General features: G+C 33.5%; 3 protein-coding genes across 5 annotated transcripts; 2 read left to right on the top strand and 1 right to left on the bottom strand.

Moving 5' to 3' along the window:
- Positions 1-111,529: 111,529 nt before the first annotated feature.
- Positions 111,530-112,777, bottom strand: LOC146992670 (uncharacterized protein F54H12.2-like). Its single transcript, XM_085809598.1, has 2 exons — positions 112,578-112,777; positions 111,530-112,418 (listed from the first exon to the last, which is right to left on the bottom strand). The coding sequence occupies exons 1-2, from the start codon at positions 112,775-112,777 to the stop codon at positions 111,530-111,532; spliced, it is 1,089 nt and encodes a 362-aa protein (XP_085665724.1).
- Positions 112,778-208,351: 95,574 nt separating this feature from the next.
- Positions 208,352-570,099, top strand: ck (unconventional myosin-VIIa ck). Of its 3 annotated transcripts, none has more exons than XM_085809040.1 (47): positions 208,356-208,708; positions 324,238-324,295; positions 385,067-385,180; positions 388,144-388,290; positions 391,027-391,211; positions 391,634-391,755; positions 392,026-392,168; positions 392,376-392,489; positions 396,906-397,059; positions 415,527-415,603; positions 426,832-427,091; positions 430,441-430,651; positions 433,235-433,370; positions 433,859-433,965; positions 443,712-443,849; positions 449,269-449,514; positions 455,400-455,579; positions 457,308-457,403; positions 457,515-457,637; positions 457,997-458,104; positions 458,224-458,355; positions 458,543-458,614; positions 475,227-475,440; positions 475,701-475,774; positions 475,858-475,956; positions 478,530-478,762; positions 483,218-483,335; positions 483,499-483,801; positions 484,263-484,490; positions 497,934-498,107; positions 501,963-502,207; positions 502,715-502,878; positions 528,659-528,971; positions 532,446-532,612; positions 532,832-532,923; positions 533,054-533,115; positions 536,475-536,627; positions 538,394-538,499; positions 538,584-538,698; positions 538,783-538,869; positions 549,331-549,437; positions 549,544-549,662; positions 552,908-552,974; positions 561,203-561,319; positions 565,129-565,212; positions 568,818-568,937; positions 569,031-570,099. In XM_085809040.1, exons 2-47 carry the CDS (start codon positions 324,278-324,280, stop codon positions 569,118-569,120), a joined length of 6,534 nt encoding a protein of 2,177 aa, XP_085665166.1. In that variant the 5' UTR covers positions 208,356-208,708; positions 324,238-324,277; the 3' UTR covers positions 569,121-570,099. The 3 variants fall into 3 exon arrangements, with proteins under 3 accessions (XP_085665168.1, XP_085665166.1, XP_085665167.1); XM_085809041.1 differs by lacking the exon at positions 208,356-208,708 and adding an exon at positions 246,237-246,506; XM_085809042.1 differs by lacking the exons at positions 565,129-565,212; positions 568,818-568,937; positions 569,031-570,099 and adding an exon at positions 557,753-557,817 and having other exon boundaries at positions 208,352-208,708.
- LOC118183768 (histone-lysine N-methyltransferase SETMAR-like) lies at positions 261,093-261,677 on the top strand. Its single transcript, XM_035353373.1, has one exon. It carries the CDS (start codon positions 261,093-261,095, stop codon positions 261,675-261,677), a length of 585 nt encoding a protein of 194 aa, XP_035209264.1.
- Positions 570,100-576,716: the final 6,617 nt, after the last annotated feature.

Genomic DNA, 576,716 nt, shown 5'->3' with positions numbered 1-576,716 from the left:
AAAAAATTTGAAAAATTATTTGAATGCATCGTTATTAGAAAGATATACACATTATTTTCTTCAAATTTGCTGTATTATTGAATCATATAAGGATCGTATTTCCAATTTAAAATTAAATTGGTAAAGATTTCGGAAATAGAAAATACTTTCAAATTTTAATTCTCTTAAAAAACAGTTAAACCTCAGTAGCAAAAATTATGTAGGAAACATCCAAACTACTCAAAGCAATTTCATTCCTTTTATACATGATCGAAAGCTAAATGGCAAATGAGAACGAAAAAATATCACTCCAAAAAAAAACTGTCGAAGGTAATGTAGCAAAGTCTGATTATAATCCTTTTCCATTCAGCAGAATTTAAAGAGAAATCAGAAAATTAAAAGTGTGTTGCGAAATTTCATAGTCTAGTAAGTGCACTAATGACTATGCGCATAGTAATGAATACTTAATTTGCTGAATTAGCCTAAAGTGAAAAGAAACCGAAGCTGTTTTATTAAAACTTAAACAAAAGTAATCTTTCGTTCTTCTGATGCTCGTACCTTGCATGGTAATGTGCTTAATGGTATTCGAATCCACTCTACCGTGAAATAAAGTCTAATTTAAAGAAGTGAAACACAATGTTTGGTTTAATTCTTTCGCTTTTATACCTAGTCTGCTTCTTCGTGCAACGGCACAACTCCACATTTTTGATTTTATGCATTACGCATAAAATAAATTGAATCACATTTCTTGTGAAAAATAGAGCTGAGAATTCTACAGATTTTATGATACTGCATTCTGATTAAATTTTTCCATTGGAATGAAGTACATGATGATCGTATAAGTAATACGTAATATAAAATAAAAATAAACGGGCGTATATTTTGATTGTAAGTAATCAGTTTAGACTTCACGTTAAGATAAAAGACCAATTTTTTTTTTTTTCTTTTTTTTTTTTTTTTTTTTTTTTCTTTTAGAATGGACGGTGTCTGAAAGCGAGAAGTATAATGTACATTATTAAAGAATGATTTAGTACGAAGAATTAGGATTATGTAGCATGTGTTAAAACAGAATTCTTTGCTCCAATATCCGTTACATTAGAATTTTATATGGCTAAATTTACTCTATTCATATTCATAGATAAATTTTTTGCTATAATATTAAATAAATTGCGCATTTATTTTATTTATACATAAAAATTAATATAATCTTTTTTCTCTTTTTTTCCAGTTTTATACGACTTACTAATCTGCTGATGAAATTAATGAAAGATATGGGGTAGCACTTTAGGTTCCTGAATTTCAAGAATAAAGAAAGAATAATTTTAGAATGTCATCCCCTCACTTAATTAGCACATAAGTTACTTTAAAATTTGCTACTATTTAGTAATTACGGCAAACGGCCAATAAGCGTATACTTTTGGGCTTCAGTGCTACCCGATTATCGGACTAAAATCATACTTTGGAGTCAAATGATCTCTTTTTCCCTTGCTGAATGTATTTAGGAATGAAAATCAACAAGTTTTTATTGGTTTCAAATCATCATTATTGCTAGTGCTTAAAATCTTTGCAAATAAAGTTTTTAATCTACTGCATAAATTCCATCCTACTTTATTTTCCAAAAAAGCATTTCATAAAATTTCAATATTTATTGTATTTCCAATATTATATATTTATTTCTTAGCCAGATCTCACAAATATGTTTAATCCTCCAACCAACAAAGGGCTCCGTTACAGAACTCTAATTTCATAACACTGTCATGAGAAAGATGAATTTTTCAGATTTCACGCCAACATTCTCCTGGTACTACATATTTCGATTTATTTGCTTTTAATGCATTGCTTTAATTTCTTGGACGTATTTCAAGATGAAGGTATGTATGCATAATATATTTTAAAGGAGTTACAAAATATATTCTAGGACGTCTATACACAGTCTGGCGAGAGGTTTAATCCTTAACAACCTGAAACCAAAAGATCTTGGCTGAATTTTCCTTCGTTATTTTCCATTTATTTCGCTATCTGCGAATATTTTAAATTATTACGTCATCACTGAACTCTTCCACAACTGGCTTATTTCCATCTTTTTCAATAATTTAATAATTCCGTTCTTTGAAACATTATTAATGGAGTGAGTGTTCGAAGGAATTCACTATTTTCCTTAAATCAGAGTGTTTTCTCATTGCATCATGTATACCTTTGCCTTCTTACAGTAAAATTTTCCTTCATGGCTTTTGGCTAATTTTCGACAAGCCTTTTAAGGTATTATGCATTCTACGTGTTTCCTAGTAATAGCAGAATTGCAAATTAATTTGTTTTACTGAACTGAACACTAAAATCAGAGTTGCATGATTTTTGCACAAACGAAACACTCTAAACTCTTCGAATATATTTAAAGTTTGACCAAATCCTTGAACCATCGGTTGGATCAGTTAACTTTGATAGAGAGTATAACACTGTTTTCTATTACAAGTTTTGACTAAATTCTTGAAACACCGGTTTGATCCGGTCGTTAGCATGGGTGGAAGGCTTAGCACAATCTTCCATTATTTCAAATATCGTTAATTATAACTCCTGTTCAATTCCTCTATATGAAAGTCGACAAATAAGCGTGGAAAGCAGTACGATGCGGGCACCGGTAAAGTTAAACAATTAGATTGTGAATGAAGGATTCTTTCTTTTGTGTCTATTGCAGAAAGAAATAATCTCTTCTATTGCCTTTAAATGCCTCGCTTTCAGAGAATATGCCCTAAAAAGAGAAGAAAATTTGATAATGTATAGAATCATATAGCTTTTTAGGAAATAGGCTGTAGAAATTGAGAGGCCTTAAAATGCCTCTTTTTCAGAGAATTCGCCCTAAAATGTCTCACTTTCAAAGAACACCTCCGAAAGCGAGCCGTGGGGAGGGGCTACTTGAGGAAGGAAATCACTTTGAAACAAAAGGGTCCGTTGTATGATCGTCAGCAATAGCAGGTGTTCTGAAAAATAAATGACTTGGAGTAGTGCGCCATTTTATTGCGTAAATTGCCCTTGGACTGTAGAGGGAACACAAATGGTAGATAGACTGTCTATTAATTAATTTCCTAAGAGACTTTTTGTCGGGGCATGAAGATACGTCGGCTGCACCCGCAGCAGGAAGATGAGCAAATTACGCTTGTCACTATTTCTTGAGGCGAAGTAGAATCAAAAGAGAAGTTCTAACTGGTGTTGTGAGGAGTTTAGGAAAGAAGAAGAAAGGGAAAAGGTGAGAATGCAATATGATAACTAATAGAAAGGTATTTAGGAATGGAGGTGAGCCACCGGAGAGTGTAGCGATGATTTGCAAGACTGCGAGTAGCGAAAGAAAATTTATTGATTTGAATTCCGCTGATTCATAAGGGTTCCTATCTAACAGCGATGAAGTCTTGTAGTTTCACAAATACTTACGATAAGACTGATTGATAAAGTTTTCCTATCCAAAGGTGATGCAGTGGTCTAGATTGTTGACTTTTGAAGGTATTCTGTTTTCTGAAAGCCTTCGTGATCTATAATTCTGTTTTTGATTGGGATGTGATGAGCGACATCCTGTTTGAACGTTCCTGTCTACAATATTTAATTCCGAGAATCCTCTCGGAATATATTCCCCTTACTGATTCGTTAAATTCCGTCGGTAATTTCTGGCTATGTGACTATTTGTGACAAAATGTGCGGCTACAGTGTGAAATGTTCCGATCTGTAACTTGATAGACAGAGCCAGTTAGTACTGATGCTAGCGTGGTGGTGTATTTAATTATGGCAGAGCACACTAGGGCTATCTGCCTAAAGGGAGCGATGCCTTCGTGGAGGACTTTCTAAGGGAAACTGGCTCGTATACACGCCTAGTGTGGTGGAGAAAATGATTCTTGTTTTGCGAGAACCAGAATTTGGCCTATGTAAATGAAGTTGGCCCATGTAAACCGTCCCCTAGGAGGTAGAAATATCTATGTGAAACTAAGTGTCAATATGCAAATATTTACATACTAAGGAGTTTAGTTCCAAGGTTAGGATAAAGTCATTATTTGTATGTTTACTGTGAGCTTAATGTAGAACTTAACATTTTACATGCATGTGTTCCTTTTTTTGGAACATCATGTTTAATATTTTTTAATATAAACTATCATATCTGTCAGTTTGAAAAAAATTACCCTATCTTATAGACGGTATGATTGATTTTTTAGATAAAATTTATTTTTCAAATATGATTATTTCAGCGTAGAAAAATTTCTAAAATTCGGCTTTTTTTACAATACTTAAAATAATTTCTATAAGATTCCTAAAAATTCAAATCCACCCAAACATTTCTCCATCGTACTTGCAATGGACAAGTTTAATAAAATAATAAAAGAAATTCAAATAATAGCAAGAAATGTTTTCTCATGACTGCGTAAAAATGCTATGTTCCAGAAAAGAAACATTGGCATGTAAGGATAATCAAAATCAGTGATATCATACGTATATTTTTCTTTATTAGATTTAAATACATTCAGTGCTCATATCTCGTAAACACTCCCTTTTTGAGAAGCATTAACGATGTGTCATTTATTTCTGAAGGAGAGGGAGAGAACTGGAGGGGTTCTCATCTCTCTTACCATGGAGGTACGAAAGGAAGGAGAGGCCAACTCCGCACTACAAATGAAACACTACTCCGAGGCTTCAGTCTCCAAAAAAGGTGTTTTTTGTTTACATTCAGAAGCTCCCTTGACAACGCTTTGATAGTATTTCGACACACGACAGTTCCGTACAAATCGAAAAACGGGACACTTCTGCATAAAAGACCCTTTCATTGTGTGATGTATAATAGCAATTTGTATAGTTTAATGGCATTTACGCAAAAATCACATATCGGTTTATTTTCGATAACTAAGAACAGCGAATTTGATTATGAATTTGTTTTATAAAATTTTAAGCTGTTGAAGTATAAAAATATATATTTTAGCAAAAATGTATTTATTTTAGCAAAAGAATTAAAAATAGCTTACGGTACCTTTAAAATTCTATACGTCTTTCGATGCCCTTGATAGAGTATTCGCTACTTTTATTTTATGTTCCAAACGCCGAAATGTTTTAAATACTCGTAAAAGAAATTTATTTGTCATCCACATATTATTGTAGCATGTACGTTTTAAAGATTTTTAGAGGAGAGGCTTTACAGTTGCTAATTTTAAACTCATAATTTTATTTTTATATAATTGAAAAACAATCACTTTGGATTTACACTTTCTACTTATTTCGTTAATTAAAAAATAAAACAACCGCCAAATGCTTCTGATGACAGCACGGTTAATTTGATAATGAATGTATCCTAAAATGTGTTTTTAAGTCAAAAGTTTGAAACTTGATGGCTAAATGTAAATATAAAAGTATGCATGTTAAAATATTTGTAATTAGGCACACATGTCAGGTTAAATGTTTATTAAACAAATAATTACATTTATTGTCCTTGACATTGGAGTGGCAATGCCATATTTGTATCGTGTAACCTTTGCTGTGCAACGGCAGAAAATATTTAAAAATATTATTCTGAAAGTTTTACCAGTAGTAGATGTATGAAAAATTTATAGAGAAAGAAACTGTAATAGCTGGAGTGTGAAGCTGTAACAGATAGTATTGTATTTAAATTATTTATTTCTGTGATCTGAGAATAAAATTTATGACTTACTGAAACGCTCACCTGTTATTTCGATAAAAACTGCAAAATAAATTAGTCTTATTAAATTGGAGGTTCCACCGAGATACTGGAAAAAATTAGGAGTGTAATTATCGATTTCAATGGTGCTGGATTCCTAATCCCAGAAAGATACTGAAATTTTGAGAACAAGTTTGTTTTCGTTAATGAATAAAATCCTCACTCTGCTCCTATTGAATCGGAGTACCAATTACCAAGTTTGTTTATTTCAAGGAGAAACGGATGTCAAAAGACTGCCGTTTTAACGCCAATTAATGAAGCGGATCTTTCAAAGGTCATCTTTTGTGTTTGTATAACTTGTATCCCAGCAAAGAATTGTAAGAACAGGATATTGCTGACCTGCGAAGATAAGAGTAACTTTTAGTTTTCTTAAAAAAGCTTTATTGAATTTTAATATTGTGTTTCAGAATTATAGTTAAATCGTGTAAGTTTTTGTTTAAAAACAACTGGCACTAAAATTATTCAGCCTAAAATTTTAATTGATATCTGCGATACAGAAGTATTTAAAAAATATTATTTAAGCTTTACTGTTATTTGTATAAACTTTTTTGTTTACTGAAATAGTTGAATTTTTTTTGGTTGATAATTTATATATGAAAGGCTATTCCGGCATTTATATTTTAAAAAAAAATAAATAAATAAATAAATAAATAAATAAAAGAGAGAGAACCGTTTATTGCGGTTTTGAGTTTGTTGCCAAGCCGGCGCGTGGAAAATAAGTAGGTAATGTCGAACTGACATAGACTGATTTTATTATACTACCAAAATGGCAAAAGTCTTTTCTTAGTTCTCGCTATCCAGGCGTGTTGTAGATAATATCGTCATCCCGACATATTGCAGCTAAATTATATTGCCAAACTGGCAAAAATTGTTTTTGCAATCGCCAAGCAGGCGTGGAGATGGATAGTAAAATCGTCAAACTGATGTGAGTATAATTCCATTATATTGCCAACCTGAACCACTGTGAGACCTGAATTTAAAATTGCTCAGTTGCATAAAATGATTACTGAAAATCTCGGTTAGGATGAGGAATTTACTCGAGAATATCTGGCTGCAAATAGAGAAGAGCGAGAAAAAAAGAAAGAAGAGAATGTGAAAGAGAAGAGCGAGAAGAAAGAAAGCGAATTAGAGCCTTTCAGCTTCAAAAAACTTGAATTCGAAGCAATGACTGCAAGAACACATTCGGAAGAAATTATGCAGTTACCTGAACAGTCTTTAAAAATCAGAATTCACGATGTCATACTATGTTTTAACCCTAAAGAAGATGAAATAAGTTTATTTCTGGTGTTATTTGAGAGTCAAGCTAAAATTATGACTATACCTGCTGAAAACCAAGTGACTCAGCTTATTTCATTGCTGCTTCCTGATATTGTTCAGCTTATTCCCAGAGAACCAGAAGAGGACGCGAAGAAGTATGAATATATCAAAACATTACTATTACAACGATTTAAAGTGAGTGATGAAAAATTTCGACAGCTATTTATTAAACACCAAAAATCTTCTAAAAGCACTTGGTATGATTTTTACCATTAATTAAAGAATTATTTAGAAGGATGGCTTCATGGATTAATCATTAAAACCTTTGAACAGCTAAAAGAACTCATGCTGGTTGATCAAATTAAAAAGCGTACTTCTCCTTATTTCAAAGAGCATTTTATGGATGAATGGACTAGCATCTTTTCACCTACTGAGATGGTTAAGAAAACTGAACATTTTGAAGATGGGAGAAAACAATAAAACAGAAATCGAACTTTACGAAATTTTGAAAAAAACGAACCTCGGTACGAAAATTTTGTGAAAAAAAAAATAGAGCATCCGCCTCATTTTAAGCATTCTGATAAATGGGATAATTCGAAATACCAGAAAGATCACAGACAAGGAGAAGATGTCGAACAAAGAAATCAGTTCGAAAATAAGAACCAAGAAAATTTGTATGACAAAAGATATTGACCACGTTGTTTCTGCTGCGGGTCATACGTAGGCTACATTATAAGCCCCAATGCCGTCGTTTAAAACCAAATGAAAAAGTAAATTGCGTATCATCGAATGATGATTTGTTAGAGTTATACGCAATTAACGGTTTAATTAATGGGTATGAAATGCCTACTCTTCGAGACACTGGAGCCACAGTAGACGTTATTTCTCAAAAATACATAGGTAACGCAAAAATAACTGGAGAACATGTCTGGGTACAATATTTTTAAATGATCATTTAGTGCGACTACCATTAGCGGAAGTTGATATTAATTGTAAACTTGGTCATATAAAGACAAAGGCAGCTGTTAGTACAAATGATTTCTGTAGATATGTATTTGGTAACGAAACTGCTCAATTGTTCAACGATAAATCATTCTTTAATTTAGAAAAGGTAAATGCGATTTTGACGCGATTTCAAGTAAAGCCATCTCGTGAAGAAGATCGAAGTAGGGACACCAGACTGTAGAAACCAGAACTGTCATTTATTGAGCCTGACGAAAATATTTTACCGCAGGCTGATGAGGAAGATAAGGAAATTAAGAAAGTAATTAATGTTAATTCTAAGTATTAATTGAATCTCAGCATCAAATCAGAGATCTAGCCTCGTTGCTTAGCGAAGCTAATTAAAAAAATATCATGAGTATGTTTTCGAAACAAGCAGAAAAAAATGCATCAAATTTAATTAAGAAATCTTCAGTTGCAACCTTTCTTGTTGAACAAGAAATAACTCTTGCATGTGATGTTAAAAGTATTAATGTGCCATATAATGATCATATATTAAAAGTCGGCAAATGTGTATCCAAATCATCTCAAACATGAAAAACGTCTGAAAGGAAATCAATTAAGTTTGCGAAAAAGAAAAAAGACAGTGATTCAGAAGATTTTCAACCAAAGGCAAAGAAGCATCGTCGCATTTCTTGATTTGAAGAATCAGAATCTGACTGCGAATCTGAAGAAGCATCTATAGACCTGAAGATCCTACCACTGTAATCATGCAAGAGAAGGAGGATAGCGAAGATCAATTCCTTTGAAGATCAACTCCAGGTTTCTTTGTTACTAAAACTGAAAAGGAACTTGTTTCTGCATCAAAAGATAAGAAGACTCACTGAAAGCAAAAGCAAAGGAGTTCAATTGTGAAGAAACTGAAAAAGCGTACTCTGCGACAGTAAAGGAATGCGCTGCCACAATATTCGCTGCAAAGAAACTGCTGTGTTATTTAGACGGACATACTAAATTCCTCATCATGAACGGTCATAATCCCTTAGTTTGGCTCAAAAATTGAACTCTTTTATGATCCATGATATAGAGTTATATAGAATTACCCAGTAGCCAAAGGTGACCACTACATTTTCAATGTAACTTAAGGCCTGCGAATTCTATGATATAAAATGTGCTGTAAAATCTACACATTTTATATCCTAGATTGCAAAAAATTATTTAACATACGGGCATGTGTGCATTTCTAATTACAGATTTAACAAGAATATCCGAAATTTTGGTAAAGACACCTGCCTAATTCTTAAGTAACTTTCTACTAACTCGAAAATAGGTTATGCAAGATTAATTTTTTGTTTGAATTAGCATCATCAAATTAAATATCTCACTCACCAAATTTGAAGCCTAAGGCACCTGCAAGACACCATAAGTTCCTAACAGGAAACCTTTTTGTTAGACATAAGTACATCATGCTCTTCTCTCTCTCTCTTTTCTCTTTTTTAAAGCTAAGTTTATATCCATCTCTTATAGAATCCTCTTAAATTATGAGAATACCTTAGAAAAAGAAACTCAAGAAGAGAGCTTGACTGGAGCTTCAAATAGTCTACCATAATTAAGATAAAAACTACGATATATTACAACCAAATATAATTTTGTATCCTAACTGTTGAATAGAAGCTCTTGAATACCTTACCTTACTTAAACCCTGAAGACAGTATGAATTAATTGCTCAAGTTCACGAATTTTTGACAAAATGTTAAAATACCGAAATTTGCCTAAAATTAGGAATAAAATCTGTAGCAGTAGGTAATTAACTTTTGAACTTAAGCGCCTTGTAAATTCTACTCCTTCTAAAGTTTGCAGGACTATCAAAAAATGACTGAGATATGTTATATTGTTTTGCTCCGTGAAATGAAATAAGCAATGCAGCCCAACGAAAGAACCTAATACTCATTTCTTGCTACGAGAAGCCGAGAATGAGGAAAAAAGAGAAAACCGTTATGCGGAATACATGAAACAAATCTGTAGCTTTCTCTTGTCGAGCTCAACGAGAAAAACATCTATTCTCATTCAGAGAATTTCTCTCGCATTTTCTTAGATTTAAAATCTAACCCGCCTTGCTTTATCTGAAATTCATTTCAGAGTTGTGGTTTATTCGAAGTCCCCCTTTCTCTTTGGTTTGTTTGTTTACTTTTTCACTCATTTAATTCGAAAGATTTTCCTTCCAATATTGGGTTCTTCTTTATGCAAAATTATTTTTTAACTTTATTTTATTTTTATTTTTCGTTCTTTGTTCGCAATATACATTTGGATTCATGTGTGTATTTTTTTTCTTTAGGAACGGAAAATTACCTTTCTTTTGTTCCACAGAACAGTTTCGTGCAATAATCCCTTTTTATACTCACATGGTTTGCAACATGCACAGCATTAGTTTGGATTCTTTCTTTCTTTTATGAAAGCTGATAAAAATTTTAACTGCGTTTTTGTTTTCCATTAATACGATTGCTTAAAGGAAAGCATGCAAATTTTTTCATCTCTGTGATTCGGTTGATTATTTACACGAAAACCGATCATCTAAGGAATACAAAGAAGTCAATAATTTAGTAGAAGATCTTGATTTAAATTAAGCCGCAGGGGTACTGAGAAAATTATAAATTTTTGTTTTAGAGGTATGGTCTCAATTTACGGAACTAAATGAATGATCCAAAGTTAAGGCTAAAGTAAAAGGCCTAGATATGTAGCTAATTGTGTGATAGAAGAAAGTGCAATAAAATTTTAAAATGAACATAATAGACTTTAAAACCACTAAAATACGTATAAGCGTGATAATGAAGTTTATTTATGCCAGTTTTTAGTTTTTGATGCTACGTTAAATTTTAAAAATAAAGCAAAATTAAATCATAGCTTGGAATTAATTTTAGAGAACTGTTTTGTGTATTTAAAGCGAAACTAACAACCACTCGAATGTAAGATCACCCATTTTTAGGGAAAATTACAAAAAATAAAAATGCAAGTATATGTTTATTTTGCCTTCAAGTAATTCTGAGGAAGAGAATCTTGGTTCTTTCCTTTCTTCTCCAGAATTTCTTTGAAATAACAGTAACATGGCTAAAGCCATAGGGCATTATTTATGATACATTGCTACCTGTTTGTCTACAGGCATATGCGTAGGCAGTATAATGGACGCATGTCTAAACTGAAATCGAGGACGCATGTCTAAACTGAAATCGGGGACGCATGTCTAAATTGAAATTCCCTAATGGGAACATTGCTTTCAATAAGTGTCTATATTCCGCCCTCACATGATATCGCATTAGCACTGACTGAACTAGGAAATGTAGTTGCACTCCCGGTTCGCAGCAAAATTGTTGCAGGAGACTTTAATGCCGAAGGCCCTCTTTGGGGCGCACCGGAAGGAAACAGAAGAGCAGTGCCAGTTCTGGACTTTATAACATACCATCTCCTGACAGTCCCCCAACTTTCTGGACCACACGGGCAGATGGCTGGCCAGATATTAAACTAGCAACTACTCCCATTTACCCAAGAACAAACAATTGGAACGTCTGGAGTGATTGCCCATCATTAAGTGACCATCGTTTTATTAGATTCGGCATTGACTTAGAACACCAATACGCAGTTAAAAATAGATGGAAAACAAAATATACAAATTCCCAGAAATTTGGCAGCTCTTTAGCGCCCCATGTTTCTCATTTAGTAGCAGCCTTTGAAAATGCGAGTCATAAGGAAGAGCTTGATACGGCATACAATATTATAATAGACACATTGCAGACGGTCTGTACGGCGGTCTGTCTTGTACTTAAACGGGGAAGTCATTCTATTTCAAATAAAACTCCATGGTAGAATTCCATGCTAGCGGCCGAACGGAGTTGAGTTCGGGCCTTTAGGCGCCGTTTTCAAGGTTGCTGCGATTCAAATGGTGTGGTGTATGGTGTATTTTATTATGGCAAAGCACACTAGGGCTATCTGCCTAAGGGAAGGGATGCCTTCGTGGAGGACTTTCTAAGGGCAACTGTCTCGTATACACGTTACACATGGGGAAAACCACGAAAACACCCATGCAGCCAGCCCGTTCGCGGGATTCGAACCTCGGACCGAACTACCAGTGTTCAGCGACCTTACCGCTCGGCCGCTGGTGAGCCCGATCCAAATGAAAGAGAGGCATTGGGAATGATATACAGGAAAAACCGCGCAGTCTACAAACGGAAGATTTCAAAGGCCAAACTGGAATGTTGACAGAAATATTGTACGAACGCAACAGAAAAATTTGGTAGACTATTCAAAGTTGCTCATGATAAGGTCTGCAAATCTACCAGCCTAACTACGTCAATCTGTCAGAATGCCGACACTAGTTCCCAGATAGTGACACATATACTGGAAACGATTTTCCAGCATGATGATCCCCATAAAGATACTACAGCGCAGAAGGAAATTCGAACTAGTATTGAACAATATTATACTTCGTCGACTGCTGATTCTGAGCCTCTTCCAACAAGCAAGGAACTGAATGACGTAATCAAGAAGCTCAATCCAAGCATTGAGCTTCATGCATTGAACTCCGCGCAAAGACTATTTCTTCTGGGCATCTGCTGAGGATTCCGTACCTCTCCTACAACTGCATTAAATGTATTGACTGGGCTTCCGCCCCTGCACTTGATAGTACAAAGCGAGAGTGTTGTGGTGAGAGTGATCAGACTAAAACAAAACGTTACTATTTGGAGTAAGACTTGTGTATCCTCGGGCTACAAGAATCACATTACCCACTCTCCTTGCCACCCTGCTGATTTCGATATAGAAGCAAACTGTAATCCTCCAAGTGCATTACAATCCTTAGCCGTATATACTGTCTCCAAAGAACTCGGGACATGCAGTGCCTGGTGTGCTATGGAGGGTGACCACATAATCCATTCCTGGGCTAAGAAGCTTCATCCCAGTAACACTGTGTTTCAGGCAGAACTTTCAGCTCTAAAGGCAGCTCTGAACTTTACTGCTAACAATGGCAGGTATAAAGTAATTTACACAGACTCAATGTCAAGCTTGCAGGCCATCCAAGGCGGCCGCAGTAGACATCCCATTGTCAGAGACATAGAAAAACTATTAATTTTGATTCCTGCAAGTCTGAGGCCCCAGCTACAACGGGTTCCAGCCCATACGGGGATTAAAGGAAAGGAAGCAGCGGATATGATTGCGAAAGGCGCAGCCAGTGAACCTCACGTGAGTAGCATTGGTGTGCCCCTTCCGCATTCGTATCTGAAAACTACTCTCAAATGTGAACTAATGAAGCAATGGCAAAACTACTGGGTGACAAGCACCATAGGCAGAAGACTGTATGATTTCCAACCAAAAGTTAACCACAATTTAAATAGCAGTTCTTTGCACCTCACACAGTATCTGACAGGGCATGGCCCATATATGTCCTATCTTCACAGATTTCGCCTAAGAGGCAGTGACCACTGTATTTTGTCTTGTCTTAATGTCTTGTGTTTTTTGTTTTTGCTGTTTTTAATTATATTTAATATTATGATTAATCCAGAACTCATTTAATGTATTCCACAATTTGTAATGTATTTGGTCATCTTTACATCTGTACCTGCTTATTATAGCACATCCCTAATATAACTGTATGCCTAACATGTACGATAATAGTGAACGGTCGCGAACACTTAGCCGACGGGACACTTAACCGACACCAGTTAGCCGACAAGTCATTTAGCCGACACGGACATTAAGCCGACAATCAGTCTCGCTCTTCCCAATGGTTTTAAATTTCTAATACTTTCACATTTCATTACTACTTTGCTAAACACATCACACTACATTCATTCCCCTATAAAGTCGTTTCGCTCCTTCCACTAATGAAATTTCCTTTCCCTGTCAAGAATGTAGAGTGATTCGCCCTACTCTTCGCCACACTGGAACTACTTTTTTTTTATCTAAAATGCTATTTACACCCTATACAATTACAGGTTAGGCATCGCATATTTATTAATGTGGAATAGTACTCCGGCAGGGGAATTCATACCTAGTGGCCTGCGGCAAGATAGATTAGGTTAGGTTATTTAATTACGGAAAAGCCTCGAGGGCTATCTGCCTAAGGGAAGGGATGCCTTCGTGGAGGACTTTCTAAGGGAAACTGGCTCGTATACACGTTACACATGGGGAAAACCACGAAAACACCCATACAGCCAGCCCGTTCGCGGGATTCGAACCTCGGACCGAACTACCAGTGTTCAGCGACTTTACCGCTCGGCCGCTGGTGGGCCCCTGCAGCAAGAAGTAGGTTTGGTTTATGTAATTACGGCAAAGTCATAGGGCTATATTCATAACGGAAGGGATACCTTCGTGGAGGATTTTCTAAGGAAAACTGGCTCGTATACATGTTACACATGGGGAAAACACCCATGCAGCCTGTCCGTTCGCGGGATTCGAAATTCGAACCGAAATGATAGTGTTCAGTGACTTTACCGCTCGGCCGCTGATGTGCCTAAAAGAAATAGAATGACCGTTTTACTTAATATATAACCAGTCTCTTCCAATAAAATTGCCTTTTTAGCTACAACTTTATAAATGCATTCAGGAAAATGGACACCTAAAATTCCCCTATTACCATGTAGCTACAACAGAAACGAGAAAGAGAAGGAATGAAAGAGGAAAAAAAAAACGTTACTGAAAAGTGAAATGAAAATTTATACATTTTTAACAGATATTGAGAAAGTTACATTTTATGAGAAAAGCATGACACAATATAACATATTATATTGAAAATTACACATCGCGACTTTGAAAACAGAGTACATAATATTATCTAGTTACATGACTGATCTAGTTAAATCTCACTCTGATAGATGGCACCACATTACGGTGACTTTTCAGGATGTCTCGCTTTGCTCCGTCCTGCTTGGTGCTCCTCCTTCTGCAGATTCCTCGGATTTCTCTTCGGAGATTTTCCAACGTCCGGAATTTCATATCAGCAACGGTTTCGATATATGAAGAGTGAAAAATGTAGTTTTTGAGAATAGAATTTAGTTATGAATGAAATAAAACCTTAAAGAATATTTTACTTCAAAATTAAACATAATGCACCAGTTTAGTGCTATAAACATTAACCTAAGTATTTTAAGATAGAGGAGTGGTCAATAAAATGTTACAGAATTTTTATCTCAAGGATGGTGGCATAAACAGCCCATTATAGAGGTCAATAATTTATACCTTTGCTTGTCTTGATGCAGTTTTTTTAATTGTTTCTAATAACAAAATAATATATATTTCAAAACTAACCCTTCACCACCACATGTTTCTATAAAAAATATAATTCAAGAATAGATTTTTCATGACATGGAAAGGAAATTTTGTTTGTGGGAGGAGCGAAATGATTTTGTAAAGAAAAGAATGTAACATGATGTATCGAGTAAAATAGTAATGAAACGTAAAGGTATTAGAAATTTCAAAGCATTTGGAAGAGCGAGATTGGAAAATTAATATCGTTAAGTAAGCAAGAAAAATTATTAAAGATGTGAAAGTGTTCAAAAGAACCTAGTTGATTTAATGAAGAAGCTTTACGGATAATTTTTGAAGATCCCAAATGTCCTGACGGCTAACTCTCTGTGTCGGCCAAATGTCCTGTCGGCTAAGTGTCCTTGTCGTCTAAATGTCCTGTTGGCTAACTGTTCGTGTCGGCTAAATGTCCTGTCGGCTGACTGTCCGTGTCGGCTAAATGTTCTGTCGGCTAAGTGTCCTTGTCGTCTAAATGTCCTGTTGGCTAACTGTTCGTGTCGGCTAAATGTCCTGTCGGCTGACTGTCCGTGTCGGCTAAATGTTCTGTCGGCTAAGTGTCCTTGTCGGCTAAATGTCTTGTCGGCTAAATGTCTTGTCGGCTAACTGTCTGTGTCGGCTAAATGACCTGTCGGCTAAATGATCTGTCGGCTAAGTGTCCGTGTCGGCTAAATTTCCTGTCAGCTAACTGGTGTCGGTTAAGTGTCACGGACCCAATAGTGAAAAGTGTTCCTCTTAGCCTCATCAGTCCCCACCATGCACCTTCTTTCCATGTTCTGGTTCTTATTTCAATGTTCTCGTTTCGTGACCAATCCCCAGAGGACACAGTACTAAGCTCTTTATTTATGTTTATTCATGTATTTATTTTTAATTCCATCGACGGGATTCAACAGGCTGAAAAGCACCTAAACCAGTGGGCCAGCTGTTCCGTCGATGGTGAAAAAAAAGAAAGCTATACGTGGTTGTTATAACAATGTTAATTAATGCAGTTTGTTCGATGCTATGCCTTGCTATAATTACCTGTGTGATTATACCGAATAGTCATATTTTCACCGACTATTAAACGAATTCTGTCTCCCTATGCATTTCTGTGAAAACCCCAGAACATTACTATCTATAATATTCAATTTCTTGAAATTTTATTTTTTCTCTAACTTTTGGATCCCTCTGTATATAAACCGTGTCCACAAAAGTCCAAAATCCCTTGATCGGCAATTTTGGCAACTGCTTCTCGTAGTCGTTCACTTCTAGTTGAAAAAAATGTCTTAAATGACTCTATGTTTCTACATTTTTAAATTTAAATAATCAATTTCATAAAAATACTATGTGCTTATATAAATTTTATATGGTTACCTGATCCCTAAACTTATATAAGATTTATACTAATTATATATGACAAAAATTAAAATGTTTGACTCCCATACAAACGTTGACCGAGATATTTAATTTCAAAATTTGGGATATTTGACGTCATTTTCCACTTGCCTTCAGGGTTCGATTACTAAATAAATTGAAATAATTCGGGGTTGATTTTTTTTCTCTTTAGTTCCGTTCAGTGATATTTTTTATGATCTACTAAAGTTACTAAATTTCTCTTTAATGTCCTACAATATTTTTTGCGGTCTAGCATGTCGTGTTATTTAATTTGCAATTTTGTTAGAATTCGTATGTTAAATATTTTCACATGAGTAATTTAAAAGCTTTCAAACGTTAAAAATACGTTACTAATATCCTGCTGAAGTTTTTACTTTAGAATCATAATCTAATAATCACAAAATTCATTAATTTAGAAATATTGTTCATTTTTAATACATGCAAATGATATTACGGATTAGCTATGTGCCAGAAGCCTGACAGTTTTTTTTTAAACACTCATTCTGCAAGATCTTGCAAATAAGTTCTCCTTTCTGATCTGTGATACTACAGAGGTTAGCTGCTGCCCTAGCTTCTACCAATACCTGTTTATGAAAATACAAGTTTCATTAGAAAAAGGATCATACACAAATATGTTATTAAATGCCTCACTGTTACTGAGAGGTTCAGATTTTTTCAATCTCAGGTTCGTTTTATGAATTTTAATTGGCTTGGATATGATTCGAATAGCTGTATCAATCAGTATGTAAAACTTTTCGCTTAGAACTGATATAGGAAAACTGCACAATGTTAAGAGGCGTTTCATTATCATATTATACTATGTTTATGCTGTCGGGTTTACGTCTTGTGTATTCTGTGACTCTGAATTCGAAATTACTCGCTTTATTATTTTGTTCAGAAATAACCTTTTAAAGTAGTCTATTTGGTACTTGTCCGTTTCATTGAATTTCATTCTAATGCAAAGTAATTAGACGTTTTTGAAGAGATTCCGAGGCAAAACATTTTGGTAACTTTAAAGTGAAAACAAAAGTTTTTTAAGCATAATATTGTAATTTTAAACAATGACTAAGAATTCATGTGTCCCCAAATTTCATTATAAAAAGTAAGAAAAAACATGGCATTCAAACATTAATTTGTTTTAAAAGGTTTCATTTAAAACTTATCACTGCCATACTTTCTTCAAAATTTTTCTTTCCTCACCTGCCGATTGTCTGAACAATTTAAAGAGTTCATCAGTATTAAATTTCATGACTATCATGCAAAATTTAGAGTGTCGATCTCTAGGTGGGCTTTTCAGTTTCCCGCGTATCTTTTGTTATCGAAATACATATTCTCTTTCTATATTTAAGGACAGTTCATTTATTAATGTCGCATATTTTAAAGGAACGTGATTATTCTAAAAAAAAAAAAAAAGAAAAAATTCCGATTTTTTTGTCACAATTTTCAAATTCAGGATAGTCTGATCGCTGTTTGAACTGTCAGCTATCACATTGTTTCCCAAATGGAACATTTTTACTGTACAATTTGTTATCAGATAATTCTTTTTAGACCGAAGGGCGTTAGCCGAGTGGGCTATAATCTCGAAACGGGGTTTTGCGTCGTCCACTATCAACGGCTGTATTGTAGAGACATTAGGTACTTTTTGGAAGCAGGCAAAATGAAAAATGAGCAATACAATCGTACAGTTAAATTATTAATGTTTATTTGCTACAATAACTTTCCCGGTGAGGAATTAGACCACATTCAATGTGAGCACCGTTCTCAGAAATAACACCGTGCATTCTGTGCACAACGTTCTCCATAGCCGTATGTAACATATCACGAGGAATATTCTGCGCTGTCTTTGTTATGCTGTCCTTTAGAATAGACAAATTTGATACTCCACCAACATAAACTTGAGATCTCAAGTAACCCCAGAGCCAAAAATCGCATGGCGTGAGGTCAGGGGAACGAGGCGGCCATGCAACTGGAAAACTGCGACCTATGATTCTATCATCAGTGAAGTTTTGGCGCAACAGCTGCTTTACCTTATTATTAATGTGTGACGGAGCACCATCCTGCATAAAGATTGTCTGTTGGAGACGGTTTCTTTGCTGAAATTGTGGAATAACAAACGTTTGCAGCATTTCGTGGTACCTTTCTGCATTTATGGTGCACGTTTGGGGTCCTGTCGGAGTGATGGTCTCAAAAAAAGAATGGCCCAATTATTCCCTTGAATTCGGCTGTGAAACCACACCAAACAGTGACTTTGGGGAATTTAATGGGATTTCGTGCACGGTGTGGGGCTGCTCAGAAGCCCAAATTCGGCTATTTTATGTGTTTACGGACCCACTGAGATAAAAATGGCATTCCTCTCCCCACAGAATGTGCCATGGGAAAGCAGCATCAATTTCTACCCTGGCAAGAAATGATAGAGCGAATGTCACTCGCTTATCATAATCACTTGGTTTCGGTTCGTGCAAGCGGCTGATTTTGTAGGGGTAAAATCCAATAACGCGCCGCAAAACTCTCCATACCGTGGAATAATTCATGTCCAGTTGTCGAACTACACCCCGGGCGCCGCTAGTACCAGCAATGGTTCCCGGCGGTCCTTCGACAATTGGTTGCCACATCAGTTATTACATCTTCTGATACTGGTTTACGTCCTCTCTCAGTATTTATATTACATACATGTATTATCAACAGTAATTTTCACTGGAATCAAATAAGAAATTCTAAATTTTTACTTTATTATTTTTATACTTGTCAATTAAAATTTTTTTTAAACTTTTGACTGAAAGAGTTTCAACATACTACATTTTTAACACAAAAATTATTCACATAGAAAGTAATCATAAAACCACTTATTTTTTTTTACAAACTAGATACAACGACAAGAATCATTTGATTTTCAATGCAAAAATAAAAGGATATGAAAAAAAGTAAGTGACTGAAAAATATTTTGTTCGATTTTGTGGAAGGAAATTCATTCTCAACTTCCTTAATTTCTTGCAAATATAATGGAACCTCGAGATACGAGCACTTCTATATGCGAGAAATTCGAGATACGAGGAGAGTATGGGCAAAACATTTGTCTCTAAATACGAGCATTGGCTCGAGTAACGAACAATGAGCCAGGCTGTTGATATGCGTGGAGCCATTTCCCGATTCGGCTCGACTCGGGAAATCCCCTCGTCAGATCACTCAGTGTTCTTTGATCAAATGTGTTTGTGCGCTTGTAGTCAATTGTTTATTACATTTAACGTGAAAGTAATTATTTCTCAATGTCTTCCAAGAAGATTGTTGCCTCAGTGCTGCAAAGAAAAATAAGAAAGCCATGGCAGTTGAAATTAAGAAAAAAATCATAGATAAACAAGCGTGGTGTTAGAGTGACGAAACTGCAAAGACTTGCGGCCTTTCGACATAGACCTTTTGTACTATTCTGAAGAAGCAGGAAGAAATTAAGAAACTTGACGTAGCCAAAGGAGTTACCGTTACTTAGCGCCGTCCAAAGCTCCTAGAAGATGTTGAGAAGGTGGTGTTAGTGTGGATTAACGAGAAGCAGTTAAAAGGTCGGTGTCGGAAGCTATCCATACAGGTAACTACGGTTATATTATTTACCAGTGTTATTTACAAGAAACATTGATTTTAACGTTGATATTTTTGGGGGTGCGGAACGGATTAACTGGATTTCCATTATTTTCAGTGGGAAAGTTTGTTTCTAGATACGAGAAATTCGCTATACGAGCTCAATGCTGGAACGAATTAAACTCATAGCTCGAGGTTCCACTGTATCCTATTCCCTACAGCAATAACTAAATAGTGACAGAAGTAGTAATATTTCTTCTGAAATAATGTTACCTCATCCTAGGTTAGTCTTGAAAATAATCGTTCGTTAAGTGTTATTGAAATAAAACTGTCAACGGCATTGTTAAATGAATACATGTGCTATGTTTTTTAATTCAATCTCAAGATGTATTTTCAGTTAAGAGAACGTTTTAATTGAAACGTTAAACGTTAACTTAAACGTTGTCTTAACTTAAACGTTATTTTTTCAAGTATAAGGTTTAGTTGAAAAAATCCTAATGATAGTAATGGTTATGAGAATGAAAGGGAAGGCACATACTACAAATGCGGCAGCAATATTCGATTTATTTATGCATTATATGACCTATGTTTAGTCCCTAGCCTAGTAAATAATTTTCTCTACTGCTCACGTAAAACAAATTGATATTCCTAGTATGAATATGAAAGTTATTGTACATATATTTACATGCAAATTTTCATTCAACTAAAAGCCAGGAAAATATGCCCAAAAGTCAGCGTATAATAACTGTTTTCAAAATTAATTCTCTCTAAGACGCATAAAATAGCTGTTCTCACAACTTTTGAATTTGAGAACACGTTTCATGTAATGGCCATTGAACGTTACAATAAATGATTAATTTGAAAGACATTTTTAGAGCATTTGTCGTAACAAATTAAAATACATACCAAATATTAGTTTCAAAAACTTCTTGTGAAGGCTGGTTGTTAACTTTTGGAGTTTGGTTTTTTTTTTCAGTTGGTCACATGTCATAGTGGAACCACACTGATTTCATATTTCCAAATCATTTATGCCTTCTGTATAGGTCATCACCTTAGACAATATGATTATTGAAACTGTTGATTTTTGCCGTTAGAGATTATTTTTGCCGTGTTTCACTTCATTATTCATCACCGAATTACACACTGTGCATTTGCAATCCTTCCTATCAGTGGAATTTGGTTACAAATTAGAAGAGTGCTCTAATTACAGGAAAAATTTCTCTTTTTTTATTTTTGAGTAATTATTTAATATTTTCGGTATTTCGAGCCTTTTGAATAAAATGAATAACTTGTTATTAGGTGAATATTTTTCCCCAAAATATTAAATTTCGGAAGTTCTCACGACTCCATTCTCATCTTCCATATGTTTACATTTTTCAGTATTTACAGTTAGTAATCAATTGAAATTATTTCAAATGATTTAATTTCATTGCTCATTTTGGCAATATGAAAAACAGTTAAAATAGAACGCCACATTATATTTTCACAAACCAGTCTTTTTGAGCACATCGCGAGTTTTCTAACATCTAGAAAATAAGATTATTTGATCATTAACTACACAACTATTATACAGTGTAATTCTAAATTGTATTTATAGATTAAGAGGGGTGGTATTACTCATTCAGAAGAGCCATAATTACCATAGAACACAGGGTCGCATTCCACTCCGAGAGGCACAAAAGAGGAATATTAGAATTTCAACCTGAACTTACAATAGTGTTGGGAGAGTAAATGAACGAGTCCAAAAGTTGCACAATCAGTTTAGTGACAAACTCACAAAAAGTGCACAAAAGAGATAAAACCGAAAACTTGGCGTTCGAGTGTTAATTCGAGCTCAGACTTTGATGGCAAATACTCAAATGCACATCTTTGGTCGGCAAGGTCTCAACCTTGCAAACGATTGCAACAAGTTAATTATTTAAATTATTAGGGGGAAAACTTCTTGTATACCTTGATAACAAGTATCCAAAGTAGCAGTTTTTTTCCCCTTCACCATCTTCTATCCTGTCCTCCAGGATTTACATTCTACTTAAAGCGCATTTCGATGGGACACGAAGTTCTGACAGCCGGAACACAGCATGGACTTTTCATGCTAATCTCAGCATACAGTGGAAGTTGGAGTTAGTTGATGATATTCACCCCTTGATTTAGATAGTTAACTTGTTGCAATCGTTTGCGAGGTTGACACCCTGCTGACCAAAGATATACATTTGAGCATTTGCCATCAATGTCTGAGCTCGATTTAACACTCGAATGCCAAGTTTTCGGTTTTATCCGTTTTGTGCACTCTCTGTGAGTTTGTCACTAAACTGATTGTGCAAATTTTGGACACGTTCATCCGCTCTCCCAACACTGTTGTAAGTTCAGGTTGGAATTCTAATATTCCTCTTTTCTGCCTCTCAGAGTGGAATGCGACCCTATGTTCTATAGTAATTATTGCTCATCTGGATGAGTATTATCACCCCTCTTAATTTGTAAAAACAATTTAGAATCATCCTGTATACTAATACTAGTATACTACAAATTGCACTGAATAAGCAAAAACACTGAATGTATACAGCAGCAATAATAAAATCATGTCAACTCTATTTAGAAAATCTGGTAATATTTACAGAACATGAATATTTACTAGGAAAGATTCAAAAGTGTGCTATTGCATTCAAATGTAGGATAATCTTATACAATCCAAGATGTCTGATCGTTTTACCCTAACTCAAATCTCCTGAATTTAGGCCGTTCACAAGGAACCGAACCTAGGGCTAGCTAAATGTGTTCAATGGTTTTACCCACTCGGCTACAGAAGAATATGGAAACAATTATAGAGAAATGCGTTGTTTAGTTGATAGTAAAAGTGTTCAAATTTAAAATAATTTCGTGAAGAACTTTCTAAATAATTCTCTATTACTTAATATTCTCTATTTAAAAAGTTACCTTTTTCATACATAAATTTACGAAAACAGGCATGCATGAGCCCATTCTCAGATAAACATTTTTAAACAATCGGGTTTGTGTTGAACTATGAGTATTCACCAATCTTATTCATTCGGCTGATGTATTAATTGCAGACGCAGATTATTGCATACGTATGCAGTGAAACCTCAACTACTTTTTATACGAACTAGAAAAGAAATGGATTCTTTAAACTTAGCTAAATGAAACGATTTATAAATAAATCTGAAAAGGAAATCTTATGCATAATCAGGTTGGAGTATGATCTGGTGGCACTATATTCTTTAAAATGTTTTTGATGCAAGTAAAATAAAATAAAACATATCCGATGAAGCAAGCTTTAGTTGACTTGAGCTCCTGTAATCAAAATTTAACACTCAAATGAATGAACGTATTAATTTCAACCTATCTATTTCAGACACCGTATTCTGATTTGAAATATGTCTGGAATTTTAAAATTATTTAAAAAGTAGTAAGTTAGCCACTCTAGAAATCTACACTACTTCGAACCTATGAATTGCTATGAGACATATAATTTTCTGTGATTATCTTGAATATCACGTTTTCTGTACGGTTAATAATTTAAATCTCTGTTCCAGAATATTAGACTCCAGACAATATTAGATATATTACCGTGAGCTCAAAAGTTCTACCCATTTTTGAAACTGAAATTACGAGTATATTAAAAGACGCAGATGATGTTATGATGATTGAAATTTTTGCCTAATAAACGTGTATGTAGCCAAATAATATAAATCAGACAGGTCTATCTGATATTTGTCATTCAAATAATAAAAATTAGTCAGACTGTGCGAGTTTGATAGAAGCAATTTAAGAGCCCTAGAAAACCAGAAATTTCGTCAAGTATGCCTGAAATTTATCATAAGAGATGTCGTCTCTAGTTTCGGAAATATAGGGGCAGAGACAAAAGCTATGAATTCTAGCCACATTTCGACGAATGTCTCTCGAGAGTTTCTCAGTAGATTCTGGACAAACTCAGATCAAATGCGTCACATCCAGCAGTTGAGGAATCGGCGGAAACACTATTTATCTAAACGGTTTAGGACTGCGTATCATGTCGCAGAACCTGCACCATCCTCCTGCGTAGATAGATCGCATCCCAAAAATATTTGTCCACGAAACGTTTTCCTTTTTCCTGACAATGTCCGCGAAACCAAACCAGTAAAGCTGACATGCACTGCTTAGCTGCTGGGCAGATAAATGCTGGCTGATATGTAATGCCGACAGCTGGACAGAATAAGGTAAACATGATACGTAAGCGGGCAGCACTTTCCAATCGCAAAGCCCTTATTTTTCAACATGATAACTCCAGACCTTATACTGCTTTATCATACTGAAATGTAACGCCTGCTGACACTCATTGGGATGTTTTATCATATACAGTATATTCCCCAGACCTTGCGCCTACGGATTGTCTTGTTTTCGATTATTACATAGTTCCTTGCTTCTTTACGGTGTCTTAAGTTGTGAAAACTTCATTACAATTTTTTGTAACTCTAAATCAGAAGAACTTCATCAAAAAGGTATTAATTTACTGTAAAGCAAATGGAAAGAGATGCTAAAATATAGCAATTACGATAATGCATGGTATTTTACTTTTTCTATACGGTTTTTCACTTCAAAACTGGTAAATTTTTTGTACTCACTTAATATTATTCACGTTTCATGACATATGAGTAGTAAAGTCGCTTCATAATATATTATTAACTTCTTTCACTGAATCTTATTTGATTAATAATTAAATTCTCTACTAAAATTAGAACAAAAAAAATTCATTCAGCATTTTTAACCAATAAAATTATCAAAAGCAGATGATTTTACTTTCCATGTAAAAATTCTTACGAATTAGGCATCACTTGAAAGATTCTTGAAACTGAGCGGTAAAGTTGCTAAACACTGATCGTTCGGCCTGGGATTCGAATCCTGGCGACCGGGCTGGCTGCATGGGCGTTTTCGCGGTTTTATAAGTTTTCGTATGTAAGGTGTATACGCACCAGTTTCCCTTAGTTTCGCCTCACGAAGGCATACTTTTCTTAGGCAGATAGCCCTAGTGTACTTTGCTATAATTAACTAAACCCGAACCCTTTCTTTCGAAGTATAAAATCTCTGAACTATTAATAAATGAAGAAAGAAACTGACAATATTGCATTTTAAACATATCGGAATACAATTAAGAGATCATTGTTTTAAAATTTTTGTAGAGGCAGAACAATCTGAAGGAATCGTAAACTTATTACTTCAAAGTAACTTTAACATCTAATACAAAGTAAAATCTATACATATTAGCGTATTACTATTATATTGTATTTAATTTAGGCTTCACACATTACAATGAATATGAATAAACAATACACGTCTTTACAACCAATAAAGCCGTGAATTGCATTTTAATATTAAAGCTTTAAATATTATTAAACTAATAATAGGTGTTCTTTCTTTTGAAATTTGGGCCGTCGAAAGACAGTCATATATTAGCATCCCTTTCAATGTAAAATGTTTCTCAATTTTTACTAGATGAATCATCGAAGCAATTTTTATTCCAGAGAAAAAAGGGAGTTATTTTCACTGGCAACTTGTTTTCAAAGCATTTTAATACTGTAGGCGACGGAATGTACGGCATTTGTATTCTTTATGAGTATTGGACTTCATATAAACAACAAAGTACTCGTAAGTGATACTTCAGCATTCTGCTAGTGCATGGGAATTTGGATAATAAACAAGCTCGTGTCATGCTCTAAATCATTAAATACAATAACCCTATTCAATTGTCCATCATGCATACAACTTCTCAAATTTCTTTGATAGTAAGCTAGAACTATATATGTATTGGATTTTTTAAGTGGACTGATATTTTTATAACCTAGCGTAAAATTTAATTTAAAAATAAAAATCTGATGTGGTCACCACATGACTTCCTTGCACGGCCTATTAAATTATACACACTTTGCTGCACTTAGTTTAAATTTATTTTCTCGAATTTCGTTAGTTATATTTCTCATTCAATCAGTGCATTTCTTACTTCGCGGTAAGGCAAACATTCATAAAAATTCAAAACATATTCATTAAGCGTATGAAATACAGAAAAACCTAAAACATCAAAAGCAGTTAAAAATAGTTTGAAAAACAAGTTTTGCTATTAAAATTAGAGTTTATACGTAAACGTAAGCAATTCGGCCAATGGGAAGAAAAACTTTTCAGTACACAAAAGTTTAAATTTAATTTTCGATTATGGTGCTACACGAAGTTTTGTTTATATTAGTGTAGTTAAGAAATTAAACTTAAAGTTTGTTGGAGAAGAAACATTGTCTATTTATTCTTTCGGAATGAAATACGCAGTACCTAAAACATATAAGGTTGTTGAATTCTATATTTCGGATGCGAAGCAACAGAACAAAATAAAAACAGCTGTCTCGTCACTGACGCCATTACAGCTGCGTATATAACCACGCCGTCAAAACAAACACTAAAAATGATGAATGAGTGCGGATTGCGAATCGCTTGTTTATATAAGAAAAGCGTTGGAATTATAATAGGTGTTGATTATTACTGGAAGATGGTAAGGAGGGAAAAAAGATTCAATTAGAAAAGGAAATTTATGCGATTTCTACTATGTTTAGATAGGTCCCAGTTGGCCTTCAACATGGAGAGAGCGAAATAAGTATCTCAAAAACAAGGCAATAGTAAACTTTTCTTCTTTCGTAACTGACTCGTTGAGATCGTTGTGGACTTTATATTTGATGGGTCTTACCGATGACTCAGCGATTTCTAACGAGGTGAGGGAAATGATTCAGAGCTTTGAAAAAAGGAATACGGGTAGAAGGTAAATAGATACTATGTCAGCTTTTTATGGAAATCGGAAGCAGGGCAGTTAGAAAATAATTTCGGACGATTTGAAAAATCTTAAAAATAACCTTATTAGAAATCCTGAAATTTATGAGCAGTATAAATCCGTAATTGAAGAGCAAATGAAGGAGGGTATAGTTAAGGAGTTTCAGAAAATAAAGGAGGCATCGTATTTTATGCCGCACAGGGAAATAATAAAACCTAAGGAAACTACAAGGTGTAGGATTGTTTACGACGCTAGCTCTTCTAGAGCTAAAGGTGTAAAGTCCTTAAATGATTTTTTAGACATTGGACCTAGTTTGATCCCCGTGGTTTTGGACATAATTTTAATATTTCGGAAGTATGAAATTGCTTTCAGCAGAGATTTGGCTAAGGCCTTTTTAATGATAGGAATCTTAGAAAAGGATAGGGAATATTTAAAATTTCTTTGGTTCGGAGATAGTGAGGGAAAATATAAAGTTTTAAGGTTTAAACGTCTTCGATTCGGACTTTGCTGTAGTCCAGCAATTTTAGCGATGACGATAAAATTCCACATTAAAAAGTATAAAAGCACAAATCCAGAAAGTTATGAAATGTTAGATTCCTCGTTTATATGTAGACTTGTACTACGGTGCAGACACTATTGAAGATGCAGGTCGATTATCCTCAGACGCGGTTAAGACTTTTAAAGACGCTGAGATGAATTTGAGAAAATTAAGGTCAAATTCCGAGGAACTTAATTCCTGGTGGATTGGAAAAGATTATAACGTAGAACTAGCTAAACAGTCAAAATTTTTGGGCATGATCTGGAACTCTGAAGCAGATAATATCAAGTTTAATTGAGAGTTTTTAGGCGATTTATCCCATGACAGTGCTGAGGCCACAAAAAGGGCTATTCTCCAAATGGTGGCCAAAGTTTATGATCCGATTGGTGTGTTTCAACCCTTTGTGATGAAAATGAAATTCCTATTGCAAAAAATTTGGACACTAGGCGTGGACTGGGATGATACCCTTCCATTAGAAATAATTAAGGACTGGAGTCTCTGGCAAGCTGAATTAAAAGTGCTGGAGTATTTTTCTCTTCCAAGAAAATATTTTGATAGTAGTGAAAAATCTAATGTTAACTTTCATTTATTCGCTGACGCTAGCCCTAAAGCGTACGGCGCAGTAGCATACTTTAGATACCTTGATTCAAAAAATAACATTTGCACCAGTTTCATCGCAGCGAAGGGTCGCGTAGCTGCACTCAAGACTATGACTCTTCCTCGTTTGGAGTTGATGGCTGCTTTAGTAGCCGCCAAATTGTCTATGTATTTGACAAAGCAGTTTCCTGAACTGTGTCATCAAACGTTTCTTTGGAGTGATAGCCAAATAACTATCTACCGGATAAAGGGATGTGCAAGAAACTGGAAACCCTTTGTATCAAACAGAGTTTTTGAGATTCAGTCACTCACGGATCCTGAATGCTGGTTTCACTGCAGTGGGAGTGAAAAACCCTGCTGACATTTTATCTCGAGGAGAAAGTACCTTTAACCTTGTGAGAAGTTCCTTTTGGTTACAGGGACCTAGCTGGCTCTCTCAACCTGAAAGTGTTTGGACAGTAAATCAACAGACCAACATCGATGAGGAGAGCGTTCAGAACGAAACAAGGATGCAAACATCTCTTCAAATTTCTGTTTATAACGTATAATCTTCGGCATTACTAGATTTAACGCGATTCAGCAGGCTTCTGAAGGTGTATCGAATTACGGCTTATGTTATGCGGTTTACAAACAATATAAAACGAAATTCAGTGAAAGTCAAAGGTCTATTAAGCTCTGTTGAGATTTCACGAGCTGAGCTCTATTGGGTGAACGTTACACAGCGAAAATACTTTGCGAAAGAGATTCTAAATCTATCAAGTGAAAAATGATTAGAAAAGATAGCTTCGATTTATTCACTTAACCCAGAATTGGATACCCACGGTCTTCTGCGTTTAAACGGCAGACTTCAATTCTCAGACCTTGCTTTCGAAGAAAAACATCCATGACTGTTATAGAAAGAAGTGATTAGGCATCTTATCGCTCATAATGTGAAATTCAATAATAAATCTTTCAAACCAAATTTAACCGAGAGACAAAGAGCTACAATGCGCCAGATTCATTCTAACCCGGATATTATCATTTCAAAGCCCGACAAAGGTGACCAGATAGTCGTCATGGATAAGAACACTTACGTCGATGGTGTCACTAAACTCTAAGAGTTTAGTGACACCAAAGGAACCAGGACCATATAATCTTATGACGAAGGACCATATAATCTTATCCCTAAAGATCCTTCACATTCGGACCTGTCAGAAATAAAAACTGCTATCAAATCTTCACAAATCCTTTCAAGTAACTTAAAACAGTCGCTTATCCCATCTGTTGTGAATTGTGCCAGATTATATGCTCTTTCCAAAATTCATAAAAGTGGTATCCCTTTCCGCCCTATTGTATCAAATTTAAGCACTGCCTCGTATTCGTTAGCTAAATATTTAGTTTCTAGATTTTCAGCTCTATTGGATAATAATATTTACACCATAAAATATTCAACAGAGTTTATAAAAAAGGTTAAAAGCATTTCTCCTAGAAATTTACTCGTGGTTTCTTTTGATGTAAAATCATTATTCACTAATGTTCCAGTGGAGAGTGCATTAAGATGTCTAGAAACCAGACATCGCGAATTTCATTTCTCTTGCATCGAAATTGATGAGCTAATTTCCCTCACTCAACTCTGTTTGAAACAAACGCATTTTGCTTTTCAAAATACATATTACAAGCAAACTGATGTATTAGCCATCGAAAGCCCACTCAATCCCATCCTAGCTGATATCTACATGCATTATTATGAACAAAAATTGTTTGAAACTTTAAACTTCCCGGTATGGTTTCGCTACGTAGACGATTTTTTTCCCTGTTTGAAGGTAATAAAGATGATTTAAATAAATGTCTTTCAACAATGAATTCCATTGAACCTGCTATTTAGTTCACTTTTGAACTTGAGACTTGCAATTCTCTTCCGTTTCTCGACATTCTGGTCACACGTAACACATCCAACTTCAGTACTACGGTTTACCGTAAAACTTCATCGGTTTGCCTTCAATTCATCGGTCCACCGCCCTTCAAATCATGTCATCCGACTAAACGAAACGTAGCTTCATTTTATTCCTATGTTTTTTGTGCTCTTCAAGTTTGCTCCTCCAAACTATCTCTTGATGAAGATTTAAATTATTTTAAAAGCAGTAGCTATTGACAAGGGCTTTTCACACAACATTATTAAGCAAGCAGTTAAAAAATTCTCATCTCAACACACCAAAATACACACTCTTGTTATAGGAGATTAGAAAAATTCCGTTGTCATTCCCTTCTTTCAATCAATTAGCTATAAAGGTGCCTGTATTTTACAGAAATTTAACTTTCGAGTTGTTTATTCTCCCATCAATAAAATTCCGAGTTCCATACTCAAGGACCCCATTCCGGATATGAATTCCTGGGGTATTTACAGGATTCCTTGCCAGTGTGGTTTAATTAACATTGGTCAAACTAAGAGAGCCTTAAAATTTCGCGTCAATGAACATGAGGCATATGTTAGAAAAAAGGAAACAGAAGTTTTCTGTTGCCCACCATTGTTAGTCCGAAAATCACACCTTCAATTTTCCTGCTGCCAAAATTAGTCAAAAAACATCTTTCATTGGTGAACTGGATTTTCTAGAGGCATTTCACATTAAAAATATTTTCTGTTCTAGTTAATGACCCTAATTCCAATCCATCCTTGCCTTCAGCCTTTAAAGAAATTACGTTTTAGTTCTGGTTTCATCAACAGATGGCGCCACTAGATTGACTCCTGTCTGTTATCTTATTTTACCTAATCACTATATCTTATCTCGTTCATTTGCTCTTTTGCAGTTGAGGATGATGGTTCGGTTAAACCATCGAAACTACTCGTTGGAAAATTTGAAAATATAATGCTGATTTTTTGTTGTTTTACTTCTAAATTAATATTTGTTCGGAGTGTTATTGTATCTTAACTAGCTTTTTTGTCTTTTCCACTTACGCTATTTATCTACATACTCAAAAAGAGAAATTCTTGATTTAACTGAAATCTAAATTATTTTTTAAGAAGCTTGATCTAAGAGATAATTTTTATATTCTATAATCAGATCACATATTTTCATCTAAGTAAAATTTCATGTCATCGAAAGCAAACAGTTTAGTATTAACTTTCAGAAAGGCCTGAAAATATTAATAAAAGTTTATTTTACAGTAAGTTTGCCAAGTAAAAGTTATTCGATTTATCTTTTCAATTTTCAAAAAAAATTTCTTATAAATATGCGTGATACCGTTACCAATAAATTATGAAAATGTTCAATATTTACTACTTAATTCCCATTTCTTTGCGTCTTTACTAATAAACTAAACTACGAAATTTGAAAAAAGGAATTTCGAGTATGCTGAAATGAAACTATATAAGAAAAGACCGCAGAATATAAAATCTTAAGTTTCAAATCTAATAATAAATGAAAATTTAAATTTTAAAAGTTAAAAGTTTTAGAAAATTTAAAAGTTTTAGAAAAAATCTCTATTCCTAACTGTTTAACAGGTTTCCACAATATACTTGCAACCGAGTCGATCCAAAATATAGTTTGTTTAAAAATAACTTTTAAAAATACGTGTATCGCTTTTTAAATCACTCAGATTATCAAGCAATTGCAGGCTGATTAAATTGGAAAAGATAAATCGAATAACTTTTACTTGGCAAACTTACGGTAAAATAAACTTTTATTAATATTTTCAGGCCTTTCTGAAAGTTAATACTAAACTGTTTGCTTTCGATGACATGAAATTTTACTTAGATGAAAATATGTGATCTGATTATAGAATATAAAAATTATCTCTTAGATCAAGCTTCTTAAAAAATAATTCCAGATGAAAGTATTTCGTCACTGATGAATGGTTTCGAAAACCTACTGCCGGGTCTGTCCATAACCCGGAAATTTACAAAGAGTGTTAAGCAGATTGTCTGCCGCCCTGCTCTTTCCGGACTAGAAGAGCTTGGCGGCGACAAAACGGCTTAACGTCTTTCTCTCTCTCTCATTATTTAGCTTTTATATTATCAAGCTCTATTCCTATGTTTTTCACTATCAGGAAGAATTAATGCTTTTTCTGAAACTGTGATGTCTCAAAGAGGGCTAGACTAGAAAAAGAAAAAAAAATTAACTTAGACTCTCATTAACTAATGTAAATAATAATCTGAAAATTAGGAAAGTTTCCACAAGATTACAAATCTCTCATTCGAAGTAATACTCTCATTCAAGCATTTTATTGGCTAACACTACTAATGATATTAGCTTCAGTATCAAGGAATACGTAATGTAGAACAGAGTAATGTTTTAAATCATTTTCGCAATCATGCACCCCGGCATTTACATTGTTGATTTCTTGCGTATTAAGCTTCATACTAGGAATCCCGCTTAGATTATTAAGAGAAATCTCTGTTTCGGATCTCTTTCAATGCTTAGAAAAATAATATTTGATTATTCTTGCCTACTCCTAATTAAAGTATAATGAATCACCGCTCGTTGTAGATGCCATGTATTAATCAGGTCAAATAAAAAGAATAGACACAATTGAATGTAAAAAAAAAAAAACGTGAACATGTTTGGATGAAAGCCAGATTTATTTTCGACGCTTTTCTTTTGGTTGACAGAATAGTTATGCAGTGAAATATGTAACGTTTATTTCTTCAGAAAAGCTAAAAGCTGTCAGAGTGCTTATTTCTAAACAGCCGGGCTGAAGAAATATAAATGACAAACTGCATTCAGGGCCATTATTTTTCGTATGTATTTTAATAATTACGAAGCAGTTCTAGAAATGTTTCCAGGAATGTGTTTTAACGGTAAATGAAAGAAGAGATTTAATTCTGAATTTGGTAAGTGTTTGCTTTCCAATAAATTGCAAATAATAATAATAATAATAATAATAACAAGACTAATAATTAAAATAAGAAAAAAAACTTTCTTAGCTTAACAAACAAGCCGCGGAACATTCTTAAAAGCAGCAACTAAAAAGTACGAAATGAAAGAAAGTAAGGAACTGAGGTGATATTTAGAAATGCAATCGGACTTATCAAAGTAGAGCAGCTTTAAGTTCAGTCGATTTTCACTTCACCAAAAGAATCATTCGATTTATTTAGATTACGGGAAAACACACTAGGACTATTTTTCTAAGGAGAGGGGTGCCTTCGGGAAGAAATTCTACCGGAAACTGGTTCGTATTCATGTTACACATGAAAAACCACGAAAACGCTCATGCAATGCCTGCTCTCCTGGATTCGAATCTAAGTCGGAACTACCAGTATTCAGCGACTTTACCGTTTGGCCACTCATGAACCCCAGAAAAGAATGAATTTTAGTGAAATAAAATATTGCATAATTTCCCAACATATTACCATATTCCCTTTCCTGTAATTCTGACTTTTGTTGATTATTGATGTTTTAATACTTTTCTTGCATAGAGAATGAATTATTATATTCAGTACATTTCTTACAATATTCACAGTTAATCGAAATTGCTAATCTCCAAAAACGAAAAGGAGCTGTAAAAAGATGAAAGATTTACGATACGGATTACCGAAACAAAAATACAAACGACAAATTATTGGTATAAAGGATTATGGGTATAGAGAAAGCTAATCCGATTTCACCGCGAAATCGCTACAGTAATCCAAAAAGAACTAAGTAAACAACTGAACTCAGATATTTTCCTCCAGTCTTTTATAAGCTTTTTAAATGCACGAACACATTTTCGTATTTTCTCGATTTTTCTGGATAGGAAAAGCCATTACGTGATATACATTTTTAAACGCGCGTGCTCCTGTATTTTTCATTTTTCCGGCTTAGCTTTCTGTTCAAATTTGTCGCGCGCAGCATTGTAAAGGGAGATGAAACAGTTTAATAACAATTTTATTAAAAATAGCAAAATTAAATACAAAATCCGTACACTGCTCCCTTCTCAAGGAGTGCACGACCCGGGGAGTACAATCCCTGGACAGGAAGCAAAACTTACAACTAGGGCATCAATGCAATCATAAACGTTACATTACAATAACAAAAAACGTAAACAATAACTGCAATAAGTAACTTATCAAATACAAATCAAATAAGTGCAGAAATGTTACAAATTGGGAAACAAAAAGGACCATGGTCTTCTACTATTTACAAAACTATTTACAATCATATACACTACGTACTCTGGCCATAGTAATGAGCTAATCTGTCGTAATGAAAGACTTCCCACTCCTGCTTAAGGATGGTTCAATTAAACCTCTCTACCATGCCGTCCGACTAGGGATGTAAAGGCGTCGTGTGGGTTTTGTCAGTGCCAAGTAGCGAAAGTATCCCTCCCTTTAGGCAGATAACCCAAGTGTGTTTAGCCATAATGAACAAAACAAAAAACTAATCTTATTGCGGAGAAAATAATATTTCGTAAAACGGATAGAAAATGTGAAAAAGTTAATAAAATTAAATAAAATAATTTTCTGAGCCTTCTCACTGTATAAATATAAAAACAAAAATTAGGCATGGATATATGTATGCAACTCAATAAAAAGGGATATGAGAAATTTATAAGCTTACTGGTAAGGAATTTTTCTCCTTCATTTCAGCGTCTCTGCATGGGGTAATTGGAAGCATATCCGATTGGCAATAGGGGAGACCAGAATTCGAATACCGGACAGGGTATACCTGATTGTATCACTTTTCCGGCTTCAATAAAAAGCAAATAACTCGACAATAGCACCTGAACTAAATTGGGGAGGACGATAATACGCCACACACCAGTATTTGACTCCTGGATCCGCACCTACCTGTCACCCTTAAAACAGGGGACAATGCAATATATGTCACAACTTCGGAATATACCACATACGCATTTAAGAAAAATAACTGCACCCAAGTTACGTAGGTTTTTACTGGGAAACCTACAGGAGAATAATTGCCTTAAATGATAAAGCTTGATAACTGATATTTACCAATATTTTGCTGTAATCAGCACTCCAGGTACACATTTCATTAACTAGATGATGGTATTTTAAATAACATAACCTGGAAAAATATTTCTTAAATATAAAGTGAATTGCGAATGTAACATTACATGGGAAATATTAAATAATTTTCAAATAGTTCCCAAATATCATCTGATGACTTAGATCAGGGCTTCTTAAACTTTTTTCAGTCGCCACCCCTTTTTATCACTGAGATATTTTCGCAACTCCCAGGACCCATAATATTTACAAAAATTTTGTGGGACCGTATAAGTATTGCGCAAATCCGACACACGCGTGAATGAAAGAGTCAATTTTTTTCACTTGTACTGTAATATACTAGTGCAGTTTTAGGTCATTAACTTTACTTTCTAATTTTAAGACATAGAACAATGTTAAAATTTTAAATAAGTAAAAGACGAAATAACAGCGTCACGTGGAAAACAAGGAAAATGAACGTTGTATTATAAAAAGAATGCTACGAAACATTTTCGTTTTTTTCTTTGTCTGTATTGTCTTATCTTTATCTATTTTCAGATACACTGTGTAAAAATATTTGATAATTGTTGAATTATTATAAGTTAAAGAAATATCAAAACTGCTAAAATTTTTGGCGACCCCTGCTGCAGGTCCCGCGACACCCTTGGGGATCGCGGCTCACAGTTTAAGAAACCCTGACTTAGATGACTAATGTGATATTTAGAAGAGCGTAAGCAGTAATCAATGCAAAGATGATTTTATTATTTAATAAAAAATGATAAATAATAGCACACTAAATATAATTATCCCTTAAAAAATCTCCAATATTAAGATCGGAGATCTTAGGATAGCAGTCAATTTTATTTTTAATTTTAATCTTAAATTTGTCTTCATATCTTCCAAGCTTAATATTTTTTAAAACATGATCTAATTTTTCCAACTCTTCAACATTCACTGAAGCTAACACGCTACATGATTAAAATAAAGGATTTCAGTCATCCCATTCCTTTCTTTAATATTATGATAAAATATATAAGTCTTATTAGATTTCGTTCGAAATGGCAAAAAACCAAGGACAGACCCCTGGACTTGAAATATGAAATTGCCGTACTTTTGATAACGTACTAATATTTTACAAGTGGGGAAAAAATTGAGTTTCAAAGCGAAGGAAGCAGAAAACTTTAAAATTTCATTCTTTACATTATTAATCAAGCGAGTACCTAGTACGAAGATTATTTCAAGCCGAACAGGTTAAAAAAAGGTGCATTTAAAAGAAGTAGCATTTCCTGAAAGCATATACCTTTAAAACCATTCAGCTTTCTCATAAATGTTTCAGAAAAATGCATTAACGAAGAAAATTGTATTTCTTCGGCAGTATATTGCAAAATATTTCGATTTCCAGAAGCATAAAATCCATTTCGAGTTTTTTTTTTTTTTTTATTTTTTTTTTTAAGCATTCTTCGTCATACAATTCTCTACAAAGCGGAGATAAATAGGAATGTTAAAGCAAACACAGATTTTTATCTATAGTGGTAGAGTTCTTGATCTTCACTTTGCTTGGTGAAATGAAACATAGCACTCGCATATTTTGCTTTTCCTGGCTTAACCCTTTCGTGCGCTATTTATTTCTCTTTTGAATTTCTCCCGTTTTTTTATGTTGTATTATCAATTAAACAATAGCATTTAAGGAAATATATTTTATTTTGCCAAATTTTTTGTTTATATTTAAGTTGTAGGGGTGGGAAGTATACTTCCCACGGGACCTTTTATGGTCATAGAGAAAATTCAATTTAAAGGCGATTATTTGCCGTAAAAGATAAGAAACATGTTGCAATGCACAAGGGTACTCCGGATACTGCACACATATAGCGGGTCCTCTTTTCTTCAGCCTTTGTGCTACATTTCTTACATCGTCTATAGTTGGAAACCATCTTTGGCATATGATTTCCCACATTGACTAAGAGTACATCATCCGGAACTGCACACCTTTTTGCTTGGAAACTAGCAGGACGGCCTTTCTTTTTTCAAGGAATATCCGTCTATTAGTTGACGAGCTAATGCTATACGGAATGTTAGCTGGTATAAATTTCTTTTTCTCTTGTTTCCTTGCCACAGTATAAAACTATTTACGATGCCAAGATCAGTAAGAAAATAAAAAATACGATGCCACCATTCTACAGATCTTCTTCCTATTTGGTACCTTTCTTTTCTTTGATTGAAGCAATCAACCCCTCCCATGATATCGTTATATAGGGCAACAGCTTTAGGGCAAGGTATTCTGTTTTAGTAGCATCCTTTTTTGTACGATTTACAGATGTAATAATCGCTGAATTATGTTCAGTAGTCAACAATGTAACAGTCTTTTTGTCCATCCACTTTATTGCAGCAACACTTTCCTTAGTTAGGAACACTGATTCTCCTCTTTGTAGTTTGTTATTAGCCTTCAGTATTGGTGGAAGATCCATCCTTTGCGGCCTCACAATCCCCACAGAAAACAGACCACTTATAAGTAGACTTTTTGCAAGCCTAAAATATGTCAAATAGTTATCATAGGCTATAAGATGACCGGTCTGTTTCACATCTTCCGTTAGTTTAGTTATTACTGTTTCCCCTAAGCTAAATATTTTATTCTTATTATCAGAAGTTTCTTTTCCACAATAAATTTCAAAGTTTTGAATATATCCAGTCTTAGAGTCTGCTAAACACCACACCTTGTAACCTCTTTTTATAGGCTTCATTGGCATATACTGCTTCAATGAAGTTCCCCCTTTGAAAGCTATCATACATTCATCTATTCATAATGTTGACGAAGGTGCGTAGACTTTAGGTATGGAATCATTGAGCTGTGAGAGGATTGGCTTGACTTTATGAAGTTTTATCATGCCCAAATTGCCCACATGGATTTGTGCTGTTATCGTTTACATGTAAAGTCTCAGTTATTTTTTGAACCTCTTTGCGATTATTATTCTTGCTACTGATTGAACATTGAGAATAGGGTATGTCCTCCAGTAGCTTTTCAGTTCAGGAAATCGATGTATACCCATGAGTATATGCATACCTACCCATGCTTTCAATTTTTCTGATGTGATTTCTTTCCAGTTCAGGATAATGTCTTTTGTGGTATGACCCAATCTCTTCCTTTTCTTAGGCTGCTTTGCATATGAGTTTGTTTCGTCAGAATATTCTGTAAAACTTCCTCGGTAAAAATCATGCCAAAATAATCCTTTTCTTTCTCGGTAGAATTGAATGATATTTTTCCAACATACCTATTGTACGTGGCTTTTATACATGATGCAACAGCATTTTCACTTTTCGCCCATTATTTATTATTCAATATTAGATAGTTACTGCAGAAATATACAAAATAAGTAAACGTTATTATAATAAAAACAGTGTTTTACTTACATTTGTCGCAGAATCGTATAGCAATGCAAATGTCAAATCAAAACAGGTGTCTCAGTGGAACAGATCTCACACAACGCGTTAGAACTTTCAAAACAAATGTGGTAATTCTGTTTTCAATAATCGATTGAACACAGATGGCAGTACAATACTGAAGTGGGAATTATTGTTCCCAACGTTATAATAGCAAAGCCAATATATTATAGTGGGTTTTGCGCTTCCCACAGGTGTATTTCCCAGGAACATATAGGTGGGAAGTAATCTTCCCACAGCCCACGAAAGGGTTAAGTACTGAGTGTAAAAGTATTTTAGATTAAATATGGAAGGTTCTATATTTTAGGGAGGTTAGTCCCAAAATCCTAATTCCCGCAATTCAAGGAAATTTTGGTAATTTATAAATTATTTCTTCAGTTAAACAGCGGTAGAAATACTAACTATAGTAATAAGATAGATAAATAAAGCTGATATAATCAGGTATAAAGTAGTTTAAAATATGAACTAATCTTTTTTCGTATTCCTTTTCTCATTTTTAAGGGTGTTTCTTAAGGTATTAGTTTTCTAGAATGCAGAAGGTTTTTTTTAAATATTTAAATCTAAATCTTTTGAAACGGATTTGATGTATAAAATTGTTTTTAGATAAAGTAAATTATATCTCATTCAAAATTGTTGCTTTATGTTAATTTCGTTACAACGTAATTCATATTGATTCTTATATTCTTTTAACTTTGTGTCATGCATTCATTACATTTTATATACTGCTGTTTTCATGTGTTTAGGGTCTGAATAAATTTATGTATCGCAGCTCTAATTATATCATATTAATGGGAAGTTTACAATAAAAAGAAAATATTAAAAAATATGTCAATAGTAAATTTTGTTACACTGTTTTCATTCTTTAACGATAAAGTCATAAATTTCGATGCATTGGCAAAACCAAATATGAAATCAAGTTCTGCAATTGCAAAGATATGTAGCACAATTTAGAATTTCTTGAATTCATTCATAGCGCCCTAAAATAGAAGGGAACACTTTTTTGTTTAGGATATGGATGTCTTTTATTTTTCAATAAGATATATTGCGATAATAACGTTAATTGCTTCTGAAATGCTCAATAAATAACATTCCGCAATAAGACATTATTATTTCTCACTAACGAAGCTTATAAGATAGGACATTTTGTTGAATTATTTCAGAATATTATTTTTAACCTTAAATAGTATGAAGTACTCAAGCTAGGTAATACGTTTGTAAAATCAGAATGAATTCTTCCTCCCTCATTCCATTGTTAAAAGCTAAGAAGATCTAAGAAAATGGAAGGTTATATCGCAATCAATTTTATTAATAGGTAAAACATCACCGGGTACGTATTAGTTAATAAAAACAATCATGTTACTAGATGTGTTGGGGATAAATCAATAATGTATTTTTCTAAGTCCCTAAAAACAGTACAAAAGACAAATAGTGCATTATAAATCAAGAATTTTGTTTCCCAGAAGCTAGCTTTTTATGTAATATTTATTGTTTAATGGATTTTTTAACTTAGACTATGAATCAAAAAAATTTTCAATAGTGTTTTGTTTTTTATAAATTCATAGCATAAAAGTCTTGATTTGTTACTTAAAAACTAAGTTTGTGTGCTTTTAAACTAATTTAAAAACTTAACGCTTATAAGCGTAATTTTATATTTCTTTCATGATGATGTCAAACGTTCTCAAGTTATTTAAACCACATGCATCTAATACAGATTTAATTGATTATAAAAAATTCAGTTTATAAAAAATTATGCAATTTCTTTAACATGTGACATGTTACTGCATTGTAGAGAGAGCGCGGCAATAAGAGTAAACGAGGAAAAATTGAAATAATTCTCCATTTAACTACCTCTAAGAAGGAGAGAACGAGAAAAGTGCTCCTTGATTCGAAAGGAAATTTTGTAGCGCTAATGCTATGATTGGTTGGCTCTTCCAGAGATCCTTACACGTGTCTAACAAGGCAATGGCACGCCTTCTTCCCAATTGAAAGATGCTTTATCACTGTAGCTGTCACGTAAAAAGGCGCTAACGGTCCTGAAGACTTTACGACTTAAAACGGATTACTTGCTTCTTTCACGAAAACTTCTTAACTCAATATTACTAGTGCGTATGCTACACTGCTCTAGAGCGTATGCTGTAAGATAATATGTGACATTTGTTTTTCTTACTGATATGAAATAATAATAGCTAACCAGCTATTCGTAGCTAACTAGGCCATGTTATCTCGAAGGCCACGGCATAAGACGCTCGTCCGTATGTGAAACCAAATATTGTGAATCCCGACTTGCTTTCTTCAGTAATAAAGTTATTTTGAATCCGGACATGTTTGCCACGTTTATTCGCTGCTCATCTCTTACGCCACCGCCAAGCTTCAAATCAGTCATTTTATTTCATATAAGAGAACCGACCGCTTATTAAAATCACTTCCGTTCCAAATGTATTTCAGTTTATTAAGCAGCTGAATTTAATAGATGGCAAATTATAGATTGCAAACTGTGATACAATTTTTACGTTTCTCAAGTAAAATAATAACTAAGATTTGATTTGTTCTAATTAATCCTAAAATAACAATTAAAAATTAATACTAAAAGGGAACTACTATTTAAACAATCTGGAAATTAATTTTAAAATAAAAAAATATACTTGTATGATTACCTATTCATTCTGATTCTATTCATGAAATTTTTTTTCTTACAAGCAACTGCTGCATCTGTATTCGTTTTATATTGTTTTTGAACCGGATTCTCAGTTTCGTAAAACTGCTGACAGCGTGTTTAATCAACAACTTTCAGCTCAAGAATTTTCTTAGAATGTGTAGTGCTTTTCTAGATTTGACTGGTGATGTCAGGTCATCTTCTTTTTCTGCATCGTTTTCGCTCTCTGTTTTTGCAGTTCTTTTAGCTCTTTTATAGTCAGATTTAATAGACATTAAGTCAATATTTTTGTGAAGTGGCACATGTTCTAAAAATTAATACTTATAACTTCCCTCACTCTCGCTATGCCCTCGCCGGGAATCGAACCACTGACCTCTGGAATACGCCCGGAGCGTGCAGAACATTACACTACGAAGGCACACTAAGAAAGCGGGAGAAATAGCTTATATACTCCCCCTGATTAAAGGGCGATTGGGGATTTGGAGACCCAATAGCCAAATCCTGTTGGGAGAATCATCATCCACCACCTTTTTTTAGTTCGGGTGCCACTGTGAAGACATTACGTTTTTACGTTTAAAAATAAGCAATGCTCTTGCCGGGACTCGAACCACGGACCTTTCGAATACACGTCCAGCGTGTTGACCACTACACCACTATGGCATGCTAAAAAAGGCGGGACAGATTCTTTATAATTTGATATACTTAAAGTATTTGCAGTATTCTAAAATTATTGGTAAAAGAAAATTAAAATAACCAATTTAGTTGCATTTTTGATGTAAACCAATGTACATAAGCGTAAACACTTTCTGCTGTTTGAATTAGGAAAAACGAATTCTTGAAGTAAATAGCTACAAATGGACATGTGTGCTAAATTAAGAGATTAAGAGACTTTGCACATTACGTCGAATTTCTGAAAAAGTAATGAACAGGTTTTAATGGAATTTAGTATGAATACACATTTATAACTGAGAAAGAATTTATTCGAATTTAAATTTGAATTTAGTAAATTTTGAATTATACAGTTCAAAATTTATTTTATGTATGGCGGACTATAGCGAAATAATTCTTTTTTACAGCATAGTTACGTTCCTAAAAAATATATATAAAAAAAAAAAAAGAGACCGATGGAAGAAAAAATTTCTGGCTCCGGATCTAAAAAGTCAGCAAATTAATTTTAACAGAATAGTCTGGAAACATTCGTTTTAAAATTGTAAGGTATATTTTTATTTTATATAGTTATTTTAATTTTATAATAGTTATTTTAATTTAATCCATCTTTCCTATCTTATCTGGTTGCAAGTTACAACTTCCTACCAGAATGTGTTTTTAGAATCGCGTTGAATGCAAATGAGAAGGACAATAGTATTTAAGTCAAGTTCAACTGACTTCGACAGAGAGAGACATTCGACAGACATTCCTGAATAGCGCGTGTTTGCCTTTGGGCTACGTCTCTCTAAGCTTTTACTACGCTCAACCGTATTACGTGCTTTTTGATAGTTCACTGACTAATTTAATATTACCAACCAACTAGTTTAGAATTGTGTTAGCTTCGGCTAAATCTCTTTAGTGAGCAATTAGTAAGTTCTTATTTTTTACATTTTGGGTTTAACCCCAAGTGGAGGCTTCGCTGTACGTCCTGAGAAAGGGGCCAATAGTTAATCTTATTTTGTGCTAATAAAGGGTAATTAACCTGTTGAGACATTACGTATTTTTTGGAAGCTGGAGAAAAGAAAAATGAACAACGCCTTCCCCAGGTATCGAACCGCGGACCTTTAGAATATGCCCCAAGCGTGCAGACCACCACACCACGAAAGCATGCCAGGAAGGCGGGAGGAATACCTTGTATACTCCCCCTTTTAAAGGGAGACTGGGGTTTTTTTAGGGGACCCAATCGCCAAATCCTGGGTATGGAGAATCATCATCCACCACCGTTTTAGTTCGGGCGCCACTGTAGAGAGGTATTTTGGAAGCAGGATTGATGAAAAATGAGCAACGCCTTCGCCGGGAATCGAAACACGGACCTCTGGAATACGCGCCCAGGGTGCAGACCACCACACCACGAAGGCATGCTAAGAAGGCGAGAGAAATACATTATGTACTCCCCCTTTTAAAGAGCGACAGGCGTTTTTAGGGGACCAAATTGCCAAATCCTGGATGGAGAGAATCATGATTTACCACCTTTCAGTTCGGGAGCCACTGTAGAAACATTAGGTTATTTCGAAGCAGGAAAGATGAAAATTGAGCAAACGTCTTCGCCGGGAATCGAACCACGAATCTTTTCCGCCTGCCAGGAAGGCGGAAGAATACCTTATAAACCCTTCTTGAGTTTACGTTTCTATTCTTGGACTTGAGTAATTATTCGCTTAGTGGTTCACTAAGTTCCTCAACACGTAATTTAACGGAATAAAGGAGAGGAAATCTATAAGATTATTATTTTAGTTCAACAATATATGAGTGTATTAATTTGCAATGAAAATGTATTACAGTTAATTGATTTGAGATGGAAAAAATTCTCCGTGAACAAAAACAAAAATTTGTTTTGCACATAAGAAAATGTTACTCATTTTGATTTTGTAGCAACAAATAGAACATTCAACTAGTATATCATTGCTGTCACTAGAAATATTGTTGGCATTGCGCTGTTTCTCAATTGTAATACTTTCTGTGATCTCTTGAACAAAATCTGCAGTTTTCTCTAGTGCTGATGTTTCACCGGATTTACGAACGAATTCAAAACGGGGGTTATCTTTGTGTTTCGGTTAGGCTATTATATAACGCTTTATAAGAGGCTATCAACATGTTCAATTCGCTTTGAAAACTCTCAAAGCGTCCCTCTCTAGGATCATGTTTGTCAAAGTGGTTACCCTATTTCCTGCCTAGTTTCAGACATTCTTTATTAAATCTGAATTCAGAAGTAAATCATTTTCTTCATTATCATGACGTTCTTTGAGATCAAGTATCTCAAGGACAATCTGTAACATTTCATTTTAGATTAGGGCTTTGTCTACTTTTCATCCACATTTTCAAATGATAGCTCATACGATGCCTTTTCCACGAACTGTGTGTGCCACTATTACGATGCTAGGAAATTTGATCATATAAGGATTGTAAGATCTTTCCCTTTTACATATTGTGACCCAACCGTTTTTCAGTACCCGTTGAAAGTTGCTGGTTATTACTAATTCAACTTCATTAATAAAACCATAATTAAGCATTTCTTCCACACATCAATGACTGTTAGTATTTCATCATTCAGTTTGTTGAAAACTTGACAACCTTGAAATAATGAAATATTCATTTAGCGTAATATGTTTTAAATGTCTAATTATACCTTCAGCTAACGGTTGTAACAAAGATGTAGTATTAGGTGGCAGAAATAAAATTTGTGCACCTGGGTGTTCCGAGAATGGTTGGCCAGGTGCATTGTCAAAGATCAGAATTTTAAATTCGAGATTTTTCACACTCATATAAAGTTTGACTTCTGGGGCGAAACATTGCTGAACTAGTCTATAAAGAGCTATTATGCAGTGCATTCATTCATACTATTAAGTCACAAATAAAAACTGTTTTCTTAGAATTTGGGCAAAAAACATTCTTAGAAATTGGCCAGGCCCACTTGTGTTAAATCAAAATGTCATGCGTAAAATGAAAATGAAATACTTCTGAATTCCCGTTAAATAAAATCCTTGTAAAAAACGTTTGATGTAAAAACAAAATTAGGTGTATTTAATAAAGTTTATGCCATCTTTTTCTTTTTTTCAGGAATCATTTAAAAAATAAATCAAAACATTTCGAAGTTGTCATTTTTAATGCCTTTAATGTCATGCAGTGGTATACCTCTGCAATTCACTACTGTGTAACAGGCTTCAATTTGCAGTTTTGATACATTTGGTATGCCGAAAGCATTTTCATACAAGAATATGTTAAATAAGTTGTAGGGTTTATATTTATTTTAACTAACATTTATTTTAAGTTTAAACTATCTTTCCTGTCAAGCCTTACTTTCCCCTGGAATTGCCAATGCCAGAGTACGTAAATTTTAGTAGGACGCGCAAGGATTCGAATTGTCAGCGGAAGTAATCTGAGTTAAATAGAAGGGAAACGAGTTCGAAAGTGTGCTTTCTTGCTTCACGAGCGTGGAGGTGGCTAGTTAGAAATTGAAGAACCACGCGTTTCGGCCTGTGTGCTTGCCTCGGCAGATTGTTAATCTTTCAACGTAATATTCAGAAGTTTGCTGAATTATCAGCGGTATTTTAGAACGCGGTGAGGTTAGTTACGTTTAGAGAGCCTCGTAGTTAGTCACTTGTTACTATTCTTTTCTTAGTTTCTTATTTTTATTTTACCGCCGGGTCGGCGTAGTTTGTGAGCGTCAAGAGCACGCATTTGTAATTTCTAAGTTGAATAAAAAGGGATTTAAACCCTTCTCAAGACTTTGTCTACTTTCCAGTTCTTAGCAGTCACTACTATTGTTGCGTGCAGGTTGGAAGCGCGCAACATTACATTGGCGCCCGAACACTTGTCGAACTGAAATGGCCGAAAATTGGATGGAAGCTCCTGGACAACAACAAGAAATGGCAAGCCAATTGGAAGGATTTGGATACCTGGTCCAGACGATGAGAGCGTCAATCAAGCCAAACGTCAATTTCAACGGAAAAAAATTCGGTGGCGATATTTCTAGAAGGCCTTGAAAATCACTTCCAGCTCTAACCTGTGCCTGAAAGACAAAAGGTTGCCATCGCCACATCTGCACTGAGAGGACAGGCCTCGCTATGGTGGAAGAATATAGGCAAATTTTTATTAGGGGAATTCGGAGGCCAGACATTATACATTTGAAAATTTCAAAAAATCGTTATTAATGGCCTTTCCCATAGTGAAAGATCGAGCAAGGCTAGAAGCCGAACTGTATAGTTTTTATTAACGAAATATAGAAGAGTTGACAGACTTTATTCTGCGAAAAATTAAGCTGACGGATATGCTGTATGGGAAGAAACCCGACGCGGAGATTATTGAAATAATCTTATCAAGATTACTACCTGCTCTTCAAGATTACTTTGAAATTAGAAACCCAAACACATTGCAGGAACTCTTCGAATTGGCGGTCAAGTTTCAAAATCGCAGAATAGCGGGAAAAGCTAGAGGGGCATCGTATTCTCAAAGTATCCGAAGGCAATCTTCAAATGAGCAGACCAGAAATGCAAATCGCTCTTATGGGGGAAAGAGCTTTCAATCTAACTCATCGAAGCTCGAAGGTCAAGGCCCAAAAAGGAAATTTGAAAACAACCGTCCACGTACCCAGAAGGCAGAAGTTCAAAGGAAAGCTTTAAACGAGTAGAGGGGCCTGTGAAAGGGAGGGTCCAGACCCCGGAAGTCTTGAAAAAACCCTCAAGAAGACATTAAAATACGGTCATCGTAAAGAACTCACTGTTACCAATTATACAAGTCCTGTTTGGCGATGTACCAGTAGAAGCCCTCATCGATACAGGAGTAGAAGGTAATTCTATGAGTGATATTTTTTTAAGAAGAATTTTAATAGGTTTCGATTATTTAAAAATAAAAACACAGAAATCATAGCAGCGCAAGGACAAACTTGTCATTGTATTGGCAAACTATCTTTAAAAATACAAGTTCAGAACTAAAGCCCTAAAGTATTAATTTTTGTAGTAAAAAACTTGCAAAATCCACTTATTTTAGGTATGGAGTTTTTAAGGGCCGCGAGGGCCAAACTCAATTTTCAGGAAAGTTCTATCGTGCTGGAGATGGATCGGAGTGTGGTGGAACCAGTGGAACAACCGCAAGTTGACCTTAGCCATTTGAATAACCATGAAAGTCAAGCCATCCAGCAAGTGGTGAGTACTTTTTCAAACTTGTTTTCAGAACGGCCTGGTAGTTGTCAAATAGTTACGCATGAGATACAGTTAACTGCCGACAAACCCTGTAGGACTAAACCTTACCGCTATGATAAACAAAAAGAGCGAATCATAGAAGAACATATTCAGGAAATGTTAAAGAACAAAATAATAACGCCCATAAATAGTGAGTACGAGTCCAGTCGTACTATGTAGGAAAAAGAACGAGTTTTCTCCTTCGGATAAAAGGGCTTGGAGGTTTGCTATCGATTACAGAAAACTTAATAGTATTACTAAATTCCCAGTTTACCCTTTGCCGGTTATAGAGGAAATTATAAGAAAGATTAAATCTACAAGATACATGACTACTTTGGACTTAACGTCTGGCTACTATCAAATAGCTATGAGACCCGAAGTACGTATAAAGAAGTAATTATAACGAGTAGTACGTTGGACCAACATATTAAAGATCTAGAAGTTTTTAAATTATTAAAATAGGCCGGTATTACAATTAACGCCTCAAAATGCAAGTTCGCAACTAAAGAACTTAAATATCTGGGTTATAAAATTTCGCAAAAGGGTATAGAAACTCAAGATTCAAAAATAAAAGCAATCAAGAATTTCCCACCTCCCAATACCGCCAAGAAACTTTCTTTTTTCCTTGGGTTATGTTCTTATTATCGGTCATTCATAAAAGATTTTGCTAATATTGTTGAACCCTTGTTAGTAATTAAAAGAAAGAAAAGTAAATTCACGTCGACAGCGGAAGCAAATACCGCATTTGAAAGGTTAAAAGAAGCGCTCATCAATGCCCCTGTTTTGAAATTCCCGGAGGGGGACGAAAACCTGGAAATTGCAGCAGATGCGTCGGACTATGCTGTGGGTGCGGTTCTTATGCAAAATGGCCATCCTTTGGCATTTTTTAGTAAAACGTTGAATCATACACAAAGGAATTATACAGCTACAGAGAGAGAAACATTAGCCGTATTAATGGCTGTACACAAATTTCGAGTTTATTTCGGCAAAGCGCCAGTAACAGTCTTTTCGGATCATGCGGCTGTTGGTAGACTTTACTCGGGAAAAAAACCTAACACCCAGGTTAATAAGATGGGCTTTAAAACTCCAAGAATATAATCACATAATCAAATATAAACCGGGTAAGGAAAACAATGTAGCTGATGCACTTTCTCGTAAAAACTGGACGATGAAGGAAATGAACTCAAATGCGCTGTGTTGACTTCAAAAATTTTTAGATTCTAGAGAAACAATTATTGCTGAATTGAAAGTTGATCCTGAATTTGGAAGTATCTATGCATATTTGAAAGACCCCGAAAGCTCTGAGCACACAGATATCGATGCGATAAGAAATAGAGCAGAAAACTATGAAATAATAGATAATTTATTATTTTATACGAAAACAACAAACGAAAATCTCGAGTACAAACCAGTCATCCCAGCCTCGCTTCGATTAAGCATTTTGAAGGAATCACACAACGCGAAAACAGCGGGTCATTTAGGGGTCAGAAAGACTTTAAAAAGGGTACGCGAGGCGGTATATTTCCCGCAATTATACAAAATAGTAACTGCGTATGTCAGGTCCTGCAATGAATGTCAGTTAATAAATTATATTAATTACATCCCGGCCGAGTACTTAACTAGCATTCGCGCTACATTTCCGAATAAAATTTTAGGCATAGATCTTCTTGTTCCTTTCCCCCAGAGTGAGTTAAATAAAAATCGTTTTCTTTTAGTAATTGTAGATCATTCTTCAAAATGGACAGAAATTGTTCCACTTAAACGCGCGTCAACCAAAACAGTCGCAGATGCATTCTTACACAGATACATTTTAAAATATTCTATCGGATACACAGATACATTTTAAACTTCTATCGGGTGCACCGATAGAAGTCATTAGCGATAACGGTAAACAATTCGTTAGCCAAATATTTGAAAACATATGCACTGGACTTGGCATACGCCATATCAAAATGGTTCCGTATAGACTATAGGCAAACATAGAAGAAAGAGTTAATAAAAACATTGTAAAAATAATTCGAAGTTATGTTAGCACACATCACAAGCGCTGTGATGGCTACATAAATGAGTTAGCTTATGCTTTAAGAACGGCAAATCACGATACTACGGGAAAAACCCCAGCAGAATTATTTTTAGGACGGAAGTTAATTACGCCATTAGATAAATTATTCTTTGTGCAACAAAGAGAGCAAGAATTTAAACAGAAAGATGTGCAAACACTTATTGACCAGGCGGTTAAAAGCTCGGATACGGCAAGAAATAGACAAAAGTTATGTTATGATAGAAAACGCCGTGAAGCAGATTTTAAAGTTGGGGATAAAGTGTTGAAGCGGAAATTTTCTTTATCAATTGCCCCAGACAATTTTACTGCAAAGTTAGCTCCAAAATTTGAAGGCCCCTATGTAATTCAGGAAATCAAGGGAGTCGTATTGTACCGTAAGAACGAGAGAGGGGAAATATGTAAAGCAAGTCCCGACCAGGTGAAAAATATTATACTCAAAATGATTTTGAAATCCTTAAAAGTTTCTTGCAGGACTCAAGCGTAAAAGAAGTAGAAGGTACAGAAGTAACGTCACCCGTTCCACCACCCAAGAAGCAAAGAACTGAAGAGAAACCTAGCCCTTCTACAAGTCATGCGACGGTACCGAAAAGAAGAAATGAAAACGGTCAGACTCCAGCATTTAAGAAATACAAGAAAGCAAAGCCGCCGCGTAAAGAAATTTGGTAAAGAGGAAAACACCACTTACAACGTATCGCAGTAGAAATTCTACATCGAGGAGAACGCTTCCAGGGCCAGAGAGTCAGGTGCAAACAAGGCCGCCGTTCCCGAGAACGAAAAGACCACCACCAACAGAAGAAATTCAAGCATGATTCCAGACCGGAGGACGCCAAGACCAGCCGTCCAGGGGCAAAACGGAAAAGACAGCAACCCGACGACTACCACTCCAAGAGGCCAGCATGCAGAGGGCGAAAAAGAAAAAGCAACGTGGACGACACTCGAAGGACCCTAAGGAGACGACTAACGTCGATGAAACCTATAACGTGGGAGCAGTTCTGCCAGAAGAGGATGTCGGAGTTCCAATCATCGAAAACTCAAAGATAAGTTAAAATCTTCTATAAAATTTTTTTCTTTTGTTCCGAAATTTTTGTGTAAATACGAAGTTCTATGCTTCGACGGAAGTCAATGTGTTTCGGTTGAGACTTAGTTTTCTTTTACTTTATTTAGCTAAGGCAAAAGTATTATTTTCTTTAACCCTTAGCCTGTCGAGTGATTTTCTGCGAATCCCTTTAAAACTGTTGCTAGTTTTGGACCGAACTTCCCGTAAAATGTTGCGAAAATAACCCTAAACCTCTGAAAATTGTCAAGCAGTTCTTTTGTTATTTCCCATCCCTCCCAGAATTTTACTTCAGTGATTCCGCTAAGTGAGATTGATTACTAAATATTGTTCGGTGAGCTCTCAAGAGAATTGCAAAAGGCTAGACTCTCCGTGATGACCGTCTTAATGCCGCAGGGGGTACAGCTGCGAAACTTAAAAGTTTCCTTCCCTTAAACAATCTTATCTCTACATATCTTCTCTAGATATAATAAAAGAAAGAGTGTCTGTGTGTGTGCCTTTCGTTCGCGCTGCGCGTAAACTAATGGACCCACGGCTACGAAATTTGGTACATAGGTGCATCTATACAAGAGCCAGTGTACCTCGAAGCGATTTTTTCGAAATTCGAATTTTTTTTCATGTTTTGTGGCGAAATCGCGTCATTTTGAGGCACAGTGGGCTATAGGAAAGCGAGTATTTTCACATCGTCATGAAACGTAGGCACTTAGCTATTTTACGAACTTAAAATAAATTTCGTGTTTTAATAAATCGATTAAATACGAATTTATTGAACAAAGGGAACTTAACACTTTTTCAATGGGATTTTTTCTAAAAAAGTTTATTTTTAAAAATGTACAGTTTATTTTTCTTTGATTTTTGGACACGTTAAACTTTCATCCTTGCGAATGCTTTTACAAAAAGAATTTTGGAAAAATGATAATATTTTGTATTTTAAAAAATTTTTTAAATGAAGCTTCCGAGTACACTTCTCACATCTCACATCTTTAAAAATGTGATTTTGGCAACAATTTTCCTGTCTTATTGTTGTTGATAGATTTCTGATGAAATCGCATCATTTTGAATAGTTTCATTCTTTTAGAAATATGGGTTTGGCAACAATTTTTCATCGTATTTCTTCTGTCACTGTTTTTAAGAGATTGGCATATTTCATTGTCATTTTTATATAAATATAATGTATTTTTATTGATTTTTTTTGATAAAGTTGTTCTGTGGAGTAAAATTCTGCGCGGAATTTTATGTTTTTTGAGTTGCTTTCATGTTATTTTTTGCTTATTTCACTGTTTATAAGATATTGAAAAGTTCTGCATAATTTTTGTTCTTCTACGGAAAGTTGGTTAATTTTTTAATTAGGATAATTCATATTTGTATAAAGAGATATAGCTTATTTCATTGTAATTTTTTCCCTTGAAAACATAAGATAAAATATCATTAATTATACTTTGCTTTTCAGAATATTTTGTTTTTTGCATTCCTTTATTTTATTTATTGCTCATTTCACTGTTTTTAAGATATTGAAAAGTTTTGACTGATTTTTTTAGGAAACAAAGTTCTTAACCTCCTTTATACCATTTGAGTTCTTAAGATTTTGCAAAGGGAATTTGGTTAATTTATTTATTAGGATAATTAATATTTGTATTAAGGGATATTGCTTATTTCATTGTAATTTTTTTATACGTAATAACTTTTTTATGAAGTTGTTCTGCAGAGTAAAATCCTACGCAGTTCTTAAATTTAACGTTTGGAGTTCCCTTCAGCCATTTTCCCGGTACATTTAATTGCCAGACGAAGGCTCGCAGCGAAGCTGCTAGTTTTCAAATAAATTGGTTTTAAAATTTACCCGGTTAAATTATAAATTATTACGCATTTTTAACCTAAGTAACCTAAATCTGTATGTCACTGATTATCACCGGAATTTCAATGCAGACTGATTAAACTGCTATCACTAAAATTATATTCTGACAAATATCTGGTGCAGCTTTCATTCCTTCTGAGATATTGCTGAAACATTTCGTATTATTTCCGATTTTCTGTATTTTTGTCATTAATTAAAAATCTTTAAGCATTTTCCTATATTCTTCAACTGCATGCAACTAATAATTATTTTAAATAATTTCTTTTTTCCTTAATTATTACGTAGTTTTAAGAAAGTAATAAACGAAATATTTGGGTGTTTTTAAGGGTGATAATATTAATATTAAATTTGCATTTTACTTTTTCATATACATTCGAAATATTCAGAAAGGGAATTATAACTTGAAACCGTTTTCAGTGTATCATAAATTTATTGATTCAAATTAAAAGTTCTTGCTTTCCTGTCCGAGAAACACTAGTAAATTTTATATGAAATAGGAAAGATGAGACATATTAATAACAAACAAAGCAATTAATTTGGAAGTCAAAGAACAAAAATCAGCGTTATATTTTCAAATTTTCACAGGACTAGTTTCGATGGTTTTACCGAACCATCATCTTCAGCTGCAAAAGCGCAAATGAACGAGATAAGATATAATGAAAATTAGATTGTGAAAATTTGAAAATATAACGCTGATTTTTGTTGTTTGACTTCCAATTTAATGTTTGTTCGGCTTGTTATTGTATCTTAATTAAACAAAGCAATGTTGTTACTTATTAGCTTACAATATAATTTATTCAATATGGTATTTTTGTAAAGAAAGAGTGTTGCTGTACATTTGGTAAAGTATAAATAAGCATTTCATTTAATAATTATAAAAGTTATTAATTATTTAATAATTAATCATAAGAATATGAATAATTAAATTTTTTCGGAGATATATTTTCCGGCGATATTTTTTTCCTAGGGATCCCAGCATACATTTTTGAAGCATTATGGTCTAAATAAATGTCTTGTTTGAACATAGCATTTATTGTCACTATACGAAATATATGATCAGCGCTGTTATTGCCCGCCGTTTAATTAAATGCATCCATCTTATTCCTTACAATTAATTTTCCTTTTCCAAAGAAATTTTGATTTCAGTAAAATGTACTATTTACAATGTGTCATTTTATTTTGCTCGTTTTTTATGCTAGTATTCAAATTCAGATACATATTGCGTAAGTTCAGAAAGCCAACTAGTCTCCAAGCGGTAAGATAGCTGAGCACCGGTAAATTCTAGCGGCTGCATGGGAGGTTTAGGGGTTTTTCATAAGTACAATTGATTGTAAATTAACAGTTTGTTTCCCACAAAAAAAATCTACCCTGAAGACTTCCTTTCCCTTAGACAAATAGGTCCTGTGTGCTTTAATCCAAAATCTTAAGCGTAAAAATCTTTTATCATAGCCGATGACGACGATAAAATATTTTCTATCTGATGTGTCAAGTTAGCATAATTGTATATTTCTAACGAAAATTGTTTGGCTCATGCTACCCTATAATGAAAAAAAGATTCAAATCGGTTTTTAGCTTAAACAGCATTTTCATTATTAATTATATCACGAATTTTATCAATAGTATTCTTAGTATTAATTTCAGGCATGTATTCAAGAATATAATATACACAAAGCTGTGTCTAATGATTACGGCTAATTTTTATATAAAATTTTATAGTATAAAAATTTAGGTTCATAGGTCAGCCATATTTGAAAGAGTACTTGTGTAAGAAAAGAGAGAGAGAAATTTAAGAATCAAAAAAATTTACCACGAAGTAATATAAAAATGCAACAGAATACAAAAGAGTACAATACTATTTCATGTTTTGTGGATATACTTGAAGACAGAAACATGTTTAAGCTGTATTCGTTCATCGGAGAAAATCTTTTCATATGAAGCTATTTTTTTCAAATCTTTCACTATACAAGTAATACAAAAGCAGTATAGGAATTTCTTTTCTTAATACCCAACCGAAGAGCTGAGGGGACGTACAATGATTAACATACAATGGGTGTCTTGAATAATTTTGCTTTACATGCAGTTTCCTTATATATGTAAAACAAAATAAACTTTCACCCATTCCAAGATTTCAAGAACTCACAGAGAGAAAGACAGAAATATCTATAACAAATTTTATTGCTGTCTGACTGATTGCTTCGGGAACGTCTTCCAACTCAATCTTTCAAGCTTCAAGCTATTCAAATACGAACGCTTCTCAGCAAAGCCATTTGGTCCGCATTTGCTTTGTTAAAGAAAACCTTTTGGGGGTAAAATCATCCACTTCATCGGGTTTTTCAAACAAAGCAGTCAGTGGTCCTGTCACTACCTGCTGACCTAGAGAAATTTCTCAGAAACTTTTGTTCGACAAAAAACGAGTTTTATATTTTTAAGAATTTCCATTCTGACAGCAAGATTTTGTTATTTTTCATATATAGATAAAAAGAAACTAATTTGTTTTTAATAAAGAAGAAAAAAATTAATAAGCTTATTTAAATTTTTTACACAGCACCGAGAAAGGAGACGAAATTTAATTTTCTTTATAAATATTTTTCTCAGACAATACTTTAGTGTTTTTCAAATTACGAGAATAGTGCGTTAGTGCATGCATTTTCAAATCAGATTTATTTAATTAATATATATGGATATGCCGAACAAGCACTCTTTCGCACACATACACTGTATATTAGTACATACATAAAAATGAAATAAAATTTGAAAACAAGCAATTTAAAAACTACTGTATTGAAAAATTATTGAAAATTTGTTTTTACCTCATTTATTTTTTCGTTATATACATTTACTTCAGTTCTTTTATATGCATTTACTTAATTTTATTTTCTTATATGCATTTACTTAATTTTATTTTCTTATATGCATTTACTTAATTTTATTTTCTTATATGCATTTACTTAATTTTATTTTGTTATATGCATCTGTTAGTCTTTTTGAAAAATTTTTACATTTTTTGAGTATGGCAAAGGAAACGAGATCTATCAGCCGAAAGCAATGAATGTCTCCATGGACGACTTTCTAAGTAAAACGTACTCATGTTCATGTTACACATAGGGAAAATCACAAAATTCAACCAGTTCGTTTGTTTGGGTTCGAATATGAGTCGAAATAGCGATAATCAGATATCTTAGCCAGGAGGCCATTGATTGGGTTTGACAGATTTGGAAACCTAATAAATAGTATTTAATAAATATGATATTATTAAACGAATCGGATTTATATAAAGCAAATAAAATTCTTATATCGAACACAACTAAAACTCGATATAACTTACATTGATAAACTGATGTGTAATAACACTGATAAATTAAAATACTAAACGGAATATACATTAATTCTACATAGATAATTTTTTGTAATGTATTTCGCTGGGAATGTCTGGCCACAAAATCCTGATTATATATACCCTTATTTTAAGGTTATCACATATCTGATGGTTTGACTTTTACCTCAAAACACAAAGAATCCACAAAATTCAGTAAAATTAATAACTTTATTTCCCTGTTGAAAATTCTCTGAATCTTTTCAAATATAAAACACACGCGCCAAGCAGTTTGCTTTAAATAAATATATGCAGCAACGAGAAGATGCGCTTTTGACGGCAACTCGTTTCGAAAATTGAAAATTTTTCTAAATGTAAGAGATTTGTCGCTTAAATTAATTTTTCATTAAACAAAAAAAAAAAAAAAAAAAAAAAAAAAAAAAAAAAATAGAATCGCATATTATTAAAAGAATTTTATTGATAATTCAGATTCTGAAAACAAGAACATTGTTGTTATAAAAAACAAAGAAAAAATAAAAAACATATTTCATTCAACGGAGGCCAACTTTGGCGCATGAACTTATCAACATAAAAATATTTGAAGCATGTTATGGATAAAGATTTATTTGATTATGGCAAAGTACTCGATGGTTATTTGCCTAAGGTGAAGGATGCCTTCGTTCGAGGACTGCCTAACGGAAATTGGCTTGCATACCTGTTACACATATGGAAAACTAAGAATATCATCTTGGCAACCAGCCCGTTTGCCGGGATTCGAACCCCGGACAGAACCACCAGTTGTTCCGTTAGACTCCGCTCAGTCGCTGGTGGGCTGTCCGATAACGGAAAAGTTCAAAATTTCATATTAGAGGAAAAGTGGTAGCATAGTATAATTCGAAGTTATTGCCATTTCAGTAATGTGAAGAGATTTCAAGAATGGTTAATTATTTTGTTTAGTTTATGACAAACTAAATAAAATAATTAAACATTCTTGAAATCGCTTCTCTTAACATACTGGTAGTTTGACCTGCATTCAAACCCCCGTGAACAAGCTGATTGCATGGGCGTTTTTATGGTTTTAACTTTTTGTAGTGCGAGATTGTTTCCCTTAGAAAATCTGTCACGAAAGCATACCTCCCCTTAGACAGATCGCCTTCACGTGCTTAATAATCTAACAAGCCAAACCAAACACAACCCGAGCGAGGACTCGTAGTCAAGCCACGTCATCATGAAAAGCTAACTAAAATTGGCTCATATTCACATTAAACATGGGCAGGAAAAATTCGCTAAAACTGCTATGCAGGCAATCCATTCGTCAGGATTTGAACCCGCTTCAAACTATTTAGTATTCAACGATTTTACCGCTACTTCGTTGGCGGCCTTTTGTAGTATCTATAAGAAAAGTAATCGCAAAGACACAATCATTGCGTAACGACGGATGAATTAAGTTCGGAATTTAAAGAATAACTTTCATCCGTGCTATTGCTGTTAGCATTGACATTTGGACAGATGTTAATTTATTTTAAATCCTTTTAATGTAATTAATTTATATCTTTAAAAAATTGATCTTCTGACTGTAATTTTTTGTGCGGAATATATCTAACCCTTCCGTACACTAACTGTTTTAATTAATTTACACTCCATTAATTTTAAGAGATTTTATATCGATAGATTTCTTTCCAAAAATGTTTCAAGGATTACATATTTTTTCTTTAGATTTCAAAACATTTTGGATTTAAAATCTTAATAATAAAATTTTTAAAACAAATATTTCTAGAAATTCCTTCGGCGTATTCATTTATTCCATTTAGTTGAAGTTTCGAGTAGAATATCTTCCTTTCAACATTCATATAATTTTTATATGTCAGTTCGCCATTTCTACGGAGCATAGAGCCACACATACGAGTACAAAACTCAGGCATGCTGAAAGCACAGTTTAACATTTAAGAATGTAAAAAGAAGAATATACCATTATAATAACGCGAATTTGAAATACGAAGGCAAACAAGAAAGCTGGTTGCAACATTTTATATTTTTTCCTGACGAATCAGAAATTGTAATCATTTTTCAATGCAAAAATAAAATATTTGATTCTATAACATATAGGCATAAAGGCGTCCTCCGTTACAATTCTTATTTTTTCTTGTTTCTACTAAAATTCGGCAATGTACTATAACAACGTCGGATCCCGTTTGACTTTCATTTGTATAAAGTACCACAAGGCAAACAGTTGTAAAACGATTTATCTTCTTTCGCAAACTATTAGTCGGCACACAGATAATACCTACCTGCTGTCTGACAAAGATACTTCACTCTAAGGAATTTTTCCTAAAGTGCTCTTTTCAAAGAGACTTCACACCCTATTAAGACCTTTGTGTCAACTGACAGCCGCCTGCAGAAAGGTAGGGAAAGGAAGACCAGATCGCGTCGTCTTTACACGTCTTAAGCAATCTTCGCGAAATTCGGGCTTCGTGTATACACGTCTTAAGCATTTTTCGTGCGATTTGAAATTCGTGTAAAGACGTCTTAAGCATTTTTAAAGAAATTCCAAAAACGTTTAAACACGTCTTAAGCAGTTAAATGGTTAAGTATAAAATCTAAGAGCAAGCAGTTTCTGTTGGTCGAAAGTTTAATTCTGTTATGTTAAAGCCAAAATTTGGCCGAAGATAAAAATAACTTTGTATTCTTGTATTAATAAGAACTTTAGTTTCAGTGCCGCCAGCTTGGCGAAGAATGAGTAAAGTAAAAATTTATTTTTCTCTTATTCATTTTATGGTAAATTGTAAAAATCATATCTATTAGAATTTTGTAAATATACGTAAATACTTGAAAGTTATGTAAAAGTAGAATTTAGTCTAGAAGCATAAAATTTTAGATGCTAAAAGTAAATGCTCAAAAGCAATGGATTCAAATTTAAGTATTAAACTGTAGATAAAATCATGCTTTAGAGCGAAAGCCTGCATGTCTAAAGATGAATGAGGGGGAAGTTAGAATGAATGTGTTTTGTAGGGTTCTCCACCTACACTTGAATTTTAAGAATGTTAAAGTAGCTCATCGAGTTGTAGAATGTCGAGTAAGGTATGTCTATTTGGTCGTTGAATTCTAACAAATCATTGTGGTTAGGGGAAGTGTTGTAATACTAAAACACGAATATTCCCGTTTGACACCACACATGGTGGAGAGCCAGGGTAAAGTTAAATTCATGTTTGAATACTTGAATGAATGTGAATTAAGCAGTAACTAAGGAAAATAAATCGTTCAAAAACAAAAACTTATTCAGTGTCAAGAAAGTGTAAATTATAATGTATTTAGAAAGATACTGATACTTAAGACACAATAACACGCCGAATAAATACTAATTCAGAAGTCAAACAACAAAAATCAGCGTTATACCTACAAAATTTTCACAGGACTAGTTTCGATGGTTTTACCGAACCATCATCTTCAGCTGCAAAACCGCCTTTGCAGCTGAAGATGATGGTTCGGTAAAACCATCGAAACTAGTCCTGTGAAAATTTTGTAGGTATAACGCTGATTTTTGTTGTTTGACTTCTGAATTAATACTGATACTTATTCCTTCCAGATGCTGGAAGGAAGAGAACAGATTGATTGCTGAAGTCCAGGAAAGGTTGCTGTAAGAAGAGAGAATTAAATAAGTATCTACAGAAATTTATTCTACCTTTTGTGAGATAACAGATTTTTTTTATGTAAACGAGGCTCTTAAAATTTAGTTCAGATTTGTGGAAACTTTTCAACAGGTCGTTTCTAGGACCTGCTTCCAAGTTTACCAAATTCTGGCAGCGGCAAATGTAGGGTTTATATTTATTTTAACTAACATTTATTTTAAGTTTAAACTATCTTTCCTGTCAAGCCTTACTTTCTCCTGGAATTGCCAATGCCAGAGTATGTAAATTTTAGTAGAACGCGCAAGGATTCGAATTGTCAGCGGAAGTAATCTGAATTAAATAGAAGGGAAACGAGTTCGAAAGTGTGCTTTCTTGCTTCACGAGCGTGGAGGTGGCTAATTAGAAATTGAAGAACCACGCGTTTCGGCCTGTGTGCTTGCCTCGGCAGATTGTTAATCTTTCAACGTAATATTCAGAAGTTTGCTGAATTATCAACGGTATTTTAGAACGCGGTGAGGTTAGTTACGTTTAGAGAGCCTCGTAGTTAGTCACTTGTTACTATTTTTTTCTTAGTTTCTTATTTTTATTTTACCGCCGGGTCGGCGTAGTTTGTGAGCGTCAAGAGCACGCATTTGTAATTTCTAAGTTGAATAAAAAGGGATTTAAACCCTTCTCAAGACTTTGTCTACTTTCCAGTTCTTAGCAGTCACCACTATTGTTGCGTGCAGGTTGGAAGCGCGCAACATTACAAAGTTTCTATTGATTCACATGTAGTTTTATTACTTTAGCATCATATTCTAATAGCAGTACAACAAAAAAATTCATTAGATTAGAAATATTCTTAGTTTTTAATTTATGTAAATAACGTTATGAATTCGCTTGTGCTGATACTGAAGCTTGCTACTGTTTTCTAGAACATAAACGCAGTTTATGTTCTAGAAAGGGGATGCGAACAGCAGTTATGTTTTCTAGAACATAACTGCTGTTCGCGTCCCTCTCTCTGCAGTACAGAAATCTCTGCCTGCACAGCCTGGTACAGACAACATGCGCCAGACTTCAGTGGACCAGATTTCAGTAGACCACCATACCTTTTACGGAGGAATCGACATTCAGACTGGATACTGCTTTTCGTCATACGTGTATCTGTAGAGAGTCTGGAACACGACACCCTCTCTCTCATCACAGAGAACTATTATTACAACGGTGGAGGTGCAATGGTTTGGGCAGGCGTTAGGAGAGGCCGCACACACCTGTATGTGTTTGACGGAGGCTGTCTGCGATAGTATAGAGACGTGTAGAGAGGTGAAAGGTGAGCTTAGAGCCGTTATTGTTCGAATTTTCAGCGGCACAGAGGTTCCTGTTAATGCAGAACAACGCTCGTCCACATAGGATTCAGCAGGTCGACGATTACCTGGAAAGTGAAGATATTCCCCCCGTGGATTGGCCAGCCAGATTTCCTAACCTTAATCTTATAGAATGTTTGGAATGCTCTTGGTAAGGCAATTTCGCCTCGCCATCCCCTTCAAAAGCCATCCTGAACTTGAAATGCTCTGCTGCAGAAGTGAAATTGACTGCCACCAGGATTCCTTAACTGCTTCCTATACACTGTGTCGTCACGCTGCGCTATTCGCCTGGCTGTGAGAGGGAACCGTACCGCATTTCAGACTCATTTTCAATTTGATATCATTTTGAACATCCCTTCGCTATGTGTTTACTAATAGTCCTGCGTATATAAAATGACTTTTGAATTGTACATCACTTGCTCTGTAATATATGTGAAAACCTATCCATTACTTTTCCAGAAATTTGACATAATGTGTAAAGTATCTTAATTTTGCACAAATGTGCATTCGTAACTATTTACTTCAAGAATTATTTTTTCTAATTCAAACAGCAGAAAGTTTTTACGCTCACGTACATTGGTTTACATCAAAAATACAGCTACACTTAATTGATTATTGTAATTTTCTTTCAGCAATAATTTTAGAATACTGCATATACTTTCAGAATATCAACTGACATATGATTCGCAAGTTCGAGAAATAACATTTTTCGCCAGAAATTGCATAGCAAGAAAGAAGAAGCGGAAAATCATGCAACTGAAAACTGGGTAAAAGATGTTTCACTTGGACGACTAAATGAATAACACACATACGAAATTTGTAATGCAGACAAAACTGAACTATGTTAAAGAACGTTACTAGAACGCACGTTAATATTTAGAAGCGAAAAAGCAGTTGGTTGAAGAAACTGGAGGAATACGTTATTGTGTTATTAACGTGCACTATGGATCCAACAAAACTATTTTCGGAAATGTGGCTTATATGTATAAACTCCTGAGAAGAATTGCAAACTAGAGCTAATATTTCAGACGTCAGTGAGGGAAGTTATAAGTATTCATTTTTAGAACATTAACAAAAATATTGACATAATGTCTATTAAATCTGACTATAAAAGAGCTAAAAGAACTGCAAAAACAGAGAGCGAAAATGACGCAGAAAAAGAGGATGACCTGACGTCATCAGTCGAATCTAGAAAAGCACTACAAACTTTAAGAAAATTCTTGAGCTGAAAGTTGTTGATCAAACACACTGTCAGCAGTTTTACGAAACTGAGAATTCAGTTCAAAAACAATATAAAACGAATACAGATGCAGCAGTTGCTTGTAAGGAACAAAAATTTCATGAAAAGCGTAATCATACGAGTATATTTTTCTATTTTAAAATTAATTTAAAATTTGTTTAAATAGTTCTCTTTTAGTATTAATTTTTAATTGTTATTTTAGGATTAATTAACAAATCAAATCTTAGTTATTATTTTACTTGAAAAATTAAAAAATTATATCACGGTTTGCAATCTATAATTTGCCATCTATTAAATTCAGCCGCTTAATAAACTGAAATACATTTGGAACGGAAGTGATTTTAATAAGCGGCTGGTACTCTTATATTTAGATATATATATATAGAGAGAGAGATGTATATTATTCTTCTTGTTAAGTGAAAAAAATAATATTTAGCTTCACTGTGCTGAACATTTATTTTATCTATGTTTTCAGTGTGAACGTGTGATATTTCTTTTCAAAAATACTTTCGGAACCCTATTATTTTGGTGATCAACACCGTATAGAGTACCTCACTTTTATTCTATTAAATTAATTGTCGAGGAATCTAGTGAACTGCGTAGCGAATAATCGCTTGGTTCAAAGAACAGAGAGCAAAACACAGGAAAGTTACGTAAGATATAGCAAAATACGATGGCTTCTTTAAAAAATAATTAGCGACCTCAAAATTAACATTCTTAATTTGGTGCTTTTACCTGTAAATTCATCTCTTCGCCAAAATTCGAGATTGTTCCAAATTACAAACCACTGCTTAAAAAAGGCAACTAAAACTAATATTGAACAATCATAGCTTAGAATGCTCTCTCTACCTACGAAGTATAAATACTGAGTCACGAGCACTACGCTTCCCTAACCTTGTGGAAAACATTGCTCAAGAATTTCAAAAGAAGAAAGGAGTCGCTGCATGCTACATTATTATCATTTATAAGCTCTCAAAATTCATGCTTCCTAATAGTTTTCTTAAATTGATCATCTCTTATCTGAAAGATAGGACATTTCAAGTTCGATGTGGCGAGACACTCTCTAGCATCAAGACTATCCACAGAGGCGTCCCTCAAGGCTCCGTCCTCTCTCCCAAAATTTTTAATATCTACGTCAACGATATGCGCAAGCCAAGCTCCTCCAACATACTTAAGTACGCGGACGACACTGTCATTCTAACCAGCTCGTTGAACCCTCAGATTGCTATAGATAAGCTAAGTTTCCAGGTAAAAGAAATTGAAAATTGGTGCAAGTTATGAAAAATTAACTTAAACCCCGCTAAATATTGCATCGTCATGTATCGAAGATACAGAGGGCTAGAAGAGACCACGGACCATACACCACAATTCCAAGTGGTGGTAGTGATAAAGTTAATTAATGTACATAGATTACGTATTTTATCTAGTTCATGTCTTACTGTTTGTGAGTAAGGACTTTTATGAAGATTGCTCTTCGGTGATTGCTTCCTTGCCAAGGACTTTACTTTTTATGGACTGTTTACAATTCCCTGAATTGTGTATTTGCAAACTTTGAACTCATACACCAATCACAGTGCACCTCCAGATCACGGGTCCTCTTGTACGACTTGCTCTCACACGTTTCACTGCTCTTACCAGTCAGTCTTGTGCCTCTCATTATTTTCGCTGCATGTATGCGTCGCACCTACTCTAGCTACAAATTCGGCTTTATGTGCTCCAAATATTGATTTTGACCAATTTGATGTATCTCTCTACTCATTCTCCAAGATTTGCCACCTTAACCAGAATTTCGCCTGCGGGCGCGGTGCTCATGCACCCCTAATTTTTTTTAAAATCTATACGTGTTATGCCAATGGCGCAACTTGATTGATGGAGAAAACTCTAAGTAGTTAGTGCTATTAACTAAGTGACGATTCTGATTCTGATTCTACGCTCCCCTTTTTTCTTGTCTTCTGCCATGCAAACAACTCCGCGTCGCTTATGTTTCCCTGCCTGAAATGACGTCGTAGCTTTTTATCTGTGTATATAAAAATTATTTGTATTCAACTATGCTTGAAATGTAATTTGTCTGCCAAGGAAATAATTTTTGATGTGCCTAAAAATAAAGATGGTGATTCGCCAAAATTAGTTTTGTCAACGTCATATTCCTGCCTTAAGAAGTTATAGTCAATTAAAATTAGAAGTTTGCTTTCATGCTTTTTACCTTACACATTCCCCCTTTCAAAAGGAAAAGGCAGAGCGATAGAGAAGCCATTTTGAGAGAAACGCGGCTGCAATCATGTATGTGCTGCTATGTTCGCTTCTATCGCAATAGTATTAAAATTTTTCTAGAAATAGACACGATTGGAGTGCCAAGTGTATTGTGGTCACAAATTGGAATTTAAATACGAGTAAAAGAAACTAATTTAATCCGGCTCGACTGTTTCTTCTTCAAAATATATGGACGTTTTAAGCATCAAGTAACTTCGCAATCAGCATTTCTACGCATCTACATCTCAGTGTTCTTACCATCAGTGCTTCCAAAATTGTGCTTTTATTACATTTTTAGTTGTACAGGATTGGATTACGTGCTACTAACCTCAATGGAACATTTATTTCTGAGTTGGATTTCTGTAAAGCAGTAACTGCAAATTCATCATTTTAAAATTTAGTTATCATATAGTGCTCTTAGCTTTGCAAATTCATCAGAAAAAGTGCGTGGAACACCCAATGAAGAGTTTATTCAACTAATCTATCATCGTTTAATTAATGGATAAAATAAAGTGTGCATCACTATTTGAATTTTGAATCAGGCCAAGGTTACTGGAACATTAAAGTATGATGCGCGAAAATTTCTTTTAACAGCGTATAGGCAGTGTGTTTTTCAACATGTATTAAAGTGATTTAACAACTTGAGGACTCTAAAAATATGTTTTAAAAGACTATAGTGTTTAAAATTATTATTGAATTCAAAATTTTGCGACTTTCAGCGAAATGTCTAAATATCGGTCAGAATTCTACGACAATAAATTTTTGTTTAAAAGTTAATATTATGTTTTGTATTTTCAAAATTATATCTTTTACATTTCGCTGTTCGAATGCTTTTTCTTCCACTCTGCTCACCCAACCTTTCTTTTGAAGGGGGGAATATGTAAGATGTAACAAAATACGATGATTGCTTTAAAAATAATTGTTGACCTCAAAATTAACATTCTAAATTTGGTGCTCTCCCCCCCCCATAAATTCATCTGTTCTCCCAAATTCGAGATCATTCCAAATTACAAAACACTGCTTGAAAAAGGCAATTAAAACTAATATTGATCAATCACAGCTTAGAATACCCTCTGCACCTACGAAGTATAAATACTGAATCACGAGCACTACGCTTCACTTCTTCCCTGACTTCTGCCATGCAAACAACTTCGCGTCGCTTATGCTTCCCTGCTTGAAATGACGTCGTTATCCACCCAGCCATGTCTACAGCCAGAAGTTAAAAGTACCGGATTCATGACTGTGCATTTAGTATATTACATATATAGATATTTATGTATCTTCTTCTTCTTGTTAAGTATTATAAATAATATTTAGCCTAACTGTGGCTGAACATTTATTTTAATTTTGTTTTCCGTGTGAACGGATGATATTTCGTTTCAAAAATATCGTCGGAACACTGTTATTTTAGTGATCAACACTGTATAGAGTACCTCACTTTTATTCTATTAAACTAAGTGTCGAGGAACCTAGTGAACTGCTTAGCGAATAATTGCTTGGTTCAAAGAACAGAAAGCGAAACTCAAGAAGGGTTAATTTCGCTTTATTCTTTCAAAATAAGATTAACAGTGGGCCTTCTTCCTTAGGGCGTACAGCAAAGCCTCCACTTGGGCTTAAACTCAACATGTAAGAACTGAGAACTAACTAATGACTAACTAAGAGATTTAGGCGAAGCTAACATAATTGTAAATTAGTTGGTCCGTAATCTTAAATTAGCCTGCGAACTATCAAAAGGCACGTAATACGGCCTAGCGTAACAAGAGCTTGGAGACACGTAGCCCAAAGGCAAATGCGCTCTACTCAGGAATGTCTCTCTCTCTGTCAAAGTCAGTTGAACTTGACTTAAATACTATTCTCCTTGTCATCTGCATTGAACGTGATTCTAAAATCTTATTCTGTAGAGAGTTGTAAGTTGAAACTAGATAAGATAGGAAAGATGCATTAAATTAAAATAACTGTTATAAAATTAAAATATACCTTACAAATGTTTTAGCGAAAATTATATTTTCAATAAATATTTGTATTAAATAATCGAATGTACTCGCTAAATCATTAATGTACATAATAGTCTATGAAATAATTCATATAACCTTGAATATAACTCACATAGGAGCAAATTTATTCACATGTTATCACAAAATATTTTCTATACTTATAATATAGAACAAATAAGGTTCATGTTATTGTAAAAGGAAGAAATTATATTAGAAAAGAAGGCAAACTGATATATTCTATTTACTAATCATAAAAGTTTACACTATATTTGAAGCCAATAAAATATGATGTCACCTAGAAATCAGCAAAATATAAACGAGATAATCAATCATCAACTCCTATCAGGGAAAAAAAACATCATTTGTGTTAGGCTGGATTTTTCACATCTCCACAAATCACAAAACTTACTTACGTATATTATTATTATACAAGGGTCATTACCAAAAGTCCTGTTTAAATCGAAGCAAACTTTCTAGCGGATTTCTGCAAGGAAGCACATTTTAATCTTATCACAGCTGGCTATGATCCAAAACTTCCAAGTTATCAAGAACAATATTTGGAAGCTGGGCTAGAAGGCAAGTGCTAATCAAGAGAATAAAAGAAAAGATCGACATTTTTTCTCTACGCTCTATTAATTTTTATTTCTTAGTCTCAGCTTTTTAAGAAAAAAATGGGAAACGTAAACTCTGTTAGTGAATGATATACGCGAAGTCATTTGTGGTTTGAAATCTTGAAGGTGTTAATAACCTTTGCTGTAAGTGAAATATCACGATGTTGATATTTGAATATAACTCTTTTAAAGAAAATTCTTTTTACTTAGTTGTCATTTATCATATGTTGATTGTTTCGAAACTTCAAGCAATTTTTATTTCTTTACTTATATTTTGTACTAACAGCCTACCACAGAAAAGCGCAGAACAATGCAAAGAATTATGGAGTAAACAAAAGCTGTTTTTCTGCGTATCAAACGATGACATAATTTCGAAACTCAGGGGCCAGGAAAAATTAAATATTGTAATTATGATGTGCCAAATTCTTTCTTATCTGTACAATATTATTATGTGTACGCATTTATTCTTCTTTTCACATGTATTAAAAACTCAATAATTTAACTTTGGTTTAGATTTATTTTTATTTAGCTCAATACTAGTCGATGCCTTTGAATAGTTCAAGGTAAAACCAAAATTTTGCCAAAGAGACAGACAAGAAAATTATGTCTTAATCTCTACATCAGTGGTTCTTAACCGGGGGTGCGGGAATGTATTTTTGGGGGTGTGGGAGAAGCCCCTACCTAACCATAAAATTATTAAATATCATTTATTAAATTTCTTATAATAAAATATTTGAAATCTGCAATAGTGTACCCAATATTGAAGCTCATAAAAATTGGTAGCAGCTAGCTCACTTATTGGCAAAAGACACAGGAAAGAGCCGGTGCCGATGGGCGTACACACTACGCTACAAAAAGGCATGAAACGGTACAAACGAACGCGAACAGGCAGCTAGGTGACGGAGAAAAGAAAAAAACTTTGTGGGAATACAAGCGGAGAACGTTATCCCAGCCTGCGCATGCGCTGAGTTCAATACGTGCTACTCCAATGGAATCTACGGATTCACAGATTTGTATCTGCATCTACTGCGCCTGTGTTAGGTTGAGTCAAGTTGAGTCAACTATTGTGTCTGCGACATGTGTATTGTGTATTCTGACTTGTCCAGAAACCTCTTGAGACTAATACATTCTTAATTGCCCGTTTAAGCCGAATAGGATTCAGTGATATTAAAAGCGTAAGAACATTATATATATTATATTACATTATTTCTAAATAATTAAATCGATTATAGTGAACCCCACCATGTCAAAAAAAAGACAATGGAACAATAAGTATGCCGGTTATGGATTTACCTGCACAACCGAAAAAGATGGCACGCAACGACCGCAATGCATCTTGTGTTCCAAAATATTTTCAAACAGCAATCTCAAACCATCAAAGTTATTAGAGCATTTCAACAATTTGCACGGTGGCGAAAAAGCGCATAGCATGAACAGTTTGAAGTCAAAGAAGGCTCGGTTTGATACTAGTGGAACTATCCTAAAATTCTGCGGACCAGCAATTCAAAAACCTTGATTAGTGTTCGAACTTTTCATAGTATAGAGGGCGCTGTTGCGCTGAAAGATTCTTCTGTGTTTTTACATTATGTAACTGTGGTTCGCCGTTGCGATGTGTGTATTACTGTGATATATTTTGGTGTTTTCATTAAATATAAATGAAAGATATCGACATGTATTCTTGTATACCAAATCAAGATCAAATTACCACTGATGCAAACTCGTTGAAACAAAATAGCGTTCGAACAAGAATCGTCAAGTGTTATTACTCGCCTTTCGAACTTCGCATACGTATCGTTAATCGCTTTTTAATAATTAGCAGCATCATATCAAGTGACATATTTATGTGAAAAAAAAAAGAAACCTCACACGATCGCTGAAGAGTTGATTAAACCTTCTGCTTTAATTATTGCTAAAACAGTTTTAGATTCGGAAGCACATAAAAAAATCTAACAGATTCCATTATCGAATGATGTTATACGATCGCGAATACAAGATCTCAGCGAAGATATTTTAATGCATGTAATTGAAGACATAAAAATCAGTCCACTAAAAATAAGCATGCAACTGGATGAGTCAACTGATGTTGATAATTGTAGCCAACTTTTGGTATTTGTCAGGTATGTGAAGGAAAAAGATGTGATAGAAGAATTTCTATTTTGTGAGCCACTGGAGGTGAATACGAGAGGAATTGATGTTTTCAATCGCATCAAAGATTTTTTTACTAAATATCAATTACCAATGAATGTGATTGGCTCAATATGCACTGATGGAGCCCCAGCAATGTTAGGCAAAAATTTAGGATTTTTTTCACACATGAAAAGAGAATTACCGGAAGTTATAATAACGCACTGCATGTTGCTTTGTCATGCACTTGCGTCGAAAGCATTGCCAGAAAGTTTAAAACAACATCTAACTACAGCAGTAAATGTGGTAAAATACATCCGAGGGCTAGCGCTTAATCATCGCATTTTTCGTGCATTTTGCGAAGAAATCGGTGCTGATCATACCGTGCTCCTATATCACACCGAATTGCGTGAGGAAATTATTCAATTACTGACTAGTCAAAACTGTTATTTAGTAAAAGATTTTGAGAGTAATGATGCAATGCTGAGGCTGGCCTACTTAGCAGACATATTTAGCCATTTAAATGAATTGAATCTATCAATGCAAGGATTTGGTATAAATATAATAATATCTAGTGAAAAATTATCTCCATTTATTGCAAAATTAGAAATTTGGATACGTCGAGTAGAAAAGGGGAATTTTGCAAACTTTCCCTTGCTTGATTCAGTTATTGCGAAAAATGAAAAGTAATACATTTGTAATACATTTGAGACGACATTGTAATACATTTGAGACGACTGAGCGAATCATTCAATGGATATTTTTCTACCGGAAATATTACCAAAACTCAGAGATGGATACTGGATCCATTTCTATTTGACTTAAATTTGATGGATGATAGTGATCTGAAAAAAGATCAACTTATTGAAATGCGAGCAAGTGGACATGTTCAAATGGAATTCGAACAATTAGAATTGCAATAATTATGTTGTTTACAGTTACAACGTTATCCAGAGTTGGCGAACGGAGCACTGCAGTTACTCTTACCCTATGCTACCACATACTTGTGCGAAATGGGATTTTCATCGCTTTCGCATGTAAAAACTAAAGCGAGAAATCGCTTAAATGCAAGTGATGACTTACGCGTATGTCTTTCAAACAAGGAACCTCGCTTCACCAGTATAATAATGAACAAACAACAACAGTTTAGTCATTAATAAAAATAATATTGTTTTGTATTTATATAAAATGTACAATGTTTTTCAATAAACTATAAGTTTCGCAAAAAATTTATTTTTCTAGACTAAAAAAAATTAAAACACATTTTTCAATGGGGTGCGGAGATATATTTTCAGATTCAATGGGGTGCAACTCGCTAGAAAGGTTAAGAAACACTGTTCTAGGCTAAAAAAATTAAAATACATTTTTCAATGGGGTGCGGAGATATATTTTAAGATTCAATGGGGTGCAACTCGCTAGAAAGTTTAAGAAACACTGCTCTACATGATGAAATATCCATAATTGATGTTATGTTTAAGTATTCTAAAACAACAATCTACTCATTGAAAGGAAACTTTGTATTCGTATTTTGGTAAGGGATTTCTTTAATAGCAACATTTCAGGACCAAACTTTTCTTCTAAGAGAAAACAATCACATTTTACTGCAGTAGAAATTACGCAGTTCCAAAATTTAAACTACTAAAAACAGGAATAACTGTTACTACTTTTATACAAATAACTTTGTAAGTGTCCTTTCCATCGATTTTTCCATTTACCCTTAATCATATTAGTGTATTTTTCCTGCATCCTTCAATATTCAAATGTGTCATTACTTGAATCTACCTGTAGGGTTTGTTATAACGTGCAGTGACAGCAAGTTACCAATTAAATCCTTATAAATCATTTGATTTTAAATCAGAACATCACAGAAGTACAAAATTGTTAAAGAAATCGAATGCCAATTAAAAATAAAAATGAAACATGAGGTTTCTTTCAATTTTAAAATATACCATGCCGGTTCAGAAGGATATGACAACGTCTGTATATTCGGCACCTAAATGTTGGCTTTCTCTTGTATACTTACATTAATTTATATGATGCTGATTACTAATATTTTTCTAGGCTTAGAAACTTCTAAAAATAATATATCCAGAATCATTTTTATGATCTATAATAACAAGGGCAAAATTTCATGCCATAGACTTCGAGATGATCTTCTATCATTCAATTAATTTCGTTTGTCATAAAACAAATTATAGTTATATGTCATAATCAATATGCTAATAGTATAATTATCATATAGCAGGCTTGTTTCTTCCGATTTTTAAGAAAATTCAAAGAGCTTAAACAACACTACAATCAAGACACAATAACACGCCGAATAAATACTGATTCAGAAGTCAAACAACAAAAATCAGCGTTAATTCACAAAATTTTCACAGGACTAGTTTCAATGGTTTTACCGAACCATCATCTTCATCTGCAAAACCGCAAATGAACAAGATAGGAAATAATGTTTAGATAAGATAAGAAAGCCTGGACAAGAATAAGCAAGTGGCGCCATCTATTGGCGAAACCAGAACTAAAACATAATTTCTCTAAAAGCCGAAGGCAAATTTGGATTGGAATTAGGATCGTTAACTAGAACAGAAAGATTTTTATGAATGTGAAATGCCTCTAGAAAATCCAGTTCTCCAATGGAAGATGTTTTTTGAATAATTTTGGCAGCAGAAAAATTGAAAGTGTGATTTTCGGACCAACAATGTTGAGCAACAGAAGACTTCTGTGTTTCCTTTTTTCTAACATATGCCTCATGTACTTTGACGCGAAATTTTAAGGCTCTCTTAGTTTGGCCAATGTAAATTAAACCGCACTGGCAAGGAATCCTATAAATACCCCAGGAATTCATATCCGGAATGGGGTCCTTGAGTATAGAAGTTGGAATTTTATTGATGGGAGAGTAAACAACCCGAAAGTTAAATTTCTGCAAAATATGTGCAACTTTATAGCTAATTGATGGAAAGAAGGGAATGACAACAGAATTTTTATAATCTCCTAAAATAAGAGTGTGGCTTTTAGTGTGTTGAGATGAGAATTTTTTAACTGCTTGATTAATAATGTTGGGTGAAAAGCCCCTGTCAATAGCTATTGCTTTTAAATAATTTAGTTCTTTATCAAGGGCTAGTTTGGAGGAGCAAACTTGAAGAGCACGGAAAACATAGGAATAAAATGAAGCTAACTTTTGTTTAGTCGGATGACATGATTTAAAGTGTGGTGGAAGGCAAACCGATGAAGGTTTACGGTAAACTGTAGTACTGAAGTTGGATGTGTTACGTGTGACCAGAATGTCGAGAAACGGAAGAGAATTGCAAGTCTCAAGTTCAAAAGTGAACTGAATAGCAGGATCAATAGAATTCATTGTTGAAAGAACTCTATTTAAATCATCTTTATTACCTTCAAACAGGGTAAAAGTATCGTCTACGTAGCGGAACCATGTTGGGAAGTTTAAAGTTTCAAACAATTTTGATTCATAATAATGCATGTAGATATCAGCCAGGATGGGACTGAGGGGGCTTCCCATGGCTAATCCCTCAGTTTACTTGTAATATTTATTTTGGAAAACAAAATGTGTTTGTTTCAAACAGAGTTGAGTGAGAGAAGCGATGAGCTAATTTCTCAACAGAGTTGAGTGAGAGAAGCGATGAGCTAATTTCTCTCACTCAACTCTGTTTGAAACAAACAGAGTTTTTCCTCAAAGCTGGAAACAAGCACTCATTGTGCCTATTCCAAAACCTGGCCAAAGCCTTTCTAATCCTCAAAATTATAGACCTATCAGCATCCTATCATCGTTATCTAAGATATACGAATTTCTGTTACTTAAACGCCTAAATGATTTTCTCCGAAATCACAGCGTTCTAATCGATGAACAATTTGTATTTCGAGTAAAACACTGCACTACGCACCAGCTGCTGAGGACAGTGGAGTTCATTTATGAAGGGTTTCGTAACAAAATGCTTACTGGCGCTTTATTTCTTGATATAGCCAAAGCATTTGATAGGACTTGGCATATAGGACTTATTATCAAGCTCATACGACTTGACCTTTCGACCCATTTAATTCACATAATTAACTCGTACCTCAGTAATAGATCATTTTCTGTACGAATTAATTCTTTCATTTCGGCGCCCCGTCCTATACTCAGTGGCGCCCCGTCCTATACTCAGTGGCGTCCCGCAAGGGTCACTTTTGGGACCAATTTTGTTCAACATTTTCATTAATGACATACCAAAATCAAATAGTATCACTCTTGCACTTTATGCAGATGATACGGCCATCCTAGCTCAAAACAAACACCTTGAAAACTTGGTTCACATCATTCAGAGATATCTCTCCAGCCTTGAGCACTGGCTCATCACTTGGAAAATTAAAATTAATGTTGTAAAATGTGCTGCTATGATCTTCAAACGTAGCCCCCTCCCGTACCCTTCCATTAACTTAAAGTCTTTCAACGACTATGTTCCCTGGTCAAATTCTTACAAGTACCTAGGAGTTGTACTTGATTCCAAATTACGCTGGCACCTTCACATTGAAAATACACTCAATAAAGCAAAAGGTGCTAGAGCCCAACTTTACCCTTTATTAGCTCGCAAGAGCCATCTGTCAATTAAAAACAAAATTCTTCTCTATACATCAATTATAAGACCAATCTTCATGTATGCATGTACAATCTGGGGTACTGCTGCAAAAACTCATGTGAAAAAACTTCAATCTTTTCCACAAGTTACCAATATTTTCAGCATTTAGGGCCATACGTAGGGTTACGAAGTAAAACCCTACGTATGGCCCTAAATGCAGCGTGGTACGTCCGTACAGATGTAATTCATTCGGACCTAAACATTAAACCTGTGGATTATCTTATCAAAAAACGTAGTCAAAATTTATTCCTCAAAATTGAACAGATTGATAACCGAGCACTTCAACAGATGCCCGCCTACGATCCATCTATTCGCAACTCACAGAAGAGACCGAGAGCCGTGATTGGCCGAGATTTCGGCATCTACCCGCCATCCAAAAGGGCAAGACACGCACTCTCAACATCATTTCGATTTCGAGTTTTGACTGTCGTACATGTAAGACGTACATCTGCTCGCTCCTGATTTTGTGATATTAGAACTCTTCTTTTATTATACCTGATCAGAGTGCATGCCGCTGTAACAGTAGGCCGGCATTGCAATAGACTCTGGTTGCTTTCTCCGCTGCTTCATTTTCTGCCATCTGCTCCACCATGGATCGAATGATTGATTTTATTGCCTCTGAGATTAAAAACTCTGACGCCCTGCCCCGTGACAACGCTGCAGCAGTGTGTTAGGAGCTCCTCGTTGAACGAGTTATAACCGCGGTAATATTTGTCGTGTGTCTACAAGGTTAGTAACATCGTAAAGGTCTCAACAAGCTACAAATTTTGATGCTTGATTTGTGTTCCTACGTCTTATAATTCCGGAGTTATTGAAATTTTTAAATTCTCATCCATTGTTTACGCATGAGCCTATGTTTTTGAATGAAGAACCGGAAGAAGAAAATGAAGTGCTGCTTTATGCTCCGTCGTTGTTAAGTGATTACTCGCGACCAAATTGCCTTCTGTTCTCAACACAGATATCTGGAGAAAGCTGGCGCATTCCGCTTTCTAACGGTGCAAGAATTGTGTTTGTGGTGTGTGTTTAAGCAGAGTTATAATTATTTTAATTAGAGTCCATAAAGTGTCATTTTTGCGGATTTCTTCTAGGATATCTCGGCTTCTATTTGGAATATCATCATCATTTATCCTCGGCAAAGTAGGTCTTCTTGTACTCTTTATTTCGGTACCCTTGCTTTGAATTTATGTTTATTAGTTCATCTGCTATGCACACTTTTGTGTTATTTTTATAATCCGTAACTCGTATTCCCCCCTACTAACTACTTCCAAGTCGAATTTTTCGACGCAGGGGTTGCAAGGTTGTTGTTTTCTCAAGAAGCCCCTCAGGGTTAGCATATTAACAACGATCTTTCCCCTCCACCTACAAAGCGCATGCGCGCTTGGCACAGTACCTGTTGACACCTGTGACATTAGAACTTTTTACCGCGCGGCTTTGTTTATGTTTCGAACTTCAACTTTGTCATTTATTCGCCCATTCATGTTTATGTTACAATCTTTTTATACTTTATAGATGTAAATTTATTGATTAATGAAATTTACTGATTGTATTATAAATTACTGACTATTGATATAAATTTAATAATTTTGTGTTTGCACTTTCTAACCTTTTTTTTTTTCCTCTGTCTCTTTCTCCTACTAAAATGTCTGTATTTTGTGGTTTAAGTTACGGGTAGTATAAGTTATCAGTCCAACATTAATTTTATTTCCTCTATGACTTTCTAGTTAAGCTGTGTTCAAGCCTTTTCCCCTCTTCTTTCCCCCTTTAACTGACTTCCCCTTCTTTATATTTCTCTGATAACTTCGCTTCTATGTAACTTAGCGGCCTCAAACTCTTCTTTTCATCCCCTTGTTATCCTGTTATTCCCTTTTAATTTCTAAGTTTTCTCCTTAACTACATTAGATAGCGCCCTCTTTTCTTTTTCCCCCTCTTGACACTTAACCTTTTTTTTTTTTTTTTTTTTGCTGACCCCCTCTTTCTTTCCACCCCAACCCTCCGCACACCTTTTTTTTATATTTTAATTAATCCTTTTTTTTTCCGAGCAATTTTTGCAACTATACACTTGTATTTTTTTTATTTTTTATTTATTTATTTTTTTATTTATTTATTTATTTATTTTTTTACAGTTTCCTCTAGTGGAAACACCTCCACATTCTTCCTGTTGTAAACCCGCAACCTCTTTAAGGTCCAGGCTCTCCTATTACTACGCTTTCTGCACCTGCGATTCTCCTTCTGTTCACGTTTCAGCTATTCCTTACATTCTCCCCCATTTTTCATCACTCATCTCTTCTCTTTGCTATCTTTGACTTATTAACATTCTTCGGGCCTCTGGCATACCACTACAACCTCTCGGTTTACGTGTTTATCACTTAAATATATGTGTATACTTACAAAATATCATGTGTACTGCTATTTATTGTGCTTACTGAAACTTTTGTGCATTAATAATTAATTATTTCCATCACACATTTGCTGTGTTGTGTACTGTAACTCTCACTACGTGCTCAGTTTCAAGTTCTGCGCAAGTGATAATTTGTGTGCACTTTACATTGCAATTCTTCCTGCGGGCTCAATTTTAAGCACTGCTCAAGTGAACTACAGTTATGCAGTGGCTTTGTGATTTAGTGTATTCAGTGAATTAGAGACTTAGTGCCTTAATATAGAGATCTCAACAGCTCCCTAATATAAGACTTAACAGCAGTGCTTTAATACAGAGATTACAGTGCCTAAAGATAGTTCCTTGTTATAGTGCCACAATTTAGTGCTCAGTATAGTGCCTCTAATTGCCATAATATAGAGATTTCTACAGCATTCAGTGAGATAGTCTACACAGTGAAATTAGAGACTTAGTGCATAATTTTAAAGATTCCAATAGCATTTAGTGACTCTGTGGAATAGCAGAATAATTTATATATTTTTTATTTATCATTAGTGATTTCATACAATAGATCAATTATCAGTCAATTTCAATCAATGCAGTATGTCTGAAATGCGTACCTCCACACACTGCAGTGATCTAGATTTGCCAAATCACTTATTTTCAACTGACTTCTCATATAGAGAAAAAATAAAAGCGGTCTTCGACGAGAGCGTACAAATAGCCAATACAGTTCGAGGTAATAAAAATATATTACCACGCCTCACAGCCACTCTAGAGATCTTTCGGGACATCGCATTACGTGGAACAGAGGTAGACAACAAAGACGTGAACACTTCTGTAATCCCGCGCTGTACCACTGGCACTAACACCCCTTACCCTGAGGTGGTTACTTCAAGTACAAACACGGACTCCCTGCCAGTAACAGCAACTACGCAGGCTCCCAGGAACACAGGGGAAAGGCATAGCCACTTGAAGTCAGCGACAACACTATCAGCGATTGTGCCCCAGAAACCAACCTTTGCGGCAGTGCTTAAACAGTTCAGTAAACCCAGTCTGATCATCAACCCTTTAGGGAGTATCCATCCACGTGATCTAAGAACACAGTTACAAGAAACGGTTCCACTTAGTGAGATCCCAGTTGTCGTCAACGCTATCAAACCGGCTCCAAAAGGCGGACTAGAAGTTTTTTGTAATACAAACGAGGAGGTACTCAAGTTACAGGAGCACATCAAAAAAGCTGAGGTCCAGGCAGAGGTTCGTCTCAGGCAAAAGAGGCAGCCGAGAATAGCCATCCATAATGTTCCAGAACATGTTAAACCAGAACAGCTCATCGCAGAGCTCAGCGCAACAGCAGGTCTATCAGCAAGAGTATACAAACCCCTGTTCCGACTTATAGAGCGCCGAGCAAACAGAGTCAAATGGGTTCTCGAGTGTACCACGGAGAGCTTTGGAATCGCCATCAACATCAGACGTCTGTTCACAGCATGGCAGGCTCATACTATCACGGAGTTCTTGGGAATCCGTAGATGTTATAGATGCCAGCAATTCGGGCACTCCCAGGATCTCTGCCGCAGTAAGAAACAGTTCTGTGCCTTCTGCGCTGGGTCGCACAACACCAAAGTCTGTCAAGCAGAGTCACCAGCCTGTATCAACTGCGGGGACTGTAACTACCACAACGGCACCTCCTACTACTTTGAACATCCGGCATACCACCCGGAATGCCCGATGTACCAGAGAGCCGTCTACAACACACGCTGCAACACACAATACTAAAGCTATAACATCACAGCAGCCTACCAATGCTATGTTACTACCTAATGCGTCTGAAGAAAGCAACACTTTCTCACAAGAGATCCTACCGACAAATATCGACAACCCAGTCAACCTGATTCTAACTCATTCTTCAGCAGGCTCCATAAAATGCACGCAAATTAACCTCCAGCGGGCAGAAGCAGCTAATACGCAACTAGTGCAGCATGTCCTCGATCATGAGATAGATATCATTCTTCTCCAAGAGCCTTACTGCAGAAATGGCGCAATAGCCTGCCTACCACTCTCATGGAAGATCTTCCAGCGGAAAGTGCATCTTAACGAACTACCCCCGAGAGCGGCGATCATTTGTTGTAATCCACAATGGTCCCCACTCATTATCAAGCAGGCACGAGATCATGTTGCAATTCTTCTGAATTATAATAACTCCCAGATTATCCTATCATCCGTCTACAGCTCTCCACCAGAAGACATCAGCAATGCAGTAGATAGTATAGCAGAAATACACAGAAAACATACTACCATTCCTCACGTAATAAGTGGAGACCTAAATGCGCACAACGTCATTTGGGGATACCCAGATACCTCACCGAAAGGAACAGCGTTAGAAGAATTTATAATGACAGCCAATAGAAATATAAAATATAAAGAATTTATAATGACAGTTAATAAATACTCAGAATGCCCCACCGACGTTCGACAACTCATACAACAAAAGATGGCCTGATTTAACAATAGCTACAAGTAACATAGCCAACAATATAACAGATTGGAGGGTCACAGACGACGAGAGTTGCTCTGATCATAAATATATCCACTTTGCAATTAATACCGACACAAGCATCACTATCCTTAAGCGCTACAAGATCACAGGCAATAAACTGCGTGCATTAACAAAGGCTTTCTCGGATACCCTACAGAGTGAAGAAGAAGTAATAGACCAAATAAACAGCCCAGAGGAATTAGACACTTATACAGATCATCTCCTCAATACATTGCGATGTATTTGCGACAAGCTCCTGAAGACTCGCACTGCTAAACGCATACAAGGCATATGCTGGTGGACTAAGGAACTACGCCAATTACGGCAAAAGTGCAGAGCCCTAAGACAGCGTCTCCGAGGTGTAATGGACGAAGCCACCAAAATGGCATTGCTGACCACATTCCGCATGGAAAGAGCGCATTATAAAAAATGCATACTACGAGCCAAAGTCAATAGCTGGCGGAAATTTTGCACAGCTAATACCAACGTCTATGGAATCCTGCATAAACTAGCTACAAATAAAGTTTACAAGCCTGACCAGCTTTATGCCCAATCAGCCAATAACTCAGACAACACCAATCTTGCAGAAACCACAGCATCTGCTATCCTTAATGCAATCTTCCTAGCAGATAACCCGGATGATGACTCAACAGAACAACAGAAGATACGGGACAACCATTCCATTCCTAACACACCAGACGACATACCCTTCGACTCAGCTGAAATACAGCAAATCTTCCGTTTTCTTCCCATAAAAAAGGCTCCGGGACCAGACGGTCTAGATTATGCAATAATAAAGGTGGCTTACACATCCCGCCCTACCTTCTTCGAGAAATATTTCGGCAAGCTCTTAAAATACCAGATCTTCCCTACTGCTTTCAAAAAACGAGAAGTGGTCCTGTTCCTGAAGAAGCAGAGATCCCCAGATGACCCAAGCTCGTTTCGGCCAATTTGCCTACTTTCGTCTCTGGGAAAAATTTATGAAAAATTACTGGTAAACAGACTTAAATTCCATCTCCAGCAGACCAACTTCCTCAGCCCACGGCAATACGGGTTCCGAACTGGCTTGTCAACCACGCATGCCCTGAGTCATCTTAAAGATAGCATAGAACAAAATAGAGGCAGAAATCTTCACACGGCATTCATATCCCTGGACCTGCAAAGCGCCTTTGACACCCTCTGGTGGCCTGCTATAAAGCAAGCACTTAGAGAGGCACAATGTCCCAAAAACATCTTTAACATCATCACGGACTATCTACATGCACGTAGCCTCATAGTAGCCAACAACAATGGCCTCACTATCAAGCGGCGGGAAAGAGGGTGTCCACAAGGCTCTTGCGCCGGTCCGTTGCTCTGGATAATCACCTTTAACTCCATACTACAACATGAATGGCCTTTGCACACAGATATCATAGCATACGCCGACGATGTAGCTCTTCTGGTGTCTGGCCGCACAAGAGATGAACTGGAACGGAATGCCACAGAAACCTGCTCGATATTCACGGACCTATGCAATAAACTTAAGTTAATCATCTCTCGACAAAAGTCCGCAGCCATCGTAATTCCACGTCCTAGCACAAATCCCACAAGACGTCCATGTATAAAGCTACTGGGCAAGAACTTAAAAATAACGAAGACGATTAAATATCTAGGAGTCACTTGGGATCAAAGACTCACCTGGTTACCGCACCTCCAAGAAATACGTACAAAAACATCGACCATCGCAAGGAAAGCCAGGCAATTTCAAGGGAGAAATTGGGGACAAAACCCCCATATCAGGAAACTATTGTATCTAACAGTGGCAGAGAGAATAATTCTCTACGCAGCAGTCATATGGGCACAACCAATGAGCAGCCGAAAGACCAAGCTACTGACCACAATTCAACGGCCGTTTGCATTAAACATCTGCGGAGGTTATCGCACAACAGCGTCCAGCGCCGCCACGATACTTGCAGGCCTGCTGCCATTACACATAAAGGCAGAGGCAGAGGCTACCTATGTACGAATCACCCATCACAGACAAGAAGCCACATATGCAGGAATTACGTTCAGAACAACAGACTATGAACTCCCTGGCAGTGTGCAACACATCCACCCTGCCATCAAAGGTAGAGGGATCTATGTCAAAATCCAACATCAGCAATCGCACTCCAGACAACACACTTCCTCTGCGATTACACAACTGTTCACTGATGGATCAAAACATGATCAGGGAGTGGGCTGCGCGTTTGCTCATTACGAACATGGCACACTAGTAAAGGAATGGAAAGGACATCTCACTAACAGCAATAGTATCTTCCAAGCAGAGGCACTAGCAATATTGAATGCGCTACGACATGCCCTCAACCTTTCCCTTACCAATGCGACTTTTTACACGGACAGCATGTCAGTGCTACACGCACTCAGGGATCATCACCACACTTCACCCATCATCATAGATATACAGCAACTTTTACGCAATAATCATCAAGCCCGCTTTAACATGGTATGGGTGAAAGGACACTCCGACAACGAAGGGAATGACGTCGCAGACCGTCTGGCTAATGAGGCTGCCAACAACATCCACGCTCAAACTATAAGAGCCCCTACCCCCGTCTCACACCTCAGACAAACTCTGCGTAATATCTGTAAAGAAAAGTGGCAAGAAGAATGGAATAGTTGCGACACAGGGAGAAGGACGTATAACTTCCTACCAAAGGTAGACACGAAACGTCTTATAACAATAGCCCCACTGACACAGTACATAACGGGTCATGGCCCATTTCCATCTTATTTTATGCGTCATGGCATCTCAGCATCTGACAATTGTGTCTGTGGCATGCTAGGTTCTCCCGAGCACTACCTATTTGACTGCGGTCTAACAACAAACCACCACTTACCACATCCAATGAATGATAGAACACTTTACTATCGTTTCATAATCAAACACCCGCCAGCTATAAGGAGTATCTGCGCAGTTGTACAGCAAATCAACGCCCTAGGGCAAGACATTTGCGAGCCACAGTAGCATGGTACTGCAGACAATGTACTCAACGATTAGATATTCGCAGTATGTACACATTCTGTAATACACATTCCACATTCAATTTCGAGCCTCGTGTTAACATCCGCTTTCAATAGCCACCAACTTGCAGAAATAATGTTACTGACATGTTTATCAGTGTAAAGCACTGGGCACCCAATGGAATGATGTGTTATCGTAAATCGAAATATATAATATCCGTACAATGCACGAATATAGTGTATGCAACGAAATATGTAATTCATGCAACAGAAGCCCCTAATGAAAGTATGTACATTATGTATTATGTGAACTGAGCATATTTCCGCACAGCGCTACTGCTTAGCGCACACGTTACTATGTCTCATATGTTTCTTCTGTGTGTAATATTTGCATTTATGTGCTCTACGTGTTTCCATATGTATTCTATGTGTCATGATATGTATTCTCGTGTGTGTTTTTATATCTTTATGTTACGTAATAACGAGTGTGTTTTTATGCTTTTACGTTGAATTTTGTATATCTATGTGTTTCAGCTTATATGAGTGTTTTAGTGTTTTAATGCTATCCTTTATATTCTTTTTTAAGTTACTTTGTGTTATTAACAACGTCCTATGTAAAAACTACCCGACATCTAGCACCTGTATGGCCATGTAAACTCCCGGTGCAGCCTCACGGGGCTCCAGCGAGTTGCTTTTTCGAGATAGTGGAGGACGTGGGACATATGCCTGTTTACCTATGTTATACGCCAGGCGTCCCCGTCCTCCGGCACCTGTCACCTGCCTCTGAGATTACCAACTTAGAATGCATCAAAGAAGCTGATGGATCTCTCTCATCTAAGGACGCACGAGCCCTTAAATTCCTTCGACGCCTCAAACTTTTCATCGACAGAGAATTGAACGCTGATCGTTCTTCTACTTCTCTTCCCAAACCAAACATCCCTGCTCCTAAGGTTAATGACAGTGATTCTTCAATAACTAGAATCAACAAAACTAATGTCAGATGAGCCAGCAGCCCTGCGCGCTCAAATGAAGAGCAGTCGAAAACATATAAATTACTGGATGAAGACAGCTCCAACACGGACTCAGGTCCTAAAGGAGATATTACTAGAAGACTAAGAAAACCCTCTCGAAAGCCTACTCTGACGGATTCCTCTGTTTTGTCAGAAGTTTCGACAGCTGAGCCGACCACGGAAACAACTTCTGATAATATGGATACAGCCCCAGACGGTGATACTCATGATCATGAAACTGGTACCAATTCTGCCGAAAATAATGAGCAGGATGTGGATAAATTCATACATCCAAATAAAGTGAGCAATAAAGCTCCCACGATTATTATACAGGATGGTAAATACTCCTGGTCAAAATATAAGGAAATGTTTAAAGATGCAGGAATTAAGCTAAAATCAGATATAATGAAAGCTCAAGACCACTATGAGCTAAAAGTTGACAGTATAGAAACTCATAAGAGTTTAACTGCATTACTTAATGCCAAAGGAGTGAAATATCACTCATTTATTTTACCCGAAAACAAGAAGGTTAAAGTTGTTATACGCATCTTACCGATCGACACGCCAACCTCAGAGATAGCTCATGAACTGATAGATAGAGGTTTCCCAGTTGAACGAGTCTCGCAATTAGTAAGACGCAGAAATGCAGAAAAATTTAATCTGCCCCTGTTTCTAGTTATTTTGAAGAGGAATGAAAAAGCGAGAGGGATACACAATATAACTAAATTATGTTTGCTGAATGTTAAAGTAGAAGCTTACAAAGGAAGGAAAGGGCCGGTACAATGCTTTCGGTGTCAGGCATTTCATCATTCCCAGGCAGGATGTATGCATGACCCGAAATGCATGAAATGCGCTGGCGATCATTATTCAAAAGACTGCCCCAAGCCAAGAGAAGATAAACCTAAGTGTATAAATTGCCAATTAGATCATACAAAGCAACTACAGGGGTTGCCCGAATTTTCCCAAAATAAATACTCAAAAATCCGCCTTTGAAGAATTTCAGTGATAGAGTAATTATCAATAAATCTTATGCCGCTGCTGTTGGCGGGCAAACAATGAATACTCTAGATGAAGCTAAAAGTATTTTTGAAGGGCTTAAAAACCTTGTTGAGGCTATTAAGGCTTCTGGCATTCTACAAGTAAATTTAGCTCCTAGCGCAAATGCTAGTAGTTTCAACGCGATCAATAATGATCCCAATCATGGATAGGAAAGATAATAATTTTAGGCCAATCAAGATGTTAGTGTGGAACGCTAACAACATGAGAGGAAAGAAAGATGAGTTGGAGGACTTTATGTATGAGAACGACATTCATATTTGCCTGATCTCCGAGACGCACATCACCCCAGGAGACAGAGTTAGCATCAAAAATTATAGAACCTACCGATGTGATAGGTTACATCACAGAGGAGGTGGAGCACTCATCTACGTTCATTGTAAATATTCATCTTGTTTAATTTCGACTGAAAGAGACAAGGGCTATGAAATTGTGATTGCCTCTATTAGCTTACCTAAGATTGGAGATACCCTATTTGCGGCAATCTACAACCCCCCTACTAATAGGTTAACTGAGGAAATGTTACAAAATATTATTCCGGATTCCTCAATAATGATTTTTGGTGGCGACCTCAATAGTAAGCATAAAGATTGGGGCTGCCGCAGCACCAATCACAATGGTAAATAACTGAGAGAGTATATCAGTAACCACCCAGTTGGTATATTTGCGCCTGACGTGCCGACGTTCAGGCCCAGCAACATCAGGTACACTCCTGATATTCTAGATATCATTTTTGTCTAATACAGGAATTAATATGGTGCTGGAGGTTCGAGACGACTTAAGCTCTGATCATACTCCTGTGATTGCTACACTAGGGGTCACCAGTATTAATTATACGAATGTTAAGACCCATACCGACTGGAGAATGTACCGCAATGTTGTGAAAGTGAGGCTCCCTAAATTAGGTGCTATGAAAAGCCCTTCTGATATTGACAAGGAGATTAATAAGTTTACTACATGTCTTAATGACTCTTACTATGAGGCCACCAAAGTTACTCAAAGGTCTTGTAAAATCGCTAAGATTCCAAGGTGCATCAAATCTCTCATAGCGGAAAGAAACAGGCTGCGAAGGAGGTATAATATCACCTGGGACCCAATTATTAAAACGGAGTTAAATAGGATCAGTAAGCATATTAAGCTTGAAATGCATAAATTAAAGTGTGAGGCTTGGAATGATAAAATGGAGGAGTTAAACTTAGACAGTGATGCCTTCTGGCAGTTTACAAAAAATGTTAAAGAGGACGCATCAGTGTGATAGGCCAATTATTGCCAACGGCGTGACTGCTTATTCAGATACTGACAAATGTCAGATTTTCGCTTCACATCTTGAAAAGCAGTTTTTTCCCAATCAGACACCTCGTAATATTCACTTTGAGACCCAAGTCAGAATGAAAGTAGAAGAATGGCTAGGTGCTCCCACGGTTCTAAATGCCGATGGTTTAACTAATCCAAGAGAAGTTACGGATATTATCTCCAAATTGAACCCCAAGAAAGCCCCAGGTATTGATGGAGTTACAAATTTAATGATCAGGAACCTCCCGCGCGGTGGAATCACAAGACTTTCCAGCATTTTTAATATATGCATTACGTTATGCTACTTCCCGGACTGCTGGAAGTACGCAAAAGTTTTCCTACTACCGAAGCCTGCAAAAGACATCACTAAGGCGGAGAATCACAGGCCCATAAGCTTGCTCTCTAATATAGGCAAGATCTTTGAACGAATAATTTTAAGGAAATTCCAGCCTTATTTACAGGTACTTCCGGAAGATCAGTACGGATTTAGGAGCGAACTTTGCACATCTTAACAACTGATTAGGCTTGTGGAATTTATCGGCTCTGCTCTGCATCATAAGAGTTGTACTGCAGTGCTCATGCTGGACGTGGCCAAAGCATTTGACTGTGTCTGGCATGAGGGCTTAATATATAAATTGATAATGATGAATTTGCCTAGAGCACTGATCTTACTCACCAGATCTTATATTGCAAATCGTTACTTTACTGTTAGCTGCAAGCAAAGTCATTCTGGATACAAAACTATCGCTGCAGGCGTCCCCTAGGGGACCTGTCTTGGCCCAGTACTCTATCTTTTCTATGCGGCTGATTTCCCGCGGGATAAACTCAACAGAAATACATTGCTGGCCTGCTATGCTGATGACACCGCTGTAGCGGTCAGATCTATTCAGCCTAACAGGGCAATTTCTGTTATGCAGGATATAATTATGGACATTGAGGAGTGCTGCTCCAGGTGGAAGATTTCCATCAATGCGACTAAATCACAGCTACTTCTTGTTAGAAGGAAGAAAATACTGGTCTCAGTTCAGCCACTTTACCTATTCGGCCAGCGTGTCCCGATGGTAAACAAGGCCAAGTATTTAAGTGTTTACTTGAATCGAAGACTCACGTGGAGTACTCATGTCAATTACATTGCAAACAAGACCAGAGGAATTGCTCAACAATTATAAGTACTGCTAGGGCGCAGCTCGCAGTTAGATCTGAGAAGGAAAAGACAGATTTAAATTTCCATTTTAAGACCAATTATGTGTTATGCGTCCCCTGTCTGGGCGACTGCTACGAGCTCAGATATCAGCAAATTGCAGGTGACTCAAAACACAATCTTACGCACCATTACAAGAGCGCATTTTTACATCCGTAACAAACTCCTGCACGATGATTTACCAGTTGAATATATTGACAAATATCTGCAAAAACTTAACAGCAAGTTCTTTGACAAAGGTTTGTATTGCAGTAAAGGAAACTTTAATGCTGTACTGAACTATGTCTGCATTCCTGAGGACTACAATATCAGGCCTTTCACGGCTCACAGAATGAGGGATCACGATTTTGTCACTTAGCTCACTCGTTTTTAAATATGTAAATAACACATTTTTATGCGTGCATTACTTCACTTTCATTTGTTTATTACATGTTCAACGCTGTATCCTATGCACATTTCATGTATTTTCATTTCTTTTGCATCTTCATAGCTACATACACGTGATTATTACTCTTGTCTCAGGGGTGAGAGTTAAGTTACTTTTATGATTGGACTTTGTCACTATGGCCGATGGGCCCTCTTTTCCTTACCCGCTCCGATTCCCCGGCTGGGAACTAGCTGATAGTTGACATTCTGATTGTCCTTAGGGGATTAGATCAATATAGCTTATTAAAGCCCAACTGGGCTAATATAAGCATAAGCAATTAGCATTTAAGCAAGCAAGCAAACTCAACATCATTACCAGCTCCCGCGCCATGAAGGAAGAACGTCTCCTCGCCGAGCTGCCATATAATTGCTTTATCATCGTTTACCACCTTCTATCAAGATCTTCAAGCAAAGTTATCAATCTGTTCGCTTAGAATCACATCTCCCGCAGATTTTAATCTGCCTATGAATATTTTCACCGCGTTCTCTTATTTTATTTGCACTTCCAACACGCGCCATATGCCAATGAGACTATTAATCTTAAACTCTTTCCTATCTGCTTTTTGCTTTAGTGTTTGCATCATGTATAAAAACTTTTAAAAAACCAAAAAAAGTATAAAATATAAAAGTACAAAAAAATTATAAAAACCTAAAAACTTATAAAAATTAACGATGTTTAAGTTTTATTTTTTCTTACTATCCCTAATCTTTCTTGAGCCTGTGGCTTCCTCTATTGAGCATCAAGTAACTTACTTATGCAAATTTTTCCTATTTCTGCTCACTTTTAGTAATTCTGATGTGGAGGTACATGGTTTTGAACCATAGGCACTCCGAAATTTTTAAATCATTGGCATTGGCCTCAGCAGTACCATTTTGCATTATTCAAAATCTAAATTTTCTAAGAATTTAACACAGAAATTTCCCGGGCACAAGATTCAGTGTAGATACAGAAATAGCACATGATGCTGAAGTGCTAGAGTGGTAATAGGTTTCAAAAATGGTCGCTTAGAATGGTAGAAAAGGCAGGCTCTTTAATATGAAAATAACCAGGAGACAAAAGATAAATAACACAAACAGAACGAAGAATGTTTCTGCTGCACTGGAATATAGGATGAAAATAAGACGACCAATGAAATCGGTAGCGGTAATACAGAGGGTACTGCTGAATCGTGTAACAAACTTGCAAGAACTGTCCGCACGTTTCTTAAGAGTCTCTTCTGCTATCCATATAAGATATTACACATGCAATAGTTTCTGCCTTTTGACCAAAGCATAGTACAACTATTCATTGTCTGATGTCTTACTAGAACTGTAGTTGAAAACAAATAATCTTTATAAATTTTGTGAACAAATAAATTCAGTTTTTATTTGGAGACTGTCTTTGATGCTTATAATTTTAGTACTGTATTGGAATTCTGCTTTTCTGAACTTCTCTCGTGTTCCATTAGAAGTCAGAGATATGCTGCTCATTTGATACACTTTATAATATAGGGTGGGTCATAAATTTTTGCAAATGGCAATCTTGTTTTTCACAAAAACTGTTTCGAAGATGTATAAGTAGGCGATGGCTAGAGATACGCTAGTTCTTGCAGTTTTTGTCCTCATGGAAGGCTTCTTAAATGAATTGCGAACTTTTTGTATAAAATAGTTTTATAAAAAGTAACAGTTCTTATTTATTTAGAACGTCCCTGTGTCAGTTAGGCTATGATTTACAAGACAAAACGGCCATGGCCACACTCTTAGCGAATTGAGCAAAATACGCAGGCTGTTAGACAAAGTTGCAAGAATTTAAAATCAAAATCTCTAAGATCGGAAAGCTTTAGAAAAATATGTGATAATAGCATGACAAATTGCACTCTAAAATATTTCAAAAAAGATTCTTTGCCACATTTATTTTCACCTTAACAAGGCTTATTCTTCCAGCTTTAGTACGATTCCTTCTTTGACCAAGACAGTCCACCATCATATAAGGAAAGAAAGTTCTAAAGTTTTCGTTCTTCATTCTAGGAAAATTCTATATAAGTGCAGAAAAGGTTTATTTCTCTTATATCAAATATAAAACTTAAATTGAAATTTTCTTGATACTTAATTTTATTTAATTAAATGTTAGTTATGTAAATACGCGAAATACATTTTTCGAAGAATAAATATTTAAATATTGCTACTTAAAATTGGCACATATATAATTAAAGACAGATAGAGTAAATAATTTTGAATACCAACCCATTCAAAGACTTGAAAAAAAATAAACAAATTAAAATTATTACTATTTTAAAATTAAGAATTTAAAAAAGATTTAATTTTAGCTGATGAAAAATGTAAATCTCAGTAGTTTTAAATTATAAGAAGTTTCTAAAACAATAGAAATACACAAAAAAATTTGTTTTCAAACTATTTTTCTGTTCATTCTATTTTCAGATGTTTGGATGACTTACTTTTTCAGCGTTTCATGAAAAATTGTACAAATAGTGTCAGTATAATACAAATCTCAAACACATGCTGGTATTCGTCAGTCATGTGACTCAAACATCTTCGGCTAAATACCAGTAAAATACATCTCTTAAAAGTAACTAAACATAGAATTACTATAATGTCAGTTAATGTAAATGGCACATAGAGAAAACATTCAGCAGTTCTATACTGAGATAAAACATCTGCCATAAATTTGTTGCGAAACATTACCTAACGGGAGATGAATTTATCAATATTGCCAAATTCTAGTAAGAATATTGAACACATTTTTAATAACATCAATGCAGTCAAAACTATATTAAGAAACAAATAAAATTAAATTACCAATGCGTCATCATATTCAGTATTTCAATGTCAATTGTTATAGATATGAAGATGGTAGCAAATTTTTGGGGGCAATTTGTAGAATAATATTTTGACGCACTTTTAAACATGATTACCTCCTAGCAAAGGGCATGTGATTTTTCCCCGCGTTTGAAATTCTTCGTTTATTGATTTCGGAATAAGTATTGTAATTAATCTCAAAGTTTAGAAATACGGCACTAAGTTAAAAGAAGGGAGGAAACGAAGCTTAGAAAAAAGAATAAATTTATTTTAATAACGATTGCGTGTACAACTTTCCAAGAAAGCCTTCAGTCAATTAAACATGTGGAAGAATTTAATACTCATTAAAAAGTTATTATAATTAATGAAGTATAACAATCTTATTAATGCCTGTCAGATATGCAACTAATATTATGCACTTATTTATAAAATAAAGGAGCTCTGATTTATATACTGGTAAAAAGTAAATAAATAAATAAATATTAAACTCAAAATTAAAAATATAGACAAAATTCACAATCCTGAAAAGGTAAATATCTTTCTCTAATTCATCTAATATGTATAATTATGCAAAGGGCATATCTTCGGGAATAAAATGCATTCTAATGAAAATATTTATGAGTTTAGGTGTTTATTGGGAGGTTTGTAACAGTAGAGTTTAAATTTATACTATTTTGTTCTGTAACCTAATCTTTGCTTTTTATAAGCTTAATTACTTTTTTCATATTTAGATAATTTTTCAGATTAATCTTCTATGCATAATGCGTAAATTAATTAACTGGTTCGAGGTTCTCATGTTTAGTTGAGAAGGAGAATTTCCCTTATACCTTATACACATTATTCCTTTAAAAAATTTTGCTAGTTAAAAATAAGACTTTTTCAGCTGTCGCCCATACGATTAAGAAATTACATATAAAGTAAGGTTATATTTTTTTCAGGATTATCTTACTATGTTTCAAAATAAAACCAGAATATTTTCTTTTATACTGACAAAGAAAGAAAAAAATTTTTTTAATTCTTTTACTTCTTTTATTTATGTAATGAAAGAAAATTATATTTAAATGATAATAGAAAACTTTTTGTCTTGAACAATCTAATTATAATCCTAAGCAACATAAAATTGAGCTTCACTAAAATTTTAAGCATAATTTTAATGTAAATTATCTGGCGCAAAAGAGAATTAAAGAATGGGTGTAAATAGAGAATGCTTAAATGTAATTTACGCTTGCTTGCCTGGAGTGAATTACCGATTTCCCTCGCATTAAAATAGACTGTGGTCGTTGTCTATGTCCGTCGATCTGCCGATAAGAATAAATAGACAGCCTTGGAAAGAGAAATCCTGCATTATTTGCAGTAATTCGTAATTAAAATTAGTGTATTCCATACATCACTATCGACCAAATTAACTGTGAAGTGTTCGTAGGCTTTAGTTTGAAGTGTTTATAAACCTACAAGTAGCAACATTTTAATTTGCTTTTGTACTTATGCTTAGTTTTTAATCCAACAAATACTTTATCAAACTTAAATTGCTTAGCCATTGGCTCTGCATAATTATTCCTACAACTAAGGTAACCCGAAACTTAAGTTAATGTAATTATTAACATACTGCAAATTTCTGAGTTATACAATTACGTTTTAACGTAACAATGCGTGTTCTGTACAGTAATTGAAAGTGAAAATAGTTGCAACAGGTCACGTTGGAATGATCAAATGCAAGTATAAAATTCTTATAAGAATAACCCATAAAATGAAATCATTTAAAATAAAAAATAAATACTTCTGTCAGAATTTATTAGCCAATACCTTACCATAATGTCACAAATTTCAGGAGACGGTAACACAAATTTTTGATCTTTCAAGCTATAAGGTATTTCTTAGCGTGCCTTCGTGGTGTAGTGGTCAGCAGAGCCGGTATTTCAGAGGTCCGTGGTTCGATTCCTGGCGAAGGCGACTGCTCATTTTTGATCTTGCCTGCTTCCAAAAAATCCTAATGTCTCTACGGAGCTTTTGAGCATAATAATGTCAATGACGTGAACTTATAAGGTATTTCTCCCGCCTTCTTAACATGCCTTCGTAGTGTAGTGGTCAGCACACTGGCGCGTTTTCCAGAAGTCTGTGGTTCGATTCTCGGTGAAGGCGTTGCTCATTTTTCATCTCTCCTGCTTCCAAAAAATACCTAATGGCTCTACAGTGGCGCCCGAACTAAAAGGGTGGTGAATGACGATTCTCCACTCCCAAGATTTGGCGATTGGGTCTCCTAAAAACCTCAGTCGCCCTTTAAAAGGGGGAATATATAAGGTATTTCTCCCGCCTTCGTAATGTAGTGGTCAGCACGCTGGGGGGGGGGCGTATTCCAGAGGTCCTTGGTTTGATTCCCGGCGAAGGCGTTGCTCATTTTTCATTTCTCCTGCTTCCAAAAAATACCTAATGTGTCTACAAACTTAACCGCGAATATGTGTCTTCTATTTTAAGCAAAATACAAAATCAAACAGCAAAGAGCGGCAGTTCGTAATTCAAAGAATTCATTGACAGCTACGTTCACTGATAACTGCAGGTGAAAGAAAATGCGTTTTATCTCATATTGTGAGAAGTACCTTTTCTTTAATATTAATTAGTTACTACGTCTGTTTAATACACACATACATACAGTGAATATTAAGTGATAATTAAAAAATAATATTTGATAATTCCTTGGTCTTTGAAAAGGAGAAAGCGAAATAATTTCAACCTGAATTATATCTGGAGAAATCGCAAATAAAATAATTCAAGAAATACTTTATAAATTCAAATTTAAAATAATTAATGCATAATTTAAATTTTATATTAATATATTCTTATTTAATTATTTTAAATTTAAGTTTTAAAAAGTATACCTTTAATCATTTTATTTACAGTTCATCCAGACATAATTCAGAAACGTGGCTCTGCTGATAATTAGTTCGGCTGCTCCTTAGCAAAGATCAAGGAATTTTGAACTATTATTTATTATTTACTAGTTATTATTTAATAATTACTGTTTTGTTTTCGTATTAGTTTACTTCATCTCATTTGTTTCCCAATTTTTTGCTTCAGGAGTTTTGAATTGTGCTTTCCCGTTGAATGACTTGCAATTCTTAATTGATATTTCTATATATAATTTATCTCTTATATATGTATATTATATGTATATTTATGGAGATTTTCAGGTCCAAACCACTTTTCAAGGACCTTCCCCAAAGAGCCAAGAATGAACTCTCTTCTTATTAGATAGCATACAAACATGTTTTGAACAAAATATTATAAACTACTTGCAAATGAAACATTAGTTACTTTATGTGTCATCCTTAAACTTTAAGAAAAGATGCTAAAACGTACTAAAGTTATATCCTTGCTTCCTTTTCATTAAGATCTACATACATTTTTGCAATATTGCAATATATTGAACGATCTTAAAAATTATTTTAATCTTACTAATTTTTTGAAAAAATAGTTCTGTTGTAATATATAAAGAAGTATTTTTAAATTTACAAGATTTTATAATCTACAACGTGAAGTCTTTGATAAGCTAACTTAAATTCAAGAATAATTATCTTCTGTGAAATAAATCAGAGCTACAAACCAATCAAATGTTTTCGCTATGTATTCTAGCTTTTAAAGCTCGAAGTATGGTAAAACCCCGCTCTTTACATTATCTTTAATCAGTTTTAAGTTTTGGTAAAATAATGTGAAAGAGAGCTTTTAAGAGCGGTTCCTCTGAGTAAAAGAATAGCTTTCAAAAGGAATTCTGTTTTTACTAAGGTCGCTGCTTAAAAGATAGGTTGTCACGCTGTCAACTTGTTTTTTCAAGAATGAAGTTCGACAGGAAATTATTTCCTCAAGCAATCAACTTGTTTTCCTCGAAAATGGATTTCGTTCCAACATAAAAAGTGCTCCATGAATTTATCCGCTCAGACAGTATTTAATTAATTTTAAATCAAATATAGCTTAAAATTTAAATTTTTTAGTGACATAGTCAATATAAATTTTAAAATTCGCTACGAAAACATAAATGAATATGTTAAGACAAACAATTATATTGAATAAAATATAATCTACTGCTCTCTCAGTATCCTGTGTAAAAAAGAGGCGCAGCAAGAGACATCACATCAAGAACTTCCTTTTTCGATTAAAATTATTACATCACTTCGAAAGAATTGCACCACTTTTTGTGATGCAGTTTGAAAACCTCCGAAATCCTAATTGCTTCCTAAACCGAGAATGACTTTTTAAGATATATAGCACATTTTAATAATTTTAACATTTTAATAATTATACTACTTTCGTACTAAATAAGAAATCTTGCAAGAAGTTTTAGCTTTTTCCATAATTACCTTTTACAATGCAATCTATAAAACATATCTTAATTTATTATAAGCTCCTGGAACTCTAAATAATTTATGCAACAAATGACTCGCTGTACGATCAAAAGTGTTCAAAACAATGCTGAAATACATACAATTTATAATGAAAACTTTTCAGATTGTCCTTCTACTTTTATCACAAGATTAAAAACTCAATTTAATATTAGAAGAGGAAAATTTTGGACAGTGACGGATGAAGCTAATTCCCACCCTTTAGATTAAAGATTATCGTTGCATTTGTTCATAAGCTTGTGCATTAAAAGCCTTCATTTTTCAAACAACACGTTTATGGGTAATTAACTAGCAAAAGTCTTTCATCCATTACCTTTATGTAAATATTTTGAAAGATAAAATTTTATTCCTTCCAGTGCCCCTTTTGGCCAATATTGTTTGGGAAGAAGGAGTAACATTGCTTATTGTTAACAGATAAATATGGACTTGATTTTGTGTGTGAAAAAGTACACAGATTTAAGTTTGAGTTACTTATTATTTAACCCTTTTCCATTAATTTGTCTTGTTAAGCTTGCCAAGAGTAAATTAATACAAAACATTAGCCATTCCTTCTTGGAGGAACTTATCTTGTTTCAAACTGGACAAAGCCTTTTTCAGAATTGCCTTTAAAATTTATTGCATGAAATGAGTTCGTATCAAATAAATACAGGGTGCGTCAGAGAAACGTATACACACTTTGAACTGTCGCAGAAAATTTATTTTCTAACCTTCAAGGTTAAGCTTCTAGGAAAAGTAAGACCTGTTTAGAAAATAAATATTCTTTCTAGTCAAACTGAATGTTACAAATGATATTAAAGTAAATGTTCAAAATGGTGGCTCTTCTACATATCTGAGTATGAATTACGACTGATTCCATACTCAGCACCCAAGTACGTGTTCAATAGGATTTCTGGGCACACACTTTTTTCTTTTTTTTATTAACGGAGGAGGTGAGCACCGTACCCTTACCATTATGGTTAATCCGTTTTGCGCCATGTCCTCCTTTGTCGAGTGAAACCCTCCAATAAAATACTGGAGGGTCACACCATCATCCCTCGCCCTTTGTCTCGAATTTATTGCAAAACAATAAAGAATTTATACATGGCCAAACAGGAGCAATTTGTGACATAAGACATATACATCTTTGTTTAACAATATTGGTTAATAACAATAGTTTTAAATAGAAAATTTTGAATACCTAAATATAAAATTGAATTACGTTGAATACTTAAATAGAAAATTTTGAATACCTAATATATAATAAATAAAATCTTATATGTAATAAATATAATCTATAAAATATAATTACGCTTCCTCACAATCTTTTACTTTCCTGTATATAAAATCCTGATAAAATCTTATTTTTTCCAATTTATTACAGTCTTAAATATTTATATTATTTGAGACATTATTTCTTACTCTTTCACAATAGTCATTATTTTCAATAATCTTTGAATCGTGTTATGTAACTTGGCATAAATCTGTACCCAATTTAGTTAAAATATCCATTACCTTTGTGATTTTCCTTATGATGTGTTTATGCTTTATTAAGAATTTTTTAAAAGCCTGAATATTTGTAGATGGCATTCTAATATGGAAATCTTTAGTAACCTGGCAGTTCGTCTTTTGGTTCCCAATAACAGAGCTATATAGAAAATCATTTTAGTCTCGAATAACTGGTATTAATTCTCCAAAATCACAAAAATGGTACTCACCAATTTGAAGTCGCTGTAATATCTTGTTATTTAATTAATAACTATATTGTTGAAGTGGCAACGCCATATTTGTATTATGTAACCGTTGCTCAGCAACGTGAGAAATTGTTTTAAAATTCAGAATTCTGAAGTTTTTTTACCAGCTAGTAGTAGTATGAAAGTTTTGCCACTAAAGAATTTCTTCAAATTATCTATCTCCGTGAATTAGAAATAAAATTTATGCTCTAATAAGAAGAATGCCTGTTTTGTCAATTACTGCAAAATACATTACAGTCTTAATTAATTAAAGGTTCCACCGAGATCCTGGAAATTAAGAGTGCAATTATCAATTTCAATGGTGCTGGTCTCCTAATCCCAGAAATTTGCTGAATTTTTTAGAACAAGTTTGGTAGTCCCAATATAAGTTTACTTCAAGGAGAAATAGATGTCAGAAGTCTGCCGTTTTAAAGCCAGATTTTTGAAGCGGATCATTCAAAGGTTATCTTCTGTATTTCTATAACTTGTGTCGCAACAAAGAATTGACAGAATAGGATATTAATGATCTCTGAAGATAAGATTAACTTTTGGTTTTCTTAAAAAAGCTTTTATTGAATTTTAATACTTTGTTTCAGAATAATATTTAAATAGTAAAAGTTTCTGTGTAAAATAAATAATACTAAAAATATAAGGAGAAATTTATAATTGATATTTGTGGTAGAAAAGTATTTTAAAATTATTGATTATGCTTTACTTTTATTTGTATTGAATTTTTATTTGATAATTGATATGTGTAAGCCATCCCGGCATTTATAAAAGAAAAAGAACTTCTAGCTGAGCTTTTGAATTTGTTGTCAAGCAGGCGCGTGAAAAATAAGTAATAACGTCAAACTGACGTAGAGTGATTTGATTATACTGCAGAATTGGCAAAAGTCTAAGTTCTCGCCATTCAGGCGTGTGGTAGATAGTAACGTCATCCCGACGTATTACAGATTGTATATTCTAAAAGTTATATTGCCAAACTGGCAAAAAGATTGCTTTTGTTATCGCCAACCAGGCGGGGAGATAGATAGTAAAATCGTCAAACTGACGTGGGTAAAATTCCATTGCATTGCCTAACTGGCAAAGGTGTTTATATAGTTATATAGCTAACGAGGCTTGTGAATAGGAAGTTAAAACGTCAACCCGACGTAGTATTATATTATTTAGTGCCAACCTGGCAAAGTTGTTTAGATAATTCTCTCCAATTGGATAGTGTGAATTTCGCATTTGAGAAATTAAGTCTCGCCAGAAATTATACATTTTTAATACAAGTACGATCTTTTAGATTCAATTTTCATCTTTTAGATTCAAAATTCAGAATTCTGAAGTTTTTTACCAGCTAGTAGTAGTGAGTGAGTGAGCGCCACCAAGGAAGACCACTGACCTGGCCTTAGCCTCACAGTGTGTTATCTTCCTGGCAGAAACCATCTACTCTCTGCTCCATCCTGCTCCGGGAACGCAGCCGAATAGACGGCTAAGAGCCTCATAAAGTCTACATATAAGCTTGGATGTTCTTGTACGGGGAAAGAGTATCCTGTTAGGAACTACTTAAAATTAAGCAAAGAAGCAATCAATAGACTGTTAAGAATCGCTGTTAGAATAGACAGAAACTTGTGTTAGATAAAGTAAAGATAGAAGGACTTTGCCTGAAAAATTAACTGCCGTGGATTTTCTGGACTTGCTAAATGTCTACATGCGGGTGCTTATCGTGACACAACCGTCATATCTTTATGGGGCTCTGTGAAATCGTTGGTCCTGCATGGAGGAAAGTTGTAACCTATTAAATTATTGCACATAGTAAACTTTAAAAAAAAAATAAATAATAAAAAAATAATAAAGAGAGAGATTAAAAGATGATTAAAAAAATCCTAGCTCCCAAACATAATTTAACGCAGTTTACTTTCCATGTGCCTGACTCTTATGTAAGAACATTTAAAAGATTGTGTACCTGTTATCACTAAGATAACAAATTCCTGCATAATTTAGTTCTTTGATCCTAGCGCCCAAACATAATTTAACGCAGTTTACTTTCCATGTGCCTGACTCTTATGTAAGAACATTTAAAAGATTGTGTACCTGTTATCACTAAGATAACAAATCTAAGATAACATGTCTAATCCTGAAAACCATTTCGTCGAATACCATTTTTCATTCCGAGAGAAGATGACAGACTTTAAGAATTTTCAAAATATAATATTTTTTAGTTACAAAGCTGGTTAATAATCGGAAACGTATAGCTGAGTTATATTTATTTGCTTTGTTTAATCCAATGACGCCTAAAACTCCCTAATTTAAGTGAGTTTTCCATTTAAAAGCGTGTAAAAAGTAGCTATGAAACAGAAACTAGATAGCAAGTACCAATGCTTTCGAAATGTTTTTGTACCTGCAATATTTCCGTTCCTTTTAAATTTGAAGCAGCTCCTCTACTAATAAGGTAACTGAAATTTTTATTAAAACTATTCTACAAAATGTCCACCTACTCTACCTACTAAACACTTTGATGAGATAGATACGCTTAGTATTGTTACGAATTTGGTATTTAAAAAGCTAATGTTAGTACAATTATAAATTAAATGGTTTTATTTCCCGCGCAGTGCAGCGCGTGACGAATATTAAAAGAAAGCTAAGCCTTAAAATTGAAAATACAAGAGCGCGTGCATTAAACATTTAATAAATATGTCTTTTTGATTTCGAGAAAGTACTAAAAAATTCTCGCGCGTGATTTTAAATCTTATAAAAGGAGGAAAACCTCTCAGTTCGTGGTAGTTACTTAGTTTGTTGTTATTTAGAAAACTGCTCTTGTTGACTGTAGCGAATTCGCGGATTAGCTTTCTTTAGCTTTTTTGAATTAAGTTCTAGTGAACGGTTGAGTAGTTAAAAGATAACTACTGTGAGATATTGTAATACTGCAAGATAATTTGAGGAAATTTGTTGTGATAATAACAAATTTTGTTCATTTTTCATCGGACTTGTGCATTCATTTTGTAACGAACCCGTACGCACGCAACACTATACTTTTTTTGTTTCCTTAACATGTAGTTTAAGGTTCCTGAGTAGGAAACAAAATTCCTGTGCGATAAAGAAAGAAAATATTTGCAACTTTAACTCATATTATTTGTTTCCGAGCAAAGAGATTTTGATGAAAAGACGGACTTTGGAATGACGTAAGATCAAGGGCGCAATTTGTTGATTGATATGGCCGAAATTAGAACATTGAAAATGATCACTAATATCATTCCCGCAGCAGACTGTATTCTTTGATCATGAAATAACGGACAATGACTGTTTTTGACTGTAAGCTATTTCATTCGGCTTTAGGTATATTTCATGCCTGCATGCAAGTTCGAAGAGTTGGACGTAATTGATTATTTATTCCTACCAAATATACTAGCGAAATCCCTTTGATGTAATAATATAATGTAAACTTTGCGCACAGCGTCACTCAAATGGGGAGTGCCTACAAAAATTCTTAAACTGTGGTTCAAGACAGTTACGGGGAAAGTTGTACTGTATAGCTCATCTATAAGGGGCACGAACCTAACAGAACAAATGAAGCGCAGTCTCCTATCTATGCAGCGACAGTGGCTTTTAATGATTTGAAGGTTTTATAGAACCACATCGACTGCAGCACTACAGGTCTTAGCCGGTATACCACCAATAGACCTGATAGTTGAAAGACAGACGGCTGTAACACATATCATTCCACCCCGCCAGATATGGCGGGACCACTTTTATCATTTTTGTTTGATTTTTGTTTTTAGTGCGTTATATCATTTTAATCTTTGTCAGCACTAGTTTTTATTTTTTTTTATTTTAGGAATACATTGTTTTTATATATATTTTAATGTTTTTGCTTTTATAGTATTAATTTAAATTTTTTTCAATGTCTTTAATTCATATTTTTAAGAGTATTTTAACATATTATGTTAAAAAAAAAGTTTGAAGTTAGGCTTTTTTAAAAATATTTTAATTTTTTCCCATATTTTTATTGTTTTTGTATATAAATAACATAAGTTTTAGTATCGTAAATTATTGAGTTTTGAAAGTATCTTAAAATGTCATAAAAAGGGTGAAATGTTTATTAGTAAGCAGCATATGTACCTCACTATAGGAAATAGACTTTTCTTAGCCAGGTTTATGAAAAAAGTCTGTGTCCTATATTGGATATGCTGCTCATCCTCAATTTAGATTAATGAGTTTGTTCTGTTTTTGTTATTTCTTTTTTATATTATTTTAATTTTATTCTGCTGTTTTTTTAAAAACATTATTTATTACTTTTATGCATTTATAGCTTTTTAATAACATTCTCCATTTGCCACGATATTGTACATTTATTTATTTTGTTAGTGCTTTAACTTACTTGTGTGAACCTCGTGATACTCTTTATGGAAACACAAGAAGTTGAAATTAGAGTTACAAAAAAAGGGGGGTCATGAAGGAAAATGTTTGAGAAGCGCTGCTTTAAGCAACAGTCGTGATAGTCTAAAGGCCTTAGCAGAATTAGCAGCATCCATTCGTGACTCAAAAACGTAGGTTTGACCCTAGTCGAAGCTCTGATTTCACAAAGTACCTCTGTGGCGTGATCTCTATCGATCAGATACAAATTTTAATTCAACGTTACACTTGTTCAGATTCTTCGCACTAAGCACATTGACTGATTTTCAGAAGCAACAATAAAGGACCCAAATACAGTGAACAAGACAAAAGAATCAAAATATGTTCATTAATTATTGTAAACCTTTCACTTCTCCATTAATACACTTTTATGACAATTTAAATTTGCTACATTTTTTATAATAAGTCACAGTCCATATTTTTAGTCATAAATATAGGTGTCCCACTTCAAAAACAAGATGCTAACAAGAACTATTCGTGTGTCGGTAAAGAGGACGTGACTTCATCGATGAAGTGTCCAGTCTTTGTGTCCTCTGCACCAACCCTTTGTGTCCACTTCGGTGTGGTGGAGGAATGGCAACGTTCCCCGAATGGAGAGCAGCTAACGGGTCCTCCACTAAGCAGCGGATGGTTCCCCATCATGGAGGGCTTTCGTGACATTGTGTCTGGCTTATGTGACTACCGCATTTCTTTGGTGTTACATTGACATTTATCAGCAAGTTGAACAGATTAACTTTACAGCCTATGAATACAGTTTCTATCAGACATTCTGGTTACTCGGTTGCCATTGAACCATTGACATTATTAAAGCAGCTGACAACTTTAGTAGCACTAAGTTTATCTTAAAACTTATTGAGAATCGTACGTAGCAATCTCGTACAAAATGTCATAGTGTTAAAACCTCGAAATTCACTTGGCTTGAAATTAACTTGATCTTTGAAAATAAATGCCGTCTGATCTGCTAGCCTCAATTTTGCTGTGGTGGTTGGGAGATAGTAGATTTCTTTCACGTCGGATGACATTATTATGTTCATTGTTTTACAACATTTAGGTCAGAAGTCTTTCTATTGAGTTGAGTTGAATTAAGTACGTCCGGGCTGGTGATGCTCCTAATAGGGTCATCTTGCCGGGGCAGGTCTGGGTGAGTGTCACATACAGGTGAACAAAGATCTCTCGTACCTAATAAAAGATGAGTGCTTTGCAATCGGAACTAGCGAAATCATCCTATTATTCTGATTTTTCTTTAATTTACTATTTAGGCAAATACCACTTATATGAAGAAGTGCTTTTGAATTTTAACGATCGTCTAGTATCTTAATCTCCACTAAAGACAAAATAGAAATCGTTGCATTCAAGAAGAACCTTAGCTATTGAAATCTGAGTTCTTAGATATGCATTGTAGACTTATAACACTGATCAGAAAATAATGAGGGTCCATCAGTGGCCGGAGAGCTGGTGGGCCTTCATTATCCAAACACCAATGGTTTATGTTTCAGTCATTGAACACTGGTTGTTAGGTCCGAGGTTAGACCTAGATAGATTCAAATCCCGCTAATGGGCTGGCTGCATGGGCGTTTTCGAGGTTTTCCCCATGTATAACGTGTATACGAGCCAGTTTTTCTTAGAAAGTCCTTCACGAAAGCATCTCTACCCTTAGGAAGATAGCCCTCGAGGCTTTGCCGTAACCGCATAAACCAAACCAAAAACCAAAGAAATAATGCGAGAATATTAAGATTAGTTTGATCATCAAGCAGTAAATGAAAAGCTGCTGGGATAACTCATTTGAAACGTCGTACTTCTGTTTTTTATGAAAAAGTCCAGTATTGAATACTTATTTTTAATTGAGAATTTAAAATATAACTGATTATATTATATAAATTAAATTACTCAGTAAAGTAATGAATTGTGATCAACTCTCATACCTCTTGCAGTGTAATCATGATAAGATAGAAAATGCTGTTCTTTATTCTGCAAAATTTTACTTTTTATGGCCTAAGTAAGTAATCAGTTTTAGTTTAAATATTGATCAATATGTTTCTGAAATGAAATTAATCTGAGTGAAGTATGTTTACCAACGAGCCTCTGTAATTCAAAGTTAGATTTCAGTGTTTATCGATTCAAAGTGGCCTTTCATGATGCTGAAAGATAACTTGAAAGAATTTTTGATGTAGTGAGCTATTGGCATTCAGAACAAACTGTTAATGACATCTTAAAAAGGTCGAATACTTTCAGATAAACAATATCTGCTCTGAAAAATCAATTTAAAGGCTCTTGTTAGGATATCGATTAATCAACGTAGAAGGAAAACAACTGTTTCTAGAAATCGATTCTACCTGTAATTTCCTATCATAAGAGCATTTTGTCTACCTATCTATATAATAAAGTTTTTACAACTGAAATTTTTATTTCAAGCAAACAGTTCGCATAAAACGAAATGATAAAGGAATTTATCCAAAAACCCAATGGATTATGTTTCCCTGATCTCACAAAATGAGCGGACCCGCCTGAATGTATGCAGGGAATATCAGAACTGAGGTTTACAACAAAACAAAACAAAAAAAACACGCTTCAGGAATGAGTACAAATTGAGTTAAATATCTCACTCTTACCTCCTTTGCGTCTGGAGAAAGTCAAGAATAGGAAATATTCTCATCAACACTTGGAAATATAACCATTAATATGGCGTAAATCTGCTGATGCCAGAACTAATAATGACCAATTCATATTTACGCAGATGATCAATACATAATTGCTATGGTGATCAAAACGTACTTACATAGGCTTGTCAGAGGCTGTCTCTCGAGGTATCAAGATGGAATCTTACAACATGAGGCAAGAGTTTTAGTTGATATTTTAGAAACATACTGAATTTTCTTTCGTGGTTGATGAACCTCTTATGTATCGAGAAAATCTGTTTGACGAAATTTCTTGAAATTGAAGACATTGAGAAAATAAACTGGTCAACCTAAGTTCGCATGATTTTAATTCCATACAATATTTATAAGATCTTGGAATAGCTGTTGCATGGCGAAAAATCTTCTCCTAGAAGTCTCAATGCCTTAAAATTGGTAGATGTGTGAAACTTGCTTCTCTAGATTCTAACTAGCTACCTGGTTAAGAAAAACATATCGTGCTGCGATATGTGTGTACGAATTAGGAGAAGTCACATTTTCCTTTGATGTTAAAAGTCTAAATTTTGTTTCAGAGTTACTTACTTTTTAAGCATTTCTTTGGCATATGATGTTTCAGTTTTATGGTTTGCATCGTTCGATTTCGTGTTGGTTACTTAAGTTCCTATTTATGTCGAATGTTGCAACTGACACCCTTAGTAAATTTAGTCACTTTTATTTAATATATTTTAAAATATTAGTGATTTTATGCACATAAAGAAATTTTCGGACGTCAATTCGTGCATCCGCAAAGGCTAAGACAAGTAGAACTACATCCATCCGGTACCCAAAACCTTTACGTGCTAAAATTCCTTCAAATTCAATTTACGTTTTCTCCCAAATGATGTTAACCGTATTGCATTATTTGTTGTTATAGATAAACTTGAGCTAAGTCATCTTCAAAATAATAAGAATTACTTTTTAATCTGTCTCTTTTAAGAAATAAAGAAGTAAATAACTTTAACCAAATATATCACGTTAGTAGTATAATTTTACGGGTTCTGGAACAGTTGAGTTGTTTTTCTCCTGCTGCATGGGAGTTCTGGAGCAGTTGAGTTGTTTGTTCCTGCTTCTTGACGCGAGTGACGTCAGAGTTTTAGAGTTGAGCTGTTTTCTGCTGGTTATTTTAGCGGAAATGACGTCTTAAAGCATACTAATTTCCTAGTTTAGTTGTTTTACGATAGCTTCTATACCGGAAATGACATCACATCGGCATGGTATGTTTTTCGTTCATTATAATTCAGGTGTATGGTAACAATAGGGCTTAATGAAATTTTACTTTGGAACAATGCTCTTGCGCTATAATTAAACATTTCAATAAATAATATGCGTCATTGAAGCAAATAAATTTTAATTATTATTTATATAAATTATTTAATTTATAAATATGAATTATAATTTTAATTGTATTCGAACATAAAAGAATTCAGCGGTGGAGCATGACGTCATTGTTTTGCGGTGGAGCAAACGATGGAGCATGACGCCATTACTTTTGCGGTGGAGCATGACGTGACTGTTTTGCGTTGGAGCAAACGATGGAGAATGACGTCATTGCTTTAGCGGACGCAGCCAACTCTATAATGGCCTTGAAGCGCAAAAGTCACGTGATCAAGATGGTCGATTTGTTCTGACCAAGGAGGTCAGAGGTCTATTCTAACCCCCTTGGTTCTTATGGTAGAGTGTGGCTACGAAACTGTGGTCTTGAATTTTGTGGATATATATATTTTGCCAATAGTGTTATGTAAGTAGATTATTTTGGTATTCTAAGTGATTTTAAATAACGTTAGCTTTATGTAATGGTAAATAATAGTTTTATCTATATTTCGTTTTATATATTTTTAATTTTTAGATTTATTTGGGAAAATATGTAGCTGTTTTCAAGCCTATGCAAGTGTTTCGTTTTAACAGCGAATGCATTTACTTTAGTTTGAACATTTTGAGTAGTATTGGTTTGACTATTTGTTTGGAAATCAGGAATTCTTTATTATTTTTGATTATTTGTTTCTAATAACATATTGGAATACAGAATGCCTCGACATTGCAGTGTATTTGGCTGCAAATCCAATTACGACAAAAATGAGAATGTCACTACTTACTCTTTACCTAAATCACCTAAAAGAAGAGCTCAGTGGTTAAGGAAAATTCCGAGAGATTTAAGCAAATTAAAAAACCCCGTAATTTGTATAAAGCATTTTGATGAACCACAGATAATAAGAAAGGACTGTGTAATCTATAAAAATGAATATAAAGAATATGACAGAAAAATCCCTGGTCTCATTCAAGGCGCTGTGCCATGTATATTTGAAAATGCTCCCTCATATTTAAGTACAACTAAATCCAAACCTCGCAGACTTGTTGATGTAGAAGAAGTAAATTATAAGAAAGCTGTTCAAGAAAGTTTACTTCAGCAGAAAGCTGATTTAGAAAAAAGTGCATTAAAATGTCCTCAAGATGTGGTCAATTACTTTCGGGAAAACATATGTAAATATAAAAATAAATGGTTTTACTTAGATGACGATGATGATGATATAATTCGCTTATGTTTATATGCAGCTCATGAAAATTGTCCAAAAATTTTGGGATGCATCATTATAAGTACTGACATGAATTTTGAAGTATACATTGAAAATCGGAAAGAAAGTAAGAAGAAATTTTCAAAATCACCCGTTGTTGATACAATTTCAGTATTACATGATTTACTGAACAATGTTGAAACTTCTGTTACTAATACAACATTTCCATCTGTGTTAGAATCAGCAATTACATTACTAAATTCTGTTGACTGTAATTTAGATAATTCTGAACATATTTCTTTTATAATAGAGCAATTAAAATTGTTAAGAGTATCAAAAAATAATAGGCGTTACAGTAATAGAACTTTAATTTTAGCTTCAACATTATTTGTGCAATCTTCTTCGGCATACAATGCTTTACTAAACTGCGGCTACTTGTGCATTCCAAGTACTCGAGTCTTACGCAATATTATGAGTAGTTATTCATTGTCAAAATTAAGTTTGGCTGGCAGCATTAATTATTTAGAGAGGAAAAAATGTTTTCTTAATGGAGGTTCTCATGATAAACCAGCACTTGCTGCCAAAACAGCTCAGGTTTTCATGATAACATCAATTTTTTCTTCATATAAGGATGTAGTTAGTATTGTTCCAGTTAATGGATTGAAAGCTAATGAGCTACAAGATATGATTCAGCAGATTTTAATAGAATTAGAAAATATAGGATTTAAAGTTGTTTGTTTGATTTCTGATAATAATGCTGTGAATAAACGCGCATTTGAACTAATGACCCCTAATAAAACTTTGCAGCCATATATTAAGCACCCTTTAGATGATTCAAGGCTTCTCTTCTTTCTTTTTGACACAGTTCATATGTTACAATCAGTACGCAATAATTGGTGCAACAAACAATTAATTACATTTCCTGATCTAGAAAATAATGATATTTTAAAGAAAGCTAACTTTAAGCATTTGGAAATCATGTATGATATAGAGAAATCTTCCATTGTTAAATAGGGCCATTTACTTACAAATAAAGCTCTTTATCCTTCAACAATTCAGAAACAAAACGTGAAACTAGCACTTCAAGTCTTAAATGAAAAAAACATAGCAGCATTAAAATGTATATCAAAGGATCATGCAGATGTTTTTGTAAACTCAGATGAAACTTGTGATTTTATTTCAGTATTCACAACATGGTGGAAAATTGTAAACTGTAAAAGCTATTTTGAAAGTAAGCGCTTTAATGATAAATTTCGTGGTGCTATTAACTCTCAGAATGTTGAGCAGATTAATTTCTTAAAGAAACTAGTATTGTGGCTTAAGATATGGAAACAGTCTGTTCCAATAAAAGAAACTTTATCACCACAAACATTTCAGGCATTGATAATAACTACAGATGCATTCATTCAATTGATTCCATATTTGTTTCAAAAGTATGAGGCTGAATACATATTATTAGGAAAATTTCAAACTGATGCTCTTGAATCACGTTTTGGAATGTATCGGCAAATGTCAGGTTCAAATTATTACATAAATTACCTACAATTATTAGAAACGGAGAAGAAGCTTCGTTTTAAAAGCAATATTATAATTTCATCATCAAATATCAATATCCCTTTAACTTCTCTTTTACCAGATTATGATAAGGATTCTATCTTTACCTTTGTGAATATTGATGATTATTCAAATTTACTAGTTAATGATTTTTCTACAGAAAATGTTCTTTCTGATATTTTACCAGTGCTAGTTTATATTTCAGGTTATGCTTCCATGAAAGAATTAAGGGTGGTAAAATGCAGTATTTGCAAGGACTGGTTGCAAAGTGTTCATTCGGTAGATATAGCAGATGATATTTTTGGTTTTCTTAAAGAATTAGATAGGGGGAAATTAACTTTACCGTCTGAAGTTGCTTTACTAACATCTTCAATTGTACATTTCTTATTTGGTGTAATTCTCGAAAGCATGGAAGATACATTTCTTATATCAGGAAAGCAACTGGGTATTTTATATAAGTTATCTTGCATACAGTTAGGTAGAATTAACTTTAATTTAACAGATTCTTGCATTTGTGGAATGACTTTGCAAACCCGATTAGAAAATATCTGTTTGATAACTTGTAAAATAATGTTAAATAATTACACAAAATATAAAAATCACAAAATTAATATAAAATGTTCATATAAAAAAGTTAAAAAATTTACCAGTTAATTTCAGTTAATAAGTCACAACTGTTTGTTTTTATGTATGCTTCTGCATAAATGATGTATGATATGTAGGATGTGGTGTATATGGCACAGCTCCAAGTTTTATGAATCTATTTTTGATAGTGGAATAGGCCTGTAATTTGGGGACACCACTGTAAAAAAAAACGAGCCTAATCACTTACCTCTTCGGTGGTTTGGAAACAGTGATACAACATAAAATTGGAGCTGGCACAAATAGAAGGTTGTCCTTTTTATGAATGTAATTAGCATTTAATTTGCCAAAATTTTCTTGAAAGATTTATTTATAGCATAACATGCATGTAAGTTTGTTTTTATACACAAATTTCCTAGCATTTAAGGAATTTTTAATTCATTTCCCTGTTTTGATAAAATTGTGATATTTAAGTTTTTATTAGTGAATGAAGTGATGAGAGATGACTATGAATATTTGCATTCTAAAAATTTATATAGCTGATGCGATGGGAGCGGCATGAATTTTTACAAAATATTCTGCTCTTAATATTTATTTTAGTGTTAAGAAAATCTAAAAAAAATTTACATCTATAAACCTATTGAATTTTTCCCCTTTTGTGGATTTTATATTATTTTGGGAACAAATTTGATGTAGATTACATAAATGGATTCCATTTTTATTAAAATTGCAGAACTAAAGTTTTTATCTGGTGATTCTCAATGATATTTTTAGTTACATAAACAAAGTACAATTGTTTTAAAAATTATTGAAGATATTCATTTTACCGGCTGTGAAAATATTACACTATGAAAAATTTAATGCAAGTCATGCGACCTAGTCACGTTTATTAATTTTACTTATATTTATATTAAGAGAAAACTATTATTTTTGGCAAGTTAAATTTCGCGCTTATAGCGAAGAGAAAAAGATCGACTATTTTGATCACGTGACCTTCAGAAACTGATTTCGCTTCAAGGCCATGATAGAGTTGGCTGTGTTTAGCGGAGGAGCATGACGTCATTACTTTTGCGGTGCAGCAAACGATGGAGAATGACGTCATTGTTTTGCGGTGGAGCAAGCAATGGAGAACGGCGGCATTCATAGTTTTAGCGGTGGAGCACAAGGTTATTACTTTAGCGGTGGAGCACATTGTTTTGCGATGGAGCAAGAGGTTAATGTTTTAGCGCCGGAGATTGATGTTATTATTTTTGCGGTGGAGCAAGCGACGGAGAATAATGTCATGATTTTTGCGGTGGAGTACAAGGTTATTACTTTAGTGGTGGAGCATGACGTCATTGTTTTGCGGTGGAGCAAGAGGTTAATGTTTTAGCGGCGGAGATTGATGTTATTATTTTTGCGGTGGAGCAAGTGGTAGAGAATGATGCCATTGTTTTAGTGGTGGAGATTAACGCCATTATTTTTGCGGTGGAGCAAGCTGGGGAGAATGAGATCGTTGTTTTAACGACGGAGGGCCATGTGATTCATTCTGCGGTGGAGCAAAGTTTTCAGCGTACAGATGCTCTGAGAAATGACGTCATGGATTTAGCGGTGGAGCAAAGTCTTCCGGTAAAAAATTCATTGCGAGGTCATGAGGGTTTGTCCGAACATGTTATGCTTACTAAATAACGTCATTGCTTTTGCGGTGGAGAACCTTTTCCAGCTGAGAGGGTTTCTGAAGATCGATAACGTCATGAATGTAGCGGTGGAGCATACCTTTGGTGCAGATTGGGAAAGAAACTCTTCCCCCTCCCCAGGGAAAATAGAAACTGTTGATATTGTGCACTTAGCTCTTTGTGACGTCAGGAAGGATTTCTTGAATATAGTACATTACTTTGTTCTCCCTTCCTCCAAACAGATGTATAAAAATAAAGGAATAAAAGAATGGCCCCCACCTCTCTCAGCTAGTCCCAGCATGATATGTTAGAATAACCAATGTAAAGTATATAAAAAAATTTTTTTGAACTGTCTTTAAGAATAGTTACTGATTTATATGATATTCTATTTTTTTTTCGGCGTGGTAAAGGAATTAAACTCTATTAAGAAGTGCAAGTTAAGTGAGTTGTGTTAATAATGAAAAAGTAAGCAAAAAATCACAAGAAGATATTTCTTTTATTCGTATCTTAGAAACAAATTAGTGTTACAAACTTGTTTTGTTCACAATTTCAACCACCTTTTCTAGGATAGTTTCTTTTTGGCTCTTTTAGTTCTAGCATACATAGTTTTTGTCAGCAGTAAATGCTTGTTTTTTTATAAACTCTTCAGGAAAGTTTTTTATAGTTAGCATTTCTTTAAATTGTTTGAAGGCAGCAGGCCTTCGAGTTATATTTCTTAACAAAAAATTTATGAGTTGTACAATATTTGAGCAAGGAAACGCGTTACCATCCAGTATCAGTTCTTTGTTCTGCGTCCAAGAAACCTGATGTTGTTTTAAAAAATTTATTATTTTCACTGCAGTTGTTTTTGCTTGACAGGAACAGCCTTAATGATTTCATTTTCTATATCAAAACGTCTCTCACATGATTGTTCGAGAGGTTCTACTTCAGAAACTTTGACAGCATTAACGTTAGGAAACGTTACATACTTTTTTAAAACCTGTATGTACATCTTTGCCTTTTCTTCATCGTCCATTTTCTTTTTTAAAATATGTTGAATTTGAGTATCTAAATCACTTACATGTTCATCCTCAAATTGCTGCATGCGATCCAGGGGGACCAAAGCAAATTTCTTGCTATGTTCCATGGATTAACGATGATAAGGTGCTTACGACTGCTGGAATGAGAAGCGATAAAAAGCTGTCGCCTTTTTGAACTAAGAGACGTCTTTTCTTAAAAATAGGTAATTTTTTATCAGCTAATTTTCTTAAGATTCTTTTAAAAGGAGCGATTCGATTTTTGGTGCGTCTATTGATGGGAATGTTTCCTTTTAGAAGATTTAACACACATTCACAAACGGATTGGATGAGATAGTTGGGACACTTTTTTAAAACAGCTGCTTTTGATTGACCTTTTCCTAAGAGCTTTAGATAATCTACATCCTTCTGATGAGACATTCTGAACGAAGATGAGTTCTTCTTCTTACATACTTTCTTTTATAAAGGTTGCAAAACTGGCGGCTTTGGTTAAGGCACAGCAGTTAAATCCACGAGAATGATACGAACATATTAATGAACATTTCTTTTCTAAATTTTGTATTTTAGGGCTTTCTAAACTTATAATGTCTCGACATAAGAGATTTTCTAAAAATTTTTTTCTTTTCCAAACCTTTCACATATATATCAGAATAAACTGATGATAAGTACTGTAAAATAATACGAAGAGTGGTATAAGGTAAAATACCATCATTCCAACTCAAATTAAGGCGATTTCTAATCACCCATGTAAAGCACTTTTGATGATGGAGCGATAATTTTTTCCACGAATGAGGGGGTAGAAATGACCAACAGGCATGATGTCCTTCATGTACGGAGAAAAATGCCAATTCTTTCACAAGTTAACAATGAGGCTTTAGTTGGAAGCCTTCGAAGTCAATAACGATTGTAGAAGACATGTTAAGTGCTCGATGTCTCAACATTAAGTGACTTAACGAGGCTGGTAAACGAAATGCTCATCTCCTGGAAATATTCCACTGCGCAGACGCAAACTTTCGTTTGTTTCAGGTCGTAAATATATTAGCAAATAACTGAAAGGAGACAAAGTAGCATCCTGAAAGATTTCTTGAAAGGCCTTCAGTTTTCCTGGGAACATTTGTCTAGCTAAATGCATGATTTGACTTTTATCTCTAGTATTTTTATATATGACAATGTAGTGCGAATTTAAATGGATATTTCGCATCTCCTTGCCTTGATGAAAAATGTTTTACATTATAAAGATAACTGAGAGTTTTCGGTGGTGGCTTCCTTTTGTAAAAAGCTTACTTAAACGCGTATAGCTTGCTAGCTCAGACATTAAATCGTCTATAATAATTAAAGCATTTTGTAATGATTGGAGATTAGAAGGCAGTCCTTCTTCAAATTTTATATTTTTTATTGAATTAAAAAGCGGTTGATAACTTCCATAGCAATAAACTATATTTAACGGCATAGGATTAAACATTTTGTGGTCTATTAATTTCTTAACAAAAACAGTTTTTCCTGAACCCGTAGGACCGCTGATGAGACAAGTAGAAGGATGGACTAACTTAGGCAGTTCCATCCTTTGAATGATAACTACAAATAAATGTTTTGATATTTATACTTTGCACAAAATCTACGACTTTAAATTGTCTCGGTATTCGTTGTTATGATTCTTTGTGAATTGCCTGAACACTTTTATAGAACCCCTTATACATAAATATTTTACGTACTAAAAGCGTGTGTTCTCCTTTTCCTATCCAAAGCTCGGATAAACGAAGAGGGTAATGACTAAATTAAAAAAAAAAATGAAATATATATATAAAGAGAGAAATAAAGGGGGGGGGAACAACACACATACGCATAATAATTCTTTAAAAAACAAAAACGGTTTATTTTCTAAAAAGCATGTTTACACCATATCGTTTTTTGACAAACTGAAGTATACGAAAATCATTTTTCCTTCCGGCTAATTGCGCTACAATTACTTTCATACAGAAGCCTTGACATCATTTTATAATGAAATAAATACAATATTGTCCACATACATTAGAAGTCAGACTTTGAAGCGGAGTCTTATTACAATGAACATTATGATATTTCTTGACAAATTTTGTTATATCTTCTCCATATGCTTCAGGGGGGAGTCCATAAGAATAAAAAAACTCGAGAGTTTGCTTGTTTGTAACATAGACAGCAAGCCAGTGAGTGCCTTCTTTATCATACTTCTCAGTGTTTAGCACCAAAGCGCAAGGAAAATTTTCAATTGCAGGTATTTTGTCACAAGGAAAAACACCCCCATAACACCTCAAAGAAACAGGATCTCGAGATAAGATTTGATGAATCTCTGATGAATTCATTAGTTTCCAAAGTCATACAGAATATTTCGAGCTGTTTGCTGTAAGGGAGTGGCAAATTTTATTTTTAATCTTAAATTGCTATGTCGAACAAGATTTAAATAAGAACCATCACACAAGTTGGGTGACAAATCAAAGCGAAATAATGAATATCCCTCTGAAAATTCTGATCGCGAAAGATAAAGACCCTTGTCTTCCGCATTTATAAATAAATTGTGATAAACTCGTATAAATTGATTTTTACCAAAATTAGGTTGAAGTGGATTATGAGGTACAGGTTGACCGTCCACATAAACTCCAATAAAGTTAATACTATAATGCTTAAACTCGAAAGGAGACTTTTTATAGCTTCCGTTAAATGCATCGTTGTCAATACATGCCACTACAATACGATTAGGCATTTGACCTACGAAAATATTGTCTTGAACAAAGCTCATGTTTCCTGTGGGAATGGAATACGCTTTGCAGAGCACTCTGTTAATGGGATATTTGGCTGTTAATTTTTCTAAGGCTTTTGCATGTCCTAGAACCACACCAGGACTGACTCTCACTTTTCTCACAAATAAAGAAGCATTTTCAAGCAGAACTTTATATTCGCCAGCACCCAGTAAACAAAATTCAGGCTTGCTGCGTATGAGTTTAATTTTCATATCCACCATATTCAATAAGAGCTTTTCTTGATGAAACATATCCAAATGTAGCCGCCCAATCATATCGACCGAGGCACTCAGTTTAAACATTTCAGCTCTTTGGATGAATCCTTCATTAGGCTGAGAATCTTTATGATCGAAAACATTCATTCGACCTGCTGTATCTTTAAAAAACATTTCTGATGAAAGCTGAGACGTTTTTGTACCAAAACCATGGTTAAGTAATTTTTCAATCATTGCCCTGTAAGGGTAAGTATCATTACTCGAGGAAACGAGTCTTTCATTTAAACTGATATCCACTTGAGAAAACATAGAATGTAAAAATAAATTGACAAGTCCCACTTTACTTTCAGCTGTGAGAGGCTTGCCATCACTTTTTAAAATTTTTACTTTGACATACAGTTGAGTCTGTGATAAATCAAGGTATTCATCTCCGCTTCCAGAAACATTGAACTCTACAGGACTTCCTTCTGACACATTGGCTAGAGGATGAAATTCAACCCACTGACCTCTTTCGATAACAGTTTGCGTTGGGGGTAATGAAAATAGATCCAATTCAGATTTTACGCATTCCGGAGAATCTTTTAACAGAAAAGCCATTACGAGTCAAAAATGTCGTGTCGTTGCCGTTTCCTGGCTTTAGACGAAGTGAAGCATTTCGAGGTTTTGCGTTTCCTTTTAAACCTTCCGCGACCGATCATCTCGTCTGTTTTCTGAGCTGCTTTTTTGGCTAAATTTTTTCCAGCTTCCTTAGATCTTGTTTTCAAGGATGCTTTAAAATTTTCGCCTGATAGCACATCGTTTGCAACCATAGTTCCAGTCCGTAAAGCTTCTTTGCCAACAGTTTTAGCTCCACTAATCAAAAAATGCATAGCGCTACGAAATAGTTTTGCAAAAAATCCTCCAATACCATATCCTTTCTGTAAAATAGTTCCTCTGTAATAAGGTAGTCCATTTAAGGCTTGTCCTTCATAATAATCTTCAAATTTTTTCGTGCAACACGTGTAAGGCTTCAGCATTTTGATACTTCTACTTTTGAGTATATAATCAAAATGAAATCACTTTTAAAATGGGTGCTTCTTTTATAGAATTTGTGTCAGACGAAAATGTAATACAAGGTAAACTTTTCCTCTCTCAAACGGTACTAAATCTCCGGAATGAAGTCTTATATGTATAGTCTGAAAGTGTTGTCTGATGACTGGTAAGTAAAAGGGTCTGGGATAATGAGCGTTTATGATATCACCATCATTTCCTTCTACGGTGACAATTTTTAATAATGGAGCTTGCACATCTCCTACGATTTGAGGCTCTACTAGATCACAATACATATACATGACAGGAAAGGAGACTTTTGGATTGGCTACGAAAAGACTTTCTACAATTTCTCTGTAAACACCGGGTTCGAATTCTAAAAGCTCAGCTAATCCTTCATGAAGAAGGACTTTAGAATGTTCGTCTGTCTTAATTGTAACCTTTTTCGTGACAGGATGATAATTAAATTCAATCTTATTTTCATGCGATGGTATTTTTAAAGCTTTTAATAAATCTGGTACCTTTTCATAACATCCTGGAGGAATTCTTCTACCTTCCCATTTTCCATCACCTAAGTCAAATCCAAATAAATTCTTGTCTTTTCGAACTTTAAACCAGGAATGCGGGTAAATAAAGTCCACAAGGGATAATTCCCACTCACCATTTAAATCGACCGGAGAAGGAAGCTGAGTGGTAAATTGCGATATTTTATTTTCCTGGAAAAAGTGCGTAGAGCTATCGCTTATCAGTGTGACAAAGAAAGACATTTTCCCTCCAAATGAAAGGTAGGTAGAATGTATGGGCTTTTTATATCATTCTAACATCTTCAACCCAAGCATTGAAACTTGCAGGGTACCCCTGAAATTTCACAAAATATTCAACTTTACCGCGAGATTTCCTCTTTTTCAAAACTTTTTCTACTGGATAATAACTGGAGTCAGAAACCTTTTGAAATTCTTGCTTATAAAACGTCCCTTGTATAACTTCTCCTGCTAAATCTTTTAGCTTATAGACAACATGAATCCTTCGAATAATTTTATGAATTGTAAAAATTTCTCTTGTCCAGTTTTGTTCGTATCCTTCTTCGAAGAGCATTTTTTCTCTGATGCGAACCGTGTCCCCCACTTCTAAATCTGATCTGACTTGTTTCCGTGTCGTTTGTTGGCCATATAGCGTTTGCCAGATTTTCTCTTGATTCTGAAATGTAACCAATCATAAATTAAAGCATGTGAAGATAAAAAAAAATATTTATAATGAGTTTATACAAAAGTGAAAAGAAAAATAGAGTAAACAGAACTTCTGAAAGGCTAAGTAAGGAATGATACATTTTAAAAAAACAAAAACAGCTTTTATTCATCATCAGTGCTTTCTAAAGTTTCAAACAAAATTTTTCCGTCTTTAACATAAACATTTTCAATTTTTTTGTACAAATCACTGAAGTTAATACACTGGAAAAAATCATAATCAAAAATAAGTTTAACAAAATTAGTGTTACTAATATTTTCTTCGACGAAGTCCTTAGCCAATGCTTTCCAATTAATGGTGTAAAATGCTTGATCAAAGTACTTTTTAAAATTTTCTACAGATTTCAAATTGAAGCAAGTATGCGTAAACATTGATTCATATCCTATTTGACAAGCAAAACATTTAAAAAGTTCATAAATTGTGTTATAAATAGACTTACTTATACATTCACATAAAGAATCCTCAAGTTCTTGAAATTCATGTGGATCACCTGAAAAACCACTTTCGGTATATGAATATTCATGAATTTGTTTTTTCACAAAATAATCCATAGTTTGAGAAATAAGACTTTCTCTCACCAGAAAGCTTATTGCATCACATTCTGTATCAAGTTTCTGTAGCTGATCTTTATTCATTAAAACACGTTGTGGAACAAACTGAAAACTGTAATCCTTTTTCTGAAATAGTCTCTGTAGGGATTTGATTACTTCACCATTTCACATTTTGTTTTGAAACACAAAGATCGTTTTTCACAAAAAATATATCGTCAGTCGATTCAAAGGTAGCAAGGAGGTGTTAGGAGAAATTTTATAATGACCCCAAGGTAACGTATGGATACCATCTTCCGTGGTGAACCGTTTAGCATCTGAATATGACAAAGCTAGCTTGTTTTGACACACAGAATAAACGTTATGGTGTTTTGATCTAATCATGTTCATGGTAGCAAACATACACTCTTTCCCAAATAGACAATCTCTATAATTTTGAAAGCTGATTTTCTTATTAACAGTTTGTTTTTTAATTCCTTTTAGTCTTTTCATTTCATCAGTTTCATCTTGAATTCTATAACTATACATTTTCGATTTAAGACCTAAAAACTCAGTTATAAACTTTCCGTGATTTTCATCCTTCATTTTTCCAAGCACTTTCTTATTAACTCTCGGAATTCCAAAAATATTATTTTCGGAATAATCTGATGTATCATAAAAATAAATGCTTTCCTTCAAGTCTTCATAACAGTCCTTTGTCCTAATTTCATATATTAAAGAATCTGTATCAGTATACAGTAGCGTTATATTATCTCCATACTTCTTCTTCATTTGATTATAATGGAAATCATTCATAAGCGTCTTCGACAGATCTAATATTAACATTCTAATACAAATTGGCTTGTTAAACGTTAATTTTGTTTTCTGCATGGAATGCAAAATTTTTTTCAAATATTTCTTCTTTAACTTTTCTTTCACATATACAATTAACTTGAAAATTTACTTTGAAGCTGTTTTCTTTAAGCTTTTCTTCAATGAGATAATAAACTTCATTTCGTTTGGAATTTAAAAATTCCTTCAGTTCTAGAATATTTTCAATATTCCTCAAAGCGTAAGTAAGAAGGCTCTTATTAAAAGCATGGTCTCTTAAGAAATTTTCCTTACTTTTTCCTATCTCATTTACATTTGTTGTTCTTTCTTCGCTCTTTGTAGTATTTTCAGAAGGTCCATTGATATTCGTCGTTTGAACAAACTGAGTATGAGCTTCACTTTTACCTTCTCCTTCTTGTAGATTTTTCTGTACCTGAGAGCTTACAGCATCTAATGCGACAGCCACATCTTCAGTTAAATTCATTTTATCATTTTTCATTTCAGTTTCAGAAATAAGCTTTTCACTATCTGGACTGACTTTCCGTCTTTTTACTGAATCAACAATGATGCATTTATCTTCATCATGTTTCCGCTTGTGGCGAGTAAGGGAGTCTAATCGTGTGTAACGTTTATGACAAAATTCACACGTATAAACATTACCTAAGTGAACGCCATTTGTATGTCGATCAAGGGTACTTTTTCTATTAAATTTCTTCTCACAATATATACATACAAAAGCATAAAGTTTGTGAATGGAATCATAATGTCTTTTATAATTGAAGTGAGAAGAAATACATTTTTTACACTCTTCACAATAATATGTATTCATATCTTTCAGTTGATGGTTTAGAAAATAACAAAAATAATATAATTACTGGGATATCCACAGGAAACAAAAAAATCCTAATACCAGCACTTTCAACTCACTTTCAGTATGTAGACCATCACTTTCAAGATACTTCTGATGCTGGGTGAACTGCTAGGGAAGCCCTAATAGTGTCTTCAGCAGCCTATACTCAAAGGTATTGGATTATCACTTCCCTAAAATGGCACCTTTCCTTTTTCTTTATTTTTACACACCTGCTTGAAGGAGTAGAGAACAAAGCATTGCACTGTGAGAAAGCCATTCTTTTATTCCTTTATTTTTATACATCTGTTTGGAGGAAGGGAGAACAAAGTAATGTACTATATTCAAGAAATCCTTCCTGACGTCACAAAGAGCTAAGTGCACAATATCAACAGTTTCTATTTTCCCTGGGGAGGGGGAAGAGTTTCTTTCCCAATCTGCACCAAAGGTATGCTCCACCACTACATTCATGACGTTATCGATCTTCAGAAACCCTCTCAGCTGGAAAAGGTTCTCCACCGCAAAAGCAATGACGTTATTTAGTAAGCATAACATGTTCGGACAAACCCTCATGACCTCGCAATGAATTTTTTACTGGAAGACTTTGCTCCACCGCTAAATCCATGACATCATTTCTCAGAGCATCTGTACGCTGAAAACTTTGCTCCACCGCAGAATGAATCATATGGTCCTCCGCCGTTAAAACAATGATCTCATTCTCCCCAGCTTGCTCCACCGCAAAAATAATGGCGTTAATCTCCACCGCTAAAACAATGGCATCATTCTCTACCACTTGCTCCACCGCAAAAATAATAACATCAATCTCCGCCGCTAAAACATTAACCTCTTGCTCCACCGCAAAACAATGACGTCATGCTACACCGCTAAAGTAATAACCTTGTGCTCCACCGCTAAAACAATGAATGCCGCCGTTCTCCATTGCTTGCTCCACCGCAAAACAATGACGTCATTCTCCATCGTTTGCTCCACCGCAAAAGTAATGGCATCGTGCTCCTTCGCTAAAGCAATGACGTCATTCTCCATCGTTTGCTCCAACGCAAAACAGTCACGTCATGCTCCACCGCAAAAGTAATGGCGTCATGCTCCTCCGCTAAAGCAATGAATGCTGCCGTTCTCCATCGCTTGCTCCACCGCAAAACAATGACGTCATTCTCCAACGTTTGCTCCACCGCAAAACAGAGACGTCATGCTCCACCGCAAAAGTAATGGCGTCATGCTCCATCGTTTGCTCCACCGCAAAACAATGACGTCATGCTCCACCGCTGAATTCTTTTATGTTCGAATACAATTCAAATTATAATTCATATTTATAAATTAAATAATTTATGTAAATAATAATTAAAATGTATTTGCTTCAATGACGCATATTATTTATTGAAATGTTTAATTTTAGCGCAAGAGCATTGTGCCAAAGTAAAATTTCATTAAGTCCTATTGTTACCATACACCTGAATTATAATGAAAGAAAAACATACCATGCCGATGTGATGTCATTTCCGGTATAGAAGCTATCGTAAAACAACTAAACTAGGAAATTAGTATGCTTTAAGACGTCATTTCCGCTAAAATAACCAGCAGAAAACAGCTCAACTCTAAAACTCTGATGTCACTCGCGTCAAGAAGCAGGAACAAACAACTCAACTGTTCCAGAACTCCCATGCAGCAGGAGAAAAACAACTCAACTGTTCCAGAACCCGTAAAATTATACTACTCACGTTACTTCCAACAAATAACATTGTTTAAAGGTTACGTACTGTTAATATAAGGTTGTAAGTATTGTGATAAATTACAAGGCGTCAAAGCTAAAATATATAAATTCTTAAATGGTCAACTAAATATACGTTGTGTCCGCTAAACCCATTGCTATATATGAAAAAGAGATGTTTACCCAGAATCAGAAAAGCCGGATGTAGAATGATGACTACCAAAATTTTACATGTGAAGAATTTTATTCGTTTATTTTCAAACATCACTATTTCTAGAATAAATGATATCTATGGCCAGGCAAACAGGATCAATCTCTCTGATTCTCACATATTTTTCACACCAGATCTTCGGGGAAATAGTACGTGACATAACGAATATTACTCTAATACTGTAGAATACATCCGCACAAGTAAATCATAGTCCATCCGTTCAAAGAATGGATTCTGATAAGACAAATCCGCGAAACATTTTTGTAGAGAACCAGTAGAAGCTGGAACAAGGTTTATTTTTTTAAATGATAGAAGGAACATGTATTCGCGAACACTTATATGATGAACCACGAGGTCGTTAAAAAAATCATAATAGTGAAGCAATCTTTCGTGTCTATCTCGCTAGCCAGTAGAAAAAAAAAAGCGGTTATCTTATACGAATCTGGAGTTTCAAATTCTTAAGAGTCACCAGCAAGTTGATTTAGTAGCTCACAAAATTCCGCATGGCGTTCTCAAGGTAGCAGTAGAAAAAAAAAGCACACATCAACATGGCGGCAGGGAAGGAATAGGCAAAGACCCGTCCTTCATCCCCGAACTGCAGAAGCATAAGAGGGAGAAAAACCGATTGGTGAAGATCTTTTAAGAGTTGTCTTCATTCGATAACGATTAAAAGAACGATACGCAAATACAAAGTGCAGGCTTGCTTGCACATTACCTCCGGCCAAAGGAAAGCAGCACAATTCACAAAATAATGACTCTTGATCAGCACAACACTAATTGCAGATGAGATCTGGCATCATATTTGAAATCAGTAGAAATTACGAATTCAGAATTTAAAGATCTGGCATACATTTGATATCAGCAAATATTAATCATCAGAACTTCATTGTCTGGCATAACATTCGAGATCATCAAATATTAAATTATCAGAATTTCATTGTCTGGTATAACATTTAAAAAATCCTGGGATAAGCTGCTACACATGTGACATAAATCAAAATCAAAACTAAAAACTAATACATACAATACACGTTTCATACAACTTCACGACACTCTGTAGACAAATTACAATTGCAACTTAATACATATTACTACATTTCATACAATCCGTCACTGTTGTTCACAACTCTTAATCAATTTATAGCATCTCTTACTTAACAATTTTCAAACCATGTCACATCTTTATAAACTATTTCAAATACCATCAATTTTTTCTTAAATGTTTTTGCTAAATGTGTATGACTAATTACTCTACACTTTCATTCCTTTTTTTACAACTTAATTATTTCAAATTTCTAAAATTTGATTGAATAACAAAATTTTTATTACTAGCTCGTTACTTGTAATAATCACTAAGTGTTCTTTAATTTTTTTTATAATTCCATGACCTTAGTCAACCCGGACCAGCCTGCAACTGACCAGACGTATAAATGAAGGTTGCCAACTTACACCCATACTAACCAGGAATCTCAAAAAAAAAATTATTCGAATTAAATCCACTAAATTCATAAACAAAAACAAACATGTGTAATTCTTTCTCTTTTTCTTGCTTTTTTTTACTTAGTGAACAAGAAAACAAGCTCGATGAAATAAATGCTCTTGATTCGTTAAATTAAACCTCAGAGGAACTCTTTTATAATTTCCTACAATGATTTTTTTTGTTGTTGTTGTTTTGTTGTTAGTGATGTTTTGAATTAAATAATTTTCATTTAGAGAAATTTTTATGGTTTTGAAAGGTCCAGTGTATTTTGACTGTAAAACATGAGTTGGTTATAATACCTTTAAAAATACTTCGTCTCCAATATTAAATTTTGGCCTTTTTTTGCCTTTTTCAAATTGAGCTTAAGTTTGAAAATAATTCTCTTCATTTTGTTTCACTAATTCTCTAGTGGCTTTAATGTGTTCCTTTTGACGCAACAAATACTGTGAAGGATTATCTACTACTACTGGTTCATTATTTATGTCGAAAGGTGTATTGAGTTTTCACCCAAAAAATAACTGTGCAGAAGTAAAACCTGTTACTATATGTTTTGAATTATTGTAATACAGTTTAAAGAATCCCAATCTGTCTGATCATTCAAACACCTTACTAGATAAAGAAGCTATGCTTTCTTTCATAGGTCGATGAACTCTTTCTATAATCCCATTAGATTGTGGATAATAAATAGAACTTTTCCTGTGTTCAATATTTAGATCTTCTAAAAAATTCTCAAGTTCAGCTGAAAAAAAAAGGTTGACTCGTTATCAGATAATATTATCTTTGGAATACCAAATTTTGAAGAATACGGATTCATACACCTTATGATTGTTTCAGAATTAATATTGGTTAAAGGAATAGCCTCTAAATATCTCGAATAATGATCAATAATTGTTAAAATGAAAAATTTGCCATCGTGTGATCTGAGTAATTTACCTACAATGTCAGTTGCTAATATTTCCCCAGGAGCTAAATCAGACATTTTTATATTACTTGTGACTGTTCTAGAAGATTTAGGTTTATTCTTCAAACGTTGTTGACAATTCTCATAAAAATGTTTTGCGTCTAAAAACATGACCTTCCAGAAATATTTCTCCTTTATGAATTCATATGCCTTGTTGGTACCAAAATGTGGAGCATGAGCAATCTCTAAACAAAGTTTTACTAAAGAATTTGGGAGTAGAATTTTATTTTCTAAATGCCTTGTCTTTAAATGATGTGCTCTAGGTCTTAACTTAATCATTACTACATCATTTTCCTGGTCAATAAAATATTTGCCACAAATATCAGCATAATTACTATTAATTTTGCTTATATATTTAATTATTTTATCACTTTCTTGGTGATTAGCTATATTTTGAATGCTTAACTGATTATTATTTGGTTGAAATAAGTTGATATTTTTTACATTGTGAGATTCTTCAGGAACTCTAGAAAGAAAATCAGCAGAATTAGAAAAACCAGGTTTGTGTTTTAGAGTATAATCAAAATCCTGTAAATACAATAACCGTCTGGCAACAATGTCAGGCTACTTATCCAATTGCATATGAAAAGTAAGTGGCTTAGCATCAGTTAAAATAGTAAATATTTTAGACAAATGTTCATGAAAATGTTTCACAAAAGAGAATAAAGTTCACGTCTAATAGATGGATATCTAGACTCAGCAGAAGTGAGAAGTTTCGAATAAAACTCTACAGGAAACAATTTGTCATCAATTTTTTGCAACAGAATACCACAAATAGCTACTTTAGAAGCATCAGTTATTAGAAATACTTCATGATTGTCATTAATGTTTCTTATAGTTGGCTTTTCCAACATTATTGATTGTATTACAATACTGATTATGCTACCTTAAGAACCGCTTCCTAATTTATCATGACGGGGCCAATTTTCAATGTCTCAGATTTAACAGAAATAAATGTGATAATGTTGTTGTAATCAGAAACTTTTTTTACCCACATATATATCTTTACTTTTATTTATGTCTGATTGAGTTTTACTTACTTAAAACTTACTATTAATGCTATATATTTATAATAACCACTTTCATAATTATTGTCACTTACATACTAAAGGATTAAGGGTGAAAATGATGAAATCTTAAATAATCGTAACTTGGAATTTAAGTTATTTAAAAAATATAGTTTAAAGTACTGAAAATAATTAAAGCTATTATTAATTATGTATATTTATTCTAAAGAGAAAGAAATTGTTTTATCTTCTGGTTTTCAGGAAATGATAAAATATTTAAACTTTAGAAAAATACAAGGAATACAAAATTTTAAAAAAGAAGAAAATACATTAATTATTAAGCTCATTTTTTGGCACAAATCAATATGTAACACAAGGACATAATAACAACTTTTTCACAACTGTTGCAAAAAGGTCGAATTCTGCGAACATTTAGGAGTCGTTAAGACGTCGTGATGCGATGCTTTCATAGCCAAAATATAACTTGAGAAAGACGCAATAACGACGTCTATTCGACAAAATCCTCCTCTGCAAAGATGCAATAAAGACGTTTTTGCAACGGTTGCAAAACAGTGGAGTTTCGCAGACATCTAAGCGTCTTAAAGACGACATATTGCAAAGTTTTTGCAACGACATCCGCGACGAGTTTGCAACGTCGTTACTACGTTGCCGTGCTACTTGGGAATCATATTGTAACGAAACAAGTTTGCTGAAACCACTTTTTTAACATATCATTTTTAAATCATATCACATCCTTAATTATCAAGGTCAGTTTTATATTTCATGAAACGTTAATAATAAATATTTTTGTTTCAAAGCTTTTCATTCACCACGATCGGGGAAAATAATACTGTTGTTTAATATTGAATTGATTAAAACAACTAGAAATGTAGCAACAAATGGAGTGCTCAAATAAAATTGCGAAAATAATTTTCTTAACAGAATTAAAATTAACATTTATAATTCAGCATTTACAATGGAATTGGAGACAGTAATTAAAGTTAAATTAATAATATTAAGCAACGCAGTATGTTTTAATGTCATTATTTTAGTACATCTCCCGCTGTTTTAGCAAAAATATTCATTTCTGGCAAAGCCGAAATAAGAACCTTATTCTCTTTGCCTTGTGATAAGTATAATCTCGAAACTGAATGGCATATTTATTCCAAAATCTTTGCTAAAACTCGAGATGTAATTTAATGTTTGTAATGTGCGGATTCACCAGCATCATGCAGCCTCTTACCGTATAAACTACTTTAGTTCTCTATCTTGGCAACATGATCTTTTTGCATTTTCTATGTTCAGGCATTTATTACCCTATTACAAAAAAAAAAGACGAAGTTTTATAGTTTCGATGTTTCCATTCCTGAACTGCTTAATACTTATTTATAATGTCCACCTTTCGCTAAGTATTAGTATATTTATGCAAAAAAAAAAATTCTTTCATTCTGAGATTTGAGAATTTTCATCCACATGTATTTGCATTTAGCATAAACTCAATACAATAAATATTTCTAGTAGATCTACGAAGGCTATTCTCAAGCGAATTCTCTTCAAAACTGATTAAATAAAGTTTATCTTATAGGGTTTTAAGTCGACTTTCTTTTCTTTCTTTACTTTTTGGAAATATTTTTAGATTAATGGCGAAACATTGTTTGGAACTCATAGGTTGGATCATTTTGCCTGATTGAAAGTTATGAAGTTAGTCTTAGAATGCAGTTAGACACTTGCAAACTAACCTATTCTCTAATCAAAAAGACATCTCAACATTTGGTCAGCCTCAAAACGTTCCGCATACTATCTTTCATTTAAGAGACGTAACAAGTATCTAGTCCCAATACTGTAGCGGCCATACTGGTTCGTAATAGATTGAATGAAAAAAAGACCGATAATAGGTTAATAAAATTTATTCTTATCAAAAGTAATATATCAGAACTCTGGAATTTTTCCTCAGAGATATTCGGCAAGTGTTCTCGATATTACTCGGTATAATCAATAGTTATACTTTTAAAATTTAACAAACATGTATATATGTAAAAAAGCAAATTTAAAGTTAAAATAATTAAATGTGCAAACATATAAAAGATTTAATTTTCGAACTAAACTACAATATCATTTAAATTCAGATAGCATAAGTAAATCAAGTGCAAAACCAAACCATGAAAATAAATTCAGCAAATTAAAATTAATCTAATTTTTTTTTAAATACATAAGTGAATGACTGTTGAGCAGGCAGGAGACAGACTTATCAAGGGGAAGTTGCCTCCAAACCTAACTCTTCAATTATTCAATTCGTGTTTCGTCATTCATGCAGGTAAGGGTAAAAGTCAAAACCAAAAGTAAATACATAGTGAAGAATATCCAAAACGAAATACCAATAAAGTGGTACCTTGAGAAATTAGCAATTAAAAATTAAAGGTCTAAAAGGAAAATACCAATAATGAAGTATTTTGAGAAATAAGCAATATAAAGTCTAGTATTAAATTAAATTTTTTTAAAAATTAAATTTTCTAGAAAAATTAATTTAGAAACCAATGCATTTTAGAAACCCTTGTCTACAGAAACCTCCCCGACACGAATATGCATATCAATCAAAAAGAAACCAAAAAGGAACTAGACAAAATTTATATAAACCAATAAGAAACTAAAAAGAACTAATTCATTATTTATAAAAAACAAATATATACTTAAAAATATAATTACATATCTAGAAAATACTTAAATACTACATAAAAAATACTTAAAATCAAGTAAATAGTAAGTTTTAATTCTAACTTACCTACCATATTAGCGTTGGGGTCTGCAAAAGTATTTCCTAAGTGAGGTAAGTGTGTTCTGCAAATTATATAGATGGCGCTTATGTAAGTAAAGTTGAGTGCCAAGCTGCTATTTTTGTTTTATTAAAAATTTTGTAAACTTTAATATTAAAATATTTAAGTAATATAAATCTAGAAAAAATCAAAAATATATCCAATAGTAATTACCCAATAGGGTAATTCAAGTTTTAATTTTAACTTAAAGTTTTAATTTAAACTGACCAACTATTTATGGTAGGGAGTTTAGTAATTAAGCCAATCAAGAGATGTAAGTTTGCTCTGCAAATACTCTAATTGAAGTAAAGTTAAGTGGTTATTGTGAATTAATAAATGTAAACTTGTTTGTAATGTTAAATGTATGTTCTGTTGCAAAATTGTGTAAATAATGCAAATAATAACATTAAGTGATTTTTTCCCCTACCTGAATTTAAATGATATTGTAGATTAGTTCGAAAATTAAATCTTTTATATGTTTTCACATTTAATTATTTTAACTTTAAATTTGCTTTTTTACATATATACATGTTTGTTAAATTTTAAATTTCATTCCTTACAGCAATGGCGCAAAGAATTAATTAAATTTGTATTTAAATTCAATTTATTCTTTTGAAACAATAGTTGTACTTCAAACAACTAAAAACGTTATTTATAACTCAATGTGAAGCTCATCTAAAGAAAAAGCTTACATGGATATCTCAGTTCACGCGGAACTAAACAATTCGCAACAACAATAACTAAGCAATTGCAAGCAAATGCTCTCTCTTCGGCCTTAAATACTTTTCAACCTACCGCGCGAGATATTTCTAGTACCTTTTGCTTCTTGAGATTTCTGGAAAGCAAAAAAGGTGGAATGAGATACATTCCGGTGACGTCGGAGGTCACGTGATGTAAGAACTACTAATGTAAACAAACAAGCTTACGCTGTGGTAGATGAACTGAAAATTCGGAAACTTTGTTTATTTTTAATTAGTTATGAAATTTGCATTTCATCTTTAATTATTATTTCATCCATTAATTAACTATTCCTTCATTTGGTTAGTATAATTTTCGTAACTCATATGTTATTGTTATCTTCATGACACTATTTTGCTTGCTGCTTACCATGTTTTGATTGTTAATATTTATTTATGAATTCTTTCCTTGATCTGATAATTAATTCATTTATAAAAATGCAAAAATGAATACATTAAATCATGTTTACATAGAGTGCTCTTCTACACTAAAAAGAAAGTTGCTATAAATATTTTAAGTCATAATTTTATCAGCTTAACAAGCAGAATGGTAAATATAAATAATTGGTTCCTGAAAATCGTAATAGTCAAATTTCTGGAGCACTGTATCACACAGTGCATAGGAGCACAGTTGGCCCTTAAATCATGTAAGAATAACGATGACAATGTTCTGCGCAGTTCAAAATTAATATATAATTTTATACAACTTAAAATTTAATTTTTAGCTACTGGCTATTATCCTATTGATAGTATAAACTGCAAATTAACACATTTTGTATACTATAATATAAATGTCACAAAGAAAAATATGGAGATTTGTGCAAGTGAGTTCACTGCAGTACTAGCTGTGAAACTAATAATTTTTCATAATACATTTTTCTTTATTTTATAATAATAAATAATAAAAATAATTTCTGTATATATTTTAAATATTCAAAAAGGGAATTTGAAGTTATTTTTAATCTTGTAAGTTACATAATTTATGTGCAGAAGTTTTTATTTTAAAATCATGTAGCTCAAAAGATTTTTAAGTGTATTTATTGAAAAGATCTACCATAGGAAATAGACTAGCGTGATTCTAATGCATACATGTTATCTCAAACTATGGACTGATACAACCCACTGATTTCCAAAGAAATAAATACACAAGCTAATTTAATATTTAAACTAATAACCTCAGCACTTTCCCATGAAAATTTAGAATTAAGTATAAACTATTATTTATATTAAAATGTTTCAGTATTACTGATGTTTCTAATATTACAGCTGTTGGTATCCTTAATATCTACAATAGAAGGTTATTAAAAAAATTAACACTCCGATATTTATGTGTATTCATTAAAAATCGATTACAACAGCTAAAATATTAAAACATAGCCTTATGAAATTAATACAATTTTAGCGGAATAAAATGTTCTATGACACTAATTAATATTAATGAGAAAGAATTGGCTTTGTATTGATGTTCTTGCAGATAAACTGATCTTTCTCGAATTCGGCTATTTCAGTAATTTAGAACAACTATTCATGAACTACGAATATACTATTATTTAAAAGTTTGGAAAACGTTATTCAAGGTCTTGGGAATAGTTTTCAGTTAACTGATATACACTTAATATTTTTAATAAAAACATTATTAATACTGGTAAGCATCACGCATAAGAAAAATTTATAAATCTTACCTCGTCTTCTGTAGAAATTTGAACAGATGTTTTCTTATTAATGGATTTCTTCATTTCGTCCTTAACACGGCTTGTTATAAGCACCGTGATATCCGGCATTACTTTGAAACAAATATTGTTCACATGTTTTTCCTTGAATAACAAAAGACCCTACTTATTAACATCAAGAAAAGAGAAATCATTTCTAAGCATATTTTTTAATGTCTCGCAATAGCCATAAATTTCTAAATTCGAAAAATCAATTAATTTCAGCTGAATATCTGCTATCGACTCCATTATAAACATAGCACATGCGGACGTTGTTGTTCATAAACACATGACCACATTTTCCCTCTTCTTCTCTTGCGGAATGTATCTCATTACGGTTACCGCTAACATAGTGGATAATTACATTTATTCAATTTGAATACAAATTATCGAGATATCCATTTACTCAATGTTAAATGCGCATGCCCCCGTATTCTTACCTTTCCGGCAAATCTCTCTCTTAAAATTTGTCTCGCGGCGCATTGCACGGGGAAGCACAACAATTTTAATTATAACTCTACTAAAATTACCTATCTAAATACAAAATTCGTAACATTGCCTCCTTCCCAAGGACTGCACGTCGCGGGCAGTACAATACCTTGACAGGAAGCCTGATGACGTAATTTGTCGTGCGACAGGATAAATAGCTCATATTTTGCTTCGCACCTGGAACAATACCGGCAGCTTACTGAGCAAGGTCTTCAAGACAGGGCGTCGGCATATCCATGTGTTGATCCCTTCCAATGACGGAGAGTAATGTCATATTTCTGGAGAATCTGTATCCGCCTGGCTATTTCACATTCAGGATTCTTGAAATCTGAAACCCAGGTCAAGGAATTTTCTGCCATAGAGGTAATGATGGACATATTCTACGGCTTGAACTATGGCGATCAACTCTTTATTCCGCTTTAGACAGTCACTTGCTCCAGTAGGCCACAACATGTTCTTGGTCGTTTAAGTTATTGGCTCTGCCGGCGCTACGAATTTTTTCAAGGTGGCAACTTCTTTGGTGACCGCACAAACCCTGTCATCAATTTGTAGTTGAACGGCAGAAACTCTTCCTTCAATTCGTTTTTCCAAAACAGAAACTCTTTCTCCTATTTGTTCTTTGACAGAAGAAACTCTGTAATCGATTTGCTGTTCCTCGGCCGAAATTCTCTCATCTATTATTTGTTTTTTGACAGAAGAAACATTTTCTTCAGTTTGTTCAACTTTCTTTTCAACCGCGTCTGTTCTGCCTTCCATGGCCTCAAATTTGTTTTCTATTATGCAGGTAATTTCCCTTTTCATTACTTCCTGGCCTGCTTCAATGTTTTCTTTACCAGTTTCCAGCAATTCTTGAACGGCTATCATCTTCTCTTTAACAAATACTTGACTAGCTTTCATCTCTGCTTTAAATGCAGCAAAGACTGCCACCTGCTGCCTTAAATGTTCTTCCATCGTTCTTGTCACTGGCATTCAACCTCACTCCTGACATCCTCACTTCTGGCGTGCGTACGGGTTCGTAATAGATTGAATTCACAAGTCCGATAATAGATTAATAAAATTTATTCTTATCAAAAGAAATATATTAGAACTCTAGAAATTTTAATTAGAGATATTCGTACCAGTGTTCACAATATCACACAGTATAACCAGTAGATATACTTCAGACTACTAAGAACGTTAAACACAACGCAATGCAAAGTGTATCTAAACAGAAATCTTACACGGATATCTCATTTCACGCAAAACTAAACAACTCGCAACAACAATAACTAAGCAATTTGGAGCAGATGTTCTCTCTTCGGCCTTAAATAGTTTTGAACCGGTATCGCAAGGTATTTTCTAATACCATTTGCTTCTCGAGATTTCTGGAAAGCAAAAAGAGCTCAATTATGGTTACAGATAACGTAGTGATCAGTTACATTTATTTAATTTCAATACAAATTATTGAGATGTCTACTTACTCAAAGTTAAATGCCCTGTATTCTTACTTTTCCGGCATAGCTTTGTCTTAAAATTTGTCTCGCGCTGCATTGCGCGGGGAAATACAACAATTTTAACTATAATTCTACTAAAATTACCTATCTGAATAAAAAATTCATAACAATATGTTTCATGAATATAGGTATTATTTGCGCATTTTTAATTAATTTTTGGATTTTTAGAAAAATTTTGCCACCAGAATTTTATCAGTACTTCATAAAGTTGGGAAATACAATATTCAGTTCATTTGTTCTACTTTCACCTTAAACTTATGGTACTTCTAAGATTTGTTACGGAAGCACTTGCTTTATTCTCTCTGGTTTTGCAGTCTATAATATTAGCCAAAAACCTTTATCTTACGCATATTTTAACCCCCTTATAAGGTATTTCTCCGGCCTTTCTAGCATGCCTTCGTAGCGTAGTGGTCAGCACGTTGGATGCGTATTGCAGAGGTCCGTGGTTCGATTCCCGGCGAGGGCGTTGCTCATTTTTCAAGTCACCTGCTTCCAAAAAATACCTAATGTCTCTATAGTGGCGCCGGAACTAAAAGGGTGGTGGATGATGTTCTTCCCACACAGGATGTGGAGAATCCGTCCCCTAAAACCCGAGTCATTAAAAGGGGGAATATATAAGGCATTTCTCCCGCCTTCGTAGTGTAGTGGTCAGCACGCTGGGCGTGTATTCCAGAGGTCCATGGTTTAATTCCCGGCGAGGGAATTGCTCATTTTCAAGTCTCCTGCTTCCAAAAAATACCTAATGTCTCTACAGTGGTGCCCGAACTAAAAGGGTGGTGGATGATGATTCTCCACACCAGGATTTGGCGATTGGGTCCCCTAATCCTCGCTCGCCGAAGATATTTAGCCCGCCTTCTTAACATGCCTTTGTAGTGTAGCGGTCAGCACGCTCGGCGCGTATTCGAGAGGTCCGTGGTTCGATTCCCGGTAAAGGGAATCGAATTCCCCCCTCATTTTCCACATCTTCTGCTTCCAAATAATGTAATTTCGCTACACCCTTAATATCTGTATTTAATTTTTCCATCTTTCAACTTTTTCATCTTTCAACTGGCATGACAGAGAAAAGACTTTTAAAATGGACTAATAAAACACAATAAGTATTGCTTCGTCAATCTTCTGTTTTAATACTCTCTCGTTAAAGGAAATGTAATTAGGGATGACCAGCATTAATCGGTGTTTAGTTACTCTGTCCTTCCGTTGCCTGCTGAGTATATGATAGTTTCTTTAAAGATCTGAAGTTTGTATTTGAGGTTTTTTACTTCAGCATTTAAACGAAATGTGAATCCTTACAGTTATTAGAACCATAATTAATAGTAGCGATTTATATCACGTATTTAATGTAAAGCTTCGTTCAAACTGTTATAGTACTAATAAATTTAATTTTGCCTTTATTAAAACTCCAGTTACAGCAACTTCTAGGAAGCTTTTCCATGGTTAGTGCAACACTTCTTACAACGAAATCTCTTTCTTACACTGTTGGACTCATCTCTCTTGTTTCCTGTCTAAAACCCAATTTTCTGCCATTTAATCGAAATGTATCTTACTCTGTTATTAAATTTACCTCATGCGTTTTAATAAATTTTCAATATTTTCATTTGATCATTTTATGCACTTGAAACTGACGTATATACTGATGCTCGTATTTTAGAAAATAGATAATAAATTTACAAAACAGATTTTTGTAAAACAAAAATAGTTCAACAAATCAATAAAACATAATAAATTATTACAAAATAAATATTTAATTGTGGAAAATTCCTTGGCTTTTTCAAGGAGCAGACGAAGAAATATTTATTTACGTGTAGAATGAAGTAATTAAAATAATAAAAAAGCTAAGTATTTATTCTAATAGCTTTTTGTTCAAAAAGATAATTCCTAAAATACTATCAAGTATGGTTGGAAGCTAAGCACAACGTGTGTGAAAGATGAAGTCAGTGCTTTACATTTCTATTTTATTTGTGATTTTCCTGTTTAATTGCTTCACGGTACGATAAAAGTTTTGGGTAATTTCTTAAATGACTATGTAGTTTTCACTTTTCTTGTCGCCATACCTAGGTAGCGCATTATGTCTCTCTTATATACCGTCGTACTGTATGCCCACAAGGCATATTTGTAGCAATATTGATCCATTTTATCATTAACCAGTTCGCCGTTAGGAAAATCGCAAACATTTCGTGCCATTTTTCGCATCCAAAGGTAAACTTTTTGTGTCTAAAACTGGGCTCAGAGTATTTCTTTCCCCCTTTCACAACCTGTGAAAGCCTATTTAGAAGTTCTGTTCAAATCAGATTGAACAGCGTACCTGTCACACTGAAGGATGGTGAATAACGACCCCCTAAGGGGCACCATAAAACACAAAGACTAGTGTAGTCCTTAGAGCAGATATTTTTTCCTTTGCACTCAACCCCACTTCCACTTCCTGCACCCAACCCCAAATCTATTGCAATCTATTACAATGTAAATGTAATTTTTAATTGTCCAGAAAAAGCTTTATATAAAGTAAAAATAAGGGCATTAGCTAGTATTTGAAATGTTCTTGAATTTTGTTTTATTATTTTGATGGCCTGTAACAAAAGAGAAGAACTGAATCGTTAAGAATTGAAAATATAGCATTCAAGTCCCTTTGTTCGTTAATAGAAAGGAAGAAAGCTGTTGTGGATCTCATAAGATATGTTGAGGGGGTAGCTATTCGAAGAAAGTGTCCCCATCCTTTACTTTCCTGAAACAGCCCCGCTGTGATCCTAATGCGACACCGCTGAGAACATAAGTAACCCATCAATCACCCCTTTTGATTTTCGACTCATTGTGTGGGGGTTGGAAAAAGGTCGCTGCGTCGTATGTGTCTCGGGGGTTACGGTTCAGCCTAAATTTCACCCCGACGAGAGTCTGCCGACTCTAACGGATGACGATGCCTTTCCTGTGAACGTATCTCTCTCGGGGCAAACGGTGAACTGGTTAATAAAACTGAAAAATTATTTTGGAAACCTTATACCCTTTCTAACCTCATACTATTTCTATTTTATAAAAAATTCCTGTTACCTGAGATACCATTTAATTAATAATCTTGAAGAAAATGGAAAGATCACTAACTCTAGCCCCTTCGAGATCATTACAGAAGAGAATATACACCCCAAAAATAGATTTGGTATTGGCTTTGATAGTAACACTCTGTAAACTAGTGAACTGGATGACTTTACTGATGGTTCTGCCTTTAAAAGGGACGTCGGCGGGGCATTTGTAGCCTATTAATATGGAGTAGAGCTTCATAGCCAAAAGATAAAATTGAAAATGGATAATTCTATATATCAACCCGAACTTTGTGCAATTAGGGAGGCTATAAATGGATAATGGAAAGATTTAATATCTACTACAATATACATTTTTATTCGGATGCTCTTTCTGCACTGCGGGTGCTCTCCAGGCCAGTACATAACAACTATGGTATTACTATGGTATTAAGATTTATTGTGAAAAATTAAAAGGAATACATAGTATAAATATACTCTGGACTTAGGCACACGTTCACACAACAAGAAATGAGAGGCCGACGTGGTGGCCAAGGAAGCTTCTCTCGGGGAAGGAATCGATTATATAGATATTCAACCTTCAACAAGAATTACAATTAATAAAATAAGAGATATAATTATAGAGAATTGGTCGAGTAATTGGAACAACTCGAAAAGAAGAACTGATTATTTAAATGAATCAATGGTTTTGTAAAACCTGGAAATTTGGTGTGACATTGATTTAAACCAGACAGTATTAGATCATGGTGGCTTCCCTGCTTATTTAAAGCAATTCAATATCCAGCAGAATGAGAACTTTCTGATTTGCTATCAGCTTGGTGACTCGAGACACTTTGTAGAGAACTTTATCCTTACCGAGGAGGTAAGGAAAAGATATGGGGCTTCCCTATTTAACAATCAGAAAAGAAGGCTTTTTAAGCTTATTCGTTTTGCAAGAGCAATAATGCAGATTATAAATAATAATAGAAATCAAATAGGAATTGCTTAGTTTTCATAGGTGTGGATTTTGTGCCTTTTTATTAATGTATGTGTGGAGTTTGATTGTGTTAAATTATGTGTCGTTTATTTTATTTTGCTAATAACACATTTATATTCTTTAGTTTTTTTTTTCTTTTTTTCGTTCTATGTGCTTGTAAGATTTGGTATGTTATACATACCAGTCGTTTATTATTATTTTGTTTTGTTTCATTAATAACCTTTTTTAGTTACTCGGGCCCGGACTTGGTTTCTCGGGGGTTTATTTTAAAGTTTGAAATGCTTAAATATTGTGGCTTTAATTGTAAATTTAGTTAGAAAGTAGTTTTTCTGAGGACGCTGCCGGGTTGCTGGGTGGTTATTTGTTGCTGGACGGAACAGTCTCCTTACGTCTTACGGTTAGCTCTGCTAACCAGGTGGACTTGGAGCTGCGCCCCTTATTGGTACCCTTTCTAACCTTTAACATTTTTGAAGCATTTTAAGCATTAATTACTTCTGATCCTGAAAAATATTCCACTATTTTGACTAGGTGGATAGTGTGCTACTACAGGTTACTAAATTTTTATTTTTGCCCAGCTGCGCTTTCGTTGTTTTAGATATTTAAATCTCAAGATACGGAACTTCCAGCTGGTTCAAACCCTTTACAGTTATGCTTTCACACACGAATAAAAAGCTTTCGTTACAGAGTAAGAAAGGAAAAAAAACTTAGTCTATTATGCTTGAAATGTAGAAATAAGTTTTCAATAGACGTATTAAAGAACCGCAAAGTCTAGAAAAACTTTTCTCTGAACAAGTGGGCTCCAGAAGATAGGAGTATCTGACCAATGTTTTGAAGAAATTTCTTCAATTGTCTATTTCCACAAGCAAAAACTTCTAATTCATTTCTGAATTCTTGCACTTGAAAGCTCTCAGAGTTTTATTTTCTCTATTCCTATCACTTCTATGGAACTCTTGCCTTCAAAACACTTCCTTTCTTTCTTCACTGTGCCGAATTTTACCCTCAGGCTGCAAATTCCTTTGACGTTTACATGGTTGGTAGTTTCATTTTTAGATTTCCTTCTTATTGTCAAAAATCCAGTGATGGATTATGTTGGGGTATACTGTAATATTTTTTAGATACATTGAATTATTTTCCTCTTATGTTCATAAGTATAAAAATTTTAGGAAATCCTTTGTGCGGAATTTCATGTTTCTTTCTTGGAAATTTTGACTACTCCAAACACATGAAGGATCATCGTATTACTTTATTTACACCCTTTATGCTGATAACAGAATTTTGGCGTAATTAACTGTATGTGTAATCTATATAATACCTCTGTTATCCCCATTAAATATATTGTAAATTGTTTTTCACTAAACTGTCTAATCTTATTAATTAGTGACGTCCCATAGCTATTCAGCACAATATTTCTCAGAAGTTAAGCTTAAGAAAATTTAGTGGGATATAAATGAATTAATTTCTTTGCTCCTTTTGTATTTAATCTACTCTGAGCATTTAATAAGAATTTGTATACGAATATTCCATTAAAGCGTGATCCTTTACTTATTTAAGATTTCTGTCCTTTGCTAATAAAGGCAATTTATGTATTTATGGTAGTCAAACGCTTGAGAAACTGTTCACAATCCCCTTCTTCGCATGCATATAAGTGTCATATAATAATCTGTTTCAAAATGCATTGGTTCAGATCAGTGCTTAAAGTGCGCCGGAGTCCACCGGAGCCCTAAATAAGATGAGTTCTGGTACTTCGTTTTATAAAACTGAACCTAAATTTAAAGGGGAAAAAATTTAGAATTCCTAATGTTTTAGTTTAACAATAAGCAGACTTTGCAATACTCTGTTTCCCTAGAAATACGAACTCATGAGAACATGAGACGTTCAAGTAAAGTCCCCTCACTCACATGCGGAAACCTTTCTCTTTAAGAAGGGCAATAAATTTGGGAGAGTTTGTTTAGGAACGCGTAAATTTCCCGCCATGCCATCCTATCTAGTGTATTGTTGTCGATGCTTACAGTTAGTTATCCTCGCAGGAAGGAAAATTTGTGCTCTTAAATGTGCATTAAATGACAGCGAGTACAATAATAGTGAAATACTGAGATAAACTGCTCAAGCACATCCTATATCCCACAGTATCCACTAATGGGAGGAAAGCGTAACCAGCAATTTTACATTCACCCTTAGGAGTCAAATTCAGGATTCATTTTACCCCTGACACACATCTGCTTGATGCCTGTAATTATATCAGCAGAGAGCCTCGGTCAAAGAGAACGTTCTCTCTCACCAAGATTACCCTGATTTTTTGTTTCCACCCACTCATACCCTCATTCTGTTTCGCATTGGAATTTTCATCAGCTATAAGTATATTTAATTTTTCTTATGGTAAAAGAACTTTAAGCTCTTGTAATAAAACGTAATTCTAGCCGAAACGCACCAGAGCCCTGAATAAGAAGGCTACGGCACTTCTTTTATGTAATTGAATAACAATTTCAGTAGAAATTTTATCTCGAAAATTTTATTTTAACAATAAAATTATATTAAAAATCGCTTATTAAATTTCAATTTATCTCTTTAAATTTTATTTAATTTTAATTATTTATTTGCTTCAACCTTTAATTATTTCATAAATAATAATAAATTATCTAATAATTAGCAATTAAATTATAATTAATTAATTATATAATTATTATTCATTAAATAACAATTTATAAACATTAGTTAAATAGCCATTAATTAATTCGATAATAATTACTTATTTAATTTTAAAATTATTAATGAGTTTAATAGTCATTTTATTTATTTATTTACTCTTGTTCTTGTGTGCTGACGGTCTTCCATAGGGCTCCGGCACTTCTAATCTTAGAAATTAAGCCTTGGTTCAGATATAATTTGGAGAATAACATTATTGATGTATAAACGAGTTTCAATACAAGTTATTACATTCGCTTAAAATAAGCTATCGCGATATATTTGTTGTTGTATAATCAAGCTAGCTTTAGAGTATCGAGTTAATTCTGTAGGAATCAATTTCTAAGAATAAGAATTTGCATTGTTGTTTTTTAATTGCCTCAAAATAGTCCGAAGAAGTAAGGCACATAACTTTCATTCGTTATTAGTACCTTTTTTTATAAAACTTACATGTTCTGTGGGAACAAAATTTAGTTAAAGCAACTTTCCTTTCAGTATCATTTTTACCCACGCTTTCTGCCAAAATGCTAATCGAAGGTTTTAGAAGTTAATTTTAGAGTGTTTTTTATGCCTGCTTGAAAGGCACGTTGTTATTTTGAATTACTAGCGATCTGATTCTGTGGCGTTGAGTGCTTCTAGCCATGAGGCTTGCTTCCGCCAGCTTTTACCAGTCAGAGCCTTCCTGCGCTTTAAATTATCCTGTGAGCCGTTAGGCGTATTTAATTACATTTTATTTTAAATTCAACGTTAGCTATGTGAGTTAAGCCAGATTTGTTGGCTTCGTGTGGGGTCAAGTGGCCAAGTGGGGTTCTCTGTGCAATTATATTTTATTGAATAAAAGTTTCTTTACGCCCTTCGAGCTCGTTAATTTATTCTAGGGGACTCTATAGGCAATGAGACTCTATAGCTCTTTACTATTTGCTAAATCAAGATTTCTCGAAATTTTACTCAAAATCATTTTCACGGCACACCCAATTTGTTGAGCTATCTGAGCTCAGTTAGGGTGCAATTTTTCAAATATTTTATCTGAATTTAACACAAATGACGAGTAGTACTCTAGTTCACTGGTTTATTAAAAAACGGAGAAATCTCCTTTCAAATATGTGTATTGACACCATATAAAATCCTACTTCGTAAAAAAAGTGATGAACAGCTTTTGAGTTATTTTATCGCTTATATTTTAGCCCATTTAATTTCTTATGCCTTAATAATTATAAGGACCAAAAATTAAAATGAAATGTTGATAAATATTGCTTGTGGGAACATATCTAGTAATCCTAAATTTTAACACATTTTTGACACGCATTGTAAGACAAAACAAAAAATTATACTTTCATAATATGTTTATCACCTGTTTTTATTATTTTACGTAGTATTCTGCTAAATAACAACAATAGATTTATTTGTACTATTTTCCAAAATTTGGGTGTCAAACGTAGTCGGATATCGTAAACTATTGCATTTGTCTGTAATACGCTTCTCCCACATGGAAGTAAGACAGTGGATTAAAATGTCAAAACTGGAATTGAAATCATTATCCTCTACTAAAATTTCTTCAATCTAGTAGAAAAGCCGTTTTGTGTCAAGGCTCTTTTACGATACAGCAAGGCTTTTCATCACCACTTCACGTACAATTAAGTCTCAAAAAGTGGTTTGCGAAGCGATTCATAAAAATAGTAACTGTTTTAAATACTTATGTGAATTTTCTCTCCTATCAAAACCCAAGCTCAAGGAAACACTTTCGTTAAGACAGAGATAAAAAAAATTTTATATTGCATGAACACTGAATATTTCTTGTATGAAGCTCAAAATTAAGTTTGAAATTCTGTAGCAAATGCATTTACTAAACGTTTTGTTTACAATAAAAAAATACCGGATCCTATTACAATAGTTAAAGGCAGCTTACAGAAATTCAATGAATGTAAATGCATTCTCAGTTTTAAAAAAACAAGTCTTTACACCATGTATATTTTGCCACAAATTCTTTGGTACAGTAAGTGGGGGCAAGATCGATTAAAATGCTTTTAATTTTACAAGCCAAAACGTTTCCCAAGGCATTAAAGAAACAGTAAAGACACCAGCCTCGTTGAAATGCTTATATAACTGGCAGATTACTGCTTTGCGTTGCACCATGTGTATCCCAAAAGTATCACATACGAGAAACAGCAACAAGCACAACTTTCTTAACAAAAGAGAAAGATAACTGTAAAGTGCACTGCCAGTCAGAAAAGGTTCAGTGCCCCAAATATTGAAAATTTAGATGCTGAAAAATATTTCTCAACATTTAAATTTCGATAGCTTGTGTGGTTACTCTCTTACATTCATATGAGTTTTCCATTATGAAAATAGAAATTATTGAATTAAATGAGACAATTCTATTATGTTTTATTACCTAACTAAAGTCATAAAGAGAAAATGTTCTTTACCATCTTCAACAACTAGCAAAAACTTCGTCTCATTAACAAATACATAGAAGGCATTAAAAATCTACAGAGTATTATAAAATATGGTTTAAAAATTAAACTCCATATTTGATTCTTATACCCAGAAAATTGAAAAAAAAAATTTTAGATCTGAGCTTTAATTACAAACAATAGGCAATTAGTTTTTCCTCTTCCTTTTTAAGAAATAATTCTAAATTTTTGGGAAAATTTTTGTAATAACTTTGGACGAATTCATAATATATTCATAGACACCAGTAAATTCTCGACTCAAATAAATATTTAATTTATGGACTAAATGAATACAATACCATGCCTCGAAGTTTTCAGTTACTTTTGGAAATTGTAAAGCATTAATCCTGATATCAAGTGGGGAAAAATATTAAAACATTGAGCGTCATTTCCTTCTAATTAACTCATACAGAAGCGGAAATGCCGCAGACGCTCCAATGCGTTTTATTCGATTTAAGTATACCCCCGGCCACGAGAAGAGTCCGTGGGAAATTAACAAGTAGCGTAGATACCAAAGATAAGTTATGGTCAATCGTTGACAACTGTGAGCGCAAGGGAAATTAGTGACAAGTGAGTGTTTCATATTCTTGCAACGTCGGTTTGATAACCAAATAAATCAAGGCGCAGCGTACATCAAGACCGCAATCATAACGCTTTACTTCCTTGACATCCGGGCGACGTCTCCTGACAGCTACCTGATGTCGAACTCGAAACTGATTAGATAAAATACGGAAGACCGATAACCCGTGACAAAACGACGAGATTAGTTTAGCTGGTGAAGGGCAAAAGGGGCGTAAGTTACTACGGTTCATATCCTTACGATTAAATGTATTTCTTAAAATTATACATGTAAGCATTTGCAGGTAGGTTTACTGACATTCACTCTCAACTTTCGTGTATTTAAAAGTATACTTCGACATTCAACAGTGTGTTTAAAAGACTTTATCTGTTTCCTATTGTCTTTTAAATATTGAGCCAATGAAGCACACGCTCTTGAAATTATCCAGATCCATTTCGAAATAAGCTAAATATTTTTCTACACAATTTAAGTCTTTGTAAACTGGACAGTTAACTTGAAAACAAAATTATCTTCCACAGAAGACAAAAAATCACTAATTAAGATCATAAGATATCAGGTGATCTGTTGGGAATACTAGTCTTAAATGCAAATTCTCTAAAATATATTTATTTGCTTTTTACTTTAAGAATACAACTCAAAATGATATTAAGGTAATTTTCATTGCCTACATTTTTATGTTATCATTCTCCTTATGTAGATAGAAATCATAAATATAGTACTAATGGATGAAGAAAGCCATAAGCGTATTGAAAGTAATACAGTACAGAAAAATGCTTTTTGAACAAGTTGGGAATCAACATTTTCCTGTGTAATACAAATTTAAAAAGCTTGGGTTCTCAAATGATGTTTAATCTTTAAAATGGATAATTAAATTATTCCTAGAGACGAGAGAATCAGATATCAGTACAGTATTTCTCATTAAGCAATCGGAAAAAGGCTTATTAAGTTTTTTTCAATAAAGATAAATTAAGATTTTCCAATGAAATTAAGCAGTAGCCAATTTTACTAGTTCTACGTAAAGCCTTATGTTCACCAGTTGAATTTGTCTTTATTTTTACTAAAAATTTTAACCATTCATTATATAAATTCCCTATATAGTCACAAGTTTGAGTTTAATTTCTAAATATGTCTTGCAGAATTAAAATTTTCCGTGCTTTAATTCCGATATGGCTTAATGATAGTTTGGAAAAAACTAATTATGGCCATTCAAGGTAAAGAGTCCATGGTCTACGAAATTTTAATATGTCAGAAAACTTAACAGCGGTTTACTAAGGTATAAAATTAAAATTTAACGCACAAGTTTTCAAAGGTTGATTCTGAAATTGAACAAAAGAATAGAACTTCCATGCTAAGAAGAGGAAAGCTCATATTCAATAATGGAACTCACAAATGCTGTAACCTGTTAAAATACCTTTAATCTCAAATTTGGCCTCATAGGTTCAGTATACCTTTAACCAATGCAAAATCTATAACATAAGTTACAGATCTAAAAAAAATAACCATTAAACCTAGATTATGGTAGATATGCTTCTTCCAATACCCAAATTAAATTCTATAGTATTTTTTCTAGTTTCGATTACTCATTGTAAATCATATTATTTTGCTGCTTCTTAAGAATGCCATCTGGCCTGAAGACACATCCATCCTTCATTAAATGAAACAACTAACTCATTTACAGCTAAATAAGCAATTGCATAGTTTAAACTTCCTGTTCTATGACAAACATTCCATGCATTAAAATTTTAAGGCCTTTCTGGAATTCTGCAATTGACCACCAAGGCAATGTTTTAGCTAATTGGGCTCTGAAAGAAACCATGAAGTAAAGTTCATATTTTCTTTTATAATTTGATAAATAATTATCGGATAAATAATAAAGTGGTATTAATTTATTCAGAATAAAATTCCCTATGCAATAAAATTAAATTATAAAAATCAATGTTTGGGTCATTTTAAAGCTGTACTATCCCTTCATATATAAATTTACATTACAAACGTTTCAGAATGTAACAGTACTATCTATTACATTTTGTTCTATATGAAAAAATGTTTAAAAACATTTGCTCTAACACTCAAAAACTCCATTACCATCCTGTGGCCATGATCATTTCCTCTTTTCAACAGAAGAACGGTTTTTTTTTTTTTTGTGTGTGTGTGTGTTTCCCCCCCCCCATCTCTATCTGACTCAACGTGACTAGACCATCGAATGAGAACGCAAGACTCTCGCATTGGGACACCAATCCTTGCAGTGACTAAGAACTATTATTCTACCCATGTGAAAGACTCCTGCATGGTATCCATCACACAATTTTGTAGCTTGTATTTTGTAGTGTATGCAGCATGTATCACCATATTATTTTATGCTTGGCAAGCCCCGCACCCGCATCTTCTGGTTAGATGTCAACAATCATATGACGCGCCCATCTTCTGTGTCTAAGATTACGCTCATGCGACCATCGATGAAGCTTCCTGGCCTCAACCAGTCTTTTCTCAAGAGGTACATACAGATCATACAGATCGAAGTAATTTAACACATAGGTACACACATAAATACACAGATAGTTACGTGATTGCCGCGTTAATACATAATCAATGAATGCCTAAATACATAAACACCTGGGGACTAATTAAGTGTCCATATGAGTATTATATACAACGTTACCTGGATACTCAATACATAAATATTTGCATACATTTGCAACATGTTCTTTCGTATGAACCGACCTAATTAGACACATAAATACACACATAGATACATACATACGTAAATGCCTTTTAATATATAATAAGTAAATGCCTAAATACATAATAAGTAAATGCCTAAATACATAAGTACCCGAGAACTTAATAGGCGTGTACATGAGTACTAAATGTAACGTGACCTGGATACTGAATACATAAATGTTAGCATACTTTTGCAACATGTTCATTCATACAGACCGACCTAATTAAGCACATAAATACGCACATAAATACACACATAAATACACTTAAAAACAAAATAAATAGTAACCTAGATACATAAAAAACCTGAGAACTGATTGCGTGTGCACATGAGTGCTAAATACGACGCAACCTGGAGACTGAATGAATAAATATTTGCATACATTTGCGACATGTTCTTTCGTACGAACCGACCTAATTAAACACATAAATACACACATGGATACATAAATACTTGAGTGCCTCTAATGTCTAGGCTTACCATATTTTTTTTTGCTTAAACTGGAAGAATTTTGAGAAAATACTCGCACAGAAAATAAAACCTGGAAAAGCAACTACTAAGAAAAAAGGAAAATAAAGAAGGATTGAAAAGGCTAAATAAAGAAGTTATTAACAAAAAACAACAATGATTTAAAATAAATTTTTAGTATCTCGATATATTATTTATAAATAGTATTTATCATTAGTATCTAGTGTTCACGCTAGTGTTTTTATCACTAGTGTGAACTTTGTTTAAAAATTCTTTGTTATTTTTAACAGTATCGAAACATTCACGGCAATTTAATTCACTATTAATTTTGCAGCTTAGTAAAGCTTTTATTGTCGATTCAGCCAGTTTACCTCTTTCTTCAAACAATTTTTTTAATGATGCTTATAATTAGCAATATTCTTTTGATTGCAGCCAATGTGCCTCGCATGCTTGAAAATGTATTCTATCATTTAAATGGCAATGTGCAATGAAATGTGTTTTTCTATGAAATGACTGAAATTTTGTATCCATTTTTTTCACAATTTTTATTTTTCTAAATTTCATAATTAGCTAACCAAACCTTTTGAAATCATTAATTCATCAAAAACTTGATCCATATTTATTGTATAATTTGTGACAGTTTAATTAATTTTTTCATTTGAAGCTTCAATGACAGACCATTTTAATTTACTGTTGCCTATTAAAATAAAAGATTCCACCTCACCAAAATTGTTTTCGGCTGTACTCTTATATGCGCCCTAACATCACCAAATGTGTCGATATGTGTTCTGCGCTGGGTTTTGGCGCGACTACGTGTTGTGTGGCAACCCTTTTGACGTTGAAAAGTGTTTTGCTGAAGTGGTTTAATTGCTCGTTGGTTCGTGTCGTGCGTGTTTTGAAATGACCTATGTTGTAATGAGAGACGTGGTTGCAAGAGGGTGTGGGAGATTACTTGTAATGGCTGTGCTTGATAGAAGTAAGGAAACGCTGGTGCAGTGTATTAAAGAGTGGACTGAGCCTTGTACAACTATTTTTTCGGACGGCTGGAAATCTTACAAGGATTTAGGAAAAGAAGGTTTTGAACATCTATTTGTGAACCATAGGATGAATTTTTTGGATAATGTGTCTGGCCGTCATATAAATACGATAGTGATTACGTGGCGGCATGTTAAAGGCGGTATAAAGTTGCTATTTCTGCTGTTCGAAAAAGCATTCATTCATGGTAAGTGCATTTTATTTTATTCTTGTTCTTATTTTGTAGTATGTTATGTTCATTGTTTTTTTTAGTATGAATTTCTGTCGTTATTTTTGTTTTTTTAATTGTTTGAAATTTATTTTAGTTATTTTAGTTTATTTTGTTGATTAGTGCGTAGTGCCTAGATTGTGCAATTCGTAGATTTGTTTTAAGTTAAAATATACCGCTGTGTGCATGGATCCTTGTCAGATATTTTTGGTTAGAAACTTTACGTTTTTGCTATCTAAATTTTTGGTTTTTGTTTCGGATTTTTAGCTTAAATTGTGTGTTCAAAACGTCGTTTTTGCATGTGCGAAAACTGCGTTTTTGGAGACATTTTAGGCTTAAAGTTCGAAATGTACACAAAAAATTTAGATAGTAATATGGCAATAGTTCCCTGTTTTCTTATAGCTCAATATAAAAAAGACATCAATCAAAAAGGTTGTAAATTCTTGTAGGGTTGTATTAATGTTAATAGTTCCATTATTTTTTAATATAAAACTTATTTTTTCAGGTGCGTCATTTTTACCATGTTCTGTGCGTTCATGTGCACGAAGCAGGTTTTGTTTTGAAAAAACTTCCTCACAATCAGCACATGTATATTTGCGAGCAGTTCTTAATATAGAATCTAATTCCTCTAATTTCGAAAGATGGCACTTAAAAATATGCGCCCGTAGATTTTGTCGGAATGAATAGGACTTCGAACATTCCGAACATAAAAAATTTTCTTCCATAATAATTACGCTAAATATAAGAAACAAATAAATTGGTAAGTCAGGGTTAACTTCGTAGCATGACAATGTTTAGCGGAATATTTCTTTAATCGCCAATCTTATGATACGTCGTCAATAGTGCATAGCAGATGCCAGCCTATTACGCTAGCGTAAGCCCTGCAGAACGGAGACGCTACTATTAAGGAGGACTAGATAGTATTTTGTCCATATTTGGAATGCGCATGTTCACTCCGAATAGCAGCATTGCTTCTTCTGGCATGGAAGCGTGGACCTAAATTTTGTGCAAAGATGCACAGTTCATACGCAGTTTTACACAGAAAAAAAATCCTCATCTTCGTACCGAGGACATATTTTGGCTCATAATTTGTTTCAACATGGATCCAAAGTCCCTGATTGCCGTTCTGGCATTATTTCCAAACGAGGATGTCCTCAGTTCTTCGAAAGTCCTCGGTTAGAAGGGGTGTTTATAGATATTTCTGTACTCGTTTTACACCCTAGGCGAGCACACACATTAATTTTAAAAAACAATTATACTTTTTCTTTCTTCTTATTGTAGGGTAATATTTAGTTATATTTTTGCAAAATTTAAAAGACTTTAACTTGATTATACAAGTTATTCGTGTTAAATTTTAGTTTTAATGTTGCATTATTGCTAAGTAATATCAGAGATTTTAGAAACAAAAATCTTTCAGAATTATACAATGCCAAATAACAGTTACCTTGTCTAAGGAACGAAGGTTTTTTTGATCCATTGTAATCAAGCATCCCCCAATCGCCAGCAAGATATTACGCTGATTTTGCTGGAGAGGACATGCCAAATTAATTGTCAAAGTATTATTGTATATTCCATTATATTATTATGTTTTTATATTCAATTTTCTGTTGTATTAGGCATCTGAGCATTTACTTTATGAAAGTATTTGAACAGTTACCTAGTGGAATTATTTTAGACAACAGGTTTTACAAAATCTTTATTGGACATATAAAAAGACATTGGACATTTTTTAAAGGACTTTTAAAATTATATTTTTCTTAATTTAATAGTTAGTTTATTTAGAAATTTTATTGTTATTGCAATAATTGTAAATTAGTTGTTTAAGTATTACATAATCTATGTATGAGAAAGATCATGAATAATAACGGGGCATAGGCAAACCTACAGGCTATGTCCTTGATGCTACTTCATGTACGGGCCAACTACAATGTACGGGACTTGATGCTACAATGGCAGTGGCGTAGCGACGGGGGGGCAAGGGGGTGTATGATGCCCCGGGCGCCGCTCGCAGAGGGGCGCAAAATTGTCTCCAAACAAGATTTTCCGAAAAATTTCAGTTTATATTTTGATCGATTTCTGGAAAATGTATTTAAAATTAATAATTATTGTAATATAACTAATCATTTATTTTCTTGATTTGTCTGATAAAATGTGTAATAAATGTTTATGCTTGCAGTACATCAATCAAACATCTCCGTATACAAAACGTTTTTTCTGACCACTTTATTCTTCTAAAATAGAGATATGTTTTTATTTTTTTAAACGAAATGCATGTATAGCTCTCACTTTTTATTTTAAAACGATACCAAACGGTCCAGTCTCATATTATAACCCTTCGACCTTGAACTACATTCTTAGACAAAAAAAAAAACCGACGTACCACTACGCACCGAGAAGATATAAAGCAAATTGGACACAAATTGATATGCATACAGGTTTCGACAGGAAATGCAAAATTTTACATTTTGGTTGCCAATGAATGAACGGTTGTCGCTACAGCGCATCTGATCTGCTCAATTGACAGAATATTTAAGAGGAGAAATTACGATTCCAGGTTATAAATTCTTGACGAATTTCATTCCGTGTACTCTGGTAGACAGTAACTATGCTTCGCATACAGGTGCGCGAACTATATGCGCAGATGTCAGAATTTGAGAGAAGTCATGTAGTTGGGCACAAAGAAGCCGGTTGGTCTTATCGGCGAATAGCTCGACATTTGCGCAGGAGCGGAATGGGTGAACCAATGCCGCACACAGCGTCAAAAAAGAAGCGGTAGGCTTAGAGAAATTTCTATTTCAAGTCTAGAGCCCCCAAATTTCCGCAGTAGCTAGCTTGTAAGGATTATGTTAATTTTATTAATAGTTAAATTTTGAGTTAAACTTCCTTTTCAATCAATATGAGACTTAAATTCAACTTAGCACTTCAGGCCAGAACGTAGTATTAGAATCACGTCTCAATACAATAATGAGGAAGACCGGTATATAACCGCGAAGTTTTACTGTTTGAAGGAGAAAGATATCAGAGATTCTGGTTAGCACGCATCCGCCTTTTTAGGCTACTCTCTCTTAAGCTATAGTTACGCTCGGCCGTACTTTAGGCCTTTGATAACTTCGCAGTCAATTAGCGTTAAGGGGCCAACTAAATTAGAATCTTAATAGCTTCGGCTACATCTCTTTAGTTAAGATTAGTTTAGTTTAGTTCTTAGTTTCTTAAGTTCACGACCAAGTGTCGGCTTTATTGTACAACTCCAAGACGGAGATCTGTTAAATCTTATTTGAACAATAAGGGATTAATTCAAAAGTCAAACAACAAAAATCAGCGTTAATTTTCAAAATTTTCACAGGACTAGTTTCAATGGTTTTACCGAACCACCATCCTCAGCTGCGAAACCGCAAGATTCTTCACTTTCAACGTTAACTTACAATTACGCAGTGGAGAATCCTACAAGCTTTATACAAAAATGGAACTTGAATTTCCCTATCACCAGTGCAGGATTTACATATCAGCTACACAAGCTATAGTTTAGGGCCCCCCCCAAAATTTAAAATATAGCATAACAGACTTATAAAGAGCCCCAGTTTTCAAATAGCTTAGGGCCTCATCAAGTTTAAATCTAGCCCTACCTATCACTAATAGTTGCAGAGATTTTCCATTTCTAATTGCATGTAATTGCATTTAATGTCTTTTTATTTCTTCAATAACTTCTCTTTCCGCAACTTTCACAAATTATTTTTTATTTAGACCATGTCAATGACAAGGAAAAAACTTAGCGGTTCTCAGAATCGGAAAAGAAAACTAGGGCAAGAAAAAGAAGCTCAGAACTCCAGAATAAGAATGGAATTATATTTAATAAACAAATCGAAAAAAAAACAGAAGTTAAGAAGGATAAAGAACTACACTCATGTCCATAAATTAAGGATAATTCGGAGTCACGCGGAAATCGAACTCTAAAATAAATATATCATCTGTAAAATCACTACACACATCTTCAAGAATCATATGCAAATTTCAGGAAGTAACTAGATGACACCGATGGTACGTCACAATGACGAGAGTGCAAGAGAGTGATATATAAGGAATACAGGCAAAGAAGTAAAATTATTCGCAGGCGCTTTATAAGCATTTCAGTGCAATAACCGAACAGTTATGACACAAAGGACGTATTTGGATGATTTTTTGCGTGGTAGAATTATCGGCCGTCTGGAATGTGGGCGTATCCAACTGGAAGTATCAGACGAACTTGGAATTGGACGAACTTGGATTCCAAGATGATGGTAATGTGAGTAGACCAACGACTCGTTGGAGTAGACGTTACAGCACAGGTCGCCCCAGAGTTACAACGCCGAATGAGGACCGGTATTTGGCAGTTACTGACAAAAGAAACAGGCGGAGCACAGCCTCAAACCTGTCTCGTCAGCCACTGGTACGACAATTTCAAGGCAGACCGTGTGCAGACGCTTAGGGCAGATTGGTCTATATACTCGTAGACCTGTCAGATGCGTTCCACTTACAGCAACTCACTGTCGACTGCGGTTAGCCTGGAGTAGAGAGCATGCATTGTGGACACCGCAACAGTCGGCTTGTGTGATGTTTTCCGACGAGTCCAGGTTTAGCTTGCTGTCTGATTCTCGCCGGACGTTCATATGGAGAGCTCCAGGTACCCGTTACCAACAAGAAAACATCATTGAACGACACCGTTACGGTGGTGCAGGAGTGCTCGTTTGGGGTGGAATTATTCTGGGCTCCAGAACTGACCTGCATGTTCAAATTGGAACCATGAGAAGCCAAATCGATCAGGACGTCATTCTGGAACAATATGTACGTTTGTTTCGGGGCGCCATGGGCGCACAGTTTGTGTTTATGGATGACAATGTCCTTCCTCACCGTGCAAACATCGTAAGCGAATGCCTTCAATCGGAGGATATCACCCGTATGGACTGGCCAGCATTCTCACCGGACTTGAATCCAGTAGAGCACGTGTGGGACATGCTTGGCCGACGAGTTGCAGCCCGTCACCCTCCTCCTACATGTCTACCGAAACTTCGGAGAGCATTGCTTTTTGAGTGGTGTAATATCCCCAAGATCAGATCGATAATTTGATACTTAGCATGCCTAGGCATTTTACGGACTGTATTGCATCGTCTGGGAGACATACAATGTAATCATACCAACCATGTAATTTTTTTTTTTTTTTTTTTTGTAAATACTTTTTTTGTAATTTGCTCCAGGGAGAAAAAATCGCTAATTTTTTTTAATAATATCAAACATATAGCATCTTGTTTTGCTCTTAACCTTTTGTTTAATAAATAAACTTTACAAAAAAAGTCAAATTTCTTTTGCTTCTAACTATTGCAAAATATGCTGAATTTTAGTTTCATAATCACCCGTATAGAAGATTGATGAAGTACTCGAAATACTCCGTGAGGGAGAGTCCGTTCACAATTCAACGAATGGGAAACGACCTGATGGAAACAACGCAGAGGCGTTCATATCAAGAAGGAATAAAAACTATAAGCCAAGAATTTGTTACATTTGCCGACGGCCTGGTCACATCGCGAAGGACTGCTATTGCAGAAACAAGAATCCAAAAAGTGAGTTATCCAAAGGTAACAAGGAAAGAAAGAAGTCACAGCCTACAAATGTGAACGTTTCATCTCGTTCTGATGAAAGAGAAAATGATTTTGCTCTTCAACTTAAGCGCGGAAAAAATGATGAATGAGATAAAATTTGGTTGCTGGATAGTGGTGCAACTGGACACATAGCAAAAGACTTCTTTTGGTTTCAGAATATTACACCAAAGGTGAGAGAAATTTACCAGGCAGGTAAACATTCAAAAATATATCAGAAGAAAGAATTCAAAAATATATTCAGAAATAACTTATTGTCACTCACTGCCTTAATGGATAAAGGATGTAAAATTGAATCAAGGAATAATTCTGTATTAGTTTTTAGTAGGTGTAATGAATTACTTTTTAAAGCATTTAAGAATAACGGTAGGCTTGAAGTTGATTTAGAACCATATTATAATTCTGAATCTTGCATTGCTAATGATTGTACTGGTAATAATTATGAACTTTGGCATAGTAGATTGTGCCATTTAAATCCAAAATATATGCTTAAAATGAAAGAATACATTGATGTTAACCCCTTCGAGCCGGGTAGCGAAAACGCGCGCTTATCGCGGAGGCCGGCAGTGTCTTCCGCGAGCGTCTCTCCAGGGCCGGGGGCTTTTTTGCTACTAAGCCTAAATCCATGAAATTTCCGAAGTATCAACGCATTGTTTAATAATGCTCTATAGAGTATTTAAACGGCTTATGCTTTATAGATATTTATATATATATACTTTAATTACCTTATTTCTTGTTTAAATGCATATTTTACACATTTTATTTTAATTACTCACCATTTTATGACTTTTAACATTATACATCTGAAAACTAAATATATTACTTAAAATTCTCTTTTCGTATGAAAAATTTTAAAACAAGGATCTACACACAGTCCTACGTTACATTCCTTGAACTCGTAATAACTCATTTGCCGTTTTGGAGGATTTTTCCGGGAATGTGAACAAACGAAGCATCGTCGTCTCATTTTCTTATCAGTCTCTTCTGAACAAAGTTTTGGAAAATGTCTTTCAGTTAATCTTTCAGAATCAATATCTGAAATATTTTGCATCATTTCTGCTATTTCATGCTCTGTTAAACATTTTCGACGCTTCGACATTGAAACGGTAAAAACAGAAAGAATTCACGTCTAACAAGATCTAATTATTTTCTAAAAACTGAACTGTAAACCGAAATACTCAACGCTTTAGCGCATATAAAACTTCTACTTACAATAAACAACTACCACGTGTGAATAAAGTGCGATTTAAAGAGACGTCATAAATCACGCCATTCGGAAACATTTAGCTCCCCGTTTGTTTATATAATCAAAAACACGTGTATGTGAGTCATGCTTCTCTCATTTCGAGTAGAAGGTCTAATGTACATGTATCTGAAACCATATGGACATACAGTGCCATCTTGTGGCAGAAATTATAGTTTGAAAAACGTTCCAAGGTACTGGCACAAATACGTGACAGTCGGTAGTAAACGGAAAATACTCAAAAAAGCGAATATGATGACTCATCGAATTTCGAAATCGGCGACATGAGCCGTTGTAGCGGGGGTGATAACAGGGGGAATGAAGTCCAAACATCTGGTAGCTATGAAAAAAGTAATAAATATGGAAATGAAATACCATTAAGACAAGCAAAACAAAGTGCTAATTGGTATGACTGGAAATCTGCAGTGGAAAATGAATAAAAATGCAATGGAAATGAAAGCAGTAAAAACGCCAATCGTTAAAGGGGCAGATAAAGGTTTTTCATGTACAAATGAAAAAATTGATGCAATTTTGTATCAGAAATTAATTGGGGAACTTTTATATTTAGCGAATAGAACGCGTCCTGATATTTCATTTGTAACAACTTATTTGTCACAATTTAATCATGTACCAGAAAAAAGGCATTATCTTTTGGCTAAAAGGGTATTAAGGTATTTAAAAGGTACAAAAATAAAATACTTTTCTATAGCAATGATTTTGGAGTTTTAAATGCATATGCTGATGCTAGCTGGGGAAATGCAGAAAATGGTAAGTCATTTTCTGGTGGTACTATTTTACTAGGTGATTCATTGATTTTCTTGGAAATGTCGTAAGCAGAGAAGTGTTAGTCTGTCTACTTGTGAAGCAGAATTATTTTCTATTTCTGAAATTTGTAAGGATATTATTTGAACTGTAAATTTACTATCAGAATTAAAATATAAACAATTTTTGAATGGTGCAGTGGTCTTGAATACAGACAGTCAAGCTGCCATCCAGTGGATCAACTGTGCCAGATCTTCTACGAAATCCAGACACATGAACTTACGTTTCCATTTTATGAAGGACTTAGCAAAGGACAATGTTATTAAGTTGAAATATTCACAAACTGATAATATGATTCCAGATTTTCTTACTAAGAGTGTCAGTGAAGAAAAAAATGTATACATTGAAAATAATTTCCTTAATTTCTTAATGTAATGTTATATATTATTTGTATTTCATTTTTGTATTAAAAAAATGTTGCTCGCAGGAGGGGTGTGTTGGGTATAGGCGAGCGAACGTTTTTTCTTATGCGCATGCGTATTAATTATGATGGCGCAGCTGTCTCTTCTCCCGACACATCCGTCATTCGAGCTTCGAGCGTATGGAGATGATGAGATTTTATTTGCTGTGTGATGGTCAGTATGATTTCCTGTGTGATCTTTTTATTCATTATTCGTGTAAATAAAGTGTGCTGTCTTACTTTGCTTCTTTACTCTAAATATTGACCTCTGAACAACACTTATTACGAGTATATTCTATATATTACATTACTATATGTTTTTAGGGGGACGCCAGAAAGGTATCGTGCCCCGGGCGCCAGTTATGCTAGCTACGTCACTGTACAATGGGCAAACCTACAGGCTATGTCCTTGATGCTACTTCATGTGTACGGGCCAACTACAATGTACGGGAAAATAATTGGCGACTTCAAAATTAGCATTCTAGATTTGGTGATCTCCCCCCTACATTGCCTTGCAAACATCTCCATTTTGCTATACCCTCCTTTGTTCTTATTCTAAGATGATATAACGTGCATATAAAAAATATTGTAATTGCTTATGATCTAGAAATATCCTATCTACTAAGTCGATTTGATTATGTGTGAAAATAAAGCTTGGTGATTTATAGAAATACAGTTTTTGTTATCTTCATCGGTATACCTTAACCACGAGCCATATTATAGCAGTCCCATATACAAAATTTTAACATTCTGAGGCTAGTCGTTTTCGAGTTATGTGATATACATACATAAGTACGTACAGATGTGACGGAAAAAAAATGTCTTCTGAATCCATTTTAATAGCGGATCCATAATTTATTTTCAATTCGTTAATTCGGTTCAGATTTTACGGGAAAACATTGTTTAAATGGATTCTAGACCGGTCAAAATGAATAGTTTCGTTGAAATATGATACTCGAAATTTTTGGTTATTACAATACTTCCTTTACTTCGTACAAGGAAGTAAAAATTGATCAAAATTGGTTTTTGAAAATTTCCGTAATTTCACGAAATATTCAAGATAATTAAATTAGTTATTTGATTAATATGATATACTAATATTATTATTGTAATTATTATCATAGTAATAGTACTAATATACCATGCTTGCTAACCGTACGATTGTACAAAGGAAAAAGACTAAACTTTTCATTCCCCCTCTTAACAGGGGAGCTGATCCTGGTCATGAAAAATGTTTAAAAACTGCGAATTGTTCTAGTTTGCATAATCATTTCCTTTTTGCCGCTCAGAGTTTGAATCTCCAAAATGGTGTCTACGAAAAAATAATTTTTTTTTTCTCTATCAGGTTCAATGTTCCGTCTAACCTTCTTCGGGAACATCCAAGGACCTGACTGGGAACAGAGAGCTTACTAAAGCTATGTTCAACAATTGTGGGAAGTAGACAGGATACACAAGAAGGGTATACAAAACCCTTTATTTTTCTCTATTTACAATAACTTCCGTACTTCGGAAATACACAGACCCGCTACTTGGGGTCAAAACGTAAAAGTATAAAAATAAAACTAAACTCTAATTTAACTTTAAAATAATAAACGTGGAAGATTGGCCTTATATTAACAGGAAGCCGTATGTAGTACAGAGAACTGTGAACACTACAATACGTTTAAAAAATTATCAAGAGGATTAAAACCTCTGGCCTGGAAGGCAACCAGCAACTGAGTAAACTTCTAAGGTAAGCGGCCTGCTTCGACTAACTGCTTCCTCTCTTTCGCTTGGCAAAAAGCCACAACTTAAATACTTGGCGTTCGCCAGACAAACTTTGCATAAATACTTTAAAGCTTATAATTCTGGCCGGAAGTAGAAAATAAGAAGTGATAGTAAAGATTTAAAATAAAATAAACGTTAGTAAAACTTAAGATCCTTACATACTTCCCGCCAGAGTTAATTAGTTTGAAACTGAGGTCTAAAACGACCTTGTTGAAAACTTTTAGCTCTAGAATCTAACGCGAGGCCAATCTTTTACAAACATTTTTCCGCTAGAAACTAGAAATTTAAAAGAAAGAAATTTGTTTTTACAATAGCAGCTCCCAGGATACACAATTTTTTCATCTGTACTGCATCTAAACAGGAGCTTTTATTCAAATCTGGTTCCTTCCAGAGATCTGGAAGGAAAACTAGTTTAATGAAATGTTACACAATGAAATGGCAAGTAACATGTATAATTATATTTCTCTTAACATTCTTATTTCATTCATGACTATTTTAATTATCTCTCCCCGTGCTCTCTGACATGTGTTGTAAAAGAACACCAAACACGAATGTGTTTATGTTTTTGTGTTCAACACTTCCTCCTACAATCAAAACACTAACGTGTTAAAATTCAACATACCAAGACCTCGTAACACACCCTAATTTCAACTCTAAACCCTGAGGTACTATTCTGAAAGTGGCTAACTCTGAAGTGTAGCGTCAGAGAGCCTAACTACATCATTCAACCTTTAACACATATTCACCACGATTTAGTCTTTTTACAGTCACACGAATAAAAAAAAAATGTTAACATTACTTTCACTTTTACCATATCACGGTATTTCTTAACATTTAAAATAACAGTTCACATTGTATATAAGAACATATTAACATGCCGTTAATTTTATACATTTGAAAACATGCATTAGTAGTACATTGTTAACTTCTATTCTTTTCAAAGCAAGTGCCAATTCTTTCTACATTGAAATAATACATTTCAAAAAGTCTTTCAGACTAAAACTTCTTTCTTGCCAGAATGTTTTAAATAATATTTATACAATAACGTTTTACAATATTTAAGTCTTTACACGACGCTATTATACATCAACTTTAGTTTTACGCGCGAGTAATTGAAAAACATAATACCAAAATCGGTAACAACTCATTTCTCACCCTTTTGGCGATAAAGGTAGACCTCGCATGAGGTAAAACTTCTTGAAATCTGCCACTTACAGTAAGAATGAAAGATTAACTTAAGTTTGCAAAGTAACATAAAATTTTAATTATCTTTGTGATATTCGGACATTCTTTTCTGGGCCCAGTCCTTAAAGGTAGTGCAGATAGTTGTTTGATTTATCCTCCTTCTTGTACGGGCTCGCCCTTCAGTGCCTTCCTCTAGAAGCTTCCTTTTTTCACCAGTTCGGTCACCCTTGAATACCTTCTTTTTCGCTTCTGCCTGTGGTCTTGGTCGTTTGATGGCAGCTGGTCTTGGCGGAACCGGGAACCTTCTTTCGTGTTCCTGCTTGGACCTCGTTGCTGGCCGTTCAAATTTTCCTTGTAACTTTTCCTCCGCCGCTGATGGCCCTTCTGAAGTTCGGCGACATTTGCTGCGGAGAGTCCTGTCGGATGAGTAGATCTTCCGTTTTAGAGCCGGGTTAGAGTTGCCGTCATTTCTCCTGGTTCTCTTTGCATACGTCGTTCTTCTCCCATTCTGGGGGTGATCGTGAGCTCTCTTTTCTGGACGGTGGAACGGCTTCTTTTTCTTGCTACCTTCAATTTTTCCGCGGGGAAACTTTCTTTTCACTTGCTCCTGCCTCTTAATGGCTTGCCCTTGTACTTGTCGTTTTTCCACCTCTGGAGCTTGTGCCTGCGGTGTCTGCCGTGCCGGATCCTGCAAAAGATCTTTAAAAATTTTCATTTTATTACGATCATAGTAGGGTTTGATTTGATCAATGTTTGCGGAGCAGGTTTCACCATTTCTGGCTTTTAATACTACTACAGCGTGAGTTATTTTTTCTATAACATATGGTCCTTCAAATCGTGGAAAACATTTGGCAGTTTTATCTTCTGGTGCTGAAGAAAGTGAATGCTTAATTTTTAAAACTTCATCCCCTACTTTATAAGTTACTCCCCGTCGTTTCAAATCATAATAGAGCTTCTGTTTTCTTTGTGCTACTTCCGTATTCTTTTTTGCTTCTTTTATTAGTTTTTCTATATCACCCATTTTAAATTCTGGGGCTCTTTGTTGCACATAAAATAATTTATCTAATGGCGTTAAAATCTTTCTGCCTAGAAATAACTCAGCAGGAGTTTTGCCCGTTGTATCATGTTTTGCGGTCCTAAGGGCGAAAGCAAATTCATTGACATAGTTATCCCAGCTTTTATGAAATTTTTAACATAACTACGGATAATTTTCACTATATTTCTATTGACCCGTTCCGCTATATTTGATTGCGGTCGATACGGGACCATTTTTAAATGACGTATGCCCAGTTTTTGGCACATGTCTTCAAATACATTACTTACAATTTGAGGACCATTGTCCGATATAACTTTTAGGGGCGCCCCGTATTTTAAAATATATTTATTTAAAATAGAATCAGTAACTAATTTCGCGGAGGCTCGTTTTAAGGGAACAATTTCGGTCCATTTACTAAAATGATCAACCATAACAAGGAGATAGCGACTTTTATTTAACTGACTTTTTGGGAAAGGGCCCAATAAATCGATGCCAATTATTTCATTTGGAAATTCGGATTTAATACTATTTAGAAACCCGGCCGGGCGGAAATTAATATAATTAAATGCTTGACATGTTGGGCAGGACTGGACATACGCCCTTGTTAACTTTTGCAGTTCAGGAAAATAGACTGCCTCGCGTACGCGTTGGATAGTTTTTCGAATACCAGCATGAGAAGCTAAAGGGCTGTCATGGAGCTCCTGCAGGATATTTAATCTAAGACTAGCTGGGATAACAGGTCGAAATTCGTTGTTGGAATTCGTAGTTTTTGTATAGAATAATAGACCATCTATTAGTTCGTAATGGGCCGCCCTATTTCTTATCGCCACAATATCTTGGTGGCTAAAATTTTCAGGATCCTTTAAATACTCATAAATGCTTCCAAACTCAGGATCCTTACCCAGTTCGGTTATTACAGTTTCTCGGGAATTTATTGTACATGCTGTGAGCATTGCCACCTTTACAGTATTACCTTGTTCATCTATTTTAATTCTTGATAGGGCATCTGCTACGATATTTTCCTTTCCGGGGGTATGCTTGATTACCAGATTATATTCTTGTAGCTTGAGTGCCCATCTTATTAACCTTGGGGATAAGTTTTTCCCTGAGTACAATCTAGTTACCGCCGCATGATCAGAGTACACTGTTATTGGCGACTTTCCAAAATAGACTCGGAACTTTTGCACTGCTAACAGAACTGCAAGTGCCTCTCTCTCGGTCGCGGAATAGTTTCTTTGTGTTTGATTTAAAGTTCGGCTAAAAAATGCCACGGGCTGCTGATTTTGCGAAAGTACCGCTCCTACCGCATAATCCGAAGCATCCGCTGAAATTTCTAAATTCTCATCCTTTTCAGGAAATTTCAACACAGGGGCTTGCGTTAATGCTTGTTTTAATTTTTCGAAAGCACTATTGGCTTCGGCCGTCCACGAGAATCTTGCCTTTTTCCTTTTTAATTTTAACAATGGTTCAGCGATAGCTGCAAAATCTTTTATAAAGGACCTATAATATGAACAAAGTCCTAGAAAAGAAGAGAGCTTCTTTGCCGTGTTTGGAGTCGGATACTTTTGTACAGCGATTATTTTTGATTCGTCTGTCTCTATTCCTTTCTGAGATATCTTGTAACCTAAATATTTTAATTCAGGGGCTGCAAATTTGCACTTTTCGACATTAACTTTTAGACCGGCCTCATTTAATAAAGAAAACACCTGTCTAAAATCCTGTACATGTTGGTCGAGATTATCACTAGTAATAATGACATCGTCTAAATAGATAAATGTGGACTTTCCAAGAACAGGTCTTAACACAATGTCCATACATCGCTGAAATGTTGCCGGCGCCCTTGAAAGGCCAAACGGCATATGCAAAAATGCATAAGTGCCAGACTTGGTTATAAAAGCAGTCTTAGGCACGTCCTCCGGTCTAACCCTTATTTGAAAATAACCAGTCGTCAAGTCTAAAGTCGTCATATATTTGGTGGATGTTATGTTCCTTAGAATCTCCTCAATAATAGGTAACGGATATACCGGATATTTAGTTATGGAGTTGAATTTACGGTAATCGATTGCGAATCTCCACCTTTTTGGATGTGTCAAAGGATAGTCATTATTTTTCTTACATAAAACCACCGGGCTAGCATAACTACTTGAGATGGGCGTTATGATCTTTTTACGTAGCATATCGGTGATATGCCATTCTATAACTTTTTCCTTATTCTTATCATACCGGTATGCTTTGTGGCGAACTGGCATTGAATCTCCGGTGTCAATACTATGGTTAGTAACCTGAGTAAATCCTGGAATATCACTAAATAACGAAGCAAATTCACTTACCACTTGTCGGATTCTTCCTTGCTCGTCATTAGGCAGGTGGTCAAGATTTAACATCGGCGGTTCAGCCTTTTCTGCACGAACTGGTTTCATTGTCAGCTTAAGGGACGCTTCATTAAAATCCAGCGTTGCTTGTGCGTCTGAAAGAAAATCTATTCCTAAGATTATATGTGCTTGCAGATTCTTTACTATAAAAAACATCACCTTTACTTGTTCGCCCTTGATACGGACATATAGTGGTAATTTACCTATACACTTACATGTTTCTCCTTGCGCCGCTAACACTGTCGTATTATCCGAATTATATATGCGGTATTTCCGAAAATACTTCCTAAAAAAATCTTCTGCCACACAGAAACACTGCGCGCCTGTATCCAGGAGTGCGGTGGCTGGGATATTATGCACCAACACTTCAATCTTCGGAAGAGTCAAATTTTTCACCATTACTGTATTTAACTTGAAGGAAGAGGGGTTTCCTTGGCCTTCGGATTTCCGCACCCTCTCGTCAGCAGAAATCCGTTTTAGTTTAAATTATTTTTCATTTCCGTGCTTTCCTTCTTTTTCCACTGGCCTTGAGACTTTTTTCCTGGATTGCTATTGAACTGTCGACGTTCGCCGGCTGCTTTTGAATGCTCGGTTTTCCTTGCCCACTGATTCGCTTTGCTTCCGTAGCCGTGTGCTTGAGTTTGCTGTAGCCTTGGCGCACCAAATTGGTTTCGCTGTTGATATTGGCGTCTTCTTTCAACGTCCGCCGTTCTTCTACTTTCAAACTGGATTGCTAGCTCAAATAACTTTTCCAGTGTAGTCGGATTTCTTAATTCAATAAAGTCTTGCACTTGGGGCAGTAACCTCGGCAAAATCACTTGAATTATCTCAGGATCCGGACGGTTTCCATACAAGAGTTTGAAGACGTGAATTTTTCTTAAAATAAAGCTTGAGAGGTTTTCGATTCTTTGTTGATATATACTAAAAAGTTCCGTTTCTAATTTCGCACGATCCCTTACAACAGGGAAGGCTTTTAGTAGGGCAGTCTTGAAATTCTCGTAAGTATAGGTGGGACTTCCTGCTTGACCCAAGAGACTTCTGCCTATACATTTGAACCAATTAAGCGCTTGGCCCCTCAAAGCGCTGGTAGCTAAGGTAACATTTGAAATTCGTGCACGGGGTAGAGCATGAAGTGGTCATCCAATTTTTCCAAAAAACTGGTTACCGGTGAGTTTCCATTAAATGTTGCTTCTGGTTTCATCGAAGCGCGCATGGTCTGGACGATGTAACCAAATCCTTCCAGAGCGGCAGCTGGCATTTCTGGATTCTGAGCCGCTTCTGCAGGCAGCACAGGTTCTTCTTGAAACTCGGCCATGGTTACTCTTCTTCGTTGGGCGCCACTATAAGGTTCAATGTTCCGTCTAACCTTCTTCGGGAACATGCAAGGACCTGACTCGGAACAGAGAGCTTACTAAAGCTATGTTCAACAATTGTGGGAAGTAGACAGGATACACAAGAAGGGTATACAAAACCCTTTATTTTTCTCTATTTACAATAACTTCCGTACTTCGGAAATACACAGACCCGCTACTTGGGGTCAAAACGTAAAAGTATAAAAATAAAACTAAACTCTAATTTAACTTTAAAATAATAAACGTGGAAGATTGGCCTTATATTAACAGGAAGCCGTATGTAGTACAAAGAACTGTGAACACTACAATACGTTTAAAAAATTATCAAGAGGATTAAAACCTCTGGCCTGGAAGGCAACCAGCAACTGAGTAAACTTCTAAGGTAAGCGGCCTGCTTCGACTAACTGCTTCCTCTCTTTCGCTTGGCAAAAAGCCACAACTTAAATACTTGGCGTTCGCCAGACAAACTTTGCATAAATACTTTAAAGCTTATAATTCTGGCCGGAAGTAGAAAATAAGAAATGATAGTAAAGATTTAAAATAAAATAAACGTTAGTAAAACTTAAGATCCTTACATCTCTAAAGCTGGCATTCACTTGAGTGTAAAAATCACTATTTTGGTCTTTCAGATATTGTGAAATGTTTGCCTATAGGAAACAAATGAAGTAAAAATTTGTCATGCGTTAAAAGAAACTTTTTATTAAACTTCATATTATAGTCTATCATGTTTAAAAGCGTTATGAATTAAAACGACCTGCTAAAGTTATTCAGATATTTCTCATTATATTAAACAGTACCCACCAGCGGTCGAGCAGTAAAGTCGCTGAACACTGGTAGTTCGGTCCGAGGTTCGAATCCCGCGAACGGGCTGGCTGCGTATGTTTTTTTGTGGTTTTCCCCATGTGTAACGTGTATACGAGCCAGTTTTCCTTAGAAAGTCCTCCAAGAAGGCATCCTTCCCCTTAGGCAGATAGCCTTAGTGTGCTTTGCCATAATTAAATATATCTACATTATATTAATCAAACATTTGGTTTAAAAAAATTAAATTTGAAAGCTTTCGGATTTTATATTACACCCAAAGGAGCTTTTTTAACGTTTCGTGGGTTACCTTTATTAAAAACCATGTTCTTCGCACTTAAACTATAAAATTCAATTCAACAGCAATATCACAAAATATTTAAAAGAGCATATCTTTAGAATTTCCGATACACACTTTTGCGCGCTGGAGATAAAAATGTCCCCCCCCCGTACAGTGTTGCCATTGCTTGCTTTGAACGCATTCAGTTTCTTAATCAAAAACTCATAAATGCTTTACAAAATATGAAATAGATTATAAAATAAATTCCAAATTTGTGGTTCCAGCTGCCTATATTCGGGTGGAGACGTACGTTATTCAAAATTTGATGGCTCTAGGTATCGTTGTTTTATCACAATACTAGAAACATACATACATTTATTCAGATTTTTCATTACTTAATTTCTTTAAATATAACACAGGCTCTAATACTTGGTGGCAACAATTTAAAAAGTGATTTGCCGTTTATAGTGAATCAACGCAAAATGCCAAAACGAAATTAATAGCCGTTCTGGGCAAATTGCCCCTTTGGGCTAAAAAAAATTACGAAATTTTGGTTTGAAAAATTAAGCTATTATGTATTGAGTAGATTGATTGATCATTAATTTGCAGTTTTGTTTATCTAATTCTTCCTTTCTAGATACATTTTAGAAAATCTTTTTAGCGTAATAATTTTAATTTATTTAAAATTTAAGATTCTCCGTCAATATTGCATACGCATAGTAATGTTTTTGTAATATATTTCACGCTAAGTTCTTTTTTTTTTTTTTTTTTTTTTTAATCTAACTACTAATTTCTGTAAAAATGTACATGATTACTTTAATTAAAAAAATAATTCTGGTACATTTTTAACGTACTTTAGTACCGAATAATCGATAATGAAAAATATTTCTAATGCTAACATGTGTGTTTACTAATACCTTTTTCTTTGCCAGCTCTTGCATTTATTACTGTTTTACAAGAAATTAGCCTGCTTTAGATAATCTTTACCAGGGCCGGCGGAAGCGGGCCCGCAAGGCCTTCTTTGCAGGCGGGCGCCGACCAGCGAACGACACAGAGCTTTTTTTTAATGCAAAAGAATGTGCACTTATCGGCCCAAGGCCCAAGGCGTTTTGCTTCCGGAGTACCTTTGCAAATAAATGCAATAACCTCCACAACTTCGTTAAGAAAATATTGAATAATTAAGAGTGAGCATAGCTAAAGTGAGAAGTGAAAACCGTTAAGAAGAAAAATGTTCCCTGAATGCTTACACAGGACAGGGACCATGGGAGTTCGTGCTCCCTCCCAGCACCTCCTAACAGAACATGGAGGTAGGAGGAGGTGTTGCCCCTCCCCACCTTTCCTCTCCAGTTCATCCATCAATGCCTTGTCACCCATCCGTCAATCGTCAGGGATAGTATCATACAAAGAAGTTCGAGTTGGGAATTCACGCTGTGAGCAAGTTTAAATCTAGGTAATACCGTACTTACACCGACTACATACGCAGACGTTGTTCATTACTCACAATGACCCTTCTGCGCATCTAGTACCAGGTAACGGTCATTTTCCATGTGTCTAGAAAGCCACGTGTTATGTATCATCTACATATTCCATTTTCGTATTTACTGAGTCACTGAGTGGTTGGCGAAGAAAATTTTCGATGCACAATAACCTTACTACTATTGGAAAAGGAAAGTCCATTTGATGAAGTACGTTCTTATTTTATTTTACTTAATATAATTTCTATTTATCCTTATTTTATCGTTTTTATTATATTTTTATTTAAAATGTATACAGTGAACTACGGCTTTTTTTTTTTTTTTTTCCTTGAAAATTTCTGTGAGTGTGGGAAGAGGGGAACGGATTAGCCCTTTCTATCAGGGAAAATTTGCCGTTTTGCCATATGTAAGAATGAACACAGGCACCAACTTTTCATTTTCTTCACGGGAGTTGGAAGGGAGGGCAAGATTTGCATGGTCGAAAACGCAAAAGTCTATAGAAAGGTGCTTCTCAACCTTTTTTTAGTCCGCTGACCGGTAAAACTTACGGAAAAATTTCGCGGACCAGCGTGTTTTTTCCCTCCCCCCCTAAAAAAACTTTACAAAGTATTCAAGAATTACTACATAAGTTAATTGTAATATTCTTATTACCATTTGCCTACAATCATATTTAAATATATGTGCCTTTCGTTTCCTTCTTACTCATCCTGATTATTGATTTTTAATCTACCTATAGTTAAAGAAATAGTAGTTATAGCACAGTATTAAATTCCACGGTTATTAAAAACTTACGCTGATGTATAGTTTTCAGTTGTCCAAGCATGCAGAAGAATGTAAGCAAGATAAAAAGCGAAACCTAACCTAAGACGCCTTAAACACTACGATACATATTCATCGTTCATTTAAGTAATCAGCGATACTCAAGGCAAACAGGAGCACACTGACTGGTGTACTAAGTGTACGGCACGACAATTTATAAAAAGCGATTAGGTATCTAGTTGCCAGGTTGTTATATTTTTCATCACCGATCATATTATTTTATAAACTAGTAAACTATTTTTATTGTAATGTTGCGTGCGTACGGGTTCGTTACGAAATGAATGCACAAGTCCGATAAAAAATGAAGAAAATTTATTATTATCACAACAAATATGATTAAATGTCCTCAAATAATCGTGCGGTATCACAATATATCACAGTCGTATCTTCTAAGTACTCAAACGTTCAACAGAACTTAATTCAAAACAGCTAAAGAAAGCTAATCCGCGAATTCGCTACAATCAACAAGAGCAGTTTTCTAAACAAACTCTTAAAACAACAAACTAACTAACTCTCGAATTGAGAGGTTTTCCTCCTATTTATATGATTTTAAAATCGCGCGTGAGAATTTTCTAGTACTTTCTCGAAATCAAAAAGAGATATTTATTAAATGTTCAATTTTCCGACTTAGCTTTCTTTTAATATTCGTCCCGCGCTGCACTACACGGGAAATAAAACCATTTAATTTACAATTCAACTAACATTAGCTATTTAAATGCCAAATCCGTAACAGTAATGTGGGTGCTGTTGTAATATCGGTAATTTCGGTTTTGGACAGATAGCTGGATATTTCGCTGTCTGGACACTGGTATAGAGAGTTTATTTTCTATTTCGGGGGGGGGGGGAGAAGGTTGCCGGTGTTTATAGTCTAAGTCCAAATTCTCAACATTTATACAATTTATTTAATGACTAGACTCCCCAATTAAGCATTTTGGTGTGTTCGCGCACGCTTTTGTACAGAAAGACAAAAGGCATATAAAAAGCCGCTTGAAGAGCTTACCCTAGGCACGTCGGCTGAGATGCCCAAAGTAAAGAACTGAAGTTTTATATTCAGTTATTTTCATAAAACGTTGAAAATTTTTATTAGATTTTTAATATTAAGTTGGCTTCTGGGGCTACACCCTAGGGCAACTAGATATCTACAGGCCTGCTCCATCGATTTGTGACGACACAAGCGAAGGCGATCGACACATATTTATGTCACTTTTTATTTCAAACACAAAAGTCAAGTGAAATTAATTTTTACAACTTAATATTTTGAATTTTAGGATTAATAACTTGCTATATTATATCGTAATATTTAAATACTTTTCTACCGATTTATCAAACAGAAGATAAAATAAGATTTGAGCGATATTATAAATTTAGCGAAGCAGATTTAAATAAACTGAAACCTATCTGAACTTTTATACGGAAATAAAATTTGAAAAATTAAACGGAAACATATGCACAGAAAAATATTTATAAAAATTATACAGTATGCTAATATCAATGAAAATATAACATGTATAATGAGCTCAACACAAGATGATTTTCATTTCGTAATAAAAGAAGAAAATGTATCTTAAACTCTCCGATTAATCTATATTGCTTAAATTAAGCATACTGATTTATACTGCTTAAATATTAAAAAACGTATATAGTATTTCGTAACAAAATTAATATCAACACGTTAATTCTAATATAATAAAATATTGCTTTATATTTTTCTGTGCAATGATATTGAAGAAAAAGAGGCTATTTCTTTTCTTTATTCCCTTAAAGATTTTTCAATATTCAATCCGAGGTCCTACGATGCTTTTTAATAATAAATAATAATAAATACACGAGTGGACATTAAGTGAAATACCTAAATCGTATTAATATGTTATTCCTAGTTACTAGATCTTAAGTTGAATCTACATATTGAAAAAAAAAGGGGGGATTGATCCTAAAGATGCTTTATAAGCAAAAACGTTATACAGTAAATCATATAGCATATCCAAAAATATATTAAAAATTCTCTAAAAACAAAGCAAGATCATAACTATGCAATCAATCCCAATGAGCATTATATCATGCTTTAAAACTTCTCATGAAAGAAAATACATCTGATCAAAAATACACTCTACATTTATTTGATGATAGAGAAGAAGCTCAAGTATATACAGTTTGCAGATACTTACTATTTAACTTTAAAATTTAATATTCTGGAATTTATTACATCTAAATCCAGAATTACTTAATTTACATATTTTTCTTTTTTCGTCATTGGTTTCCTTTAAAGTGTTATTTTCAGCCTTACCGTAATTATTCAGCAATATATTGCAAATGCATGTAGCACAGCTTTTCAACAAATCATGCAGTGATTTGCCACACACACAAATACTTTTACTCATTCCAAATAATGCTTTCTCCATGATGAGAAACATTAATACAGAAAAAGTTGATTGTTTGATGAAACATATAACTTCTCGTACATTTTAGATATTAGGATTGTAAATATTTTGAATGCAGAGGTATTTCTGAATGTCAAGAATTAGTTTTTTCCTGCAGACATTATAATTTCAATGCTTCAATACAGATCTACAAACATATCCATAAATGTAAATTAGACACACTATATCTTTTTCTGTAATATTAACATCATATGATTGATGCAAAACATCAATAAATTCATCATCAATAAGATGATCATGATTAAAGTCTTCAATATCATTACAAGGAAAAGGTTATAAAATAAGTGAGCCTGTAAGGTTCTAAAGTTCACTAACGTTTATTGTATTTTAAAACTTTACTGTCCTTTCTTATTTTCCACTTCCGGCCAGAATTAAACGCGTTAATTTGGTTATGCAAATTGTACTTTCTAACGCCCAAGTATTTAAGTTGTGGCTTTTTGCCAACGATACAGAGGTAGCGAGAGAGAGAGAGACAGAGACAGAGAAGGCGAGTTTGCCGGCCACCACCTTGTTGCACGCGCGTTTCAATTTACTGCTGTTTGCCTTTAGGGCCAGAGGTTTAGTCCTCTTGTAATTTAAACGTATTATAGTTTCGGCAGTTTGCGTACTACATACGTCGCACATTTTAAAGGTCATTCATAATTGTAAATATCTCTGTGAGTTATTCAGAGTCAGCTCTTATTTTTATTTTAGTTCATAGTTTATACGTAGGGGAGTCAACTGAAAACCATAAAAGTAGAAATAAAAATCCGCATATGGCGCCAGTGAGCTGTAAGCTGGCATGCCTGTTAGCGATAGTATGCCGGATGTCTCCTATGTGGCAGCAGCCGGCAGATGCACAAACACCGGCTCAACAGCAGTTCCAAAATGGCAGCCCCACTAGCCACATGCACCAGCGAGGAGCAGTGTTCTGTGATTCGGTTTTTGCGAAGTGAAGGTGTGAAACCGATTGACATTTTTAGGCGAATGAAGGTTCAGTATGGAGATGCGTGTTCGTCACAGCTACAAATCTATGAATGGTGCAGGAAATTTGCAAATGGTGTTACGTCCGTGGCCGATGCTCCACGCCCCGGCCAGGCTCGGCGCGTAGTGACTCCAGAGACCATTTCAGCCGTTGAAGCCATCGTTTTGGAAAACCGCCGTGTGACAATAGACGAAATTGCATCATGTGTACACATGAGTCATGGATCGGCACATCATATTGTGCATGATGTTCTCCAGTTTCATAAGGTGTCTGCAAGATGGGTGCCCCGACAACTGACGCCTGAACTGAAACAGCGACGTGTTGATGCGTGCGAAGACCTTTTGTGGGGTGCTGAACGTGAAGGTAATGCCTTCCTGTCACGAATCGTCACTGGTGACGAAACATGGGTGCATTACCATCAGCCTGAAACAAAGCGAGCGAGCAAGGAGTGGAGCCACTCCTCATCACCGAAACCCAAAAAGTTTCGGACACAGCCGTATGCAGGGAAGGTTATGCTGACCCTCTTTTGGAAAGAAGAGGGCATCATCTTGGAACACTACACGCCACGAAGAACCTGTGTGACGAGTGCTACATACTCGGACCTCCTAAAAAATCATCTCCGGCCTGCCATCAAAACGAAACGACGTGGATTGCTGTCAGCCGGTGTGCTGCTGCAACACGACAATGCACGGCCCCATACGGCGCGTGCAACGGTTGCGACCATCACAGACCTGAAATTTGAATGCCTCCCACATCCCCCTTACTCGCCAGACCTCGCACCGAGCGATTTCCATCTGTTTGGTCCGCTCAAAGAAGCAATCGGCGGCAGGAAGTTCCACTCCGATGAAGAGGTACGCAACGCGGTGCACGAGTGGTTGCGCCACCACCCAAAAGACTTTTTTTCTGCAGGTATTCAGGCTCTTCCGAAGCGCTGGCGGACTTGCATTGAACGAGGAGGGGATTATGTTGAAAAGTGATTTACTTCTGTACCCTGTGTGACCAGTAAATAATATTTAAAAAAATAATTATGGTTTTCATTTGACGCCCCCTCGTATTTTTACGTTCAGACCACAAGTAGTTGGTCTCTGTATCCCAAAGCGTGGGAGCCACTCATTTGTCGAAATTGACCACAAGGTTATCTGTCTGAAATTTTCCTTAAGAATAAAAGGTAATTTAAATCTTTTAGGAAAATTCCAGACTGTATCAAACAATATAAATATAGGAAGATTATGCATTGTTCGGTTTTCAAATGAAGATTTTAATGTAACACCGAAAAGCACTTCAAACATATTCCTCTTAATTCTATTATTGTCTGGTATTAGAGTTATAATTCGATAGCCACAAGACTGTGTAGAGACATTAGGTTAACTGGAAAAGCCGGAGAGATGAAAAATTAGCAACCGCCTTCGCCGGGAATCGAACCAGGTCCTCTGGAATACCGGCCCAGCGTGCAGATCCACTACACCACGAAGGCACCCTAGGAAAATAGGAGACATATCTTATAACTGCACATAATCGAGTACTTGTTTTGTAAACATTATAAGGTATTTCTCCCGCCTTCTTAGCATGCCTTCGTATCCCAAATGTTTGCATAATTCTTAAATTAAAAAAATTACTAAATCGAAACTTATTAAATTAAAAACAATTTTAATAATTCTTAATTCAATTGGGTTTGTCTTGCAGAGAAAAGGTTTTCGAAGGAAGGTTTAATATTAGAAATAGACACTCTCAGTTCTTTTTCTATATTTAGCTGAGATCTATATTTTGTCTTCAATGAAGCCACCGCAGAAAATCCACGCAGCGATATGTAGACATACAGACATTCACGCAGATACTCCAGAATGTTCGAGACAAGTCGGAACTTCTCGCGAAACCGCGAGTATATCTGAGATGGTGGACAGAACAGCAATAAAAGTGCAACAGATTCTTGTTTTGTCAATGCTGAGGATCGACGTTGCCAAATATGAATAAATTTACGTATTCTCGGTAATTTTTAAGTTTAAAATTAAGGTCGTAATTTAATTAAGTAGTAAGTAATTAGTAATTAAGATTTAGCGCCAAAAATACTCAAAATACATTATAATTGCATACACTTTATAATATGTGGAGGGGGCGCGATGAAAATTATGGCTGAAAATTGGGCCGCGTATACTGAAAGGTTGAGAAACACTGGGTTGAGGTAAGACTTAGCTAGTGTTTTTGGAGAGAGAGGTTTGGTGGTCATTGTACACAGAGCCCTTGGCAAGCATTAAGTTTGACCCATCACATGGTCAAACTTTTCCTTATCGTTTGTCAGAAAGATGCTAATACTTCCCAACCGCTCGAAAAAGTTACCATAAAGCTTATTTTTTTCATTAGCTTCATCTTTATTCTATATTTAGCAGATGTTATGACTTATTTTTAAAAGAAAGATTAGATATTTCAAATTTAGAATTGAATTTTTAAATTTCAGTGTGAAATTTTGATAACATGGAAACAAAGAAGAAATCATCCGGTGCACAGAATCGTAAACGCAAAGCTGACAAAGCTGCTGCTCTTCAGAAGCAGGCAGACGCAATGTCTCATTTCATAAAGAAGATGAAGACTTCTTCGGGCGTAAATGATGCTCACACTGAATCAGCATCAGAATCAATTACAAAAGAACAGACATCATCCAGCCACAGAACATCAGCTGCATTGGATGAAGTTATTGAAAGGATTGATGAAACTCCAAAGGAAGGGAAAGATGATCCAAGCATGGAATTAAATAAATCGGAAGTTAGAGATTATCCAGGTAATTCGATGAAAGAGCCTGGCATAAATGAAAATTCCTTTCTTTATATTGATTTTGATGATCTTGCAAAGTGACCAACTCTTAGCGAATGAAGTGAGAATGACTTTGTCTGAAATGGGGCCTATTCAAAGGAAAGGTTTAATGTATCCGAAAAGTAATAATGGACGTAAATTTAGTGATACAATGTTATAACAGAAAAATGAAAAACGGAGAATTAGTTCCCCGTACATGGGTATTATATTCTATAAGTACAAATTCTGTTTTTTGCTTCTGTTGCAAGATATTTGCATCGGTTAACAGTAGTAGCCTCGTAAAAGGTCTATAATGATTGGCTAAATGTAACTAAAGCCTTGCATAGGCATGAGATTAGTAGAGTACATATGATGAATTTCTTAAAATGGAAAGAGCTTGAGAAAAATTTGAAAAATAAAGCAACAATTGATTCCGAAACACAAGAGATGTATGAAAATGAAAAAAAAATTGGTCAACTGTCTTAGAGAGACTGATTGAGATCATAAAATTTCTCGGCAGCCAGAATTTAGCCTTTCGAGGCTCATCTGATGTGCTGTACCAAACAGGCAACGGAAATTTCTTAAAATTAGTGGAATTGTTTGCAAAATTTGACCCTGTTATGGAATTTGACATAGAAAGTGTATTACGAGCTAAAAGTAGCAACAGCAAAGTTCATTATCTAAGCAAAGAATAGTAGGAATGCTGCAAATTATTGGCAGTAGTATAAGAGAGAAAATCTTACTATCTCTTCGAAAAGCCAAGCATTATTCTATAATTTTAGATTGTACTCCCGATATTAGCAAAACTGAACAGATGAGTGCCGTCATACGTTTTATCCTCTGCAGTGATAGAGTGGGAGAAATCAAGGAACATTTTTTAGGCTTTATTAAAGTTGATGATTCTACAGGTAATGGGCTATGTGAGACGGTAATGGAAATGTTGAAAATGTGGAACATTCCCCTTGATGATATGAGAGGCCAGGGGTATGACAACGGCGCAAATACGAAAGGGAAGAAAAATATCTGCAATATGCAATATAACATCTTAAAAATAAATCCTCGTGCGTTTTATTTTCCTTGTGCCGCTCATAGCTTAAAGTTAATGATTAACGATGCAGGAAAAGTGAATGCAGATACAGTTAGTTTTTTTTTTTTTTTTTTTTTTTTTTTTTTTTTCGAGAATTCAAGAATTATACAATTTATTTTCTTCTTCTCCTAAGCGATGGGCAGTTCTTTTAAAAAACATTTCCTGTTTAACCTTAAAACCCCTCTCAAACACTCGATGGGAAAGCAAAATTGAAGCTGTTCGACCTTTAAGATATCAACTAGGAGAAATCTACGATGTTCTCTTTGAAATATCTGAAGATGAATGCTTTTCAAACGAAGTGCAACATGAAGCACGAAGTCTGTGTACCAAAATCAAGGATTATAAATTTATTTGTTCCTTCATAGTTTGGCACGATTTGCTTAACAGAATTAATCCTGTTAGCGAACAATTGCAAGAAAAGGGTTTGAGTGTTACACTAGCCTTAAAGGCAATAAATAACTTAAAAACATTCATTGAAGAATATGGAAGTGATATCAATTACAAAAGTATTCTTGAGAAAGCCAAAGAACTTAGTGAAGAAGTGGATGGCGAGCCACAATTTAAAACTGTTGAAGAAGTCCGAAGAAGGAGAAAGAAATGTCACTTCGATTACGAACATGCTGACGAATCCCCTCAATCTCCAGAAGAGAAGTTTAGGGCAAATGTCTTTTTTACAATTTTGGATACTGCTTAGACATCATTAAAAGAAAGATCTGATACAATGAAAAATCACTGCGATAATTTTAGTTTCCTGGGTAATTTATTAGAAATCGATAACGCAAATTTGAAAATAAAATGTGATAAATTAGAAAAATTGCTACAGTGTGGTGACAATAAAGATATTAACGCAGAAGAACTCTATGACGAAATAGTAGCTTCGAAAGACATTTTTACAGCCGGTATGAATGACCCATTCGATATTTTGAATTTAATTGTGTCAAATAATTTGTGCTTCCCGAACTTGAAGATCGTACTGAGAATACTACTTATCATTCCTGTTAGTGTTGCTAGTAGCGAAAGATTATTCTCAAAATTAAAATTGATCAAGACATACTTACATTCAAGTATATCCCAGGAAAGACTCATAAATTTAGCTTGAAAATGCCACTGAAAATGAAATCTGTCAAGAACTATAGATGCAAAAGAAATTATAGAAAAATTCGTAAACATGAAATGCAGAAAAATAAATTATTCTCAATAAATTGTTAAAATTAATTTCAACAAATGCTTTCTTCAAAACTTCCTTCTCCTATACAAAAATTTAGAAAAAGAGGGGGGGGCGACTTCAGCTATTTTGCAGGCGGGCGCCGGATAACCTTGCGCCGGCGCTGTTCTTTACTTCAAGAGGGAAACTCTTAGATATTCTTTACTTCATTCTAACAAATAAAGAATATCTAACAGTTTCCCTCTTGACTACTCTTGACTTTGAAAAATAAAATTGTAACCTTCAGCTTCTTGAAAGGGAGAGGTCTTCTTCGGAAAGTGTGAACACGCCCCCCCCCGCATAGTTCTCATGGAGGTAAGAAAGGAAGGAGTGGCCAACCGGCACTAGAAGTGAAGCACTGCTTCGAAGCTTCGGTCACCAGATGGGGTGTTATTTGTTTACATTCAGAAGCTCGCTTGACAGTGTTCTGATAGTATTTCGACACACGACACTTCTATACAAATCGAAAAACAGGACACTTCCGCATAAAAGAAACATTCCTACTATGATGGATAATAGCAATTCGTATAGTTTAGCGACATTTATGCAAAAATCACATCTTGGTTATTTTTCGATAACTAACAACAGCGATTTTGATTATGAATTTGTTTTATAAAATCCTAAGCTGTTGAACTATTGAACTACAAAAATATAGATTTTAGCAAAAAGTTATGCTTGAAGAATGAAAAATACCTCACCGTACATTTTAAATTGTATACATTTTTCGATACCCTTAATACAGTATTCGCTGCTTTTATTTTATGTTCCAAACGCCAAAATGTTTTAAATAAAGTAATTTTTTCACATCCACATATTATTGTAACATGTACTTTTTAAAATTAGTGTAAATTATACTCGAAAAATATAGCGAAAGCACAGAAATTAAAGAATTTCACATGCCTGAAATGAAAAATATTAAATATGTATGGGTATTTATGCATGTGCTTCCAAAAAGCATGTATCTGCCTTTAACAAAATACGTAAATATTTATTAAATTATTTATAACTCTATTTGAAATGAAGGATTTATTCTTTCATAAATAGCTGTGAAAGTTACTGTGAATAAATCTAATTATTAAATGTATCTAAATTTATTATGATTATAAATATTATCTAAATATATAATAACCTTAACATTGAATTGTAAACATAAATTGACATCCTGTTGACAAATACGTTATAAAACTATTTAAGCAAGAATTGTTCGTGCTGAAAAGCAGTCTGTTAAAAGGTATTGTAAAGCAATTTCTATGAGATGCGTACTTAAGAAAGTAATAAAGAAGAGTTTTGGAATATCTATTGTTGAAATTAAGGGTAAAAAAATCTAATAAGTATAATTAAAAGAATTATTCCCCTTACATTTGATAATAAGTCAGTTACAAGTTTTAAATAATATTTAAAAAATAATCCTTACTTTATTCCCTTTGAGAAATATTCAGAGAAAGTTAAGTGCTATTTAAAGAATTTCGCTATTAAATTAAAAGGTGCTCTAATTTGAAGTGGACCGAACACAGCATTAATTATAAATTGACTTATAGTTTTCGATTTAAAAGATGCCTTAGAAGTTAAAAAATCATGTCATATTTGAGAAAGTATTTTAGGAAGAAGCTCTATAAATAGAAAAGAAATAATGCATAATTTTAATAATAACAATAAACTTTGATCTTAATTTTTGTAATCCTTAACCGAATCCGAATTACATTAATTTTGTTATGTCGAGAATTTCAATTATTAATATGTGTTTCAAGTTATTATTATTCTAATAGGAATATGTTATGTCGCGAATTTCAATTATTAATATGTGTTTTAAGTTATTATTACTCTAATATTTTTATTTGTATTCATGTGTATTTTAATCTGAAAAAAAAGTATTCTTAGGCTCTTAAGGTTTTATTTAACTTGTGTTCTTGAGTAGGAATTGTAACTAAGGCGAGAGACGGTTGCGAGGACACACATCTGGTTTATGGCCTTTTCCAACAATGGAGGCAGTAGAGTATATGTGTTGCCCTTTTAGTTAATGCGTGTGAAACGGAAATCGCTTTCCTGTCGCTTTGTTTAAAGTTTGCAGATTTCTTACAGTGGGAGGTGTACTAAGTTAGATAATTGGATGATCGTAAAAGCTAGTTTCACTTGTTAGTTGGGAGTCTACTTCTTTTTCTCGCGTTATGTGTGCAGGTGTTTTTCGGATTTCATTGTCAGATTTTCTGGTGTTTGATTCGTCATCGGTGTGTCATTTTCTCAATTTAGATAACATAAAATTCCGGGATTGGTAAGATTTGGTTTTATGATTTTTTTTGAAAGCCTGTGAGCTCACAGAGGCGGAGAAACCGAGTTTTCCTGGATGCTTGCACCAGGCTAGAGATCATTCTGATTCAGATTTTTGAGCGAAAAGGAAAAGGAGAAGCAGAAAGTTTTGCGGGGCGAGCGACTTGTACAAGCGGGCTGCGGTGATGGCTGTAGCGGAGTCTGATTTGAGTGAATTTTGAGCAGCCGCGATGTGAAAGAGAAAGAAAGATCGTGGGGCGCTTTGCTCTGCTGCGGGATTCCTGAGCTAGAGGGACTGGGTAGCGCTTTTCTTTGCTCTAGTGGATTCTTCTGTTCTGTGAGATGTTCAGTTTTGGGTGAGAGATGCAAGGAACATTTTCCTGCGAGATGTCTAAAGAAATGTGCGCGAGCTGCAAAGAGCATTTTACTGAGAGCTGATTGAGATGTATAGAGAAAAATCTACCAAGAAAATTTAGCACAGATTTTCTCTCTTCACCTGAATCGCCGGTTAATCTCCAAGAGCCTTTTTCCGAAACATTCAGCTTAAATGTTGCCTCGCCGCTTCGATGATACACGTGATTGTGCTAAAAAACTGGTGTATATTCAGCTACCTGTTATTGAATTGAAAAAAGATCCTTCTGAATTGGACTATTGGTTCCCATCTAATGGACAGATAAAAGATCCTTCTAAATTGGACTATTGGTTCCCACCTAATGGACAGATAAAAGATCCTTCTAAATTGGACTATTGGTTCCCACCTAATGGACAGTAAAGAAAATGGGCTTGGCTCACTTCCATGTGGATTGGACACTAAGGATCCGGCTAATCAGGAAAAACTGTTTTCCATCTGTGAGTGAATTTTTTTAAGTATATATTCTCTCTCTCTTTCTTAGTTTTCCCGAATGCAGAACAGTTAATAGTGATTTATCTACCAGTATATTGTTATTACTTATATAAATTAAATATTACAGTTAAAAAATTGAGAAGTTATTTATAATTTCAAGTGAAGGCCAGTTTTGGGAGGATTAAAATTTGTTTCACCTACTGAATTTTGTGAGCTAGAAAAACGTTACTTTCTAATTAATAAGAACCTGTTATTTGAAGGATTAAATTTTGTTACACCTAATTAATTTGAAAAAAAAAACAATGTTAATCTTAATTAATGTAAGCTGTAATTTGGTGTAGTATTATGTGTTATTTTGACTTAGAAAATATGTGGTAGGATACTGATCAGTTATCCATTATTTAATTATATAAAATAGTCAAGAATTTAATAAATGTGTGTTTAAAATTTAATTGCATTTGTGTATTTATGTTGTGTATATTTTACTGTGGTCTGTCATGTCCCTCCATTTGTTTGAGCCGGGAGGCTTTTAAGAAACATGGAGTTTAATTGAATTTGGAGTTATTGATATTTCCTTTTACATAGGTTACTCACAACGCAAACCTAAAAAGTTAAATTGTACTACCACTATACGATTGATTGATAGATATGTTATATGATTGATTGATAGATTTACTATAGGAATATTTATAAGAATGTCGAAATGATATATGAATATTTTGAATTAGAATTTGAATGTGAATTATTTGATATTTGATTTTTGAGTATTTTGTCCGGCACCATGAGTCAAAGTTTAAAGTTTAAAGGTATTAAAACAACAACATAATTTTTGTCTATTTAACAATGGTGCCGTGACCAGGATAACATTTTCTATATAATTTTTACTATATAACAATTTTTTTTCTAATGTAATTAACGAACACGTGTAAAAATATTCCAAATTAAACCATTCCGAGCAAACTGTTCTGTGAAAAATATAGCGTTTAATTTCGTTCAGAATGAAATGTTGTTTAAAAATGTATTCTTTTCATATACTTAGGACTCTGAAGTATTGTAGAAAAGAAAATATATACATTTATATGCATATTTACGACGATCGTGTCAAAACCCATTGAACTCAATGGTAAATTACCCAATGTTTTGGTCACCAAAGAAGAGATCGCCAGTGCTTCAAAGCAGGGTATGGGGAAACCGGTTTAGAGCCACTCCCTCTAACTTCCTACCTCCATGCTACGAACACACAGATGCTCAAACATTAAGCGGCCAAATATTTCAGTTAATTTCCGGCGTAAATTTAATGAAATTTTTTTTATTAAATTTATCGAAATTAATTACTTTTCTACTCATGGGGATACGAAATGAGAATGGATGAATATTTTTACTTGAAATAATGAGTAAGTAAATATTTATCCAATTTTTCATATCAAAATTTTCAGAATATTCGTACATTGCAGATAAATTGCAGGTTAGGAATTCTTTAAAATCCCTAATCGGGAATTAAATCTGAAAGCACAGAACTCGTTTGAAGATTTACTTGATTTGCTTTAGAAAAGAGAAAAGCTGTAGTGTTTCTTAACCTGTATAATTTAACCGTATAATTGAGTAATCCGCAATAATTTGTACGTTATTTAAACGGAATTGGATTGAATTATTATATAATAATAAAGCACTCGAGGACTATTTGCCTAAGGGGAAAAACGCCTTCGTGGGTTACTTTCTAATCGTTATTTGAAATGAAACTTTACAATTTACTTTACCTTTGCTTTTAATTTACTTTCCACAGCATTCAGTACGTGAAATCATCAATAATAATATAATAATGATAATAAAAATGGCATCACACAACTAAAAGTATATACTACTTTGTAAATTTCGATAAACTAATTACTGAAAATATTAAACGCATCAATGGCAGCGTTGTCCTTATAGTTCTAAGTTGCATTTCAGCATCTGAGAGAACACGAATTACACTGCAATTTTCACTACACGAACGAATGGAATATTTCAGAAAAGAATTCTCCCCCGTTATTGCAATATATAAATAATTTTTGCAAATTAAAAAATTTAATTAACACGTTTTAATAGTAAATGATGTGATTTTTCACTCATAAATTCCCTTTGTACATTATTATCTTTCATTTCCGCATCACTGCATAACTTTTCTGAGACATAAATAGATTCCGTTAATATATGTTCCCATACATTATATTTATTTTTTATATTTTTGTCATTAATAAATTAATGATTAAGATAAAAAAATGATACTGCTTAATTTATAAGCAATGTAAAGACTGGAAATCTGAGGTCATTAATTTCTGAGACATAAATAGCTTTCTAAGACGCAAATAAAACATAACAATAATCATAAATATTAATGCTCCTAAAATATATCCGCCTTTGCTTTCTGATCCACCTGGAGTAGAACAAACCTATTTTCATAAATGAAGTTTTGCGCATTTCTCTTAACTGTAAATTATTAAACATTTCTGGGACCTTGAAACTTGGAAGGAAATCGTCATATTTTGCTACAGTGGATATTTAAATTTATATTAATTTTAAAATTTCCATTTCGTATTACACAATCATTTTCAAAGCTCTTTGGATACATATCAATAAAATTTGTTTCTACCTGTTTACGATTTCATCGTAAACTTGTGAAGAATTTCCTAAAAATATTCGAATATCCATAATTTTTACTGTTAAATAATTAATAATTATACATTAACTGAAATATATTTATAGTACAGAGGAAATGTAGAAAGATATTGCAGGTGATGTATTATGTATCATTGGAATATGTCAATAATAATAGTACAATTTGACTGAAGAGAAAAAGAAAAAAACAGATGTTTCAGCGTTTTAAATGGGAAATGGACAGTGGACATCTTTACAGGAAAGTCTTTGATGAAAGTTTTACTGTAACTCAACTTGGGGAGACACTGGAAATTGATAGTGGAGGCGGGGTCTTTTTCTTCGTTAAACAGCTGCATTGAAGTGTGAAACGCTACCCCTCAAGTATACTTGTAAATTGGCTGATGATTCAGAACAGTAAACTGAACTTAAACTTGCTCTTATTCTAATGCCATTTCTCTAGTCTATGGCGAGAACAAACAGAAATTTTTCTTTAAAATTAAATTTCAAAGTGATCTCAAATGTAATTCTTCATTATAAAGGTAAGTTATTTATTTGTAATATCTAAATTAATCATAAACTAAATCCTTATAATTTAAAGTTTGCTAAAAATTCAATTCAGCTAAACTTTTAATCCATTTATCTGAAAAATCCAAAATTATCACCATTAACAATGCAAATGTCTACTAATATTAATAACGTATTGTTATATTAACATTAAATATTTTTATGATAAATATGAAATATAAATATAATCTGTGTTTGCAAACATTAAGAAACATCATAACAGGCCAAAATTAAAAACAAAATTTTTTAAACACATACTGCGCTATAGTGCAGGATCGAACAACCAATCAATCGGCTCGACAATCGAAAATCAATCGATTTGATTGGAGTTCATCAACATCTAAAATGCATTTCTATTAATATGCAAGATATGAGAAACAAGTTTGAAGACATTATGAAAGAAGCTGAGTTTATTGCAAATAAATGGGGCATAGAAACTAAATTTGAAAAATAAAAGAGAAATAAAGAACCTGAAACACTGTCATTGTTAACAAATACGGAAATTATTTATAATGTTTCAAAAATACAGAAAACATATAAAGAAGACTTGCCCTGGAAGTACAACTTTTATTATTTATAAATACTTTCAGAAACAGAAATCCAAAATTTGAAACCCTTTAAGGATTTAGCTAAATTAGCAATGGTAAAATATTATGACATGACAAGCAGCTATTCGGGAGTGTGCAATTCACTTATATTGTATTTATCATTACCTGTAACCACAGCCACGAGTGAGAGGTCATTTTCACTACTGAAACTAATAGGTATATGTGTGATTATGGCAAAGCCTCGAGGGCTATCTGCCTAAGGGGAGGGATGCCTTCGTGAAGGACTTTCTAAGGGAAACTGGCTCGTATACACGTTACACATGGGGAAAACCACGAAAACGCCCATGCAGCCAGCCCGTTCGCGGGATTCAGCGACCAGTCTTCAGCGACTTTACCGCTCGGCCGCTGGTGGGCTATGCTGAAACTAATAAAAACATATATAAGAAACAGCATGGCACAAGATCGGTTGTCAAACTTTTCACTATTGAGCGTTGAAGCTGAGATGGCTGAGAAAATGGACGTCCAAGTATTGATACATAATTTTGCGGAAATGAAGGTTAAGAGACGCAAATTTTAAAAGAAGGTTTTTTTTTCTCTTTATGATGAATTTTGGCCACCAATGTTATCATTACACTTATTGAGGGAGGAAAAAATTAGAGAAGAGAGTACACCCAGAGGAAAATTAAAAGGAAACAGTAAAAAACTTTAGCATTCTTTTTAGCATTTTTTATAAAAATCAGTAGTTTAATGTACAAAAAGGTTTTTTAAAAAGACAGAAAAAAACTTTACCATACATATTTTCCACAAAAATTGTATGTTCAAATGGTTTTCTTTATAAAGTTTATGATAAATATGTCTTATATTTAACAAATGTATCATTTACATTATAAAAGTTCTTATTTATTACTTGTATATTATTGCATAAATCATGTTCGGAAGCTGAGTAAATCACAGAGTACTATACATTAATGTAATATCCTTTCTGTACGTTTATCAATTATCTTGACTGTGAGTTTATAATATAACTAATTATTTACAAGTTTGCTAACTTAAGCGAAAAAACTTAGGCGCAGATTTTATATAAAAATTTAAAACATTAGTATGTAAAACTTCTTGGACTTTATATAAAAATCTCTGCAAATCTAGGCTTTCTTCCTTTTCTTAATGCTATACGTCGACATGTTCCTTTTTTTTTTATATATAGACTTATTCATTTATTATCAGTATGCATCTCAGTGAAATGAGAGAAAAATCTGTCTCTCGCACTCACACAAAAAGTCTTAAGTAACTGAATTAAAATCATCTGACGTCAAATACCCAAACTAAAGCAAATTTTCATTTCACCAGTTGGTCAAGGGAAATTATTTTCCTTTTTATTCTTTTTTCATGTTACGCACCTTTCAACTAAATCCCTAAGAACGTGATTTTATTAACAATTAATCCAGATGTGATAAAAATCATCATGAAAACATTGGTTCCTGGAATCCTTGATTTTTTTCTTAACTTTTTCTTTTTTTTTTTTTTTTTTTTTTTTTTTTTTAAGCACATTTATTGGGAAAGGGGGCCAGGAAAATTTTTTGCGTAGGGGCCCAAGAGTTCTAGTTACGCCACTGACTGCATGTTGGTTATCGAAAAGTACTGTTATGAGAGAGATTGTTTTTAGTGTTCTATTGTACCACTAGATGGCTGCATTCATCAACAATTCTTGCACAATTAATAAGTTGACCTTACGTAACTTTGTTGTGTTTTGATTGCTGTCTTCAAATTAATGTTTTAATGCAAAGTGCTTATGCTTAATTAGCCGAAACTTTCGGCTGTTTTTGTGTTTCACCGTTCACATGAAGTCCCACTACGGGAATAGGTAAAAGGGGCAAAATAACGTCTGGAAAGTCAATCTTGATTCCTGGCGCCATCTGTTGTCCATCTGCGTGGCCTCTGTCTGATTAGGTAATTAGCAATTATCTTTGTAAATGTGTTAAAAACGTTCTTGTTTCATTAAATCTAAACTACTTTTATTTACTTGTTACACATGACAATATTATCTGATTTATTTTGCATAATTACCAACGTTCTTACTGAAAGTTTTGGTCTAAAATTCTAAGAACAGTGATTTTATCATTTATCAGCTTGATATCGAAAGCCTCTATTTAATAATATGTAAAACTTTGAAAGAAAAGTATGCGATTAGCATTTGGAATACAAACTAGGTGATTTGAATAATGACGGTTTTAATAACAATAATAACTATGATCAGTAGCCTTCTAAAAGTTAGAGGTGACAACCTGGCATATACATACAACAACCATGGCAAAATACGGTTTTATGTCTTAAGATATATTGCAACGACTTTTTATTCATTTAATAAAATATGTTTCATAATTTAATTTACACTGAACTATTTTTACTGTTTACATTATGAATTTCATAGCTTTTTTTCGTGACGATTCCATAGTTGAAAATTTAGAGATCAAAAAGGGAGCTTATTATTTTATATTTAAATTTCTTTTTAAAGTTTAATAATTATTTTATATGCACATATATATTTCATCCGTGAAAAAGGACATATGCACCATAGATGTATACAAGTATGTAGAGATACTGTATTTTGGGGGGGGGGAGATTTCGTATTTCATGCATGCTCTCCGGTACACTAATTTCACTGCATATGTGTTCAGAATTCTTCTAATTTATACTAAAGCTTAGTGAAATGTTATATATAGAAATTTATTCCAAAAATCAAATATCTGTACATATTTCTTTCGCTGTTTCAATTGGCCCACCTGCTGCTGAGCACTTAAGTTACTGAACACTGATAGTTCAGCCTGGCCTCGATTCCAGGCAAACAGACTGATTTCATGGGCGTTTACGGTGGTTTTGCAGGCATAACATGGATATGAGTCAGTTTCCCTTAGAAAGTCGTCCAGAAAGATATATATTTCCCAGGGCAGCTATCCCTTGTGTGCTTTGCCATATTTAAATAAATCAAATGAACACTTGCGATTTCAGTAAAAGGTTTTATCTCAGTATCAGTTAATATACACTGGTGTGCAAACCTTAAGCAACAGTTGTTCTTTTTGACATAAATCCACGAGATATCATCTGAGAGACATGAAATTCAGAAATAAGAGACAGCATTTTGTATTTAAACGATGACGAAAGCATAATTGCTCAAAAATTAATACAATGCATACAGTATAAAATTAGGCAAACACAGGCTTTATTGAACTCGTAGTATCGTTACACACGATTTTCTGTATAAGAGGAAGAACAACAAGCAGATGTCCCTTAGTATGGGATATCGCCTCCCCTTACTGCATGGTTGCTTCTCACCGTCTCCCCATACTCAGCACCAGATTGTCCAACAGATCTTGAGGTGAGAGTGCCCATTCCTCAATCATCATCTGTTTCAGTTGTTGGGTGTTCGCCGGAGGATGTAATCGTGCCTCAAGACGTCTCCCTAAAGCATCCCACGCATGTTCTATCGGATTTAAATCAGGGGAGTAAGCTGGCTAATCCATTCGAGTGATATCTTTACTTTTCAGTAGCTTCTGAACAGCAGGAGTCCTGTGTGGTCGTGCATTGTCATCCATAATAAACGAAGTCTAGTCCAGTTGCACCTCGGAACAGACGCACATAGGGAAGGATCACCTCCTGACAATAGCGATCTCCGGTTACAGAACTTCTGTCGGAAACGTGGAGCACTGTCCGCCCGTTCAGCATAATGCCTCCCAGACGAGATCTCCAAGACACCGTAATGGTGTCTTTCCGTGATGTTACTGAGATTAAACTGTGTCGTTTCCTCTCTCCAAATAAGTTGGCGTTGAGAATCGCTTGGGGCACTAAAACGACTCTCATCCGTAAGGAGGACACGGTGTCTGGACACAGTAAATCACAATTGTCACCGGTTGCTGTACTCAGTTGCTGAGCTGTGGAGCTTGCTGACTGGTTTTGGGCTGTTTTCGCCTGTAGGACGATATATCGGTTATCTGCTGCAGTTGTTGTCCTGGAGCGGCCATCACCAACCTCTCTAATAGATTCAAATAGTCTAAAACCTATGGCTTTCCAAGCCCGCGAAACGACACTTTTGTTGACTTCGAAATCTTCAGCCACACTGGTCACACTACGCCACTCCTCCAGCTTTCCGATCATTCTTCCACTCGTGAAGTCATCCAGATGATTTCTTCTAGCCATATTTCACGAAAGATTTCACTTGTACTTGTAGCTAATGTCTTTAATTGCGTCTTCGTCCTTCCTTTTATGGTAGTCTCGAGTGGAGCGCACGCGTTTTGCGTACGATCACGTAGCCTGTGATGTTTTTTCCGGACATTTGCATATGCATGACCTTTCTACAGCCGATTACAACTATAAATATAAGATCAGAAAGAGGACAGTAGAGGGACTCCAGGCGTCACTGACAGAATCAGACTGACTCTATCACTAACGTCTGGAGTCCCTCTATCGTTTCCTGTCTTTCCGGGGTGTATTCAAATGAGAAATAGAACAATAGCTTGTTGAAGAATTCGCCTGACTTCCATAGCAACGTCTGCTGGGAAAAGGAGAAGCATTGTAACTATTTTCTAAGCGCTAATCCAAAAAATTAACCTTGGGCCATCCTGGAGAAATGAAATAATTCAAATTAATATTCGTCGACTATATACAAGACACTGCCGTTTTGTCTTCAAGATGAAGCAAGGCATTTAGATTTTTATGCAGCCAGTCGGCAACTTAGATTCACCTTTGGTTTGACTCGGAACAGTGGAGAGCATTTCGAATTATTTTTTTGTTTTCAGGTCTCTTCTGTACACTTTTTTTCTCTTTTTTTTTAGATATGCTTGCTTTTAATAGCCGGCACTATATTTAGCGAGACGCGACCACTTATTTAGGACTCTTGAGTATAATTACGTCAATTCTTGGTTATTCTTATTAAGACAATTCAAAATGTATTTCATTTAGATTAAAAGAAAATCATCTGCGTGCCGAGACGGAGAAAAGCGGAATATAGAAAGCCAGCCAAAGATAAGGCCAAACAGAGAAAACAAATTTCAGCTAAGATGAAAAAACTTCACGGAAGAAGTAAACCGTCAGACCCTGCCGCAATTCCGATTATGCTGAGATTCTAGACGGTATTAATATTTCTTGCAATTTGAACGACAAAACATGACTGTATATATCTTCCCCAAACAATCTACAAGTCAGCATTTGAAAGAACAACTTTCTTCGTCGACATCAAATGAACAGCTGGAGGACATAAAACCATGATATAAAGATCTCTTCATTTAGATGGGGGCTGGCAGCAGAAAGACGAAAAACTAAAAATTTTTGATTTGTTGAATCTATACAGTTGGCTGGTTATAGAAAAAATTGAACGATCACCAACAATCTTTCTTAAGCAGTCAGTCTGTATTATTAGCCGGTAAACATCCAGAAAACGTAAACCTCAGTCCCATTGAATGTGATGGCAGACATTTGACATGTAATACAGAACATTAGTAAATAATGAAAAGCTTAGAAGATCTTGGTTTACATATTCTAAAGACAAGAATGCAATTTTTTGTACATTCTGCAAGATTTATCAGAAACATGGTGCTGCCACTACACCATACTACAGGATTCATTAATTGGAAAAACGTTTTAGTATGATTAACTGAGCACGAAGCGTCTGGAATCGAGAGATGCAGGATTAAGTGGAAAATTAGAGTACAACAAACGAAATCGTGCCAAAGCATCGACCACGACACTAAGCAACTCATTCACACAGAGAAAGGACATGGAGAGAAATTCTATATAGTATATAGTCATGGATGCGGTATTGCATCTTTCAACAAACTGTTGCCCTTTTCTTGGGTCTGATGAAATCCCAAGTAGCCTGTTCATAAAGTGTCCTCGACCTAGCGAAGGAAATTTTCTGAATTTAATTTCTCCGCTTCCCAAACATAATTCAACTATTAAGTACCAGTCAAAGCCAGTGGCGTAAATAAGGGTATGCAAGGAATGCCGTCGCATAGGGGCCCGAAGGCATAAGGGGCCCTTGAATGTCCTGCTGAACTACATTTTATATGTATGTATATAAGGCTAATCCAAATGAAGAGGCAAGTTGAGTTAGTTTTTAATGGTACATCTTTATTCCATAGCTTTTATTCAATTACTGTAGATCATTTATTCGTTACTAAATAAGAGTATTTAAACTTTAATGCGTCATAACTTATTCTAACAAAGAGAGCAAGCGCAGTAGCGTAGACCCTAAAGGCACAGAGAGAGGAAAGCTTCTGACGCAAAAGTGGCGCGCATTCGTTATTTATAGTAGCGGTTACGTAATAGTCTAGCAAATTCTAGAAGGTGATGGTCTAGGAGGAAGATCCTGAATTGCAGAAAGTTAATTAAAGGTTGCGTGCGTGTTCGCGAAAAGGAAAGCCATCGATGCAGATAGGGGTCCTTGCAAGCAGATATAACAGCTGAATTTCCACCCCCGCCCCACCCCACCCCCAAAAAAAGAGGCTGTATGCTTTAGTTTTGATTTCCCTCTGGAGGATAGCTTTCAAATTGTAGAGACATTAGGTATTTTTTTGGAAGCAGGAGACTTGTCCCGCTCGAAATCGAACCACGGACCTCTCGAATTCGATACAGGAAGTCAGGCCCGTGAAGTCCACTAGACTTCGCGGAAACTCTAGTTTCAAGAAGTGATTTTATACTGCAGCCACATGTCAAATTTTGTCGTATAAGAAAAGAGTCAGTTGGCTGAGGGAAAAATGACTACTTCTTTTGGGCATTGTAGATTTTACACATCAGTTCGTGTTTTAACATTTGGTTATACAATTCATTTATTTACTATATCTCATGATAATTGTTCATTCGAGAAGGAAATTTTAAAAAAAGATAAAAATATCTTTTTGTGTGTATAAATTGAGGAAAAAATATCAAAGGCCTCTCATTTCTTAATTATTTTTTAAACTCATAAGAAAATCTTATTCAATATGATTCATAAGCTATTTATATGTAAATATATTTGAACTTTTTACATCGCACAGAAGAAAAGATATGTTATAACGAATGATAGTTATTGCGAAATTTGCCTAAATTAGACTGTCGTCAATTGTAGGTGTTTCATATTGGTCATTGGAATGGAGCGGCCTTTATAACAAGCGTCCACTGTGTAAAAAAAAATCTAGCTATTTATATATTCACTTTACAAATCTGCGAAAATATAAAGGGGATAGAAAACAATCAGCTATTTTACATAAACAATGAACGTTTTCTTAAGAGATGCAGAAACTCAATGGAAACTTTTCATACAATAATATAGGCCAAATAAGAATATTACCTAAAAGTTTCCTATAAAGCTTTCCTCTGAAATTTTTCATAAATGTTTTATCTTAAGAAGACTTTTTTTACCCATTTGTATTAGTTATGTTTTAAATATGCGTACTTATGCGTACTTCTAATTAGAGATGAGCCGAGGTTTAGCTGAATAACTTGCCTTCAGAAACGAGAAGAGCGATGTGAAATTATAACAAATTAACGGTATTCGGACGGTGGCTTAAATGAATACTTATCAAATGTGGTCAAGTCATAAATTACAAATGACCCTAAACACGGGGAATGTTGAAAAAGGGAAGACTGAGCTCTTCGGTGTCGTGGGAAAATGTGAGGGTCGTTTAATCTAACTTCTCTATATTCCGTTTTATAGAGACGAAAATAGGAAAACAAATTGAATTCTTTGAATGAATGCAATTTGTTTACTATGAAAATGGATTATTGAACGATAAACTGTAAGGCAAGTAACATCTTTTCTTAAAAACATAGGAGTAGAAAGGCACGTATTTGTTACTTCAATGGATTTGTAGTGCAAATATTATTTATTTATTTTTTATTCAATGGCAGATTGTGAACAGTTACAAATGTTAACCCAGTCCATTAATCTATGCAAGGCCATATGTGGTGGTCTCTTTATTATGGAGGCACTTAATAGGTGGGCCACCGTCGCCTATCCTATGAAGGGGGACGGACAGTTACAGCCATGCCTTCTCCGGGATTCGAACCCAGGCCCTTTGGCATAGCAGTCAGCTTCACTGACCACTATACCGACTGAGCGGCTTATAGTGAAAATATTGAGTTTTGCATTTCGAATGCTATGTTACATATATACGAAATATCTGAGTATCTGAGAAAATAGTCGTAACTCAAATGTCTTTCAATCTTTTCACGTTTAAGGACTGTTTACCAAATTACATATAATTACATTATTACTATATATTTCGTTATTATAATCGAATAATAAATAGATATATTTTTGAAGTATAAATCAAAGAAGTAACTAGGCATTATTCTGATACTTAATTTGGAATTAATTTTTCAAAAATAAAAGAGAAATTATGGTATACTATTTGCAGTTCTCAGTTTTCAAAACGTATAATTTCGAGAGTTTAATTTTGTTCATATATTTAATCTGTTACTGGCATTTCCATTAACCAACTCCAAAAATCAGTCCTAGTATTAAACTTAAAATTAAATTCATAAATGTGAATGAAAATTACAGTTTACAATATAATACGCTTTGCTTTGGTTCACTATCAACGGCATATCCCTTATCAAATTGTTGCCGTCAAATATTATCGCCGAGTATTATTTTTAAAGAAATTCAATTATGAAGATTCTGCATATATGAATGTATATTTCTCGCATTTTAAGAAAACGACGATACCTAGAGCCATTAAATTTTGAATAACGTAGTCCTTCACCTAAACATGCGCACAAATGTAAGATATTTATTTATCTTTCAGTTTTAATTAACAAAGTCGTCTCTGTGAAAGTAATCTGTTGCCGCTGCTAGAAGTAAAACTCTTTTGTCTTCCACGCGTCGCCATGTTGCTATTCAGAAAAGCCTAAGATACTTTCATATTTAATCTGGAAGGTTACTGAATAATAAAGTAAGCGTTTTAAAAGCAACAAGCGCAGTTCCTGAGAACATTTTTTACTACTTTCTAATATGATTTATGTAAGTAAACATGTTTAAAATCATGACATGTTTAATTAGAAGTATTCAGTATTTTTTATGAAATTATATTAGCTAACTCATTAAAATCATTATTCTTTTTTATGATAACTATATTATGCGGCTGGCCGTACGAGCAGCTAGTTTTTAAATATATTGTGATTTGATTTTGCTGTTGAACTGAGTTTTATATGGTGCAAGTTAGTGCGTAAGTTAGATGAACGTGATACTTAATAAATAAATTTAGTATATAAAAACTTAATTATCAAAAAAAATCTGAGCCATCTTACTAAGAAAACTGGATACTGATATAAAGAACTGGGGAAAAACTGAAAAGACTATAAAAATGTATGGCAACACTTAACATTGCATCTAGAGTTCTAAACATATGCTACTATTCAGCTTTTTAAAAAAATTTGTGATTTTGGTGTTGAACTGTATGTGGCGTAATTGCGAAGAAAACGATGGTTTGGTTAATAGGTTTGGTTTATTTAATTACGGCAAAGCACACTAGGGCTATCTGCCTCAGGGCAGGGATGCCTTCGTGGAGGACTTTCTAAGGGAAATTGGCTCGTATGCACGTTACACATGGGGGAAACCACGAAAACGCCCATGCAGCCAGAACGTTCGCGGGATTCGAACCTCGGACCGAACTACCACTGTTCAGCGACTTTACCGCACGGCCGCTGTAGTGCAACGATGCTTAATAATAAAGTTAAAAAGATACACACATACAAAGGAAAAAAAGGGGGGAAAGCTACGGTTAGCAGGAATGAGTACAACAGCAGACTGGTAGACTGCGTGCTCAGGGTAAAAAACTTTAACAAACCCTTTTGGTTGACCGTTAAATTAAAATATTATTAAAAAATATCTACGATCATTGGTGAGCCAGGAGTGTTCATCAAGTCTCGCGATTCTGGCAAACCGAAAATCAAACCGCAGATCAAATTATGACGATTCCATGCACTTACTTGCAGAACGAAAGGCTTATAGAATAAAATTTTAAAGTTCGCTACTAATTCCGTGATATTTTAATAATGTTAAGGCAAGTAAGAATTTAAAATTACTTATGAAATACGAAGTATGAAAAACAAAGGAAGCACGAATACTCTCATAATAGCCCGTATTCTGTATAATCTTTTCAGAATACTTCCTTTCGGCAATAGCCCATATTTTGTATGCAATGGCAGTGGCTGAGCAATAAAAGCCGCTGAGCACTAGTAGTTCAGTCCGAGGGTCAAGTTATAAGGTATTTCTCCAGCCTTCTTGGCATGCCTTCGTGGTGCGGTGGTCTGCACGCTGGGCGCGTATTCCAGAGGTCCGCGGTTCGATTCCTGGCGAAGGCGTTGCTCGTTTTTCATCTTTCCTGCTTCCAATTACCGAATGTCACTACAGCGGCGCTCGAACTAAAAGGGTGTTGGATGATGCTTCTCCACACCCAGGATTTGGCGATTGGGCCCCCTGAAACCCCAGTCGCCCTTTAAAAGGAGACGTATATAAGGCATTTCTCCCGCCTTCTTAACATGCCTTCGTGACGTGGTGGTCTGCACGCTGGGCGCATATTCCAGAGGTCCAAGGGTTGGAGGGTTAGAAGCACTCAGGATTAGGGCTGAATCCGAAAGTAAGTTCAACAAAAAGGCGATTCTCCTAGGAGGGGAGGATTTTCTAATTATGCAACTTTGGTGCGTATTTTTTCTTTATAACAAACAAACAAACAAATTTAGTATAAAATGGAACTTAGGTTTTTACCTCAAACCATATCTATTTCTATATATATTAAAGAAATTAAAACTTATTAGGGAAACTTAAAGGATGATAGGTGAGGGCGGCAGTTTTAGCTTTTGCCCCACATCAGAAAAATGAAAGATCCGGCGCTGATTTTATCATATGTTTTTCGTCTTTATTTCAAAGTAAAGGCATTTTTGTTAAGTTGAAATAATTAGAAACAAAGCGGAAAATATTCTATTGAATGTGTAATTAAGCCCAGAATCAAAAAGCAAACGGAATCCCCCAAAATTAAAGGTTATTTGTTCTGCTTATCGTCATTTCAAAACATTTTAGCATGTGTTTTTCATCTCTGTGACAAAAGTGAAGTATTTTCATTCTGTTGAAATAGTAAGAATATGAAAAAATTCTAGTGAAAACATAATTTGGCCTAGAATCAAAACTGAGGTTAATGGCATAGTAAGCAGCAAAGTGAACTATTCGTGAACTATTCGAGGGAGACCCAATCCGCCTTGTCCCAGCGGGACCATATGATTAAAAATAGGTCAACCCTCCTCCAAACCACGCTGATAAAACATCACAGAAAACATAAAATAACCAACCAAAAACAAAGAAGGGTTAGTAGAAGAACTAAAGATAAGAAAATGACACAAAACACAAACAAACACTTACGCAATCAAACAATCACAGACAAAAACACTCACAGAGAGGCTGTTTCTGTCACATAATAAAACTCGCTTCAAACCATAAAACAACATAAATAACTAAGCACCTCAAAGATTCATTGGGGAATTCCCAAAAGGAAAAGAACCTGCAGAAGGTCACACCAAGGTCGCACGTAATAAGGTATTCTATAGTTAAAAATGCAATAGAAAATAATTATAATCTGACAGCAATATTAATTTTAACTTTGCCACTTAAAGCCCCGGTTAGAGCAGAACAAAATAACTACATCATCAAGTAAAATAAAATACAAGTACAATAAAATACAACTACTACAAGTAAAATAAAATCCTCGGCTCACAAACGATCATTGAATTGATAAAATTATCTTAAAAACATATAAAATAATTTAAAAGCCTATAATTCAATTAAAATATTTAGACTATGGTCTATGATGTTATGTTATTACAGAGTGACTAAACTGTATATATGTACTGTAAACATATGTTTAAATTTAAAAAAAAACAGACAATACACCATACAATACATACACATGAATAATACATAAAGAAAAAAAAATTAGACAAAATAATTGAAATATTTAAAGACATAATTTAAACTAATACACCAAATGTCACTCTATTATTGTTTATATAAGACATTGCATTTCTAGAGAATCTTTTTAAAGTTTCAATACCTAATGGTTTATCACTAAAGCATTCGATTCTCAAATCCTTTAACAAAGGACAGTGATTGAGAAAATGCTCTGCGTTCCCAACTACATGACAAACGCCACATAAATCTGAATTTTGCAAACCAAACCTAGAGAGGTACTCGGGAAAACGGCCATGTCGAGTCAAGAACTGATTGAGATCTATATCGCTAATCGGCTTCATTTCGTTTTTAATTTTAATATGCTGCAATAAACCCGCGCACCTCTCAGACTCTTTCCATTGTAATGTCCAGATATTCAAATAAAAATTTTTCATATTTCTAATAGCATAGCTTTTCGAACCGGACGTCTCAAAGAATTCAACTCGTTCATTATAAATGGCTTGTTTTGCCAACACGTCGGCTCTTTCATTTCCGGTAAAATCAACATGGGCCTTTACCCAATGTAAATAAACATCCATGCGTTGTTTCAACAATTTTAACAAGCACTTAATTTCAAAAATTAGAACATTGGCTGTACGGGCCCAGGACAGAGACTGCAGCATAGACATACAATCAGAGTAAATATGTACAGTATTTACACAGCTCAAATTACTCTTAATCCATTGCAAAGCCTTAAGGAGCGCACAACATTCCGCTTGAAAAACAGAATTGTAACTATTCAACCTGTACATTTTATTTACAATTTCAACACCAAAAAAGTAAATCACGAAAGCTGCACCAAATTGACCGTCCTGTCCCGACCCGTCAGTGTATACGTCTATTTCTCCTATTACAGGAAGAACACAATCAAAGCAAAAGGTACAATACTCTGAGGGATGTACAAAATCTGTAGAAAATCTAGCAAACATATGTTTTGTAATTAAAACGTCATTATAAAGTTTAAATTCCATTCTCTGAGTTTTAAATAAAAATTTCTCATAATAAAATTTATACATAATAGAAAGAGGCGACGTGCCGGCAAGAACACAGAGCACCTCAGTCGACACTGTGCGAAAGCATCTTGTGATTGCTAGGCACCAACTCCTTTGTATTGAGTCGAGTTTGCTCCTTAGTCTAATCAGTTTCCCCGCTCTGGAACCCCATGCACCAATTCCATAAAGTATCTTTGGAACTATAACACAATTTAATATATCCTTTAACACTTGAGCCTTGTAAGAGAGGGTATCACCGGAGAACGATCGCTTATAATACATTAATATATCGTCAGAACGTTGGTGAACTGTTCGAAAGTGTTCTGCAAAAGTAAGTTTAGAGTCTATAATAATGCCTAGGTATTTGATGGCGTCGGTAAACTTGACTCTCTGACCATGGTATCTAAATCGCGGTGGCCGCACCTTACTTCCGCCACGCGGGAACAAAATCGCAGAAGTCTTGGCTATATTAAAATCCAGTCCCTCACCGATCCTCCAATCTTCCAGCGGTTTCATAACTGTTTCAAACAAACGCTCAAGTTTTTCCAAAGAATCTCCCTTCATTAAGATTGCCAAGTCATCTGCGTAACTAATAAACTTTACATCATCGGGAAATTCTAAAATTAGAACTTTGTTCAATATAATGTTCCAAAGCAGGGGAGCACTGCAGGAACCCTGCGGACACCCCATATGAATATCTAATTCAATCTGCACATCTTCACTTTTGAAGTAAGCAGCAAAGTATTGGATCAAGAGACACCTACGCAGGAGTCTGAGAGGTTGAAGGTCGGCCTTACACCAGGACTATGTCTCTCGTGCAGCAGTTGCGGAGACCAGTAATGGCTCCGGCAGTCAAATGTAGTACCCTTTCCAATTTATCTAAGTTACTGAAAGAAGCGGCCTGAAAAACCTGAACACCATATTCCAGGACAATAAGAACAATGAATGTGTTTCTCAGGTTCCCAGCATCCGCTCCCCGGTTTCTACCAGAGATATATTTTAGAATTTTGAGTCTGTTAATCTCTTAAAATTTGGATTGTCAGTACGAACCCGGCTGAGGATCTCCTGATCCAAAATGTACCCCAAGTATTTCGGGTGCTTTTCGCACTTCAGTCTCCTACCTAGAAGAAAGATATCTTTTTCCAGATTGTACAGATGTCTATTGGTGGTTAAGATACTGGAAGGAGACTTTAAGGAATTGAAAACGAGCTTGTGTTCTGCTATAAAATTCTCAGGATTTAGGAGGGATGAGTAAATATCTTGCTAACCAGAGATGAGACTTGCATTGCTGCTCCAGATAATTATATAAACAGCATACAAACCCACATAGTGACTGGCATAAGTCCCAGCCTCAGTTCCAGAAATAAAAAAAAATCACGGCGTAGGATTAATCAGAGATCCCTAGGAAATACCCTGACGTAGTCTGAGTCCTCTAGAAACACTGTCTCGAAACTTCACTATAATATACCTGAGCCTTATAAAATCAGCAAGCCATGGTATTATCTTCCCCCCCCCCGATATTAAAATTGCTATATAGCTTAGAAATAAGTTTGTTTTTCCAAACCCTGTCGAAGACCTTAGGTATGTCTAGAAATGCAGCCGCAACGTGGTTTTGGGGACTGATTCTGAGCACTTCAAACCTTTTGACTAAAAAGCAAAACCTGATGCATTGTGCTGTGTCGCCTTCTAAAACTATACTTTTCAAGACGAGGTAAGTTGTTTTGATCAAGAGAATAGTTAAGCCTACGCTGGACAATTCTCTCCATAACCTTGCACGAAATACTGGTCAAAGCGATGGGCCTGTAATGTTTGGATCATTAGCCTGCTGTACCTGTTTTCTTATGGGGATGATAAGGGCATTCTTCCAATCTCCAGGAAGCCGTCTACAGGAAGCATATCAAGAAGCTATTTTTTTGCCCAAGGAGCTCTTATTGGCCAGAAAATGACTATGAATCCCATCTACATCAGGCGATTTGTTCAAATCCATATCATGTAAAGCAATTTCCATTTCCTCACTGGAAAATTCCGTATTAAAAACTCTATTACCGACGAGATTCCAATGACGTTTGTAAATAAAATCCGTGGCCGATTTTGCAATCACTTTGTCTTCAGAGTTAAAAGAAAGTCGACTTTCCCTTTGACAGCGCCCCGCAAATTCGAACCATCATTGTCACTAATCTATTAAGGTTGTTAAAAGTATTGGTCTTTTCAATCTGGGGCTGTATCCTATCTATATTTTTTGCCAGTTTCGGAAGTTTTGAAGCAGAAGTACGAGAATCAAGTTTTTCACAAAGGGTATTCCAACGCTCCCATCTAAATTCCAAATACAGACGTCTTATGTTTGCATGGATCATGTTTAAGACAATGGTGGCAAATGGTGGGAGAAGGAGAGGATAGAAGATTGCACTGTAGAGCATTTCTCTGTTGTATTAGAGGCGACAGGACTTCCTCTTTATGGATAAAGTTTGACTCATACGTTTTTCTGTTGCCTCTGGCTGTAGCTTTCCAAGCAGCCCATAACGCAGATTCCTTAAAATGACTCCGTTTAGTATCAGTATCACCAGAAGACACAACTTTAGTCAAGGAATTGTCCATGAAGGTTTTGCATTTCTCCCAGTTAGCTTGTTTAGAATTCCAAGAAGCATTTTTGCTACTAGGATTTTTATGAAAGTGTCTAAGCTCTATGAGGATTGGTGAGTGATCGCTTCCATTCGAATCCTGGACAGTCCAGCTGCAACCTGAAAAGATGTCTGGGCTTAAAACGCGAAATCCAAGGCATCATGACAGTCGTAATTATAAGAGCAATATGTTAGTGTCCCATCCTTCAGAATACTAAAAGCATTGTCATCCACAAAGTCTGAAAGGTCATTATTTCTGTTATTGGCGGAAGAGCTACCTCACAGAGGGTCCTTTTTATTAAAATCACCCAAGATTACAGAGGCTTCAGCAATGGCAAAAGGTCTAGTGAGAAGTCTTCTATTGTTAGAAGGCCGGTAGACATTGCAGTTTGTTATTCCATTTAACTTTAATGGCTTATCCTTCATGCTCTGTGTCTTGAGAAGAATTCAGTTGGACACATTAGTCAGTATTGAATGAGTATTAATACCAATAAAAGTGTTGTATGAGTATCAATATCAGTAACGTATTGTATGAGTATTAATATCAGTTAAGTATTGTATGAGTATTAATACTAGTAAAGTATTGTATATGCATATTTGCTCATGCATATATCGCATGAGCAATAAAAACAGTCTTACAATCAGTAAAGTATTGTATCACTATTATATCAGCCTTGTATCAGTAGTGTATCAGTTATATTTCATCAGTAATGTACAAGTAATGTAACAGTAGAACATTGATCTATGATATTTTAATTCTCATTTTTTTTGGGGGGGGTCCCTGTAACGTATAATTTCGTGGATTTATTTACCGACTTGGGCAAAATCATTCCCATTTCATCAGTATTAATATTCAGTTTTATATCAATGTATCAGTAATGTAGCAGTATTAATCAGTATTAATATCAGTACCAGTATTATATCAGCCTTTTATCAGTTCTGCATCTGTCATATTTGCATTAGTAATATACCAGTAATGTATCTTGAATATTAATCTGTAACTCCGAAACATGTTATATTGTATGTCTTGTCGTGCACGTTGATTACCTTTCAGGTGGCATTATGTATTCTGAAGGGGTGCTATAGATAGTACAATAGTACAAGTAATGTAACAGTAGAACATTCATTTGTGATATTTTAATTCTCAATATTTTGAGTCTCTGTAACGTATTATTTCGTGGATTTATTTACCGACTTATGCAAAATCATTCCCATTTAATCAGTAATAATATTCAGTGTTATATCAATGTATCAGTACTGTAGCAGTATTAATCAGTGTTAATATTAGTATTATATCAGCCTTTTATCAGTTCAGCATCTGTCATGTTTGTATCAGTAATGTACCAGTAATATATCTTGAATATTAATCTGTAACTCTGTAACATGTTATATTGTATGTCTTGTCGTGCACGTTGAATACCTTTCAGGTGGCATTATGTATTTTGAAGGAGTGCTATAGATAGTGGTAGACGTGGTGCTATACTAATTAAACGTTTGATAAGGGCATAGTGCCCACGTCCTCCGTTCTCTCTCTCTCTCTTGCCTCAGGTGAACAATTAAAAGGGGCGCCAAAATTAGCTATTCAATCAAAATTCAGAAATTTATTTTTAAAACTTATGATTTTTAACTTTTAATTTCGGAATACATCAGTGAATATTAAGAGAATTTTGTATTATAAACAATCCAGCTAAAAAAGAAAAACTAATAGCATTAATTTATTCTTCAAAGACATGAGTTTTCACAGTAGTGTATATAATATATTCTAACATTAAAATTTGTTATGAAATTAGCTTTAAGGAACTAATTACACTTTGGGTAACAAATTGTATAGTCCAAAGTTTCTTAAACTCTGATTCGCGACCCCCATGGGAGTCGCGGGACCTGCAGCAGGGGACCACCAAAAATTTAGCAATTTTACTATTTCTTTAACTTATTATAATAATTTTACAATTACCAAATATTTTTACACACTGTATCTGAAAAATGATAAAGAACAATACAGACAAAGAAAAAACGAAAACGTTTTCGACGCATTCTTTTTATAATATAAACGTTCATTTTATTTGCTTTGCACGTGACGCTGTCATTTCATTTGTTACTTATTTAAAATGTTCACATTGTTCTATGTCTTAAAATTACAAATTAATGACCTAAAACTGCAATAGTATATTACAATAAAAGTGAAAGCGTTTACAGTTTCACTCACACGTGTGTCGGTTTTGCACAATGCTTATGGGGTCCCACAAAATTTTTTAAATTTTATGGGGTCCTGGGGTCGCGAAAAAAACTTAGTGATAAAAAGGGGTCGCAACTGGGAAACGTTTAAGAAACCTTGACTAGACTTTCATAGAAAATATTATACTGCCGATATTAGTTGGTCTTTGCTGTCTGTCATTAGTTTGACTTCAGCTCTTTACTTAGTCATAACAAACTTACCAAATTCCACTAACTGAACATAGACGGCGACATAACTGCGGAGTTTTGCAATTTCATAAACGCCTTCTGGAATAGCATCCGAAGAATAAACAAGGGTGATTGAAAATAAAATGTATCATATTATCAATTATTTCACTTTTCATTTTTTATACATAAAATTTTCCAATAAGCGAGGCGCATGAATCGAAGTTTTTAGCATGAGTGTATTCACACTCATGTTGCGCGGGAACTGTATGGATTGTTTCCTTTAAAGTTATTTCTGAAGCAGATGCTTAAGGGTTAAACAAATTGTTTCATTCTTTGTCAACTCGGATGTAAAGATATAAGGTAATATAAATGTTTTTTAATAATTCTATTGTTTATATTGAAACAATAAAATAATTTTTTGAGTTTTAGAGAACTAAAAAGGGTTTTAAAATTTTGAGTACTTTGTGGAAGATTTAAGGCAAACTGTTTTGGCTAATTCTAATGTAATTAATTGATTTTGACGTAACAAATATCTTTTAAAACATTTAGTTTTGTTACGTTGACTCTAACAGGATCGATATAAAAATATATTTAAAAAATATGCTTCTTGCTAAAAAAAAATTAAGAAATACTCGTTGCTGCGAATAAAAATTAATGATAAACACCTGTCATAGTTGCGAAATTTAACACATAGAAGTTTCTTGATTTAACTGATGACTCCCAATAAAATTAAAGATAAAATATGAAGTAGTATTAAATCTTCTTAATTTTAAAATTATGCTTTTATTGTCGAGATATCATGAGTTTGTTAGGAAAAAAGTGTCTGACAGCCAAACTATCAGCATATTTAAATTAGACGGTATATTTAAATTCAAATACACTTTCAATCGGGGGTGAATAATTTAACTTGTGAAAGACTCTTTGAGTATTAAAGACTGATTTCATTGATTAAGTTGTTTTTCCACAGTTCCTGAAGAAAGGTTTTCATAAGTATCACGCAAGGGGATATGAAACCCAAGGGATTGAAAACACGCGAAACTTCTAATAAAGTTTATCTTTTTTGAAGATATCGATTTGTCTTCGATTGATGGAACTGCGACAGGAAAACACTCATCTTTTGTATTCCATTTTATACCAAGGACATTAACTGCATCATCTGAATCGACATGCATCACATCTTTTTCTTCCTCACTTGGTGGTTTTAAATATTGATGGAACATTAGAATGCCATTTTCGAAGGTTGAATCCACCTCTTTTCATCATATTCTTTAATTCATTCACTAGCTCTAGAGCTTCTTGCTCTGATGAAGCTCCACTCAGATCATCAACAAAGAAATCGTTAAGTGTAGTATGTGAAGCCAATGGAAAATTGTTTTTCTCGTCTAAAGCCAATTGTTGCATAACTCTTGGGGACAAGAATGGCGCTGGTATTGTGCCACAGGTGACTATGAGTAATCTATATTCTCTAACCGGCTGTTCAGGACTTTCTCTCTTAAGAATTCTTTGCCAATCAGTATCTTCAGAATTCACTCTGAATAACGAAGAACAGCAGAAGGAAGAAGTTAGTATGCATTTGTTTTTGTAGACTCAGATTGTGGAATCAATTCCATATGTTCTAATCATCAAAATTCACGCATAAAGCTATTCATTTTTTTGCGTAGTGTACATTGCAATTGAACATTTAAACCAAAAAAAACTTAGCAATCTCCCATAAAAATTTAGAATTCAGTATATATTTCTACAAAGGTATTCTTTTATTTCAGAATATTGCTTCAGTATCGCTGATGCTTGTGATATTACAGCTGTTAGTATAGGTTGGTAATAGCATCACTGCGCCAACGAATCAAAGGCCAGATAAAGACTGATGTCATGGGACGCCAGAGGAAAACGAGAAGTTGCGGTTTAGATAAGACGATGTTTGCATGATGTAGCTAGATAGATATTTCCTATTCATTTAACTTGTACAAATGTGTAAATACATCTTTTGCCTTAAGTTTAAAAGATTTGAAGTGTTCCATTTATGATAAGATAGCTGTTAATTCATCGGGTAGATGACTTATGAATCCTTTCTGAGCTAGCCATTGTTCGAACGTAACGCCTTACGTAACATAATATTTGTGGCGCCAAAACGTGGGGCGCGATAACAGCTAAAATAAATTGAAAATGGAGCTTACGCAACTGAAAGCTGAACGGAAATGTCTAAGAACTTCCTTTACCGCGTGTTCAAACAAAACTGATGCAGAACTGAAGTTAGATATTCAGGATTTGAAGCTACTTTCAATTCTAGAACAACAGCTTAAAGACAAATTTAATCGACTTGAGATTTGCAAAAAGTAAGTAACGTCGATAATTCTACAATCTAAAAGAAGCTGAAAAGCTATATGAAGATTTTATTTCGTCTGTGTCTTATAGAGATAAATATTTTGAACTGTGTTCTCAAATCTAAAGGCTGTCGAAGAATCCTTTACCTACTGAATTACCAGAGAAGAGCAAATTTAAACTGCCGAAGATCGAAAGAAATTCAACGACGAAGCAAAAGAATTTTTGACGTTTTGGAGCCAGTGTTCGAAGATCCATGAAGATCCGACGATTCCAGATGAAGATAAATTCCAGTACCTTCTACAAGCAGTTGTTCCTCAGTCCAGAGCCGCACAGGTAGTGGAGAACTTTCCTGCAATGGCGTCGGATTATCCGAAAGCATACGCCCAGCTTCGAGAGAGGTTTGGAAGAGAAGACTTACTTGTACAGATATATATGTCAGAGATCTTCTGAGCATGGTTATGCGTAATGCAAGCAGTGGACGTGTGAAGACGGATCTTTCTACTCTCTACGGTGATTAAGAAACCAAGAACAGATATTTAGAAAGTCTTGGAAGAACGCAAGAGAAGTATGGTGATTTCTTAACGCCTTTAGTTGAATCCTGCCTGCCCGAAGAAGTATTAATTGCTTGGGAGAGAAGCAGAAATTTAAAGAAGTATCTCAACCTGATGATCAATGCCTTAAAAATTTGATGAATTTTCTGAAATAAGAAGTGAAAGGAGAAGAAATGCTCGTGTTAGCCCGCACTGGGTTTGGTTCTAATCATATTAAGAAAAAGGATACACTAAATAAAAATGTAGGATCCGCCACCGCAGCTGCGTTAGTAAGTACATCAAATTCTGAGAGCCCAGGTAAGCGCAATTTTAACTGTCTCTTTTGTGAAAAACGGCACCTAACTAAAGCATGTTTTTCAGATAACTCTGAATTTATCACATGTATATCCAAATGCTACCATCAGTTACATACAGAAAAAAGATGCAGTTGGAGCGTTTGAGACAACAAAGAATGCTGAAATATGTGGAAGAAAAATTACTGTTTCATATTCTTTAGCCGCTTCACGCCCAAAAAAGAGCCTGCAAATACAAACTTGGAGACCAAATGCAAATCCAAGTTGAACTTAAACTTCACCCCAAATTCTTCGGTCCTGATGAACCAACGAAAGTTCTTCCCTCTAATTGTTACGAAGTACAAAATATGCGCCATGAAGACACCATTATCCTGTCAACCTCTGCTGATCAGATGAACTGGTGGTGCACGAAGTTAACATTCGCCACCTGGACATTAATTTTTTCCCCTTTTTCTATTTGTTTGTTTTGTTTTCCTTTCTTTTCAGATCCACCCCCGATCTCCGGCCCCCCACTGATGTTTCCGATGTATGTGACAGTTCTAAGACTACAAAGACACGATCTGGTTGAACTGTTAAGATGCCTCTAAGATTGAACTTGAATGTTTTGAGTAGCTACCCAGCAACTCAAAAGGGGGGAGGATGTTGGGAATGGCATCACTACGCTAACGAATCAAAAGCCAGATAGAGACTGACGTCATGGGACGCCAGAGGAAAACGAGAAGTTGCGGTTTAGATAGCTAAGGATGATGTTTGCGTGTTGTAGCTAGATAGATATTTCCTATTCATTTAACTTGTACAAATGTGTAAATAAACCTTTTTCCTTAAGTTTAAAAGATTTGAAGTGTTTCATTTATGATAAGATAGCTGTTAATTCATCGGGTAGATGACTTATGAATCCTTTTTGAGCTAGCCATTGTTCGAACCACGGAGTATAAAGAAGGAGGGGAAACTGGTATTACAACTTTTCCCAAAAATGGTCCACTTTTGTCGCATTTTTTATAGAGGGCGCTGCAATCGTTAGCTTTTCTACTTTTCGTAGGATTTGACATAGGCAGCAATACAGAAAATATTGATTTGATATCAATTTCCATCATGAGTAATTCTTGTAATGCAACCTGCTTCGTCCCTGGATGCAACAGTGGTTATACATCTGTTAGACAGAAGAATAAAAGCTTGAGAATCAAGAATACAAGTATGTTTAGAGCTCCAAAGGTGAGCAACATTTATATCATGCCTGATCACAGTCAGACGAATTTATATAACTTTACAGAACGTCTGGATTGCTAGTAAATAAGAGGGTATTTAAAAAGTAATAGATTGTAAACTAGTTAAATATTTCACATAACTTATGTGCATTTGCATTTCGTGCATGAAAGCAGGCAATCCTGAGATTTTAAAGTTAAATAAATTTCTGGAATTATGCAAGAATGATGGAATATTTGCCTCTTTATTTCATTTACAGAAAAGAAGATTAACTCATTTCCCCTTCTTTTCCGTTTGAAGTAGGTTTTTATAATAAATGGAAATGAACACTGTGCTGCTTAAAATTAACTTTACTTGCATGTTTGAGTGAAAACATAACAGCAGATAAGTGTAATGAAAAATTGATTTTCCATGAGATAAATTCAGCATATTAAATAAGTTATAAATATTATAAAATCATGCCACCTAATCACATAATTGAATGGCTGTTAAAAATTAAGATTTAAATCTTGATACATTGCACAGTGAGAACCATTATGCACAAGAATTTTAAATTTGAATGTGTAAAACTATTCAAGCGTTCTGTGCTGCAATTAAATTTTAATTTGCCATTACTATTTTCAAATTAAATTTTAATCATGAAATATAAAATTTCTTTCACTGTGAATCTTTAATCGTTGAAAAAGAGATATTAAATTGAGAATAAAAAAGTAAATAATTACTGCAAGAGAAAACAGACGTTAGTTTATATAGTTAATGATATTTTTTAAATACCGCAGCAAGCATACATTAGGTATTCTGATATTAAACTGGTAGTTTTGCAACAAATGTAATTATAGTCTATTAGTAAATGATCAGTTCAATAAATGAAAATAAAAAATAGGGGATCTTTTCCAGTAAAACATAACACATGCAAAGCATTTTTTTTTTTTCAAAAAAGCTACATGTACCAATTTGAAACTTAACAACGAGAAAATATCATAACATTATAGCTGTGATAAAATTTTTCTAGCAACGAGAAAATATCATAACATTATAGCTGTGATAAAATTTTTCTGAACTGTTAGCATAAATTTAGGTATTTTGCATAATGAAACTCGAAAGGCATACGAAACGAACGTGCGCCAAGATATATATTGGCGAGAGAAAGTATTCCTGTGCAATGCAGTATATTTGATTTTCACCCTAGCTACTTGTACCAAAGTTCTAATCCAGTAGTACTTTCTCTTTTCAGGTACGGTGTTAAAGTATGTTCCTGTTGTTTCTTTTTTCTCATTGCCTAAAATAGGTAAGCCTGATATTTAGGACTGATGATGATTCTATGTAAGTTATCTCCTTTTCAATAATTCAGTGTTTGAATGTCTGTGAAGATTATTACTTTTTGTTATGCTTAAGTTAAGCAAAATTATCCTATTTTATTAAATAAAGATTTCGTAGTTAACTTTTTGACTTATGATTCTTTAATGAAAACTGTGCTTGAGGAAACGTACTCATTACGCCTTCAGTGCTAATGCACAATCCAACAAAAGATTATGAGACTGATTAGGGTAATTGCTTTGTGAAAATGCTTCTATCTAAAATTGAAATTTTGTAATGTTGTAAGATTCCAGGGGCATAAAGTATTAAAACGCTTTGTGAAAATACTAGTTACAAAGTTTATAAGAATAATTGTAACAAATAATAATGTCTATTCTAAAAGAATCAATTTGTATAGAAAAATTAACAGATGAAAATTATTAAGTGTAGAAATTTAAAATAAAACAACTTCTAATAAAAGAAGGTTTAGATGATGTTGTATTCGAAGAAAAATCGGAAACTGTTACTGATATTTGGTTAAAGAATTATCGTAAAGTTTTAATATGCTTAAACATTTCGGATTCGCAAATTATCCATGTTTTGCACAGTAAATCTGCAAAAGAAGTTTGGCAGAAGTTAAAATGTGTCCATGAACGTGTAAATTTAACAAACAAGTTATTTCTTCTTAGAAAACTATACTCCATTAGATATAATGAAAGTTCTAAAATGCAGGAATATATCAAAGGAGTACTAGAATTGGCTGAAAAGCTGCGTAGTATACGTGAAGAAATTAAAGAAAATAATTTAATAGCAATATTACTATGTTCTTTACCAAATTCATACAACTCCTTAATAACTGCAATAGAAAGTAAATCGGAAGCTGAATTGTCGCTAGAATATGTTAAAAACAAACTAATAGATGAGTATTGTAGACGTGTGGAAACTAAGAAAGTTCAAAAATACGATTCAGTTGCTTTAAAAAGTAAAAGCGAAAATAAATCAAAATATTTTACACATTATTGTACTTATTGTAATAGAAATAAACATACGATAAATGACTGTTTTCATTTAAAACGCAACGCTAGAACTTCCCCGAAATTAGATGTAAGAAACAGTAAAGTAAGAAATTATTCTCAAAATTATAAAAGTAATGCATGCCAAATAGCAAATACGCAAAGTATAGAAAACATAACAAAACTTAAAGAAAATAAGTATCTTAAAAGTATTGAAACTGAAAATTCGCAGATTCAGTTCAATCAAATTCTAAAAGTGGAAAATAAACATGAAAACACGCAAACGCTAGAATGGGTTATCGACTTAGGAGCCTCAACTCGTATGACGAGTGATAAGAATTTTTTCTCCCAGTTAAATGACTCTAATAAACAAATACTAACTGTAGCCAATGGTGCTTAATTAAATTCTTATGGTATTGGTGAAGGCTGTATTAAAATTCAAAACTTAAAGGGTCAGGTTACACAAATAAAATTAGAAAATGTATTGTATGTACCAGATTTAGATAGTAATTTACTTTCTGTTCAATCTGTTACGAATAAAGGTTGCATTGTTACATTTGATAGTAATAAGTGTTACATAAAGCGTAACAATATACTCGTAGCCGAAGCAACGCTCAGCAAGGTTTATATAAATTGACCGTAAACTCAAATTGAGAGAAAGCATACTTAGCTAATGATGTTTCATGTTCTAATACGAACTGTATGCTAAAATGGCATCAAAGATTAGGCCACAGAAATATAGATGCCATAAAAACACTTGAGAAAAATGATTTGGCAGACGGCATTAAACTTGGCAAATGCACTCTTAGGGTGGAATGTTCTACTTGTGTAAAAGCGAAACTAACTGAAAAATCTTACCCCAAAACTGGTTTTAGATTTAAAAATGCACTGGATTTAGTGCCCACAGATGTGTGTGGGCCAATTGAAGTCAACAGCTTAGAAGGGAAAGATATTTCGTAACTTTCATTGATGACTATTCGCGTTATACTCAAATTTATTTTATTACTTCAAAAGATGAAGTATTCGACAAACTTAAACAGTATGTTGCATCGACAACAAATAAATTTAGAAAGAAAATGAAGGTTCTCAGATCCGACAACGGTACAGAATACTGTAACGAAACTACTGAAAATTATTTAAAGAAACTTGGTATTTTTCATCAAACTTCGGTTCCTTATTGTCCGGCACAGAACGGCGTCGCAGAAAGGGAAAATCGCTCTTTAATAGAAATGACAAAAACTATGCTGATAAACTCTAAATTACCGAAAGGATTCTGGGCTGAAGCAGCAGCTACTGCTGCATATTTTCAAAATAGGTTACCAACTAAAGCCACAGATAGAACACCATATGAATTGTGAAATGGTAGAAAACCAAACGTAAGTCACTTACGAGTATTTGGCTGTAAAGCATTTTATTATGTGAACAAACGAAAACGGCGTAAATTCGACAACAAAGCTGAAGAAGGAATATTCGTAGGATACGATTTACGAAGTAAGGGATACAGGATTTATGTAGGTGGAAGAAAAATAATAGTAAGTAGAACTGTTAAATTTTCAGAAAACGCGTCTTTATCTGACAAACATGCAGAAAATAATGCTGAAGATTTAGAATTAATTCACTTCAATAACTCGCAAGAAGATGAAGAAAATAATGCAGAAACATCTCTTGGCGATGATTTTACAGAAGATTCAAAAAGTTCTGAAGAGTTAATTAAATGTGAAGAAAATGTACAAAGAAGGGTTTCTAGCAGTTCAACCAAAGAGGTCCCACCGGAAATATTCTCTTATAAAGCAGAAGACGAAGAATCAATCTTACCTAAAAATAAAGATCAAGAAAGCTTTGAAGAAATTCTAAACTTACTAAAACGTGAACAAGAAGCTTGGATCAAGGCTATGCAAGAAGAAATACATTCTCTAAAAGAAAATGAAACCTATACACTTACAGAATTACCACCAGGAAAACATGCAGTAGGCAGCAAATGGGTGTTTAAGACAAAATATGATGAAACTGGTAAAAATATAAAATAAAAAGCACGCTTAGTAGCCAAAGGATTTACTCAAAAATACGGCAGTGATTATGATGAAACTTTCTCACCAGTATTGAAACACACTACGATAAGAGTTTTCTTAGCTTGGGTAGCGTATAATAATGCCAAGGTACATCAACTAGATGTTAAAACAGTTTTTTTGTATGGCAACTTAAATGAAGAAATATATATGGAACAACCAGAAGGATTCGTGGTTTCAGAAGAAAGACATAAAGTTTATAAATTACAGAAGTCGATTTATGGTCTCAAACAAGCAGCTAGGTGCTGGAATGCAGAAATTGAAAATACATTGAAGAATCTTGGGTTCAGTCAAAGCAAAGCTGATCCGTGTCTTTTCACAAAAGTGGTTCGTGATAAAAGAATTAATTTAATAGTGTATGTTGATGACATCCTAATAAGTTCTACAGAAGAAGAACTAATTCTTCAAACAATTAATGATTTAAAGAAACGTTACCAAATAACGCATCTTGGTGAAGCTAAATATTTCTTAGGCATGGAAATAAATCGCAAGGAAGATGGAAGTTATCTCTTATCACAGGGGAAAAAAAAATCAAATTTCAACTTGAAGAAGCGAAACCCGTTAGCACACCAATGGAAACAAACTATTATAACCTAAACAAGGAAGAAAATTTCGTAACTTCAAATGATAAATTTCGCCAAGCTATTGGAAGCCTTTTGTATATATCGTCTATCACAAGACCAGATATCACAGCTTCAACTCACATACTGAGCAGAAGGTGTAATAATCCACGTCAAAAAGACTGGAATGCTGTTAAAAGAATCATTAGATACTTAAACACGACAAAGAATCTATCGTTACAAATTTTTTCGAGTGAAGAACATAATATTACAGTTTATTCAGATGCTGATTGGGGACAAGATATTGAAGATAGAAAATCTACATCAGGAAGTGTTATTTTATTAGGAAAAAACTGTATTTCGTGGTTTTCAAGAAAACAAACTTGTGTTTCTTTATCCTCAGCAGAAGCTGAATATGTTGCACTATCGCAAGCTACACAAGAACTATTATGGCTATTAAAATTAACAGAAGATTTCAATCTACCCTAAACTCTACCGATGAAGGTATTTGAAGATAATCAGTCCTCTATAAAACTTGTAGAATCTGAAAAATTCAGTTCGCGCACAAAACATATTGATACAAAAGTTCATCATATACGCGACTTGAATAACAAAAGAATAGTAAAACTTGCTTATCTTTCGACAGAGCAAATGGTTGCTGATATTATGACTAAACCAATTCCTAAAGCTAAATTTCAGCTTTGCAGAAATGAATTGCAATTAGTATGAGTTTCATTAGCAAACCAGGGGCATTGTTAGCATAAATTTAGGTATTTTGCATAATGAAACTCGAAAGGCATACGAAACGAACGTGCGCCAAGATATATATTGGCGAGAGAAAGTAAAGTTCCTGTGCAATGCAGTATATTTGATTTTCACCCTAGCTACTTGTACCAAAGTTCTAATCCAGTAGTACTTTCTCTTTTCAGGTACGGTGTTAAAGTATGTTCCTGTTGTTTCTTTTTTCTCATTGCCTAAAATAGGTAAGCCTGATATTTAGGACTGATGATGATTCTATGTAAGTTATCTCCTTTTCAATAATTCAGTGTTTGAATGTCTGTGAAGATTATTACTTTTTTGTTATGTTTAAGTTAAGCAAAATTATCCTATTTTATTAAGTAAAGATTTCGTAGTTAACTTTTTGACTTATGATTCTTTAATGAAAACTGTGCTGAGGAACGTAGTCATTACGCCTTCAGTGCTAATGCACAATCCAACATGAACATAGGTAATTCATCTTTTAGGCTATTGAATAGGATAGAATTCCTCCTTTGGAAAGAAAAGAGGACATGTACTTTTAAAATAAAAAAGATATGCATTGTATTTTTAGTTAAAATACTGCATTTATTGGTTAGAAGTTAGTTCAAGCAAGACAAAATTAAAGATAGATTGAATTAGTCAATATTTTTTACTCTTTATATTTAATTATGAATAATATATTTCAGCATAACCAAGCGTTCAGAATACTTAACTGAATTCAAATCCGAATTCTATTTTATAATCTTTTGAAATCAATTTGAAACATACTTCTCAAATAACAAATATATGGAAATTTTTAACAGAAAACGATAAAAATATCAAAATCAAAACTGACATCTGATTCATAAAAAAGAGTAACTTATTATTATAGTAAAGAAAATTTACTGACTGAAGCAAAAAATTCTATAAGCTTCATTAAAATTTCGCCACAGTTTATATCAAGCTGTGTATCTAAGCATTTTACAAAATGAGAGATGCGAAGAAACTATTCTTATTAAATTTAACATATATACAGCAAGTATTCTTACTAGTAATATGATTATTTTTCTAAGGGGGAGGGACTGAAAAATAATCATTAAATTAATCATTCATAAAAAGTACTACAAGCCTTACAGCATGAAAGCTGTAAATTAATTTTATAATTTGAGGAATAAAATACAATCATTAGTGAGCAGAATATTATAACGCTAATAATAACGCAATCCATGACATTAAAAACATAAACATTTTTTCATTCGGTAGTAAGCCTCGCCGCCTGGCTACTCAATAAATGTTTACATTTGGAACTACTAAGATGGTACAACAGCGCCATCTAGTGAACGCGACATTTTAGGATCGTTTTTCTACTAGACAGTTTCACCTCCTTCATTAAACTCCGTGGTTCGAACGTAACGCCTTACGTAACAGTGTATACAGGTGAGAAAAGTTCACCAAAATTGACTACATTTCACAAAGAACTTGAGAATTATCACATCTTCTTTACATTCATATGGCTTAATTCTGATATCTAGAATGTCAAATATTAGATAAATTAAACTTTCCAATATTTACGCGTAATGATTATAACAGCTAAATTATTAAAACACACCGTGATAAAATTAATAAATGTTGTGGCATAAAATGTTCTATAGCACTAATTAATATTCATAAAAGAAAATTGGCTTAGTATTTATGTTTTTTCTCCAACTAACTGGTATACATATTAAATATTCCTAATAACGTAAAACTTGAATGTTAGTAATCATTGTGTATAAGAGAATTTATATATCTTACCTCATTTTCTGCAGAAATTTGCATGAATGGTTTATAATTAATTGCTTTGTTCATTTCTGCCTTAACACAGCTTATTATAAATACCTTGCTATATGGCATTGCTTTAAACAAATACTGTTCACATGTTTTTCCTTGAACGAGAGAAGACCCTTTTTATTGATATAAAAGCAAGAGAAATCACTTCTAAGGGTACTTTTTAATTTTTTCGCAATAGCTGTAAATTTCTAAGTCAGGAAAAGAACTTAGTGTCATACCTGCTATACACAATACATTTCATTGTAAACACACTACATGTGGAGATTGTTGTTCATAAACCACGTGATCACATTTTCCCTCTTATTCTCTTGCGGAATGTATCTCATTGCATCTGAAGGAGACGCAAATTGAAAATAAAAGTCACATTTATCTCATAGCAGCTACGCAATCCTTTGCTTTCGTACTTTTCTGCTTTATATAATATCTTATTTTAAACTTTTGGAAAATTTTCTGTCTGAAGAATTTACTCATTAAATTCTCTGGTGGCCAAATGTGTACTTACGTGTATTTCATATTTTGAGTCAGTTGTGTTACTATACAGATTAAAAAGGCTGAATGCCATAAATATTTAAAAATAATATGATAGTGATATATCAAAAAAGTGTGATTTTTTCTGCTAGTTTATGGATGGTTTTAAATTAATGTATTACGTCTATCCAATTTAAGGATACTTCTGAAATTAAGTGACATTTGGTTCACCTGGCGGACAGGTTAAAGGAACGGTGAGGCATCAGGTGTGTTAACGTTTATGTGTTGTAATGGTATTTCGTTTGAGCGAATTTTATTTTTGCTTATATTAAATGTGGATAACTGCTCTCAGGATGAGACATAATGATGTCGGATTCTCTACAGTTAATTCAACAAAGTAGTGAATATTTCCAATTTTTGTTACTGAATCCGTAGTTTATACCGGTAAGTTGACGTTGCAGTATCTTTTATGTTGGTCTAGTTGCTGCTATATGTATACGTGTGTATAAATAATAGATGTCTTCTTAGAATGCCGGTAGTTGGTAAAATAGATTCATTGGAGCTGAGTATACATATTTAATTACTAACTATTCGCTTTATTTATTGTCATCGAAATGGAATTATTTATTTTTAAAGATCGAACTACATTAAATTGACGATTAAATACAAAACTTATGCAGTTTCCTTGTGTGAAAGTTTGACAGTTCGTTGCTTTTGTGAACTGGATGAGTTGCATATATGCTGGTTTATTTTCCCATTTCTTGCGGTAACTCTTTCTCTAACGAACTGCATAATACTTATATAATAAAAAATATAATTCCACGGAACATTATATTTTTCAGTGAAGTGTAAAATTAAATAGTTGACCAAACAGACTTTTCTTTTTTAATAAAAGGGGTTACTTAGCGAAATAGAATATTTTTGCTGTGTAGTTGACGTGAATTTTCATAGCGGTGATACGTTTTGTAATCGGAGATTATGTAAACTTGAAAGTGATTGCAATTTGAGTTTGAAGTGATTATGCTTTCAACTAGCATTATGTTGCTATAATATTTTAAAGATGTTTCCCATTGAAACTGAAGTATTTGCATTTTATTACTGTGGAATTATTGTAATGTATTAATGAATTCTTGAAAACATACTACTTATATACCGAAATACTGAGTGTGTACTAACTGGGCACAGCTTTAGTATTAGTCGTTTTTGGCGAGAAATGTTTTTAGCAACATTTTGGCACGATAAATGAAAAATTATGATAACCTTGTTATTTATGGTAACCTTAAATACTGAGCTGAAAAATATGCCGCCATTTCTGACCACGTAACTTTAACGAATTTGGTAGGTATCAGAGCTTTGATGGCAGGAGGGATAAATTGCATGTTTTTCTTAAAGTTACTATAGCGGATCCGTTGGCACCGCTGCGTATTTATTCGCCAAGCTCACCAACGGCTAATCGGCCATGATTTTAGCGGTGTATACTTAAGTTGCAAGATATTTATCATATGGAAGCAATAATTTTAGAGGTGTACAAGTCAAGTTATAGGATATTTAGCATACAGAAGTAAAACAAATAGGTTGATAATGACATTTATCGCTGATTTCGATGAGAAATTTGTGTTTTTTTATTTTTGAATGCAATTATAATCCAAATTATGCAGAATTATTACATGGACAATGAGTTATATAATTAATTTTCAAATCAATTAGGCTCATAATTTATACATGAAGTTTCTATTTCACAGTGTTCTTGACATATTTTTTTTTACACTTCACACATACAGTTTTTGATTTTTCTGTCTTTTTTTCCTTGAGCACATGTAACATCTCCGGTAACATAATTTTCTGTTGTTTGTTTGCGAATCTTCAAGAGAATCTTTGTTGTATTCCTACTGTTTCTGTTATGATTTTAAATGAGCATTTCAAGTGCAAAGGCCAAATCAAAAATGCCTCCTATTCCTGAACATCTCTGGTGGAGTCTTAGTAGATTAAAGCAAGATCCTTGAATCTATGCCGGCAATATTTAATAGCAAAAAAAAATATGCCTATCGGTTTGATATTCTGGCCGCAGAATAAGTGCCAGCCATTTCGACTATATCAACTGCTCCTTTTGTCATATTATAAAACGTAATTACTTCAGATTTCTTCAAATCTCCCATACTTTCATCAATATGGTCATCATTGTGCATAGTTGAAAAAAGGTTAACACATTTGTCCTTTTCAGCCATATAAGAAAGTAGCATTATATCCTTTTGAAACCCCAAAAGAGTTGAATGCTGTTCTCTATTCTTATTCAACACAAATTCAGGTGGGATAATCTTCAGTTAATCTTCGGATTATGGTAACATGGCGATTTTTTGGCAAAAATTTGGCGACCAACCCTGCTACAACAACCTGCTAGTTTTCTTTTTGGATGCCATTTTGTTTTCACGAAGTAAAGGCATGTTATTTTTTCCTCAACATTTTTTTCCAACAATCTGCTAGCCGAATTAAGCTTATGCTAGAACTTTTATGGAACAAAAGTGCTTAATCATGATGAAGATTAGGTGTGAAATTGGGAGAAAGTGCAGAATCGCCCACTGCTTGCCGCGTTTTTAAGAATTGCACATACACGGTATCCATGTACACGTCGACCTGTTTTCACTTAAAAGAACGTCCCAGAATTGCACAAAAACAGCATTGCGCACTCTCTTGACTTTATCCATGTACACTGCTAAAGTCCTAGCTAGTAACCTTTATTGCCTTACTAAAATGTCGCCAAACTACCTGTTACCACATTTCAAAGATTAGTCTAATCTTCTTATCCTTGCATGTTGTTCCGATAGGAATTTTATTTCTCTGTAAGAAATTCTCCAATTCATAACTGGTATACCAACTGTCTGTGTCAAACAAAATATGACAATTCTGAAAAATGTTCCTTCTAGAATTGTATAACGAAGCTAGGATGCACTTTCCTTTTTCACAAGAACTCTTAACTTTCTTGTATGACCCATCTGGCTGCTGACCTGAGTCAATTTCCATGTTGAAAGTATAGAAGGTTCTAAAATCAACCACAGTAGATATCTTTATACAATATCTTGCAAGTTTCTTAGGTATATACTGCCGAAAGGAGCATCGTCCTCAAAAAGGTTCTAGCTTTTTGTTCAAAGTCATGTATTCCCCTACATGATATAATTTGACAATTCTCGACAAAATTTTCAAACAAATCTCTTATTGGAGCTAATTTATCACTCTTTCTTCTGTCATCCCGTGTTCCGACATTATCAAATTGTAAGGCACCAAGAAGGAAAAGAAAATGCTTCAGTTCATTTGTTTTATGAAACATATCCAATCCTGTTCCATCAGTCGCCCATAATTCTCTAGCATTTACATGGGAGGATTTGTGCAATCCTAAAAAGTGCGAGTCCTAAAAAAAGCAAGAAACTTTTTTCTCCATAGATTTTGCGTCTCTTTTAAAATTTCCGGAAATATTTTTTACATAAATATTAGAACATCTTGCAATAATTTCAATCATTGTGTCATCAATATTAGCTTCCATGCATCGATGGGTGAAGCCACATCTTTAGATATATGTGTATTGCCAGGCAATTTTTTTATGATATTATGGGAATCTTTGAATTCGAAAGTGACCTTTCTTTCATTTGGTTGCTTTATCTTTTCCTACAAAATAGTCAGTTTGATCATAAGGAATATCTTCTGTAGAGTCACACTCTTTTTCTGATTCAGGCTGATGATCACTAAATGTATTGTAAAGTATTTTGCAGTAATTGACAAAATAACAGATGATCTTCTTAATAAAACATATATTTTATTTTTAGTTTAGGGAGATAGATAATTTGAATAAAATTCTTTAGTGGCAAAATTTTCATACAGCTGGTAAAACTTCAGAATTCTCATTTTAAACAATTTCTTACGTTGCTGAGCAACGGTTACATCATACAAATATGGCGTTGCCACTTCAATAATAAATATATATTTATTTGTTAAATAACAAAATATTACAATATCTTCATTATCTGAATCTTGTAAGAAAGTCCATCTCTGAAAAGATGTTTGGAAACTTATAAGAAATAATGTTCTGCAAATTTATCTTAAAATGGACCTAATTCAATGCTATATACATTAGTGCAATTTAGAATATTCAAAGTGAGAATGGAAAAAGCAATATTCTCATTTCCATTTATGAAATAATCAATGCTGTTGACAAATTAATATGTACCCTAGGATGATTCCAGTTCCAGGATATCATTGAAATTATTTCTCCTTAAAACAGATGTGGGAAAACCCCTGATGAAATTAAACATGACAATATCATGTTCTTCTGAATGATGCAGCCATACGTATGAAAAATACAGATGAAACATTTCTCAAAATGTTGTATCTGAAATGAGTCGTAAATGTTTTGTGTGAAAAGTTCATGAATTGTTGCCAGACGTTGACATTTTTAATAGCATGAATTCATAGACCAAAATCAGGTTTCATTATTGCTTTCATAACAATTTTATAATTTGTCTGACTGTAAAAAATATAATGTTCCTCAGATTATGGAATATATTGCTTATAATTTACGGTTCTCAAATTTTGTAAATCTCACAATCTAATAGCTGTATATGAATAACTTTCACTGAGTATTATTACTTTTATTAATAGTATGTTGACATAACAGTCAACTTTTTATTTTAAATTTTATGCAAATTTTCTACGTTACTTAAGTATGTTGACATAACAGTCTACTTTTTATTTTAAATTTTATGCAAATTTTCTATGTTACTTAAATCTGATCTAACAGAAATCTGAATTTTTTTAATAAAAATTCTATAATAAAAGTAAGAGTACAATTTATATACAGTGGCTTCTAAAAGTGTTCGTACACTTATGATTTTCATTGAAATAGAGCTCTATCCATTAATCAAAAGTAAACTTTCTGAATGAGATTTTAATAATAAGATCTATAATCTGTTCGTAACAAAATTACATGAAATATTTTTTAAATATAGTGAAACTTTATTTTTAAGAAATTAATAATAAAAAAAGGATAAACATTTTATCTCACAAAAGTCTTCATATACTGAAATACTTTTGGATAAAATCAAAATTAGAATTATCGTTTGTCGCTTTCTGCTTACAATACAGGTCGCCTCCGGGTTACGATGCCGAATGACAACTGGTATTTGGCAGTAACTGCTAAAAGAAGCAGACGGAGCACAGCATCAGACCTGTTTCAACAACTATGTTCAGCTACGTGTATGACAGAGTCAAGGCAAAGTATGTACAGGTGTTTGAGACAGATTGCTCTATATGCTCGTAGGCATGTCAGATATTTTCTGCTCACAGCAACTCCCTGTTGCCAGTGTTTAGTCTGGAGTAGGGAACATGCAATGTGGACATTGTCACAGTGGGCTTGTGTGATGTTTTACGACCAGTCCAGGTTTAGCTTGCAGTATGATTAACATCAGACTTCCATATGGAGAACTGCAGGTATCCACTACCACCAAGAAAACATCATTGAATGACACTGTTATGGTGGTGCAGGATTGCTTGTTTGGGGTGGAATTGTACTCAGCTCCAGAAGAGATCTGTGTGTTCAGATCGGAACCATGACAGGCCAACTTTTTTTGGACATCATTCTGGAACGACATGTACATTTGTTTAAGGGTGCCATGGGCACAGAATTTGTGTTTCTACATGAAAATGCCCATCCTCACCATGCAAACATTGTAAAAAATGCCTTAAGTCTGAGGATTTAACCCGTATGGAATGGCCAGCATTCTCACCTGACTTGAATACGATAGAACATGTGTGGGATATGCTTGGCTGACGAATTGCAGCCTGTCAAGCAACATCTGCATGTATACCAGAACTTTGAAGAGCATTGCTTGCTGAGTGGAGTAATCTTCCCCAAGATCAGTTCAATAATTTGATACCGAGCATTCCTAGGCATTGTATGGACTGTATTTCATTGTCTGGGAGACATACAATATATTAACCATCATACCAACCATGTAATGTTAAGTTTTTGCAAGGGATATATTTTTTGTTATTGCTACCGGGAGCAAAAATCTTCATTCTTATGAATATAATCATACATACACCATCTTTTTTGTTCTTTATCTTTTCTTTAATAAATGGGACTTATGAATAAGTCATGTCTGTTTTGTTTCTGAACTTTTTTTTACCAGATCTGGTATTATCCTTAATTTATGTATATGAGTGTATTTTCAGGGCTTTCTTATTTGGCTGATATAATCATGTAGAATATTAACTGCATAAGTGCATCCCTTGAAGTATGTGTATTAATATATAACAGCGTGAAATTTAATAATTTATTGATTTTAAAATACAATTACCGTATTTGACGGCATATAAGACGCACCCTTATTTAGACGGCCACACACAAGGAAAAAAGTTTCAATAGTTTTCACGTTTCGTAAAAGCCAAATAAACAATTATTGAATGCAATTACCTTCACGTATAAGACTGTGTCCTTCACGTATAAGACGCAGGTAACTTTTTTGAGACCAAATATAGGAAAAAAGGTGCGTCTTACATGCCGTCAAATACGGTATATTAAATGTAGGTTATCATTTCCTTTAGACTAGAAGAGAAACACGCTAATGTGACAATCAAAATCGTAAAAAACAACCTTAAATTGAGGTGGCTGCATAGGATTTATCCCATGTATGATTGGAATTAAAAACAATTTCCCAAGTGTCATATAAAAACATCTATTTTCACCTACCTGCGGGTGGATGACAGATAGGGCTGTCTGTATCTTGTGGCAGATAGACTTAGGATCAAAGCTTTGCCATAATTATTTAATTAACCAAAAAAGATACTGTATTTTAAGGGAAATCTTATAAATTAGCTAGTAATTTTTATTAAAAAAGAAAAAAATATCCCATGTACTAAATTTTTGCAGTCTTTTTGCTTGTCACTCATTTTACAGTATATCTTTTATAGTTTAATAATGCTTTGATTTTTGGATACTGTTGTGTGAGAGTATTAATACAGACAGTTTCCATATGTTTGGATTCTTAGACATTGCTCTGAATGAAAATAAACTTGTTTTTAGTTGTCTTCCATTCCAAAACAAGATGTTACATGGTTTTCGAAAGTTTGCCCAGAAGTTAAGACCACTAATTTGTTCTTTCCTTTCAAGGTGCAAAATTTGTTTTCATCTTTAAATTATTTAGTTCTAGTTATGTAAATTAATTTTAATAAAAGAAAAATAATGCTTTATAATGTTTAAGGTATGTAAACTAAGAGAAATTTTAGTGTTTTAAAAAACAATAAAATGGTTTGATTTGTGAATATTTTAGTTGAATACAAGATTTAGCGTTTTAAAAAATATGGCAGCTTGGGTAGATTTTAGTTTCTAGATTTAGTTAGTAGCACCCTCTATAGTAAACTGAGTATGGATTTTTTCCTCTTATTAATTGAAACCACAAGACTAGCAATTTTTTGTATCAAAATTAGCTCTTACACATGGGAGCTTCAAGCAGTTTTTAAGTTTTGTTTTCGATATTTCTATGCTTCTGTGTAAATCTGTGAGGTCGCTGAGCAGGTACCTGATAATGAAGAGAATGTGGAATTTGAGAGAAGTGGAGATCTTTAAATTGTTGGGTGAATCTCAAAACAAGTAGGTATCTTAAAAATATTAGGGATTAACTCACAAGGTATATTTTTCTTGTTATACTTGAGCAATTTGAGTCTAGGTTTGCATGACAAAACTTATGCAAATTTATTGGAGTCTTTGGATTCATCATTTATAATTCTAATTTTGATATCTTAATTCACCCCCCCTCTCCTGCACTTAAAGAATTCATAAGAAAAAATGTTACTTTTGTCAGAAAGAAGCAATTAAAAATTCATGTGACTGACTGAATGATGTTAGATCTGAATTTCATTCAGGAGCCATGAAATTAAGGGGAAGTGTTGTTTTTCATTTCCTTCAGAGGTCTAAAGTAAAAAATATATTTTTATTCTCTAAACTTATTGAGATAAAGAAGCATGTATTGATGCTATTATTATTCATAAAGAAAATAATGTGCCAGTTTTTCCAAAAATACGGATTCATTCAAATATTCTGTCTAAGCTTATTAGTAAACTTAAAAAATTGGCTGACAGAGGGAGAGTGAAGCTGGAAATGTGTAAGTTCTGTATTTTAATTCTGCTCTCTCTTCCTCCGACTACAAAACCTTTTGAATAAAGTAAAATGTGTTAATTTCCAATCATCCCAGAAGTAACAATCAAAATATGGACAATTTTTATATTGTTATAAATATGCAATAGCACTTACAACAGTGTCTACCATCAAAGTGAAAAACCTAAATTTTAAAATACGATATTTTGAGAAACTCGCAAGTTGTGTGAGAAATGCATCTCATACAAGCTCGATTTCAGCATGCGGACCTATGTAAAGAAGAGTACCTATTTTCATACTGATGTTGTTTGCATTCAACTATTATTTTTTTTTATTTCCTATTTCTTGGAGCATAATGTTATTTGTTTTCTCAAATTGTGATTTTTATATGTTGAAGTCAGTATTTAAGTGAAGGTTATTTAAATAAATAGTATGTTTTTCCGAATTTTATTTCTGCAGTTTGTTTAATTTTTGGCCTGTGTATGTATATCTTAGGTAATTGTAAAATTAAAGTAAATGGCCAGTAGAAAAATTTGAAAAAGACTGCTATAGCGCTAGGCATAAATAAGAAAAAATATAAGCTGTATTTAAAGGATTTTTTTTTTTAGATCTTAGTAACGTAGGTAATGTTTTTATTGTTTAACACGTTGAGCCCGGCGCCGAATCGATTGTCCTTTCCGTTTAGCCAGCGCGAGCGATCAAGCAGTGCAATGTTGCAGAGTTATCCGCGACTTCATGCAGTGAGTAGAGCTTATCTGTTGGTGAGCTTTGACGGCTACCGACATACAAGCCGTGCATGAGCGTGACAAAGCTTGTGGTCGCGAATGTTAATACTGTCGGTCCCGCTGATCGATGCCAGCCAAACAAAAATTCCAGTGAGGGACCGACGCCAGCCAAATGGAAAGTCCACTGCCGGGCTCAGCGTGTTAAAATGGCCGGAAACCTTTAAAACAAAGAATCAAAAAACACTAATTTAATTTTTTTAACAACTGCTATGGGAACGCAAAAATATTTTTGTGTACTGCTTTGCAACTGCGCAGGTACTCTCACAGAGTGTGTTAGTGCGCATTTGATCAAATACAGTGCAAATTAATAAGTATAACTCAAGTACAAAAAAATCATAATACAAATAGTAGTACTTACTTGAGCATACACACTTAATGACATTTGTTATACATAAGGCAATATTAAAGAAGAAATATCACGTTTTCTTCAAGTGGATAAATTAACTGGATTGGTCGTTTATATTGTCGCTTTGTCAGTTCAAATAAAGCTCGAACGTACGTATCCATCACGACCAGTAAAAACTTCTTCGACAATACCAAGCGGTCGTAAAAGTTTTGATTCAGCGGGCCCTTAAAGCAAAACTTTTAACATCATTTCCTGGTGATGGGATTTACAAATTTATGTGTATTACTTAATTGCATCAAATACCGTATATTCCGGGGTGAAACAAGCGCTTTCAATACTAAAAATAACGTCGAAAATTATGGGTGCGTGTTATACGCCGGGTTTTATAAGAATGATAGATTTAAAAATAAGGAATAAGCATTAAAAAATTAGGTTCCTATATGTACCTAAATGCTGTTTAATTAAAAGAAATGACATAACTTATGAACTTAAAAATTTTCGTTATCGAATAACATGAAAAATCCTTCATCTTTATTTTCCGTTATATCTTCAGGCACGATCCGAGTGAATCACATTGGTATATATGTATCAGGCTGCACTAAGGACTAACCGTAGGGTTTCACTTTGAAAGGCTTGTAATTTTTTTATGTGATTCTTAGCAGCGGTATCCCAAATGGTGCATGCGTACATAAAAATTGTATTGTATTGCTACAGGAGGAGATCATACTCTGTATTAAAGGTAATTTTACTGTACCAAACTGACACATCCGATATGTTCATTTTATTCATGTGCTAATTTTTATGACAATATAATTATCTATTAATTTCTTTTCATGTTATTTTATGCCTTACTATGTGTTGTATACTGTGGGTCAGTTTAATTAAATTCTAACATGCGACTTGAGTAATCGTCATTTTTATGATTTTTCCTTAATTAATGATAACCAGTGTATTTGGGGCTTTAAAGTTCCTTTGGTTAGATTTAGGTTTGGTTACTTGTTGTGTGGGAAGAGGGAGAGTGTATATGAAACTGGCTACTTATTGTGTGGGAAGAGGAAGAGTGTATATGAAACGTTCTGTCCCCTACGGTGATGGAACGATGCATGGCTACTTGTGTGGGAAGAGGGAGAGTGTATATGAAACTGGCTTGTTGTGTGGGAAGAGGAAGAGTGTATATGAAACGTTCTGTTCCCTACGTTGATGGAACCATGCAAAAAAATCTATCAAATCTTTTAAATAATAATTAGAGTTCGAGATTTGATTTTTGCTGAATTCCAAAGCAAGGTCTCTGGGTAAAAGTTTCAAAATTGCAGCGCAAAGCATTACGCGGAAATTCTGATTTTATACGTAAACTCTCTTGAGAACGATTTTGGGTTTGGCTCTTAAAATGTAGATTTCTTAACTTTTCTAAATTAGAAGTATTCTTTAACGGAGTCATGTTCAGCAGTGTAGACATACGGGCATTGATTAACACGTCTTTTTGACTAAAGGTATAGTATATTAATTTAAGACTCGACTTATAATTGTCTGAGATCATAGCGAAACCTTTAATGTAAGAAGAAGTTTCGCTTCTAAGGCAACTAAACATATAAGAAATTTTTCAACATCTGAAAGGGAAGGATTTTTGTCAATCGATTTTTCGAATTAATTCCAGAAATTTAAATATTCAGATGGGTCTCCCTAATGCGCTTGAACTTTCAATATAGATAACTTCGCGTTTGTATTTGGTCTACTTTGATTTGCTATAGATTGCATATGTGTAGGTTCTTGTGCAAATGCGAATTGCAACGATTTAATTTAATTTTTTAGTTTTATCAATTTAAATATAATTCGTTCATTACATTCATAACACGCACTTTTAATACGAAATTCACGAGTGCGTGTTTTACTCTGGATGTAAATATAATAGATTTTAAATAAGGGAAAGATGAGATTGAAATAATTAGATTTCTGTGTGTATTTAAATGTTGTTTCTGGTGACTTTCTAGAACGAAATTCGCAACTCATTTATCTAGGATCGGCCATTTCGTTACATTTCTACGCAACGCTTATTTATTCTTTGGCATATTAATTGTAATATATGGTATTTGGCATATTGTAATTTTATTTTTCCTCCACCTATGTACGAAGCTCTCAACAACAGCAAACATCTTTGCACGATTTCCATTTTCTTTCTGAAATTAAAAGACATTGCATTTGAAACCAGCACTATGTTTGTTTCGTTTGGCAGGAGCTAGGTTTACTACTAAAGGAACACTAGACTAACTGTATTTCAACTAAAGCAAATGCGAGTTACTAAAATTTTTGATGATCACTTCAAAATCACAGCTTCAAAATGACTACAGAAAGAGAAAACATCTGACACCTGTTCAGTTAATTCATTCGAGTTGCAAGTACATTCGGATCCCAAATTATATCCCTCTTTTCTTGAAAGCCTAGAACAGCATCCTTGTGCAAACCTGTACTGAATACAACCTACCGTCTTTTCAGAATTATTTACTCCCTGTTACGCATACTGTAGTCCTTATCGCTTGCCATTTCCGTATACCATTTTTCAAAAGCCTGGGAAAAATCTTCCAATGAATGTCTTCAAAGGATAAGAGCAATGCAGGTGTTATATTTTAGGTTTCTTCATAAAGAAAAGAGTGCACGTTATATGGCAAGTATACCTAAAAATTAAAAAGTGTCGTTTGAAATTGTAGGTGTGTGTTATGTGCCAGAATGATATAGTACGTTGTTTCCTAAGACTAACTTGTTAGCCTTTACAACAAGACAGTTCTATACTGCAACAAGAATTCAATACTACAGCATCAATTCTATGCTACTTCTGTTCTATATAACAATACAAATACAACAACAAGACAATTTTGTACTGCCAAACGATTTATGATAGTATTAAACAATGCATGTTGACTTTATTTCTGGAAACTGAAATAAAGTATTATCAACAGATTCTCTAAACTAAATATTACTTACCCCATTTTCTGAGGGTTGCTACGATTTACGAAAAATAAGTGCTCTACTATATACGCCATTTAAAATGCCTCAAACCTTTTAATACAAAGAATCAGAAACACAAATTCAAATCTTCTGAACGTCCATTTTAATTTTCTTTTTAACAACTGCTGTGGCAACGCAAAAATACTTTCATGTAGTTCTTTGCGACTGCTCAGGTTTATGCATTTGTACATCGTAGCACAAATGTATACATTTTAAACACATAGCAGTAGAAAATTGTGCGATATATTATATCTTATTCTTCTCGATGAGAAATAGCCACTTGTGTGGCTTTTATAATTTCAGTAGCAGAAAATTACTACCACCTTCGTATTAAAGTACATACCCAATTTTATTTTTATAGATTGTTTTCTTCACCTCCCCCCCCAAAAAAAGTGTGAAAAAATTGCAAGACAATTAGTAAAATAGTTCCAAATAGGAAAATCCTATGCGAATAAGCTATTTTTGAGCAAATATTGGAACTTTAAATAAATCTTTTTGCTTTTTAACTATTTAAATATATTTTATAAACTAGACATATATATTGAAAAAATAACTCATGAAGAAAATAATATGCCACTTATTCAGTAATAGATACATAATTTTTTGAAAAATACATTCTCGTGTTAAGTAAACCATTTTATTGCATCATCAAATGAAATTTCTTTTTTGAGATATGTTTAAGTTAATGGATTAAATTAATGTTTTTATAAATAATATAATGGAATTTGTTGATTTGATAGAGAAAATGTATTATTCTTTTATACTAGTGTAGCTTTTATTTTAGGAATTTTAGAGTTCGAAGAGTGTATTTTTGAAGTCAAACTTTTTTAGAAAACGTGACATACACGTAGCAACTTTATCCATAAATGTAAATTCAAAAAATTCCTTCCTTATTCCCAAAATTCCTCTCTGTCACAAGAAAGAATACTTTTTTAAGAGTTCAGTCAGATGTAGGTTTTCAAAAAGACACCATTTTAACCGCGTTGAATGAAAATAAACTGTGTACATGGAGAATTGTGTTAACTTTTTAAATCAGAATTGAGTTCAAATGAGACTACCTAGTGGGTGGGAGGGCAGAAAACTTCAAAAAAGAATTGGCTGAATTTTCTGGCTGCGCCTGTATATTTTTACGGGCCGGTTCCAGCTGCGCGAATGAAAATCCCTCCTGGTCCTGCTGTCCAACTCTGCGAATCAAAAATCCCCCCCCCCCGTTGCCTGCAGGGTTACAATTTCACTTTTCGAAGCCAATTGTAGCCAAGAGGAAAATAAAAATAAAGAAATAGAATTACATATCAACAGTCAGAAGAAGAAGTAAAGAATATTTAACAAGCAGGCTAATTACTTGAATAACAGTAATAAGTGGGAGAGCTAACAAAGCAAATAAAAGGTATTGGTAAACATACATATTAGCATTACAAACATCTTTCATTAATTACATTATTAGAGCAAAGAGTATTATAATAATATCATAAATTAAATAATTATAAAGCATACCAATTATATTTTTTATAAATTGCATCAATAATAGTCAAGATGTCTGAACTAGACTGGAAAATTTAATATAGTTCACTGGCTTGCAAAAGATTATACCGAATCAAAGTGTGTTAAATGTGCTAGAAATATTTTTCATTAATTAAAGTAATCATGTAAATGTTTACAGAAATTAATAGTTAAATAAAAAAGAAAGCTTAGCACAATATCTATTATAACAACATTACTATGCGTTTGGAACACTGACATATAAATTGTAAATAAATTAAAATTATTATGCTAAGAAGTTTTTTCTAAAATTTATCATTAGAATTAGATAAACAGTACTGCAAATTAATATAACTTACGCCTCTCAATAAGTAAAAGCTTATTTTTGTAAACAAAAACTAAAAATTGGGATGCAAAAGTTTGTGTAATATACTTGGAAATATCTGAACATATAATTAATTAAAAACGTACAATTAAGTTAATAACAAGCTAATTAACAGTAGCATTAAGCTTAATTTCATTCAATCTAAAACAAGCAATCGATGAGGAGCTCCGCATAATTGAAGTTTTATTGCCATTTTATGTAGATTTGCGTACAAAATAAATATTTGCACTTGTGAAACAAGTGAATAATATACTGATAATCAACGGGAATTAAAATACAGTGGTTAAAAATATAACTACTTGCCAGAAGGTATGCAAAGTTACGATAGCTACAGAAATTGAATGATTATAGAATACTCATAAAGTTAAGCGCTACAGTGTGAAAAGAAAATGCTGGAATAAACATGTTAAAAATTTAGATGGAGAAATATTCCTTAATTTATTGATATTCATATAAATGCTATGCTTTTGGAAAAGGTTACATATAATTTGGATCGAGGTATTAATAATCGAATCGGAGTTAATTTCCTTCATTATTTTTTCTTAATAAAGGGATTTGTAAAAAGATATGCTAAGGTAAAGGTGAACATTTTTGCAATATTTTTAAAGAATAAATGTAAAAAATATTTTTGCTTCATGAACTGAAATTTTTACGATACATTTTTACACAGTAAGTAAGTACAAAAGAAAAAGCTGGGGGATTTCTGGGATTAGAAACTCGGGTCGAACTACCAATGTTTAGTGATTTTTCTGCTTGATCATAAGACCTTTTGAAATAAGGCTGAACAATATATTAAAGAAAATAGAAGATACAGCACACGTAAGAACAAAAGTGGGCTGAATTAGAGATTTGCATGTTTGGTGAATGAGTTAATTTTATCTGTATGCCATTATGAAATATTAGGAATGTAGCATAAAAGCATCAGCGAAGAAGGCAATGGCAGCTAAATCATTGTAATCTAAATGTGTAACATTATCAATACCTGCTATTAGTTTCAATAATGCTAAAAAACTTATAAATGAATTTTATTATAAATAACATGAACTTGTTGCATTATAAATTACAACAGTTAGAAATATTATTAGCGTGATTTAGCGACGATCTTTAACAAATAATTAATTTTACAAATAATTCAGCCTGAAACTAGATTAGAAAATAAGCTGCATGCTAAAGATTAAGCTTTACCAAGGGGTTAGAAATATCTTCTCTTAACTAGAGTTATGATGCAAGAATTTGCAAAAATTAGCATTTAAATTTAAATTGGCATAAATACAATACAAAATATGTAAATTCTACATACATGAAAACTTGAATACAGTGCAACAATATGTGAAAAAATTTAGAACAACTTAAGAAATCCAATTTTTAGATTTAATAAAGAGAACTGTTTAAATTAAATTAGAACTGTTTACCTAAAATGGTAAATTTGAAAGTTAAAACCAATCTACTATCTAAGAAGATTTGTTAATATTTATCTAGGCAAGAAACTTAATTAAGGTGCGCTACAAATCCGATATTTGATAGGTTGATTATGTATCAATTTTGCGTATGTCATTAATCTATCAATTTTATTATTCAAAACTGATATATATCAGCGACTAAAATCTACAACTTGGAAAGTTTTTAATTCTTACAGAGATTAAAAAAGATATGGCTCATCATTCTTTTAAGCATCATAAAACTTTAAAATAATTGTAAAATAAATTCATTTTTACTTTAGCACACGCCAAACTTTAAATTAATATTTGTTTTGTATTCTCAATTTTTTACAGTATAGATAAACGAAAATAGAGGCTTGCAGTCTCAATAAAATGCTTTATTAATGGCGATAAATGACTTTTTATAACACCCAATGTTCTTGGGAATTCAAGTTCTTAGAAAGAGGGGACAGGAAAAAGTCGCGCAGTTCGTCTATTACAGTGGTCGGCAAACTTAGCCAAAGAGCCAAATATAAACATTACAACAATTTTTTAAAAAAATTGGGAGCCAAATCTGATTGTTTAGTAAACTTTTATTACACTAAATAAAACTAAATTTAATACTTAATGAATATTTATTAATGCGAACAATGTGCTTGCATCTTCTTGGAAAGTTTGAGTAAGTCAGGTTTGTATGTTGTTGTTTTTAATTTTAGGCATGATTCCAAGTTCTCATCAATAAGACGACTTCTCAGTTTACTCTTGATAATGTTCATGCTTGAAAAAGATTGTTCGCATATATATGTAGAACCGAAAAGGGAAAGAACAATAAACGCGAGCTTTTTCAGCTGATCGTAAGAGTCAGGAATACTATTCCAAGCGTTGAAAATGATCATGTCTTCCTTCTCCAGGTCATTCAAAGCAGACCACTTGTGTTGTGAACTAAGATCACATTTTTTCTTGTCCAATATTTCTAATTCAACACAAAGACGTTCGAACTTAGAGCGCCATATCTCCTTGTTTTTTTAAATCCAGCAATTGTATTTCAAAGCTACCAATGTCAGTTTCAAAAGGAGAAAATTTCAACTCTATTATCGTAGCATTAAGAGGAGTTTTGACAAATGCTAAAGTTGCTCTGCTGTTTTTAAATTCCTGAAACCTGCTGAGAAATGCTTCCCTCATATTTAAAACTATTGTTTTAAAATGGTATTTATCAACAGAGGAATTATTTTCTTGGCGATGCTTCAGCAGGCTCGGAAAGTGAAACAATGTTTCCCTTTCAAAATCTTGCGCAAAAAATGGATAATTTGTTTTCGAATGTTATTACTTTCTAACATCGAAAAAATTAAGTTTTATTTTCCGTGTAGTTTACGATTAAGCTGTTTAGATGAGACTTAACGTCTACCATGAAATAAAAGTTTTGGATCCACTGATCGTCTGTGAGTTCTGGATAGTGAACGCCCTTCTCAAGGAGAAATGCTTTAATTTCCGGAAAAAGGGACACGAAACGTTTTAAAACTTTCCCTATTGATAACCAACGTAACTTGTTATGAAGCAGAAGATCAGCGTACTCACTCTCCATTTCAAATAAAAATTCTTTGAATTGGCGATGATTAAGAGCTTTAGCTAAAATGGAGTTCATAATGGTAATCACTAATTCCATAACTTTACAAATTTCTTCCGGAAATGTTTGCGCACAAAGCGCTTCTTGGTGAATGATACAATGGTAAACAAGTATCTCGTGATTAATTTTTTTCTTTCAAAATAGCAACAGCCCCTTTTTCTTACGCCTGTCATACTTTTGGCCCCATCTATTGAAATCGACACATTAAAATTAAACACATTAAAAAATACAACTTTTTAATAAGACAGGACAATGGCAGACACGGTAGATAAGACAAAACTGTTTACACTGCAACTGCTGCTCTGTGATACCAATTTGTACCTTCACTACTTTATAAAAAGCATGCATCCGCATGCCGGTAGCTTGTACATGGTTATGTTTATGTTTACGAAAACTAATAAAATTAAACTCGATGTTCGTTACGTATTTTTACAACAATATAAAATTTTAATTACCTTATATTATATATACCTAATATAATTAATTTTAATCTTTTCACTCAAACAAAAAGTTATACATGTTCTCGATTTATGGAAGAATTTTAATTTATCAAAATAAGATGTAATTTTTTTCTTACCACGTTTTTTTAAATGAAAATATTATTGCGCCTTCCGTGGATATGTGTACCAGAGCCGCACTTAAGGAGCCAAAGAGCCACATGCGGCTCTGGAGCCGCACTTTGCCGACTACTGGTCTATTAGATACGAGGAGAGGATCTTCGATCAAATTTCGTGCAGTTCGTACCTTACCATGTTTACGCACCTTGATGCAAGTTTTTGTTGTTGCAATTTTTTTTTCTCCTGGCAGGAAAATCAGTAAAAGTGCACAGTTTTTGAAATTTTTTTTCATCTTTTTGATTAAACAAATCGTTTACTTTCGATGACGATACATTTAATTTTTAAAATAGTGGAACTCGCCCTTGCAAAGTGGATTTTTTTTAGTAACTGAAAACCAGAAAAGTTGTCAAAATTTACCCAAAAGTGTTTTCTGTATTATGCCACAGTGAGCAATAACGATTCATAATACAAAAACACGTGCCTACTTTGCCGATATCCACACGTCACAGTGTCTTGCAAAATAAAAGCTCTTTCAGGAAAGATCAAGGTTTCGCGTTTTTGCTCTCTGTGTGCCACGTTCCGGTTATTCATTTTGTGTTGTCAGGAATATTTCCACAAACAACAGTTTGACTTGCCCTGACTGCTTACATTTAACCAATCAGGAAATTGTTATATTCAGGAAGTAACAGCGGGATATTGGTTAATTTATTAAAAGGTGAATTATAAAGTTAGCGGCATGCAGTGTCTGTGTAATGTAAACATGCGCAATTGCTGCATTTATGCGGATTTCACAGTGTTTTCCTACTGTTCATTACCGTCACCGCATTTTTCAGGTGTGGTAGTTATGCTGTTAAAAATTCTAGATAAAACTTAACTGAGACTTTTAATAGTTGCCTTCGAATTCAGTTCAGATAAGATTTACCTTATCCTGAGCAAACACTTTAAAATGTGTTTAGAAGTTTTTCTGTTTTATTGCCTTGTAATGATAGGGAAAAGTAATAGTATTTTGAGGGAGCGGCAGCATCAACAGCTGTGTATCGGTAGTCTGTCCTGCGTTCTGTTCCTGCTGAGCGGGTTGGTTGTATGAGGTCTTGGTGAATTTGATCTTCGTGACGAATGAGTACGAGCCTGTTTCCCCTAAGAAAGTATTCCACGGAGGCTTACTTTTTCTTAAACAGTTAACCTAGTGTTTCCCAACCTTGTGTTGTACCCCACCTAATCCTCTCTAAAATTCTTATGCTCCCCTTAGCATATAGTACATAATTTTTAATATTCAAAAATTGAAATGTTCACGAAAGAAACTTGAATTTTTGGAAGAAATCACTAGGAAATTTTATGAGCAAACACAGTAAGTAAACTTTCAAAATATATAATGGAAAACTGAAGTTCAAGTAAAAAATAATTTTAATGAAAGTTTTTTTTTTTCTTTCTATATTTAAGTAATTATCTATTATTTAAATTTAGTGAAATCCTTGCGCTTGATGCTTGCTGCTGAGAGATTTTATGTCAGATTCCAATTTAGTTAAATTCATTCTCAAGTCTCTCCGTTTTATTATATCCAGTCGATTTCTCTTTTTTTAGCAGCAAATCGTTTATGGCACTAACTGCGCATTCAAAGTTAAATATGAAGATTGAAATGGTAACAATAGTTCTCTTGTACATTTGGTTTGATTTTAGATATTTGATTTTGGTTTCTTCACAAAACCATTCCATCGCTCCTTTTGTATTAAATAAAGCTTTAATTTTAATTGACTTATCATTTTGCATTTCTGCGGATTCTTGATATTTCATATTTGAAATTATCAGCCAAATACACTTAACATTGGCTGCATCATCCAAGTTGGGAAATCAATTTGTTTCAAATCTGAAAATCTTCCTTTTAAATCAGCCGATAAAATTTTCAAATGATCGACAGTAACATGTATAGCGATTATCAGTCACTTCACATTTTTGAAGCCAATGAAACTTTTCAAAATCTTTGTAGTAAATGTATTAGACAAGACTTTTATGTGCTTCCTGAAATTGTTTATTTAATATATTGAGTTTTTCAAAGATATCGGTTAAATAACTCACAAATGCCTTACCATCAACCATTAACAGATTTTTAATTTCAGGTTTGGGGCTTAAAAAATAACTAAGAGTATCAGATAGTTCCATAAATCTTTTCCAGCAGTTTCCTTTCGACAGCCATCTTACTTCAGGGTGAAGTATAAGTCTGATATAGTCTTCATTTTGTTCTTCACAAAGTAACTTGAATAGACGTTCACATTTGGCACTAGCTATAGTAGCATTGCTACACTTTATAACTAAATTTAGTCCTTCATTTAGAAGAGGCGAAATGTTTTTGGCTACCAGATTTTCCCCATGAATAAATAACACAATGCGCAAGAAGGATTTCTGGATTCTCATCTTTCATCAATTTTAGGCAACCCCTTTTCTTCACCATCATGTTAGCCGTACCATCTGCAGCATAAGATGTTATATTTTCCGTTGGTATATTTTGACGTCTAAGTATCGTGTCAATCCATAAGTTCGTACGCATTAAGAGTATGCGTGGAATTCACTATGATGCATTTACTAAAATATTACAATTTTGAATCTGTTGAAACTTGTCATCGTTTGACTAATATATTATTCAATTCATCACCAACTTTAGTAAATATCGAACGCATTTTAGTACCCATAGAAGATGAATATAGATAATCAGTACAAACGTGCTGTGTTACATTTTTTGTTTTCGTGTGGTGAATCTGCCAGGTTGGCAGCGATAAAAATTAATAGTGTACATGGTGAACACACTATTAGTGTAAGGACTGCCCAGAAATGGTTTAAAAAATTTAAAGTTGGAAAAAGCTGCGTTGATGATAAACCCCGTTCAGGACGTTTTGAACTGTTAGAACCAAATCAAACGATTAATCCAGAAGTTTATAGTGAACAACTTTGCTGTCTAAACTCGAATTGATCAAAAAACACCCACGATTGGTGAATATCAAGAAAGTATTGTTTCATCATGATAACGCTAGAACGCATACGGCTCGAACAACGCTGCCAAAAAATAGTAAATTTATTTGGGAGCTTTTGCCACATCCTGCTTACTCCTCAGATATTGTCCCAAGTAATTTTCACTTATTTCGTGCCTTAACAAAATTTTTTACTGGGAAAAAAATTAAATTCGAAACAGGATGTACACAATGAACTTTCAAGTTTTTTTGAATCAGAACCACTTTCTAAAGCAATGGCATAAAAGCTACCTGTAAGATGGGGAGACATTGTAGATAATGAAAAAAAATATATAATTGATTAAAATGTTAAATTGTCTTTTTTATATTATTTAAATATTTTTCAAAAATGCGCACGAATTTGTGGACTGACCCAATAATTTTTTACCTTACTGTAAGTATTTTTGGAGGTAGTGGTGCTTTCTAATGATTTATAGAACAACATTTCTTCGGGAAATCCCCTTTATCAATATATCTTACGTACGTTATAAGTATGGCCTCATTGTTGTTCAAAATTGATTCATCTATTTGCACCAAAAATTTTCTTTTTTCAACTTTTCAACAAGTTGTATTTCAGTATCCTCACTCATTTCATCTGTTCTTCGGTTAACAGTATTGTTACTTAGTGGCATAGGTTTAACGTCTTTGTCATCATTTTCTAGAACCGTTTTAAGAAATGCTCATATTGACGGTTTGATTGAATTCTATCCTATAGTCTGACTTTTCCGAGATTTAGCGATGAATAATGAAATTTAATAACTAGCCTCAAGAGTACGATTAGCAGTTCCATTATTAGAAGCAAATAGAGACTTTACTCTTTTTTCAATTTTTCTTTTTTAAATTTGAAGATAATTCAAATCTGAATTAATACGAGTATTATGTTTCGCCTTCAGATGTGCCTCAAGACGACCTCGTTTCATTCATTCGTTGAATCAGGCATTGCTGACATAAAAGACAAAATGGTGGTATGAAACGGCGGGTATGAAACCAAATTTTAAATATTCCTTCCGAACACTGACAAACTTTTTTTTTTTTTTTTTTTTTTTTGCATGCACCTCCCATTCACTGTGAGCTTAAAGAAATACATATAAGATCAGTTAAAATCTTCGAGAACGCTAAACATAAGCGAACCTGAAAGCAGCTGCTGTTGCAATTCAAGAGTAGAAAAATATACCTGTAGCCGTTTCTACAGTAAAAAATAAAATGAATCCGTTGGCTGACATGTGCGAAAAAGATCTGGAAAGCGTATTGTGTCAGCTATTTAAATACCCTTTAAAAGTATTTTAATGTCCATGTCTACAGTGAAAGTCTTTATAAAATATTTATAATGCACCGTAATTTAAAAACTTTTTTACATATGCATAACTTATATTATTCTTCATTCTGGGAATAAAAAACGAAATTTTGGAAATTTCAACGCTTCGTTTCCCCTTAAACTCTGGACGAGTCCATTTTCGAATTGCCCCCCACCCGTGGAGCGTGGGCTCCATGTTGGGAAACACTAAGTTAACCTATGCTTTTGGGATATTCAAACCAAGCAAACATCGTTATTGAACGTCATCTTCTTTAGGTAACTGGTTCTCACACCACTGCATGTTGGGATTTTTTCCCTGGGTTTTATCCTATGCGAACTGGCTGGCTGCGTGATTGATTTGCATGGTTTTTCTTATGTGTAGTATAAATACAAGTCAGTTCTCCACGAAGGCATCCCTTCCTTAAGGCAGACAACCCTCATTTGTTTTGCCTTATTCAAATGACTAACCTAACCTAACCTAACTTAACCTTAAGGAGACTACCTCCATAAAAAACCAATATCATTTGGAACTGTTGGCGGTCGTTTTACTCAAGTAGTGATTGTTGAAACAAATAAGCTGTAGAGACATTAGGTTATTTTGGAAGTAGGAGAAGGGAAAAATGAGCAATGCCCTCGTCGGGACTCGAACCACGGACCTCTGGAATACGCGTCGAACGTGCTTATCACTACACCATGAAGGCATGCTAAGAAGGCAAGAGAAATACCTTATAAAGTTATTAATATAAAATATGAGAAATAATTTATAACTCTTTATATGGAACCCAAATGCAGGGAAAAAAACCGTTAAACATAGTTTTTTTGTTAAAATATAGTCTTACTTCAAGTAACAGCTGTTCCATTTAAAAGTCTATATTTTTCGCAAGTTTTGTAAGCTAATTTATTGGCAAGTTGTCATTAATATTGATAAGTTTATTTCAACTTCGATGGCACCCGGAGCTGTGTAGTGTGGTCATGGTTTCATTTGTCTGCAACATTAATAGAAGTGGTCGCGTGTATTTCTGTGAAGGGTCTTCTTAAATTTCGCTTTATGAAGCTCTCCCCAAAACGCACCTTTCCATGTTTGGTAAACAGGTTTTTAAATCAAATAGAATCAAATAGTTTAATTTTTCAAATTAATTTCTGTAAAACGAAATAAATGATACAGTATTAGTTTCCTCGTACTTTATTTATTGAGTGACAATCTGTTTATAATTTTCATTGTTCGTACGTGATTGGAACAATTTGCAATTATTTGCTGTAAAACTTGATATATTGATTCATTATAATCTACGTAAGTTTTTATATAGTCCTCACGTGATTAAATAAATTAGCCGTAACTGAATAAAAAGCGAATAACTTCTCCAATTTTTTTTTTTTTCTTCTTCTTTCTGATAAACGGATCATTATTTGGACAAGGTTCAATTTAATTTGTCTTTACGGGTTTTTGAGACGGGACACCGAGATGAACTCTGCTGAATTATAAATGAATGAAAGACAACTTGTTTTCTATTCGTAAATTAAAAATAAGCTGACGTCCAGTTTTTGATTACCAGAAAACCGAAGGACTTCTAAAAATTATTAAGTATGGTCGGAACAAATACGCGAAAGTTGGGGGGGGGGATGTGATGTTCCAGGCACAGCAGTTCATAAAACATTGAGAAGCAGTTCATCGAAAATTTAAAAACACAATTTCAAAATACTCGAAGAAAAAACTGGAAAATTTTCGGAAACTTTCTCGAGTTCAAATGAAGCTTTCGGAGATGAAAAAGTGTTCTTTTTGTCGTTACAAGATATTTTACGTTTTCTATTCCACCACTCGTGGAAACAATTTATGCTAGGAACATCTATGTAACGACCAGCAATGCAAAATTCTTACCAAATAATAATAATAATAATAAATAAAAGAACATATGAGCGAATTTCCGCGTGTGTTATACCTAAAATAAAAGTAGAACTCTGTGAATATCGTTGTTTACTTTGATATGCGATTGCCTAATTCGTTAAAAGTTTATTAAAGGATAGTGAAGATGTATTCTTTTGGGCCAGGAGCGCCTCGGGAAGATAGGTCTGGGGGTCTCCGACCCCTCTTCGCCTGCCTGAAACCTTTCGAGAGGACTTTCGGCTAGCCGCATATTTAGAGTGCCCCATGCCGTACGGGCACTATACATTTTACAAGCATCCATGATTTTTCCGGGATTCGAACCTGGACGCCTATTCTATGATCACTGGATCTGTCTACAACTTGAGCGAACAATATTGACTCAAAAGAACCGGTATGGACAGCCATCACAACTTATCGGAGAAAGCCATTCTGTGGTCCTCAGTTGGAGGGCGGGTGGGTCCATTTAACTTTACTGGAAGGGGACAAGGCTTCAAGGAGCTTTAGACCAATCGCAGTACAGACGAGTGACGAAATTTATAGCGCGCGCTGGCTGAAGTTCTAAGAATATATTCTCCCATTATTTCACTAACTCACACGCTGCATTTGTAGTTCGAAAAACAAATTGCACAAAACAGTATTATGACCAACACGCAGTAGAATATGCTGCTGTGTTATGTGAAAGAAAATCTCGTTTTTTAATGGGAAAGTTAACGCAGGAATTTAGAGGTAAGAAATAAAGAGTGATATGGGATACCATGAAAGCAATGGTAAATAGATAAGAGTAAATGAATTAAGCTTACTTCAAATCCTTTTAGAAATAAACAATTTTAATTATTTAAATTTATAATATGATTAATTTGCATTACAATCTAATAGCAAACTAAGTTTTTTTTTTTTGTCTTTATTTTCCCATGTTTACATTAAAACTGTTTTCCCGTAATTTATTTTACAGTTACTATTCGAAAAATATTTCTTTAAATAAGAAATTAGAAAGAAAATATTTCTTTCTTAATATTTCTTTCCTTTTTTTATTTTCTTTTTCTATGAAAATTATTTCTTTCAGGAAAAGAAATAAAATTCATTCGCTATTACAGTATTGCCGATTGCTATCACACACGCATCAAAATGCTTTATTTTAAATAATTTATTCTATAATTAACATGAAAGAAAATATTTTTTCAATATAAAATATATAACCAAAATTAAACTAATCTATCCTGTATGTGTGATTAATTCGTTTTGCAATTTTTGTCACACAATTACTAATGCCTTTTTTTCAATATTACATTGCTGTTATTTTAATTTTGTATATAAGAACTGCTCAGTTTAAATATTCTTCCTTCTCAAAAGATTTTGTTCTTTGAAAATAATTAAAAGATAGTAATATTTTCACAATGGAAGTACTAAAGTAAAAATAATCAGTGTAGGTCTCCTGCAGTTCAAGTCCTTATCAAACCAGCGTTTCGACACATTTTAAATAGAAAACTAATAATAATCAATATCTCTTTTACAATATAAAAATGAGAATGCTATGAACAGTATTTTAATTTATTTATTTATTTATTTTTTTTAAGTTTGCAAAGGAACAATGATTTTTTAATACTATAATAGGTTACAAAAGTACTATTCCATGAACAAACCCTCTGTCTTATAGCATTGTTACTTTATAGCATAATACAATAATAATACAGTATAATTCTGCTAACAAGCCCACCAGCCGCCGAGCGGTAGAGTCGCTGAACGCAGGTAGTTTGGTCCGAGATTCGAATCCCGCGAACCAGCTGGACGGCGTTTTCGTGGCTTTCCCCATGTGTAACGTGTATACGAGCCAGTGTCCCTTAGAAAGTCCTCACTTAGAAACCAGTTTTAAAACGTATTAAAATTACACACACACACATACACACGCACACGCACACACACACACACACACACACACACACACACACACACACACACACACACACACACACACACACACACACACACACACAAAAAAAAAAAAAGTCTGAAAGCTTTCAGATTTTATATTACTCCCAAAGGGCCATTTTTTTAACGTTTTGCGTGTTACCTTTATTTATTAAATATCATGTTTTTCGCACTTAAACCATAAAATTCAATTCAACAGCAATATCATATAATTTTAAAAAAGCATATTTTTAGAATTTCCGATACATAGTCTCGCGCGCTAGAGATGAAAGTGTTTTTTGCCATTGCTCGCTTTGAAATCGTTGGGTTTCTTAATCAAAAACTCATAAATGCTTTACAAAATATGATATATGAAATGGATAGTAATACAAATTCCCAGTTCCAAATTTGGGCCTCCAGATGCCTATATTAATTAGGATGGAGGATTACGTTATTCAGAATTTCATGGCTCTAGTTACCGTTGTTTTATCACAGTGCGAGAAACATTCATACATTTTGCAGATTCCTCATTATTTAATTTCTTTAAATATAATATTGTGCGATAATACTTGGTGGCAACGATTTGAAAAGTGAAACGCCATTTATCGTGAAACGCCACAAAATGGCAAAACGAAATTAATAGCCCCTCTGGGCTAAAACTTATTTTTAAAAGTATCACACTAGTAGTAGTACAACTACTGAAAAAAATATTATAAATCTATTTTATAGTTTTATAATTATTATTATTATTATTTTTTAAAATTTTTATTTTAGTGTGAATTTCGCGTAATAATGAACGACATTTTTTGTGTTCACAGTATTATTCGTAAGGTATTCAATTGTTAGATTTTAAAGTAAACGTAATTCTTGCTGTACATAAATCAAGTAGAAGCTTATCGGATGTCTATATTTGTATTAAATGAAGAAGGTTTATGTGCTTGATAAACTTATTATCTTCTACATTTTTAAAGCGTACAATTACAATTTATATCTATAATTTCAGGAATAATATAACCTTTCTTTCAGTAGAAATTGCGTTCTTGTTTTCTGAATGTGGCTCCAAATACTCTCTTAGTTCATCCCAAATTAAAATAACTATAAATTTTGGCAATCTGAAATACGCAATGAAAACATCTTTTGGCAGAGCAAAAGCATCAACATATTTTCTATAAATTCGCCATCGATTCAGAGATCTACGACGGTATTCTTCGTTTAAATATGAAAAAAATCAGCGGCGAAAACACATACAAAGCCATTGTCTACTTAGTACGTCAACTGGACAACCCTGATTGACGACGCGGCAACACTTTTTCACGCGCTTTCGACAACTTCCGTACTCAGAGAATATAGGATGTTGGGCAGACCTGTTTTTTACTAGCAGCGACATCTGGCGGCCCACAACTTGCTGTCGACTCTCGTAGCGTAGAATAACCGTCCTGGGTCTTTCGGCATGGTAGTCAGCGACGCTAAGCACTATACCGATTGGACGGCACTATTGAAACGTTTTTGGGGCGCATTAAACTTTTTGTATTCGAGAATGGATGGAAAGCCAAAAACAAAGATATTCTTTGCAAAAATAAGGAAAATGAGCCTAACTAAAAATGTAAATCGATCTTGAGTAAATTAAATATGAGGTAATTATGAGTAAATTAAATAATTAATTCATGAGAATCTATGAATAATTACTTGCTGATTTAAAATTGCGTTTGAGAGACAAGTTTTGGTGACTCTTTATTAAATGATGTATCAGTCATATAGGGTGGCTGATGAAACCATCACAGGGCGCTTTTTAATAGAGGTCACAAAGAGCTTTGAAATCTCGTAATTACGAAAATTGTTTATATGAGCAGAAATGTTTTATATAAAAGATTTTATATGACCAGAAATGTTTTATATAAAAGATTTTATATGACCAGAAATGTTTTATATAAAAGATTTTATGTGACCAGAAATGTTTTTATCTCCCCACTTCCAGCACTCACATTAAATACCTAAAATGAGTTGATTTGAATTACTCTGCATATTTGCTAGATGTCGAGATTTTTGCTGCAGTATAATAAAGTAATTAGGAATCGCAGATGCTTTTGCTTAGTCTTCTATGTCCAATATGAATATTTAAAGAGCTCCAGCATTAAAACGCTAGTTAGACTAGCAATTTTTAAGCTGTGATCCTAGACTCGTAGCAGTCGATGAATGAATAATCAGGGACCCGTGGGTAATTTTTCGTGAATTAAATCTATGATTTATGCAGTGATTTGTGTATGTCGTAATTTATATAATTTATTACAGAAAATATGATAAAAATATAGTAAAGCCTCAAATGACGAATGCGAATGTAGACCGGAAAATGTCCCTCTTACGAATATCTTCACATATAAAATCACAAATTAAATATTAAATTTGGAGATAAATTTAAGTTTAGGCGGAGTATAAATACAGAAAATCTTCTATATATAAAAACGAACATAGATGCAGCTAAGTAAACATAGTTCTTAATATTATACTGCTAAACGACTTGCAGGCCTTGAATACGAACATGAAGAACTTCAGTGGGAAATTTCTTCTGAGAAAGAAACATCCGATAATCCATGCCTACTGTAACCAACGAGGATCTTTTGAAAATTCATGTAGATGCCAAGCAGTGACATCATCTCAGTCAGCTAGAAATGAGGGTGACTGGTCTATTGAATCATGCCATGCTCTGCTTTTTATGATCATCTTGTAAAAGATGTTCGGTTAATTGATTAAACACTTCGAGGACTATCTGCTTAAAGGGAGGTGTTCTTTTTTAGAAGATTTTCTAAATCAGAACCGACGTTAACTTAAACACAGCGAAAATGATAAAAAATCGTGCAACCATCCTTTCCCTCGGGATTTGAGTCTGGCTCGAATTGCTATTAACGGTCTTAAGCACTTGGTCCAGAAGCCAATTACGGTAGACAACGTCCTCAATTCCCAATCTTTCCCTAAAACCAAAAGCAGAAGTGCAAGAAGGATTGGGTTTTTATGGGTTACAGCGAAGCCAAACGAGGGCTGTCTGCTTAAGGGCGGGAATGCCTTCGTAAAGGACTTTTAAAGGGAAACTGGCTCGTATCCGCGTAACACATGGGGAAACATACGTGTAGAACGAACAAGGACAGTTGATTTTTTCAGTTGCTGTATGAAAACGGTTTTAAATATTCGGATATGCGCCTGGAAGTTTTGTCGTCAGCGTACGTTGCAGCAGCATTTATAGCGTATTTTGACTGACGATGTACAACAAGCGTTTTGCATCAATGTGTGCTAAATGAAGCATTCTTTTGCTAATGCGTTGCCAATATAATATTTACTTGTTGAATACTGTGGGCTGGACTGGTAAGCATAGTCCTTTCGTTGTTAAATAATTGTTCTGTAATGCAAGAATAATGATTTTACACTTTTGTTTTTAATTTTTGGTCCAAAGGGGCAATTTGCCCTGAAGGACTATTCGTTTTGGCATTTCGCGTTGAAAACTGTAAGCGGCAAATTTTTTTTAAAATTATTGCCACCAAATAATATCGCCCTGTACTATATTTAAAGAAATTAAATAATGAAGAAACTACATGAATGAATGTATATTTCTCGCATTGTGATAAAACAGCGGTACTTAGAGCCATCAAAATTTGAATATCGTAATCTTCCATAGAATATGGGCATGTGGAAGCCCTAATTTGAATTTTAAATTTTAATATCGATTTCATATTCATTATCAAATTCTAAAGATATGCTCATTTGAAAATTATTTTGCGATATTGCTGTTGAACTGAATTTTATGGTTTTACTACGTGTAACATTATATTTAATAAGTAAAGGTAATACACAAAACGTTAAAAAAACGCCCCCTTTGGACGTAATTTCAAATCAGAAACCTTTCAGATTTTTTTCATATTAATTTTTTATTCATTTATTTTCTTTTAATGAGACAACCTCAAGCAGGAATTTCTAACACATTATGCCTCCACTCTGGAACTGGAAAATCGCATCAGAGTGGCAGGAGTAATGTATAGTTTTCAGCGCTACTTAGAAAAATGTATGGTGTCATGTGTCCCTCATTTGGCATTGGTCGTAATGAAACAGTGATCGATGAATGGTATTTTTGTAACGACTGTTTTTCACAGAGGATAATAAATGAGAAGTCAAGGGTGTTTACTTATAATACTGTTTTATTAATACGGTATAAGGCCTGCTGCCCTTTTTTTATGATTTATTTAAAACTTTGGCGTGAGTGAGACAGTTTTCTTGGGTTTGGTTTATTAGATTACGGCAAAGCACTCGAGGGCTATCTGCCTTAAGGAAGGGATGCCTTCGTGGAGGACATTTTAAGGGAAACTGGCTCGTATACACGCTACACATGGGGAAAACCACGAAAACACCCATGCAGCCAGCCCGTTCGCGAGATTCGAACCTCGAACCCAACTACCAGTGTTCAGCGACGTTACCGCTCGGCCGCTGGTGGGCCCTCAGTTTTCTTGGTATAACTTTAAAAATTAAACTCGGTGTTAAGTCGAGACTCGGAATCTCCGCGCACGTGTTACTGGCTCCATGTTTGCGTGAACTCAGGGTATGCTAATATGGCCTGCTAAAGATATTTAAAAATTCTTTCGTAATAAGTTTGCATTCCGGTAACTAGTGGAGCGTTTTTAAAAATAAAAATCTAGCAGTGTTCCGAATTTAAATACGATCAATTAAAATATTGTTGAAAGTTCTAGCGAGTGTTCTTTATTTTTCGGGAGTGCTTCGGATTTCATTTTAATATTTTCTGTTTGTTTCTCAATTTTTTCTGAAGCAAACCTTTTTCCATCAGTTTTTTGTTGATGACCTCCGCAGTTTATGCTTTTAGTCTATTTCCTAGATATATGAGTAGATGATGAATAATTTTAGCTGTTTGATTGTAGGTGTTGAATTTCATCAACCTACAGATTGTTTATTGAAACTGTTAATCATGAAGTACATCTCTCTGAACTTTATTGTAATGGTAATCGCTATAAATCTTAAAAATACGCATTATCTTTGTCTGATGAAAACTGTAGGTCCATTATCAAGGAAATTCCCTTGTAAAGTTTTGCATGATTTTTTTCCTTCAACGGAAAGTTGATTCATTTTTTATTAGGATGATTAATATTTGTATTAAGGGACATAGCTTATTTTATTGTAATTTTTTTCTCTTGAAAATGTAAGATAAAATATCATTAATTATACTTTGCTTTTCAGAATTTTTTGTTTTTTGTATTCTTTTATGTTATTTATTGCTCATTTCACTGTTTTTAAGATATTGAAAAATTTTGAGTGATTTTTTTTAGGAAACGAAGTTCTTAACCTCCTTTATACCATTTGAGTTCTTAAGATTTTGCAAAGGGAAGTTGGTTAATTTATTTATTAGGATAATTAATATTTGTATTAAGGGATATTGCTTATTTCATTGTAATTTTGGTATACGTAATAACTTTTTTTTTTTATGAAGTTGTTCTGCAGAGTAAAATTCTACGCAGATTTTAAATTTAACGTTTGGTTCCCTTCAGCCATTTTTCCGGTACATTTAAAAGCCAGACGAGGGCTGGCAGCGAAGCTGCTAGTTTTAGATATACCGAAGCAAAATTTGTTTGTATACTATTCTGACAGTTGATGCAATAGACGCTGCTTTGGTATTTCGTTCCAGCCTCGAATCCTGACGAACCATGAGTTGCATGGGCTTTCCGTGGTTTTTTCCCTATGTGTTAACATAAGTACGAACCCATTTCCTTGATACCTTGATATGGGAGTTGTTATACAGGATTTCTACTACAAAGCAGTATTTTCCTGTAACCTAAGATAGTTCCAGGTTGGGCATGGTGATGAATGTTCATGATGTAATACTAGCGGCGAGTGACCTTGAATGAAAAGAAGAGCAACTTGATCATCTGTAGCCCGATAAAAGTGACTGAAGCAGAACCAATTTCCCTTAGAAAGCCCTCCAGGAAGGCATTTCTCTTTTAAGTAGATAGGTGTGGTGCGTTGATAAGTCAACCTTATCTTGCCGATGAATCCTAGCACATATCAGTATCGGATTTTTGTTTATTTTCAATACGGCAAAGCACATGAAGGCTGGAGAGAGGAAGGGCTTTCAAGGGAAACTCGCTCATCTTCAAGTTCCATATGTAGAAAACCGCCGGTGTGGAGTGCTAAAATTATGAAATAGCTAAGAAAATATACAGTTTTAAGATTTTATCAAGTGGTGTCGGCAAAATCAACAGTATCTATTTCTGCGTTAAAATTTTATTAACGTAAATTAAGCTGAAAATGTATAATGTACGTATGCTTTTTTTTTTTTTTTTTTGTTTGTGTGTGTGTGTGTGTGTGTGTGTGTGTGTGTGTCGGTTCAGCAAAGTTTCGTAGGTTTCGAAATCTTTTGTGTGTGTGAGTGTATCATATTCGACTCATGATGATAACGACTTTGATGATAACATCATATTCGCCTTTTGATGAATTTACTCTTTTTTTGCCATGGGAGGATATGAATTTGTAACTTCTTAGTTATAAAAATAAAATTCAAATTAGTAAATACCTGATACCCATATTCTCCTCTTTTTGTTCTCCGTTTCTCATCTATTAAATATGCTGCAAGTTTAGTAGTTTAATGACGTTAGGCTGTTTCTAGTACTGACGTCACTCATTTACAAAAATAGAAGAAATGAAGATGGAAAGGAAGTAAGGAATAAGTTGCTTTTGAACAGACTAGGAGGCAGTGACGTCATATAAAAGTATAAGAACCTTAATCTACTGTTTCTACATTAATTTATAAGCAGAACCCAATACATTTAGCAGCTCTTTCGACGTATTTCGTCATGTTTAGTAAAAAATAAAAGCGAGCTTTTACTCATTTTACAATGCTTTTTTTATATGTAAAGTATGTAATTTATCTTTATCATGATTCGAAATATATAGCTATTATTAGCCTTTTTCAGCAACCAAAATATGCTTATCAAAGTAAATAGAAATTTATTTCGTTTTGCGGTTGTAACTTGTCGAATAAGCGGGGGACGCCCGTACGTTTTCATAAAATTTCAAAGCTGCGTGGTAAGGAGTGGGTTTATAAACACCCTTGTATCGGCTTCTTTTGCTGTGTCGCGCAGCAGAATTAACTATAGAATATAACACCTACATATTTCGTTTTTGTAGTTCATGGCCATTCGAGTGTGGTCCGTGTTAGACTTGGAACATTCTGACGCCTATTGCAAGGTACGTTTGGACCGCTCCCGTTTTTTTCGATATTTAGGTATCATTATTGAAATTAAGTACATATTTAAACTGTAACGCTACATTTTAAGTGTGAACTGTCTAATACAAAATTCTTTATCAGGTTTCGCTAAAAATCTAATTCGCTTCGCGAAATGTTAGCAGTTTTATCTCATTTGCAATAGCAATTGTGAGAAACAATTTCTTATCTAGACATGACTGCAAACTGCAAGGAAAGAAAATACGTAAAAAAGAAAGGTTGCGGAATATATGAATGTTTATTAAATTGCTGTTGGAATTTCCGTGATCTCCTCCTCTAACGGTCATGAAATGAAGATGATCCTGTTAGTTTTATGCTTCTGTTTTTAGTTATACGAGAAAATGCAGTTTTGTGATACAAAATGCCTATTTTTTAATAGAAGCCGAAACGAGTGATCGCAATGTATTATATGCAAAAATAGTAAATTGTGAAATCCTTTCTGGAAGTGACTGTTCACCAGACAGTTGAGCAAATATATAACTGTCTATAAACGCTGTGGGGTGTTAATCTTTCTACATCGTTGTTGAAAATAGCACAGGTTTGATTTGGTTTATGTAATCACGGCAAAGCCTCAAGGGCTATGTACCTAAGGGAAGGGATGCCTTCGTGGAAAACTTTCTAAGGGAGACTGGCTCATATACACGTTACACATGGGGAAAACCACGAACATGCCCATGTAGCCAGCCCGTTCGCGGGATTTGAACCTCGGACCGAACTACTAGTGTCCAGCGACTTTACTGCTCGGGCCCTTTGGGCCTGAAAAATAGCATAAGGTTGTTTAAAACATCTGCTTCGTATAACGTTATTTAAAGCAGCTCTGCATTTTGAATAATAATAATAGATATGTGACTATATTTAGATATACGCAGTTGCTTAATAATGTTTGCATACATATTTGTGCCTTTGATGCCAATAACAATTCCCATGGATTATCTGGGGGAAAAGTATTACCCTAAATGATTCCGCCTTCTGATTCGGATAAATGAGGTTTTGCTTTAGTTGTATTCAAAGGGTTCATGTTCTACTGCTTTATTAGAGTAGTTTTAATTACGGCAAAGTATCTGACTGATTAATCTGGTATTACATCAGACTGGCATTCGCGCGTGTCACCGAACAGTCTGGGTAATCAGTTATGGCGAGGCCCACCAGCGGCTGAATACCGGTAGTTCGGTCCGAGGTTCGAATCCCGCGAACGGGCTAGCTGCATGGGCGTTTTCCCCATGTGTAACGTGTATACGAGCCAGTTTCCCTTAAAAACTCCTCCACGAAGGCATCCCTTTCCTTAGGCAGATAGTAATTTGATAGATAGTTTGTGCAAGATTTTTTTTTTAAATCAGTGTAATTATTTCGAATGCGAAATTTAAACATTCATTTCTTTAACTCTAGAATGCATACAGGGGTTGTACACAAACTTAATTTTTTTTAAAATTTGACACTTGTTTTGTTCTACACCATCAATATTGCAGAGTCCTTTTTTTTAATCACAGTATATACGCATGTAAGATATAACAAAATTCGATGGCTGCGCTAAGAAACGATTGGCGACCTCAAAATTAACTATTCTAAATTTGGTGTTCTCCCCCCTAAGTTCATCTGTTCTCCCAAATTTGAGATCTTTCCACTTTACATAACAGCCTAAAATTAACCAATAGCAGTTTAGCTGTACTTATGCAACTACTTAGTATAACTACTCTTCGCAAGCGACTACGTCATTCCTTTTCCCAGCTTCCGCCATTCTTTCCACCTTCTTTAATGGCGATCGTTGTCTGCTTTTGTTCTTATTTGTTGGTTTCTGCTGTAGTAAACATAATAACATGTTTTGTCACACTGTTCCTGTCCTTTTTTGTGTCGTCATTACCGCACCAAGAAAGCGTTTCCGTCCATGCATTGCTCTGATTTTCCATCGTGTAGGTCTCTTCTGGAAGTTTGTAACTGATTTGCTAAAACACCCTGTATATATATATATATATATATATTTGAATTGTGATATCACTGATTTTATAATCGAGAACCTGACTGTCTCATATCCTTTCGTGAATGTCAAAATTCTATATATACTCTTGTGTTAGAATAGTTAGCATATAGTTACCTATGTTCACATTATGAAAGTGAGGTGATGTTCTATTAGCTATTTAGTTTGCAAAACATGTATTTTTCCAAATCGTGTAAATTAACTAATGTTTTTAATTGAAATTTATTTAATCCGATATTTCAGTTTGTAAGCCATTTTAAGGGGTATCAGAAACCCCTATACCGACTACTAGTGTCCAGCGACTTTACTGCTCGGGCCCTTTGGGCCTGAAAAATAGCATAAGGTTGTTTAAAACATCTGCTTCGTATAACGTTATTTAAAGCAGCACTGCATTTTGAATAATAATAATAGATATGTGACTATATTTAGATATACGCAGTTGCTTAATAATGTTTGCATACATATTTGTGCCTTTGATGCCAATAACAATTCCCATGGATTATCTGGGGGAAAAGTATTACCCTAAATGATTCCGCCTTCTGATTCGGATAAACGAGGTTTTGCTTTAGTTGTATTCAAAGGGTTCATGTTCTACTGCTTTATTAGAGTAGTTTTAATTACGGTAAAGTATCTGACTGATTAATCTGGTTACAATGTTAAATTCTGTACAATGTACTGGTAATCTGGTACAATGCTGACAATGTTAAATTGGCCATTTTCGATGTACCTTTTCTCAAAATGTGCTGTAGATACAAGCTTGAAATTTTTTCTGCAATTAAAGTATACCTATCTGATTATACTGAAATGAGCTTTTGAAACATTTTGAATTTTAGAGTAAATTACAGAATATTTTGTTAGGCATAGTAAAATTTAGCACTTTTCTCTCTCTCTCTCTCTCTCACACACACACACACACAAAAAAAAAAAAAAAAAAAAAAAAAAAATTAAAATTTTTTTCTAAGTTTATTACAAAAAGCTCATTTCAGTAAATATCAGGGAACATAATAAATAAGCCATAAAAAGTTTAGATACCTGTGAGCAGTAGTTCCTGAGAAAAGGTACATTGAATATTAAAAAATCACGTTTGGAGAAAACGCGTTTTTATGTAAAAATCCTCATTGATCAAAGCAGTAGATGACAAATTAAAACTAGATTTTTTTTTTACAGTTCTAATTTTCATAGAGATTAAAGAATGGTATTTTTAGAAAGATAAAAGTGTAGAGAATTTGAAAATGCAAAAATCCGAAATCACAGTTTTTTGAAGATATTGTGTTTCCAACACCCCTTAATTAATTGTCGATAAATTTAATATTTTACATAAATGAATTTATTTTTGAGGATTGTCGATCTATGTGTAAGATGAATACAAGCCGTTTTTCCATAGAAAGTCCTTAACGAAATCGTCCCTTCCCATGAGCAGATATTTTTGATCACCTTTCTATGGTTTAATCATATAAGCTAACCTATCTTAGGCTTATCGAGAAATATTGGGTTTTTATGGGTTCAGAGATATACGTTTTAACTGCACGGCCGGTTTATCTTGCCGTGCTGAGTTGGAAAGAAACTGAATATCTATAAAAAAAGTTTTCCACGAAGTGATAACCTTGAGTAATTAAATTTCATAGTTGAACCTCAGTCATTATACGGCAGTCGAAATAATTCTGAAGTACGTTGTTTTTACATGATAGGTGCTTTAAAAACACGGAAATATCACAACTGACTGTGTTTATTAACACAGTCACACAGAATATTCTTACTCATCCGTGAAATTTTATATCTTATTTTGGAAACGGAAGTAATGTTGAACAGAAAATTGAGGCTTTTATTAATATTGCATTTTGTTTAATTTTTATCACACCTTTTCCTTAATTTCATAATTTTTTTTTAAACCTAAATACGTATTCAACTTTTGGGAGTCTTTTATATGCCATAAGGAAGTGTTTTTCATGAACAGCGTGACTGTAGCGTGTTAAAAGCTTGTGGAAAAAAAAAAAAAAAAAATGTTTCGACAATATTCTAAATATGTGAGATAAATATAATTTGAGTACTTATTAGTAGATACCTTAAATAGATTTCTCTTGTGACTGCTGATAAAGGCATTTCTAGCAGTCTGCCCTCGAATAGCTTTTAGCTGCTCAGATAAAAGCCTTTCTGGGTAGATAGTTTTCGAGTGCTTCCCGTATTTCATAAATAATTTGACTTATGGTGCAGAATCAAATTTACCATAATCTCTGATTTTATTTTCTAATGAAGATTATTGATTATTTTAATAAGCATTTTATTTTATTCTTTGGCTAAAAGCCATAGTATAGCTACTACGCAGGAGCTTAATATGATTAATTTAATCAGGCAAGAACACGTTAGGAGATGAAATTTCTATAATCTGGACAAATTTCGTTAGAACATTTTGCCATACACGTAGTTCTGAGTTTCGAAAAAAGCATGTTTGAATGGGATATCTTACAGCTTCAGTTGATGGAAGTGTTTTTTAATCAAGAAGTAATTCTGGGCATAGGATTTTTATATCGCGTATCACGAATTAAAAGTTTTCGCATGTGTTTTCTGCGTTTTAATCCAACCTCGTTTTAATTGCTGCATAGTTCAGTTTGGAGCTTAATAATGCCTGTTAATATTGAAATTATAATCAAGAATCGCTCAATTTCTAGTCTCATGCTTTAAGACTTATAGAATCTTAGTTCATTGACGAATTAATTATAACGCTGGAATTTTCCCTTCGTTTTTCTGGCAGTCACCGCTTTTATTATTCCAGTGCAAGTTCCGAAGGAAGCACGTGGTGCATTCAAACAGGCTTTCCTGCGGGCCACAACATATGAGGTCAACGTCCTTCTAGGTGTCCAGTAGCGAGACGATTCCATCCATCATTGACCTTCATGGGTACGAAAGCCGAACACCAGTAATTGGACTGTTCCTCTTTTTAAATTAATTCTTGCTGTTTATTTTCGTTTAGCATCGCTTCTGTGACATCGCGTGGATTTGGAGCTCTGATCCTGATGGCATTTATTTGCCGTTTTGTTCTATGTCTCCGGATTTAAGCAAGAAGTAGCGAGCTGTTTTGGCAAATGTTTTGGATATTAAGTGGTCGAATGTGTTTGGAATTATGTGCGGTTGTTTTAAATTGGACGTGCCAGAAAAGAATGCCTTTTCTAAAAATGTGAAATTCTAAAGGTGGGTTCCTTTTTAATTAAAAATTCATTTATTTTAAATTTACAGAAATCTAATCAATATTAGTTGTAAAGGAAGCGTACGTATTGGATTGTTTAAAACTGTTATTATTGACGGCTTTTTATTTTTATCGGACTGTTTGATATTTATCTCTTTGAGAGGTTTTCCGTGCACGTAATTAGTTGCGTTTTATTTCGTGAAGTTGTAATATTCAAAATTTTGCAGAGTTTAGTAAAATTATGATGACAGAACTTAGTTTTGAGACCATTGGATCCGTAATCAACAGTAATAATTTTTATCCAGATGCTATATTGTAGTTTACAACAATGAAATTTATTTACCTTTCATTATTTTTTTAAGTTCCATTAAATGAAAGTGATGATTCCATATTGAATTTTTTCCCAGCAGCAGCCGCATTAAGTTTGCTAAATTGTTACTGTAAAACATGAGAATGAAAATGTCGTCTGTCTTAAGTGAAATGTTTTCGTGGATAATTTTCGAAGGGGCGGCGTCACACATTTCTGTGACCGATGGGGAAAACTCGATGTAGCCAACTCTTTCCTAATCGAACTCGGGACAAAATGTGTTTTTACCGGTCTGATTCAATCAATCACAAGTGAACTTGATTTGAAAGCTGAATATGCGAATATCGAATGTTTCTTCAAAAATTATAGAAATTTGGCTGTGGTACAGAAATATGTTTGAAAGCTAGCGTAATGTATTCCTGTTTCTTGTATCGGTTTTCATTAATTGCTGAGTACTTATTAATTTACTGTGGTCACAATATTACCTCGTTGACTGCTTTTCTTTTCGCAACAGTAAATATATTTATTGAGAATTTTGAAGAGAACGCATTAAATGGTGCAACATTGCTACGATGTATAATAAAATATATAGTGAGCTTTGTTTACATTGTAGTGTGCTTGGTTAATTAAGTAAAGCAAAGCACACGCGGACTATCAACGTTGTGTAAGGGAGCCTTCATGAAGGACTTTCGAAGGAAAGCTAGCTCGTATTTACCTTACAAATAGAGAAAAACCACGAAAGCGCCTTTGGAGCTAGCCGAGATTCGAAGGCGGTTTGAACCACGAGTGTTCTGTTGTCTTATGCATTCGGACTTTGCTGGGCATTGTATGTTTGGACGCAATAGTGTAAAACGTAATTCGCAAGAAACTTAAATTTGATTAGGCGAGTGCATATTGCTATAAAAATTGAGAAAAAGAGAAGTAATCTAGCATTTTAAATGAAAGATTGGGGTCTTACAGAATTGCCAGTGAGTGGCTCGCACAACGAAAGAATTATTCTGTATTAGTACCGAGTTTCATTATAGGTTAATGTAATCATACATACCGGACGTTAGGTTTAATACAGTCTCCCTGCACTTGTACAATTACTTAGAGTGCATATCCAAGTACCATATCCGTGCCCATTAGCGGTTAGGCACATAGCAGAATGGCGAGCAGTTGTTTGAACAATGTTGGTTGTGTCCGTGGGGATTGCTACATATCTCGCTATAATTTCTTGACGAAGAGCCTCATATCACCGATTTTCTGCGCTGTATGCCGTCCTTCAAGGCTGCCCAAGGCCATTTTGATTCATTATCATACGTCTCATAGTACTGTCATGATAGTACCGACATGGGATGAACTAACACCGTACTATACATTGTAAAGCTTTTTCGATTTAAATTTTAAACCGGTATTTAAATATCATCTCTTAAAGTATGTATCTATTTATCTGACGGATTGTGCAGATGCGAATTCTAATCATCGCGACACAGATGATGGCTGTACCAAGTACTAGTTTCTTGTGCTTGTAAGATAAAAGGAACTGGACAAGTTGTTAAAATGTACTCTTCAAGCTTTTCTAGTCAAAGATTACAGTGAAATTATTTTTCTGAAAAGCATTGTGATCAGAGATTGCTGTCACGGCAAAGAATAGAAAGGCGTAAATTAGAATATGTTTATCGCATATTTTTCCAATAGAAAGACTTTATTTTTAACTTGCATAGAATGGGGGAGGGTGGAAAGTGCAGCTTAGCACTGTGCGAAATATAACGGCAGGGCCTGAGTAAAGCCTCCCCACCGCCCTCTTTTATTATTTTCGTGAAGGAGAAACAAGATTATGAGAAATAAATAGTAGATGACTGGGGGCCATAGGCCCTGGTCAAACTGTGCTTGGCAATGTCATTTCGCCCCCGAAATTTTTCTCTCCTTTGGCATGGTACTGTTTTACTACTTACTGACACCACCTCTGTCATATAGGTCCAAACTTGCTCGCATTTCCATCTCGCCTCCTCCCCCTTTCTACAAAGAAGGGAGTGAAAGAGAAAATGCAGTGAGTTACGTTCAGATCAGTGGTCACAATTAAGAGAGAGACACATTTTAGAGTAAACTGTAAGATTTAATTAGCTGTTGCTGGCTTAAAACATTTTATGTTTCTGCATAAAACATAAAATGTCTGCATAAAACTGCTAAGGTTTAGAATTACAACATGTGCATAGCTGTTGTTGTTGTCTTGTCCATATTACAAATTACTTGTACATATTACGTTATTACTCCACCTGTACTCATGTTACATATTTTAATGCTAAATAGTAGAACATATATAAAGGTATAACATATAGTTACTTACTTCAAGAACACAAATGATGAACTATAATTAAATGAACAGTATACAATAAACAACGTGAAAAGGTCAAAAATGACATCTAACATCCTAAATTAAATTTCAGTTGGATATAAAAGCTGTAACGCTCTTCTGTATTCTAGATAATGTCCTTTTGGTGTGCAAACGATGCACGCTCGTATATGTCCATATGGTCCCATAATTACTTCTTCAGTTGATTCTTGTTTACTTCTTACTCCCATATCCCAGTAGCTTAGACTGTTTTGGTCCTTCTAGTAACACAACGTCTCCGGTCTTAAGGTTACGCTCAGTTGAAGGATTAGCAAAATTATGAGCGTTTCGAAGCTGTAGCAAATATTGCTCTCTCCGCTTGATCCATGTTAGTTTTAAGAGCTTAGATTGGTTAAGCTTTCGCTCAGTTAAAGTTTCGTTTTCTGATACCTTGCTGAAAATTTCTAAAAAATGTTCAGGAAAGTTAATGGTGTGACGTCCTGGAAGTAAAAACTGTGAAAAAGTGAGAGGGCAGGGTTCAGCCTATTCATTTCCTTCGTAAGTTAAGGGTCTATTGTTTAACATGCACTCGAGTTCAGTTAATATAGTAGAGATCTCTTCAATAGTCAGTATTGCTCTCTTTTCTTCAAAGGTTCTTTGATGTTTCTCATCAAACACTCCCAAAATCCTCCCCACCATGGAGAATGTTCAGGGATGAGCTTCCTTATAATTCCTTCGGATGGTAGGAATCTCGCACAGTAGGATCTATGGTGATTTTTTTAAATCCCTGAATTATTTCACATGTGCTGCCGAAATCACCTGGCAGCTCCCTCCCTCTTCTCGCTATAAAACGTTGTGATAAAAAAAAATGGAACTTTTTGCTTACATTTCTGAAATCACTTCAATGTATACAGCACGATGACAGCGCATGTAATTAAGGCTATGTACACCTTTTTTGGATTGCCGCTCTTTTTGTAATAATAACAGCTCTAGTTAAACCAATACCTACCACTGTGAAAGGATTACTTTCGACTACATGATTTCTTGGTAACTGACCCGTTAGCTGTTTGGCCACTGTGTTCTTTTTACACACAAGGCAGGTGTTAGTAATTTTCTTTACCACTTGTCTTCCCTTAGGTATCCAGAAATTACTCCTGATTCTAGATAATGTTGATGCCACTTCTGAATGGAAAGACGTGTGTTCATAACCAGTTAAGTCAGTAAACTTAGATTTCGGCAATATCAGCAGATGTTTTTCCATTTTGAAATATATCAGCTTGCTGGAAACGTCCTTTGACACGCGGTAAAACTATATTGTCAAGATAAGGTGCTAGACTGTAAATCTTTGAAATAAGGAGGTATTTGCTTATTTTCCTTTAATAACTGTATCTCGGTAAAATAACTATCACTCTGTGCTATTCTTATCCAATATTCTGCTTCTTTAATCTCTGATACTGATAAGAAAGCAGTGCCTTTTTTTCAGCCTTCCCGCAAATCGTTTTACTCAAGCTGTAACTCTTAGAATTTCCTTAAACTGCTAAATTTACTGTCATCTACTATAAGTTTCTGTTGGAGGAACAATTGTATTTAGTCGCGCTAAAACTTGATCATTAGCTATTTTTGCTTTAAATTTTTGTTTCGGACATTGATTTTTAAGACATTTCAACCAGGGAGGACCACACCACCGAACGCTATCGTTTACAAGTGTACGAACATTTTCTTCACGAGTTAATTTATCTGCAGGGTTTTCTGGTTCCCAGACAAAAGCCCACTGGACGAAAGTGCACGCTACAAAAGCCCACTATGATAATTGCCCACGCGACTAATACTCTCAGCGATGAAAGCTCACATTGATAAAAGCCCTCGTTGATAAAAGCCCACATAGATATAAGCGCACGCTGATAAATGCCCACACTTGATAAAAGCGCACATAATCAAAAGGGACTTATGCTTTTTTTTATTTATAATTTTAATTATAATAAACGGAGTATTCAGATCTGAATTTTAATGTCTCAAATATGTCTGTTTGTATATTTTATCACTCTTTATTTGTTTAATTTATTAGGTTGAAAGCAAACTTTCTACTCTCTGGTTAAGTGATTAGCTATAACGTTTCGATGATAAACTTTAAATTAATTGCATTTTATTATTTATTTACTTATTTAACTTTGGTATGTATGTGTATGTGAAAATGAAAAATATCATTGTGGAGTTTCTCACATGCTATTTAAGGTAATATGGTTGCCATTAAATATAATTATGTTTCATTATTAAAACTATTAACTTTTTAATTAAAAACACTTGAATTTTATTTTATTTCTTTTTTAGTTTTTCCTTTAGTTCCTTTTAATTCCTTTTTAGTTTAAGAATATTAAAACAGTTAAGCACAATGAAAACTTGGCTAAGATATATTTTATTCTTTCTTTAGACTGAGCTTATTATCAAAGTTTAAACATATCTCTCATTGAAAGCTGTTTTGAATGTGACAGTTATAATTTGGCGATTTTCTTTTAGATTTCGTAATAAATTAAAACTGTCAGCTGACACTCTGTCAGAAAATGAATTCCAAATGTAATTTTTTAATCTTTCAACTACAGCAATTTGGAATAGTGTTTTAAATTTTCATTTTATTTATTTATTTGGAGGGGGGATGGAACAATGCTTTTCTAATTCACGGTTTCTAATTGACATTAGATTAAATTAATTCCATTATTCATTAGAAAATAACTATAGTGAATTATATATATTGACGACATTTCTAAGAGGTCGCCTTTTGAAAGAGACTTGTATTTTTGTGAACATAAACAAACATTGCCAGCGAATATCACATTTCTAAGACCACCATATCTACAACCAAAATCCTTTAAAACCGTGAACGGTTGCGTTTATTAGAGGGCTCACTATATTCTTAATAAAACATTTACATCTTCGTTACACACTTGCTACATTTTGATTTTCTGTCAATGCAGAGGAACAGTGTTTCTATTTCTTTAGAAGTATGTGAAATTAAAAAAATGGACACTATATGTCAAAAATGTAATTAGATTCAAAAACATACCTCTTGAACATGTCTGAAATTCATTATTCTACTCGGAATAAATTTATCTTGAATGAAAATGTTATATAGATAATTAATGAAAGAAAATGTTAGATAAATATTAGGACTCAAAGGCTAAGTCAGGTCAAAGTAGTAAAGGTCATTTCTTCTGAATATATCTTTTCTTAATCATAAAGTGACTTTTCGAACAGCGAATAGGCCGACTAGCGGCCGAGCGGTAAAGTCGCTGAACACTGGTAGTTCGGTCCGAGGTTCGAACGCGAACGGGCTGGCTGCATGGGCGTTTTCTTGGTTTTCCCCATGTGTAACGTGTGTACGAGCCAGTTTCCCTTAGAAAGACCTCCACGAAGCCACCCCTCCCCTTAGGCAGATATCCCTCGTGTGCTTTGCCATAATTAAATACACCAACGAACAGCGAATAAAACGGAAAAGACTGAATAAGTGCGAACGGCAGCGGACAAACGACGCTATTTCGAACTCGGCATGAAAAGAGAACGGACGAAATGGCACTAAGCCAAGGGAAGGCATGCCTTCGTGGAGGACGTTTTAAGGAAACTCGCTCGTTTACATGTAACGCAAGGGGAAAACCACGAAAGTGCCCATGCGGTCAGCCTTTCCATTGGGATTTGAACCCCCAACCGAGCTACAGTGTTCAGTGTTCAGCGTTTTTACCGCTTGGCCGCTGGTGAGCCTTGTGCCTACATGAAAAGCTTAAGAATAGGATGACTGACGCTTTCTTAATGTACAGCTTTTATTCCATTTTTATTAATTTTTATTCATCTAATTATTCATTTTTTCCGATATTTGAACTTTTTCTCAGATTTATTTTCAAAGGAACAATGTCTAGAAAGTTTTGCGAATCGAAAATAAATTATTAAGTCTTAGATGAGATACATTCTACCAATCAAAAAAAAAATGTTTTCATGTTTAGAATGTAATATATGTAAGTTGTTATGCATACTGCTTATCTCGACAAATGTTCAAAATTTTTTTCTCTTTTGAAATCAATAGAATTTTTTTTATGAAACTAACCCCAGTAAAACGTAGAATTTTATTTAATTTTATGTTTGAATGTTAGCTTCAAGAATGGAGCTAACAAACAAGTTATAAGGTCTAATCGTTCGCGGGAGCATGCAAATTGTCAGTGACCTTCTGTAAGATTGCTAGTGACTTCTCACTAATCCGCCGAGCGGTAAAGTCCGAGTTTCGAATCCCGCGGACGGGCTGGCTGCATGGGCGTTTTCGTAGTTTTTCCCATGTGTAATTTGTATACGAGCCAGTTTCTCTTAGAAATTCTTCCACGAAGGATATCCTTCCCTCAGGCAGATAGCCCTCGAGGCTTTGCCATGCTGAGTAACAGAATAAGGATAAAGGTTGAAACCTTTTATCCAAGAGAACTATTTACAAGAGTACACCTTGTGCTTAACATATAGACCACTGCTTGTGGTGTTATGTTACGTAGAAATGAAGGGGCCACCTAATATTTACCTGACGTAAGTAGACATAAGCTCTACACACTGACTAGAAAAACAGCAACCTTCCGGCGTCTTCGAGTCACGATGAAATTGTGACTCCAGCCAACACTGCAAGTTCTGCCACCGCCGAGCGTTAAATTAGATCAAGTAAAATGCATTATATTACATGATATATATATAGCGATACATAGTTGTACAGGTGCATGTTTTATGGCGTTATTTATTGTAATGGGTACAGGATATTACATATTGCAATAGATAAAGGCGTGATGTACTTTTAGGGCGTGTTTGCAAACATGATCTGTTTACATCAGTGTTTACTATCAAAATTAAGTTAGCATTATAAAATTGTTTACAAAGCTTACTTCATTCTGCATATTTATGCTTACTGCTTACATTTAAATATTTTTGTGTAGATGTGCTGATACTTTAGCTACTCAGTATTGACGAATGAGTTGCTAAAGTATCAGTACAATCATACAACAATACTTGAATTGTGGTGTTGATATTTCAACAACTCAATCGACAAAATATTGAGTTGCTAAAGTATCAGCGCAACTAATAAACTTAACATTTCAAGGTAATAAAATTAAATAGAGGTGTAGAGTTACTCACTATGTAATTCTAAGTTACTGCTGGAAGTGAAGAATGTTAAGAACTGATAAGCGAATAATCGCTTGAGTTCGCGTGACAAGAAAGAACAAGATAGAAGGGTAAATTAACCCTTCATTATTCCAACTAAAATTTAACAAAACTCCGTCTTGGAGTGTACAATAAAGACGACACTTGGGCTTTGAACTTAAGAGACTAAGAATAATACTAAACTAATCTAAACTAAAGAGGTATAGCCGAAGCTATCAAAATTCTAACAGAGTTGGCCCCTTAACGTTAATAGACTGCGAAGCTATCAAAGGCCTAAAGTACGGCCGAGCGTGATAATAGCTTACCAGAGAGTAGCCTAAAAAAGCGCGAACGCGCGCAGACAGAATACCTTGTTTCTATCTAAAGAGGTATAGCCGAAGCTATCAAAATTCTGACAGAGTTGGCCCCTTAACGTTAACAGACTGCGAAGCTATCAAGGGCCTTTAAAGTACGGCCGAGCGTGATAATAGCTTACGAGAGAGTAGCCTAAAAAGGCGCGAACGCGCGCAGACAGAATACCTGGTATCTCTCTCACTTCCGACCGAAGAACTTCGCGGTTAAATACCGCTCTTCCTCATTGTGTATTCAGACGTGATTCTAACATTACGTTCTGGCCAGAAGTAGTAAGTTGAAGTTAAGAATCGCTAGGAAAGGAACTTTAACTCAAAATTTAACTGTTAATAAAATTAACATAATTCTTACAGAAGAATTCAAGATTAGCCTAACAGGCTTTCTCAGACAATTAACTTACTGGCGCTCTTAATTCAACGGCCTTAAATGGTTAAACTCTGACAGCAGAAGTCGACGTAGCCGATTCTCGCATTCCCTTTCAATCGCAAAAGCTTCGCCTTAAATACTCTTAATTCATTTGCATCCTAAACATGTTTACTTACTAACTTATTTACATTCGGGTGAGGAAGCGGAAAGTAGAATTGACAGTACAAGCTGAAATAATACATAACATGATACAAGTTATGTAGCCACTATTTCTGTGTTGTCAGAATATGAAACTCGTGTACGGGAAAACAATGTATTTCGAGGTGAAGAAAATGACCTTAATTTGATAGTTTTTCTACATAATAAATTTTTACATGTTATGTGTTTCTTTTTCTTAATCTAGGCACAATAATGTTCAACATGTAATAACAGCATAAAACCCACAAAAGAAATGTTCCAGTGAAATTCAGTTTCTAAATGCTCTTAAATTTGCTTCATTGAAAGTTTTTGCATATAAAAAATTACGATAAATTAAAATGAACTGTTTTTCAAGCGTTTACAGTTAATCGAGTAACATAATATTTTTATTGAAGTAAAAATTATTTTTAATGTGCAAGATTACTTTTCTTACAACGCTGGGCTCATGGTTTTTAAATCCTCTTGTTCTTGAGTTCAGAAACCTTAGTTATTAAAATTATTCGAATAGTTTAACTTTTATGTGGTTTCATATTTTTCATTTTAACTTTCATATGGTTTCGTTTTCAACCATATGAAAGTTAAAATGAAAAATATTACTTTTACGTAAATTTTAATATATGTTATAATTTAATTTTTTTTAGAAATAGTTCAGTAGTTTTACTTTTAAAGAATGGCTTTGCTTCGATATAACAAACATATTTAATTAGTTCATGAAAAAGCTGTTACAGACGCTATCGAATGAGGAATTAGCATATTTTTCCACTTTGCAGTTTTACTGCAAAAACAGTCAATTATTCCTTTAAAAATGGTTAAGAAATAGTTAATTCCTTTCGTTTTCCAGTAATTGAAATTTTTAAAATAATTGAAATTCTAACTAAATCCTTAGATAAAAAGTTATTCAAGAACTGGACAAAAGAAATGCAAGAAAGGGGTTAACTTCAGTTACAAGCGGAATTTCAGATATTGTTATTTTCTAGTAACTAACAATAAACATTTAAAATCCTCTTTAATTTATTCCTTTAATTAATTCCAATCTTTAATTGCTCTCCTGCCACGCCTTCCCTTCTGAGGCCATTCTTTGGCACCCCAGGTTCGATAGAGGATAAAGCAATTAAGCTCTTTAACTACATTTTCACACAGCTGGGGGCAAAAGAAAAGGAACGCAATGGTTTCCCGCCTGAATAGCCAGCGGCTAGTTAGAAAACTGCATGACAAAAACCCACAAGACGAATGCCCACTTAAAAACAGCACACATTTCCAGGAAATCCAAAATAGTTATGACTTCCTGAAAATTTTTACGAGTAATAATTATTATGATTAAAAATGAAATTTCAAATGGGAATGAAATTAATTTATGTAAAATCCAGGTTGTCAAAATTTAACTAGATTATTTGAAACCGTGCTTTTAATTCACCATTAAAACAGTGTTTGTGATAGCGCACACAAATGTTTTCTTAATCACAATAGAATAAGGTACTTTTATTTTTTTCGTTGAAATAAAAGTTCGGCTCCGTATTAAATTCATTATATGCAAAATTGTTTGCAGTGTTATATTATTCATAAATTATTCTCTGTATATGATGAAAAGTTACATACATTTTATACTCCTTATAATTTTGTAGAATTAAAAGGAGCAGTGTGGCCAGTATTCCCTTTCACCTCCCTTTGTCGGACTTATACGAGGGCACTTCCATTTGTCGCGTAAATATAAAAACAAAGTTACACATACATGTATAGGTTTTTAGTTATATTATTTTGATTGACTCTCTGTTCTATATACATACAGGATTTTAATTCAGTCGGAGCCCAACATTAAATGTGTTCCGCTACTTAAATTTATTGTTTAATTATTTTTATTAATTTAATTTATTTTTAATTTTATCTTTATTCTTGAATCTGCTTTGCGAAGCTGAAGAAAAAAGGTAAAAATATTAATTTTAATGTAGCATATATATGGATGTGGGTTTTTGTCAATGTTGGCTTTTATCAGCGTGCGCTTATATCTATGTGGGCTTTTATCAATGTGCGCTTTCATCGGTGTGGGTATTAGTCGCGTGGGCAATTATCTCAGTGGGGTCTTTTTTGTGGGCTTTTGTCGCGTGCGCTTTCGTCCAGTGGGCTTTTGTCTGGTCACCGGTTTTACCCGGACAATAATTCCCCTTCTCAAGCAATGCACACTGCGGGAGGATAAAAAGGGGGGGGGCAGTTCTATATCTCTCGTTCTACTGTGCCGATTGAGAAAATTCAACTTGCATTTTTCATGTTTCAAAAGCACGACTTGGGATGTGTATTAGATTTACATATAACATTGTTCTAATATACATATTTTGACACAAAATCGGACTTTTTCTGAAATAACATACCAATTTTTTTCCATATTTCAATTCTAGGACTCAAATTACGCCAAACTACCACGTTTTGTAAAAACTGCACGAGCAGTTTTTGAAAAATTAGCTCTCAAAATTTTAGCTCCTCAATGTTGAGTTTGGTATATATTTATTAATCTCTCTTTTTTATTAAACTTATTTGATTCTTCCTTTCACATTTCGAAATTTAGGTTCATTCCAAATAAAATTCACTCATTTTTTATGATTCATTTTTAAAATTTGTATTTTAAAATAATTTTTATAAATTTTTCAAAAACATTTTTGAATTATAATCTATAAAAATTTTACTATCATCCTAAAGTAGACGTATTTCTAAGCATACGTACAAAAATTAAAATTTTTTATTCAAAATTTCCGAAGATATACGTGAATTTATATATTGGCGCGTTTTGAAATTTGGCATATTTGTTAAAAGCGATAAAACATCAAATGTGGTATAGAAACTTTGCTAAAATTACTTGAAGGTAGGAACGCAGTGACCTTTTTCCCGCTCATGGCCAATGCAAAAAGGTAGGAACGAGGTGTCTTTATTCCCCGCTCCGGCATAATGGAAGGGAAAGGAAAATTGGTTGCCATATATTAAGAAGTTCGCCAAGTAAATTATTCTTGGCGCAAACAAAAAATTGTTCCAAGATAAATTTTTGAATTTCTCTGTAAATTTCGGACCAAATTTTACAAAATTTAATATCTAAGCATAATTTCAGTCGTAGAATTGAAATATGGAAAAAATTGTTATGTTATTCCAGAAAAAGTCCAATTTTGTGTCAAAATACCTATGTTAGAACAATGCTACATATAAATCTAATATATATCCTAAGTCGCGCTTTCGGGACTGCAAAAAATTAGTTGTTTTATTCAAAATTTCCGAAGATATACGCGAATTTATATATTGGTGCGTTTTGAAATTTGGCATATTTGTTGAAAGCGAAAAAACATCAGATGTAGTTTAGACACTTTGCTAAAATTATTTGGAAGTAGAAACGATGCGACTTTTTTTTCGGGTCATGCACAATGTAAAAAGGTAGGAACGAGGTAAGATTGCTGGAGTGCTCCCCACCCACCTGATCACGAAGTGGTCTTATGATCGTAAAGGGGCACCCATAAAACCAAAAATAACTAAGAAAAATATATGTTAGTATAAGAAAACAAAAATAAGGAAAGGTACACTGCTTAAAAATAAAAATACTGGGCCGATTGACAAAATTCAAACTGCGTTTTTCATGTCTCGAAAGCGCGACTTAGGATATATATTAGATTTATATATAGCACTATTATAACATAGGTATTTTGACACAAACTCGGACTTTTTCTGAAATAACATATCAATTTTTTTCCATATTTCGATTCTACGACTCAAATTATGCCAGAATACCAAGTTTTGTAAAATTCGTACGAGTAGTTTTTAAAATATTAGCTCTCAAAATTTTAGCTCCTCAATGTTAATTGAATACGGATTCACTCTCTACCCTGGAATCTCTTAAAAATACCTCTTTATGTAATGATATTATTGTCAATATACAGCAGTCTCTCGGAGATCTGGAGAAGAAGGGTTTATGGAAAGGAGAGAGCTGATTGGCTTGCTAAGAATGCAACTAAAAATGATATTAATGTTGATGTAAATATTCCAAAATCTTATTTAAAAAAAACATTCAAAGCTAAAATGATTGAGCGGTGGAACTGCGATTATATCTCTTCTGATAAGGGATCTGTTACAAAAACATTCTTCCCAACTATTTTTGAAAGACTGAAAAGTAAGGACTTGTTGCTCAATTTTAAAGTTAAGCAATTTTTGTCTGGACATGGTAAGTTTAATGTTTATTTTGAACGATTTAAGCTGACATCTTCCAATTTGTGTAATTGCAATCTTAGCGTTCTATTTTTCAATACTTTAATACAATTTAATACAATTTTCTAAGGATATTATTTTGTTCTTCAAATTATCAATGCATTCTTGTTTATCCTTAAACATTCAGGATGATCTACATTTTCATTTGTAAGTTTTATTTCAAAATCATTAAAATTTGTTTTATTATTGTCATCATCAATTTCGATTTATTATTGTCATCGTAATTTACTTTCGGAACAGCATTCCATTTCAACAGTTTCTTTTTGTGGCTATCCAAACAAGCGATTTTTCATATCATCTTCATAAACACTGCATAGAAAATGTTCGCTGCAGATTTTTCCGCTCTTCACATTAATAGAATCTTCTCTTTTACATTTGTGTATCCATTCTTTCGTCAAAAGCAAACTCTCATTTGGATCCTTTGGTCCCATGAAATAAAATATCTTATCCTTTCATACTTCTGTAAGTGCTACGGCACGTTACTGCAGCGCAAAAAAGCCATATTACGTAAAAGATACTTTACAATATAGAATTTAAAATAAAAACTGACTAAAATTACATATATATAAATTATTTTAAATATATACATTATTAGAACACAGATATATATATCATTAAAATTAATTTGGGATATGTAACCTCTAGAAAATCGTCTCGCAGCTCAATGAAACTACTGTTTTAAACGCGGGAAATCAGGACAGGTGGCATCACAGTGACGTCAGATTATTGCCTGTTACTTCCCCCCATTAGGCTCGCGTCGGCAAGGAGTCGAACAAAGAAATGAGCTAGCCCTTCTATTTATCCCTGTTTCAATTAACCTAATGACTCTACAGCCTTAGATGGACTGCAGTCTGTCTGCTTCTTCTTTTTTGCTGCAAATCTATCAAAAATATAAGCCCTTTGGAACAGGCACATTTAATATGCCGACTTGTGTATAGCCGCAACATGTTGCTGAAAATAAAACTGAAGATTTAATCTGGCTTCGCCTCCAATTTCCTAATCATTATGGATCAACACTTCTACGCCATCAAAATTCCTGCTCCTGAATATATTTCATACATATTCATTATTTTCATTTCTTCATGTGTTCTGTACTTGCATTATGAATTGTACTTTATTTAATATTATATGCTCAACAGTTATTGAAATACTTTGATTTTTCATGCAGCACAAATCTGACCACCCAATTAGGGAGGGTTTCTGCACCACGTGACTTTAAAATTTAATCCTGAATATTGTGTAAAAGTGTATTGCATTTAGAACATTTATTTTTATTTATATTTATTATGAAAACATGATCCTACACCCTTTTTTACTAATGTATGCTATTTTGTACTCGTGGAATTTTGTAAATTTCATCTTTTATTCTGTAATCTACACAGCTGATAGGAAGTCTTACCTTGCTCATGTGACTTTGGTCACTCCTTTTCCCCCCTACAGGCTGTCCTTCTTTACTTACGCTCAGAGATAAATCTATATCAAGCGCTTATCGAAGCGCAATACTTTAAGACAGCTGGAAAACAGCTTGCAGAATGCAATCTAATTGCGGCATATAGCGATAGTTGGAGTTGAACTTCAAACATAACTCACACAGCGACTGATTGACATGGACGCGTCAAAGGCGCTCGTTCGGAGTTGTTTTCTGTAATGATTTTGAAGTCAGCAGCAGAATCAAGTCACCGAATATGCCAGTCCTTTGGGGATGATGCTGTTAACGAACGAACCGCTAGGCAATGGTTCCAGAACTTCAGGTCAGGGGATATGGCTCTTGGTGATGCAAAAGCGCTGGACGATGAGGCCCTGAGAACAGCCATAGAGAGTGACAGAAGCCAAACATGCGTTGAGCTTGCTGCACACTTCCAGGTATCTGATGAAACGATCGGACTCCATTTGCACCTCATAGGAAAGGCATACAAGCTGAGCAAGAGGGTACCCTTCTCACTGTTTGAGGCAAACAAGCAACAGCGTGTCGCTGCCTGTTTGTCATTGCTTACTCGGCACCACAATGCATCCATATTTGATAGAGTACTCACCAGCGATGAAAAGTGGGTCCAATATGACACACCCAGGCGTTCCAGACATTGGTTATCACCACGGGGCTCAGTGCCTCACACTGCGAGACTTCTCCACCCACGCAAGATCATACTCTGTATCTGGTGCACTAGTCGCCAAATGGTGCACTATGAGCTCCTGCCAGTGGACCAAACCATCATGGCAGGCCGGTACTTGTAGCAGTTGGAACGTGTGCATCAGGCACTGATGCATAAAGAGCCAGCTTTGGTCAGTCGTAAGGGTGTACTCCTCCTCCATGACAATGCGTGGCCGCATGTGGCTCGGGAGGCTAGGGCAAAATCCAGCGACTGGGCTGGGAGACACTACATCCACCATACTCCCCAGACCTCGCGCCAACAGACTACCACCTTTTACATTTCCTGGACAACCATTTTCGTGGGAAATCCTTCAACAACTGGCTACACTTCGAAAATAGCTAGCCACTCGTTGACAAAAGGCACTGAGTGCCGATGGTGATTACTTTGAGGATTAGCGGTGATTATTATTTGTGTCATGACTTTTTCTTTCTGACTGTCGAAAACGGCGAGAACTTTTTTGGTCACCTTGTAGCTTCGGAATTTTTTTTTATTTATTTATTTTTTTTTTTATGTATATAAAGGGCATTCATCTTCAAAACTTTTTATGATACTTCAGGATAATTTTTCCACATTGTCTTGAGAATAAGAATTTAAATTTGTTAACCATGTGTTTATCATATTGGATTTAAAATTAACTTTAGTGGAAAACTTTCTCACGAGAACTTTGGGACTGTCTTTACAAGTTTAATTACCCTGAACTTTGGCGCCTTTATGATACTAATCGAGCAGCATTTAAATAATATATATTTAAATTTTCGGTGTTATTTCTTTAATGCCGATATTGCTAGCTCATCTTGTTTTAATTTAACAATATTTATTACATTGCATTCCATCGAATCTAAGGCGCACTCTGCCCTTCCCCATATAGATGTCGCTAAGAACGGTGGCTTGGCAAATGCGGTCAAGAGCAGGAGACTGACGTTAATTACGGAAGGGGAAAGTAAACGGCTGTGTCAGGGATCATAAGGGGAGATATATTAAAAAAAAGTGTTTTTAGGTCTCATTCAGTATCAGTATATCAGAAATAAATGATGCACATGGTATCAGAATGGAGACAAATTGCATAAGATACGGAAAGTTATATTTATTTGTTTATTAACATTTCATTATTACATTGTTTTCGTTCAGGAATTTCTCTCCCCCCCCCTCTGAGCAATACATACAGGTACATGTAAGTCTTACGGAAAGCATCCTAGTTTTTGAAAAGCTTCGTATTATTAATATAGTGTACTCTATGAAATTTTAAATTGGTGAGTACTCTATCAAATATTAAAATTAATTAATTAATCATCTTAAGAATGATTTTGTGTTGAATATGGCAAAACATGTGAGGGTTGGCTAGGCATGATTTCATGGAGAATTTTCTAAGGAAAATGGGCTCATATTTACATACCTTAAGGAAATCAACGAAAATACTTACACAAAGTGGTACGTTGCAGTAGGGTTTCTTCAATCCATCTGTTAAATTTGCATCTAATTGTCAAGTGCTCAATTTTTTGGCTAGTTTATACATTCAAAGGCAAATACGTGTTACTCACTGAACTTCGCACGTTAGTCTGAATAACCTTTAAACCCGATGAACAGTATACTTCTGTGACAAGGCGAGCTTTCTGACTGTACAATCTGTTTTACATTTAGCAAGCTTGTGCCGAATAAGTTTATTCGCTATTTTATGTAATTTCTGCAATATTTTGTAATTCTTTTATTTTTTCATTTAAATTTTATTTTTTTAAAGATAATTTCTTTTTATTCACAAATATTTATATTTTCTGTTTTTCTAATAAGTGAAACATTTAATTAGATTCTGATATTTTGTTTTCATAAGATAAAGTACGAAACCTTTGTTAAAATTTTCATTGCTCAATGAAGTTCAGTGACCGTATTTTAATGTGCTATTTTATTCGCGAGTCCGTTCATCCGATTTGAAACTTGGAAATGAATTAACAAATCGACCTTTCCATTCAATTGGTCCTATCGACTTGAATACAGTGAGCCTGAGTAAACGAGAAGTATCTTTCGTAAATATAAAAACCATTATAAGCGCATTTCTAAATAATAATTTTAAAATATAATTTTGACAGCTGTTTGACGCTGCTTTCAAAAGATTTCTTAATTATAAATATAAATATATATATACTGAAAATTACGAAGAGAGTAACACATACGTATCTGTTATTACGAGAATAAATATTTCTAATGTATGCAATAGGGCAATGTATTTACTGTATCGATTTATTACTTATTGTAATGGATTGGAATATTTGAATATGAATTAGATGAATATTTAAGAAAAATATTATGACTGCGAGAATAGGGGGAAAAAAAAACATTTTTTTGAATATTTACTTCCTTATAGAATGCAGATGAATTCATTTTTACTCAACGAAAATTAAAATTTAGTAGCTAATTAATCTGTCCTGTTTCGAGCACTTTAGTTCAGTGATCCGTATTAATGTGCGCTTTTTTTTTAAAAAATTTAAATGCTTCAAGAATAATTAGAAAAGGGCATAATTCTCTTCTTACCCTTAAATTCTTCAATAAAAAAAAACTGCATTTTCAGCTATAACCAAGTGAAATAATTTTCTAAATATAATTCAAAGCATGAAAAATAAGGTACATAAACAGCTTGGAAATGGAACTAGCACAAAGATTCGTCAGCTAGTTTTACGATTTCATCCGGTAATCGCGCTACGAGGTGACGGGCGACCGCCTTTGCATCTTCAGGTGTAAGTGGATGAAAATCTTTTCCCGCCATTGAAATAAGTCAAAATAATCCTTGGGAGATAATTAATTACACATCACAATATTACGGAACACAATCAGCTCAGAAGCTAATCATTACGCATCTTGAATCCATGAATCCATTTTCCTCGAGTGTTTTTGTTGTCAGCATTATTTCCATGCAAACATAATTTATATCCCTATTTTTAAAATTGTCTCTCAATATTACTTTGTAGCGCATCTTCTCAATTTTTTAATGTAGCTTTATGCCATTTTAATAAAATGTATTTTAGCGCAGATTTTAGGTATGTTATGAATAATCAGTGTCGGAAAAGGTAAGCCAGAATAAAAAGAAACACTGCTCAATACTTGCACGAAAGAATTCCGACGATGTCTGATTCTTTTTCGAAACAACTTTTTTTGCCGAGCACGTCGGTTTCTGTTTAGATGCCTCAGGTTTCTCTTTAGATGCTTTTGCTTACTCCTTGCTTGTATTTACGATTATACTTATAACGGCTGCTTTTTATCATCAGAAATCTGTATGAAACTTTCTTGAAAACGATTTTGCGATTATATTTATAAATTTTAATCTTATTTTATAAAAGTATTGATAAAGTTTTAGGATTGTAAGTGGGCTTGGTTCGTTTAGATTATTTCAATATGGCTGAGCCACAAGGGCTATCTGCTTAAGAGAACGGATACCTTCGTATTTGCAGTAATTTCAAGCTAAGTATTATGGTTGATGTAGGATGTGGCTTTACTTTTGTAATAAAAAAATTATTCATAGTGAATTTCGTTTGAAATAAAAATCTCGAAAGTATTTGGCCATATAGAAATAAAGACAAGAAAATAAAAATAGTCTTCGTGCCCTTCTCACTCGGTAAAAGCCTGGCATTTCTCACCTTAGGCAGATAGCCCTAGTGTACTTTGCTTCCATAATCAATTAAATCGTGGTGCAAAAAACACCTGTTCGCAAATGGGCAAAAGATGTGCTGAATAGTTTTTTTTTTTTTCATTTGCTTATGTTATATATCTATAGCATCGCTATTCATTTGTAACTATGCGGTACTTTAGGAGATCCAGGCAAGAATGAGATTGCAGTAAAGCAAAATGGACAGCTGTAACACTATTTTAACTATTCATCTTATTGGTTGAACTGAATTGGTTGTTTTTGGTAGGAGTATTATTCGAGCGTAAGACATCAAATTCATATTTTCCCCACTATATCTGTTGAGTACATAATAAAAGTGCATAACCGTACATAAGAAATTGTATCACGTCTTGACATTTGTAATTTTCATTTTGATCAAAAGTTATGAATGTATCGGCTGAGAATATGTTCTGATCTATTTTTGCATGAATGACCTCTCATTACATTGCGCAAAGTGAAAATTTTTGTAATTCTGTAGTTCAAAGTTTTGGCAAGGTATCTTTATTGTAATTTTTCTTCAAACTTTATTTTCAGAAAAAGGCGTAATTTCGTTTGAATAAAATTGTAGCTTACTGGTTCCTGTATTTGCAAATTTTTAGTTAAAAGGTATTTATCAACCTTTCGAAGCCCTCATATTCATAAGATTGCGTAGACATAAGAATTTGCCAAATTAATTAAGGCGTTTAACAATTTTGTTCAAAACTCTTTGTCACCGTGTACTCTAACCGTGTTATAACTAGAATGTACTGCAATAATTTGTTGGATGTGGTGACTAAAAATGCTTCCGATCTAAAATATAATAAAGAGTATTTCTTGTTTAATAACAGTTCTTGCATGCTTTAATGATATGCAAAACTTGGAAAGGATAACGCGGGAAATTACGAATGAATTCATTTATGATCAAGGAGGGAAAAGGGAAACTTTTAGGTAGCGTGTAGTCACATTCCGATTAAACTTTTAAACGAGACGTGTAAATTTATGCGACGTTCGACCTGCATGACCTGTTTTTCCTTAACGTTTCTTGCGCGGATTCCTGAAGAGTTTTGTCGAATTCCTGAAGAGTTATCTTTCCTTATTCAGGTGTTGTAGTAATGCCGCAACAAAAATCAATTCGTCTCTGTTTTATTTTAATTTTTATGGGATACGCCGATAGAGTTTTAAGAATTTTTAGGTTATAAATTAAAAAAGACTGGTGTAATTCATTTTAGTTATGACAAGGTACGCGAAGGCTATCAAAACTATAAAGAAAAATGATGCTTTGAGCGAGTCGTTTTTTCATTTCATTGCTACCAATAACTGTATGCAGTACTTTATTGATAATTTACATGTTGCATATCCGAAACAGTTATGCGTGGGGTAGTCGTACGGTTTCTGGAACAAGTGAAGAACATTTGCATATTTTCTATCAGTTTAACGGATAATTATTTTCATAAATTTTTCTTATTTCTGTTGTAAGATTTTTGAAATCAATGGAGAAGTTCAGCTAGAGATATTGAGAAATTTAGAGTTGTTTTATTCGTATCTAATTCAGATGCTTTGTATGAGCAGTTATTTTGTTAGATTATTGAATGCGTTTAATGACGCAATATATGAATTAAGGTATTCATTGACGCTATCATTTTGAATATAATTTTCTTTAAATTTATTTCTTCATCTAAAAGATGAGCTATGAAGCACGCATATTATTCATATATTTTGACTAAATGTAAATAACTTTAAAAAATATTGATTACTTACATATGTAAGGATTATGTTAATTTTATTAACAGTTAAATTTTAAGTTCCTTCCTGTCAAATTCTTAACTTCAACTTACTACTTCCGGACAGAATGTAGTTTTGGAATCTTGCTGAATATTTAATGAGGAGGAGCTGTATTTAAACCACGAAGTTACTGAGTGAGAGAAAATCAGAGTTTCTGATTTACGGGCGTCTGCCTCTTTGGCCACTCTCTCTCTCAATGCTGTTATTACGCTCGGCCGTACTCAGGCCCTTGCTAAGCTTCGTAGTCAAATAAGTTAAGGGGCCAACTCGATTTGAATCTTGATAGCTTCAGCTATATTTCTTTAGTTAATCTTAGTTTTAGTTTAATTCTTAGTCTCTTAAGTTCAAGCCCAAGTGAGGGCTTTGTTTGTACACTCCTAGGCGGAGTTTTGTTAAATCGTATTGGAATAATAAAGGGTTAGTTGCCCTTCTATCTTGTTTCTTGTCGCCCGAACTTTAGCGATTATTCGCTTATCAGTTCTTAAGATTCTTCACTTCCAACATTAACTTAGAATTATAAAGTGAGGAACTCTACACATTTCTTAAAAACCTTTTAAGTTAGATTTATTTATTAAACAGTTTTTGAAATTAGAATCAACCAACCATATACTGATTTATGAAATTATAATCAAAGTATTATATCGTATACTGAGTTATGAAGTGGTATATAGTATATACAGTTAGTCACAAAAGTCTGCGTACAGACTAAATTTTAAATTAAAAAAACACTTAAAGCATAGAAAAATGCATTTTAATCATTGCATTTTTTTTCTTCTATTAGCTAAAATTGTAAGCTTAAATAAAAAGTAAATAATATCAGTGTAATACTTTTTAAATTTTTCCAAAAATATATTTTGTCAAAAAAAACTCAGAAATTCCCTCCAATAAGTCTGCGTACACTTTAAAAAAAAGCAAAATATAAGTTTTTTACATTAATTCAATGCTTTGTAGGATATCCTTTATTCTTCAAAACAGCTTGCAGACGTCTGGGCATTGACTGAACTAGTTTTTCAGTGTCATCCGACGTAAATTTCGCCCATTCTTCCTGCAATTTACTAATTAGCTTATTTCGCGACGTAATATTGTATTTTCGAATTCGTTTCTCCAATTTTGCCCACAAATGTTCGATTGGATTGAGGTCTGGTGACTGTGGAGGAGTACGCAACTGTTTTGGAGTGTGATAGAGGAGATATTCCTTCACAATTTTAGCTGTATGTTTCGGGTCGTTGTCTTGTTGGAAAATAAAGGTATTAGAAATGTTTAAATTTCGGGCACTGTCTCGTAGATTTTTCTTCAGAATATCCAGATAAACACACTTATCCATGACTTTATCAATAATGTGAAAATTTCCAACTCCTTTCGACAACATACACCCCCATACCATCACACCGCCAACTCCATGTTTGACAGTTGGATTTAAATTTCTCAGATTCAGTTCTGTTCATGGTTTCTCCATACAATAGGGTGGCCATTAACTTTAAATATTGTAAATTTACTTTCATCTGACCAAATTACATTGTTCCAGAAGTTCTGCGAAGAGTTTAAATATGTTTTTGCAAAAGCAATTCTTTTCTTTCTATTTGTCTTGGAAATGTATGGCTTAGACCTAGGTTTGCGTCCATGATAATCGGACTTTCCCAGCACTTTTCGTACAGTTTCAGGAGAAATTTCCTTTTTGCTAGTTAAAAAAATGTCTTTTGCAATGCTTGCAGCAGAAAGTTTAGGATTTTGTTTAATTCGTAAAAGAAATTTTCTTTCTTTTCTCTGCGTTAGCTTCTTCGGTCTCCCACATCTTGGTTTTACAGTAAGACTACCAGTGTCAAGATAGTTTTGAATAACTCTTTGCACACTAGAAAATGGCTTTCCAATGGTTTTACCAATATAACGAAGAGTTTTACTTTCATCTCTCAATTTGATAATTAGTTGTCTCGTAACTAAAGGAATTTCTTTATTGGTTGTCATTTTCGTCAAAGAAAATAGAAATAGCAACTTCCAATCAACGTGAAATTTGCTTCGGAAGTCAATGACCTTGAAAGTGTAACCATCTTTGCATTCTCAAATTTGAAGTTTAAAAGTTAGATAAGAAATCCCCCGCCTCCTTCGCGTTGTATGCAAACTTTATTGGCTTTGATTTCTGGCCACTTATCTTTTAAAAATTAGTGTGCATAAATTATTAGATATGAAAATATTACAGTTAAATAATTTCAAAGTCCCTTATTGAAACTAAATATTTAAACAATAAAACTTTAAGAAACTACCCTTTTCGCACCTTAAAATTTGGATTTGATATTACTTTTCTTGATGTACGCAGACTTTATTGACTAACTGTATATATATGATTCATGGAATGTTAAGTCTGAGTTGTGGACAACTGATCTGTAGCATGTTAAGATTAGGATGCTCGCTAGTTGGCTCCGTTAAGTGTAATAACAGAGATAAACCATCTGAAACTATTGTGAAAGAACGCTACCGAATGTACTTGTGATCTGTATTTTTTTTTTCAAAATATGTCGGATGATACCTTACAAATAAGTTTTGTTTCATCTTTGCAACTAATAGTGCCTTTTTGCCTGTCTTGATTCAGTACAGCGGTTTCGCCTTTTTTATTTTTTAATGAATCTGTTACCTTTAGCTTGAACTCTGTAGTAAATAACCTCCTTTTCTCTTCAATAGTAACTTCGCTAGTCGCCTTTTCAAAAAATATGTTAGAATTCGTGTGCATATTGTTTTGTTTTTAGTGGCCAAGACTTAACATTTATAGTATAACAACAATTCTAACCTATGCCTATGGAAACTGAATGCATTTTATTTTGTTAGATTTTCCCATATGCATTAAAGTTTATGTAGTATAGTATAGTGATTCTCATCATTCTTAGTCTCATGCACCCCTATTACTAGTGCTAGACAATCATTCTCCCTACTCCTCCTTTCCAAAACTCGAAAAACAGATATGGCCCACCAGCGGCCGAGCGGTAAAGTCGCTGAACATTGGTAGTTCGGTCCGAGGTTCGAATCCCGCGAACGGGCTGGCTGCATGGGCGTTTTCCCCCATGTGTAACGTGTATACGAGCCAGTTTCCCTTAGAAAGTCCTCCACAAAGGCATCCCTCCCCTTAGGCAGATAGCCCTAGTGTGCTTTGCCATAATTAAATAAACCAAACCAAACCGAAAGACAGATATACTTTTACTGAAATTTATACATTTTTAATGTGTTTTTAAATTAAACAAAAACGTTATAGAAAATGTTTAAAAAGTAATTTTATATTCTAAACTAAAACTAAATACTTAACAGGTACCATATTATCCGACGTATAACGCACAGCTATAATTTCAGGCAAAATTAAAAAAATTTTTAGGTATATTCGCCGTATAACGCGCACTCAGTTCTTCACAAAAAAACCTAAAAGATGCATGTACAATGCCCTTATCTTTTGAAGTCACTTATTCGAAGATTTTTTTTCTAGCCTTTTGAGCAATGGTACATCGAATTGACAAACAAAAAAGGAAACACTATGTGTGTGGGTTAAATGCTTGAATTTGATAATGAATGTATTATAAAACGTGTTTTAAGCCAAAAATTTGAAATTTGATGGCTAAATGTAAATATAAAATTATGCATGTTAAAATATTTGTAATTGGTCACATAGGTCAGGTTAAGTTTTCTTTAAATAGAGTAAGTCATGCATGGGCTATCTGCCTAGAGAGAGCAATGCCATCGTGGAGGAATTTCGAAGAAAAACTGACCTTTGAGTGGGTATTAAAAATAATGCATATAATTTTCATTCAAATTATATTTGGACATATTTCTTACGTAAAAAGTTCAGGTGTATGCTAAATTATTGTAAGTTACTTTACTGGGAAAATATAGTGAATGTACAGAAATTAAAGATTTGCACATGCTGGAAATGAACATTATGAAATATATATGGGTATTTATGCATATATATATATATATATTGCAAAAAGCAATATACATAAATATTTATACATAATATACATAAATTTTAAATATATAAATATTTATTAAATTACTTCTAAATGTATTTGAAATGAAGGATTTATTCACTCATAAATGCCTGTGAAAGTTACTGTGAAGAAATCTTATTATTAAATGCATCTAAATTTATAATGATTATAAATATTATCTAAATATATAATAACTTAACTTAGAATTGCAAACATAAACTCAAATCTTGTTGACAAATACGTTTATAAAACTATTTCAGCAAGAATTGTTGGTACTGGAAAGCAATCTGTTAAAAGGTATTGTAAATCAAATTCTGAGATGCATACTTAAGGAAGTAATAAAGAAGAGTTTTAGTATATGTATTATTGAAATTAAGGGTAAAAAAATTGATAAGTATAATTTAAAGAATTATTCCCTTACATTTTATAATAACTCAGTTACAAGTTTTAAATAATATTAAAAAAAGTCCTTTTTTTTCCTTCCCTTTCAGAAATATTCAGAGAAAGTTAAGTACATGGAAATGAGCACCAATATTTAACGTATTTCTTCATTAAAATAAAAGGTGCTCTAATTTGAAATGGACCGAATAGAGCATTAATTATAAATTGACTTAGATTTTTTCCATTTAAAAAATGCCTCGGAAGCTAAAAAATCATGTCATATTTGAGAAAGTATTTTAGGAAGAATATCTATAAATAGAAAAAGAAATAATGCATAATTTTAATGCTGATAATACAATAAACTCTGATCTTAATTTTTTTAAATCCTTAACCGAATAAAATCGAATCAGCTTAACATTTTTTTCTAATGTAATTAACGAAAACTTGTGAAAATATTTCATTTAAATTAAACTTTTCTGTGAAAAGTTGCTGGCATTTCAACTATGAATTGAACTATTGACATTTTATCATCTGTACAAGAGCAATGAAGTGCACTGTTTTTCCATATATCCTGACTGTACTGTATTTTAATTATATCATTAAGTCGTGCATGTGAGACAAATGCATTAAATTGTTATTACAATAGTGTGAAAACAAGAAAATTAAAGTCAATTTCCTTGAAAAAACTGTTACTTTTTGGAAAAAATAAATACTTTAGACATTCATATTCATTATGTTATTCTCAATATATTTACAATGTCAAGCTAATAATACCGAAGTATTATTTGTGATAATTTATCATTTTAAAAGAGGTATATTATATGTCAAGGACAAGGTTGGCAAAGAAAGTATAAGAATTCTTTCTATAACTAAACATGATTCACTACTCAGTATTAAAATAAAGAGGTTTATCAATCCATGAATAACGTGTTTTTATGTACATCATCTTGCTGGATGGTTGCTGCCAATGAATCGACTGTCTGTGTAACAGCTGGAGAACAAGGTGCTCAGAATTATCATTGATGCTCTGTGTTTTGTCTTAAAAAACATACATCAACCTGGATTTTAAAATTAAATTAATAGACATGAAGCTTAAATAGAAGTATCTAATTTTAAAATAACTGTAAGAGTCATAGCTGTAGTTTACTTAATAATTCAGATATTTGTGATTTTATCATTGAGGAGCCTTTCAATGGCTAAGGATTATGTAACATAACAGTATAGTAGTAGACTACAGATAGTAAATTTGCAACATTTTTATTGCTAGTTCATTGTTGAGATATTAGTAAAGACCATTTCAGGTTGAATGTTAGCTATAACATTCTACCTGAACTACCTACAGTACTTCAATCTTGGATGTATTTTCACTTACTGTCTCCAGAGGCAGTATTTTTTGTTTTTTTACATCCAGAGCTCTTTGATAGTGTTTTTTTCCACACATGACAGTTCAACACAAATCGAAAACGGGGGACACTTCTACATAAAAGAAACATTCAATTGTTGGATGGATAATAGTACTTTGTACAGTTTGGTGGCATTTATGTAAAAATTATGTGTTGGTTATTTTTCAATAACTTGCAACAGTGATTTTGATTATAAATTTGTTTTAGGAAATTCTAAGCTACTGGATAACAAAAATATACATTTAGCAAAATGTTCATGTTATGCGTAAAGAATGAAAAATACCTTAAGATACATTTAAAATGTCAAAATTTCGGAAAAATATAACACTCTTTAAACCTCAGTTTCCTTACATCTAAATAGTATTAAGTGTAAAAATTTGTATAATTTATATATTTTTAATTACTTGTATAATGTATGCATTTGTGAATTCAGATCAATTAGTTGTTTTAACTGTTTTAAAAAATGAAGCAATATTATGCAGAGTAAGGAAATCAAGATTGTGATTCGATGACAATGAGATTAATGTTTAAATGTGAAATGGAAAGTTGTTATTTATTATATTATCAGAGAACTATTAAACTGGACATAATTGCCAAGGAAGGTATTGAATGCTACACGAAAATATGTTTACTAAAAAATTTGAATTTGATAATGAATGTATCCAAACATTTTTTTTTTTGAGTCAAAAGTTTCAAACTTTATGGCTGAGTGTAAATATAAAATTATGGATGTTTAAATACTTTGTAATTAGGCACATAGGTCAGGTTAAGCTTTTTAAATAAGGTAAGGCATGCAAGAGCTATATGCCTAAAGGAAAATATGCCTTCATGGAGGAATTTCAAGGCAAAACTGATGTTTGAGTGCATATTAAAAAATAATACATCTAATTTTCATTCAATTTATACATATTTCATATGTAAAAAATTCTGATATATGCTACATTACTGTTAATTACTTTACTTGAAAAATATAGTGAATACACAGAAATTTAAGATTTGCACATTCCAAAAAATATTAAATATATGAGTATGCATTATCCTTGTAAAAAGCATAAAATACATAAATATTTATTAAATTATTATAAATGTATTTGGAAATGAAGGATTTATTCTTTCATAAACTCCTGTTAACATTACTGTGAAGAAATCTAGTTATTAAATATATCTAAATTTATAATGATTATAAATATTATCTAAATATATAATAACCTTAACATTTAATTGTAAACATAAATTGAAGTTTTTGAGCAGGAATTTTTTATTTGCTATTTCAGCAAGAATTATTCGTACTGGAAAGCAATCTGTTAAAAAGTGCTGTAAAGCACAGTCTACAAGATGTGTACTTAATTTTATCTATCAAATGCCTGGCCATTGACCATTAAAGTGCAGAGCACATGTCCAGATGAGCAGTGTCCATGACTTGTCCAGAAACACACAAAGTACATAAAAGTGAGGCAGACAGGTGTGTACTTAAGGAATTAGTAAAAAATAATTTTTAGAGTATGTATTGTTGAAATTAAGGATATAAAAATATAATACAGTTAAAAGTCTTTAATCCGGACTCGTCGGGACTTCGGTGATTCCGGATTAGGGTTTTTTCGAGATTATAGATCATAAATTTAAATCTGGTAAGATGGCATGCAGATATTATACAATTAAAAATATGAAACCATAATTTATGCGTTGACGCATGCGCAGAAAGTTTGTAGCTTTGAGGTCCAGATTAAAGACTTTTGACTGTTAGTATCAAAAGAATTCTTTCCTTACATTTTGTAATAAATCAGTTACAAGTTTTAAACAATATTAAAAATAAACTTTTTTAATCCCTTTCAAAAATACTCATAGAAAGTTAAGCACAGGGAAATCAGTAGCAATATTTAACGTATTTCACTATGGAAATAACAGCTGCTCTAATTTGAAATTAACCGAACTGAGTATTATAAAGTAACTCTGATTTTTAAAGGATGCCTCAGAAGCTAAAAAATCATTCTGCATTTGAGAAGGTATTTCAGGAAGAAGCTCTGTAAATAGGAAAGAAAGAATGCATAATTTTGATTTTAGTATTATAATAAACTTTGATCTTAATTTTTGTAGTCATTAACCAAATAAAATCAACTTACCTTAAAATTTCTTTGTAATGTAATTAACAAAAACTTGTGAAAATATTTCATTCAAATTAAACTTTTCTGGGAAAGTATAGCATTTAATTCCGCTCAGAATAAAAGATTGTTTTAAAATGTTTTCTTTTTACATACTTATGACTTTGAAGTATTACGGAAAAAGAAAAAATATATATTTATATGTATATATACGATGTAATTACAAAATGTTTACCGCCGATTATGTTAAAATCTATTGATCTTAATGGATAGTCACTGAATAGTTTGGTCTCCACGAGAGGTGCACTACTGCTTCAGGGCAGTACACGAGGAAAACCAGTTAAGACCTGACCTCTTATTTCTACCTCCATGATTTAAATTGAGGATTTTCGATCTTTAGAGAGTGTTTCTGGCATCTGTGTTGGATGGTCAGATTCTTCCAGCTCTAGTATAATTAAAAGTATCAGCTTTGTGTTCTCATGCCACCGATACTTTAATCTGATGTGCCAGTAAATTAGTGGCTAGCTTAATAATTAACTATGTAGTCTTAGACTACTGATCAACATTTTTCATTTATTTGATTGTTCACATTTATTTGTATCGCCACTAGCCGTGGTTATGCTCTAAGTTCAGGCCATGCTCTGTTTTTTTAAAAGTTCGGTTTAAATAAAAAGGTTGTTTTAAAATCTTTCATAAAGCTTTGTCATACTATCTCAAGTGATAAGTATATTAGGGTTATAAGACTAAAATTCCATTATTAGATCAAGAATAACCTTATAACTTAATAGAAGTTTAAGATATTCATAATGACTAAATGTGTAAGTTTTTAAAAAAGTTAATAGAGACAGAACTTAAATTGCACCGTAGCCTGGCTCTGGTATTTCTTAGTTTTTGGAATAAATCATAAATCTAGCCAGAGCCCTAGATAAGAAGGCTCCGGCACTTCTTTTATGCAACTGAACAAAAATTTGATCTCAAAAATTTTATTTTTTGCAGTAAAACTGTATTACAAATCGCTTATTAAATTTTAATTTATCTCTTTACATTTTACTTAATTTTAATTACTTTAATAATTTAGCTATTTTAATAATAATTTATTTAATTAAATAATAATCATTAATTAAAAATAATTGATAATTATCAATATTAATTAAATAATAATGAATTAATTTGGTATTAATTAACTATTTAATTTTTAAATTATTAATGATTGTAACAATCATTTTATTTATTTATTTACTTTTCTTCCCCTTTGCTGACAGTTTTGCATAGGGTTCTGGCACTTCTAGGTTTAGAAATTAAGTCCTGAATAAGGATATTTATTAACTATAGGAACTTGACAAGTAACCTTCACCAGCAGTTTAATAGCCAGTTGATTGCGTTGTTGCCAAAGTAATTTTGTCATGATTTGAACATGGTTATCTTCCACTGTCTGGGCCGTTCCTAGCGCGGTGCAGCTGTAAAATTATGCAACAGCTGAACACTCGCGATACCACGACTAAATATTTTAAATTCATTGTACTCTTACATGTTAATAATTTTTATACAATTTGTCCCATATAAGTACTTAGTGAGTATGAAATAAAAATTCAACTAATCATTAAGAATTTTTTTTTAAATTTGGGCACTCTATTCTTAGGAAAGTACACAGGCAGCCAATGGCCTAGGGACGGCCCTGTCCACTGGTGTAAATCTGTGGTGTTAGTCCAGCTGACAAGTATTTCATATTTCTGGTGTATAACTCTCAAGCTACCTTCTGCAGTAGAACTGCTTAAAAGTAATAATGAAACAGGGATAACACTGAGCAACATATGTCATTCATTTGCTGCACAAAGTATAATTCAAGATATTTGAAGTTAAAGCTCAGTTATATTCACTGCATTGCAACATGTCGAGAGAAAGGCAATTTTTATCCTTACCGTCCTACACCAGGGATGGCCAACACACGGCTTTTACTTTTTATGCAGCAACTACAGAAAAGTATATCATTTTTAATAAAATTCCCAGCAAGTCTGTAAATTACTTCCAGAGAACAGGCTCTAAACAATAATGATATTGCTAATATGAGCTCTAAACAATCATGCATACTGCTTTATTTCAAGCCTTTCATATTAACTATTACAGACAGCAAACTTTGATTTAATATTGAAGCAAATAGACATAGAAGATATGCAAATTCTAGTGATCTGTTTGCTCTAATGCATACCAATGATGGTTAGATGTTACTTAGGGTTATGTTTTAGGTTTGAAAATGCTAGACTGTAGGAATCTGCAGAAAACGGGAAAATGAACACTTGCCCCCTGCACCAAAATTGAGTAAAAATATATTTTTGCATCAATATAATATTGTATATTTCATAATCTGCTATAAAACCTTCAAAATGTGTGCGTGTGATTATGGCAAAGCCTTGAGGGCTATCTGCCTAAGAGGAGGGATGCCTTCGTGGAGGACATTCTATGGGAAACTGGCTCCTATACACGTTACACATGGGGAAAACCACGAAAACGCCCATGCAGCCAGCTCGTTCACGGTATTCGAACCTCAGACCGAACTACCAGTGTTCAGCGACTTTATCGCTCGCTCGGCCGCTGGTGGGCCCAAAAACCTTCAAATTAAGTAGTTAAATAACAATGTGTTGATTTGATTGTTGGAACTGGAATATGGCAAAGATCATGTGGGGGAAGAAATACCTTCATGGAAGACTTTTTAATCAAAACTAGTTTGTTGGTTTGGTTTATTTTATTATGGTAAAGCACTTGATGGCCATCTGCCTAAGGGGAGGGATGCCTTAGTGGAGGACATTCTAAGGGAAACTGGCTCGTATACACATTACACATGGGAAAAAACATGGAAATGCCCATGCAGTCAGCCTGTTTGAGGGACTTGAACCTCGGACCAAACTACCAGCGTTCAGTGACTTTACCGTTCGGCCGCTGGTGAGCCAAAACTAGCTTGTATTCATATATACTTCGGGTGTTAACTGACATACTTTATCTTTCAGATGTGCAAAGAAAACAAACAAAACTTCCTGCTCAGTTCTGTTTGTAATAATAAATGCACAGGGAAAGCCGTGAAGCAAAGCATCAAGTAGAAGCAGTGTGATTAATTCAATTCTGTAACTGTTCAACCTATGTGTACCATTTATACATATATAGTCTGATCCCAACTTCTGTAGAAAGTGCCTCTGGGAGTCATTCATTTTCATTAATGCGAAATCATCATTTTAAAATTCAGGATAACTTTCTAAAATTCTATTTTGAGGCTTGTAAAATAAAATAGTGCTGTTATCCTCACTAGTAATTTCATTAACCCCAGGCATTTCATTAACATTTATACAATCATTTTTATGCCGTACAGCATTTGATTGTAGATTATAAGAATTTTCGGTACATTTCTGTTACTGAGATTCAGAAAATGTATACATTCATATGTACACATATATATGCATACATGAAAACATCCATCCAGCCATACATGCATACATTTCTGATTCTGGTTCTGATAATGGAAGAGTACCGAATTTTCAATATTCCATAAATCATTCTTTGTCAAAAGATGCAATCTCTCAAGCCCAGTATCATATACAGAATCTTGAATTTTATCTAAATTTCATCAAAAGATACTTTTCCAGCAATTTAAGTTACATAAATTAACGATAGATGCCCTATACCCTTTCTATGACTTACAACGGATTTTTCTATATAAGCAGTACATTTTCCATTATTAAATGGGCTTACTTTACTGGGCAATAAGCATTAATTTTGTTACTCCCTTGTATTTTTAAATGTCCCATGCCTCGCACTTTAGATATAGTATAATGTCCTGAATGATGGCATACAAAATAAATATCATTTACATGTAATTGGTCATGTTTCTTTGTAAATTAAAAAAATTTAGATTATGTTTCCATTTCAAAATTCTCCTTCCACAACATGAAATCACTAAACACAGAGAAATCTCTCTCTTCTTTTTCAATGACTATTTCATGTTCCATTTGCAAATGTAATGAAAAGTTTTCCTTTGGAAAACATTCATTACATAATGGGCATTTATATAATGTTTTAATGATGAACACTCAAGGGCAGTAAATGCACTATCTGATTGTGAAAATAATAAATTTTATTATTGTTGAACTGACGACTATATAAACTGCATTTAAATTGGAAAACTTTATTTTTATTTGCTTTGAGTAATGTTGTTTGTTGTGATATATGCAATTTCATGCAGTGACATTTTAGACTGCTGTTATTTGAGAAACATTTTTTTGGAATCAGGGCAGCTAAAAGTTTTTTGAAGCAAAAGTATACGAAATCCAATTACCACTGACGACTTTATAAAATGCATGATCTGAATTGGAATTAGATATTTCAGCAGTAGAAATATGCTTTTTATTGGAATGTATGTTCTTCAAATGATGCTATAAATTGCTGGCATTTGAAAAACACTTTTTGCAAATAGAACAGTTGTAAGATTTTGAAATTATAGTTTTCTGAAAGATGTTACCAATCGTAATCAAAGCGGAAATGTGAACTTCAGATCTATTGTCGTGAATGATCATTGATATCACCACCCAGCTCATTTAAATTGGTGCTATATATTCTAATATTCTGAAGCAGAATCCTCACAATATTCCTAAGTATTTGGCCGTGAGAAGGGTCTTTTATTGAAAGATTCTTCAGTTCATTATAAATATGTGAAAGCAAAATTCACATATTAATGAAGCATAAAACGCATGAAGTCAAATGCAAATGTAAACAGACACATTTTTGACGTATCTGTTAACGTCACATGATGCGCAAACTGAGATGCGCGTAAGACGAGAGGATCAGATCCATGATCCCAAAAGTTGCCTTCTCGCCGTAGACGCTTGTGATAACAAGTCCTGTCGATAAATAATAGCTGCTCATTCGTCGGAACCAGTCACGTGGGAGGTCACCCTCCCCGCAACTGACGCCGCGCGATGCTGCTTGAAAAACCAGATTAAACTGGGGAGTAGAATCAGTGCAAAAAAGTAAAGAAAAATAAAGTAACCGTAGAATTACTGCATTTCATGTAAAAAATAAAGTCCTTAATACCCTTCATCGGCAACCTTCACCAAATACATTGCTGCTTTAAAGCCAGAAGATAGTTTTTCTGCGACAGTTTTCGCTTTATTTATATTTTCAATGAGCTCGATAATTTTTCCGAAGAATTCTTGAATTTTATGATCTCGCAGCCAGTTAAGGGCTTCACCTGCATCTGCTGGGATTTGTTTGAGTTTCTTTTTCAACTTCGACGGTTTTTATAAGTGGCGGGAAATCATCACTCTTGGTAGCGAATTCCTTCATCTTACGCTGCGCTGGTTTACTATCAATTTTTTTCTTATAGACTTCACATCCACGGTAACTGCAGACATGATTTTTTCTGCGGAATAAAGAGGTAGGAGTTTCATCTTGCTTCTTAGGGCAGGTATTGCTGCGATGTTTGTCTCCACATTTGCAACATCTGACTTCATTTGTGCATAAATGTTGGGAGTGCCCCCACTCCTGGCATCTAAAACACTGCATCGGGAGTTTTCTGGGGCTGTACTTCTCAATCCGTATATTCACGCTAAACATACAGTTTAACTGGTGAATTGCATATCCTTCTTCATTTCTCTTAAGTTCGATTAGCCAGATAGGCAATTTTTCAGAGTTGACTTTCTAGCTCCGGCAAAACTACTTAACTTTTATTACTGGAATTTTCTTCTGACTAAATCATCAAAAACTGCCTCTTCGGTGAATTTGTCTGGTAAATTCTTCAGAATGACTTTCAGCGGTTTTTCTTTTTCCGTCAGGTAAGTGTGATAAGGAATTTCATTCGCCTTCAAAAGTTTCATGGTATTTTGATAATCCTCCATGTTTTCATATTCACGTAATCAATTTCAATTTTATGCTTGCGTCAAATTCATCCTTGCGTATTTCTCTTAGGTCGCGTTCAACTATAAGCCAGTCTATCAGTTCTTGCTTAAACACAATCGGGAGTGGAATTTCGTCTCTGCAGTCAGTTTCCGGTTCTTTTTGAATTTCTTCCAGTTTCTCGAATCTATTTTCACTGGTAATTTCCATCTGGGTCGGCTCTGGTAGTTTCTTCGCGGTTTTTTTAGGTGAGATCCATGGATTTTCTTTTTGTCCTTCTTCGACTTGCGTTTGATTGTTTTTAGTGAGATTAGTCGGTCCGGTAGGGTCAAACAATCTTCTTCCATGCATTTTCTCCCATAAGTGAAGAATTCCATGTTGATTAATCAGCTTCAACATTATTTCCTTTTTCTCATTTTCATCCATATTCTGAATAACGCTATTTGGAGTATCATCAGTTTCATCTTTTTCTTACCTTTTTTCTTGGGGGGGATTTTACAAAGTCCTCTTTCCGGCGTGGGAATTGCATCGATTTACTCGAGATTATAGATCATCTGAAGTTTCACCCTGTGCCCTAAAAAAGGACATTTTGCTGTACCCGAGGGTACCTGAATATGCTCAGAAAATGTCGCAGTAAAAAAATAATTAAATAAACTTGTGTGCAAAACTTAAGCAACAATGTAAAAATTTAGCAGATAGCCATGAAATTGCAGACAAGGAGGTCTGGAGATCAGTACAATGAACACGTAAGTCAGTAGAAACGTCATGCGTATGCAAATATCAGGAACGAAACGTCAGAGGCTACGTGAGCGTACAAAAAACGCGTGATGTCGGCGCGCGCAGCTCAACAGTAGAATAAAAGGAAGGACGGAGACGCAATTCAGCATTATTCGGTGCAAGTGCCAGTGAGTCAGTTCGTGAAATATTGCTAGAAGAAATCACCTGGACGACTTCACACGTAGAAGAATGTTCGGAAAGCTGCAGGAGAGGCGTATTGTCAGCAGTGTAGCTGCAGAGTTCGGAATCAACAAAAGTGTCGTTTCGCGCGCTTGGAAAGCGTTCCAAACTACAGGTACAGCTGTTAGAAAGGTTGGTGGTGGCCGCCCGAGGATGACAACTGCTGGGGATGACCGATATATCGTCCTGCAGGCGAAAAGAGGCCGACAGCAGTCAGAAAGCACATTGCTCAGAAGCTCTGTACAGCAACGGGGCGACAAGTGTCGCGGTTTACTGTGGCCAGACGCCTTCACAAGGGCCTATTCGCCCGCCGTCCTGAACGCCACCGTTTACAGTGGTGCAGAGAGCACAAAAACTGGACAACTGATCAATGGAGTCGTGTCCTCTTTACGGATGAGTGTCTGTTCAGTACCAGAAGCGATTCTCAACGCGTTTTGATTTGGAGAGAGGTCGGGACCCGGTTTTATCCCAGTAACATCAAGGAAAGACACCGTAACGGTGGTCCTGGAGTTCTTGTTTGGGGAGGTATTATGGTGAACGGGCTAACTGAGCTCCACGTTTTCGACAGGCTTATTCACAAAGCCTACAGACCGTTTCTACTGCTGTTTGCTCCGATTGGTTAAAACAGGAAACGTAGGGTTACAGAACCTAGTGCTTGGCGACTTTTGATTCATCGCCTTTACAATTAGTGTGTGAGCCTGGTCTACCAAAAATTGTGCACAACCCACCAGAGGAACCGCAGCTCAGCGGTCACGAGCGCGGAAAATATTCTCTGACCTCCAGATCGCCGGCTCTATCCCCGCTCGTAGCTTTCATAAATTCTGCTCTACAGGTTTTTATTTTATTTTTATTGAATGACTTTGTCATTATTTCTCTTTTCGCCTTCGGGTGGGGTGTTAAAATTTAAACGCTTTTATTTTCTCTATTTTTGTTGATTTTTCTTATTTTTATTTACTGGTTTGTACTCTTTGTAATAGATACCAGTAGCAAGATTACCATCCAAGATCCCGAAAAGCATTTCAATAGAAATAGCGCAGAATGGAATAAAATATAATTTTAGTTATACTCAATGTAGGTAAAAAAAAATAGGTATCCGACGCCCTTAAATGTTTACTGAATGTTTTCATTTGGTTTATTTTTAATATTCCTTTATTTGTATAAATGAATGCGCTATGGAAATTTACACATCAGACTCTTTCTAAGAGAAATGACGAAAAAGTGCATATGCTATCTCCATGCAAACACCTTTTTCTTGTAAAAAAATTACGTACTTTTAAAAGTTTAAATTCAAATACAAATAAACTATTAATAAGATCAGTAAGTTATTAAAATATATTCCACACAATTCCTCCAAGCTTTCATTCATAAACTAAAAAATATCGAATAAAATAAACGCTGTTTCCGTTTGTTTGGCGTTAATTACCACGCCTACAAGGCGATAACTCGCAATTCCAAATATGACCTCCAAACAGATGTTTCATCCAATGAGAGCAGACCGTAGAGAAATGGTCTGTAGGCTTTGTGAATATGCTTTCGACAGAGAGTCTGAAACCGGGGATCGCTATTGTGAGGAGGTACTCCTTCCCCATGTGCGTCTGTTCCGAGATGCCATTGTCCCAGACTTAATTTTTATGGATGACAATGCACGGCCACATCGGACTCTTGCTGTTCAGAAGCTACTGGAAAGTGAAGATATCACTCGAATGGATTGGCCAGTTTACTCCCCTGATTTAAATCCGATAGAACATGCGTGGGATGCTTTAGGGAGACGTCTTGAGGCACGATTACATCCTCCGGCGAACACCCAACAACTGAAACAGATGATGATTGAGGAATGGGCACTCTCACCTCAAGATCTGTTGGACAATCTGGTGCTGAGTATGGAGAGACGGTGAGAAGCAACCATGCAGTAAGGGGAGGGCATATCCCATACTAAGGGACATCTGCTTGTTGTTCTTCCTCTTAGATAGACAATCATGTGTCTAGATACTATGCGTTCAATAAAGCTTGTTTTTGTTTGATTCCATACCCTATGCATTGTATTCCTTTTTCAGCACCGATACTTTCGTCATCCTTTACGTACATAATACTCTCCTTCATTTCTGCATTTCATGTCTCTCAGTTGATTTCTCGTGGAGTTATGGCAAAAAACCCTGCTGTTGCTTAAGTTTTGCACACCAGTGTATTTAACTGTACGCCTACTGGACTGGGACAGTTCGTAGAAAAATTCAGGAGTAATCCACTATGCGTGCTACACGTTCGCTGTCTCAGCTCCGACTCTCTGGGGGAAACCGGAACAGGAACAGTTGAGTGGCTAGGTGGCATTTAGCAGCTTCCGCTGCTTTGACCACCGTTTTGAAAAAAATGCCCTAAGGCGTTGGGGAGTGATTAGAAGTAATAAAGGTGAAGCACCACGCCAAAAGGCGAAACTGGAACAAGTACACTTGGTACGTAAAATGAGAAATTGGGGAAAGGGGGTCCAAGCATCTGGTCGTGCAGGTGTTACTTCATCGACCGCCGTACGGGCTGGGTTGTACCTTCACTAGTCGGTGAAAGATGATTCGTCGAGGCTAGTCACGTGGGTGGTCACCCACCCAAGTACTGACCCCGAGAGCTGCTGCTGGAAAACAGGAAGTCTTGGGGATTGGAAAAGGTTGAAAATATTTTAAAATACGAGCTTGCGTCAGTAATGGAAGTTATTCTTCGCACTCAGCAAGTCTCATTAAAGTCATAGCTGCCTTAAACCCAGCTGTAAACTTCTCGGCTGTGTGGTTTTTGCAGCTCGTATCCTCTCTATGTTATCTACTATGCTTCTCAGGAATCTGCTAATTTTCGGATCTTGAATCCAGTCTAGGGTTTCTTTATAACTTTCCGGGGGGGGGTTCCAGTTTTTCCTTTAACTTGTCGTTGTAGCGAACTTTCATCTGTGTTTTCCCATCCATTCTGCTGTTTCACCAAATTTCGGGAAGTGCGCTACAGTTGGTATATGTGCTGCACTCTTCGGTTGTGACTTCTGCCTTCCAAACCGCTTCTTATATGAGGGGCAACCTCTGTATGAACTCGCGTGTTCCTGCGAACAGAATATACACATAGGCTTTTCTTTCAGGGGATAATGTATCGCCTGTCCTTCTTCTGTCTTCTCCAGTTCCAAAAGGAATACTGGCAGTCTCTCTACTATTTCAGCTCTGCGTCTAGTAAATTGCTTCACTTTTCGTATCGGGAAGTTCCTTCTTTCAAGATCGGTAAATATAACTTCCTCTTTCATATCACCTTCAAATTCATCTTTGCAGGTTTTGAGTAGGATTTTATGTATTTTTGTCCAATTCACTGCATTTTGTCAAAACACAATTGGCGGGGGCGTTTCTTTTACGGCGGTAGCTCCTCCTTCATTTCCCTTTTGATTTCCATCGTTTCCAGCACCTTGAATCGATTTTCTTTGGTGACGCCCATGGGTTCTTCAGATATCTGCGTCTTGGCCGTTTTCTTAGGGAAATCCTTTTTTCTCCTTCCATATTCTCTATGCTTTTCCGTTCTCTCTGTATTCTGCTCCCTTCGGCAGTCAATTCATTTGCTTCATCTTCCATTTTCCTGCTGGTCCGGTACTCGTACATTTTCATCGCCCGGGCTCTAGCTCCGTATTTCCGAAGAATGTCAAGAAATTGCTTTTCCGTAATTTCTATGTTCCTATTCTCTTTCTGGGTACTAGGCTTAGAATCCGCTTTCTTCGCTGGGTTCCTCGTAGTTTCCGAGTCAGAAGTCCTAGCTTTCTTCGTCTTCTTATTTACGGTCTCCTTTAGCAAGATATCCTCTTTTTTTAAAGGAAAAGTAAATAAGGACATTTTACCTGAAGGTAACTAATCAGTAAGCACGTAAAAGTCTCTGTCCGCCTACGGAACTGGGACAGATAAATTCGCGAGGTGAGGGAAAAACCGCAGTACGTACGATACGTTCGCTGTCTTCGCTCAGAAATGAGGAGAAACCGGTAAGATAGTTGAGGTGAGTAGGCAGCATTTACTAGTGCTGGCTACTTTAACTGCCTCTTTTGGAGAATTGCCCTTAGGCGTTGGAGTGCTAATTTTTAATAAGGCGGTTACGCCGCGCCAAAACTAGGCGAAACTTGTCAAATGCGTATTGCATGTAAATGGAAAAGCATCAGGAGCCGTTCGAGCTGTGACAGTATTGAAATGAACTAATTGGCAGGAGTCTGTGACGTGGTGGTTGCCCACCCCCCGAACAGACCCCTAGAGATTCATCGAAGTCAATGAAATAGTGAATAATTAATCACAAAGTTTTGAATCAAGTTACTTAGAATTCTTTTAACACTCTTTACCCTAGAAGATGGTATAGTGGCACAAATGAGGAATTACAGCAATATGAGTAGCACTAACAGTTTACTAGTGAGAGTATCTGAGATTGGACAGTGGTAGTCACGTGAGGAGTCACCCTCCCGCGAGCTAACCCCAGCCAACGTTGCTTAAAGCACTTAGAATTTCACATCACAGTGAAGTATTGGAAATGAAGTAACATCACGTTGCATTCATTGAAATTATATACACTATTTACAGTTCCGCGACACACTAGGTCTTGAGATTGAGTTCACACTTGCACATACCACAACAGCGAGCGGTGGAACGCGCACATTATTTAAAGACATTTCAGTATATTCCTAAGAGCTTAGGCTTGAATCCACAAGTCCACATTAGATAAAGTCTCTGTCAGAACACACTGTTATTAAGAGTATATACAAAATAATTGATGAAAATAAGTAGGAGAATAAAAGTTTTCCGAGCTTGTCAGTGGCTTGAATCCTTAAATCAGTGGCTTGAATCCACAAGTCCATTATAATAAGCAAGACTCATGCAAAAATAACTATATACAATACTTACACATGTTTCACCATCTGCTGTTGTGAAATATACTTCTCGGGCGCTTAGCTGCACATTCAAGGGTGGGATCATAGTTTAATAGCTCCTTAATATGTCCGTACTTTTTGAGTGCTCTATTTTCTGATAAAAGTTATGGCTTGTAGAAATTATTTGGTCTGCTATAGGTCGAATTTTTAGCTCTTTATGAATTTGGAGGTTCCTTACAAACTAAGGTGAGTTCACTATCTCCCGAAGAACTTTGGAAAAACTTGGAGTTTATGCCTATACGTCTTAAAGACGGTGGCCCATTCAGACACTGCATATAACAAAGTAGGCCTAATTAGTGTGACATAAATTTTCTTTTTTAGGCTGTAATTTAACTTCGCATTTCTTTTCATGAGTGGATACAAAGCCATTTTTGCTGCAGTTGCTTTGCGTAGCGCGTATTCTGTATGCTCTTTAAATAGTAGTGGAGAGAGTATCATGAATCCTCACCTGGAAAGTTCTATTTTTAAGGTAACTCTGCATAAGTTTAATGAAATTTATAGGCAAATGAGCAAGGTGTAGCTTATAGAGGAGACCCTCATGCCACACCTTGTCGAATGCCTTTTCGAGGTCAAGAAAACAGCCTGCTATAGTGTTTTTCTTCGAAAACGCATCTGCAATATATTCCGTGACGTTTAGGAGCTGATGTACGGTGCTGTGTCCAGCTCTAAATCCATACTGCTCTTTACGGATAATTTTCTTATCTTCAAGGTGCTGAATCAAGGAGAATTCAATTCTGGAGAACTCGTTTAAACACTTTTCCAAGGCTGAGGAGAAGGCTGATTTGACAATAAGAGTTTACGTCTCTAGGATTTTTACCCGGTTTCACAAATGTGATTACATGAGCATACTTCCACTGTTGTGGGATGTAGTTCAGTCTCATGCATGCATTTATGATGATGTTAGTTATGAGGACAATATAGCAAATTGGAAGCATTTGAAGGACATAGTTCGAAATACCGTCATACCCTGGAGCCTTTCTGGGTTTCAGGTTTTTAATATTTCTAACTTCGGTGGGCGAGGTAGGGCTAAAATGATACGCGTCAATCCGGTCTGGTAGATGTGTAATGAAGACTTCTTCTATATCCTCGTTGTGAGTCCGATCATTTGTGAAGGTATTTTCCAGGTGCTGAGCAAGCGTTTCTGCCATATCACTGTTAGAGTACATAATTCCGTTAGCAGTGTGAAGAGGGCCTATATTATCATTTTGTGTTTTCCAATTTTCCAGACTGAATTGGGGCTGCAATCCATAGATTCTAGGAGGTCCTCCCAACAATTAGATCTGTGCTCACAGAGGAGAGTTAAAATTCCTGATTTTTCTGTTAAGGATCCTCTTAATGCTGGGGTCAGCGGTCCTGCGCCACATTTTAGCTGTACGATTTTTATCCTTGATTTTATCCACAATATGACTTGGAAGTTTGCTTTTACTGTACTCTACATAGCTATTAGCAACCTCGAGGGCTTGATTAATCTTCCTATTAATTTTAGTAATTTGATACTCATTGTCCGCGATGTCGGCTAAATCCGGATGATCAGGAAGTCTGTCAAGGGTGTTGTTAAATTTATTCCAGTTCGTAATTTTCCTGATGGGGAGAGTCTTCTCAAAGCCATAATAGGTGACCGGGAGGTGGTAAGTTGATGGATGACCTGCAGAAACGGAACTTGCTGTATATTTTTCATGATCACTATATCAAGCACGTCCGAGCTACCTGTATAATTATACCGAGTGGGATCAGAGGTTCCAAAGATACGAATGTCATTGGTAAGAGCATAGTTGCAAAAGAAAGTTTCCTTTAACATTGCTGCGACGGGAATTCCAGGTTGGGTGCTTAGCGTTGAAATCCCCGACAATATATACTTGAAGGTTGATATTAAAGTGCCACCTTCCCTGTAGTTGCTTCTGTCTGTAGGGTTCTGTACCCTTGAATTTTGAAGCTGTCATTAGCCCGCAAGTGTGTCTCATTTACTAGAAAAACGTCTATATCATCAAAGTTCAGAAAATTGGTGACTTCAACAATTTTATGTCTAATGCCGTTAGCATTGAAATAGGCTATATTAAGTCTGCTGGAGGCAGTGATGTGTGTACTGGCATTATTAGTAAGACAGCTAAAATTCATAATTTAAGATTCGAGATGAGTTCCAAAGCTTCCCAGCCAATTTGGATTTTCTCTATTATTGATTTCGACTTGATAAAGCGCTTAAAAAGAGCTTTTCCTTGAGGAAATAAGTTTTTAAACCAGAGGATGAAGTTCAGGACAGAGCCTGTGTGTTCACTTTCTGCTTCTGCGTTCTGATTGGCCTGCTGGTTACATGCCTCATTATCATTTTTTGCGCAGTTGCGAGGGTTGCTCTTAGCTGGGAGTGGGGGGGGGATTTTCCAAGTCCAATTCCGGAGACGGATTTTTTGCCGTTCTCCAAGCTTCATTTTAGCTTCACGCGCAGCGATTTTATGTTTTGTGTTGTCTGGGTGAATTTCGCACCCACGGTACGAGCTGACGTGCGGGCCTCCGCAGAGACAGCACTTGCCTGGGATATTCCTGTCCTTAGTACAGTCAGTAGTGATATGGTTTTGTCTACATTTTAAGCAGCGATGTTTGTGTTTGCAGTGCGCACGACTGTGGCCATATCGTTGGCAATTAATGACACTGCTTGTGTCCTGGAGTTGGTTTAAAATGCACAATTTTGACTGCTAAGTCCAATATATGAGTATACGCTTATGTACTTTCTTAGGAATTATCCATTTATTGTTATCATTATTTTCCTCAGCAGTGGTGTTTTCGGTGTTGGCCTCGGCCGGTTTAACTTGCGTATGAGGCTGGCTAGCGATGTTAATATTAAGATTGCTGTTACGTTTGGAAACATTAAGCATTTTCAAAATACATTCGTCCTTTTTTAGCTCTATAAGCCTGTTCGCGAATTTCAATGCAACTTCGTCATTAAGTTTTTCAAGCCACTGAATCATTTCAGGAGAAGCTTTTCGCATTCCATTCCTTATCAGATTAAGTGACAAATTTACTTCAGCATTTAATTGCTGTATATCCTCATCCGTGCTACTATTTAAAACATATTCTATCGCGATCGTGTAAATAAACGCAATTATCCATCCTAATCCTAATGCCCTAACGTAAAACGAAAAAAGCAATGTCCATAATGGATACATGCAATAAATCAAAGCTATACTTACGAATCGTCAAGATGCGCTGTACCAAGTACGACCAACTCTTCTTAAATCCAAAGCTCGAAATGAGGGAAACCGGTTGCATATAAGCAAAATGTACACTGCTAGGACAACAGCTTGAGTTTGGCCAATGACAATCCAGATGAGGGTCACCATTAACTCCGCCCACATGAGTGATGTCACATTCCTGACGTTTGTTTACATTCTGCTGTTCGGCGTTACGAAGTGCGTTTTTTGAATGAAAAATTTTTACTCTGCAATGTAAATTTGCTCTAGTGATGCTATTTTTTAAATTTTTCTTTAAAGTATTATTTCCTTACTGTTCCAGAAGAAATATAAATTTGTCTCGAACTTTACAAAATTTCTCTCTATATGCGTGTGTGTGTATATATATATATATATATATGCGTGCATGTATATGTGTGCACACATGCACACATACATATATTTTCAATATATAATCATGTGAATTATATGTATCAATACAGGTGTATGTTATGCATATAAATATGAGTGAGTGTGTGTGTATTTATTTTTCAGGATATCAGATTTCTAGCGAATAATCTAGAAAGTTTTTTTTCTCTTAATTTTCCACATCTTCACATTCAGTTTTTTTTAATAATTAAGATGAATGTATTCATATTTAATATTTCTGCACAACTTGATTTATCACTTAAAAATGCATTTATTTAATTGTGGATAATGTGGGATGCCATTTCCAGTAGTATATGATTTTTAATAGTAGAATAATTTCTCTAGAGAAGCTTTTGTTTATTTTTATTTTTTAATTCCTCTAAAAGAAAATTACTTAATAATATTAGAAATAATTAATCTATTACTCCTTACACGTCTTAAATATGTTATTGGAAAATTTTCATTCAATAGCTTTATAAATTTATTTTATGCAGTATTTTAATTTCATAAGAACTAGGTGTTGATAAATGAATTTCCATTGCTTTCTTTATGCATTTAGTTTAGAATTCAGTTTTCCGTGCATTTAATTCTTCTTCTTTATGCCCCTCCATGCACAGCCCAAAAGCGGCTGAGCGGTAAAGTGACTGGAATACTCATATTTCAATCTGAGTTTGACTCCAGGTGGACAGGCTAGCTGCATGAGCAGTTACCTGGTTTTCCACATGTGTAACATGGATATGACAGTTTTTTTCCATAGAAAATCCTCCACAAAGACATCCCTCCCACACAGACCTTGCATGTCAATCCTTGCACCACAATCAAATAAACCAAACCAACCCTCCAAGCAAAACAGCTCCTCAATAGAAATTCCTCATATCTGTCAAGCAAATGACATTCACTAATGTAATTAATTGTCATCATACACTCTAAACCAAACTCGGAAGTTATTATTAATTATGCTTACACTAACAGAGCACTTAATACAAGATTTTGTTGATTAATTCGCATTTTTAGAAATAGTTGAATAAATTTCTTATCTTTAATAAATACAGTGAACCCTCTCTACCACCAACAGTTTTACATGATTTTAATTTTGTGTAGAACTTGTCATCTCAGAAAGATGTTCAATACCAGAAAATTTTTGTATATTAAGGAGAAGTAGTCAGTTTCAGAGGTGATCACAAAGAAAAGGTTTACCATGTTAAAATAATAATCCGTTCCTAATTTTTTGCAGGATTTGGTTTGATTTATGTGATTATGGCAATGCCTGGCTGTGATTATGGCCGCATACAGCCAGCCTGTTCGCGGGATTCGAACCTCAGACTGAACTTCCAGTGTTCAGCAGCTTTACTGCTCGCTGCTGGTGGGCACCTTTTTTGCAGGGAAGGAAGTGTTTTCCAAATGTAGAACATAACATATCAATCTAAACAGTCCATGTTAAGATTTGATCTAGGAAATGAATAAAGTTGAAGCTGAAATTAAAATTATATAAATTTAAATGAAATGCATGCAATGTGAATCTCAAATTTAGTTTCCTGCGATGTGATTTTTTTAATGTAAAGACCAGGCTCTGGTATATTGATATATATATATATACATAAATTTTAAATATAGCATGAATTTTTATATTTGAGTATGATACTGAGCGCCGCCTGAGATAATCACTGACCTGACTTTGTTGTAAAAGTCTTACAGTGTTAATAGTTATCCTGGCAGAAGGGTATTTCCTCCGTGTAAAAATATAAATATAAATATTACATGGACATACAAAGCCTGTGTACAATCATAGATATGTTGATTACAAACATTGTCTTGTACAAGTTACATATGATAGTTACATAAATTCATGACAACTATGTGTACATTTAAACATTATCTGAATTCATATTTACAATACTTTTACTGATATAATCAAAGTAAACTTGTAATTCATTTACACATTGACTGGATTTTCAGTATCATTTAAACTACTTTACAATATTATTTTTATCAAGTACATACAAACTGGATAGTAATATGCTTACATTACAATAGTTTTGCTCTTACAGTCCTGTTACTATTCTACGAGGTGAGCTATTTTTCTAGTCTATTTGAGTATGATACTGAAAACTGTTAGACGTATGAGAAAATAAGTATATGTTTTCTTCACATATTATGGAATATTCGTTTAAATTAAATCGTTATATACAGATATATAAGCATATATATATAAATACTTTCAATCCGAAAAACTAAATACACATTCAAAAAACGCAGTTCGTAACTCCGAACAGCAGAATGTAAACAAACGTCAGAAATGTGACATAACTCATGTGGGCGGAGTTAATGGTGACCCTCATCTGGACTGTCATTGGCCAAATTCAAGCCGTTGTCCTAGCAGTGTACATTTTGCTTATATGCAAACCGGTTAGGGCCTCTCCTTCTTAAAGGCCCGTTTCCACTTCTGCGTATGCGTTTCTCCAATCAGGGAACGAATTCACTTTGATTGACATCTGCAATCCGGTCGATGTGCGGTGACGGATGAAGTACGGATGGAGTTCAACAGTCTTGAACTTCTATTCGTATGTAAGCGGATGCGTTGGGGGGGGGGTCACGTGGTAAAAAAGGAGTAATCAAGTGTTTTTACCAAAAATTAATGGCGGCAGAAGTAGCGATGAACGCTCGCTTAGGGAAAGAAGGAATGGTTTGGTTTGGTTTATTATATTACGGCAAAGCACTCGAGGGCTATCTGCCTTAAGGGAGGGATGCCTTCGTGGAGGACTTTTAAAACTGGCTCGTAAACACGTTACACATGTGGAAAACCACGAAAACACCCATGCAGCCAGCCCGTTTACGGGATTCGAACCTCGGACCGAACTAGCAGTGTTCAGCGACGTTACCACTCGGCCGCTGGTCGGCCCTTGAGGGAAAGAATGTTTTGCTAGAAAATACTTATTTCTGAATTAACATTATAGCGAGAAATCTGCGTGCTGAAAAAGACAGCAATCCGCTGAATTAAGAAAAATAAGATAACTGCAACTACGGTACTCGTTCGCAGATAAAATCAGGCTTTCAAGAAAATCAGCGGCAAAAATTATTATTCCAAGTCCATGAAATAGCAAAATTTGTCCTGACAATTATTTCCTAGTTCTGCACACCGTTAATGAAAATGAATGTCTGACTATATCAAACTGCTATAGCAAATCAGATATGTCATTAAGAGATTTGTTATTTTTTTCTTTTGAAACCTGTCTTTCTTTATTTTTTTGTTACAGGTTTATGAAACAGGTTTTTGTTTATTTTTTCTTTTAAACAATTTCTCTTTAATGCAGTGGAATATTCCATTGCATTAAAGAGTATGTTAAATTTTTATTTCTCTATTTATAAATATACCTTTTTGGTTAACATATATTTGTAAGCAATTTGTAACATATATTTTTGGCTAACATATATTTGTATATGAAATATATTTTTAGCAGCCCGTTTAACTTCAATCGGAACGCAACTTTAAAAGATAATGTTTTTTGTAAGAAATGCACTAGAAGCTGAAGAACAAACTCTGGTGAATTTTTTAGACGATAGCAAACTGAAATAGGACCAAAAAATTTGGTTTTAAGAATTGATTTACCTGATGATGTATATAAGTTAAAATATGCATAGCAATCCCGTGTGATGCTAGCTTAGTGGTAAAGCTGACGGTAACAAGGTTTAACTTTTGGGATCGTGAGTTCGAATTCCATACGCTTTTTCCATCCTGTCTGCAACTTTCTTTGCTTTTTGTTCCAATTTGATCTATATTCGTGTTTTATAATTTATTTCTATTATTATGTGCATTACATATAATGTTTTATTTATGCTCTTATTTATTTAAATCAAAAAATTTTGAAAATTATATAATACGAATTTAAAGCATACTCTGTACATATATATTTGAATTTAACAAACATTCTCTATTCGTAAAAGCAAATTTAAAGTTAATTAAATTTAAACGAAATTTAATGCAAACAAATAAATGATTAATTATTGCTGCGAACCAATCTGCGATATCATTTAAATTCTGAGAACATATGTAAATCAAGCGCAAGTATCAAAATCTATGAATAATAAATATATAATTCCAAAAATTTATTAATCCTAAAAAATTTATAAAAATGCATAAGTGAATAATAATTAATCCTAAAAAATTTATAAAAATGCATAAGTGAATAATAATTAATCCTAAAAAAATTATAAAAATGCATAAGTGAATAATAGGATAAATAAATTTTTGAAATTATATATTTATTCATGGATTTTGATACTTGCACATGATTTACATATGCTCTCAGAATTTAAGTAATATTGTAGATTAATTCGCAGCAATAATTAATCATTTATTTGTTTTCATTAAATTTCTTTAACTTTAAATTTGCTTTATACGAATAGATAATGTTTGTTAAATTCAAATTTCGTTCCTTGCAGCAATGGCGCAAGAGAATTATTTAAATTTAATTTAACTTTACTATTTATTCTTTTGAAACCCTGTACATATATATATATATTCGTTTCACTTTTATGTGAATGTACATACATATGCTCAGACTTTGGGATGTTTAAGGCTCTAAACTTTCATTAATAATTAACATGAGACAGTATTAATGCCCTAAGCATTTTTTAACAAAAAATTACTATAATAATTGCTTTTAAATTCAGTCCTCTCCAGCAGAAGCGCAGGAATTAATTAATTAAATATTTCCATTTTCTTTACCTAATAAAGAGAAAAAGCTTATTTTTATACTTCTTCTATAAAAAGAGATATGAATTTAGTGCCCATAGTGCATTTTAAAACAAACGAGATTTTTAATAAATTATCCAGCTATGACCCTGAAGACAGCGGTATACAAGCACAGCAAATTTTGTGTAAATTTCTTTATAGTTGCTCTGTATTTTTAAAGTACCAACTATTTTTTTAATTCATTTAACTTTTTTATTTTATTTATTTATTTGTTTATTTTTTCAGTAACAGTACATTTTACTTTTAATAATATAGATATTATTTCATTACTATTTAAAGCTTCTAGAAACGCAAAGGAATTTTTTTAATTTACTTCAGCTTCTATGCAATTAGTGATGTTCATAATATGCATTATAACCTTACTTATCTAAAAATTGCTAGCGTACTTTACTTTCGCAGTTCATAAACAGAAATAAAAATTTTCAATAGCATGGAATTTAGTAAACAAAACTTTTCCACGTTTTACGTGAGGATTCATATCAAATCCAAAACAAACAATACTCGCTTAAGGGGAAAAAATTCAGATGTTCAGCCTCGTAACTCGCGAACTGGTTGTTTGGCACCAAAATATTACAGTGACACCTAGCGACGGAAAATGAAAATAATCTACGGATACGCGGCAATGGAAACGCTTGTACGGATGCTGTAAGCGTGTCTTCAATTGACGCAACGCGTTCGTACGCAGTAGTGGAAACGGGCCTTTGGCTCCTAGCTCCATTGGCGTAAATAAGGGTATGCAAGGAATGCCGTCGCATAGGGGCCCGAAGGCTTGGGGGGGGGACCTTTAAATGCCCTGCTGAACTACATTTGCATGTTTAAACTTAAAAGACGGATTCTATTACATTGGTTCACTATAAACGACGTATCACTCTTCAGATTATTACCACCAAATTATTTCACCGTGTATTATTTTTAAAGAAATTAAATAAGGAAGAATCTGCAGGTTTGAATGTATAGTTCTCACAATGTAAAAAAAGACGGTGCTTGCAACCTGTGAAGTTGCACCAGAAGGCAAGGTAAGGGACTGAAAAATTTTGGATTTAGAAGTAGGATTGACATTGCGAAATGGCAAAGTTAAAGACGTATCGATTTTTTGTTCTCTTTTAGACTAATAACCTGGATGTAGGGAATCATTCTTAAGTATCAGTTGCTAACTCCAGAATTTATGCTTTCCTTTCTTAAGAACACAAAATCATTGTCGTAAGTTGAGCAGTTGTGGCATGAAAGGACTTTGCCTGACCCACATGTCGAAATGCCGTCCTCGTCCAGGAAGCGTAATGGCAAACCGCACATTGAGTTGATCAATGTTAACGAATGCGCATGCTCAGTGGTGTACCGTTGGCGTGGGAGGATATACTGGCGACTAAGGGGGGCAACAATACACAAGCCTGTTAGTCATATTGGTTTTACTGTTTTATAATTGCCAGTACTACGGAAATTTGTGTGCGCTTATTGCATGTGCTTCTGTTTTATTTTGTTCATAAACATTTAATTTAACATCAGTTATTTGACTTTAATTCAGTAATTTAAACTGGATTTATTCCTTAATTTTTGACAATATATATGAAAGGAACGTATAGTAAATGCTCAATTGCTTTTATTCCTCAGAAGTATAATCAATAAGCATTCAGCTAATATATCTTGTGATGTTTCCTGTTTTGTAATCCTTCTTAAACGAAAATGTGCGTAGTTTACAATCGATAATTATAATCAAAGTAATAAAGCAACTTACAACCTAACAAATTTTAAAACCCCGAACTGTTTACGCGTAGATAACACAATATCAACCATATACCATGTTTATCGTCGTTTAAAATTGCGCCGAATTCTATACTGGGCATGCGCAGTTAGCGAAATTCGTTTAACATTGATCAACTCAATGTGCGGTTTGCCATTATGCGTCCAGGAAATGCAAAGACTTTATGGTACCACATTTGGAAAGGAGAGATTTCTCGTTCTGCTTAGAGATCCTTGAATGAATTCAAGGTTCAAAAATGGGGAAGTTTTATGCGACAGGCTATGAACACAAAGTTTCATTCAGATGCTCAAACATTAAGCAGCCAAATATTTCAGTTAATTTCCGGCGTGAATTGCTTTTTTCATTAAATTTATCAAAATTCATTACTTCTTCACTCAGGGGGATGGGAATGGATGAATATTTTTACACTTGAAATAATAGTAAATCAATATTTATCCAATTTTTCATATCAAAATTTTCAAAATATTCTCACATTGCAGATAAAATGACGAAAGAATTCTTTAAAATCCCTAATCGAGAATTAAATCTGAAGACTTAAAACTCGTAAAATAAATCTTATTTACTAAACATACTTTAATGCTTGAAGATTTACTTTTGAATTTACTTGATTTGCTTTAAGAAAGAGAAGAGCTGTTGTGTTTCTTAGCCTGTAAGTTACCCATCTACCAAAAATTCACACTTATCTGTAAAAGATAATTCTGAAGATATTAAATTTGTTCTGAAAGTAATACATTGATTTTCCTTCGTTTGAAAAAAAAAAAAGAGAGACGGTAAATTACAATTCATTTTAACAACGTGAAACATTTAAGCCTAGAATTCAGTAATGCGCAATCATTTGTACGTTATTTAAACGGAATTGAATTATTATATAATATAAAACACTCCAGGACTATTTGCCTAAGGGGAAAAACGCCTTCGTGGAGTACTTTCTAATCGTTATTTGAAATGAAACTTTACCGTTTACTTTACTTTTGCTTTTAATTTACTTTCCACAGCATTCAGTACGTGAAGTCATCAATAATAATAATGATAATAAAAATGGCATCACACAACTAGAAGTATATACTACTTTGTAAATTTTGATAAACTAATTACTGAAAATATTAAACGCATCAATGGCAGCGTTGTCCTAATAGTTCTAAGTTGCATTTCAGCATCTGAAAGAAAACGAATTACACTGCAATTTTCACTACACAAACGAATGGAATATTTCAGAAAAGAATTCTCCCCCGTTATTGCGATATATAAATAATTTTCGCAAATTAAGAAATTTAATGAATACGTTTTAATAGTAAATGATGCGATTTTAAGTCATAAAATCCCTTTTTACATTATTCTCTTTCATTTTGGCACAACTGCATAACATTTCTAAGACATAAATAGCTTCTGTTAATATATGTTCCCATACATTATACTTAATTTTCATATTTTTGTCATTAATAAATTAATGATTAAGATAGAAAAATTGATACGGCTTAATTTATAAGCACTGTAAAAGCTGGAAATCTGAGATCATTAATTTCTGAGACATAAATAGCTTTCTAAGACGTAAATAAAAAAATAACAGTATTCATAAATATTAATTTTCTTAAAACATATCCGCTTTCCCTAACTGATTTTTGTTTTTTGATCCACCTGTGCTGCAAAAAACCTATCTTCATTAAATGAAATTTTCCGCATTTCTCTAAGAAGTATGCAAAACTTGTTTCATACAACTGTTACTAATTATGAAGAAAGTTTATACTTGTTTCCTAAACAAGTATTTATGTGTAGTACTTTTAGAATTTATGCGATAGAGTGTGAGTATTCATCTTCAAATATACCTTAGTGTCAATAAGCTTAACTATAAATTATTAAACATTTCTGGGAACTTGAAACTTGGAAGGGAATTGTCATATTCTGCTACAGTGGTACCCTCATACCATAAGTATTTTGTGTTTAATTTTAAAATTTCCATTTCGTATTACACAGACATTTTCAAAACTCTTTGGATACAGATCAATAAAATTCTTTCTACCTGTTTATTATTTCATCCTAAACTCGTAGAAGAATTTCCTAAAATTATTCGAATATCCATAATGTAAAACAGTAACCAAACAGTATCTTTACAGTAAAATCTTGGATGAAAGTTTTACTGTGACTCAACTTGGGAAGACACTGGAAATTTATATAGTGCAGGCAGGCGTCTTTCGCTAAACAGCTACGCTGGAGTGTGAAATGCTACTCCTCAAGTATACGTAAACTGGCTGATGACTCAGAACAGTAAACTGAACTTAAATTTGCTCTTATTCTGATGCCATTTCTCTAGTCTATGGCGAGAACAAACAAAAGTTTTTCTTTAAAATTAAATTTCAAAGTGATCTCAAATATAATTCTTCATTATAAAGGTAAGTTATTGATTTGTGATATCTAAATTAATCATAAACTAAATTCTTATAATTTAAAACTTGCTAAAAATTCAATTCAGCTAAACTTTTAATCCATTTATCTGAAAATTCAAACTTATTACCATTAACAATGCAAATGTTTACTAATATTAGTAACGTATTGTTATATTAACATGAAACATTTTGATGATAAATATGAAATATAAATGTAATATATGTTTCCATACATTAAGAAGCATAACAGGCCAAAAATGAAAAATCAATCAATCAGCTCGATCAATCAATCAATCAACTTGACAATCGAAAATCAATCGACCTGAATGGAGCTCATCAACATCTAAAAAACGTTTTAATTAATATGCAAGATATGAGAAACAAGTTTGAAGACATTATGAAAAATGCTGTGTTTATTGCAAATAAATGGGGCATAGAAACTAAATTTGAAAATAAAAGAAAAACAAAGAGAAAAATTTTTTATGAGTTATGTGAGGATAACAGGCTTGAAAATTTCGAAATGTTTTTTAAAGTAACAATATTTTATGCTGCTCTCGACATTTTAAATATTCAGTTAAAGTACAGAATGACTGGAATGACAAAAATTACAATGATATTTTCATTTTTGGAACCTAAAACTCTGTCATCATTAACAAATACGGAAATCATTAATGATGTTTAAAATATACAGGAAACATAGAAAGAAGACTAATGCACTGGAAGTACAACTGTTATTATTTATAAATGCTTTCAGAACAGAAATCCAAAATTTGAAATCCGTTAAGGATTTAGCTAAATTAGCAATGGTAACATATTATGACGTGACAAGCAGTTATTCGGAAGTGTGCAATTTACTTATATTGCATTTATCATTACCTGTAACCACAGCCACGAGTGAGAGGTCATTTTTAAAACTGAAACTAATAAAAACATATTGAGAAACACTATGACACAAGATCGGTAGTCAAACCTATCATTATTGAGCGTTGAAGTTGAGATTGCTGAGAAAATGGACGTCCAGGTATTGATAAATAATTTTGCGGAAATGAAGGTTAGGGGGCGTAAATTTTAATAATGAAGGATTTTTGTCTATGATGAATTTTGGCCATCAGTATTATACACTGACTACCAATAAGTATTTGAACACCTGTGATAGAAAAGAAAAACTAACTTTATTCAAAATCAATAGTTGGTAGAGCCTCCACGAGAGGTAATTACAGCGTGGACCCTCCGGGGCATACTTTCCACAAGTCTTTGTATGACAGCTAGTGGTATTTTCTTCCACTCGGCTTGGAGAAGACATAGAAGTTCCTTCACCACGGGTAGCGCACCCCTGAATTCGGCAATGCAACTCGTCCCAGAGGTTCTCGATAGGGTTCAGGTCTGGACTCTGAGCAGGCCAGTCCATTCAATGAACTCCATTGGCACCATACCAAGCCTTGGTTAACGTCGAATCTTGACAACTGACATTGTCGTCCTGAAAGTAACAGGGGTCCAACCCGTAAAACTGCCACAACGTAGGAAGCACATTGTCATCCAAAATAGTGCAGTAGGCATCGGAGTTGAGCTTAACATGAATGGGGACCAAGGGTCCCAGCCCCTACCAGGAGAAACAGCCCCAGACCATAATTCCACCTCCGCCGAATTTGACTGTTGGCACAATGCATTCTGGCAGGAGACGTTCTGCAGGTAGACGCCAGACCCAGACCCTGCCATCCGAACGGTAAAGGGTGAACCTTGATTCGTCACTCCAAAGAACCCGTTTCCACTGATCTACGGTCCAATTTCGATGTGCTTTGCACCACATTAACCGAGCAGCGCGGTTGGACTTTGTAATCAAAGGCTTATGGGCAGCAGCACGACCATGAAAACCAAGCAGATGTGCTTCCTTTTAGATGGTATTCATTGAAACAATACTCCCGGATGCCTGTTGAAACTCCTCGCGGATGAGGGCCATCGGTTGGGTGCGGTTCTTCCGAATTTCTCTGGACAGCACTCGTCGGTCTCTATCTCCCAGTTTCGTTGGTCTGCCGACTCGGGGCACGTTCCGACAATCACCGCTCACCTTCGGTTTCTTAATCACATAGGCCACTGTCGATTTTGGGTACTTCAGATCGCTAGATATGTCCCTTAAGGATCGGCCACATTTGTGATACCCGATAATTATACCTTTCTCGAAATGAGAGAGCTCCGAACTGCGAGGTATCTTGCATGCGACTAAAGCCGATGCTGTTTCCTACACGATATATACCGGCGGAGTCCGTGACGTACCTTAGGACCGCAGATATCGTCATTTGCATAAGTGTCCAAATACTTATTGGTAGTCAGTGCATTATAATTACACTTAAAAAATTAGTTTGCGTAGAAACTGTAATTTTGTTTTTTAATTGTTTTAACAGTACTTGGTGATTTATTTTTTCTATATCTTTAAAATTTTAACGAAAATATTTTGAATTTTGATGTTTTTTCGCCTTGTCGCGAAATGAGAACTGAATTATTTAGTAGCGCCTGCGCATTAGGTAAGCGGCGCTGAATCGGCCGCAAAAAACTGTTTCTTTTTCATTTGTGTAATTTCTTTTATACATTGTATAAGGTATTTCTCCCATCTTCTTTGCGTGCCTTCGTGGTGTAGTGGTATGCATGCTGGGCGCGTATTCTAGAGGTCCGTGATTCGATTCCCGGCGAGGCCGTTGTTCATTTTTCAAGTTTCCTGCTTCGAAAAAATTCTAATGTCTCTATAGTGGCACCCGAACTAAAATGGTGTTGGATGATGATTCTTCACACCCATGATTTGGCGAATGGGTACCCTAAAAACCTCATCGCCCTTTAAAAGGGGGAAGTATATAAGGTATTTCTTCCGGCTTCTTAGCGGGTGGCTTTGCAAATGCGGTCAAGAACAGGAGACTGACGTTAATTACGGAAGGGGAAAGTAAACGGCTGTGTCAAGGATCATAAAGGGAGATATATTTTAAAAGAAAAGTGTTTTTAGGTTTCATTCAGTATCAGTATATCAGAAATGAAATCTTCAATGGAGCTAGAGTTCTCTGTTCTTCACTGTAAGTCAGTAATGTGTATAAGGATGCACAGCGCTTATTAATACTAATTGTTTACGGAAAGTATCCTAGTTTTTGAAAAGCTTCGTATCATCTAACATAAAATTAATTAATTAATCATCTTAAGAATGATTTTGTGTTGAATATGGCAAAACATATGAGGGTTGGCTAGGCATGATTTCATGGAGAATTTTCTGGGGAAAATGGGCTCATATTTACATACCTTAAGGAAATCCACGAAACACAAAGTGGTAGGTTGTAGTAGGGTTCCTTCAATCCATCTGTTAAATTAACATCTAATTGTCTCTAATTGTCAAGTGCTCCCCCCCTTTTTTTGGCTAGTTTATACATTCAAAGGAAAATACGTGTTACTCGCTGAACTACGCACGTTAGTCTGAATAACCTTTAAACCCGATGAACAGTGTATTTCTGTGACAAGGTGAGCTTTCTGACTGTACAATCTGTTTCACATTTAGCGAGCTTGTGCCGAATAAGTTTATTCGCTATTTTATGTAATTTCTGCAATATTTTGTAATTCTTTTATTTTTTTCCTTTAAATTTTATTTTTTTAAAATAATTTCTTTTTATTTACAAATATTTATATTTTCTGTTTTTCAAATAAGTGAAACATTTAATTAGATTCTGATATTTTGTTTTCATAAGATAAAGTACGAAACCTTTGTTAAAATTTTTATAGCTCACTGTAGTTCAGTGACCGTATTTTAATGTGCCCCCCCCCTTTTTTTTTTTTTTTTTTTTTTTTTTTTTTTTTTTTTTTTTTTGCGAGTCCATTCATCCGATTTGAAACTTGGAAATGAATTAACAAATCGATCTTTCCATTCAATTGGTCCTATCGACTTGATTACAGTGATGGTAACGGGAAGTATCGGGAAGTCCTGAGTAAACGGGAAGTATCTTTCGTAAATATAAAAACCATTATAAGTGTATTTCTAAATAATAATGTTAACGGGGATGGCTGTAGTGGCGTTTACGAGGTTTTCCCCACGTGTAACGTGCATAAGAGTCAGTTTTGCTTAGAAAGTTCTCCACGAGGCACCCTTACCCTTAGGCAAATAACCGTCGAATGCTTTGCTATAATCAAATAAACCAGACCAAACAATAGATATATGAATAAGTAGCTTAAAAAACTGCTATATTTTATGTATACTTATCAAGTAGTATTGTATGATCCTAAATTCATTTAGTGTGAAAACAAGTTACTACTACTTGCGCAATTGCTGCAAAGTAAGTTAATAATAATTTACTTACTAAAAAATATTGATTATTTGATTATATTATCTCCTAAGTTTAATTATAGTAGGATTATCTTAAAAGAGTGAATCCATACTAGTAAGTTAGATTTTGAAAGATGTTTTGAAATAACTTGAAAGTTAATTGTTAGAAATGTTTTAATGGGGACTGGAATGAAATCATGAATAACAAAATTTGAATTGTAAAAGTAATAAATTAAAGGCAAGAATTAAATTAAATGCATGCAATCATTGTCATTGATCGGAAATTAACGAAACCTAACTAACTATTTATATTGATATTACGTAAATATACGTATGGTAATGAACACTGTTATAATAAAGATATTTTTCTTTGACATTTTATACCTTGTTCTATATTTGGTTCCATTTATATTTACCTATACATAGATATATATAATTTAAGGATTCCATTTAAGGATTATAGTAGTAGTTAATACTACTATATATAAAACCCAAAAGTGCGTCGATAATGTATTTTTCAGTATTATTTAACTTCATTCTGAAGAATTTTCTGCAGTCTAGTTTGCGTTATTTTATTCATAAGTCTCAAGTAAAAACAATTATTGTTTATATGTCATTAGAAAATTAACCAAAAAGCAGTGGCCGCAATGTAATTGAAAAACAGTCCTTAGACGTGGAAAGGTACTTCGCATACATGGAACATAAGCATTCGAAATGAAAAACTCAATATTTACTACAAATTCATTCGTGTAACAAATATCTGTCTTTCTACACCTATGGCTTTAAAAAAAAGATGTTATTTATCTTACAGTTTATCGTTAAATAATACATTTTCATTGTACAAAATTGCATTCACTCGAAGAATTCAATTTGTATTTTCCTCTGTATAAAACTGAATGTAGAGAAGTTAGATGATTAAACAACCCCCACATTTTCTCAAGATCCCGAGCAAGATTGTTCCCTCCTTGTCAGCTCTCCCCCTGAAAAAAGGGATTGTAAATTTACGACCTGACCGCATATGGAGTGATTTCTCTTAGCGTGCCTTCGTGGCGTAGTTGTCTGCATGCTGGGCGCGTAGTCAGAGGTCCGTGGTCCGTGGTTGCTGCATCCTTTATACTTTAAGATGCTGGAATTTCCTCCTGAACTACCATTCGGATGTCTCCATGCCATACGTGACCTGGCGTCAACCCCCTCTCCATCTCCTATCTTGTCTTCTACTGAAGCATTCAAGCACCTACTAGCAACTACATTTCATGACAGCCGGCAAAAGCTAGACTTTCTAGCTAAGCGCGGCGAACAGCAGTAAACGGAGTAACCTATAGTAACCTTCAAATCCTTTTTCATTCAATTTTTCTGTGCGTACAGAAGGAAATTTATAGGTGTGCCTAAATGGGGCACACCGTGCCGCAAAGGGTTAAACGAAGAAAAGAAATCACGTATACTGCTGAACGGTTTTAAATAAAATGTTTCTGGCTGTTAAAATTTCAAACGTTGCTTTTTGAAAAAATAAATAAAACGACAAATTAATATTATTTGCATTAATTGTTAACGTTTTAGAAAATATATTATATTTAATTCATACATTAAAACTGTTTTGAATGTGTTTTACGATGTTTTTAAATACAAGCTTGTAATTTATGTTCATATTAACCAATTGAATAGCAGTAGGTTTTATTTTATACATATGTTACGGTGAAACACCGAAATCTGGAGAATGTCGACTTTCACCGGTGAATGTCAACACTCACATAATCGCTTGGTGTATGTCTGAAATATTGTTCAAATACTATTATTTCTGACTTAACACCGGTAAATGTCGACATTCACCATGTACTAACGGTGAATGTTGAACATATAAGAATTTTATATTTTCTTCTCCGTAATTCAGTCGCGAAAAAACGGATTTGAGACTTAAAATAAGAACTTAAAACATACAGTACATTCAAAATGAGAATGGAAAATAATAGAAGTTAAAAACTTACTAAATTACGTGATTCATATCTTATTTATTGTAACAACTTAAACTATTATGACATTTTGAATTGCACAAGAGGCCCTTGCTTTTACAACTGCATTTATTTGTGGAACACTTCCTTTTGCAATGGCAGCGTGTACATATACTCCTCTCTTTTCGAGCTACACCAGAGAATATCTGTGACTGTCGACATGCACCGGTAAGGGCCCGAATGTGCAAGAATGTAATGTGATATTCGATCTTTCAACGACGTATTTGGTGAATGTTGACATTTTCCGGTGAAAGTCTCCAATTTGGGTCTTTCACGGTAACATATGTTAATATATATATGGATTGAAATTCAGTAAAAAAAAAAATTCAGAAATTTTAAATGATTTAGTGAAGATTTAGACAGTTTATATTCTTTAAGGTGCGTTTTCTCAGTTTGCATTTTTTTGATAAATCCCTTTTATTTAATGTCCTAAAAATTATATAGATATAGCCTAAATTATTTAATATTTTACCATTTATTTAAAATTATATACTTTATAGAAACAAGAATGGGTTTTTTTAAAATACTGAAAATAAAATTTATTTGAAGTGAAAATGTGAATGAGATCATATTTGTTTCAAACATTTTACATAAAAATGTGTTTTTATTTTTTCTCAGAAACTAATTCATTAATTGCAAAATCGATCCTTAAAGTTATTAAGAACTCTAATAAATACAATAAGAAAATTTGGGGAGAAACATTGAAAACTGTGAGAGAAGAATGACATTTCAATTGTTAAACTTTTCTTCAAAAAATTTAAATTAAAAAAATTACTGGCCAAAAAAAAAGTATAAAAAAACTTAAAAGGTTTCAGATTTTAAATTACGTCCAAAGTGACACTTTTTTTTTTTTTTTTTTTTTTACATTTTGTGTGTTACCTTTATTTATTAAATATCATGTTCTACGTACTCAAACCATGAAATTCAGTTCAACCGCAATATCGCAGAATAATTTTTAAATGAGCATATCTTTAGAATTTCCGATACAGAGCCTCGCATGCTGGAGATTTTTTTTTTTTTTCCCCCGTTCAGTGTTGCCATTGCTCGCTTTGAAATCGTTTAGTTTTTTAATCAAAAATTCGTTGAAGTGTTAGAAAATAATAAATCGTTAATAAAACAAGTTTCAAATTCTAATTAGGGCTGGTACATGCCCATATTCTATGGAATATTACGTTATTCAAATTTTAATAGCTGTAGGTACCGTTGTTTTATCACATTGCGAGAAACGTACACACATTCATGGAGATTCTACAGGCATACATATATATTCATGCAGTTTCTACTATAATACAGGTCTCTAATACTTGACAGCAACAGTTTGAAAGCTGAACAGACATTTATAGTGAACCAACCCAAAATGCCGAAACGAAATTAATAGTCCTTCTGGGCAAATTGCCCATTTGGACTAAAAAAAATCTGAAAGCATTCAGATTTTACATTACGCCCAAAGGGGTGTTTTTTTTTTTAACATATTGTGTGTTACCTTTATTTATTAAACATTATGTTCTTTGCAATTAACCCTAAAATTGAGTTCAACAGCAATATGGAAAAATAATTTTAAAATGAGCATATCTTTAGAATTTCTGATACACAGTCTCGCGCGCTGGAGATAAGGATTCCCCCCCCCCTGAAGTGTTGCCATTGCTCGATTTGAAATTGTTGAGTTTGTTAATCAAAATTTTCTGAAGGTTTTACAAAACATGAAGTGTTAATAAAACAAATTCCAAATTTGGCTTCCAGATGCCCATATTCGGGTGGAAACGCACGTTATTCAAAATTGGATAGCTCTAGGTACCATTGTTTTACTACAATGCGAAAATCATACATACATTTATGCAGATTCTTCGTTATTTAATGTCTTTAAATATAATACAAGGAGAAAATATTTGGTGGCAACAAGTTGAAAAGTTATTCGCCGTTTATAGTTTTCAACGCAAAATGCCAAAACGAAATTAATGTTTCTTCAGGGCAAATTGCCCCTTTGGATTTCTTTTTTTTTTTTTTTTTTTTCCCAGCTTAAAATCATCTTGTTGGTTGTGCATCAGCACTGAAGGCGTAATGAGTAAGTTTCTTCAAGCAAGTTTTCATTAAAGAATCATAAGTCAAAAAATTAACTACGAAATTTTTATTTAATAAAATAGGATAATTTTGCTTAACTTAAGCATAACAAAAAGTAATAATCTTCACAGACATTCAAACACTGAAGTATTGAAAAGAATAACTTACATAGAATCATCATCAGTCCTAAATATCATCAGGCTTACCTATTTAGGCAATAAGAAAAAATAGAAACACGAACATACTTCGACATAGTACCTGAAAAGAGAAAGTACTAAACGAATACACTCCACGTAGCTAAGGTGAAAGTCAAATATACTGCATTGCTCGCGAACTTTACTTTCTCTCGCCAATATATATCTTGGCGCACGTTCGTTTCGTATGCCTTTCGAGTTTCATTATGCAAAATACCTAAATTTATGCTAACATTGCCCCTGTTTTGCTAATGAAACTCATATCAATTGCAATTCATGCCTGCAAAACTGAAATTTGATGTACCTTGGCATTATTATACGCTACCCAAGCTAAGAAAACTCTTATCGTAGTGTGTTTCAATACTGGTGAGAAAGTTTCATCATAATCACTGCCGTATTTTTGAGTAAATCCTTTGGCTACTAAGCGTGCTTTGTATTTTATATTTTTACCAGTTTCATCATATTTTGTCTTAAACACCCATTTGCTGCCTACTGCATGTTTTCCTGGTGGTAATTCTGTAAGTGTATAGGTTTCGTTTTCTTTTAGAGAATGTATTTCTTCTTGCATAGCCTTGATCCAAGCTTCTTGTTCGCATTTTGGTAAGTTTAGAATTTCTTCAAAGCTTTCTGGATCTTTATTTTTAGTTAAGATTGATTCTTCGTCTTCTGCTTTATAAGAGAATCTTTCCGGTGGGACCTCTTTGGTTGATCTGCTAGAAACCCTTCTTTGTACATTTTCTTCACATTTAATTAACTCTTCAGAACTTTTTGAATCTTATGTAAGATCATCGCCAAGAGATGTTTCTGCATTATTTTCTTCATCTTCTGGCGAGTTACTGAAGTGAATGAATTCTAAATCTTCAGCATTACTTTCTGCATGTTTGTCAGATAAAGACGCATTTTCTGAAAGTTTAACAGTTCTACTTACTATTATTTTTCTTCCACCTACATAAATCCTGTATCCCTTACTTCGTAAATCGTATCCCACGAATATTCCTTCTTCGGCTTTGTTGTCTGATTCACGCCGTTTTTGTTTATTCACCTAATAAAATGCTTTACAGCCAAATACTCGTAAGTGACTTACGTTTGGTTTTCTACCATTCCACAATTCTTATGGTGTTCTATCTGTGGCTTTAGTTGGTAACCTATTTTGAAAATATGCAGCAGTAGCTGCTGCTTCAGCCCAGAATCCTTTCGGTAATTTAGAGTTTATCAGCATAGTTTTTGTCATTTCTATTAAAGAGCGATTTTCCCTTTCTGCGACGCCGTTCTGTGCCGGACAATAAGGAACCGAAGTTTGATGAAAAATACCAAGTTTCTTTAAATAATTTTCAGTAGTTTCGTTACAGTATTCTGTACCGTTGTCGGATCTGAGAACCTTCATTTTCTTTCTAAATTTATTTGTTGTCTATGCAACATACTGTTTAAGTTTGTCGAATACTTCATCTTTTGAAGTAATAAAATAAATTTGAGTATAACGCGAATAGTCATCAATGAAAGTTACGAAATATCTTTTCCCTTCTAAGCTGTTGACTTCAATTGGCCCACACACATCTGTGTGCACTAAATCCAGTGGATTTTTAAGGCCCATATCACACGGCGTTTGTTTCACACAAACAACTGTTTCGGACAATTTTCCTGCCTGCTTTACTATTGAAAGAAAGACGTGCGACTTTTTCCTTCCTTTCGAAAAAAGTTGCAAGTTGTTCGTTTTCAACCAATCAGCTATCAGCGCCGAATGCTGTTAGCTTGTTTGTAAAGAAGATCCAGTTTTCCCTGTGTTAACCCCAAAGCGAGCTGTGGTGATTGGCTGTTGTGACAAAGCAGAAAAATTGTTCCAAACAGTTGTTCTTTCGAAACAAACCGACGTGTGATAGCAGCCTTAATCTAAAACCAGTTTTGGGGTAAGATTTTTCAGTTAGTTTCGCTTTTACACAAGTAGAACATTTCACCCTAAGAGTGCATTTGCCAAGTTTAATGCCGTCTGCCAAATCATTTTTCTCGTGTTTTTATGGCATCTATATTTCTGTGGCCTAATCTTTGATGCCATTTTAGCATACAGTTCGTAGTAGAACATGAAACATCATTAGCTAAGTATGCTTTCTCTCAATTTGAGTTTACGGTCAATTTATATAAACCTTGCTGAGCGTTGCTTCGGCTACGAGTATATTGTTACGCTTTATGTAACACTTATTACTATCAAATGTAACAATGCAACCTTTATTCGTAACAGATTGAACAGAAAGTAAATTACTATCTAAATCTGGTACATACAATACATTTTCTAATTTTATTTGTGTAACCTGACCCTTTAAGTTTTGAATTTTAATATAGCCTTCACCAATACCATAAGAATTTAATTAAGCACCATTGGCTACAGTTAGTATTTGTTTATTAGAGTCATTTAACTGGGAGAAAAAATTCTTATCACTCGTCATACGAGTTGAGGCTCCTAAGTCGATAACCCATTCTAGCGTTTGCGTGTTTTCATGTTTATTTTCCACTTTTAGAATTTGATTGAACTGAATCTGCGAATTTTCAGTTTCAATACTTTTAAGATACTTATTTTCTTTAAGTTTTGTTATGTTTTCTATACTTTGCGTATTTGCTATTTGGCATGCATTACTTTTATAATTTTGAGAATAATTTCTTACTTTACTGTTTCTTACATCTATTTTCGGGGAAGTTCTAGCGTTGCGTTTTAAATGAAAACAGTCATTTATCGTATGGTTATTTCTATTACAATAAGTACAATAATGTGTAAAATATTTTGATTTATTTTCGCTTTTACTTTTTAAAGCAACTGAATCGTATTTTTGAACTTTCTTAGTTTCCACACGTCTACAATACTCATCTATTAGTTTGTTTTTAACATATTCTAGCGACAATTCAGCTTCCGATTTACTTTCTATTGCAGTTATTAAGGAGTTGTATGAATTTGGTAAAGAACATAGTAATATTGCTATTAAGTTATTTTCTTTAATTTCTTCACCTATACTACGCAGCTTTTCAGCCAATTCTAGTACTCCTTTGATATATTCCTGCATTTTAGAACTTTCATTATATCTAATGGAGTATAGTTTTCTAAGAAGAAATAACTTGTTTGTTAAATTTACACGTTCATGGACACATTTTAACTTCTGCCAAACTTCTTTTGCAGATTTACTATGCAAAACATGGATAATTTGCGAATCCGAGATGTTTAGGCATATTAAAGCTTTACGATCATTCTTTAACCAAATATCAGTATCCGGTTTTTCTTCGAATACAACATTATCTAAACCTTCTTTTATTAGAAGTTGTTCTATTTTAAATTTCCACACTGAATAATTTTCATCTGTTAACTTTTCTATACAAATTGATTCTTTTAGAATAGACATTATTATTTGTTACAATTTTTCTTATAAACTTTGTAACTAGTATTTTCAACAACGAGTTTTAATACTTTATGCCCCTGGAATCTTACAACATTACAAAATTTCAATTTTTAGAAGCATTTCTACAAGGCAATTACCCTATTCAGTCTCATAATCTCTTGTTGGTTGTGCATTAGCACTGAAGGCGTAATGAGTAAGTTTCCTCAAGCACAGTTTTCATTAAAGAATCATAAGTCAAAAAATTAACTACGAAATCTTTATTTAATAAAACTAGGATAATTTTGCTTAAGCGTAAAAAAAGTAATAATCGTCACAGACATTAAAACACTGAAGTATTGAAAAGAGTAACTTACATAGAATCATCATCAGGCTTACCTATTTAGGCAATAAGAAAAAACAGAACACGAACATACTTCGACATAATACCTGAAAAGATAAAGTACTAAGCGAATACATTTCACGTAGCTGAGGTGAAAGTCAAATATACTGCATTGCTCGCGAACTTTACTTTCTCTCGCCAATATATATATATATCTTGGCGCACGTTCGTTTCGTATGCCTTTCGAGTTTCATTATGCAAAATACCTAAATTTATGCTAACACATCTTGTCTTACAAAACCATTTAATAATATTCAGAAAAAGTAGCTGAAAGTACTTGAATAAAACAGAACACTCAAAAGGTACCAAGTCCCCTTGTCTCGTTGAAGACGGTATATGCGTCTTTAGTTTTAATTTAAACGATATTTCTGAAATACCCAGCATCAGATAACCTTGTCTATACTTGTTTACAAATTCCCGTATTTTGTACGGTTCCATTTAATATTTTTAGACGATATCGCATTCCCAGATATCTATCAACGCGATTGTTTCGCTGGCAGTCCAGCGAGCAGTCAGTTGCACGCCAGCAATGTTTGTTAAAATTAAGTGAACGGCGCAATCGCGCCGTGCAGTATGGGAAATCTCCCCGTTTGCCCTGCTCCAGGCAGAGGATTCCTCCTCTACCAAGTATTACTACTCTACTAGTATTCTACCAAGTTTTCTACTTCCAATTCGGCGATGCAGTTAATGTTCGCCATGTGAAGGGGACACGTTAGAAGAACCGGTTTTCGCTACTGGTCGAATCTGCTCTTGTGAACGGGGCTTAATTGTCAAGAAAAAGCTGGTGAAGCCGCCTCATTTCAAAAAATCAGAATTTTTGACATTTTTATTTTTGAAACCGAGATTGATTTCTAAAAATTTAGCGTGTTTAGCAAGCATAATTAACGATCCAAATAATTTTAAAGCTGTTGCATTTTTTTAGGCCTGGATATTTGTTTAGCTTTTCCTATGCTGTTAGAAAATTTGTAACTACTTCTTTTAGAAAATAATATTTTAAATCTGAACTAACCGAAAAATTCAAACAAACATTTTTTTCTTACAATTTTTATGCTTTTTATTGATATAAATAAGTAAAAAATACTAAAAATGAATTTTTGAAAGTTTTTGCTTCAAAATTTTAATTGTTCTGCTGCTTTTTTTAATTTATAGGTGAATATTATAGCATAGTATTCTACAAAGGATTTTTATTTCAACTATACGTGACAACACGTTATAGTGATAAACACGTTTAAGATTTTATTAATTTTTATACATTTGTTGTAATGTTAAAAATTGTATTTAACTGTAATAATTAATTGTGCTAGTACTTTACAGTGATTATGTTTAAAAATTTATGTCTGGTCTTGCATAAGTGTTTTTTTTTTTTTTTTTTTTTTTTTTAAATTTACTGTGAATTTATTTTATTAGCCCAAAAGAGCGATAGCCCAGAAAGGCTATTACTTTCGAAACAGTATTTTGCGTTGTTTCACTAAAATTGTCCGTTTCACTTTGCAAATTGTTGCAACCAAATATTATCGCCCTGTATTATATTTAAAGAAATTAAGTAATGAAGAATCTGCATGAATGCATGTATGTTTCTCGCATTGTGAAAAAACGACGGTATCTAGAGCCATCAAATTTTGAATAACGTAATCCTCCACCCGAACATGGGCGCCTGGACGCCCAAATTTCGAATTTGTTTTATTATCCATTTCATATTTTTAAAAATATAAAATCTGAGAGCTCACAGATTTTATTTTATTTATTTATTTATTTTTTCATTACACTCAGAAAAGTTTATGCTCCGACTTTTATCTTATAATCATCATGCAATGTTAACAATTAATGATCATATAATCAAATATAAATGATAATCTTGTAATGTTATGATAATTTTAAAAAGCAGTGCCTGAAAATGCTCATTTAAAAAAAAAATTATCAGATCTTGTTTAATTTTACCTTATTTGTTTCTAAGCATCATGCACTGTGAATCTTATTTAATTTTACTTTAGTTGTAAACAAAAGTAAATTCATAAATTTTGTGTTTAAAGTTTTTACAATTTTACCAAAGAAAGATGTTTATACGAAGTCACGCGTGGGAAAAATGCAGTAAAAAGTGCTTTCATGAGATATATTAAATCTTATTTGCAAAAGCTGTTTCTTTCATAATCTCATCACTTATACAATGTATCACGTTTAATAATTAAAAACAATTATGTGATGCAAGCGCTATAAGTTTCCGTGTTAAGGTCCCTACTCCTTGCGGACATGTGGGTGACGCATGCTGCGCCTATTGCTTAAATGCGGAATGCTTATATAGCTATGCAGGTTTTCATAAGCTATATTCATCTAATTCCTCAGGCGATTAGATTCAAAACTTTCAACCAAGTCCCAGCCGGGAAATCGGAGTAAGGAAGGAAAGAGTGCCCATCGGCCATAGAGAACATCGTCCTTTCAGAAGAGGTACACATAACTCACCCCGAGCAGTTAAGTGAGTTGTACAATGAAGTGAACATTGTAGAAATGCAATTGTGCAATTAAATAAAATAATGTGGTAACACTAAAGAGAATAAAATATTGTGTATACATAGAAATTAAATGTGTAAACATAAATAAAATGCTATTTACAATGAAATTCACAAGTGTGTGAAGGACTAAGTAACGAAATTGTGATCTTCATTCTGTGTTTAGTAAATGGGCCTGATTTGAACTTTTCAGGGATACTGTTATAATTCAAAACAGCATTTAAATCTCCTGCTGTGCATTTTAAGCCTTTATCAAAAAACTTACTATTGAGTCTGCAGGTATTTGTCTATACATTATATTTGCAGATCATCGTGCAATAATTGATTTCTAATATAGAAGTGTGCATCAGTAATATTGTGTCGTTTCTTGTTTTGAGTAACTTGCAGCTTGTATAGATCAGTACTGGTAGTTGTCGCCTAAAGTGGAGACACATAGCCGCCCATTGGGTTAGTCTATCTGTTATAAGGTCCATGACTGAGCATTAGTGACGTAACGTAAGAGAAACCTTTGTAATATAGTAACTTTTGTTTTCCCCATGCGTAACTTAAATACGAGCCAGTTTTCCTTGAAAATTCTCCACAAAGTTTTCTCTTCCTTTAGGCAGAAAACCCTCGTGTGCTTTGCCATACTCCAAATAACCCTAATCATAATTTAAGGTTATAACTCAATAATGCTGCCATGGGTGTCCATGTCTTCTCATAAGTGATCAACATTGTTATTTTTCGGATATCTAGCTATCTTATGAGCTTTTGTAAAACATCAGAAATGTGTTGTAATTCTTTTTTCTTTTATTGTTCTCTTTGAGAAAATACTTTTTTAAAAACACTACAACCCATGTATCAGTATCAGTCGAAATTTAATCAGTAAATAAATATATTAAATCAAACTTGTATGCTGATTTGTAGTAATTAAGTATTGTTATAAATCAAATTAGGAAAATATATGAATTAGTTAATTATATTCAATAAATTATTCCTTTATATTTTAAAATCTGTTTCTAACATTAACCCTTAAACTGGTATATGGGTCATTTTGACTCATAATATGTATGACTGACTTCTTACAACTAATATTATCAATAAAGAAAACACTTCTTTCCATAAAATTATGTAAAAAAAATATTTAATAAATGGCTTAAAAATTTCGAAAACTGTATCCGAGGGCAGATGAAATTTTTAAACGGTATATGGATTTTTGTGACCGATGCAATGCATCCTACTAGAGGATTACAAACAATGTGTAAACGTAGATGTGTGTGTGTTCGGTGGAATATGACAAAGCATGCAAGTACTATGCGCTTAAGCAATGCCGTCGTGGAGGAAATTTTAAAGGAAACTTGCTCGTATGTATTGTTTCGGGCATACGGGTTCGTAATAGATTGAGTGCACACAGAAACGATGATAGCTTGATAAAAATTTATATAAAAAAATACTTAAAAGTTCTGGATTATTCGTACAACTCTTCTCATTGTGACAGAGAACAATCCGTAGTAACCACTTGAAACTACTAAGAACTTTGAACACAAGGCAATAAAAAATGCCTCAAATGCCTAAGCTTTACATAAGTATAGGACCGATGCCAAAGGATTTTAAAGTCTGGCGATTTTTGCCGAAATTTCGCGACAAAATTAGTACAAAACCATCGCCAGATATGCGCTATGCCTTATAGCTCAGAATTCATCCATTTACCTCAATTTTAAGTGGAGTTGCCCCTGTAACGTTGTTTGTCCGACGTCTCTTCACTCTCTTGAAGCTTTTTATTTTACTTTATACAAGAGGTACTTCAATTTACATGTAATTTCACGAAAATTGTTTACATATATACAGAATTCGTAAGAGTATGTTACTCTGGAAAACCCCGAAAATACCCGCAGCCTGTTCGCTAGAATTCGAACTAGACTCGAATTATCACTTCTCAGTCATCTTGTCGACGCGGCCACTGATGAGCGTTTAACCACAGAATTAATAAGTATTGGATAAAATTAACCATTTTTTTGGGGGGGGGGTGGAACGCACAGCACTTATTTACTTTTAAATTTAATCCTTACATCTGTGGCGAATTTTAATTTCAAAACTTTTATTTGTATGTAGTGGTCATTTATAACTTTACTTGCTTTTAAAAAAGCAGAATATATGTTCTGCTCATGAAATAAAGTTTAAATTGCAACTTGAGACAAATAATGTGTAGTAGCCAAGTAATATTTCATAGATAATATGTGAAATATTCTCCTGCCGTTTTGCTCAAATTATGTCTGTGCAGGGTTGATTTGTTTCATTAGGTTAACCGTTTGATTGAACGATGGTAACTGCGAAGACAATAGGGATCGTTATTCTTATTTATTTCTTCAGTCGGACAGTATGGTTTCTGGTTTAATTATAAACCCGTTGACAAGATTAATGGGATAGTAGAGCTTTAAGATTTCGTATCATACTCGAGGTAGATAAATTCATAAGAGCTCTTCGCCGGAAGGCTAGGCTGACATAATATGATCATAAAGATGGGCATGAAAAATTGGCATTTAATTTTGTTACAAGAATTGGACTTAGGCGGACTGCTAACCGCCGATGACACTTCATTTGAGTGGTATTTTTGTTCTGTTTTCGCTATTCACTCAAAATACTCGTACTGAGTATCTGGTTTCTGATAGACATGCTTGCTCATTTGTTTCATATTATTTGCAGTTTAAATATTGCCTTCCGTACTTAGATTATTCCAAGCATGAGAGCCGTATCCAGTCTACACGCGGATTTTAACACCCTGCTGCTCTCACAGAAATATCTAGACTATCATTTATGCTTTACAAATTTACTGCCTGTTTTGTCACTGCGACTTCTGAAATAAATATTTTATTAGAAATATGTACTTAACGTAGTGTGATTCCTCATTAATGAAAATGCTCTTTTTGTTGTTATTGACTCTTTCTGAAACATGTATGTCATAGATATTGTGCGAGCACTTCTGTGTAGCTCAAGGCCCGAGCAGCTGAGCGTTAAAGGCCCCTAAGTTATTTAGGATGCCCCCGATTGAATTATCTGATTCTGACAAGTGTGCCTAAGAAGAGGAATAGCTTAATGGAGGACTTACTAAAGGAAATTGGCTCGTATTTGTGTTACACCTAGGGAAAAGCCATGAAAACGCTGAAATAGCCAGCCTAGCCTGTTTCTCCTGAATCAAACCTAGTGGTCAGCTCTCTTATCCTCTCGGTTAGTGGTGGGGCAAAGTTATTTAGGAGTTTAGTGTCTAATCTGGAATAACCCTTATTAAGTCGAAGCGCGGCATCTGAAATTGGCCTATATTTAACCTATGCAGAAGCCAAAGCACTTTTTTTAATGCAGCTACTTTTGTGTTTTTATGCCTGTAGGTAATATGGCTGCTCAGATGGTGCAGTTGTCAGTACCGCAGACTGCTGTACTGATGTGCCAGGGTTGGAATCCCGGAGAACACGTAGATGTTGTAAGCGTATAATGGGTTACTGATAAGCTTTTAACCACCCTCATCAGTAACCCATTATCCGTTTTGATGGCGAGCCGAAAGTCCTCTCGAGAGTTTGGTGGTAGGGAACAGGGATGGGAGACTCTCCGACTGCCCCACGGAGTTATTCTCCCTCAAAACTGGTGTGGAACATCGCAGTTATTGCGGCAGGACATTGGACGACCAGTGGCGAATTTTTGGTCTCCGCCCACTTCTATTCCTACCTGTACCGCACAAAGTGGACGAGGTTTTGCCATATAATCAGGTATGATTTGATATTAGTTCTTGATTCGGATCGAGTTATGATAATAGAATTTGAATCACTGTGTACTATGACAGGTGTTACTTGATGAATGTTGGTTGAGTAATAATTATAATAATTTTCCATTGGTGTAGTGTCAACATGAGTGTGAAGTCCTCCAGGAAGGCAGTTAGACATCCTTCACGAAAGCGTGTTTTATTATAATCGATTATACAAATAAACCATATCCAATAACTATTACATTAAGAAAGCAAAGGAGAGAATTTTAAAAAATTCAAAATTAGTATTGCATTTTTGTAACGTTCGTGTGCTAACGGGAAATTGTTCCAGACTGATGAAATGTTAGTATAACGATGAATAGTTTACGTAATTAAGACACGATAACACGCCCAACAAATACTAATTCAGAAGTCAAACAACAAAACTCAGCGTTATATTTTCAAAATTTTCACAGGACTAGTTTCGATGGTTTTACCGAACCACCATCCTCAGCTGCAAAACCGCAAATGAACAAGATAGGGAATAATGATTAGATAAGAAAGACTGGACAAGAATAAGCAAGTGGCGCCATCTGTTGATGAAACCAGAACTAAAACATAATTTCTTCAAAGGCTGAAGGCAAAGTTGGATTGGAATTAGGATCGTTAACTAGAACAGAAAGATTTTTTTGAATGTGAAATACCTCTAGAAAATCTAGTTCTCCTATGGAAGATGTTTTTTGAATAATTTTGGCAGCAGAAAAATTGAAAGTGTGATTTTCGGACCAACAGTGTTGAGCAACAGAAGACTTCTGTGTTTCCTTTCTTCTAACACATGCCTCATGTTCCTTGACGCGAAATTTTAAGGCTCTCTTAGTTTGGCCAATGTAAATTAAACCACACTGGCAAGGAATCCTATAAATACCCCAGGAATTCAAATCCGGAATGGGGTCCTTGAGTATGGAACTCGGAATTTTATTGATGGGAGAATAAACGACCCGAAAGTTAAATTTCTGCAAAATATGTGCAACTGTATAGCTATCTCCCATCAATAAAATTCCGAGTTCCATACTCAAGGACCCCATTCCGGATTTGAATTCCTGGGGTATTTATAGGATTCCTTGAATTATTCAAAAAACATCTTCCATAGGAGAACTAGATTTTCTAGAGGCATTTCACATTCAAAAAAATCTTTCTGTTCTAGTTAACGATCCTAATTCCAATCCAACTTTGCCTTCAGCCTTTAAAGAAATTATGTTTTAGTTCTGGTTTCATCAACAGATGGCGCCACTTGTTTATTCTTGTCCAGGCTTTCTTATCTTATCTAATCATTATTTCCTATCTTGTTCATTTGCGGTTTTGCTGCTGAGGATGGTGGTTCGGTAAAACCATCGAAACTAGTCCTGTGAAAATTTTGAAAATATAACGCTGATTTTTGTTGCTTGACTTCTGAATTAGTTTACGTAAATTTGAGAGAAATGGAATTGTAAAATGTTTGACGTATCTTCGTTACTTTCTGTATTAATTATTGGAAGGTGGGATATTTTGTTTTGAATTACATACATCTGTTTTGTATATACATGTAAATTAAACTGAATTAATAGCTGAATACTTTTTAAAGAAATCTGTAGCTGGTAAATAGCTAAACGTGATGTTCAAATGTGCTTTTTGCATTTTGAAAATTAGTCGAATAAACAGATTGCTTCTTAAAATATATATTGCCTATTTAAAAATGTGATTTTAATGCCGATTTAAAAACGTTCCTACCTTCAAGTAATTTTAGCTAAGTTTCTATACCACATTTGATGTTTTATCGCTTTCAACAAATATGCCAAATTTCAAAACGCGCCAATATATAAATTCACGTATATCTTCGGAAATTTTGAATAAAAAATTGTAATTTTTTGTACGTATGATTAGAAATACGTCTACTTTAAGATGATGGTAAAATTTGTATAGGTTATAATTCAAAAATGTTTTTGAAAAATTTATAAAAATTATTTAAAAATATAAATTTTAAAAATGAATCATAAAAAATGAGTGAATTTTATTTGGAAATTGGTATGTTATTTCAGAAAAAGTCCGATTTTGTGTCAAAATATGTATATTAGAACAATGTTATATATAAATCTAATACTTATCCTAAGTCGCGCTTTCGAGATATGAAAAACGCAAGTTGAATTTTGTCAATTGGCCCAGTAGAACGGGATATATAGAACTGTCCTCTCTTTTTTTTTTTTTTTTTCGCAGTGGACCTTGGATTAGAAATCTCTTTAAAGCAGTAAATCCTAGTCTGATTAAGTCTTGGGAAGAAAAAAAAACACAGATTTCAAAACAACCTTAGTACTGAGTGATCAGCGCCACTAGTTTCGTTTCTGTGCCTTAAGCATAGTAGATAGTTATTTTTGCTTAATTCCATCTCGTCGTGACAAGTGACAGTGATCATGACTTGCTACGCTGTATGGCTTCAGACTGATGATTGTTTTTTGAATAATTTTTCTTTTCTAAAGCTTCAAAACGGCATGTTGGACAACTGTTTAAGTTACCAGTGCTGATTCAACGATTGCAGCTAAAATTTAACACGTCATTCTTTCTCCCTCCTTTTTTTTTTTTTTTTTTTTTTTTTTCTTGGTGTATTTTGTTCATGGACCTTATAAGAAATAGACTAACCCAAACGCGTTTTCTCCCTCGTCTGAGGCGTTCCCGGCTGTCACCTTGATCACTTCCGGAAGAGTAGGGACGACTTGCAGAAATTTAACATTGGTTGCCTATTGCAGCGTGTGTAATTGTCAAGAAAAAGCTGGTTGTAGCGCCTCATTACACAAATTAAATTTCTACATATTTTTATTTTTCAAATTGAGATTGATTTTTAAAAATTTAGCATATTTATCAAGCATAATTAACGTTCCAAATAATTATAAAGCTATTGCATGCTTTCAGGGCTGGATATTTTTTTAGCTTTTCCTATGCTATAAGGAAATTTGTAAATACTTCTTTTCGAAAATAATATTTTAAATCTGAACTAATAGAAAATTTCAAACAAGCAATTTTCTCTTGCAATTTTATGCTTTTTATTGGTGTAAATAAGTAAAATGTACTAAAATATTTAAAGACGAATTTTTGAAAGTTTTGTTTAAAATTTTAAATCGTGCTGCTTTTTTAAAATTATAGATGAGTATTATAGCACAATTTTTATACAGGAATTTTATTTCAATTATATTTCATAAACATCATAGTGATAAACACTTTTGAACCCTTAAAAATTTTTATACATTTAATTCTAATATTAAAATTGTATTTAACCGTAATAATTAATTTTGCTTGTATTTTATAGTTATTTTTTTTTTTTTTGATTTTAGTTCTGCATAAGATTTTTTTATTTGTTGTTAATTTAATTTATTAGCCCAAAGCGGCGGTAGACTAGAAAGGCTGTTAGTTTCGAAGCGGCATTTTGCTTTGCGCTGTTTTACTATATGTGTCCGTGTCTCCTTGCAAACTGTTGTTACCAAATATTATCGCCCTGTATTATATGTAAAGAAATTAAATAATGAAGAATCTGCATGAATACATGTATGTTTCTTGCACTGTGACAGAAACGACAGTATCTAGAGCCATCAGATTTTGAATAATGTAATCCTCCACCCGAACCCGAGATTTATTCCCAGTGCGCAAATTCTAAAGATATGCTATTTTCAAATGTATGTGGTTTACCGGCGAAGAACATGATATTCAATAAATATAGGTTATATACAAAACTTTAAAAAAAGGTTCCTTTTGGGCGTAATATAAAATCTGAGTGCTTCTAAATTTTATTTTATCTTTTTTCCCCCTTCATTACGCTCAGAAAATTTTATGCTCCGAATTTTATGAATTATTAAAATAATTAATCCACTTTAATGTTAATAATCTAATGATCATATAATCAAATAAATGATCGTTTTGTAATGTTATTATAGTTTGGAAAATCACTGCCTGAAAATGTTCATAAAAGTTTAAAAAACATTTATCAGATCTTGTTTAATTTTACCTTATTTATTTCAAAGCATCACGTACTATCAATCTTATGTAATTTTACTTTATTTTTATGTAAAATTAAGTTCATAAATTTTGTGCTTACTGTTTTTCTCTTTTTACCAAAGTAAAGATGTTTGTAGAAGAAATATGCGTGAAAAAAAATGCGCGAAATTCAGTAAAAAGTGCTTTAATGAGATATATTAAATCGTATTTGGAAAAAACTGTGGCTTTCATAATCTCATCACTATACAACGTATCACATTTAATAATTAAAAAGAGTTATGTGATACAAACGCCATAGGTTTCTGTGTTAAAGTAAACCAGATCGTCCCTACTCTTTCTTGCCGACATGTCGGTGACGCGCGTCACGCCCACTGGGTTAGTCTATCTCTTATAAGGTCCATGATTTTGTTTTGTTGACGTTTTATTGCAGGTGTGGCCAAAGTGCGGTTCGCGAACCTAATACGGCTCTCGTAGGCAATTTGTGCTGCTCATTATGCATATAAAATATATGTATGAAATATGGTAAAATAAAACTATTCAGTGTCCAAAAGGAAGTAGTTAATTAGTTTAGACTCTTTTTACAAAGTTATCAGGGATTTCTTTCTACTTGAAATTTCCTCCACTACTTCTATAATGATGTAAATATGAACTTGTGGCTTTTAGAAAATCTAGATGCGGCTCTCGAACATTCCTGAAATCAAACGTGTGGCTGTTACTGATACGAAGTTTGGCCAACCCTGTATTATTGTAATGGCGCACAAATAGCTTATTCTTGTTATTTTGAAAACAGTGTATGTATCAAGTTAGGACTCATAATCCGGCGTGTAAGTAGTTTGGTAATGAATGTGATGAATTCCTATTGTGCTTTTGCTGTGTTTCGCACATAATCTGATAGATCAGGGCACCCGTAGAGGAAGGAGTTCAGCAGTTGTGACTTCTTAGATCTTTATTTACTCGATCCTTATTTTTGACATAGGAACGTGAGGTTGACATTTATGGTAGTAAAAAGGGTCCTTTATTCTGTTATGAATAAAATTTGTAGTTTTTTGTACGTATGCTTAAAAATACGTCTGCTTTGAGATGACGATAAAATTTTTATAGGTTATAATTCAAAATGTTTTTTGAAAAATTTATAAAAATTATTTAAAAATACAAATTTTAAAAATAAATCATAAAAAATGAGTGAATTTTATTTGGAATGAACCTGAATTTCGAATTGTAAAAGGAAGAATCAAATAAGTTTAATAAAAAAAAAAGAGAAATTAATAAATATATACCAAAATTAACATTGAGGAGCTAAAATTTTGAGGGCTAATTTTTTAAAAACTACACATGCGATTTTTACAAAACGTGGTAGTTTGGCGTAATTTGAGTCGTAGAATCGAAATAAGGAAAAAAAAATTGCTATATTATTTCAGAAAAAGTCCGATTTTGTGTCAAAATACCTATATCGGAATAATGCTATATATAAATCTAATATATAGCATTATTCTGATATAGGTATTTTGCATCTATAAAATTTTTTTATATATCTGTATTAAAGAATAAGGTTAAATGTATATTTATGTATAGCAGAATGTTGAAAAGAAATTAGTGTCTTCACTATTTATATCAGATTTCAGAGCACCATATTCCATATCATAGAGCTGTTCAAAATACTTCGGTTTCGGATACTGTGTGGGCGTTTCCTCATTTGACATATAGCGGGGCTCCATAACAACGCAGCTATAAAATAAACCTTTATTCTCCTGCCGTTAGTCTCATCCTGTCAATGACTTAACCTTCCAATAACGCGCATAGCCATTTAGGTTAGTTGATAAACTGTGGCAAAGCACACGATGACTGTCCGTCTTAGGAGGTATGCTTTCATAGAGTTCTTTAAAGTTGATTTTAACATTTTAAGGATAATGTGAATATAACGGGTTTAATGTATAATTTTTAAAAGCTTATTTTCATAATATTGTGTGCTTGTGGTAAAATTGTTATTCAACGGTTTGATGACTTTTGAGGTTCTTATGGATATAAAATCAATTTTCAGAAAACGCTGCACAGGATTCCGTTGGAATACCTCCATAAATCTCTTTTACCTGTTAAATCTTGGTTTAAATTTGAAAACAGATTTGAGAACACATTGGGTTTATCCTTTTCATAAGCCAAACGTGATCTCAGCTGTGAATGTGTATTAAAAATTTATCCCGTAAAAGTATTCGTGTTTCTTTAAAATAATGATTAAAATTTTGGTTATATAACTTCATTCCTTCCCTGTTCTATGTTTAAAGACGATGAATAAAATTTTTATGTTCTAATAGCCCCATATTTCTTACTTCTCTGCGATATTCTTCTAAGTGTAAATCTTGTGCACAGCCAGGATAAGAAATATGGACACTGGTTCACATAGTTAACTGTATTTTGTACTTACCTTGCCTACTTTAAAGTACATGAAGATGTTCTAAATTGAATATACTTAGGATTGTATTTATTTTTCTCAGTCTTGAGTTCATATCTCCTCCTTTCTTTGTAATTTCTGATATTTTCTGATAAATTAACAATGTGCCCTAACAGCAATTTCTTGAAGGTGTATGGATTGTTTTTGATTATTTTATTTTTATTTTTACAGACTGTTCTCCCCGGAAGATTGACTGCCTGGTATTTCGACGATGGTTATAGTCACAAGGGTAAGTTTTATTATCGTGCTGGAAAAAATTCTAGATACTGTTGCTTGCGTACTGGTTCGTAATAGAGTGAATGCACACAGAGCTGATGATAGCTTAATAAAAAAGAAACACTTCACAGTTCAGGAACTTTCCATAAAAATAATTGCACATCTCTTCACAGTATCATATAGTAGAATTAGTAGTTACACTTCAAACTACTATGAGCATTAAACACAAGGCAAAGCAAAGCGCATCTAAAGAGCGAAGCTCATACGGAAATACTCTCAGTACTTTGAACTCATGATCAACTAACAACTCAGAAACTGACGCTCTCTCCGATCTTACATAAGTTTTTCCCTGGTTGCCGAGGAAATTCTAGCACTTTCTGCTTCTCAAAATCACTGGAAAGCATACGAGGACCGGAATCAATTACAGTTATTCGATTATAATATTCATTACAGTTATATGGGGACCGGACAAAAATGTCACCAAATGGTCACCAAGTTTCGTGATTTCTCGCCAATTCAGTGATATAGTCATTTACTCAATGTTAAATAGACTAGCCCTTGTATTCTTGTTTTTCCGGCAGATCATCGTCGCTTTCATATTACATTATACAGAAAAATTCAACTATTTCGCCAAAATTATCCATGTTATGTACAAAATTCGTAACATTGCCCCTTTCCCAAGGACTGCACATACCAGGCAATACAATCCCTTGACAGGAAGCCATGCTTACCAAATCAATGCAATTCTTAAACAATAATTGCAATAAATGACATAAATCAAATCAAATGCGAAACCAATAAATAAAGGCATAAATTTACATACAAATAGGACCACGGACTTTAGCATACTTGGATAGACAGGGATATGGTCTTAGTATTTACATTATATACACAATCTACTATGTACTGTATGGCTTTAGTAAGGGACAACCCTATCATAATGAACAACTTTAGGCTTAGAATTTGATGACTTAAGATCCAAACTCCGACGTTGTTCAGCCTGTTTAGGACTGTGTAAGGACCGTCCGAAGGTGACTGTAGTTTAGGAGATAGTCCTTTCCTTTGAATCATATACCCTAACCACGCCTCATCACCTTCGTTGAATCGATGTCCTCGTCAAGCTGACTCGCTCTCGTGTAAAATTGTGCTTCATTTGAAACCATGCCTGGAGATGTTGGATGTACTCCTCAGGTGATGAAGATACATCTACAGGGCAACCAAGCAAGAGCCAAAGAACATCTGGAATTGGGGAATAGCCAGTAGTCTCGTGGACAACACCGCTATATGCTAGTATAAACAGAGATCACTTCTTGTCCCACTTCTTTATGAAAAATTATATACTTTATAGAAACAAGGATGGGTATTTCAAAATACTGAAAAGAAAAATTATTTGAAATAAAAATGTGACTGAGATCATATTTGTTTTAAAGATTTTAGATAAAAGTGTATTTTTATTATTTTCTCGGAAACTAATTCATTAATTGCAAAATCATTCCTTGAAGTTAAGAACACTCTAATAAATACAATAAAAAATCTGGGGGGGGAGACATTGAAAATTGTAGGAGAAGAAAGACGTTTTAATTGTAAAATTTTTCTTCAAAAATTTTAAGTTAAAAAAAAATTACTAGCAAAACCTTTTTTTCAGCTTAAAATTATTTTTCCTTAGAAAACCGTTTATTAATATTCATAAAAAGTAGATGAAAATGCTTAAATAAAAAAAATCATTCAGAAGGTACCGAGTTCCTTGTCGCGTTGAAGCCGATATGCACTTGTCTTAACTTTAGTTTTAATTTGGACGAAATTTATGGAATACCCAGCATCAGATAACCTTGTCTGTATTTGTGTATAATTTCCGTATCTTATATAGTTCTATCTAATGTTTTTTTTTTTTTTTTTTTAGGGGGATGCTATCACATCCCCAGACATCTATCAGCGTGATTGTTTCGCTAACAGTTCAGCGAGCAGTAACTAAAATTAAGTGAACCGCGCAATCGCGCATTATAGTACGGGAAATCTCCCCATTTGCCCTGCTCCCGAGAGGTTCTAGCAAATTCTACTTCCAATTCGAAGAAGCAGTTAATGCTTGTTTGCCGTGAATGGGACACGTTTTTGGAAGAACCGGTTTTTCCCGCTGGTCGAATCTGTTTTTGGAGAAATAGGTAGTAACTAGCATTGCAGTGTTGACTACTATCAGAAGACCAGATCAATCCTTGAATCTAACAGGTAAATCCATAGTTCTACCTGTGTGAGAATGTTTTTGATCCACATCTGAATTTGAGTCTAATCTCTGCAATTTGCTGTTGTCAGGTTTTGTTAACTGAGAATTTTCCTGAGCTAAAATATAAGCAGGTTTGAAGTGATTCAGGGATACATTGACATGTTTTCCTTTTATGCTGATAGTAAAATATTTATCTTTGTGATCGATAACAAGGAATGGTCCTTATAAGGAGTTTCCAAAGGTTTCTTCACCCGATCTGTTCGCTGATACACACAAGAACAGTTTTTGGAGTCCTTATATACAAATAACCGTTCAGATGAATTTTTACGAATTTGTCTGGGTCCGACAACTTCGATCTGTTTCTGGAGGTTATTAGCAAAAGTCTCCGATGCTGTCTGGATACTTGTTTCGCTGAAAAACTCTCCACGAAGTCTGAGACTCTGGCCGTAAAGTACTTGCTCAATAGAATGATTTGTATCTTCTTGAATAGCAGTACGCAAATCCAAAAGTACTGTTGGTAATGTGTCGGTCCAAGACGTTGTGGTGAGCTTTTAATGCGGTTTTTAATGTTCTATGTAGGCACTCAACTTTGCCATTACATGAGGAATGGTAGGCAGTAGTGTATTGTAAATTGATGCCACAGATTTTGGACAAAGCTCGTAATGTATCACATTTAAATTGAGATCCACGATCACTAATGAGTTTGCTTGACGTTTCAAAATGGGCAATCTAGTTCCTATAAAAGGCTGTTGCGACATTCTCAACTGAAATATTATCTAAAGGAATTGCTTCCATCCAATTCGAAAATCTATCTATGAAAGTAAGACAGTAACTGTTCCCTTTGAATGGGGAAAGTGGGCCTATGAGATCGATATGGGTTACAGAAAATATTCCTGATGGCACTTCAAACTCACCTAATTTTGTAAATTAAAAATAATTAATAATCATGAAATAACTGAGCCATTACTGGCTCCTGGATTTGAGCAGCTGTGATTGGGTGGCGATCTCTTTCTGGGCTGCTCGAATTTCATGACATAAACAAGAGGCTATTTTTAAATCCTTTACATCTACCATTCGCAGGGCTTTCTGTATCTCAGGATCCCGGATGCCGTCGCTGAAGTACTGCAGGAACTGGATTTCCCTTCTTTCTGATTGGCAGTTCGAAAAGGCGATGCGAAACAGCCTTTCAGCATGTGTGGCGAGCTCCTAGAAATTTTCTATGATTTTCTTTTGGCGACATTTTTAACTGAATCGTGCTATAGCTTTTTAAACATTTGTTTCAAAAACACAGCTCCAACATGCAGGATAGAGCTTTGAAGTCTAACCTCTGGTTTTCGGTCAGAGTTTGAGGGATATCCGCTGCGACTGCTCTTAGAGATGCGGCAAGATGGCAGACCTTAGCTTGGAAATCTCATTCATTCCCATCCGCTACTATTAGAAATTTGTGTCTTATACACTTGCTAAGAAGTCTTACCATCATATCTGGATAACTTTAGAGGGGCAAAAAGGCTGTGGGTAAAAATTTTAAAACCACCAGAATTGCTTCATGCTGCCGCTGTGAATTTCGTTAAAGTTACTTTGGCAACAGCAGAAACTCTCTCTTCGATTTGTTCTTTGACAGAAGAAACTCTTTCTTCATTTTCTCCAACTCTGTTTTCAACCATGTCTGTTCGGCTTTTCATAGCCTCGGATTTGTTTTCTATTATGCAGGTAATTTCTCTTTTAATTTCCTCTTGACCTGCTTTAAACTTTTCTCGGACAGCTTTCATCCGTACTTTAACGGAAGTTTAGCCAGCTTTCATGTCTACTGTAACCGTTTTCACGGCTCCTTCCATCTTTTCTTGGAATGCAGCAAATACAGTCACAAGCTATCTTATTTGCTTCTCCGTCGCTCGTGTCCCTGGCATTCAGTCCCACTTCTGACGCCAAAATTGCGTGCATAATAGATGGAATGCACACAATAGATAGTAGATAGAATGCACACAGAATTGAAGTTAGCTTAATAAAATCTATTTTACCAAAAGACACACTTCACAGTTCTGGACTTTCCACAAAAATAGTCTTGCAGCTCTTCACAGTATCACGGAGTACAATCAGTAGTTATTTTCAAACTACTAAAAACGTTAAACATAATGCAATGTAAAGCGTATCTAAAAAGCAAAGCTAACCTGGAGATATCTCAGTATTCCGAACTCACGCTGAACTAACTACTAGAACTCAGAAACTGATACTGTCTCTGATCGTATATAGTTTTTTCCTGACTGCCGAGAAATTTCTAGTATGTTCTGCTTCTTAAAATTACTGGAAGCCATATAAGGGCCGGATACGGTTACAGTTAATATAGGAATCAGTTACAGTTATTCAATTACAGTATTCATTAGAGTTATACAACAATCGGACCCAAGTGTCGCCAGATAGCTGCTAAGTTTGGCGACTTTGAGCAAATTCTCGCCAAATTTGGCCACAGGAATTAGTAACAAAAACTGTTGTCAGCTTGTCGATATCTCGCCAAATTAGCTAGATGGCTATTTATCTGGCCAGTTTAGCAAGATCGCCATTACTCAATGTAAAATAGACTTTTCCCTGTTTTGTTATTTTTCTGGCAGAACGTCATATATTTAAGCTTTTCTTGTTATATTATACCGAAAAATGCATCGATTTCGTATAAAATTCCACCTAATTATCCATATATGTATAAAATTTATAACTACTGTTTATATATATGAATGAAAACAGTATCTATTTTAAGTAACAAAGGAAACAGTACTCAGAGCCGATATTGAATACTTGGAAAATAATATTTGATACACAGCACGAATTATTTGGAGTATTCGATGCATGGTGTGAAAATATTTGAAGTATTTCAGTCTCTTCGTATGGGTAATTGTTCTGTGCATGGGAAATTATGACTTTGCATTGATAAATAATGGTTTCTACTGATGAGTAACTGAATAATCCCTTTTTTCTAATGTGTAGTATATTTATATTTGATTGAATGAGTGAGGATTTAGACAGGTTAAGGACCCCTAAATCATTTTAAGTGGACTAGAAAATTTACTCTTTACTCTTCTTACAGATGTTTGTTTTCAGCTAAGGAATCTACTCAATTATGTGTAGAAAGCAAGGACATCAAACTATTGTATAATTGGGTTTTTAGTTTTATGTGGTGTATTACGTATAATATATGGGCATACAATCCCTAGTTCTCATACTTTCCTTATTGTTTTAAGGGTATGTTTCCTTCTGCTACAGGGTAATACAGAAATATAGCACAAAAATATAAAGACAAGTTGAAAGCATCTAAATAAGCAGATTTTATAATGGAAATTTCTAAGATCAGAAGTGCCGGAGCCCTATGGAAGACCGTCAGCAAAGAGGAACAAAAGTAAATAAATAAATAAAATGGCTATTAAACTCATTAATAATTTTAAAATTAAGTAGTTAATTATTATCAAATTAATTAATAGCTATTTAATTAATGTTTATAAATTGTTATTTACGCAATAATTATTATATAATTAATTAATTATAATTTAATTGATAATTATTAGATAAGTAATTATTTATTGAAGTAATTAAATAATTAAAATTAAATAAAATGTAAAGAGATAAATTGAAATTTAATAAGCGATTTCTAATATAATTTTATTGTTAAAATAAAATTTTCGAGATAAAATTTCTACTGAAATTGTTATTCAGTTACATAAAAGAAGTGCCGCAGCCTTCTTATTCAGGGTTCCGGTGCGTTCCGGCTAGAATTATGGTTTATTACAAAAACTAAGAAGCACCGGAGCCGATATCCGATGGGCTCCGCCCCAATTTAAGCTCTGATCGTAGGGGCGGGGGAGTTCTTTTATCATCATAAAAATTATATATATTTATAGCTGATGAAAATTCCAAAGCGAAACAGAATGAGGGTACGAGTGGGTGGAAACAAAAAATGAGGGGAATCTTGGTGAGAGAGAACGTTCTCTTTGACCGCGGCTCTCCGCTGATATAATTATAGCCATCAAGCAGATGTATGTCAGGGGTAAAATGAGTCCTGAATCTGACTTCTAAGGATGAATGTAAAGTTGCTGGTTACGATTTCCCCCATTAGTAGATACTGTGGGAAGACGATGTATAGGACGTACTTGAGCAGTTTTATCTCAGTATTTCACTCTTATTGTATTCTCTGTCACTTAGCGCACATTTAAGAACACAAATTTTCCTTCCTGCGAGGATAACTAACTGTAACCATCGATAACAATACATTAGATACAAAGGCATGGCGAGAAATGTACGCTTTCCTAAACAAAATCTCCCAAATTTATTGCCCTTCTTAAAGGGAAAGGTTTCCGCATGTGAGTGAGGGGATTTTACATGAACGTCTCATGTTCTCAAGAGTTCGTATTTCTAGGTAAATAGAATATTGCAAAGTCTGCTTATTGTTAAACTAAAACGTTAGGAATTCTAAATTTGTTTTCCCTTTAAATTGTGGTTCAGCTTTATAAAAAGAAGTACCGGAGCTCATCTTATTTATGGCTCCGTTACGCTCCGGCTAAAATTGTAATTTATCTTAAAAATTGAGAAGTACTGGAGCTAGGCTCCGGCGCAATTTAAGCACTGCGTTATAGTGATATATAATGCTTGAGTTCTGGGTGAGAATGTCATAACTAGTGTTGTACCTCTCATCATACAGCGAGGATAAGTCTGGCAACTGCTGCTTCAACAGTTCCAGATGAGTACCGCAAGGAAATGGATTCCCAAGGTTTCCAACCAGTTAGCAATAAGCAGCGACGAGATCCGGCCTCTCCGACTATGGAATATAACAATAGATTTGCTGCCCTCCCTGTGGATACTGATCCCTCCACGGAAAATACTGAGGAAAACCCCATTAAATCAAATAAAGAAGAAACCGCATCTAAAGCCTCCAAAAAGAAGAAATTCACTGCAATTCCTAAGGATGTATTCTCGCTTGGGCCTCAGAAATCTAAGGCCCCATATAAAGTAGCGGCCAGTAGCCACTCTAATGTGGCGCCAGACGGAAAGCATAGTGCGGCCTATCGATACTGCAGATGAGGTCACGTGCCCAGTTGGGCTAATAGGTGATGCTCATGATTATGAAGTTGGCACCAATGAGAATAGTTCAATAACACTAGGCCACGCCCCCGCACAAATGCCCAATATAGACATAGACTCAGAACCAGTTGAGGAGGACTTAGGTAAATTTACATTTTCTATGAAAGTAAGTACCAAAGCTCCGCCTATCATTATTCAAAATGGCAAATATTCATAGTCCAAATACAGGGAAATGATAAAGAAAGCAGGTATTACGCTCAAATCTGGTAATATGAAAGGGCAGGATCACTACGAATTAAAAGCAGATGACATACAAACGCACAAAAATTTGACGGCGTTACTAAACTCCAAGGGAGTAAAATATCATTCATTTATTCTGCCTGAGAATAAGAAAGTTAAGGTTGTAGTACGCAGCCTACCAATCGATACCCCACTCACGGAGATTGCGGAAGAGTTAGTTGACAGAGGCTTTCCGGTAGAAAAAGTTACACAACTTGTCAGACGCAGAAATGGTGAAAAATACAGTCTGCCTTTATTCTTAGTTATCCTCAGCAGAAATGAAAAGGCAAGAGGAATTCACAACATAGCGAAGTTATGTGGTCTCAATGTTAAGGTTGAAGCCTAGGAAGGTAGGAAAGAGCCAGTGCAGTGCTTTCGGTGTCAGGCATTTCATCATGCTCAGGCAGGATGTATGCATGACCCGAAATGCATGAAATGTGTTGGCGATCATTTATCGAGAGATTGCCCCAAACCACGTGAGGAGAAACCCAAGTGCATTAATTGCCAGTTAGAGCATACGAGCAACTACAGGGGTTGCCCGAACTTTCCTAAAACAGATTCAAAAAACGCACCCACTAAAATGTTTAACGACAGTGTTATCCCAAACAAAACTTATGCAGCTGCTGCTAGCGGTCAGAGTTTCAACAGTAACACACTGAATGAAGCAAGGAGCGTTTTCGAAGGCCTTAAAAATCTTGTCGAAGCCATCAAAGCATCGGGAATACTAAAATTAAATTTAATTTCTAGTACTGCCACTAGCAGTTCCAACGCGCAAACTAAGTCCCTACCAAATCATGGATAGTAACATCAACAGTAGCAGAACAATTAAAATGCTAGTTTGTAATGCTAACAATCTCAAGGATAAGAAGGATGAACTCGAGGATTTCATATACGACAATGACATAGAGATATGCCTTATTTCTGAGGCACATGCCAAACCGGCAGATAGGCTCAATATTCGTAATTTCAGGTCTTACCGATGTAATAGATTGCATCACAGAGGTGGAGGCGTGGTCATATATGTGCACTGTAAATATTCTTCATATCTCATCTTCACGGATAGAAGCAAAGGTTACGAAATTGTGGTCACTTCCATACAACTACCCAAATTTGGGGACACTTTGTTCGCCGCCATTTCCAACCCGCCGACTAACAAGCTTTCAGAAGAGCTTTTCAAGTGCATTATACCAGACTCCACGAACATTATAATAGGAGGAGACTTAAATAACAAACACATGGACTGGGGATGCCGCGGCACCAACCATAATGGCAAAGTTCTTAAGGAGTTCACAAATAATCATCCTGTGGGAATCTATGCACCCAATGCACCTACGTTCAGGCCACATATTAGAGGGCATATTCCAGATAATGATAAATGTAAGATTTTCGCAAATCACTTAAAGGAGCAATTTAGTCCCAACATACAGCAAGTTCAAAATGAAGTGAATGAATGGCTGAAGATGCCTACTGCACTTATTCTGGCGGGCTCACTACTCCTAAGGAGGTTACGAAGATAGTCTCTAAACTTAATCTAAAGAAGGCCCCAGTCATTGACGGGATCACGAATCTCATGATCAGGAACTTGCCTAAAAGTGGCATTACAAGACTCACAGGCATCTTTAACGCTTGTATCACGTGTTGCTACTTCCCAGAAAGTTGGAAATGTGCGAAAATATTTTTGCTTCCCAAACCCGCTAAAGACATCACTAAAACAGAAAATCACAGGCCGATTAGTCTTTTATCCAATCTTGCCAAGATATTTGAGAGGATTATCTTACAAAAATTTCAGCCCTACTTGCAATTTCTGCCTGATGAACAGTATGGCATTAGGAGTGACCTGTCTACTGCGAAACAACTAATTAGACTTGTTGAGTTCATAGGATCCGCACTCCATCATAAAAGCTGCACAGCACTGCTCATGCTAGACGTGACGTAAGCATTTGACCGCGTCTGGCGTGAGGGCTTAATCTACAAATTAATCAAGTTTAATCTTCCCAGAGAGCTTATCCTACTGACACATTCTTACATTACAAGCAGATTCTTCACTGTGAGCTGCAGAGTCATTCTGGCTACAAGATGATCTCAGCAGGGTCCCACAGGGGTCCTGTTTGGGGCCAATTCTTTACTTATTCTATGCGGCGAATATTCCGAGGGATAAATTAAATAGGAACACGCTACTCGCCTGCTATGCGAATGATACAACGGTAGCAATTAAATCAATAAATTCTAACAGAGCCATTAGCGTATTGCAAGATATTATACTTGATATTGAACAATGGTGCTCCAACTGGAGAATTTCTATAAATGCTGATAAGTCTCAACTGCTTATCGTACGCAGGAAGAAATTAAAAGTTGTTATCCAGCCACTGTACCTATTCGGCCAGCGGGTACGCACAGTTGACAAGGCTAAATATCTAGGCATTTATCTCAATCAAAGGCTCACGTGGAACACCCATATCAACTATGTAGCTAACAAAACTAAATGTGTTGCGCAGCAACTGAATCTTCTACTTGTTAGGTGTTCTAGATTGGACCTATGCAGGAAGCGACAAATTTATCTTTCCATTTTGCGACCTATCTTATGTTACGCCTCGCCAGTTTGGGCTACGGCGAAGAGCAATGACCTGCACAAATTACAAGTTTTACAAAATAAAATCTTGCGCACCATTACAGACGCACATTTCTATATTAGGAACAAACTACTGCATGATGACTTGAAGGTAGAATACATTGATGAGTACCTGCATAGATTAAGCAGTAAATTTTATGATAAGGGTTTAAAAATGCACGGCGGGCAATTTTAATGCTTCTTTTAAACTACATATGCGTCCCAGAAGATGTCACACTAAGGCCATTTACTGCTCACAGAATGCAGAACCACAATTTCGTCACTTAAGCACACACTTTGCTGCATTTCTCATTGTAAATATCATTAATTTACACTTTATTTGTTTATTTGTTCATTTTTCTGCAACTTGATATCGCTACATTTGCACATGTATGTTTTGATTACGAATATTTCTCATCACCTCTTTGTAAGTGGTAGTTATGTGACGATTATCTTAGCTTGACTTTGCGCTTCGCGGCCAACGGGCCCTCTTTCCTACCTTGATCCGTTTCCCGGTTGGGATTTAGCTGATAGTTTACACTGTGATGTTCCCTACGGATTAAAAGAACTGAGCTTATAAAAGCCGTAAGGCTGCATAAGCAATTCGCATTCAAGCATTCATTTTGCAGAATTTGCACTTTTTGCATTACCGTCAATGTAACGTGTTTACGTTTTTCAACGTTGCAAGCAGTAAAATCATGAGTGCGTTTCTTATATGTAATTGTATTAAAAAGGGCTGAATTTTAAAATATTCTTAAATCCACAAAATATCCGGATTAAAAAAAGGGCAGCACTAAATAATCTCGTGAAATAGCAAAGCTCAGAAAATACAACAACGTGAATCAGGAACTTGAAAGAAGAGTTGAGTGAATCGTCTGCTTTCTTACCTCGATGCAGATTAGAGGGGGAAAAAACTTTTATCATTATGTCAATAATTTGGTATTTCCATTATGACTCATTATTATTCGGTAAGTATTTTTCTTCGATATTTCGTACTCAGTGTTGAGGTTTCCGGAACCTATAAACTGAATGTTTATATTTTGAGAGGCAACGCGGATTTCAGGTCGGCGGATTTTCGGTATTTGACCGTATTTATATTGAAGCGAGCCATATGCACCTGTCCAGTTTGCTGGAGCAAATTTTTATGCATTATAAAATTTCCTACCGCACCTCAACAAATTATTATCAAAACTTATAAGTGCCTCGGATTTTCAGTTCGTTTGTTTAATAGCCTATGGCGGAGGTTCTCAACCAGGGGTACGCAAGAGAAAAATAGGTGGTACGCAAAGAGCAAAGTATTTTTAACTATTAAATTTAAAAATTAAAACCCTAACAACCTGATTGAGTTTTTTTCTCTAACAATCATAAATTGATACGATCTGAGCTTTGTTCAAGAGTGGTGGTGGTAGTAGTACTTTATAGTGGTGGTACTACAGGTTTTCAATTTTTGTTTAGATGGTACGCGTTAGTCGAAAGGTTGAGAACCGCTGGCCTATGGCCAAGCACTACCTGCCTAAAGGGAGGATACCTTAGTGGGGGACTTTTTAAGGAAAACTATCTTACATTCACATTACACATGGAGCAAAGTAAGAAAACTGCTATGCAACCAGCTAATTCGGAAGCCTCGCATTTACTGAAATGTTGAACATTTTAATAAACTGAAATGCAATTTTGAAAACATCGCTTTCACAAAATGTTTAGAAAGATAAGTCGATCTTATCCCTTAGAAACATATTTTTGTTAATTTTACTACTCAATCTTTTGAGTGGCCTTTCTCATTTTATTGGAATGCTTTGCATAATTAATTAAACTACCTTTTTCTTTTCCTTTTTTGTGTACTAAAATTTCATTCAAAATTCCTTTCTACGAGATAAGTGAGTTCAAATCAATCTTCCAAAGTTCAGTTTTAGAATTATTTTTTTAAAACTACTTTCAGTGCCTTTAATAAAATTTTAACTATTGATTAATGTTGATTGCAATTTTCGTGTCTAAAGTTGAAATATCAAATGTGAGCTTGAACTAAAAAGTCAGAATGCAGCCATTTGTGATACATGTTACGCTTGTTGCTTCATTTCATTTAAATAATAATTAGAAATCATAACACATATCAATGAATCAATTTTTATATTTTCTGCTATGAAATTTAATTTAATTAAATAACCATAAATTAAGATGAAAGTACTGTCTTATAAGAATAAAATTTGAAAGCTTTACCATTGTCTCACCAATTTTTTAAATAGTATATGGAAGATAGAAGTATCAAGCTAGCTGAATGAACTAATTACTTTTAATACTTATTAAGGAAGGGAATTATTTATTAATCCACACATTTTAGTTTTCCTTAACTTCATTTGTCTGAATTTTGAAATCAAAATTACAATAAAAACCACTTTTAGTCTTTTCAATTCAAGTTTATTCCAGTACTTAAATCTTAAATGCAATCAAATGTAGATGAATTATATTATATGCTAAGTAATTTTGTTTGAAATATGATTGAACGGAGAAAACGTTAAGTAGTCTGCTCTGTGGAAGTTAGTGCTCTTAATTAGATGCTAATTTTGGCAAACAGTCACCAAGTTTAAGAGAGTTAAAGACATTAGACTTAAAAAAATGTTAATGCCAGAATAAGGCGGCCAAAGCCGCGAGGTCTTGGTTAAATGGGGAGTGTTTATTTACTTGCAACCTACTTCGTGTCCCCTTCTCTCTCTCTCTGTGTGTGTGTGGGGGGGGAAGAAATTTCGGCTCAAAAAGCGCATGATTTTTTCTTTCGGCTAATCTTCCACCGACTAAAAGGACACCAGACCTAGAAAATTACCCCGATGGTCCCCCGTCTTGTAATTGTCGTCGGGGATTTAGCCGAATAGATGTTACAGCTACTCGTTCTTCTTCAAATACTTCATTTGTAAAGGGCTGGACAGTTCTTGATAATGAAACATGTAGCAATCATTGTTATATTAACCTTTGAAATCAGCTCAATGAAGGTTACTTACTCTAAAAGATCAACAGGAAGGTAATTATGCAGAAGATGGACTGGCTTAAACTAAAAGAAAAATTTTCAAATTTTTTCTCTGAGATAAACCCAAGAGTAATAATAGATACTGTTGACTTAAATCATCTTATTGACAAATGGAAGATCCAAAAGACCTGTTACAAGGCTTATAAATTTTCGAATAATAATTTAACCATAAGGGTGTTCCTTTATGGACTCCAGTATTATCTTTAATGAGAAAGAAAGTAAAAACTGAAAGAAAATGCTTTCAAAAGTGTACTTATGATGAATAATTAAGAGAATAATTTAAAAGAATGTATAAAAAAGACTTGACTAAATATAAGAAAGAACTATTACGTGTGAAAAGAAATTTATGGAGAACTCATGTAAATAAGATCTGCTCTACTTCTCTTTTGGGGTCCATTACGACATTGCTAAAGGCAGTACACTGCCTCACTTCAGTTGAAGTCTTTAATAAAACCAGATGGTTCGAAAACGCAAAATTTGGAAAAAGCAATAAATTTGCTTTTATAAAAGCATTTTCCTAGAGATTTATCGCATGAAAATTTGGATCTTCACAAGCAACTTAGAGAAGAGGGAAAGAAAACATATGGAGTAGTGGACGATATCCCTTTTACGTTACAGGAAGTTGAGTTTACAATAAAATCATTAAACCCGTGAAAGGCAACGGGTATTGATAAACTTCTATGAGAAATAATTTTGGAATTTTTTTGTGCAAATCCCTTAGTATTGACAACTTTATTCAATGAACTGTTTAAGATGGGTATTTTTCCAAAATTTGGAAAACTGCTAAGTTAGTGTTATTTTCAAAAGAAGGCGAAGTAGGAGATCTACCAGAAGCATATATACCAATAGGTCTGCTAAATGCCTGGTGCAAAGCATATGATAAATTAATAACAACCAGATTAAGCTATTATTTATATTCATATAACAGAGTTATTTGCAATATGGCTTCACTCCAAGTGTATGCACATCAGATGGAATAAAAGTGATATTTAATATTGTAGAAGATTATAGTAGAAATAAGAGATATACAAATGTTATCTCTTTCGATATCAAAAGTGCTTTCAACAGTATCTGGTGGCCGTTCCTACTTGTGTAATTAAAGAAATTAGGATGCATAGGAACTATGCATAGAACAGTAACATGTTGAAACATCGAAAAATACAATATGAAATAAATAATAGAGTGTTTTATAGATCCCAAGAGAAAAGTTGTGTTCAAGGCTCTAATTCTGAGCCATTGTTTTGGAATATAGTCATGAACTCTGCCTTAGAATTGGAATATGTTGACGGAGTTCACATACAAACGTATGCTGAAGATGTGCTATTTTTAATAAGTGGCAGTACACATGATCAAGTCCAGAACAGAGCCAAACAAGCTTTGCTAAAGTTACAGGAATAGGCACATAGTTGTAAACTAAAATTTTTCTGTGTAAAAATGAAGTTCGATATTTGTTACAACTAAAAGGCGTGACTCGGCACTAAATGCCCCGACAATTAAGATGGAAAATAAAACGACAGAAAATGATTAAATATCTTGGTTTCCACATATAGATTACTTAAAAGCAAGAACAGGCAATATTGTAAATAAGTTACTATGTATGACTGGTATTTCTAAAATGGTAATTAAAGAAAGGCGAAGTAGGAGATCTACCAGAAGCATATATACCAATAGGTCTGCTAAATGCCTGGTGCAAAGCATATGATAAATTAATAACAACCAGATTAAGCTATTATTTATATTCATATAACAGAGTTATTTGCAATATGGCTTCACTCCAAGTGTATGCACATCAGATGGAATAAAAGTGATATTTAATATTGTAGAAGATTATAGTAGAAATAAGAGATATACAAATGTTATCTCTTTCGATATCAAAAGTGCTTTCAACAGTATCTGGTGGCCGTTCCTACTTGTGTAATTAAAGAAATTAGGATGCATAGGAACTATGCATAGAACAGTAACATGTTGAAACATCGAAAAATACAATATGAAATAAATAATAGAGTGTTTTATAGATCCCAAGAGAAAAGTTGTGTTCAAGGCTCTAATTCTGAGCCATTGTTTTGGAATATAGTCATGAACTCTGCCTTAGAATTGGAATATGTTGACGGAGTTCACATACAAACGTATGCTGAAGATGTGCTATTTTTAATAAGTGGCAGTACACATGATCAAGTCCAGAACAGAGCCAAACAAGCTTTGCTAAAGTTACAGGAATAGGCACATAGTTGTAAACTAAAATTTTTCTGTGTAAAAATGAAGTTCGATATTTGTTACAACTAAAAGGCGTGACTCGGCACTAACTGCCCCGACAATTAAGATGGAAAATAAAACGACAGAAAATGATTAAATATCTTGGTTTCCACATATAGATTACTTAAAAGCAAGAACAGGCAATATTGTAAATAAGTTACTATGTATGACTGGTATTTCTAAAATGGTAATTAAAGAAAGGCGAAGTAGGAGATCTACCAGAAGCATATATACCAATAGGTCTGCTAAATGCCTGGTGCAAAGCATATGATAAATTAATAACAACCAGATTAAGCTATTATTTATATTCATATAACAGAGTTATTTGCAATATGGCTTCACTCCAAGTGTATGCACATCAGATGGAATAAAAGTGATATTTAATATTGTAGAAGATTATAGTAGAAATAAGAGATATACAAATGTTATCTCTTTCGATATCAAAAGTGCTTTCAACAGTATCTGGTGGCCGTTTCTACTTGTGTAATTAAAGAAATTAGGATGCGTAGGAACTATGCATAGAACAGTAACATGTTGAAACATCGAAAAATACAATATGAAATAAATAATAGAGTGTTTTATAGATCCCAAGAGAAAGGTTGTGTTCAAGGCTCTAATTCTGAGCCATTGTTTTGGAATATAGTCATGAACTCTGCCTTAGAATTGGAATATGTTGACGGAGTTCACATACAAACGTATGCTGAAGATGTGCTATTTTTAATAAGTGGCAGTACACATGATCAAGTCCAGAACAGAGCCAAACAAGCTTTGCTAAAGTTACAGGAATAGGCACATAGTTGTAAACTAAAATTTTTCTGTGTAAAAATGAAGTTCGATATTTGTTACAACTAAAAGGCGTGACTCGGCACTAACTGCCCCGACAATTAAGATGGAAAATAAAACGACAGAAAATGATTAAATATCTTGGTTTCCACATATAGATTACTTAAAAGCAAGAACAGGCAATATTGTAAATAAGTTACTATGTATGACTGGTATTTCTAAAATGGTAATTAAAGAATTACATAAAAGAGCAATTGCAAGAATCTTTTATGCCTGTCCAGTATAGTGGAATTCCCCGACAATTAAAATGAGAGAGAAAGCAAATGCAATCCAAAGATATCATTATTTGCTATGACAAGATGTCATAAAACTGTATCTATTTCACCTCTTCAAATATTAGTTGGTGTAATTCCACTTGATATACAGTTGGACATTGAAAGTGCTACTCAAAGAACTAGTAGAGGCTGGTGCAATTTTGAATTTGATGAATAAGTATGAATAAGGAAGAAAATGTTTAGACTGGAAGTGGTCTCAACATCCAGCAAAAAATAAAACCTTTAAATGAGATTTAAGTTCCTTACAGAGTAGTAGTTATGAATTATATTTGGATGGTTTCAAAAATGATGTTGGAACTGGAGCAGGATTTTGTATATATTACGATGAATAATTTTATAGAAGGTCTTGTCTTTTGTTTTAGACAGAAAATGCTCTGTTTATCAGGATGACGCAATAGCTTTGTTAAAAGCCTTATTCTGGATTAAAGAAAGTAAAATATAGGCAAATGTATATTCTGATAGTCAGGCAGTTTTGAAGTCAATCGATAAATATAATATTTATAATAAAAATACTATAGCAATCAAGAAGGTACTCTCAAGGACAAGTTGCAAAAAAGATGGGCGGAAGAAGAAACCGGAAGAACTACGTTTAAGTTCTTCCCAAATGTTTTTAAAAAGAGACACTTCTCAGACTTCTTTTTCAATCACGTATTGACAAATCTTTTTCAATCACGTATTGACAAACCATGGTGCATTCTCCAGATACCTTAATAGATTTAATTTAAAGCGTACACACTGCCTCATGTAGTTGTAGAACACTCTGGCGGATGCTTTTCACGTGTTAATAGAGTGTACGAGTGGAGAAATAAAAAATGTTTCCACAATCCTTATCAGAAGATAAGTTAATAAAACTTAGTGTCTGGATCGAGGAAGATCTATTATTTCGAAATTTATGAAACTTATCTAGTCCAAAGAAATTGAATTATATTATTAATTATTATTTAGTGACTGATGTAGTTATGCTCTGTAATTTCGATATGATCCTGTACTTACGTAGGAAATTTGTATTAAGTATTGGTGGTGTATTTTTGTTACTAAATTGCTCTTAGAAATGTGTAATATACACTATTCTGTTTATTATTATTTGAATTCTTATTATACGTTTTAATAACAATCTTGTATTAGTACTGTTTTATGTTAAGTGTAAAATGACACTTTTTATTATTTGATGAATGGTTGTTTGTATTATATCTTTCTTTGGAAGTGTAAAATTCACTGATTATTTGTTTAACTTGTGTGAAATAAAGACGTCTCTAGTCAGAGGATATCAAAATTAAAACAGTCAATTGTCATTTAGGGTTTCTTAATATAATTTTAGTTATCACTAATGTTTCTTTTGCGTATTGCCTAAAAATGCTTTCAAAATTTGGCCTAGGACTCCGATGATATCTCTACTGAAGAGGATTTTCCCTTTTTATGTTGAAGTAGATTATCAATTGCTCTTGCGAATTTCGAGCGTCATGCATCGCTACAAGAAATCACAGCTCGCCCCATTCTCATTTTATCTATGAGGGCTGCGGGTAGAAACGGAGCAGCTGCTAAATGGTAGTACTCGGGAATTGTTTTCTGTACTTTCTTTACACTGCTCATTTCCATTGAAAAGATATCCATACGGCAAACAGTTTGCTTTATTATTTTTATATATTTAACAATGAAGATTTATTTTCAATATATGGAACAGAGAGGGCGATTTTTATTTTAAAAAGGGATGATTCGTATGATTTCCTACTGGGGTTTAGCAAACTTCGGGTCATGGAATTCGGAATATGTGCGAATAATTATTCGAAATTAATAGTTATACGAAAATAAATATTTCTCATAATATAAACTCTTATATAATTTATGTATTAATGTATTGTGATGGGCCTGAAGATCCAGTCCATTGACTATGTTAATTTATGTATTGGGATGGACTTGAACACGATTTTTACCGTAAAGATATATCGCTTTATATTAATTTCTGAAACTGTAATATAGTAATGCAAGTCTGTCATTAATATAAGATATAGATTGCCAGAATTTTTTGTTATTCCGTAGCTTCTCCCTGATAATGTAATACAAATCTTCTGTTTCGCATCAGATATTTTCAGTGTGAGTGGAATTTTTTTCACTGGCACGTTGTTAAAACTGAGGTTAGAAACACTGCGTTTCAAGTATTTCTAAATTTAAATTCTTCGGTGTACAAGAAATTTCTGAATTTTTTTGCAAATCAAAATTTTCTTTGCAGTTTTTTCATTTTTGTATATAACAAAAAGCTGTTTTACTTAAATGTGCATGATTATGAAATGTGAGTTTATTCATTTGCTGTTCAAACTTTTGCTATTGCATTTCTTCTGAGCCGATCTGAATTATACTTCTTCTGAGGTTAGAATAACTGCTGTGTCAAACAGTGCACTAAAAATTGGGTAGTTGGTCATGTATACATAGATTCATTCAACCATGATTTCTTCCGTTATTATTCAGTATTACAATGCAAAGCGCAAAAATTGCGGTGTTTCAGTCTGCAGTGTCCTCTTCGACATTTCTTGATACTTACTGACTTTAATGCTTGAATCAATGTACACTGCTCAAAAAAAAAAAAAAAAAAAAAAAATGGGGCAGTCCTATATCTCCCGATCTACTGGGCCGATTGACAAAATTCAAATTGCGTTCTTCATGTCTCGAAAGCGCGACTTAGGATATATATTAGATTTATATATAGCACTATTCTAACATAGGTATTTTGACACAAAATCGGACTTTTTCTGAAATAACATACCAATTTTTTTACATATTTCGATTCTACGACTCAAATTACGCCTAAATATGAAATTTTGTAAAATTTGGAGCGAAATTTACGGAGAAATTCACAAATTTATGTTGGCACTTTTTTGTCAGTTTGCGCCAAGAATACTTTACTTGAGCGAACTTCTTAATATATGGCAACCTAGTTTCCTTTCCCGTGAGAGGAAAAAAAGTCACCATCGTTCCTTTTTTCCAAATAATATTCTTTATATTATATTTTTTATTATAACTTATTATTTTAAGTAATTTTTTCTTTTTCGAATTTCATTTTAATTGTTTAAGGTGCACTTTTTTTTTTTTTTTTTTTTTTCGAATAACTGTTTTAAAAATTTCTATTTACCTATTCGAACTGCGTAAATAAAGGTGCAGCGTTTATTTTTTTTTTCAAATAGTTTTCTTTATATATATATTTTTCGTCATAGTTATTATTTTAGGCCATTTTTAAATTTTTATACTTTTATTTTAATTGTTTGTGTTGCATTGTCTCTTCAGATAATTGTTTTAAAATTTTCTATTTATTCCTTCGAACTGAGCATTTTAAATATATTTATTAGTATCAATTTTCCAGAATTTGATTTTATTTATTTGAACTGCGTTTCTTTCGGAGGAATACTTTGTAACCCAGACTACGATGCGTTTGAAAACTGCATACTATATTAAAAGAGAAAATACAGTAAAGCACAGTTTTACACGCCTTTCAATGTTCCGTTCAGAAAAAATATATATAAATAAGAGAGATGTATAACCGATATTTTAACTTAGGATGACTTGCATACACTGCTTTAAACAGTTTTATCATTGTGCCCATTGCTTTACACAATTTTATCCTACATTTGGTTTCATATTATCATTCAATGTTATTCATATTTTAGTCAAATATTTTATTTTTGAAATCGCAAGAATCAAATATCATAAGATTGAAAAGTTTTAAATTTAAAAAAATATGAATACTAAATTTTACGAAAAAATTTATTTTTCTTCTCTTTTTCTTTAAGCATTCTGAAAGTATATTGAAAAGTATCCAACTTTTCGAAACATTTTGGTATTTCTGACAATCATTTTAAATAAAGTTATCGCCTTCCATTTCATAAAGGCCCACAAACGGCCGAGCGGTAAAGTTGCTGAACACTGGTAGTTCACTCCGGGGTTCGAACCCCGGTAAACGGGCTGGTTGCATGGGCGTTTGCGTGGATTTTCTCATGTGTACCGCGTATGACAGCTGGTTTCCCTTAGAAAGTTCTTCACGAAGTATTTCGTCAGAGCCTTTATCAGTCTTTAGAGGCTAAACATTTTGAAGGTATGAGATGAAAGGAAAGACTGGTTTCATCAAAAGGTTTTGGTTTATTTTATTATGACAAAGCACACTACGGTTATCTGCCTAAGGGGAGGGATGCCTTCCTGAAGGACTTTCTAAGGGAAACTGGCTCGCATACACGTTACACATGGGGAAAACCACGAAAACGCCCATGCAGCCAGCCCGTTCGCGGGATTCGAACCTCGGACCGAACTACCAGTGTTCAGCGACTTTACCGCTCGGCCGCTGTTTCATCAGGAAGGGAAAAAAACATCTTTAGTTGACATCTACATACATCACTGGATAAACTCCTGAATCTTCAAATAATTCGACTGAGAAAATCATGGAATTCAACATTTATGATACGATATGATGTTCTATAACGTAATTTACACAATCATATAGTTTAAAACCAGTCGCTCTTCACTTTAATCTGCAATGATATCGTTTTGTCTTCTCTGTTAACACAAGCTCAATTGATGGTATTTGCTGGTGTACACGTCCAGGTGTTTTCTCTTTGAACACCTAAATTCTTTGAAGTATCATGAAAGTATATTCGAAAGCGTCCAACTTTTTGAACATCTTGGTATGTCTGACAGCCAAATTTCCCTGCAAATTTTTGCTTACTTTTTTTCCTAATTTTCTTCTTTCCTTCTACAGTTATTTTCAGTGCTCACACAAGCAAATTAAGATTTTTCGACTGCTAGACTTCCATACATTTTGCATTCTTGTCAATTTTTTAAAATATCAATTATATGAATTGCGTTTCAGCTAAAGACAGCTTTTCATTTTCTAGTCATTTTAGCTATAAATAAAGTTTAAAGCGAAGTCCAAAGGATAAATATTTTAATTAAAAGATTTTTGCTAAATGACAAAGAAATAAAACAGTCCAGCAGGGTTTATTCTGTACCACCGAGTAACCCGATTCTTATATCGGCTGAAACAATCTAAATCATACTAAAGATCATGTTTTTTTTTATACAGTCTATAACGCGAGAGAAAAATTAGCTTCTTAAAACATTCTTTCTAAGAGGATTAATATAAAAGATTATATTTATATATATATTTTTAAAACTGGGACTTGAACCAAACTGTCAACCTTTTAAAGTTTAATTTACATGGTGGTTATAATTAAAGTTTCAATTTGAAATAGTGATAAAAGGAAAACTACCGGACCAAATGTTATCAAACTTGGGAATCGTGTAAAGGAGGTTATGAGAATTTATTTTCGGCGGAAAAAAAAAAAAAAAAAGAGTTCATAAACTCACCATCAGGGGAAAAATGGCGCTGTATACAATATTGTTAAATGAAATAAGACACGAAAACATCTGTTTAAAATGTGTTTAATATTTTCCGAAACGTGTTACAAAGCATGTTCAATGTAGCGTCCAGCATTTTCCGAAAGCAAGTTAAATCATGTTACTGCATTCTCAACAGCAGCTCTTAGCATATCAGGTTTGGTTTTGGTTTGGTTTATTAGATTACGGCAAAGGACTCGAGGGCTATCTGCCTTAAGGGAGGGATGCCTTCGTGGAGGACTTTTTAAGGGAAACTGGCTCGTATACACGTTACACATAGCATATCAGGAGGAATGTTATCAGTGTATCACATTTTTCATTTCTGCCAAATTGTTTAGATTATCACCATAAACAGTGCTTTTGAGATAACCTCATAGACAAAAGTCACAGAGGTTGAGGTCTGGTGGGAAGAGGGGAAGTGTTGGCCTATAAGACGTTCATTCGTGAAATGTAAGGCGTTCATTCGTGAATGAAAAATTCGTGAAAAAATAACTATGCGACACTCTTGAGGTGGTGCCCAGCCCTGCATAAAAATCGTAGTATCTAAAATGCCACGTTACTGCAGTTCATGTATCACGAAACATTTTAATATTGACTCTAAGTGAGCTGCAATCGCAGTGGTCCAGCTGTCGACTGCTCTTCAGAAAAAAAATGGTTCTGTTATAAAACTAGCTGTCATTCAACAGTAAACGGTGTGAAATAACTGTTATGCAATCGAATGCAATAGGAGAATGCAATGGAACTAGATAGATAACATGAGAGATTTCTTTGGCCCAAATCGATTAAAAGCGTTTTGAATCAGTATCTTCATGTTTTAGTGCCGAATTCAGGCTTAAAAAATTACAAATTAGTGATCTGTAAGAAACGATTTCCAGATTGTACGCACTTGCGAGAGTGATTTGCAATCTCACATTTTCTAATCGCTAATTCGTGGTTTTCACGGACGAAATTCTCGCTTACAGGGATGGCGCACTCGACATTTATCGAATTTAACGTCTTTAAATGGTAATTTGCCTACTTCAAAGTTTCTTAAGGGTATACAACATATTAAACCCGTTTAACAAAAGGTTAAGTTAGATTCCGACCCATATTTCGTTTAACAATATTGCATACAGCGCCATTTCCCCCCTGGTGGTGAGGTTTCGAACTTCCTTTTTTTCGCGGAAAATAAATTCTCATGACCTCCTTTACGATTTCCAAGTTTGATAACATTTGATCCAGTAGTTTTCCTTTTATGACCGTTTCAATGTGGAACTTTAATTATAACCACTCTGTATATTATTAAATTTTAATTTGAAGCTATGCTTTATATGTATACCATGCTTAAAATTTTCGCTTTTATTGAAAAATAAAAAATCGAAGCAAATATACTTAGTATAATGGACCAAAACTGAAAACATTTCCCCTCCCTCCGAAAATAAAATATTGAAATTTCGAACTTGAATTTATTGGGTTATCGAAATATTTAATTTGACTTATCTTCTAAGTCCTAGTTCCGACAACAATTCCGAATTACTTAAGCTAAAGTAAAAGATTTAGTATATATTCACTGTATGTTAATAAAGTAATCAGAGTGTAATAAAAATAGATTATAGAATTTACGCTGATGTAACTTTTTGTTTGACTGCACAACATGTAATGGAAGAGAAGGTTTGTAGAGATCTGTTTTTGACATGCCTCTAAAAGTAGATGTCATATTAATTTTGTCTCTTCAATGTCAAAAAACTTTCCTTTGAGAGGCAACTTTAGTTTTTGGGAAAGAAAAAAAATCACAAGAAGACAAATTTGAAGAACATGCAGGACGATTGAGTACACATACTTATTTTCGGAACACAAGCGGTTCTCCGACTGGTTATTGAATAATAAAAAGATGCATTGTCATGCAATACAAAACATTTGGAATACGTTTTCTGGCTGAATAACGTAAGATTAAAAGTCATCTGCTTAATTCACATCTATTTACAAGTCAACTACTCGGGCAATTGCAGAATCGTTTTGATCCTGAGCTTGTAAGACAAACCTAATATCACTGGATTTAAACACTTCTTTAATCTTCCGAGAACGTTCCTTCTTTAGCTCATATTCCAAGAATATTAAGTGAATACAATTATTGCCAAAGAAATTGAATATTCATTTGCACTACGGCTTGGTAGTTTACTAATGAGTTAACAAAACTTAAATTCTGCTTTTTATGTCTAAGAGCAATAATATTTTAATACAACAATATTTTAAATATTTACAAATAAAATATTAAATTGGAGATTTAATTGGAGCCTCATCAGTTGCCTAGCATTTGAAAAAAAAAAAGATTGTTAAATACTAATTGTTTGCTGCTCAGTCTAACCCAGACTGCATGGTTGGTTTTCGTAGTTTTTTAGGTTCTCTTTACAAAGATTCTCTATGAAAGCATCTTAATCAAATAGCTCCCATGTTCTTTCTATGTTCAAATAACCAACTAACCTAGTTTAAGCGCGATTTCCAAGTGAAGTTACTAGTAAAATCCGAATACTCATTAAAAATCATGTAGCTAGCCAATCGGGAGTAACATGAAAGATACGGCGCCAATAATTGAAATGTTGTTACGGTACGCTGTTTCTTAACTTAGATGGTCATTCCTTAATTAAATAGCCCACCAACGGCCGAGCGGTAAAGACGCTGAACACTTGTAGTTCAGTACGAGGAGCCAGTTTCCCTTAGAAAGTCCTCCACGAAGGCATCCCTCCCTTTAGGCAGATAGCCCTCGTGTGCTTTGCCATAATTAAATAATCCAATCCAATCCTTAATTAAATATAATTGATTTGTAAATTCTACTAGAACTGACGGTAAGAATTGAAGTGGAAATAAGTAATATGGTGTGCAATCTTGATTAATATAAAATTAAAAATATTTGCATAGAAAAATGTTTGCATTCAGACAGAAAGTTTTTTGAAATATTTGCAATTACTTTATAAGAAGGATTTATTAATAACCGTAATAATTACTTATTATATTACTGATGATTAATATTCAGTTCTTGACAATTACATTCTAAATTAGAATTTTAAGGATATACTGAAAATACGCTACGCACAAAAATACATTTTAGGAAAAAAATTGAGTTGATTTTTTATGTTTTAAAACTTCTTAAATTCATTTAGTAAACATCGTATCCTCGTTGTTTATTGAATCCAGAATGTTGGTGTCGTTTATATAATTATTCTTACTTGTCCACAGAATCTGCTGACTTATCCAGCCATTAAGTAGCTGCAGATCATTTCTACATAACCATTGAACTTCCATTAATTCAGTCTCTAGAGGGTTGTATGTTTATATCATAATTTGACTTTTATGAAAAATGATTATTCTAAATATTATGTTTCTATAAAAATAAATTGTGCTTTAAAAATATGGATGATAGTATCAGCCGCTCTTTCAGCCACTTCAAAAGCAACAGTTTATTTAGAAATAAATTATGCAGTTAATGTCATAAAATTCAAATAAATATCAAACGGAAATTCTCAGTTTTAAACAATTCGATTTAAACGAAGTAAAGTAGCAGACGATAAAACGCCGAAGGTAAAAATTTACTCTTACAAAATTTTACTTATTAAATTTTTTAAAAAAAGAAAAGATACGAGAGAAATTTAAAAAAAATAGTTAAAAATTTGAATAATATCATCTATAATTTAAAAAATAGTCTTTCATATAGTATTAATAAATATTTATTACGCATCATTGAGGGAAAAATGTCATATAATTAATTCTTCGTAAAATTTTACTTGAAGTTTAAGGTTAAAAATAGCTGTGGCAATTCAGTGTAACAAAAATCCATAGACCACATTTGGCGTTACTATCGCTCAAAAAAAAGGTGCCAAATTTCAAAACGCGAAATTATGTAAATTCGTGTATATCTTAGAAAATTTTGAATAAAAACGTCTAATTTTTTGCAGATATGCTTAAAAATACACCTACTTTAAGATGATTGTAAAAATTTTATAGGTTATAATTCAAAATTTTTTTCGAAAAATCTATAGGAATTATTTAAAAATAGAAATTTAAAAAATAAAGAACCAAAATTTCGAAATGTGAGAGAAAAATCAAAAAAGTTTAATAAAAAAAGAGATATTAATAAATATTTGCCAAATTCAATTAACATTGAGGAGCTAAAATTTTGAGAGCTAATATTTTAAAAACTATTCGTACGATTTTTACAAAACTTGGTATTCTGGCATAATTTGAGTCGTAGAATCGAAATATGTAAAAAAAATTGGTATGTTATTTCAGAAAAAGTCCGATTTTGTGTCAAAATACCTATGTTAGAATAGTGCTATATATAAATCTAATATATATCCTAAGTCGCGCTTTCGAGACATGAGAAACGCAGTTTGAATTTTGTCAATCGGCCCAGTGGAACGGGAGATATAGCACTGTCCCATTTTTTTTTTTTTTTTTTTTTTTTTGAGCAGTGTACATTATACTGCGGCGCCGCGCCTGCCATTCAGAGAGGTCATGCCACTTCCTATTTTCTTTGTTCTCGGTATTTGTTTATTTTTGACAGTTGCTGCAATAATCTGTGTACGCGTACGCACTTGTCTGCAACAGAACAGAGGAAAAAACTGAGCTTCAAACCGCTCAGTGATCGAAATTGATCATTGAGGTTAGAGCAGATATGTTTGCAATCAGTTTCTTGAGTGCAAATTTCACTTTCATTTTAAATTATTAAGTGCGTTTCGCTTTTTTTTTTTTTTTTTTTTTAAGATTTGTGTTGCATTTCCAGATGGAATACCAGGCAATTCCCCTTATAATGTCCATCGTTAAGACGTTCTCCTTTAAGTAGATATCTCTTACGTGCTTTACCTTAAAACAAATAATTTAACAGAGTATCAATTGCTTCATTATGAATTGAGCTGTTAGTTCAAAAACAAAGAAACGTGTGGCTCTTTCATATTATAATCCCACCAGTGACCGAATGGTTAAGAGTCCTGAATACAGGGAGTTCCACCGGGATTCGATCCCAGGTGAACGTGCTGGCTGCGTCGTTGTTTTTTGTGGTTTTCCCCATGTTCAACGTGAACATGAGCCAGTTTCCCTTAGAATGTGTTCCACCAATATATCCCTTTCATTAGGCAGATAGCCATCGGGGCTTTGCCACATTAGATTAACCTTGCCTAACCTTTCAGACTGTATATTTTGGATATTTATAATTGTGTTTATGCATCCACCCCTGATGTTCAGATTTACTGAATTTTAGTCAAGAGAAAGTCTCAAAGCTTTGGCTTGTGTGCCTAAACATTTTAAAAATATTTCAAATTTTTCAGTTTGGTTTTCATAACATTGACAATAAGTGCTGTAAGGAAAACAATTTCTGTCGGAAAAAATTCAAAAAAGAGGCGCTACATCTGCTCAAAAGTTGACCCCATTCCTTTTTTTTGTGTGTGTGTGCGGTGCAGGCTTGCAGTTCGTTGTAATTATTTGAGGTCTAAAATCCAAAAGTGTTTCCCTAAAGTTACCTTACACAGATCTTGAACTTTAATTAAAAAAAAAAAAAAAAAAAAAAAAAAAGAAGATTGAAAATTAAAAATGACGACATTTTAAAAAAGTTTTTTTTGCAAAACAATTTGTTATAAATAATATCTATTAGGCATTTTTAATGGTATTTTATGTTCAAGATATAGCCAATAAGTTAAAGAATATTTATGTGAAATTTAAAGTCGATCCGTGAATTAATTTTTGAGCTAGGTTTTACCGCGCGCGAAAAATTTCTTAAGAAAAACACGTTGAAAGTTTTCGATAGGAAAAAGTAGTACTCAGTGATTAAGTAGACATTCCGCTATGTAAGCTTAATCTGCATTGCTAGAGCCGTTAGCCTTTCTGTTCTGCGAAATCGTTAATTTGAGGCATTAATTCCTGTTTTTGAGTTGCCCTGGCCTCTTTTGATCTGCTTTGGCTCTATGGGGACTTTGATGGCTCCAATTCAGTTTACAACATTAAAAATACATTCTTCAGATGTTAAATGAATTTTATGAGCAATAAATAAGTGCAAAAACATTCGATTCTACCTGAACCTTTCTCTTAATGTCAGAGGGTGTTTTTTTTTTTTTTTTTTTTTTTTTTTTTAAATATCCAATGAGAATTTGATCTTTTAATCATGCCGAATGCATATTGTAATCAACATTCATTTTTTATGGGATAAAATCTCTCATTGTTTCCCTTGCTCCCCTTTTTCAAACAAGAAATAACCAGTTGCTTACCAATTGCTGGGAAATCGGACATTAAAAGGTGTTGAGGAGAAAAGACAATAATAGGGATTTCATTAGTAAACAGTGGCTAAGAAATTCCGATTAATAGGCTGCGGTAAGTAAAGTGGAACCAAATTAGCCGTGGTAGTACAGATTAATGATAGATTTAAAATTTTGCTAATACATGACAAACGACTGTTGATATTCTCAGTCGGCGAGTATTCCTCAAATTTGCTGCATATTGGTAGTACAGCGACAGTTGGGCTGTTTCTGATGTCCAGTATAATTAACAATTTTCATAGCATCATAGTTCTTGCTATTGCACTTAGTATCTCTTCATCTCAAACGCGTGTTCATCCAGTACGTTACCATTATGTGTGAAATGAAGGGATCAGTTGACAACGAACCGAGTGCCTTCTGAATTCCGTTTGTGGCCTTCATAGCTGCCTGTATATGCATGAGTGGTGACGCGTAGCATTTAACATCAGTCACATTCCTGGATGCTAGTTGGTTCTTTCATTTGGGAATAATATTTGCAAGAAGTTCGGAATAGAAGTTTCGCCCTCCTCTCTTTTTGAATACCAATTAAAACAAGCAGTTATTAAAAGGGAAAGAGTCACTGACGCATTTAATGGATAGACTTGTGTAATTAATATATCTCTATATACATCATATTTAACATTTAGCTAATTATAATAATTGAATAACAAATGCTCGTCATTTAAAATCAATATATGTGAGTATCAGAAAAGTGATCGTGTTTTTATTTATATATATATATAATTTCTCAGAAGCCTGGATTAAATTCTGCGTTTTGTGCGAATTGATATTTCTTCGACTCGTGTCTTTTTTTTTAATACCATTTCAGAATAAATATCTGAGTTGGGCAGGAGTTTGAACGTTGTTAAAAATATATAAGCTATTATTTTATTTATTTCCTTGACTCTCAAAAAAAAAAAAAATTCATTATGGCATTTTTGTAATTAAAGTTATTTCAGAAAAGTAAAAGCAGATGTAAAGTGTGATCTAAAGAGCATACTTTGCAATATTTTCAATATTGTTTTCTAAAGTTAGGAATTACATTTGAATTGCATGACGAGGTACATTTGAATTACATGATTTTACTAATTTTCAAACGTTTTTAAAGGTTTCTTTTGATGACACTGATTTTGTTTATCAATTGAATGATATATTTGAGAAATATTCAGTATCCTAATGTACCTAATAATACAGAAAGCAACAGTTTTACTAGAAATATTGCAGTAGGAAATAAATTACTGCGTTTTCGGTGCATATCTCGTAGCATTTCGAGCCAACTTGCTTATAGTGGTCCTGAAACCGATGATTAATCTGTAAGATGTGGCAGATAAATGTTTGAGGAACCAGATCAAATTTATCTGTTGGTAAGCTCTCCATATGAAAGTCCGGCGAGAATCAGACTGCAAGCTGAACCTGGACTCTTCGGAAAACATCACACAAGCCCACTGTTGCGGTGTCCACAATGCATGCTCTCTACTCCAGGCTAACCGCAGGCGACAGTGAGTTGCAGTAAGTAGAACGCATCTGACAGGTCTAAGAGCATATAGACCAATGTGTCCTAAGTGTATGTACACGGTCTGCCGTGAAATTGTCGTACCAGTGGCTGAAGAGAGCTGACAAGACAGTTCTGAGGCTCTGCTCCGCCTGTTTCTTTTGGCAGTAACTGTCAAATACCGGTTCTCATTCGGCGTTGTAACTCTGGGGCGACCTGTGCTGTAACGTCTACTCGCATTACCATCATCTTGGAATCGTTGCCAAAGCTTGAAGATGACACTCTGGGCATTTCCAAGTTCGTCTGATACTTCGAGTTGGGTACGCCCATATTCCAGACGGCCGATAATTCTACCACTTAAAAAATCATCCAAATGCGTCCTTTGTGTCATAACTATTCGGTTATTGCACTGAAATGCTTATAAAGCGCCTGCGAACAATTTTACTTCTTTGCCTGTATTCCTTATATATCACTCTCTTACACTCTCGTCATTGTGACGTACCATCGGTGTCATCTGGTTACTTCCTGAAATTTGCATATGATTCTTAAAGATGTGTGTAGTGATTTTACAGGTGATATGCTTATTTTAGAGTTCGATTTCCGCGTGACTCCGAATTATCCTTAATTTATGGACATGAGTGTAAATTCCCGAAGGTCAGGACATATCCCTATGGTTGGATTACTTCAACCATAATCCTTCCCCCCCCTCCAAATTTGGCGACCTATCTTTCTACTTTAGTTTGTTGGGGGGGTGTACGGAAAATGTAGACGTTGATTTATAATTTTTCGGTCAGTGGTTCTTAACCCAGGTGGGTTTATTGTAGAAAATTCAGGATCTTGATTAATAAATACATCGAGAGGCTATCCATTTCCAAATTCTTCGTAATCTACCATTTTTTTAAGGGGTGTTGGAACTCCAAAATCTTCAAAATATTGTGATTTCGGATTTTTGCATTTTCAAATTCTCTACATTTTTATTTTTCTTAAAATACCATTCTTTAATTTCTATGAAAGTTAGAACTGTAAAAAAATCTAGTTTTAATTTGTCATCTACTGCTTTGATCAATGAGGATTTTTACATAAAAACCCGTTTTTCTTCAAAAGTGATATTTTTATACTCGATGTACCTTTTCTCAGGAACAACTGCTCACAGGTATCTAAACTTTTTATGGCTTATTTATTAGGTTCCCTAATATTTACTGAAATGAGCTTTTTGTAATAAACTTATTAAAAAAGTTTTTTTTAATTTTTTTGTGTGAGAAAAGTGCTAAATTTTACTATGCCTAACAAAATATTCTGTAATTTACTCTAAAATTCAAAATGCTTCAAAAGCTCATTTCAGTATAATCAGATAGGTATACTTTAATTACAGAAAAAATTTCAAGCTTGTATGTACATTCAAGCTGCTGTACATTGTTTATTTTTTACTGTAAAGGATGGCAGTGTTTAGAGGAGAGTGTTTTTTTTTTTTTTTTAAATAATGGGTTGCTGCCTATACCCTTAGTTATCAGTTACATATTGTGGCAAGTGGATTGGAATTTTCATGAATGATATTGTTATATGGCAAATGTGGGCAAAATGTAAAAAATGTTATTTGGCTATTTGGAATTCAGTGCAAACTCTGCATTACCTAAAGGACCATGCATTAACTGAAACATTTTCTATGCTGCCTTTTTTACTTTTTCTATAATGGTATGTTCTATTATATTTTATTTTCTATTATGTTTAAGTTGTTCAATTATATTTTGAAATTGTTCCATTAAACAAAGCTTATGTGAAGCTTAAATTTTTATTTCTGCTTCTAATTGTCTATTTCTAAAAACTATGAATGAAAGGTTACATAGAATTATGCATGCTTGAAATGTACCCCCTAAAAGTGAAGACTCAGCACATGTCTGCTCTTGTACAAATGAGATCCTGCGTACTAAATATATGATTAATAAGCTGCGTCATTTATTTGGCTGTGAACTGTGTTGCAGTGTGCCATCAAAGTGGTCCGTGGCTTGGCATAACTGAAGAGGATTTTGCTTTGAGTTTAAATTGTTTCATTCTGCTGCAGGCATTAACACTGTTTGAACTGAATTCAGTTAACGAATACACCATTCAAGTCCGAAATCCGGACGTCCAGTATCTTGAATGATCTAAAATTCGGACCTCAAAGCCTCGACCAACTTTTTTTTATTTTACTTACTTTTTTTTGGTATGCTTTACGCATGCGCATTTGATCCCCCCCCGCACATAATAAAACATGTGGAGAGTCACGATTCTGAATTTCACGTTTCATTTTGAACTCTAATCAAAAATCTAAAGACGACCTGATTTTTAATAACATAATTGCAACTTCAAACCATGAGAAAGGAGATATTTTTGCCGAACACCTAGAACTGCAGTTCACTCCTAGCAGCTGACCAATGAACGAAGACTCGGAACTTAGAATACTTCTATATGTCCGCGATTGGATAAATTCCCCTAGTGCGAACAACTTCATCAAATTGGCTACGCCCGCAGAAGTAAAGACTCATGTAAAAAAATTACGACCAAATCAGGCTCCTGGAAAGAACGGCATCACAAATACGGCAATTAAACACCTTCCTAACAATATTATCTGCAAATTAACCAGCATCCTGAATGCATTTCTTATCTGCCTATTTTCCAGAGAAGTGGAAATTCACTAAAATCGTTATGATACCCAAACTGGGCAAAGACCACACAAATCCAGATGGATATCTCCCAATAAGTTTACTGTCGGAATTTGGTAAGATCTTCGAAAGAATTCTTCTTGACAGAATGAAAATATATGTCAACCTACTCCCACTCGAACAATTTGGATTCAGGGCAAATTTGTCATCTGCGATGCAACTTGTAAGGCTCGCAGAGTATGCAGGAGCTTCCCTACATTGTAAACAAACAGTTGCGATCCTCATGTTAGACGTGGCGAAAGCTTTCGACCGCGTGTGGCATGAGGGCTTATCTACAAACTCATCCAGATGAAATTTGAAAGGGAACTCGTACTCACACTCTTCTCCTTCCTAACAAACCGGAAATTCACAGTCGCTGTTAACCAAGCAAGCTCCTACGAAGATAGTATCCACAGTGGCATTCCACAGGGATCAGTGATCGGTCCGATTCTTTTCCTGTTCTATGTTGCCGACTTTCCTCATCTTCAGCTTCACGGCAGCTCCCTTCTAGCGTGTTATGCAGACGATACTGCTGTGGCAGTAAAGTCTGCAAATGTAAATCACTCAATTAAGAAGCTTCAAGATAACATCCCACTCATAGAGGACTGGTGTAGGAATTGAAAAGTTCAAATCAACCCTGCAAAATCACAACTTCTTATCATAAGATGGAAGAAACGACACGTTCCAGACAAGAAGGATCTGGTCCTTTTCAACGAACCAGTTCCTGTAGTCCCACATGCAAAATATTTGGGTGTTATACTGAACGACAGACTCACATAGACAACGCACATCACCCATATCCGCAAAAAAGCAACTGCAGTAATGAAATCCCTCTACCTACTCTTCGGCAAATACTCTAGATTGGATTTATTTAAGAAAAGACTCATTTATCTCTCCACGATCGGCACATCATAACCTATGCTACTCCAGCCTGGGCCGCCGCCACGGATTCAGACCTAAATAAATTGCAAATCTTGCAAAATAAATATTTACGGATTGTGGCAAACGCCCATTAGTATGTAAGAAATAATCGCCTCCACCAGGACCTCAAGATTGACACGATCAAGACCTATTTACGAAAACTAAACGAGATATTCTACAAAAGTGCAGAAGAATGTGATCATCTCAGTGCATTCAGTGTGTTTCATTATGAGATATTGACGGAAGACAAACACCTTCGTCCTTTTGCGGCATTTATGCTAAGCAAAAACCAAGTCTTCCCCAACTAGCTCTGATAATTTCGATTGTGAATGCTCATTAGCAGTAATAAACTGTTTACTACTTTCAAGCAGCATCTCCATGGGTCACAATCTGGGAGGGTAACCCTCTCACGTGACTATCACATGATTATGGACTCCTGACTACGTAGCTCGTCTTATCGCTTACACATTTTGCTGGCATGTAAATAGCGTATATATTGTACATAGCAACAAGGAACTTGATTACTTTTCTTACATTTTTTATTGCTTATTCCTATGTAATTTTGTGCATAGCCTATATTCTCAGTTACTTGCCTGAAACTACCTCAGCCATTCAGATGTGCTCAAATTTCTCACGTGACAAATGGTCACTCCCCCTACACCTGCAAAGCCGTCTTCTGGACTTAGTCATTCAAAAAGCCTGCAAATTCACGCAGGCTAGGTCCAGTATAACAGAGGTAAATGGAATGGAATGGACAGTTATGCATTTCCTCACCTGATGTGCTCGAATAAGCGTCTTCCTTATGCCGTAATACGGTTGGCATTGCAACCAGCTATTCGCGGCTCACAGCGGAACTTGGAACTTGGATTCTGAATTTCACTTCGGCACTAAATAAAATACATCGTTGTTGAAGAAGCAATCATTTTAGGATAAAATAGTATGATCAATAATTTGGTTCTGTTGCTACGTGTGTGCTTGGCATACATCTCAAACTGAAAGACTCTACATAAGTAACATCGTTGATTTTACAGTTCCTAATATTTTTGCGCCAACCTGATGAATCATTATTTAATATATTTTGCTTTCATCGCCGCATGTTTATCAACAGACGACAACTTGAGTAATGACTCATGTAGCAATGCCTAAACAATTTTTTTATGTTAGTAATTGAATAATAAAGAGTATGGTAATCTTTTATGTTGACATTACGTTTGGTGATGTTTACAGATTTAAGTTAAATGCGCTAAGAAATGTTGGCGAGGAAACATTTAACAAAAATTTCTTTCCATATGCTAAAAGTGGATTTTGTTAAAGATACTCATAGGCCAAAAAATAACATTTAGTGCTATTTAAATTAAGAATAACTGATTTGTTATTCACATAAACCCAGAACCAGTGCCATGGCTAGTATGGCCGCACCGAGCGGCAGAAATTTAGGGAAAACAAAGGGAGGCGCTTGGTAGCAGGATTAAGGATCCACAAAGACTGCATCAGGCGATAAGATATCTAGTGCCGGCCCTCAATAAGCCTTAAGTATATGTGGGAATTTATTTATTCAGGACTCAAATAAACCTTAAGCGTGTGCAAGAAATCGACATAAGTATAATAAATAACTAAACTGATACAATTCAGCCTTAATTATCTCAGTGCGCGATAGAAGCAAGATTAAATTTAGAGGAACAACTAGTTGTTAGTCGCCAATCTCACCATACAATAGCCAAATATGTATAGTGAACGATAGCTAAATTTTATGACGATAGCCGCGAACGTTTTAAAGGTTTTCGGATAATGCAAATCAAAGGTGAAATTTTGCAATTAACGAATTTTGTTACGAAATGTGGAAAAGTGGTAATAAATGAAGATGATATAAAAGAAGTTTTTCATTGTGATTACAATGCTCCTCAATCATCAATCAATTAATTTATGGCGAAATCTGTAGTACGGTTCTAGATCCAGAAAACACTGCTACCGATAGTGAAGAAAGTAACAGAGAGGTTACTGAAAACGAAAAATTTTGATTGGCAAGTTAGTCGGAACTCTCACTGAGCAATTACAGGACTTCAACAATGCAAGTGATCAAGAAATTATGTCTGTGTACAGAATTAAAGAGATTAACAACTTATATTGAAAGACATATGTTTAATAAAGTAAACAAATAAATATTAAACTTTTTTGTAAATTTTGATACCCTTTAGATCATAAATGCTTCATTATTTCATAAATCACGGTTTCATATTTTTTATAATTTCTACATGCCATCTTACTAGATTTAAACTGATGATCTAATATCCGGAAATCTCGACGAGTCCGCATCTCGGACTTTGTACTGTACTGTGTATGAAGAGAGAAAACTTTTGCACTGGTATGCTAGAACGCCTGGAAAGGATAATGATTTCTTACTTTTCAGTAATGATGCAACTGCATTTGAGTGGCAGGACTGAGTATCAGAATTTGGGATCACAAAATCCTTATGCCACCGTAGACAATGGAATATATAGTCCCAAGGTAAACATGTCTTATGCCATAAATGGTTCTAATATTTTTACCCAAGTTTCTTTGTTAAAAAACAATTAAAGGGAATTATATATCTTTTTATGCTTCAGATTTACTTTATGCCATTCCTAAGGAAGAAATGCATAGAGGTAACATCTTTCCTCTGTGTTTGAAGTCCCAATTTGAATTGGTCAGGGAGTTATTATTCCGTGGTCCCTACAACCACCAGATCTTTCACATCTAGATTTCAGTGTATGGGGCTTTGTTAAAGAAGAGGTTGACAGTCCACTACTTCCAAAATACCCTGATTTGAAATCACAGATCACGTCTTTTGGTTTGATCAGCATGTACATATTCAAAAACATATGTGGAGAACTGATTTTACTGATGAAATGGATATTTGCTGTTGAGAATAATCACACTTACTCCCTGGTTTATGATTTGATGTTATATGTACGTTAACCGTAACTGTTTATATTTTGTTTAGGTTGTATTGGCAACAGTGGTTGTAATGTAGTTTGGCGAGTGATAAGTAGAAGTGTGCTATGCCGTGTGCGTAATTAATTCCATCATTTAATAAAGCCTCTACTTAATTATCATCGGCCTCTGATTAACCTTTTTAAATCTTAACAGCAGAGCGTGGTTCTGCTATTGAACACGCTAGAGGCGAAGCATTTATATTTGTCTTGTGGAGCTAATTTGTTTGGAACAGAATCACGCGTTAAGTGAAATTTGAAATGGCAGCACGTGAGGAGAATACAAAGTAATGTGTTGAGCCGTTTAACGGTAAAAACTTTTCTCTGTTTAAGGGCCGTGTTGAAGCTGTGTTTGCAGCCAAAGAACTTGATAAATATTTAGATGTTGAAGCGGATGAAACGAAAGTTGCTGAAATCAAAGATGCAAAAAAGGCTTACGCATTGCTGCTAACCCTTCTAGATGATGCCATATTGGCGACCATGTCGAGTGAATCTTCTGCATGTGAAATTTGGAGCAGTTTAAAGAATAAATACCTGAGTGAGTTTAAAAAATAAATACTGAAGGTGAGGGCAGTTAGTCAAATATTAGTACGAAAGAAATTATCGACTCTGAAGAAACGCTGAGATTACAATATGCAGTCACATTAACGGACTGTTGGCGATCGTAGATGAACCGTGACTGTCGGGTGCTGAAGTCAAAGATATGGATGTGGTTATTTATTTGTTGGTGTCGCTACCTGCTGAGTACGACATTATTAAATCAACGACTGAGAACCAGCCAAATGAAATGCTTATGCTGGACTTTGTTATGCAAAGACTCTTGAATGCTGAAGAATTGCAAGTTGAGAAATTCTTACGATTCTCGTGTTTCTGGCTCAAGAAATAACGTAGCTTTTAGCGCTGATAAGCGTGATATCATATGCCACAAATGTAAAAGTAAAGGTCATATTACCAAGCTTTCCAAGAGAAAATTAGTTTGTTTTGTATGTGGACGCCCAGGGCATTACAAGAAGGATAGCAGATTTAAGCATAAATCAAATTACAGAGAATCGGCTGCAGTAACATTCATGTTTGGCGAGCCTATTGGAAATTTCATTCTAGATTCTGGAGCATCTACACACATGTGTAATACAGGTGAGTGGTTTGAAGAAATTAAACCTTTTTCTGGAACTTTTCCATGTGCTTCGAAAAATGATGTTTTAAAGGTAGAAGGTATTGGTACAGTACCTGAAACATTAAATGAAAGAGAAATATTACTTAAAGATGTGTTATATGTGCCTGAGTTGAGCGGTCAATTAATATCTGTGAAGAATATTCAAAAAGCAGGTTACAGTGTAATTTTTAAGAATTATGTAGCTGTTATTGAAAAGAGGAATGAAAAATTTGAGTTTATTGAACTCAATGAGAAAAGGCAGTATGTGAGTCAGTTTGAATCTGTTAAAGCTTCAAGATACATTGCAAATCATAGTGCAGAATTATGGCACAGGCGCACTCATCTGATAAAATATTAAAAGAAATGGGTTTGCCAGTATCTGAGTCACCATCAAGTTTTTGTGAAGAGTGTGTACTAGCAAAACATTCCAACACTTTTATGAAAAAGGCCCTAGAAGCAGAGAGCATGTGCCGATGAGAATGATACACACTGACATATGTGGTCCCATTGATCCACCCACTAGGTAGGGTGAAAAGTATTTTGCTACAATCATAGATGATTTTTCTAGATTTACTGAAGTGCATCCCTTAAAGCACAAGAGTGACATAAATGACGTGTTTAAATTGTTCCTAAAGCAGAATCCTGATCTCTACAAAAATCCGGTGATAATACCAAGGAATATGTGTCTGGTGAACTAGCTCGTTATTGCAAGAAAAATGGTATTATGATAGATCCTGCTCCTCCATATTCACCTCCTTTGAATAGTGTGGCTGAGAGAGGCAACAGATATCTCTTAGAGAAGGCCCAAGCTCTAATATGTGAAGCAAAGCTTTCTAAATCCTTTTGGGATTATGCTGCACAGACAGCTGCATATCTTAAGAATAGAATTCCAAATCAGACTGTTGAAAATGTACCTTATGAGCTCAAATATGGGAAGCCGTCTGATTTCAATATTATTAAGGTGTTTGGATCTGATGCATACATGAGAGTTCCTGATAATTTAGGAAAGAAATTGCATCCAAAATAAAAAAAAACGTGATTTTTATTGGATACTCTACCATGGGTTTTCGTCTACTGGACCCAGTCACAAATCATGTGGTTTCTCGAAATGTATTGTTCATTGAAGAGAAAAAGCAATGTATCTCAGTTCAAGATGTTTTTCCCGTAGAAAGTAAAGATCCTGCTAAGGATAAAGTAATATGTGATTCAAGTGATGTAGAATCCAGAAATCTTGGAAGAAAGTCATGAAGAAATTACTAGGCAAAAAAGAAATATAAAATTATCTGTAAAGTTGAATGATTACTTTGTGTATGAAGCTAATGTGGCAACTCTTGACACAGTAACATATGAGGCTATAACAACGTTGCCGAAAGAAGAGCAAGTCCTATGGAGGAAAGCCATGGATGAGAAAATAGCTTCTCTTAATAAAAATGAAGTGTGGAAGTTAGTCAGCTTGTCAAAGGATGAAAAGCAAATATCCTGTAAATGGATGTTACGCATCAAACGAAACAATGTTTATAAAGCTAGATTGGTTGCATTAATTACTTTGAGACCTATGCTCCTGTAATTAGTACATCATCACTTTGACTTGTGCTGGCTATCATTATTCAAAAGAATCTAGAAATCTATGCATTAGATGTAAAGACTGCATTTCTGAATGGTGATCTCCAAGAAACAATCTACATGGAACAACCAATGGGCTACAGTGACAACAGTGGTCGTGTGTGCAAGCTTCTGAAGAGTCTTTATGGACTTAAGCAAGCACCGAGGCAGTGGTTCAAGAGATTTATTGAATTTATAATTGAGTTAAACTTCCAACAACTAAACTGTGAAGCATGTACTTTTGTGAGAAGAACTAAACAGAGTGAAATATTTATTGTGCTGTATGTGGATGAATTGCTAATTGCTAGTTCTAATGATTCAGAGGTAAGAATTGTGATTCAATTACTTAGAAATGTATTTGAGATGTCCAAGGCTGAAGTTGCAAATGAATTTCTAGGAATAAGTTTTGAATATTCACAGAACAAACTTACTTTAGGCCAAAAGGCTTATGTTGAAAAATTGTTAAATAGATTTAGAATGTTAGTTTGTAAGCCATCTGATACTCCCTTAGTGCCTAAGTCAACTTCATCAAATTTTGTGAATGGTGAAAGATTTCATGGCCCGTATCGTGAACTTGTAGGTGCTTTGCTGTACCTATCTATGACAACTCCTCCTGATATTCTGTATTCTGTGAACTGTCTGAGTCAGATACAAGAGCAAACCAATAACAGTACTTGGGCTGGTCTGAAGACTCAGGTGTTTGAAACACTTGTTGACAGGCGCCCGGGACAAAAGGCCCCATCCTGTGTGGAGCACGTTGTCAAAATACATTACTTTCCTACCATAACGTGGAAAAATGTCCATATATGTGACTTGTAATCTTGGAAGAAATGCTATGAATTTCTTCCAAGATTGCTCTCGTGAAGAAATGCTATGAATGAGTCTTCGTATATGTACGAATTAGTTACTCTTCCAAAGTCGATACCTCAGTGCAGGGGGTGGAACCACTGGTTATCTTGTCCAATTGAAATCCTGTAAAGGAAGTGCATCTACTTGCAAATCAGGCATTGGATGGGGGAGGCGGGGATAAATTGCAATACGCATAAGAATAAATATAAAGTTAATTAAAGTGTAATATAAAGTAAAAAGATCATGGTATGGAATAATGGGTGGCCTAAACGTATAATAAGTGCAGATAAAACAATAAATGGGGAGATATTTAAAATTCACAATAATATTGGCAAAATACAGATTTTAACTGAGGGTGAATTACAAGTTCCATGCTGTGATTGAAAAGGGCGTGCTTTGCTTACATAGTTAAATTATTCATTTCATTAATTATTTCAAAAAATAGACACATTTTATCACAAGGATCAGTTAACTCTTTCATTTTGGGCATGTTAGCTTTGAAGACATTATTCATTATTCCAATTTGTTGATTCCAAAAATATTGTTGAAATCAGTGATATTCTTAATAAAACTTATAATCTCAAAATATTGATTTTTCTCCTGTGGAGAACTAGCGGCGTTATTTGCACTGGAGCTTTGCTTAGGGTTATTTATATATGAAACATTCAGATTTTTGACTGCATTGCTAATATCAGATACATTAAATTGCATATTAGCCTTTACTGGCTGATTTTGTGCAGCAGTAGCCGAACTGGAGAGTTGACCATTAGGTTTATTACTAGCGTGTTGAGTCTGATTTTTCGCCATATCTGCGAAGGAGATTCCACTTTTTAGTACTGTCTTTAATCTGCTGGCTAATTCTATTTTTAGGGAATTTTTCGCACCCACGATATGACGCGACGTGATTTTTTAGGCAGTTACGACACTTGGGTTCTTGTATTCTTCCTTTGTTGGGGCAATCCAGCGTCTTGTGATCTATAGCACACTTTACACACCTTGGTTTAAAGAAGCAGTTCTCCGAAGAATCACTTTTGGCAATTATAGCACTATGGCACCTGATTCTTGGATACATACTTTTCCACCTTTACGGCAAACAGTAATAAATCAGATACGTAAAATATTTGATCAGAGATATCATTTTTCATAATTTGCACAAGAAAAACTGTTCCAGTAGAATGGAGTCCAAACACCGGGGTACCTGCGTTCAAAGACCCTATCCCCTGTAGAACAAAAGTACTTTCGAACCTTGATTGGAAAGAGAAATATACATATATAAAGTATTACAAAATACATAACTATAATAGTAATTATTTTATCTTTTTTTTTTAATTTTAACTTTTTTTTTTCTTTCTTTCTTTTTAAATAATAATTTTCTTTCTATCTTTCTCTCTCTGTCTTTTTTTTTTTTTTTAATATAGATATATATATATAATGATAGAGCTAATTGAAAACACACTATACAAGCAGATATCAGTAAAAGGGTCAGTGCAAGTCTCTCAGTGCCAGTGAGATACATACAATTACATTAATTACATTTACATAAACAAAAATACACACAACCATTTACATTAAGAATACATTTACAGCCATTTACATTAATAATGCATTTGCAGTCGTTTTTTTTTCATTATTGAGGGAACCAAATGTACCTTCGAAAACTTCAAACAGTATAAACAGTTTATCAACAGCATTGTCAGTAGCCTATATCTCAAGCACTTTACTAGCAATTTTTTTCAAAATACTCATTATTGAGAATCCTTTAAAAACCTTTGCAATTTCTTTAACAAATTTAATTATATCACTTAACACATTAAGATAATTCCCAGTTTGTGACTTAGTATCTTGTCTAGGGATACCTTTACCGTATTTTAACACATATGCATACAAATTTGAATTACTATCACCTTCAATTTTATCATTATTTACAACATTTTTCAAGAGTGGCTTAGAATTATAATCAACATTATTTTTATCGCTTTGAACATTTTTGTTAGGCACTGGGAATTTCGGGCAACCGCGATAATTTGCAGTGTGTCCTTGTTGTAAACAGTTGCAGCACTTCACAATATCTAGCCTTTTAGCCGAACAATTCTCTGTGCGATGAGAGCCAGCGCACTTAACACAGCGCGGCTGTAGTTTACATACATGTAATGAGTGGTGGAAGTGTTGGCAGTTTTGCACGAGAAATAAAGGCATAGGGGCTTTCGTTCTGCGTCAAGTTAGTTGAGTCACTTTACTTACGGCGAAACCTTTATCGGCTAATGCGCTGGCTATGTCATCCGTCTTAGTAGTGGAGGATAAACCTCTAAAAACTACTCTTATTGGTCTGGCGTAATTTGCATTTATGACATAGTGTTCAATCATTTTTGCCTGAAACAGAGCACTCAGTATTCGATGGTCCTCAGACGTCCGTGGTAATATTTTCAACAATTCCCCATTCATTTTCCCGAGGAATTTGGCTTCAGTCTTGAGTGCTAAATCTTTTCAGAACTCCTCATGCTTAAGTTTTCTCGGATTCACCATTATTGGGGGGATAGCCTTTTCTTGGCTGTTCGTCGGCTTCTGCTGCACTGTCTGTTGGCTAGATGTAGTATTACTAGCACTTTCAACATTAGCATCATTATTTTCATTTAATACATTAAATTTATTATTAGACTCAATATTCTGGGGTACTTTTTCAACTCTTTGTTGTTTTGCAGATTTAGTAGGGAGCTTAAATCCGTCAGCATCAACTTTAATAGAATTAGTAGTTAATTTGTGTTTAGCCTTAGTATCACAATTTTTACTCTTTTCAGTAATTAAATTTTGGGAACCAATGCCTGAAGTACAAGGAAGATTACACTTACCTCTAACATCAGCAGCCTAGGCCTTCAGCGTTTGTAAAGCCTTGCGTAGTGGTTCAGTCGTCGTGTCAGCATCCGTAACCGGGCGTAACTTTTGGCATTCCATAATAGCAATCTGCATGCATCGAGGCTGTTTTAGCTTCCAATTCCTGAAGTAGGTCAATCCAATAATCATTATACTGATTTTCAACAATAACTACGGGTGTCTGCCAAAGGATCTACAAAGCGAAAGCATGTTTCGATGTCCATCAAACAAAAACAGGAATTGCTGCAAAAATTGGATAAAGGTATATCTTTTGTTTCTCTAACCATTCCGAAATCTGTTTATCAATTTCACGCTGCTCTGCCGGGAAAGGGACGTCGCGGCGCACAATGAACTGGAAGTTGATCTGTCAGCACTATCCTTATCTTCAGGGCAGAGATGTTTTTATTTTATTCGGCTTATAATTCCTTGCTAAATGTAATATTTCATTTCGATGCACTCCATCTTTGATATGATTTAAATCAAATTCCTCGTCATTATAAATATCACGAATACACATCAAATAGTTTTCTGGTTGCAATTTTCTGATTTCGACTATGCGTAATGTATGCTTTATGCATGCGCGCGTTGAAAGAAATGTTTAATAAAGTAAACAAATAAATATTAAGCTTTTTTTTGTAAATTTTGATACTCTTTAGATCATAATTGCTCTTTATTTCATAAATTACGGTTTCATATTTTTAATTTTATAATTTCTGCATGCCATCTTACCAGATTTAAATTTATGATCTATAATCCGGAATCGCCGAAGTCCCGACGAGTCCGGATTAAAGACTTTTGACTGTATTATGTTAAATGTTTATGTTGATGTTGATTGGGGGTCAGATGCATATGATAGAAAATCTATTTCTGGGTATATTATTTTCTTTAATGATTGTCCTGTAACTTGGTCTGTTAACAAGCAAACATCTATTGCTCTGTCCTCTACTTAGGCAGAAATTTTGGGTTTAACAAAACCTGTTGAGGACCTAACTGTATTTTGTAATTTATCTAAAAAAATTTTATGAGTGGACAACATTACAGTTTCAGTTTATGAGGATAATTAGTCTGTAATTAAAGCAATATTAAATGAAAGTAATTGTGCTAGACTAAAACATTTGGATATTAAAGTATATTTGGGATATTGTAAAATTCTATGATATAAATCTTGTATATGTTTCTAGTGAAAATCAGTTAGCTGATTTGTTTACAAAATGCTTGCCTAAAACCAATGCTATTTAAGAGATAAATGTAAAATAATATGTGATTAAGGGAGGGTGTTGAGAATAATCACACTTACTCCCTGGTTTATGATTTGATGTTATATGTGTATTAACCATAACTGTTTATATTTTGCTTAGGTTGTATTGGCAACAGTTGTTGTAGTGTAGTTTGGGGAGTAATAAGTAGAAGTGTGCTATGCCATGTGCGTGAATAATACGATCATTTAATAAAGCCTCTACTTAATTATCATCGGCCTCTAATTCACCTTTATAAATCTTAACATTTGCAGAATAATGAAGGACAGCCGCATTGAACATTTGTAAAACATAATATATACAGTCAAAAGTCGTTAATTCGGACACCCATAATCCGGAATGATCTATAATCCGGACCTCAAAGCTACAAACTTTCTGCGCATGCGTCGCGTTCACGCATGCGCACAGGCGTTTACGAGAGCGCATAAGACCCTTACAGCTGCGAATATGTTTGTGCGCATGCGCGTTTAATGTGTAACGGAGTTATACGCTAAGCTAAAGTTATCTAATTCAGTTAATGTTGCAGATTGCGTTGTTCCTTAATCTTCGAATTGGATCCGGTTTATTATTTTTTGCAGACTGTTAGAGCAATTTTATAAAAGTAAGCTTGAACTTTCGATTATGTCAAATAGAATTTCCGATATATATTTACTACAAAGCGAAAGTATGTTTTGAAATCCGAAATCTGTTTATCAATTTCACGCTGCTCTGCGGCAGAGGGGGGGGGCAGAAACGTCATTATTAGATTATGATAGATTATAAAGATTATGTCAAATAGAATTTCCGATATATATTTACTAATATGTAATTTGTATCTACAAAGCGAAAGTATGTTTTGAAATCCGAAATCTGTTTATCAATTTCACGCTGCGGATTGGAAGTTGATCTGTCAGCACTATCCTTATCTTCAGAGCAGATGTTTTTATTTTATTTGGTTTATAATTCCGTACTAAGTGTAGTATTTCATCTCGATATACTCCGTCTTTGATATGATTTAAATCAAGTTCTTCGTCATTATAATTCGCTTCCGATAGTGAAGAAAGTGACCCAGAGGTTATTGAAAACGAAAACATTTCGATTGACAAATTAGTCGGTATTCTCAACACAGCAATTATAGGACTTGAACAGCGGAACTTTGTAACTAAACAAGAAATTATGTCTGTTTAATAGAATTAAAGAGAAAGTATTATCACATGAAACGAAGCAACTTACATTGAAGGAAATGTTTAATAAAGTAAACAAATAAATATTAAGCTTTTTTTTTTTTTTTTTTTTTTTTTTTTTTTTTTTTTTTTTTTTTGTAAATTTTGATACCCTTTAGATCATAATTGTTCTTTATTTCATAAATTACGGTTTCATATTTTTAATTTTGTAATTTCTGCATGACATCTTACCAGATTTAAACTGATGATCTATAATCCGGAATCGCCGAAGTCCCGACGAGTCCGGATTAACGACTTTTGACTGTATAACTATGTATAATTAATAATTCTTTTTGCCATATTGCATTATGTTCACCCAGTACTTTAAACTATACTCTGATTCAAAGTTTGACAATGTGAAGCCTAAAACAGTAACATATAGTAAAGCCTGTAGTATTAACAAATTACAGTGTTGGTGAAATATTGAAATGTTTTCAGTAGCCACAGAGAATGAAGTAGAACTCGAAGTATGTCAGAGTTTGTCAGGAAGTTTGTCTTTAATAATCAGAACTTGGTATTTATTAACTTTTTTTTAGTTTTAGGTAATAGTTTTAGTATGACCACACCTCTAACACTTGAAAAATGAATATCAGAGATTGTGGCATATTGGCTTGTTTTTACCACTAGGTGTGAATCATGTGATACATTTACAAAGTTCTATATAATTTGCAAGGGTAACATTGTTTTTTTAGAGCTTAAAAAAATATTGATCTTAAATCCAGGAACTTGGACTGATATTAATTTTGATTAATGTAGTTCTTTTTAAGTATTTTGAATCAGTAATATTTTTTTTTTGGATTAAATTTAACATTCCAGATGGAAAGATCTTTCTCATTAATAAGAATAGCATAAAATGAGCAAAGGATATGTTGTACTATTTCATCACGTTTAATTTGTCTTTAAGAAATTCTTACTTAGATTATAAAGCTTAATACTCCATCTATTTCCACTTGTGCTGATACATGATACATAGTTACACACTGTGTCTACGAAATTCTTTACCTAGCTTTTATTTTTGCAACCATTGGTTGTACAACCGTACTAATTCATGTTTTGGCATTTTCTAAGTTAAATAAATCAATTTTGTAGAAAATGCAAAATCTAACTTTTTATGTGTTCCCTTGGTCCCTGTACCTATATTAAAGAAAATATTGTACTTATTGTTAAAAAAAAAAAAAAAAAAAAAAAAAAAAAAAAGATTGATATATTTAATTTCAAATTTTGCGATTTTTGACATAATTTTCATTTTGCATAAAGAGGTCAATTAATAAATAAATTAGAATAATTTGAGATTAATTTTTCCCCATTGAATGCCATTCATTCATACATATTGTTTTGCAATTTGCTAGTGTCTTTAATTTATAATTTTATTACTTTTGCATGCGGAAAGATTTTTCCCACTAGTAATTTATAAATTTTTAAAGTCTAAAAATATGTTATTAATATTCTCATGAAATTTTATTGCTTTAGATCCATAATCCTGTAATCTTTTAAAAAATTCATTAAATTACAAATATCCCTCTTTTTTAATTAATGAAAATAATACTATGTGTGTTCTAGGTGACAGTACTTAAGCCAGCCAGTGATTTCTAGAATACAATTTCTATAAGAGGCAGCAAAAAAGATCTCCATTTTGAAAGAAAAATATATTTATACAGATTTCTTGTGAAAGATACTGATAAAAGTGCTCTTCACGTAACATTGAAAACCTTTTCTAAACTTGTATTTTGTTTTTAGTTATATACAAATGCAAACATTTTGTTCTTCAGTCTGTATGCAGCCTCTGAATAAGAGCTGCAATTTTAATACAATGCAACACAGAAAATCAGAATCGCGGGAACTTCGCCGATTCTGGATTTTAGAATATCAATTTAAACGTGCAGCTCTTGTACTGAGTGTGGAAGATTTTCCTTTCCTGAAAAATTCTTATGAATCCTTAAAGAAAACCCAGCCGAAGCCTCTTTACAGCGAAAAAGTAAAGAATAAACTCGAGCCTCCACTTGAAGAAATTAATGACGTTATGATGTGGCTACCAAAAAAAAAAAAAAAAAAAAAAAAAAAAAAATCAACAATTTTTTAAGTAGCATTATTTCTCACATTGGGAAAATTAAGGAAGCTAAAACTACAGCAGAAGAAATTAAAAGCTGGTTTTCAAGCAGCGATGATGTTAATGCGATTCACCAAAGGTTGAGGAGTAGTTTCCCACTGCTCATGAAGGGGACTTCATTTTTAGGCATCTGTGAAGATAGAGCCCTTAGCCTGATGGTACGGTGCCGAAGACTCGAACACAGATATTAAGGGTTTGAGCTCCATGGTGTTTTGATTTTCTGCTTCTGCAAGGACTTATTTCATCATTTGCTGAGTAACTAATTGACTGACTTTGGTCATGGACCCTTTTTTTCTCACCTCAGGGTGATAGGTGTATGCAAGGGCAATTTATTTTTTCTTCCTACTTGCTGCAAATGGCCTAGTGCATATTTTGATTGATTAGTAAAAACTCTTTGTAGTTGAGACTAAGTGGCAAAGTAAATCTACGATCTCTACTATGCCTGATGCAATGCTGTCAAACTTTGGGCTCCAAAGCGGGTGTGTTTTGTTTACATCCAGAGCATGTTGATAGTACTTTGGCAATATTCCTGTTGACAGCACTTTGGCAGTATTCCTGCCCATGACACTTTCACACAAATTGAAAAGCGGGACTACTTCTGCATAAAAGAAACATTTGTTGTTGGATGAGTAATAGCAATTTGTATAGTTTAGTGGCATTTACGCAAAAGTCATATCCTTTGTTATTTTTTGATAACTTGAAACAGCAATTTTGATTATAAATTTGTTTTTTTATAAAATTTTAAGCTTCTGTACGACAAAAATGTAGATTTTAGCAGAATGTTTATGTTATGTGTAAAGAATGATAAATACCTTAATAAACCTTTAAAATCTATTGCAAAAATATAACGCACTTTAATGCTCAATTTCCTTGTAACTATCTAGTATAAGAGTAAAAATTTGTATACTTCTTTTGAGGCCCTTGATTGTGAATTTGCTACTTTTCTTTTCCAAATAATCCTCTGAATGTGTTGGCAAACATTTGACACCTTCTTTATGTACAGAACATTGGCAAATAATGAAAAGATCTTTGCTTATGTATTCTTAAACCAAAAATGCAGTTTATTGTGCACCATACAAGATTTACCAGAAACATGCTGCTGCTGTCATTAATTGTTAAAAAGCTTCAGAAAAATTAACTAGGCACGAAGCGTCTGAAATTCGCAGAGAGTGCATGATAAATTGGAAATTTCAAGTACAACAAATTAAATCGTTCCAAATCATTGATCATAAACATTGAGCAACTAATTCATACAGAGAAAGAAAAATTGAGAGAGATCTTACACATTGTCGTGGATGTTGTATTGTATCTTTCGACAAACTGTCTTTCTTTCCGTGTATCTGGCGAAATCTCTAGCAGCCTGTTTGTTCACAAAGTGTTCTTGGGCTAGTTAAGAAAATGTTTTTTAAATATAATGTCTTTGCTTGCTAAACATAATTCAGCTCTTAAGTACCAGTTAGAGCATGTAAAAAAAGGGACAGGTAATCATATTTATCAAAGACAATTCAAAATGATATTATTGACTTAATGGCAAGAACAGTTCGAAATAACATTTTAAACACTATCAAAGAGCCAAAATACTACATAATGATATTCAATTGCGCTCCAGATGTGTCACGTGCAAAACAAATGAGCCAGGTGATATCATACGTAGGAAAACGTGATAATGTGTGTGAAATAAAGGGAACCTTTAATGATTTCAAAGTTGTTTTTGGAAAGACAGAAGAATAATCTTTCTCAACAAATTGTGGGAAAACTGACACTTGATGGTTTGGCTGTTGGACAATGTCGTGGTCAGCCTTATGATAACTGGTCTAATATGGCCAGTACTTATAAAGAAGTACAAGCCAGAATTACAGAAGTTAATGAGTTGGTTTAATTTGTGCCATGTTTGACTCACGCATTGAATCTTGTCATTGTGCCTGTGTCATGCCTGTAAGCAGTTAACCTATTTGGAATTATCATGAAAGTGTTTTGCTTTTTTGTGAGTCTAATACTCGATTGGATATTGTGATGGTTTCATTATCTCTTCACATCTATGAAGCCTGTGAGTACCTCACATCCGCATTTGATATATATTCTGGACGTGAAAAATGAAATAGACATTCATTTCGAAGTACAAAAAATATATATTTATACACAGTCAGCATTTTTGTTTTCAAGAAAAAGGCCGTGAATATCTCGACTGCATTCCAGTTCCAAAAAAAATAGTCCATGCATCATTACCACGTGCATGTCGCGCACTTCCTGTCCACGCTTCTTCCTTTGTTCATTGCTGGATTCCCCTCTTTTTTAATCGGGGTGGCTGGTCTTGCCAAACTTTCCGTCAGAACTAGGTCAGGAGCCTTTTTAAATCTAGCATGCACATGATATACCCCTGCCAAGAATGAAGCTTTTCCTTTTTTGGGGACATGTTTCAGCACCCAACGAAACATAATTGTTAATGTGACTCTTATACAATAAACAATACACTCACTGCTTGTTATCTAACTACGTAAGGTCTGATCTTGTTCTGATGAATATGCCTTTTGGTGCCATGAGCATCTCTACTATGAAGGAGTGAGAATACCTCTGTTCTAATGTACTTGCAGGACCTTGCCACCTAGCGTACAGTTTGTTATTAGAATCAGGAATCAACACTTTTACCTTATCCCCCACCTTGTATATTTTATTAGAAGATCTCAAATTGTGGTAGTGTGCTGTCCTCTCTTGTTGAATTCTAGCAGTGAGGTTTGAATGCTCAGCCTTCTCCAATTTAGTTTTTAGATTCTGCAAATACACGTGAAGAGGAGTCACATCTAACTAAATTTCCATGTGTCCCTGTCCATGTGGACTTCAGTATTGACAGAGGCCCTGAGGTCCCAAGTAGCACAGCAACGTCGTAACGACATTGCAAACTCGTCGCAGATGTTGTTGCAATATGTCGTCTTTAAGATGCCCAGATGTCCGCGAACATCCACTGTTTTGCAACCGTTGCAAAGACGTCTTTATTATGTCTTTGCAGATGATTTTTTTGTCGCATAGACATCGTTATTGCGTCTTTTACAAGTGATATTTTGGTTGTGAAAGCATCGTATCACGACGTCTTAAAGACGCCTAAACGTTCGCCAAATTCCACTTTAGTGCAACAGTTGTGAAAATGTCGTTATTATGTCCTTGTGTTACATATTGATTTATGCAGAAAAGATAATAGTTAATACATTTTTCTTCTTTTTTAAAATTTTGTATTTCTTGTGTTTATCTAAAGTTTAAATATTTTATCATTTCCTGAAAACCAGAAGATAATACAGTTTATTCTCTTTAGACTAAATATGCATAATTAATAATAGCCTTAATTATTTTCAGTACTTTAAACTATATTTTTTAAATAACTTAAATTCTAAGTTTTCCTTAAGTGAGAGTAATTATGAAAGTAGTTATTATAAATATATAACATTAATACAGTCAAATGTCGTTAATTCGGACTCGTCGGGACTTCGGCGATTCCAGATGATTATCGATTTTTCCGGATTATAGATCATCAGTTTAAATCTGGTAAGATGGCATGCAGAAATTATAAAATTAAAAATATGAAACCGTAATTTATGAAATAAAGAACAATTATGATCTAAAGGGTATCAAAATTGACAAAAAAAGCTTAATATTTATTTGTTTACTTTATTAAACATTTCTTTCAATGTAAGTTGTTTAAGTTGCTTCGTTTTATGTGATAATACTTTCTCTTTAATTCTATAAACAGACATAATTTCTTGTTCAGTTACAAAGTTCCGCTGTTCAAGTCCTATAATTGCTGTGTCGAGAATACCGATTAATTTATCAATCGAAATTTTTTTGTTTTCAATAACCTCTGTGTCACTTTCTTCACTATCGGAAGCGAATTATAATGACGAGGAATTTGATTTAAATCATATCAAAGACGAAGTACATCGAGATGAAATACTACATTTAGTAAGGAATTATAAGCCAAATAAAATAAAAACATCTGCCCTGAAGATAAGGATAGTGCTGACAGATCAACTTCCAATTCATTGCGCGCCGCGGCATCCCCCCCCCCCCGCCGCAGAGCAGCGTTAAATTGATAAACAGATTTCGGAATGGTTAAAGAAACAAAGGATATGCCTTTATCCGTTTTTTGCAGCAATTCCACTTTCTGTTTAATGGACTTCGAAACATACTTTCGCTTTGTAGATCCTTTACATATTAGTAAATAAAACTCAATTAGACATAAAGTAAAGATACATGTGTGGGTAAAAAAAAAAGAGCGTTTCTGATAACAGCATAATCACATTTATTTCTGTTAAATCTCAGAGGCATTTAAAATTGCCCCTCTCATGATAAATTAGGAAGCGGTTTTTAAGGTAACATAATGAATATTTTACCTGAACTCAAGTATAAATTATTCACGTTTCACAGTAAAAAATATAACCATTGACTTCTATATCTCCAAGATATGCAAATGAAAGACAGTATAAAGTAGTTAATAAATGTGATCAAAACTATACCTAAATCTAATAACTTCCCATATTCATATCTAAAATGAAATAATAACCTAACAAACAACATACATGACAACACTATTTAAGAAAAAACATGAACTAGTAGTGTTTGAAAGCATAAATAGCAGAAGGAAGAATAACAGAAATAAAATTTCCAATTAATAAAAAAATATTTGTGTTTTTTAAATAGTAAGCAATTAGAAGTGCAATAATTATGGATTGCAGTATTTAATAGTAATGCTGATGTTTCTTAACACCATTTCTTTCAATCATATGTAAATATATTTACTTACTATTAGTTTTATGATAACTTTTCTTTTGATAATGTACAGAAATAATTTAAATAGTATAGTATACGATAGTAAGCTAAGTATGTTAAATAGCACACGATGAAATTTTTTGTTTTATTATGAATTTCTTTGTTATCATATGCACATAAAGTGTAAGCAAGGAGAATAGAATATACTTAAATTTAATAAAGAATAAAACCTAATTTCCAACATTTGTTTATTGAGATAATCTAATAGACATACATAACAGCAATATTAAAAAAAACGCGAATTACACAGTGTTTGGAAGAAAATTACCAAAAGACAACTAATAAAACTGCAATTTGCAATCAATAAAAAATATTTAGTGTTTTTTTAATATTGAACACTTAAGTATCGCATAATTATAGATTACAATATTTCGTAGTAAACCTAATGTTTCCTTAACAGTATTTTTTAGATCATATGCGGAAAGTCTTAGAATCAACTGTTCATTAAATAGAGTGATATACGATATAGCACTTAGGACTTTAACTGAATCCGTGTATCCAAATATTGAATCGCGGGATCACTGAAGATTGGAGAAAACCATCATGTAAGTTCAATCACCAGAAAAACATAAAACACCAAAACAGAACACTATTTCACTGTTCACTATTCGGCATTACCACCATGATTTCTGCCCTGTTCAAAATAAACTGCCATCATTATATTCTTTTCTGTCATTCTCTTGCTGTATTGAAGCTCTCCAGTATTTAATTCCGACGGTGAATTACAAAACCGTGAAGAAAATATTTCTGAAAATAAAATGGAGCCTGAAATTATTCCGCCATTAACTGACTTGTTCGAATTTGGCAGCTAGCCAAAGCGCGCAGACCTCGACCTTGGATTCTTCGTTTATATAATCATCCAGTAAATATGTACATGGAATGTCAATCTCTCGAACAACAGTTCTGTCTAAACTCTTCAGCGGTTTATACGATGGCATTAAACCTTTCGTCAGTTCTTCTGATAATTTAATAGAATCTTTTTTTAAATGCCATAGAAGAATTATTTCAACTGAGTAGAATTACGAACAATGTTCACAAGATTATATTTACAAAAAAATATTTGTCGGGCTCGCTAAAACATTTGTATCACCGAATCCCGAGTGTATCGTATACTAGGATAAAACCAAGCATTTTTGAATGCGTAGAGATGGACCCCAAAAAAAAAAATAACTAACAGTTCATCAGAACTTCTATAGGTAATGAATTTCGTATTTTTGTTCACAGTTTCTCTAATTTTGATGTCAACGTTTATTAGTAATTTATCAAAGCCGTTAATTTTTCTTTCTCCTTTTCCATTAATTTTTTTCGTTCTGTTCTCCTGAGATATTTTGGACAGCCGTTAAATATGCATGGATATGCAACGTCTTTTGACATTGGACATTTTCTCAGAATTCTTAAAATTGTCCCATTTATAATCGTGAATACATCTTCACGCACAATCGTATCTTCGCGAAAATTGTGCTTTTTGCTGTGTGTGTGGTAAAAATGTTTCATGTTATGTTAGCATATTAATTCAAATAAATTCATCCTTACTTCAAAAATAATAAATAAAGTCATATTTCAGCAGCAAAATAGTTACTAACATGCGATTTGCATTGATTTCAGAAATGTAATTTTTTAAAATATATTTTAAAATATATTTTGCTATAATATTTATAAAAAATATTTTAAGTATTAATTATTTTAACAAAATTTTAACAATAATTCAGCACGTATTTTTAGTACTAATTAAATTTAATAATTCAAGTATTTATATTAAATCTATATTTCATTAGATGAATCTACCTTGGATTAATGTATTTAGATGAAATAAAGTAATGAAACATTGAAAAATAAATCTTATGCAGACTTCAGATTCTTGAAAGGGCAGATTTAGTTTCTTTTCATTCAAAAAGTAACGCTGATGAACTATGAAAAGATGCTAAAATGACCACATCTAAAAACGGTCATATCATGACGTTTCAGCGATGTTGACAAATTGCCAAGATGTAATGGCAAATATTTTGCATCTTTAAACACACCAATTTCTCTGGATTGCATTTAGTTGTATATTATTTCATCATGAGGTATCTGATAAAAAATCTCTAACCAAAACTTGAAATTATCATCATTTAGATATTTTAGAATTCCTGTTGCTTTTGCAATAGTTTGATTTGCATTTGATGTTGACTGAATTTCAGTAAGGCAATTTTTTAAAAGTTGCAAATTTTCATGAACTCTGTTGATGGTCCGTATGATGAAGTTCCACCTTGTGAAGGAATACCACACGCGCGGAGTAAAAAGAAATCACGTTTTCAGCAACATGCCAGAATTTCGGCACTGCAAGAGCGACAGTGCTCTTTTCTCTACCCGGCTTGTGTGCTGCTTTCTGTGTGCGCATGCACAGAACAGCCAAACATCATGTTGCTGGAATTGTAAAGCACGCAGTTCCAAACAAAGACTTTCGTACCATTTTCACAAAGTGGGGGATGGCTACTGACATTAAGCTTAAGGATTATGTACTGTAAAAGTATAAAGATTGAATTAAATACTAAAGGGCACACTATATTAAATATTAAAAATAATAATAAGGGGACATAGGGGTGCTGCAATTCCACAGTGCTTATTACGAGCCGCCACTGCTCCTAACATGGCAAATACCTCAGAAGGAAGTAACACATCCTCTACCAGTGACTCTGCAACTGAACACAGAATTTCTTGATGTGTGACATTGGTGCTTTCTCTCACAGGGATACTCAAGGAAATGTTTACCAAAGGTATTTAACCAGCTGGACCAAAAATACCCTTCAGATATATAGTTGATACTTCCTCAAGTTGCAGACCTTTAGTAAGCTCTTTCCCAACCTCTGTAATCTCTGTCCCAGAAATCCATGAGAGCATTCCCTATTGTGCCATTCACACTAATAGGAACTCTTTTCAATTTATAAAGCTGATAGTTGTTTACCTTCTCTGGCTTCCTCAAAGGTTTCACTCGAGCTACTACCACCTTGTCCTCAAGGATCTCATTATCCTGAACTTTTCCACCCAGTTACCACAGCCTTATCCTTTCCCTCACTTGAGTTGTACTGTCCACTGCTTTTAACCTGAGGACTGTTCCTTTTAAAATGGGAAGTTGAGCCACATACAAAACATTTTAAACCTTTCAACCTACCTGTGCTTTTCCATACACCAGCTATGGCCTCTGACCCTTAAGTAAACAATTATTTTCTCACCCAGTGCCTGATTTACATTCTTAGTTTCACTAGCTTCGCTATGCACATTGTAGGACTTCCGTTTAGCAGCAGCAAATATATCGCACTCTCTTTCCAGTTCTCTTGGCTTGAACCACAAGTCTCCCTGCCTTATACATATATGTACAGTAGTTTCTGTCTCAATATTATTTACTTTTCTTAGCCAGTGGAAGCAGACTTTAGTCAAGTATAACTTAGTGGAAGCAGGCTTTAGTCAAGTATAACTTATTGCAGATGATAAGAAATAGGTTAAATATTTTTCTGAATGAGTTAACCTAAGAATTTGCATCATGGGCAGCCATCTCACTATTTAAAATCAAACTTTTGGGTAGTTAGAATCTCTGATTTTGTGTGTGTGTTTATGCTTTTTAAATTAAAATTTATGATAATACAAAAAGTAATAAGACAAATCTAATTTTTTTCATAACTGTTTTCATAACTGATGGTGACACCTAGATAAGTGGCCTTTTTCACTGTAGGCACTTTCACTGTTTCACTTAAAAAGCATAAGTCTGGTATTAATTTTGACTTTCTTCTGTATAATGAATAAGTGCAATTTTTTGCACGTTTATTGAAATTCTCCAGACAGTGCACGAGTGTTTTATCTGTGGCATTACATTCTGGAGTTTATTGATGGCATTTTCAACACTTAGTGACTTTATGGCAAGCACTGTATCATCAGTGTCAGAACCTACAAAACTGTTGAAATCAGAGAATGCATGTGGAAAATCCGCCACATAAAATAAATATAAAATTGGGCCTAAAATAGACCCTTGAGCTATCCCTGCTTTAAGTCTCTTCTGAGTGGAGCTGTCATTACCAATAGTTACAAAAAAAATTTCGATTCTTTATAAATGAACAGATGAGCAGAATTAAATCTCTGTTGAAAATAAAGCAGATTAATTTGAAAATAAGCCCCTCATGCCAGAAACGGTCTAAAGGCCCGTCCACACGAGTACACTCGCGACGCAGTTGACGCAACTTTTTTGACGCTGGCGTAAATTCACATGATTCAGAAGACGTAAAACTGAGTTTACTCCTGTTCAACTTTTCCGCCCGCGACGCGCACGAATAGCCAATAGCCGACCAAATTCTTATTACGTGTCATAATCAGAAAACCTACTTGCTTACCCATTTCAATATGGCGTCAGGACCACACAGAGATGAGTTTTTGCTTAGAAATATCATAACCGTATACAGCAAAAAAATAATCAGCATTGTTCACGCCATCTTCAGATTTCTCAAGCCGTATATATAAGTATAAATTTCAAATTCTCATTAAAGGGGAAAACTGTATATTTATAAAGCAATGATCCGGCCAGTATATCCATATGCTTCACCTGTTTATAACACCCTAAGTAATAGGAACCTAAATAAATTACAGTTTCCACGAAATCAAAGTTTCTGCCTTACAAAATTCTCCGTAATTATTATAAATATTGGCTATATCATGTGTAATAAAAAGCTCTATAAATATTCCAATATTAAATACACCAAAAACTAACTTCAGCAATATAAAAACTTCTAAAATAAAGCAGTTGACTGTAAAAGAGTATTCAATAAAATACAATTACAAAATTTTGGAGGAAAGTTACAGCTTGTGTCATACAGCAATAATTTATTGAAGTTTAATTAAATTACCTTTGCAGTGACTTCTACTTGTTACATTATTTTTCATAAACACTGCTATCTCAGATAGCTGAGTGGTCATCGCGCCGCTTTGCAAATGGAAAGGTGGCGAGTTCGAACCTCACCCGTAGACAGTTAGCTTTTCTTATTTTGAAACATGTTTCTTATATTTAATCATGAATCATTATATTCTTATTTTACTTATTATTTTTTCATTTCTTATTTTATTCATTATTATTATTGTTTTTAATTTAGTTTAAAAATGTGCATTGCAAATAGAAACCCAAATGTAATAATACATCTGCATCTCTTTATCATATATCATTTATAAATTTTCTCTTTATTTTTAATTTATTGCATATTTTATCATGCACATAATTTCCCATAAACTGTCCAAAGTTTGAACCTCATTCTAAATTCAAAAATAAATAAAAAGAAAAACAAAAGACCAAGGGAGGGGGAGTTAAAAAAATATGAAGTTGGTTTAATTATATGGTGGATGGTGTATATTAAGAGAATTAAGTAATTTAATTCTCTTTATATACTGTATTCCAAACCAATTTTATGAATCCTAATTTTCATACAATATAGAATCTGCAAGTCTGTCAAACTGGTCGATACTCATCCTGAAGTTATTAAAAAAAATTAAGTCAACTCCTACTTAGGTCCACAAAGAAAAATTTAAAAAATACAAATAAATAAATAAAAATACAAACAGAATTTTTTTTAATTTAAAAAATTTCAATATGTGAAAAAGCTGTATTAATATCAAGTGTCATCCATTACAAGTTTAAAAAAACTGTGTTTGAACTTGAGTGGATGAAAGAAAAGTATTTTATTAACGACTGAAAATTTGAACAAGATATACGGAGAGTGTGAGCTAATGGTAGGAATTTAATAATTCCGGATATTCATTTCGCAAACAAGGAAGTAAAGAAAAAAAAATCTTTTTGAACAGGTCGCTCTAAATTAATCTTTCGGAACTATTCTTGTCATATTTTTGCAATTTTGCCTCTGCTTAATGAAGTAAAGTTTGAGCTATCAAAAAATCATGTGATTCGGGCAACTTGCCGCAAACATATAAAAGCACAGCGAAGTAACAAAATACAGCTTCATTGATGCTGTATTAAAGTTGCACGTGATTTTTGCGCAAAATAATTGTATTGGTTAAACGCACTCTTCGCAAGCGTACTCGTTTGGATGCTTTTTCGCTGGTAACGTAAAAGTCCGTTTGTCAGCTATGTTTCGAGCGTAGTCATGTGGACGGGCCTTAAGGCTTTTGCCACGTCTAGCATGAATAAGGTAACCTTTTGATAATTTTGAAGTGCAGATCCAATAAATTCTTTCAAGCGAACAAGTTGCTTGGTAATTGAGAGTGTTTTTCTAAACCCTAATTTCTCAGGCAGGAGCTTGGTCAGATAGGGATCCATTCTTCATAATATGATTCTCTCATATAGCTTCTCTAATCCTGGTAAGAGACTAACTGGTCAAAAATCCTCAGGTTTTATGATATCCTTACCTGGCTGTGGTAACATTATGACTTTTTCAACTTTCCATTTTTTGGGGAAAATAATTATTTACTATGTGGGCATTAAGAATACTTGTATATTTAGTTACAATATTTAATGGCAGATTTTTTATTGCAATATTCGCGATTGTGTCATAAACTGGTGCTTTTCTGCTCTTTAATTTTCTAATAATGTCTTCCACTTCAATAGGCATAGTTAAATCAGGTTTGCTTCTTGGGCTGGGTCCATTAATCCAGTCGTGTATAAAATACCTGATGTCATAGGAAAAAGGTCACAGGGTTCCAGATTCAGCATAAATTGCTTATCTAGGTGATCTGTCATTATATCAAGTTTATTTTTGTTAGTCAAGGCAATTTTATTTTCACCATAGGCTTATTACAAGTGGATTTTCTTTTCAGGTTTCTAGCAGATGACCAAAATGTGTTTTATTTGGTTCACTGAAACTGGCGATTTTGTCATGCCACTTCTCGTCTCTATATTTGTAAATTTCTCTTTAATAATTTTATGAAGCTTTTTCAGCTCTCTTATGATATTCGGGTCCCAAGAGATGCACCATCTTTTTCTGAGTTTATTTCTCTCTTTAATCTGATTCCTAAGGGGATCATTAATGAAAACTATTCTTTGAAAAGGGGTCAATGCTGGAAAAATTTCGGGCTTAGATGCTGCACAGACTGAAATATTATTCTCTTTACACAAATCTATATACTTATTTATATATATCTATGTATACAAATTTGTGCAAAAATTCTTATATGTTTTGTATACAAATTTGTACACAAGTTCAGATAATATATGTAAATATATATGTGTGCCACATAAATGTTCTTATTTGAAATTATATGGATTTTTATCGAACAGTATTTTTCAGGAGTTTTGAAATGGGATTCCAATCACCCTTGCATTATGCTACATACTTTAAAAATATTAAAACTAAACTCGGTGGCACAAGCAGCCCTAATGGGCGAAGGCCTGCAGTTCCCCCCCAAAAAATCTGCTTTCTTGAGAAACCAGAGAAAACATAAATTCTGCAAAATACAGAATCTGATTCTTTAAACCTGTGCATGAAAACAGCCAATGTATCTGTAACTTATGGTATGCCTGTGGAATGCAAAAAATTACAGTTTATAGTGCAGTGTCCTAAAATTAGTGTGTATGCAGTTAAATAAAATGGTATCAATCTAATAAGTAAAGGGCAAGACAAATTAACTTGAAACATCCCATGTAATACTAACTTGCATCTTTTATAGCAAGAAACTAAATTTAATTTCAGTTTTAATGCTTATCTGATATTTTTGTGATATTGCTAGCAGATCTGATTCGTTGGGAAGAGATATGAATTGTCAAGCAGAGCAGAATTAAAGTGCAAGAATCTATTTGGATGGCCTTCCAGGATACTAGACTGAGTAGGATACTATGTATCTCAGAATCTTATATAAGCTATCATGTTAAAGGGTATCAGAGATGCAGCCTGCCATGAGGCACAGAAGTTTCTTTTTCTGCCACTGGTAGTAGTTTTTCATAATCTGAATACATAAAATGTATATACTCAAATTACTCCTGTTGATTATATTCAGAATAATGAGTTAGAATTATGGTGCATTGTTGAAGTCAAAATACAGAGTAGTGAGTGAGACCATGTGTCACAATGATTCTGTATGCAAGGTTAGCTAGTTTCATTGTCACTGTATATATAGTATAGTGATTAATTTTCTATTATTTTTCTGTATAATTCTGAATATTTTAATTTGCTCTTAAGTATGGAAAGTTTAAAAATAACTAAATATATTGCTAGTGGTACTAATGATTTGAATTACACCTCAGAATATGCTATAAGGAAAATCATAAATTATTTTTTTTCTTACAAGGTACTTTGGTTTTGAGTATGTGCATATTATACTGCAATATTATAAATAACCCAATGCCCATTTCAATAACCTTTGATTAGGTATTACAGAATAAATTTTATTAACTGTTTATAAAATTGCTGTCATACAAATGGGTTAAAAAAAAAAGAGACTTAATATACTTTGTGCATAGTTATATATTTTAAGATGAAAAATTTGTGGGAAATGAAAAGTATCTTTTCAGTTTTACAGTGTAAGCTAAGGCAAGAATTATTTTTGTAATGAATGTCCCTTCTTTAACTGTAATCTCTTCCAGAGTTATCATCTCTGAAAACTTTTCTTGAAAGGTCTAGTCATGTATACTGTAGATATTGTTTTATTTAAATGTGTAAAAGATTTTATGTATATTTTCATTATATTGTCATGCAAATTAAAATGTTTTATTTTTATTTAGGGAGATTACATCTGGATTGAGCCCCAGACTAAAAGAGAATTTGATGTTGCTATTGGAGCAAGAGTGACTTCTGCTGAAGGAAGGAGGATACAAGTTATTGATGATGACGGAAAGGTTATTTAGCTTATTTATACTACAGTAAAAGCTCAACCATGAGGAAAGCTCAGGAAAAGCTAAATGCAAAATATGTGAAAATTACATACAGTTGAGCATGTAAAAAATGCAACTTGTAAAATAGCTGAATGAGTGGGGAGCGGAATACTGATCTAAAATTATAAAAACACTCACATCTTATTTGTACCAGCTTAAATATCAAAAGATTACATTTAATACTATGTAAGATTTTTAAAAAAGTACATTTCAAACAATGCACACTTTTCTTAATGTCAGGATCCTGTAATTTTATAAATACACCACTAAGTGCTGTTCTGTGTGGGGCAGGTCTGAATTTTTAAAAAAAATTTTTTTTATGTATTTATTCATTTTTCAAAATGCAAGGGGGAACAGATCAGTGGAGTAGCGAGCATAAATGGCACCCAGGGCAAAATACCTTTTTGGCTCCCCTTCACCCCCCCCCCCGGAAAAACCACAGTGATATGATGAAAATCTCATTTGGAGACCATTTGCCGCCCTTCTGCGAGCGGCGCCTGGGGCATCATACACCCCATTGCCTCCCTCACTATACCACTGGAACAGATAAATAACAGTAAACTTAACAACCTTCTTCACAGGAACTAAAGCTGGAACTTCCAGCTGATTGAGTATTAATCAAGTGTACATGAAACCAAGGCACTTATCATTTGATTGCCATGGACATTGTACGAAATCAGATTTGTTTGGGATATTACCAACTGTAATTAAGGTAAAATAACACGCCAAACAAGTATTAATTTAGAAGTCATAAACAACAGAAATCGGCATAATATTTGCAAACTTTCACAGGACTAGTTTCGATAATTTTAAGCTCAGCTGCCAAAGCGCAAATGAATGGAATAAGATATAGTGATTAGATAAGATAAGAATGGCTGGACAGGAGTTAAGCTACTTTCACCATCTATTGATGAAACGAGAACTAAAGCATAATTTCCTTAAAGGCTGAAGGCCAAGATGGATTAGAATTAGGAAGGTTGACTAGAACAGAAAGATTTTTTTTTTTGAAAGTAAAACACCTCTAGAAAATCTAGTTTACCAATGAAAGAGGTTTTTTGGATAATTTTGGCTGCAGAAAAATTGAAAGTGTGATTTTTCGGACCAACAATGCTGGGCAACAGAAAACTTCTGTTTCCATTCTTCTAACATATGCTTCATGTTTCTTAACACAACATTTTAAGGCTTTCTCAGTTTGATCAATGTGAATGAATTTACATTGCAACGTGAGGCCTATGTAAGAAAATAGGAAGCGCAGAGGTCTGCTGTTACCCAGCATTGTTGGTCCAAAAATCACACTTTCAGTTTTTTTGCAGCCAAAATTATCCAAAAAAAAACTTCCATTGGTGAATTAAATTTTCTAGAGGCATTTTACATTAAAAAAATCTTTTGGTTCTAGTTAACGACCCTAATTCCAATCCATCTTTGCCTTTCAGCCTTTAAGGAAATTATGTTTTAATTCTCGTATCATTAATAGATCATCAGTATCATCAGTAGCTTAACTCCTGTCCAGCCATTCTTATCAAATCACTATATCTTATCTCGTACATTTGCGCTTTGGCAGCTGAGGATGATGGTTTGTTAAAACCATCGAAACTAGGCCTGTAAAAATGTGCAAATTTTATGCTGATTTTTGTTGTTTTACTTCTAAATTAATATCTTCTAGATTGCTAATAATTTTTTGCATAAATTTAAGAATTTGTATTCACAATTTGTTATTGGCCCTAAATCAAACTGTTTGGTGACAGTTTTTGTTTGTTTCATGTCATTGTTGTAGATGTGTTTTATGATGGATTTACAAGCCTTTTGTTTGCTTAATTTTTGTAATTAAAAAAAAAGGAAGAGGCTTCTAAAATTCTAAAATATTTCAGTTAGTTGAATGATGGATAGTTGAGCTTTAACTGTATTAGTATTTTAACTGTTTTAGTTTTTAGAGCTTTAACTATATTAGTATTTTAACTGTTTTAGTTTTTAGAGCTTTAACTGTATTAGTTTTTTAAACGTTATACACTCAAGAGCCAAAACATTATGACCACCTGTCAATAATGAGTTGGGCCACCTTTGGTGCGCAACACAGCTTCAACCCCCCTTGGCATGGATGCCACAAGTCCTTGATAGATGGCCGCAGACAGATTGAACCAGATGTTGTAGCAACGGTCATGCAAATCCGAGATATTGCGAATTGGTGGTCTTTGACCTCTGAGCTGCTGTTCCATGACATACCAAATGTGTTCTATCGGATTGAGATCCGGTCAGTTAGGCGGCCAGGACATTAACTGGAAATCAGCATCATGTTCCTGGAACCACTCCAACACAATTTTAGCCTCGTGACATGCGGCATTGTCCTGTTGAAACATTCCATTTCCAGGAAAAACAGAGGCCATGTAAGGGTGCAACTGGTCCGCAATGATGTTCAGATACCCTGTAGCATTCATGGTCTGCTCTACCACAACCACGGGTCCCAGAGACGCCCAAGAGAACGTCCCCCAGAGCATAATACCGCCACCACCGCCCTGTGTATGACCTACTGTGCATTGGGGGAGCAACTGTTCGCCTGGAAGACGGCGTATCCTGACACGGCCATCAGCATGATGAATGACAAACCATGATTCATCTGACCAGGCAACTCTCTCCCACTGATTCATGGACCAGTCGCGATGTTCCCGGGCCCAGCGAAGACGCTTGGTCAACAAATCTCTACCAAAGTCGCTTAGATCCGCTGCCTTTCCCATCACAAACAGAAGTAAGTGAAAGAATGATTCTTCAGACTCTCTGGCAGCAGTTAAATACCACTTCCACCTGATCATGTGCCTTCCACGTCATCCAGGTGCATTCATCACAAAATGTAGGGCTGGTCATAATGTTTTGGCTCTTGAGTGTAGTTTTCAGCAGGTTTTGAATGCTAACCTTATATTCACTTTTTATTTTAGGACCAGTGGCTTACTCCAGAAAGGAGAATTAAAGCCATGCATCCAACTTCAGTTCAGGGTGTTGAAGACATGATATCTTTAGGAGATCTCCATGAAGCAGGCATTTTAAGAAATCTTTTAATACGCTACAATGAAAATCTTATTTACGTAAGCTTGTGTTGTTGTTATTGCTGTTGTTTTAAATTTGGTTATTTATTTCACTTGTGTTTAAAATGGTATATTTTAATATATCATTTAAGATTTACTAATGCTGCACTTCTCTTTTGTCCAAAAGTAGTTTAGGCCCACCAGCGGCCGAGCAGTAAAGTCGCTGAACACTGGTAGTTCGGTCTGAGGTTCGAATCCCGCAAACGGGCTGGCTGCATGGGTGTTTTCGTGGTTTTCCCCATGTGTAACGTGTATACGAGCCAGTTTCCTTTAGAAAGTGCTCCACGAAGGCATCCCTCCCCTTAGGCGGATGGCCCTAGTGTACTTTGCCATAATTAAACACACACCAAAAGTAGTTTATTAGCTATTCTGTTATTTTCATAATTTTTCCTTTAATGATACAGAAAACTATTTGGATTCAGTTAAAAAATAAATTTTTAAGAAATTTTGCATTAGGTTATTAGATTAAAAAGAAACTTTTATAGCAAAGAAGTACCAGTCATTTATGTTTCCTCATATTTGTGGAGAAAAGTTTTTCAGCTCTGCAGTAGTAATGCAGCTTTAGTTAATGAAGTCTGGCTTTTTGCATAGAGCATGAAATTTAACAAAATATATAAAACTGGGTACTAACGAACTTTTCAGAAGTAACTGGGCCAAACTTTCCATTAAGAAATCTGAATTTTGTTAGTATTTTATCTTTACTTAATTGCCTTATTCGGCCAATCAGAAATGGAGCATACATATATAAATTTAATAAGAACACTTTTCTTAGGGAGGGTAATTTTTATTATTAGTTTTTTCATACTTCTTTATGTTGTAGACAATAGAAAAAAATGTTATTGCTGAATGTCATTGGAATGAGTTAAGTTACCCGTGTAAAAGTGTTATTTGGTCATTAATTATTTTACATATTCAGAAGCGTACTGCATATTATTATAAATATGCATATTATTATAAAAATGTTCCTTTATTCAGCTAAATAAAATGCATATTATTATAAAAATGTTCCTTTATTCAGCTAAATACTGAAATTTAATTTATGCAGATTGCTAAAGATATCTGTAACAAATATTTTTTTGTAATGATCATCATTTATTTATTCCTTAGTTCTACGTAACTCGTTGCAAAATACCTTATTTTTAACCACTTGTGAATGCAAATCTTTAAATGCATTGAAATGTTTCAAACTGCTAAGTAACTGCTGTTATTGTTATTGGTTTTGTTTATGACATGCCATTTCGTAGCAAAGTTTTCAAATTTGAAAAATGAATAAACACAAGTTTTCAATTTGCATATATATTTTCAAAATGCTAAATATCTTTGCCAACTACTCAAATGGAGGTTAGATCAAATTCCTGAGTTATGAGGAGTTGCATTAAATAGTAGATTCTTAATAAGAAAGCATTTTGTAAATTTATAAACTTTATTAATTATAAAATTCTAGTTTTTCTGTTAATGTTTTGCTTAAAAAGTGCAGTCTTATGAGCTATCTGCAGTTTTAGATTACGTTTATATCTTTTTTGAGAAAACTCTTGACAGCACCTATTGTTAGTGGTAAAAATTAAACAATAATTAAGTTTCTAAATGCTAGTACATGATTAAAAATAAAACATCAGGAACTTTTCCCTGCCCTGATGATTTTTACCATTTATCATGGATTAGGGAATGCAGATTCAAACATCAGCTCACCGTGTTGATGTTGTCAACCAGCTAAGTGTTGATAATGTAAATGATGAAAGAATTTTTTTTCATCTTGGACAAAAACCGAGAACTAATTATGCAGAAGGCTATTAAGTACCAGTAATGGTACAGATGTTATTCCAAAAAGTTATGCAGGTATATCTGAATTATCCAGGTGTGTCACTCAGTTTCTTCATTACATAAATTTTTGTGTTATTGAAAGTACCATTTTTCAAACTCTGACATAAAGGCCATCTTGTCAATGATTATTTTGCAGCATACAAAAAGGACTGCTGTTACTTTACATTATTAACTTGAGAACTATGGAGACTCTTACTTATTAAATAAATTACTTCTTTTTCAAGTTGTCGTGGCTAAGTCATGTTGTTCAGAATTTTTTCTAGGAACGAATTAGGTTGCATAATGTATCTAAATTTTATCTGCAATGCAATGCTAATGGAAAAGCTAATTATTTTCACACCTCATTAATCTGAGTTATTTCAATAGAACAGTGAAAGATTCCATTGAACCACTTTTTCTGGGATATAGTCAGAAGCACTCCCCTTAATTTCCAGTCAAGTTATTTGGGAGCCTCTTACTTCTTTTGTTGGTGTTGCAGCATTTGTTGGAATTGTGCATGACTACTCAGTATGGCCAGGACTGTCATTCAAAACACAAGGTGATCAATATGCTGTAGGGCTGCTAATAGTTGTCTAATATTTCATTAATTCAGATTATTTTATCTTGAAATGAAAACCCTTTTTGCAGGAGTCCATATAAAGGTAGGTCATAAAACAGGTTAAAAGGACTTAAATTTATTACACTTTTAATCCATATAACCTCTGTCAATCTGTCAAATATAAAACTTCAAAAGGAAGCTCGTAAAACTTAAGATTTGCTTAATTTAAGAGTCTTAAAATCTTTCTGTACATTACTTATTTTTTAATTACTTATTGTTTGAGAAATAAAATATTATTTTTTAATTTTTTAAATAAAAATGTATGAGTTTTTACTTTTGCTCATCCTATATTTATAAGTTTTATCTTTATTTTACAGACTTATACAGGTTCTATTCTAGTTGCTGTCAATCCATACCAAATCCTTCCAATATATACTGCTGAGCAAATAAAATTATATAAGGATAAAAAAATTGGTGAATTGCCTCCTCATATTTTTGCTATTGGTGACAACAGTTATAACAATATGAAGCGATACAAGCAAGATCAATGCATTATTATAAGGTTAGGAATATATAATATGTTTCTTTGCATTCAGATTAATTGCTGAATGTTTTTTGTTTTGAAGTATTTTGGAACTAGGAAATGTGCTGTAATTCCTTTTATGTAAATCATTAATTAAGGGGGCAGTGCCTACTTTAATAATTGTAGCATTTTGAAATTTGAAATCGTGCATGTATTATGTGTCTGAAGGTAATAGTGTAGCTGTTGATTTATATCATCAATGAATTTTGTTCCTTCAAGTTTCTTCTGTTTTTATGCTCATGCAAAACTTAAAATAGTAACTAAATTAGTTATTATAATAAATGTGGGTGGTTATTTAAATAATGTTTTTAAAAATTTAATTAAACTTCATTAGGTTGTACTTGGAATAATTCATTGATAATATGGAATTTGCTTACATAAATATTTCTTTCAAATTGCAGTGGGGAAAGTGGAGCTGGAAAAACGGAAAGTACGAAATTGATTCTTCAATATCTTGCTGCTATTAGTGGTCAACATTCATGGATTGAACAACAAATCTTAGAAGCTAATCCTATTTTAGAAGGTTGTCAATTATTTTTTCGGACAGTATTTCTAAATAACCATTATAAGATTATAAATGTGGGAGGGAAGTGATAATATAACAAAATATAATGAGAAAAATTATATATATATTAGTATTGAATGGAGCATAGATAAAAGCTGTTTTTTTTTTTTTTTTTTTGTTTGCTTTTTTTTAAATGTATTTAAGTATGGTAGTTTTATGTTGCAAAATATATTGCTTTCTGATAATTCATTTTGTCTTTTATATCTATATATATTTCTCATTTTACAGCATTTGGGAATGCTAAAACGATTCGAAATGATAACTCTAGTAGATTTGGGAAGTATATAGACATTCATTTCAATAAAGCAGGAATTATTGAAGGTGCCAGAATAGACCAATACCTATTAGAAAAATCTCGTATTGTTGGTCAGGTAAATTCAGATAATTGTTTGCTGAATATTGTGATGATTCACTTCACCTTTTACATTTGCATAATTTTTTAATCTCAATTTATTAGCTATTTTAAGATCCTTTTTTGTACTTTTTTCTTCCCTATTTTTAATGCCTGTGATGATAAAAGTAGAAATACAGATTTTATTGTTCTGTACATCAAAATGTTTTTTCCTATATCATTTTAGGCTACAGATGAAAGAAATTATCATATATTTTACTGTATGTTGGCTGGTCTCTCAAGAGAAGAAAAACAGAAACTTGATATAAGTGATGCATCTAAATATCAGTATTTAACTCAGGTATTTTAAAATTTGAACTGATATTCTGATCTTTTAAAAGGTTTTTCTTTATTAAATCAAAATGTTGAGTTAACATTTGATGGATTAAACTTCATTAATTTTGTCATTTGTTACATCATTTTAGAATGAACTGATGCTTAATACTGTATGTCATTCAAGAAATACTTATAATTTGGTTCAGTGAACTTTATTGTATGCAGCACTTTTATGTGCAAGTCTGGATGGTGTTTAATGTGAAAATAAGTTAATTTCTAATGATGGGTATGTGCTATGCCATGTACACGAAATTACAGAAAAGTCTTGCAAACTTGATTTAATGTGGACTGAGAGGACAACAAGTTGCTGAAAATGTTGAGTTCTATGGAATAAGGAGTGGGTTATTCATATAATATTTTACTGCATATTACTGCAATGAAAGTTCTAGCACAAAACTAGGAAACGTGTAGTTTATACCCTAAATAATTGTTAAACATTTAAAAAAACTTACATATGTAAAACTGAAGAAATGATGTGTAGTTGTAGTTAAAAAAAAAAAAAAACTCTTAATGCTAAACAGATTGCATCTTACACTCATCTTATCATTATGCAGCTTCATCATGTATGTGATGGAGAAACAATATGTCCATAGTCGATGCACTTTGCTACTCCTAGTAACAGAGCATTCCTTTAGCAACTGTTAGTCCTTCACTGTGCATCATCTTTGTAATTTTGTTGTCTATCTCTTTGACTTATTATTCATCGTCATTTTTTATCTGCATTCTTCTCAGTACTACAACTATTTCACCATATCTTAAACTTCACAAAGCCCACCAGTGGCAGCATGGTATAGTTGCTGAACTGTGGTAGCTTAGTTCAGGGTTCGAATCCCAGCAAAAAGACTGGCTACATGAACATTTTCATGGTTTTTCCTATGTGTAACATGTGTACAATCAAGTTTCTCTGAGAAAGTACTCTACAAAGGCATTCCTTCCCTTAGGCAGCCCTTAATTGCTTTGCCATACACAAATAAATCAAACCAGACCAAATCTAATGTTTATATTTTTCAACTAACCACATTCATTCTCCAACATTAGCATCTGTAACTGCTTCGAAGCCAGAAATTTTATTTAATGAATCCATTATTTCACAATTTCCTGTCTTCTCTTCTTTGCTTTCTTGAAACTAATTTCTTGAATGTTACATAGATGAATAAAGCTAATATGCTTGATTTTTCTTTGTCTTTTTTTAAAATTTTTTTTTAAAGATTCAGATATACATCCCACTATGTCCTAGTATAGAAACTGTTTTTACTGAAGGAACAAAATGCTGAACTTATGGTTGCATGTCGCATTGCTGAATGTTAAGATTGTATCTCTCTCTTAACATCTGTTATAGCATGGGGCCGATTTTCAATGTATGTAAACATTTTTTTGGAAGACAGTATTCAAAAATTCAGACCGAACTCATGACAGTTGTAAATTTGAACCCCAGATAGATCGCCTTTTCAATTAGTGTGTGGAAATTTTCCTTGAATTTATTAATGTTTTCTTAATCAGCAGATAGTTTATCACCACAAACTTTTAACTACTTTATGTCATAGTGCTTCTTCCTTCTGCCAAGACAGCCAATCCTAGCAATAGAAATTAGAAATTAGTACAGTCTAGCTATTAATAGACCACCACATTAATTCAATGTGTCTGACCAAGCTAATCTTGTGTCTGACCATCAGGAATCAGTGTGGGAAAAAATTATTGTTAAATTTGTGAAATACTGCTGTATTTGAGTATTAATTGCTGTGTAGCTCATCAATGATTGAGCAGTTGGGGGAAAGCATTTTAAATTACATTTGAATCCAACTTTAATGGATTTAGTGAAGATATTTCAAAATATTCTGCAGTTAAAAAAGAAGTGTTTTAGCTGAGTAGTGGAAAATGCTGACAGTGATAAATAGTGTATATACTATCTCACACGGTCTAAATGAATTCTTTCAAAATGAACAAGAGGCATTAATCAATTATTATTCATAATGTATGGTATGTATTATGGTGTATGTACTGTTTTAAATAACTGTGTACTGCTTTGTACTATATATGCTATTATTTATACTGCTATGCACTATGGGATGTACTGTTTTGTACCACCATTGTTCTTATGACATCTAACTAAATCTATAAATATCATTACTTGTTAGAAGATTATGATGGGTTATCCAATTAGTCAGATAAAGGTAAAGTTATTTTTCTTAAAATTATTCTTATGAGTATGACAAACTGTTGAAGGAAATTCAGTTCTTAAAATTCGTGTATAAGCTAGAAATTTCTGAATCATTTCTATCATGTGTAGAACTCAGTATATTCACTGACTTTAAAATTAAACTACAGGTAGTCCTCCTACAACACAGCATCCTGTAACATGGTTTCGCTATAACACGACTCATAAATTGCGAGAACCTTCCTACAACATGGTTTTCCTATAACGCAGTTTCGCTCTAACACAATAAGAAAATTGCCCAAGCAACCGAAGAAATTTAACGAATTCCGCGTGAAGTTTTTCCATATTGTGCAGAGCACTCATATAGTCATTTAACACATAAAAATCCTTGTTTCGTAAGTTTTGGCAGTTGTCTTCCAAGATCCACTACCTGTACGAACAAATGTCCTCAGATGGCCTGTATGAACAAATGTCCCCAAATAACAATGGAGAAACCTCACTATTGCAGAAGGTGAACAACATGAGGTCACAATAAGTGCTCTAAAACACACAATCTGCACAATTCGGCTTCCAAACTTCGAATCATCGTCTCCATGGCCTGAAGACAAAAATGTCTCATGCTGCTGGTCGGTAGTCTGCTCGAGCCACAGTGTGTTAAATAATAACTTTTCCGTCTTTAAGACATGAAGTTTCAGTCCCAAAACATGTCCGATAAAGATAAAAATACAGCATTTAAGAAGAAGTTCATTTCTTTAGAAGTATACAGATACAAATCTTGGACCATCTTTGAAATGAGAAAAGACATCTCACATTGGAAAATTTTTTAATTGGAATGAAGAAATAGTCTGGACTATTAAGGAAAATGAAAAAGAAATAAGAAGTGCAGTTGCTGCAGGATCTTTGACATCCGCAGAACATGCACTCTGCCCCTGGGGGCACCAATAATTAAGAAGAGGGAAAAGTCACTCAGCATTTGATTGATGATAGCTGTCAAAAAGAATTTCGTTGGATGGTAATATCATTAAACAAAAACCACTCAAAATTTTCAAGCACCTCAAAGAACATTGAAAACTCTCTGTCAACCCAGATTTTCTGATAAGTAAAGGTTGGTGTGAAAATTTAAAAAAGTATTTTGCAATTCATAGCATAAGAATTCAAAGAGAATCTGCATCAGCTGAATATGAAGCTGCTAGGATGTTTCCTGAAAAATTTCAAAATATTATATAAGAACAAGGATACACAGCAGTTTAAGTTTTGGATGCTGACAAACCTGGGCTTTGGTGGAAAACAAATGCAAAGTAGAACCTTTACATCTAAAAATGAAAAAAACTGCATCCTTACTTAAGCTGTCTAAAAATTGTTTAACACCGCTAACATTGAAGACATTCAAGATTTATTAGCGGAAGAACAATTTGATGAAGATTTGATAGAAATGCCATCCGACGCTGTAAATGAAATCGCTTCTGAGGACACTACCACTGATGAAAATTGTGAAGTTAATAATTTAACATTAAAAGAAGGCTTATGTTTAGCTAAAAACCTCAAGTTATTTTTCTTGAGTGCAGGTCGTACTGCTGAAATAAGCCGAAAATTCAAAAGGGAGCAGCAAAACTGTCTAGCTTTATATAAAAAATTTTAAAATGACCCGGTAACAACTAGTGAGCAAAGTAAAAATTACAGATTTTTTGAAAGAGAGAAGAAAATGCAAGAACGTTAAATGAAGAAAGAAATTCTGAAAGTGAAAGCGATTTCATTCCACCGAAAAAACTTTCTCTGTTCATTATACTGAGAAATGACTATGAAGAAATTTATTAAACTGAAGTTGGGTTAAATTAAAGTAGGTAATATTTTTTGTTTTGTGCTGTACATCCATATATATTTTTAATAAAAATTAAGTTGTTTATGTATAATTAAAAAAAATATTTGTTTTTAATAAGTTTTTGGAAGGTAACTCCCCTTTTTATACTTGCTCTGGGTCTCATACAACATGGCATTTTCTAGGAACCTATCTACCGTGTTATACGAGGGTTACATGTATTTGTATAAACAGTGATAAAATTGCTTATCAGTTTTGATTTTCCTTGTCTTATAACATATGGTGCAACATTTTTTATATTGTGGGATGTGTATCTGTTATGGATATTTTCATTGTAATTATTATACATCATTTATTTGTTTTCATGCTCAATTTTTTATGTTATCTTATTTATTTCATGCTATTTTTAGGGTGGCTGTATAACTTGTGAAGGTCGAGATGATACAGCTGAGTTCTCTGATATTAGATCAGCAATGAAAGTTCTAATGTTCTCTGATCAAGAAATATGGGAAATTCTTAAAATCTTAAGTGCTCTTCTTCACTTAGGAAACATAAAGTACAAAGGTAAATGAAATCTTTGCATAATATCACACCTTAGAGATAATTGAGTTATGTTTATTGCAACTTCTGAAAACTGGGATTTGGTTTATAATTCTCTTGGAATCATTTTCTAATGGTGGATTTTATAATTTAGTTTCTCTTGATTTCTAGGTCTTGCTTTATTAACCATCAAGGTAACAAGCTGTGATTTTTTATTGGTATTTATTTTCAGAATGGCTCAAAGTGCACTTATGGAATCAGACAATATGGCTGTATTTGCAAAAGAGTGTCTATGAATTGGCAATTATTGAATAGCCTCAGCAATGGCTTTGATTTCCCAGCACCGTGTGCATAGAGTTGTCAGTGTAGACATGCAGCCACTGATTTTGGAGATAGCAAACCCCAATAGTCTCCGTTGCAGTAGATCTTAATTGTGAATCGCTCATTTCGTTTTTAATAACTCTTTATATAAGATCAAGATTTATATTCAAATTCAAAAGGTCCAAGGTACACTGCACAAAAATAATAATAATAATAAAATAAAGGGGAAAATGTGATAGGTTTTCATATTTTAAATTACATCCAAAGGTTTTTTTAACATTTTGTATGCTACCTTTATTTATTAAATACCATGTTCTCACTTAACCATAAAATTCAGTTCAAGAGCAATATCGCAAAGTAATTTTAAAAGGAGAATATCTTTAGAATTTCCTATACACAGTCTCGCGCGCTGGGGATGAAAAGGTTTTTTTCTGTACAACGTTGCTATTGCTCTCTTTGAAGTCCTTGAGTTTGTTAATCGAAAATTCATTAAAGTTTTACAAAATATGAAATCGATAATGAAACAAATTCCAAATTTGGTCTTCCAGATGCCCATATTTGCAGGAGGATTACATTATTCAAAATTTGATGGCTCTACGTACCGTTGTTTTATCACAGTGCGCAAAATATACATATATTTATGCAGATTCTTCATTATTTAATTTCTTTAAATATAATACAGGGTGATAATATTTGGTGGCAATAATTTGAAAAGTGAATGCTTGTAGTGAGTAAACGCAAAATACCAAAATGAAATTAATAGTCCTTCTGGGCAAATTGCCCCTTTGGACTAAAAAAAAAAAAAAAATGGGACAGTTCTATATCTTCTGTTCTACTGGGCTGATTGATGAAATTAAATTGTGTTTTTAATGTCTCGAAAGTGCAACTTAGGATATATATTAGATTTATATACAGCATTGTTCTAATATTGGTGTTTTGACATAAAATCGGACTTTTTCTGAAATGACATGCCAATTTTTCCCCATATTTCGATTCTACGACTCAATATTAAATTTTGTAAAATTTGGTATGAACGTTATGCAGCCAGCCACACGTTTTAAGACAGTTTTCTCATGGCTTTGTATTTCAAATAGTCTGCATGTTTCCTCCAGTTTAAGCATAGACCAAGAATGCAACCCAAATATTGAGTCGAATCAGTATGTTGAACATCTACACTCTTATATGTCAGTTTCAGAGTAAAAGGCTGTCTGTTCAGAGTGAAGAAGTGGCATGTGCTGTTATCCTGATTTATTCTCATAACACTTTCAAACGTTTTTTAGTGTAATATAGCCTTTTGGTTCTTTATTTTAATTTAGCCAGGATTCATACAGTCTTTAAGAGTTCTTAGGTTTTTTAGAATCGATTTTTGGTCCTTAAAAGTCCGTAATTGTGGCCAAAATTGGCAGAAGATTTTTAATTTTAATCATCTGAAAATTCTGTCTGTGTTTAAGACTGCCATTTTATGTGTGAATTTTTAAGTGTGAGGAATATTTTTGGCAATTCAGTGAAAAATATAGTTATCTTTCTACAGAAAATTTTTAATTCTGGGAAGTTTTTGATGATTTTTTTAAACACTATAACATCTATAAATTTCATTAAAATAATGGTAGTATATTGAAATTATATTTAAGAAATAACTTTAAAATAAATTTTTTTTATATTTTGCTGTTATATTATAAAGTCACATTTTGGTGACTTATTATAATAATTATTATATTTCTTATTAAAATATTGATTATTTAGTCTGAAAAATAAATATTTTTCATACCACTAAACTCAGAAACTACTAAAATTAATTTAAATTTTTTCATAGTAAGAGCTTTTCCCATGTAATTTTCTCAGAATATGCATGTTTTCTCTATAAAATTAATTTTACACTTTTTTCCCATGATTTTTTTTTTTTTTTTTTTTTTTTTTTCAAATTTCTAGCATTTTGCTGTTACAGAATTGGTAGGGGTAATTTTTCTTTAGGATTGCAGACACTGCAACTTGAAAAGTTAAGAATGATTTAAAGACGAGATTTATAGACCATGATTCTAGATGATTCCAGAAAAATGTGACAAAATGAGAATGTCTTCATGTTATTAACACATAATGGATGTATTTTACAGAAATTTCTTACTTTCTGGAAAATTTTCGGAAAAACGATGAAAACATATTTGAATGTTTTTACTTCTGATATTAGAAGTCTTTTTCTTAACATGTTTGTCTTCCTTTTATTTTCTCTACTTTTCACTAGACATAGGCATGGGAAATATCAAAAATGCATATAATCTTGTCACATGGACAGGCATTTATAGAAAGGAATTTTTCTGCAGAAATTGAATTCTGACAATTTAAGAGATTCATCTTGTATGTCTCAGTGCCTCATATACAGGGCTGCTGCTGGGCATTTTCTCACCTGATGCAATCTCTGTGGCTCCTGAATTCTAAAATTTTTTCCATTTCTAGATGTTGTTGCTTATTGTGTCACTAAATTTTAAAAATTCTACCACACTGGCTCTGTAACTGGGCCTTATCATATTATAGCATTTGATATTTATTCTGAATGTTCATATTACTAAAGAAATAAAATTGGCAGCTTTTTCTATAAATTCTAAATGCATTTAGATTTTTAGAATAACAAAAATCCAAAAATTCTAAAATTAAGAGGAAATGAATTAAAGAAAAAAATTGGATACGTAAAAAGGAAGAAAATTATTCTTTAAAGATATGTACAATTATTATGTTGCAGCTTAACCAGTTGTTTATAGTTTCAGCCTTTACTATAACTTTCCCTTTCCGTTTCCTCATCAGAATGCAAATCTGTTAGATAACATAACATAACATAATATTAGTGGTGCTTCCTTCTTATGAAAAGAAGGAAAAGAGTTTGGGCAATGTTGCCCATTGGTCTTCCGCTATTTGATCATTTAAATCAAAGGTTTTTAAATGGTAACTCCCATGAAAGGTAAATAATAAATAAATAGATCCCAAAATGACACCAAATATATAGTATCAGCAAATGATCCCATCTCTAAATTCAGGGTGTTGGTTAAATCGTTAAAACTTCCCAATTGGATGAAGAGCCGATTCAATCCCTCCCAAACCACCAAACGCAAACTTTTGACCAAACAAGGGTGCGATGGTGAGTCTAAAACAAAAATAAATAAATAAATAAAAATTAATTAATGAATGAAATATGGAGGGCAGAGGTACTTTCTCAAGCCAAATGGCCAGGTGGTGTATAAAGATTTGATATCTATTTCCAAATTATATTCCAAAACACAGCTATGAGAGAGAAATCCCTGCATAGTTTCTTAAAAAAAAAAAAAAAAAAAAAAAAAAAAAAAAACTCACAGGGCGTTTTAATGCTTTGTTTCTTGTGGTTTCAAATTCACCTTACCTGTAGGTGTTTAGTATACATCAGAAACCCTATTATGACAGAGAGCCCTTTGTATAGAAGGGCTTGATCAAAGCTAATATAGGCAAACCCAAGGAATTTGTTTCTAGGGACAGAAAACTCCGGACATCGTCGCAGGAAGTGAAAATTTGTTTCCTCTTCTTCTCCACAAGCTAGGCAGAGAGGAGATTCGACAAGACCACATTTTTGGAGATGCTTGGCCAGATAAGCATGTCGGGTAACAATTTGAATTACCTGACATAAGTTAGTTCTACCGAGGTGTATGAGTTTACCTGATAAGTTAAGTGTACTGAGCACCAATTTAGAATGAGCACAGTCTAGTAGTTCAGACCATATATCATCATGTTTGTTCTTTATCCAGCTTCTTACTTCTTTTTTAACAGTTTGATATGAAACGGGGTAAAATGGTTCTGGCCTAGACATGGGTAGTTGTGAGGCTTTTTTAGCTACTTTATCAGCCAGTTCATTTCCAGCAAAATCACAATGACCTGGGACCCAGAATAAACTAATGGTGTTATGGGCCTGAACCAGAGAATTGAGATCTTGAGTACTGTTCAAAACACAGTTTTGTAACCTGACAGGATTAGCCAGGGCAAAGATGGCTGATTGGCTGTCAGAGAGAAGATATCAACTGTATTTTTAGCTAAGAGCTCCCTGGCGACCATATTGATCGCCAGAACCTCGGCTTAGAAAACAGTTGTTACTTTAACAAGGTATAGATGAAATCTCATGAAATCTTCTCCAGATTCCTTGGTTCTTATAATAGCTCTAGCTCCAGTGAAGTTGTATTTTGATCCATCTGTGTAACATTCAATTGATCCTGTTGGAATTAGGTCAATTAGAGATTCTATCTCATTCCTCTTTGGTGTATAAGTTGAGAATAGTTTATCTGGAACTATTGTTTTAGTAATTTCATCTTTGGGCATATAGATTATAGGGATGTCATTGCTCAAGTCCAGGCATATGTCAATGTGGCTTTTCAGGTGGCTTTTATGACCGAAATCTGTCCTTTGGCACCATGTGCCATTTTTATTCAACTTATACATGGCTTCTCCGCTCAAGAATAATTTCAAGGGTGGAATTTGCAATAAAAATTCTAATGCAGTAGTAGGGGTACTGTTTAAAGCCCCACTAATGCATAGGCAAGCAAGTCTCTGCACCTTTTGTAAAATGTTTAAATATTTGCTTTTGTTAATAACATTGATCCAGACCACGCATCCGTAAGAAAGCATTGGCCGGATTATGGCAGTATAAATCCATAGAGTAGATTTTGGGTTAAGGCCCCATTGTTTACCAACAATTCGCCTGCAAAGTTCTAGTACATTTGTGGGTGTTTGTGCCTTTTCTTTTATATGGGTGATCCATGTGAGTTTACTTTCCAGGTAACATCCTAGGTATTTAACGCATTCCTTACGTCTGATAATCTGGTTACCGAGATATAAATCTGCCAGTTTCGATTTCCTTTTCCACGTGAAAACTATGACCTCAGATTTTTCAGCAGAGAAAGACAGGTTATTTATTTCACCCCAGTGTGATACTTTAAAGATTTACTGAGCTTGATTGTGTAGGGTTCCAATATCGAAACCCTGTAGTAACACAATAAGGTCATCTGCATAGGCTTGTGACATGCCAGGTTCCTCCCGTAGAAGTACTAAGAGTGAGTCGAATATCAGGTTTCACAGGAACGGAGAAAGAATACCACCCTGTGGACAGCCTTTAGTAATATCTCTCTTTAATTCATAGTCAGTGAGACTAATGCAGATATTCCTGTTTTTAAACATAAAGATGACCCATCTAGGTGTATCATAGGGTGAATATGACTTCCGATAAGGGCCTTATGTATTTTCTCGAAACCGATGTTATCTAAGGCTCCTGCAATATCCTGCCATTGGGATTTCTATTCTCCACACCAGTTTGTGTAGGGCTCCACACACAATATAATTGTTTTTTCTATTTTCCACACCAGTTGGTGTAGTGCTGACTCGGTAGAGAAGCCAGGCCTAAAACCGTGTTGGTCTAAGCCAAAAGTATGGTTCAGATTATTATCTGACTGGAGGTGCCAGAAAATCAATCGCTCCAACAGCTTGAGCAGGAAGGATGTTAGCGTAATCATTCTAAATGAGTTTGGTTTCTCATATGTATCTTTTCCTGGTTTGGGGAGAAACACACCTTGTGAAGTTCTCCACTCTTTAGCAACGTATCCTAAAACCAAACTGGATTCGAATATGTCCACGAGAATGTGGCCAAAAATATCCCAGCCTTTCTGAAGCAGAATTGGGTAAATGTCATCATTCCCTGGAGATTTAAAGGGAAGAAATACATCTAGGGCTGCTTTAGCCTTTTCAAAATTCACTATTGTCTTAGCAAAATCCAAATCTAATGGATTATGAAGTAGTTCAATGGATTTTCCTGGGGGTAAGAGGTGACACTTGTGTCCCCCAGATGAAAATTCAACATGGTCGAAAGTGTATCCAAAGGGTTTATAGTATAACTGCCATCTGGTCGCATAACCGATGAGAGTTGAGACTCCTGAGAGATCTCTTAAGAATGTTATGTACTCTGGCAGTCTCATGGTAGGACAGAATATCTGTGCTGAAGGATCTCCATGAGTTGTATTTAGTTTTCCTGATTTCACTTTTAAATTTCTTTAGTAGAATTTTGAAGTTAGACCAGTTAACTTCAGATTTATTTCTGCTTTTCTGTGACCTCTCCGAACCTCTAGGCGGAGGCTTTCAAGCTCCTTTGTCCACCAATCTTTCTTGCTAGAAGAGTACTTCCTTCGTTTGAAAGGGCATGATGCATGATAAGATTCAATAATGATATTTGTCAGGTTGTCTGCTTGAGTATCAAGCTCCTTGACTGAACAGTTATTGCCTAAAACCTGAAGGTTAATGACATTAGAAACCAGGGAGTCCTTATAAAGGTCCCAATTTGTGTTTTTAATGTTTCTGAAATATTCAGCTGGAATTTCATCTCTAATACAAAATTGTATAAGGTGATGGTCTGAAAGTGAGGGATTGTCACTTACATGCCAATTCTCAATAAGGTTATAAATATCAGAAGAAGTTAGTGTGAGGTCAATGACTTCTTCTCTTCTTCTGTTGACAAAGGTGGGACGATTTTCCCCGTTTACCCAAAAATCTGTTAGATAGTTTTTAAACTGAGTTTTGGGGATGGTAAGAGAGTGTGTTTCTGGCCTCTGCTTGCATGCTGCATTAGTTCCTACCAGTATTGAGGATTTGTAATTATTCATCTTTGCGTTACCATTGCATATATTGGAATTTGTTACGCCAATAGAGTTACTGAGAAAGCTTTGATTGAAATTAAATTGTGTAGTCTTTGACTACTAGTCCACATTTTTGGTTTGAATTTGTCTGTTCCTGTTTAATTACATCACCATGAGCTGTAGTTGATTTTGTTAGCATAAGGACATGCCTGTGTTCTCTAAGTTGTTTTTAAATAAGTGGTTTATTTAAACCTTTATCCAACTTTATATTCGGTCTACCGGAAAGTTCTGTCTGTTTTTGGAATAAAACAAAATACGAAGTTTTCAGTATACTTTATTAAATAATGTAATTGTCATCATTAGTAATGACTTCTTGCCCAGGGGAGTCCAATTTGTATATCCCATTTTTGAAAGAGTTGCATCTTTTGATGCGAAAAATTGAACCTGTGCTTGTTTGATATCTTTTTCATTTTTGAATTTTTTGCCCATAAAAAATTTTTGTAAGGACAAAAACAAGCAATAGTCGGAGGATGCTAAGTTTTGGGAATCTGGTGAATGAAATGGATTTCCCCAGCCTAGTTCTGCAATGTTTTGACAAGTCCCCAAAGCAGCATGTGGCCTGGCAATATCATGATGCAGTATATCCTTCGTATTGAACATCATCGGCTTGTTTTTTAGACTGCTGTCTTTAAGTTATCCAGTTGCTGACAATACTTCTCCGAATTGAGCATTCTGTTCTGTTTTAAATGCTTATAACGTATTGGTCCTTGAATGTCCCACCATTTACACATCATTCTTTTATTCAGAGTCAGATTTGGTTTAGAGGTGGAAGGGCTAAGTTTTCCAGGTTCACAATATGCCCTTTTCCTTATCATGATTTCGTAGGTAATCCACTTTTCTTCCGGTTCAAGAAGGGCTCTATTTTGTTTCGAGCAAGCAGAGATCTGCACTTGACAACTCGATCATCCAAATTCTTATGATTTAATTCATGTGGCACCCATCTTTGAATATTTTCATGCCAATCCTATCTTCCGAATATAGTCCGAAATGGTTGCTGAGCTTACGAAAAGGATCTTGCTCCAGCATGGTCTTAACAACATCGCCATTGATCAAAGATGGTCACCCAGAACGTGGCTTATCAGAAAGCTCAAAATCAGCTGTTTTAAATTTTTCAAACCATTTTCTGCATGTAATATCAGAAACTGTACCTTCACCAAACTCTTTCAATAAATTTCTACATGCTTCTATAGCATTTCTTCCTTGTTGAAATTCGTGTAAAATACAGTGGCGTAAATGAACTTTATCAGTAGCCATGGATACAGTATAGCTTCACACTTAAGACTAATGTGAATCAACTTTGTTTTAGTTAATTTGATATGTCAGTATGTATACATTAAGTGATAAAAATAGCGAGCCAAACATGGGCCAAATAAACATGTGCTTACGTGTCAAAAATTGTCATAGAAACGGGCAGAACTTTCTGGTATACCAAATAGTTACTTTCAAACATAGTGATAATTTGTTTCACATATGTAAGGGGTTTTAGACTATTTAAGTTTTATAAGGTCATGTAAAACCTCATAGGTACACGGCGCCAAAAAAAAAAAAGGACAGTTCTCTATATCTCCTGTTCTACTGGGCCAATTCATGAAATTCAACTTTTGTTTTTATGTCTCTAAAGCATGACTTAGGATATGTATTAGATTTATATATAGTATTGTTATAATGTAAGTATTTTGACACAAAATCAGACTTTTTCTAAAATAATATACCAGTTTTTTCCTTATTTCGATTTTACGACTCAAATTACGCCAAACTACCACGTTTTGTAAAAATCGCCCGAGTAGTTTTTAAAAAATTAGCCCTCAAAATTTTTGCTCCTCAATTTGATTCTTCCTTTCACATTTCAAAATTTAGATTTGTTTCAAATAACATTCACCTATTTATTTTTAAAATTTTTATTTAAAAATAATTTTTATAAAATTTTTACCATCATCTTAAAGAAGATGTGTTTCTAAGCATACCTGCAAAAAATTAGTATTTTTTATTCGAAATTTCTGAAGATGTACGTGAAGTTATATATTGGCGTGTTTTGAAATTAGGCATATTTGTTGAAAGCGATAATAACATCAAATGTGATTTAGGCACTTTGTTACAATTATTTGAAAATAAGAACGATGTGACGTTTTTTCCACTTCTGCATGTTGGAAGGGAAAGAAAAATAGGTTGAAATATATCAAGAAGTACGCCAACTGAATTATTCTTGGCGCAAACTGAAAAAATGCACTAGGTTGAATTTTCGAATTTGTCCGTAAATTTTGTAGAATCAAATGTGGAAAAAAAATTGGTATGTTATTTCTGAAAAAGTTCTATTTTGTGTTAAAATACCAATGTTAGAGAAATGTTATAAATTTAATACATATCCTAAGTTGTGCTTTCGAGACAAAAAAGCATAATTTGAATTTCGTCAATTGGTCCAGTAGAATGGGAGATACAGAACTGTCAGTATGGGGAAACTAGTGAGGGCATTGGTTTGTGTATTGAAAAATTCCTAATTGTTAGAAAATATGCTTAAAGAGAAAGAAATTGGTATAAATTAAGACAAAATGTCTGGAAAGGCTTCAAATTAAAAATATGCAGAAATATTTTGTTGTGTGTTGTTGCTACGAAACATAAAAGTTTGTAGCTTTTAATGTGTAATTTATCCTAATATTTTTTAAGAATCAATGTCATAAATTACATGTGTTTTAAACTGTGAAATGTTATATTGTGATGTTAAAAGTGCTTTTTTAACAAATATTTTAAAAAAATAAATATAATTTAATAAAAAAATCTATAATGACTAAGGGTATCTAACTACCTAATTTAATTACTTGTAACTAACTGCTTACCCGTAAAAGTTGTTGCCTTTCACGAATTCTTACTATGGTCACAAGAGACAACACAAAACAACTTATCACCTCTGGTGCTTTAATGGCTTATTGGAATCTTTTATGTATATTAACTGGGCTACAATCTTGGGCACAAAGCTCTGACACTAACTGCGTCAGACAGACAGAACACAACTAACTTTTAAAACTTGCCAGCCATGCCTGCATCATGCTTTTAGGTTTGTTCTAATCATCAGGTCTCTGTCTAAGCAAGCAGCAGCAGTGGCAACAGCCAATCTTCTGTTATGAATCGTGCTGGATTATGATTTTACTTCTCATTTTAACATATGCTGTTTGACAGAAAATCTACATGCTATGTACTCCTCTGGATTGAGGAAGTACGTGACAGAATGAGACTTTAAAGAGTCAACATAAAGCTACTGTCAGTAAAACTTAAATAAAATGTCACTAATCTTTCAAATTTGTCCAACTATTATAAGTGTAAAATATTCAGTGCTACTGATAAATTTTATTAAAGTTGATTTTATTCTCAAATTTATTTTATAATTATGTTTATTAAATCATGTTTAAAAATGCATCCTACTTATGAATTTGTTTTATTCTTAGGATGGTATTACAAAAGTGAAGTTCAGGCATAGAAAATACCTTTAGTTGAATTTATTCAGGTCCCATTTGCTGATAAGTCCTTAATTCTTTTTCGTTATTGGTCCTTAAAAGTACTTAATTCCAAGTGCAGAAATGTGTACAAACTCTGTTAGCTTTTTAAGTTGATAGGCTTTGGATACTTATCTGTAATTAATGAACCAAACATGAGTTGGGCAACTTTCAATCAGTGCAATTGGCTATTTTAAATTGCAACATTAAGGTTTTTTTTATGCTTTTAATATATGTATTAAATATAAAACATCGTCAGATTTTTTAACTGGTATTTATTACATGCAGTACTTCAGTGGTTACTTCTTTCAAAATGTGCTCTATAATGGCTTTACAAAGTCTCTCGTGTTTTAAATTTTTTGTTCGGGAAGAGGGATATTTTAAATATTACAGAATATTCTACCTAGTTGAGTGCCAAATAGTTACGTTTTTATTGTCTATTTAAACAAGTAATAGAAAAATTGAAAGTAATAAGTTTTCTAACAACTGGTTACTAAGCCCCACACATAAAGTTGCTGTAATTTAGCGAAAATAATAAAACAGGAAAAGAAAAAGAGATGTAAAATAAATAGTGAAAATTTTGAATCATTTCAATGGAGTAATATTTAGAATTATAAACAAGTGTATATACAGGATGATTTGCTTACATGTATGCAAACTTTAGCAAGTGGTAGGTTACTCAATTACAGTTGAGAAATGCATAGCAATGTAAGGGTGGAAATGCAATCCTCATTGCTAGTGTGCAGAGAATAAAACAAAAGAAATGAAAGAGTGATATGAATAATAAATACTTTAATTAGCAGCTAGTTACAGTTGCAGTATTCCGAAGTTGCAGCTCCCAACTAGGATACATATGTGACACTTGCATAGCATAGAATCCCAGACTTTTTTAAATGATGGGAGTGTCACAGATGATTGTGTTAGCTACACTAATGCATGAGACAGATTCTTCTCACTGGCCACTAGTATTTTGTACATCATACTTTTCATTTAACTCTAGGGATAGAAATCTGAGTAGGACAGGTCTGACAAACATGCGAGCTTGAGAATAGGATCACCATAGCCAGTCCACCTTTCATCAAATGTTGAATTCAAGTTTGCCATACAGAAAGAGTAAAATAAGCTGGGACACCATCATGCTAAAATCACAACCTTGTAGATGGCACATATTGGCTGGTGGATGCTTTGGTCATTTAACAATCCAGGCTAGACATCCTCTTGGAAAATCTTATAAGATTATCTGGAAAGACAAATAGCATGAGATGTGGGCATATTCAAGGGTTGCCAGGAACATCCACCCACACATTTTCATAAAACCAGTGTTGTTACTGCACATGTTTGAATACTCCTTAGATTGTCCACTACCTATACAGGTGTTTTATGTACATTGTAGCTGCCTTCTCTGCTGAAGTGCACCTCATTGGTGAACAAAACAGCAGCCAGAAAATGGGCCACCCAGTTCTTCTTGTACCATTCAGCAAATATAAGCTTTGAGGGCTGTTCTCAAACCAAGTAGCACAGTTGGTAGAACTTCTGTCCATTTTAGTGTGTTGTGACACATGAATGCAGCTTTTAGAGGACGGTGAAATTCCTCAATTAAGCTATTGCTTTGAGGATGATAAGCAGGTGTACGTATTCGTTGTACACCTAGAAGTTTAGTTAAGAGTCTTAAATAAATAAGATTAGCATTGATGTCCTTGATTGGTTGTAATCGTAGCTGGATAAGATCAAAGTGAATATGATGAAATCGTGCAAAAGTTTCACGAAATGATTGTAAAAGGGTGCAGTATGTTTGTTTATTTTACATTTCTGGCATGAAATGCACTGTCTTGCCCAGTTTGTGACATCTTTGTTGATATTTGGCGATACATACAGACCGCGAATTATTTTTTACATTGTTCGAATGCCGCAATTAAAACACAATTTTCGAAATGCCATAGGAATATAAGGTCCGGCTATACCTGTAGGTATATCACAATATAATTCTATCTCTGAATTTGGGAGCTTAATTCTTTTCATTTGTAAACAATTGTTAGTGTTAAATATTTCTTTTAAACTCATCATCTCTTGATTGTGCTTGAGCAATTTCTTCATAATCAATGTTACCATTGATTTTAATTTTGTGAATGCGAGATAATGTGTCGGCCACAATATTATCAGCTCCTTTAACATTTTCGCGACGGCGCACCTTTGTTTAAGACGCTTGTGCGTGACGGAAGGGAATCGAAGGCAGTCGCCATACAGGACACAGGTTTTGCATTGCTAAGCGTAATTTTATTTTAAAAAAAATCGGAAAAAAGTTTCACTTCTAGCATCGTAATTTTTGGTATAATTTTAGATTGTAATTTGAGCTCTTAAAGTAAAAATTAGCACTTAATAATGTTTTTTTTCTTTATTTTACATGAAAATATACTTAAAAATTTCCTTATCTTGTAAAATAATTTAAAGACTATATACAGTAAGAAGTAACAAAATTCTAAATTAAGACTGAGTGTGGTAAATCTCGAAGCATGGAAAAGTATCACTTTTTAACTCTTTAGAAAAAGAATCATCACTCTCATCTGCGTTAGTAAATGGTTCATTAACCATACTAGCGTATTCTTCCGCTGATAAATAGTGCCTTCCCGCCATAATAGACTGGAGGTGAGGCTTTCCGAAATAAAAACAGAAGAAACGGAAATATATCTGAAAGCAATGGAAAACGTAATAGAACTCCACATATTAACCCTAAAAGACTGTATATAGTAGAGGAAAAAAATAGAATAAAAAAGGAATTTTATATAAATCAGACAAGCGAATATTTATATTAGCACACGGCGATTTAAAGAGCCCACCTCTGTTTATGCTTTCCCTCACCCCTCGCAACAGTTGATGAGTAAAATACCAAAGTCAGACAGAATATATCAAACTCAAGGTCAGGAACCTAAAACTGTGTTCATTTCAAAAGTAATGGACATAGAATGCCATCTAGTGGCCTTCAGAAAAATGTTCCAGCTTAAAATGCGTATATGCGTCACCCGTCCTCTGAATGCAATCTCTAGTGATGCATGGATGGGACGCCCGGCTGTAAGAGACGTTCTTAGGGAATGCATATATGGGACGCCCACCCTGATAGGGTCAATGTACTGAATATCAGTTGTAAATTGAGAAATAAAATCTAGTTGACAAGTTTGACGTGGGAAGCATTTATCAAGTTTTTGTTTGAAAGCAAATATTAATGGTTTGTAGTCAGTAAATAATGTAATACATTCAAAAGTCATTAATCTGGACGGTCATAATCCGGAATGATCTATAATCTGGACCTCAAAGCTACAAAATTTGCCCTAGTGCGTTCACGCATGCGCATAATACCTTTACGCATGCACATAATACCTTTACGCATGCGCATATGCATGTATGCATGCGCTTATGCGTGTACGCATGCGCGTTTAATGTATAACGGACGGTATAAGCTAAGATAAAATTATCTAATTATCTATTTTATCCGTTGTTCCATAATCTTTGAATTGGATCAAGCTTATTATTTTTTGCAGACTGTTAGAGCAATTTTATAAAAGTAAGCTTGAACTTTCAATTATGTCAAATAGAATTTCCGATGCTGGATACTGCCAAAGGATCTACAAAGTGAAAGCATGTTTCGATGTCCATTAAACAAAATGTGGAATTGCTGCAAAAAATGGATAAAGGCATATCCTTTGTTTCTCTAACCATTCCGAAATCTATTTATCAATTTCACGCTGCTCTGTGGGGAGGGGGGTAACGTCGCGGTGCGCAATGAGCTGGAAGTTGATCTGTCAGCACTATCCTTATCTTCAGGGCAGATGTTTTTATTTTATTCAGCTTATAGTTCATTACTAAATGTAGTATTTAGTAGTGATGTACTCTGATATGATTTAAATCAAATTCATTATAAATATCACTAATACACACCAAATAGTTTTGTGGTTGCAATTTTCTAATTTCAACTCTGCATAATGTATGCTTTACGCATGCGCACGTTGAAAGAAATGTTTAATAAAGTAAACAAATAAATATTAAGCCTTTTTTTTTTTTTTTTTTTTTGTAAATTTTGATACCCTTTAGATCATAATTGTTCTTAATTCATAAATTACGGTTTCGTATTTTTGATTTTATAATTTATGCTTGCCATCTTACCAGATTTAACTCTCTGAGCATTACGGGTTTAGCTCTGAAATTTCAAAGTTTCTCAAAATATCATGAATAAGTGATATTTTCTTGATTTTAATTAAAAAATGACTTTCATTTTGTACCTTGATTCCTTTTCTTCCAATGTACATCCAAACTGAAATCAGATACATTATAAGCTAGCAGAAATTTTCATGTATAATGAATGTGGAAGGTAACCTTCTGTACGGAATTTTCCGCCCCTAATGCTGAGAGGGTTAAACTGACGTTCTATAATCCGGAAAAATCGAAAATCCGGAATGGCCGAAGGCCCGATGAGTCCGAATTAAAGACTTTTGACTGTATTGTGTGCTTTTAGCATGTATCTAAATTTACAAATGGATGAGTATATTGCTAATAACTCTTTATCATAGGCACTGTACTTTGCCTCAGTGGTTGTGAGCTTTCTAGAAAAAAATGCTAGAGGTTCGAGTCCTTGTTTGGGAATTTGATTTAGAGATCCACCAATAGCATAGTCAGGCATTGACTTGTAGAATTGTAGATGCATTTGGTGAAGAATGTGCTAATAATGAAGCATTTGCTAAGTGTTTAGCATTTTCAAAAGCTTTGCTTGTTTGCACAGACCAAGGAATTTTTCACTTGTCATTCTTTTTTTAACCTTTTAAATATTCGCTGGGTAGTGCTTGAATATGTGCTGCACGTGGCAGGTACCTGTGGAAAAAATTTAGTAAGCCTAAGAACTTCCTTAAATCTTTAACAGTTTCTGGTTTTTCGAAGTTCACGATTTCGTTCAGGTAAGGGTTTAGTGCCATCCTTGGTTATTAAAAGGCCTAAGAATTCTATTTCAAGGACTCTGAAAACACATTTTGAAGTATTTAACTTTGGTCCATATTCATTTAGTTTGTGTAAAACTTTGGGAATGTGTTGTTTATGAGTTGTTTAGTGTTTTGTTTTCTGGGAATACTAGAATGTCATCTAGGTATGTATAACAAAAATCTAGTCCTTATAACACTTCGTGCGTGAAACGCTGGAACATTTGAGCAGCATTTTTGAGTCCAAAATTTAAATAAGGAAACTCGAAAAGACCAAAAGGGTAACTACACAGTTAATTACTGATGTTTTAGGGATGCATTTTTCGTAGGCGGGTGTATGATAAGCCCTGCCATGAAGATATTGAGCGAAATCTTGTATATGTGGAATAGGATAAGAATCAAAAACTGTAACTGAATTAAGTGCTCTGTAATCTCCAACTTTTTATGTATTACGTGCAGAGGTGATACCAGTTACTCTTAGAGGGTCGACAAATTACCTGTTCTATCATAAATTCAAACTTCTTTTTTGTTTCCTGATAAACTTCAGTTCGAATCCATCTTGCTTTGGAGTGGTTAGTTCGGGAAATTGTCTAAGAATTTGGTGATATTGAAAGCAATCTGAAACAGTTTTAACATTCAGTTGAATGGTGTACCTTAATTATTTGTTACTAGCGATAGTTTTTATTTTGTCAATGATTCTTTTTTTTTCTTTTATAAATCAAATAGTAATGAAAAATGAGTGAGAAAATCGTTGCCTATAATGGGAATTGAAACATCAGCTGTTATGAAATCCCATTTAAAATTTCGCCTGAGATCGAAAGCTAATAACTGTAGAGTAGTAGCAGTGAAGTGCTTTCCTTTTGGCATAGGAAGGCAATAAATGTCACTACCTGTGTCAAGAAGAAATTTCATGTTTGTATGTTTGTCATATATGTGTAATCTGTTGGATGTGTTCGCTGCTATTCTAGTATCCAAGACTTGTTTCGGAATAGGAGCAGAATTAAGTTTTCCACCTGAAACGAGCATAAAAATGTATATTTACGAGCATCAGCTTTAAACTTCTGGTGATATTAACAATAACCAGTGTTGGCAGGATTTATGTGCACATTACGTTGCCTACTTTTTGAGCAATTGCGGTTATCGCAGTCTTTTGATTTTTACTGTATTGTTTTTAAGACAATTGTTCAACTTGCTTAGTGAGAGTTTCTGTTTGTTTGGACATTAAGCTTAACGCCAAGCTTAACTCTGATTTTTGTTCAATATTTAATGGTGCACAAACAGTGAGCTGTGCATCATTTGTGATTTCCAACACCTTATTTGCTACCTGGGATAGACGTTCTAAATCTGCACCCAAAGCGGATAAAATTGCTTGCATATTTGAAGGAAGTCTGTATCCACAGATTTTTTAGGAAATCATCATGTATTTTGTTTGATACTATCTCTTTCATTTGTTTCAAAAGGAAACTAGGCCTTTTTGTCACATAATTTTAATTCCGATAAAAGTTTACGGATTTGCTGTTCTTCAGAATCTTGGAACTCTGCGATTAGTCTGTTTTTAAAGTTAGATATGTGTCAGTTTCAGGAGGTGTTAAAATTAAATCTGAGACATGTGGTAAAGTTGATGTGTTTAAATTTGCCACAATACGCAAAAATTTTCGGGTTATTGTTAGTAATTGCAGCTGGATCAAATTGGATCTCGCATTGCCTTAGCCATAAGAAGATATTTCATTTCCAAATGGGAGGTATTTTCACCATCCTATGAACCTGATCAGTTATGATTTCGTGCGGTTCTGTCATTTCCCTGACAAAGAAAAAGGGGAGAAGTTCGTCTCCATCTGTGAGGGGAGAAAAAGGTTAATAGCCTTCACCCGATCAGCTGTGTTTGACCGCGAATAAGTGAAGAAAGGAAATAAATAAACATACTTCATGTTCTTGTTTTCATCCATTCAGTTCCGTGAAACAGCAAGCTTTTGCAGAAAATATTTTTTGAAGAAACACAGTTGATTATAAAGCAGATGGTAAGCACACACAAATCACTGACTATACGATGCTGTACACAGAATCACTACACAATTGTTACACTATCACAAAAACCGTTGAAAGTGAGAATTAGATGCTCCTCTGTTGCAGAAAACCTTTAGCGCAAATAAGTGCCTTTTTCTGATTTTCCGTTGAAGACGGGATGGCATGAAGTTCTCTCTAGTCGAGAGCTCAAGAGCATTGTAGGTCTCTCTAGCCGAGAGTTCAGGAGCATTCTGTTGATGTTAGTCCGATGGCAAAAATCTTCAGACTCAATTAGCTACCCCTCCGTAATTGTACATCCTCTGATTCGTTATATCTGGAATGATATCAGAGGAAAAATCAGATCATTGGTTTGTCACCCCTCCTGAAATCGAGAAGCTTTGATGACAGAGACTATGTAGAACATTAAAATCTCCTGACACTAGGCATGAAGTTGTCTCGACGATGTCAAAAACATGTCGTGCGGCGCCTCGTAATGGCTGGGAGTCGGGAATTGCAGGGACCACACTCACGATTTACTTGTCTCTGTGTGGTTGACCACAAATTAGCTCTTTACTTGTAGAAAGAATTTTAATTTCCTGAGAAATTCTATTTTTCATTTTAACCATTCTAAACTATTAGTAAAATGTGTGTAATAATAATTCATTTTATTTCAATTTTTGACATTCCCATGCAATTCAAATCAGTACAATTAAAATTTTGGCTTCATAGCATCATCATGTTAAACCAGTAATCCAATATTTCATAAGCAAGTTCTGTTTTTAGGTTGATAATTTTTTGTTTCTTTTTCTATTTATGTAGCCCTTTTTAATTAAAACTGTATGCGAATTACTGAATCAAAGTTTGAAATAGTTATTTCTGTTTATGCCCAAATGTTATGGCTTACTAAATGAGTATTTTCTTTTATTAATAAATACACAGGGTTTTCTAAATAACTAAATGTGCAGAAATTTTTTTAGTCAAATTTTGTTTATTTATATATTTTATTACCGTATAATGATGATATTATTTTTTAGGCACTATCATTGATAATCTGGATGCAACAGAAATAACTAATGCTGGAAGTGTAAATAGTGCTGCTCGTTTACTTGAGGTAATTCATATTGTTTATCATTTACCAGTTATTTCATTCTGAGTTCGATACGGATATTCTGATGTACTCTAGTAACTCTCAACAAGAGACACTTACCGGATGTGTAATGGCAAAACCGCACATTGAGTTGATCAATTTTAACGAATTTCGCTTTGTGCACATGCTCAATGGTGTACCATTGGCGTAGGAGGAAAGACTGGCGGCTAACCATAAACAACACTACACAAGCCTGTTAGTCATGCTGGTTTTACTGTTTTTACAATTATAATACTACGGAAATTTGTTGTGCTTTGCATGTGCTTCTGTTTCATTTCATTTTGGTTTATTTTGTTCATTAATATTACATTTAATATCAGTTATTTGACTTTAATTCAGTAAGTTAAACTGGATTTATTCTACTGGGATTTATTCTTCTGGATTTATTCTTATTATTATTTAACGAATTTCGCTTAGTGCACATGCTCAATGGTGTACCATTGGCGTAGGAGGAAAGACTGGCGGCTAACCATAAACAACACTGCACAAGCCTGTTAGTCATGCTGATTTTACTGTTTTTACAATTGTAATACTACGGAAATTTGTTGTGCTTTGCATGTGCTTCTGTTTCATTTCATTTTGGTTCATTTTGTTCATTAATATTACATTTAATATCAGTTATTTGACTTTAATTCAGTAAGTTAAACTGGATTTATTCTTTAATTGTGAAAGTACGAGGGCCATCCAGGAAGTAGATTACGTTTCCGTCTGTGTCCGCTAGGGGCGGGGCTAGCGCGGCCATCTTGGGGTCAGAGCGTTGCGCAGCTCAGTCTGCATCTAGCCGTGCTAGTGAGAGGTTCGTGCTGTGCTCCGTTCAGATACTGTGACGGTTTGAAATGTCTGCGTTAATTGAAAATCCCGCGAGCTGCGAGGTGCGCTCAGTAATAAGGTTTCTGACTGCAAAAAACTATAAACCGATAGAAATCTATCGGCAGCTTCGTGAAGTGTATGAGGACAACATTATCACTGAAGGTGGAGTGCGTCAGTGGGTCATAAGATTTCAAAATGGCCGAACCAATGTTCACGACGAAGATCGAAGTGGGAGACCCAGCATAGTGACCGCCGAACTTCTCGAAAAAGTCGATGCTAAAGTCCGTGAAAATCGAAATTTCACAATAACGGAACTTTCTTTGAGTTTTCCACAAATTTCGCGAAGTTTGTTGCACGAAATCATCAGCGAAAAGCTTGGTTACCACAAGTTTTGTGCACAGCTGCAAGAAGAGGTAACGAAGTGGTTGAAGGCGCAGGCGGCTGAATTTTTCAACGAAGGAATTTCCAAGCTCGTACATCGCTACGATAAATGCCTTAATTTGTATGGTGACTATGTAGAAAAGTAGTATTTGAGTGTGGCTTTCATCTGTATATAATAAAATTTGTTTCCTATACTTTGTTTATTTTTTTATTCCAAAACGTAATCTACTTTCTGGATAGCCCTCGTATATACGAATGGAATGTATGGTTAATATTCAATTGCTTTTATTCCTCAGAAGTATAATCAATAAGCATTCAGCTAATACATCTTGTAACGTTTCCTCTTTTGTAATCCTTCTTAAATGAAAATTTGCATAGTTTACAATCGATATTTACACTCTAAGTAATGAAGCAACTCACAACCTAACAAATTTTAAAACCCCAAACTGTGTACGCCCAGATAACACAATATCAACCATATACCATGTTTATATTGTTTTAAAATTGCTCCAAATTCTATTCTGGGCATGTGCAGTAAGCGAAATTCATTTAACATTCATCAACTCAATGTGCGGTTTGCCATTACGCTTACCGGACCAGATATTTTGTCCCTTAAATAGAGGTGTCCCTTCTTCAGAGACTACATACTAAAAATATGTTATTTAATTAGAAATTCAGGTTGTATCAAGCTTTAAATAAATTATGTATAAATAAGTAACATAGTCACAGGTATTTATTTGAATTTGAAAATAATGAAAATGAAATATTCTTAATTAAAAAAGTAGTTATTGAAAAATGTGTGAAATTAACAATAAAGTTATTGAAAGTAATCCGTTACATGGGTTTGTTTGAAAGTGTATGCACCTTTTTCCATGTAGAAATTAAAGTCACTATGGTTTTAATTCTTTTATGTCACACTTTTTGTATGGCATTTTTTTCGTCATCTTCATTGCTTTCCAAACTATTTTTAGTAATTGTCAGATCATCAACTACAGTAGAAATAAAAGATTTTATTTCATCATTGGTGTCTTCAGTATATAAGTGTTCATCGATTTCTAAATACTCTTGCATTTTAGCACTGCCACTGATTTTGACAAGTTAATTCATTTTCAGCAGTGGTATTTTCAGTAGGGGCACTCGAAATTGGATTCTCAATGCCTGCTTCCTTAAAATAGTGCTGAACACAACTTTGTGTTTAGGATTTAATAGTTTTCGTTATCCACTGAATGGCATACAATACATTGACACATTTTGCAAGCTGATCACTGTTTCTGCAAGCAGCTTAACAAAAAACATGTCGTAAAAACAGTTTTCTGTAATCAACCTTGAAGCTTCTAATTATACCTTGGTCCAAAGGCTTCAATACTGATATTTCATTAGGTGGGGAAAACACTTATTTCACTCATTTCAGTTTTACATTTGGTGGGTGGGCAGGCAAATTGTCAAGGAAAAGTAAAATCTTCCTATTTTGTTAGACATTGTTCTATCAAGAGCAATTAACCTATTCTAACATTATGCTTTGTGTCATCCATGATTTTTTATTGGGATGAGAATGGACCGATGAAGATTTTGGATTGATGTGTTTTAAGCACCGTGATTTTTTTGCTTTTCCAATAAGTGAATGCTCAAACTCTATCCATGTTACTACAAAGTAACACAGTGAGACATTCCTTTGAGATTTTACCACTAGAGCACTTTTCTCCTTTGAAACATAGTTTTACTCAGCAAAATTCGATAAAATAATCCAGTTTCATCTGCATTGTATATGTTTTTAGCCTCACATCCATTACAAATTTCAATTAGCTTTTTTATCCTGTCTTGTTAAATATATCATTGTTCATATACATTCAACCAGCGTAGTACTATTTTCCCTTTACTTTTGCTTTTAGTGGCAACAGTTGTAAAAAAAAGTGGTTTTTTTTTTTTTTTTTTTTTTTTTTTAAGAATGAACTTGTGCTTTTAATTTTTTACAGAAATTATTTAGGTAGAAATGAGTTTATGAATGATCAAATGTTGAACCAAATGTTAGATATGACATTTACTGTCATATCCAACATTTGGTGACCCTCAGTACGTGATTGAAATGTAAGAGGTCAGTACTTTATCTAAGAAACACTTAATTTTTGGTGTTGGTTTACAATGGAGCATCTTGTTAAGTGATTTCCATTATGAATGTCATTTACTAAGACATATTAAAATTTAATGGCTCTGTTTGATGATGAAAATATAAAAATAAGTGATGTTAAGATTAAATTAGCTACTTTAGAATGCATTAGTGCTGATTTAATGACTCGTGACAAGGGAATTTTATAACTTGCCTTAAGTGCTAATGTTATGGTAAAAGTTGTTCTTATGAATTTTGTATCTGTAAAAAAATATGAAGTCAGATTTGATGAAGCCATAGCTTGTGTCAGTTTTTTTTATAGAAAGTAAATCACAGTCAAACAGGAATATATTAAGTAATGAAAAATCAAAAGTAAAACTTTACAGACTTGAACTAATGAAATTTGGCAGTGAAGTTAAAGAATGGTTGTGTTTCTGGAGTCAGTTTAAACGAATTCACAAGCATGAAGAAATGGAGTTGGAAGACAAATTCCAATATTTAATACAGTGCATGTCGCCTGGTACAAGAGCAAAAGAGATCATTGGTAGCTCTCCACATATGGCAAAAAAATTACACAAAAGCAAGTGAAAGACTCAAAGCAAGATTTGGCAGTGAGGAATTCTTAGTGGAATTCTATGCTCGTGAACAGTTAACTTTAATTGTTAAAAATGCTACCAAATGAAGACTTAGTATCACTCAATTATATGATAAACTTGAATCCCACCTCAGATCATTAGAATCCATTAGGATGACCTCAGGCAAATATTCTGCAAGGATTTTTCTGCTTGGGGAGTCTAGATGTGTTAAAAGTTTCGTTGAGAAACTCAGTAAATGAAGAGAAATCTTATAGTGTAAGACTGACAGAGCTTTTAAATTTTCTAAGGACTGAGATCGAAGGGGGAGAAAGATTAACTCTAGCAAAGTCAGGCATGAATCAAAGTGATCCCTACAAAAAAATTCATAAGGATAGGGAATATATTACTATACCTATTGCAAGCAACTTGATTTTGTGAACAAAAGAAATAAATTACAATAATGTAATAAACTGTATATTCTGTGAAAAATCTCATCAAAGCAAAGATTGCTACAAAGAACAAAATTTCAGTCATGATGAAAAATTGAAAATTATGAAAGAGAAAAAATGTTGCTGTATGTGTTTGAAAACAAACCATCCAGCTAAAACTTGTAAAAGAAAGTTCTATGCATGTTTTGTGCCAGAAAGCATTATTACATTGTTTGTTGTCTAGAATTTAAGCAGAAATCAAAAGTTACTGTTGAATGCAATCAAGAAAATTGTGAAATTAGTGCTCTTTCTTGAGCAAAGCTTTAAGCTTTAGTGGTTGCCATTCAGCATGAAGGCAAGAAACTTCATCTTCGATCTTTGATCGATATTGGATCTGAATATTCCTGTGTTTTAAAATCAGCAGTAGAATCCTTAGGAATAAGATCAGAAGCTCATAAAAAATTAACACATGGGTTTGGAGGAAGAACTCTGATATTAATCATAAATGTTATGGAATAAATGTTGAGAGTCTGCATACTGGTTATAGCTGCAAGATTCCTGTTTTAGATCAGTCTAATAATATGTGGATCTATACCTAGTCTACAGAAAGGACCTATGATATCAGAATTAACTGGAAAGCGAATTCGTATCACAGATGTTGATTGTGTCAGCCCGCAGATTGATCTTTTGATAGGCTGAGACTTTGCAGGAAATATTTATACAGAAAAAGTGCAGGCATTTTTGTCATGGAAACACTGCTCAGATGGGTTTTGATGGGTAAATCGCCAACAACACTGGAGGTGAAAATTCTATTGCTACTGTAGTTACCTCCCTCCTAATTTACAATCAAGGTATCAGAAACCTCTGGGAATTAGAAGCCATGGGCATTACAGATCCTTTTGAATTGAAATCCAAAAGTGAAATTGATAAGGTCATAAACAATCATTTTATGACAAATTTAAGAAAAGAGGCTGTGGAAAGATATGAAGTGAAATTGCCATGGGTTCATGACAAAAACCTTCCTGAGTATAGAAATATAGCTGAAAGAAGACAAAAAAAAAAAAAAAAAGAAAAAAAAAAGAAAGAAAGAAAGAAAGAAAAGAAAAAAAAAAGTTAAAAATGGAATGAAAACATGATGCTTATAATAATGTATTCAATGAGTGGTTAAAAGAAGATATTGTAATATTTTGTTATTTAACAAGTAACAATATTTATTATTGAAGTGGCAATGCCATATTTGTATGATGGAACCGTTGCTCAGCAATGTAAGAAATTGTTATTCTGAAGTTTTACCAGCTAGTAGTTGTATGAAATTTTTGCCACTAAAGAATTTTCTTCAAATTATCTATCTCCGTAAAATAAAAATAAAATTTATGTTTTACTAAGAAGATTATCTGTTATTTTGTCAATTACTGCAAAATGCATTACAATATAACTGAAAAATTACTACTTGAAGAACTATCTAAATCTGGTTGCTACTTGCCACATAAAGAGATTTTTAAAGAAATTCAACAACTAAGTTTGGACCAGATTTCAAAGCATCAAATAGAAAGAAAGGATTTCCTTCACTTAATGGTTGTCTTGAAAAAGGACCGAGTAAGGTTTAGGGAAAAAAGAATAGGTGTTATATATGACATAAAAAAGACCTTCTTACAGATAAGCATTGTCGAAGAAGATAGGGATTATCTTCGATTTTGTGGTGGAAGATTAGTGAGAGTAAAGAAATTCAAGTTTTTAGGCAGAACAGAGTAGTTTTTGGAGCTACCTGCAGTCCATTTATTCTTCGAGCAGTCATTTGTGATCGTCTAGAGAACACATACATAAAACGTAAAGAAATTGCAGAAAAGTTATTGAGATCATTTTATGTTGATACAGTCAAAAGTCTTTAATCCAGACTCCTCGGGACTTTGGTGATTCCGGATTATCGGTTTTTCCGGATTATAGGTCATCAATTTAAATCTGGTAAGATGACATGCAGAAATTATAAAATTAAAGATATGAAACCGTAATTTATGAAATAAAGAGCAATTATGATCTAAAGGGTATCAAAATTTACAAAAACGAATGTTTAATATTTATTTGTGTACTTTATTAAACATTTCTTTCAATGCGCGCATGCTTAAAGCATACATTACGCATATTCGAAATTAGAAAATTGCAACCAGAAAACTATTTGATGTGTATTCGTGATATTTATAATGACAAGGAATTGATTTAAATCATATCAAAGGAGTACATCGAGATGAAGTACTACATTTAGTAAGGAATTATAAGCCGAATAAAATAAAAACATCTGCCCTGAAGATAAGGATAGTGCTGACAGAACAACTTCCAGTTCATTGCACGGCACGACACCCCCCCCTCCCTGCGGAGCAGCGTGAAATTGATAAACAGATTTGGGAATGGTTAGAGAAACAAATGATATGCCTTTATCCAATTTTTGCGGCAATTCCACTTTTTGTTTGATGGACATCAAAGCATGCTTTCGCTTTGTAGATCCTTTGGCAGCTCCAGAATCGGAAATTCTTTTTGACATAATCGAAAGTTCAAGCTTACTTTTATAAGATTGCTCTAACAGTCTGCAAAAAATAATAAGCCGGATCCAATTCGAAGATTAAGGAACAACACAATCTGCAACATTAACTGAAATAGATAATTGGATAATTTTAGCTTAGCTTATACTATCCTTTATACATTACACGCGCATGCGTAAATGTATTTTGCGCATGTGTAAACGCATATGTGCATGCGTAACGGTATTATGCGCATGCGCAGAAAGTTTGTAGCTTTGAGGTCCGGATTATAGATTATTCCAGATTATGGACATTGGAATGAGTGTAGTGCGTCACTTCATTGAACATAGAAAGTGGAACTCAACATTTTATAGAAGTCTCTACACAGTTAATGCAAAATGCTAAATTTGAATTAAGATGCTGGGTGTTTACCAATTTAACATATCAACTGCAGAACTGGAAATATCTCAAGTCTTAGGAGTGCTGTGGAATTGAAGAACTGACACTTTATCTTGTGAAGTTGATTTAAGAACTGAAATGATGGAACCATTACTCAAAGAAAGGTACTTTCTATTGCACAAAGAGTTTTTGTTCCGATTGGGTTTTGTTGCCCTATAATATTGTACCCAAAATTACTTCTTCAAAAAAGCTGGAAATGAAAACTTGGTTGGATTGATGAACTGTCAAATTATGTAATTGAAAAGTTTAGAAGTGGTTCAAGGATCTTCATCTTTTGAAATTGGTAGAAATTCCAAGGTATATGTCACTAGAAAACTGTATAGCCATCAGCTTGAATACATTCTATGATGCATCTAAATTATCTTATTCAACTGTCAGTTTCTTGAGGAGGGAAAGTGAAAATCAAGTTTCAGTGCAACTTGTGATTGCTAAATCAAAAATCAAACCAATGAAAGTAATACCAATTCCTAGGCTAGAGTTAATGGCATGTACAGTAAGCCTACGTCTTTCTGATACAGTGGAAAAGGCTTTAAGTGTCCAAGATAATGAAGAATATTATTGGACAGATTCAACTTGTTGTATTGGATAAATCGTGATGATACATGGACTGTGTTTCTAAAAAAAGGAGTTAGATAAGAAATCTAACAGATCGAATAAACTGGCAACAAGAGATCGAATAAACTGGCAACTGAGAATCCTGCTGACTTGCTGTCAAGTGGTTGTTCAGCGAAGAAACTAATAGAATCACATTGGTGGAAGGGCCCTCAGTGGCTGAAGTTGGAAAAATAATGGCCTGATTATACCCCAAATGATGATGAAGAGAGTGATGACATGGAAAGGCACGCGATAGTTCTAACAGTATTCAATAATGTCAGTGACTTGTCTTCAAGAGCTGTTAGCTAATTTTTGGAGTATACAAAAATTTTAAGAATGATCGAGTGGATGTACAGGTTTGTAGAAAATTCGCGAAAGAAAGTAGAAGAAAGAGAGCCTGAAGAGCTTAAAGTTTCATGAGCTAGAAGAATCAGAAAATTTTATAGTAAAGCTCATACAATTTGACTCCTTTTCATTTGAAGATATTAAAAATTTAAAGTCCATCAGTGTGTTTAAGGATGAAAAAATTTTGCAAATCAAAACAAAATTAACACATAAAAATTTAGAAAATTTTACGTATCCAATTTTATTGCTATGTACACATAAACAACTAATAGAACTATATGGAAGTTTAATCCACCCTCAGCTTGCTGGTGGGGTGGTTTCTGGGAACGTTTCATCCAAGTCATTAAGAAAATGCTAAGAAGAACTTCACTAACTTATGAAGAGATGCTTAGCTTACTTAGTGAATGTGAAGCTATAGTTAATTTGAGACTATTAACTTATGTATCCGAAGATTCAGATGAGTTAAAACCATTTACTCTTGCAATGTTCCTGCAAGAAATTCCAGATATTGTTGTGCCAGATCTTGACCATATAGAGAAGATAAATTTAGCTGTAAGGTTACGGTACCAGCAAAGACTTCGGGAGGAGTTGGGAAAACATTTTAAAATAGAATATCTAGAAAATTGCATGCTCAAGCAAACAAATATAAGTCATCTTATAAATTAAAATTTGGGGATATTGTTTTAATTGAAAACGAAGATAAGAAGCAAGCATTTTGGCCTTTGAAATGAGTAGTCAAATTGTATCTCTGTAAAGACAGTCATGTCAGACTGATTAAAGTCAAGACATCGAATGGAGAGATTCTAAGACCAATTCAACACTTATATCCATTGGAAATACAACCTGAAGTTACTGAAATACTGAAGGAAGTCCTGGAAAGACAGACACTAAACAAGAAAATATCCCTACAAATTTTCAAGAGATACTGAAAGAGAGAGCTAACAGAAGTATTTGAGCTATAAAAGTGCCTTCTAGATTCAAGGACTTTTGAACTTTAAAGTGGTCTTTTAGGTTAAAATTTAGTTTAATTAAATATTGGTTTTGATAAAAATCCTGTTATGTATGTATGCTATACTTAATATAATATGTTAAGTATAGCATTCTTCATTAATGCATTCAACCTGTGTAGTATTATTTTCCCTGTTATGTATGCTATACTTAACTAGTATGTTAAGTATAGCATTGTTCATATGCAGTCAACTAGTGTAGTATCCTTTTCCCTTTATTTTTGCTTTGAGTAGCAACAGATGTAAAAATGTTTTTTATTATTATATAGAATAAACTTTTTTGGGGGGGTTAAATTTTTTATGTATATTATTTAGGTAGAAATGAGTTTATGAATGAACAAAATTGTGAACATTTTCTGTCGTATTTAACAAGTGTGTTACATGTTGCACATCTACTGATTTTTCTTTGCCACAAATCGGCTTAAAAGTAATGTTATGTGTTTGCTTAAATTCGTCTAACCAACCATTTGATGCTTTGAAGTTCAGTAGTCCCATACTTTCCACAACATCTTTTACCTTTTCTTGCAATGATACTTCTGTAAAGGAATACTGTTTCCTCTTACCGAGTAAAACCAGTTTAATACAAAAACGAAAGTATTAATTTTACTTGCTTTAGTTTCTCTATGTTTCACAGTTGTGGAATGTTCATTTGAATTAGTAATTCGTAGCAAAAGTCTTTATAATAGGGCACTAATTTATATCAGATTACACTGGATGTTTTAGACATTTAAAGCGTAAAACTCATCATGAGAAAGGTGCCCTGTTAATGGTTACATCATGGAACAGGAACTGTTCTTATTTGTTCTCTGAAACATCGTATACAGCTACTGCTCATTGAGCAAATGTATTCTTGGATGGAAGGAACCAGCTACCTTTTGCTAAGTTCTTAAGTGGTACATGGTGAATCCTTTTCGACAGAATATTCAGATAAAAATTTTGTGTGTCCTTTAGGGATAAATTTGTGGTGAAATTTACAAGCTTTATGTTTTTCATTGATTACTAATGGCAAGAGTTCTTGTCATTTAGTGATAGGTCTTCATTTACAATTGATGTTTTCTTGTACCAGTTTAGCAAAAAGACCAAGTTTTATCCTCTGCTAGTATGAGTTTCATCAGTTTTAATGCATAATATTGAACAGTTTTTTATCATCTTAAAAGATATAGCATAATATGTTAAAAATTAGATTTTTCTTGCTGTAATCCTCCACAAAGATTTTACTAATTGTTTTTTGTTAAATCCAAAATCATTTGCAGTTGCTGCGCTTTGCTTTAAAGCTGTGCATTTGTTTTATTTCTTGCCATTCTCTTTTTGTGGCAATAAGTTCACTGGATATAAGATAGATGTTGAGGTCATTTTTCATCTGGAGTTTGTTTACCATTTCTCAGTTCTACAAATCACCTAAAGATCTGTCTGTGTGCAGAGAAAATGTGCATCTCCATTGACCCATATTGGATGAATTCTCAAATTTAAATAATTTAGTATTTGCTGGCTACTCCGTAATGCTATAGTAAATGAAGGCCTGTCATTATTTATGTAACATGACACTATATCTGCCAGCATACATAAAGTGGAACCATGTAGTGTTGACAGATTGGAGATTCAGTACTCCTGATTGCATGCAACTTGTCTTAGATGGTATTTTTTCCTTTGTTCAGTATGAAATCTATATCATTATATAATTGTGTGACTATGTTGCATTTTTGAAATGTATAGCTTCCTTTTATTATGAAATAAAATATCTAGAAAAAGGGGGGAATGGAGACCCATTTTAAATGGATATCTTTATGCAGTAAGAGTTTTCAGCAAAGAAAAGAACTCACCCCCCCAAAAAGAAACTCTTTAGGCAAATACTGAATTCAAATTGATCTGAACTATTTAATTTCAATAGATTTTTAGAAATATGACTTTTTATTCCCCCTCCATTTATACAGTGTTTATTTTAAATTCTTTAATAACTTTTTTTTTTTTTATTTAAGGTGAATAACTTGCATCTTATAGATGCTTTAACAACTCGAACTATTTTTGCTCATGGAGATGCTGTTGTATCCAATATGAGTACTTCACAGTCTGTAGATGTTCGTGATGCATTTGTGAAGGGCATCTATGGTAGAATGTTTGTATGGATTGTGAATAAGATAAATTCTGCCATTTACAAGCCAAAACATTCTGCAAGCTACTATAGAACATCAATTGGTGTTCTTGATATTTTTGGTTTTGAGAATTTCTCTGTGAACAGGTATGTAGTTCTCATATGAAATAAAACTATTATTTACTGTATCTTAGATTTTTGTCAGTGGTAGGTTACTGTTGGATATTCTGTGATAACATTCAGTGCTAAAAGTTGCAAAACTAGAACTTTTAAAAATAATTTTGTACTAAATACATTATAATGCTGAGGAAATATATACCTGAAAAATTTTATGTGCCTTTCTTAGCTAATACTTAAAATATTAATATGTCTTAATATATATAACTTATTAATCAGGTTAAATTAATTATATAAGAGTTATAATGAATATCAGTAAACTCTTCATTAACTTCTATTTGATTCAAAATGTATGTTAGTGGTGTTTTACGATTTTCTTTATGCAATTGTGCTTTCTAATTATATAATTCATAACTATTAATTGTACATTTTAAATAATTAATTTTTGCATCATAGTCTTATGTAGCTCATGTTACTTAACTTCTGTTTGTGAGTTTGACATATAAATAAAGAACTCTTAAATAATTTAATATTTAAATGAACGAGGAAAGAAGGTTACGTCACCAAATAAGAAATATAAAGTAATAGCTGATTTGAAATTCAAATAGATGTAAGAAGGATAGTTAAACCTTTCCGGACAGATGTCCCATATGTGCATTCCCTATGAACATCTCTCACAGCCAGGGCATCCAGCCCACACATCACTGAAGATTGCACTTATGTAACGGGAGATGTGTATATGCATTTTAAGCTAAACCATTTTTTAAAGACCAGTAGATGGCATCTTATGTATATTACTTTTGAACTGAACATAGTTTTCATAGAACATAGTTTTATGAGTAAGTTCAGTTTGATTCCTTTCTGCCTAACTTTTGTGTCTGCTGTTGTGGGGGGAGGAGAGGAAGCTAATGTAAATAAACATGGCTCGTCTCTTCAACTCGCCATGTGATATAAACATTCGCATTTCTGATATACATTCGAATCCTTTTTGTATTCTTTTTCGATACTATATAGGGTCTTTTAAGGATACTGTGTGGGGGATCTGTTGTGCTTTACATTGCTTTTGTCGCTTACATTTCGCGTATTTTCTTTTTTCTTTTGGAAAGCCTCGACTTCAGTATTTTTCAGTTTATACTTCGGTTTTCAATTTTTATGGCGATACTAATATGGTAAATGACCTAATAAGTGACATGAATGAGAGGGATCATTAATTTTAGAGAAGCGTTAGAGAGCATTTTAGAGAAGTGTTAGAGAGCAATATTTCAGTGAATCTGTATGGACATTTTGTAAGAGAGTCAGCTCCCTGAGTGCCTGCCTTCCACTCCTGTGAAAGATTCTGTTACTTCATGTAAATAGTCTTTCTTGTATTTTTTTTATTATTAGTTTATTAATATATTTTTTCACTTAAAACTTCGGAATAATTTGATTAATTCTTCCAAAACGTATTTCTCAAAGTAAGCAATTTTTCTTTTATATTTTCATGTAAAGGGGAAAGATTATTAAATGCTAATTTTAACATATATTATAGCTTAAGCAATAATCTAAATACTGAAAATTATGGTGTTAGGACATTAAAGTAAAAGTTTTAGTAATTTTTTTTTTTTTTTAAGTTAGCCTCAGCGATGCAAAACTTTTGTCCTGTGGGATGATTCCTTTCAACGTCCTTCCATCCCAAGGAAATGTTTTAAACAAGGGTGCACCATCTTGAAAGTGTTAAACAACACTTTTCCACGTAATCTTCAAATTGACTGAGGCATTCGTCTGATAACAAGACCATTTTTTCAATTCTAGTTTGATAGAAAGAAGGATCCTAGTCTAAAACCAGTTCTTTGAAGCTGTTTTAACTTTAAAGAGATAACCAACCTTCTTCCTGATTAGTACTTTTTCATCTGTGGCAATAGGAAGGAGTCATTAAGACCTAAATCAGAGCTATATGAAAGATGGCTGTTTACTTCTGACTTGAAAGCTTGCAGCAATTCTAACATACAAAAGGGCATAAAGGATCTGTCATCTTCTTGAAGAAGTATGACACCTTTACTCAACATGCATGGCTGCTTGCATCAGATGTCTTCTTTTAATGTCATCAAAGTGACACAGTAACGATCAGCATTTCTTGCTGCACTTCAAGAAATCTAGCAAAATAACAGAAGTCTCCCAAATGAGGTGGATGTAATTTTGCTAGCTAAGTGTGTCATTTTGAACTTCTTTCTCATTTGTGACCAGGTGTTTCCATTTTAGAATTGCTCTTTTTTTTTTTTTTTTTTTTTTTTTTGTGGAAACAAAGTGGTAGAGCCAGGTTTTATCCATGGTTGTAGTGTGATTAAGAAAGCATTGACCAGCTGTAGCATAACATTGAAAAAATGAGACTGGCATTTTATTTATCAGATAAGGCATATGAAATCCTTCATGCTCAAACCTTTAATCACCACAAAAAAAAAAAAAAAAAAAAAAAAAAAAATCCCTAAGGATGTGTTGTGCAGTTCTATAATTCAATGCCAGCTCAGCTCAGATGGCATAGCCCACCAGCGGCCGAGCGGTAAAGACGCTGAACACTGGTAGTTCGGTCTGAGGTTCGAATCCCGCGAACGGGCTGGCTGCATGGGCGTTTTCGTGGTTTTCCCCATGTGTAACATGTATACGAGCCAGTTTCCCTTAGAAAGTCCTCCACGAAAGGCACCCCTCCCTTTAGGCAGATAGCCCTCGTGTGCTTTGCCATAATTAAATACACCAACACCATCAAATGGCATATAGTATTTGTTAATATTGCAAATCATTTTTCAGTCTGTGCTGTGTTCACTTCTGTTGCTAATGAACTTGGACATCCACTGCGTGCTTTGTGCTGGTTGTCTGTATCCTTTATTCCCAATTCAAACAAGCGATACCACTTTGCAGTATTGTGTCTACTTATTGCACTTTCATTCTAAATGTCAATGATTTGGTGATGAATTTCAGTTGCATAAAACTTATTTGCCTGTTACAAAGTGTATTTAGGGTTTTTAACAATGGGGGAATTTCATATTTTATTTACCTGTTAAATATTTAGTTTAATTTTATGAATATAAAAACTACTTTTATTCAAGTTTTGGTATTTATCAACATTTTCTATACTTTTTGTGTGTTTAATGTATAATACATTAAAAAATCATATAAATCAAAATAAATGTATATATATCTATTTTTCAAATTTTTTAAAGGAAATGGGCAAAAAAGGTGGGGAAGCACTGGTCTAACATATGTTACACCTCTTTGGAAAAATTTATTTTCGTATTAATTCATGCATTGGAATAATACTTGTCACTTTTTTAATCCCCTCTTGTCTATATAAGTTATTTAGATTTTTATCAACTTGTTAATCATATTTTATGTTTGTTTTTCTCAGCTTTGAGCAGTTTTGTATCAACTATGCTAATGAAAATCTCCAACAATTCTTTGTACGACACATTTTTAAGTTGGAACAAGAAGAATATAATTTGGAAGCAATTAATTGGCAACATATAGAATTTGTTGACAATCAAGAAGCTTTAGATCTTATAGCAGTAAAACCCATGAATATCATGGCTTTAATTGATGAAGAAAGTAAATTTCCAAAGGTTAGTAGTGGGTTAAATTTGTGTGTAAAAATTTTAGATTGAGTTGTATGATTAGTTATGCTAAATAAATTGTTTTAGGAATTACAGTTTATGTACATATGTATGTATTACTGCTTTGTAGTTTGCAATTATAAGCACATCAAGTGTGCTGATAAATCATATACTGAATAATTTTATGAAAAATTGTGCTGGAAATCTTATCTGTAGCTAAGCTGGAGGAATTTACATCTGTGCTTCTATATTTATTTCAAGAACTTGGTTTTTCTAAAAATATTCTTATGATGTAATTTCTGAATTCACAGTTTTGCAATCTAACAGGACGTTCTTATTCAGCTAAATGTTGCATAAAAGTTGGAATACAGTGCAAAGTTCGAAATTGTCCTAATTATCCAGAATGATCTGAAATCTTGACCCCTAGTCATCTTTTTTGTTTGTGTATGCTTCACACATGTGCATTTGATATTTTTTTTTCATAATAAAGCATGGAGAGTCCCGATTCTTAATTTCACTTTAGCATTAAATAAAATACCTCTATAATAAAAAAATATTAGCATAAATCTGTATGATCAATAATTTTGTTCTGTAGCTGCCTTTTCCCTTGGCATTCATGTCAAACTAAAACATTCTGAAAATCGAAACATCGTTGATTTTACTCATTCTGAATAGTTTATATCCTTAAAGAATGGTGAATAATGATTTATTACTTTTTAACTTTCATCACCACATGACTGTCAACACACAGCAGCTTTAGGAATGACTTGTGCAGTGATGTCTAAACAATGTTCTTTTTTTTTTTAAGTATTAGTAACTGAATACCTAGGAATGTGGTAACCTGTTAAGTTGATATTAAGCTTGGCGATGATTACAGACTTCAGCTAACTGCACTGCAAAGTGTTTACAAGGAGAAATTTAATAAATTTCTTTCCAAATTTAATAAATTTCTTTCCATATACAAAAGGGTAGATTTTTGTAAATTTGCAGAGAAGATTACTTTTAGTGTAATTTGAAAGTAACTGATTTCTTATTCAGATAAGCCCAGTATCGATGCCAAAGCTGGTGCAGCCACAATGGGTAAGGCAGAATTCAAGGAAGGCGAAAGTTTTAGAATTTGTGGAGGAAACTGTGAACAGAATTTAGGACCTATAAAGACTGCACTGGGCCACAAAATGTCTAGCTCAAGCCCTGGATATAGCCCACTGACAGCCAAGCGGTAGTCACTGGACACTAGCGCTTGGTCTGGGCTTTGAATTCTGACAAACTGGCTGGCTGCATGGGCATTTTGTGGTTTTCCCCATTTGTAACATGCATACAAACCAGTTTCCCTGGTTCCTCCAGGAAGGCATCCCTTTCCTTAGGCAGATAGCCCTTAAATGCTTTGCCATAACTAAATGAACCAAGCCAGCCTTGAATAAGACTTAAGTGGAAATTTATTTATTCAGGACTCGGATAAGCCTTAAACATATGTGGGAAATAAGGCATAAGTATAATAAATAACTAATGTAATTCAGGCCTATCTTCATGTAGTAGAAGCTAAACAAAATTCAGAATGTGTCTTTGATTGCTAATCCCATTATGCATTACCAATAGTGTATGGCGAATGCTGACAAAGCTTTATGATGATAGTCAGAAATTCGAAAGTTTTCCAGATATCAGGCACAAAAAGCAAAATTTTCCAGATATTGGAATTTATAAAGACATTTGGTTAAATGAAATAATTTTGTAATAAACAAAGATAAAATACAGAATTTTTTCATTGAATGGTAGTTATCAATCAGTTAACAGACCAAAATCTGTAGTATAGCCAATTCCAGAAAATAGTGCTACCTATAAAGTGAAGTGACAGAGGACATAGCTATATTTAGAGAGAATTTTCGACACGGCAATTACAGGACTTGAACAATGGAACTTTATAAGTGAACAAGGAATTATGTCCGTATAAAAAGTTAAAGAGAAAGTATTAGCATAAAAAATGAAGCAAAAGCAGCTTTCATTGAAAGAAATGTTTAATAGAGCAAAAAACTAAATATTGAGCTTTGTATTTTATTTTTATAGATTTGATTCTTAGATGGTCGTAAATGCTTCATTATTTCAGGTTTTTAGTTTTATAATTTTTATATGTCACCCTACTAAATTTAAACTGATGATCTAGCATCCAGAAAAGTCCAAGTCCGGAATTGCCGAAGTCCCGAAGCATCCAGATCTTGGACTTTGTACTGTTTTTTCTTTTGGTTATTATATGAATCCAAAAAGGAAGAATTTTGAGTGCTTTTTCTTATAACTGTATAAACCTTTATAGTCGTTCTTATGTGTTTAAAACTAACTATGAAACATGTACTAAATTAATGGCTTAAAATGTCTTGTTCTATTTATTTTTCAGAACAGGCCTTGTTAACCCTGCATTTTTGTCCTTGCAGTATTTGTTTATTTGTGCAACATATTTTAAATGCAAATTAATTTATTATTTTCCTAGTCCTATTTCTGTTTTTCTGAGTAGAAATTTGTGATTTGAGATATTGAGTTTTCTTCTCTTTTTGATGTATTATTTTCTTACCTCAACTCTCCTTTTATTTCCCGTCCTGCTAGGGAACAGATCAGACATTATTAAATAAACTTCATAAAATGCATGGAAGCAACAAAAACTACTTAAAACCAAAATCTGATATCAATACTTCATTTGGGTTGAATCATTTTGCTGGAGTTGTTTTCTATGATACTAGAGGTAAAATTTTAATATTTCATTACTAACATTTTTCATTTTTTATTCATAGTATGCACCATGTAATATTCATAATGTGAAAATTTCAATTTATTATTTTTATATGTATACGTCTGAGAATTTTGAGGGTTATTATTTCAAGAATTTCAGTAACTTGTGATGATTAACAGTTTGGAGTAATTTTATGTTGCATAAAATACAGACATTATTTAGAACAATTTTGAATTAAACTAAGCATCATTGTCTAAACTTTAAAACATGAAATTAGCATTATAGCTGCTAATTGTAGGTCACTGCAATGAAGAACTGCAGTCCTGTTTTCAGCAAGGAAAAAATTTTTTTAAAGAATTCATGCAGTTTATGTAATCTTACAGTAAACGTAAAATCTTATGTGATTTCCTTTCATCCCAAAATGTGAAATGAAACTATTATGTTTTCTTGTTAATAGTTTTATGTACATTTTATTTTTTTTAACTCTTTCCTTTTTGTAGGATTCTTAGAAAAGAATAGAGATACATTTAGTGCTGATCTGATACATTTAATACAAGTTTCTAACAATAAATTCCTGCAAAATTTGTTTGTTCATGAAATCGGTATGGTGAGTAATGTTTACTTTTTAATAAAACATCATTTGTGACATGAATGGATATGTTTTTAATTTACAGGGGGGATAAAATAAACTCAGATTTCTTTAAAAATACCAACTATTCTGTATTACTGTATTTTTAAAAATATGTGATAAATTGTGTGATGTAATAAAAAGTAAAGGAATATTCAAGCATAATTATTTTAGATTGGTGCTGTACTAATATAACGATGTTCATTATTCATTACCTTATTTTCTCCTCTATAACAATTCATTAGTGCATATTAATCTGTTATTGAAATGAGTGCAATGGAGAATAATTTCAGTGTACCTTGGAGTGTTGATAAAACTCCTTTAAATCTCTGCTGTAAACAAAGTCAGCTAGAATGCTGTAAATTAAAAGCACATTCACAATATGATCCAAGAGCAGTCTGTGCCATTTGGCTTCATGCTGCAAGTGCAAAAATGCCAAATATTATGGATATGCCATAATTATTGTTGATTTCTTCCTTCTGTTGCAGAATTACTCATATCAAAACTGCTACACAAAAGACCAAGTTTGAATGACTGCTGTGTGGAAATAAGCAAACATAAAAGATCAAAGCCTACAGTTGTGTTGAGGCCCTGATTGTTATATTGTATCAACTGCAGTGATTGTCCTGACGTCACAATTGATACATCAAATGAACTCGGCCTGTTGAGCCCGTGTCCCATTTACGTGTTATGTGAACTACATAAAACTTAACAATACATTGCTTATTGAAACTGTAAGCATGTGTATGATGATTCTCACTTTTGTTTTTCACTGCAAACAGTAGCGATAAATGTACTTACCACATTGCTTTCAAATAGGCAAAAAGTTCATCAAAAATACAAAGTTTTGGTGACGAATGGCCATGTTTAATTGCTTTGAACTTTCAAGAAAATTGTGTGTAATATGTTGCTTGCAGCTGTGATTTCTCAGTGACTCACGGCACTCGTGTGACTACAGACAGCACATACAATCTAACAGACACAAAGACATGAAAATAAAATCTGCCTTGAAAACAATATCATCATTTTCCATAAAAAAGTTACAACTCTGTTGTAAATACAGAGCTTTTATTCTCATCATGACAGGTGCAATACAGTCTTACAAATTCATTGTTTCTATCAGTGTTTCCTGATTTTGGCTAAGCCTAGATAATCGAGCAAATGGACTAAAAAACAACTGCTCTGGTTGTAGCCACTGTATTTCAGATTGGTTTTTATAAAATTGTGCTCCATTGTTTCATGCTACAATAGTAGACAAGGCCGAATGTGTTCATCATTATCATTCTTGGAATCCACCGATAACTCAAGGGAAGTACTTTTCGATGTCTTGAACAATGATTGTACTCGAAAGTTCATATTTGAATAAATTTTGTCACCTTTGCATATGATAATGCAGAAACCATGATGGGTAATGCAAAGGACGCTAGTCCTTTCATTAAAAATGTTCAGCTGTTTTACTTCTGTGAGCTCCTGCCTCAAGTCTGTTCATGGACTTAGCAGCTTTTGATTTAGTTTTATTAGTCTTTTCAGAAAAGCTTAAAATGTAAAAATTCTTTCAATTTATGCCAAGAACTAGCCTTACAAAATTATGAGTGCTCGCCGGTTATCCTTTTTAGAATATGTGAACAGGTTAACTCAACAGTTTGAAGGTTTAAATCGTAAATGCATTCTTTTCCTAAGAAAATGCCAGTTTTTTTCAGTTCCCAGATAGAGAATATTGCATGTAAATTATTTTACCTCTTCTTCAGTAATATCCTTGTGCTTATTATTCCTCTATTGTGTTTCATTTATAAGAAAAATTTTTGCTCTTTTCATAGATTTAGTAGTTAAGATTTATTGAACCTATAACCATTAAATCCCATGCTGTTGTTGCATCAGTTTTTAATATTTACTTACATAAAGGGAAAACCAGAAAGATCATCCTGATCTGGGATGGTAATACTAGAGCTTTCATTCTGGAATCTAAACTTGCAGCTTGATAAGTAGAACATCTTTATTCCAGTGCACGGAGATTTTGCAAAGTAGGCTGTTACTACATACCCTAGAAAATGCTGATTAGCAGTACATTTTTTGAGCATGCAGAAGTAGTGGATGTTTCTTTGAGAAGGAAAAATCATTCATTTTCATCTGTTCAGTACATGGTTTTGCTGCTCAAAAACTTCTTTGTTGCTGTTGACCAGTTGGAAACTGAATTACTGTTTCACTGATTTTGATGAGGAAATTCCTGTTACTGCTTGAATCCATGGAATATGGCACAGCATTTCAACATTCTAAGAGGAAAGTGGGCTCTACAATTTGGAGGGCTCAGTGAAGTAATGTTGACTATTTTATTAGTACCTCACAGCAACTAGAAGGATTTTCAGCAGAATACACAAGAATCAAACTGAATTTAAACCTGATTTAACTGCTGACACACTGAATGCTGTTCTTGTGCAGAAAGTGAAATTATTTACTCACAACAATGTTTTTATCAAAGTAAGCTTAGCTAACAATAAATTTACCTTAGCAGATCAGGAACAGGAACATCCAAAAATTTATCCTAAATTTGTATTTTTGCTCTTTTGCTTTGCATCTTTTATGTGGCATAACATCCATTTAATGCTTTTTAATTCCCTTCAGTGTAGGGAACATCTGAATGTCATGATCGTAATTCGTTTAAATATTACTGATGCCTCCTCAAAGTTTGGCATCTGTACAAATGTATATCACTTTGAGTGCCTTTTCATCATACTTTGTACACAAATATCCATAATATCTACACAGGATTCTACACACATATACTGTGCTAGAGTATATCGAATGTAATCAAAGTATTTTCAGAATTGCATAACAGTAATTATGTTCAGTGGACATGATGTCTTAGAAAAGAATGAGCACAAAGTGAAATGGTTAGTCAGAGCATTAAGTATGCTATTTAATTTCTGAATGTAACTGCAATTGTGCAATGCCAGTCTCCTATTTAAAGATACTATATTTATGGTATTTTACAGCAGACAACTTACAATTACTCACTACTGTGCAGATATGTAAGTTAGACTTTGCCATTTGACTCTTGTGAGGGTGTCGACCCTGGGTGACATACAGTGCAAATGCATTCTGCTGCAATGAATAGATCAGGGTAGCAATTTTATTATCTGGGAAATATTTTACAGCTATGGTTATATGCTCATGATGATTTTAGACTTCATGTGTTGTCACAATATCCTGAGAAATGCTATTATATTTCATTTCTAATGTGACAGTGATACATTTCAACTTGAAAATACAAGAAGCAACAGGGTCTTGATAGTATTAGAATTGTTTCAAGAACATTATGACAACACAAAAGTCAAAATGTTTGCAATCTCAGTAGTAGACATTTGCGAACTTATCTCCCCAATCTTAAGAAAAGATATAAGCATTTGAGATATTTTATTTTTGAAAAAAAAAAAATGTGTATTTTGAAAAGAATATATTTTCATTTGAGATAAGGAAAGTGCATTAATCAAATTTCTAAAAAATATATGGTTGCAAAAATATAAAGATTTGTGTGGATTTGCATAGTGATATTTATTCCGTAGAAGTTAAACTTTTCTATATAAGGTAATAAACAAAATAAATAAAGAGATAACATTACTTTGGTTAGTTACTAATTCCTAAGCCAACTGTCTGTAAGTTTTAATTTTAGTAAACAGTTTGAAGCAGTACAATGTGAACTCACCTGGATTGGAAAAAACATCTTTGTATAGGTGATGAAATAATGTTATATCAGAATTTGGACAATTTATCCTATCAATTAGTTTCTTTTTTTTTTATATATTTAACAGTGATTTATAACTGATTGTTAACTACAGTGAGTAACAATTTATTTGTGAATAACAAATTTATCACTTCTTTCTTCAAATTGTTTGTTGATTTTCTTTGCTTTTAATCAAAAGAAATAGGACAGTGCGGTATTTTTCAATCAGTTATTTGAGAAAATATATTTTTATCTTAATATATGACGCACTTTTTAAAGATAGGTTTTTGCCAATTTTATAGATTGAAAAAAATAAATCTTGCGACAGAAATACAAAGAACAGGGTTGCCACGCTACCTGGAAAACCGGGAATAGTCAGGGAATTCGAAAATTGACCAAAATATTCAGGGAAAAGTCAGGGAATTTAAGTATTTTTGTCAAAATCTGGAAAAGTCAGGGAAGTTCATACAACGATCCCACCAAAAAAAACGATTTTTGCGCCAACGTCGGAAGAGATAACTTTTTTGGCGAATTATGTATCACGTGAGTGTCATTCGGGTAGCTGGCATAGAGCCAATTTTTGCAGCTCCAATTTGATTGTCTTTTTTAGAAAGGCAAAGCAACTTTCCCGCAACTTTTGGTTTCCAGTATTCTCGAGAATCGCATGTGCAGTGCATGAACTAAAGAAAGTACCTGTTCTCGTATAAAACAAAATGGGTTTAATCCTAGTATACAGTACCATGGAGGTTAGAATCAAAGAATATGTATTGTAAGGAAGGAAAACCTCTCTGCAACAGACGTGGCTCCGTTCCATCATAGAGGGAAACAGCTGTGCATGTCTGATATCTGTCGCCAAAGCTCGAAACCGGTGTCGAAGTTCGAAGGTCACGTTATCAAGAGTTCATAAAATGAATATCGTTTAAAATTTCTTTAACGACTTGCGCTAAAAAGACGTGCCACGCACGTCGAGATGCTTTTGTCTCAAACCGTGAGCGACGTGAACACCACGTCGATAAGCAGTTATCGCAAAAATGAGAATAACGTGGTGCACACGTCGCCTAACAACAAGATTGTTTATTTCTCGAGTTACAGCTCTGAATTGCACTCGCAGATGCGGAGCGGCGTAAATGAGACACTTTACCGCTTGTTACATTGTAGCGCACGGCACCGCAACCGTGAAGTTTAGTCTTAGCGCAAGTGGTTAAACTCTAAAGGAAAAGAAAATATTTTTTGGCGCAAGTAAATTAATTCATGGATTAGTTATTTTCAAGGGGGAAAAAAACTACGAAAATCCATTTTTAAAATTATTGTGTGGATTTTTCGCAATAATTTTAAAACCGGATTTTCGTAGTTTTCTTTTTGTCAAAGAGCGTTTCTTCTTAACATGTGTTTCTCAATTTCCTGTACACATCGTGGAGAGGGAAATTCTGGCCGCCAGGTTCCGTCGCCAAATCCCTTGGCAAATTTTCCCTCCGCATTCTAACGGCGTAATAGCATTTTACTTGTATGGAACGTTTTCTTCTTTACATAGACGTTCTTTGGTTAGAATAATAATGGGATTTGGCGACATCATGATGCGCAATAAACGGGTCATTTTGGTCTTGGCGACAATTTTCAAAATCGTGCCAAAGCCTTACCGTATACTAGAATTTTACCGCAAAATCTTTTTAAACCTTTTTTTTTTTTTCTTTTTAATAAATACCTTGCCATTTTGCAGTAAAATAAAAAAATAGTAATCAGTCATCTAGGCTATCCATGTAATATAACTATATTTGCTAAAATATCGTTGATTATTCTAATTAAATTTTTAAGTAATTATTTGTATGTTATTCATATAATTTAATCTTGCTTCTTCCCTCTAAATTTATTTATTATTAGTAAATAAGATTTCCAAATTTCAGAAAATTTTCTCTGGCATAATCCTGAAATTAATTATAGCAGTATGATGACATACCATCACAAAATTTAATGCACATATTTTTTCCTTATGTATGCTGGGAAATAAATATAAAATACCTCAATTTATTAAAATAGATTTCTTTCTTTCGTTTAGCTGCAGAATGTCTGCAAAAAAAAGCCTTATTTTATTCCAGATTGGGAAGATTCTAATCTCAATCTTCAGTGGAGAAAACAACAACTATTATAATTATATTTGTGTTTTCAAGTGTTAAGGTGCCTTTTAAGAACATACCTCACACGAATTAAATTTACCTAAAATCTAACCTAACTATTTAGCATTGCGTTGTGGTTTATAAGGACCGGATTAGCCTCATGTTGAACTGGTGATGATCATGAGAAATAATTAAATAAAACATACATTTGTTATCCAATGTATATATCTTAAATTTTATTAAGTTTCTTAAGTGGAAAACTAAACAAAATTATCAAACAAAGTATACCAAGAATAATTAAGAATAAATGTCCTCTGGGATTTGTTGAATAATTAAGTGAATTTGCTACACAATACAAGTAATACCATAATTAATTTACCTCTTAGCACAGCCAACGTACATTACGCAGATAGACTGGAATTTTCTTGAAACACACCTGGAAAACCTGGAAAAGTCAGGGAATTTCATTCTCCTGTTTGAGTGGCAACCCTGAAAGAACTGCTTTTGTTTTGTTTTCATTTTTCTTTTATATGTATCATAGACTCTTCTGATCTTTACCCTGTGAAATGGTTTGGAAGGAACCCATATGTAAGAAGTGGACCATGTACCCAACCTTTGTTCAAGTGTGATAGATTATGTTATAGGTTATCTCTGCTACATTTGAGCATTTTGCTGATAAGTCAGATAGGGCTATTTATTATATTTATAAGTCAGATAGGGCTATTTATTATATTTATAAGTCAGATAGGATAAGTCAGATAGGGCTATTTATTATTTATATAGGGATATTGCTGATAAGTCAGATGTGGCTGATAAGATCAAACCACAGAGGGAAAGATGAATCTGTGAATAAATCTGGATAACATAAGCGAAATTCCATAATTAAATGCATAACTATCACATGCTTTTGCCCTGTCTAGATTTGTTTTTAGTACCTATATTCAATTTGTTAAAAAATCTTAAACTGTTTTCTATATGTAAAATTATAGACTTCTTATTTGCTGAGATTTGGGATTGTATTTTATTATCAATCAAACATTTAATTCCTCTTATTTTCTGCTTTCATAAATCAATATACATTACAAAGTCCGAAATATGGACATCCGTTATCCGGAATGATCTAAAATCCGGACCTCAAAAACCACCAACAACAACGTTTTCTCATAGGCTTTATGCATGCACGTTTGATTCCCCCCTCAGCTTCGACACTAAATAAAATACCTTGTTATTGAAGAAACCTAAATTTGTATGATCAGTAATTTGGCTCCGTTGCTGCATGTCTGCTTGGCATACATCTCAAACCAAAACATTCCACACAGATACATTGTTGATCTGACATCAACCTGGCAAATCATTATTTATTATACTTTCCTTTCATTACCGCATGTTTATCAAAACGTGACACATTGAGTAATGACTCATGTAACGATGCCTAAACAATTTATTATGCTAGTAGTTGAATAATAAAGGAGTGTGGTAACCTTTTATGTTGACATTATGCTTGGCAATGATTACAGATTTAAGTTAAATGTGCTAAAAAATGTTAACGAGGAAAAATTTACCAAAAATTTTTTTGCATATGCTAAAAGTAGATTTTGTTAATGATGCTCATAGACCCAAAGATTACTTTTAGGGCTATTTGAACTATTTGTTATTCAAATAAACCCAGAACCAGTGCCAGGGCTCATATGGCCGCATTCAATCGCAGAATTTAGGACCCACGGAGACTGCATCAGGCGGTAAGACATCTAGCTCCTGCCCTCAATAAGGCTTAAATATATGGTGGGAATTTATTTATTCAGAACTCTGATAAGCCTTAAGCATGTGCCAGAAATAGACATAAATATAATAAATAACTAAACTAATACAATTTAGGCTTAATTGTCTTGGTGCACGATAGAAGCACGATAAAATTTAGCGGAGCAACTAGTTGTTAGTCGCCAATCTCACGATATATAGCCTAGTGAACGATAGCTAAATTTTATGATGATAGCCGCGAACGTTTTAAAGGTTTTCGGATAATGCAAATCAAAGGTCAAATTTTGCAATTAACGGATTTTGTTACGAAATGTGGAAAAGCGGTAATAAATGAAGATGATATAAAAGAAGTTTTTCATTGTGATTGCAATGCTCCTCAATCATCAATCAATTAATGGATATAATTTTCGGATATCGCAAAACAACGGTGAAATTTTCCAGTTAACGGATTTTGTAAAGAAATGTGGAGAAGCAGTAGTAATAAATGAAGATAATATAAAAGAAGTTTTTATATCATGAATGGCAAAATCTGTAGTATGGTTCTAGATCTAGAAAATACCGCTACCAGTAGTGAAGGAAGTGACAGAGAAGTTACTGAAAGCCAGAAAATTTTGATTGACAAGTTATTCGGAATTCTCGATACAGCAGTTACAGGACTTCAACAACATAACTAAACAAGAGATTATGTCTGTCTACAGAATTAAAGAAAGTATTAGCACAAAAAATGAAGCAACTTAACTTACATTGAAAGAAATGTTTAATAAGGTAAACAAATAAATATTAAGCTTTTTTTTATATAAATTTTGAAACCCTTTAGATCATAAATACGTTATCATTTCCTAAATCATGATTTCATATTTTTAATTTTATAATTTCTACATGCCATCTTACTAGATTTAAACCAATGATCTATGATCCGGAAAAATCCCAAATCCGGAATTGCTCAAGCCCTGACTAATCCGGATTTCAGACTTTGTATTGAATCTCATGAATATCAAAACGAAGAATGGAAAAATCTCCTTTGTACTGGCAAATATAATTTATTCCCTATATTATACAACCTTTGAGTGTAGTATATTAAATCTACAAAAATTACTGAGTTTGAATAATTTTCAAGTAAAAAACAATATAATGTACTTTGGTATTTCCATTCACTTAACTAAGAAGCAAATAATATTTTTTAATGGTCTTAATTGCGGAATATCACCTTTCCTCATCTGAGTTATTTGTATGCTTCTATTCCTCATGCCTCATTCATTAAAAAAAAAATTTATGTGCCTGTTCTTAACATATGGATAAATGTAATATTTCCTGATATCAGATATATATACTATCACTACTATAGCTGAGAAAACATAGGCCAGAGATTTTCAGAATTATGTTATTACATTATTAATGCTGAAACTTAAGAATGCTGTCTGTTTAACGTTGTAGATATATCTTGCATTTTAACACTCTGCTTGTTGAAGATTTTCATATGGTATTTTCTGAATGAAAGGTTTTTCATATGAAAAGGCCACGTAGCAAACAATCTTTTAACAACATAAAATTTTAATGTTCTGTTATTAAAAGCCAAGTCCTGATGCAATTCCCCTCTTTAAAAAAATTGATATCTTAGTATAATCACTTGTTTGTTTTTTGTACAGTTACAGTGTTACCTGAAGTTTGTCATAGTATTATATAATGTTTTATAATTTTTTAAAGGTCATATATTTTAAATAAATTTTAGCTCTGGGATGCAAATTTGTACCTTTTGATTTTTAAACTGTTTGTGGCTATATTTTCCTTATCCTTGAGCTGCCATATATTTAGATTATGAAAACAGCAGTAAAGTAAGTAATAAGTAAGGTAAGACATGAACTTTTGAAATATTTATGCCAGATTTTGCAGAGTTTACGAAAGCAGGGTTTACTCTTTTCTCTTTATTGTAACTGAGCCTTTGTATTATAAAACATGCACAAAATTTTCTTCTTGTTATCTTGTATTCTGATATGTTAAGTTTTCAAGAAATTTTCAGCTAACAACTTTGTTTCTTTAAGGAATTGATTGAGTTCAAGAAAATATGATACATTTTTATTAATTTATATTATTTATTTCTAATTAATTTAATTAATTTCTTCCCTTTTCTGCATTTACAGGGTACTGATACTAGGAAGAAAACTCCAACTCTGAGTGCACAGTTTAAAAAATCTCTTGATTCTTTGATGAGGACCTTAAGCCAGTGCCATCCTTTCTTCATTCGTTGTATAAAACCTAATGAATTAAAGAAACCTATGGTATGTTCAGAATGGGCTGGATTTTACCCCATCTATTTTATGGTTATTATTGGGGTATACTTTTGTAAGCATGCTTGTAAATTGTTTATTGTTATTAGACAAAATATCTATTGAGAAATGGCATTAGCTAATTGCTGTATGTCATTCTATATAATTTTTAAAAGATATTCAGATGATGTACGCTTGAAATGTTTAATGGTACGATGCAGTAAGTACATTTGTTATGTTATGTACGTTTACAAATATGTTATGTGTAGTTATTAAGATTTATCTTTAAATAAATGTTTGTTTGTTTTTTACTATCATTTTATGAGTGATTAATTTAACTACAAAAGGAAGCTAACATAAATCAGAAGCGGGATTATTCTGAAACCTAAGCCTAAAGCTACAAGAATTTGCTATATGTAAATAAATTGAAAAGAATTTTAATTTCATGGTATGTGCATTGATTGATGTAACATACTTATTATAGAATTTAATTTTGTTATTTTTTTATTATTTTGGAAAGAGTTTATTTTTTTCATTTTCTTTAAATTTTGAAACATATTTAGGACATCAAATAAACTTATAAAATACCAATAACTGTGTTCTACTAAGTTGTCTAATTGGAAGTTAATAATAATAGCATAGATATATAATTTGCATTTTAATGAGTACGAAAATGTCTATTTTCAGTAAGGCAAAGAAATGTGATTTAAGAATATTAGCTGAAGAATTGGAAGAAGATGTAAAGGAGAGTCATAAAATGAGCGATTTGAAAAAGATAATTTTGGCTAGCAAAGAGTACGATGAAGAATGCGCCAAAGAATGGTTAAACATTATAATAAATAAAAGAAAAGAAATTGAAGAACATAGGCAAAAAGAAGAAATTGAAGAACGAAAACGTCAATATGAAGAACATAGGCGAAAAGAAGAATATGAGGAACAAAAATCAAAGTATGAAATAAAATTTGAACTGCAAAAACTACATATTGAAGCAGAAAGTAGATGTACAAATTCTGGCACCAATGAAAATGCTAGTGGTACGCACATAAATCCAAAGTTCTGGCACCAATGGAAATGCTAGTGGTACGCACATGAATCCAAAGTTAGAGCTTCATCGTTTGATGCAAAAATTTAAACCTGACGAGAATGATATCAGTTTATATTTAATCATGTTTGAGCGTTTGGCTAAACAAGTTGAAATACCAGAAAATGCATGGGTTACTCATTTGTTTGGCTTATTGCCATATGATATTGCTCAGTTAATCGCCAGAGAAACCGATGAGATTGCAAACGATTATAAAGAAGTTAAAAGGATCTTATTAAAACGGTACAAGATGACACCTGAAAAATTTCGCCAAAAATTTTTTACGCACAATAAGAGTGTAGGAAACACATGGAAGAATTTTGCGTATGAGTTAAGAAATTTTTTTAATGAATGGATAAGCGGAATTAAAGTAGATACTTTTGAGAAACTTAGTGACCTTATTGTAGCGGATCAGATAAAACGTAAAGTGTCTCCAGAAGTAAAAGAACATTTTATTGACATGTGGTCTGAGTTGATTTCACCAATTGATTTAGTTGAAAAACTAGATGATTATGATACCTTGAAGTCAACTTTCAACAATAAACAACCGCGTAAAGAAGGGGGACAAACGAAACTCTTTTAAAGATGGTCCAGTTGCTACAATGAACGAAAAGAAAAAACTCTACGCTATCACACATAATGAAAAAGGTGAACCAAAATGCTTCAGCTGTAATAATTTTGAACACGTCTCAAGGGACTGTCCGCTGCCCAAACCAGTAGTAACATGCCGAAAATGTAATAAAACAGATCATAAAGCTAAAAATTCTGTTACTAAAGCTGAAAATAATCATTCAAATGATAAAAATTATTCTGTTGAGCAAGTTGGCGAAAATATAGAAGAGAGAAATTCATATTTGAAGAAAGCAAAACTGAATAATTCTGAAGAAGTACAGGCTTTAATTGATATGGGGAGTTCTTGTTGCCTCTTAAGGACTTCAGTTGCTCAGAAACTTAAAGTGAAACCAGAACCTGCTATGAATGAATTGTATGGTTTTGGAAATCAAAGGGAGCCTGCAGTGACCTCTATAGGAATGATTAAAGCCGATATTGAAGTTGATAATGTAAAAGGCCAAGGCATAAATATATACCTTGTGCCTGATAATGCACAGCCAGTTGATCTAATCATCGGACGGACATGGCTTGATCTACCTCACATCGCTTATGTCAGAATAGGAAAAAGATTTCACTTCGGGTATAGGGAAGATGAACTATTTAGTAACCTCAAAATTGATGAAAAAATAAATCCAGTCTGCCTTAAAGCTCTTGAGGAAAGTGAATTAGAGACAATACGATAAATCTTGTCAGTTCTCAAACAGGTAATGGATTAATTATGATAGAAAATCCTTCCGAAAGTATTGGCTGTTTATTAGAAATTAAAAATGGCGAAATTTGTATACCAGTGATTAACGTTGGCGATAGAAATGTTAAGCTCCAAAAAGATCAATTCGTTGGGAGAGCAGAAGTTGAACTATGTTTAAATATTGAAATTTCTGAATTGAGCTTGAACTTAACAAAAACGGAAAATATTAACAACATAAAAGTTCCTATAAGTTTAAGCCAAGTAAAATTGGCTTGGATCTCGACATTGATCACCAGCAAGAGTTATTGCGTTTTTCGAATGAATACAGAGATTGGTTTGCATTGAATATTTCAGAATTTGTGTGCACTGATCTCATAAAAATGGACCTTAAAGATATATTCATTTATCAAACTGCAGTAAAGAAAAACAATACAAAAAGTGTTGTTCGAAGTGTGAGAGATGATGAATTAGGTGCATTTGAAGTTGTTCGAGAGAAGGGGAATGAAGCTGCAAATCTGATTGGACTGAATTTCACTTCAGTGAAAAATAGTCCTTATGCTGCAAATAGAAATCGACACTGTGGCCAACTGTCTCTAAACACCACTTCATGCCAAACATTTATTTAAAGACAGAATGACGAAAGTGATGGTAGTCAGAGCCAAGAGAATGCAGATGATAAGCAGCAACTACAACCTCAAAGGCCCGTACGAAGGCAATTACGTCATCCTTACTTCAGGCAATATTGTAGTTATCTATTCATAGGACTTCCATGAAACGTTGGACGGGATGGAAGTGAAGATGAAGAAAATGGAAGAAAAAACGAAGAAAGAGTTTCAGGAGGTGGAAGAGACAATCACTGGAATCCTAAACGATTTTATCAAAGGTGTTTTAATAGTAAAGCCCTCTATCATAGGAATGACATTGAATGCAGTCAAAGTAGAGTGGAAGGAGAACCAACCAAAACTCAACCTAAGTATCGTGGCCCAATGGTTGTGACAGAAGTACTTCCAGGTGACACTTATAGAATATCACAACTAGAAGAAGCCTGCGATGGTCGCTTTTATGCATCAACTGCTCATGTAAGTCAACTAAAATCTTGGGGAAATGCAGAAGCAAATGATGATGACGGCAATGATGACGATGACGAACTTAAAAGGCCCAAGCGAACAGTGCGCAAACCATTGCTCTATAGAAACTTTGTATAGGACTTATAGAATTTTTTAAAATTATATTTCATTTTATTATTTTTTTTCCTACCTATTATTATATTTTTGCTGTTGTTTATTTGTCGTTTTATTGTATAAGATTTTGTTCAATTGAGGACAATTGAAAAGTCAGGATGGTCGAATGTAAGCAGGATTGTGAATTGTTTATTGTTATTAGACAAAATATCTATTGAGAAATGGCTACAGCTAATTGCTGGATGTCATTCTATATAATTTTTTAAAGATATTCAGATGATGTACGCTTGAAATGTTTAATGGTACAATGCAGTAAGTACGTTTGTTATGTTATGTACGTTTACGAATACATTACGTGTAGTTTATTAAAATTTATCTTTAAATAAATGTTTGTTTGTCTTTTACAATCATTTTATGAGTGATTAATTTAACTACAAAAGGAAGCTAACACATTTTACATAATTTCTCAGATCAGTATCAAACATGGAGTATAAATTAACATATAAAAGCTTCCAAAAGCAACACAACTGTGTAGCTTAATTTTTCTAGTAAAGAAAGTAATTTTATTGCAAAATCAGGCTTTATTTTTACAGAAACATGTAAAAGTTTTAAAGCCCCTGGTGTAAGGAAATACTCTGAGGAGCATTTTGGGCATCACTTCAGTTATAAACCACTTTAGTTGGAATGTAATCATTTTGGAGGAAGAATAAAATTGAAGTGTTAAACTGAGTTTTCTAAATCCATATATGTCCAGACTGAATGTCATCTAAGCCTTAAATATGATCTGCACATATAATGGATCTTATGTATATGATACAGAATTAAATATATGTAAAATCTATTGTATTACAGTAATATATGGAAATCAAACATATAGTTATGGATGTCATGAAAAGTACCTATAAAAATATTTCTTTTTTAAACAAGACTTTCTGGTAAAAGCTGTAGCTGAACAACATATTTCCAGTATCTTTTTGAAAAACTGAGCTGTTGAAATTTTTAATCACACTTTAGTTTTGTTTAAAATATGGGGCATATTTTGTTATCAGACTAATTTATTTTAATAAATTTCTTTAATATAGTGTTTTATGATCTTAGAAAAGGAAAATACTATGCAAATTTATTGCTGACATTTAGTAAGAGGAATGTGTTTTTAAAACATTTTTCTACATATGAGTCAGAGAAACTTTTATTTTTAAACTTTTACTACAAAATAAACTGATACAGCTGGAAGGAACTTTTGCTTTTTACTGCTGTTATTATTTATTTGTTATATATGACAAAGCAGGTTTCTTTGTACTATTTCAGAATTTTCACATTCTTTCATTAAATATGTTATAGTTTTCATTTCATCTTGTCTGTATATTTGATTAGTTCATACAAAATCAGATATTGAATTTTACCATACAAATATAGGCTTTGAGCTCATATTGAAATATTTGAACTTCTTATTTTTTTGTTCTGGAAAATTACTTCTGCAGCAGTTAGATGTATTAAAATTCATAACGCTTCTAAATATATGGAACTGTTATTGATGTAATGTGAATATAAACTGGTTTTCCAAGGAAAATCTTCCATGAAGGCATCCTTTTCCTTAGGCAGATTGTCATAGAATGTGCTTTACCAGAGTCCAAAATAATGCAATCCAATTTTGTTTTTCATTTGTTTAAAGGAGTAATAGCCTGATACTGTTTGAAACAAATCAGGTGTTTTAAAGGGTAGAAAATAATCTGTAATTTTTTAAAATACTATTATGTAATTTGGTTTAAGTAATGCATTAACAGACATTTGGTTTGCATTATATTTGTAAAATAAATTGTAATTTTTTTGGCTAAGATGTTGATCTTTTTTATGTACGTATTTTTTCAGATGTTTGACAGAGAGCTCTGTTGCAAGCAGTTGAGGTATTCTGGTATGATGGAGACAATTCGTATTCGACGTGCTGGATACCCCATCAGACACACGTTTAAAGAATTTGTGGAACGATATAGGTTTCTTATTCCTGGAGTTGGACCAGCTCATAAAACAGATTGTAAAGCTGCTTGCATTAAAATTTGTGCCATTGTATTGGGTAAAACTGACTACCAGCTTGGCCGTACTAAAGTTTTCTTAAAGGTTAGTTTAAATTATCCTGTTTGGTACTTGTGTAAAGAATTTGCTTTCTTATCTGTTACATTTTTCTGACCAATGCATATTTTATATAAGCTAGTATAGTGTTAAGTATCCTTTAATTAATTAATTTTCTTCTGTTCTAATTAAATGCTTATGAGACTTACTGACTTTTTATGCTTTAGGCTTAAAGTATTTCCTTTGATTTTATTGCATCATTGGTTTTTTTTCCATCAAAAATGCATGCTAGACTTAGTTCTGAATTCTAACATATGTGGAAGTATTTTCTCAGTTGCCTATTTTTTCGATTACCGATCAAGTTTTATCAGCATTGCTGTTATAATTTAAGGCAAGAAAGGAAAAAAATTCTGCTTGATTTTCAAATAATTTTTTAAGTGAAGAAGGAAGCAAAAGTGACTCAATGAATAAAAATTAAAAGCTTTTTTATTAAATGCTGCAAGTAACATTTCTTTAAAATATTACAATATAACAATCTTATTTTGGGCAATACTTCTGGACTGCAGAATTGCTTGTTAGTATAACTAAAAGAAGCAAAAACTCCTTATACCTTTCCATATTTACCAGAAGTTCTCATTGCGAAGAATTTATTGAGATATCAAGTAAATCAAAAGTTCTGCTAATGTAGGTCTTTACTTAAACTGCTGAACATAATAGTAGCTTGTATGTATATATATATATATATATATATATATATATATATATTATATAGGAATTTTGTCCATAGATAAATGATTGTAGTGCAGTTATATGTGAAATTGTTGTATTTTTCCATATAATGTAACATAAAAATCTAGAAACTATGCTGTGCTGGAAAAGTAAGAATAGAGGGGAAAATCTATTTAACATTGAGTAAATGACTATCTCGCTGATTTGGATATGTATCGCCAAGCTGGCAACGGTTTTAGCAACTAAATTTTGTTGCAAATTTGGCGAGAAATCTCTGAGAGTTGTCAGACTTGACTACCATTTAAGGACATTTGGTCCCTGTATAACTATATTGTAATTGAATAACTGTGATGTTCAGTGTAACTGTACCGTATTCGGCCCTCATATGCCTTGCAGTAATTTCAAGAAGCAGAAAGTGCTGGAAATATCTCAGCAGCCAGGTAAAAACTATATAAGACCGAACAGGGCATCATCTGCTCTCATTTGTTAATTCAGCATGAGTTCTGACTACTGAGATATCTCTGTGTTAACTTTACTCTTTAGATGTGCTTTCCATTACATTCCATGTAATGTTCTTAGTAGTTTGATGTGTAACTACTGATTGTACCCTGTGATACTGTGAAAGTTCTATGGTTATTTTTCTGAAAAGTTCCAGAACTCTGAAGTTTTTGGTAAAGTAATTTTTATCAAAGTATCATCATTGCTGTGTATCATCATTGCATTCAATATATTATGAACCCATACGCATGCAACAAATTTTGATGTAAGTAATGGGATTGAATGCCAGTAATTAAAGCACTGGAGGAGTTGTTAAGACATTTGCTGCATTCAAAAAAGAAATGAAAGCAGGCCAAGAAAAGATTGAAGCTGGTCAAGAAGAAATGAAAAGAGAAATTACTGCCATAATAGAAAACAAATTCAAGGATATGGAAGGCAGAATAGACAGAGTTGAAGACAAAGTTAGAGACATTCAAGAAAGAGTTCCTGCTGTGGAAAAACAAATTGAAAAAAGAGTTTCTGCCATCCAACAACAAATTGACAGGGTTTCAGCTGCTATCACCAAAGAAACTGAAGTTTGAAAAATCCATAACGACAGCTGGTTACAATTCTAATGCCTTTAAATTCAAACATATGTTGCCAAGAACTTCTCTAAAGCTATCCACATATAATGGACAAACCTCCTGGCAAATGGATGAGATTCCAAAGCAAAAGCCTGCCATTTGGCTACTTCATTGAGGGCAGACATAGCAGATATCCTTCAAAATCTTTCCGAAAAGCAGAAGGTAGAAGCTCTGTCCAGTGCATTGAAGCTGTACTTTGGGGAGAAGTGTTTAAAAGACTATAGCAGGCTTCAATTTAAAATATTGCCAGCAGAAGCCCAAGGAAACACTCCAGGAGCTTGCCATGGATGTTGAAAGAATGTCTCATCTCGCCTCTTCGTACAGCCCATCAGAAACAAGAGAAATCCTGTCCCTGCAGTGATTCATCGATGGCATCCAGGATCTTGAGATACAGGAAGTCCTGCAAATGGCAGATGTCATGTATTAAAAAACACTGTAATATTTGCCATGAAATATGAGGTAACTAAGCATGCAACTCGTAGAGACCACCACCCACATAGAGCTGCTCAAGTCCAGGAGCCGCTGGATCAAGCGACACCTTACTTAGGCGATTTAACAAGTCAGTTCCTTGAGATGGAATAGGAGAGACAAGACACCAACCCTAAAGTGCCAACCTGAGCTGCTGAGTCCGGGCATATGCCAAGTTATGAATCCAACATCATCTGACACAGACCCATGGAATGACGAAGGAGTCGGGAAAGAAGCAGTTGGAAGACAGCAATATTAATCCCATAATTGAATTGATGGTGTCTTCAAACAGAAAATCTTCCTGGCAGGACATTTTAGTCTGTAGCCCGATGCCAAAACAATATTGGTCTGTCTGAGACTTCGGCCATATTCAAAATGGCTTCTTGTGCTGGAAATTCGAGTCAAATGATGGAAAAGCATTCGGATGGCAGCTGATACTCCCAAGATCCCAGATTCCATATATTCTTAAAGAATTACATAGCTGCCCTCAAAGTTGGTTCCAATCATGCGATGCTTGTGCAGGTCAGAAAGGACTAAGGAAACACAGCTGGGAAAGCTGCAACATTGTAATGCGTTAGCACCTTTTGAACGTATTGCCTTTGACATCTTTGGACCTCTGCCATGAACTGCTGATGACAAGAAATACATCCTCATTGTCATTGATTACTTCACCAGGTGACCTGAAGCATATCCTATTCTTGATCAAGAGGCTACTACAGTACCATAGGTAATGATACAACATTGCATTTCCAGAGATGGACTGCCTGTTCAGTTACATTCCGGTCAAGGAAGAAATTTTACGTCGACTTAATTAAAGAACTCTGCACTGGAATTCATTTAAGGTAATGTTTTGAAAATGAACTTTAAAATGTTAAAGCCATTGACTGATAATCTGACTGTATGGATAGAGTAATTTTTGTTTTTGATGGTGGGAATTGATATTTTTCAAGTTTATATATTTCCTTGATTTCTCGAAGAGAATATCTTTTTTAAAAAGTCTCATCAGTGGTCAAGTGCTGGAACTGCAGAACATTAATAGTTCATAGCTTTAAATTTTTTTAAATGTGATTTGCTAATTCCTGTAGTGTCTACAATTTCCTGCAGATTAAAATATACAACTTTCTTATAAATTTTCATAGAATTTCGAATTTTCTGGGAACTGGTTTTGTTACAGAAACAAGGACAGCTTGTGCTGAATCTCAAGCTTTGTCATTAATAGTTGCAATAGAGTATCTTGTTATTTTTTAATGTCTGCTCTGAAAATCAGCAGTTAAAAATCTCATTTCCTGAAATTTTATGTTTCTTAATGGAGTTATTATTAAAATTTTATTTGCTCTTTAGCTTGGCATAGGCATAAACATCATCATTTTCAGCAGATTACTGAGACGGATGCAGCACAGTACTTTTAAGTCATTGCATGCGTCTGTTCAGAAAAATTTTTAAAATACCCCTTAAATTATGTAAAGTGTCAGTTCTAGTGTGTTTCAAACATTTACACGTTCTTATAATAAACCAAATGACTAAATGCCAAATAGGTTCATGAAAGATAACATTATGTTTACTTTGCAATCTTAAAAAATACTTTTGAAGAATGTGATCAGTTCAGCATCAGCAGTTTTTTAATGACATGATTCTGGCTGCTAAATGCAATTCAACATTTTACTTTTTTTTTATTAATTTGTCTTGCATATTGATAATCATTTGTTTTATGCAAATAATTTAATGACATTTTCTTCATTGCTCCATCAGTACAGCAAATATTAATGGGGTGTTCAGAAAATAATTTTGTCTTTTTGCCACCAGGAGGATTAGTTTATTTCTAGCCAATATTCATTCTAACCTGTATTGTCATTTTATGTTTTTGCAGTCATTTCAAGCATATTTGTAAAACGCTGATTGTACTTATTTGTAAAAAAAAATTGTTTGATTCTTTACAAATTGCTTTATTTTTTTTAATGTGATGAATGTGTTCGTCATCAAATATGGAAAATAAAAATGAGAAGAGTGATATGAATCCTGGTGAACAGGCTGGCTGCATGTGCGTTTTCGTAGTTTTCCCCTATCTCTAATGTGCATACGAACCAGTTTCCAATAGAAAGTCTTCTATGAAGGCATCCCTCTTCTTAGGCAGATAGCCTTCATGTGCTTTGCCATAATCAAAATAACCTAATCCAAATTTAAAATGAGAAGAATGCTGTTCAGGCAACAAGTACATCGTGTGATGTGTATAAAGAAGTTGTGAGAACACCAGTGTCAAACCTGATTTGCAAAATTTCGTTCCAGAAGTTTCGATGTTGAAGATGCTCCATGTTCAGGAAGTTCAGATGAAGACAAAATAAAGGTACTGATTGAAGCAAATGCCAAATAACAACATCCAAAACACCTAAGAGATTAAATATATTAAAATCAGTTTATGAATACATGAGCTGGCTCAAAATACTTCGAAAGTCAATATTCCTTAACAAAAAGTGATACTGTGTATTTGGTGAGATTTTAAACAGTTGCTTTTTTTTTAAGTTTGTACCAGACAATTCCACAATTGATTTGAAATTGTATTTCTGTCAATTGGACTAACTGAGTGATACTATCAAACAGAAAAGTCCAGAATTTATAAACAGAAAATGTGTCATGTTTCACTCTGATAATGCCAGACCTCACAGAAGTTGGTAACTTGTCAAAAGCTGTTACAGCTTGGATGGGATGAGCTATCAAATCCACCATATGCATCGTATTTGGCACTTTTGGATTATCACTTATTCTGGTCTTTGTAAAATGTTTTAAATGGTAAAACATTACTTCAAATGAGGATGTTAAAAATCACTCAGATCAGTTTTTTTAAGTATAGCTCAGAACTTTTATGAATATGTAATCATGCTGCTGTCAGAAAGACAGCAAAGGTATCAGAAAAAATTATCAATATGGGATTCGATAAAATATATTCTGAGAAAATTGTTTAAAAGGAAGAAAAATTACCCAAAAAATGCAGTATTATTGCTACTACCTTGCACTAAATTCCTAAAAAGTCTTCCTGGTGTTATATCCCTATAATCTTGTTCAAAACGATTGCAGAACAGCCATACATGAAATGTATATTAATTGAATTTTACAGTTTGAAAGCATTAGCATACTCTTAAAAGAAATGTATAAAATGTCATTATCAGTACAGCATAGTTCATATTGTAATTCAGATAAAGCACATTCCAGTCATTAACAGTAATCTTATATTTTGAGTAAGGAAGCTTGTGTTTGATTGGAAACACATCCCTGTCATCTCAAAAGCTGCTTATTTACCAGATTTTTTTGCTTCGAAATGGTCATGAGGGATCAGTGTTTCTAGATTAAATCAACCTGTCAAAACTGACAGCCAGTCTATGATAGACTTCAGAAGATGCAGAAGCATTGGAGCAATTATGTATGTTCTGATGGATGTTGCTTTGAATGGGACTGAGTAATAGTTTAGCACATTTAAAATGGAACTGCCCTTCAAATATTTTCTGCAACCTTTTTTTTAATAAAGGAGTATTTTTGTTTTGATGTTCTCTTTAAACTGTATTATTTCTATAATTTAAAACTGAACCTTTAGAGATAGTGCCTATATATTATTTAGTTTTTCAGGATGCTCATGATCTTTTCCTTGAACAAGAACGAGACAGAGTGCTTACAAGGAAGATTCTTATATTGCAAAAAGCAATCCGAGGATGGTATTATAGACGCCGTTTCTTACACATGCGCCAAAGTGCTATTATTGTACAAAGATTTTGGCGTGGTTACATTCAGAAGCAGCATTATAATTATGTGAGTATTTAAATGATAGTTATAAATTAAATTTGAACGCTTTGTGAAATGTAAATTTATAGTCGTTTGTATAAAGTGTATGAAACATCTTTGTGCCCCAGCATGCTTCATATTTCAGTCTTCCATGCAGACATAATCCTAATATATAGTTTGGAGTTTCTAATATTTTGAATCTAATACTTCAGTGACTCTCAACATAATTAAATGTTTTATTACATCTTTACAAAACAATGTGATAGCAGCTATCATATATTGTTCACATTAATGGCATATTTTCTTTTCATATGCATAATCCTTGCATATTAGTTCATTTGACAAGCTCCTTTGTTAAATATCTTAATTAAATCAGGTTACTTGCAGTTGTATTCAGTTTGCTAAATCTGCTCTGATTATATCATCTATAAATTAAAATCAGTTATCTTTGTTTATGTGATATAACAGTTGTTTCTTTCTAAAAAAATAAGACATGAATTTCTTAATACTTCAAAAAATCAATAATTCGTGATTAAGAATTTTTCTTATATTCTTACATCTATTTGTTTATAAAGACAGTGATTCTGAAAAAAGTAATTAGCTGTATACAATTATTTATTTGAAAGCATATCATGATTTAGAAGTCAAACAAGAAAAATCAGCTTTATATTAGCAAGTTTACACAGAACTAGTTTCGAGGATTTTACAGAACCATCATCCTTAGCTGCCAAAGTGCAAATGAACAAGATAAGATATAATGATTAGATAAGAATAGTTGGACAGGAGTTAAGCTACTGACGTCATCTATTGACAATGTGAGAACTAAAACATAATTTCCTTAAAGGCTGAAAGCAAAGATGGAAATTAGGGTCGTTAACTAGAACAGAAAAATTTTTTTTAATGTCAAACACCTCTAGAAAGTCTCATTCACCAATGGAAGATGTTGTTTGAGTAATTTTGGCTGCAGAAAAATTGAAAGTGTGATTTTTGGACCCACACTGCTGGGCAGCAGAGGGATTCTGTGTTTCTTTTTTTCTAACTTGCCTCATGTTCCTTAACACAAAATTTTAAGGCTCTCTTAGTTTGACCAATGTAAATTAAACCACACTGGCAAGGAATCATGGAAATACCCCAGAAATTCATATCCAGAATTGGGTCCTTGAGTATGGAACCCAGAATTTTATAGTTAGGAGAATAAACAACCCAAAAGTTAAATTTTTGTAAAATGCATGCAATTTTATAGCTAATTGATAGAAAGAAATAAATGACTATAGAATTAATATAATCTCCTAAAACAAGTGTCTTTTGATGTGTTGAGGTGAGAATTTTTTAACTGCTTGATTAATAATGTTGGCTGAAACGCCCTGTCAACAGCTACTGCTTTTAAATAATTTAGTTCTTGATCAAGAGCAAACTTGAAGTGCATGGGAAACATAGGAATAAAATGTAGCTAACTTTTGTTTAGTCAGATGACATGATTTGAAATGTGGAAAGCAAACCGATGAAGCTTTACAGTAAATGATAGTGCTGAAGTTGGATGCTTTATATGTGACCAAATTGTTGAAGAATGGAAGAGAATTGCATGCCTGAAGTCCAAAAATGAACTGAATAGATAAACTTCGAGATTAATACTTGTTCACCATGTTATTTTATCTTAACGTATTATGACATTATCCAAAATAATGCAGTGAACGTACTTTGTGTAGTAATTTATATAATAATCCGTATCTTGATTTTCTTGTGTCATTGTTTTAGATGAAAACTGGTTTCCAGAGACTTCAGGCTCTTATTAGGTCAAGGATATTATCTCATCGCTTTAAGCATCTGAGAGGACATATTGTGACTTTACAGGTTCATTTAAGAAAATTTTGTATAATTCATTATTAGTTTTCTCAGTTTAAGCATTTTACTTATATTCATTCCGTGTTTCAATTTGTACTTCTGTGTGAAATTTATTTATAGGCTAGATGTAGGGGTTTCTTAGTACGAAGAGAGCATATGAAAAAAAGATGGGCCATAACAAAAATTCAAGCCTTTGTTCGCCGTGTTGTAGCCCAGCGTAGGTACAGAAAACTAAAAATTCAGGTATGTCAAAATATTTAAATTTCTGTACCGTACTCTGTTTTTAAAATGAAAATAATTAGCTTAACTAGCTTAGGAATTTTTGAGATTTACACGTAAATTTTTCAACTTTCCTGGAAATATTATATTAAACTTATTGAAAAAGATCTTGCAAACGTAATAGCTGTCCACTATTTGTTTATTTTAGTGAAAATTTATTATTGTTATAATTTTTCTATTTTATATGTAGCATGTTTTTTTCTATCATATGTATAAATATTAATTCCTGGTATTGTAACTTTATTTATTTATTTATTTATTTATATTTGTGGATATGATGGATTTCTCCTGTATGTTACTTATGGGATTCCTTATCCCTTTAGAATCGACATCGTTTAGAAGCATTAAAAATGAGGGATCAAGAAGAGGCAATGTTAAGGAAACAAATGAACCCTAGAAAAGCTAAGGAAATAGCTGAACAAAAGTACAGAGTGAGTTTTTTATGAATTTTAAAACTTATTAGGACTTATTTAAGGTACATTAAGATAAATATTGTATTAAAATTGTTAAATTACAGAAATATTTTATTAAAATGCAATATTTTTTTTAGGAAAGACTTCAAGAGTTGGAACTTAGGCTCCATGAGGAAGAAGTAGCTGAAAGAATGAACATTGAGCATAAAAAAGCTGTTATAATTGATGCTTTTAATCGTCAAGAAGAGCAGCTGGATGATTCAAAATTAGTACGTATTTAATCAATGAAATAAAATCATATTAATGACATTTTTCTTAAATGTATATTTTTAATTCGCTAAGTTAATTAGTTCATGTGAAACGTAAAAGCTGAAATAACAAAGTATGTATGTTGAAAAATAGTAACGGTGGACTTAATTTTTTTTTTTTTTTTTTTTTAATCTTGCATAAAAACAGGTAGATGCCATGTTTGATTTCTTGCCAAGAACAGACTCTAGTAGTGATCAAACAGCCCCTACAGCTTTTAAAGTGAGTATTAAATGTGAACTATCAACTTTTATAGTTATTACGTAATTTTTATTAAATGTGAACTTTATCAACTTTTATAGTTATTACGTAATTGAGGCATCATTAGTTTGATCCTGCTTGGATATCACACAAATTATTTATGTACTAAAGAAACCTTTTTTTAGTGAATTTTTAAAGCATAAAATGGTAAAGTTACTGATTTGTGTATTTGATGCTAGTAATTGAAAAGCCCACTGAGTGGCTAAAGTTGGATTTGATGCAAGTGGTTTATCCAGAACTCAATTACCAATAGAATGGGCTGACTGCTTTCTTATTTTCATAAATTTCCTCATACATTACATAAATGTGACCCATTTTTCTTTTCTGGAACATTTTATGTGAAGACATCCTTCTTAAGTAAATAGGTATGCAGTGCTTATCTGTGCTATAAATCTTAACGTAATCTGTTAATAATTCATGCAATTCTATTGTTCAGTAGAGTTTCAATTTAAGGCCTGTTTCCATTGCTGCATTGCGGTGTGTATGCATTTCTTCAATTAGTGAGCGACTTCACTTTGATTGACATCTGCAATCCGGTCAATGTGCAGTGACGGATGATGTACGGATGGAGTTCAACAATGTTCAACTTCTATCCATATATCTGCGGATGCGTTCGGGTCACGTGGTATAAGGAGCAATCAGGTGTTGTCACCAAAAATTAATGGCGGCAGAAGTAGCGATTAACGCTTGCTTAGGGAAAGAATGTTTTGCTAAAAAAAACTTATTTCTGAATTAACATTATAGCGAGAAATCTGCGTGCTGAAAAAGACAGCAATCAGACGAATTTAGTTTTAGAAAAAAAGATAAGAAAAATAAGATAGCTGCAACTACAGTACTTGTTCGCAGATAAAATCAGGTGTTCAAGAAATTCAGTTCAAGAAAATCAGCGGCAAAAATTATAATTCCAAGTTCATGAAATAGCAACATTTGTCCTGATAATTATTTCCTAGTTCTGCATACTCATTTACCTTTAATGAAAATGAATTTCTGACTATATCAAACTGCTATAGCAAATTAGATATGATTAAAAGATTTGTTAATTTTTCTTTTGAAACAGGTAAAAATTAAATTGTTAATTATAAATTAAATTTGATAGCCTTTTAAATATTCTTCTGAATTAGAGTATGTTAAATTTGTATTTCTCTATTTATAAATATATCTTTTTGACTAACATATATTTGTAAGCACATGAAATATATTTTTAGCAGCCCATTTAACTTCAATCGGAATGCCGCTTTAAAAGATAATGCCTTTTGTAAAAAATGTACTAGAAGCTGAAGAACAAACTCTGGTGAATTTTTTAGGCTATAGTACACTGAAGTAGGACCAAAAAATTTACTTTTAAGAATTGATTTACTTGATGATTTATATAAGCAAAAATATGCAGATGACTTCCGTGGGATGCTAGCTTAATGTTAAAGCTGATAGTAACAACGTTTACCTTTTGGGGTCGTGAGTTCGAATCCTATACGCTTTTTGCACCCTGACTGCAACGTTCTTAGCTTTTTGTTTCAATTTGATCTGTATTCGTGTTTTATAATTTATTTCTATCATTATATACATTAAATATATTGTTTTATATATGCTCTTATTTATTTAAATTTTCCCCGCAAAAAAATTTGAAAATTATGTAATACGAATTTAAAGCATACCCTATACATATATATTTGAATTTAACAAGCATTCTCTATTCATAAAAAGCAAATTTAAAGTTAATTAAATTTAAATGAAATTTAATGCAAACAAATAAATGATTAATTATTGCTGAGAACTAATCTACAATATCATTTAAATTCTGAGAGCATGTGTAAATCAAGTGCAAATATCAAAATCCATGAATAAATATATAATTACAAAAATTTATATATTTAAAAAAATTTATAAAAATGCATAAGTGAATTTTGATGATATTTGCACTTTATTTACACATGCTCTCAGAATTTAAATGATATTGTAGATTAGTTCGCAGCAATAATTAATCATTTATTTGTTTGCATTAAATACCATTTAAATTTAATTAACTTTAAATTTGCTTTTTACGAATAGAGAATGTTTGTTAAATTCAAATTTCATTCCTTGCAGCAAGAGGAAGAAGAGAATTATTTAAATTTAATTTAACTTTACTATTTATTCTTTTGAAACCCTGTACATATATAAATATATTTTCATTTCACTTTTATGTGAATGTACATACATGTGCTCAGACTTTGGGATGTTTACGGCTCTAAACTTTCATTACCAATTAACAGTATTAATGCCCTAAACATGATTTAACAAAAAATTACTATAATAATTGCTTTTAAATTCAGTCCTCTCCAGCAGAAGTGCAGGAATTAATTGATTAAATATTTTCATTTTCTTTACCTAATGTGTGTATATATAAAAAGAAAAAGCTTATTTTTATAACTTCTTATATAAAAAGAGATATGAATTAAAAAATTTTAATTAAAAATAATATTTTATGGATTATGCATAAAATATAACTGCTCATAGTGCATTTTAAAATAAATGAGATTTCTAATAAATTATCCAGCTATGACTCTGAAGTATGCGGTATACGAGCATAGCAAATGTGTAAATATTGTGAACCTTTCTTTACATTTGCTCTGTATTTTTAAAGTACCAACTATTTTTTAATTCGTTTAACTTTTTTTTATTTTTTTTATTTGTTTATTTTTTCAGTAACAGTACATTTTAGTTTTAATAATATATATTTTATTTCATTAATATTTAAGGCTTCTAGAAATGCAAAGAAATTTTTAAATTTTACTTCAGCTTCTATGCAATTAGTGATGTTCATAATATGCCTTATAACCTTATTAAAAATTGCTAGCGTACTTTACTTTTGCAGTTCATAAGCAGAAATAAAAATTTCCAATAACATGGTATTTATTTAGTAAACAAAAATTTTCTGTGTTTTACGTCAGGAATCATATCAAATCCAAAACAAACAATACTCACTTTAGCGGGAAAAATTCAGATATTTAGCGTTGTAACTCATGAACTGCTTGTTTAGCGCCAAAATGTTACAGTGACACCTAGCGGCGGAAAATTAAAATAATCTATGGATATGCGGCAGTGGAAACGCTTGTACGGATGTCGTACGCGTGCCTTCAATTGACTCAATGCGTTCGTACGCAGTAGTGGAAACAAGCCTTTAGAATCATTAAATTAGATTTCCTTTCTCTCATCAAGACAGAAGAAAGTGACACCTCAAATAAATCATAAAAGTGAAGATTCCTATTACTTTACACCATTCTGATTCCGGTTACTTTATGAATATGGCCTTTATTCAGTTTTCATTTGCTTTTGTCTATCTTTATAATAGTAGAACTTTCTTCTTTGTTGTTCATTGGCTAACAGAAATATTTTTTATTCTCCTTTATAATGACCCACTGAGATGATCGTCGATACCCCAAAGGACTAAAGTCATTAATCTAAACTTTCTTACGAAACAAACATCATAGTCTATATATACAAAGCTTATACAAAGTCAGATCTTATATATACAAAGGAATTTAAATGATAGCCGATTAATTACAGTTGCAGTGAGCAGCTCTCACTTCTGCTTATGCTCGCTGGTAATACCTGCTGTGTCTCTATTCTTAAATCACAGCAGTTCTTTTTTTTTATGTTGCCATTCTGGACAACACAACTTTTCTTTTACTCATATCTGACAAATCTTACAATTCCCTGCAAGCACACTCGTCACCTTAGAGACAATTTAAGTTGCTGAGAGTCCAGAAAAAGAGTGAAAATACAGTAACCAAAAAATAAAATAAATAATTGAAAAAAAAATTCGAAGGGTGTCATATTTTAAATTATGTCTGAAGGGACTTTCTTTTAAACGTTTTGTGTGTTACATTTATTTATTAAGTATCATGTTCTATATACTCAAACTATAAAATTCAGTTCAACAGCAATATCGCAAATGAATTTTAAAATGAGCATATCTTTAGAATTTCCGATACACAGTCTTGTGTGCTGGAGATAAAAATGTTTTTTCGTACAGTGTTGCCATTTGCTTGCTTTAAAATTGGTTAGTTTTTTTAATCAAAAATTCGTTGAAGTGTTACAAAATCTGAAATCTGTAATGAAACAAATTTCAAATCCAAATTAGGGCTTCTATATGCCTATATTGTATGAAAGATTACGTTATTCAAATTTTGATGACTCTGGGCAAAACAATTAAATACAAGTGAGAGCTGCAAAATACGTAGCTCCCAAAAAAATTATTTAGTGAACACAAAACTAACATAAAAATAGATGTGAAATTATGCATATAACATATATGCACTGTCAGAAGTTATTATTACAATATTAAATTAATACTGTTGGAAGTATTTTAAATTTGTGTTGTAAAAATGGGCTTTCTTTATAATTTAATTTTGCTTATGAGTCAACTGATAACCTTGATAAGGCATCAGCATTCTTCTGTGAACTGCCTTTGCAGTATGTCACGGTCATGGTGTAATGCTAAGGCCCAGTGAGACAGTTTAGCACCATAAGGGGCACTTTGGGTCAAGTAGGTGAGGGGATTGTGGTCAGACCCAATTTGAACTTTGGCACCAAAAATCCATATGTCCAATTTTTTCAAGCCTTCGATGACGCAAAATGCTTCTCTTTCAATGGTTGACCATCGTTGTTGACGGGGAGTTAGTATTTTGCTGAAAAATGCTATTGACATTTCTTTGCCATATTCAACATTTTGTGCTAAACATGCTCCAATTTCAAATGCAGATGCATCTGTATAGAGTTGAAAGGACTTGCCGATGCCTGGAGTATGCAGGGATATCAATTTAATCAGCTCTTCTTTAAGTTTGTTGAAAAATGCTTCCATTTTAGAGTCCCACAGAATATTATTTGCAACACCTTTTCCTTAAAGTTTGTTAAAGGCAAAACTATTTCAGAAAAATTTGGGCTATAATCCCTGTAGTAACTTGCTAGCCGTAAAAGACTACCAATTTCTTTTTTAGTAGTAGGCTTAGACAGATTCCGAATGACTTCTACTTTATTAGGCTGGAGAGCGAGTGCCAGAACCGATTACGTGACCTAGAAACTTCATGTGACTCTCCGAAATCACATTTTTCGAGATTTGCTGTTAGAACTACGTTTCATAGAGTCTGAAACACTTGGTTGATGTGATCATCCCAAGTCTCAGAAAATACTGCCGCATCATCAATGTATGAATGGCAGTATTTCTTATGGTTTGCAAATGCCTTATCCATGGATTTTTGAAAGGTATTTCCGCCATTTTTCAAACCAAAAGGAAGAACTTTCCTCTGGTAATGGATAGAATAAGTGACAAATGTTATGTAAGGTTTGGCTCCCTATTTCGAAGAGTAAATCTTTAGCAGTCTCCATCGGATAGCTATCCGAAACTCTGAAAGCTATTTAAAAGCCTAAATCACTATGCACAGTATAACACTAATATTCTTTTTTGCAACACTTACTACAGGATGTGCCCAATCACTGTCACTGGGTTCTATAAGATTCCATTCTAACAGTTCTGACATGGTGATCAACTTCATATTGAAGCGAAACAGGCACACGATAAGGTCTTAATCTTTTTGGACTACAGTCTGCGGTAATCTTTATGCCATGACCATCGACATTGGCTTGGCCCTGTTTGTTACTGAAAACATCAGCATATAATTTTAATACTTTAAATAGTCCTTTTCTTTGGTGATGTTTTAAGTCACCTTTCAAATTTTGTGAGTTCAGATATCTTCAGCAGATTTATTCATCAGATCCACTGGTGCATAGTGGATATCTCCAAAGTCTTGATCTTGGTAAAATATGCTGCCAACGTGATCTACACAAGCAATGTAAGGTCTCAACTTATTTATGTGGAGTTATACATCCGTTTTCCATTTCAACTTTCGCAGAGTGTGGCCTTGCAAGTTTGATTACAATGGCTAGTCCGTGCCAAGTATTGAGCACTTTATGTGGTAATGATGACATTAACATGAGGACTTTGTCCCCCACATTCAAAGTTTTCTTTAGAACGTAAGTTATATCTTAAAGTATATTCTGAGATATTTTGGAGTTTGCTGGCACAATGTAACAAGCTTTTCCTAATTTTTCTAAAAGATATTGTAGATAATTTTCAGTTGAATGGGAAGCTGTGACTGGAATGCTATGTTCACCTTCCAGACCTCTTTCAGCAAGGTCTTGGTTGTGTTCTTCCATACACCATCGGAAAGGGTGACAAAGCAGCGGTGCTATGTGGCAACTTCTCTGTGGGCAAACAGGAGATAGGGAAGATGCAAATCCCAACTTCTCCCACGTCCTTGGACATTTTTGTTCATCATCTCTTTTAAGTTTCTTTTCCAAAATTCGACAGCACGCATACTCTTTAGGTGTCCTGGCATTGAGAATCATGGAGATATACCAAGGGGATCTTCAAAAGCTCAGGTAAGTTTGGCTGTGAAATTAGTTCCATGGTCAGAACAAATCATCTTTGGAAATCCAGTTTGAAAAAAAAATCCTCATCAAAATGTTGCATGTTTTTTTTTTTTCACTTATCTCTTTCAGGGAAGTGGCTTCTGCCCATCTGCTGCATAGGTCAATTGCACATATCACAAACCTATGACCTCTTCTGGATGTAGGTTCTAATGGTCCAATACAATCCACACTTCATAATTCAAAGTGTGTTTCCAGTCTAATGATAAGTTGAATTGAGATTCTGTCTTTATATGAAATTCTCCATCTCAATTGGCATTCTTTACAACTTTCGCACAGCTTTTTAATATCTTGCTTAATAGTAAGCCAAAAGAATGAGTACTTGATTCATTGAATTTTCTTTTTCTCACCAAGGTGTCCAGCAAGAGAGATTTCATGTGCCATTCTCAGAACTTCTTTTCTTTTTCCTAAAGGCAACACAACTTGCTTAATGTTTTCAGCACATGTATATTCAGAGTGAAGTTAAGCATATGTCATTATCAAAAGCATGTGAATTTTCGTTCTCATTCGCCCATTCAAAAAACTTTTTCAAACTCTCATCTTGTTTTGTTTTGTTTGTTGTTTCCACAGTTTTTATGTCTCTTTCGAAAATCTGATTGACAACAGCTAAATTTGAAGTGTCTTCAGCTGGTGAGGGTTCATCATCTGATTCTTCACACTCTAAGGAAAATGCATCACACTGATTATCACTGTGACACAGTTCAATATTTTCGCAGAGTATTTCATAAGCTGATGAACTCGGTAAGAAGTTAGTAACTAGTTTTTTTAAACAGCACAGGTAGTGGGCACAGCACAGGTAGTTGAAGATAATCCTCAATTTTCATCTGGAAAATGTTCAGTGGAGTAATTTTGTTCCCACCAAAGGCAGAAGATATCTCTATTTTACTTTCTCCTTTGCAAGGTATGTCATCGACCAGTCTCTCACGGAATACCGAAATTTGTGCTCCCATATCTCTGCATTTAACTTTGACAAGTTTCAAATCATCTATGATGCTAGACACGTCCACGGATTTTGAGACGATATTAGAGACCTTGGCAGTTAGCACTTCCGGTTTTTCCTTTTCTGCAAGGGCTGTTTGTGTTTGGATTAAATTGTTTTGCATTGTTGCAGAAGTATTTTTTTGGTATCCGATTTTTGGTGCAGAATTTAGATGTATGACCTTCTTTCCCACAGTTATAGCAAGTTAGTTTGGGAATTGGCTTTTGTGGCTCATCATTCTTACGGGAAGGGTTTACTCTTGGCGTGTTCTAAATGGAGAACGATTTGTTTTTGGAAGTCCTTTCTGGAAGTGGAGAACAAGGTCGCCACTTTTCATTAGTTTTGTCTTTCGATGAACTACCATCAGTCTTTTTGAACTATTTTGAACACTGTTGTATTCGTCAAGTTTATCCATCATTTATTTTTCAGCGAAATGAACTTCACCCAATCATCAAGAAAATTATCCCTTACTTCATGAGACACTCTTTTCTTAATTTGGTCTGTGATAATGAGGTCTTTTAACTTGGCAAAGTCTGTGATTTCAAGGCCATTGATCAATTCTTCAAAATAGCTTGTAATTTCGTTACAAAAATCCCTCCATGATTTTTCAGTGCTCTTTTGGTATATTACAAAATTTTTTCTAAAGCTTTCAGGATTTAGTTTAAATCTCTTGAATAAGATGGTCATATTGTAGTCATAATCCTCAAAATTTTCCTCAGATTTTTACCAATTAATTAAATAATTTCAGATGGCATTGAGGTCAATAAGCAATTAAGGATACCCAGTCTTTAGGATCAATCTTTGCTCTTTTAGCTTGCCTTTCAAATAAGGATAAATAAATCACGATATCATTGTCTCTTAACTTGAACTTAGGAATAAGCTTAATTAAATCGAAATTGTGTTGTCCAATTTCGTTTGTCGGTGGAGTTTTTGTTTAGTCAAGCACGAAATTCAATTTTTAGTTTCCTTAACTCATATTCCATTTGCTCTCTTTTCTGCTGTGCTTCTAATTCTTCTTTTCTCCCTTTTCTTCGGCCCACCAGTGGCTGAGCGGTAACGTCGCTGAACACTGGTAGTTCGGTTCGAGGTTCAAATCCCGCAAACGGGCTGGCTGCATGGGTGTTTTCGTGGTTTTCCCCATGTGTAACGTGTATACGAGCCAGTTCCCCTTAAAAAGTCCTCCACAAAGGCATCCCTCCCATTAAGGCAGATAGTCCTCGAGTGCTTTCCCGTAATCTAATAAACCAAACCAATCTTCTATTTCTTCTCTGTTCCTTAATCTTGTCTTTTCTTCTCTTCAACAATCGTTAAAAATATTTCTTTAGCAAATTCTTCATCGTATGTCTAACTTTGAACTGTTTTATTTTTTATTGCTATAATTCTCATACTTTGATCCACTTGAATCTGTAATTCAGCAGCTGACACTAACAAATCCTCCTTTTTTTTTTTTTTTTTTTTTTTTTTTTTTTTCAATGTCCTATAAAAGCCATGTTTTGATTTTAAATAAACTTCAATCTTTAAAAATTTAATAAAGAAAACTTAATTTTTTATTAATAATTTCTTAAATTTACCCTTAACTTTAATTAAAATATGAACTCTTCAATTAAGGTTTGCTGTAATTAATTTAGTTAATTTCACTTAATTTTAAAACTGATAATGTTTTCCTTTAAAATGCACTTTGAATAGTGAATCATTTATGTGAAAAACAATTTAGCAATACAAAATTCGATATCACAAATAATCTAAATAAAATAAACAACCACAGTTTCATAATATATTTTTTTAAACAAGCACTATATCTCATAACTTCTTTTTACAATGAAGACGGTCTCTACTACACACACACACACCAAAAAAAAAAAAAAAAAAAAAAAACACGTTAAATTGATGCAGTTTTCCCTTTCGTTGGAGAAATGAAAGAAAAATCATTTTCTATGTGCGACACTGTAACAGCTGGCTAACGTCAAATAATGTTTTCTGACTTTATTCAGTCAATTGACTTTTAGACAAAGCAACCCCTTTTTTTTTATTTTGTTTGATTCAGATAATATTTTAGCTCATATGTATAAGTTCTACACAATATTTTACAATTCATAAACAGAATATAAAATTATGCACTTACGTATGTTACAATAACAAAATAAAATTTTAATAACTACTTTTTTCCACAAATAATGCATAATAAATTCAATTATGTTAAAATAATTTTTTAATTATCCATGACGGAATACAATAATTCAATTTTAGCAATTCTGAAATAATTTTTGCCCAAGTAATTATTGCTTAAATACATGGGAGCATGCATTTACTAACTAAATTCTGGGTTATTCTGGTTCCACATAGTATGCTTTTAGGCTACGCCAGTAGAACTTTCGGTACTATTCCATTTTGAGGAAAGTAAAAAATTGCAACGAAAATGTATGCGCAAAAGCGCCAAATCTAGCAAATGCGCCCATTTAACAGCGCACCAAATCTAGCGTACGTGCTGATTTCAAATTGCGCAAGTTTAGATAGTTTTATATTTCTTAAGACACCATTGAAATACTAGTTTAATTTTTAAATCCATTTGATATCCTAATGATTTAACAATTTGGGAATTGCCCATGATGAAAAGTCTGCAATAGAATTTTTTCAAAGAAAAGGCATCATTCATTATAGAAAATTATGTTTGAACAACCAACAAGATGAAATTATGCTTTAGCAATAACTCGGTAGCGAAATAGCGATGCAGGAATCCAATCAGTTATGTTTAGCCTTTTTTATATAAATTATAATAATGATCTGAAATAGTTATTTCTCTTATGCTTTCATTCAGTTATGTTTAGCCTTTTTTATATATAAGTTATAATAATAAAAAAAGTATTATATGAAATTAACCTTTCATACAAATTAAAACAATAATCTTTAAATAGTTATTTACTATTATACTTCCTTTCTTGCGTTAGGGTTGCTGCAATTATTTTTGGCAGCACTGGCATCAACAATAGTTTGGCGATTTTTTACGATCCTCAAACCGGAATAGTACTGAACTTTCTTCTTTGTTGATCAATGGCTAATGGAAATATTTTTTATTCTCCTTTATAATGACCCTCCGAGATGATGGTAGATACTCGAAATGACTGAAGTCATTAATCTAAACTTTCTTATGAAACAACATATTTTATTAGTATATATATATATATATACTAATAATTGTAATTAATATTTACTATATAATTGTAATTAATCTGCTATCATAATGATAGAAGATTAATTACAATTACGGTGAGCAGCCCTCACTTCTGCTTCTGTTCACTGTTTCTATTTTTAACCCTCTGAGCGTTATTTATGACGGGGTTTATCCGGTCATCAGAAGTTTAGCTACTTGGTATATATTAGCTTATAATTTAAGATATTTTGCTTTCTTACTTTCTTTAATAATGTAAATATCGTCTTAATGAATGTAAGTTTATAAAAATGCAGACTAAAATAAGTAATTATTCAAACTAAATTAAAAAATGCTGTTTAAATACTGGTCTTCATGATGGACCTAAAATCCTGGGCCACTCGGAGGGTTAAATTACAACTGTACTTTTTTCTGATGTTGCCATTCCAGACACCACAACTTTTCTTTTATTCATAACTGCGAATCTTATAATCATTGCAGATATATTTACCAGTAGTTACTTATTGACATGAGCTTCTCTTACTGTAGACTAATCTATGGCAACTGTTTGTGCTTGCCAAGAGAAACTATTTTATTCATGAAAGCTTATAAAGGCCTAGTTTTATCCAATTTTTCCTTCTATCAGCTAAAAAATTTCATAATATCCGTTTGAATGAAGTTCTCAAAGTAATTTCTTTCCCACAGATAAAATTAACGGTTTGCTCTTAAAAACCTTATTTTAGGCATGAATTTCTCGGAAATTTTTCTGCTTTCTGTTATCAAGTGTAGTTTTATGCATTACCTAACCCAGAAGAGCTTTAAAAAAATTGCAGATAATGGTGCTAATACGTAACTTTTCATCTCTGAAAGAAAAAACTAAATCATTAGCCATCCATAACTAATTATGTCTGGTTCCTTGACTATTTATTTTATAATTCTGTACTAGAATTAATTTAAAGAACTCTCTCACTTTGAGAACTGAATATCCTGTAACTTGAACATTCCTACTACTATCTAAGCAAATGATTTTGCTTCTAATCCTTACTTACCTTTGATGTTTAAATATTTTATTTCAGCTTCTTGCTCTTCTTGTCTGTTATTGTTCTTTTAAGATTATAATGGGAGTACCAGACGTATTTATGAGCTATTGAAACTGGAATTTTTTGGGCATATCAAAGATATTAATAAAATCAAAAGATATTTAGTAAATGAAATGAGGAGATGAAATATGTGTTTGTAGACTAAAGAGGAGCAATATTTTAAGAAGTAACGATTGTATTCAGCAAAATGCGGTGTTGCAAGCATCTCGTGAACAGCAAGCGCTAAGAAAATTGCCTCTTCAAATATTTGGAAAGCTTTTTAGACATGGAAATTCATTCAGAGTCTTAGCTGTTGAAGTTGAGTATAATAAAAAATCTGAGGTGTTTTTAAAATCCATTACAGTACAAAGTCCGTAATCTGGACTCGTCGGGACTTCGGTGATTCCGGATTAGGGGTTTTTCAGGATTATAGATCATCGATTTAAATCTGTTAAGATGGCATGCAGAAATTATACAATTAAAAATATGAAACCATAATTTATGAATAAAGAGCAGTTATGATCTAAAGGGTATCAAAATGTACAAAAAAAAAGCTTAATATTTATTTGTTTACTTTATTAAACATTTCTTTCAGTGTAAGTTGTTTAAGTTGCTTCGTTTTTTTTTTTCTTTAATTCTATAAACAGACCTAATTTCTTGTTCAGTTACAAAGTTCCGCTGTTCAAGTCCTGTAATTGCTGTGTCAAGAGTACCGACTAACTTGCCAATCGAAATTTTTTCATTTTCAATAACCTCTCTGTCACTTTCTTCACTATTTTCTGGATCTAGAACTAACCATACTACAGATCGCCATCCATTAATTGATTGATGATTGGGGCACTGTCGTCAGAATGAAAAACTTCTGTTATATCATCTTCATTTATTACCGCTTCTCCACATTTCTTTACAAAACCCAATAACTAGAAAATTTCACCTTTAGTTTGCAATGTCTGAAAACCTTCATATTCGCGGCTATCATCTTCATCGTCCTCACCATGAAATATGGTAGCTGGCCATAAATTATGCCAAGCATTTTTTTATGTATCTGGAGACACATCCTCCCACGATCTTGCGATGCTGCATGCAGCAGATTTTATGCTAAAAAATTTCAAAATGTCTTGAATAGTCTTGCAGATGTTCAAGAAATTTAACATAGATTTTTAAAATGCTACTTTATATTTGCATTTCAGCATGTGCACTATTCCCATATCCATAGGCTGAATGATAGACATACAATTTGGAGGGACGAATAGTACGGATCTTTCACTAAAACTTTAAGTGAAGTATGCGAAGAACAGTTGTCTACAATCAGGACTATTTTTGAATCATCAGGTAAACCAACTGAATTCAAATGTCGCCGAGCCTCGGTATAAAATGATTTTCAAACCAATCATACATCAACGCTTGTATCATCCATGCTCTTTTATTTGCGCAATATATAATGGGGAAAATCATTACTCCTTTAAATGCTCGAGGTCGTGCATGTTTTCCGATTGCGAAAAGTTTGCACTTCTGCGTTCCTGCAACATTTGGGCACGCTAAAATTGTTAGTCTCGCTTTGGAATCTTTGACACTAGTTGGAACCTTTTCTGTAGAAGTTCCAAGATATTTCGCGGTACATATTGCCAAAAAAGACCAGTTTCATCAGCGTTGTAAATTTGTTCTGGAGATAATTGTTCACTAGTAATGGGTTCAATGAATTCATCTGCAAATTGTTCAGCAGCTTCAGTATCAGCTGAAGCTGTTTCACCTGAAATTTTTAATTGTCTTCTACTGTGGCGATTTTTAAATTTGGTTAATCAACCTGTCGAATATGTGCACTCAATGTTTATTTCTTCATGAAATATTTTAGCTTGAGCCATTAGCATTAGACCCGTCAATGGCACGCCATCGCTGCAATGCTGCCTGACTCATTCAATCATAACTTTGTCATGATCGTCACTTCTAGCATAACGAAACCTTTTTCTGTTATTCATTGCAAGTGGGGTGTCGAAATCCAAAAAAAATTCAGTAAGTTCTTTTTGCTCCTTGCATAATTTTGAGACGGATATGCCTTTATCCATTTTTTGCAGCAATTCCACTTTTTGGTTGATGTACATCGAAACATGCTTTCGCTCTGTGGATCCTTTGGCAGCCTCCAGAACTGGAAACTGTTTTTGACATAATCAAAAGTTCAAGCTTAATTTTTATAAAATTGCTCTAACAGTCTGCAAAAAATAATAAGCCGGATCCAATTAGAAGATTAAGGAACAGTGCAATCTGCAACATTAACTGAAATGTATTAGAATCAGTAAAGATAAATTTAGCCTATCTTATACAGTACTGATGCTAAAAAAAAGTTTAAAGTTTATAAAATTAAACATTTAGCAGTAGTAGCAATAAAAGCTCCCTGAGATCCAATTAGAAGATTAAGGAACAGTGCAATCTGCAACATTAACTGAAATGTATTAGAATCAGTAAAGATAAATTTAGCCTATCTTATACAGTACTGATGCTAAAAAAAAGTTTAAAGTTTATAAAATTAAACATTTAGCAGTAGTAGCAATAAAAGCTCCCTGAGATACCATGTTGTGCAGACATTGAAGACAATAAAAAGTTTCGAACTTAACCAATTTATTAACAATATAATAAAGAATAAAAACACAGAAAATAAATTTCAACAATATCAGATTCTTAGGAAAAATATAATATAACCATCATTCATCAAATAATATTTTTACCTGGTTTCCAAAAACACTGGCATTCAATACAAACAAAATGTCCTAAACAGTAATTATGCGGCCTAAAAATGAAGTTGGCTACACATTCAATAAGTCCATGATCAATGGTTGAGAAAACACCTGAAAATTTAAATGAAGTTCTTGAAAGCACTCAAGACCGGCCTAACTCCTTTTGCATTAGTTGCACGAGAGGAATCGCTGCTCACGTATTTTAAATGCCGCCTTTATTGAAGAACATGGATGCTGCCCACGGCAGTCACTCACATGGTAGCCTCTGGAACCAAGGAATTTATTCCAGAACAATAATCTTGTGGACATGAACCAAGGAACCCCATTCCGGAACAACCATCCCGCGGACAGGCACCAAGGAACTTTATTCAGGAACAGCCATCCCGCAAACCGGAACCAAGGCACTTTATTCACCGGACTGCATGCATCCTTCTGAAGGGGCTGGAAACCACTCACTCAAGTGCCAGGAAAGCAGGAACTAGAAGAAGGAGGACTGAGCCAGAGCGACACGAGATACTTATACCTAGAAGTAGGAATGACGTCATCTCACGGCAACCAATCAGCTATCGGCACGAATCGGCTTTTCAGATGACGTAACATCACGTTTCGTTTTTGCATCTCAATTAGGTTGAAACAGTCCGTTCTCAATGCAAACAGTGGCAGCAAGAAAAAGAAGTAGAAGTAACTACTATATTACATTAAAATAAGAACTAAACTAAATAAGCATTTCAAGGAGGAGAGATGATGCAGTAAAAGGTTTACAATAAGTTATATTTTCCAACAAGTACAAAGTCTTTAATTCGGACGTTCATAATCCGGAATGATCTATAATCCAGACCTCAAAGCTACAAACTTTCTGCGCATGCGCATAATACCTTTATGCATGCGTATATGCTTTTACACATGCGCATAATACGTTTACGCATGCATGTTTAATGTATAAGGGATGGTATAAGCTTAGCTAAAATTATCTAATTATGTATTTCAGTTAATGTTGCAGATTGTGTTGTTCCTTAATCTTCAAATTTGATCCGGCTTATTATTTTTTGCAGACTATAAGAGCAATTTTATAAAAAGTAAGCTTGAATTTTTGATTATGTCCAAAAGAGTGTCCAATTCTGGAGCTGCCAATGGATCTACAAAAGTGAAACCATGTTCCGATGTTCATCAAACAATGGATAAAGGCATGAAGAAAGTTACAGAGAGGTTAGTGAAAACGAAAAAATTTCGATTGACAAGTTTCTCGGCACAGCAATTACAGGACTTGAACAGCGAAACTTTATAACTGAACAAGAAATTGTCTGTTTATAGAATTAAAGATAAAGGTATTAACACATAAAACGAAACAACTTACATTGAAAAGAAATGTTTAATAAAGTAAAAAAATAAATATTAAGCTTTTTTTTGGGTGGGGGGTAAATTTTGATACCCTTTAGATCATAAGTGCTCTTTATTTCATAAATTACAGTTTCAAATTTTTAATTGTATAATATCTGCATGCCATCTTACCAGATTTAAATTAATGGTCTATAATCCTGATAAGCCCCTAATCTGGAATCGCCGAAGTCCCGACGAGTGGGGATTAAAGACTTGGTACTGTACCGTCCGTTATACATTAAACGCGCATGCATAAAGCATACAGAAGGAAAAGTTTGTGGCTTTGAGGTCCAGATTATAGATCATTCCGGACAATGGACTTCCTGATTACGGACTTTGCACTGTACTACATTTTATTAGATCTGTTGAAATGTGATTAACAGATAATAAATTCTATGCTTTTAGGAAGTACTCTTGGCAGATTTTGTTTTAAATTCCATTTCATGCATTTTGAGAATGGTATGCATGACATTGTGCAGGCATATCATTTTATTAAATCTCACTTCCTATAATTGGCATTTTATTAAGCCTCAGTTCCTATAATTAATATTTTTGTTAACATACAATTGCGAAGAACCCTTTCTAAGGCATTGCTCCAAATGATTTTGGTCTTAGAGCATTGACATTCAATACTGATGCATATTATGTTCTCAGAAAAGCTATTCCATTTCAGAGGTATTCTCTCTACAAGAGGTTTCACTGTAGTTTAATTTACTGTCTTATTATTATGATGTAACTTGTGATAAGTTTTGGAATTATTTATGGGCTTGGTTTATTCTATTTGAAATTTTCATTCTAGGATTTAGAAAGATCTCGGGAAGCTGCTCTTGAAATTTCATCAGAAGCAGAAGGTACATTACCTGCTCCACCTATGGATCAAGAAGATCTCACAGAATATAAGTTTCAAAAATATGCTGTTACTTATTTCCAAGGGAATGCAAGCCATCAGTATCAAAGAAAACCTTTAAAGCAGCCTCTCTTACCTTTAGCTACTCAGGGTGATTGTATGGCAAGTATTTTTAACCCTGCTAAAATTATTAATAAAATATCATTTGTATGAGTTATTAGACTCAAGTTTATTTCAAATAGATATATGTAAATGCATCTTCATCAATTAAATTTTGTCTGTTACTTGAGAGTTTCAATACATATATGTGATATTAAAAAAATGCACTTGTATGAAATGTATAATGAACAAATACTTTGCAAATACAAATTCAACCAAATACTTCTTTGCAATTCTGAAAAATATGTTTTCAAATATTTTAGGCAGCTTTAGCTCTTTGGATTACTATACTCCGATTCATGGGAGATTTGCCTGAGCCAAAATTTCATACTATGGAAAGGGTATGGATATTTTGTTAGCTTGAAAAGTTCTTTTCTTCTGTTTGCATACTGTGTTTTTAATATGTAATAATTCTTTATTGTAGGATAACACGTCTGTTATGAGCAAAGTCACTGCTACCTTGGGGCGTAATTTTATCAAAACCAAAGAATTTCAGGAAGCACAAATGATGGGCGTGGATGCTGTAAGTACTTGGATAAGTTGGAGATCAACTTAAAATATCCAAATCATTTTATGCAAAATAGAATTTTTAAACTATAGGGCCTACTGATAACGTATATACGGCATTTCCTGTGCACTGATTTTCTACACTTTTGACTCATTTTGCTTGCAACAGAGCTGATATGCTTGACACATGGACTGCTATTTCCAACCTGTTTTGTCATATTTCCATCTCCTTCAGTAACAACATATTGTGTGATAATGCAAAAAGCACTTTAAAAAAAAATTTAGTGTTGTGCAATTTGATCTGTGTGTTCTTGCAGGCAGTGGAAGGCATAAATAGTCAGAATGTAGTACAAAGCAAATCAAATGAATTTATGATGGCTGTAAATACAAATGCATTATTTTTAAAGAAGAATGTTGCAAAATATATGCAGCGTTTATTTTAAAACAGGTGCTTTTTTGTTAATATTCACTTTTAATTATGGAACAGCTTTGGTTGTATATGTGTATCCCAGGAAGAAACTAAAACTAAAGCAAAAGAGAAATGAGCCTAAAGGTTGTGAAATGAGAATAAGAGTACTAATGTTTTGCTAATAATAGTGGTAATCTACTAATATTTGTGCTCAGAATTTTTATAATAGTATTTAATATACTGCTAGAACGGAAAAGAATCCTAAAATTGATTTATTAGAAAGTTAAAACTCATCAGAATTAACAGTTTGACGAATAATTCGAAATAACTTCGAAAATGAAGTACCTTGCCAAAAGGTTTGATTTATTAATAAGGAAACATGTAAAAAGGGGCTCTTATTAATAGCTCTAAGAATGCGTACACCTTTTTCTATGTGAAGACAAAAAATAATCTGAGATCATGCTTTGTGTATGCATTGTTAAGAATAAAGTTCGAGTAGCACTTTGCATTACCTGGGCAAGCACTGTTGTATTTGGATGTTTTATTAAAAAATTACGTTCTGTCCTTAAAAATTGGTAGATAAATATGAATTATTTTAATATTTTAAATATACATTTTCATGCTTTGAAAAATCTCTAGCAAGTTCAAGACAATTTAATTGGTGACTTTATATCACCTTTTAGTAATACTTCCGAGATAATTAATTGCTGTTAATATATTCATGAGCTTAAATAATTTAAATTATGAAAATGAATACTCATTGCTAGCCATTCATATAGGAAAGAATATGATAAAACATTTTTTTATATATTTTAGGTAACTTTTTTTTGCTCAAAAACCGAGTAATGCATGGAAGTATTAATATGGAGAGCTAGATGTTATTCTGCTGTAGGTCAGGATGCTTTTAGGATATTGTTTGATGCAAAATGTGCGCATACAATTCTTTGGAAACAAATCAGTATTCTAAAAAAGAATAAACTATAAATAATGTAATAAATTTATATATATATTATATGTTAGAATGTAGGTAGAGTACATTGTTTTTTTAGAAAACATTTTGCTTTATGTTTGTGTTGTGTGTATACTGTATGCACTATAGAGTCCGAGATCCAGAATCGTCATGACTTCAGGGGTTATGGATTTTGGAAATTTCCAGAGTTTAGATCATCAATTGAAATCTAGTGAAATGACATATAGAAATTAGTCTTTTTTTTAATATTTGGAATTCTGAATTTCTTTAGGAAGGAGATATTTTACATGAGAAAGATTTTTGCTGAATCATCATCATGTGAAATTAAAATGTAGGATTTCAGTTGTATCATCTTCATTTAGTGTTTCTTCTTATTTTTATTCCATTAGTAGGAAAATTTTTCTTTTTTTGTGATATTTGAAAAACCTTCAGATTTGCAGTTCTCATCATCATTATCATGAAATTTGGTAGCTGTCTATAAATTATACCAGGCATATAAAAATATCTGCAGACATAGCCTCTGATGATCTTGCAATACCCCTCATGTCATATTTTATATTAAAATATTTCTAGATCTTTTGGATTATCTTACTTCATTTGTTTTTAAACAGCAGCTTTATATTTGCATTTCATTGCATTTTCGAGGAATGAATAAACTGAAGATGTTATCATTTACTAAAAGAGTAATTTTGATGAGATTAATAATAGGTGGGATAAAATAATAAACTGGTTTAAATTGTGAAGTTAAGGCTAGAGTACAATTTGCTATGTTAATGGAACTTAGGTTCTTCAGAATCTTAATTCTTTCTCTTTTCTGCTGCAGCTATATCAACAAAAGAAAACCAGTATGAACTACATCCCACTCCAAATAAATATATCTTGGGGCTTGACACAATGAAATCTGTTAGTCGGGAGAAAAATCGCTTTTATGCCACACCTGCTTTTTCTTGATTCCTGGATTTTGTAAAGGGGCAAAAAAAAAATCTTTGAAGAAAAAGCTTCTTGGAAGTGTCCAGATTTCGGACTTCGTACTGCACATATACTGTTTTTCTAAAACATGATTCCGAGTTCTTAAATTCCTTATTACTTTGAAATTAAGCCACATCCTATCTTTTTATTAAAAAGTGAAAATTGAAGTAATACTGTAAGCAATGTATTTTTTAATATTTTCGATAAATTTTTAAGTTTTCATGTAAATATTTTTTTTTAGTCTATCATACCTACAGAAATTTATCACAAGCAAAAGTCTCGCAGCATTAGAAATAAGTTAGTATCTCTGACTTTGAAGAAGAAGAACAAAATTACTGAAGATGTGCGCCGTCAGCTCCAAGAAGAGGAGTTAGCTGCTGATACATACAGTAGTTGGCTTGAAAGTAGGCCTACATCTAATCTTGAAAAACTACATTTTATCATTGGGCATGGTATCTTGCGTGATGAATTAAGGTATGAAACAGTTGCTTCTGCTTAAACTAAAAGCCTGACTATACATCATTCAGCTAATTATTGTTGCATAAATTTAACTATATTAGTATAGCATCCATTATTTTCTATGATTTCTACCCATCTTTCATGCAGCTTTTGAATTCCCATTTTAAAGAACTGGTTTTGCTTCAAAATATTCATTTATTTCATTTCAGCCTCCTCTTTACTGAGGAAGTGCTTTCAAGTTTAAAAGTTTTGGAATTTGACATAATATAGAAAAGATGGAAATGTGAGATGTTTATATCAGATTTCCGAACTGCAGAAGGCTTCAAATCTTTTATTTTGTAGGAAAGCAGATAATGTAAAAAATAATTTATAAATAAAAGCACAATCAAATGAAAATGAAATTAATTAGTTGTGCTCTTGCTAATTTCTTTTGGAAGACTGTGACAAATTAAGATGTATCATGCACGTTTGTGATCATGTTTTATATGTTTTAAGATCTGGTAAATAATTCTTCAGTATTTTATAATTTGAGCTTTGAGTTATCATGTGTCATTTTCTTTCAGAATTACATGCTCTATTTGCTAGATCTGAGGCCGTGAAGTTCTGTTTTGAAAGCTGGCTAAAAAGAAGGCATTTTTTGTCACAGTGATTAGCATCTTAGCAGATCAAATAACATGTTATATGACATGTTTTTAATATTATGGATCGCATACTGGGGTCTGCTGTAGCGCATGTTGCTGTAAATTGTGCAGAACTTGTAGTAAACAAATGCTGATATAGTAAACATGATATCCCTTAGATTGTTGCATATGTGTAATTTTGTACGAGTGCATCAGTGGGTGGCTAATTATATTTCTGAACACTTTGAATCCATTGGATGTTAAATGACTAAAACTGCAGATCTCTACCAGTTTGTGTTGATCTGTGGCAGAAAATTATATTGCCATGCCATCGTATCTAGTGTATTGTTATCGATGGTTATAGTTACCCTCACAGGAAGGAAAATTTGTGTTCTTAAATGTGCGTTAAGTAACAGCGAGTACAATAAGAGTGAAATACTGAGATAAACTGCTCAAGCACATCCTATACAAGTGGTCAAAGAGAATGTTCTCTCTCACCAAGATTTCCATCATTTTTTGTTTCCACCCACTCATACCCTCACACCCTCATTCTGTTTCACCCTATTTTTAACATTATCTGGATTTTCATCTACTATACATTAAGTATATTTAATTTCTGTGATCAAAAAAGAACTCCCCCCCCTACAATCAAAGCTAAAATTGGGCCAGAGCCCACCGGATTCTGGCTCTGGTGTTTCTTAGTTTTTGTAATAAATCATAATTCTAGCCAGAGCGCACCGGAGCCCTGAATAAGAAGGCTGCAGCACTTCTTTTATGTAACTGAATAACAATTTCAGTAGAAACTTTGTCTCGAAAATTTTATTTTAACAATAAAATTATACTAAAAATTGCTTATCAGATTTTACTTTTATTTAATTATTTCAATAAATAATAATTAATTATCTTATAATTATCAATTAAATTATAATTAATTATCTAATAATCATCAGTTAAATTATAATGGATTAATTTGATAATAATTATTGATTAACAATTTATAAACATTAATTAAATAGCTATTAATAAATTTGATAATAATTAACTATGTAATTTAAAAAATATTAATGAGTTTAATAGTCATTTTATTTATTTATTTACTCTTGTTCCTCTTTGCCGATGGTCTTCCATAGGGATCCGGCACTTCTAATTTTAGAAATTAAGCCCTGGTTTAAGGGTCATAGGTCCAAGGCATTGTATTTAAAAAATATAAGAGGCACTGTCGTAGTGGGATATTTATTCACCTAAGTGAACAGAAGTTTTTGCTTTTGGACTTCTGCATGTTCTTTAAATGGCATCAGGGACTGTTTTTTTAGTTAAAATGTACAGGGTAAAAGTTTTGGACGTATACTTTTTATATAAATTGAATAAAAGTTGCCTAAACTTATCAAAATATGAAAAAAGTGCCAAGATATTGTTTTAAGATGATTTAGTATTGATTATGAACTTGCTTAGTTTTATTGCTTGTAGGATAAAGTGAGATTGTTCTAGCTTGTTTCTATATGTTTCTAGCTTGTTTCTAGCTTGAATATACACATTAATATTTTAATGTGTGAATTTGTATGCTGTGTTAAAATAGTTGACTAGACTATTTTAACACACTAGATATGCATAGTGAAGAAGAATTTTAAATTATGGCCACATTTAATAAAATTGGTAAGTTTACTGATGAACGCTTACCTTAATGCAAGAAATAGTTTTTATTCTTTTTTTTTATTATTATTATTAAAATGTCAGCACCCATGGCTATCAACAGACAGTTATGCTGATCTGCTTGTAGAAGACTTGTGCTTTGTTATCAGCTTTTTATACTTTGTTTTACATGAAAGTTAATTGTAAAGGAAATTTTACATTATTTTTCAGTATGAAAATATCACTGTTTTACAGTAATATGGTTAATGAAATTGTATTACATTTACATTTAATATTTTTAATGTTAGCATACATTATACAACATAAAATGTAACACACCAAGAAGGAGTTACTCAAATGAGACAAAAACTGGTAAATGTGATTATATGTACTGAAAATGAAACACTAACAATGTCATAAAAATTGAATGTTTTATTCAGGATATGCAGCTATAAAAAGAAAAAAAGGAACCTGTGATCCTGATACAAGCTGTTATCCATCTGAGAATTGATTGTAGATTTGGCTGATGGCTTTCTGCAATATTGCTTGCTGTGCATGTTCCAATTAATGAGTTAGATTGGTGTGATCCAAGAACGGTGGAAGTCACCTACTCATCAAACCCCAAGCATGCTGTATTGTGGAGAGATCTGGTGATCACACCTCCTAGGGTACTGTTGGAGAAGCATGGAAACATGTGGTAGAAAGACTGGGCATTAATCCTGTTGAAATGTAAGCCCAGAGGTTTGTGAAAGGAATGTAACACTACAAGGCATAGAACCTCACTGATGTATGGCTGTGTTGTAAAGAAGTCACTGATAACCAAAGGGTTCCTATTATCAAATGAAATTGCACTCCATACCATAACACCTTTGTAGTGGACAATAGTTGGATAAGTATTTCACCGCTGCCCTGGACGTCTCTGCCTGATGGTGTGTAACAGTGAGGGCAATGAATGCAATTGCCTCCATGACCTCAGCTGCCTTTGCTGAGTTGCCTATCAATGGCCATTGCAGTAACTGATATCCCTGTTGCACATTGGATCATTGATAAAGATGCATAGGCTGTGAGTGTGGATTAGACGGTCACTTTGTTATCGCTGTTGGTTGTCTACTATCTTCTTGAACTATGGCTGTACAGCCATGATTCATCCATTCTTGCTTACAGCCATGGTTCATCCATTCTTGCTAGCATCTCTGAATGGTAGCATCGCTCTGACCCAACTGTTAAGCAATCCTGTGATTTGACCAGACTGCTTTCTTAAGTCCAATTGCACGTCCTCTCTCAGATGGTGACACCTGCTCATATTGTTCATGAAACCATCTATGACTCATTATTTCAAGAAATAAAAGTGATGAACTCTGAAATGTCTGATCAGAGGCGTAAAACTCATGTTTAAAAAGTTGTTTGAATTTATCTATTATGTTTGATTATATATTTTTATGTATGCTATATTGTGAATTAATACAGCAAAGGTTTAAAAAAATGATTGAGCATAGTGAAATTTTAAAGCTGTGTTCTTGATGTAGGTATTCTCATTTGGAATTTTCAGATTTACATCTTGTAAATTATAATAAATATCTTGAATTTGTGCATTTGTATATAAAATATTATACCTCTTCTCTTTCTAGTGCTTTAATAATACAAATTAATAATTTTCCAAAGATGTTTTTCTTTTAAAGAAGGGTATATGTAAGGTAAATTTTAACTTTAATTCTTAATAGCTCTAAGTATTTCTTCTAATTTGGCTTCCCTCCTTTCGTGTCTTAAAAATAGTAACGTACTTAATCTTTCTGAAGTACATCATATAAAAAATAGTGACTGTTACAATTCTTCCATAATACTAATCACTTGCATACTGCATGACAAAAGTGAAAGTTGAGTCCTTTTTTGTAGTGATGCTTTTTGGATTCTATGTTAAAATAATATCCTAGCTAACATAACTGAGTGTTTTCGTTGATCTCATTCTTGTGATGATTCTTCAGAAAGGAATGTCACACTGTATGTTATCTGCAGAGATAACTGCTTGTAAGTGTATCCTATTAAATGTGCTCTAAATAAAAGTGGATTAAGAAGATTGTGACTATCTTATTCTAAAGAAAAGTCTTGGACATCATATTTTTGTGTGCACTAATCTAATATAAATATATGATATAAAAGTGTAAAAATTGTGCCTATAACTATTTCGATTCTTTTAATGTTAAATAAATAATTATGTTCATAGGGATGAAATTTATTGCCAGATATGTAAACAGTTGACTAATAATCCAAATAAGAGTTCTCATGCTCGTGGTTGGATTCTGTTATCACTCTGTGTTGGCTGTTTTGCACCTTCTGATAGAGTAAGTAAATTTTCTTACTCGTCATACCATAAATAATTGCAATTTCATTTTTTCTTTATAATTTTATGTGTAATATCTCAAAAGTGCTGTGTCAATAAACAGTTATTTTTCTTTCATCTGCGTTAAAATGACTTGTAAGGGTACAGTTAATTCTGTTTTTCAGTTTGTCAAATACTTATTGAACTTCATTCGAGAAGGACCTCCTGGTTATGCACCTTACTGTGAAGACCGTTTGAGACGTACTTTTATGAATGGCACTAGAGGACAGCCTCCCTCATGGCTAGAATTACAAGCAACAAAATCAAAAAAGCCACTAATGCTTCCTATTACATTCATGGATGGTAATACCAAAACATTATTAGCGGACTCTGCAACAACAGCTAGAGAACTTTGTGCTCAGTTGGCTGAAAAAATTGGTTTGAAGGATCAGTTTGGATTTTCATTATACATTGCATTATTTGATAAGGTATATGTTCATTTACATAGAATTAAGTTATACTTAGTAAAATATTGAAAAAAAAACCTTGTGTTGCTTATAATATTTAAAATTTCGAAGGGGGCTCAATAATTATGGAAATAAAGTGTTAAACGCTATGAAATATATCTAGTAAAAATTAATTTGTTTTGCTATGTATATTTTTAAGCAGTAAAGTTTTGCAGCTGAGTAAAAGGTGAGATTTTTGTAATTACAAAAATATTTAAATAGGCCTAAAAAAATTTTTAAGTCATATTTGATATCTGTACTTCTGTACAACATCATAAGAAATCCTTTTATGTTATGTGATTGACATTTTCCTTTCACTTGTTTTCTTCTGATATTTTCATTGATAGCATAAAGTTATCTACTTTCTTTCATAGCATAAAGTTATCTATGTTAGAAATTCTTTTTAAAATTTGGTGTGCTCAAACTTTTGCTTTTCTTATTAGGTTTCATCTCTAGGCAGTGGAGGTGAACATGTTATGGACGCAATATCACAATGTGAACAGTATGCGAAAGAGCAAGGGGCACAAGAAAGAAATGCACCATGGCGGTTATTTTTCCGAAAAGAAATATTTGCTCCATGGCATGATCCTACGGAAGATGCTGTAGCTACTAATTTAATTTTCCAACAAGTTGTTCGAGGAGTAAAATTTGGAGAATATAGATGTGATAAGGTATTTGTAATGGTTTCATTGTTGCATTATAAATAATTGATAATTTTTCTCAATTATTCATACTTTTAACAGTTTTGATTGTTTAATAATAAGAATTTGATTGTGGCGTGATTGCAGCCAATGTTCTGCAAATTGTATTTAACAAGTTATACTGCACTAATATTTTTGTAAGTAAAAATTTTCTTTGTCTTAATAATAGGTTTGATTCCAAAATACTGAGGGGAAAAAAGTAGTTTATTTTTTCTCAAATTCTATATAAATGTATTTAAATGTCTGATGGGTGTAGCAGTTTCAAATCTTATGGAAATATAGAATCTGAATTTCAAGTAAATGTTAATTGGTTAACTGTTTCCTGGAGCTGGGACATATATGTTCTCAGCATTCACTATGTTAAATAAGATGCAAATTTAGTTTACTATGTAGATTTAAAATTTCCTACTTAATGCAAAGCTAGAAATGATTGACCCTGTCAATTTGTCTTTCTTCAATGTGTCCTTGCTGGCTGAAGAGTTGTCTAAATGGCCTCAATACATAAAAAATAAGTCTCTATAGCCCACAGGAAAAGGTTAATAGGGAAGTTGTACACTGCTCATATGAATCAAGTTTCTATTTTCAGTGTCTTATGTATGATATGTTGGAAGTAATTTTTAGTTATATTTATTTTCAGTTGTTCTCTCGGGAATGACACACTAAAGCAAGTTTTTCAGTAAATGCCATAAAAAATAGATAGCTGTCTAGCGATGGATATGAACATTATTACTGTGTTCCATATTTCAGTTATTAAGTAGCTTGCATTTTTTGCTATAATAAATAATATTACGTAACCAGTATCCTGATACTATGGGGACAAGAGATCTTGACCCTTTCGTTGAAAAATTGCAGGTCATTTTAACTTTATTGTAATTATAATTACTAATGTCTTTAGTCAATTTTTTATTATATAAGAGTAATTTAGATTATTATGTATTAGAATTTAAATTAAAATGCATAAAGCACAATAGATACAAGCAGTATTTTATTACTTTCAATAGCTACTTATCCACTTTTTAGGAAGTCTTCTGGAAAAGCTGAATTAATGTTTTTTATAGTTAGGATCATTTTAAAAGCCGATGGAAAAATTGTTAGCCAAATATCCACATAAACGGATATATTAAATACCTCATACCAACTATGTATGTACAGGGTGATTATAATTAAAGTTTAAGTTTCAAAACGCTATAAAAAAAGAACCACTGATGGAAATGATGTGAAATTTGAAAGGAATGTTATTGAAGAAGGCGGAAAGCGTATGGCAGAAGAAAAAATTTAGTTTCAAAAGTTAGCAACAGATGGCGCTGTAAGCGGGAGAATCACAACGAGAAACGAGAAATGATTCGTAAAACAACGGGTTAAGGTGGAAGTTACACATTAAAATGCATTGACAAATTAGAATTGTTGAATAATTTTATTTGCATGACTGTACATATCACATCGAAAGGGACAAATCGGTTTCAAGAGTTTTGCGGCGACATACCGCATAAGAACCATTCATCAAAGCAGTTCGGAATGTGTTGCGAAATGCGTGCCTTTAATTCCGCTAAATTTGCAGTTGGAGCACGGAACACAACATCCTTCAGATATCCCCTCAGCCAGAAATCACACGGAGTAAGATCAGGCGATCGGGACGGCCAGGCTGTAGGGAAATGACGGCTGATAATTCGAGCATTTCCGAAATGGCGCCTCAGCAGCTGCTTCACGGGATGTGCAATGTGCGGAGGAGCGCCATCTTGCATAAAATGATTTCATCCACACGTCTACGCTGTTGCAGAGCTGGAATCACGTGGTTGCGCAAAATCGATGCATACCTCTGACCAGTGACGGTTGCGATAACAGGACCTGAAGCACCCGTCTGCTCGAAAAAATATGGTTGTAGGATGAATGATGCCGTAAAGCCACACCATACCATGACCTTTTCAGGATGAAGTGGTACGGGGTGCGTTGCCAGTGGATTTTCTGTTGCCCATATTCGACAATTCTGGGTATTCACGTATCCTATCAGATGGAAATGGGCTTCATCTGTCCACACAATTTTCCACGGCCATTCATTATCCACTTCCATGCGAGCCAGGAATTCTAACGCAAAAGTCTCCCTAGCTGTCAAGTCAGACGGAAGCAACTCCTGCACATGGCCAATTTTGTACGGATAGCATTGCAGGATGTTTCGTACAATCTTCAGCACCGCGCTCGTAGGCCTGTCCAATGTTCAGGCAATTTCTCGTGCACTGCACGGTTGCACACCACCGGCCGACCCCTCTTGTAATGCTGTGGCCACTTCTTCAACTACCGTCGAATGCACTCGTTTTCTCCCTCTACCAGATTGCACATCAAACGAACCTGTCGTTTCGAATTTTTGCATCATTTTCTTTAGACCTACGACACTCATTGGACCAACGCCTTCTTTTATACCCTTCAGTGTCCTGAATTTTTGCAGAGCTACTCTTGCACAATCGTCATTCTTGTAATACAGCTTTACCAGCAGACGCGATCCTGCAGTGAAACACCCATGGCGAACGTCTGAGACGCGAAATGAGGAACAGCCTAGTACCTGGCGGCTTTATAACACTGAAATTTAACTAAAATTTTAATTTACGTCTTCTTCCGCTTGCAGTGCCATCTGTTGCTAACTTTTGAAACTAAATTTTTTCTTCTGCCATACGCTTTCCGCCTTCTTCAATAACATTCCTTTCAAATTTGACGTCATTTCCATGAGTGGTTCTTTTTTTATAGCGTTTTGAAACTTAAACTTTAATTATAATCACCCTGTATATGTCATATTCTCCATTTGTTGAATTAGAAATAGACAATGCTACTCTTTTGAAAAGCACTGCTACCACATATCTAGGTGTAGTGCTGGACGGCAAATTAAACTTTACTAATCATGTGAATACTGTTATAGAAAAAGTAGAGAAGAGATCCTCAATTTTGAAAAAACTAGCTGGTACCAAATGGAGAAGCTCACAGACTACCCTAAATAAAACTTACATATATTAAACCTATTTTCAAATGTGGAAGTGAGGTATTAATCTCTACCACACAAGCAAAGATTGACTCAAGATTCACAAAGATTGGAAAGAGCCCAAAGCAAAGCTTTTCGTATCATTACAGGAGCGGTGAAAAATACCCCGATTACAGCTATGTAAAGCTATACTTCCAACCCACCAATTGTTACTGCAATCAAAAAACAAGCAGTTGGTATATTTGCTAAAATGAAAGCATCGCGTAGAGCACAGTGGATGAATCAATGCAAACCAAGTACCATGAACACCCAAATGTCTTCCCTAGAGGCTTGTGAGAAATTATTACAAAAAAGCTAACACAAACCCTGAACAAACTTTATAAATACAACAAAACAATCATTTTTCAATGGATCCCTTCACATGTAGGTATTGACGGTAACAAAAAGGTAGACTCACTGGCCAAAAGAGGAGCACTTGAGCCACAAGACAGCAAACCACTTCCTCCAGTCACTTGAAAAGCATATTTTTCAGAAATTAATGGATACTCTTTTAAATCTGACCAAGCAGCAAAATCAACAGGCAAATCCTGGGCTAACATTCAAGACATTTAGAAAAAGTTTTGTCGTAAAGCCTATAAAGAGGTTGTGACAAGCTTCATACTGCAAACAGGCTGTGATTGCATGGCACATCATCTTAATAAAATTGGCATCTTTGAACCTAGTGTAAGCCAAATTTGTAATTCAGGCATCGTGAATGCGGAGCATCTTCTTATATGCCCAGAACTAGTTAAAGAGTCTCAGAAACACTGTGAGATAAGCAAACTGCAAAATGTCAGAACTTTCATAACCTCCTTGTAGACTACATCTTTTATGTTCCTTTCCTTGTTTAAGTTTTTAACTTTTTCCTTTTGTTCCCATGTTCACTTTTTCTGGTTCTTAACTGAAATGTTTTTCCTTATACTTGAGCTGTTTTATATGTTATATGCAAGGGTAAGAGAGAATTTAATGCAAATCCTGCTGTTTATTTGTAGGCAAATTGTTCTCGACATGGAAGTCAAACATATAATTCCTTGACAAATGATTCTTTAATATGCTGACTCTTTCAACTCTAATTATAGTGTGTAGTATTTTATAAATAAAGAGGCCTGTAATTCTGTAATTTTATCCGCTGAATTATAAATTTTGTATGTGCTTAAGTAAAAAAGAGAGTTTGTGGTAAATTTTGTTTTGAAATGAGAAAGACAAAAAAATGCCCACCAGATATGCACGCAAGCATTTGGAGATGAGGCCGCATTTCACACTCAAGCTTCCAAAGAGTTCAAAGGGTTTAAAAATGGTAGAATATCTAGAAAAGTCCTAGACGATTACCAATAATACCAGAGCTTTTCAAACCCTGGGGATTCTCATTCATAAACTGCTAGTAAACTTTTAAAATGCTTTATCAATAAAATTAGTGCCTCTTCTGACAGCTGAAAAAAAGCAGCACCGGCTTTGAGTGTACAAACAATGATGTAAAAAATTACCTTTGTTTTAATCACTAATAGAGATAAAATATTGATATGCGACTAGGAATGAACTCCAGTCTTCAAATTCATAAAAGCTTGAAAAAAAAAGGGGGCTTCAAATATGAAGTAATATGAAATCAGTTTTTTTCTGCTTATTTCAGGGGGCGTACCCATAAGGTATATATCACATAATTAGAGACAATGCAAATACAATTCTACATTGCTTTTGAGCTGTTTTAGAAAATAGGCTTTGAGTGGAACATCAAAAGATAGGGAATAACAAATCTTAGGTACTGCGATCATGAAAATGTAATGGCCCATTCTTTGTTCATTGTACATCAGCTTTTAATTTCTGTGAGCACAGATGTTGTTTGCCAGTGGTTTACTAACATGGAATGATTGCTTGCGATTATTTTTTGCTCTTGAAAATAAACTTGAATGGAGACAGATTTCTTATGGTAAGTAAGAAAGAGTAATAAAAAATGCTGAAGGAATGGACTTTTGTGTATACTTCCGAGCATTAAAATCATACTGGGAGACAACTCCTGTAGCAGGAGACTATTTTGATGAAGATGAAATGAGTACATTATCATATAAGTGTCAAATTTTTAGCTAAGAAATTTTAAGACTTTTAGTTCATGCTTCACATGTATTAAAGAAAATTGGTGTAATACCTAAATGAAGTTAATATGAAATGCTTTTATACTATATGAAATCTCCGAGCATTGAAAAGCTACAGTTTGTATTAAATTTGTATATTCTAGACCAGAGCGGTTGAGAATGGATAGACTACCAATCAACTTAGAATTTTATTATCTACATGTTCTTTTAAAGCAAAATTAATTTTAAGCAAAAACAGTGACGCCAGTCATATCAAGAAAATTATTTTGTTACACTTGTTACCAGATTTGCTTTGTGGCTACCTAAAGGTGGAGTAATTTCATCACAATCCTCCCGCCTTTTGATTAATAACATACAATTAGTCATCAAAACATGCAATAAAGATCTTAGCTCAGAATAAGCCCGTTTAAAAGTTCATTCCAGAAATCTAGAAGGTAACTTAATAGTCCTTCCACTTCCTGTCACAACATTTTTTTGGTTCAGTGTTGAGGCAGGAAGAGATGGATCAAGCAAAGAAAGTTTCCCTTCTTCTTTCAGATCCTTTTCAATTGGTGAACGTTTCTCCAGGGTAAGGGGGAATTTTCTGAATGAGTTGTACCACCTCTTCATAAGGTGTTTTAACTTGAATTTCTTTTTATTTTCAACCAGATCAGAGGGGAACCACTCATCTTCAGCCAGTGCCAACCAACGTGGTCCCCTCCATCATTTGGATTCTATCAGTTTGTTGGTAGAACGTCCTATTGCATGATTTTCAGCTGGTGGTATGCAAGAGAAAAATAGGTGGTACACAAAGAAACAAAGTATTTTTGACTTTTAAATTTTAAGAAAAATTAAACGCCCTAACATCTTGTTTAAGTTTTTTCTTTAACATTCGTAAAGTTATGTGATCTGAGCTTTGTTCAAGGTCAATAGCAGTTCATAAACATTAGCAAAAAAGTTCGTTTTTATTTTCACAAATATTCTTTTAGCCATAGACATAACAAAATTTGTCATAAATGACGTTTTTAAAAGGAGTAATAGAAATAGATGTTGTATTTAATAGGAAATAAGTTCCTATAAAATGATAATAGTGTCTTATTAATTCTTTTAGAGTTAATTGATTTATTAGCATGTCTATACTGTTTTCAATTAAAATCATTTTTTATGTCAATTTGCTGTCTCTAACAGCAGGTATTTTGTCTTCTTGTTGCTTTGTATTCCTTACTTTTCTATGTGATTTGAGAATATCATCGTTTGTTTTTGAAGAACTCGTAATATATTGTGCTTTCAAATATTTGTCAAAAAATAATAAAACAAACCTAGATTTTTAAAACGGAAAAATGGCTAGAATTGCCTAAGCCGAAAAGTTAAATGAATTAAATTTAGGATTACAAGGACAATTATTGGATAACAATATTTTAAGCTTTTTATCAATATTAGAAAGTTTTCTAACCGAAAATAATTTGAAAATAAAAGAATTAACATCTGAAATTAAAAATAATTGTTTTTCATTGATAAATAATTTCAATAGGTTCCCCCCCCCCCGAGGACTAAGAAAAAGAAAATTGGATTTAAATTCCATTTTGTTCAAATGCACCTGAAATTCCATGAAGGAAAAGAACAATTGATAGAAATTTCCTGTGATCGAACTCTAACTGAAAATTTAAAAAATAATACACTTCTTAACTTTCGACTGAACTGACAAAAAGAGCATAAAGGCATTTCGAATAAAGCTATTACGTTTTTATTGGATTTTTGCACAACCTATTTGTGTGAACAAGGATTTTCTTCCACGTTATATTTGAAACGTAAATACAGAACAAAATTAAAAGTGGGTTCTAATATACAGTTAAAACTAAGTGAAATAGACAGACATAAAGAAATTGATCTCTCTTAAACTGGCAGTAACCAGATTTCACAGTAAATTTTAGAATTAAGGTATTATAATGTTAATTTTGATAACTAAAATGGTAACAAATTTTTAATCTAATATGTTTTTAATGTGTGCATATATAATACAAATAACCAATAGGTTATGCAAATAACAATATATATATATATTTTTTTAATATTGCGATTGAGAAACGGGAAAAGTATTCATTGTAAAATATAGTGGCGGTACTTAGGTTTTTCAATTTTTTTTAAATGGTACACGATAGCTAAAATATTGAGAACTGCTGTGCTATTGGATCAGGCATCTTATTGTTGCATTTTTATTTTCTGAGACCAGTTGTTAGATTATTTTCTTCCTTCACGTTCATACGGGGTTCATGTGCATTTGGAGTGAATAAGGATGACACTACTTGATGACGTATCGAAACACACTTTATTTACCAATATTTATCGGGACAGCTCCAAAACACTTTTACAATCATCGAAGATCTATTATAAACATGCTGGAACAATCAGTGACACAGCCTTCACACTGTCAAGCAATAATGGTGTAGACAGCTTAACTGCAAAGCACCAAAGCTCCCAACTCTGCTCGGTCATTCTCGGAACTCCACGTACTCTTGAGACACTCCACGCTACAACTCGTGATGTACTCGACGACACACAGAGCCAAGCTCCCGACTCTTCGGTTCAGTCGTTCCCAGAGCTTAACACACTCTCTCGAAAATGCACTAACCGCGATACACTAAGAAACTCTTCGATCCACTCGGCACTCGCTGCTGGCTGTCAACTCAATCGACTCCGCACAGACTAACTCAAGACTCACTATCTTGCATTCTAGAAGAGGCACTTCCTCACTGACTATCAGCTCGCTAGACAAGGCACACTCACTCTGACAGCGGACCAGCAGGGTTTGTATAGCTTTTGGCTTGTAAAAATGTATAGTTTTTGGTAAGAATTCATTCCAGAAGGTTCTCCATCTGTCCAATTTTGTTGCCAAATGTGGCAACCCTGCTTTCCTTGCCATTTTATAGCAACCCTAAACCTGCTTTGCAGGGAAGCTATCTTACCACACCTAGACATTTCGTAGCATTCTGTACAAGAGGTAACAAATTCCGTTTGGTCACTGGGATTTCTTCTAATCCTATATCTCGAATGTCACGATATAGAAGATCTTGCTATTTACTCTATTATAGTCCTGTTACTTTTAAAGGCTTAGATTCATTATAAATTCCTTTTGTTCCTGTTTTCTGCCATCCTCTTAAATCAAAATGTTCATTTGAATTGTGCCCACAAATAGCTTGCTGGCCCAGAACTTGGATTTCACAAAAGTAAATCTTCAAATACTCATCTATAGTTTATAGCATTTATGTTGCTTTCTATAGCAAATGCCCCCAAACACAGCATGTGTTAAATTTTCACTTCACTGAGCAGTCACCCCATTTAGTTCATGATAAATTTAAGTATATACGATCTCTGTGATCCTGTGTCAAATAAAGCTCTTACACTTCTTCTCTTTCCATTTGCGTCATTGGATGCAAGCAGAGTTTTTAACAGAACTTCTGTTTGACTTTGGTTAGATGTTACATTTTCATCAATGTTCTCACATTGATGAGTCTCTGAGTTAATTCTCTTATCAATGTTAGACAATTCAGGATATGCTATAGTTAACGTTTCGTTTTACAAATTATGCATCGAACATTTGCCTTTCAAATTTTCAAACCATGTCTGATTTTCAAACATGCAAAACAGGCTTTATTTTTCCTTAAAATATCCTTATTTTCCTCAAAAGACATTTTTGGCCTTTAAAATAGTCTTGAGAATAGTATGTTTTGCCACAAAATACCAAAGCAGGTTTCATAACTTTAGTACCTGAAACTATATCATTAGCCACTGGAGCAGAAATTTCATCTTTAGTTTTGATTTTTATTTGAAATTTCATTCGATTTAAAACCAGCTTTAGATAAAGAAATTCATTCTTTGCTTTCAACTTCCTCTTAAAGAAACAATAATAACTGGGATAATTTTATTGCCATATGTTTATTTTTCTTCTGCATTGATTACTGAATTATGTAACCAAACCATTAACAAAGTTTGGGGAATGCATGATTTCACCAATGAGAGTAATAACATGGCAGCATACTTATCGATAGTTACGCCATCCAACTTTATGAGGTCTCAACTGTGACTCCAATCTGTCATACAACTACACATTTGATCTTAGCCACAAAGGCTGAGAAGCGATATCTGTCATACAACTGCATAATATTCGTCTTTGTTTTCATGTTCATTTTATAGCTGTTCGCAGATATAATACTGAACTAGTAGCTCTTGACGGCCAAACCTTGTTTTTAGGCTCTCAATGGCATCAACAGTTGGCGGATAGCTGTCTACGATTTCTGAGGCTCTACTGCCAACTGTCATGCATTCGATGAGGTATACTGAAATTTATCTTCATAACTAATTGACTCATCATGAATTCTACTGAACTGACTCCAAAATGTGAGCCAGTCTTTCACTGCCCCATTAAATCTAACTAATTCCATTTTGGGAAGCTTTAATTTTGTTTTTTCTCCTGTATTCATTGCCAAACAGTTCACAAAAATTTGAGAGTTTATCAAGACTTGCTTTAGCATGAATACAAGATTTATCTAATTTTTTTTATATTCTTCAATTTTTTTGTATTCGGCATCAACATCTTCAGATTTGGCATGTATTAAAGCAGTACAAATTTCATCATGTAATTAAAACAAATTAAGAAAGAAGCTCTAAAGAAGAAAATTAAATTTCAATTTCCTCATATTTTAATAATGGTTCATTTAAAGATGTTATTAATACATTATAGTACTTCGTGAACATTGCTCTAACAGATGTTCTTCTTTTAATAATATTTTCCATAATAATAAAATCCTAATTCAGTAAGTGAATATTAGCAAGTTCGCTAATTTTTATCTTTAAATATCACTTCCATACATCACCACGGTGTTCAAAATGGATAGATTACCCATCTATTCCCTCCTTAGAATTTTATTACATACATATTCTTTTAAAACAAAATTAATTCTAAACATAAACAATGATGCCAGTCGCACCAAGAAAATTATTTTGTTACACTTGTTACCAGATTTGCTCTGTAGCTACCTAAAGGTGGAATACTTACACAAGGGATTCTTTTTTTTTAGGTTTTTTATAGTTTCGTTGTCAGCCTTTTATTTACCTGTTAAGTATTTAGTTCATAAATACAAAAAGTATTTTATTCAAGTTTTGGTATTTATCAACATTTTCTGTACTTGTTTAATTTATAAAATTCGTTAAAAATAATCTGAAATTAAATAAAGTTATATGAATTTTCTGAGTTTTGGAAAGAAGGGGGAGGAAAACGATAATCTAGCATTTTTTAAAGGGGAAAAAGTTACGAACCACTGTTCTAAACATTTCTTTCTGCCACTCATTTGGTCTGTGTTCACACACACACACATATAAATACATTTGGTGTTAAATGATAATTCCACAGGCAAATCTGTTCACAACCCATCAGTTCTATTAATCCAGCCCAAGATCTGCCTCAGCAGTGAAGCAGTAAAGTATTCTAAAAGTGTGTATAGTGTTCCCTCTAGTTTCTTAATTTGAAATACCCCTTTCCTTAATGGACAGGTATTTATGTGTAACATCAAAATTTAATGGCATTTTTCTGGTATTATGTATGTTATGTAGTTTTCATAAACTACACCTTCATTAAAAAAATCCAAATTTATCCACCTTTGCAAAAAGTAGTTATTCTGTACAGTTGCATATGAAGACTTACAAAAGACTGGAAAATGCTTTCAATTTATGTGTTAGTAGCATTAATCTCAATGATCAGTGTTCATGATTTAAGTATACTGTCTAAAATTATTTCAAGCATGTTATATTTATGATGACAATACCTTGAATAATAATTATTAATTCTTGTTTTATGAATATCATTTTTATTATTTGTTTAATCGTTGATTAATAATTCACTTATTGTATTATTAATTAGCAATAATATTTTGCCTGTTTCTTGCATTCTATGTGTATTCATTATAAACTGCTCAAAACAATTAAAGGATATTACATGTTTTATGTAAAATAAAGATATAAGCGAAATTTGTTTTGCCAAAAATGGAAGAAGAGAATCCCAAATGCAAATTTTTCTGATTTTCAAACTGTGGAGTATGCAGATTTTGAGTTTGACGTCAAAAACGTCGCTTCAGTGGCAGCGAATGAAATTTGACTTTCAACTGAATAAAAGACAATGAAGACAAGGATGATCAGCATTCAGTGACTGCTTTGTTTTGATGAGTATGATGTCTCAGTGAAGTCATTTAACTGATTCAGAGGCTGGGAGAGTTGTTGGTAGGTTAGAAGGGGGCCAAACTCAAGCCGAAGTAGCGCAAGCCATTGGAGTGTCACAAAGTGTGATTTCCAGGATCTGGAACCATTTTTTGGAAACTGGAAGTGAAGTCGAAGACCAGGGCAAGGTCATAGACAGGCAACAATGCCCAATGAAGATCGTTATTTAGTGTTAACTTCTCGGACACACTGAAATATGAATGCTACTCTTCTCCAACAACACCTTCGCTCGGCTACTGGCACCACGGTTTCAACTCAGAATGTCCGAAACTGACTCCATGGTGTAGGTCTGTATGCTCGCCGACTGATGGTACGTGTTAGACTAACATCAAGGCATCGTCGCGACCGCAGGGAGTGGGGAACAGAGCATGTGAACTGGAGGAGAAATGAATGGAGCAATGTTCTTTTTTCTGACGAGTCCCGTTTTTCTTTTCATCCTGATAATAGGCGTATTTTCATCTGGAGGGACCGTGGCAGAAGGAATAATCCTGCGTTCGTGCACGAAAGTGTCAGATTTGGCGGTGGGAGAGTGTTGGTGTATGGTGGCATCGCCATTGACAGGCGCACAGACCTCTACATCATTCGAGATGGACCTCTGACTGGTCGCCGATATAGGGATGAGATCCTCAGTCCTATTGTAGTCTCTTACGGTGCAGCAATCGGTGATGACTTCATTTTAATGGACGATAACTGCAGGCTAACCTGGTGGAAAATTTCCTTTCCGAGGAAGGAATCGTACGAATGGAATGGCCAGCGTGTTCTCCAGACAGGAGTACAATAGAACACATTTGGGACGCTTTAGGAAGATGAGTTGCTGGCCACCAACTACCCCCACAAACTCTCCAAGAACTGGAAAGAGCTCTTCTGGAAGAGTGGGACAGAATATCCCAACTTGTGATTAATAGCCTCATTGACTCCATGCCTCAAAGGTGTTCAACATTGCTGACCATCCGTGGAAACCACACTCCCTACTGAAAATGGTTTCCTTTGAAGAAAACACCTTTTCTTATTCTTTTTTTCTCATATGCACAAATTGTGTTTTTTTTTCCTTTTGTACACAAATGCACAATAAAATGCATTTTTTTTTCTGCCAAACATGTGTAATTTATTCTTATATAACCTACTACATCTGTCGACCATGTATCAATCAGCTAAAAAGTTTCCCAACCACAAGATCCACCTAAAACCACAATATCCTTTAATTGTTTTGAGCAGTGTAGTTTGGCCTTAAAAACTTCACAAGGTCATATGTTGGGTCGTACAGTGATTTAAGATTGCCCTTGCTTGTTTTAAATATTTTGACCTTGAGAATATTCTGGATTTCTGTTTTGTATGCAGTTACAGAATTATTTCAAAATGCAAATATATCCACTTTATGTGGTAAATATTTTTACCTCTATATAACTATTTGATGGCCATATCTTTATTTCTTTGTGGTACACCATTTAATAATTTCTGAATTATTTTCTTCCAAAGATGAAGAAATATTCAAAATTTTTTTATATTGGTTCTTCAAAAATCTGTAATCAAGGTGATTTGAAATCTTTAGCATGATTTTGTTAGCATTTTTGCCGATACACTGACTTTGAATTCTGTGGAAAAAAATTTCTAAAATCATTTTGTTAAATATTCAGGAACAACTGTTAGGCAGTACTACAGTGAATTTGCTTACAAAAAATATAAAGTTGCAATTCTTTCATTTTCTAATCGGAGATTTTGAATTCTCATAAAATAATATAAAGTCATGTTTCTTTTTTATGTGTAATGAAATAAAATGTGAATTAGAAAATTTCTAGATTTTACAGAATTTTTTTATTTATAAAGTGGAGGCATCTTTTTGTTTATTAACTGTTCACTCTTTTGTTTTATTTGTCGACTTTGTAGCAAAATGAATAAACTCTGTGCAAAATTAAGAACTAATTGATAATCTAAAACTAATGTGCAAAATGCTTATGTTTCTAAATCTGTGGGGAAAGGTGGTTAAGCAAATTTAGGATATAATAATATTTAAAATTTTTATGTTGTCTTTTTAATCTCTTTTCTAATTGATGTGTTAATTTTGAAAATATCCAATAGGAAGAAGATTTAGCAATGATTGCAGCTCAGCAGTACTACATTGAACATGGACTCGATTTAAGCATGGATCGATTAATGGCTTTGCTGCCTAACTACATACCGGACTATTGTTTGCAGAGTGGAGACAAAAGTCTCGAAAGATGGGCTAGTTTAGTTATTACTGCTTGTAAAAAGGTATGTTTATCAAAGTGCCTAATATTTGGCTATGTTGTAAAACAGATATGAGGAGCTTGTCTTTTTAAATGTGGTACACTTAGGGTTTGGAAGTATATGTTAACTATACACCTGCATTTAAATGTTTGAGAAAATGTTGGGACTAGAAAAATTCATTGTGAGTGAAAAAGGTAGAATCTAGTTTTGATGCCTTCCAGTTACAGGGTAAAATAAGTCGGCACTTCAAAAATAAAAAATAAATATTTCATGCCATATTTTTATCAGTTTTTGTGCTTCATTTGATTCTGTTTCTAAAAAAAATTGCATTTAATCAAAAAATCAGGAATTTATAGAACAAGAGCATTATAAAAGTCATAATTTTATGTTAATTTTTATTAGATTAGTTAAGCATCAATCTATTAGATTTCTAGAAATTCATTAATGACTGTAACATCAATTTAATTTTGAAATGTATTCTAAATAAAATAAAGCTTGTAAATGATTTATAGCACTTTAAGTTATGTTAAAATTTAAACTCAGTTTGAACTGTAAATTTAATGCGTACTTAAAATTTTAACTGAATCTGGAAAAGGGCTTAAATTACTTTAATTTGTATTAAATGTTCAAGTCCCAATGGTGTTAAAAGAAGCAAGTAGCATGTAACTTGTTTTAATTTATGTCAAAAAGAACTGCATGGTGCCGTAGCATTCATTTTAATTTGTGTTGATAAGAACAAAGCAGATTGTTTTGATTTATGTTGAAAACCACCAGGTGGAATGATGTCATTTCTTTTATTTACACCAAGAAATCCCAAACTGTTTTTATAAGAGAATTAACTGTGCTTTATAAGATTATTGCATGCATTAACACTAGAGATAATTTTAGTATTAGCTTTTATTCATTATCAGATTATTATATACTATTGATTATTATATACTAGATTATTATATACTATTTATTATCAGATTTTTAGTATTCATGTAATTTGCTCCCAGGATGTATATTGGCTCGGGAAAAGGGGGATTATAAAAATGGCCAAAATATTCTACATTTCTAAGTGACAAAGTTGATTTTAACATTGTTCTTATTATCAAAATAACATATTGGCTTTTTTTTTTTTTTTTTTTTTTTTAAATCAATGTGTACCAAGCACTTTTTCAAGAATTCCTGAGGAAATTTATGTCCAACATGATTCTCTTGAATATGTATATGTTGAAGTCTGTCTTGCATCGATGTAGTCTGTCTTGCAAAAGAGTACCTATCAAATATTTCAAAATTTATTTTTTGCTGTGATCACTAGCAGCTGAGGAAACTAATGAATGCATAGAACTTTTAAGGCATACTTCTGCTGCTCAGGAATACTACATTGAACATGGACTGGATTTGACTGGAACATGTATTATTTTTAACTGATATTGATGGTAAAAGACTGGAAACTAGGTTACAAATAAAATCATTAACAGCAGTATTACTAGAGATGACCATTGCATAAAGATCGACACACACACCTAGAGCACTTACCGTGTTTGAGAAATTGATATTATTTGGTTGCAAAAGTATGATTTAAGTTTTAATATTTGGCAACATTTTTATTTTTTTATAGTAAAAAAAATGAGTTAAAATGTATCTGGCATCTAGAAAGAGTTTATATGGTGCTGGAGAATGTGGTAAGGCTTGTTGTGATAAATGTTATTTAATAAAATTTTCTTTTATGTATTACAATTTTTTTATTTATTTATTTACCCTCTTTTTTTTGGGGGGGTAGGTGATTCTTAGAGAGTATAATTTATTTGACTACTTTCACCAACATTCGTAGTAGATCATAGTTGTTCCCTTTGCTGATGAACTTTCATCTAGAACATTGATGTTATTGAGGCTTAAAAACATCATTAGTTTCTTTTAGAGATAAATTTGACTTATATTATAATTAGTGAGTATAAATTAGAAAATATGGCACATAATATGATAAATTTGACTACTCACATAGAAAATTTAACTGTTGATAATTACCTTATATGTGCAAAGAGAATCAAAAGTGAATTAAGAAGTTTGGAAAGTATGGAGGAGTGTGAAAGAAACTGATGAACCACCAAAACAATATAAAGGAAACTATGTTAATTATGAAAGTGAAATAAAAACTTTAGAAGTATGGGATGATGCTAATGCAATAGCAAGAAATATAATGAATCAAACTATGACACCTCAAAAAGTGTTAAAATATGCAAAAAGAAGCTATAGGAAAACATAAAAAATGAAATCATGGCTAAACAGAAGGTATTCAGATCAAATGTTGAATAGAATTAGCTCAACTGAAAATGAGGCAAAAGGAATCTAGATGATTACATGAAGGGAGCTGTAATTCTGAATGAAATAAGAGATAAAAACTTAATTTACTTCATATTAGTAGGACTTAGAAATGAATTTACATTTGATGTCAAAATAATTAAAAACAGAGAAAATGATATAGCTTCATTTAGACCATTATTAAAAGAAACTGAAGGAAAAAATAGAGAGGAAAAGAAATAGAAGTAGGGAAAAGGAATCTGAACAAAATCAAAATATCATTAAAAAAGATTCTTTAATTGTTGAAAATTAGGCCATTTGATAAATAAATGTCATAATAATAATAATAATTAAAGTGTTTTGGTTGTTTAAAATTTGACTACAAATCAACTGAATGTAAAATGAAAACCAAACAAGAACATAGAAAGGAAAGAAATTTAACACAATAAACTTATAGAATGTCAAACAAGGAAAGAGAATATGAATCAGCTACATACTTATATGAAACATCTAAGAAAATAGAAACTTCATGTCTTAATCAAGATAGAAATAATGAGAATGAAATAGAAGAACAATACAGTATAAAAATTAGATGAATTATAGATTCAGGAGCCACTTCTCACATGGCAACAAGTGAAGAAATATTTGCCAGTTTTAAAGGTTAAGAACAACAAATAATGACAGTTGGAAAAGGAGGCCTGATCAAATCAGTTGGTAATGGTAACATAAAAATGCAAATTATTATAAAGAAGAATAACTTGAGAGTAGAAAATGTTTCACCTGTACCAAATCTAAGTGCAAATATACCATCACTATCAAAAATTCTAGATCATAATTTAAAAGTAATTTCTACCAAAACAAGTGAACAGTAAACATGGAAACATTCTATATATAGCTATCAGAAATGGAAATAAATTTGAAGTTAAGGGAATATAATTTACGAAGCTAAAATTAAGTCATGGTAATGATGTATTGTGGCACCAGAGACTAGGGCATCTAAATTATCAGACTGATAGAAATGAAAAAAAAAAAAAAAAAATCATTGGATTAGAAAATTTGAAAATTTCCAAAAACAATTATGAACATTGTACATTAAAAAATGGCACAAACATCTTATAAAAGTGTGAAATTTAAGTAATCCGAAGATAGTTTAGATTTGTATCATATTGATTTAGTTGGACCAATTGAGAAATCAATAGACTGACAATGTTATTTGTTAACAGTGGATGATGACTACAGTACCGTCTTATTTGTGATAGCATTTAGAAAAAGAGTCCCACCCTACCCACTGTTTAGCAATTTTTTGAGCAGCTCATTTTAAATGCATGATTTTAGTTCAGCATCTTGGATTTTTGGAGATAAATTCATATGCTAATAAACTCATCATAACTGTTTCAGATGTTAAACTGGAATCTGAATATGAAGATTACATTGCAGTTTTTTTTTAATTTTTTATTTAAGTTTTTAATGTATTCTGAAATTTTTAAGGGTAAACTCTATTTTTAGGTATGAAGCTGTAATCCAAAGACTTTTTCTTTAAGATATAAAAAGAAAGTATACATTTGTAAATTTTATTAATTTTCCTTTCAACAGAGTTACTATTATCGAGATCGAGTACCTATACCTCGTGTAAAGGAAGATGTAGTAGATTATGCAAAGTTTAAATGGCCTCTGTTGTTTTCACGCTTTTATGAAGCTTTACGATCTGCTGGCCCTCATCTTCCCAAAAATGATGTCATTCTTGCTATTAACTGGACTGGTGTCTATGTTGTCGATGATCAGGAACAAGTCTTATTAGAACTTTCATTTCCTGAAGTTACATCCATTGTGAGTCAAAAGTAAGAATGATTTATCCTGTATTTTCAATTTGTATAAGTATCTAAAATTTATTGTTCATGTTGAAATTATTTTGCAGATACATTAAAGTTTATTAATCCTAGAATAATAATATTCTCAGATTATGTTAAATGGTAAAAACACAGTATAAATGTCATTTAATTTGTAAAAATATTTAAAGAATTTCTTTTATTTTCTGCAGTTTCCTTCAGTGTAAATGCTTTAAAACAAAATATAAGATAAAGAATAATTTTTACAGCCTTTTTTAATTTTAAAAGTAAATTTAAATGAATTTAATATTAAGAAAAAAGAATCCTGGCCTATATTTTATCATGCATCATTAGCATTCTAAAAATTCTATCGCCTTCATGTAAGAATAACTCTCTTGAAACTAGGAAATCTTAATTTCCAGTTAGCATTTATATCTAATTTTGAAATAATTTATTTTTCTATAATAATTTATCTAAATGCCTTTCACTCTTGTGATATTTTCTTTTGTTTTATGTCAGGGGGACTCGACCTTTCCTTCAGAGTTTTAATATTAGTACTGTTCGAGGAGAAGAATTTACATTTCAGTCACCTAATTCTGATGATATAAGAGAGCTAGTTGAATTCTTTTTGGAGGGACTAAAAAAGCGAGCAAGATATGTCATTGCCCTTCAAGATTATAAAGGTAAGAATTGCAACATTTGTAGAAAAAGAAATTGAGAATATATGCTTTGTTTTCAATGCTGCTCTGAAGACAGGCATGTCTTATTTGAATGTATTTTTCAGACGTAGTGCTTTTTTTACAAATTAAACTTTTGGAGCAATGGTGCATCAAACTAGTTCATTGGCACAATATTGCAGACCCAGTTTGCTATCTTCTGTATCTTGATGAAGTTCATGTATTTCTGATAAATTTTCTTATGACTGTTGAATTAGGAACTAGGTCAGATAATCTGACTATGATGTCTGTTTCTGTGTTTTTAGTACTACTAATATTGTATTGATTTAAATATTCCAAATAGTATTTTAGCAGACAGATATTATTTTTAAAATGTGTTTCTTGTTTCTGAGAGTGTTTTGTTTTCATTATGTGTTTTAGTCTTTCTTTAAATTATTTATATTTAATACATAAACTGAGACAATATTAATGCATATGTTTGGAACTTTAAAATTGAGTATTGATTTGAACTGCTAAAATTCTCAGCATTGATTATGTCATTTAGTATTGAGAAGCTTTCAAAACATACCATTACTGGATTTAAATTCATTCTTATTGAATTATTTATAATAAAATGTACAAGTAGAAGAATATTCATGCAAAGATACATGTTTAAGCTTCATTTAGATTTGAGTTAAAACTGGTTGCAAATCCTGTTAAGTATCTACTTAAGATCTCAAAAGTTTAGATACCATGTTAATGCCAGAATCATATAGGAAATTTTTACAGATTTGTAGAACTAAGAAAAATCTCACTTGTAATTTCTGCCTGTGTGCCAGAAATAAAAATGGAAGAAGTTAAGGTAATAGGTCAGGGATAAGTAATTGACTCAAAAATGTTATGCCACATAAAAGGTATTCAGCTAGTTTTTTTAAGAAATGATAAAAAGTATGGCTGCATTATTATAGTTATTTTTATTAATACATATTGTAAACGTTACAATATGTATTAATTGATTTTAAAGTAGATTTATGTCAAGATCTCAATCGATTTCAAGGGCAAACAGATACAGGTCCTTTTTCATCAGGAGCGAAGAAATCTGCAAGCCTGGAAAGCAGTGAGCATGACGTTCGTATTTATACTCCGTTGTAAAGCAAATAAGAATGTATCGCAATTTATCAGCAAAAATATTACCGAAATTTTAAAAAATTAAGTTAATAGAATTTTAACACCATTAGGAAGGACTGGATTGGATCTAGTCATTGACTATATAAAATAAATCTGTGAATATGAAAAGCTTCAAGAAAATTCAGTTCACCAATTGAAGAAGCTTGTTGAATGATTTTTGTTGACCCAAAGTCGAAATTATGATTAAATTTCCAACAATGTTTAGCTGTCGAAAATTTCTTAATGTAGCCTTTTCGGACATAAGATCCATGTTTTTTTATAAGAAACTTTAATGACCTTTTAATTTGGCCATTGTATCTCAAACGACACTGACACAAATTGCTATAAATTACCTAAGAATTGAAATTAGAAATGGAATCTTTAAGAATCAAACCGTAGATTTCGTTGATAGATGAGAAAATGACACAAACAGGGTTTCTGAGGCACAAACTTTGAAAGCACAGAATACATAATAGTAAAAAGAAGACTTATTTTACTGAGCCGCATGACATACTATGGGACGGTAAACGAACAAAATAGGTATTATGGTAAACAGCAGTGCTTAAATCAGATTCATTGTGAATTATAAGAATTTCAAGGAAGGGAATTGTCAGATTTCCAGAAAATTTCAAGAGTCAAACGGATGGCTGAATCACTAAAATTCATAATCAACAAAATTTGGTATAATCAGCTTGATTACCATCAAAAAGCGTAGAAGTGTCATCTACGTAGCGAATCCAGAGATGAAAAGAAAGTTTCTCAGATAATTTGACCTCAAAATAGTGCATGTAAATGTCAGCAAGTACAGGACTGAGGGGATTACCCATAGCAAATCCCTCAATTTAGTGATAATATTCATTTTGAAAAACAAAATGTGCTTGGTTCAAACAGATTTTAGTAAGAGTAGTTAATTATTCAATTTTAGTATGTGTGAAAAGGAATTCTCAAAGCCTAGTTTCATGACAATTTAGTGCTCCTTCTACTGAAACGTTAGTAAAAAGTGATTTCACATCAAAAGAGACCGTAATGGAATGCAAGGGAGAAAAAGCTTTATGTTTATTGGTGACTTAAGAAATTTTTACTGTGTGAATATAATTAGAAAGTAAAGAAGAAAATATGGAAACTAAATATTTGGCCAATAGATATGCTGCTGTTCCTAAGTTGGAAACTATAGGTCAAAACGGAATTCCAATTTTGTGGCCATTGGAGAGAGCACTCAACCTAGCACAGTTAGTAATAGGTGGAATAAAGTGATTTTTTAAATTGAGAATGCTATAAGACTGACCAGCTGTTTTTACTTTTCTGAGATCAAAAGTTTAAGGATCCTTAGGGATCTAGCAGTATGGGCCTTTATTTATCAATTTCAAGACTCCTTCAATATTCCCTTCCTTGATATTCTTATAATTTGCAATGAATCTGATTTCAGCACAACTGTTTACCGTAACCCCTTTTTGTTTGTTTACTGCCTCATGGTAAGTCGTGTCACCTGACTAAGCAAAAAATGGCTTCTTTTTGCTATTCTGTGTTTCACACTCTCAAAGCTAGTTCCTCAGAACTTCTGCTTACTAGAGAACTCAATTATTTGAGATCATTTGCTATTGACTGAGAATTTTCTCACATGGTCATTGATAAAAACTTTAAAAAAACAAAAAAATAAAAAATAATAATCTGCTTACAATCAAAGAAGACATTCTGCTATTAGAAATAGCATTAATAACCTTGTCGTGCTTCCATTTTATCATTCTGTCAGTTATAAAATTGCATGGATTCTTCAGAAATTCGATTTTCAAGTCATTTTCTTGCCTATCAGTGAAATCCATGATTCGAATCTTAAAAGATTTCATTTCTAACTTAAATTCTTGAGGGATTTATAGCATATCATGTCAGTGTGGCTCAAGATACATTGGCCAAACTAAAAAGAGCGTTAAAATTTTGTATCAAGCAACACGAATCTTATGTCCGAAAAAGCAAAGTTAACAAATCTTCGATAGCTAATTATTGTTGGAAATTTAACCTCTTCGTCATCTGTAACATGTCTAGCACATTCAAGTGAAACTTCTGCAGGGCAGCCGTAATGTGTTGCTAGCGTTCTTCTACATTTTAAAACTTTTAAACATTTAAAACACTTTCTAAATTTATTTATACTTGTTTGAGTTTTTATTTTTGTTTGTTCTAATACCTCCTAGAGGGCAGAGCTAATCAGGCATTCTATTTCTAATTGAATTTCCCCTGTGTTTTATGAATATTCATGCCATTTTGCATAAGATACAAGACAGTGAGAGATGGCTTCAATGCCTACTCAGTGGAAAAAGAGAAAAAATGAGGTTGTGAATTGGAAAGACAAAAAGGATATACGTTTGATGAGTACAGTCCATAATAACTCGATCATTGATATTGAAACACGGAAAAGAACTGTAAAAAAAACAGTAATTGTAAAAGATTACAACAACAAAGTGGGAGGAGTGGACCACCTGGATCAGATGTTATCAAATTATCCTGCTGTGAGAAATAAGCAAAGATATTATCACTTTTCCATTATGCTTTTTATTTCCTTATAATTTTACTTAATATTCATTTACTACATTCATCCGCTTGGAAAGTTGTGGATGTACAGAGAAAACAACATTACACACTGCGAAAAACAGAGGACTGCTGGGGAGAAATTTTTGTGAGCAGGAGAGAATGTCAAAAGGGTTAATCATAATTTTGACTTTGAATCTGCAAAATCATTCGAAAAGCTTCTTCATTTGATGAATTGGATTTTCTTGAGGCTTTTCAAATTCACAAAGATCTATCTTGATTAGCTAATGACTTAAAAGTCCAACCCATCCCTTCCTAACACTTTTAAAATTCTATTAACTTAATTTTTGTTTTTGTTAATATTTTACCAATAGATGGTGCTATCGTTTTGCTTTACTGTGAAGTGTAAATATGACTTGTAAGCCCACTACTTTCCAGTCTTGCAGATTTCTTTGCTCCTGACAAAGAGGGACCTGTAAAAAGCTTTTACAGATGTAAAATATCAGTTGTTGTTGACAACTATAAAAGTTGTGGTAAAAATGACAATGCTGCATTTTGCTTCTGATCCTCTTCCTCGTTTAAAGTACTGTATATTCCGGCATGTAACGTGCGCTTTGAATACAAAAACTCGGATCCAAATTTACGTGTACGCATTATACTCTGGGTATATAAATGATAGATTTAAAAACATGTGATCATATGTCTAAAACTGTAAAAAATACAAATATTTAAAAAAAGAAGTAAATTAAAATTTAAATCTAAATCTGTAACTCAAAAATGATTTTTCATTTAAAAAAATTCTCATAACTCTTTATATCCAAATTTATTCATTTTGAATAGCAGTGTAGCTGGTTTAATGCTATGTATCACACATATCTTTATATATATATACATATATATATATAAAGCACTTCAGCTTGTCTGTAGTGCATTGCCCCCAAAAAAAGTAAGTTTGGATGAAAATTGTTGTCTGTGGCATTAATAACAATATAAAATGGAATTTAAATTTTTAATGCTATTTTAAAACATAACTGCTGCTTGTGTAGTAATTTCATCCAGCTACATTTCATGGTAACTCCACGAGCTACTATACTAAACTGGCAAATGAATATGCCATTTTTGAAGTTGAAAAAACTTACTCAAATTTATTATGGATTATTATTATTATTATTTATTATTTATTATTCCTTAAGAATGGTGGACTCTTCCACCAGAGATCAGCAACAGGCAGCTTGTCAGAACTTGGTCCTCAGGAAATAAGGTCTGCTGGATGTTTCTCTGAATGCACATAATTCTACTGGCAAGTCTGTATTAGTTCTTGGGCCTTTAGCACTCAGTTAGCAATGAAAATTTTGAGTAAATGTGAGGGATTCTGAAGCCTTGCTAACATTAAGATTGAGTCACACTACAGTCATATTTTACAAATGTCCAATTTCAGTAAAGTCACCACCCCTGTAACAAGCTATTCACGAGTTCACGACGTAGTACTGTCAGTGATTTTCGAGGGGCTATTCTGGATTTGCTGCAAAGAGCAAAAGTTAAATTGTCATTTCTACAGTGTAATAGGTGGCTGTTCCATATGCATGTTCTTAAGCATCTGAAAATCCACAAATTCGTATCTCAAAAGCACTGTCCTGTAAAACACATCTGCTTGCTTGTAAATTGTTCATAGATTGCGTGGAATGAATGGAAAGTTGCCATTCCTTAATTATTATCTTGGGCAGTGGATCGTTCCCATCAAGCTTCAATAACCAAGCATCAATTAAGTCTTTGAATGAAGATTTTTGCTTTTGTTATCCTTGAAAAAAAAAATAAAAAAACAGTCCTAATGGATCAAAGGTGTGAGCATTATCAAATAGCACTGTTCTCTTTTTGTAAGTAGTTGGTTTCTTGATTATTGATCTGTAAGAGAAACAATATACATTTGAATTCCATAATAATCCTAAAGTCATGGTGCTGTGATCGTCATTGAAATTACAGAAGGAGTATTCCTCTTGTCTATCCAGAAGCTGCATCAGATCAGGCTGATCAGCACACCATCTGTGCAGATACATAGTTCCATGTAATAATAATGCAATCAACTGCTATTGTAATTCTTGAGCCTGTATTAGAGTATGAGCTCCTGCCAATATGTCATCGACATAAAAATCTCTTTGTACTGTTTGTGCTGCTAACGAAATTTTTTTTTCTTTTGTCCTCTGCTAATTGGTTGAGTGTGTGTTGTAAGATACGGGGCATTGGAAGTACCATAAGTTACGGTCTTCAGTCTATAAATTTTAATTGGTTCTTTTTTACTACTCTTTGATATAGATGTGTAATGAATCTCTTTGATGCTCCATAATCAAAATCTGATGATACATCTTAACAATGTCTGCGATTGGGCAAATTTATGACTATGAAATCTACAAATAATATCAAATAGTTCATCTTGAACTTAACCCTCTATCCAGTAAAACATCATCTAGCAAAATTCCAATAGTCATAGGAGCAGTGACATTGAATTCTACCTTGACTTTAGAGTTAGGTTTATCTGGTCTGAAAACCCCATGATGAGAAAGGTAATATGAAAAACAAGAGTTATCCTTATCAGCAATTTCTTTGAAATGGCCTAATTTATTATATTCCTTAATAAAATCTTCATATAAAGGGTTTCATTGTGGGATTGCGAGCGAAGTGCTTAAGTAAATAATTCAGGCTTTTACTGGCAGTTGTTCTTGATTCGCCTAAAAGGTTAACCCCTTCCCCCATAATTGGCATTTCCACTACGTATCTGCCATCATCTTGCCAACAGTGCATGCGAAGAAAGTGCTCTTCACAAAATTCCTCTTCTGGTCTCTTCACTTGTTTTGCTTAATGAACCCATTCAATCTCCCAAACTTTTCTCAAATTGTCAGATAAATGATTCACAGTTTTAACAATGCCACAATAATTATCCATATTGCCTTGTTGTGATATGCATTCTGACCTGCTAGCGATATATCCAGAGTTCGTATGGTCCTTAAAAGTCCTTAGATTTTTTGGAATCGATTTTTGGTCCTTAAAAGTCCTTAATTTTGGCCAAAATCAGCAGGAGATCCTTAATTTTAATCATCTGAAATTTCTGTCTGTTTTTACGACTGCTATTTTGAGTGTGAATTAGCATTTTGAAGGAATATTTTTGGTGATTCACTGACGTATCTTTTAAATGGGTTCATGGGTTATAATTTATTTCTATTTCTATTTCTAATATAAGAGTGATGGGATACTTGAGGTTCTAAGCAAGAAGTGAAACATAAGCATAGCAAAATAAGCATAGCACATTATTTAATAAAAAGCCCTTAAACAACTTTTCGCTTTTGGGGATGTGAATTCTTTTATTAAACGGTTCTAAATTTGGCGACTTATCAACATTTGGCGATTTTAAGATCAGCTTCTATAGAAAATTTTTAATTCTGATAATTTTTCGACGATTTTTTTAAACATTGTAACATTGATAATTTTTTTTTAAATAATCATAATATATTGAAATTATATTTAAAAAATAATATTAAAAATCATTTTTATTTTTCGCTGTCATATTATAATGTTTCATTTTGGCAACTTATTATACAATATTTTGAATCTGAAAAATAAACAAGGTATAATACTATAAAGCATATTTTACGAAACAGCTCTTAGCAAAAGCAAAATTAGCTATGTAATTAATTAAAAAGTCTTCTTTTTAATTTTTTCATTTTAAGAGTTTTTTTTCATGTAATTTTCTCAGAGTATTTAGAATTCTTAGAATATGCATCAGTTTTTCTATATAAAATTAATTTTACATTTTTTCTTTCCCCCCCCCTTTTTTTCCAAACTATTTCTGCCCTTTTGCTGTTACAAAATTGGTAGGGATAATTTTTTTTTTTAGAATTTTAGACATTGCAGCTTGGAAAATTTAGAAGGATTTGAAGGCAAGATTTAAAGAGCCACGATTCTAGAAGATTCGAGAAATATGTGACAAAATGAAAAATGTCTCCATGGTATTAACATGTAATTGATGTATTTACAGAAAGTTTGCAATGAATATCTTACTTTTTGGAGAACGTCTGGAAGAACAATGAAAACATAATATTTGAATGTTTTACTTCTGATACTAGAATCTTAACATGTTTATCTTCCCTTTATTTTCTCTACTTTTCACTAGACACAAGCATGGAAAATATCAAAAATGCTTCTAATCTTATCACGTGGGCAGGCAGTATAGAAAGGAATTTTTTTTTAATTAATAAAGAAATTGAAAACGTACGATTTAAAAGATTAATTTAATATGACTTAATGCACCATACTCATAGCTGGCACGAGGCATTTTCGCACTTGACGTAATCTCTGTGGTCCTAAATTCTGTTGCCTAGTGCCTTTCTAAATGCATCCAATGCCAGCTCTAAATTCTAAAAGTTTTGCCATTTATAGATTTTGTTGTTCAGTGTGTCATTCAATTCTAAAAATTCTGCCACATCAGCTCTGTAACTGGCCTTTACCATATATATTTCATATTTCTTCTGAATATTCATATTACTAAAGAAATAAAATTAGCCGCTTTAACAGAAATCCGTAATTAAATCAAAAAATTCTAAAATGAAAGGGAAACGTGTTGAAGAAAGAAACTAAATACATAAAAAAAATTATTCTTCAAAGATATGTGCAGTTATTATTATATAAATTACCCAATTATTTATGATTTCAGACTTTACTGTAATTTCCCATTTCTATTTCCTCATATGATAGAGTTACTGAACCAACCCTCTGAGCAGCCAGGGTTTTCATTAAGAAAGCACAAATTTCCCAAAACTACTATGAGAACAAATTATGTTTTTGATTTTAATGTAAAAATTCTCCTGGCATTACATGCTGGATTTGTGTACTTTTGATATATTGCCTCAATTTTTTTGACATATTTTAATATGCATGTATATATACTTTCTTACAGATATCACAAAAATTATTCTAGACCGTATTTAGAGGGTTCAATTAAAACTAAACTGTATAATCTTTGACCGCTAGTCCACATTTTTAGTTTGAATCTGATTGTTCTTGTTTAATGATGTCACTGTGAGCTGTAATTGATTTTGTTAACATCACAACATGCCTTTATGTTTTAAGTTCTTTTTAAACAAGAGGCTTATTTAAAACTTTGTCTGATATTGCAGTTACTTTCAGACGTAGCGATAACATGCTTCATGTTTGTCGAGGGGTTTGGAGTATTTAACTTTTATCAGATCAAATTAACCCTCATCGGTACATTGTGGAGAGGTTGACAAGTTAGGAGATAAAGCACGCAGAAACTAGCAAGAGCATTGGTTTTTGCATATTGAGTCAAATCTCTCATTGTTAGAAAAGATGCCTAAAGAGAAGGAAATTGTTATAAACTAACCAAAATGTCTGGGAAAGCTTCAAATTAAAATGACGGATAAATATTTTGTTGAGTGTTGTTGTTACAAAACATAAATGTTTTGTAGCTTTTAATGTGTAATTATCCTAATATCATTTAAGAATCAATGTCATAAATTACATGAATTTTAACTGTGAAATTTTATTAGATTTTGATAAGGCTTTTTTAACAAATATTGTTAAAAAATAAAATTTAATAGTGGCCATGTAAATCCATAATGACTAAGGTTATTAACCTACCTAATTTAATTATTGATAAGTAACTGTTTACACTTGAAAATTTTCTCTACATATTAAAGCGAGTTATTGCCTTTCATTAATACTTACTGTGGTCAGGCCAACCAGCGGCCGAGCGGTAAAGACGCTGAACACTGGTAGTTCGGTCCAAGGTTCGAATCCCGTGAACGGGCTGGCTGCATGGGCGTTTTCATGGTTTTCCCCATGTGTAACGTGTTTACGAGCAAGTTTAACTTAGAAAGTCCTCCATGAAGGCATCCCTCCCTTTAGGCAGATAGCTCTTGTGTGCTTTGCCATAAATAATCCAATCCACTGTGGTCACAAGATAAAATACAAAAATCTAAAAATTCATTTGTAAAACGTATTCTTTGCATCTAGAGAGACTTAAAATAATACAAAACAACTTATCACCTCCAGGGCTTTAATGGCTTATTGGAACCTTAAAGTATATTAACTGGGTTACAACCCCTGGAACACTACACGAAGCTGCGACACTAACGGCATCAAAAAGAGCCTGACTGACTTTCAACACTTGCCAACCACGCGTACATCAGGCCTTTCAGGTTTGTTCGAATCAGCCGGTCTCTCTCTAGATTAGCAGCAGCAGTGACAACATTCAGTCTTTTGGTTATGAACCATGCTGATTATGATCTTACTTCTTATTTGAACTTATGCCGTTTGACAAAATCTACCTGCTATTTACGAAACCAAGTAGACTGACCAAGTATGTGACAAAATGAAGCATAAAAAAAATCAACGTAAAGCTGTTAGTAGAACATAAATGTCACTTATCTTCTTTCAAATATGTCCAACTATTATAAGTGTAAAATATTTAATGCTACTTGATAAATTGCATAAAGTTTATTTTATTCTCAGATTTATTAATACAGTCAAAAGTCGTTAATTCGGACATCCATAATCCGGAATGATCTATAATCCGGACCTCAAAGCTTCAAACTTTCTGCGCATGCGCGTAAGGCCTTTACGGCTGAGAATATGCTTGTGAGCGTGCGCAAAATACGTTTACGAGTGCGCGTTTAATGTATAACGGATGGTAAAAGCTAAGCTAAAATTATTTAATTATCTATTTCAGTTAATGTTGCAGATTGCGTTGTTCCGTAATCTTCGAATTGGATCCGGCTTATTATTTTTTGCAGACTGTTAGAGCAATTTTATGAAAGTAAGCTTGAACTTTCGATTATGTCAAATAGAATTTCTGATGTATATTTATTAATATGAAAATGATCTACAAAGCGAAAGTATGTTTTGAAGTTCATTAAACAAAATGTGGAATTGCTACAGAAAATGGATAAAGGCATATCCTTTCTTTATCTAAACTTTAAGGTTTGTTTATCTTTAACGCCACACAATGAATTGGAAGTTGATCTGTCAGCACTATCCTTATCTTCAGGGCAGATGTTTTTATTTTATTTGCTTACAATTCCTTATTAAATGTAGTATTTCATCTCGATGTACCCCATCTTTGATATGATTTAAATCAAATTCCTCGACATTATAATTCGCTTCCGATAGCGAAGAAAGTAATAGAGGTTGTTGAAAACGAAAAAATTTAAATTGACAAATTAGTCGGTATTCTCGACACAGCAATTATAGGACTTGAACAGCGGAACTTTGTAACTGAACAAGAAATTATGTCTGTTTAAAGAATTAAAGAGAATGTATTATCACATAAAAAACGAAGCAACTTAAACAACTTACATTGAAAGAAATGTTTAATAAAGTAAACAAATAAATATTAAGCTTTCTTTTTTGTAAATTTTGATACCCTTTAGATCATAATTGTTCTTTATTTCATAAATTACCGTTTCATATTTTTAATTTTATAATTTCTGCATGCCATCTTACCAGATTTAAACTGATGATCTATAATCTGGAAAAATCGATAATCCGGAATCGCCGAAGTCCCGACGAGTCCGGATTAACGACTTTTGACTGTAATTATCTTAATTAAATCATGTTTAATAATAATGCATACTATTTAGGGATATATTTTATTTTTAGGATAATATTACAAAAGTAAAATTCAGGCATAGGTAATATTTTTAATTGAATTTATTCAGTTCCCGTTTGCTCATAGGTCCTTAATTTTTTTCATTAATGGTCCTTAAAAGTCCTTAATTTTCCTGTGCAGAAATGTGTACGAACCCTGATATCCATAAACTGACTGCTATAAAATCTGCTCTTGCATATTTATTGTATTTGCTCCTAGTAAATTAAAAAATGCTTTGTTAAATAATAAAACATGTATTGGGCCAGGTTTATAAAACTTTGTACCACCTAAAACAATGGGTAGTAATTGCTTAAGATCAGGAATGTTTAGATATCTAGTAGGCGTTATGCAAGTTATATTTGGAACAAAAAATTGTAAGGTACAAGTAAAATCTCTAGTAGCATTAGTGACAGTTGCTATAGTATTTTCTGTAATATGCTGCACCATTGATGCCTGAAATAGAAGTGTTTATTTTTTCTTCTCTTCAAATTCAATAATTCCACACATTCTTTAGTAATGAAATTATATTGAGAACCAGAATCAAGCAAGGCCCTCAGTGAAATATATGTTCCATCAGCACCTTTCATGAAAATAATTGCAGTTGAAAGTAGCTGCTTGCATTTGGCTGCTTGTTAATGGAGTAAATGTATCTGCATTTGGAGAAAGATTACTATTAAATTTATTAGGCCTTGTGCTTTAATTTGATATGCCATTTGTGCTATTGAAATTTTGTTCACTTCCACAGTTCGGTGAAACTTCTGACATTTTGGTGAAACTTCTGACATTTTCTGCATGTATTAGAACTTTTGCTGTTCTTAATTCTGTGGACTGAAGATAAACAATTGAAACATAATTTTTTAGCCTTTACAAATTCAAATAATTTTGTGACTATTAAATTTAGTAATTGCACTCATTTCATCAACAAATATTCACCTTTAGAATAAATAAGTTTTTGAATTTTCTAAAAATGACGCAAGAGCTTTAGCATTAATTGAACACTTTTGTTCCCTTTGCAGAGGTTTGAAATGTGATAGGGTGTGAGTGTGTTCCTTCAGAAAGCATATCAGTTGTTTAGCTATTCTTATCTCATCTTTTTAAGTGATCTTTCCCACCAACAATGAGTAATTCTATCCAACTTTTCAACTAATAAGTAACCAATAAATATATGAGAAAATTCTTCGACCTCTTGCTCTAATGCTTTAGAGCAAGGATGTCAAACTCGCGGCCCACAACAAATATTTTTGCGGCCTGGCCAATATATCAGCAAATAATAATATATAATAATAAAATAACATATCGACGAAGAAAAAAATGAAATGTTTACTGCTAAGTAATTAACGATAATTTATTTAGTGTTGTTAGATTACTCACAGCGAGCTGACACACACACTACTTAAATTACAAATGCGTGTGAGTAGCTTGCGTTCAGCTACCTTCGGCTTTTGGGGGACACGTGCACTCAGAACTTATACGCATGCCCCGATAGCCGAATGTGGCCGAACTCATGGTCTCAGTTTTCCAATCATAGTTTTGTACGATATATTGGTGCATGCACTTTGCTTTATTATTAATTATTACTTAATTTCTATTGTTACGGATTTTCTCAATAAGTATTGACTCAGTACCCAGCCATATGCAAATGGAGGTGATCGAGATTCAGTGCAACTCAAATTTGAAAGCAAAATTCATTGAAGTGGGCGTGCCTGAATTTTACAAATATTTACCAGCCAGGTTTGAAAATACATGAAAATTCGCATATGAAATTATTTCCATGTTTGGTAGCACTTATCAGTGCGAGCAGTTATTTTCAGTCATGAAAGGTAATAAGTCTCCTATTAGAAACCGTATTAATGATGCTCACCTTGGGTCAGCGTTGAAAGTTATAACTGCAAACAAAATTTCTCCCGAAATAGGAAAAATAATAGCAGAGAAGAGATGTCAAGTATCAGGACGTAAACATTAAATTTTTTTTGCTCTTTTCTATATAAATATATATATATGTTTATTATTGTATTATTCGAAATAAATCTACGTTTCTATGAATATTGACTTTTTTTTTTTTTTTCGGCTCGCCTAAAGTTAAACCTTGCTTGTTTGGCCCAAGTGTACCTATGAGTTTGACATCCCTGCTTTAGAGGATTGCAAACATTCATGTACATTTTCAATAAATTTTGAAAGTCTTTTTTAATAAAAGCAGTCTCTTTTTTTCAGGGGAGGGGAGGTATAGAAATTAACTTCTTTATTTTAGAACTGATTAAATTTTTGGTTGGAATAACATTCCACCAATAAACTCCATGCTGTGTCATAATTGGAATGGAATGAATAATATTTAATGCATCTGCCTTACAAGAATTCTTCAAATACAGTCAAAAGTCGTTAATTCGGACACCCATAATCCGGAATGATCTATAATCCGGACCCCAAAGCTAAAATCTTTCTGCGCATGCGCCGTATTGACGCATGCGCATAGGCGTTTTACTCGTGCGCGCAAGATATTTACGTCTGCGCAAGTGCAAACTACGTTTTTGCGTGCGCGTTTAATATATAACGGACGGTATAAGCTAAAATTATCTAATTATCTATTTCAGTTAATGTTGATGATTGTGTTGTTTCTTAATCTTCGAATTGGATCCGGCTTATTATTTTTTGCAGACTGTAAGAGCAATTTTCTAAAAGTAAGCTTGAACTTTCGATTATGTCAAATAGAATTTCCGATGCTGGAGCTCCCAAAGGATCTAGAAAATGAAAGTATGTTTCGATGTCCATCAAACAAAAAACGAATTGCTACCAAAAATGGATAAAGGCATATTCTTTGTTTATCTAACCGTTCCGAAATCTATTTATCAATTTCACGCTGCTTTGCGCGGGGGGGGGACGTCGCGGCGCGCAATGGACTGGAAGTTGATTTGTCAACACTATCGTTATCTTCAGGGCAGATGTTTTTATTTTGTTCGGCTTATAATTCCTTACTAAATGTAGTATTTAATTTCGATGTACTCCGTCTTTGATATGATTTAAATCAAATTCCTCCTCATTATAAATATCACGAACACAAATCAAATAGTTTTCTGGTTGCAATTTTCTAATTTCGGCTATGCGTAAGGTATGCTTTACGCATCCGCGCGTTGAAAGAAATGTTTAATAAAGTAAACAAATAAATATTAGGCTTCTTTTTTGGTAAATTTTGATACCCTTTAGATCATAATTGCTCATTATTTTATAAATTACGGTTTCATATTTTTAATTTTATAATTTCTGCATGCCATCTTACCAGATTTAAACTGATGATCTATAATCCGGAAAAATCGATATTCCGGAATCGCCGAAGTCCCGACGAGTCCGGATTAAAGACTTTTGACTGTAGTGCAGTTTTCGGGTTTTACTTCATTTATCATTTTTGTGCACGGATGTGGAAAATAAATGCTCAAAATCAATCCACTCATCAGTTTTCCCACTAAATTTGGGATGCAACAATTGAGGCAACTTAATATCCAAAGCAGTTATATATTTTTACTCAAACCATTTTCATTTGAAGAAATGATCCCCAAAATTTTTCTTTTAATTTGTATATAAATTTCATGAGAGTGTCTACTATATTTTCTTTTTCCTTAATGAATTAGTTAATTTCTTTTCCTCACAATCTGCAAATAAAGAATGAAAATTGTTACATAATTCCTTTTTAAATTCTAATATTTTTTATTTGTATAGCTCCAATAAGGAAATATCTGCTTCATCAACTGTTAAATTAACCTTGTTTTCAAACTTTGTAATGCTACCTTCTAAGCTCTTTATATCAGTTTTAATCATTTTCAGTTCACTCATGATGAAGAAGCAAATAATTTCCCACATACCATGATTGCAGACTTCTCGTCAGCAAAAACTGGAAACGAACAATGGTGCAGTATCCAATCTTGATTGTTGATTGTATCCAGTCAAACAAAACCAAAAGCATTCTGAAATTCCTATATAGAGTTGTGCATAATCCAAATAAAACAAAAGCATTCCAAACTTTCTTTAGCAATTCTATCATTAACATCCATTTCGGCAGACTAAAAATTTTCATACAATGCATGCATGAGTTACCCTTACAAATAACTCAAAATTAACAAAAAGTGAACTGCAGTATTGCTGTTTTGTTTTACAATTCTAATCACATGGGAGCCATCTTTCCAAGCAATGGCTGCACTCGATCAACAATAACAACAAATTAAAAAAAAAAAAAAAACTGAGCGAGCGGGTTGCTGTAATGAAAATACGTGCCATGGAAGGCACTATGAAGATAAAACATGAAGTAATTTTAGAGCTAAACTAAAGGCGTTTACGCGTGCACGTAAGACCTTTACGACTGCGCATATGCGTGTGCACAAGCGCAGAATACATTTTCGCGTGCGCGTTTAAGGTATAACGTACGGTATAAGCTAAAATTATCTAATTATCTATTTCAGTTAATGTTGATGATTGCGTTGTTCCTTAATCTTCGAATTGGTTGCGGCGTATTATTTTTTGCAGACTGTAAGAATAATTTTATAAAAGTAAACTTGAACTTTCGATTATGTCAAATAGAATTTCCGATGCTGGAGCTCCCAAAGGATCTACAAAACAAAAGTATGTTTTGATGTCCGTCAAGCAAAAAGTGGAATTGCTGCAAAAAATGGATAAAGACATAAAGAAGGTGACAGAGAGGTTAGTGAAAACGAAAAAATTTCGATTGAAAAGTTAGTCGGTATTCTCGGCACAGCAATTACGGGACTTGAACAGCAGAACTTTGTAACTAAACAAGAAATTATGTCTTTATGTCTGTTTATAGAATTAAAGAGAAAGTATTATCACATAAAACAAAGCAACTTAAACAACTTACATTGACAGAAATGTTTAATAATTTAAACAAATAAATATTAAGCTTTTTTTTTTTTTTTTTTTTTTTTTTGTAAATTTTGATACCCTTTAGATCATAATTGTTCTTTATTTCATTAATTACGGTTTCATACTGATTCAGAAGTCAAACAACAAAAATCAGCGTTAATTCACAAAATTTTCACAGGACTAGTTTCGATGGTTTTACCGAACCATCATCTTCAGCTGCAAAACCGCAAATTAACGAGATAGGAAATAATGTTTAGATAAGATAAGAAAGCCTGGACAAGAATAAGCAAGTGGCGCCATCTGTTGGCGAAACCAGAACTAAAACATAATTTCTCTAAAAGCCGAAGGCAAATTTGGATTGGAATTAGGATCGTTAACTAGAACAGAAAGATTTTTATGAATGTGAAATGCCTCTAGAAAATCCAGTTCTCCAATGGAAGATGTTTTTTGAATAATTTTGGCAGCAGAAAAATTGAAAGTGTGATTTTCGGACCAACAATGTTGAGCAACAGAAGACTTCTGTGTTTCCTTTTTTCTAACATATGCCTCATGTTCTTTGACGCGAAATTTTAAGGCTCTCTTAGTTTGGCCAATGTAAATTAAACCGCACTGGCAAGGAATCCTATAAATACCCCAGGAATTCATATCCGGAATGGGGTCCTTGAGTATAGAAGTTGGAATTTTATTGATGGGAGAGTAAACAACCCGAAAGTTAAATTTCTGCAAAATATGAGCAACTTTATAGCTAATTGATGGAAAGAAGGGAATGACAACAGAATTTTTATAATCTCCTAAAATAAGAGTGTGGCTTTTAGTGTGTTGAGATGAGAATTTTTTAACTGCTTGATTAATAATGTTGGGTGAAAAGCCCCTGTCAATAGCTATTGCTTTTAAATAATTTAGTTCTTCATCAAGGGCTAGTTTGGAGGAGCAAACTTGAAGAGCACGGAAAACATAGGAATAAAATGAAGCTAACTTTTGTTTAGTCGGATGACATGATTTAAAGTGTGGTGGAAGGCAAACCGATGAAGGTTTACGGTAAACTGTAGTACTGAAGTTGGATGTGTTACGTGTGACCAGAATGTCGAGAAACGGAAGAGAATTGCAAGTCTCAAGTTCAAAAGTGAACTGAATAGCAGGATCAATAGAATTCATTGTTGAAAGAACTCTATTTAAATCATCTTTATTACCTTCAAACAGGGTAAAAGTATCGTCTACGTAGCGGAACCATGCCGGGAAGTTTAAAGTTTCAAACAATTTTGATTCATAATAATGCATGTAGATATCAGCCAGGATGGGACTGAGGGGGCTTCCCATGGCTAATCCCTCAGTTTGCTTGTAATATTTATTTTGGAAAACAAAATGTGTTTGTTTCAAACAGAGTTGAGTGAGAGAAATTAGCTCATCAATTTCGATGCAAGAGAAATGAAATTCGTGAAGTCTGGTTTCTAGACATCTTAATGCACCCTCCACTGGGACATTGGTGAATAATGATTTTACATCAAAAGAAACCATCAGTAAATTACGAGGAGAAATGTTTTTAACCTTTTTTACAAACTCTATTGAATTTTTTATGGTGTAAATGTTATTGTCTAATAGAGTGGAAAATCTAGAAACTAAATATTTAGCTAATGGATACGAGGCAGTACCTAAATTTGATACAATAGGGCGGAAAGGAATACCACTTTTATGAATTTTGGGAAGAGCATATAATCTGGCACAATTCGCAACAGATGGGATAAGCGAATGTTTGAAGTTGCTTGAAATGATTTGCGAAGATTTGATCGCAGTTTTAATTTTGGATAAGTCCGAAGGTGAAGGATCTTTAGGGATCGGATTATATGGTCCTTCGTTTAAGAGTTTAGTGACACCATCGATGTAAGTGTTCTTATCCATGACGACTATCTGGCCACCTTTGTCGGCCTTTGAAATGACAATATCCGGGTTAGAATGAATCTCGCGCATTGTAGCTCTTTCTCTCGCAGTTAGATTTGGTTTCAAAGGTTTATTATTGAATTTCACATTATGAGCGATAAGATGCCTAATCATTTCTTTCTGTGAATCTGAAACTTTACTGAACTTGAAAGCTTTTTCGATAGGAGCCAAAATCTTTGGAATCGAGGGTTTACGGGTTTGTGAGAAGTTAAAATTATATTTTAGAATTCTCTCTTGTTCTTCTGAAAGACTAACATTAGAAATATTAACTATTGGCTTGATGTTTACAATGGGAAGATTTTTTGAACTACTTGAACTGGAAGACTGTAAAAGAAGTTTTTCGAATTTAACTGCAAGGGTGTTTTTATGACGGTTAACTGCATTCTCCGTTCTAGACCAAGACTTTTGTTCAAGGGCAGTGAATTTTGGATAAGTTTTAGCGAGTTCCAGATGAAGCTTATAGAGTTCATGTTCAATTTTGGACAATTGTTGACGTGTATCCCTTATCACGGACCGAAGTAAGGCAAGTTTGCAATTTAACAGAATTTTTGAAACGCGACTCGAAGGTTTTTGATTAGATTTGATTTGAATAAAATTGGGGATCAATTTTTTACATTTACATTTAAGTAAAAAGTCAAGATGATTCAGGAATTTTTGCCGTTTCAGGCGTAATTTAGTGAAACGATTAACGGATGAAGGCATGATAAACAATGCAGAAAATCAAACTAAATTAACTGAGCAATAATAAAGTACACACAAAATAGCAGAAAAATCCCTCACTGAAATGAATAGAAAACAAAATGTTTGTAAGCAAAATGCATGAAATCAGACAAGCAAAGCACAATATCCAAATGTACAAAACATAAACATAACTTGAAAATTGCAAAAATGTACTCACCGAAACTCCTACAATCACAAAATGGCGGCCACACCACGTGCAAAAAAGAAAGCAAAATGTAAGCCTGTTTGGGGCTTCTATAATTAAGACATAATAACACGCCGAATAAATACTGATTCAGAAGTCAAACAACAAAAATCAGCGTTAATTCACAAAATTTTCACAGGACTAGTTTCGATGGTTTTACCGAACCACCATCTTCAGCTGCAAAACCGCAAATGAACAAGATAGGAAATAATGTTTAGATAAGATAAGAAAGCCTGGACAAGAATAAGCAAGTGGCGCCATCTGTTGGCGAAACCAGAACTAAAACATAATTTCTCTAAAAGCCGAAGGCAAATTTGGATTGGAATTAGGATCGTTAACTAGAACAGAAAGATTTTTATGAATGTGAAATGCCTCTAGAAAATCCAGTTCTCCAATGGAAGATGTTTTTTGAATAATTTTGGCAGCAGAAAAATTGAAAGTGTGATTTTCGGACCAACAATGTTGAGCAACAGAAGACTTCTGTGTTTCCTTTTTTCTAACATATGCCTCATGTTCTTTGACGCGAAATTTTAAGGCTCTCTTAGTTTGGCCAATGTAAATTAAACCGCACTGGCAAGGAATCCTATAAATACCCCAGGAATTCATATCCGGAATGGGGTCCTTGAGTATAGAAGTTGGAATTTTATTGATGGGAGAGTAAACAACCCGAAAGTTAAATTTCTGCAAAATATCTGCAACTTTATAGCTAATTGATGGAAAGAAGGGAATGACAACAGAATTTTTATAATCTCCTAAAATAAGAGTGTGGCTTTTAGTGTGTTGAGATGAGAATTTTTTAACTGCTTGATTAATAATGTTGGGTAAAAAGCCCCTGTCAATAGCTATTGCTTTTAAATAATTTAGTTCTTCATCAAGGGCTAGTTTGGAGGAGCAAACTTGAAGAGCACGGAAAACATAGGAATAAAATGAAGCTAACTTTTGTTTAGTCGGATGACATGATTTAAAGTGTGGTGGAAGGCAAACCGATGAAGGTTTACGGTGAACTGTAGTACTGAAGTTGGATGTGTTATGTGTGACCAGAATGTCGAGAAACGGAAGAGAATTGCAAGTCTCAAGTTCAAAAGTGAACTGAATAGCACGTAACACATCCAACTTCAGTACTACAGTTTACCGTAAACCTTCATCGGTTTGCCTTCCACCATACTTTAAATCATGTCATCCGACTAAACAAAAGTTAGCTTCATTTTATTCCTATGTTTTCCGTGCTCTTCAAGTTTGCTCCTCCAAAGTAGCCCTTGATGAAGAACTAAATTATTTAAAAGCAATAGCTATTGACAGGGTCTTTTCACCCAACATTATTAATCAAGCAGTTAAAAAAATTCTCATCTCAATACACTAAAAGCCACACTCTTATTTTAGGAGATTACAAAAATTCTGTTGTCATTCCCTTCTTTCCATCAATTAGCTATAAAGTTGCACATATTTTGCAGAAATTTAACTTTCGGGTTGTTTACTCTCCCATCAATAAAATTCCAACTTCTATACTCAAGGACCCCATTCCGGATATGAATTCCTGGGGTATTTATAGGATTCCTTGCCAGTGCGGTTTAATTTACATTGGCCAAACTAACAGAGCCTTAAAATTTTGTGTCAAAGAACATGAGGCATATGTTAGAAAAAAGGAAACACAGAAGTCTTCTGTTGCTCAACATTGTTGGTCCGAAAATCACACTTTCAATTTTTCTGCTGCCAAAATTATTCAAAAAACATCTTCCATTGGAGAACTGGATTTTCTAGAGGCATTTCACATTCATAAAAATCTTTCTGTTCTAGTTAACGATCCTAATTCCAATCCAAATTTGCCTTCGGCTTTTAGAGAAATTATGTTTTAGTTCTGGTTTCGCCAACAGATGGCGCCACTTGCTTATTCTTGTCCAGGCTTTCTTATCTTATCTAAACATTATTTCCTATCTTGTTCATTTGCGGTTTTGCAGCTGAAGATGATGGTTCGGTAAAACCATCGAAACTAGTCCTGTGAAAATTTTGTGAATTAACGCTGATTTTTGTTGTTTGACTTCTGAATCAGTATTTATTCGGCGTGTTATTATGTCTTAATTATAGAAGCCCCAAACAGGCTTACATTTTGCTTTCTTTTTTGCACGTGGTGTGGCCGCCATTTTGTGATTGTAGGAGTTTCGGTGAGTACATTTTTGCAATTTTCAAGTTATGTTTATGTTTTGTACATTTGGATATTGTGCTTTGCTTGTCTGATTTCATGCATTTTGCTTACAAACATTTTGTTTTCTATTCATTTCAGTGAGGGATTTTTCTGCTATTTTGTGTGTACTTTATTATTGCTCAGTTAATTTAGTTTGATTTTCTGCATTGTTTATCATGCCTTCATCCGTTAATCGTTTCACTAAATTATGCCTGAAACGGCAAAAATTCCTGAATCATCTTGACTTTTTACTTAAATGTAAATGTAAAAAATTGATCCCCAATTTTATTCAAATCAAATCTAATCAAAAACCTTCGAGTCGCGTTTCAAAAATTCTGTTAAATTGCAAACTTGCCTTACTTCGGTCCGTGATAAGGGATACACGTCAACAATTGTCCAAAATTGAACATGAACTCTATAAGCTTCATCTGGAACTCGCTAAAACTTATCCAAAATTCACTGCCCTTGAACAAAAGTCTTGGTCTAGAACGGAGAATGCAGTTAACCGTCATAAAAACACCCTTGCAGTTAAATTCGAAAAACTTCTTTTACAGTCTTCCAGTTCAAGTAGTTCAAAAAATCTTCCCATTGTAAACATCAAGCCAATAGTTAATATTTCTAATGTTAGTCTTTCAGAAGAACAAGAGAGAATTCTAAAATATAATTTTAACTTCTCACAAACCCGTAAACCCTCGATTCCAAAGATTTTGGCTCCTATCGAAAAAGCTTTCAAGTTCAGTAAAGTTTCAGATTCACAGAAAGAAATGATTAGGCATCTTATCGCTCATAATGTGAAATTCAATAATAAACCTTTGAAACCAAATCTAACTGCGAGAGAAAGAGCTACAATGCGCGAGATTCATTCTAACCCGGATATTGTCATTTCAAAGGCCGACAAAGGTGGCCAGATAGTCGTCATGGATAAGAACACTTACATCGATGGTGTCACTAAACTCTTAAACGAAGGACCATATAATCCGATCCCTAAAGATCCTTCACCTTCGGACTTATCCAAAATTAAAACTGCGATCAAATCTTCGCAAATCATTTCAAGCAACTTCAAACATTCGCTTATCCCATCTGTTGCGAATTGTGCCAGATTATATGCTCTTCCCAAAATTCATAAAAGTGGTATTCCTTTCCGCCCTATTGTATCAAATTTAGGTACTGCCTCGTATCCATTAGCTAAATATTTAGTTTCTAGATTTTCCACTCTATTAGACAATAACATTTACACCATAAAAAATTCAATAGAGTTTGTAAAAAAGGTTAAAAACATTTCTCCTTGTAATTTACTGATGGTTTCTTTTGATGTAAAATCATTATTCACCAATGTCCCAGTGGAGGGTGCATTAAGATGTCTAGAAACCAGACTTCGCGAATTTCATTTCTCTTGCATCGAAATTGATGAGCTAATTTCTCTCACTCAACTCTGTTTGAAACAAACACATTTTGTTTTCCAAAATAAATATTACAAGCAAACTGAGGGATTAGCCATGGGAAGCCCCCTCAGTCCCATCCTGGCTGATATCTACATGCATTATTATGAATCAAAATTGTTTGAAACTTTAAACTTCCCGGCATGGTTCCGCTACGTAGACGATACTTTTACCCTGTTTGAAGGTAATAAAGATGATTTAAATAGAGTTCTTTCAACAATGAATTCTATTGATCCTGCTATTCAGTTCACTTTTGAACTTGAGACTTGCAATTCTCTTCCGTTTCTCGACATTCTGGTCACACGTAACACATCCAACTTCAGTACTACAGTTTACCGTAAACCTTCATCGGTTTGCCTTCCACCACACTTTAAATCATGTCATCCGACTAAACAAAAGTTAGCTTCATTTTATTCCTATGTTTTCCGTGCTCTTCAAGTTTGCTCCTCCAAACTAGCCCTTGATGAAGAACTAAATTATTTAAAAGCAATAGCTATTGACAGGGGCTTTTCACCCAACATTATTAATCAAGCAGTTAAAAAATTCTCATCTCAACACACTAAAAGCCACACTCTTATTTTAGGAGATTATAAAAATTCTGTTGTCATTCCCTTCTTTCCATCAATTAGCTATAAAGTTGCAGATATTTTGCAGAAATTTAACTTTCGGGTTGTTTACTCTCCCATCAATAAAATTCCAACTTCTATACTCAAGGACCCCATTCCGGATATGAATTCCTGGGGTATTTATAGGATTCCTTGCCAGTGCGGTTTAATTTACATTGGCCAAACTAAGAGAGCCTTAAAATTTCGCGTCAAAGAACATGAGGCATATGTTAGAAAAAAGGAAACACAGAAGTCTTCTGTTGCTCAACATTGTTGGTCCGAAAATCACACTTTCAATTTTTCTGCTGCCAAAATTATTCAAAAAACATCTTCCATTGGAGAACTGGATTTTCTAGAGGCATTTCACATTCATAAAAATCTTTCTGTTCTAGTTAACGATCCTAATTCCAATCCAAATTTGCCTTCGGCTTTTAGAGAAATTATGTTTTAGTTCTGGTTTCGCCAACAGATGGCGCCACTTGCTTATTCTTGTCCAGGCTTTCTTATCTTATCTAAACATTATTTCCTATCTTGTTCATTTGCGGTTTTGCAGCTGAAGATGATGGTTCGGTAAAACCATCGAAACTAGTCCTGTGAAAATTTTGTGAATTAACGCTGATTTTTGTTGTTTGACTTCTGAATCAGTATTTATTCGGCGTGTTATTGTGTCTTAATTACGGTTTCATATTTTTAATTTTAGAATTTCTGTATGCCATCTTACGAGATTTAAACTGATGATCTATAATCCGGAAAAATCGATAATCCGGAATCGCCGAAGTCCCGACGTGTCCGGATTAACGACTTTTGACTGTATTAAAAAATTCCCCCTTTTATAACCGTAATGCTGCTTAAACATAGACAGTTTTCTGATTTATATTTTTTTACTGTTTTTGTTTGAAAAAGGGGTGAAATTACGATGTAATAATCTCTGAAAATATCAAAATGGTATTTAATCTGAATTCTTTTCAATCGAAGAATGCAGAGCTGATGGAAAAATAATTATCAAAGAAATTGAAAGATTTTGGAAAGTTTTCTAAACTCAGTAAATATGGTAAAACTTTGTTTATTGAATAAACTTTGTTTAAAAGAATTTTTTCTGCCATATGTCTAATGGTACTTACAATAAAATTCTGTGATTATTAATTTGATCTTTAAGAAAGGATATGTGTGAAAAATCTCAAAAAAGAAAAATCTCACTTTAATATTTAGGTATTTTATGTCATAGCTTTCAGCATATCTATATCTGTGCTGTGTAATATATGCACGTCGGTTCACTATAACTAATAGCCCAGAAGGGCTATTAGTTTCAAAGAGGCATTTTGTGTCGGTTCACTATAAACATTGTATCACTTTTTAAATTGTTGCTGCCAAATATTATCACCCTGTAATATATTTAAAAAAAATTAAATAATGAGGAATCTGCATGAATGTATGTGTGTTTCTCACACTGTGAAAAATTGATGGTACCTAGAGCCATCAAATTTTGAATAGCATAATCCTTCACTCAAACATGGGCACCTAGAAGCCCGAATTTTGAATTTGTTTTATTATCTTTTTCATGTTTTGTAAAACTTTAACAAATTTGGGATTAACTAAATGATTTCAAAGCAAGCAATGGCAGCACTGTACGAGGAAAAAAAGCATCTTTTTTCCGCAGTGTGCGAGACTGTCTGTGGAAAATTCTAAAGATATGCTGTTTTTAAATATTTTGTTATAGCTGTTGAATTGAATTTTATTTGGTTTAGTTGTGAAGAACATGATATTTAATATATAAAAGTAACACACAAAACATTAAAAAAAGTCCCTTTGGGTGTAACATAAATGCTGCATGATAGCTATAATTTTTTTAATATTTTTGTTGCAATGCTGCAGTACTCCAGTATTTTAAGAATTGTTTCTTCAAACTAATTGCTAAAATCTGCTATTTTTTCCGCGTAAAAATCAAGCTATCATTTACATTCTTATATATTTGCTGCTCTAGTAGATGAAATAAATAGTTTTTTCCATCGTATCACTGTTTTAATTTTATAATGTGTCTAGATGCTCTGAATACTGTTTTATATAAACATGGCAAGACTAACACAGAGCTGTACTTGTAATTAATCATAATTTCTTTTCTCATCATTAAAAGTTAAGTTTCTTGCTATGCAAAATTTTTATCCCCTAGCTGAACTTGAAAGGGAATAAAATATGTAAGTTGCAAATTAGAAGGAAATTTCTTGTTTTTAACACTAGTATTTTGGGAAAATTTTTTTTGGCTTTAGTCTTTTTATTAAAGCAATGTTTTAAATTGTGTTTTTTTAAGTAAGTTTTAAAGTTCTACGTTTGTTGTATTGGCAATAAATTAGTTTTGAAAAGTAATAATATATTTATAGCTTTTATGGCTGTAAGTATGAGTAAATGTTTATTGTTAAAATCATTTTAATGTTTAATTTTTTAATATTTTGTTAACTTGCAAATGAGACTTTATTTCTTGTACTGGATTTTATTAATTTTCCTAAAACATCTGTTTTGTTCTAGATGATGGCCCTTCCTTTTTGAGTTTCAATCAAGGGGATCTTATTTTACTCGATGATGGACATACCGGAGAAAGTGTAGCTACTAATAATTGGGCTGCTGGCCGAAATGAAAGAACGGGTGAAAGAGGGGATTTTCCTTCTGAATTTGTGTATGTGCTTCCTGCTTTAGTGAAGCCTCCTAACAATATATTAGCATTATTTTCTCATGACGGAAGCGAGCAAGGGAAAAGGTTATTGTTTCATGGTCCCAAGAATGGTCCAGAACCTATTGATAAACCTCACACATTAGAAGAATATGCTATAGATCATTTCAGGTTAGAATTTTTTCCTCTTTTATGTTCATGTTTCAAATTTAGAAATATGCATGGATATTTTATTGTAAAACAGTTTGATAATGAAATAAATCTTAGCCACTCCTTGTGAGATTCTTCTTTCTACACTTGAGTAAATAGTTGAAAGTAACATCCCTGATTGAAGAATTATTAAGTGTTCTGTTGTTGTGCACCTTCGCAGCAGTATTACTTGAAGGTATCTGAACATCACAGCAATCTAGACTTAGACAATCAGCTATCTTTTAATAAATGTATTTCAATCAGTTATTTAAATTCAGCTGTTATACTGATTACTGGATACCAAACATGTGAAAATGTTTATTATTTTGGAAATGTTATTTGGATATACAGCACTTTCCCAATAATAAATTTGTATTTAAATTGATGTACTATAAATCATTAAGTGAATATTTATGCTAGTTTGCAACCCTGTTTAAATATTTAAGTCAGTGAAATAGATTAAATATTTTTAAAGGTCAGCATCAAGGAAGCTTTGTGTTCATATCTGAATGTTAAAGTATCTAATAAAATTGAATTTTTTTTTTGTTGGAAAAGGAAAGTTAATTTTAACCCTTTCACAATGGCACACCTTTGTTTAAGACGTTTGCGCAGGATGGAAGGCAGTCGTCATGTAGGACGGAGGTTTTACATGGTTAAGCCTGACTTTAGAAAAAAAATCCACACATACACAAAAGAAAAAAAATTTGTGCGCTAGCATCGTAATTTCTGGTAGCATTTTAGATTATTACTTAAGCTCTTATATATGTTAAAATTAACATTTAATAACCGTTTTCCTTTATTTTACATGAAAATATATTTAAAAAATTGCTTATCTTGTAAAAGAAGTTTTGGAAGCACTATTTAAATTATTACAATGTTTTAGTTTACAAAAGTCATTAATAAAATTTAAAATTAATAAAACAATACAATAAAGACTATATACAGAAAGTAACAAAGTTTAAAATGAAGACTGAATGTGGTAAATCTTGAAGCACGGAGAAACGCGAAGTTCTACATTGCACGATCCACAAGCAGAATATGACTGTTGCTTTTTTCTTTGTTTTAATGCTGTTTGTGAACACACAATGTACCTTCTTTGGGTTTTTTTCACGCTTTCATTCATACAGAGGGTAGGAAAATGCCTACCAGGTAATCAGATGGATGCTGGTACAGATCTGACGGCAAACTGCTTTTCTTCTCGATAATTTCCATAATTGACAAAAATTTGTTCAATCAGCTTCATTTTAAATTTGAGAAAGAGCGTTTTAATGTTTTTCATCAAAAAGAATGCTGGAGTTCAATATTATTATATCCATCAGCCCAAAAAACAATTTGTGTACCCATTGATTTTCAAAAACATGAATAGTGTCATAACTGTGACTCCTATGTCTACACCACCCATGTTTTTGTTATAATCTGTAGCACATATAGGTTTTAAAATGTCTTCTCCAAAAATGTATCTTTTCTGTCAGATTTAGCCATTTCTGGTTTCTCTTTAGCATAAAAACGTCTTTCTTTTTTTTTCTTTAAAGGCTATGATGTTCATGTTGTGTCGCTGTGTTACTTCCAATTCACCTTTTTTTTAGATTTTTTTCCCTGGAAAGTCTTTAGGCATTCTTTTTTTGTGTTTTTAGCACTTCCGCATACATTCGATTTTACAGATTGCAAATATTCTCAATTCATGGGAAACTGAAGAAGCAATCCAAATATAAATTATACCCTTTCTCACATAAGTCACTCATCAATGTTTTCACTACTCTTCCTCTGCAAGACCTGTTGCTGCTTGACATTTCTGTGTGCTTCCCTCAGTAAATTAAAAAATTTCATACATAACCAGTAATTGATTTGAATAACTTATATATTATTATCCCGTAATGCGATTGTTGGATGGAACATACTGCTGAAAGCCAAGATGTTCTTTCCAAGCAAAACGAGATTCATCAATGCAAATATTTTCCTTGGGTATGTAGTTTCTTTTAAATTTATCTTTTAGATTTTCTACGATTAGTCTTAGTTATCTCAACCTTTTACCACTGTTGTCTGAGGTCAAAAGCAAAAATTTGAAATTATTAAAGAACAATTGTCTAGGCATAACTCTATTGAAAAACGGAGTAGTGAATATTTCATTTGTAGTAAAATACACTTTCAAATTAGGCTTCTTGTTAATGCCCATCCGTATTATCATTGCAAAAAATGCTTTTATTTTCTCAGTATTTACATCTGAAAATTTGGCTGACTTGGATATTGACAGAGCAGTTCTTTGAGCATTTTGAGTGAAATTGTTTGTTTCTTCAGCAATCAAATTTAGTAGATCATCATCGAAGAAAATATTTAAAAAATTAATTTCTTTTTCAGCATTTATTATCATTTGTGTCAGTAAATGGTTCATTTACCATACGAGTGTATTCTTCCTCTGATAAATGATGCCTTCACGCCATAATAGACTAGAGTCAATGCTTTCCGGAATAAAAAGGAAAGGACCCAAAATATATCTGAAGGCAAAGCAAAATGTAACAGAAATCCACAAAGTAACCCTAAAAGACCGTACATAGTAGAGGGGAAAAAAATAAAAACGGGTGTCAGATATAAATCAGAAATGCAAATGTTTATATTAGCACATGGCAATTTAAAGAGCCCAGCTCTGTTTATATTATGCTTTTCCTCCACCCTCCCAACAGCTGATGAGTAAAATAGCAAGGTCAGGCAGAATATATACAAACTGAAGGTCAGGAACCTAAAACTGTGTTCATTTCAAAAGTAATGAATATAGAGTGCTATCTAGTGGTCTTAAAAAAGTTAAAGATTAAAATGCATATACACTTTGCCCATTCCCTGAATTCAATCTCTAGTGATGAGTGGCTAGAATGCCCATTTGAAAGGGATTAAAAAGAAAAGTAAGGAACCAAAGAAGTGAACGTATTGAAATAAGTGTTTAAGCAAAAATTAACTTAAAAACCAGACCACAATTCAAAACTATGAATTTTTAAAATAAATACATAGGGAAAAAATTTTGTCTACGGAGTTTTTATTAAAATTCAAATATTACTATAGCTCATTCCTCAGTTTGGGTTTATACAAGTTTCAGTGGATGATGTGAAATAATATATGAACAGGCTGGAGTGATTTCTGCTAGAAACTAATGAATAGCAATAATAAGAAAATTCTATGTACATTCCTAACTGATGCGTGACCCGATTTAGCTTTTTTCATCTGAAACTGATTTAAAACTTTTAAGAGGTAAAAGTTTTCAAATTACTTGATCAATAATTGATAAAACCAAGTTCATCCCCATTTCCTTGGGGATGAACTTGGTTTTATCAGTCTGTATGCAACTCCTGCATTTTAGTTAATGCAGATCAGAGATGCAACTAAATGTTTTTATAATTCATTGATATTTTTGTTTTGGTGTAATTAATGCATGTTTTGTCTTTTCATTGTTCAATGAACTGATTTTAGGTTACCTCCAAAGCGTACTATCCCAAGAACTTTAACTTTGTCTTCAGCAAGGAAAAGAGATAGTGATCAGTTATGGAGGCATTCTAGAGAACCAATCAAGCAACCATTGTTAAAAAAGTTACTTAATAAGGAAGAACTTTGTCAAGAAGCATGTTTTGCATTTAATGATATCCTTTTAGAAATTAAATATATTCTACCTGAAAACTTTTGTATTTTAATCTGTTAAATGAATAAGCCTACATCTTAGTCTGCTAAATATGTATGTCTATTAAATATTAAAAAGTATTTGTATATTTTGTGTAAGTAGTCACTATTTACCTGTAATGTGACTCATTATTTTTTAATATATATTGTAATTTTGTTATAAATACCTTGACTTTTACTACCATTATTAAAATACATGGGCGATTTGCCATCAAGACGTACAAGAACAGGAAATGAATTAACTGATCAAATCTATGATGGCCCATTGAAACATGTAGAGTTTATTGTGTTGTATCTGTGTCTAAAATAAAACTGTTAAATATTTGTTATTGTTTAATTTTCATTACTTAATTTTATCTGAGACTGTGTTTTATATAATACTAATTTTAATTAATTTTTCTTAGGAAATTTTAAGAGATGAAATATACTGTCAAATTATGAAACAGCTTACTGATAATAAAAACAGGTAAGAAATATCATATAATTTGAATCTTCTTTTTTAAATGTATAATTTAATGTATATACAGTACAAAGTCTGAAATCCGGACTCATCGGGACTTAGGCAATTCTGGATTTGGGATCTTTCCTGATATTAGATCATCAATTTAAATCTGGTAAGATGGCATGCAGAAATTATACAATTAAAAATATGGAATTGTAATTTATGAAATAAACAATAATTATGATCTAAAGGGTATCAAAATTTACAAAAAAAAAAAAAAAAAAAAAAAAAAGCTTAATATTTATTTGTTTACTGTATTAAACATTTCTTTCAATGTAAGTTGTTTAAGTTGCTTCCACAAAAAATTCAAAAAGTTCCTTTCTCTTATGTTACATTCAGTCGACTTTCTAATGCCATACTCCTCGCAAAATTTTCAGACAGATATGCTTTTATCTATTTTTTGCAGCAGTTCCACTTTTTGTTTAATGGACATCGAAACATGGTTTCGCTTTTTAGATCCTAAGGCAGCCCCAGAATTGAAAACTCTTTTCGACATAATTGAAAGTTCAAGCTTAATTTTTATAAAATTGCTGTAATAATAACATTCTGCAAAAAATAATAAGCTGGGTCAAATTAGAAGGTTAGAGAGCAGCACAGTCTGCTACATTAACTGAAATTCCTTATAGAATCAGGTAAGATAATTTTAGCCTAGCTTACTAGTGTCTGTTATACATTATTGGCTGTGTATCACAGGATTGGCGACGAAAGCCAAGTTGTTTTGCTAAATTTTGTCTTGCTCCTACTGCATACTGAATTAAGCCTGAATTGTATTAGTTATTTATTGTATTAGTTTACTATACCTATGTTTATTTTTTGCAGATGCTTAAAACTAATCTGAGTCCTGAATAAATAAACTCCCACATATACTTAAGGCTTTATCTAGGGCCGGTGCTCGATAGCCTGGTGCAGTCTCTATGGTTCCTAAATTCTGCTACAAAGTGCCTTCCTAAGTTCTAAATTTTCACCGAGCCTACACTTTGGATCCCAGGTGCTTTCTATAAATCATAAAAAACTTTTCATCCCTTAATTTTGCCGCTGGGTGCTTCCCCAAATTCCAAAAATTTTGTCTTCCCAAAATTCTGCCGTCTGGTGCCGACATATTCTGCCGCCGCTTCTGGATTTATGGTGAATAACATCAGTTATTCTTAAATAAAATAAAACCAAATGTAATCTTTTGGCCTATGAGTTTCATTAACAAAATATATTTTTAGCACATGTAAAGAAATTTTTGTTGAATTTTTCTTTGTTAGCATTTCTTAGAGCATTTAAAAATGTATAATCATTGCCAGGTGTAATGTTAGCATAAAAGGTTGCCATACTCTTGTTATTCAATTACTAATATAAAAAAGAGTTTAGACATCACTGCATGAGTTATTACTGAAGCTGTCATATATTGATAAACAAGTGGTGATGAAAGCAAAATATAATAAATAATGACTCACCAGGTCAGCGTCAGGCATATAAAATAGGTGAATGTTTGGTTTGAGATGTATGCCAAGATAATACTGAACTACGGATCCCAATTATTAATCTCACAAATTTATGCTGACATGATTGTTTTTTTATAACGAGGTATTTTATTTAGTGCCTAAGTGAAATTAAGAATCAGGAACTTTTAAATGGAAATCTCCACATGTTTTATTATGGAAGGAAAAATCAAATGCACATGTATGAAGCATACAAAAAAAAGTAATTGTTTGTGGCTTTGAGGTCCGGATTTCAGATCATTCTGGATAATGAACATCCGGATTTCAGACTTTGTACTGTATTAAAGTTATGTTTTAAGTTTTCAATGAAATTTTAAAATATTAATAAATAATAGGAATTTATGAAGCTGCTACATTTGGAATATGGGAAGAGACTATTAGTGCCATAGTCAGCCATCTTAATCACTTTGTTAGCATTTAAAATATAAATGTTGATATGTTGGTTATTCACACTAAAAATTTCAAAAAGTTTATTGTTATGGTTTGGAGAAAACATATTAGAAATTTTAAGCTTTCATTTCTGTAAATTAAATTCATGATATTAAACCATTAACCTAAACAGTATACTTAATTGTATTGCTGTATTACTTTAGTATCTTTCCCGTACCCATAAACAAATGAATGAAATCATCAAACATCTGCAGGTTCTTTCTTCTCCCTTCCCCAATGTACAGTGAATTTATTCCCAAATGCAGCAGGCTAACTTTGTTTTGTGCTTCATGATACAAGTTCTTGATAAAAAAGGATGTCCCTTCTAAACAAAGATCTTCTGTGTATTCTGCTTTACTTTGTATGTTTGCCTAGAAAAATCTACTTTGCTGTCATCTCTTTTAGAGATAATTAATATACATCATCCATCTTGTAAGATATTTCTATGGCCATAATTGGTTCAGGCTCTAAAGCGCCAAAATATTTTTATCCTTTGTTCAGTTTCTGTCTAGAAAATAGACAGGCTTTATAAGTGTTTTTATATTTTTATGTGTGTGTTATGTCAATACGAGGTAGAGTCGTGTTGAAAATCTGCAAAACTTTCTTCCTAAACAGATAACTGTTAAATGATTTGTTCAAATTATCCAACCAGCCATACTTTTATTTGCACCATTTTACAGATCCCTTGCAAAACATTTTTTTTTTTTTTTTTTTTTTTTTTTTTTTTTAATAGTCGTAAGAAAGTAAGGAAAGTCAAATTTCAGATCAAGTTATTATCTGTCTAATCGACTGTATATACACACATTCACTTTTGTGCACCTCCTGATAAATATCAAGCTCAATTTAAAAGTTGCAAACAAATCCCCCCCACTAATAACTGTATTAGTAAATCACACTTATACTTGGCAACAGTTTTGTAATTTAGTTAAATATCATGCTTTCATTTATTTTCTTATAAGAAATTTAAATAATTTATCTTATAAAATCATGTAAAGAGCATGTATTTAAACTAATGTTTCTTTGTGTATTCCTAATTTTTTTACCACATGTATTTATGTATTCATCGGTAAATTATTGTAGCTTTGCTTGCTTGCTTGTTTGTTTCCATGAAATTATATGTAGCATAATTTCTCACTTGATATAAGTATTGTAACTTATCTAAGTGCCATGATAATCATTTCAGTTCATGTGAAAAATTTAGATAATCTGTTATTTAAAATCATATTAAGCTGTATGTTTTTAAACTAATTTTAATTCCTCTTTTTAAACTAATTACTTCTTTAAGTATCTCTCCTTTTTAAATAACCCTGTTAATTTTTGTGCTTGTATAATAAGTATTTTTATTTTCCTTGCTTACTTCAAATATTTCTCAGTTTTGCTATGGTGTATGATATTTTGATATTGAAGGTTAAGTGAAGAAAGAGGTTGGGAACTGATGTGGTTAGCTACTGGGTTATTTGCTCCAAGTCAAATTCTCTTGAAGGAACTGACAGCCTTCTTAAGGACTAGACGTCATCCCATAGCAATGGATTCTTTGCAGCGTTTGCAAAAAACATTAAGGTAGGTTATTCTTGAGTATATATTGTTCCGTCAAATTTTTAAGAAGTACTCTATAAATGTTTTGTAGCTATTTGACTAGTTGGACAGGGAGGTACTGAGTGTGGTAAAATTGTAGTAATGAAGTTTATTGCTTAGAGGTGATTCCAGTTGATGGCTACATATTTGAATTTGCTGTCTTTCCCAGTTGAGTCGTTTCTGATTTATTAAAGATTTCGGTTTTTTAATGGAAAGGTAAATTCTCTGTCTAATATTGTATTAAAATTAAAAATTTTGTTTTCATATGATTTATAAAGAAATGAAATCTTTACTGATAAGATATTTTTCCCCTGTAGCAAAGTAATGTTTTAATAAAAAATGTGTTCAGTTTGTGTAACTTATTTAAAGAAAGTGTAGTGAACGATATGCTTAAGTGTATGTGCATGCATTCATATGATGTCTATATATCAATCACTATATATCACATAACTCAGTAGACAAAATGTCCTTGTCTGCAGTGAAAATGCATTCATTTAGGTACTGTATTAATTACAATTTTTTGGATAGAATTTTAAACTCTTTCGTAAAAATTTTCAAATTCTAGACAACAATTTGAGGGTCAAGAATCCACCTAACTGTTAATTTGGGCTTTGTTCAAAGGTGCCATGAACAAATTCAGTTTGTTTGTGAGATATAAAAGATCACTCAAGAATATTACCTCTATATCAGTAGCTTATGCTTTTAAACTTCTTATGCTACATAAGTAAATTTTTTGCTTAGAAATGATTTTCTGAATCTATATCGAAATTTTCATTTAATCTCTGTAATATTGTTTTTCTGTGTTCTAAACCACCAAACAACTTCCAAGTTTCATTGCAATTTCTTTCATGGTGCTTTATTTGGAAACTATTGAAATTGTGTACTTCCATTTTAAAAACTTTATTTAACCCCCTTCCTTTAGCATTAATACATGTGGTAGGCTTCACAAGTATATATTTATTGCCCATGAGAGGTTCTAATTAATTCCTTTAAAGTGTAATTACAATTTGAAAGAAATATTCCTTGACAAGATTACATTTTATAGTTAGCTAAGTTATGCTTATATATAATCAGAATTATTATCAAAAATTAATGTTGACAAAATTATGCACAGAATCCTCTGCAGTGTGCTTGGTTGGATCTAATAAAATCAGCACAGGTGCAGAAATTGAATTGCCATATTTTTGCTCCTTCATGCAAAATAATTGTAACCATTTTCTGGTTATCTGTGTAAGTTCTGGAAGATATGGTCTGACCAGTTAATACTATTAAAAACCATATGATAATTTGTACATGTGGTCTAAACTTAAAAACATTGAAAACAGTCATTTGCTAGTTAATACTTACACCTTAGTGAGACAGGTTGAGAATCCAGCTATGTATGTAATTGATAGTAAAATCTGCTGCTGATGGAAGCCTGACTCACATCTTTTCAATAATCACGTATTTCTAATATGTGTATTTGGAATATAGTACTACAACATGTTGTTTAATCTATTGCCGATAGATGGGAATAGAATTAAGAATTAAGATTGATTAGACGTGAATCATGAAGTAATAAAGAATTTCCAGCATCTTACAAAATTCATGTGTGCTTTTGCTGCAAAACTGCAAATTTTCAAGGTAAAGGAAAGGTTACATGCATTACAAAATGCTTTAATAATTTAGCTTTTGCATCTGCTTATATTACTGAAGATTCAATGAGAATTTAAAGCCACTCTTATTGTTTTATCTCAATATTTTTCTTTTAGGACAGGCCAACGGAAATATCCACCCCATTTAGTGGAGGTTGAAGCAATTCAACACAAAACGACTCAAATATTTCACAAAGTTTATTTTCCTGATGACACTGATGAGGTAATTTATTTCTTCTATTTAAGCAATTATTAACATCTTGTCTTATGGATAAAATCTTAATTTCCAGTTGTATTCCTTTCAAAGGCTTTTGAAGTTGATTCAAGCACTAGAGCAAAGGATTTCTGTCAAAATATATCCCAACGGCTGAATTTGAGATCAGCAGAAGGATTTAGCTTATTCGTGAAAATTGCTGATAAAGGTAATTATTCTATTACTTTTCCTCATAATTTGTCTAAAGTCAGCACTCTTATTTTAATGATCATATTATAATTTTTATGTTTAGTGATTAGTGTTCCAGAAGGAGATTTCTTCTTTGATTTTGTGAGGCATTTAACTGATTGGATAAGGAAAGCACGACCTACTCGTGATGGTAAGTAAATTTCTGAATTTTGATGTTCAACAAATAGTTTAACTGTTTTCTAACTTCCTAATTTAATATAATCATTGTTTATTTAAGTTCTTCATACACTACTGCTTGTTATGAATTAAGCACCACACCATTACTTGTTACGAATGCTTCAAAATTTTTGTTATATTTAAGTTGTAAAGGATTTTTTGTTGTTGTTGTTGTTGTTGTTGTTGTTGTTGTTGTTATTCCTTCCAAATAATTTGGTTGATTATGACAAAACACTGGCTATTTTTTTTCTTGAAAAAATGATTCATATTTACATTGCACAAAGAGAAAAAATAAAAGTACCCACTGTATTCTGCTGTGGGAAATCATATCTGGTATAGTGATCAGTGTTCCGGAGTTTTAACCAGATGGCATCTATTTTTTATTTTTGCAGTGTCATTTTGTTTCAACAAGTCTAATTTTTATTGCTGTAGTTATCTTTGGGTATTACAAACTTTAATGTCAAAAATTGAAGAGGTATTTTATCATATTTCTTTGTTTACAGCTTGTATATGCAGTAAAATGCATGCTCTTAAAACTAAGGTTGTACATTGATTGGCTGTTCAGGAATTGATGTAACAGCAGTGGATAATGAAACAACTTCAGGAGTAAACACTACTTCTCTAGTTCTTTTTACTTCTCTTGTACCTCTTAACCATACCCGATAACCGTCAACATCATCTAAATAACCAACCAATATTCCTTTCTCACTTCTTGGACTCCACTTCCATTGCTTCTGTTTAGATACATGAATAAAACACTTTGTACCTATAACGTGATTAAGTCTTGGAGTTCTGCCACAAAACAATTAAAATGGAGACTTGCCATCTACTGATGAGGTTCCAGCACGATTTAATATGTATACAGCAGTATTAACTAACTCAGCCCACAATGACTTTGGCAAAGATTTAGCAATCATTATTATTCGAGCTAAATCAACAAGTGTTCTATTTGTTCTTTCAGCCGTTCTATTTTGCTGGGTGGTATAGGAGGTGATGCAGTTAAGCTCTGCTCCCATTCTTCGCAAAATATTCTTGAAAGTCCTTGTTTATATACTCCAGTCCACCATCACTTAAAACTGCTTTGATTGGCTTCTCTGTTTAATTTTGAAAAAAATTACAAAATTCTTCAAACTTAGTTATAGTTTCTGACTTATGCTTAAGAAAATAAACTTTTCTGTACTTAGAGAAATCATCTGTAAAGCATATGTAATAGCGAGAACCACCTATGGATTCTATGTGCATCTATTATGGATTACGTCTATGTGCTTAGTTTGGCGATTTTCTATTGGCGATCTAGAAAAATCAATGGCAGACTTGTTATCACAAAATAGTTTGCACTCTCTTAAATTAAACTTTAAAATTTCATCTTGTAAGACATTTTTCGTCCACATTAATTCCTTCGCTGCTTCAGATAAGGCAATATACTCTGCTTCCATGGTTGATAAACTTACACATTTTTGTTTAACAGTTTTCCAGATTACCGGTACTTCATCTAAATATAATATAAATCCTCCCATGGACACGCGGTCATCTCTATTACTTGCATAATCAGCATCTGAATAACAATATAAATTTAGATGTTTAATCTTCGATAAGTTATATAATTTAGTACTATTGAGATAACCAAGCAATTTCAACAATGCTTCCCAATGCCTAATTCCAGGATTCTCCTGAAATTGTGATAAGATATTCACTGCATATGTAATATCAGGCCTTGTCCTATTAGCTACAAAAACTAAACATCCTAACAGATTTCTAAAGGGTAATGTATGCATTTCCGCAATTTCTGCACTTGTAGATGGACAATCTAATTTTGTAAGAATAGTGCCTTTAGCTATGGGAAGTGAAGTTATTGGTATCTGGAAATGTTTAAATTTTTCAAAAATTTCTTGGATATATTTTTGCTGATGTATAAAAACCCCATTCTCATTCTCTAAGAATTCAATTCCAAGTAACGTTTTAGTTTTGCTTAATACTTTAAGATCAAAAAACTTACTCAGCTGTGAAATTACTTTATCTATACTATATTGATCTTTACTAAAAATCACAATATCATCTACCTATAACAAGAGAATTACATTTGAACTCTTATAAACACAATTACACCATTGTATTTTCTTAAAATGTAGATTTTCTAAAGTACTTTCAAATTCACAAAACCATTCATGGCTGCTTTGATGTAGACCGTAAATGGCCTTGTGTAATAAATACACTTTATTTTTCTCTTCGATAAATCCCGCTGGTTGGGTCATATATATTTTCTCATTTAAGTTTGCATATAAATATGCGTTCTTTACATCTAAGTGACAATTAGTCCATCCATATAAACATACCAGGATAGTGAAAAATATTCTTATCGTTGAAAAATTTACTGTAAACGTCATCAAAAATCTTCACCTCTTTTCTGCCTGAATCCCTGTGCTACTAAACCCGCTTTGTATCTAACCACTTGATTCTTTTCATTTCTTTTTAGTGTATAGACCCATTTGTTTCCTATCATAGTTTTATTTTCTGGCTTTTCGACTAATTCCCAAACCTTTCTTTTCTTCATTGTGTCAATTTCTTCTTTCATTGCCTTATCCCATTCTTTGGCATTTACTGATTTTCGTGCTTCTTTAAAATTTTGTGGGATAATTATTTCTACGGAATTTGCCTCTTCAGACACGGAGCTAGTTTCTTGTTCTACAAAATTAACTTTCCCCGAGTATTTGTTTTTTCCACTAAAATCGAACTTATCTTTTTCAAATTTAATATTTCTTGCCTCACAATACTTTTCAATATCATTATAGGATCTAAAACGGGTGTCTGTTCCCTCTACATAATAATATATGTCTGTACGTGTTCCATCTGGCCTTTTAACTGCTTTTCTTTGCCAGTTTAAGTCCGATACTTCTTTCGGAGTAGATTTGTCATCTGACAACTTTATTTCTTCTGTAGAAATTTCCTGTTCTTCATCTGATTCTACTAATAGCTCAGATTCCTCTAGTCGTTTAAATTTTGATTTCTGTTCCACAATGCCATTTGCTGCATACAGTTTTTCATCGAACTTCACATTACAGGTTTCTATTAATCTGCGTTCTTCTGGCAGCCATATCCTATAACCCCTAGTTTCCTTCGCATATCCTACCATGATTCCTTCTTTGCACCTCATTTGTAATTTATTTCTAATCTGTTTTGGCATGCCAACATAGGCTTTACAGCCAAATATTTTAAAATAAAGAACACTGGGTTTTCTATTTAGGAACATTTCATAAGGAGTTCAGTTGCTTTTATGACATACTCTGTTCCACGTATGTACGAAACAGCCAAGAGCTTCTGCCCACCATTCTTTTCCCATTTTACCATCATTAAGCATAGCTTTAACTGCGTCTAATGCCGCTCGGTTAAAACGTTCCCCCACACCGTTCTCTTCTGGGGTGTACGCGCTTGTGCGTTCAACACTAATTCCATTTTCGGCTAAGTACACTTCGAATTGCCTGTTACAGAATTTCCCACTGTTATTGGTGCGTATACTTATTAATTTTCTATTCGTCAGTCTTTCCATTTGCCTATGATAATTCTTAAAGCTGTAGAACAATTCATTTTTATTTTTCATACAATACATTGTTACTAATCTACTATAGTCATCTACAATAGCAAGAAAATATTTACTCCCACCCTTAGATGGAACTGGTAGTGGTCCACAAACGTCTAAATAAACCAACTGCAATGGTTTATCCGATCTCTTCGGAACAGTTTTAAAAGTTATTCTACTAGATTTAGCAATAATACACGATTCACACCTCTCTATTGGTTTTCCAATTTCTAGTAACCCTTTCACACTTTGATTCTTACTAATTTTCTTAATATAATCAAAATTTACGTGGCTAAATCTCCAATGCCATAGCATTGCATCGTCTACTTTATTTAACTTTCCAATTTCTGTACCGTAACCAGCTTCCCTTTTACCTGTTGCATATCTAAATGGTTTTACGTGATAAAGTCCGTCATATCATTTAGCGTAGCACAATCTATCCCAATTATTAAAGTATATCCACATCTTCCCTTTTGAAATCACAAAATGAGCACCTGCCTTTTCTAACCTTGCTCCCGATAGTAAATTTCATCTTAGATTTGGATTATATAACACATTATCTAACTCAATCCAATTTATTCGATTGCCTACTTTTACTGCAAATTTGATGGTACCCTTTCCTAGTGTGAAGTTGAACCTCTACCTGATTATTATCTTTATTTTGATGTAATTTAGTAAATCGCGATTGGCAACAGTTGAGTTTTTACATCTACGTTTTCGAGTTTGTTCTATTGTTTACTTTCGTTTTAAGTAATGAGAATAATGACTTTTGAGATGTTTTTCATGAGTATTTCAAAAAACTGATGAGTAATATTTTATGCCATTTATGTTCTGAGTATTGCTTTGAGGTGTCAAAGCTAAAACTAACACTTAATTAGACTTGTAAATAGAATTGTAATATTAAACTGTTTGTGTTGTGATGAGATGTCTTTCATTGGATAATTGATGGTATATTCATTTTCCATCATAATTCTTCTGATATCGAAGGTAAAACGGGATACTTAGTACTTTACTTTCACAATTTCCTACAGCTAAAGACATACATATATCGTTTATTTCTTCAAAATTTCTCATTAAATTTCTATTATTACAGAAATGAGTTGTAGCTGCAGTATCTACGACCCAATTAAATTTATCTGCATTACCTCCTTTATCTGTAGTTGTTACATAATTTTCTACTAACATTAATTCTTTATCTTTAAACTGTCCATTTTTATCGTCTATTTTAAATTTCTGATTTTTACTTACATTTTCTTTACATTGAGCGATTAAGTGCCCAAATTTATGACATCTGAAACAAGGTCCTATTCTCATAGTCCCCATTTTTTTCCTTAGATTTAGTTTTATTTTCAACTCTATCTTTCCTACATTTGAACTTATAGTATTAAACACGCTTACCTTGCTGTCTTATAAATCGGCGTTTACCTGGCGAAGTCGGCTTTCTTCCCTTAAAAGCTCTTCAGCAATTCTTTCCAGCGTAAAATCTTCGTCCTTCTACCTATAGATCAACTGTACAATGCCGAAGTATTCCTGGGGTAATCTCCTTATTGCCTGGAATCCTTTAAAAAGATCTGCCAAGTTGTGACCAGCTTCAGCCAACTTCTTTGCAGTCATTCTTATCCTGGCAATGAATAATCCTATTTCTTCATTTGGCGTATATCTAATACTAAGAAATTCATCCAGTAACTGAATTATCCTTGCTCTTGTTTTGGGTTTGAATTGCTTCTGTAGAACTTCCCATGCTTCCTTACCACTTGAACATTCTTGTATCAGCGGCCTGAACTCAGCTTTAATTCCATAAAATTTGTGGTGGAGGCTCTGTTCTCTCTCAGTGTGAACTCCTGCTTTTCATGCCTTGTTGCACTTTTATCTAATTCTTCTTCTTTGTCCTCTATGAAGCTCCAACAATTTCTATCCAGTAACAGCATTTTCATGTCGACTTTCCATCGTTCCCAGTTGTCATGGTTTAACAGCTCAAAATCTTCAGGTAGTAATGACATCTTCAATCAGGTGTGAGCACAACGACTTGAACAAACTTCTAAGACAGGTCAGCTTCTTTTCGTGGATAACGACCCTCTTTACCTACATTCCTTCAATGCTCAGTTGAACTGGATGACCGATTAGCTGTTGGCGCTGGGCCCATAACCCTGTTGGCGGTGGTGATAAAGGCAAAGCATATTTTGCTTCCCTTAAATAAAGCTAAGACTAATCTAAATAAAATTCATGCTTTATTCCGTAAATTAAAATAAAAGAACTAACACTGTAGCCTTTACATTTAAAATCATTAAGTGAAAGAAAAACTAGCATTATGCTAACTCATGATAACACAAGAGAACAAGAACATTCGCCGATACCAGCGTACATATATATAATACTCGGCCAACCCGCCAATCTTGACGTCAGCGGCAACCACGTTAGCTTACCGCCAATCAACCTCCGATCAAAATTTGCATGTGGAACACTAAAGCCAGCATTTAGCATGTTGTTGACAACTCTGGAATGGCAACCTATGCTGTTTTCCTAATATATAGGCCTTACTAAAATCACTATCCAATTTTATTTCAATGCCATGGGACTGTAATACCTTTTTAACATGTTGTTTATTTAAATGTCCCAGCTTTTCATGCCAGTGTTGAAGAGAATTTGTTTCGCTTACCTGCGCTTCAGGGGGACACACAACACTACAATTTCAAGAGACATTGTTTTGCATAATAACTTGAATAAGTTACCACAGCAAATTCCAACAGCAACAACATTTTTCGATTTCAAAAATTCTCATTTATCATTTGCCATATTAAACTTGCATAAATGATCTAGTGCCTGGCTTACAGAAAATAAATTCCTTGCAGCACCAGGGGCACATACAGTACATTTTCCGTGAAGCTGTTTCTCCATGAACTCTGTACTAACTTCTTTTAGTGATATGGCACCATGTCCATAAGCTTTCATTGTTGCATTATTACCAACTCTTACTTCAATTGGATGCTCAAATTTTGTATATGATTGAAACCAGTCAATTTTGTTTGTAATATGCTCACACGGTTAGGCTTAGCAATAAAATTTCTGATAATGCAGATAAAGTTAGGCTGGACACATAACCTCTTAAAGTATTATTAAGTCAGTGATGCAGTGCTAGATAAAATTTTATTTATTTAACATTATATAACCAGGAAAGCATTTATTACCTTTACAGTGTGCGATGAAAAGACAAGTGGTAACATTACATTTCAATATCTTTAGAACAGTATTTCTAAACTACAGTAGCATGTTGCCAATAGAATTATACAAACAAATTAGACATTGCACATGCAAACAAAAGCGTAAAATAAATGCATTAAATAAATTTGAGTTCATAACATTAACAGTTCTAAAAGATGATCAGCATCTTGATGAATTAATGAAATCAAGCTGTGTGGTTTGCATTTCTGTCAGAGCTGATTTTGCAGCATGTTAAAGAAAGATTTGTTGTGTAAGCACGATTGTAAATTATTTATTGTTATTAGACAAAATATCTATTGAGAAAATGGCAACAGCTAATTTCTGGATGTCGTTCTATTTTTAATTTTAAAAATATACTTTCAGATGATGTACGCTTCAAATGTTTAACGGTACGATGCAGTAAGTACGTTTGTTATGTTATGTACATTTACGAATACGTTACGTATAGGTTATTAAAATTTATCTTCAAATAAATGTTTGTCTTTTACAACCATTTTACGAGTGATTAATTTAACTACAAAAGGAAGTTAACATAAATCAGAAGTGGGATTATTCTGAAACCTAAGCCTAAAGCTACAATAATTTGCTATTACAAAAATAAATTGAAAAGAATTTGAATTTCAAGGTATGTGCATTAATTGATGTAACATATTTATTATAGAATTTAATTTTGTTATTTTTTTTATCATTTGGGAAAGAGAGTTTATTATTTTCATTTCTTTAAATTTTTAAATATATTTAGAACGTCAAACAAACTTATAAAATGCCAATAATTGTGTTCTACTAAGTTGTCTAATTGGAAGTTAATAATAATAGCATATATATATAATTTGCATTTTAATGTGTACGAAAATGTCTATTTTCGGTAAGGCAAAGAAATGCGATTTAAGAATATTAGCTGAAGAATTGGGAGAAGATGTAAATGAGAGTCATAAAATGAGCGATTTGAAAAAGATAATTTTGGCTAGCAAACAGTACGATGAAGAATGCGCCAAAGAATGGTTAAACATTATAATAAATGAAAGAAAGGAAAAAGAAGAAATTGAAGAACGAAAACATCAAGAAGAAATTGAAGAATGTAGACGAAAAGAAGAATATGAGGAACGAAAACAAAAGTATGAAATGGAATTTGAACTGCAAAAACTACGTATCGAAGCAGAAATTAGATCTACAAATTCTGGCACCAATGAAAATGCTAGTGGTACGCACATGAATCCAAAGTTAGAGCTTCATCGTTTGATGCAAAAATTTAAATCTGACGAGAATGATATCAGTTTATATTTAATCATGTTTGAACATTTGGCTAAACAAGTTGAAATACCAGAAAATACATGGGTTACTCATTTGTTTGGCTTATTGCCATATGATATTGCTCAGTTAATCACCAGAGAAACCGATGAGATTGCAAACGATTATAAAGAAGTTAAAAGGATCTTATTAAAACGGTACAAGATGACACCTGAAAAATTTCGCCAAAAATTTTTTATGCACAATAAGAGTGTAGGAAATACATGGAAGAATTTTGCGTATGAGTTAAATTTTTTTAATGAATGTATAAGCGGAATTAAAGTAGATACTTTTGAGAAACTTAGCGACCTTATTGTAGCGGATCAGATAAAACGTAAAGTGTCTCCAGAAGTAAAAGAACATTTTATTGACATATGGTCTGAGTTGATTTCACCAATTGATTTAGTTGAAAAACTAGATGGTTATGATACCTTGAAGTCAACTTTCAACAATAAACAACCGTGTAAAGAAGGGTCTTACGACAAACGAAACTCTTTTAAAGATGGTCCAGTTGCTACAATGAATGAAAAGAAAAAACTCTACGCTATCACACATAATGAAAAAGGTGAACCAGAATGCTTCAGCTGTAATAATTTTGGACACATCTCAAGGGACTGTCCACTGCCCAAACCAGTAGTAACATGCCGAAAATGTAATAAAACAGATCATAAAGCTAAAAATTCTGTTACTAAAGCTGAAAATAATCATTCAAATGATAAAAATTATTCTGTTGAGCAAGTTGGCGAAAATATAGAAGAGAGAAATTCATATTTGAAGAAAGCAAAACTGAATAATTCTGAAGAAGTACAGGCTTTAATTGATATGGGGAGTTCTTGTTGCCTCTTAAGGACTTCAGTTGCTCAGAAACTTAAAGTGAAACCAGAACCTGCTATGAATGAATTGTATGGTTTTGGAAATCAAAGGGTGCCTGCAGTGACCTCTATAGGAATGATTAAAGCCGATATTGAAGTTGATAATATAAAAGGCCAAGGCGTAAATATATACCTTGTACCTAATAATGCACAGCCAGTTGATCTAATCATCGGAAGGACATGGCTTGATCTACCTCACATCGCTTATGTCAGAATAGGAAAAAGATTTCACTTCGGGTATAGGGAAGATGAACTATTTAGTAACCTCCAAATTGATGAAAAAATAAATCGAGTCTGCCTTAAAGCTCTTGAGGAAAATGAATTAGAGAAAAATAGTCCTTATGTTGCAAATAGAAATCGACACTGTGGTCAACTGTTCTCTAAACATCACTTCATGCTAAGGCAAAGACAGAATGACGAAAGTAATTCTGTCTTTAGTCAGAGACAAGAGAATGTAGATGATAAGCAGCAACTACAACCTTAAAGGCAAGTTGCTTTAATAGCAAAACCCACTATCATAGGAATGACACTGAATGCAGTCGAAATAGAATGGAAGGAGAAGCATCTAGTAAAGATATTGAAGCAAATGACGAAGAACAGCAGCCACGCGGTCAAGGATCTAGATCTTGTCCACTTTACAGATCAAAAATGGGTTGTCGAAAGCCCACCAAGCTGATTCACGTGCTAAAAACAGATCTTCGGAGGCCATCATTTCCAGAAATACAGAAGATGATGATAATGACGAGGTTGATGACGAACTTAAAAGGTCCAAGCGAACAGTGCACAAACCATTGTGCTATAGAGACTTTGTATAGGACTTATAGAATTTTTTTTAAAATTATATTTGATTTGATTTTTTTTCCTACCTACTTATTATATTTTGTTGTTGTTTATTTGTTACTTTAATGTATGACAAGATTTGGTTCAATTGAGGACAATTGAAAAGTCAGGATGGTCGAATGTAAGCACGATTGTAAATTATTTATTGTTATTAGACAAAATATCTATTGAGAAAATGGCAACAGCTAATTTCTGGATGTCGTTCTATTTTTAATTGTAAAAATATACTTTCAGATGATGTACACTTCAAATGTTTAACGGTACGATGCAGTAAGTACGTTTGTTATGTTATGTACGTTTACGAATACGTTATGTATAGGTTATTAAGATTTATCTTCAGATAAATGTTTGTCTTTTACAACCATTTTACGAGTGATTAATTTAACTACAAAAGGAAGTTAACAGTTGTAACACAGGAGGGATCATTTTTCAAATTTCCATAAATTTGATTTTAAATTCAATATTTTGAGATTAATCAACTGGCAATGCTTTTGTAATGTGCCTTAAATTATCTTCCAATAAGTAACAGTCAAGTTTGATTTCTGATGGTTCCTTTTATTTTGGTCATGAGCTTAGTAGTTGATGATCTAGTGCTCTGTATTTCTAAATTAGAATTAAATTCTGCATATATTTTACTTTTCAGGTTCTGTGCCACAATTTACATACCAAGTATTTTTTATGAAAAAGTTGTGGACCAATACTGTACCTGGCAAAGATAGAAATGCTGATATAATTTTTCATTACCATCAGGTATTATTTTAATTTAGTGTTTAAATCTGCTCCTGTGTGGTCTTAATATACTAATTATATTTGCATAACAATTAAGTTTCTTCTTTTTGCTCATTTTTCTTTTTAGGAGTTACCTAAGTTATTGAGAGGTTATCATAAATGTAGCAAAGAAGAGGCTGCCAGATTAGCAGCACTTATCTATCGGGTACGATACGGTGAAAGCAAAGTTGAACTTCAAAGCATACCGTAAGTTCACATGATATAAGACCTATGTTTTTAGAAACAAATTACTCTTAAATAATAACAGGGTTGCCATGCTACCGGGAAAACTGGAAAAATCAGGGAATTTAACTATTGTAGTCAAAATCTGGAAAAGTTAGGGAATGTCAAATGGCAATCCCCCAAAAATGCAAGTTTTGCTTCAACATTTGAAGCGATCACTTTGTTGACGAATTATGTATTGCATGAGCATCATTTGGCAGCTGACATAGAGCTAATTTTCGCAGCTCCAATTAGATTGTCTTTCAGAAAGACAGCAAATTTTCAGCAACTTTGGTTTCCAATAACCTTGAGAATCGAGAGACATGCAGTGCATGTTGAACTAAAGAAAATACCTTCCCACTCTTGTATAAAAAATTGATTTAATCCTAGTATACAGTACCATGGAGGCTAGAGTAGCTCCCATGTACTCTATTCTAATCTCCATGCATGGCACACATGGGATTTGGTGACATTATGATGAGCAGTAACAACACACCTCTCTGTTTAAGAAGGTGTTGGCAGTAAATGGGTCATTTTGGTGTTCGCAACAATTTTCAAAATCATCACAAGGCTGTAGCATAGACTAGGATTTTACTGCAAAACCTTTTTTTTTTTTTGTTTTCTCTTTTTAATAAATGGGGTTTTTTTTTTTTTTCATTTTTGCAATAAAATAAAAGAATAGTAATCAGTCATCTCGGCTGACCATTTAATGTAACTATTTTCACCAAAATATTGTTGATTATTTCAATTCAATTTTTAAGTAATTAACTTTAATGTTATTCATATCATCTAATGTTGCTTCTTTCCTCTAAATTTATTTATTATTAGTTAATACGTTTAAATTTCAGGCAGTTTTGTCTGGCATAATTCTGAATCTAATTCTAGCAGTATGATGATATACTACCATGAAATTTAATGAACATATGTTTTGCATATGTATGCTGCTAAATAAATATGAAACACCTGAATTTATTTAAAAATATTATTAAATAGATTTCTCTCTTTCATTTAACTGCAAAAAAAGGTCATTTTTTAAATCCAGATTCGGTAGATTCTAATCTCAATCTTCAGTGGAGAAAACAACTCCTATTATAGTTAGAATAGTAATGCTTTGAGGATTATATATATATATATATATATATATATATGTGTGTGTGTGTGTGTGTGTGTGTGTGTGTGTGTGTGTGTGTGTGTGTGTAAGTCATATGTAATTGGCAAATTTTTGTGTTTTCAAGTGGTGCCATAATTAATTTACCTCTCAGCATAGCCTATGTGGATAGACTGAAATTTTCTTAACACTAGAAGCACCAGAGCAGACATTTTGACTGATTTGAAGTGACTGATTCCGTCACTTAACCTTGGATTCTTAAAAACACTTTACCTTAAGAAGTCACAAATTTTTGGATTTTCCTAAATAACCTCGAAAATTATAGATACCAAATTTGAATCGAATAAAATAAAAATTAACGAAACTATTATTAGTTATACCTAAAAGTGCCAAAAGCAGTCATATTCACTGCTAGTAATACTGGGGAGATTTATCTTGTTATCGCCTTCAGAAAACACTTTGCCTTCGAAAAATATCTGACATACACATTTCTTTCATTCACCGATTATTTACAACAGGATATACTTCCCTTCTGCTCAGAAAACACCTTTCTTCATGGACTGCGACATCTACTTCACAAAGTACAGCTGGGAAAAATGGAGCTCAAAATGTGCTAAAAGAATTGCCGTGTCCAACATCTTATTAAAAAAGGAATAATACATTGGGTCCTCCTTTTCTTCGAAAAATAATGTTTCACAATCGTTTTCGAGATATTATGAAATATCTAAGATTTGACATGAAGTCAACTAGGACTCGACTAAGTGATAAGTTTGCACTTTCAGATATTTGGAAACAATTTATACAGAACTGTGCAATTTCCTATAAGCCAAGAGAAAATCTAGTTATGAATGAGCAGTTCTTTCCAATCAAAGCCAGGTGTAAGTTTATAGAGTATATGCCGAATAAACCAGACAAATTCGGTATCAAAGCCTGGATGCTAGTCGATGTAGACTCAAAAGTTTATGTGCAATGCTTTTCCATGTCTTGGAAAAGATACATCGAGAAGTGAAATTGAAAGTGTTCCTGAAAATTCATTAATGCATCTATCTTCTAAGCCGTTATCAGAATATCTAAAAGACATAAAATAAAAAACACAAGTTTTGTGGGCACAAGTAAGAAGACATCAAAAAGAAATTCCGCACAAAGTAAGGAAATCAAAAAACCGGCTATTTGAAATAGTTTTGCTGAAGAATGGTGAAACTACACTGAGGGTCTATCAGGGGAAAAGGAATAAAAATGTCCTACTACTAAGTACCTCACATCTGGGAGTGTAAATGTAGACTCACAAAATAAGAAGAAACTTCCAGAAACAGTGGAGTTCTTCAACAAAACCAAATGCGGAGTTGATATCTTTGACCAGATGTGGCATAGCTATTCTTTTCGGGCTGCTTCATGTAGATGGCCTGTGCATGTTTTCTATGAAATGCCGGATTTAGCAAAACGAATCCCATGTTATCTACCATAAATAGAGTGATAAAAATATTACAAGGGCACAGCTTCCTATTTCAATTAGCAGAGGAGTTAAGAGAGCTTGATTTAAACAGAAGAAAAATCACAAGATTGCCCCAGGAAATTTCCAACGCTAGCAATAGACTCTCGAAGAAAAGATGTCAGTGCCAGATTGGACTTTGAAACAAAAAAAAAAAAAATGTATGTGATGTGTGTAAAAAAAATTGATATTATGTGTGTAGAAAATGCACTTCCAGAATTGAAAAAGTTGTATTGTGTAAAAATTGCAAAAAGCTACAAATTGTGTTTTTATTAGGGATAATTTGAAATTTATAATATCTATTTTTTATAAAAATAATCTGTTGTTCTTTAAAATAATTTTTATAATGCTTGATAGTTTTGAAATAACTATCAAGCATTATAAAAGCATTTACATTTTGATATATACATTTAATTCGCTGAATGGTCAATTTAACTGCTGTTGGCACTTCTGAGTAGGGAGAAAGCTTGGCGCTTCTAGTGTTAAAAAACACCTGGAAAAGTCAGGAAATTTCATTCTCCTGTATGAGCGGCAACCCTGTAATAAGCTTCTACTTGCATTTTAGGAATTTAGTAGCATATTTTATCAATAAATTTATTGACAAATTTTATGAAGTATTTAATTTTTTTATAGAAATATACTACGTGAAATGATACCTGCAGATCTATTAAAAGCTCAAAATGCCAATGATTGGAAAAGGGTAAGCTTCATTAAAACTTTAAGTAAATGCTGCTTTGTGATCTTTTACACATATTGCATTATGAACTGGAATAACCAAACACCATCAAAATTTACACTAAGTGTGAAATTTTGTCAAATTTCCTTCTGGCATTTTACTGACAAATTTCCTCTCTCTTCCCCCCCCCAAACACATTAATGGGAAAGTAGATGAAGATCTCTCAAAGCTTGAAAGTTTGATTTGTTGTTTTCTAAATTATCCTTTCCCAAATGCAATTCTTTTATCGTTTGGAATATATCTTCAAATTAACTCATTTAGCATTCCTTTCATTTTTAACACATCTAAACCATATTTGGTACTATTCCGTTTTGAGGACCGCAAAAAAAAATTGCTGCGAAAATGTATGCGCAAAAGCACCAAATCTAGCAAACACGCCCATTTAATAGCTCGCCAAAGCTAGCGTATGTGCTGGTTTCAGATAGCGTAAGTTTATATAGTTCTATATTTCTTAAGACGCCATTGAAATACTAGTTTAATTTTTAAATTCTTTTTTGATATCCTATGGATTTAACAATTTGGGAATTGCCCATGATGAAAAGTGTGCAATAGAATTTTGGGTAAAGTGCAGAATCACCCACTGCTTGACGCGTTTTTAAGAATTGCACATAATCTCTAGCCATGTACACATCGACCTATTTTCACTTCAAAAAAAATCCCAGACTTGCACAAAAATGGCACTACGCACACCCTTGACTTTATCTATGTACACATCGACCTATTTTCACTTAAAAAATAAAAGAAAATGAACAAAAATCCAATTCTTTTTGCCCTTGTAAAAAGCGGCAAACAAATAAGTGGGCGATTCTGCACTTTACCGAGAATTTTTCAAAGAAAAGGCATCATTCATTATAGTAAATTATGTTTGAGCAACCTGATGCATAAGCAAAGTTTAAAGTTACAGAAAACACTTAGCAGAAAAAGCAATAGAAGCTCACTAAGATTATATACTGTGCAGACATAGAAGACAAAAGTTTTAAACTTAACCAATTTATTAACAGTGTATATAAAAATAAAAATACAATAAATAAGTTTGATTAATGCCAGAAACTTAAAGAGTGTAACATAATCATTGTCAAAAATTACACTTAGTTAACTATTCATTAACCCCAAGGGTTTTTTTCCTTTAAAGAATATTACACTATTAATGATACAGTAAATATGTTACCTGACCTAGGAATACTGGCATTCAATTACTCGCAAAAAACATATCACAGAATAAAACTATGCGATTAATTTGAATTTCACTTCACTATAAATTGGTCTATGCTTTTGGCCAAGAAGGCACCTGAAAATTAAACCTTGAATGCTCTTGAATTGGCAAAAGCCGCTCACTGCAGTTGCTCGCAGAAAATCACAGCTTGGAAAAACATCGCTGCTAGACCTGGAAAAACACTTGTATTAAAAATGCCGCCTTCATGAAACAGGATGCGACCCACGGCAGTTGCTCACATCATCGCCGTTTTGCAGAATCCAGGAAAATTCATCGTGGACCGGAACCACGGTACTTATCGCTGAACGGCACGCATAGAAATAACGTCTTCCAATGAGCGCTGGAACGGCACACCAAGGAGCAATGAAACAGGAACAAGAAGGGATTAAGCCAGAGCGATGCGAGATACTTATATATGAAGTAGGCATGACGTCATCTCACGGCAGCCAATCAGCTGTCGGCATGACTCAGCTTTCCAGATGACGTAACATCGAGTTTCGTTTTTGCATCTTAATTAGGCTGGAACAGTCCGTTCTTAATACAAACAGTGGCGGTGAAAAAGAAGTATAAGTAATTGCCATAGCTCTTTAAAAAAAGAACTAAACCTTATGTAAAAATTAGAATTATTTCAAGGAGGGGAGATGATGCAGAAAAAGGGTTACAGTAGGTCATATTTTCAACACAGCCAACAAGATGAAACTATGCTTTAGCGATAACTTGGTAGTGAAATTGCGATGCAGGCAGCCATTCAGTTATGTGTAGCAATTTTTATTATCGAATTAACCTTACATCTAAATTAAAACATCAATCTTAGATAGTTATTTACTATTATACTTCCTTTCTTGTGTTAGGGTTGCCGCAAATATTTTTGGCAGCACTGGCATCAACAATAGTTTGGCGATTTTTTACGGCCCTCGAAACCAAATAGTACCCCATATTTTTTACAGTAATGTACTGTAGTAAGGGCATTATATTACACATTACTAAAATGAGAGGCTTAACAATCAATAACTAATAAAAGTCGTGATTGTCATTGATATTTACTGATTCCTTTCTAATGTTACTGCATTTTTTTTTCCCTTGGTTAATTGAGACCTTGGTTGATAGAGGCCTGAGTAATAGAGGGTTTACTGTGCTTTTATTATTATTATTTACATAACAATTCCTGAAACAATTATTGTATTATCAATATGCTGAACTTACTGCTAAACTTATCAATATCAAACTTATTCTGAAAAGTTTTGTATGCCACGCCTAGACCAAACAGTGCTACATTTTGTAAAAAAAAAATTATATATATGTAATAAATTCTAACTCAGAAGCAATGATGCTCCTAATTTAAGCTTTTACATATTATTTTTCTTACACACACACACACATATGTATATATATATAGGAATAGAACCATAATAAATTGTTTTATGTTATGGTTCATTTCTTTATCTTAATTCACACTATTCATACCAAAAGAGAAAGTGATCTCTAAAGACCAGATTACGGTATAGCATCATGTAAGAGTTTAATTTAAAAAATAAAAATGTATTTTGTTTCTGTTCTTATATGAAAGTATTTACTGTTGTTATCTCATAAAACATAACTGTTGAATAAAATTTAAAATCCTCTACTTAAAGGGGTTTTAAATTTTCTAAGGCACGTTTGTTTTTGCATTTCCTTCTTTAACGTAAAAATGATATAAAAAGGGAAACATCAAAATAATAATAAAAAAAAAATTCTATTAACTGTTTGAGCATAATTAAGAGACATGTAATCTATGTTACTACAGCATTTTATTAAAACTGTGGTACCTTTACATATGGCAATATCATTTATGTCTAAATTTATTCCTTGAACTTTTATTTCAACTTTCTTTAAAAACATGCATAGTTTGTTTCAGTGCAGAATAGAGCTTAATGGAGTGCATGTTAACTTCTTACTTATTTTTAAATGCGATGTAGTATTTATAAATGTATTTCTCTTGTTATATATTATTTAGCTATGATTTAGTTTGCAGTATGCAAATTAGCACGCAACATTATTATTATTATTTATGCAGATAAGGGATACACCAGCAGAATTAAAAATTTTGCTGTTAAGATAATAGTTGTTGCAAAATGTTAAGAAGTCCAGATAAAATGACTTTTTAAATGATTACTTAACACTTCATTTCAACTGTCCAGTTTTATAATGTCAATAATGATACATTAGAGATCTGATTCATTAATGACCGCCAACAATTGTCTTTTGTGATGGCTGATAATTATTCAAAATGAAAGCAAAAATACCTCTTTAAAATGTTTTTAAAAGTATTGGGAATGGAAATCGGACATTAATTTTTTTTTTCCATGTAAATTTCTTAAGAAAATTATTTGTTTTTCAGTAATTCATTTTCCATTCTTAAAACCACTGAGTTAATGTCGACTGTAGAAGTGATTGCTTTTATTTACTTAAGTATGCTGTGTATGTCAACACTTGATGTTGTGGCATGCAGAATTCTCATAAAATGTTAATCTGTTCAAACGGATTTTAATATTATTTTAAGGCTTTCATCTCTGAAAACAATTCAGGTCAATGTGTGCTACCATAACTTAAAATTTCATTTAGGACTCCATTAGCATAAACTAAGTAATCATTGTGTGTCAAATTTTTCTATGACTGTATTGGAAATTTTTCTTTTTTGGTGTGGGTGTGGTAGTTCCTTGGAATGGGAAAATGTTGACTCATAGTTCTTGTGATCTTATTTCTAAAATTTTAGATTTTTAATTCAAATAATACTAAATCAGCTGTACTAAAATATTTCACCTTGGGCCTCATGTGTCATATATTAAACATTATCATTTAATACTTTTGGAGTATTACATGTTGTTACAGATGTTAAAAAAGCAACACTTGTCAAAGTTTTTTTTTCCCCAAGAACGAGTTGTACATCTTGAATTGAATGTCTTGCAATGCTCTGAAGATTCACTTTGCACTTGCTATTACAGTATTATGAAATTTTGAATGGTAATGTAACAAACATTGAAATGTTAGTAAAGGTAGACTGAAACTCGTCATACTAATTTGTCAATGATAGTCTGTCAATCATATGTACATGTTATATGATAACTCATTCCAAGACTCTTCATACTGATGTGTAAAATGTACTTTTAAAGTCTGTTTAAATGAGCTGGGCTTAGAAACTTCCTGTCATCAGAAAGCTCTATCTTGATCATTATATTTTTTAAGTAACAGTAAGAAAATATATATATTTTTTTTTTCTGTTGCTTGTTTTGAAATGCACCTTATTCCTCTTTTGATGTATTGGGAAGTAACTAATAGGGACTAAATATTTGTGTGATCTCTTTAAATTGTGAGGGCCTAGGTTAGCTGCATAATATATATAATCAATTCCTTTACTTACAAGAGAAGCTAGCTTCCATTTAAGAGAAATGCCAACTACTGCATTAAAAGCAGAAAGCTTGTTTTATATTAGCTTAAATGTACAAGAATCTTGTTAATAAAAGGAAAAATTACTTTGATTTTTGCATTCCAGATAGTAGACACCTCAAGCAAAAACTATCACCATAAACATGCCAACTATGCTGTACTTATGATCAGGTAGTTTACCATAATGAATGCATTAATGATTGCATGTGTTTGAATTGGTATTACTTGTGCCATCTGCCTGAGCTTTTTATTCAAAACTGTCTTGCATGAGATTCTAAATTTACACATACAAGGGATAGCCAGAAAGTAAGTTTCTCTGGGATTGGCTGTAGAAAGTAAACATTTATTTCATGGGAATATTCATTAAAAATTGATTATAGCATAATTCCCATCAGAATTGGGGCCCACCAGTGACCGAGCAGTAAAATCACTGAACATTCATAGCTCAGTTCGAGGTTTGAATCCCACGAATGGGCAGGCTGCATGGTCATTTTTGTGATTTTCCCCACGTTACTGTAATCTCATGAAACCAAACCAAACCCATTCCATCAGAATTGAAACATATTCATAACATGAAACCAGTTTTTATATCCTTGTGTTACAGAAAGCTGCTGCCAGAACAAGTGCATAACAGTTTGTACCTCAGCACCACTTTGAAAATATTCACCTGAAAGGTATTTCTTAAGGTATAAGGAAAGATGGAAATGAGATCAGGACTGTATGAAGGTTTGAATACTTTCTGTTAGTCTGTTTCTGTTCTTCTTGTTATTCCTCCAGGGGATTTTTTTACAAGATGGTTTCGGACTGAGAATGTTGCTTGTTTTGAATAAACAATCACAATTTTTGCAGTGTTTCACAGTAACAGTCCGCATTCATTGTCCCAGAATACTTTGCATATCACTCTCTGTGTTGACAAAGTCTGCTTGAATTTTCTCTTTGTCAGAGATCTACTATGATGTGAATTCATGAACTGATGTTTTCTTCAGTAAAGTGTGCAATTTATGTTTCATCGTTGATTATGCTCTAGTTCAGAAATCTGTCACCTTCATCATGGTATATGCAAAAGTGTCAATGGTGAACCCATTGCTTTGTGTTTAGGCATAATTTGCTTCAACATTCACTTTGTACACTTTCAGTAAAAACATGTTTCCTGACTATTTCGTGCAGCAAAGAGTGGGAAATCTGCTGCTACACTTACCACAGTGTCCTCTGTAACAGCCAATGGTCACCCAATGCACTTATGATCATGTGCATTTAGTTGCTCGGAAAATTCACTGCATCTATGCTGCACCATCTGCTTGATCATGATGTCCAGCCCGTATGCCATATAGAGCTGATGATCTGTTTTGCTTATTTCAAAACTTGATTACAGTTTGAATCTCACAGCTTCTAAAGGATGGACTAAGCCTTCATCCTCAGCCACTGCAGCAATGCTGCTATGAACAGTGGGAAGTGTCATCTGGAGCACACAGTTGCCACATCATAAGCTTCGTATGCACATGTACTACTCTTCCACAACGGCATGGCCTACCATATGCATGTATGAGGGAAATTTACTTCATGGACACCCCTTGTCTATCTGCCTCTTTAGACATATGCTAAATATATTTTCATATTCTTCTGTGAAATGTGTTAAAAGTTAATGAATAAAATATTTTGCTAGTTATCTGTTTTCTTTCATGTGTGATGTATTTATTATATAACAGGCATGGACAAACTGTGGCTTATAAATTGCATGAAGCTGTTTGCCCACTCACCTGTAACAAATAGTAGTTTTAATTTTGAAATATATATATATTTAAACAGCAATACATTATTCTAAAAAAATTATTATATGACTCAGTACAGTTTGGCCTTCATATATTTGTATGTATGCAACTGTCATCTAAATTAATATTTATTTAATATTATAATTATTTTTTATTAGCCCTAAGATATGGCATGTAAGAAAAGCTTTTCATTTATCTTAAATGTTTTATTATTCTATCAAAACAAATTTCAAATTTTTATGTGCACCAGTACTTCTTTATTCACTGTATTTTATTCTTTCTGTGTGAGTTAAAATATAGAAAAGTCATTGAATAAGTTTTTCATGTTAGTGCCTTACTCTTCACTAAAATTGAAAATCTTTTTCCATCGATGTACCGTAATTTCCGGAAGAAAGGTCGCATCAGCGTAAATGCCGCACTCGAAAAAAATGGCGGGAAAAAAATTTAAATTACACAGAAACGCCGCATCAGCGTAAACACCGCAATAGATTAAATTGTGCGTGACATCGTCGTGGGCCGTATAGATGCAAAAACTCAACCTAAGTCCTGATATATGACATACCAGTTAAGAAAAATGCATGAAATGAAACCATAACTCAAAAATAAATTAAAGGTAAGAAATGTGTAGCTTCTGTGGCGTTTAGAGACATTTTCAAAAATTTTCCGCTCCCTAATTAAAAACTATCCAACAAGTACTTGTACCCTAACTGATGGGATCTGTATTTGGCAGAATGCCAAGAAAAATCCATTCATGCTGAAGGGGAAATACGTCAGAGTTCGTTATTGCGAGGCAGGTAGAGTCATGTCCGCCTTTGAAAAAAATTGCAGGAAAGGCAGGGGTGGAAAGAGGATGGGTCCTGGAAGATTCATCGAATGGCAGAGGAAAGAGACTATTCAAACTGATGAGAATGTTGATTTGAAAGGGGGAAGAATGTTATTGTTCTGAGATCTCGTTTAGGGTGAATAAGGCATGTAGGTCCGTTCAAGGGAAAGAACGTAAACAAATTAACATTCGCAAAAAGCAACTGAGTGGTCTTTTGTTTGGGAACAGCACCAATCTATGCACAATGACAAGGCCATCCAAACTATATACAATGACCATCATAGGAAATATTTTATTTTTAGTGCACCTAAACGCCGCATGGGTAGAAACGCCGCACCCGCTGAAATTTTGAGTTTTAAACACGTAAACACCGCGGCGTTTCTTCCGGAAATTACGGTACTCGTAAAGGCCTTCACCATACCTTCTTTCGATTTTGGTTTACATCTATTAAATTCAGTCCATAATTATAAACAGGTGGAAAGGGAGAAATCAAAAGAAAATGCTTGACTTCCTGTCTGAAAAAAAAAAATAATAATTTGCACCATATAGTAATTCCAAATCTGTATATTGCAGGAAAGCTTAAAAATTATTTTTATATGTATTTGAAACTATAATAATTAAATGATAAATGCAAAATTCTCATTTATTTACTTCAGATGGTTATTTCATGAAAACATTTTTATTACTTTTAAAGTAGTTCAAATATGGCACTGCAGTTCACGAAATTTTCTGAATCCTAACATGCAGCTCCTACTGTCTCAAAGTTTGGCCATCCCTGTTTTATATATATATATTTGTATAATTTTTGTAGCTATTTATTTGTAGCAATAAAATGCATGCACTTTTAGCACTTTAAGTAAAATCTGGTATGTGTTCACCTAAATTTTTTCATGTAGGTTAGAAATATGCATGATCCATTTCATATGCTGTTGCTTTTAATGTTACTTTCTTAATTTCTATACAGGCTATTGTAGCAGCATATAACCAAGATGCTGGCATGAGTCCGGAAGAGAGCAAAGTAAATTTTTTGAAAGTTATTTTTAAGTGGCCAACCTTTGGATCTGCTTTCTTTGAAGTGAAAGTAAGTTTATGTATCTGTTAATATGTCATGTTTAGCATTTGGTGTTGAATTTTACCATGCATAGCAATCTCTGAAAATAGTTTACTCTTGTCATGATTTGCTTTTTACTTTCTCCTTTATTTGACATGACAAGGATTTAATTATAAAACCATAATTGATTCGGTTTGCTCCCCCCCCCCAAAAAAAAATGTTAAATATTGTTCTATTTGTTTTTTATTCATTTTATTGCTGAAAAATATTTTAGTATAGGTTTTTTTTCCCATGGTAAATTAGTTATTTTGGAAATCAGTATTTTAATTATGATGTAAATAGAAGTTCACATGTCTTAATAATAAAATTATAAGCCTTCATAGTTTAGAATTTGGCAACGTCAGAAAAACGTAATGGCTGTTATGTTTTGAATTGGATTCTAAAGTTTACGAAATATTTAATGTACATAAGACTAAGATTATTTTTTCCCCTGAACGTGCATATTGTGAATAAATACATCCTTTATCTAAGGTATACTATTTTATTTACTCACTTCTAACAATAAATTAGTGGCATACACAACTATGAAAGATTAATATTAAATGTCGAAGAATATATAAGTTATATATGGAATTAAACAGAGCTTTCAGTCGTAATGATGACTCACCAGTTGGAAAAATGGAAGTTGGTGATAGTGTTAATGTGTTAGATAAGTGAAAAAGAGAAAGAAGTAATCTATGCTGTTCTTTTACTATGGCTTACAATCAATTTATAGATCTGATGTCACAAAAACAAATCAAAAGTAAACTCATTCTCTTTACAATAAGATTGTTGATAAATCTAAGCTTTTGTTTAATACTGATGATCAGTTACATGAATTAATCGAATTTAACAATAAAATTCATAGATATTCAAACTGAATTTAAGAATTATTCTAAAGATTGTGTAAACTCAAATATATATGTAATTACCTAAGATAATTTAACACTTCCAAAGTTAGATTTAAAAGAATACAATTTAGTACCAAGAAGTTGGATAGCCTTTTGAGGCCAGTTTTCATGCATACATGTAGATAAATGTTTTACCTTTTGAGGACGGGATGGCCATTATAGTGGCCATAGAATCCCCTGTTTGAAAGGACAGGGTTGTCCACTTTTGTGGCCATGTCTTTTCCCCCATTTTTCAGACTGAAATGTCAAATTTGACGCCCCTGGGGTTTTAAACACTTATCTTTTTCAATGGTCTTTGTGTTAAGGATCCAGTTTTTCCCAATTTTTCTCTTTTCATTTTTGTAGCTACATAACTACAGAATTCGCGATAACTATGTTTGTAAATTGTAAACAGAGTCTTGCGTTGCTGTAGAATATTGCATATGTTCATAAATTTTCTAGGAATTATTTTGATTTTTTCAAGCAATATGCCGAAAAGGAAAAGAGGGCTGAGTGAAGAAGAAATAGGAAAACTTTTTCAAGAGCTTGATGAAATATATACATACATATATCTATATGTTTATATACCTATGCATTAATGTTTATATACATCTGATTTTGTGTCAAAACATCTATGATAGAACAATGTTATATATAAATCTAACATATATCCTAAGTCGCGCTCTCGAGACATGAAAAACTTTTTTTTTTTTGCGCAGCGTACAAATCAATAGCTGCCAAATTTTCGATAGAAAAGGGAAAAATAGTTAATTCAACTGTGTCAGTATAGAATTCGTTTGACCTGACAATGAAGATTTTTTGAATCACTGCAAGTAGAGATACTCACTAATATATTGTAGAATTTAAATTCCACCATATAAAATATGCTGCCATGGTTGATGTCAAAGCTGCTACAAATACAGTCTAGAGTTAAAACGAACTGGTTTAGACAATAGAGGAAATAGAAAAATTCACGTGCAATGGCGATTTCAAACAGGAGATATTTTTGCTGACCAAGCACCTGAAATTATCTGGAAATTTCTCTTAATGTGCTAAATTATGTAGCTTAATGAAATATAGAATAATATAATACAGTATTGAAGATAACTAATTATCGTGTAACTTTCATCCTGCAGTTTTTCAGACACTATGCCTAACAATATTCCTTTCAATTTGAGAATAAATCTCTTTGTACTAAGAAATTACCTTAAATTTGATACCCAAGTGAACACGTTTCCTTAGTGAGGCTGTAAATGTAGTATAAAAAGGTAAATGTAATTTACGTTTTGAATTATGGGTGTGCATACTAAATAATTTGACATTTTTAATGACTTAAATTCATTCTATTATTAATACCTGGAATATAGCATTTACTAATTTTCAATAAACAGTATAAAATGGTACGTGATTAAATAATCCTTTTTTTTTTTTTTTTTTTTTTTTTTTTTTCTAATTTTTAAAACTAAAATATATAATTCTAAAAAACAGTTTTGGAGCTTCTGGTTTATTATGCATATATTTTGGAAAAGAACTGAATTTAAATTAGAAACACTTACGTAGTTGGACATTGCAATACGAACAGTCTTACAATAAAATAAAATTATTTTTAATTAAACCAAATATATTCTAATATGCTGAAAGTTTCCTCCTTAAATAGTACATTATCAAGCAGATTTTCAACAATTATGTAAAATTAAAATTTCATTATGCCTATAGGGCATAATTTTAACAGTTCCACTGAGCTTTAATTTTTTTATTCTATAGCGTTGAACATTTATTGTTTTAATTATTCCTTATATCAAAGAAAGTTCAAAGGCTCTAATAGTGTTCTATAGCAAGAGTAAACAATGTCAAAAAAGATGTAAACAAACATTTGAAATCCGGCAATCAAATTCGTGTTGTGACATCTTTGCTCACAGTGGCTTATGGGTTAAGGGATGGAAGATGATGTGCATCTGAACCGGTCCTGAAGGTGAAACTGTTTCATATCGCATTTCTTCCTAAATGCTAATACAAATGTTGGCTGTGCGAAAGACCGTTGCATGTGAACAGGGCTTAAGAGAAAATTGTGGGAAGGGCCATCTTGATGTAAAGAGCCTCAAATCTGTTGGCCTAAAGAAAATATAATTAACCCCAAGGAAACTCTTCAGGAGAAGAAAAACTGTTGCAATAAGTGCAACAAATATCATACTAAATGAGAATATAAGCAATCGATTTTTATATTTCTCAGAATATTAAAAAATTTTGAAGATTACTGCTTGGATAATGAGATTTTACAAAAATACAAAGGGAGAGAGGAAACAGTTCAGTTTGAAGTCTTATGTGAAGAAATCAATATAGCTGAAAAGGTTCTTATCAAGATGTTGCAAGAAAGATTGGGATTTACTAATGACTATTAATAGCAGCATATTTTTTTTTTACTGTGACTGCATTGCTGTAATATCAAAATTTTCTGAATTCTTGCATTCGTAACAACATATGAATCAAACATATTGTAACTCTTTCAGATTTTGACTACTGAAATTATTTTTCTATTAACTATTTCTCTAATAATCAATATATGTATTGGATTGTCGTGCTGCATTTCTGCAATAGATGGTACTAGTTCATTTTTGGAAGTACTAGTCATTTCCATTTATGGTATTGGTATGCCATTGGATAGATGATCTAGTTTCATTCTTAAAGAAATTAAAGATTTGTTCGAGTGCTGCAAATTTTACGTTTACGACTTGCACTGAGTGTTGGTGATTGCTGAAGGGATTTTAACATACTTAAAACTGCTGAATTATTTTCCTGAGATCAGCAAAATTTTTAGTCTTTCCTCCCAGTTGTAAATTCAGCTATTTGTTTGTTTAATAACTGTATTATAGTCAATTAATTTTATTAAATGGCTATTTTATTTTCTTGCAGCAAACAACAGATCCCAGTTTCCCAGAACAGTTACTTATAGCTATCAATAAGCATGGGGTTAGTTTAATAGATCCATCATCAAAGGTATGTTTTGTATTTTATTCAATATTATGAATAATCATTACATTATTTTGAAACTATACATATTGTGGAAGGGTAGGAGGTCATCATTCCAGTGCTCAGTTCTCTTTTTACCTTAACTTGTTGTAATCATAGTTTTGCTTAGTTTTCTTATGAATTGTGCTAAATGTTTGTAAACAAATATGAAAGAACATATTTTTAACAAGCATATATGAAATTATTCCAAATGAATTAGAATAAAGGAAAGTTTTAGTCATCTGCTCTTAGGCTGTTTATGCAATGCAAAATTATAGTCTTTTTTTTTTTTTTTTTTTTTTTTTTTTTTGTAAGTTTTGATTATATTTTCTTAATAAAGTAATTCCATGGGGAAAGTATGCCGTTTATAAATCTAAATATTTGGTTTATGGGTAACTTTACCACTATGTCCTATGTTGTTACACTTCTCACAGAGCAAGTGTTTGTTATGGTTCCTTGGAATGATAGAAAGTGAAATTTTTTAACCTCTTGAGACAATTATTTGATACTATAAATAGATGAGCTTATGTTCTCTTTTGTTTCCAAAGTAAAATTTAAAATTTTTCACTGTCATGCTAATTTAACCCCTGGAAACGTCTGAGATGACATGTAGAATTGTGTAATTTTGAAGTAATTAGAGAGCTAAAATATGGTATTTATAATCTGTACTAAAATTGGTTTCTGTTCCATTAAATTTCATTACTTCTTTTTGTCCTAAAATTTTAGATTGTTTTAGAATTAATTTTGGAAACTTCTTTTTCTAAAATAACATAATTTCAGAGTTAAAAAAATATGGTTCATAGGTTGTAAAATATGCAGAATGGTTGTAATGAGCAGGCTGTAACAGGATGAGATGCATCAGCTAAAACACACTTAATTTGAATTGCCTTGAAAATATATTTTATTCAACACTAATATGCATACATGATTTGGACCAATGCTTTGTGTTTTTGCAAGGCTTGGGTGGGAACTATAACTTTTTCATTCTTCTAGTATTCCTTCTAGATGTGGTACTGTGCAGTACAGGTATACTTTATTGCTTTAGCCTCAACACAAATGCTAAAACATCAAAACTTCCTGTACAGGTATGCAAGCAAGTACCCTTCGATCTCAAGTGTACTGGATAGAAAGTGCAGAGTAAATGCAACCTGTAGCATTTAGTATATTTTATTACTTTACTAAAAGCTGGTAATGACTTCATTTTTACAGTTTATCTGTTTAATTTCATTATTTATATGCTGCATATATTATAAAATATAGCATCACACATAATGTACTTTTCCCTCAGTATTACATAATTGCAGATAGTAATGGAATGTATCACCGGTAAATACAAGTACAGTATTATATTTCATGTTTACACTTCACCTCTGCTACTGTTTTGTGGAAATCTAATCATTAGTTAAAAGGTATTAGTATTTTATAAGGCAATTTAGTTTGTCAAAGTGTATTTGCATAATAGTTGCTCAGTATTCGCATAATAAATTGTTGAATTTACTTTTCATCATGAAGCAGTAAATTTGAGTTAATAATGTACAGCATTTCATTGCGGTCTAATTTACTTTCCTTTCATCCTTAAAACCATGGTAGCAAGTTTGATCTGCTGCCTAATGTTCAAATTCACTTGCTGCAGTACTTTATCCAAGACTTAATTCCTGCAACAGCATGGGTGAGCTACTCGAATTTTAGATGATTTTTCATCTTCTGTGTTATAAACGAACTCGGTTTGTCTTGGAAAGCACTTCACAAACATTTATCCTGAGGCCTAGGCCCTACCACCTGTGGTATGGTTAAGACCAGTGAAAACTTTGAGTTCTACTTGGGTTCAAAGGAGTTGCTTGCATGTTTGTTTTTCATGATTTTTTCAATGCATAATGTGAGCCAGTTTACTTTATGATTTTAAGTAAATAAGGCAGTTCAGAAATCAGTAACTGAGTTTTAAGTATCTGGAAAATTGCAGCAAATTAATTTTGAATGGAGCATTATTATTATGGATTATGTAAATGCTTGGAACAAATTTGTTAGCATGCACACAACTTACAAGTTGCATTGTAGAAAATCCCTTTAAAATAAATGCTAGATCCAGAGATGTCACATTCAGAGGCTTGGCATATATTTATTTGAACTTTCATGAGCAAGATATTGAAAATGCCTTCTTGGAGTATTTGCTTCATTTGTACATTAGTACAGTCAAAAGTTTTCAATCCGGATGTCCATAATCTGGACCTCAAACTTTCTGCACATGCGTAAACACATAATGCGTTTATGCATGCGCATAATACGTTTACGCATACGCATGTGCGTTTAATGTATAACGGACAGTGTAAGCTAAGCTAAAATTATCTGATTATCTATTTCAGTTAATATTGCAGATTGCGTTGTTCCTTAATCTTCGAATTGGATCCGGCTTATTATTTTTTGCAGACTGTTAGAGCAATTTTATAAAAGTAAGCTTGAACTTTCGATTATGTACAAAAAGTGGAATTGCTGCAAAAAATGGATAAAGGCATATCCTTTGTTTATCTAACCATTCTGAAATCTGTTTATCAATTTCACGCTGCTCTGGGGGGGGGACGTCGCGGCACGCAATGAACTGGAAGTTCATCTGTCAGCACTATCCTTATCTTCAGGACAGATGTTTTTATTTTATTTGGCTTATAATTCCTTACTAAATGTAGTATTTCATCTCAATGTACTCCGTCTTTGATATGATTTAAATCAAATTCCTCGTCATTATAAATATCACGAATATACATCAAATAGTTTTCTGGTTGCAATTTTCTAATTTTCACTATGCGTAATGTATGCTTTATGCATGCGCGTGTCGAAAGAAATGTTTAATAAAGTAAACAAATAAATATTAAGCTTTTTTTTGTAAATTTTGATACCCTTTAGATCATAATTGCTCTTTATTTCATAAATTAGGTTTTCAGATTTTTAATTTTATAATTTCTGCATGTCATCTTACCATATTTCAATTGATGATCTATAATCTGGAAAAACCGATAATCCGGAATTACCGAAGCCCTGACGAGTCCGGATTAAAGACTTTTGACTGTAGTAGATATGTTTTTTGAATGTATTTTTAGCTTTTTAATTATGACAGTTGTAATTCTATTACTTGCTGGTCTGTCTTCTGAAAATTACTTGCAATATTTTCAAGAATTTTTGAGCTATCTGGATCTATTATTTTGAGTGATCTTGAAAAATAATTTACCATTGTGTATTTAAATCATTATTTTTTAAGAATCATGCAAACCTAAACAGTCATTTCAAAACTAAGCCACAGTTTGGAATTCTAGGGAAAATGCAGAATGTGATTGTTCAGAACACAAGCATTTTTTTGTTGTTATCAGAGGCCTTGTATTCACTTTTCAAGACCTGGAAAGAGTGCCTTTCTTTTGTGGAGTTTATAATTCAAAGGAATTTTTTAAGTCACTATGTAAATTGTGTTATTAAGAATATTCCTATTTATTTAATAATTTTCTCACTGTGCTTGTCTTCATTTGGGTATGTCAACTAAGAATTTATTTAATTTTTTCATGTTGCAGGAAGTCATATCATTGCATTCTGTTTCAATTTTTTATTTTTAGGATATCCTAGTCACTCATCCTTTTACTCGTATATCAAACTGGAGTAGCGGCAACACATACTTCCACATGACAATAGGAAATTTAGTGCGAGGAAATAAACTGCTCTGTGAAACTCCATTGGTGTGTATTATCCTGACTTGGAATGAGATTTTTTTATCTCTGTTTCATAAATTCTGTATTTTGCATTTAACTTATTTTTCCTTATTATTCTAGGGATATAAAATGGATGATTTGCTAACATCATACATAAGCCTAATGCTCAGCAATATGAACAAGCAAAGAACCATCCGAGTGAAACAATAACTTAATGTCCATCCAGTATCTTGTCATTTTGCCAGCTGCTGGCTCAGCCTGGCAGTCTAAAAGTGCAGATGTATTGCCATCCATGGCATTTTGCCTGTAATTAATTTATATCATGAGACTTTTAAAGATCTGATTTTAGAATATAATTGAATATCAACATTCCTGCTTTCCATTCCATATTAATGATGTTTTTATAAATTTTTACATCAATGTTTTTACCATGTTTAACATCCTTAAGAACTTGTATACAATTTCTACAAGGTATGATTTTATCAGCTTGTTTAAAGTGTTGACAGATTTTTATGCGAAATATCGTTCTATCGAAAAATATTATGAATTTTATTATGTGAATATACTGTTGAAAACACGGTTCATAAATTATTTTTACTACTAATTGTTAAATCAATATATCCTCATAATATATTATTAAAGAGATTTTATATAATAATAATAATGTGTAGTACAACTTAAATCAAAAATGGTCGTAAAATACTTAATATTACTAATTTTCCTCTTAACATGTTTGTTAATATATTTTTTATTAGAATTTTATTTTCACTGTCATTTTCCCATATGAATTTACATTTCATTTTCCCATATCTGGCCTTATTGCCAGTTAAAATTGTCTACTTTTGTATGTAAAAAGCAGTATGATATTGAATTATATGGGTTCTTTCCATTAGTGTTTGTTTTCATCTTATGTGCCTTTTCAATATGCCCCAATTTAAGTGGTGTAAAAAAAAAATTCACACCTTTTGTCATATTTAGTGAATTTCTTCTAACAAAGCATTTCAAATTAGGTGCAACAAATTGTTATTTGGCATTTTGTTAAATACATTTAAGATATGAATATGCATTTGTTTAACATTCCAGTGCATTACATTGCAAAAATTTATTTGTTGTGTGTAACTAGTTTATTGAATTTGAACTTTGTTCATATAACTTGTTTATATATTGTATTAAAATGAGATCATAAGTTTATCTGCCTCTTTTTTTCCCCCCTTCTTTCTTTCACAAACAGCATTATCTGCTATCCTTGACTGTTTCCCAGGTAATAGTTGCAGTTACAAGATAGTTCAAAATTTGTTGTATGAATGCTAATTTTAAATTAATTTACTATGTATAGAACAGAGTAAACTGAATTTTAGTTAGAAAAATTCCCATCAAACAAGGTCATCAGTTTTCTCGAATAGTTTTACTTAAGATTTTGACCTTAGTATTTTATCATGTTAACGGTACTGAAATATAATCTGAAATAATTCTTAGTAGGTTAGTCATTTTCAATGGTAATATGGCCTGTTAAGGTTTTTTTTTTTTTTTTTTTTTTTTTTTTTTTTTTTTTTTTTTTTTTTTCAGTTCATTATTTTATGATTTTAATTTTTCTGATATGCAACTACAGCTAAGGTGATAAGGTAAACTGAATGTTGGTAACTATTTCCTGATTCAGTTTCCAGCAGCTGAGTAGATATATAGTAGAAGAATTTCATAGGTTTTCTCCTTCATAACATGAGTGCATGTTAGCTTTCATTGCAAAATCCTTTTAATAGGCATCTTTTGTAAACCTCTGAGTGACAAAGCTTTTTGGATTTGCTCATGAAGACTTGTATTTAAACAAGTTCTATTATCTAAATTTTTATAATTACTTATTTTAGTCTTTGTTTTCATAAACTTCTATTCATTAGGATGATATTTACATTATTAAAGAAAGAAAGCAAAATATTTTAAATTATAATCTAAGTCAAGAGAGAAAAAAATCTCATGACTGGATCAAGGCAGTCATGTGACTCAGGAGTTAAAGTGACCTTTCTTTACTTTAAGCATAAAAAACTGCATATTATGGCATTTTTCTGTTTATTTTAGCATATTCTCAATGTAATTCTTTATAAGCACATTTTTTTAGAAAATGGATTAATCAAAGTCCCTTTTTCTTTCATTTCTTGTTTTGTAATGCATTCTTCATTTAATTGTTATGAGAAAATATTGTCTATTTAATTTTTTTAAATTATATGCTGCTTTCTTAAGCACTTTTGGCAAGGGTTCCTGATGAATTCCCAAAATTAAATGTAGTTAATTATTTGCAGTGCGCATTACTAATTATTTGATATTGTTTATATTAAAATGGAGTTGAAGTTATGAGGTGCAAAATAAATATAACACGTGTGATTGATATTAGATTTAACTACTCAGGTGTCATGGAATGTAATTCGTAACTGTTGAAATAAATTATATGGCTGAATTTTATTATTTCCCAAAAGTTAGCTGTCGTACTTCTCGCTTTATTTATTATATGAAACATGGATAAAGTAAAGCCTGAAGTAATGAACTGAAAGTTCTTTGAATGGCAAAATCGCTGATCAAATATGTTGTTCCTCAAGCTTATTAATTTCAGTTTAACTACTTTATTTTCAGTATTACTTTAAATTTCATTAAAGTGAGAACCACTGATATAGGGTATCAACACATAGGAAAATGATGGGAAAGCAGAGCTGTAAAAGAAATAAAATGTGTTTAATTTCTTGCCAGCCAGTACTATAAATTAATAAATTTATACGTAAAACCATTTAGTTACTTTTACTATGTTCTGAGTGGTACTCTAAAACACTTACCGTATTTGACGGCATATAAGACGCATCCTTATTTAAAAAGCCACACACAAGGAAAAAAAGTTTCAATAGTCCACGCGACAGCGCGATACCACAATAACTTAAAATGTGGTTTCTTTTAGTTCTCACATTTCGTAAAAGCCAAATAAACAATCGTTGAATGCAATTACCAAACATATTTTTATTAAGGAAAATTAACAAATGGCAAGCTATTTTAAACATGATATTTAAATTTCATTAATGAATAAATGAATGAACGGCAAGCAATCAAACATAATACAAAATAAAGCAGAAACAACAAAAAACACAGATTCAAGGAAAACGTTGCCTATCATGAAATTAGACTTTAATCGCTTTCAAAACCATAAAAATCCTTTTCACTATCATCATCATCGAAAATGAGAATATCGTCATCACTACTGTTTCTGTCATCGCTAGTATCGCCTTCTTTGAATAATGCATCGTCTTCTGTTCCGTCAAGAGCATTACTGATTCCACACTTCTGAAAGGACTTAACAATTACTTCAGCTTTTATGTCCTCCCAAGATCTTTTTACCCACTCGCACATTTGTGAAATAGAGGGCCGCTTCATTCTACCTGAGGGCATGATGTGGCTCTCCTATCCACTTTTTCTTTAAATGGCTTATTCACCTATACATTAAAAGGCTGCAATTGGCTAGTCAGTCCACCAGAAATGACAGCTATCTGGGTTTTTAATTCTCTCACTTTATTCTCTATGGTTTCAATTCTATGAGCGCTAAACTGATCCAAAACCAGAAGAGAGGGTTTTCTTAAGAGTCCACCAGGTCACCTCGCCCATATGTTCTGTAACCACAGTTTCATTGCAGCTTTTCAGATGAACATGAACAATTACACCCGTTGGAAGTTTTTCTTTTGAATATGAAAAACGGCGGTAGTTTTGTGCCATCGGCACAACATGTTAGAACTACCGTATATCGGGTTTTTTCATGACCTGTGGTTTTTATGGTTATTGATTTAGACCCTTTAATACTCACAGTCTTGTTGGATGGTACATCAAATGTGAGTGGAATTTCATCCATATTTCCTATTTGACCGAGCTCAAAAGAAGTTTTCTTGCATGCATTTATAACAAACCTATGAAATGCTAGTATTTTGTCTTCATAATCTGCTGGCATTTTCTGTGCAATAGTTGTTTTTGTGCGCATTGATAAGCCTTGCCTTTTCATGAACCTGTAGCACCAGCCCATCAGTTTTGGTTGAAACACTTATCCCAGATTTCCTCTTATCTATCACTCACATTTTTACGGCATTTTCAAGTTCAGGCCAAGATGGAGCTGGGTATCGAAGGTTATGTTTTTGTTTTTTTAGCAGTTTTCAATTAATCTTCCTGCAGTCGCCAAGTTCGTATCATTTTTTCTGTAGGTGGCGGACCGAAATGAATTGCTGCTGCTCTGTTTCCATGCACTTTGGCATAGTTTAACACTCCTAGTTTATACTGAATTGTATTGCTTAATCTCTTGTTTCCTGTAGTTATATTTTCCAGGATATTTTTTTAAAACAAATAGTTTTAAGTACCAATACCGACACGTTTATACAGAGTAGCACCGATACTGACACTTGTGTTGGCTGAGTCAAAGAAAGTCTATGTAAAGAAGGAAAGGCTCGATAGACGTAATGTGACCGTCGAACCTGTTTGAACTTCGACATCAGCTTCGAGCTTTGGTGCTTGGTGACAGATATTTCACGCATGCGCAAAATAATTATGGCAGATGTAGAAAAAGTTATGTGTGTCTAGACCTTTATCCTGGCTAAAAATAGCATTCAGTATTGAAAGTTAACTTGTGTCTTTCACGTATAAGACGCAGGTTGTTTTTTTTTTTTTTTTTTTTTTTTTAGACCAAATTTAGGGAAAAAAGTGCGTCTTATATGCCGTCAAATACAGTAATATGCAACTGAATTCATGCTAAAACAGTTTTACAGTAAGTGTTTTAAGACACACTGGGCATGAAAACTGAGTACCACAAATGCTTAACATTTGAGAAGTTACTGAACCAATATCGGTAGTGGTATGAGTATCGGTAGTTCTTATGAGTTGGTTACAGGTATCTGGTATGCAAGATCTTCCACATATCCACACAGATAAAGTCCAATAGAGTTAAATTTGATGAATGAGAAGGCTGGGCAGAGGAACTGTTTTAGTCAATTTCACTTGGAAATTCCAAAAAAAGCCTGATTAATGATCACCACTGTAGAGAATCTCCATTTTGCTGGGAAATAATGTTAAGCACGTATTTTACCATCTTTGGTATTGCAAAAGTAAATGACAGCATTTATGTTTTTTCCCACCCACAAAAGAATGTCCTACAGCATACCATCAAAAATAACTTTAGTTACATATTTAAATTCATCAACTACAGCACATGCATGTCATGTATTACAGATACTATTTCTCTGCTGGTGTCAGTTTTCAAAGCACATCCAGAATTAAAGCTTTCTCATTAATAACATGGCTTGTGCATCAGGTTTAGTACAAAACTATGATCTATAGTTAAAATCGGTTTATAATCTTGCATATAATTTTTATGACATTTTTAACCCATAACTGGGTAGGTGCGGTCTCAGTTACCGCTACAGGTGTTGTTCCTATCATCCCTATTCTATATTTAGTCTGATTGAGTGCATTCTCCTGCTAGCTTCTCCTTTTGGGACCTTGATAATTCTCACCCATTGGCTAACATTTTTTGCACCTGCTTCATTGTGAAATTTTAGTCATTTGTCTGAGAGCGATATGTCAGACCGCACCTCTTTCTCAGTGTTACGATTTCTGTCCCAGGTGGAAACATGGCTCTGAAACTCAGTCCAAAAAATATCATACATCCTTCTGATTTGCATTATGCAGAAGAGCTGCAAAGATTTCTTTATGAAATAGGAAGTGAATTTAGCAATGAGAATGAATGCCAAGAATATTTTGCAAATGAAAGTGTGCATTCCACGACATCAGAGTTTTCTGAATCTGACAATGAATGCACTGAAGCTATTTCATCTACAAAATATTATGAGAGAAACTGCTCCAAGTGGTCATCTACTGAACTTCAACTTGTATATTCCTGCAACAGATGAACAACGGGCTGGCCCATGTCTGTTTTTTATAGATTATTAGATTTGAGCACAGTAAACTCATGTATGTTATGTCAAAGTTACTCCAAAAACCAAGTTATTTCTAGAATACAGTTTTTAAAAGCCTTAGCAAGAGATTTAGTCCATTTTTTAAATTTGCATAAGAGTTGGAAATCCAAGAATAAATCACGAATTGCGTATGACGATGAAGCGCATTTTAGGGAAAGAAGTGGAGTCATAAGATATTGTACCGAGCTCTGAATTAACAAAACTGCAATTAAAAAAAAAAAACGCCATCTGGGCCCTGCAAAGAAGAAAAAAATGGAAAATTTCGTATTTATGCGTAAGTTGTAAAACACCAGTTTGTTTGAAATGTACACAAAAATTTTGTCACGAATGTACACAAAAATATGCTGAGTAAGTTGATAATTTCTCCAAGAACACAATGGTATTACTGACAGTTAAGGTACTGTCATTTTTTTGTTTCATACAAAATTTATATTGTTCATCTGAATGTATTTATCATATGTTAAATTAATGGAAAAAAATTATTATTATGGTTTATTTTACATAATTTACATTTGCAAGTGATTTTTCATTAAAAAAGTTCGTGTTGCAGAAAAGATGTTCCGTGTTTTGATTGATTTCTTTGTAAAATATTTTTTTTTTCTGGTTGAAGGTAAGTGTTTATAGAATGTATGGGTAAAATAAAATTTTAATGTCTTGATTAAAACTTTTTATTTAAATCATAGCGAGATGCGGTCTTTGTGACCGCACATCCCCGGTTATGTCCCATTATTTGACCTTCCCTGTTATGGGTTAAATGTATCCAATAATTTTTGTCATTCTTTATAATGACTAGTGTACCATTAAAGCATCAGGAAAAATAGGCTTAAAAATTCAATTTTTTTCATTCTATAATAACAAGATAGTCTGTCTTACTAAACGTGGGCACCTTTTCTTTTCCAAAATAATCATTACTGTAAAAAGGGAGGGTTAGAATGCTTTCATACTTTATGTTAGAATGCTTTTTGTTACAGTTTATATAGATTTTATTATTAGGCTGCTGTGGAAATAGAATCTCATAATCTTTTTGAAGACTATCTTTTAAATGGCTAAAATCTAAGATTCATCCAGATTCGCAGGAGAGATTTAATATTTTGAAAATATTTAATAAAGCAATTATAGTTACAAACACATTTTACAGCTTTTTACAAAATACACTATGTACTCAAAGTTCTATGCGGCATCAATTCAAAACAGTTCTGAGCAAAGTTACAGTTTCAGAGGATAACGTTCACAAAAGTCTCCTCCTTTTGAGATTCAGAAATTTATAACTGAAGTTCAACAATTTTCACAATGAACTGAGTCACAGGTTCATTCGTTGTCCCCTTATCAAAGGAAGTCCAAATCGTGATTTTGGAAGTCCTCATTTTCAAGGCATTCTGGATTACATAGGGAATTTGCATAAGAAGTTGAACTTCAGTCACTAGTCACTACATTGTGATCTTTCTTCCTTAACAGCTTCTGATGGATATAATTTCTGGACAGGTCTCAAATAAGTCTCATGTTTGGTCTTGACTTCTGCAGCACATACTTTTCCATCTTTACCAGGATACATTTTAACCACTTTGACTAAGTACCAGTTGTTTCTTTTCATGTTGTCTCCAAGAAGAACGATATCCCCTTCTTTCAAATTGTATTCTTTTGTGGCCTCGTTATATTCTCTCAGCTGTCCTAAATGTTGAATTCTAAATCGTTTTCTAAGCTATTATCTAATTTTTTGCCTATAAGCATAAAGCTTATTAGCCTTGCTTGAATTGATTAGGTCTAAATCTGGAACTCCCGCTTCTTTCATTTCTTGCAAGAATATTATAGGAGTTAAAGGTAAGGT

Source organism: Stegodyphus dumicola, chromosome X2 (assembly GCF_044657685.1).
Source record: "Stegodyphus dumicola isolate Sdum_Otavi_A_Nest chromosome X2, ASM4465768v1".
NCBI classification, from domain to species: domain Eukaryota; kingdom Metazoa; phylum Arthropoda; class Arachnida; order Araneae; family Eresidae; genus Stegodyphus; species Stegodyphus dumicola.
This window is presented reverse-complemented; position numbering and strand designations above follow the sequence as displayed.

Coding starts and splice junctions, on each gene's coding strand:
- LOC146992670 (XM_085809598.1), bottom strand. CDS start 112,777: ATGGCTTTTCTGTTAAAAGATTCTCCGGAATGCGTAAAATCTGAATTG. Junction 112,419..112,577: donor GATTTATCACAGACTCAACT/GTATGTCAAAGT, acceptor TTACCCTTACAG/GGCAATGATTGAAAAATTAC.
- LOC118183768 (XM_035353373.1), top strand. CDS start 261,093: ATGATTTTGAAGTCAGCAGCAGAATCAAGTCACCGAATATGCCAGTCC.
- ck (XM_085809040.1), top strand. Junction 443,850..449,268: donor ATGAATTAAAGAAACCTATG/GTATGTTCAGAA, acceptor GTATTTTTTCAG/ATGTTTGACAGAGAGCTCTG. Junction 549,438..549,543: donor TAATTTTTCATTACCATCAG/GTATTATTTTAA, acceptor TTTTCTTTTTAG/GAGTTACCTAAGTTATTGAG.